Here is a 576,716-nt window from a genome sequence, read left to right as displayed (position 1 = left end):
TGCTCTGATTGGATGAGGTGTGTCCTCTTTGGGTGGGGGCTTGGTTGTGCTCAGATTAGTCTGAGCTGCAGGATTTGAGCTGGTGAGCTGCACAGCTGTTGTCCGGCTTCGTGTTCGCGGTCGTGCCACATCTTCACAGTGGGTGTCAGTCTGCTGCATGTATGGATTGGAGGGGTTTGAAATGGTTAATGTTGCAGCTGCGGTCTGGCTTCTGGTCCTTGGTCGTGCTTCATGATCAGTGTGGGTTTGGATCTGCTTTCTGGGTGGATGTGTGGTGGTGACATCCTGTGTGGACCTCGTGAGTGTGGGTCTGGTGTCATTCCTCTTGTTAGGGACACGTTTGTCAATAAGGGCAGGTTTCCAAATGGCTGGTAGGCGGGAGGTATCATCTCGTTTGTTCATGCTGTGTGGGCGTTTTTCTATCTCGATGGCTTCTCTGATTATTCTGTTGTTAAAGTGTTCAGTTTTGGCGATAGTTCTGGTCTTTTTAAAGTCAATATCGTGTCCTGTGGCTTTAAGGTGTTGGACCAGGGAAGAAGTTGGTTCCTCTTTTTTGACTGAGTTCTTGTGTTCTTCAATGCGTGCACTTATTCTTCTGTTGGTTTGTCCAATGTATGTGGTGGGGCAGGCGGTGCATGGGATTTCATATACTCCTTGATTTTCTAACTCAATTTTGTCTTTCGGGTTTCTTAAGATGGTGGATATTTTTTGGTTTGTGCAGAATGTTGTCTTGATGTTGTGTTTGTGGAGGATCTTGCTGATTCTGTCTGTGGTGCCTTTTATATATGGGAGGAGGGCTGTGCCGTTTTCTTGTTCTCTGTCTTGGATTTTAGTAGAGGGTTCTTTTTGGATTAGTTTGGTAATCTTATTTCTCTGGAATCCATTGGATGTTAGTACGTTAGTGAGAGTGTGTAGTTCGGTTTTTAGGTGTTGTTCGTCAGCTAAGTGTTTTGTTCTGGAGATGAGTGTCTTGGCTACGGAGTTGATCTGTGCTGGGTGGTGGTGTGAGAGTGCATGCAGATAGCGGTTTGTGTGTGTTTTCTTCTGGTAGATGGTGTGTCCTAGGGAGCCATTGGGTTTCCTGTAGACTAAGAGGAAAAGAGGAACCAACTTCTTCCCTGGTCCAACACCTTAAAGCCACAGGACATGATATTGACTTTAAAAAGACCAGAACTATCGCCAAAACTGAACACTTTAACAACAGAATAATCAGAGAAGCCATCGAGATAGAAAAATGCCCACACAGCATGAACAAATGAGATGATACCTCCCGTCTACCAGCCATTTGGAAACCTGCCCTTATTGACAAACGTGTCCCTAACAAGAGGAATGACACCAGACCCACACTCACGAGGTCCACACAGGATGTCAGATCCACCCAGAAAGCAGATCCAAACCCACACTGATCATGAAGCACGACCAAGGACCAGAAGCCAGACCGCAGCTGCAACATTAACCATTTCAAACCCCTCCAATCCATACATGCAGCAGACTGACACCCACTGTGAAGATGTGCGACCCATGAACACGAAGCCGGACAACAGCTGTGCAGCTCACCAGCTCAAATCCCCCTGCAGCTCAGACTAATCTGAGCACAACCAAGCCCCCACCCAAAGAGGACACACCCCCATCCAATCAGAGCACCAAAAAACCCCCATCCAATCAGAGCACAGCCAAGCTCCCACCCAATCAGTTCAAACCCCCACTAGCAGTTAAAAAGGAAAAAACAGCTGCAGTCACAATGCTCCCCGAAGCACGAAGCTGAAGCCTGAAGATGACGAATGAGACTTCAAACGTCGCCAAGACACTTCCAATTTTACGGGAGAAAACCCGAATAACCAAAGATCTACATATAAACACCATGAAAACCTCAGAAAACAAATATTGCACCTCTACGGGGAGGAAATACACCATCTGACCAGGACCTATGAAAAACTAGAAGTCCAAAGAGCTTCCATTTTATGTGACCTTGCATTCCTACGAAACTGCCGAGATCAAAATTTAATCCCCACATGCTTCCAATTGAAATTCCACTCCAACTCTGCAGCCGCCAAGCGCATCCTAAAAAGAACAGAATTGGCCCTAATCAGAAATGAACTTCACACAAAAAGATTCCTCCTAGATCAAATCAACAAAGATCTCCTCACACTTCATCTCAAACTCAGCAACAAGATCCACCCTGCACTTTGGGACAAATCCAAACAACTGGCCGTCTGGAGAGCCGAAACACAGACCACCCTCAAGACAGATACACACACCAACAAACTCCAAAGACTACAAGAACGCCAGAAACAAACCCCTCCCCCCTCACAGCCACACATGAAACAAACAGTGCATAACATCTCAGATAGGATCCTCACCAAAGCTGAAACCGATGTCCTTTCCAAAGGATTCAACTTTGCAGTCACTCCCAAATACATCCCCACTGAAACCATTATATGCGGAGTTGAAACCAGCCTGACCAAAATCAACCCCGATGACGCTAACAAAATCAGACTCGAAATCACCAACATCCTCTGCAGCAGCAAGCCACCCAAAAGCAACTTACCCAAAGAGGAACAGACAGCACTACTTAACCTGAAAAAAGACACCAGCATAATAATCCTACCAGCAGACAAGGGCAACGCCACGGTGGTTATGAACACATCTGACTACCAAACCAAATTAACCAACCTACTCCAAGACCCTGCATACAAGCCCGTAAAAACAGACCGCACCACCTACCTAGAAAAAACCACTAGATCCAAAATAAAAGCCTCCCCCATCAGCGAAGAAATCCAACAAAGAATCATTCCCAGGGAGAAATCATCCAGATGCCCTAAACTCTATGGTCTCCCCAAGATACACAAAGAAGGAACCCCACTCAGACCCATAGTCAGCTCCATAGGCTCACCTCTACAAAACCTAGCCAAATTTCTCGCCAAACAACTACAGCCCTATGCAGAATCCATTGCCTCACACGTAAAAAACTCATTCCAGTTCATAGAGATCATAAAGAAACAAAACTTACAGCCCAGCGACCTACTTGTGAGCTTTGATGTCATATCCCTCTTCACCCAAGTGCCAATCAAAGAAGCCTTGACAGCTATCCAAAACAAATATAACCCCCCCAAGCACATCCTAGATCTGACCAACCACTGCCTATCCAACACATACTTCATCTATAATGGACAAAAATACAAACAAATAGAAGGAGCACCCATGGGATCACCCCTCTCACCTGTCATTGCCAACCTCTACATGGAACACTTTGAAACCCAAGCTCTAGAAAAATCTGATCACAAACCCAAACTCTGGCTCAGATACGTAGATGACACCTTCATAATCTGGCCACACGGGAAAGAAAAACTTGACAACTTCCTCACACACCTCAATAGCCTACACCCCAAAATACAGTTCACCATGGAAACAGAAGTTAACAACCAACTTCCCTTCCTAGATGTCTTAGTCTACAGAAACCCAATGGCTCCCTAGGACACACCATCTACCAGAAGAAAACACACACAAACCGCTATCTGCATGCACTCTCACACCACCACCCAGCACAGATCAACTCCGTAGCCAAGACACTCATCTCCAGACCAAAATGCTTAGCTGACGAACAACCCCTAAAACCGAACTAGACACTCTCACTAACGTACTAACATCCAATGGATTCCAGAGAAATAAGATTACCAAACTAATCCAAAAGAACCCCCACTAAAATCCAAGACAGAGAACAAGAAAACGGCACAGCCCTCCTCCCATATATAAAAGGCACCACAGACAGAATCAGCAAGATCCTCCACAAACACAACATCAAGACAGCATTCTGCACAAACCAAAAATATCCACCATCCTAAGAAACCCCAAAGACAAAATTGAGTTAGAAAATCAAGGAGTATATGAAATCCCATGCACCGCCTGCCCCACCACATACATTGGACAAACCAACAGAAGAATAAGTGCACGCATTGAAGAACACAAGAACTCATTCAAAAGAGGAACCAACTTCTTCCCTGGTCCAACACTTTAAAGTCACAGGACATGATATTGACTTTAAAAGACCAGAACTATCGCCAAAACTGAACACTTTAACAACAGAATAATCAGAGAAGCCATCGAGATAAACGCCCACACAGCATGAACAAAGCGAGATGATACCTCCGCCTACCAGCCATTTGGAAACCTGCCCTTATTGACAAACGTGTCCCTAACACGAGGAATGACACCAGACCCACACTCACGAGGTCCACACAGGATGTCACCACCACATCCACCCAGAAAGCAGACCCAAACCCACACTGATCATGAAGCACGACCAAGGACCAGAAGCCAGACCGCAGCTGCAACATTAGCCATTTCAAACCCCTCCAATCCATACATGCAGCAGACTGACACCCACTATGAAGATGTAGCACGACCACAAAGCCAAACAACAGCTATGCAGCTCACCAGCTCAAATCCCCCTGCAGCACAGACTAGACTGAGCACAACCAAGCCCCCACCAACACAGGACACACCCCCAGCCAATCAGAGCACAGAAAAACCCCCATCCAATCAGAGCACAGCCAAGCTCCCACCCAATCAGTTCAAACCCCCACTAGCAGTTAAAAGGAAGAAACAGCTGCGATCACACATTGCTCCCAGAAGCACGAAGCTGAAGCCTGAAGATGACGAATGAGACTTCGTCGAAACGTCGCCAAGACACTTCCAATTTTACACGGGAGAAAACCCGAACAACCAAAGACCTATATATATATATATATATATATATATATATATATATGCTTATACCTTTATATACTATATAACCTTTCTGTATGATAGTTACATATATTGTTGTGACAAAATAAATAAATAAAATAAATAAATAAATAAATAAATAAGTGGCAGGTGAAAGTTGGTTCATCATAAATTTTCCTCAGAGAAAACTCATTTGGCACCCGACAGGAGAAAAAACTAACCTGAAACAGTGAGAAAGCCAGTTAATATAATTATCCCTTACAAGTATATTTAATAATATACTATCAAAGTGCTGTCCCGGTGCCTGGAGGCCGTACGGGTCTGGATGGGGAGAAACAGGCTCAAGCTCAATCCCTCCAAGACAGAGTGGCTGTGGATGCCGGCATCCCGGTACAGTCAGCTGCATCCACGGCTGACTGTTGGAGGCGAGTCATTGGCCCCGATGGAGAGGGTGCGCAACTTGGGCGTCCTCCTGGATGAACGGCTGTCTTTTGAAGATCAATTGACGGCCGTCTCCAGGAGAGCTTTTTACCAGGTTTGCCTGGTTCGCCAGTTGCGCCCCTTTCTAGACCGGGATGCCCTATGCACGGTCACTCACGTTCTCATGACGTCTCGTCTGGATTACTGCAATGCTCTCTACATGGGGCTCCCCTTGAGGAGCACCCGGAGACTCCAGGTAGTTCAGAATGCGGCTGCGTGGGTGATAGAGGGAGCACCTCGGGGCTCCCACGTAACACCTCTCCTGCGCAGACTGCACTGGCTGCCTGTGGCCTTCCGGGTGCGCTTCAAGGTTTTGGTAATGATCTTCAAAGTGCTCCATGGCATAGGGCCGGGCTATTTACGGAACCGTCTGCTGCTACCGAATACCTCTCACCGACCCGTGCGCTCTCACAGAGAGGGACTCCTTAGGGTGCCATCGGTCAGGCAGTGCTGTCTGGCGACACCCAGGGGAAGGGCCTTCTCTGTGGGGGCTTCCACCCTCTGGAACGAGCTTCCCCCAGGACTTCGTCAACTTCCGGACCTTTCGCCGCGAGCTTAAAACTCATCTATTCATCTGCGCAGGACTGGACTAGATTTTAGATTTTAAATTTAAACTGGTTTTAATGGGTTTTATTATGTATATTGTTATTTTTAATTATTCAGCTATTTGGAATAAGTTTTTTAACTGATGTTTTATTTTGTATTTATATGTATTTTTTATCTGCCTGTAAACCGCCCTGAGTCCCTAGGGAGATAGGGCGGTATAAAAATACGATAAATAAATAAATAAATAAATAAATAAATAAATAAATAAATAAATAAATAAATAAATAAATAAATAAATAAATAAATAATAAGTACTAATTCAGAGCTGTGCTTTCAAACTCTGGCAGGCCTTGGGACCTATTAGTTAAAAAAAATCTTAGAACTTCTGATCAAAATAGAAAGCTTTAGTGATAAATATTTGGCTATGTTTGAATGAACTTTCCTTAGATCTTAAAGATCACAGTTTAAAAAGTCCCAATAGAGTATATAACAGCAGTGCATACACCTTGAAGCAAACCTCTAGGTTGAGGCCACACCGTGCTTCTATTTCAGGAGAGTGAAAGACTTAGCTTTTAAAACCTTGGTCAATCATAAATCAAATTTGCTTATTACCATTCCCTATTAGAATAGAATAGAATAACATTTTTTATTTACTTATTTTAAAAGGGAGGGAGGAATGGAAGCACCTAAGTTATTTTGCAAGAATGAAACTGAGAGTTATGTGTTTAATTTTACTTTTCAGTTCAATAAAGGGAAAAACAATCACAAAGAAAGTGTCTTGCAAACCTACCACAATTCCTTGTGACAGTCCCAAACAGAACAAATGGGCTTTCATATTTAAGGGTGACTTTCAAGGATAATCCCAAAGGTGCTTTTTCCATAGACATTTCAAGGGTAGATTTCAATCCTGGCCTAAAATGATGCCTATTATATTTTATTAAAGATATGCAGAGATTTTGTGGTGCTCACTCCTGTTGATGGCTGATGGGGTAAGAAGACTCTATCCCTGTTCTGTCCATCTCTTAGCTCACTTAGTTTTGGTTTTAGTACAGTTTTTAGCAGTATTCTAATCTGTGTAGTTTTAATGTTTAATATTTTAGTTATTTTTTTACTTGTTTTATAACTTGTAAGCCAGCCCTAGTCACCCTTGTAGGGAAGAAGGAGAGAGTAAAAAATTAATAAATAATAATATTAATCTGGTTCACTTTGTGGGGTGCATCCAAAGCTCTGGAAAGGAACTGCTCTCAAATTCTCTGGAATGGTCCATAGATCCCTAAATGTGATCACTCTATTTTTTTTTAAGTGGTTGTAGTATCTTCCTTTCAGGTAGATCATGCTGAAATTTTAATAATAATAATTTTTTAAAGTGGGAAAGAACAGAATGGAAGCAAGATATCAAAAGCGCAAGCTAAATGGAGGTATGGAATATGATCAAGAGCACTGGATATCTAAAATTTGAACCGCTCTTTTAAATGCTTATAGAGATTTTCAGTCATTCAGGCCATGGTTGTCCTAAAGGTTCTTTTGGAACAACTTATCTTTTAAAAGACTCATTTCATTAGATAGTTTACTTTTAGTTTCATAGCTGCTGCTGTAAGGGCCTATCCAGTCATGAGGCAGAATGAGATGCAGCCTCACATAACATATGATATATACCATAAAGGGCTTGTAAATTTTGATTTTATTATTATAATATTGAACATATTTGTTAGGAATAGATCCTATGGGATTTTCTAGCTATAATTCCGTAGTTGACTGTCCTTGGGATTAGATATCCGTCTGGGATTAGATGGGTGAGGAGATTCCATTTATCACTTTGCCTCAGATAGCAAAATATTTTGGGCTGGCTCTTTCTGTTAGAGAAGAGTAAGAAAAAAGTAAGACTATGGTAGGCGAATTCTCCCATATTTTATTAAGCCACAGAAAATTTGAAAAAGAATGTAGAAAGATCATTTCAGATTCCTTAGCCTTACAGCTCTCAAAGCTGAAATACAAGACTTGCAAGTTAATCAGACAAACGCTGCATCACCTAGCATGAAAATTAATCTCCAGATGATTCTCATCTATTTTATGCTTTAAAGAGTCCAATAAATTTCAATAAACTATATTTCATTTTATTGCTTTTCTTGAAACATGGATCGTGTCCTTAAGGAAAATGAAAATTTAATGTCTCTTCTACAGGAACACTTGATTTTATTAGAAACTGCTGTTTCGCTGCCCATCATATTAATATGCTTAAGGCTGTGTATTTTAGGAATTGAAAAGCAAGATTCTCTTACTGTACAAGATATCGTAGGACATTAAAAACAGTGAATTATTTCTTTCTTTAAAAGTTGCAATCATTTCTGGTGCTTTGTATAGTGACATATGACCGTAACATATGACAGTACTTTAGCATAACTACTTGTGGCATGCAAATAGGCTAACTCTACACAAGATTATATTACTTGCTTTCTGTGTCACACAAATGAATCTGACAAGAAAACCACAATGGAAATACCTTCTGTAGCAGAGTGGAATAAATAATGAGAAATATAAAAGTTGAGGAAATCACTGCTCTAATGCAACATGACCAGCACAATCCTATAGGCAAAACTCATAGGTGCCCAATGGAAACAACCTGATAAGTCTACAGAAGAATAGCTTCCTTCTCAATTGCCTTCTGGATAATGCTATGAAAATAATACGTAAACCAAGGCAACAGGCCAATTGTGTAACTTTAACTCTCATCACTTTTCATTGTTGAACTGTATTCCTGTCACCACAGTATCAATTTTGCAGCAGAAGGATGAAAAACCTTGCCTTTCCAGATGTTGCTGAAAAGCATTTGTACAAGAAATCTTTGAAAGCCAGGGGTGTGAGTTATGCAAAGTTATTTATCCAAATAACTTTGCAATATATAGACATATTGAATGTATGTCTATATATTATGTAGGACATCTATCAGCATTCCATCCCATTGGGTATAGTCATTCTTGAGTTATATTGGGTCCAAAGAGTCCCCTGATGATAAGGAAGAGGTATTGCTTCTTCAGGAGCAGAAATGTACTTTCTTTTTTTTTCCCCAAGAAGTATTTGCAAGAAGCAAATACTTCTTGGAAAAGGTTGTAAGTAAGAAGCTGGTGGAACACATGAACACAGTAATCCTAGAGAGCAGACACACTCAGGCTGCAGCAGTGGAGAGTCAGTGGGCAGCAGGAACAAGAACAGAACAGCTCTGGATGATTCATTAAGTAGAACATGGTGGGGAATGCTGACAGATTTCATTTTTAAAAACCTTCCCCAATGCATTTTGAATCATCAGGTTATAATTCCAGCTCCCAGGACTTCTGGAATGATCTTCCATCTCCTTGTTCATCCCTTTGTCTTCTCCTAAGAATCATGATATGACCTGGTTACAGAGACCAACTGTACTTCAAATAAAGTGTGTCCATTCACTCAATCTTTCCCCATAGCTTTTTCTTCTTCTCCTAGAGTAGCTGCTTCTCTGCCAGAAGGATTTACAACTAGTGTAGCAAGAAGGAGAACATCTCTCCTCTTAGGTTTTCCAAAACATATTTTTGCTGTACATCTGCAAATCTTTAAATTCTGAATCCAGAAGTAAGGCAAAACATTTTATTGAGTGAAAGGACAAGATGGGAGCTCTACTCCATTGTAGATTGATGATGATGATGATGATGATGATGATGATGATGATGATAAATAATACTAAAAAGAAATACCTACAAAAAGAAATAAAATGACTGTGGCAAAGGCAAGCAAGGGTAGTACCAACAGTAATAGTCGCCTTGTGTACAATCCGAAAACAGCTGAAGTACCACTTGAACACCATAGGCATTGACAAACCTTCCATCAGTTAATTGCAGAAGGTGGCTTTACTTGGAACAGCTTCCATACTGTGATGATATCTGTAATACCGTCAAACATCCAGATTTGCCTATCCCAAGTCCTTGGTAAGGTCTTGATAGGCAAAAATGCCAAACCCAGTCTGAACATCTGGCTGACTAGGCAATGATTAATAATGATGATAAATTAACTTAGCAGTTCATTCTTTCTTTGTAATTGGTATGTTGAATTCATCATTAAAATACTTTAGGAGTATGGCATCCAAGAGAATAGCAGGTAAAATTACAAAAAAAATTATAATAATATTAACTGATCTGCTTTAACATTTAACATTTATAGAACCCAGGGCTGTCCTATCGTTATATAGCAGGAAGATTCGGAGAGATTGGGGTATAATTCAGTGTCAGCAAATAGCTTATTAAATGTGGTTTTACATTTTTTGCTATTGGGGAAGAAGAAAGGGACTTATGTAGCATTTTGCTTCAGATGCCTTGAACTGGCGTGAGCCATAATTGCCTTTTGCTCAACAACAACAAACAACAACAACTTTGTTAGAGAGCTCTGTTCAGAAGAGTCACCTAGAATCCTGACTAGGCGGCTCAGTGGCTAAGACAATGAGCTTGTTGATCAGAAAGGTCGGCAGTTTGGTAGTTCAAATCCCTAGTACAGGTCTCCTGTGTGAGCGGATGTTGGACTATATGACCTCCAAGGTCCCTTCCAACTCAGTTACCTTTAATCTTAATCCTAATTTTCTTAATTTACTCTTCTATACCCACTCCAAAGAAATACAACATGTGATGGAGAGTTGAGGTGTCCATACCATAAGTGATACATGATGCAGTGGTAGAAGCATGTTATTTATGTTCCAAACTGGTCAGCATCTTGCTGGGCTTGCAGCCATCATAACTGCAGCACAATCTGAATTTATGTTACCTCAGCATGCTTCACCGACTTTGTGGTAGTACAGAACTGTAAATTCACGTGGAACTGAGAGCTGAGGATCTGGGGATCAGAAGAGAAACATCTCCAAAAGGTGCTTTGTATGTGGAAAGCAATTGCTTCATTGTGTCTCGGTAAAGGACTGGTTGGACTCAACTGGCTATTTCAATTGAAGATAAGGAGTGTCTACCCATTTCAGAATGAAGCAGAGCTTTAGCTCTGCACAGCCCTTTTGAAAATTAGATGTTCCGACAAGTATTCCCACAGTCACTTTTTCTTAAATTTCCTGGACTGACTTTCTTTGTCAACATAGTCATATTAGTTAAGCTATTTATATACTTTTCTTGAATTCTAGTTTATCATTAGACAATTGGTTGTTATTTTAAAAAAACATACCTCCCGGGTTCTGCCACAAATTATCAAGATCACTGAATGATGGGCTACTGTTTTTCATTTGGTATCTGCATGAGTAAGGACTAAAGGAATAGGGAGCAGATAGAATATGTACACCTATCCCCACCCCCCACCCAGAAATAGTGTAGCAACAATTATTAAAGAATTCACAACCATCAAAATAGAGAGCTAAACCAATAACTGGGGCCCCGATGAAATACTAAAAATAATAAATAGTAAATATTCCAGGAAATATATTTGTGAATTAGCCAGCTGCAATTTGTTTGCATTCTGTAGACCCATAGCCAATTTGCAGCAAGTATGACTAAAGTATTGGATTGGTCTCCTAGGTATTTGTTGAACATATTTGAGAGTAAACAGTAGAAACATTATTTGCAAACAAATTTGCAAGTGGCAAAAGTGTTTCCATTAGTAAATGTATTCATAAGAAATGTGTATAATTCTATGCATTACCTTAAATGACATCGCTGGCCTAGTCGTCTGCTTCTGAATTAAGCTACTGTTTCCTTGGCAACTGGCATGTAAGAAGTCTATCATCCTTGTGGCTTTAAACACAAGGCAATTTATGGCTCCACCTTAAGACGAGTGCAGAGTTCCACTTGCTAAACTGTAATGGGGTTTATGTACAGAAAAAGGATGGAGGATTCTGAGTGATTTAGCATTCTTGGCTATATTGTGTAAATATTAAATAGATCTGATATAGTGAGATGATTGCATTTGTGCAAGCACAGCAGGAGAAGAATCAACAATTCAACTTACTGGAGGGCAATAAGGCATTTTTTTTTTGTTACTGTTTAATGCAAGAGTGTCTGTGAGTTTGATGAGTGATTCAATGAACTGGAGAATAACTCAAATCAAGCATAGGTAATGTACAGCACCCAAACATAGACTTGTGTCATATTCACTGACGCCTGGAGACAAGCAGATGGAATTCCTGCATCTCTTGACATTTAATTCTTAAGTTCATATCTCATATCTGAGTTTATATCTGTTTTTCAAGCAGAATGGTGTGCTATCCTCACATTTTAAGACTTCCAAATTCAAGGGATCCAGATCTTCTAGTTCCTGGTCAGTCCCTGGCTTTGCCGTAACAGATAAATCGTTAGATAGGGAACATAAAGAGCTGACTGGCTAGTTCTCAGCAAATAATGAAAACAAGTTCAGAATAAAACAGTTTCTAATGATGTTCCAGAATGGACTATATTCAGAACAAACTCAAAATCTCTCCTTTCCTTTCCTTTCCTTTCCTTTCCTTTCCTTTCCTTTCCTCTTCCCCTTCCCCTTCCCCTTCTCTTTCCCCTTCCCCATTCCATTCCATTTTTTCTTCTTTTACTCTTTATTAGTTTGTTAGTTCTTATGGTTTATACAAAACTTTTAATAGCAAATATTTTTAAAAAGATAATTTGAGATTCAGTTTGATTAAAAAAAAATAAGAACAGTTTGTAAGGTATCAAAATCAAGGAGCCTGTATTTCATTTTGGGAACCTGAATCTATTTCTTTTTGAAATTTTGAAATCAAGGAAAACAAAGACATTAACCATGCAAGTTTCAGTCAGATAGCTAAATTTTTGAAATATGTTCCTGCACTTTTTAAATGCTGGAATATTACTCTGCCTCTGAGTTTAGTAGTTTGGAAAGGGAAACCCACATTGTTAGTTAGCTTATGACAGTGTGTGAATGGTGTGCTCTTAGATCTGATTTTAACATAACATAACATAACATCAGAGTTGGAAGGGACCTTGGAGGCCTTCTAGTCCAACCCTCTGCCCAGGCAGGAAACCCTACACCATCTCAGTCAGATGGTTATCCAACATTTTCTTAAAAATTTCATCCATTTATTTGTCTACTGTTTATTTGTTCCTGAGGAGACTTTAGTGTTCTGAGCTTGGAGGTGGTGGTGGTAGTATTCAGATGTTTGATTGCCAAAACTAGGTAACATCATCAGGGCTAGTGCTAGATTTATTTGTTCAATTTATATCCTTTTTTTCTATTCAGATAGCCCTCAAGGCAGCTGACACTAAATAGAGTAATAGGATCCAATAGATCGGATTATTACCTTTGCATACTTTATGGTGAACATGAGCAGAGAGTCACAAAGATGCAACCTGACTTCTCCCATTTCTTAAACCACAGTGATGTCACTTGTATAGGGCAATATTGAAAGACTTTGCCATTGATCTATATGAAAAATATGACCATGGCACCATTTTTCCTATGTTTAAGTGAATAAAATTTTCATTGCCGATCTATAGATATAATGAGGAAACTCTTATATCCAAAAGCTATCACTGAAGTATGTATGTAGATGTTTGGGGTGGTAATAGTTTTTAGGCTACAAATGCACATTCCATAAGAATTGTTTTGATGTAACTGGATTATTGTTGAAAATTAATAGTGACTGGTAGCTTGGCATCCATGACTTTGGGTCAATGTTTTGATTGTTTTTAACATTTGTCAAAGCTGTGTGTGTTGCTCAGTGATTAAATAGTCTTTGCACTCATGGAACATTTAATTTCAGGCAATTCTCTCCTGATCCTGGCTGAAACCCAAGCCTCACATCTTCTGGTCACAGGATTCTTTTCTGCAAACCTTGCTGTTTGCAAAGGACTCTGTGTAACGTGAAACTCGTCCCATTTCCCAGCAGGCAACAAGTTAAAGATCTTCATGGAGGCCAGCTGCAAAGACAGGTGTTATTCTGCCTTTTCTTTCCATGTATGCTTGCAAATAGGCTTTCAAACAACAGGAAGAAGGAAGGAAAGAAGGAAGGGAGGGAGGGAGGGAGGGAGAAAAAGAGGGATTTTATTGGCTCATTATCTCATTATCTCATATTTAAAATTCTATTCAATATTACTTACTGTATCATCACGTGTTTGTATCCTTTTGGGTACCATGATTTCCCTGTCACCCCTGGAACTGCATGCTTCCATTCGCAATGTTGCTATGTAGATTCCTGCTAGGAAGATCAAGAATTTTGCTCATCTGAACCTGGGCTGGGGAGTTGAATTTGGATATGGATGAGAGCCAAATCTCTGCCAAATGTGAGATTGTTGATGTTCTGACCTCACTTTTTGGCTTGATCCAGCCTATAGATTAGATGGCAATAGTATTCTGAGTTAATCTGATGTAATGGAATTTTCTGATTGTACAAGTTCCAGCATGAGGGTTTTAATGTTTGGAGTCTGTTTAAGGTTTCCCCTGAACTTCTGTTCCTTATGCTTTCTACAGCAACAGATGACCTGTTACTTCACCATGAAGAACCGGATTAAGAACAACTGTGGAATTGAAATGTATGCAGGAACGCCTTGTGGTAAAGATGGGTAATGTTCATTTTCCATCCTGCGGTCTTCTGGCAGCCACACCAGAGTTATGGTCAACAAGGAACCTTTTCTATGAATGTACATATTGTCCTGGTATCATGAAGAAAAATATAGAGCAAAAAAACCCTGAAACACATGTGAATATACATACATACCTACATACAAGACCATCTCTTTACCATCTCTTTAAGAAATCTCTACATTTCTTCATTAAAGTTAAAAAATAAAGATCCGAAATTCATTATTTCCACAAATGCATGAATTAGTTTTTATTTTTTTAAAACAACTTAGCCATAATCATTCATTCAAGATTCCACAACATAATCAAAATGAGAATCAAAATGAGTCAAAAAGAAGGCTGTGAAAATATATACAGATCCCTCACATTTTGGACATAAATTGTTTCAACTTCTACCCTTAAAATAACACTATAGGGCCCTGCGCACCACTGCTTAACAACTAATTCCCACAACACTGTCAAATAATTTACTTACTGTATTACTGTTATTCTTCTCTTCCTTCCTAGTATCTATCTCTTCCCACATATTACTATAACCATGTTGCTTGTATCCTTCAATTTATACTGTTTTTATTTGTTTCCTAGTATTATTTGATAGCTTATTAGTAATCGTGACTATTACTAAGTGATGAATCTTTTTTATTCTTGATGAATGTATTTTATTTCCTTATGTACACTGGGAGCGTATACACCAAAGACAAATTCCTTGTGTGTCCAATTACACTTGGCCAATAAAGAATTCTATTCTGTTCTAAAAAAAAAGTCATATCATATCATTCCTTGAAGCAGATGTGTTGACAACTTTGAACTTGAACTCAGTTTCCTAATTTCTAGCCTAGTTCCTTTACATGAAACTAAACTGTGTCTATCCCAGGAGAAGGAGACAATGACAAAGTATTTAATGCTGCCAAGAAAATTGCACAGATATATCTGTTTAGCCCATGCCACTAGATGCCAGTCACTAGGAATTGAACTGACTACTTTGATTAAAATTGCAGCTCTTGTTGGCTTTGTGTTAAGAGGAACTGATAGTATCCATATAATTGCCCTCTGCTCAGGTGCTGACATTCATACTGATACTTTTCATATAGAAAGTTGATCTTGATTTTGGAAGGGTTTTTTTTTCTCTTTCTTTCTTTTTATATCCATATGGGATAAAAAAAAGAGATGGATAAAAGAAGAAAGATGAAAGACAGATGCACATGCAAGAATTTATATAAGCCAATATACAGTGCAAACATAATTCCCAAGGGTATTTGAATGTGGTTCATAGATTGCTTGAATGTGAAAGAAACACCTGATCACCACTTGTTGAACATTTTTTTCAAAAAAAGAATTAATCCTAGTTACCACTAAAGGAGTAATATTTAGGCCTGACATGCTTTGGAAATATTTTCTTTTCTCAAGGGCACTTTAAAAACAAAACAGAGAAACTATTAAAATTACTTATAATGTACTGTACATATAATGATCTTTCAGAAAAAGGGCATCATATACACTCTAAGTCAAAAATGCATAAAATACTCTAGGATAGCCTCAGGTTAGGAATGGAAACAATCAAAGATATTAAAAAGAAAACCAGAAACACAATATTTATTTTTTAATCTTTTATTTCATTTACTGACCTATGCTCATTGACTCCTCTTACACTCCAAGTTGCAAGTTATTCCTTCTATATTGGCCTACACTCATTATTTTGATGAATTGAGCTTAGTAAATGCTGTTTACTAAGTCTAAAAGACTAGTTACCAATCTTAGCTATAAAAAACATTTACCATGTATATCAACCTTCTTTATAAATGAACATACTGTATGGAAAGAAAAAAGCAATTATGAAAAAAACAATGCCATAAAGTTAATTAAATGGATGTAGAAACAAAACAGATTATTGAGACTAAATTACCTTGTCTTGATTCCAGAGCAACTCAAGATATTCGCTTAACAAAATGTTTAACAAAATCCATCATTTGATTTTGACTTTTGAATATTTTGTCCCAGTTGAACTTACCAATAGTTGGTGGGCTATTTATAAAATTGTTATATCTATTGTGTATCTAATTTTGGTTGGATCCCATCTCCTAAGAATTATAAATCTATGCCTGAGTAGAGAGGCAGCATATGACCCATTTAATTCTAACAGCACAATTCTGATGGATAAGAGTTGGAGTTTGCCTTGATGGTTGCAGAGTGTAGCTAATTTATTTGATGGGTTTCTATGAGCCCCAGGAATACAGTTTCATGGCACAATTGTGTAGCTGGCAGTTCAGATGACTTGGGTAGTAGTATGCTTTGTTCAAAGTAATGAACATTACTGAATGCACTGTCTCAAAGTCCCCTGAGCAGCTTTGAACTGTGTGATCGTGATTGCTCCTTGACTTTTCATTAAGCTACTGTTTCTCTCAAGCCATTCCCTGAAGTGGTGATTGAGAACAGGGCTGTGCCAGCAATACATTGTTATATGTCAAGGGACCTTCAGTTTTATAGCCTCTGTGAAAGCAGCAAGTCTTGTGCATTGTGGCCAAGAAAATGGAAAGGCAGAATAATTTCTGTTTATTTCAGATGAGTCACAAATGCAGCTCATGAAATCTAGCCCCATGCCATTTGTTTTCGTTGGCTTAAATAATTCCTTATAGTTAAAAAATATTTCTTAGTTCTGTCTAAGATTGTAAAAATGACTTAATGGTTTTCCTTTCCCATTGGCTGTCTTTTCTGCTCCAAAGGTTTATAGTATTTTGGAAAAGTATATGAAAGCAGAGAAGTGGATTAGTGATTGTAGTGCAAGACTGATTTCCACAAGCACTTCATCATTCTTACAAGGGAGGGAAGGAGGGAGGGAGGGAAGAAGGAAGGAAAGGAAGGAAGGAAGGAAGGAAGGAAGGAAGGAAGGAAGGAAGGAAGGAAGGAAGGAAGGAAGGAAGGGCATCATACAATAGTTACACAAATTTGTTTCTGACGTATAATTGGAATTGAGAAATCGGCTTTCTGTGAGAAGGATTTATTCAAAAGTTAGCAAATTTTCAAATTAATTTTAGCCTTGCTTCATTCCCCTCTTCAAGGCATACCCACTCACCTCAATATTTATCACTTTTTAAAATTCAGATATGCTCTGAAAATCAAATTACAAATGCAAATTTGTAAAAGGAAAAACAACGACAGAACAATTAATCTACTTAACAGATATCAATAGTGGGATAAGCATTCTGTAGCAATAAAATAATAAATGAAATAGAGAGGGGAAGAGATTTTCATACGATTAGCACCAATAAGCTATTTCAGATGGCAGACTCATGGTTTGCCAACAGCTGGCACAATGTTTGGCACCAAGTAACTTATTGCAAACAATAAATAGTTGAGTCCCACATGTGTGTGCATATTCTTAAATATGTGTATGTGACAGCTGGCACCACCCTTTAAGATACTGTTGCTACGTTCTGCACAAGGAGCTAAGATAGCTACATTAGGAAACATTAAGCTAATATATTTATTGATGGCTTCTCAAGGCATGAATTGTTAGGGTTAGGGTTAAGCTTTTAAATAGACTTTTAATCTTCCAAAATAGAAAAGGCTAGATTTAGTTCAATGTGACTGGTGGCACCATAGTAAAATTTAAAAGAATCATCCATAGCTTACTTTGTTCCTATCTCTTCCATGGAAGAAGAAAACACCAGCAGAGACTTGAAGCCATTTTAGATTTTTGGAAAGCTTCTATCTGTTGAGTTATCAAAAGCTATGCAGACAAGCTGATAACATTTATTTACAAGTTAATTCATTTATAATAAGTACAGTTATTTGTATAGCCATCCATCCATCCTTGCTAGTTTGGCAAATAGTCAAGATGATTAAAAAGTTAGAAATGTAAATTAAAGTTGATACTAAAATGCTAAATCATTTAGCAATTAAAAAATGGGTAAAGAGTTACATGACCAAATTCAGCTCCCCAAAAACATTCTACATTCCAGAAACTGGAAGCAATCAGGAGAAGCAGGTCCACACAATGTCCCTTTAAGATAGACTTCTGAAAGCCGGGGCCTACAAAAGGAAGTGTCTTAATTACTGGAATAGTATCTTAAAAGCCAAGAACTAATTATTTAAGGATCAACCTAGATCTTAGGACAACTCAACCTTGATGATGGACATCTACACAATTTTTGAACTGCTCTTGTTAAGAAATTTCTTTAGCCATCCAATATTCCAAGAATCTCAGTTCTACCTTTTCAGAAAACAAAACAAACCAACAAATTGTAGAAAATGTTTCTGAAACCCTGATTCTGTACAGCTTTTATCCACGAGGTCATCCTCTTTGTTCTCATTGTCTGTATTCAGCTTCTCCAGTTGGAGAAACTATACTTCTAACTGCTTTCCTTCAATCTGCTTCCTACAAAAATAATTATTCATTTCTTTTTCTCTTTTTCCTCTCTATGAGGCCAGAAATCTCATAGCTGCAAGGTTCTATCACAGTAATATGATTTTAAACTTCCGTAATAAATCCTCCATGTTGTTCTGAATCTTAAGCATCTGTTTGTAATTGCCTGGATGTACCCACTCATGCATACTTTGATAAATATGAACCCCAGTGAACAAATTAGAGGATCTTCACATTTCCCATACATCTGTCACATATTTAAAAATATAGTCCTTTTTTCTATGACCTTTTTCATTTTATAGGCTAACTGTACTTTCAATATTCCCTTATAAGGTTTATTTACATACTGCTGACTGTCTTTATAGGTCTTTTCTGAACTTACTCAAATTTGTCTCCGTCATTTTTAAAGCAGAATACCCAGAACTATTATATAGTTCTGAGGAGAGGTATTAACTAGTACTTTCAAGCCCACAGTTGTATGAAGGGGGACCTCATGGCAATACAGATGAATTGCATATCTGCAATGCTATATCATCATCATCATCATCATCATGAAAAATATTTAAATCTGATAGCCTGTCCCCAAAGTTTATGATTTTGATACAAGTCTTTATTTTTTAATAAAATGAAATATATCCCGAATTCCTTCTCATAGGTTGTTGTTAATATGGCATTACTTAAGAGTATTCTTTCTAAAATATCTTTATTTCCTGGTCTTAAGCTTAAGGACCCCTGGAAAAACATCTACAGACATTCCAATGAACTTCAAAATAGTTTTAGGATAAAATCTGAGCCCTCATTACACTCTTCTGATTGATTATGCAAGGATTAATTTAACTACATTAAGATATCGTTATGGACAACTGAACTCCTTATAGTTTATATGAAACAATGGTTAATAAACCATGCTGCGGAGAATATTTATAACTGTAAAGTTAAACTGTGATAAACAGATGGATGTCAAATAGCATTCCTTCACAGATAAACTTTGGAGTTGTCCCCAAGCACCCACAAAAATAAATTATTCAAGCCTCTGTTTCTTTTTGAGGATTTCAGTTCATCCAAGTCAATTCATTTTAACAATTATCCTGAAATAAACAGATAGAAGAACTTTTAATTTTATCTAGATCTTGCCCAACTTGTTTTATCTTCTTTGTTTCATTTATAACTAAAATAGTGGTCCTTGCTTTAAGATGCCTAACGAACTCTTCAAGTATTAACAAGATTGCAGTTAGATGGACAAAATATAGTTATAAGGAATTATGTGGCTGAAGTTAATTTCAGACTTTTTAGGCATAAGAAGAAAAGATTTCCTCCAAGCTCAGTATAACAGTCTCATTTCCTGCAGGATTTGAAGCTTCTGTGTTACATTATCTAGAAGCAAAGCTCATTCGATGGCCAACTGCCCACAACTGCAATATGTCCATCTGAAACATATGTCAGGAAGCAAAGAAAGTTTGTGGAGTGATCAGCATTCTGACCTGCCCTCCCCAGCCCCATTTTAAGCAAAACAAATTTCAAAGCAAAGGGGCTGGAAAGGGAACCAAAACAAAAATTGCTTTCAATGAAATGAATGACGTATTCTTCTACTATGTCTGTAGAAACCAGGAAACATTTGGATTTTATTCTCAGTTGGATGAAATCCATGAAAGTTCAGTTAAATGTAAGTCCTTAAGCAAATGAAATTCATTTCCTACCCATGGCCTGGCAAAATGGACTGCATGTTTTCCAGATATCATTAGTAATGAATCTTCTTTGGCCAAGCTAATGTTTCCTTTTGACGGGTCTTTAATCTTTGTCATTTAAAACGTGTGGATTCAGATGCTATCTCTATAGTGATGAATATAGTTGACCTGGCAAGCCTTCATTAATGAATATGTGTATGTTTAAACCAGGAAGAGAGATAATCCAAGGCCTTGCTTTTTTTTATATGCCTCTCCAACTTGGAGGAAATCTGGGAATCTTCCAATAATGGATAGAATGTAATTTAAATGCACTGTTTTCTTGTCAACATTTTAATTAGTTCTTTTCTTTATGACAGGGGATTTCCAGTAATTTGCCAAATTTCCTTAGCTGTTATGGTTATGAATAAACATGCTCCTAGAGTTATTTTTCATTTTTTATCTATGCATTACCTTTTGAGTTTATAATTATTGAATTGTTAATTTACATTATATTGTCTTCCAGTATTTGAAAACGGTTGCAACTATGATTGTATTCAAAAGCAATAATGAAATGTGTATCGTGTTATAATGCAAATATGAAATAGGCATTTACATTAGATGTTGGAATGAGAATATGTACAGTAGCAGCAAGTTTTGTCTTGATGTTGCCACAAATGTATCTCCATTATACTGTAAATTCTGAGCCAATTATGCTTGAACTCCTGATTTTGGGGTGCTTAATAACAAGATTGATGTCAGTGTCTGCAGGTAGACTAGAAACATGACAAGACGATCTAATTCTATTTTATTTACATTAAAAGAAGTTTGCATTTGAAAGTACAAATATCCCATTATTTCCTTTACATTTTGAGACTTGGAGGAGCCATTTTCTCTGCTGCTTATAGAGCTACGCCATTTTTTATCTGACCATTCCCTAGGCAGCATTTCTTTGCCTTGGCTGTACAGGTTTTACTCTCAGAGTACTGTACTTTAAAACCAATTTCTGCAAGTTTCTCCTTGAAGAGCATCTGCAAGATTTAATTGACATAAAATATAGCAGTTAGACTGCCAATTACTCCAGTGTGATACTTGAAATTGAAACATATATACATATACATATACATATACATACATACACATACATACATACATATATATATACATATATATATACGTCTTTGGTTATTCGGGTTTTCTCCCGCGTAAAATTGGAAGTGTCTTGGCGACGTTTCGACGAAGTCTCATTCGTCATCTTCAGGCTTCAGCTTCGTGCTTCTGGGAGCAATGTGTGATTGCAGCTGTTTCTTCCTTTTTAACTGCTAGTGGGAGTTTGAACTGATTGGGTGGGAGCTTGGCTGTGCTCTGATTGGATGTGGGTTTTTTTGTGCTCTGATTGGCTGGGGGTGTGTCCTGTTTGGATGGGGGCTTGGTTGTGCTCAAATTGGTCTGAGTTGCAGGGGGATCTGAGCTGGTGAGCTGCACTGCTGCTGTTTGGCTTCGTGTTCGTGGTCGTGCTACATCTTCGTAGTGGGTGTCAGTCTGCTGCATGTATGGATTGGAGGGGTTTGAAATGGCTAATGTTGCAGCTGCGGTCTGGCTTCTAGTCCTTAATCGTGCTTCATGATCAGTGTGGGTTTGGGTCTGCTTTCTGGGTGGATGTGTGGTGGTGACATCCTGTGTGGACCTTGTGAGTGTGGGTCTGGTGTCATTCCTTGTGTTAGGGACACGTTTGTCAATAAGGGCGGGTTTCCAAATGGCTGGTAGGCGGGAGGTATCATCTCGTTTGTTCATGCTGTGTGGGCGTTTTTCTATCTCGATGGCTTCTCTGATTATTCTGTTGTTAAAGTGTTCAGTTTTGGCGATAGTTCTGGTCTTTTTAAAGTCAATATCGTGTCCTGTGGCTTTAAGGTGTTGGACCAGGGAAGAAGTTGGTTCCTCTTTTTTGACTGAGTGCTTGTGTTCTTCAATGCGTGCACTTATTCTTCTGTTGGTTTGTTCAATGTATGTGGTGGGGCAGGCGGTGCATGGGATTTCATATACTCCAAACGTGTCCCTAACACGAGGAATGACACCAGACCCACATTCACGAGGTCCACACAGGATGTCACCACCACACATCCACCCAGAAAGCAGACCCAAACCCACACTGATCATGAAGCACGATTAAGGACTAGAAGCCAGACCGCAGCTGCAACATTGGCCATTTCAAACCCCTCCAATCCATACATGCAGCAGACTGACACCCACTGTGAAGATGTGGCACGACCGCGAACACGAAGCCGGACAACAGCTGTGCAGCTCACCAGCTCAAATCCCCCTGCAGCTCAGACTAATCTGAGCACAACCAAGCCCCCACCCAAAGAGGACACACCCCCATCCAATCAGAGCACCAAAAAACAAACAAACCCCATCCAATCAGAGCACAGCCAAGCTCCCACCCAGTCAGTTCAAACCCCCACTAGCAGTTAAAAAGGAAAAAACAGCTGCAGTCACACATTGCTCCCAGAAGCACGAAGCTGAAGCCTGAAGATGACGAATGAGACTTCGTCGAAACGTCGCCAAGACACTTCCAATTTTACGCGGGAGAAAACCCGAATAACCAAAGATCTACATACAAACACCCGCGAAAACCTCAGAAAACACACATATATATTACTGTCTTCTGAGGTTTTCACGGGTGTTTGTATGTAGGTCTTTGGTTATTCGGGTTTTCTCCCTCGTAAAATTGGAAGTGTCTTGGTGACAAGGAAGAAACAGCTGCAATCACACATTGCTCCCAGAAGCACGAAGCTGAAGCCTGAAGATGACGAATGAGACTTCATCGAAACGTCACCAAGACACTTCTAATTTTACGCGGGAGAAAACCCGAATAACCAAAGACCTACACACACACACACACACACACACACACACACACACACACACACACACACACACATATAAAACAAGAACAATTTCTTTCCAAAATCAGATCAAAATAAAGGTTTTAACACAGACATTGCCACATTGTCTAGATCCTAACTATCTAAGGACATATTTTCAGGATTTTCAGAAGCGGCTGTTTTAAAGATATCGTTGCACAGAGAAATGTATTTATCAAGTAGCCAGAAAAAGCATTCTCCTTTGTTACTGAGGAATGAGCTTTCTTCAAAATTAAGACCAATCCTTACGCTTTCAATTTTTCATATGCAGTTTAATTTGACTTTGTAAACTTCATTTACTAGTACTAATATTGATTTACTGTTATTTTAATATTTTTATATGGTTTCATTATTAAATTATGCTTTTCATTTATCTAATCTGTTGCCCTGGTTATATTTGTGGGAAGGTAGGTAAAGAAAGTTTCTAAATAAATATCACTGGAAACCAACTCTTCTGATTTATTTTTCTTTTGGTATTTCTATTAATTCAAAAAATATTTTAGGAAAGTAAACATGTTTTGACAGTCTGCTTCAGTGAAAGAGTTGATGGGCTATTAGCATGGCTTCTGGAACAGATTTGCATTCCATATATATGTTATGAATCCACATTATAGGCAAGTGAAATGTCATATAAAAATACATTCTTCAACAGCATAAGAAGAAAATATATTTTTTCCAGTTCCAAAACTTGTTTGCCAAGTTTTAGCCCAAAGCAAATTTTTATGGCTGAGTTACAAACCTCTGAAAATAAGGGTTTATAATGGAAACACTGACACAACACCGGCTATAGTGGCACAGACGTGGCCGTTATAGTATGCACTAGAAATAGCAAAGAAGATTAGAAATGACATTTTGGATGTGGGGCCTTCCTTGGGCTTTGGGAAACTTAATTCTATTCCCCCCCCCCACGCTCAGAAAAAGGTTTTCCCAGAATTTTATCTCTAATCCCATTTTCCATTTCTGTCACGTGTTTAATTAAATCCCTATTATTATTTCATAAAATGTATTTAGGAACATTATAGTTTTTCCAATTTAAAGTATTTGATATTGTTACAGATCTATTCCTTCCCCATTTCACTTCCATTATGAGTCTGATTTCAAAGGACTGTCCACTCGGCTTCAACTTAAAGAGAAAGAGAAACTCCAAAGTGAGAACAGGAGTCATTAAAATGGCCATCCATCATTAGAGCTTGAAAAGCAGGTTTGAGTGCACATGCTAGTCACTTATTTTTCACCCTTAACTTCCTTTAATGGGGAGAGGGTAAAGGGCAGCGTGTGTGAAATAAAACGTACCAAGCTATATGTATTTTTAAAATTATTCTTTCAAAACAACAGGATGATGGAAAGAAATTATGTACAGGGAGTTTGGGACTGTTTGCTTGTTAATAAAATAACTCTCCCAAGCTGAAGAGAACAGGACCATATTTGGTGTGAGGGGAGAAGCCAGCAAAAGAAAGATTGTGTATGAAAATTAGCCAGGGACTACAGAGTAAAAAACAAAACAAAACCCCAAATTACCTCACTGCATCCCTATACAAGGAGAGTTAGGCAGTAGAGGGACCCGATGCTCCCTGCTGTCTTCTAATCCCACCTAGCTTTCTCCTTCACAGTCATGTGACACGGAGCAAAAAGCATGAAGTCTGTCCAATCTTTTCAATATGCACAAACATATGACCATTGCTGGTAAAGAGGTTTGAAAGACCTCCAGAAGCCATCATTTGGATTCTCCTGTAGTATGAATATAATTACCTTTTCATCAAATTATAGTTCTATTTAACCAATAAATTATGAAATATGACATGAACTTCCAGAAAATATTTTTTGTTAATTTGAATTATTCATTACTCTTGAGTTGATAACTATTTATGCCTTCATAATAAGCTCTTAGTAAAATTATTCTTATCTGGGGTATGTCATACAGTGAAGTGATTATTGTTTTTGTGTGGCAAGATATATTTTTTTTAAAAGAAACATTCTCAAAATACAAGAGAAGGAATTAATTGTGCTATTCATTGCAGTAATCCTGGTTTAGCGACACAGAACAGTGAGCTAAGTTATTTAGAATGGTCCTTAGCTAATGGGCTAAATGTATTAGGGAAAGGCCACTCAAATGCTTGAACTTTCATTAATAAAATGTTGTTATAACTAAACAAAAACAGCATAAAACATATAGCATATACTTCTGCACATTTACCCAGCAAGTAAGATCCAAAGGAATCTGATATTGAAGTGGGAAAATTTATACTATGGAGCCTTGGTAAATTGTAATGGAATGGGTTTTTCACAAGTTCATGGAGAAAATAAACTTGTTCACTTTTATAATATGACAGCAGCTAGGTGGCATCTGGATTGAGCAGTGAGTGTAGGACAATCCCTGTGGTCAGTCCAAGTGGCTTTACAGTTCAATGATGGAGAACATTACCAGAGGCATGATTTGATTTTCATTGGCCCTATCTAGAGATATAGGAAATTAGAATTCATAGCAGTTGAAAAGAGGAATGTAACAATAGGGAAGGGCAGGAAAAATATATACAAAATAGTACTGATTTTATGTATATAAATCCAGAGATAATTGTCAATGAAACTTTATACTTAAAGTTAGATTTTTCTTATATTCTAGATTAGTTATATTTAGAAAGTCATTAGCTAAAAATTATCCAAATTCTAATCAACAGCTTCATAGGAACAAGAGCATTTTGAATATGTCAGTAGAATGAAACAAAACTATATTTCAGACTATGTTAGCATCCCCTCCCTCTCTGCATGTTATAGTCAATAATGTTAATTTCCATAACAGTATTTAAATAATGCAAAATTATACGATATGGGTATATGATCTTCAAAAACTACTTACAGAGTTCAGCAAGGCACTCAACAGAACTGATTATTGGGGAAATTCCCAAGCACTGTCTGGAATCTCTCCAGATCCATCCAGTAACTAATGAAGCAAATCCTTTGTGGGAACATACATAATATAATCCTTTTAAAATTAAATAAAATATTGCATATATTGTATATGTAACTCTTAACAAAATAGGAGGTGGAGATTTACCACATATTAAAAAAGGAATTATAATGGATATAGTTAATTTATAAGCAAATAACTTTAAATGTGAAAGAAAATCAAAGCAGGAGTCATAGGTATGCTGTTATTCTAAAACTCTATGTAGAGGTCTGCATATCCTTTTTATTTAGTATCTTTATGCAATGATTGTCATTTGTGATTCATTTTTTTTTTGTAAAGTCTTTCAAACCTTATAGCAGAGAAACATGACCTACACTTATAAGCCTCAACTATGAACTTGTTTCTTGTTGTTTTAATTTAATTAATTGTTTAAATGAATTTATATTATTTTTTGTTGTTGCACACCCACTTCTTTCTCTTGATTCCGTCCATAATGCTCTGGCTTCCAGTACATCAAACAAGAGTCAAGCGCTACTCTTTTGCTGTACAGAAATGTACAGAAACAGCAAAAATTTCCTAAGAATATGAAATCCTTCATAGATTTCTACAGTGCCATGCAAAGTAGTTTTAATACTATAGACTGCTATTTCTCAATCTTGGCAACTTTAAGATATATAAGATATACAGACTTCAAATCCCAGTATTCCCCAGCCAGCAATAGGTTGAGAAACACTGATGTAGACAACTTTGAGTCAGAAGTTATCATTACATTATGATGAGCAGTTTTTACTGTGGAAATTGAACCTTGGAATAGATGCCTTTGCGGTCTATAATGTTGTCAAAATTAGCGCTCTATGACAGATTTGATTTTAAGAGGAGGGAAAAATTTCTGTTTGGCTGAATGTTCCTGGAGATAGAGCTCAGATGATTAAACGTAATGTTATAAGAAACAGCAGCATATTTCGATAATTGAACCAAATTAAATAAGTAGTTTGAGTAGGATTAGTACTTTAAAACTAAATATTTTATCATGCATAATTTGGCATGCTTTGTATATTGCTAAAATGTCATCATTTCCAAGGTTTACACATGGAAGATCTTCTCATTTTTTTACTTTAAAAAGCTAAATTGTTACTTAGCAAAAGACGTGTTAATTTGCCAGATTTAAGTTTGTACTATATAGTTTGTACTATTGTACTATATACAGTTATGCTGGCTGGAGAATTCTGGGAGCTGAAGTCCACAAGTCTTAAAGCTGCCAAGTTTGAAGATCTCTGGTATAACTTATTATTTGGACTAATAAATGCCAGATTTTATGCATACTGAAAACTTGACTACATGAACAATTTCACTTGGTAGATTTGGAATCCTTTAGCAATTTGGATGGTTTTAGGGTCAACCTATCTAAGAAAATATGGAATCCCTTCTTTTATATACAGTATATCATCTCATGAAGTTAAGTTGTGCAATTGTATGATAACATAATTTCGTCCCTAAAATCATGTCCAGAATTTCTTTATAGGCAAAAAAATTACACAATTCAGAAAAACCTTCCAATAACAACAGATGTATCATGTATGCTTTCCAAAAATATAAAAATATGTATTTGTCCTGTGAAAAATTCAAACTCTGTACCATCTCTTTCCCATCTTACAAAATGGCTCAAAAAATTATCACTACACTTGTTAACAGGCCTTTTACAACCGCTTGAATAAGTCAGCTGGATACCATTTAGAATTTCTTGCTGGTACTTTGATGCAAAAGTAGTAAAATGAATTCTTTTCTTCTATGTCCAAAAGGTGCTTTTTCAGGAGGCAACTGGACTTTCTTGTTTTTTCTTTTGAAGATGTTTCACTTCTCATCCAAGAATCTTCTTTAGGTCTGACTGGATGGTGGGGAATGGAAGGATTTATATCCCTTGCAGACAGCTGGTCATTTTTTGGTTTATCTATACCTTTGGGGTGATCTGAATCAGAGTGGAAATGGGTGTGGAACCTTCTTGGGACTGTGTTGTAGACAGAAGATAGGAAGTGTTGTACCCCTCCCTCTCAGCCCTCTAGAGCAGGGGTGTCAAACTTGATTTCATTGAGGGCCACATCAGGGTTATGTTTGACGTCAGGGGGCCAGGGTGGGCATAGCCAGGCTGAGTATGGCCGGCTTGCCAGCTCTAAACTGTCCACTCAGTCTTACTGATAGATGTAAATAATTTAGCTAGGGCAAAATGCCTATCAATCAGTGTTGGTTTTAATAGCCTTTCCTGAAACATCTATGGAGATACTCAATCATCCAGGGTCATGGTTGTCCCCATGTTGGGGATACCTGTGGTGACCTGAGCATTTTGTTAGCGAAAACAGACAGTCGAGCTCTGTTTTCAGCTGCCACAGCCTCCTGCAACCCTCTGCCAGCAAAAATGGAGTGTTTTCACTGGCAGAAGCACTGCAGGCTGGTCCTTCGCTGTTTGCAGGGTGGCCCCGCAGACCAGCTCTAAGTACCCATGGGCTGGACCCAGCTCCTGGACCTTGAGTTTGGCACCCCTGCTCTAGAGCAGGGGTCTCCAACCTTGGCAACTTTAAGACTTGTGGACTTCAAGTACCAGAATTCCTCAGCCAGCAATGCTGGGAGTTGAAGTCCACAAGTCGCCAAGGTTGCCAAGGTTGGAGACTCCTGCTCTAGAGGAAGGACTGTTCAATTTTAACATCTTTTACCCCTCTTTCAAACCTGTGGTCAAACCAAAAACCAAGAAAGCCCAGCTGCCTTTTGAAAAGTACCTTTGGGACAACCATGACCCTGGATGATTGAGTATCTCCATAGATGTTTCAGGAAAGGCTATTAAAACCAACACTGATTGATAGGCATTTTGTCCTAGCTAAATTATTTACATCTATCAGTAAGACTGAGTGGACAGTTTAGAGAAAGCAGTAGTTCTAGATGTGGTCTCTAAAATGGAGTCAAATGGAATCAAATCCAACACTTTATGTCACTTCAAAGCTATATGAGGAATATATTGTCAACACATTTCAACCATAGGAGGCTAACAATCACCAAATTCTGCGTGATGACCAGTCTGTCTTCAGATAGGGTTATTCCACCGAGAGGTTATGCTTCTTTAAAACGTGGCACAGAGAGATTCATATTCTTCTAACTTTATGGTAACAGTATGCAGTTTTTGTGGAGTTTAAATCTGTATTTTATTTAGGACCAAGAGAATGGTTGTTATGGATATTAGCCTACACTTCTCTTGGTGATAAACCATTATTTCTTTTTAAAGGGTACATGAAGAAACTTCACTTCAGGGCTTTTGTGGAGTACTAGTTCAGTTACATGTTTATTTTTTATTTTTTTACAAAAGGAGTGAAATAGAGTTTTGATTGGCTCATTGGTATATAAATAATCTTATAAAAATATTTTTGGAAATTAATAGAATTTGCTAAAGTGGCAAAACTGAGTGTTCTGCTTAGAGACAGTAACCTGACTAAATTTTTCACTGCAATTTGAAGACCACTGTTAGATTTCTTACACAACAAAAACAGAAACCAACTCTGAACTTTGGAATTTGAAGATTAAATTGGTTTGGGTTAGAGAAACCTCTATAGCTTTTTAAATATAAGGTTAGCTTTTTAAATATAAGGAAACTAATCAAGGAGAGAAGCAACTTAGAATTAAGGAGAAATTTCCTGGCAGTTAGAACAATTAATAAGTGGAACAACTTATCTGCATAAGTTGTGAATGCTCCAACACTGGAAATTTTTAAGAAAATGTTGGATAACCATTTGTCTGAAATGGTGTAGGGTTTCCTGCCTGGTCAGGGGGTTGGACTAGAAGACCTCCAAGGTCCCTTCCAACTCTGTTATTATGAAATTATGTACATTGAGGAATTTATTATGTATTAGATTAAAACTAGGAGAATATATTATGAATATTGGTATTTTAGAATGATTATTATTAAGACTTTTTAAATTTGTGCTTTTTGTTTAAACTTAGAGGAAGATTGTTGTAATGTTATCTCTGGTCTGAAAGAAAGTAAAAAATCATTTTTTATACATTTATTTGGAGCATTTTTGTCACTTTTAATTTATTATTAAAATTATTAGCAATAGTGTAATGTATTTGAATTTTGGAGCGAAATTTGGGTGGGAAAATACACGTTGCTGATTGGTTGGTGCCTCAGCCAAAATACTATATAAAGAGAGGTGTTTGCCTGTTGTTTTTGCTGGGGTTTCGCAATAAACTAAAGAGCTGTTGTCATTTGCTTCGTCTCCTGCCTCTTCATTGCCCAAACTTAATAGAATAGAATAGAATAGAATAGAATAGAATTTTTATTGGCCAAGTGTGATTGGACATACAAGGAATTTGTCTTGGTGCATATGCTCTCAGTGTACATAAAAGAAAAGATACGTTCATCAAGGTACAACATTTACAACACAATTGATGGTCAATATATCAATATAAATCATAAGGATTGCCAGCAACAAGTTATAGTCATACAGTCATAAGTGGAAAGAGATTGGTGATGGGAACTATGAAACGATTAATAGTAGTGCAGATTCAGTAAATAGTCTGACAGTGTTGAGGGAATTATTTGTTTAGCAGAGTGATGGCCTTCGGGAAAAAACTGTTCTTGTGTCTAGTTGTTCTGGTGTGCAGTGCTCTATAGCTGCTTTGAGGGTAGGAGTTGAAACAGTTTATGTCCAGGATGCGAGGGATCTGCAAATATTTTCACGGCCCTCTTCTTGATTCGTGCAGTATACAGGTCCTCAATGGAAGGCAAGTTGGTAGCAATTATTTTTCTGCAGTTCTAATTATCCTCTGAAGTCTGTGTTTTTCTTGTTGGGTTGCAGAACCGAACCAGACAGTTATAGAGGTGCAAATGACAGACTCAATAATTCCTCTGTAGAATTGGATCAGCAGCTCCTTGGGCAGTTTGAGCTTACTGTGTTGGCGCAGAAAGAACATTCTTTGTTGTCCTTTTTAATGATGTTTTGATGTTAGCTGTCCATTTGAGATCTTGCGATATGATAGAACCCAGAAATTTGAAGGTTTCTACTGTTGATACTGTGTTGTCAAGTATTGTGAGAGGTGGAAGTATGGAAGGGTTTTTCCTAAAGTCTACCACCATTTCTACGGTTTTGAGTGTGTTCAGTTCCAGATTGTTTTGGTTGCACCACAAGGCTAGTTGTTCGACCTCTCGTCTATATGCGGATTCGTCATTGTCTCGAATGAGACCAATCACTGTTGTGTCATCTGCGAACTTCAGTAGCTTAACAAATGGATCATTGGAGATGCAGTCATTGGTATACAGAGAGAAGAGAAGTGGGGAGAGCACACAGCCTTGGGGGCCCCTGTGCTAATTGTACAGGTATTTGATGTGATCTTGCTTAGCTTCACCTGCTGCTTCCTGTTTGTTAGGAAGCTTGTGATCCACTTACAAGTCTGTTCCGGTACCTGTAGCTGGTTTAGCTTAGTTAGAAGAATGTCTGGAATGATGGTATTGAATGCTGAACTAAAGTCTACAAAAGGACCCTTGCATAGGTCTTTGGAGACTCAAGATGTTGTAGGATGTAGTGCAGAGCCATATTAACAGCATCATCTGTTGATCTATTTGCTCGGTATGCAAATTGCAAGGGGTCTAAGAGCGGATTCGTGATGGTTTTCAGGTAGGAAAGCACTAGCCTTTCAAAGGTTTTCATGACTACAGATGTTAGAGCAACTGGTCTGTAGTCATTCAGTTCCTTGATGGTGGGCTTCTTGGCACTGGGATGATGGTAGAGCGTTTGAAGCAAGAAGGAACATAGCACATCTCTAGTGATTTATTGAAAATATGGGTGAAGATGGGGCCAATTGGTCAGCACAGACTTTTAAGCAAGAAGGAGTTATCTTGTCTGGGCCTGGAGCTTTTCCTGGCTTTTGTCTGTGAAATAGGTCCTGCACTTCCTTTTCTGTGATCACTAGGGGTTGTGAACCCAATGAAATGGGGTCAGTTGTAGGAGGCTTGGCTGTTGTTGGTGTGTCTGAGATGGGGGTTGTGGAGATAGGTGGCTGTAGTTTCCTTTCAAACCTGCAGTAAAACTCATTCAGGTCATCTGCCAGTTGTTGATTACCTTCAGCCTGGGAAGGAGGTTTGCCATAGCCGGTGATATTTTTAAGAGTTTTCCACATGTTTGCTGGTTCATTTGCTGAAAATTGATTCTTTAGCTTTTCAGAGTAGCTTCTTTTTGCTGCTCTTATCTCCCTTGTTAGTGCATTTCTGGCCTGATTGTACAGCATTTTATCACCTTTTCTGTAGGCTTCCTCTTTGGAATGTTGTAGCTGCTTAAGTTTAGGTGTAAACCAAGGTTTGTTATTACTGTGTATTCGCAAGTTCCTTGTAGGTACACATAGGTCTTCACAGAAGCTGACATATGATGTTACAGTATCTGTGAGTTCATCCAGGTCTGCAGAGGTATCTTTAAAAATATTCCAATCAGTGCAGTCAAAACATGCCTGTAGCTTTAATTCTGATTCCTCCGTCCAGGTTTTCACTGATTTAATTATTGGTTTTATGGCTTTAAGTCTTTGCCTGTAAGCAGGTACAAGGTGAATCATGCAATGATCAGAGTGTCCTACAGCTGCACGTGGTAAAGACCGATAGGCATCTTTTAGTGTTGTGTAGCAGTGGTCTAGAGTATTCTTGCCTCTGGTGGGACAATTGACATGCTGAAAGTATTTTGGTATCTTTCCTTAAGTTTGCCTTGTTTAGATCTCCCAAAACAATGGCCAGTGAGTCAGGGTGTTTGGCTTCAGCCTCCATGATTTGGTCAGCTAGAGTTCGTAATGCCTCGTTTACACAGGCTTGTGGTGGGACATAAACAGCAATTAGAAGAAATGAGGAAAATTCACGAGGCGAATAGTAAGGTTTGCAGTTGATAATTAGAGTCTCTAAATTGTTGTCACAGAATTTGTAAATTATGTTAAAATCTTGACACCAGGTCAACAACAAATAGCACTTATTTATTTATTTATTTATTTAATTAATTAAACTTTTATACCGCCCTTCTCCTGAAGGACTCAGGGCGGTGTACAGCCTTCATTTAAAACAATTAATATACATACTAAAATAACAATTAAAAAGCTTATTCAATAAAAGGCCGAAATTAAAACTGTCTAATAGACCATATAAAATATCCAATAAAATTACAATTAAAATTTAAGAATTTAAATTTAGAATTTAAAAATCAGGCCAGTCCCGCTTAGACTTACTTAGACTTACATACCGCTTCACAGTGCTTTACAGCCCTGTCTAAGCTGTTTACAGAGTCAGCATATTGTTCCCAACAATCTGGGTCCTCATTTTACCCACCTCGGAAGGATGGAACGCTGATTCAACCTTGAGCCAAGGTGGCACAGTGCTTAGAATGCAGTACTGCAGGCTACTTTTGCTATTTGCCGTCTGCTTGTAATTTGGCAGTTCAAATCCCACCAGGTTTAAGGTTGACTCAGCCTTCCATCCTTCTGAGGTAGGTAAAATGAAGACCCAAATTGTTGAGGGAAATATGTAGACTATGTAAACTACTTAGAGGGGGCTGTAAAGCACTGTAAAGCAGTATATAAGTCTATTGCTATTGCTATCGAGCCAGTGAGAATCGAACTGCCAAACTGCAGGCAGCCAGCAAACAGCAAAGGTAGACTGCAGTGCTGCAATATTGCACTCTAACCCCTGCACCACCACTGCTCTTATTTCCTTTCCCTTTTATGTTTCTTTATATTTTAACGCTTATTTCTGAAATTTAATAAATACATTTTAAAAAATAAATAAATAATTTGGAATCTGTGGTAGTACACTCAGCTATTTATTCTTCAATGGCAGATAGGACCATGCTACTATTATTGTAGCTGATGCTGCATTGGTTCCTGCCCTTGTATTGGTTGGCTCAAGAAAGTCATTAATATTGTTGGTAACTTGCTCTAAAAGAGAACATCTTGTAATTAACTGCTGAAAGGTAAAGATTATGATCTTTTACAAAAAATATGAGAAGCTGGAATGGAACAATTGTGCAAAGCAGGTATTTTTTTTAATTGTATCTAGGCATCTGGTTCATAGGTTTCACAGGAAATGTACTACACAGTTAAGCAATACACCATTTGTCATTTTATTTTCTATTATGATTAGTTGATGTTGAGTTTTACATAATGCAATAGATCCTGCTGTGTATTAATTATTCATTAAAAGTGTTTTAATTATCTATATATGCTAGAGGCTTTACTAGGTTGTATGCTGTTTTTTAATAAAAAATTGAAACATAAATAATTAGATTCCTAGCATATTAAAAGGAAAAATACATTGCTGAAACACAATATATGTAACTCGCCATAAAATAAATACAATAGTTACAATCATTGATAGGAGTCCTCATGTATATTTTGCTTGGTTACTTCCTTTCTAATTCAAGTGAGTATTTGTGTGGGTTTGTCTTTATATCACACACACACACACACACACAGGGAAAGAATGAGAAATTGAAAACAGAGGTAAAATTGGATTCCAATTTGGTAAAAAATATTACTTTGGCATTTCTTTGGATTTTCTTTCTACCTCTTTTTTTACATAAATCTACATATTTCAATCAGGGACACGGTGGCTCAGTGGCTAAGACATTGAGCTTGTCAATTGAAAGGTCGGCAGTTCAGCAATTCGAATCCCTAGTGCTGCATAACACTGTGAGCTTCTATTATTTGTCCCAGCTTCTGCCAACCTAGCATTTCAAAAGCAAGTAGAAAAATAGGGACCACCTTTGGTGGGAAGGTAACAGCGTTCCGTGTAGCTTTGGCATTTAGTCATGCTGGTCATATGACCATGGAGACGTCTTTGGACAGTGCTGGGTTTTCGGCTTTGAAATGGAGATGAGTCAGGAATGACTAGCACATATGTGTGAAGGGAATCTTTACCTTTACCCTTATATATCTCATATAAGGAAGGTGTGATGAGGTGGGGGCAGAGAATAATAACTGTGATCAAATTATTCATGACCTCTATAGTACATCAACCTTAGATTAAAGTGGAAGAAGATCTATGAAAGCTGTCCCCAAACATTGGCATTGACATCAACATCATTTGAAGATAGATGAATATATTTCTTGTACATGATAATTGTGCGTGCTTTTAATCACTCATTCCATCCTACCTTATTTCTATTTTAATCCAAAACATAAATCCTTTCCAGAAACACTACTTACATTTTCTTTGAACTAAATTTTACTTCCCAATTTCTAACTCTAACTCTGATAGGAGGAACTATAGCTTATATCAGTGGTTACACAGATACTAAGGCTTATCATCAAGTCCAGAAGTATGGAGAAGGCAAAGGGCTGCTGAGGTGGAGGTAGAACTGTTCCATCAATACTTTCTATATCAAAAAAGCACTATTTAAATGGAATAAATGGTTCCTAAAGTTCCTGAAAGGGAAATAATTTTGAGTTCAATCCCTGCTTTTTTAACGACTCAAGCTTCTTTCTCTAAAGTATTGCATCGGTACATAAAAGCAATACTTTTGAAAATCATATTCCATTTAGTGTGAATTTTATATTTGTAGTAAAACACATCATTCAATTTCAGCCTGTCTTCCACAGGCTGGCAGCATTTGATAGGCAGTGAATGACATAGCCATGACTTAGGGCCTGATTGTAGCTTTTCTAAACAATGGAGCTTGGATACTGACTTTATTAAGGTTCACAAGCTTTTCCTTGGTAAGTGAATTGAAACATTTCTGTTCCACCTTCAAGGACTGAAGAATTATGGCTGCATTAAACTAAGGCGACATTCCTAGAACTTATAAAGGTTTATTTTAACAATTTATAATAAAAGAAATATTGCTGTGATTCAGGAGATCTGATGCTCATATAAAGTAGGTGCTACATTGGGCAGAATAGAATTTGAAGCATACAGACTGTCTGGTTGCCAATATTTTCTAGATGATGGATGAAGAACATTGAAAAATAGGGCACTGAGCTCAGGCTGGTTTTCTTTTCAGACATAGACCCATAAAATCTAGTTTTTCTGAGTATTTTTCCCCTGCTGGTGTATTTCTCTTAATGCAAATAATTGATTTTGATCAACATTACTGCACCCACTTCTTCAATATTGCTAATAATGCTATAATGGCACTTACAACTTCTTCCCTGCAATTATTTCAAATTTCAGCTGCAGGTTCTTCTTTTTCTTTGTGTAATACTGAACTCTTTTGCATCTCTCTAGTATTGCTTCAAACCACATGCTCCTTTTGAAAGCCTCTCTAAGCACTCAGTCTAGCATTGAATAGAGGAATGACAAACTTTTTCATTTGTTTATCTTATTAAACAAGAATATTAAGGTCATTCAATTCATGCAATCAGATGGTTGGAAGGGTTGGAAGGACTTGGAAGTTTTCTAGTCCAGCTCCTGTCCAGAGATGGAATCCTCAGACTATCCCAGACAGATAGCTATCCAACTTTTGCTCGAAAACTTCCATTGTTGATATATCTATTATTCAGGACGTACAGAGATGGGATTGAAAAATTGTAGCAACTGGTTCTTTGTCCAGGTGCTGGGTGGACATGGCCATAGGGGGCTACTCGGCCTCCTGCACCATGGTGGGGGAGGCATTTTCAACCTCCCAGGCTTCAGAGGCTTTCCTTGAGCCTCCAGGAGGGTGAAAACTGCTTGCCCCAGGCTCCAGAGACCCTCCGGAGGCTGGAAACGCACCCATTTCCGGACTTCTGGTGCTTCCAGTAGGCCCATTTTTTGCCTTCCCAGGCTTCGGAGGGTTTCCTCAAGCCTCTGGGAGGGTGAAAACAGCCTCCCCCAGGTTCTGGAGGGTCTCCAGAGGCCAGAAATGGCCCTGTTTCTGTACTTTTGGAACTTCCCGGGAGGCCCTTGGGCGGGCCCTGCACTTACCTGGCATCCAAAAGAGGCCGCGTGGAGATTCCTCGGAGGAGTGGGGCAGGGTGGGCATGGCAAGGCAGTCCTTGCAACTACTGGTTTGGCGAACCAGATGTACAATTAGCATCTGGTTCACCCAAACTAGTCCAAATCGGCTGAATCCCCCCCTAGGGACATAGATTGTTCTATCACTTAATAGCTCTTATGGTCAAGAAATTCCTTCTATTTTGAGCTTGGAACCCGCTGTAAAGCTTCCACTCACGGATTCTTTTCTTATCCACATTTTCCCACATGACATCTGTCCCAAGTATTGCAGTCCTACTAGGTCTCTCCTTAGCCTTCTCTTCTTTAAGATATATTTCCAATTTATTTAATAAAAGATATAAACTCCCTATTTGCTTACTTTTGATTAAATTAGCAACAGATTATACTGCTTTTGCAAATACTTCAAATAGACAACACTGCAATTTTTATTTATATATTATATTTTAATCTATAAATATTCAAATAAATATGCATATTCCCAAAGCCTAAATATTTTCTGTGAGGAATCAAAGGCGAAAGGTAATTAGGGTCTGTGATTAAGGCCATTTTTGTTTTGCCTCTGCAGAGTCATGATCCTGTAGTTCCTGTCCAAAATCTTTTCCTGTGAAAGAGAACTCCAATTTCATCAAGGAGAAACTTTTTCACAAGCTTTCCCCCAATGTAGTGTCTTTCAAATGTGCCGCATCCCATCGAAATAATAGTAGAAGCAGTCCAATACATCTGGAGAGCACCAGCTAGAGAAAGGCAAGTATTTGTCTATATTCAACAAACAGATGTTCAGAAAACTGAACCTTCAGTTCCAGTCTCGGGTTGGACTGAGTATTTTAGCAGAGATTCTCTTTAAGATTCTATCTACACAACATGATATTATCAAATGTCTGGACAAGTATTACTTGTGCAACGCTGTGGAATGTTTGAATATAGGCTACAAGTAGACAGTTTCTCTCCGCCCTGCTTTGTCTGACATCTGCATACAAAACAGACTTGAAAGCAAGAAGAGGCATATATTTTGCTTGCTGTTAATCTTCAGTTACCTAAAGATGCCTCCTTGCATTCACTGTGGACATTGTTTGCTTATTGCTTTTCATTTAATACTACATTATGTTAATAGAAAACAACAACAATATAACATGCCTAATATTAATTTATATTCCTGTTATGAAACTTTTGTGAGAGCCACCAACAAAAGAAAAACTGGAAAGATTTGTTCATGGAGCTGCAGAAGCACCAATAATGAAAGCAAAGCTTTTGTTAAAATGAATAAAAAGGCTTCACCGGTTGTAGTGAACAGGGTGTGAAGAAGTGGGAGGCCATTAAACTGACTGGAAAATATAACGCTCCCTACATTAATGAAAAATTTAGTCAGCTTTCTGATGTTCAAAGTGACTGGCACATCCTTTCCTCTGCCCTTTTTAAGCCATGGTGGTTGTCTGAGTCAGAGATAAGCTATGTGGTCTAAGGCAAGTATCAATTAAATTAGGGGGTGACGTGATAAATCAAAAGATCAGATATGCTGTTGAGAAAGCAGCCAAAAATAAAAGGCAGCTGGGAAGGCAAGTGTAATCCCCTGCCTTTAATGGGTTAGCAAGATTGCAGAAACAAAGCCTGAGTTAGTTATTTATACAAAAAACAAAAATTCCCTACTGGTTATGCAGGACATCTGATTTAGTTGAGCTAATAATCTGCAGTTTTTGTTTCCAGGTTACATATATTTCCTGCATGTCTATGGAATCCAGATATAGGACCAGAAAGAATAAGGGCCAAGAGAATGACCATATTCATTTTTATATCAGAAAATATTATAACCAGTCTTCCTTTATCCTGGCTTTTCTGCAGTGACATCTCTTTGGAATTTGTAAATTATCCCCTATTCAATTCAGCAGTTAATTCTGGAAGAGCTGGATCCTGAAAGAAAAAGATTGTTTTTATTTAGGAATGTTTAGGCAGAGCAATAAATCAGCAAGCATGTTGTGCATTATGGAATCTGAAATCCCTTATATTTGACTAACATGAACATTTGACAGAGAATTCCATTCTACTTTTCTTCATAAATAGCCATATTGAAGAGAACATTCCTGTTCCTTCTGCTCTACCCAGCACAGGTGAAGAAGTGCTAATTAAATCTTAGAATAGGAGTGGCTGAGGAATAAGAATTCCCTAGCAACCATATACTGGCAGGGATGCTGCATAATTACCATAATATTTGAATACTCAAGAAAACTCAGTGGATGCATACAAAGAAGCTTCTCTATTACAGCTGTAGAGGAAAAGGTCTTGCTGAAATAAGAAGGGGGGCTGCCAATCATTTCTTGGCTAGGTACAATATTTAAGAGGGAAAGTAATTGTTTGAAAGTATAGGATGGAAGAATGTCCTACATCTTATTGGTGTCAGTTGCTAATATGACAGTTACAGCACAATGAGAAAAATGGTGTTGAGCTTTCACTCATCTGATATGAATCACATCAGATACTTGTACAATTAGCATAGGGGCCCACAAGGCCGTGTGCTCTCTCCACTTCTCTCTGTATACCAATGACTGCATCTCAAACAATCCATCTGTTAAACTACTGGGAGTTTGCAGATCACACAACAGTGATCGGTCTCATTCAAGACAATGATGAATCCGCATACAGACTGGAGGTTAAACAACTAGCCTCGTGGTGCGACCAGAGCAATCTGGAACTGAACGCACTCAAAACCATAGAAATGGTAGTGGACTTTAGGAGAAATCCTGTTGTGTCTCGTCCGATCTCACCACAGCCGGGGCCTTCTTATCTGCTTCCGAACACGGAGGAATGTCCTAGTATGCCTCCCGGCCCCAGCCCTGGCTCCATGCCCAGACAGGCTGAAGAGGAGGAAGTATCTCCAGCCCCCAGCTCTGGCTCCATGCCCAGGCAAACGGAGCAACTAGACCCTCCTCCTCCACAGCATGTGAGCCTGAGGGAGGTCAATTGCCAACAGCTGCAGACTGGAGTGACCCTCGCGTCAGAAGACTTGATAGACGGAGGCAACAGAAGGAAGGGAGGGGCAGGCCTGGATAAGTGCTGAGTCATGGAGCCACACCCCATGGCCTATATAAAGGACCTGCTTTCTGGCATTCTCTGAGTCAGGCAAAGTCTAAACATATCTTGCTGAAGTCACTTTCTGGTCTCTTGCCTGCCCTGAGGACTTTGCTAGGATTTTGGCAGAGCTGCAGAGGCACGCCTGATTCAGATTTCCCTGACCCGGCCGTCAGCGGAGGAGTGGGACACGACATCTCCTCCCATACTACCATCTCTTACAATATCAGACAATATAGTGTTGTGTCTACTGCAGCCCCCCCGAGCCGGGCCTCCTGGCTGAGAGTGATTCAGAGAGTGAGGGGGAAGAGCCGACAGGGCTTCCCTCTGCAGAATTTTCCTCTCTGGCTCTGCTCCAGATTCCAGAAGCAGGCCATGTGGAGGAGAAGGAGCTGACATGGCTCTTTCCCCCCGACCCCTCCTCCTCCTCCCTGGCAGAGCTCCAAGAGCCAGCTGCGGAGAATCAATTGTGGTTAGACGCAAGGCAGCGACACCAAGTGAAGCGTGCACAGCAAAAGGAAAGGAGAGGACAGCCCAGGGAGTGCTAAGTCATGGAGCCACACCCCACAGGGTATAAAAGTGGGCGGAGCTGCCTTTGGGCTCCGTGACAGACAAAGACTGACTTCTGGGAGCTTCGGCTGTGTTATTTTGTAATTCAGACAATAATTATTAATTATTGTCGTAATTACGCTGGTCTGAGAAGAACTTGGCAGGCAATCGCAGGTTCATTGCCAGGACTGTTATCTGTTGTTGGAATAAATTGTTGGCAAGGAAAGTCAGCTTGTGTGTCTTTTTGGGTTGTGGTCAGGAGGGGACATAACACATAATAACAACAGTAGAGACCTTCAAATTTCGAGGTTCTACCATATCTCAAGACCTAAAATGGACACCCAACATCAAAAACGTCATCAAAAAAGCACAACAAAGAATGTTCTTTCTGCGCCAACTCAAACTGGCCAAAGAGCTGCTGATACAGTTCTAAAGAGGAATTATTGAGTCTGTCATCTGCATCTCTACAATTGCCTGGTTTGGTTCTGCAACCCAACAAGACAAACACAGATTTCAGAGGATAATTAGAACTGCAGAAAAAACAATTGCTATCAACCTGCCTTCCATTGAGGGCCTGTATACTGCATGAGTCAAAAAGAGGGCTGTGAAAATATTTACAGACCCCTCGCATCCTGGACATAAACTGTTTCAACTCCTACCCTCAAAATGATGCTATAGAACACTGCACACCAGAACAACTAGACACAAGAACAGTTTTTCCCAGAATACCATGTCTTTGCTAAACAAATAATTCCCTCAACACTGTCAAACTAGTTACTAAATCTGCACTACTATTAATCTTCTCATCATTCCTATCACCCACCTCCTCCCACTTATGACTGTATGACTGTGACCTTGTTACTATTGCAAAGTTCCACATAAGGGGAGATCTAACTGTTCCATACTGCACATTTTTACCCTATTATTGGATCGTAAGGAAAAGGTCAGCTAAACATGAGAAACCACAGGAAAACCAAAATTTGCAGGACAATGGGTACAATGTCATGATCAGAACCCTGGGCCTTTTCTATGGCCATGTGACATTGGAAAGGACTTCCATCATGGATCCAGGACCTTTATCTGCTGCTGCCAGCTAGGGAAAAGCTCTTTTCTCTCCTTTTTTTGTTCATAGTAAAATTCTAAGTAAGGCTATGGTTTTTATCTTTGACAAAGCCAGCCTGATTCCCAAGTCTGGCCAAGACTAGACTCACAACAGGCTCAAATTTGTGGATAATATCAAATTAATTAAATTGCTTTTTAAAAAGAACAAAAGTAAACTACAGATGGATTCCTAGCAAGTGGCAAATAGGTGATTAGTAAGTAAAATGTGATGTGTGATGTAATTAACTGGCAATGTCTATAGATGAACAATATATATTTTCACTAAGTTCACATTTTTAAAGCATAGGATTGTTTCCTCTCATCATTGCATGAGCTTGCATATAAGCTGCAAATGGAGATGGGGATGAAGAATGGCTTCACCAGAATCTGATGGGTCAAGAGTCAATAGCACTTGATTATACAGGTAGTCCTTGACTTACAACTATTTGTTTAACAACTGTTCAAAGTTACAATGACTGAAAAAAGTGACTTGCAACCTGTCCTCACGTTTATGAGCATTACAGCATCCCCATGGTCATCTGATCAAAATTGAGTGCTTAACCCTAATCCTAACCCTAACCCTAACCCTAACCCTAACCCTAACTCATATAAGGATTGTTATTTTAGTAGGATGTTTTATCATACACTGTCCAGAGGTCTTCAGAATTGACAGCATAACAGCATTGTGGTAGGTAGGTAGGTAAGTAGGTAGGTAGGTAGGTAGATAGATAGATAGGTAGACAGATAGACAGACAGATAGAAGATAGATAGATAGATAGATAGATAGATAGATAGATAGATAGATAGATAGATAGATAGATAGATAGATAGATAGATGATAGGAAAAGATAGATAATATTTGGGTACATATAAATAAAGTAAGACTAAACAAGATGAGTTGACCAAATTGAATCAAGCAGATCACATAAATCAGATTGTATGAAGAAAACCAGTTTACTAATTTTGGAAGTTTCAAGGAAGCAATAATGAAGATCAATGAAAAACAATGTCTTAACAGAGGAAGCCTGAAGATTTAAAAAGTCAGACAGAACTTGGTCTTCCAAATGTTTAATTTCAACTTCATTGATAAAAATACTGAGTTTGTTTTTATGCACTTAAACATAGGAATAAGCAAATGTGACACATTTAGAGATGGAAGATAATAGGAGAAAATAATCAGAATGGCAGGTGTGTGAAGACTACTAAAGTGGAATGATTCATTGAATTTGATCATTTTTGCTGGAATTGTAGACTTGGAAGTAGGATATAGCAAACTAAGAATACAGATTTGGATAGTGATCTGGATAGTGACACACAATTGATTCCAAATTGGGGGTATATTTTTAAAATAAAATTTAAATTTTATTTAAAACTATCAAGTAGGTGCCTCCATTTTATGCTTTCTAGGGAAGTTTAGGGACTAATGGCAAGCCAACAATTCTTTTACAGTTGGCTATTTCAGTACCTGTGACTTTACATCAAGTATGTGGACTGTAGCTCATTGTCTATAACCAAGCAGACAATAGCTGTCATACTGAGTTTATGTTAAGATTGCTAAATCCTGTGATCAAATAATAGCAAGCATTGTGTTAAGCATCATGCATATCCAAATTGTACAGACAGAAAAGCACATATATTTTCAAAAGTTAGGGCAGGGATTCCAGAAATATTCTGCCTCTCTTATTTTATGCTCCTGAGTCAGAAGATCTACTTACACCTTTCACAACTTTCTGTTTCATAATCTCCCAAACTTCTATTTTTCTTAAATATACAAAAATTACTCCGCCTCCTTTTAGACATACTCAAAAACATAGAAGAGACATATAGGGGGTAAATCGCTGCTACTGGTATCAGTTTGTTAAAGTCATTTAAGTCAGTGAATTTAATACAGCTCAATGAAGTTATTTATAACATACCAACAAAATTAAATTGATGTGTCAAATTTAAAATTGGGAATAAATGATACCCTAAAATTAATATATTCCTCCATCCCAAATGCTAGGTCAAGGCTTCCAGAGGAAAAAATGAAAGATTGAAGATGGCTCTATGAAAAGCAGAACTGGTGGCTATGGGGGAATGAAAAGCCAGCGAATAGATCAGATCTTTGATAATTCCTATCTAGACAACGAGAGCACTTGAGATCATTCACAAATGCTCTAGACAGCTGTTCCTCATGAAGTGATTTTAGAATTCTGGGAGACTAGGAAATAGTTGACAAAGGAATAGCTATCTTGCTCAAACCACGATTGTTTCCTTGAAATGGCTAACTTTGGATACATCCTTTTCTAACAACTTTAACGAATCGCTCATTAACTGCTTTTCAGCTGTTAGAAATGCTTGGATTAATAAATTTGACAGTAATGGGTAAGTCCTTTAATCCTTAGCAAAAAAATGTTTTAAGTACAACTTCTAACGTATTTTAACATTGGACTTATTGAAAGATATTTTTGAACTCAAATTTTTTTTTATGATTTAAAAATTAAAAGATATATACAATAATAAACTATGAAAGTGACATGGATAATTTTCCTACATTGGATTTGAAAAACAGCCCGTTAAAGTTATGAAAAATCTCATGACAAGAAGCAAAGAAAAAGTGAAAAGAAATAAATTTCAACAACATTATTTGAAGGTGTTGGAAGAAATGTCCATCTGTTCCAAGTGGGGAAAAAGACACTGGAAACATGGAGACTGCTTGGAAAGATGGTTTAATGGTGGACAGGAATCACATAGCTTGAGTTCCTGAACAGGAGCACATGGCTTGCGTTCCTGAGTAGAAAAGGTGATCACATGTTTCAAGGTGTTGGGTGAAGAACCAGAGAGGAAAGGAGAAGAAGAGAAGAGAAGAAAAACAAGATGCTGAGTGCCTGAGTTTATATTCTCTGTGGGGCTCCACCTTGGTGTTTCCTGTTCCTGTATAAGAAATGTACCCTGATTGGTTGTCAAACTCCCAGGTGGTCTAGGGGTCTTAGCTAACTCTTGCCATGTGGTGAGTTTCTGTTGCTAGATGAGTCCTATTGTGTTGCAGATGATGGTCCATTGATAAAGGTGGGGGGAATGAGTGAGCTTGGCTGAGGCCTTAATGGCCCATTGACAAAGGTGTGAGGAGGCAGGAAGCTGGTTTGTCTTTAAAACAGGTTTCTCCATTTCTCATCCAGGGAAACACAATACTCTGCCCTATTCAATATCCTCCAAAATATTTCATTCTTCTAGGAGAGGGGTGACTGCTAACTTCCTACAAAGGGACTAAAGATTACGATTGTTAATTGTAAAACAAAGGAATATAAAATTGGTTAAAGGTTAAAATAAATATGTTGTTATTTCTTGTAACCCTTTAATAGACTTTTGCTGATACTAGAACTGAACTGATGACATTTTTATGGATTTCTTTATAGATAAAAAAAGAAGATGCCATTTGTTATATTTTAAGAGGATGTGATAAGTTACTAAAATTGTTTATATTTGTTGAGACGAAGATAGAAAGTCTTTTTTTATGTATTTATTTTCTTTTTCTTTGCTATATTCATACTTTTTCTCTTTTCTCTTTTTTACTTTCTTTTCTGCACCTCTTATTCTTTTTATTCTTCTATTTTTTAGTTTGCATTACCTATTACCATTATAATTAATAGTCTTTAATAAAATTACTATATATACAAAACAAATGCTAGATTGAGTGCTTTACTGGTCAAAAGAAAACCAGGAAGAAATTGTTGTCTGGAATTTCACATCTCCAGAAAGCTGTAATTTGGGAAGATGTACTGTATCTTTGACGTAACTTCCAAATGAAACAATGTAAACTTTTGTTTTAATCTGTCAAAATGTTATGCTTCCTGAAATCAATTTACAAAACCAAAAACTATAAAAATACAAAAATTACGAACTCCTGAGTTTTAACTATATAGCTGCCTGTCTGAAATATTTGTTCAGGAAGCTTTCAATCCATGAATGCCCTGGAGGGTTAGACAAACAGGAACCCAGAGTTTTATGGAACTGTTGTTATGTATGTTGCCTAGGGAACCAGAGCTGGAATGCTGAAATGTGTTCTTTCTCTCAAACTCATATGAGGGTCTTTGCTGTTTGGGAAGGGAGCTTACTTGGGGTTTCATCAAACTAGATGTTTATCAGAAGTGATAAGGGTTTACATTCTTGCCCAGTTTAATTTGGCACAAGATCCTTTCTCTCCCTTTCTGCCAAAAGAAATGCTCTGACAACACATAACCTATGCATTTGTAGACAAAACACATCTAGTTTAAAATGCAGAAACCTTAGAGTGCTGTTATCAGATATCTCTGTTATTTCTAAAACAGACTTGTTAAGAAAGTGCTATAATGTACATAATTTTGTGTACTGTAAAGTAGCTTCACACTTATCCATATGCATGTCCACACACATATACAAGTTTAGGTATATCATTAAAAGCAAAGTGAAATGGTTTATTAAATACTCTTTTAGTTTAAAATGACAGCAAGTACTACTCCATACAAAAATATCATCATCATCATCATCATCATCATCATCACCATCATCACCATCATCATCATCATCATCATCATCATCATCATCATCATACAGAGACTCTGGCATAAACCAGTGCAGGTGGTTCCAGTGGTACTCAGCACACTAGGAGCCCTGCCTAAAGACCTAGGCAAGCACTTAAAACTAATTGGCATTGACAAGATCACCGTTGGTCAGCTGCAGAAGGCCACCTTACTGGGATCTGCTCGCATAATTCGCTGATACATCACACAGTCCTAAACGCTTGGGAAGTGTTCGACTAGTGATCTATGATAGGAAATCCAGCATAATTATCTTGTTTGCTGTGTATACTGTCATAACAACAACAACAACAACAACAACAACAACAACAACAACAACAACAACAACAGAGTCGGAAAGGACCTTGAAGGCCTTCTAGTCCAACCCCCTGCCCAGGCAGGAAATCCTGCACCATTTCAGACAAATGGTTATCCAACATTTTCTTAAATTTTTCCAGTGTTGGAGCAGTCACAACTTCTGGAGGCAAGTTGTTCCATTTATTAATTGTTCTAACTGTCAGGAAATTTCTCCTTAGTTCTAAGTTGCTTCTCTCCATATAATATAATATAATATAATATAATATAATATAATATAATATAATATAATATAATATAATATAATATAATATAATATAATATAATATAATATAATATAATATAATATAATATAATATAATATAATATAATAATATAATATATAATATAATATAATATATAATATAATATAATATAATATAATATAATATAATATAATATAATATAATATAATATAATATAATATCAGAGTTAGAAGGGACCTTGGAGGTCTTCTAGTCCAACCCCCTGCTGAGGCAGGAAACCCTACACCATTTCAGACAAATGGCTATCCAACATTTTCTTAAAAATTTCCAGTGTTGGAGCATTCACAACTTCTGCAGGGAAGTTGTTCCACTTACTGATTATTCTAACTGTCAGGAAATTTCTCCTTAGTTCTAAGTTGCTTCTCTCCTTGATTAGTTTCTACCCATTGCTTCTTGTTCTACCCTCAGGTGCTTTGGAGAATAGTTTGACTCCCTCTTCTTTGTGGCAACCCCTGAGATATTGGAACACTGCTATCATGTCTCCTCTAGTCCTTCTTTTCATTAAACTAGACGTACCGAGTTTCTGCAACCGTTCTTCATATGTTTTAGCCTCCGGTCCCCTAATCATCTTTGTTGCTCTTCTCTGCACTCTTTCTAGAGTCTCAACATCTTTTTTACATCGTGGCGACCAAAACTGAATGCCATATTCCAAGTGTGGCCCTACCAAGGCATTATAAAGTGGTATTAACACTTCGCGTGATCTTGATTCTATCCCTCTGTTTATGCAGCCCAGAACTGTGTTGGCTTTTTTGGCAGCTGCTGCACACTGCTGGCTCATATCTAAATGGTTGTCCACTAGGACTCCAAGATCCCTCTCATAGTTACTACTATCCGGTACCTGTGCATTTTGTTTTTTGTTTTTTTGCCTAAATATAGAGCCTTACTTTTTTCACTGCTGAATTTCATTTTGTTAGTGCCCAATGTTCAAGTCTGTCAAGATCCTTCTATATCTTGAACCTATCTTCCGGAGTGTTGGCTATTCCTGCCAGCTTGGTGTCATCTGCAAATTTGATGAGTTCCCCATTTATCCCCTCGTCCAAGTCATTGATGAAGATGTTGAAGAGTACTGGGCCTAAAACAGAGCCTTGGGGTACTCCACTGCATACTTCCCTCCATGTGGATATAGTTCCGTTGAGGACTATACGTTGAGTGCGGTTGGTCAGCCAGTTACAAATCCATCTAGTGGTGTTGCTGTCTAACCCACATTTTTCTACTTTATCTAGTAATAGGTTATGGTCTACTTTATCAAATGCTTTACTGAAGTCCAAGTAAATTATATCAACAGCGTTCCTCTGGTCCACTAATTTTGTCACTTTGTCAAAGAATGCAATGATTAGTTCTTGATTAGTTTCCTTGATTAGTTTCCACCCATTGCTTCTTGTTCTACCCTCAGGTGGTTTGGAGAATAGCTTGATTCCCTCTTTTTTGTGGCAATCGCTGAGATATTGGAACTTCTAAGGATAGGTATGTTATTTAATTTAGTTTATCAATATCATTTACTTTAATTAGCTGATCTGTTTATTTAATAGTTTTCAAATAGTTTTGCTGATTCATTGGCCCTGCCAACAGATTGTTGTTAGATAGCTGAAAAATTCCCAGAAAACAACTAATAATTTGTGCAATGCTTTCTTATATTTTAGACTTATTATTTTCAAGATTTGGAATTTTTCATCCAAATGTTCATCTTCAGCTTTCTCTTTCAAAATCTGGCCTTGTGTTATAAATCATTATTTGTAAATACTGAGATAATGATTAAATAAAGCACATGGCTTACTGAGATAACATAACATAACATAACATCAGAGTTGGAAGGGACCTTGGAGGCCTTCTAGTCCAACCCCCTGCCCAGGCAGGAAACCCTACACCATCTCAGTCAGATGGTTATCCAACATTTTCTTAAAATTTCCAGTGTTGGAGCATTCACAACTTCTGCAGGGAAGTTGTTCCACTTACTGATTATTCTAACTGTCAGGAAATTTCTCCTTAGTTCTAAGTTGCTTCTTTCTTTGATCAGTTTCCACCCATTGCTTCTTGTTCTACCCTGAGGTGCTTTGGAGAACAGCCCGACTCCCTCTTCTTTGTGGCAGCCCCTGAGATATTGGAACACAGCTATCATGTCTCCCCTAGTCCTTCTTTTTGTTAAACTAGACATGCCCAGTTCCTGCAACCGTTCTTCATATGTTTTATCCTCCAGTCCCTAATCATCTTTGTTGCTCTTCTCTGCACTCTTTCTAGAGTCTCAACATCTTTTTACATCGTGGCGACCAAAACTGGATGCAATATTCCAAGTGTGGCCTTACCAAGGCATTATAAAGTGGTACTAGCACTTCACGTGATCTTGATTCTATCCTCTGTTTATGCAGCCCAGAACTGTGTTGGCTTTTTAACAGCTGCTGCACACTGCTGGCTCATATCTAGATGGTTATCCACTAGGACTCCAAGATCCCTCTCACAGGTACTACTATTGAGCAAGGTACCACATATACGGTACTGGTGCATTTTGTTTTTGTTTTTTTGCCTAAATATAGAGCCTTACTTTTTTCACTGCTGAATTTCATTTTGTTAGTGCCCAATGTTCAAGTCTGTCAAGATCCTTCTATATCTTGAACCTATCTTCCGGAGTGTTGGCTATTCCTGCCAGCTTGGTGTCATCTGCAAATTTGATGAGTTCCCCATTTATCCCCTCGTCCAAGTCATTGATGAAGATGTTGAAGAGTACTGGGCCTAAAACAGAGCCTTGGGGTACTCCACTGCATACTTCCCTCCATGTGGATGTAGTTCCGTTGAGGACTATACGTTGAGTGCGGTTGGTCAGCCAGTTACAAATCCATCTGGTGGTGTTGCTGTCTAACCCACATTTTTCTACTTTATCTAGTAATAGGTTATGGTCTACTTTATCAAATGCTTTACTGAAGTCCAAGTAAATTATATCGACAGCATTCCTCTGGTCCACTAATTTTGTCACTTTGTCAAAGAATGCAATGATTAGTTCTTGATTAGTTTCCTTGGTTAGTTTCCACCCATTGCTTCTTGTTCTACCCTCAGGTGCTTTGGAGAATAGCTTGATTCCCTCTTTTTTGTGGCAATCGCTGAGATATTGGAACTTCTAAGGATAGGTATGTTATTTAATTTAGTTTATCAATATCATTTACTTTAATTAGCTGATCTGTTTATTTAATAGTTTTCAAATAGTTTTGCTGATTCATTGGCCCTGCCAACAGATTGTTGTTAGATAGCTGAAAAATTCCCAGAAAACAACTAATAATTTGTGCAATGCTTTCTTATATTTTAGACTTATTATTTTCAAGATTTGGAATTTTTCATCCAAATGTTCATCTTCAGCTTTCTCTTTCAAAATCTGGCCTTGTGTTATAAATCATTATTTGTAAATACTGAGATAATGATTAAATAAAGCACATGGCTTACTGAGATAACATAACATAACATAACATCAGAGTTGGAAGGGACCTTGGAGGCCTTCTAGTCCAACCCCCTGCCCAGGCAGGAAACCCTACACCATCTCAGTCAGATGGTTATCCAACATTTTCTTAAAAATTTCCAGTGTTGGAGCATTCACAACTTCTGCAGGGAAGTTGTTCCACTTACTGATTATTCTAACTGTCAGGAAATTTCTCCTTAGTTCTAAGTTGCTTCTTTCTTTGATCAGTTTCCACCCATTGCTTCTTGTTCTACCCTGAGGTGCTTTGGAGAACAGCCCGACTCCCTCTTCTTTGTGGCAGCCCCTGAGATATTGGAACACAGCTATCATGTCTCCCCTAGTCCTTCTTTTTGTTAAACTAGACATGCCCAGTTCCTGCAACCGTTCTTCATATGTTTTATCCTCCAGTCCCCTAATCATCTTTGTTGCTCTTCTCTGCACTCTTTCTAGAGTCTCAACATCTTTTTACATCGTGGCACCAAAACTGGATGCAATATTCCAAGTGTGGCCTTACCAAGGCATTAGAAAGTGGTACTAGCACTTCACGTGATCTTGATTCTATGCCTCTGTTTATGCAGCCCAGAACTGTGTTGGCTTTTTAACAGCTGCTGCACACTGCTGGCTCATATCTAGATGGTTATCCACTAGGACTCCAAGATCCCTCTCACAGGTACTACTATTGAGCAAGGTACCACATATACGGTACTGGTGCATTTTGTTTTTGGCCTAAATGTAGAACCTTACTTTTTCACTGTTGAATTTCATTTTGTTAGATAGCGCCCAATGTTCAAGTCTGTCAAGATCTTTCTGTAACTTGAGCCTATCTTCTGGAGTGTTGGCTATTCCTGCCAGCTTGGTGTCATCTGCAAATTTGATGAGTTCCCCATCTATCCCTCGTCCAAGTCATTGATGAAGATGTTGAAGAGTACTGGGCCTAAAACAGAGCCTTGGGGTACTCCACTGCATACTTCCCTCCATGTGGATGTAGTTCCGTTGAGGACTACACGTTGAGTGCGGTTGATCAGCCAGTTATGAATCCATCTGGTGGTGGTGCTGTCTAACCCACATTTTTCTACTTTATCTAGTAGTAGGTTATGGTCTACTTTATCAAATGCTTTACTGAAGTCCAAGTAAATTATATCAACAGCATTCCTCTGGTCTACTAATTTTGTCATTTTGTCAAAGAATGCGATAAGATTAGTCTGGCATGATCTGTTTTTGACAAACCCATGTTGGCTTTTGGTTATTACTTTGTTTGCTTCTAGGTGTTCGGTGATTCGTTGCTTGATTATCTTTTCCAGAATCTTTCCCGGTATTGAGGTCAGGCTGATAGGTCTGTAGTTTCCTGGATCTGTTTTTTTTTCCTTTTTTGAAGATGGGAACTACATCAGCTCTTTTCCAATCCTCTGGCAGCTCCCCTGTGCTCCAGGATCTTTGAAAGATATAGTTCAGTGGTTCTGAGATCACGTCTGCCAGTTCCTTCAGAACCTTGGGGTGTAATCCATCCGGTCCTGGTGATTTGAACTCGTCTAGGGTATACAGGTGTTCACTTACCATTTTCTTCCCTATTTTAACTTGTGTTTCTAATCTGTTTTTTGTAGTGCTGTTTTTGATAGGTTGGATTGTTTTTTCCTTTTGTGTAAAGACAGATGCAAAATATGAGTTAAGTAGATCTGCTTTCTCCTTGTTGTTTGTCATCTTCTTGCCACTTTCTCCCAGCAATGGGCCAATTGTTTCCTTGACTTTTTTCTTGTTTTAACATGTTGGAAGAAGCATTTTTTGTTATTTTTTACTTTTGTCGCTAGCCTTTGTTCATTGTGAGCCTTAGCTTTCCTCACTTCATCTTTACAGGCTCGAGCTATTTGCTGATATTCTGCCTTAGTTATTTGCCCCTCTTTCCACTTTTTATATTTGTCCTTTTTGTCTTTCAATTTGTCAGATAGTTCTTTATGCATCCATGCTGGTTTCTTTTGTGATCTACTATTTTTCTTCTTCATTGGTATTGTGTTAGACTGTGCTTTTATAATCTCACTTTTCAAAATTTCCCAAGCTTCTTGAGTTGTTTTCCCCCTGAGGATTCTCATCCATTGAATCCTTCTCAAGCTCTCTCTAAGTTTATTGAAATTAGCTCTCTTAAAGTCCAAGACTCTAGTTTGACTTTGTTCTACTACTTGTATTTGCTTAATGTCGAATTCCAATATTGCGTGGTCACTTGCCCCCAAGGTTCCTGTAGCTTCAACACCTTCTATCATTTCATCTCTGTTAGTGAGAATTAAGTCCAATATGGCTGATCCCCTTGTCGCCTTCTCTATTTTTTGGGAAACAAAGTTGTCTGCTAGGTTTGTTAGGAACCTGTTGGATCTTCCACTTGGTGCAGAGTTTGTTTCCCAGTTGATGTCAGGGTAGTTAAAATCCCCCATTACTACTGTGATGTGCTTCCTACATACCTTAGTTAGCTGACTAGCAAAAAGTTCATCTACTTCCTCTGTTTGGTTGGGTGGCCTATAGTATAGACCTATGGCAATATCGTTTTTCACCCCTTTTATATTGACCCAAATACATTCAAGATGATTTTCATCATTGTTGTGCTCTATTTCTGTAGAGATGTAGTTATTTCTTATATATAGTGCAACTCCACCTCCTCTTTTATTTGGTCTATTTCTTTTAAATAATTTATATCCCTCTAGTTGTATGTTCCATTTGTCAGTTTCATCCCACCAAGTTTCCATAATGGCAACAATATCATATCTACCCTCATTTACTTGGATTTCTAATTCACCCTGTTTATTCCTCATACTCTGTGCATTGGTGTATAGACATTTGAGTCCATTTGGATTGATCTTGTGTTTACTGTCTACATAACCTGTGTTGACTGCCCCTATGTGTGAAAGTCTGCTGAAAGATGGAACCATCTTATTTTTATAAGACTTGTGAAGAGTCCAAATTCTTACCATCTTGAAGACCTTGCTTCTGGGAGAGTTCCATTCATTTTAACTTTTCCTTAGGACAATTATTTTGATGGACTTTAAGAGGAGTTTATGCAATGAGTGGAGTGGGGTTTGAAGTGGAGGGTAACCAATTTCATTGCGTGGTCACTTGCCCCCAAGGTTCCTGTAGCTTCAACACCTTCTATCATTTCATCTCTGTTAGTGAGAATTAAGTCCAATATGGCTGATCCCCTTGTCGCCTTCTCTATTTTTTGGGAAACAAAGTTGTCTGCTAGGTTTGTTAGGAACCTGTTGGATCTTCCACTTGGTGCAGAGTTTGTTTCCCAGTTGATGTCAGGGTAGTTAAAATCCCCCATTACTACTGTGATGTGCTTCCTACATACCTTAGTTAGCTGACTAGCAAAAAGTTCATCTACTTCCTCTGTTTGGTTGGGTGGCCTATAGTATAGACCTATGGCAATATCGTTTTTCACCCCTTTTATATTGACCCAAATACATTCAAGATGATTTTCATCATTGTTGTGCTCTATTTCTGTAGAGATGTAGTTATTTCTTATATATAGTGCAACTCCACCTCCTCTTTTATTTGGTCTATTTCTTTTAAATAATTTATATCCCTCTAGTTGTATGTTCCATTTGTCAGTTTCATCCCACCAAGTTTCCATAATGGCAACAATATCATATCTACCCTCATTTACTTGGATTTCTAATTCACCCTGTTTATTCCTCATACTCTGTGCATTGGTGTATAGACATTTGAGTCCATTTGGATTGATCTTGTGTTTACTGTCTACATAACCTGTGTTGACTGCCCCTATGTGTGAAAGTCTGCTGAAAGATGGAACCATCTTATTTTTATAAGACTTGTGAAGAGTCCAAATTCTTACCATCTTGAAGACCTTGCTTCTGGGAGAGTTCCATTCATTTTAATTTTTCCTTAGGACAATTATTTTGATGGACTTTAAGAGGAGTTTATGCAATGAGTGGAGTGGGGTTTGAAGTGGAGGGTAACCAATTTCATTGGGAGGTCATCTTGACCAAACTCCCAGTGAACTCTGGATGAATCACTGAGACACAATATATAAAACTAACAAATGGTGCTTTTAAAAACACAATTGTCTGTATTTTAAGCAGCTTTTATCTAATGAAACATAGATTTTTTAAAAATGAATTTGTCAAAATCTGATTTTTAAAAAAAATTTGCATGCTTAGGGAAAAGCAGGATCAATATCCAGAATAATATCATGTTTAAATGCCATGTGATTACAAGGTACTAGAAATACAAAAAAAGGGGGACGATGACAAGTGAGAAGGAATGGTAGATATAAGCACTATTGAATATTTTTAATTTTTTGGGAACTAAATCATAAAATTAAGCACTATTATCATATGATACTGAGTGTTAGTTCACATGGAAATTCAGAAAATACAAAAAATACATTCACATTAAAGTATGAAACAGCCTTGTCCCTTTTCCCTTTGAAAATATGTGCCATTGTATTCAGTATCTATTAACCTTTACATATAGCCTACAGTTTTCTTTGCTGTCTCAAAATGTCTTGGCTTGGCCGCTCTGTATCTGTTGACATTGACAAGAATCCACCAGCAGCAAGAGGATTATAAATGATAATTGCCAAAATAAGTTATTTTCGTTTTGTCATAGTGCCATTTCTATGGATCATACAGTAATTGCACAATTTGGTTTGACTGACAGGTTCTTGGGAGCAGCTAACATCTAGAAAAGTATAGTTAGCTTATAACTTCAAAGTGAATTGCACAGTCAACATTTGGGTGTAAGTCATGGATCTGCAATTGGCTTAGACAGATCTTTCATTGCTGGAATAATTATGCATTTCTTAAATCAATATACTGAAATCACAATTTTGTTTGAAAATTGCCAAATAAATGGAATTAACCCGAGAACCTAATTGAACTAATTAGCACTTATTCAAGTTATTGAATATTTTAAGTAGAATCCATATCTATCTTTAAGAATAAAATTATTTTGTTTGTATTAGAAGACCTAAATATCCTTGATACTGATTGTATTTCAGAACTGCTAAAACTTATTGAAAACCATTATTTCAGAGTGAGAGAGAATAGTGAAAAATACTGAAATACTTGGTTCCTTATGAACATCTATTAAATTGATCTACAATTTTAGCTTTACTGAGCTAAAGTATTTCAGAAACAAAGCATCAGTCATGATTTCCCCCTATTTAAAAGATCAAAAGCAATGTTAACTTTTGATTTGTCATTTTAAAGATAACTATACATGTCTAAGTAAACTATCACAGATCAGTAATATTATATACAGACTTAAAGTATCAGAAAAAAATAATGAAATACATACGCACATCTAACATCAAGTCTCATATTTTGCCTGGGTAATTATTAAGTTCTTCTCAAACATACTTCCTTGTCTGAAAGTTTTATTAATTTTATTAAAGATTTATTAATTTTATCAAAATGACGCTATAGAGCATTGCACACCAGAACAACTAGGCACAAGAACAGTTTTTTCCTGAAGGCCATCACTCTGCTAAACAAATAATTCCCTCAACAATGTCAAACTATTTACTAAATCTACACTACTATTAATCTTCTCATCATTTTCATCACCAATCTCTTTCCACTTATGACTGTATGACTATAACTTTTTGTTGCTATCACTAAGGGTTAAATTGCAACCTATGACCATCATTTGTGTTGTAAATGTTGTACCTTTGATGAAGGTATTTTTTTTCTTTCTTTTTCTTTTCTTTTATGTACACTGAGAGCATATGCACCAAAACAAATTCCTTGTATGTCCAATCACACTTGGCCAATAAATTCTATTCTATTCTATTAATTTTCATTTAGACGCTAGGCAGAATTGATCAAAGAAATTTAGTGCTGCAAGTCAAAGACACAATAAGTATAAGTTTGCAGGGTTTTTTCTTTCTTTCTAATTCTTTTCCCCCAAAGTAGTTTTGTTTGTTTATTTGTTTGTTTGTTTGTTTGTCTGTCAGTCCATCCCTCCCTCCCTCCCTCCATTTTTGCTTTCAATGCTTTTTTGAGCTGATGAAAAGAAAGTTAACAGATCATTTTCACAAACAAACAAAACAAACTTCTAATAGTTCAACTTCAAATAGTTGGTATTTTCACTCCTGCCTGGGGAATTGGAGATATGTAGATGTAGGTCAGACTGGTTAACATTCCAAACATGGCCTTCCCAAACAGAACATATTTGAATCCCTGATAGATTCCAATTTAAGTAGAAAGTAAGGTTCACTCTTACTTTCTGATGTAAACAAATAATTTAGTAGCATATCTGGATTTTATTGTGGCTCTACTTATCTACAAGAACCCATGGTAGCGTGTAAGCTTCCCATTTTATTTTTTACAATAGCCCTGTTAGATAAATCAAACTGAGATTCAATGACTGAAAAACAACATAACAGAGTTAGAAGGGACCTTGGAGGTCTTCTAGTCAACCTCCAGCAGGTTCTGACAGGTTCTGGAGAACCAGTAGCGGAAATTTTGAGTAGTTCGGAGAACCAGCAAATGCCACTTCTGGCTGGTCCCAGAATGAAGATTTTACAATATCCTTCCCCCAGGAGCGGGGTGGGAATGCGGATTTTGCAGTATTTTTCTCCTGCCACGCCCACCAAGCCACACCCACCAAGCCACACCATGCCCTCCAAGCCACACCCAAAGAACCGGTAGTAAAAAAAATTGGATTTCACCCTAAACCACTTCAGACAAATGACTGACCAGTCTCTTCTTAAAAATCTCCAGTGATGGAGCACCCACAACTTCTGAAGGCAAACTGTTCCAATGGTTAATTGTTCTCACTGTTAGGGAACTTCTCCTTAGTTCTAGGTTGCTTCTTTCCTTGATTAGTTTCCATCCATTGTTTTCTTGCCTTCTGACGCTTTTGAAAATAAGTTAATCCCCTCTTCTTTGTGGCAGTCCCTTCAAATATTGGAACACTGCTGTCATATCATCCCAAGTCCTTCTTTTCATTAGACTAGACAAACCCAATTCCTGCAACTGTTCTTCATATATTTCATATGTTTTCTAATTATCTTTCTTCTTTTCTGCATTCTTTCCAGAATTTCAATATCTTGTTTTTAATATAGGTGCAGTATTCTAAGTGTGGTCTGTCTTAGGCTTTACAAAGAAGTACTAATACTTCATGTGATCTTGAGTCTATCCTTCTGTTAATGCAACCTAGGATTGTATTGGCTTTTTTTTATTGCTGCTGCACACTGGTGGCTATATTTAAGTCATTGTCCACTAGGACTCCAAGATCCCTCTCACAGTTACTGCTATTGAGTCAACCTAATCTGTACCTGTACATTTGGTTTTTCTTGCCTAAGTGTAAAACCTTACTTTTCTCTACATTGAATTTCACTTTGTTAAATAGTATTCAAGGCTGTTGAGATCCATCTCGATCTTGAGCCTATCTTCTAAATCATTTATGAAGATATTTAAGAGTCCTGGGTTTAAAATGGAACCTTGGGTACCCCACTGCTTACTTCCCTTTATGTAGATGTAATTCCATTGAGGACTACACATTGAGTGTGTTTTGTCATCCAGTTACAAACCCATCTGGTGGTGATGCTGCCTATCTCACTTTTTTTAAAAAAAATCTTACCAAGAAGCAGGTTGTGGTCTACTTTGTCGAATGCTATACTCAAATCCAACTATACTATGTCCACTGCATTTTGCTGGTCCACTAATTTAGTCACTTTGTCAAAGAAGGAAATAAGATTTGTGTGGCGTGAACTGTTTTTGACAAACCTGTCTTGGTTTCTGTTATAACTTTTCTTATACTGATATTATATTCATGTGTATTTTATGATTTCTATTCCGGCTGACAATGGCAGCAACAGCAGATGGTAAAAAGATGGCAACAATGGCAATAAAGCCTTCATGCCTTTGATTAGTTAAGCTGACATCAAGTGGCAAATTGGAAATTCACAGTCAATAGTACAGAAGGCCCTGCCGAAAGAAAATGATGTTCTTTCAATGTAAGCAGGTTAGACCTCCTTAACTCTGAGAATGCCATTTAAATTGCCTTTAGAATACTGCCTTTCAAATCACGTTCTTCCACACATGCACACAGACTCACAGAAACACAGTTCTCCTCCTGCAGCCAGCCTTTGAAATGGAAAATTTATATTCTGTTGAAAGGGTTGGTGTTATAGTAAACAGCTAGTGCCATCATTCTGCTAGTATTTAGACTGCAATTAAAACTAAACCTCACACAGACATGCTGTTTGCAACAGGCCTGCTCCCTTGGCCTCTCCTTGACTGTTATTATATACTTGGTGGTTTTTTTCCCCTTCTTGCCTTTCTGCCAAAACTATCCCCACTTCTTTTTTACCATCAGGCATGTGAAGTTGGGGATCTTGCAAACAATTATATAACATGTGAGTCGGAGGATTGTTTAGGCGTAGCACTGCAAGAATGTATCTAGGAGGCCAAAACAGCATCTTGTGCTTAAATTCCTTGAGATCAATGAGGTCATTTTCTCATCGTCTTCTCCTCTTTTCTGTATTTGCCACAGACATGCACGCCTCTAACAACACCCTCTTTCTTCATATTAGAAATGGAAACACATCCTCTGCAGGAATTTTCCACTTAATAGCTTGTGCTTTCCTACCAGGGGCCTCAGCACACCAGCACTGCAATGCTGTATTTCTTTCCACTGCAGTCTGACATTTTGCAGTTTGCACAATAAGCCGTATTCAGTCATTGCAGATTTTTAAAAACACATCCCCGTTGGCACAGAGGACATAGCTAGACGGAAACATATTTTGGGCAAGATCTCTTTGCAGAAAGCATTGTCAGATGGTAATAGTCTTTTATAGCACTTTCTTCAACTCCCACCTTCCAGACATAAATATCAAGATGCAGCTCTCCGTTTGTGCCTTGCTTTTTTAGCAAGCATGAAAAGGCAATTTGATGTTCCAGAGCTGACTGTAATTGTTTGCCTTGAATTATACCTTTTACTTCACATGTGCGAACTGTGCATCACAGCCTGACATTATGATAAGGGGGAACATAGATTGCTTATAATCTCAGCAATAAAGAAAAACAACAACACCCTAGCTTTCAAATATGCTGAACAGTCTGTCTGGAAGTCATAGCATCTGCAAGACCATTTGCTTTCAAATGCAGTGGTTATAGGATCTCTCACCCAAAAATCCAATTTGCTGAAGCAAATCATTGAAATTGTTTCATTGGGAGGGCTAGGTTATAAAAATGATGATTATATTAACCTTTTCCTCCTCCTCCTCTTCCTCCTCCTCCTCTTTGCCGGGATGCTGTTTTTGTCTATATTTACTCCTCTTTTTCTGGCATTCTTAAATCAGAGTATCTCAAGGAACATAGCCATATTTACCGAAGGAGCAAAGGGTTTCACTCTCTGGAATGGTAGACTCTTCTGACAGAAAGATGATCCCATCTCATATTGCCTGGCATTTGGACAGAAATCAAATCAAGGTTTAGGAGAAGAGAAGGAGAGAACGGAAAAGTAGTAATGAAGAAGCTAGAAGATGGGCAAGACTCTGTGTGTGTGCATGAATGATTGATGGTTTGCAGGACACCTAGGGTATTTCTTTCAGAGGGTATTACTTCCACTGTTAGCCAAGAACAAGGCCTGGGCTGGGGAGAACAGCGAGAGTTGACAGCCTTCTGTTGATCAAAGGGACATGGCACTGAATGCCTTCCTAGCTATTTTTTATTAGAAAGACAGGAGGGCTTTGCTATTCTAACAAGGAAAGGGGGATTAAAGATCAAAAATAGAAAAGACAGAATTGTATGGGCCTTTTGTGTGTGTATATTTGTTTGTGTATATCTATCTATCTATCTATCTATCTATCTATCTATCTATTTATCTATCTAACTATCTAAGCTGTATATCAAAAAGGGCAAAAGAGATAAAATACAATCAACTTCCTATTTTTAGTGGTCAAGTTTTCTGATTAGGAACAACTAAGGCAAAGCATTCTCTCTCTGTGTGTGTGCATATGCACAGTTAAATGTAAAGATCTTGTCCCTCTGTGGGGAACTTGGTTGTTTATAAAACCATCTTTTAGCCTGATTAACCTAGGAAATAAAGTTTAAATGCACTGATGGGATTCTATTAGGATCATTCATTCACATAAACAACAGGGGGAGGTATTCAAAATGCACTTCAACAGCATAGCAAGATTTTGTGCGGCAAGAATGATTATCTACTACAGGACAGATAAGAAATATTATTCCTGCATAATTTCTTATATATCTAGCAAAATTATATATTACAACTCTATAGTCACAAATAACAGAACCCTGGTAATTCTTCCTCTTTTATGAAACAGGTTATGGGAGTTACAAAAGTACAAAGTTTTTTCCTCCTTCCCCCAAATTAATATTCAACTATATTAGGAAAACTCAAATCTGAAAAAAATTAGATGGGACAGATGTTTTGTTTTAGAAATAGATTGCAATTGTCCATGTTCACGGCACTTTCAAAGCATGAATTGCTTTGGCTCCTGAAATTATACCAATCAAACTATTTCAACAAGTTACTAAACCTTCATTTCTTCTTAAACAAAACACAAGCTCAGAAGCTATTTTACAGCAAGTAAGATGGAAAAAAGGAATCCTTGTCCCTGCTTTTTAGGATTTTTTTAAAATTTTTTTAAAATCTGTCATTTCTTCTGGCTGTATTTGGGCAGGATTAATTAGTCAAGATATAACTTTAATATTGATAGATTGGTCGTACGATCAGATAAATTTAAATGCTTTTCTGGTAAAGGTGATCTTTAAATGCTAATCTATATTATTTTCATTGATTTACAAACATCATAAACCAGTCCTCTTGTATCTGGAAGTTTTCTCGGTTATTTTCTTAAGAGGAATCTTGTTCACTGTTATCAGTGTTCTGAATTCCAGTATCCATGTTTCTATTTATTTTACCATGTGCAATTTTTACTGAAATAATTTTCTGGAACTCAGAGCTGAGGTGTTTCAAAGGTGCTTTTTTCTTCAAAAGGTAATTGGACTACTTTTTCCTTCAGGAAAAAGAAGAAAACATTTCACTTAGTTTTGAAAAAAAAATTCTTCTTCTTATTCCTGAAGGAAAAAATAGTCCAGTTGCCTTTTGGGGGAAAAAAAACACCTTTGAGACAACTACAGTCTAGATGACTTAGTTGAAGTGGTAATTAGATTAATACAAACTCTAGACTTTGAATGTAGGAAGATAGTGGTGAACCATCTGTGAGGGCACCTTTGAACCACCAATAATCTGAACCGCACTTTGAGAAATTCAGCATTGTTTGGATGATCAATGTAACTCCACGACAGCTTCACTCCATGTAGAACTGGATGGATGAATAATAACAATCCATTAAATATATATATTATCCAATTGTCACTGAATGCTTTTAGTTTCTACACACATCAGGAAGAGAACCATACCTCTGCCCTCTGTGAATGTATGTGTTCTGCAACAAATCAGAAAGCTCAAACTGGCTAAGGAGCTACTGGTACAGTTCTACAGAGGAATTATTGAGTCTGTCATCTGCACCTCTATAACTGCCTGGTTTGGTTCTGCAACCCAACAAGACAGACACAGACTTCAGAGGATAATTAGAACTCAGTAGCTAAGATGCCAAGCATGTCGATCGAAAGGTTGACAGTTCAGTGGTTTGAATCCCTAGCGCCACGTAACAGAGTGAGTTCCAGTTCCTTGTCTTAGCTTCTGCTGACCTGGCAGTTCAAAAGCACATAAAAAATGCAAGTAGAAAAATAGGGATCACCTTTGGTGGGAAGGTAACAGCATTCCCTGTGCCTTTGGTGTTGAGTCATGCCAGCCACATGACCACAGAGATGTCTTCAGACAGCGCTGGCACTTTGGCTTTGAAACGGAGATGAGCACCGCCCCCTAGATTTGGTAATGACTAGCAAAAGACTACTCTTTACCAACCTGCCTTCCATTGAGGACCTGTATACTGCATGAGTCAAAAAGAGGGCTGTGAAAATATTTACAGACCTCTCACATCCTGGACATAAACTGTTTCAACCCCTACTCTCAAAATGATGCTATAGAGCACTGCACACCAGAACAACTAGACACAAGAACAGTTTTTTCCCGAACGCTATCATTCGGCTAAAAAAATATTCCCTCAACACTGTCAAACTATTCACTAAGTCTGCATTACTATTACTATTAATTTTCTCATCGTTCCTATCACCCATCTCCTTCCACTTATGACTGTATGACTAACGTTGTTGCTTGTATCCTTATGATTTATATTTATATTTGTATTTATATTGATTGTTGATTTGATTGCTTATTTGTACCCTATGACTATTGCTTATTTGTATCCTATTTAGGGTTGTACCTTATGATTCTTGATGAATGTATCTTTTCTTTTAATGTACATGAGAGTATATGCACCAAAGACAAATTCCTTGTGCGTCCAATCACACTTGGCCAATAAAGAATTCTATCTTCTAATCTAATCATCATAAAATGATATCCATCCATTCTCCATGAAAAGGAGCTATATTGTGGAGTTATATTGTTTGTTCAAATAATGCTGAATTTCTTTAAAAATGATTTTGTTTTTCAAACAAAATGCATCTACAGTAGAATATGGTACTATGGTAAAATCTAAAAAAAACCCTTCTAAATAATTTCATTAGAAATATGATGAAGAATATTCCACTGAATATCTTTGCTTACCTATATTTTGTTGTTCTGATCCAGCTTTTATGGTAAAGTACTGTCAGTAGGCAAAGGGTAAGATCTAAAATAAAGCAACAACATTTGCAGTATATAAATCATATCTCTTTGTCAGTTTTTGGGGTTGTCTGTATTTTTGTAGCCTAGATTCAGTAGCTCTGGTGGATTCAGAACTTCCTATTTGTGGTATCATTTTTAATGAGCTGCAGATTTGTTGGTGTTCAAATTGCCTTATTTTGTTGCAATCTTTTATTTTCCCTCTCTGGAAATTTAAAATGAACTAATTCAAGAAAAATGTCTAAAACATATTTCATTATGGATTCAGTTTTTTTTAACTTTTCCCATTTCCCCCTTTTCTAATTTTCTTGTTTAGAGATCATGACCTGGAAATGCCTACAAACAGTATGCAGTATGCTATATGTATGACCACACATTTTTCACTTTATATTCAGCCTGCACCTGCAAACAGATGAATTAATTAACCGAATCAAATTCCTACATTAATTCTACATTATACCATAGTAAGTTGGCCAAAAGTAAACACCTGTCAAAACATATTGACATTTTGTTCTTTTTTCCCAAGGTTAGTAATTACAATCCTGAAGAATGTGCTAATCATCATTTTTGATGTATCCTTTACTCTTTAATTTATTCAACAGTTAAGTGATAGCTTGTCATAAAATATCACAATTTTCTCCAGAATTGTGGAGCCTGTAAAGGCCCCAAAATTGGAACTCAGGGTGTCATATAATATGAAGACAATGAGCTACCCATGTCTGATTTAAACACCCACTGAGTATTGCTCAATCTTGCAAATATAATTACTCCCCTTGTTCTGATTCTGAAGAGTATACCAGTTAGTCCCAAATTATCAATAATAGTAGATTTAGGCTTTTCAACTCAGGCATGAGACAGTCATTTCTAAACTAAGATCTCTTTCATTCAAACATTATGTACTATATCATCATGTATTCATATCTTCCATGTTAGAATAAGATCTGAATAGGATATTGGATGCTGTTATAGTAATGATTATTAAAGATCACTGACAATCCAAGTGAGGGATGGGCAATTTAGACCATCTTTAATTTTCTTTCCATTTCATTTTCTCAACTATATCTGCAGAACTAAACCCATCTCTAGGACAGTAACTTAACTGAAAACTTTGGAAAAGTTTATTGTCTCAAAATGACTAGAGGTGAATCAGTTTGTCCTTGAATTTTGAGAACACCTTCAAATCTTATCAATCCCTTTTGAAATCTCCAATCTGACCTCAATCAGGACTGATTTACATATGCCTTGTTTCTATACATGAAAAAACTTCACATATAACACACTGGATTATTCAGTGAATCCTTTGGAACAATCTGCAGAGAGGTTTGTTCTGCATGGGCTTGCCTAAAGAATTTATATACAAATTACTCAATAGGTTTTACAAAGTACAATGCTGTCAAGTTTTGGCAAGCATCCTTATTTTCTGAAGGGGGACATAAACAGATTATAGTGAACAATGCTTTTAAAATTCTTAATGAGAGAAAGTCAGTGAAGGTGAAGAAGATACAGTATTACATCCAAGAGTTTTCTAGGTATTGCTTTTCAAAAATAAGCAAAGTAACTTGATAGTTATATAACTATCTCATAACCAAGTGACTCTGGGTAAACAACAATTAGTTAATATATATATCAAACAATTTGTTGTTATTATTGTTGTTGATTTAATCTCCAATTTGATTCACAGTCTGGCACTGGTAAAAAATTAATAGTTCAGGTCCTAACTAGAGACCTGCTATTATTATTATTATTATTATTATTATTATTATTATTATTATTATTATTATTATTATTATTATTATTATTATTATTATTATTTGCACAATACTCTGAAACCACAGCTGCCAGTTATTTAGCTGTGGTCACCTTCACATGATCAAATTCTTCCCAAGAACCTAGAATGATGTAAGATATTGGTAGTATATGTGTGACCTTTTGTAATTTTCAATTATTTTTTCAACTCTATATTCCCACTTTTTTTTAATCAGTGGCACACTAGTGGTGGGTTGCTACCGGTTCGCCCCGGTTTAGGCAAACCGGTAGCAGCAGTGGCGGGAGGCTCTGCCCTGCTCTGTGCATGCGCAGAAGTGGCACGCGCGCGAGCGAAGCAAGCAAACTAGTAGCAAAGGTAAGTGAAATCCACCACTGCGGCACATGCTAATTTTTACAGCCATTCCAGTGAATCATTTTTTTAGTTTCGGCCTTGATTGTGTTAGCTTGAATAGCTTAATCTTGAACAATTTAAGACTAGTTTCTTTTTTTAATATTCCAATTGTAAGCCATTGCCAGATTTTAGATTTATCCATTTCCCCCTTGACCTATTGTTAAAATTGACAATTTAATGCTTTTTTTAATTGTGATAATTCTCTTCATTTTTAAAATTATATTGTTTTATAGTCATGTTTTGTTTCTTGCACATTGAGCAAGTTCCAATTTTTAATTTGGATCAAATGAATGTTCTTGGCTGTTTTTTATGTATCAGCCATTGCATGCTTTTCTTGTTTGAGAGTTTGTTTGAGTTTATTTATTTATTTATTTATTATTTTGATTTATATACCGCCCTTCTCCCGAAGGACTCAGGGTGGTTTACAGCCAGGTAAAAAACAAAAATACAAATAGAATAGAATAGAATAGAATTTTTTATTGGCCAAGTGTGATTGGACACACAAGGAATTTGTCTTGGTGCATATGCTCTCAGTGTACATAAAGAAAAGATACTTCATCAATTTTCATGATCATGGTGTCTCCCCTGCCAGGTAAGTATATTGGAGAAAATGATATTTGAAATGATGGGGAAAGTAATAATATTGAGAGTGGAAACTATATTATTGTTGGTAATTAAGGAAATAGAATTAACAAAATATGAAAAAGAATTGATTAGAATTATGATTATAATAGGTAGAATTATAATAGCTAGATATTGGAAACTAGATGTGATTTTTAGAATAGAAGAGTGGAATTCTGAAATGTGGAAATTGGCTTTAAATGATAAAATGACATGTGATATTAAAATTAGAAGTGGTGTGTATAAAGAAGATATTTTCTGGAAGACTTGGAAACCATTTGTGGACTATGCGCTTGGAACATTGGACGCTTCGGTACCTGTACCTCGAGAACGTGGATTTTGGCAATCGTGAGGATATATCCGAAGACCCAAATCTTCCTTTTTATGTATAGCACAAGGGTGTAATAATGTATTTTCTTTTTTTGTTTGTTGGAAAAAAGTAATAATAAAAAAAAAAAGATACTTCATCAAGGTACAACATTTACAACACAATTGATGATCAATATATCAATATAAATCATAAGGATTGCCAGCAACAAGTTATAGTCATACAGTCATAAGTGGAAAGAGATTGTGATGGGATATTAATATTAAAAACATTTTAAAAACTAAATTCAGTTTGGCTAAGAGAGACTAAAAACTCTAATAAAAACCCCCATTAAAACTATTAGGCCAGCCCTGTGCGATGAAACAAAAATGTCTTCAGCTCGCGGTGAAAGGTCCGGAAGTCAGGGATTTGACGTAACCCTGGAGGCAGCTCATTCCAGAGGGCAGGAGCCCCCACAGAGAAAGCCCTCCCCCTGGGGGTCGCCAGTCGACATTGTCTGACCGACGGCACATTGAGGAGACCCTCCCTATGGGAGCGCACTGGTCGATGGGAGGCAATTGGGAAACAGCTGTATTTCCTACCCAGAACTGCTGCTACTGGTCAGCTGAAGACCTCACGGTGACCTCTGAAAGTCTGACTGCTCCTGCCCACCTAGACTGAAGCCGCCTTGGGGGCAGACCTGGGAGGAAAGGGGTTTTGAAAGGGGGATGCCTAAGCATTTCCTTCAGGGTCTGACACTCCCTCACTCTGTTCAAAGAACAGCCAAAACAGACGTTTCATACTTTTGGGACGTTTTAAAGGGCACGTTATGATACAGTATATTACAAAACAGTTATTTCTCAGCTTGTCAAATTGTAATTTTAATGTGTTGTCAAGGAACAGGTAATTCTTTTTTCTTCCAGTATTGTCCAATCAACAGTCTTGCTGCTGTTATTAAGTTCAAAATCAACTTAGTCTCAATCACTGTACAGTCTGTTGTTATTCCCAAAAGGAAAAATTGCGGTAGGAACTTTATCTTCTTCTTCAGAAAATTCTGCATAATCCATCAAATTCTTATCCAGAAAGACTTAATTTTCTTACAAGTCCACCATACATGAAAATATGTAGCACCATCACAATTACATCTCCAATAAATTTCCACTTTCACTTCTATGGAGCAGGTATAATCCATCAATGGGATGTATGAGTATGTAATACATAGTGAATAGTAATATTTCTTGTTTTTGGGTCCAAACTGTTCTGTTATGTTTGGAACAATTAATAATTCTAGCAGTGTATCCTATCTCAGATATGGCTCAGGTATTGATAGCTTTGATGGTGTTTCTATTATTCAGTGTTCTCTTTAGCACTTTTCTCACCCTTTGGATATATTCTTTACTAATCAAATGTTTAACTTCCTTATGCTTAATACTATCCAACTGTAAAATTCTGAGACCCTTGCAGGCATCATCCTAGTGGTTTGATCCATTCATCATTTCTACCCATTATTGTTCATGATTTTACCCAAATGTATTGCTACTGTAGCACATGTCTCTAGGTCAAATTCCACTGCTATATTTGTGCTAAAATTCTTATGGTATTAGTCAATGATACAATTTCAATTTCTGATTTCTCATAAAGCTTCAGATTATCCATATAAAGCAAATGTGATATTTTGTCAGAGTGGGGTTTTTTTGGTTGTTTCCTTCAAAAGGTTTGTTTCCTTCAAAATTACTAAAAGCAAGAATATAGTAATGGCAAATAATACGGGGGAGAATGAGTCTCTCCTAAAGTTGACAAGTCCATTCCCCCACCCCCACATTTTTGTATGACTCTGAGCCATAGCAAAAGCTTTCAATGGCTACATACCACCTGAAAACTCAAGCTGTCCTCTAGAATCAATGTGAGAATATTGGGCAGGTCAGCTGGCTGATCAGCTTCTTCAAAATGGGTTTTAATAGGATTTTAAATGGGATTTTAAATTGGGTTTTATTTTATGTATTGTATTTTAAATTATTGCCTAAATTGAATAAGTTTTTTAATTTTGGTTTTATTGTATTGTATGTTATTGTTATTTTATCTGGTTGTTAACCGCCCTGAGTCCTTTGGGAGAAGGGCGGTATAAAAATTAAAATAATATTATTATTATTATTATTATTATTATTATTATTATTATTATTATTATTATTATTATTATTATTATTATTATTATTAAAAACTGGCCATACATCCCATTCAGAAGTCTTTTGCTAAAACAAAGAAACTCTGAATAGACAGTGAGAAGCAAACATAATTGTCAAACTGCTCATATCTGTTCCTCATATCTTTACATGTTTGTAACCAGAGGTGGGTTTCAGCAGGTTCTGACCAGTTCTGGAGAACTGGTAGCAGAAATAGTTGAGATAACCCGGTAGTAAAAATTCTGACTGTCCCCACCCTCATCTATTCTCTGCCTCCCAACTCTCAGCTGATTGGGAGGAAATGGGGATTTTGCAGTAACTTCCCCTGGATGGGGTGGGAATGGAGATTTTACAGTATCCTTCCCCTGCCACGCCCACCAGACCACACCCACAGAACCGGTAGTAACAAATTTTGAAACCCACCACTGCTTGTAACACCTTCAATATTTTATTTTCTTCAAGCTGATTTCATTTCCAGTAGCAAAATCCAGCAGTTGAATCAGTATTGCCATAAAAGAAAGGAAGGATTGCTGATGAAGTTCAAAGCACATTACTAATTTCCTGATTTTCCCACAAAGACACCTTCTTTCCTATACTAAAGATTACGCCATCAAATCAAGTTATGAGAATTAAATTTTTCCCATGTCATTCCAGTTTAGGTATTTTGGCAGAAAACAAAATCAAAAGGGAAAAAAAATGCACTTGTGTTATTCATGTTCCCTTGTGGATGCATGACTAGCTCTTTCAGATGAGAGCTGATAAGGAAGTAACAGTGTTTACATGGCATATCTAAAAAACACAAAATAAACCTCCCTAAAATCTCTCTCTGGGATTCTCCTCCCTATTTTTTCCTGTGAGTGATTTCATCATGTACAATTCCACCCTTTTACTAGCTTGATTAGGAACATGTTTTTGTACCACTATTATTACTACTACTCCCCCTCTGTACCCTCCATTTTACATTCCCACCCAGCTTATGTTATGAGTCACGATAAATATATGCATTTAAATTAATACAAATTTGTCTTGCTCCTGTCCTTCACCTTGCTACATATATCCACCGATGTACTCTTTGTAGCTTCGTTTCACTAGAATTTTCCCTCTTGCTTCCCATAAGCATTTTACATTTATGTCTTCATAATATAAATCATGGCTACACAGGACTACTTCATATCATGCTGTCAGATTTGCTGCCATATTCATTTAATGTAATCAGACCAAATAGATAAGCAAACTAGATGTTGGCTTACCAGTGAATGGAGAGCAAAGTTCATTTTTACACACGAGTTCATCCTCTAACAAACATTAATCACAAAAGACATCTTTCTCTGAATAGTCGTTTATCTGATAGCAAAGAAGGAAGTTGTGCATAAGCTGAAAAGAGAAAAAAGAGTAGCATTTGCCACATGTTTTGTTAAAAAAAAACACTGAACAAAAAGTGTTTACAAACTTTGTCCAATAGCTAAATTTATAGCAACTTTGAATGAAAAAGGAGAATGTTTCTATAGATTTTTTGAAGCACTTAATGAGAGCAAAAACGAAATTATAACCTCTTCCTTGGTATGAGTTCAAAAGTTTTTTGGAAAAAAAAGATTTTAAATTAACAAAGCTCCGGGTTTCCATTGGATCTTATTAATTTGTTACATGATAACTTCTAGGTAATTCTTCTATAGTCCACCATTACAGCCACATTATATATATATATATATAGGAAGAAGAAAAGAAAAACAATAGGACAGGAATGGTAGGCACGTTTGTGCGCTTATGCACGCCCCTTATGGTCCTCTTAGGAATGGGGTGAGGTCCATAGTAGAAAGTTTTTGGTTAAAGCTTGTAGGATTATGAGAAGAGACCACAGAGTCAGGTAAAGTATTCCAAGCACTGATGATTCTGTTACAGAAGTCATATTTTCTGCAATCTAGATTAAAGCAGTTAACATTAAGTTTAAATCTATTAGTTGCTCTAGTATTATTGCAATTTTTTTTATTTTTTTTTATTTACATTTATATCCCGCCCTTCTTCGAAGACTCAGGGCGGCTTACAATTAAAGCTGAAGTAGTCTTTAACAGGAAGGACATTACAATAGATGATTCTGTGAGTTAAACTTAGGTCGACGGAGGCGACGGAGTTCCAAGTTTTCTAAGCCTAGGATTTCAAGTCTGGTGGGATAAGGTATTTTATTGTTTTCAGAGGAATGGAGAACTCTTCTTGTAAAATATTTCTGGACACGTTCAATTGTATTGATGTCAGAGATGTGGTGAGGGTTCCAAACAGGCGAGCTGTATTCTAGAATTGGTCTAGCAAATGTTTTATATGCTCTGGTTAGTAGTGTGGTGTTTTTGGAAAAGAAGCTACGCAAGATTAGGTTTACAACTCTTAGAGCTTTTTTTGCTATGTAGTTGCAGTGGGCTTTGGCACTTAGATCATTTGATCATTATCATTAGATCATTATTATCTATTATTATTATTATTATTATTATATTTTTATATATATATAATATATATATTTTATATTTTTATATTTTTATATTTTAATAATAATAATTATAATATTATTATTATTATCTATTATCTATTATTATTATTATTATTATTATTATTATTATTATTATTATTATTATTATTATTATAATATAATCATCATTAACTTAGATCATTAGATTATTCATTCCCAATTTGTAGCTTCTACTACAAAGAACAGTATTTACTAATAGAAGTACAGTATAATTCAAGAAATTTATTTATTTATTTGATTTGATTTGATTTTAAGGCTGCCTGACTTCAAAAATACTTGGTTTACAATATTGTAATACATTATTTGAAAGCACAGTTAAAAATGAAACTACCCAAAGAAAACAAAAATGACATTACAAAACCAGCACGAAAATCCTAACCCTAAATTTGGAATGGGAAACGTTCTACTTCTACTCAAATTAAGGCAGACATATAATAGAATAGAATAGAATTTATTTATTGGCCAAGTGTGATTGGACACAAAAGGAATTTGTTTTGGTGCAAATGCTCTCAGTGTACATAAAAGAAAAAAAAACCTTCATCAAAGGTACAACATTTACAACACAGTGCAAATGACAGACTCAATAATTCCTCTGTAGAACTGGATCAGTAGCTCCTTGGGCAGTTTGAGCTTTCTGAGTTGGTGCAGAAAGAACATTCTTTGTTGTCCTTTTTTGATGATGTTTTTTATGTTAACTGTCCATTTTAGATCTTGCGATATGATAGAACCTAGAAATTTGAAGGTTTCTACTGTTGATACTGTGTTGTCTAGTATTGTGAGAGGTGGCAGTATGGAAGGGTTTCTCCTAAAGTCTACCACCATTTCTACAGTTTTGAGTGTGTTCAGTTCCAGATTGTTTTGGTTGCACCACAAGGTTAGTCGTTCGACCTCACGTCTATATGCGGATTTGTCATGGTCTCGAATGAGACCAATCACTGTTGTGTCATCTGCAAACTTCAGTAGTTTAACAGATGGATCTATCTATCTATCTATCTATCTATCTATCTATCTATCTATCTATCTATCTATCTATCTATCATCTAGCTATCTAGCTATCTAGCTATCTAGCTATCTCTCTATCTCTATCTCTATCTCTATCTCTATCTCTATATCTATATATGGATATATCTCAGAAAACATATCAGAAACACCTCAGAAAATATATATATATATATATATATATATATTTCTCATTTGTCTCATTTGTCTCATTTGTCATCTTCAGGCTTCAGCTTCGTGCTTCTGGGAGCAATGTGTGATTGCAGCTGTTTCTTCCTTTTTAACTGCTAGTGGGGGTTTGAACTGATTGGGTGGGAGCTTGGCTGTGGTCTGATTGGATGGGGTTTTTTGTGCTCTGATTGGCTGGGGGTGTGTCCTGTTTGGGTGGGGGCTTGGTTGTGCTCAGATTAGTCTGAGTTGCAGGGGGATTTGAGCTGGTGAGCTGCATTGCTGTTATTTGGCTTCCTGGTCGTGGTCGTGCTACATCTTCATAGTGGGTGTCAGTCTGCTGCATGTATGGATTGGAGGGGTTTGAAATGGCTAATGTTGCAGCTGCGGTCTGGCTTCTGGTCCTTGGTCCAGAATAGATTAAAAATTGCACCTCAAAACATTTTAAAAAACCCAATTTTCAACCAATACCATCATTCCAGACATTCTTCTAACTAAGCTAAACCAGCTACAGGTACCGGAACAGACTTGTAAGTGGATCACAAGCTTCTTAACAAACAGGAAGCAGCAGGTGAAGCTAAGCAAGATCACATGAAATACCTGTACAATTAGCACAGGGGCCCCCCAAGGCTGTGTGCTCTCCCCACTTCTCTTCTCTCTGTATACCAATGACTGCATCTCCAATGATCCATCTGTTAAGCTACTGAAGTTCGCAGATGACACAACAGTGATTGGTCTCATTCGAGACAATGATGAATCCGCATATAGACGAGAGGTCGAACGACTAGCCTTGTGGTGCAACCAAAACAATCTGGAACTGAACACACTCAAAACCGTAGAAATGGTGGTAGACTTTAGGAGAAACCCTTCCATACTTCCACCTCTCACAATACTTGACAACACAGTATCAACAGTAGAAACCTTCAAATTTCTGGGTTCTATCATATCGCAAGATCTCAAATGGACAGCTAACATCAAAAACATCATTAAAAAAGGACAACAAAGAATGTTCTTTCTGCGCCAACTCAGTAAGCTCAAACTGCCCAAGGAGCTGCTGATCCAATTCCACAGAGGAATTATTGAGTCTGTCATTTGCACCTCTATAACTGTCTGGTTCGGTTCTGCAACCCAACAAGAAAAACACAGACTTCAGAGGATAATTAGAACTGCAGAAAAAATAATTGCTACCAACCTGCCTTCCATTGAGGACCTGTATACTGCACGAATCAAGAAGAGGGCCGTGAAAATATTTGCAGATCCCTCGCATCCTGGACATAAACTGTTTCAACTCCTACCCTCAAATCGACGCTATAGAGCACTGCACACCAGAACAACTAGACACAAGAACAGTTTTTTCCCGAAGGCCATCACTCTGCTAAACAAATAATTCCCTCAACACTGTCAGACTATTTACTGAATCTGCACTACTATTAATCGTTTCATAGTTCCCAGCACCAATCTCTTTCCACTTATGACTGTATGACTATAACTTGTTGCTGGCAATCCTTATGATTTATATTGATATATTGACCATCAATTGTGTTGTAAATGTTGTACCTTGATGAACGTATCTTTTCTTTTATGTACACTGAGAGCATATGCACCAAGACAAATTCCTTGTGTGTCCAATCACACTTGGCCAATAAAATTCTATTCTATTCTATTCTATTCTATTCTATTCTATTCTGTTCTGTTCTGTTCTGTTCTGTTCTATTCTATTCTATTTCAGTTCCTTGTGAATGGCATGAAGCACCCCATGTGAATTTTGAATTGATTGTAATGAGCATTTGAAAATCCTGCTTTCAAAGGTAAATAATATTCTAAATTAATTTGCAGAAAGCAAGAATTCCTTATGAATATAAAACTTACTGCATCAATCACCATGTATTAAATGTTTGCATAATGCTTTCCTTCATTAATTTGTTAATTTATGACATCCAGTATTGACTTTATTAACATTTCTTTAGATTCCTGCATTATGTACCCTCAAATTGTACCTTGTCATATATTTTGTGATTCTTTTAAGTATATATTCAAAACAGGTGATATTAAACAAAAAGGAACCAGCTGAATTAGTCCACATAATGTTGCATTCTGTTATCTCTGGTGTGATGGACTGTATAGCTGAAGATGGTGTGTGTGTGTGTGAGAGAGAGAGAGGGTGGGGGGTAGAGAGAGATCAATAGTAATACTGTGCTTCCCACATTCCACAGTCCAGAAAGAGCCAAAGACAAGAGACTGTACCACCTAAACTGGAGGAAGAAAGGAAAAAGTTTGGGGTATAACTATTAGGTTAGAAGGTTATAGATTTAGTCTGGCAGAACTCTGTCTAGCAGGTGCTAGCAAATAAAGAACTGGAATTAATGGAACCACACTGGATTGTTGTTAGGATTAGGCTTGACACTAACTCAATCACCATGGACAGCTCGCAAATAAGTTTTAAAATAGAAGTCAAAAAGAAATTGTATCTTAGGTGGCCTGTGAGCATCCATTTTGCAACTCCAGGGCCCCCAAAGTCAATCCATATTTTCTTTTGGTGCGGGGGGGGGGGAGTTGAAATCAGCAATATACAGTACATAGGCATCTTAAGTCTTGTGGTGTTTTACAATATCATTCTCACCCTTTAAGAACAAAAACACTTCTAAAAATTGGGGTCTTGTCTCAACCTCCTTTTGAAGCATAGGTCCCTGAAGCTCTATTATTAATTCTAATTCTAAGTGCTATTGCTAATTGCATACTCCTAGGTTTTTTTTGGGGGGGGTTTTTTGTTTACATTTATACCCCGCCCTTCTCCGAAGACTCAGGGCGGCTTACAGTGTATAAGGCAATAGTCTCATTCTATTTGTATATTTTTACAAAGTCAACTTATTGCCCCCCCAACAATCTGGGTCCTCATTTTACCTACCTTATAAAGGATGGAAGGCTGAGTCAACCTTGGGCCGGGCTCGAACCTGCAGTAATTGCAGGCTACTGTGTTCTTAATAACAGGCTTTTACCAGCGTGAGCTAAACCGGCCCGTTAAGGATATGGCATTCCCATAACATGCACATTTTGTCCATCTTTGGAAATCAATTGCTTACTGTCTTCAGGGAACGGTCTATTGTACATTTTAATTTGAAAATTTATTAGAAAGACATTTCAGGTGTAGTGGGGCATACTTTTCTCAGTGCAACCTATCTTGTAAGAACATAAGGAATAGATAAGTATAGCCCAATATATACAAGTGACCCTGATGCTTTAGAACAGTTGGCTTCCAAGTGTGATTCAAGGTAATAGTTGTCACCATTATGGTCCTCCAAGCATGCTATCTTTTATTTTTGGTGTAACCAACCAACCAGATCAAATCATCATCTCAATTAGAATAATGTCCCATGGGATTGATGGGACATTAATGAACAGGGACTGAGAATCAGGCATTCCCAGTATTCTCCAATAGAAATTCAGTTCTCCAATAGAAATTCAGTCATGTTTCTTTCTGTTTACCTTCTGTGAATTGTGAAGACCTATGTATTTCATCTTGCACATCTTGCTCTGTGATTTAAATGTTGACTTCTGGATGCATGGTATTTGCATTTGTTGATTTTTATTTTTTCTCTTTCTATTTGTATATATATTTGGGGAAGGGTCCTGGTGTTATTTTTATATGCTTATAGATAGCTGCCTTTGAGTCTTCAGAAATGGGTGGCATATAAGCTAATTAAAATTCCCTTTAAGCTAATTAAGTAGGTAAATAAGTTAGTAAATGAAATGTCATATACTCTTAATGTTATGTATTTATTGCATACTGTTTATTTTTAATGACGTATTTGACTGTTATTTGCCTAATACGCAATTATATAGTCTAAATAAATATGCCTGTGCTTGTTATTTGTGTATATGTGTTTAAAAAAACACTTGATAGTTTGTTCAGCTTTTGTAGACAATTAACCTGATTTAAAACCCAGCTATGCTAATAACTGACGGTCTTATCTTTGTAATAAACAATTTGACAAGTTACTTTGGATCCTTCTTTTCTGTTGTGACTAAACGTTACGCTTGTCAACAGAATCCATTATAGATGTGTGCATTTAAAAATAAAATAAAATATTGGAATAAATTGTATTTAGGATAGCAAAGTTTTTGAACATCCATCCACCAGATTATTTCAATGTGTTTAACATACCTTTGTTAGAGGGAAAGAATTCCCAGGAGGATGCAGGCGAGAAAGGAGGTTCCTTATTTTGTTATACTAGATCATTTATTGTTGAAGTTGGTTCACTTCATCTTGAAAAAACATTCTTGCCTGTTTATTCCATGTAGACACTACACTTTCTTTATGCCAAGTCGAATGTTTATAATTATAGAAGGGTTTTTTTTACCCTTCTGTAAAAAAATGGTTCATTTCTGTGGTGTCCACTACTTAGAAGGCCTTTGGATTTTACAAGCCCCATTGAGTGCTGTGTTATGAGCAGAAAAACAAACTATGCCACTGACCTTTCCCATGACCTTGACACAAATTCTAATCTGCATTGATCAGGAGAAGGGAAATATGAATGGGATCTGTCCCTTCCTCCTTTTCACCATGCCTCATTCATTACAAAGTGACAGAGGCAGAACAGAAAACCATAAGTTAGGAGTGAAAGGCCTTTTCTTAATAACAACATTCCCTTGGGGCCTCACGTTCTTTTCTTTCTGCATTTAAAGAAGCCAAGTCATTTTGTTCAAATGCTATTTTTAACACAGTGTTATTGACAATTTTAAAAAATTACATATTGTCCAAATAATACTTTAAAACAGAGGTCTTCAAACTTGGCAGCTTTAAGACTGGTGGACTTCAACTCCCAGAATTCCCCAGCCAGCTATGCTGCCAAGTTTGAAGACTTCTGCTTTAAAAGGATCATTTTAAGAAATGAATGGCATGGCTTCTTCTTTTTTAAAAAAAAAAGTTTTCAAACCTCCCACCATTCATTAATTATACAGTATAATTTGTTTACCCCCTTTTAAAATTATTAAAATTCTATAGTATACTATAGTTTATGAAAGACAAGCAAATAGCAGTTAATTTGGGGAAAAGTTACAAATTCACTAAATAAATAGATAAACTAAAAATCTTAAACCACCTTACGACAATTCCAAACCATAAGCATGTTTGATGGTATGCAAAATTCCCATACTTTTTAAAAAAACTAGCTCTTCAAAAGTGGAAAGTCTTGGATTTTTTTTTTTAAAAAAGAGGTATATTATTTTATATATCACTTTCTTTAAAACTAATCTCCATGCCTGTTAGGTTAGCTAAGAATAAATCCCTGTGCAAATGTAATCCAAAATAAATGAATGTAATGGGGCTTAGTCCCAGGTTATTTTGCACCCAGCATTGCAACCTAAAAGCAAGATAGTGTTAATGAATCATAATTCCAACCATGGACAATGTTTGTATCCATTAATAGAAAGGCCATGTCTCTTGGTGGTTAGTATATGCTAATTCACTGGAGGGGTGGTGAAAGTGAACAAATAGCTTAATTGCTTGGAAATCCAAAGGGAATCCAAATATAGTTTAGCAATGTAATTGTGTTAATATCATCTATTTCTGCCCCTGGCTTCTGATGCTACATTTCTCATCTCTTATTTTGGGATTTCATTTTTATTTTATTTTATTTTTCTGAAATCAAAAATATTAAACTCCCCCCATTTTTTTAATTCACCCAGCACAAATACATGGATCATCCAGAATACAAGTCATGTTAACTTGCCCTGCTCTTGCATTGCATTTCCTTTAGTCTGAATTTTTTTTTCTGCCTCTGTCCTCCATAGCTTAACATTTCTGAAGGGACTCAACACCTTGCCAAAGACTTCAGTGACTGCACTTCCTTTAACAATTCCAGGGCTCTCTATATCATCTTTGTTTGGTAAACATTCTCAATCATCTTGAAAGTCATAAAAAACTGAAGCTTTATAGTAACAAAATACTTATTTGTCTCTTTAAGTGCTTGTCTGTAATTCAGTTTAATGTGGCTGCACTTCTTCATGGTTTCTCCTTGCCTAGAGGATGGTTTGAATCGATTTAGTCATTGTGCTAGTCTCAGTAACAAAGTACCACATAAAACACAGACGATGAAAGGAGTAACTTTTCTTAGAGGGGGCAAAAAGCACATTTATCAATGAAAATAAATTTTGTATGTCAGGTACATATTTGAAAGGTGGAAAATAGCACTAAATAGAAGATATTGTGAGAATTATAGATGGGTATGAATTCTTGTCTAAATCTCTCGTTTATTACCTGAAATAAATATGTAAAAATTAGTGATTAAAAAAACTTATTTAACTATATCTGATGAATATTCTCTGTTCAATATGCAGATTATTTAATCTAATTAAGATTTTCTTGAAATATTATGCCTGAGAGTGCAATATCTCATGATTTTAGAATAATGAACCATTGGGAAAAATCTAATAAATGTCAACTTTTTAGCACTGCTTCTCATGCTAGACTTTATGTCCTGTTCTGATATCTGACATTTATATAAAATTGCTGTTTTTCCCTTTAAAAGGAATGGAAACAGCTACTGAAAGAATTATTAGAACATACCTCTATGTTTTTTAAAGTAAAAACGTAGCTGAATATAAAAAGGAAAAATATTTTCATTCATATTTCATTTCTAACTATTTATCTAGTATTAATAAAGCTACCTATCTACTTTTATGGTAACTATAGAGAAAGAGTGAGAAAGATGGAGGCACAGTACAATTTATCTGAAAAGAAAACTAGTTTTATCCTTAATCGATTTACCTTAAAGATGGAAAACTAATCTTAGATGCAGAGTGCACTAAAGGAGACAGCTTAGCTTTTAAAAATAAGTTTATTTTCGTTTAAATTGGATGTAAACATGATCTAAACCAGGGGTCTCCAACCTTGGCCACTTAAAGCCTGGCGGACTTCAACTCCCAGAATTCCCCATCCAGCAGCTGGCTGGGAATTCTGGGAGTTGAAGTCCGCCAGACTTAAAGTTGCCAAGGTTGGAGACCCCCTGATCCAAACAATGCACTTCCTTTGTGTTGATATTTGTAGCTGTTAGCTATTGAAATAAGAGAAACTCTTTTTGGAAATAATTGAGGTAAAATAATAAGCTGCTGAAACATGTTTCTAGAAGAGCAGCAATGAGAGAATATCGCACATACTTATATACAAAACTATGGTAGGGTGTGAGCATGGTATTGCGAGCAAAGCGACCTTCAAAGCTTCTGTGTGAAGCAATACATGCCAAAACAACCAGCCTGCTTCACTCTGCCTATCTCTGAAACCTCCTTTTGCAGTTTCAGTACAGATGGGAAACGTTCTGCATCTGAAAGTCAAGGTCCATTGTCAAGGCAATTTTCAATTCCCTCATACACTAACTTTTTCTCTTTCTCACATGCAAATATATAAAACAGAAACTCACATGTTGTCCAAAATCCACAGCATGCTTAATAAATGCTTAATATGTAGAAGGAAAGAACTAGCTATGGTAGGAAGAAATGGACATTTCAAACTCATAATCCAGTCTGGCTTTTGAAGGCCTGAGTTATTGAACAGACTGTGTGAAGATTGTGAAGAGAGGGCTTTGCTTAAATGAAGGTTCAAACAAATAATTCCCTTGAAACTGCTGTGAGATTTTTATGCTTCTAAGAGTGAAATGAAGGAAGTCAGATTGTTTGGTTGCCTCTATTTTGTTATTTTCCACAACCTTCTCCAGGATTTGTAGTAGCCAGAAGCAGTTCCTGGAAATGTCAGAAGAGACATCTCTGCAAATACTTATGCAAAAGTCTCTTTCACATTTTCCAAATAGTAAAATGAGGCTGAGAGGTTACACTAGGTGTGGCAAATTGTGTCATTTCTATATATAAGATGAATTGTGTTAACTTTGCTGCAGCTATACCTTTGTAGATTATAATCTTTGCATATTTTTCTTGGTAGGACTTTGTCTTTCAGTACTGCATAACAGTCTGATTTAATATACTATTATCTTTTTGCTGGGAATATTGTGCACACTAAATTATTATTACTCATATCAAATGATCTAAGTGCCAAAGCCCACTATAACAACATCATCAAAAAGGCATTAAGAGTTGTAAACCAAATCTTGCATAGTTTCTTCTCCGGTAAGATTACACTACTAACCAGAGCATACAAAACATTTGCTAGACTAATTCTCGAATACAGCTCACCTGTCTGGAACCCACACTGCATATCGGACATTAATACAATTGAGTGTGTCCAGAAATATTTCACAAGAAGAGCCCTCCACTCCTCTGCTCGCAACAAAATATCTTATGACACCAGACTTGAAATTCTGGGTTTAGAAAATTTAGAACTACACCGCCTTTGGTATGATCTGAGCATAACTCATAAAATCATCTGCTACAATGTCCTTCCTGTCAATGACTACTTCAGCTTCAACCACAACAATATACGAGCACACAATAGATACAAACTTAAAGTGAACTGCTCCAATCTCGATTGCAGAAAATATGACTTCAGTAACAGAGTTGTTAATGCCCGGAATGCACTACCAGACTCTGTGGTCTCATCCCAAAATCCCCAAAACTTTAACCTAAGACTGTCTACTGTTGACCTCACCCCATTTCTAGGAGGTCTGTAAGGGGCGTGCATAAAAGCACCAGCGTGCCTACCGTCCCATTCCTAGTGTTCCCTTTAATTGTATTCATTTTATGTATTCAATTCATGCTTATACTTATATATATTATCTAATACGTACTCGACAAAATAATAAATAAATAAATAAATAAATTTAATGTTTGCAAAAGGTTAAGAATTGGTCTGGTTTGTCATTGGCTAATAGCTGAAAGTATTCTGTTAGCAGATTTAATGTGCCTATGGGCACAACTTTTGCTTAGTAGACAAGAGGACAACCTGGGATTTGGCTGTGCTCTACAGATGTATTAGAAGCCTATCCCAATCAGGCAATTTTCCTCTACAAATTGCATCCAGAGCAGGAGTTTTATGAATCAGGATACATTAAGAAAATAGTTTCTTTTATTTTGTTACATTGTTCTGTGACAATCTATAAAACATAGACTGTTAGCATGGAATTAATTTGTTCCAAACATAGATAAGCATAGTTTGTCAACTTGCAAAGCTTTCCTGACCTGCTCCTGAATTGCCATAGGCAGGGGGATGGAGAATCACACCTCACAGCTGCATCGAGGAATTTGCGCCTTAGTCAAAACAAAACACATCCTAGCTGCCCAAAGTCAAGTCCATCTCCACAGAGACCCACAATGGCCAGAAGAAGTGACTTCTATGAAGTGAAATTGCTTTATTGGAGAATGTGACTGATGTCACACCTTGAGGGGAGGGGGAAACAGGATCAGAGGCAAGGCATGAACAGAGTGAAGTTAGAGTTATCTTCACTTGGTCCATGCCAACATGGCGCTCTTAATAAACAACTGGATTTTTCTTGAAACTTTGTTTGAGGCTCCTGCTTTTATTAGGGCATTGGTTGGAACCCTGACATTATTATTACAACACTATATATATATATATATATCTTCATTTCAATACATACATACATACATACATACATACATACATACATACATACATACATACATATATATATTGCTTTGCTCACATAAGAACAAAGCCAAAGCCTGAAAATGATGAGTGAGATCTCATCAAAACGTTGCCTAAATACTTCCAATCTTACACGGGAAAAGGCCCAAACATACCAAAAACTGCATACACACATACATATATAAATTTATAGACCACCCCAATCTGTTACAACTTTGGACAGTTTACCTAATGTAACAATAATAATATAATAAAAACAATTTCAGTAAACACTACTGTTTGAGGACTTTGAAAAGCTCATTTTTCCTATCTGTAGATTTCTGCCCCTATTACTCTTGCTGCTGTAACTGTTGTCCCTTTCTCCCAAGTCCTACAACTGATGTCCTCAGCCAAACCATCTCATAACAGTAGTAGAAAGCTCACCATTTTCTTGTCCCAGCACTTCACTTTTCTTGGTGGGAGGTGTGTTCTGCCTTCTTCCCTCCTCTGAGCTCTCTTCTTTTCTCTCTTTCCTTTAGATTTTGTTTTGTGCTTGGGGTTCTTGATGTTCTCCAATCCAGTCTCCATTGGCATTCATTTGCCATTTTGCATGTAAGGCAAGTTCAAGCTGCGACATGACAAAACTAATAAATGTGGGCAGAACCTGTTAATTTTATTGCAATGATCATGAAACAGAAGAATAGGAATGGCTTGGATTTTTTCTTAAATCCATGTTTTGACTAGTCTAGGGACCTAGTTGTTTACATTTTTATAATTCATTTACACATGATTGCATTAAAACTTAATAACAAAAACTACAAGGATTAATTCACAATTAATCAATGCAAAATAAAAACCTTTCCTCAAAAGTATACTTTAAAAAAATCTATTTAATGTCCATGATAAATAAAATGTTTATATAAAATTACAAGCAACATTAAAAGCATAGTCCTAGCAAAACTACTTGGAATAATTGATGAACAGAGCTGCTGGTGAGGATGGGTTTTTTGTGTGTGTGTGGGGGGGCAAATTTCTAATCAACCATTGAGAATATGAGCAAAATATATTTATTTATAAAAATGTTAATCCCTTTTATATCCCAGTGTTACTGAGAGATAGAGATAGAGAGAGGGAGGGAGGGAGGGAGAGAGAGAGAGAGAGAGAGAGAGAGAAAGAAAGAAAGAAAGAAAGAAAGAAAGAAAGAAAGAAAGAAAGAAAGAAAGAAAGAAAGAAAGAAAGAAAGAAAGAAAGAATTCTTTATTGGCCAAGTGTGATTGGACACAAGGAATTTGTCTTTGGTGCATATGCTCTCAGTGTACATAAAAAGAAAAGATACATTCATCAAGAATCATAAGGTACTTAATGATAGTCATGGGGTACAAATAAGCAATCAAATCATACTAGGAAACAATCAATATAAATTGTAAGAATACAACAACAAGTTACAGTCATACAATCATAAGTGGGAGGAGATGGGTGATAAGAACGATGAGAAGATCAATAGTAATAGTAATGATAGATAGATAGATAGATAGATAGATAGATAGATAGATAGATAGATAGATAGATAGACAGACGAGAGACAGAGACAGAGACAGAGATGATATAATATTTTTCTGTGCAAACTCAGATATTTAGGATTTGTGATTATGATTACATATTTTTCAGTATTAAATATCATGATACCAGAAAAATGCAGGTATAAACACTCTTATTTATCATTTTTTTCCTTCTGATTATTTAATATGATTATTTTCATCTGTATTTGCTATTGAGAACCTATGAAGGGGGGGGGAATCAAATAAGACCTAAAAAATAAATCAAAGATGTTGAAGACTAATTAGCTTTTAAATTACTTAGCTTTATGGTAGTACCGGTGATTCTATAAACAGCACATTTCTATCAACACAGACCAAAGATAGGGGCAATATATGTGAGAGAATATTTTTATTTCATTACTTCACCATAGGAGGACTAATTTCCATCTAAATTTGTGGTATTAAAGTATTAATAGAGCTGTACCTTCATTTTCCCTAAAATTTCATCAGCAAAGATGCTGTTAGACCCAAGGAACCAAGAATGGCATGTGGAGTTATTTCTGAGTAGTTTTTTATTGTTGTTCACCTATAGACAGAATCTTGCCAGACTAAAGCAATTATCTGCATAATTATTAGATACACTGTGAAATTCTGGGGAGGAATTTGCCTTTGTCCTCTTCCTGCTTACCAGACATTCCCAAGTCTGCTATCTCTTTGTCCTCTGGGAATGAGCCCCTCCTTCCTGTGACTCCAGACATTCCATCACAGATGCAGCTGGATTTCCTATGAACTTCATTAAAATGTTACAAGATGGCTAATCTGATGGCCAGGGACACGGTGGCTCAGGGGCTAGGACGTTGAGCTTGTCGATCGAAAGGTCGGCAACTCAGCGGTTCGAATCCCTAATGCTGCTGTGTAACGAGGTGAGCTCCTGTTACTTGTCCCAGCTTCTGCCAACCTAGCAGTTTCGAAAGCACATAAAAATGCAAGTAGAAAAAATAGGGACCACCTTTGGTGGGAAGGTAACAGCATTCCGTGCGCCTTTGGTGTTGAGTCATGCCGGCCACATGACCACAGAGACGTCTTCGGACAGCGCTGGCTCTTCGACTTTGAAACGGAGATGAGCATCGCCCCCTAGAGTCGGCAACGACTAGCACATATGTGCGAGGGAAACCTTTACCTTTACCTTTAATCTGATGGCAAAGTGATTCTCATCTGCTGGAAACATTTTTCTTGGTTTTCATTGGCCTCAATAATGTCTTCTTATTGTGAGGACGCATTCACCATTAAAAATGAGGTAGACATCTTCTTGGGGGTCTGATTCTCACCAGATATAAGCCCATCAGTCCTGTGATGCTAGGCCTTCTCCCTTTTCCATTTTTGAGTGCTAGCAAGTACTACTGCTTTCATGCACCATACATTTTCCCCCTTTGAGGTTTACCCTACTGAATCGTTGTGAACCTAATCCACATGCTTTTCTTGTTCGAAGATTGAGTCCAGGAAAGGACAATAATGCTTCATCTCACAAAAAGTGAATGACCTCCATCCTAAGTGTTAACAATTCCACATGTTGTTTTTTATGATGTTCCTACTTTTAAAGCCAACAAATAGTTATATAGATGTGCTGTTCAACAGCTTTTTTTTTTGCTTTCAAAACTCATGATGAAGGACCTATTGTTACAAACAAGTTAGTAAGATAATTATAGTAGTTGAGATTTGTTTCCTTAGATACATAACAGAACCCAAACATTTTGGTTGCAATTTTGTGGCCATGGCTTCAGAGTTATATTTGATTAAAAATGCAGTACTGCTGGATTGCTTCGAGCCAGGGAGTGCCTGATATCACTAAAAACTGCTTAGAAGTGCTACAAAGTATTATTACAACATATTCTATTTAAAGGGATATTTAATGTCAAATATAAACCCAATACCATATATCACTTACAATATCTGTGGTGGCTGGAACAGAAAAAATTGCCTTATCTGGTATCAATCAAAAACTAAATTGGTGGGGAGTGAGGAGAGGGGGGGAAGGGACAGAGAGAGGGGGGAGGAAGAGAGAGAGGAAGAGAGAGAGGGAGGAAGAGAGAGAGAGAAAGGAAGAGAGAGAGAAAGGAAGAAGAGAGAGAGAGAGGAAGAGAGAGATGGAGAGAGAGAGAGAGAGAGAGAGAGAGAGGAAAAAAGAGAAAAATATTAAGTACTTTAGAAAGCAAAGCTATTGGGTGAGGAAGTTGCATATTTATCTTTACTGCAGCAACTATTTAAAAAGTAACCCCCTTCTTTCATTTTGTAAATGTTCCAAAGAAAATCAGTGTTAAAAGGATCCCTTGCTCTAAAGGATTCCAGAGCAAGGATAGATAACTCAAAGTAGAAAAAAAAGTATTAGCAAATATTGAAGAACTACTATGTATTCATCAACATAGATTTTTTTTTAAAAAAAATCATCCTATATCTTATTTTATTTGGATGTCAGGAGCTGCTTGCAAACTATATGTAAAATCTTAGAAACCACAGTTTGGGATATATTTAAAAGCATGAAAAGGGGTATAGGTGACTGGTTAGATATTTAGCTGTTATTCCTGACCTGGTCTAAGAACACCCTTTATTTTTCATTTGCAATAAATATTAAATTGCTTCATTTTAATGTTAGACTATGTGTTTTTATGTGAGAGGTAATGAGAACAAGAAAACACATTTGCATAGTATGTCTGGAAGGTCAAGGAAAAAGATGTAGGACTGGATTAGACATGCCTTATTAATGGTTAGACTATTATGCTTGCTAATACTAGAATTGTTGCAAGTTCATGATGTCTGCCTTGCAAGAGAGATATTTTTTAAGTCATAGTCACCTAAGGCCACCAGTCTCCCCCTCCACTTCTTAATTCTCTTTTAAACATTTTAGCTTGTGCAGCTTTAAATCAGGGGTGTCAAGGTGGCAGCCCACAGGCTGCATGCGTCACGCATAGACCACACCCATCCCAGCTCAGCAAAGGGCAAAAATGTCATGATACATCACATGACAGCAATGTGACGCCATGAGTTTGACACCTGTGCTCTAAATCCAGATTTCAAACTGTATAGGAATATTTTAAATTGTACTTTCAAGATTGATGATATTTTTACCAAAATCTGACATTAAATCTTTCATTAAATCTTTCAGGATATAATGATTATTTTTATATATGTGTTGTTTTATTTAATTGTTGTACATTCCCCAGAATCACTTCATGTAATGTTGGTGGCCATAAAAAAATGATTATTATTATGGGTGGTTGCACAGCCAGCCAGAAGTTAATCCACCTATTGAATCCTTTCCAAGGACCTAGAAGAGACAGATGTTGTTTGATAGTGGGAAAGATATTGTCACAGGTTGTAAGCTGTTCTAGGTTAACCTGTCTTTGCAATTAACTGATGGAGATTTTCCCAATGGTGATGGTGTTCAAGTGGTGCTCCAGTTACTAAATATATAAGGGATGTTGCATGGGATAAAATCATATAGGATATGTTCCTATATGAATGTATATCATTATATAAACAATACAAAAAGGCATATAGTGAAGAAACATGCTTCCAAGACTTATATATGATACCAATCTCTAGTATGGAGTGACACTGACTTGCACATCCTTAAGAAAGACATATTCTTAAATTTATTAATATGAATTGACAAATAGATTGTTTAATATGAGTTTGCTATTGATGAAAAGAATGCTGCTAGACTTATTTAAAATTGTGATCCATTTGGTGAATACCTTAACTAACTATACCTCTCTCTCTCTCTCTCTCTCTCTCTCTCTCTCTCTCTCTCTCCCACACACACACTCAGAACTACATACCCCTATAGCTATTTTGTTAATGATATTCTTCTGTTCAACAATGCCGAAAATTAACAAAGATAAATTACAGAAAATCATGAATTGGAGAAGATCAACAGCAGTTTCTATATCTGTCAAAATATTGCCATGAAGGAAGATGTAAGAGAAATATAAGAGGAAATTTGAGTATGGCTAGGTTGGGGAACATTTGGACATTTTCATGTTGTATTCAAAAGCAAAATACCAACCTGCTTAAATAGGAACTGTTTAATGAGGATACAGCACCTGTACTGGCATATGATAGCAAAACATCAATGTTAAACACAAAAGCAATACAGAAATTTAAAGTTACAGAAATAAGTAAGAAACAGCAAATGATACTTTAGATCAATAAATGCAATATGACATAGAAAGCTATAGGGGTATGCAGTTCTGAGTGTGGGTGTGGGTGGGTGGGGGAGAGAGAGAGAGAGAGAGAGAGAGAGAGAGAGAGAGAGAGAGAGAGAGAGAGAGAGAGAGAGAGAGAGAGAGAGAGAGCTTCCAACAGATAGGAGTATGCAACATAATGAAGAGGGTAGCTCACAGAATTGGGAGTTGGCTGGCCACACCATAAATAGATCAATGCTGGACAGTAACAATCTTTATTGGATACCAACTTGACCTTAAAGAACTCAGAAAATACTCAAAAAATACTGGGCAGATGAGTATTAATTGGGAAAGACTTGCAGTGTGTCAAAGTAGTTGGAAAATAAGCATGAAGGTTCACCACTATTGCAAGTTGAGAAATAGCTGCAGAAACAATTCCAATTCATCCACTCTTTGTGGTGACAGAATACAATTCTTAGGTGGAGTAATGTTCCTTATAAGTATTCTGTACTTCTGATCTCTGGATTTTAGTAGTCACTTGCTCTGTTCATTTCTATAAAATGCCCAAAGGCTACATTAAGTTTTTGTGAGCACAATTTAACTGAGACCAACTACTCTATCTAACCTTGATCTCCCTAACCAGTCCTCTCTGCCTAATCAATGTTTCACCGACACTATATCTATATTTATAATCTCCCTACCCATCTTAATTTTTCTACTTAATTTTCAGAACAAAACTTTCAATTTGAGTTCTAGGTCATGTACTTTTTGTGCTCTCTGATTTCCCCTCAAAGCATATTATATAAACAAGAAAAAGGTTTTAACTTCTCTTTTTACAAAATAGTTTCTATAACATTTCCATTTGCACCATGGCAGAGTTTTAGAATAACCCATTGGAACTGGACCTCCTTGTCCATCTCTCTTTGAACTACAGAACAACTTTTCCTCCTGTACTGTGTGTGAACCTTAGAACTAGCAAAGCTACATTTTTTTCCTGCTAACTATTCATTTTTTTCTGATGAATATTCACTTCAGGGCTAGTTTTCTCATTAGTATAGGATCACTTTCTTATGAGAACATTAGTGCAATTTTATAGAACTGTTTTTTCTTATGCCTCATACTCATCGCAGCAGATAAGCCTTTGTTTTGTCTTCTCAGTTTTCTTAACCAATTTGTTAGTGTGGAACTGTGCATATGGAACAAACCATATAGTCCCATCTTACTTCCAGGTATAGATCATGACTTCAGATCATTTTCTTATGAGGATTTTTATTCCTTCTTCCACCCTATTTTTATTCTATTCTAAAGTTTCTACTATTCTAACCTGGATAGTCTCATATTACTATTAGTTATTGTGATTTTTTATTTATTTTTATAAGTCAACTTTAGTTATGATTCTTCTGTTTATAATTGGTTCTTATCTTGGCCTTCTCATTTGCTCTTCACCTCATTAAGACATGGATTTCTATGCAATCTTAGTCTTCAGTGCAGTTTAGTAGAATCAATAGAAGTCCCTCATATTCTGTCCTTCAGAATTGGTCTCTGAATTCAGAATTTTGTCCTTCTGAAATTGGTCTCTTATTTATTTAATAGGGGTTGCACGACCAACCAGATTAATCTCCTTGGACATCCCAGCAGAAGAAAAAGATTTCAGTACTATTGTTGTACAAGCAACATGTCAGAGTGTTTCATTTTGCATTTTATCCTTACATACACACCACAAAAAAATAGAAGTATAGTGGGTGTTTTTTAGAAACAAGTTGAAAGTTGTGTTTAAAAACTATATTTAAAAAGTTTGAATAGTTGTCTTGATTTTTTATTAAAGGAAGAGCTTGATCATTTTTTTGAACCACAAAGAATAAATAATTTCCAGAATAATAGCCAAAGAATCAGGAGGCAACTTAAAAACTAATAAATGACTGATGATTGGGTGTGATTTTTTGTTCTTCCAGGTTTTTTTGCCACTGAAGTGAATGGCACTGTAAACAGGAGAATGCAGAGAAATTTGACACTTCTAGGATATGTCTTTTATATTTTAACCAATAGATGAATTGATCCCATTCATTGCATACATACAGCCCCTTTCATTCCTTTTAGAAATAATCTGCTCATTTAATTTCTCTAATAGTTCAGAGATCTTCTGTATTTAAATATATGATGGCAACAGACGTACTGTCTCTATGCATATTTAGCTGCTAAGTGAACAGGGAAAAGAATAAGTCTTGATGAACTCTACATGTTTGCTCTTTTGAACAACTGGAAAATAGATCCCAACATAGATGGGAACTTTGGCATCCTATTTGTGAAACAGTTGAACAATTGGAAATTATTCCAAGCACTTAGTTAATTTTGGTGTTTGATGAATTGAAATGCAATTAGATAATTCAAGAATAAAAGAAACTCTGCTTGTTTTATAAAATGTTTCAGTATTTTTCAAAATAGCCCAAACAAATTTTCAGTGGGTTTCTAGTGATTTAAAACTTTTCTATGTTGTTTTGTGGTAAAGACAGCTCAACCTCTCTTGGGTTTAAGATAGCATCTTTAAAGGGCATTGTGTACCTAGCTGACACAAATAAAATATTTTAATTATACTAATAAGAATTTAAATTTTGTTTCATGCTCCATAATGTTAAATTTGGCATGCTGCAGAGAGGAATCTGCACAATAGGTTTTTCTATAACTCATTTAGACTGTTATGTTCATGTCAGTTTGACCTTGTAAAGAACACATTGTACTTTGAGAGTCTAAAAATGACATTCTAAGCAAATGTTCCTGCCTGCAAACTCCTTCTATGACTTTAGTTTATAATTTGTTGCACTGCAAAAGAAAAGAAAAGCTAGGGCCCAGTGTCTCTCTGTCAAAGAATTTTGCCCCGTGGCACATATACAAAAAGGCTTGTTTTGAAAAAAAAATGCTTATGGATAGAAATATTTACATGCTGTGCATTTAGATTAGACAATTGTTTGGTAGTCAGGGAACACGGTTAAATAATCTAGAGAGAAAGCAGTGATCTGTAAAGTTGTCAAAGCTTTCTCAGGGATATAGAAGAGGTCTAGATTTTCTGGGGTTTAGGGTGGATTGGAGATTTTCTCTGAATTTTGAATGGCATTAAGTTTTATTTTAAGGCTTACAGCACACTTTTTATAACTCTCCCAACTCAGAATAGCAGAAAATCAGCAATCATGCTCTGAAATTCAGTGGTACATTAGGAGAGAACTCTTAAGAAAGGTACAATGTAATCCTAATACTGGTTTATCACCTGTGCCCTACCTTGTCATTATAAAAAAATATTAGCATCTTTCTGTGTTGTCTCCAAATATTAAGTCTCAGTCTGACATATATTGATATAAGCTATTCAGACATCCCATTATATAGCAGAATAACTCATAAAACCCAAATTGTTCATATTTCATATTAAAAAATATGCATTTACATGCTCATTAGCATTTTAATCAAGCTTATTTTGAATTTCAAAACATGTAAATAAAGATTCATATCTTTTCATAACATTTGTATTCTTTTAATATTTATTTAAAAACTATTAAAATACTTTTAATACTGTACCAACAATATTAAAAACAAACAAAATATTTTTAACAAATCCTAATGCATTTTGATCTTGAAAAAAATGATAAGATTCCAGTTTAAAGAAGTAGAATATGTGTGTAATTATTTAAAAAAGGAAACAGTAAGCTTCGACTACTATGCATTTATTTCATACATATATTGATAAAACATGAATATATCCAAACCTAAAATTTCTGAGATAAATATTATAATGGGTAACATGGAAATTTGTAAAACCTTTAGATCCAAAATATCTTAAACCTAAAATACTTTCTTTTATTTACAAAACCATAGGTGTTTGATAAAAAAAGTCAGCCCATTAAAAAATGTGACTTTTGCATCAGATGTCAAAATAACAATTATGTAACATCAACTTTTGTCTGATGACATCACCATACGTGTGTCATCACTTCAACATTTTCAGAGTTTTCTGTGAATGCCATTGTTTAAAATGTGTTGCTTCAACAATTAGAACATTGTTTTGAGTTTGAAAGAGCTCCCTTTGAAGACCAAAACACCTGTTTCAAACTCAGAATAGAGTTGTTTCAAATCTGAAATACTTCCAGGGTGGTAAGAACAACCTGTTTTAAACATGAAGAAATGTTTTGAACTTGAAATGGAATATTTGGAATATCAAACATTTAAATTTAAGATGGTCTATCTGTTCCCACTTTAATGGGCTCCCCAGAGAGTGGCCCAATTTTTACCCTTCATCTATACCAGTCTAGTACTGCAGTTGCTGGGAAAAATAAGAAAAATAATAACACTTTCCATCCTAACTAAGCCCAACTGATTGCTTTTTCTGATGCTATCAAAACTATGATAAAGGTAAAGGTAAAGGTTCCCCTCGCACATATGTGCTAGTCGTTGCCTAGGGGACGGTGCTCATCTCCGTTTCAAAGCCGAAGAGCCAGCACTGTCCAAAGACGTCTCCGTGGTCATGTGGCCAGCATGACTCAATGCCAAAGGCACATGGAACACTGTTACCTTCCCACTAAAGGTGGTCCCTATTTTCTACTTGCATTTTTACGTGCTTTTGAAACTGCTAGGTTGGCAGAAGCTGGGACAAGTAATGGGAGCTCACCCCATTACACGGCAGCACTAGGGCTTTGAACTGCTGAGCTGCCGACCTTTCGATCGACAAGCTCAATTCCTAGCCCTTGAGCCACTGCGTCCCTCTAAACTATGATAGTGAAATCTAAAATTTTTCCCTACTGGTTCTGTGGGCGTGGCTTAATCGGTGGGCATGGCTTGGTGGTCAGATGACTGGGTGGGTGTGGCCAATAACAATAAATAATAAAAATAATAAACAAAGTATACAAAACAATAAGAGGTACCAAAATCCAACTTTCACACTTTACACACACACAATACAACCCAACTGACTCACACACAATATAAAAGCAGGAACCTCACACTTTCACACTTTACACACACACAACACAACTGACTCACTCACACACACACACACACACACACAAAATGCCACATAAAGCTTTGTGAGATTCTGTGTGTTTGTGTAGTTAGAGTGAAACACTACAGAAACACACCAAATCTCAGAAAGCTGCACAAATATTTTATTTTATTATTTTATTATTTTATTTTTTTAGATCGGGGTCTCCAACCTTAGTAACTTTAAGATTTGTGGACTTTAACTCCCAGAGTTCCTCATTCAGCAAAACAGGCAGTCAAAGCAGGCTGTAATCAGTAGCTGAAGTAAAGCATGGCATTGCCAGCCTGAAAGGAGCAGTAATTATAGGTAAGTAAGGAGGGGGAATTGGGTGGGCATGGGTGGAGGCTCTTGTAAGTGGAGGCTGTTAAAAATGATTTTAAAAGCCTGTGAGGATCAGGAAACTCCTCTGGGATTGCCAGAGGAAAAAAAAAATTAAAAGTTCCTCTGACGATCCCAGCTGAAGTTTCCTCATAGCAGCCCAGAACCTCTTAAAATAATTGTTTTAACAAGCTCTTTGGCTGAGAGCTTGTAAAAAACATGTTTTTAAAGGTTCTGGTGATGAGGAACTCAGGTGAGTTCACCAGAGGAGCCTTTTAAAACTTTTGTTTAAAAAAGAGTTTAAAGTGTTCTGCTGGTCTCAGCTGAGCCGCGGGATCCTCAAAGCCTTTTTTTTTTAACTTTTAAAGGCATGTTTTCGGCTGAAGAAAAACTGCTTTTAAAAGTTAAAAAAAAAACCTCTGCTGATGGTCCGGCTCAGCAGAGGCAGGGGGCAGGGCCAGGGATTTTTGCTACCGGTCTTCTGAATCAGCAGCCACCATCACAGCCGGATTGGATGAGCCGGTCCGAACCGGGAGCATTTCACCCCTAAAACTATCCCATTACTTTTAAGAATATTTGTGATAGATATCTTACATTTAATAAAACCTGGATTTAACTTCATTTACTGGTGAAAACATTTCCATGGATTTCAGGATGTCATGTATAGTTAAAATTATTCATCTTCCTTTTATAATTCAGTTGTAATTTTCAAATGTATAGGATGTAATAAGTGTGCATAAGCACATCAGCATGCCTACCATCCCTGTCCTAATGTTCTCTTTTATTCATACCCTTTACATATGTTTATAATTATGTTTACACTTGTATCTGTCATAAAATACATGCTTGATGAAAATAAATAAATAAATTAATTAATTAATAATTTAAACACCTGTAGAATAGCATGTGTCAAACAAAAAAAAATGCTTCCTACGTTTCTGAAGCTTAGTGTCACTTTGGTGTCAATTTTCTATAAACCTAGGGTAAGTAGTCAAATAAAGACTTTTTTCAATCATGGCAGTAAGAAACAGACAGACAATTCCATCAAACATGGAAAATATGATATTCCCCTCCTAAGAATATATAGATAGTTAATATCAACCAAGTGGAAAATAGAAGTGATGGTCACAGAGACAGAGGAAAAAGTGAACATAAATAGAATGAAGGCTTTGAGAGATAACTCCATATAGTTTGTTGCTTATTGATAATTTGGAGTAATAGTAAATTATTTTAATCTACATTTTTTTCAGCATTTTGAAATTGAGGCTCATGAACTCAGTCAATTGCTACAGTCATTTGTGTCATGGTATATCATGTGATGATGGATCATGCAATTGGGCTTGGCAGTATTCCTGATGTTAGAGTAAAAACAATATTGGTCTTTTCTCCTACATTTCCTTTAGTTGCTGCTGATGGGAAATTCAGGTATTCTTCTTCTTCTTTAGTATACCTGATAAGTAGCTGAGGATCACATGCATATATATTTCACTCTTGACTAATTGGAGGGAGAGGCTATCAATGGATCCTGACATACTTTAGTCTGCTAAATACAGAGCACAGGAATCTCTTTCCTATCTTTGTAGGAACTAATGCTACTTAGAGGGATGCAGTGGCACAGTGGCTAAGATGCTGAGCTTGTCAATCGAAAAGTTGGCAATTCAGCAGTTCGAATCCCTAGTGCTGCATAACAGGGTGAGCTCCCGTTACTTGTCCCAGCCTCTGCCAACTTAGCAGTTTGAAAGCACCTAAAAAAATGCAAATAGAAAAATAGGGGCCACCTTTGGTGGGAAGATAAAAGCGTTCCGTGCACCTTTGGCATTTAGTCATGCCAGCCACATGACCATGGAGACGTCTTCGGACAGCACTGGCTCTTCAACTTTGAAATGGAATGAGCACCGCCCTCAGAGTCAGGAATGACTAGCACATATGTGCGAGGGGAACCTTTACCTTTATTTTTAATGCTACTTAACATATACTATATTGAATAATAAAGTCTAGAATTAATATTGTTTTTAGAAAGAGTGAAATTAGAAGCTTCAGGATGCAACTTCTGATAGTATCAAATCAGCCTATTTTCAATTTTATTGCTCATTATGGGTCCTTTATGACTTTAGTTATTGAAAATCATAAGCCTTTCAACCCATTTTGAATCCCTAAATTTGGAAGCTGATTTGGGCTAGTCATGTGAAATATGGACACATATCAGAGAATGGCAAGTGTGTGAAAGTGGTGTGTGAATGTTAGAAATACAGTATTCAACCTAACCAATAACAATGGATTATCCTGAACATATTCTACTTAAGGCAGAATTTATTAGAAACAAAATGAAACGTCTTTCAAGCTTTTTTATTTTAAGCCAGATTCCTGATTTCCTTTGCTGAGAAACCACATCCAGCATTAATTCTGGAAACCACAAGAAAACATTCAATGCTGTTGCTCTGACACTCAGCTGGACAAGCTGGCAAAGCCACTGTAAAGTTGTAAATAACTAAATTTGTGGCTCATAAAATAAGTCTCCCTCCAGATGTGATGCAGAAACCACCAAATGCCTGACATTGACTTGAGATATAAATCTCAGTTGGGGAACCATAAAAGAAATTGCTTTGAGATCATTTCTGATATAAACAATGTTGATAGTCATGGTTTGCTTCAATAATATCAGTTGGCCAGAGGCATTTTACACACACACACACACACACACACACACACATACACACACACACACGACACTCACTCACAGCACACATAGATACAAGTAGACATATCAAAGGAAATATTTAAATTGTATCACATGAAGTGTGAAATATAAATTCTATGCTTAATTCCCCACTCCCCAACATCAGATGCCTTTGAAAGAGATTAATAGCAGAAAACAACTTATTTTACATGCAGTATGATTATCTTTCTAGTTTTATTTTAATATCTGTCTGTGTTAATAAAAGCAAATGAAAAAGATTTTTCTTCTCAAAGGACTGCTTATTCACACAAACTCCCTTCAATGACATATCAGTTGTAATCTATTCCAGATTCTTGCTAGAATAATGAGTTCATTTTCTTAGATGTTTAACCAGGAAGGATGGAAGCTAATTTGATTTTCTAAAACTATATGATTTTGATATCTGAATGCAAGAGGACAAAAATTTATTCAAAGTACAATAGTTTTCTCTCTTTCTCTCTTAAAGGCATTTCCTCTTTCCTAAAGTCTGGTTTTCAGCTATAGCCAACAGAGGAGATATCTTCCAGATCCATGAATTCTTAGAATTGAAAAGGACCATTTATGCCATTAACGTCAAGGACTTCCTTGGCGCTGGAATCCACTGTTAAGACATCCCTAACAGATGGTTCTATAACCTCTTCTTTAACATATCTACGGAAGGGAGGCTCACTGCCTTTCTTGGAAACTGATTCCACAGTTGTGCTTCTTTATTATTAGGAAACTTTCCTATTTATAGCCCTTGGGCTGTTTCTCAGCCTTTACTCCCACAACAAAGGTTGTGGTAATGGAAGCAGACTTTGAAGGAAGTCTGCTTCAAGTGCTGCTAGGAAGGAAGGATAATTTCTTTCCAGGGACTCCATTATGCAGTGAAATTGCTGCAGGGATTGCTGAAAAACAATGAGGTTTCTGCAGTGTGCACCTGCAGGCTGTACGCTCTGGCATTCAGATGTTTGTGGCTGCATGTATCATAATCAGTTGTTGAATTCCAACACCACAACCACAATGGCAGCACTGCTCTTGTAGTGGCACTTTCAGTGATCATACTTTTTTATGATTTATGGAAATATCAAGATAGAGAAGTGAATCCCTCCAAGCTCTTCATGGTCTCTCAGCAGGGTTCAATACCATCAACCATTGTATAGTTCTGGATCAGCTCAGGGGACTGTGAATGGGCAGCACAGTGATTTAAATCATGTTATTAAAAAAAATTTAACATTTATAGTTTGAAATTTTCACATGAAACTTATTTCTGAGGTGTTAGGCTGACTCCCTATACTTGAACACCTATTTAAATTTAAATTCCTAAACTGTCTGTCTAGACCTTCATAAATCTGCAGCATCAACAGCAGTACACAGGTATCGTAAGATAATCTTGATGGGCTTTGCAATTTTCTATGACTGATATTGTCCAATGAATTCTGTCACATAGATTATTATGTCATATTCAGTCACAATTTTAGCTCAATTGGCAAATTGGCAAATTTAGCTCAATCCAAGAACAAGTGAAATTATATCAGATTATAATATTTTCTGAAGGCTTCAAATTTGGGAAATTGGTGGAATAGTTGAAATGTTCTAACTAAATTTTAGAACGAAATGTTCTAATTAAAGTTGAGACTCTAGAAAGAGTGCAGAGAAGAGCAACAAAGATGATTAGGGGACTGGAGGCTAAAATATATGAAGAACAGTTGCAGGAACTGGGTATGTCTAGTTTAATGAAAAGAAGGTCTAGGGGAGACATGATAGCAGTGTTCCAATATCTCAGGGGTTGCCACAAAGAAGAGGGAGTCGGGCTGTTCTCCAAAGCACCTGTGGGTAGAACAAGAAGCAATGGGTGGAAACTAATCAAGGGGAGAAGCAACCTAGAACTAAGGAGAAATTTCCTGACAGTTAGAACAATTAATCAGTGGAACAACTTGCCTGCTCCAACACTGGAAATTTTGAAGAAAATGTTGGATAGCTATTTGTCTGAAATGGTGTAGGGTTTCCTGCCTGGGCAGGGGGTTGGACTAGAAGACCTCCAAGGTCCCTTCCAACTCTGATATTATTATTATTATTAAATAATGGCTACTCTCATGAAACACATCTGCTAAGGAGAGGGACTTCTGTTTACAAAGTGGAAACAATAGTGATCACTTTTAAAAAAACCATTCATTTATCAGTCAATAAATTAATAAAATTGCTTTTATCCGTTTCCTATAACTCTTCCCCAAAAGTTTCCTGTCAGCCCAAATTACATTTGCCCTCCACCCCATTTTTTCCTGAGCAGGAAGGTGTGCTTCCAAATAAAGCACTGAGTTGCAAGTACCCATTATTTTATTTTCTAACAAACCTGTAGAATCTATAGGAAGCCCAGAGGCATTGCTTGGAATGCCAGAGACTGACAACTTAATTTGCAATATGCCAACTTCCCACTGTTGTTTGTTTTTAGTTAAGACTCAAGACTCAATTGAAACAATTCATTTGCGTTGGAAGCCAGGTGGACATAAAAAGAGTTATATAGAAGAATACTGGTACCTATAGACACTATACTGCCAAAATCAAATGTTACTACTTATATCTTTCCCTTGTGGCACAATAATCAAAAGTAGCCATGATGCCTGAAATCATGTTGGTTATATTTTAACCCCTCAGAATAACAGACAAATGGAAAATTGCATTTTGGCACCCTTTAGCATCTGAAATTAAAGACTTGCAAAATTCCCAAATCACAATTCATAAAGTATGCATTGTGTGCAAATATATTTAGGAAGCTGACTAGAGAATATACAATATGTGCCATTACTGATATAAACCTTATGCTAGGGCTTGATACTTCCATATTGCTAAATTTATGGGGTTACATAATGAATAGTGGCAGGATGCTTCTCTTCTGATTTTCGGGATCAGGAATAAAAATTATGAATAACAATGTTAGAAGTGAGTCTTTGCTATAAGATATGTGGATTGTTCCTATGAGAAGGTATGGGATTGTAAAATGTGTAGGAAAATGTGGAATTGGCTAGATCAGACCAGAAGTCCCTTAGTAATTATCCTTATACTGAAATCCATAGTTATGTCTCTGAATTAGGAGTTATCACTTCACACACTCTTTTTTCCCTTTTGATCCATTCTTCATTTTCCATAGTTATGTGACAGGCTTTCCATAATAGTTGTACTGATTGGATTTGTCCAGTACAGATGAATAAAAGGTGGAAAGCTTTTGACTGATTTTAAAAACGACTTTGCAGAGTTTGCAAAAAGAACTTGAAATGTTAAGAATTCAAATGTAAGAAACAACAAAACTCACAAATTCACAAAATTGTTACATATACCTAACTAATTAAGAAGATTGTTTCGTTGTACTGTTTGTGCAAGCTCCTTCCCAAACAGTGCAATGCACCAATCTTCTCAAGCAGCTTGTCACTTTTGTATTTTATATTTCAACCACTGCTTCTTTCTAAGTAGCCCTCATGAGATCTGTGAACAGTTGGTCAGCTACAAGTATAGCCCAAGTGTTTGCAACGCAGAGCAATATGTACAGCTTCTTACAATGGAGGCACTGCTGCTTTTTGGTAATAGTTAAGTTCTACATGCCTGGAAAGGGCTCATAAAAAGAAACTGTTTTTTAAAAAAACACCATGTTTTTCAGTTCTATAAAAACCAAACAGGAAGTTCTAAAGATCTGTTCATAAGTACAAATACCTCAGTTATAATTCTATGAAGTAACTTTGCTATTGCCACATAATGATATGTGGAAAATAACAAAAGCATACCAGGGCATTCCATAAATTGTTTCAGGATCAAAAGCAGATTTTAGCCTTTTTGTGACAGTCTCAAATAAAAAGAAGGAGCAAATACATCAAACATCAGTGAAGTCCAAACAAAGAAAAGCTAAAATCATTAGACGTATGTGCCATTTAATTTGACACAGTCTAATATTTTATGGTTAGAACATGGAACATTGCTTCTCTTGGAAAAATTAGCATAAGGTATTATTAACACCAGGCTTTCGTGGGGATGTTTATTCCAATCATGTAGAGATTTATAGTATTAACCATTAGCTCATTCTCAATCTATACATAAGAATACAAACAGATGTGGCGTTTATAAAACAAAGTTACACATCAGGAAACATTCAGAAACACAAATGACAATATGTTGAATTATTCAGATCTTCTGACTAAAAATAAAAAATAACATTATTAATATGTTGAATGCTAAAGACAACCATAATTAGTATTAGTGGTTGCCTATAAAAATTAAATATTAACAAAATCTTTTAGCACAGTGGTGGGTTGTTCCCGGTTCGGTCCGGTTCTTGTGAACCGGTAGTAAAACCGGCAGGAGGCTCTGCCCACCTGCTTGGACATCATCATGGATGCCCTGCACATGCACAGAAGCTTCTGCGCATGTGCAGAAGTGCATGTGTACAAGCAAGCAAAGCTAGTTTGTGCACGCGCTCCCGTTGAGAACCAGTAGTAAAGGTAAGTAGAACCCACCCCTGTTTTAGCATGCCTTTACCCTTGAATCCCTAACCCTTTCTGGCAGTGGGACAGTTTTAGTATTTTGGGAGCATAGCACAGCATAGGGTTGTTATGGCTGATATTTATTATATTACTATGGAGAACTAGTTTGTTGGAAGAAATTTATCATCAGAAATATTAAATTATACTCAAAATTTTGGGGTCTTAAGAATAATTTTTCAGCGATGGAAAAATATTATAATTTCAGAGAAATTGGATGCGTGATTTAGCAATTTTGGAGAAAATTATATACTTTGTTAATTGGTAGATGTTACATTATTTCTGCCTTTGGAAAAGGCTTGGTGAACATTAAAAGCTCAGTCTCCTCTAAAAGATTTACAAAATCAGGTTGTGATACAGTTGTAATTACGTTTTTTTAACATATGTTTCCTTTTGTATTATTTGTTTTTGTTTTTACATGTGAGCTGTTGATTTTTATTTTATGTCTACGTGAACATGGATTAATATAAACTATTGGAAGCTGATTATTGTATTAAGTATTTCTGGAAATATGCCCTGTATCAGATTCTAAAAAAAATGCTTAATAAATCTGTCATTGATTATTTTTGAAGGGAAGGGAGAAGCAAGATCATATAATGGGATCCATAAAGGTCAGGTTCATGTCAATATTTAAAATGTGCATGGTAATTATTGTGTTATTTTAAGATTAAAAGCTTGAATTTGTAGACATTTGTATAAATCCCTTTTCCATAACTAACTAAAGCAAAAGGCAAAAAATTATTTTCAGGCTAATCCATTTGAAGAAACTTTAAAAACATTGCACCAGGAAGATGAATTATGGTAATCTGTAATATAATAAAAGATGGGGAGTGATAATTATAATGTTGAAAGAAGAGTTTGGAGACCAAATCCTTTGTTATTATCCAGTTATTATTAAATGATCTAGGAACTGGTTGCTACAGAATTTTCATTAAAGGTTAAGATTTATCTCTAGAAATTTGAGTGAGGGATCACAGACTAAGCAAAGATATATCAATCCTTCATGTAATATTCTATATCTAAAGCTGTTCTCCAAAATTTAGGAGCAGATTATATGCACTATTACTTATTATTTCCTGTTACAAAAGACTCTTTACCAAAATTAAAATTACAATGTCAATATTTTAGGTCTTTTCCTAAAAAAGGGGAAGGTGGATTAATTTAGCACTGAAAGAAATATGCTTCATAAGAAGAATGTCCATAGGAGAAGCAGAAAATTCTCGTATGCAACAAAAAGTATTTGTTGCATATAAGTAGCAATAATATTAGAAAAAATTCATTCAAAGTAGTGAGAATAGCAATATATTTTGCTCTTCTTTCTTAGGTCTCTTTCTTTCTCCTTGTTTAGTTTCTCCAACTGTTGATAAATAGTGAATCAGCCAACCAACAACAATTGAAATGATGATCACAACAACTAATCTTTTGATGATGTAAAGTTTAAAACCTAGACGAATAGGATTAGGATCACATGCAAAGATAAAAAATCTTTATTTATAACAAGTTTCACATAGGTTGTTGTTTCTCTGGGAATGGAAAAATGAACATGGTTATATAACTATGTTGTTTAAACAAGAGAAAGATCCTCTAGGATCTTTAAAATGGGAAGAAACCCATTTTAAATTTCAATGGTAGCAAAATGATGAAAGCTAAATCAAAGCCAGGAAATCAAGAATGCAATATGTTTATGTCTACTATTATTTATTCAAAATGTTGCCCAAAGTAATGACTCATTTTCAAATATATATTAAAAAAGGAGAGTTTTTGTGGCAAAGATGTATTTTTTAAAAAGTTCTATTTGGGAAGCTTTGTCTTTAAAGTCTATTCTCTGTACCAATTTCTTTTAAAAATGTTATGGAAAGTTACATAAACAATGACACATCATGAAATACTAAGAAAGACAATTAATGTGGACTTTCTAGCATTTAAAAATGCATAAACATTTAATGCATAAACAGCTTGCAGGTGATAAGAAGCTCAAATTGAGTTCCATGATGGAACACCATGAGACATTGTGGGGAGATTGGGAAAAACCATGTTAAAGATAAACCAAGATCGTTGGCAGCTTATCTCTTTAACAGCAACTTCATCTCTACGGCAGTATAGCTGAGGAAAATGGTTTGCTGTCTGCCTTAATATATATAATAATAATGAAAGTGGAAATCCTTGTACTTTCCAAATTTCTGTGTTTCTGGGAGGTCAGGTAGATTATCACAATGGTGAAAGGCAGAGATAGATATAGCAGGAACATAGGGATCCACTGTTTGTAAGTGAACCTGCTATCTCAAGGGTCGGCAACCTTAAACACTCAAAGAGCCACAAAGGTCCTAACCGGAAGCCTCCATTCAATTCTGGAGCTGACTGGACATCCGGTTCCCCCACCATAGAGTCTCTTCCTAGCATGGCATCCTTTTTCCTCTACCTGTCCTAACCAAAAGCCCTATCAATTGTGGAGTCGACCGGTGACAGGGAGCCACAGCAGAGGGATGAAACAGTCACATGCAGCTCCAGAGTCGCAGGTTGCTGTGCTATCTGATCCTCATTATCATCTATCTGGCTGTTGGAACTTCAGGGGACTGGGCACTAGCTGCTGCTTGTAAAGACATATTGTTTAGTGACAAGCCTGCTTTTTATCACTGAGACCTAGCTGGGTTTAGAGATGCAAGAAAGGTCTTATGTTTCTTAGAATTGTGCCCACCTAGCTTTTAGATTTGGTGGCAACCAAAATCTTGGAGGTGGGGTTAGAGGTGGAGCAGCTATAGTTATCTTTGAATCTTTGAAGGCTCTCATAAGCTCTGCAGATAGCCATTCTGACCCTACCTTGATTAAATCTGTATAATTCTTGCCACCTTAATCTTGCCCCGCTGGATGTGGCTTGACATATATCTATCAAGCCTAATGGGTAAATTATAAATGGCCTTCCTTTACAAAAATACATTAAAGATTACATCCTAACATGTTTTATCTATATTATTACTTGGCTCCATTAGAGAACACAACGTTGACATCATTAATCAGAGATCAAGGACTGAATATTTAAACTATTGCTTTTATTATAATTACACTGGTGCACAAATAAATAAACAATAAGTTATTATAAAATATTATCAATGCACTAAAAGAAAGCAAAGCTGGTTTTCAAACAACATCTTATTACTTGAAAAGTATCAAAGTACATTTAATTACATCTTACCTAAAAATAATCAAGTACAAAAATGAAAAGAAATTAATATGTATTCATACTGTGTATATAGAAATGGTTAATATATGATTACAGTTATTATCTATCTACTTCATACACATTTCAGGTAAATACCTGACATTTCTAATGAAACATGAAAAATAAGATGACATTCAGTTTTAAAGTATTGGTAAACATATTACAGTGGAATGGACATGTTATGGTTTCATTTTATTTAAAAACCCTGTCACTTATAAAGGTTGGGCCTTTGGCCCCTGTAAAAAAGAAAAACAAACAAACATTATTTAATACCATCAGTTAAAAATTAAGAAAAGAAGAGCAATAAACATACATTTGCTAATATACGTAAACACATTTTTAGTGCAAGAATTAACAAGACCTGTGACCTTACTGTGCTTTCTTGAAATCACAGTGCACTTGACACAAATTGCTACACTAGAATGCTTAATTTTAGAAATGTAAAGCAAAGTTAAGTGCATACCAAATATTTTCCATATATACAATTAGTGTAAGCGTGTGGATATCTATGCATGACTTAAGTGTCATAGGGATTGCATATATCAATACAGCCATTTTAATGTGTTCACATTGCTAATACTGTTCAACCTCCACGCACTAAAACGGTAGAGCATAGAAAATGTTCAAATAGCATTTGGTTAGGGGGATCTACATAATCTCTCCAGGAGAAGCATTTTTAAAAACTTGGAACAGACATGCCTGTGTTTTCAAAAGAGGTGAATTATTTGAGCTTTTCCATTACTGATAAATATCTGAAAGCTTTCAGAAACTATTTCATCATTCAGCAAATCTTTCTATGAAGTCCAAGTGGATAAAACTACTTCTGCCTTTCTGCCATCACTATAACTTGGGAAATCAGGGAGAATTCATACTTCCATGCAGAAAAGGTATTCATTTACCTTTTAAACCAGGGGTCTCCAACCTTGGCAACTTTAAGACTCGTGGACTTCAACTCCCAGAATATCTCAGCCAGCAAAGCTGGCTGAGGAATTCTGGGAGTTGAAGTCCACAAGTCTTAAAGTCGTCAAGGTTGGAGACCCCTGGTTTAAACTGATTTCTTGTTCAACGTGATTGAATAATACATACACAGACATATCACAAAAATATGAGCCTTCTTAGGTATGGAAATATGTAGAAATCTCACTTCAGAATGATAACAAAGAGTTATCATTCACTCACAAGATGTTTGGTGGCTCAGACCTGATCAAGTAATTTAAATATAATTTATGCAGATATGGATTAAACTATATGTTATGTTCAAGTTGGGTGTTTTGATGTGGATGTAGAGTATAAAAAATAAATCAAACAGCTTGAAAGGGTTGGGGCACCTTCTCTTGGGAAGAAATCAGCTCTGATTCTATTTTCAATTTTCCTAAAGTTCACAGGTATGAATGCATGGGTGATTTCCAGCAAGCATTAATTTTGTAATTCCTACACATGGAATAACAAGTATCACCTTCTTTGCAAGTAGAACTACTGAGCAATTGCCAGCTTTGTGTGAATTGGCTCAAATGGCCCCATGACTGATACTGATTGGATTTAAAAGCTCTTGATAGAATCAAAATAATTGAAAGAAGAAGGAACGAAGCTATGAGTGATTCACAGGAAGGAAAGGGTTGGGTAGATATGTCACAGCTGTTATTTTTCAAATTTGAAAAAATAATTCCAGAATTAAGGCCAGAACAAGGTAATATTATGCAACTAATAAAACTTCATGAACATTGTTGTAACATTTAGTTGAGTTCACCACATTTGAAAGGTCACGTGTTCCATTTGTTCTGGTAAGAGTGTAGACCTTCAAGAAGTATATCAGAATATGTGGCCTCATCAGAATTGCAAGGAATTCTTGTGTATTGATGGAGCTGGTACTGGAAGTGGAGTTACTCGCTTTACTCACAATCAGAATACTGGATATGAGAATCAGGAACAAAATAAAACTTGACACTGTCAAAATGAAGATGAAGTGTACCAGTTGAATATTTTATTAGTAAGAAAACTTTGGTAGACTGGAGTATGCCACTTAAATACAAATGATATGCAATAATCTATTTAGGCTGTGTCTGGAGTGACAGTGATATGTAAAAAGACATATAAGTATTAAACGACATATTAAATTAGTGGCTAGTTCATAAACATCAATGTTACGTTAGTATATGCATTTACTATAGATGAATTAGACAAAGATGCTGAGAAATTTTATGGAAGATTGCATGAGATGCTGGTTGTAATATCAAGAAGGCTATGATATTGCTAGTAGGCAACTGCAGTGACAATGTAAAAGAAAATGAAAAATCACATTAACAGAGTAAGGCAAGAGAGATTCCCCCCCCCTCATTTATCACTCCCACCTACTTCAAGCACCATAAATGGAAACTAAATGCACATGGATATTATTGGATGAATAACTCTGGAATAAAATAGTGTACATAATGGAGTACGCTATCTAGTCAGTGTGGGCACTTCTAAGTGCACTTCAAGAACAGTGCACGGGAACCAACAATGAATTATTAGTGTGACATATAAGGGTCAGACTTAAAAATAGTATAACGAGTTGGTGTGCCAGTAAAATATGATATGAAAAACGTTAAATCAGAATGTGAAACCAAAATTAGGAACAGGTTTACTTTATTATGCAAAAGAGAAATTGGATAACTATGTGAAGGAATGACACAAAGCCAAATCTATGAAACCTGTTCTTGCTGCTTAATGATGTCCATGCATGTCTTGATCTTATAGACCAAAATCACAATGTCAGTTCTTCCAGTTTTTTTTTTTCAATGATGGAATTAGTTCTTATGGGGGGAAAAACCCCCAAAACAAAACAGTTATCTAACACTTCTGCTGGCACATCTGCAACCAGGTCATTTTTAGCATTATAGCATTATAATGCTATATAGAGCAGGGGTCTCCAACCTTGGCAACTTTAAGCCTGGTGGACTTAATCTCCCAGAATTCCCCAGCCAGCTTTGCTGGCTGAGGAATTCTGGGAGTTGAAGTCCACCAGGCTCAAAGTTGCCAAGATTGGAGATCCCTGATATAGAGCATTATAAATACTCTGCAAAGCAAGAACAATGCATTTTCCAGTACTCTCTTTACCTGCCTGTGTTCTATCACTGAGGAAAAATATGCATCTCAGTATTCATCAGTTGTGGACTAGCAAATGGAAAGACTCTCAGAGAGCCATTCTCCATGTTGTCATTGGAGGCTCCATGGGTGAGGCGGGTGGGTTGATAATACTGTAAGATGAAGAAAAGGATGGAGTGGGTGCTTGACAGGATCATCTGCAACAAGTTGAGAACACAATATGTGGTAATGGTAGAGAATATATAAACCCATCTTTTCTTCTCTGGATCAGTGAACAAAATGGGTATATAAAGAAGAGCTGGGGACAAGCAGGAAATGTATAGAAAGAAGCCATAGGAGAGCAAGAACTTAGCTGGGAAGAAGGGAAGAGTTGAAGGGAAGCTTTTTCTCTCCGACTGAACTTCAAGTCAGAACAAACTAATGCTCGACTTACATCTGGTTGCTCTATACTCAATGGATTTCTGAGTAATCACATATCTAGAACCAGGCCAGACTTCTTAGGACATACAGTAGGTACACAATTTATGGCCTTCATATAGCTCTCAGCAGTCCTCCGTATCAGGCATGTTAACAGACCTGTTGGGATTGCTGGGATTCAACAGCTTCTGCTGGACTACATGTTATGTATTGTGTATTATACCTTTGGGGAACAAGTCCTCAGACAATTCTTTGAAGACATTCCACATAACAAAATCTTGTGTGCTTCAGAAGAACGGATACATTTTGCAGGTTTTCCAAATAAGCTATTTCAACATTTTCTTTCTTTAGAAAAGAAGAGCATTTTTTAAAAAATTAAGTAACATTTTCTTTTTGGGAAATGAAAAAATCCTTCAATATGTTTGTAACAGTTTTCTGACATGAGTCATGAGTGCACACGAGCAGGTGAACCATATACCCATTTTAGTTGTTGCATATGCACAGTGTGGCAATATGTATTTAAACACCTGTCCCTGTGTTAATGATATTGATAAAACATAAATAATCTTGCTTAAACAACCTACTATACACACTTATAAACCCTTCAATTTTTAATATCTGATACAGAAAGCATCAATTTGGACATTAAAATATTCATTAGTTATAAAATATTTAAAAACTTTATTTTTATTTCAATCTGGAAAGAAACTACTATTGATAAAGTAATCATTGATTTCAGCAATATAGTACAAAATAACCTAGTAAAATTTTATGGATTTTTTTTTCTTTTTGGTCTTATTGTTCAGCAGTTGCACTTGTGGCATGCTGTCAATATCATTTTAAACTAAAAAGCCAATATGATAATAAATTCCAATGACACTTTTTTTCTTTTCAGAGAATATAATATTCTTAAAATGATTGTTAAAAGAGGACCCTTTTCATGCTGCCAAACATTTAGAAGCATAGATAAAAATTTAAATATATAAAATATATGTGATCACATCAACTCTACAGCAATATGGATTCTTTTTTAATCTTATCCTACACAGTGCCTTCTGGAAGATACTTTAATGCACAAATCTCACCCTCTTATCCAGAATATAAACCATCTCTTTCTCCTGTTAAAACCAAGAGGCCATAATTCTTTGGTCATGACATTATAGTCTAGTAAGATGGGTGTGATGTCACAGAGGACTATGACCCAATTACAGGATCAACCAGGAATATGACATTGTGCGTCTTGAGAGAAATGTGCTCTACAGATCCAACCCAAGGGTCAGATATCCCAAGATGAAGTCAACCTTTCATATTGACTTTAGTGAGACTTTACACTAACTCATTCTACCTAGACATGGAATGTAGTATCTTACAAAAGGAACACGAACATTGTGAACAGATATCTGTTACCTTTATCTTCAACGACACAAAACAAACGAATCATTTTAAGCTTCTAAAAATGGACAGAAAACAAATAACTCATGTGATGTACAATATTTAGTCACAGTGAACCCTGGTCTCCGCAAATCATTTCAATAGAAGAAGAAAAGTTCTCCATAAAGGTAGTACATGTACAAGACATATACATGTTTAATCACCCTAACTTATTGGCATTGCTAAAGATATTTACCCTGATCCAGTAATGTAATCCATGTCAAGAAGCCTATTTCTATGTGCAGATGCCCCTTGCATTTATCTTTATTCTAAGTAATGATCAATGTAAGTAACGATCAATGCTTTCAAGAGTCTTGTATCCAAATCCATTGGTCAATATGCAGCATTCTTGCATATTTTATGCACTGCAAAGCTAAACTAGCAAGCAGAGTTGCCTGCTAGCTGATAATCTGTATGGGAAGGGTGAGGTGACTCACTTCCAGGCATCTTCTCTCTACCACTAGTTCTCTTTAAGGAAAGTGAGCACAAGGGTTGTGCAAATACTTGATTTAGAGATTTGATCTAGATGCATTTTAAATTATCTGTTCAAATAAATTTAAAATTGACTTTATTTTTGGAAATCATCTGAAACACTAAACTGGATCAAACTGACAGTGTGGAATGAATCAATAGTTAAAATCAGTTTGATAATCCATGCAGCTGAACAGTGTTTGGTGGAAATGTTCCTTGTGCAACATCTGTTTTCAAAGGTTTTTGGAGGCTATCCATCAAATACCACAATCAACTCTCCAGCCATATGAGGGAAGGTGATGTAAGTTATTTTGCCCATCTTTCTAAGTAAATTAATATTTATGAAATCTGTAATTGACATTTTGTATACTAATGAATACACTTTTTTTTAAAAAAAGTGCAGAATAACCACATTGAGCATCCAAGCAAATACTGTTTTACCTGCATTATTTGCACTTAGATTCTAAGACTTTTTATAGAAAATTCATCTAATGAATCTACGTGAATCTTTATTTAATGACTTCAGCCCTAGCACCAGTTTGAGTTGAATATTTTACTGTTAAACCAAAAATGTACATCCACATGCTTTTGTAAAGAGATTAAATTGGCCAGATGAGAAAATAAAAACATATACGTAACAAGAAAAAAGTTAAAAGAGTACACAGATAAAATGTTTCATACATATTTGCATTATATTTGAAAAAGTGTATTACCTTGGGTTTTCTTTTAAAGAGATATGGAAAATATTTACATCTTACTCTTTTTCTTGGTCCAAAAGAATCCTCAGAAAAGGTGCATGCCTTCATTTCTATGTGGGAGACATAGACTGGGGTCTGATGGAGGGTACCATTTTAGTAAGCTTTCTCCCTAGGTAGTTCTTCATTAGAATTTAGATTCTAGCAACTACCTTTCTAGAAAGGTAGTCTGACAGTGCAGTCTTCAGGAATGTATGGAAGATAATCCCCATGGACATATCATATTGCAGTATCCCAGAAAACAGTTTGTTGCTTAGAATATGGAGGAGGGCTGTATTTCTTGGTTCCTGTGCTTTTTTTCCAACTTGGCAAGATAGGCATGCTGTCTTGTTTGCAAAGTCCTTTCTCGGATTTCTGTCGTGCCTTGATTTCTTTGCACAGGCAACGTTTTTTCTCAATCATTTCCAGCATTGTATGGTCTCCATGCAACCACTGCATGCAGGTCACCTGTTTTAAAAAAAAGGCACAATATTTAAACATGGTTGATGAATGGTACTGACCTCTTGAGTAAAATCAGGAAACAGTTACTTGAGGAGACAAACTATTTAAAACAGTGAAAAGTGAAGGACAACATATAGAAGAATGGTTTCAGATGTATAAATGGGTAGCTGTAATTTTCCAGTCTTCATGTCAATATTATTCTAGATTAGCCTTCCCCAAACTGAATCCTTCTGGCTTCAAGTCTTATGAATCTATTGATTGCAGTAATGGGAGGTATGGTTAAAATTGAATCTAGGTTGTAGTGTAGTGTAGATCAAGAATTTAATAGAGTAGAGTAGAGTAGAGTAGAGTAGAGTAGAGTAGAGTAGAGTAGAGTAGAGTAGAGTAGAGTAGAAGAATAGAATAGAATAGAATAGAATAACAGAGTGGGAAGGGACCTTGGAAGTCTTCTCGTCTAACCTCCTGCCTTAGGAAGGAAACCTTATACCATTTCATACAAATGGTTATGTTTCATACAAATGGCTATATATAATTAATTCATTATTTTAAAAAATCTGAACTAAAACAAATAAGACTACAGGAGAGAGAATGCCTGTTTCAAAAATCTTGCACTGGAAAGAAAATGCCTATTGACAAACCATAATATGTCCTAAATGAATTTGGGCAAAATATCTGCCATAGATAGAATATGATGCATTTATAAATAAAAAGTCAATTAAGAGAATTCAGTGTTTGCTTGTAGTAGCACAGCTATCTAATTCATTTGCCAATTATGTCAGATTAATTTTTGATATTTGAACAATCAAGCAACTTATCTCAACATTTCAGGTATCAAATCTATTTAATGGAGACTTACTGAAACTTTCCTTCAAACAATGCCCAGCTGCAAGTATAAATTACCATATGTTGTGCTAATTGGCTTAAACAGTCCAGTTGGTAGGTGTATATATAACTAACAATAAGAATTATTTGTTTTTCAAAAATAAGCATATAGAATCTTCAGAGTGGAAATGTATTAAACACCCCCCCTCCCATTCATGCTATATATAAACTTTTGCTATTTACTCTGGGGAAAAAGTAGTAAGGTAGGACTTACCTGTAGCTGCATGTGCTGCAATGAAAGTTCTCAGTTTAATATATATTTATTTTACTGTATTGGGGGTATAAATGTTTATAATCTAAAATCCATAGTGACTGGAATTTCTTTTAGGATTCTTAAGATGTTACCCTGTCCCTTTTCTCTCCCAACCATATTTTCACCTTCACCATATTAGTGGTGGTATTTTACCAAGGTTTTGCTCTGCAAAAAATCTATATCACAGAAAGACAATTAAACAATAATGTTAAAGCTAATTTGTTAGAACTTCATTTCCAGTGTTGATTCTTTGATTTTCCAGTATTTTCCTGTTATGGGCAAAACATTTCAGTCTCCTCACTCAGAAAGCTCTGGCTTCTGTGATTCTTGCTTGAGTTCTCAAATAAGGTAAAGGAACAACCTACTCAAGGTTTTAAATTTCAGACACCATAATTCAAACAAAAAATTAAGTCTGCTGAGCCTCTGGTGGCTCAGCAGACTAAGTCTGTCTGTTATTAACACAGCTGCTTGCAATTACTGCAAGTTCAAGTCCCACCAGGCCCAAGGTTGACTCAGCCTTCCATCCTTTATAAGGTAGGTAAAATGAGGACCCAGATTGTTGGGGGCAATAAAAGTTGACTTTGTATATAATATACAAATGGATGAAGACTATTGCTTAACACAATGTGAGCCGCCCTGAGTCTTCGGAGAAGGGCGGGATATAAATTCAAAATAAAATAAATAAAAAAGTATTAACACAAAATATGTCTTTGCTTATAGTGAAATCCTATCTACTTATAAGTATTATCCACATTAATGCTGCAAATGCTTGTAAACAGCTATACCTTAACATGCAATTTCAATCTTTTAATGTATAATTAATCAATCAGGTTCATTGATTAGCTGATTTAATTCTATGTCCAGAATCATGCTTTTATTGCTAGTTCATTTCAATGAAATGTTCTTCATACTGCATTTCAAGGTATGATTCTTCTTTGTTGTCTTCAGCACTAAAACCATTGAAGATATGTCATAAAATAGGCTAACCTTCACTAGTTTGTAGATAAATATGCAAACACAACACAACTTAAAATATGGAAACACTTCTGGATTGTATGAAGTAAATAAACAAACACCAGTTCAGAGAAAATGTGGAATTTAGTGCAGCTACCATATTTGAGTTGCAAAAATCTGGGCAATTTACAGTAAAGTGTTACATTTTTCTGTACTTCTTTGCTTAGAGTTGATGCCAACTAGAGCAACATAGAAGTCCAGTAAATAAATAAATTAAATGCTTTCTCTGACTTCAAACCATAAGAATGTGCCCAGAATAAGTTTTTAAATTTAGTGGTCCAGATCCCTGCATTATGTTCCAAGCATGACCTTGAGTCAGAAATGATGGAAATAAAAGCTAGAGTATGAATAGTTAGAATTTATCACTAGCTAAAGTTATCTTATTTTCCTGTGGGACTTGGCTCCATGAACTCTTGATAATGTTTGCCAATCATTTGTTGAAAAGAAGATGTTTAGGTCCTTGCTAACTAGCCAATATTTCTGATAGAGAGATAGATGATAGATAGATAGTCAGATAGATAAATAGATAGATAGATAGATAAATAAATAGATAGATGATAGATAGATAGATAGATAGATAGATAGATAGATAGATAGATAGATAGATAGATAGAGAGATAGAGAGATAGCTATAGATTCTTTGCATTTCCTCATAGCAGTTAATGTTGCACATTGGGTAGCAGTCTACCTACATTCTATTTATTTATTTATTTTTATTTTTATTTATTTATTTTTGTCATAACAGTATATATAAGCATAGGCATGAAAATAACTACATAACATATAAGCATATATATGAGCATAAGTATGTAATAACTATATTAATTGGATATAATGAAAGGAAACAATAGGACAGGAATGGTAGGCACGTTTGTGCTCTTATGCACGCCCCTTATAGACTTCTTAGGAATGGGGTGAGATCAATAGTAGAGAGTTTTTGGTTAAAGCTTTGGGGATTTTGAGAAAAGACCACAGAGTCAGGTAGTGTGTTCCAAGCACTAATAACTCTGTTACAGAAGTCATATTTTCTGCAATCAAGATTGAAATGGTTAACATTGAGTTTAAATCTATTGTTTGCTCTTGTATTGTTATGATTGATGTTACTATTGATGATTCCATTAGAACTGAGACATGCATAAGTGCTGGCAAAATTCTCATGCAGTTAAAAGTAGTGTACAAGAGCATTTCTCTGAAGTACCTCTATGTTTTCCTCATTCATACAAAGAGCCCATATGTGGAATATCAGTTTCTATGTAGGACTAGGCAAGTTGAGATTACTAAGCAAGTTCTTCTCTAATATAATATAATATAAAAATTTAATTAATAATAATAATAATAATATTTGCTACACAGAGAAATATTCAAAAAATTAGAGCTGCAGTATTTTACAAGATGCTTGCTGCTTTATGTTATCTTATGCCATTAGACCATGAGAGAATCTACAATGTGGGGAGACACCTCACAGCCTAGTCCAGCTTTGGGGCTAGAGAGTCATCTATTTTATCTATTGCTTGAAGATAAGAACAGGATTTAAACAGATTTAAACCTAATGTTAACTGCTCCAATCTTGATTGCAGAAAATATGACTTCAGTAACAGAGTTGTTAATGCTTGGAATACACTATCTGACTCTGTGGTCTCTTCTCAAAGTCCCCAAAGCTTCAACCAAAAACTGTCTATTATTGACCTCACCCCTTTCCTAAGAGGTCTATAAGGGTCGGGCATAAGAGCACAAATGTGCCTATCGTTCCTGTCCTACTGTTGCTTCATGCTTATGCTTATGTATGCTGTTATGACAAATAAAAAAAAAGGACCAGTTCAGGGCAAAATGTGTTTGCTTTTTACCATTCGTGGTAGTTCCTGTTCAGCTTTTGCAGATGGCAGGGAGAAAGGATTTGTAGACAGCAAGGATGCTGATGATGTACAGTATTCAAATCCAGACAGTATACTACATCAGCTGCTCATGAGAACTATAGTTAAAGCTGTGGTAATTTTGCATACATGAAAATACTCTTTCCTCTGCCCAGCAAACTGCTTTTAACCGCACTGGAAAATCACCAGTGTCCTGAAATCCTTTAAATGCACTTGTCGCATATGGTGAATGCATTTGCCTATTTCCCTCATTAGATAAACATTGCAGAGCATAAGTTCCTGCTTCTGTGCTTGGTTTTTCTTTAACATTTATATCAATGCTTAATAATTCTTTGAATTATCTTCAGAATTTAGAAGACAATAGACATGAGAAATTGTGAAGCTAAATTCTACCCTCTTACAATCATAGCATACTTACATTTTGGGTAAACAGTGACCATGATAGGGATGTCTCTACTGTATTTTTATAAGTTCAGTAATTACAGAACAGATTAACAGAGTTGGAAGGGACCTTAAAGGTCTTCAAATCCAACCCCCTGCTCAGTCAGGAAACCCTATAACATTTCAGACAAAACTTCCTCTGTTGGAGCACCCACAAGTTCTGGAGGCAAGTCATTCCACTGATTAATTGTTCTAACTAACTGTCAAAAGTTTTTTTTCCTTAGTTCTAGGTTGGTTTTCTCCTTGACTGGTTTCCCTTCATTGCTTCTTGTCCTGCCTTCAGGTGCTTTGGAAAATAGCTTGGCCCCTTCTTCTTTGTGACAGCCCTTTAGATATTGGAACAGTGCTATAATGTCAGTGATAGCATATTATGCTAATACACACACACACACACACACACACACACATTCAGGTTTATTACTAACAATACTTAAAAAGACTATAGCAATACTATAACTACTAACATGAGATTAGTAGAATAGCACAATTATTAAATATAACAACGTAATAAAGAATAGTACAATTCACAACAACTCAAAGATAACTTCAGTCATACCATTTATTAGTCAACCCCTTAAAACATCAGTTAATCCTTAACATTGGCAAATTATATTTTGGAGAAAAAATGCTAATTAGTTGATTACAATATTAGTGCGTTTATGTTAATTCAAGATAGACACACCTGCATTATAAGAAGCAATAATTAAATCCTATTAGACCCTCCATACGAAAAATCATTTTTATAGAAACCTGTTATCAATAAATCAATTTGCGATTGACATTTTAAAGACTGATAAGGAATGGGTGTAGAAATGGGAAACAGTTTTAATATTAAAAATCTAAATAGATATTAGATTACAGTTTATTCAATAAAAGTTAATATTTCAGACTTATTAGATACCATTGTGTTTGTCTAAAAAAGAAATTAATAAATCCCCGCATTACTGGAGATGAATCAAGAATAACGCTTCATTTGAACATTGTGTTTTTGCAATATTCTAAAATTATTGTGTTATGTTATAAGGAGGTAAAGATATAAATTAATTTGATTCTGAAACAAAGTTTAATATTGTCAAATATTCTTTTTAGCTCTATTGACAACTGTACAATAGAAGAATATGTATCTGAAAATGTCTTACTTATCTGAATAACCACGGCTCATCAACCACCTGAAAGAAAGCCTTCTCACTTGTAATGATCTTTATGTGTTTGCTTGCTTGTCAAGTTTTCTTCTGTTATTGAAATGAAGAAAGTACATGGGAATCCTCGGGCAATATGTTATCCAACAATTAAGGATACTAAAACTTTAGCTTAGACAAGGCTGTGGATGCTCATCAGAGAGATGCATATAACATTAATTTTGATGTCCTTTTGGTATCATAGTTTTTTAATTTATTCTATTTAATTATTCTAGATTTCAATCTCTGCCACTTTTTGCTTTGGAATTTTTCTGTTTGTTAATGTTTCTAATGTGAATTTTTAACAATTTATTGTGTTTCTATGTTGAATAAAAAAAGAGACTGAAATGAAGGGAATAAAATGAAATATATCAGACAAGATTTTCAAATTATTTTTGTAATCTTAAAAGCAGGGTGTTTTCTTAAATAAATCAGGGAACACTTTTTAACAAAGAAAAATTATTTTCTAAGTTATTAAAGTTGTAGGCATTTGCAGTTGGAGTGGGGATGATGATCTAATTGTCATGACATCATCACACAAATATTGTGACTTACATACTGTTCTTATTTGTACTGTAAGACCATGATGCATAAGTCAATGTTTTGACATCATTATGGTTTGCCATAAATACTGCTGTCTAATGCATCATGAATTTACAGAATAACACTGTCTAGAACTGAATCAGCTTCTTGAATGAGAAGCGAAATGTTTTCAAAGAAAAAAAGAAACCCAAGTCCAATTGCCTTTTGGAAAAAGCATCATGTCCTGGATGATGAGGAATCTCCATACAGATTTAGTTTATAATATACTGTGTATATTATATCACACTGAGTCTATACGTGTCATTTCCAAACTTCCCAAAAATATTTTCAATTTTAGAATTATGTTCACGCACTTTCCAATATAGAATTTTGTATCATACTGACAATGCTTCAGCATTCAAGAATTATCAAATTGTTCATTAATCCCTGGAATGAATCTCATTAAACTGATAGGGATTTGGGTTATGTTTCCCATGCTTGAGTTCCACAATAGGTTTAGTGGAATATGTTTTACACAATTAGTATTGTTCTTGGTTTCCCAAACCCATTCCTCTGTGCTATTCTAAAAACTAAAGAATCCAATAATCTAGAGATCACATCTAATTTTCTGAAACAAGTCATCAACACAATTAACCCAGAGATGGAAGATCTTGTGCTGTTGTTATATTATGAATGAAGGCAAATATATTTGCCTCAGAATAATGATGCAAGATTGAATCTGGGTCAGTCACTGCGACCAGAGATTTACTCTTCCAAGCTTCCATGGGCTCCAGCAAGAGTCTGAAAGCTTGGAAGAGTAAATCCCTGGTCCCAGTGAATGATCCAGATTCGATCTTGTTATATTGTATGTATGTGTTTGTGTTTGTGTTTCTGTGTTGTTATATTGTGTGTATGCCTTTGGATGGATAGATGAATGGATGAGTAGATGGATGGATGGAGGGAGGGAGGGAGGGAGGGAGGGATGAAGGGATGAAGGGATGGGTGGAAGGATAGATATTCCTTTTCTCTCACACCACCTATCTCACCACCTCTTTTTGTGAAGATTTGGCCTCCTTCCAGCAAGAAAATACATGAGATTGCAATAATTTATTGCACAGTTCTATCAATCCATCCATTACCATTACCTGGAAAAAAATCCTCAAGGACAAATAATATAATTAACATTCACTGAATGGAAATTATTATCCTTAAAAAGTAAGTATGCTTTATGTTAGTACAGATAGTTCCTAATAAAGACCGGGAGGCTTCAGAGCACTAATGTGCCCACTGTGAAATGTGATGTTACTGATTAACTGCAGGTCCAAGAAGTAGAACTGGCCAAGCTTTTATCTAGAGTCTTTTGGTGGCAAGTGTTCAGTTGGAGGAATGAGGTGTTGAAATAAAACTATAGAAAATGCTCAGGGCAAAATATACTGTATAACACTATGGAAACATATTAGGAGTTGTAGAGCAACAGCTACTTAGTGAGTTACTGTGAAAAGACATGTGCTGGGAACTTTGACAAATTCCATCACATTAGATACATTTTTACTCAGTTTTGATATAGTCTACCCAAAGTGCTAAACAATGACAAATATTTCAAAATTAGCTTGGTAATGATATTTGTTTTATTGTTGTTTTCATTTAGATTTTTTTAAAAACTTGCCTACCAGTTTCTGAGTTTTTGGGATATCTATACAGCTATGTTTTTTTCATCTTGAACTGTCAGAGAAGAAAGAGGAATTACAATGGCCATCTGTTTTAGAATATCAGTGATATTCCTGGGATTATGGTTTCTTGATATTTTATGTAGTTTCATGTTAAGGCATTCTTCATTTTATATAGTTCTTAGGAAAAGTAACAGCATGCAATGGGTTAGTCAACCACAGGTAAAAATGTGTGCTGAAGTGCTGGCCCAGTGAAGCTGAAACTATCTTCAAGTTAAACAATGATGAGGCCAGAATTTTTTCCCCTTTATTTATTTAAAATATAAGAATGCTTAGCTATAACAATATGCAGAACTGATTGAATAAATCAGTCTTTTAAATGATAGTGCAAATAATTCCATAAACTATATGCTACTAAAACTCTCCTGTTTGTGTGTAACCTTTAACCAGGCAAAAGAGTGCATCATAAGGCAACTATTTTTGAACCAAGATACCTCAGATGGGCTAACTTACAGAATGCATCCAAAATCCTGTGGTCATGATTCCCATAAAATTTGGAAAACTTTAGAAAACATTTTATGACAGAAAAATTATCATAAAGCATTTTATCACATAATACAAATGTCATAAAATGTTTTATCAAATAACACAAAATGTCACCAAACTTTTTCTGTGGCTAGCTCCTGATGTTTCACTCTGCCATACAGTTCAAATCAGGCTATTTTCAAGGCAGATACATCTCTGAATATTTACCTATATTTTAAAGAACTTGAAGGTGGTACATTAGCAGCTCTGCCATTGTTGAAGACATTGAGGAATCTAATAAGGAAATATTTCTAAAATAATGACCCAGCAAGCCATGGGTTGCCTAGTGTATCATTCATATATTACGGTCAAAAATACTAAAAACATTTTAAAACAATAGAAGCATCCAAAATAAATAAGCACAATAGCCAAGATACTTGGCTAGTTACAAATATTAGACAATGGGCCTTGATCAGATTCAATGCCTGGAGCTCAGAATATAACCAGATTTTTAAGGCCTTACAGAAAGCTAACAGGGCCATTCTAATCTCAAAGGGAGGATGTTCCATCGAGCAGGGGCCACTGTGGAAAAAGTCAGTTTTCTAGTCTTTGCCAGCTCTTTGGCTGGTGGGTTCTTCAGCATGTCCATTCTGCTCCAGCTGGCTGGACAGATTGAGACTCTTAAAAGAAGGCAATCGCAGGTGAGCATGATCAGGAATGCTCATCAGTGCCTTAAATACAAGGCAACTACTAAGAATTTTCCCATATTAACCCAATTCTTGGTAACAATTTCCTCCTTGTTTTTAATCTGCCAGCTAAAACCCAGGAATGGGGAAGTTAGTAGGGTCTTTCTATTTGATAACTCTGACTATGGCTAAGGCCGACTATGGCTAAAAATGATTAAGAACAAATCCTTGTTTGGAAGCTGTAAGTAGTATTAATATAAGAAGCCAGTCTTTGTCCAGGCACAGGTATTTATATCATGGGTGAAATTCAAAATTTTTCTCTACTGGTTCTGTGGCATAGCTTGGTGGGTGTGGCAGGGGAAGAATATTGCAACATCTCCATTCCCACCCCACTCTGGGGCCAGCCAGAGGTAGTATTTGCCGGTTCTCTGATCTACTCAAAATTTCCGCTACTGATTCTCCAGAACCCGTTAGAACCTGCTGGATTTCAACCCTGATTTATATAATAGTAGAATAAATTATACATATTAGGGTGTATTATGCACTGTGTCAAGTTATAAATTTTTATTTTATTAATGTGTGAATTGGTTTATTATTTTTCTGTTCTGTTGCTATCTTTTGTTTAGTAATGGGATATCATAGAAATAATGTAAAGTAATGAATATATACATTCTCTCAAGAAGGTGCCAAGTGAAATCCTTAGTTTGTTGTTTCTGTACTGATTTTCTCTTGATGACATATTTGCTTTCTTTATCTGAAAATCTCATCAGTACTACTTTGGCCTTGCTGGTCTTAATATTTGTTTTAAATGCATGTAGGTTTTTTTTCTTCAGGTCATCTGGGAATACAGCTTAATTGAAATGGTATGAGCCCTTCCTGGATTTAGAGGGTTATTGTAGAGATTTTAAAAAAATAGAAAAGTAATCATATTTTAAAATTCTCATTTAAAATACATAAAGTTTTATTTTCATTGTTCAACAAGACAAAATGAAGATTATAAATTATCAAAAGTGAGTGCTGGCATCCATACTTGATTATAACTTGCATACTACATATAATGTATATGAAGAATTCAAACATTTCAATGATAGACTATGAAGAGACACATATACAGATATATAAACAAACTATACATACATACATGGGTGAATAGATATACATAATTATGGGCATACAGTATACAGACAAAGTACTATACAGGTGCTGTAAGTGCAATATACTGTATAAGGCTATACAAACATTTGAGGGAATCTGATGAAATCATGATCACCATGGCAACAAGGCTAGAGCAGTCTGTGATGTAACAAAGTGATGGTGATAAAAACAGAATCTTTTCACAGTACACTGTGTAGTGTCTCCCTCTCTCACACACAGATAAATACAGAAAATCCACTGTATTTCCATATCAAAATGATAAAAAACCACTGTATTTCTTAACAAAATGGAAATGTATCTGAGATGAAACAAATGATGTTCTATTTATATCATAGTCTCAATTGGTTCTATTTTCCTTAATAAAACAGGGGACAGGACACACAATCCCATTTTTTTAAAAAACAAACTTCAGCTTTATATCAGTTTTTATTCTTGTGATATTAAATGTTTGAATAATATTCTACAAAATTATTTTGTAGTTAAAGTTAAACATAAAGGTACACTAAAAAAAAGAAAAGAAGGCACAGCATTTCAAACAGGTGGAAAAAAGGAATTTGTCTGAAAGCAATTCAACAATATTTTGGGAAGTAATTTATTTCTTAGCTTGCTAAAAAAAAACCGCTTCAAAATGTCAGCAACCTAATTTCCAGTCATCGTTTTGTAAATGACAATTCTTTAGATTGTGCAAAAAAGGAAGTGTTAAAGCATAGCTTCGCCAAAGCAAATTAAAAAAGGGTAATGCACCTTAATCAGCATATTTTGATTTTTGGGGAAAAATGATTCCACAAATGAAAAATTTCATTTAACCAGGAAGTTAAATCTGACCTCAAATTAATCAATGAAACAATATATCTACATGGTTAACAACAATCATCTTAATAAGCTGCAATTCTTTACACATTTATTAAGTTGAATTGAATCAATAGGATTTATTCTAAGAAGATATTTCTATAATTGCACCTTTAATTGTTATACATTGTTTCAAGATTATATGTGTGTGTATATGCACATTAGGTTGTAAGTCTCCTAGCAAAGCTTATATCGATATAAATATTTATGAAGAGGAAAAAATAAACTAAGAAAGTGTGATTGGAATTATCTTAAGATTGCATACTTTACACAACTGTATTTAAGGTTATCTAGGACTGCATGAAGGTGAACCATGAAGAAGAAAAAGATTGAAGAAATTGAATAAATGTTGCTGAAAGGCCAAATCAGGGATTAAACATTAACTTGTTTTATACCCTGAAGAATTGCTACTTATGATAAAATGTTATCTGTGATTCCTTGCTGTAAATTGTCATAGAATATTCAATTAATTGGAAAAGGAGACAAATCATGAATTCCAATAAATAATTTTTCAATAAAAAAATTGATGGATTTCTGTCATTGCCAAAGATTAGGCATACCAGGATAATTTTCTAAAAATGCTTTTTAAATATTTCATTAAATGGAAGGAATGGGTAAAAATTAATCAGTATTGCTGTTCATTTAAAGATGTGAAAAATGGCTTATAAAGCAACAAAGCTGTGAGTAAATAGGCTACGTTTACCTTATGAGGAACCTCCTAAAAAGGTTCATGATTATGTGTGCCACATCTACATGCAGACAAATTATGCTACAAATATTGCTGAAACTGAATTGAGACCAACCCACTCCCACTCCAGGGCATACAGTAAGTTCCCTTCCATTCAGTGTCTCAGTCTTAGAATCATGTCTGTTGCATCACTAATTTGTTGGTTCATAAAAAACAACGATCTGAAATTGATTTAAATCTTTATATATTGTATCTTTCTGAGATTGAATAGTTAGAAGTGCAGGAGCAGAAGTTAAGGAACCACAGGATACTACACGTAGTTTAATAGCTATTTCTATGCATTATTATTCCCCCCCACACACACACTTTTTCTTTCTGCAGTCTTAGACATGCTGAATTCTTGTTTTCTTGTAATATTGCAATTTCTACTGTACGCTTATATTCCTTCTGTCCTTCAAGAGCTCGCAAAGTTAAGCTAAATATAGCAATTTTCAAAACATTTGCATTCTACTTTCTGTTATTTCCAGCTTCTATCTGACTGGCTGATCATAAATCGTTTCAGAGGCATCTGTGGGAATTCTTATAACATTTACACAATGCCATAATTTGCCTGTGGCCTTTCTTTTCTGCCATGAAATTCTTCTTCATACCAGCTTGAAATTAGCCTCAGTTATCTTAATAATCTATATTTCCAGATTATCAGGTTTTCATATGATGGACAATTGCATGCGTAATATTAGAATTCAAACAACGTGCAATCCAAAGATACATGGCAGAAGTGTACATTATTATTTCAACAACCAAAAGTAGCTCAGCTTTCTTGTGTATGAAACTCTACTTAGTTCTGTTTTAATCATGTCCATTTAAAGATGGCAACATTCAATCAAGTAGTGCATTCCTCAAAATTTAATGTCTCCAACATATATGGAGAAAGGGGATAGGAAAGACTCCAAGAACAGACCAGCTGTTCATGCTGTCAATCAAAATATTGATGATGTATTTTTATGAGTTGTAGAAATTTGCTTTATTAGAACAGCTAATTGTTAAGAGGGGTCTCCTGGGACACCCAGCACATATATCTTTATCTGCATGGCAGACAGTATTCTATATGTGCCAATCTTAGTCACACAATTCCTAGATGTTGCATAAAAGAAGAATCAGCTTATTCTATTTTAAAATGAGAAGGAAAGCAAAGGAAAGGAAATCTATGTTGACACTTTTATGAGGAAACATATTTAATTCGGGATCAGTTGAACAGAAAACTATAAGGCAGTTAAATGCTTGCTGCTGTGGTTGAAAGCAGATTTAAAAATGCTAGGTTAAAAACTAAATTTTTAGTGTACAAGCAATTGTCTTTGGGAAAAACAGTAGATAGTATTAAAAGAAAAAAGGCCAATTGCTCCCTCTCGTGGTTATCAAAAATACTGAGATAAAGTCAACTTCTAACATCTTAGAACCTTAATTAAAATTACATTGAGATTCTGCAAAAAGGTTGAGCAGGTTCTAAAATTTAAGAGTATATAATTATTATGTTATGAGAATTCGAAGGAACTCAATCACAAATTTATGCCTGAACTATGTCTGAAATGATAACCTTGCTTAATGGGTGGGTTTTATACATATTGCTAAGTTCTAAAATATATTTTTTACTTGTGATTCATCATGCTATGTGGATACCATGCATTTTGAAAATGTGTTTTATTGTATGTTGTGAAATGGAAATCTCTAATACAGAGATCAGCAGAAATATAAGAGTCCAGTCTGAAACAAAGACAATAAGATGTGACAATATGGTGGAAATATCAAAGACAGGTATAACCAAATTCATTACATTTTTAAAGATATTCCAGAGAATCCACTAACTGGTTATATCAATATAATGTATTATGTTTCCACAATGAATGGTGCTTTATTTAATATTGTAAATCATAGATTGTGATATATAATTCTGTGGAAAATATTTTTATCATCTTGGGTTTTATCAGAGGCACTTATTCTTTGCAGCATCACTATTTCACATTTTTAACCCATATTGATTCTGTAATACAGATCTGCGGTACTACATATAGTGTGAATCACTGTCTCTTTCCTTTTCTCTTGTCTTGCCTCTCATCTTCTGACCCAACAAGTTTCTCTATGAAGTTTTCTTTAGAACATTTCAGAAAGTTCAGGCTATATCGATAATGAACTGATTAGTGATGGAGCATTAGTGATCGAGCAAGATAGTTTTTTTTTTCATTACTTAAGGCACCAGCAAATTTCACATTCTCACTCCATATTTTTGAATATTTAAAAGAACCTATAAAGTTTTATCATTGTTGCCTGAAGTAATAAACAAGTCTACACTTTCAGAATTGTGGCAATTTATACATTAGGAAAAAAATTAACAGGAATAGTAGCAGAACATAGCAGCAGTATGTTCCTATAGGCCTAAGGTTATTGTTATTTCTACTTCTAAGATTGCTACTATTACAATTAATTAATTTAAATTTTCTTTCCTTTTTTCATTCTGAGGACACTCAGTTGATGGATCTTTTGTAAAGATTATAATACGGACTGTTCATAGATATGTGTAAATATTTTTTTTTGCCATATTTATATAAAGTTTTATCAATATTTACAAGCCTATAAATGACCTGAGAGGAAAAAACCCTTGCCTTTAAATCCCAGCTGGGATAAATAATTTTTTTGAAATGTCCTATCCTACCAAATATGTTAGCAAAGAAATGGTGGCAAAGTTTTCTGATTATGTTTAAAGAAAAGAGGCTTTCTAAAGCAGGAGTGTCCAACCTTGGCAACTTTAAGATCTGTGTCTGGCTGTCTGGCTGTCTTGGGAATTCTGGAAATTGACGTCCATATGTCTTGCAGTTGCCAAGTTTGGACATCCCTGCTGTAAAGAAAAAAGTATGGCAATTCTCCATTTCTTAAGCTCATACGCACAGAGACAAGAGGTAAGAAGCAAGTATGTTATTTTGAAAACTGCTTTCTCCAGAATGCAATTTCTTCTGGCAAAGAAAATAAGGTGGGCTAGCTTTCTTTTCTTTTGTACAGGTAATCCTTGATTTACAACCACATAACCTTGTCATAAAGATGAATCAGTTTCCAAGCATCGGAATTCACGTGACCATGGGGATGCTGCAATAGTCATAAGTGTGAAAAATGGTTATGTCACTTTTTTTCAGTGCCATTGTAATTTTAAATGGGCACTAAATGATTCTCAGATAACCAGTATTATCAGCAGGCTGTGTGTTTGTGCTGACAAAAGCCAATTAATCTGGGTTGGTAGAGTGAATCTACCTATCCTCTGTAGATATGGGTAATTATAAAATGAAAAACAGGACAGTCACACACACTTTATTTAGCCACGTGCAGAAACTCCATCCATAAGAATTTATTTGAAATTCTCTTCTTGTTGAAGCATTTTTGAAGGAAAGTGTTTTTTATAAAATTAAGTAAAAATAGGGACCAAAAAATCCAGGCTTATTTTTCTGCCATGAACCAGTTAAAACATCAAAACATAAATTTAAGAAAAGTCGACATATTCATTAATCCAGGTAGAAAGCTTTTGAATTCTTGATTCTTAAGGGAATGAGCTGAATCATATAAACTGAGCTACATTTTTTTTCAAATCCAATTTCATTAGGTTTCTTATTTTTCAGATTTTTAGTTCATCTCTTCTATTTTCACATCTGTTTGGAATTCTTTCTATGCAAATGTAAGATGAGTCTCTACATATTTTTGTATACGTTTTTGTCTGGCAAAAAATAATACATACATCTTCAGAATAGAAAAATTATAATTTTAAAAACTGAAAGATGAAGTAAAAGTGAAATTTATCAATGAATTAAGATTTCTCATTTCCTTTCAAGGACCTCACTTCGTATTGTAAAGGACAGTTAAATTTAATTTTTATCGTTCTTTTTAGTCCCAGGTTGGCATTGCTTCCTGTTTGCATTGCTTTGATAGATCTAATATTTATTAAGAGCATGTGATTCTACTTGTGTGACTATTTGATAGCGATCATTGCATTAATTCAGTTTGCACTGTTGATTTGGATCATTCAAACTGGACCAATTTCTTTCATAATCATTTGAAATATAAAAGTGCACATGGATATGTGCAAAGAAATCCATATCAAGTCAACTCAATTTAAATCAGTTTGGATATACTGGATATGAATTTAACATTTATATTTAGAATAAGTATTTTAGTTGAGAAAATGGATTCAGTATGGTGATTTAAGCTAATTCGCTTTCAACTCCAAATCAAATATTCACACACCCCAACAGTTATGCTGTTCAGTGAAGCATTTGACAGTTTCAGTAGCCACTGACACATATATCAATAGAATTAGAAAACAGCAGGAATGAATTTCCCTGCTGCTTTTACAAATGAACCCCACCTCCCAAAAGGCACTTACAGAATAATTTTCAAAGTGTTAAGTGCCAAGTCAACCTTGGCTAAACTCAAAAAGCTAGGTAGGGTCAGACATTGTTGCCATTTAAATGGAGGCCATGAGAAAGTCTTATGGTTATAGCCTTGATAAGACTGTAGAAGAAGCATTTCAGAAGACTCTGGCAAATCACTCGCCAAGAAAAGCACATGCCTGACTCAATGGAGATTTTAAGCTTTAAGGTCATTTTTGCTTAGTTTTCCCCCAATCCTGGCATCCTCTAGATATGTAGATTTAATTCCCAGACTTTTGGCAATGACTATGATGGCTGAGAAATTCTGCAAATATAAAGAGAGTTTCATTTTAAAAAAGCTACATCTGATAGGGTATAAGATTGATTCTTCTAATCAATATTACTGATTATTTCAATAATCAATATTTCCGTTGGGCATTTGGGTCCAGTAATACTATCAGACTGGTGAAGGTCTCTAATTACTCAAAGTGATGGGAGAATTAAAGAATCTAAAGAAAACTCTGAAACATTGTTTTTGCTTCTCAGAAATCCGTTTCCCAATCCTGGTTGCAGTTGGTATTTTCATGTTTCTAAATTAAAACTCATTCAGTACTTTTGTCCAGCACAATATGATGGCTAAAAGGAACCTGTGCATTCAGAAGCAGAAGAATAGAGGTGGCTCCTTCTTTGAAAGTGGAGGGAGAAATAACATTTTTAAAACAGCTATAATAAAATTTGAATGTGAAAGAAGTGTAAGGCCAGATAAATTATTAGAAAATGTGGTTTACCACATCAGAAATATGATAGGAAAAGAAGCACTATTCATTAGAATGGTGATTTTTAAATTGTGATTAATGTTTAATTAAGTTCAGATACTGTTTAAACTTCTAGCTCAAGAAATTATTCCTGTAGTGTCATGGTGCTCTTACTAGTAGCGATAGTATTGTAAATAGCTGCTTGAAAATTTAGAGGCAGTCTTATGAATCATATTCATTTCTGTAATACATTACTCCCAATATACACCTTTTCCTATCCATGTTTCTTAACAAGCACATCTTTATATTGTCCTTTTTTATATGCTGCTTGCAGTTTGCTATGAATATATTATAGCAATATAGCAATATAGATTTTGATCCAAACCATAAAATTAAGGGGAAAACAAAGAATAACTATGCCCATTTTTGTATTAATTCCAAAGTAAGAACTACAGCACTTTGCAATAAATTTCTCCTTATTTAATACCCCATTTAAATAGTATGTGAAGTTCCTCCAAAATAAATGCAGAAAAGATCCAAAAATGCTTGAAAATATCAACATTCATAAATTAGGATTTGATGCCACCCTCCATTTTTAGGCAACTCTGAAGTGCTGATATCTGCTGAAACTAAAATAATTACAAATTGATTGATAATATATCAAAAGAATATGGCTGTTACTAATTACTATTTATTTAACTAATTATTTAATAGTTATAACTAACAATAAGAAAAATAAAGAAAAGCCAACAGACTTATAATACAATAAGAAAATTTCTGTGATGATCAGGTAACATTTTAAAGTATTAAATGACAGGATAGCAACATTTCTTATCATAATTTTATATAAGTCTGCTTTATGCCATAGTGATTTAAGAATAATGGGATTTCTACTAAAAAATACCTGGAGAAACCAAGTTGAAGAAAACTAATCTATAAAAAATAAAATCCTGCACATTTGGTGTTTGCCATAAGATGGAGCCATTAGCCCACAACAGCTATTTGAAACATTAAAAAAATTACATATATTTACCAATAGCAATAACACTTAGACTTATATTCCGCTTCACAGCGCTTTACATCCTTCTCTAAGCGGTTTACAGAGTCAGCATATTGCCCCCAACAATGCTTTTTGACTCCTTTGGAAACCTATCAGTAATCCTTTTTGTTCATTATAATTCTGAAGGGTTTCAAAAAACTTTTGAAACGTTTTCAATTATGGGTTAAATCTAGAACTAGTCAGGTTCTAAGGAGACCTTTTCTGACATATTGAAACATCTCTGCAGAAAAATCTTTGTTTAGTACGGGGGTTGTAAAACTTCTTGAAGTGAGAGGATCTGGCTACAATGACTCATGGCCTCATGGCCATATTGTTGGGTTTGTTCAATGCACTAACATGTGACAGCCTTTGAACAGAAGTTACAGTCAGTTTGTAATACAGCAGTCAACATTATGACTGGAATTCATGGCTGGGGTAATTTTACTATTTACTGTTTCATGGGCCAATACTGCAGGTTTCTGGATAAAATTTAAGCTAATTAGTGGGTTGCTAATTTCAATTTATAATGGTTCTGTATCACTTGGCACATGTAAGGCAGACAGATGCTATAAGATTGCCTTAAATCAACTTGTTTGAGGACATCCCTCAGGAAGAGGCTTCTGATGATGTCCTAAACTAGTAAGGTGAGTGGGTGAAAAGGCCAGTAAATTTCTTCTACGTAGCACTGTCATTCTCCCCCAGACACCAGAGTGGTCCACTTGGTGATGGTCTTATAGAAATTGGTAAAAGCATCTCAGTGTGCCTTGAAACATTGACTATTCTACCATTTGTGTTTGGTACAGCATAATTGTCACTTATCTATTTCTATTTTTGTAATATGTATATTTTAGGACGGATGTTAAGTTTTTGTTTGGTTGCTGTTATAAGTCACTAGGATTCTCTAAGAATTTGGGAGATCATGATGATGATGATGTATCAGTGCCCATATAATAAATCCACATCTTAGCATCTAAATTTGACATATAAAATTATTGATATTACAAAACTGGTATAAACAAAAATGCTGGAGATTATGTAATTTTTATAAAAGAAAGCTACAATGGAAGGGAGATCAAACACTTTATAACTTCAAGCTTAACTAAAAATCTACAAATATGAAGTCCAGTTAGGGCCTCTGTGGCTCAGACTGGTAAGACAGTCTGTTATTAACAGCAGCTACTTGCAATTACTGCAGGTTCAAGCCCCACTAGGCCCAAGGTTGACTCAGCCTTCCATCCTTTATAAGGTAGGTAAAATGAGGACCCAGATTGTTGGGGGCAATAAGTTGACTTTGTATATAATATACAAATGGATGAAGACTATTGCTTGACATAGTGTAAGCCGCCCTGAGTCTTCGGAGAAGGGTGGGGTATAAATGCAAATTTAAAAAAAAAGTAGCAAAGCTGGTTTATATGTGAATTGGTATCCCTGAATCCTTAACACTGGGTGAATGTAACAATTCCTAAGTGTTTTTATCGCATCTAGAAAGAGTGTATCTGAGTTATCATTAGAAATTTGAGATGATGGTTCATTTATGGCTATTACATTCAGACATATAAACTAGTTGTTTTAAGTTAATCTTGTAACTCTATTTTTACTATTCTTAATGGATGTTATAGGACAACCACACAAAACATAGCAACTGTAATGCTAGATCTTCTTTGAATTCCTTTCATCAATTTCCTCCATAAACTAGTTAAAATATGAAAGTGTCTTTACCATTTTAAGTCTCATAATAGATTTTCAAAACAAATGTAAATCAAAATAGGGATTAAATATTGCTTTCATACTTTGGATTTAAGGAAAGACGTTAATAACACTTAAGTGAAATAAGGCCTTGTTCCACCAGTTTTTGATCCTATAACATGTTATGACATCATTGAATACGCTATTTCATAAGTTAACTCTTTCACTTACATAAAAATGTCATTGGATATGATCTCAACAATCATATAATAAAGCTAAGTATGTCTTCTTTTTTTCCTCCATGTTGTATACATGGTCTGATGCTTCTTCTCTGCAACGTCTGCAGATGCAGAACTTCAGCATATAGCAAATAGCCATTTTTACACTGGATATATATTTTATTAAGTATCTATTCTACCTATATACATCAGTTCCCAACATTGCGTCCCATTTTATAATATAGCTAATGTGGCTACATATCCAATAAAATATATAGCAAAACACTAAATAGATATGCTTACAGCATGATTGTTCATTTCAAAATAAGGAAAGGATATGGATGAAATACCATCATGGCAGGAAGAATATTTTCCAGTAGTTATTACATATCAGGTTTAGGACAATATCACTTTGCCAGTCTGCTAAATAGATCCTCCTCCAGTCTACTCTTTCTCCCCAGATGGTCTAAATTGCCTCATTCTACCTCTTGAAGGAAGGGATGAAGTGGATCAGTGGCTAAGATGCTGAGCTTGTCGATTGAAAAGTCGCCGGTTCAGCGGTTCGAATCCTTAGTGCCACATAACCGGGTGAGCTCCTATTACTTGTCCCAGCTTCTGCCAACCTAGCAGTTCGAAAGCATGTAAAAAATGCGAGTAGAAAAATAGGGACAACCTTTGGTGGGAAGGTAACAGCGTTCTGTGCACCTTTGGCATTTAGTCATGCTGGCCACATGTCTTTGGACAGCACTGGCTCTTCAGCTTTGAAATGGAGATGAGCACCACCCCCTAGAGTTGGGAACGACTAGCACATATGTGTGAGGGGAACCTTTGCCTTATTAATCTCTTAAAGGTATAATTTTGGTGACATTCTGCACAAGGTACAAGTTTGTAAGATAAGTCTATCACATCTGAAGCATAAAACAAAACCTCACTTCAAATAAAATAGTTCATTGGGATAAAGAGATTGTCGCCTAGTTCTTTTCCTGCTGTGTTAGATTGAAGGGTTTAATGAAGAGTTTACAAAGTTTTGAGGACCTGCAAAATATTCCAACAAAAGAATTCTGTCACTTTCTTCTGCTACCTATAGGTAGTCCTCAACTTATGACCACAACTGGAACTAGAACTTTCATCACTAAACAAGGAGGTTTTTAAGTGAGTCACATTTGATTCTATAAGTTTTTGCTGTGATCATAAAGTGAAGCATGTGGTTGCTAAGAAAGGTTGCTTTCCCCATTAGAGTTTGCTTATTGGAAATTCCCTGGGAAGGACACAAATGGTGATCATGTTGTGCTGCGACTACTGTGAAGTTGGCAAGCACATGAATTTTTATCATGTGTTTGCAGCAATGCTGTGATGGCCATAACTGGAAGAGATCATCTGTCACTATTTTCAATGCCGTTGTAACTACAAAAGATCATTAAACAAATGGTCATAAGTCGAGGTGTCCTTCATTCAAATTTTCAAAACCTAGGACAGTATTGCATCTATATGAGCTGGTGGCAAACAGACTGAAACTTGAGACACATTTGGGAAGAGAATAGTTGCTTTCTGTTATGAGCAGAGAGTCTCAAATGCACTATTTATCTACAACACATGAATATATTTATTGGGAGTAAATTACACTAGAGGGCAATATAACTGTAGAGTCAAAATGTGGACTAACATATAGAAAAAATCATAAACCGCCTAGAAAAAGCAGCTGAACAATTAGATATGGTCTACAAGTCACATTAATGAATCCCTGTATTGAGGAAAAAAGCCCAAATGCTTCTTGATAAAAATTGAATGAGACAACTTTTCTTTCTCAGTATGTAAAGATTGCTTCGATAAGCTACAGAGGGAAAAAAATTATTCCTAACAGCTTTTATTCAAAGAATTACATTTCCTTTAACATATAAATTTTCTCAAACAGTTTGAAGACCATACCAATTTGCATACTGGCACACAGCAAAACCTGTCCAGTACCCAAATATTAAATAACATGTATCCTTCCATTGGAACCCCACTATTGAAGGAAAATACAAATCCATGTTCAAAGAACACATCAATTTCCCAGGTATTCATAGTCCATGAAAAGTCCATTAACATCTAGAGAGCATATTGTAAGGTCTTTGCTATTTTATAAAAATGGAATATCAGTCCCAATATGATTATATGTAATTTAGGAGTTTCAAAGGAACAAAATTACTTCTGATAAATAGAAAATAAGCCTTTTATTAAATGTGTGTTTCTGAGCATGTATGTGCATGGATTTATGTGTGTATATACAGTATATATGCATACACACACAACCATGGTATATGTGTATGTATATACACACACACACTAATTTTATTTAATTATTCATGCACTTACTGTATCTAAAAATGACAGAATACAAAGAGATTCAAGTTCAAACTGTGTATACAAATTCACTGAGAAGTCTAGTACAAAATGGCATAGACAAGATGCTTGAAAGAAATATACATTATATAAAACACAAATTTATAAAATGTTGCTTTTCAGCAGAATTTTTCAGAAAAGAAAATTACTACACAGGACCATTTTTTAAAAAGAAAACAAAACAAGATATTCAACCAACTACATATAGAGTTAAAAAAAGGATCCATATTCATATTACAGAATGGAGACAAATAAATGTTAAAAGAGGAGACCATTGCAAAGAAAGCTTGATGCTAGGAACGATAAGATTTCTTTGCTTATGAAAGGGAGACACACACACACATATATCATAAAAACAGAAATCAAACCAAAACACGCAGAAGAACAATTTACAATAACAGATGGTAGACAAACACAGAAGGGAGAACATTTGGCATGTTGAATCACAGGAAGTCATTCACGATTGGCTAACGATGGTACCTGGCTCGGTTGCAGTTCACTGGCTTGCCTGAGAGGAGGAACACAGGGAGGAGGAACACCTGATGTGGAAGCAGATCTCCCTAATCTGCAGCTTGATTTCGGTTCTGGAAAGGAAAATGAACGGATTAGAGAAGTCTTCTACACTCTCTTAAATTAAGGGACCAATCTGGATAAACTGTAGCTCCAGGGCTTCATGGAGCTCTTCAAATCCTAGTACAGGTCTCCTGGGTGAGCAGGGGGTTGGGCTAGATGACCTCCAAGGTCCCTCTCAGCTCTGTTACTGTTAAATTTAAACTTTTTAATCATGGCTGCTGAAAATGAAGGCAATGTTTCCTGTCATTTGAAGTTAACCTCACCCCATTCCTAAGAGGACTATAAGGGGCACGTATAAGTGCACAAAAGTGCCTACCGTTCCTGTCCTATTGTTTTCTTTCATTATATGTGCTTGTATATAATGTTTTGACAAATAAATAAATTTTTAAAAAAAGTTGGAAAATCTGGGAAACCTCTAGCTGAAACTCTAAAAGAAGCATCTCATGGACGTGCTTCTCTCCCAACACCTAATCCTGCCTACTCATGTAATCAAGTGATGTCCCTCAAATATTAAGGATGATTTTTTATTTTAGAGGACTAACCACAGGCTTTCAAATATAGGGCACAGCACTGTCTGTGTTGGTTTTCTTCACTTGTTTTATTCTTTTTTGAATGTTGATGGGTTTCTGCTTATTTTGCTAGAAAAGTTGTGTTGCTGAATTTTATTGTACACTCAGGGGAGGATTCAGGGTTTGCAAAAAAAAGGGCTAGGGGGCTACATGTGTCCTATGGGGAACCCACTTCTCTTACTAAAGGAATCCAGAATTTTCAAACTTTACAAATACATTGCTTTAAAACATGTTGATCCAGTGCCTCCTTTCTCAGTTCCCCATCCTGTGGCTATATGCTAAAGGTGAACCTGATAAGACTAAGTTTCACCTTTCCTCAAACTGCTATTGGAAAAGAGCTAATACAATATTTTTTGCCACTTTTTCATCTCTAAAAAAGATCTATATTTCACTATTATGCTTTGTTTTTTAATTGACTGAATACTTTCTGTAGTAGCAGCATCTGTGTGACCAATGTTGTCTTGGCTTAGAAACAAAGCAGAGTTAGGCCTGGTTATTACACTGATGAGAAACTACCAATAAATACCATGAACATAGTTTAAATGTCACAGAAAAAGACAGTGTGGAATCAGATCTGTATGGTTGCCAAGAAAACTGCATGAATGTGTCTATGAAATCATCAGGAGTCAAATGTAACTTGAGGGAGACAATATCTTTCATTAGTGTCTTGATAATTATTTCATACATAAACAGAATATGTGTAGAATTGGTAGCTGTGAATGTTTGATGAAAACAAAGGGTTAATTCTTTATCACTGTTGACCTGAAAAAATTAGAAGCCTTTTTCTGCCACAATTTCCATTGTCGATGAAGATTCTCAGTCATCCATGTCATAGTTGTCTCAAAGGGGCTTTTTTCAAAAGGCAACTGGTCTGTTTTTTGAGGAAGAAGACATTCATCAAAGAAGCTGCGGAAGCAAGCATCTTCTTCTTCCTCAAAAAACAGTCCAGTTGCTTTTTGAAAAAAGCACTTTTGAGATATAATTTCCACTGTTTTCTTTCATTCCAATAGAATATGAAGTGGTCAACTTAATACTTATCTCTTAATAGTTATATTATAAATAGATAGTATAGATTTAGTAGCTGTGCATGCTTGCTGTTATCACCATCTTAGGCCATTGTATATTGCTGATCATAAAAAAAAGAAGAAAAGAAAAATCCTTCAAATCATTGCCTACCACAATTTCTGAGTTGTATACAATAAAATCCAGCCTTTTCAGCTAGGCATGCACATCATCCTTAAAGATGTCTATAATAACAAAATCCTTTCATCTGACATCAAAGAAAGAGAGAGATAGTGTTTGTTCTTCTTTAATTTCCAGGATGATATGCCTATAAAAATGTCAAGTTCTCTCATTTTAGAAGCGTCCTGTGAATGCTCCACACTCTTATCTTTTTGCTTCCAAAATAATAGGGGGAAAGTCTTGTTTATTAGTATAAATTAATTATTTACAAGAGAATAGAACAAATGGAAATGTTTTATTTCTATCAAATCCACTTTTCATTTGAGAGACTAATGCTACTGTTCATACGATGAATGTTATTATATTTATCCTGCATAGCCTGGGAGCCTCCCGATAAGTTCTACCATTGCTACTGTTGGCCAACCCAGCTAGAAACTAACAGGCTGGGGAAGACTGTAAAGTTTATTCATTCCTATACGATATTCAAAAGCCTTAGTTATGTAACTAGGAATGAAATGTTTACATTTGCATTCCAACAATCTTGCATGTAATTTTTTTTCTTTCTGGTTTATGATCTCATTTTCAGGGTATTTAGACATTTATTCTGTTGGGTTTTTGCTGTCATTATATTACTGTGTAGAGAGAGAGAGAGAGTAGTGATGTTTCATCCCCCATCTCTCAAGCCCTCTGCAACTTCTTGGCCTCCTATACTTCCTCCTCCCTAGAGAAGTTTCCACACCTTTGATTTAATTGGTTCTCCAATAATGATCAGTTTACCAATTTAACCAAGGTACCATAGAATACTTCTGATCTAGGTCCGTGTCTGTCTTATATCCTGTCCAGAAATTATAAACAAGAAGCATTTTGTGAAAATTGGAATGTTGTTTATTCTTAAAAAGGCCAGTGACTTGCTAAGGACCTAATTTAAACCTATAGAAGTTTCAGAGTTCAAACTGTCATACTGTGTGTTGCCAGTTTCCAAAGTTAAATAGTAACATCTAGACCAAGGGTGGGCAGCTTGCAGCCCACGGGCCAGTTATAGCATTCAAAATCAGACTTTGGAGCAATTTAGAGAGAGTTGGAGTGGTTGCCACCAAAGATATTGATTCCTTGGGAGAAGCTGAAGTATTGAAGTAGCAGTCCTAATTCTTGGGGTTTAGAGTGGTGTGCTGGTATAGTAGTTAAGGCAGGGCTCTCAAACTCCCAGCCCACGGTGGGAATTTGATGATGTGTCATGTGCTGGCCACGCCCACGCCCAGTTTAGCGAAGGGGGAAAAGGTCCCAATATGTCACGTGATGCCGCTGTGACGACATGAGTTTGACACTCCTGAGTTAAGGCATCAGGCTAGAAACTGGATGAGTGTGTTTTCTACCCTTGTACTCTTAGGCACAAAGCCAACTAAAAACACACTCAGGAAGGAGGCAATTGCTAACCATGTCTGAAAAACCTTGCCAAGAAAACTTGCCATGCAGTCTCCCAGGATCAGAGTTTGGAAAGAAAAAAAAATAGTAAATACATATTTTTCTTTAAAGCCTTCACCATCACCACCATTCAGATGTATTTTGCTGTTTTTGCATGTTAAGAAGATAAAATCAATTCTACAAACTACAACAATCAGGCTGTCACAATACTACATATTAGATATGCACAACATTTCCAACATGAATTTTTAAAAACACATAATATCATTGCTTTCCCTTCCAGAGACACATCATACTAATTCAATTTGACAAAGGAAACATCCCCATAGACATGAAACATTTAGGTCTTTGTAGTCCAGATCACTAGGAAAATTCAAAGAGTTGTAAATATTTTTCATATTGCAATTATTTTAATTAATATTGCAAATAATATTTTGCAGGAAAAATTACTTAATAAGATTTCCTTTTTAGAAAAAAAAAGAATCCTATATATATATATATATATTTAACTTAGGACATAGCTTGTAAGATGTTCCAAAGGGTTCAAATCATAGTAGTGGTAATGATAGTAGTTATAGTAAAAAATAACTGAGCAATGATGTAGGCAATCAAATAGACTACACTTTAGGAATATTTTTTTATTTGCCATGAAAACTGTATAGCATTCTTTAAAATAAATATTTGTGAGATTGTGACATTATGCACTCATTTCAAAACATTTTCTACAGGGGTGAAATGCTACCGATTCAAACCGGTTCAGGCAAACCGGTAGTGATAAAAGCTAACCATTCATCCAAACCAGTATTTCCAGCAATCAGCTGTGCCGCGCAATTTTTATTCGCTAGAAAGCAGGAAATCCTGTTTTCTAGTGAATCTAAATTGCGCGGCACAGCTGTTCCCCCCTTCACTGTTCTACTTATTTTTTTTATTTTATTTTATTCAATTTTTATACCGCCCTTCTCCCGAAGGACTCAGGGCGGTGTACAGCCAGGTAAAAAATCACAGTATCAATATTAAAAGAGATTAAAACAAACATATTATAAAGTGGCCAGATTTAAAACGAATTAAAATATTAAAATATAAATAACCCAATAAAATTTTAACCCAATAAAATTTTAGGCCAGTCCCGCTTGAATAAATAAGTGCGTTTTCAGCTTACCTTGTTAAGCCTTCTTTTTCCACGTGAAGCACATGTTTGGCGCATACTGCACATGTGTGCACACACAGCGTGTGTTTGGTGTGTACTGTGCAGGCACATGCAGTGTGCTGTTGGCATGTTTTGGCGTTTACCGCCCATCCACGGGCAATGTACCAGTGGCAATCCACGGAGGATTTCACCACTGATTTTCTACACTTATTACATATCTCACTGAAGGCCTTTTTATCTGCAGAAATGATTCTACTCATCTCCTACGTATTGTGTGTCAACGAAAGTAGGAAGGTTAGGGCTGCTTCTTCAATTTTCAGCTGACTCTTTTATCCAGCATGTGGAATAGACCAGACATGCCATTTTTATACAATGGGATATGAGGCTCTGGCTTTCTATGTAGGAACACAGAAATTAAAATCCATCACAGTCCATACAAAGATCAGAACTTCTTCACAACTGCAATCAGAATTACCATTTTTCTGGAAATACTCCTTGCACATCATTTATATTTCATATATTTGATTCAGCAACTTCGAACAACACCAGTATTGGGATTATGTATATACACGTTTCTGTATACAGGGATAGTGGGCGTATAATCATATACTATATATTCATCTATTAAATATTCAGAAGTGAATTAAAATCACATTTCAAAGAAGAAACAAGAAAGAGAGAAGAGCATCTTTTTCTTTTCCACAATTTTATCATAACATCTAAGTTTAAGAGTCAAGTAGAATAGGTCCTTCATTATTTTCTGTTTTGTCAAATGATTTGGCAAGCATTCTGTTTTGCTAAATGATTTGCTGAATGATTTGGCTAGATCTGGAATATTAAGTTATTAAAAATATCCAGACATAGGAAACATAATATTGGAAGTATTTGGAAATGAGATGCAGTGCATGTTTCCAACAGCAGATGGCAATTGAAAATACCACCTTCTAGCAGCTATAAGCTTGTAGAAAATGTTCTTCAAAACAATCACTATTAAGCTCACTAAAGAATTCCATTTTGTGGTCTTCACTGAAAAAGCAACAGCATATTCTTAAGGAGGTGGCATGTATTAAAAAAAATCACTGAAATCTGTTTCCTTTCTGAACTCTCTGGTGGAAGATGTCTTAAATCCATCAGAGAAAAAACATCCTTGCAGCATTATTGAAAAGCTACAAAATACAAGAATGAACACAGCAGTCAAGGGCAACATTATATTTGCAGATTCAGTAGGGAATTAGTTTGCTCTCAGTGGTACAGTATTGTAGCATGTCGCTTATGGTGAGAAAGGAAAAAAATTGGATCTAATTGGCCAACATCACATAGTAGCAACAATCTACAACAGAAAGACAGGATGAAAAAAATTCAGAGCACAGCTATACTTTAGGATGGATGAGGACTTGGGGGGGAGGATGCCCTCTTGCTTTCAATTTTCATTATAGTGGAAACATGAAAACTACCATGAGTTTCCTTTATCTCACTGTGTAAAACCAGCCTCAGCTGGTTCCATTGCTGAAAACTTTCTACTCATCCTTACAGCAAGCAAATATAAACAGCAAGCAAAGATAATTTTTATACAGAAGTAGCTGATTTGGCAAGTAAAAGAGAAGTCAACTATTATTTATTTTTTAAAATTGTCTTCAGACTACTGATCTGCTTTTTATACTTCTAATCTTTAGTTCAAATTTCACATGAAAAAAACTGATACTGTATTTCCTGTGGTCGAATTTCCTATGGATGTATGTAGGTAACAAAGCTTTACAATGTTCTAGCTTCAAAGAGAAAATGGCACCTGTTAATAGTCCAATGTGTTTTTTTCCTACAATTCCGCTGCAGTTGGATATCTTGGGATCACAGGAAAAGGTGCAGCAACTTTAAGCATTATCCTCTGGTGATCCATTTAGTACCCCCATGGACATGCTATCCCCTGCCCTTTAAATCTGAAGCAATGCAAACTTGATAGACAGCATTCATTTCCTACTTGTTTAGTTTTATTTAGCTCCCTGTGTTTTGCAAAGCATGATCATAGAATTGGGTCTTGACTGAGTAATTTCAGTTCAATACCTGGGTTACCTTTGAGGTTGAGCTAGAAGTTGCAGCCAGTCCAAATTGTCATGGTTAGGTTGCTGCTAATTTACTAAGTTTGAAGTACTTGTAATGGCATACAATGCCTTATATTGTTTGTATAGTGTGAACTCCCTTCTGTACCTGCCTAGCAACTAAAATCTAGTGGGGATTATTCTTTATATGCCAGCAATATACTAGCCATAAGAGATTATTCTGGTGATGAAATTCCCTCTTGCTAAAAGAATACTTGACTGTTGTTCCTAATCAACAATTCAGTTTTAACTAGGATTTCATAAATTCACTGGAACAAAATCAAAAGTTTTAGCTAACAACAAGCCAAATGTAGAAATTAAGCTATCAAAAAGTTCAGAATTGTGAGTAAATCATAGTTATGAACTAAAGTAAACTATTTTAGGGTTGTATAGAGATATTTGTATTAGATTTCTTGTCTGTTATTTCAATTTTTTAAAAAAATAATAGAAGCACATTGTATAGAGATATTTGTATTAGATTTCTTGTCTGTTATTTCAATTTTTAAAAATAATAATAGAAGCACATTGTATAGAGATATTTGGATTACATTTCTTGTCTGTTATTTCAGTTTTTTAAAAAAAGTCATAGAAGCACATTTTCTTAAAAAATCATAGTAGTAAAAACCATAGTATTAGAAAAATCATAGTAGAAAATCATAGTAAAATCATGTCATTTAAAAAAACCATAGTAGTAGATGAATTGATCATTCATCAATTAAAATAATTGTGCAATAATATAACCTGTACATGTGCAATATTACTCATAAAACTAATCAAAATGTCACAAAAGAGTATACAAGAATGCATACATAGAAAATAATTTACAGAAAATTTAAAAATGGAGAAGAATTAAAATAGATTGCAATTAGACAAGTATTTCCATGTTCTTGTTTGGCATATAATTTTGGCCAAAGAAAGATAATTATCACCTGATTACATTTAGCTGAAGTATCATCCATGTTGAAGCAATCTTGATTTTTGTGAATTTCACAAATACTTTCACTAGAAATCCATAGTACTATTTGTTTATTGTACTGCTATGCAAATGGGTCTAATTATACCTACCTGAACTATTATTTCCTGCCAACATGGTTGGACTAACAGAAGACCTTCCAAGTCGGTTAGACACAAGTGATGGTCCTGGTGTTCCATCCCATTCCTGAGCTTTTATTGGCTCTCTGGAAGATGACCCATGATGACCTCCTTTTTCTTTGTTTTCCAGCTTTGGTAATGGTTCGGTACTGTGACTTCTTATCTTTAGTTCCTCTAATGGTTCTGCAAAATATACGAAGTTCATACGCCATTACAAAGTGCAAATTAATTGCATCAATACACTACTTTTTCCCAGGTCAGTAAGCTACTGCCTGATTTCTACTGTAAATGTACTGTACATAATAAGCAAAAATTTAAACAAATTACCATATTTTTTGGCATATAAAAGGCTCCAGAGTTTAAGACGCACCTTAATTTTGGGGGAGGAAAATAAGAAAAAAAATTCTGCCTCTGCCTACCAGCATCCATCAGTATTAATCTGGCTAGTGGCCTGTCAGTGTGTGAGACTGTTTGGAAACTGAAACAGTATTTGCTCTGTGAGCAACAAGGAAGGAGACAGCAAGGAGCCTGGGCATGGCTTAGTGAAATTGTTCTAAAGCTGCATGCTGTGCTGATCTCTGAAACTAAAACTGAACTCCTCTCCCCTGCTTGTGTTTTGCTTGCTGCTGCAAACTCTGACAGTCCTTGCAGCAAGTAGCGAACAGCCAGGTCAGCTTCAGCACATTATTGCAGCCTGATTCAGCACGAGCAGCTGATTGGCGGGTGGATTGGCCTCCCAGAATACCCCCAATCAGCTGTTCCAGGCTGCAGGGATTGCCACAGACCATTGCCTCCTCTGTGCCTTGCATTTTTGGCTACATTCAGTGTATACGACACACCCAAATTTTCACCCACTTTTAGGGGAGGAAAAAGTGTGTCTTATACTCCCCAAAATATGGTAATCAAGAATTATAGTTGCTTCGTATTACTTGTGACCTATTTGGATGGAAAGACTTCAGCTAAATTAGAAATCTATTTTGTTTATTTTGTATCTTACCTTTATTATTATTTTTTTGCAAATAATTCAAGGTATGTTCAAATATTTCATGAAATCATCTTGTGAGTATAACTCCTATGTACATTTTCTCACTGATATATAAAATTCAAACTGAGGTCAATTCCTGATATTATTTCCATGCCACCTGTGCTGTGAATATCTTCACAGCTCAGGCTGTAAGAAGCCTGTTATTAAACACAGCTGCCTGCAATTACTGCAGGTTCAAGCCCCACCAGGTCCAAGGTTGACTCAGCCTTCCATCCTTTATAAGGTAGGTAAAATGAGGAGCCAGATTGTTGGGGGGGCAATAAGTTGACTTTGTAAATATACAAATAGAATGAGACTATTGCCTTACACACTGTAAGCCGCCCTGAGTCTTCGGAGAAGGGCGGGATATAAATGTAAACAAAAAAAAAAAAGGAAGATAACCATGTTCTTAAAACTACAGCCTTATAAAAAAAATTAAAAACATTCAATGTGGAAGAAACACTTTAGACAGATGTAGCACCCTTATATAAGCTCATAAGGCTTGTGTTTTTCAGTATACCACCACAGAACAAAGCAGGATGCATTTTTTCCCCATCTCTCAGTCCCTCCATGTGGAGTTGCTCATAACACAATTATAGCAAAATACAATTGTAATGAAGAACTGATACCAATTATAGGTAAAAGGAATGAGATATGAGAAAGGTACAGAAGCATGGGTCAGATTGGAAGCAAGGATGCTCAGGAATCAAAAAAGAAGCATTTATATGAAATCTGTGATACCAGGGTTAAGAATGATTCTACTCAATGATTCTATTCCAAAAAATACCAGCTACCAATTCAGAATACTGGCATAGTTTCTCTCCAATTCTTTGGATGAAATACTGCAAATACTGTTCATTTAAGGTCATTGCTGTGCAGACATACAGATTGTGGCCGGGATAGCTCAGGCAGTAGAGAAGCCTGTTATTAGAACACAGAGCCTGCAATTACTGCAGGTTCGAGCCCGCCCAAGGTTGACTCAGCCTTCCACCCTTATATAAGCTCATAAGGCTTGTGTTTTTCAGTATACCACCACAGAACAAAGCAGGATGCATTTTTTTCCCATCTCTCAGTCCCTCCATGTGGAGTTGCTCATAACACAATTATTGCAAAATACAATTGTAATGAAGAACTGATACCAATTATAGGTAAAAGGAATGAGATATGAGAAAGGTACAGAAGCATGGGTCAGATTGGAAGCAAGGATGCTCAGGAATCAAAAAAGAAGCATTTATATGAAATCTGTGATACCAGGGTTAAGAATGATTCTACTCAATGATTCTATTCCAAAAAATACCAGCTACCAATTCAGAATACTGGCATAGTTTCTCTCCAATTCTTTGGATGAAATACTGCAAATACTGTTCATTTAAGGTCATTGCTGTGCAGACATACAGATTGTGGCCGGGATAGCTCAGGCAGTAGAGAAGCCTGTTATTAGAACACAGAGCCTGCAATTACTGCAGGTTCGAGCCCGGCCCAAGGTTGACTCAGCCTTCCATCCTTTATAAGGTAGGTAAAATGAGGACCCAGATTGTTGGGGGTGCAATAAGTTGACTTTGTAAAAAAATATACAAAAGAATGAGATTATTGCCTTATACATTGTAAGCCGCCCTGAGTCTTCGGAGAAGGGCGGGGTATAAATGTAAACAACAACAAAAAATTGTCACCAACAGGATATTTAATATACTTACATGACAAACTTCCCTTCTCAATTTGTTTAAAAACTAATGAAGCTATAAGAAAAAAAGCAGTCTGAATGGTCCTGTAGTCTATCAATGTTTATTCTTTATCCACATGATATTGTGTAAAATATTGTGCAATAAAATTGTGCAAAAACACAGCTTTAAAATCACCAATATTTTTCTAAACTTAAAAAAAACCCTGAGGAAGACATAAAGTAGAGAAAATTATTTAGAGAACAATATTGTCTGTATGTATAGGGATGAATTTGTTTCTTGATTTAATATTCTTTGATGAATGTGAAAAGATAATTTGTTTTGCCCAAAGTTGAAATTTCTTGCTTCACTTAAATCCATATTTGTGATTTCTCTTCTTGTGTCCTTTTTGCTTTTAGTTTCTCAAATTAAGTTTGATAATTTTTAACTGAGATGGAGCAGCAAACAATTAAGTACATCCAAGTACATCCATCCATGTTCAGGACTTATCTCCCTATAGTTTTACATATTTATCACTTCTATTCCAGAACTAGAATAACTAAAATTATTTGTAAGTACTTGAAACACAAACCAAGATTTCAATTTTCATCCATGACAATGCATCCATGTATTGCAGAATTTGAAAACTAAAATAGGAGATGAAATGAAGACCACACCTTGATTGACTGTTAAAACTCAGAAATGGGACATTTTACTTTCATTTGGCTATAATGAGTGAAAGCCTTTGAAGTTTAGGCAAAGTAGAAATTCCATACGGTGGTTCCATCAGGCATCACTGCCTTACCAAGGTTTTGTTGCTGCTGTTGTAGTGGCCCCTTATGTTATGGAACTCTGTATCTGGAGGATTATATGACCTCTCTCATTTCCAGCAGTCTATTCAGCAAGGAAAGCAAGTCTATTAAGATGTACATCTACATCTTGACAGTTGTTTTCTAATCCAGGGTTGTTGTTTTTTTAGTTTTTCCCCCCATTTTCTTCTTATTTTATTGTATCCATACCAGAGTTTACATATTAGGGCAGGTTATGAAAATTACAAACCAAGGAACAAACAAGAAAGTTCAGTATAAAACTAGATCTAAGCCCTTTAAACCAGTTTTCATAATTATAAGTCCTTATTTATGAGCAAAGAAAAGGAGAAGAAAAACACACCCACAATTTTTTCTAGGTGGACACAATACTAATGTACATTTGCTTGCCCCCAGTTTTTTTTATTGCTAATTGGTAAAAGCATTGAAAACCTGAATTACCCATTGCTGAGGGAAAAATATGATTCACCACAAAAGGAAAAAAGAAAAGAAAAATGAAGACCATTTAGAAAAAAATCTGCAAAGCAGTCTTATTTTATTTTCAAAGTAGAATAGAAAAATTAAAATATCATGCTTTTTTTTTTTGGCAAAATGTCTCTTAGTAAATTTTGACTTAACTCTGAACAATAACAGGAGGCAGATACATCAGAGCTGTGGGAATGCTTTATCTAAAATTCTTATTATTCAAATGAATATACTCTACCTGATTGATCAGGCACAAGCTTTCCAAGAAATTATTAACTGATAAAATGTTATTGTTATAAACTGCAGAACAGCTTTTTAGTAAGCAAACAAGGCATAATTGAAGCATCTCTAAATGAGGGCAATTCTCAGCTAGTCTTCTCTAAATAATCCACAATGTATCAAATAACAGCGCTTGTATTATTCATTCATCTTTCCCTGCTCTCTGTTATAAATCCAAGTATATCAACACTCATTTTAGAAGAAAGCACTATTTTATGTAAGGTTATATGTAGGCTAATGTTTTAACTAGCTGTACTTCCAAGCAATGGTGCTTCATAAAAAGGTCAGCCTGTTTGAGACCTCATCCTATCACGTTGACCAATTCTTTAGCCTAATAAATTGTAAATCATACCTCAGTAAAATCTGAACTGGTTTACTACCAGTTCGCTGGCTGCGCATGCACGCTGCATGCGCACATGCACAGTGCGCACCATGCACCAAATGCAAGGTACGTGTACACACACAGTGTGCGGCAAAAGAAGGCATGGGATAAGTAGAACAGCACATGGGAGGGTTATCAGCTGTGGTGCACGATCTTTTTGTTTTTACTTTTAAAAGCATTTTTTTTTCAACCTATTCAGCCAAATAGGTTGTTAAAAAATGCTTTTAAAAGTAAAAAAAAGGCTCTAATGATCAGGCAGTTGAGCTGTGATCGTAGAGCCTCTTTTTTAACCTTTTAAAAGCATTTTTTTAAAGAAGTGGCCAGCGGGCAAGTGGGCGACTGGGCAATTGGGTGGCCATGGGCGGGGTGGGGGGAGGGATTTTTGCTACCGGTTCTCTGAACTACCGGTTCACTATCGCTACTGGATTGGCTGATCCGGTCTTAACTGGGAGCATTTCACCCCTGGTCTCACCCACCCCACAAGCTATTAACTGAGCATTCCTCAGCATTCTCTTGGGAATGAATTCATATAAGCATTTATTAAATGGCACATCACCGAATTTCTTAGATCATGGATTCTAGAATGGCAAAATAGCTGCTTCTGGGTCAATACCATGATTTTTGTTTGCAAGTCTGTCTTTCCATTACAATAATGTATTTGTAGTTGTTCTCAGATCATCACTAAGCTTTTTCTCAAGCTATCCTGACTTCTTTGTAATTTTCGTTTAAAAGAATGATATTGTTAGCAATTGTGCTTCTAGAAACCCCTTTTAAGGATTTCAACAGCTTTTAAACCCATTTTCCAAATAATTTGTCCAGCTGTGGGAACCTTCGTATTGCTCTAAGAATTGAAGGGAGAAAAACACTTTTTTTGTGTTTGATGGTCAGTTTTAGATTCCCTTAAAAGATGAACTCCTTACATTATAGTCACTTTGCTTTATTGTTCTTGTTATTTCCACTTCTTCAACTAAGTTTTAGCCACTGATTGTATCAAATCTAACCATTGTATCAAATACACTCAACTATAGTTGATTCTATTGTGTTTTCTACCTTTTGAAGGAGAAAGTTGTCAGCAAGGAGAGTCAGGAATTTCCTGGAAGGATAATCTATGCAGGTCATTTTTCCAAAACAGATGTCAGGGTAAAGCCTTTCACCGTTACAATTTCATTTCTTTGTAAGGTCTGTATTATCTACATTTTCTCCTTGGTTAGACAAGTAATCGATGGTGAGGCTCAGGGTTTGACTTAGCCTTCCATCCTTCCGAGGTGGGTAAAATGAGGACCCAAATTGTTGGGGGCAATATGCAGGCTCTGTAAAAACTGCTTAGAGAGGGTTGTAAAGCCCTGTAAAGCGGTATATAAGTCTAAGTGCTATTGCCATAAACAACACTATAGCTTTTATTTGTTCCTTTAATTACTATATCCCAGATATTCTCAATAGCAATGCAAGTATAATCACTTGGATTTCTGGGTAGGAATCTAGTATATTTGCTATGAGTGTTAATAAAAAATTAGAATGAAAACTTGCCATTTGTGTTTCAAAAGCCAGGCACGCAAGCAGGATGGAGGGCAAAACAAGCCTCCAGCTGCTTCCTACTGTGCTTTATATGTGGCATTCAATCTTTGAATGGATTCTTAGATTTTCCCACTTCCTATTCCCTGCCATGTGCTATCTCAGGGATGGCGAACCTTTTCGGCACCAAGTGCTGAAAAGGGAGCACACGCGGGTGCGTCTGGGCTGAAACCCGGAAGAGCAGCTGCCCAGAGCATGTGCGCACCCGAAAATGAACTTCCAGTATCAGCTACTGAACTTCCGGTTTCGGCCAGCTACGCTTCCAGGTTTCTGGCACCCATGCATACACGATGATCAGCTGGCAGGCATGCATGCTCATGCAGGAAAACGGAAGACCAACTCTTCTAGTTTCCAGCACTGCTGATCATCACATGTGCACGTGCACCAGAAACCCAAAAGAGGAACAGGCAACATGGCTCCGTGTGCCACTTCAGGCCCACGTGCCATAGGTTCGCCATCACGATGTTATCCCATCTCTTCTTTATTTATAGACTAAACCAGCTGTGGCTGCTACTAACTCCGTTTTATCAGTCCACCATTATTTACATCAAGTAGTGTACAGCCCCTCCTCAAAGAACTTAAGTGTACTTAAGTTGGATTGCCATTTTCTTATATCTACAATACATTATAAATGACCATTGTAATGGAATAACAAGAACAGCTCTTTCATATATAATGCAGTTTGATTATAATGTTGAGGAACTTTTGAATTTATTAGCAAATTGGCAAAGATCTACATAGCAGCTGCAAATCAAATTTGCAATTCAATAACATCCAGATGCATACATATTTAAGGACAAAGGCTGCTCTAAAAATTGATAGCTAGTGCAATAGTGTGACCAACAACATAGACTTAGTTTGGGGTCTCTTTGGTTCAGTTCTCTGTTGTATCACATAATTATTTGGGTGAGCTTGGATTAGTCGGGCTTTTTCAGCCCAATCCAATGAAATAAAATTATGTTTTTTTTCCAAGTCTTATCTGAAGCTGCATCTTCATTAGATAAAGATAGACAGTGAAAAGTAGAAAGCATTTCAAAAAGATAGGTGGAATTGGAGCCATATCTTTGTGGGTGAGTGGGTGACATTTTTTACAACATTGTTGGAATTAACTAACTTCTGTTTACATTCTTTTCATTTCTTCCTTTTTATTGTTGTAAGCCTCCTAGAGTAGCCCCATGACAAGATAGAGGGCAAATAAATATAAGAAACAAATAAGAAACTGTTGAAAAGGAGCATGTCCTCATGGCTAAAGAGATATGAGAGAACCTAAGGACTTGACCAATTAGAGGCATTTTACCCAGGCAGATCTGAAGCTGATGCTGCCTAAAGATGTTAGAGTACATTGACAATGGAACCAGTTCCGTTCAGTGCTTCTGTACTGTACGTGATGAGTTTCTTCTTCATTGGATGGGGCAAGTTTTGACAACTGGCTATATGAGTGGTTTAGACGTTTATCAAAGCTCATTCTGGTTTAACATAGTTTTTTTCAGGGTATATTCAAATGATATATCTGCTGATAGGCAGAATCCTTTTGCATCAGCTCATTACCTCAACATGTTATTGTTATTATTGTGGTTATTATTGTTATTGTTTGTAACCGTTTACAATTATTACTCCAGTGAAATCCTTAAATTACTTTGTAATGATTTTTCCAAATGTTTCTCTACAAGAATACTTGTAGATTTGTAGTTCTTTAGTTGTTATTTTTTTGATGGGCGGGCAGAGAGGGATACTCATGTTTTACTCCTAAATCAGGGGTGACTATTAGGCCATCATATCTTTGAGGGTTGAGAACTGAGATATAATTAACATTAATATTACATCATCACTGATACAATGTATATCTTTTACATAAGGTATGTTTTCAGTGATATAAATGGAAGACTGAAAGTGATGAATTTTGTTTATATGTGTAGCTACTCCTATCCATAAAAATGACAAAAAATTAACATAAGAAGTTATGCAAAAGCTAAAATGTTCAGGCTAGAATTCTGAAGGAAAGGCCATAAGACACCCCCCCGCCTAAAATCTAGTCTCTACAGCAGGGAACTATTATTTGCAGACATTTTCCAATCAGTTGCTAGTGCATAAGAAATAATGGAAACAGCTTAGCTAGTAAAATCCTCAACACATCTTTGCTCTTAATGCAGTAATGGAACAAGGCGAATGCATGAATAGGGAACCTGAGGGCCACAAATATAGGAATAGATGCTAAGGCTATGGCTTGGGGAAAGAAGAATTTTGGGAGGGGGTTAATGTACTAATTATGGCATTGGGTACTAAATGTTACTCAAAATAAGGGGCAAATCTGCTGATCGGCTGCTATACATTGAAAATGCAAGCAAAGCAACATTGATAAGGTCATAGGAGACCTAAGAGATGTTGGCTTAAAGTAGGCTTATGGAGAAGTACCTATAAAAACTGTTACAGGAGTACTTTTTGCACAGACCTAGTGGGCGTGATCCCCCTGTATCCTTTTTCTGCGCAGAATAAAGCATTTGCAAATCTCCATCTTGGTCTGTAGTTTATTGGGCATTGCACAGCGAACAGAACTGCTTCTGGGATAACAATTTAATGAAGGAAATCTTGGTTCCTGGCTTGTGAGAGCCATTACATGATGCAAAGAATTAACAAATGACATTGAGGCATTCAAATAACAATAGTAAGCTAGGTCACCAAACTATCCCATACTGAATAGTGAGGCAACTTTCTACATTTACAGAAGTGTAAAGAACAGGAATGAGAAATTTATAAAATTTCTCACTTCTGTGGCCTTATAATATATAAATAATCTAAAATTTGAATGCCGTTCTACAAAGAACACCAAATTGAGTTTATTGGGCTTAGCATGTTTTCTATGCTATTTTTTTCTGTCCAAAAGACATATTTTATTGCCGGTTGCTTTTTTAAATTACAGAATTAGAAAATAATAAAAATATGTCTCGGCTCTACTGCCTTCAAGATGGCTCAAAGTCATTCATAAATGGTTTTATAGGGTCTCCAGGGAATAGTATATCAGACATACTTAGTTTGTAATACTATTAAAGACTTAGTGTTCAATTCCTATCTGCACTTTATTCATTTTCCCAACAATCCATATCAGAACTCTCTCTGACATGGAGAAGATAATCAGAAACAATATAATACGAAAGACTGAGGTGCTTTTTATATTTGCTGTGTTCTTTGTGTATTCCTGCTTTCTTTCAAATTAACTCTGCCCCCCACCCCAATCTAATCTGATTTTGAGGACAAAGACTTTCAAACCTAAAGAAGCAATTAAGCCCCAAACCACTTAAGGATGCCAGTCCTTAAATTTATTTACTTATTTACTTGCTAAAAAGCATCTTAAGATGCGATGGTTTCTTTTCATGGTTTCATTAAAATTATAGTTAAGCATTCTAAAAACTGCAAGAAGAAAACAAGGAACAATGACAGTCGAATAATGGTAACTCAGTAGCTGCTTAATATTTCAAAACAGATCTGGCAATCCTTAAAAAAAACAAAAAAACAACAACCCAACCCTCTACTTATAAGTTAAGCTTCATGACTGATTAAATGTGTAGGGTCCTGCTGCTTTCTCTGATTTGCTTTGAGTGACAGTATAAATCCACAGGAGCCAGGTTCTGATCAAGATCACTTGCATAGATAATTTCCCCCACCCTTTGCTTTCAAAATCCCTGTCAGTATTGTATATCTGTGTCTTTTTAAAAAAAAACAAACTTGATTTAGAAACATTTTTTAATGTCTTCCAAATATTTTATTTGTTTCTTATTCTTTTCCAGATCCTTCTTGTACTTGGATTTTATGTGTGGACATGTATTTATGGGATTCCCATTGATGGTGGCCATAATTTGTACCATAGCTTGTGTATTTTGTTGAAACTGACCTACTGTTTGTAAATAATATATTATATCAATGTTCAGAAATCATGTTTATGAATTTAGAGAAAATTCTTGAAATGATTTTTTTTTCAAATATTCACCATTTGATAATATATCAAATAAATGAATCTGATACTTTTTCATTTTAACATAAGCCAAATTATTTCATTGCCACTGAACTTTAGTAGGTGAATACCTGCATTAAGGGTGAATAAATTGCTGAATTTATGTTAATTTATAACACAATTATATTATGTGTGTGTGTGTGTGTGTGTGTGTGTGTGTTTAAAGATGAAAAGAGAATACATAACCATTACATTGTGGATTTTAAACAACATTTTTGCCTAATACTCTTAAACTTAGTTTGCAAAAATATTTATATAGTATATCATGAATATTTTAAATCTATGAAACTTGTCTTTTGGACTATTAGAAATTCAGTTCATGTTAGAAAGGGATGTCACTATGTATGTAAGATATAAGTTTCACTATTGGATGTTTCATAAAAAAATAATTATTTGAAAAGAATAATAAGTAACACTTACTTTCTGCAGGCTCTTTAGATTTTCTTCCACTGGAAGATTTCCTCAGTAAGCTTCGTCCTGAGGTAAAAAGGCTGGTTAATTCCTCCAGAGGACTAGTTGGTGTTCTAGAACGTGAAGTACTCTGTGATGATGACCCGTAGGTATTGACACAGGCATTTACCATTTTCCCTCCTTCTTGCAATATGTTTCTGGCAGTAGAATGAGGCACTGATGGAGAACTTCTTGAGAGACTTCCTGAATGTACAGAATCATAAGGAGGAGGTCTTTTGAGACTTAAAGGAGTAAGTGACCGACCCATACTCACAGGAGAGGGAGAGGCCGAGTGGCTTTTGGAATAGCCATGGGGAGACTGTGTTCTGTATAGGGTAGAAGGATGAGGAGGTGAGGAGGAGTGCCCTGGAGTAGTAGTTCCATGGGAAGCTGTCTGGTCTTTCTCTAGTTTTTGATGACTTGGAGTATGAGGTGGCAGTGAGGATGGAGAAGCTCCAGTTTGCTGTTTAATATAACACACATTTTCTAATACGGGAAGCTTTGTGACTTCCAATGGTGTTAAAGGAGATTCATCAGAATTTGGGGAACATTGCACTGGTGCAGGTGGGAATACCAAGAGTGGTGGTCTATGAGAAAGCAAATTTGGAAATGGTGGTGGGATATCACAAATCACACCTTTGGGAGTGGATGGCACTGAGGACTTGGTGAAATCAAGGTCAGGCACTGTAGGAGTAGCACACTGAGAGGAACAGCTGTGATGGTCAAACTCACATGGACACTTTGAATCTTGGCCTCCATCCTCAAAGATGGGATATTTCATTTCTTCATATACTGCCTCATTTTGATCTTCCTCATCTTTTTTGAAGTCTCTTAATATATTTCCAACCATTTCAATATAAACTGGCTCTTCTTCCTCTGTATCTGGAGCAGGACTGCTGACTTGGGTCAAAGAAGCATCTCTACTTAGCACAGACTTTATGGAGCCATGCTTTTTGATATAAGTTTCATCAAAAGATGCACTTAGTTGAGTGTTTGGATTCCGCTTTGGTTTTGGAGGAGGAACCTTCTTTGTGTATTCATCACTGTGAGGCCTTGGCTTGGTGGATACTATAAGGCAAAGACAATACACATTAATCAGAAAATTAATAAAAACATTGTGTATTTTCAAAATACTTGTTGCAAAATGCCTATTCTGTTTTGATGATGGATCTTTTATGTAAATTCTCCAGAACTATCTTGTGTGCTGAAATATATATTTAATGAAACATGGTGGAGATAACTCACAAAGTTCACTGATTGCTTAGATGTGGCAATGTTTAGTGAAAAATGATATTGTCTGTTTATACTTTATGAACATAAGGCTACTCATATGATATCATCCATACACCTAATCCAGAATTCTGTTCTACACTGAACAAGCAATGGAAAGAGTACATGCACTTAAGATCAAGTCTGGCTCGTGCCAATTTTTTCCCTAGTGGCACCTTACTCACCTCCAATCCTCTCCTCCTCCCATAATGATGTACGGTTCATGTTACGAATTGGAGAACACAAAAACCTTACAAAAATGATGTTGTTGTCTTGTTATTTGAATTATTCAATTTTTTTCTCAATAAGGCACAGGGAACATCATGAACATGTGCCTAAATAGCCTATTTTTATGGAAGTGAATGCAATTTTATCTGTGGAATGACCTAATTGTACATGTTATTTTTCAAATATTTCCAAATCTTTTCCACTCATAATCTATGCTGATGGGCTAAATTAGTATATAAATACATTTTAGTATATCCACAGACAGTCAACCAAAGGGATTGTTCAATCATGGTCAGCTTTATGGCAGAACTTGGGATTGATAGGGCATGCCATTGTTTTTACATTAGACTCATGTGATGAATTTGTGCAAAAGCAGCATAAATTTGAAAGTAAATAGAAAGGTTAATTCAGAATCAAGTTTTTGTAGCAGACGTTGGTTTTTTGGTACCATGAGGTTACTGGACTATGTTTTTTTCCCTGAGGAAGAAGATGTTTCACTTCTCATCCAAGAAGCTTCAGCTTCATCAGTACTGTTTGATGAGAGTTAAAACGGATGAAGCTTCTTGGATAAGAAGCCCAGTTGCCTTTTGAAAAGCACCTTTGAAACAACCATGACCTGGATAACTGAGAATCTTCATAGACATGTAGACATCACCTTTTCTCCTATGCAAAATATATGGAAAAGACAGATGACATTGTTATGTGAGTAAAGTATGGTGATGTTCAACTATTGGACTCAACCAAGACTTATTTTATGCCCAAACTAATCAGGTAAATGGGCAATTAGTATGCATTCAACTCCCACATGTTTAGATTTCATGAAATGAAAATTAGAGCAATCTTGATGCAGAATTTGATATATGATGGATGACTACAGAAAGAAAGAAAGAAAGAAAGAGAGAGAGAGAGAGAGAGAGAGAGAAAGAAAGAAAGAAAGAAAGAAAGAAAGAAAGAAAGAAAGAAAGAAAGAAAGAAAGAAAGAAACTTGATTGCTGTGTGAAACACATTTCCAGTTCATGGAGTTTTCTATACTATGCAATAAACAGCATGGCTTAATAAGTAAGCTTTCTTTAGATGTCACATGCCTCCTTCTAAGAAAGGTTGTATGAAATGACCTTCAGGTTTATCCAAATCTGTACTTCTCCATTCTTTGAAAAGGTCCTTCCTTTCTTTAGCTCCCCTCAGCCAGCCATTTAAGCATTATGTTAAATGCTTTATAGCACGTTGAAGATAGAATGGTTTGAAATGCACTGTGGTAGCACCTGGCATTTTCTCACCTGGTGTACAATGTCATTTTATGCCACACACAGAAAATGCAATACAATCAGAAGCATAAAGGTTAGTTGATTGTACCCCCATGCTTAATATAAAAGATCACTGAATAAAATAAACATTCTGCCTTCATATCACGTTACAAGACTCATTTTCCTTTTGTGAATGAATATATGAAGACCTTTAATTAAACAAAAGAAAAAAGAAAAGAAAAATGCCCCCCTTTTCTTCTAGGGAAACTGGGGTATAAATATTTTATAATTTATTTTAAAAGATCTGTGATATTCTTTTGCTGTTATTTAAGCTCCATAGGAATAGTAACATTAGGAAGAACAGAGGGAAAGCAAAAAGAAGGACAAGGGAATATCTCTTATTTAGAATAATGTGGTCACAAGTTAATGAGAAGGGAAATTGGGGCATTGCCACAAAAAGGAGCTTTAAAAAGACAGCTATCTTAAAAAGAGAGAGGAAGAAAGTACATAATCTTCTGGGATGAACTTGCCTTCTGATTCCTATTTTCTCAAGGACCCCTACCTTTTCCTCTTGGGGATGATGTTAGTTGAGATATCAAAAATTGTTTGGCTTATCTTGGAATAATTCTTCCTGAAAAAATACATATGGCCCTTTGGTTCCAAAATTCAGTATTCCATGAGTTGATTCTAACAGAGATGTTCCTGGAGGAAGGATCTGATTTGAGGACTAAGGCTGGTAAACATGGGATGTTAAAAAAATGCTCCTAAATTAGTTGGTGTATCCGAATAAGATAGTCACAGGGTCTGTACATCTGTAAAAAAAAAAAATCGGTGCATCTCTGCACTTCTAAGTTGAAATAGGACACAACAATATTATCAGTGTGTTGGTGATACAGATCTTTACATCTCAAACCCAAACCAAACTGGAGGTACTATGATCCTTTGCCCCAAGAATAGTCACCCTATCAAAATCTTCAGTTCTCCATTTTTTTGAAGAATGAAGAATCCTTCAGGTAATGTTTCTCAGTTGCACCCCAACCCAATAGCAATCTTATGGGCAGTATTCTGGAAACAGATGAATTGGGACTGTCCTGAAAGGCAATGGAGAATTAAAGTTGCTGCTCTCTATTTACTATTTCTGCATTATTTATTATTCTTGCTTTAATATTTGATTTTCATCATGATATGATGAATCATGATATGCTCTTCATACATTGTTGCATGTTTAAACTGTGTAGCTTACAGCAGTATATAAATGAAACAAATAAACAAAGGACTACAGCAATTCTGCACACAACAATCATGGTAAAAATTATGAAATGTTAATGACATAAGTAAGCAATCAAGAGCTGCGGTGGCACAGTGGTTACAGTGCATTACTGCAGGCTACTTCTGCTGATCACCAGCTGCCAGCAGTTTGGCAGATCGAATCTTACCAGGCTCAAGTTGACTCAGCCTTCCATCCTTCCAAGGTGGGTAAAATAAGGATTCAGATTATTGGGGGCAATAGGCTGACTCTGTAAACCACTTAGAGAGGGCTATAAAGCACTATGAAGGAGTATATATGGTAAGTCTAAGTGCTATTGCTATTCTGCAGATTTCTGAAAACTTTTAGCCTAAATGGTTCAAGTGTGTATGTGAGACACACTATATGTGTCTCTTTGTAGGATATTTAGTGTCCTATTGGCAATGGAACAGAGAGTTAGCAATCTCTTTGACTCAGAAAAACATACAATGTTGTGTTAATACTTTGACATTTCAGTTAAGGGCAATATTCTTTGCGTGCTAGCACATAAACTCCCACGAATAACCCACCCTAGTCAATAGCCATGTTTAATGATAAGTCACATTCTCCATAGTTTTCTTTTAGATGCAGAAACCTATCCAAGATGATTCCTGCCAAATTAGAGCAAGAATCTGTTGAGTGAAGAATAAACATAAATAACTCAATAGTCACCCCTGCACAAATATGTTTGCAAAACACCAATTTTACATGATTTGTATTATCTTAATACAGTATTTTCTACATTCATGTATAGACCATATATCTGAAATAAATGCTCCTTTCTCCCAACTATACAAAAACAATACTGAGTTCATATTATTTTCTTGCAATACCATTTTTTAATTGTACATTTTGTATAATTCAATATTAAATAAAGTACAGCCAGACGGCTGTCTGGAAACCCAAATAATGAAACTAAAGCTTTGCAATAAAATACAAAACTCCTGATGCTTGGAAAAATTGGAGGCAATTGAAAAATAGACTGACAAAACATCAAGTGACCCAAGCAGGAGCTTTATAAGAACCCAAAAAATAGACAGATAGTTTTTCAGATAGTCCTGAAAAAATTGTTTCAGATTATGAAATACAATCCCATCCAGACTGGAACTGGGATTCTAGTTTAAAAAATGATAGCATTCAAACTTTGTCCTCCACATCTTTAATCTAGATAGAATTTTCCACATCTTTCTTTTTTAAAAAACGGTTTTACTATGTACGTTGTTCAATATGTATAGAAAGGCTTGGGACATGGGGAATATGAGCCCCCACATGCCTATATTTGAAAGGTAATATATAATTTGGGTCCAAATTAATTCAGAAAATTTTATGTAAAGGTAAAGGGTGTTATATTTCACAAGTTATTCTTTTTGTTATATTTCCTGAGTCCTTCGGGAGAAGGGCGGTATACAAATTAAAATATTATTATTATTATTATTATTAAGTTGCAGTAGCACAGCTGAGATGAATGAAACTGGTATAGGCATATAGAGGTGTGCTATAAGAAGCACAGAAATAAATTGGCTGTAATGAAACTACCAATATCCTCAATGTATGACCACAATCAAGCCCAGAATTATGGTCGTAAGTCATGCCAGTCACTAAGCAGTCACCATGTGATCACACCTGATTTTACAGCCTTTTTAATGGTAATCATTAAGCAAATATGAACATCACCTGAGGGATAAAAAGAAGTCAAAGTTTTAAGGTGAGATAGGAGAAAAAAGGAGTCAGACAATTTAATTTAATTAATGTAACTTTTAAAATTTTGGAACCACCCATCTCTAAACTCTAGATGGGGTTCTCAAACTCCCAGCCTATGGGCCGGATGTGCTGGCCACGTCCGGGTTAGGGAAGGGGAAAAAAGTCTGATACATCACGTGATGCTGCCGTGACAACATGAGTTTGACACCCCTGCTCTAAGAGGTATACAATAAGACCAAACAGAATAGCAAATACAATATAATGTTTATTTAAAAATGGAATGAAAAGGGAAGAACAAGAGCTAATTCCAAGTCAAGATTACAACCATGACACCCTCAGACAAATCTGACAGGAGGCCCAACCATTCTAACCCTAACTAATTTAAAATTACAAAAAAATAATGAGAGAAAAAGAATTCCTCTTGGAGTGCCAGGAAGGTGACTCATGAACAAGAGGTAAAGGGAGACTGTACGAGGCTTTTCTTGGCATTATGCCCTGCTGGCATGTCTGCTAATGCCTAACTTAAGCCAAGAAAGTGAGGAGCACAACAGTATGTGATCCATGGAGTGGAGGAGTGGATCATCAGTGGAATAACCAATGCACACTTAGATTTGGGTTGATGCTATCAGAAAGATGCAAGAGAAATTGACTCAGAAATGAAGAGAAGAAATGGACTTTTACAAGACAACAAGGTTGTTGAATTGAGTGTTTATGAAGTTTAAAATGTCCTGGCTTTTTAAAATGTCCTGGCTGTGCACAACAAGGGTAGGCTATATTCCATCCCTCCCCAAAATAAATCTAAGTGGGGCACTCATTTCTAATTAGTTCAATAGCTTTTGTTCTTATTATGTATTTAATCTGGTTGTGAATTGCATATCTCTATGATTATTTTTAGATAATAGACTATTCAGACTTTGATATTGAGACCAAGAAAGTCAGTTAAGTTTCTTCATAACAAGACATGATTTGGGATTTCGAGAGTGGGGAAAATACTTCTGCTGGCGAGAGAGTTAGCAGACTGAGTTGAAGGACGTTTGGATAAGAATTAGAAAAGAAACTACTGAGCCCAGATGTTTGGAAGTTTCTCTTGGGAATACAATTTTCTTGAACTCAGAACTGCTACTATGTGATTAAACAGGGCAACCAAAGAACCAGAAAAATAAGTGCAACATTTTTTTTTTATCCTAGCAAACATACAAACTCTCTTTCAGCATCCAGGGGTTGAGGATTGAAAAGAGCTTTGGGTGCTCCAGCTGAATTAGCTGTAAGTAAATTATTCAAAGAAGATATTTTTGGAATTCAAAGGAATAGCAGAGTTTTCAAACAAAAATGTGGCTTCTGTAGTTTAAGGTAGATGCTATACTTATCTGTTATCAATAATCAGGGTCCCTTTTCCCCCTCCTTATTGAGTGACTGGAAATATGAAATTACATTCTGCTATTTCTTTTCATGATTGTAGTGTATAAGGGGAAAGGACAATTAAAAGAAAAATAACAGGTTTGCCATTTTCTATTCTGCCTCATCTATTTACCAGGTTTTGGAACTACTACAGAGGTAATCTGCTGTGCAGTTCAACTCAGGAAGGAGAACAGCACACAGTACAAGGGACAATTAAACACCTACTCAACCCAAAAACCTTCATTCTTTGTTTTCCTTAAAAGCCCAACAAAATACTGGTAATAACCATGAAAGACAAAGTGTTTTCCTGACCTTCTACTGCCATCTAACAGCGATTCCAGAGTTTTGACGCCCAGATGTGGATCAGGGCAAAGCAATAGATGCAATTTACATAGACTTCTGTAAAGCTTTTGACTCTGTGGTACATGACAAACTTCTCCTAAAACTAAAATCCTACGGCATCTCCAAACCCCTCCACAGCGTTCCTGTCAAACAGACAACAAGTGGTCAAAATAGGCAGTGTCCTATCAAATCCTGTTCCTGTCAATAGCGGCGTTCCCCAAGGCAGCGTTCTTGGACCAACACTCTTCATATTATACATTAATGATCTCTGTGACCATATTACAAGCAATTGTGTTCTCTTTGCTGACAATGTTAAACTATTTAATACTACCAACAGTACAGCTACCCTTCAAAAAGACCTTGACTTTGTGTCGGAATGGTCAAAAACTTGGCAACTCCAAATCTCAACCAACAAATGTTCTGTCTTACACATTGGAAAAAAAGAATCTGAACACTAAATACAAGCTCGATGGACACTACCTTATAGATGACCCCCACCCCTTTAAAGACCTTGGAGTTTTCATATCAAATGATCTAAGTACCAAAGCCCACTGCAACTACATAGCAAAAAAGGCTTTAAGAGTTGTAAACTTAATCTTGCGTAGCTTCTTCTCCAGAAACACTACACTACTAACCAGAGCATATAAAACATTTGCTAGACCAGTTCTTGAATACAGCTCGCCTGTCTGGAACTCATACCTCATTTTGGACATTAATACAATTGACCGTGTCCAGAAATATTTTACAAGAAGAGTTCTCCACTCCTCTGATTACAACAAAATACATTATGCCACCAGTCTTGAAATCCTGGATTTAGAAAATTTATAACTCCGCCACCTTCGACATGACCTGAGTTTAACTCATAGAATTATCTGTTACAACGTCCTTCCTGTTGAAGACTACTTCAGCTTCAATCACAACAATACACGAGCACACAATTTAAGCTTAATGTGAACCATTCCAATCTTGATTGCAGAAAATATGACTTCAGAAACAGAGTTGTTAATGCCTGGAATGCACTACCTGACTCTGTGGTCTCTTCCCCAAATCTCCAAAGGTTTAACCAAAAACTATCTACTATTGACCTCACCCTATTCCTAAGAGGTCTGTAAGGGGCGTGCATAAGAGCACCAACGTGCCTACCGTTCCTGTCCTAATGTTCCCTTTGATTGTATACAATTTCTTATTGTTATTACATACTTATGGTTATATGTTTATATATCATATAGTTATTTCATGCTTATGCTTATATATAATGTTGTGACAAATAAAATAAATAAATAAATAAATAAATAAATAAATAAACAAACAAACAAACAAACATTGTACCCATGCCTGATGTGATGACCTGGGGCATGGCATGAAAGCAACACAATCAGAGAACAGGTCTAACTCTCCTTTATTGCTCCAACTGTGCCCCCAAATGTTCACTACAAGTCCTGGAGCAAAGCTCTCACACGTACCTTTAGAAGTCTCTGGCTTCAAACAGTCCAGTAAGCCAGTCTTGTGGCTCCAGCCCCCCACCCCACGGGCCTGGCCCCTTGCCAGAAAGTGACTCAGAGAGTGAGGGGGAAGGGCCATCAGGGCTCCCCTCCGCAGAGCTGGCCTCTGGCTCAGGTCCAGGAGCCAGAGGCAGGCCAGGTGGAAGAGGTGATGGGGCCTCTGTCTCCTGTATCTCCCCCCATCCAGGCAATGCTTCCAGACCCAGCTGTGGACAATCAGTCCTGGTTAGATCCCAGGTTTCATAGACAAGAGAGGTGGGAATAACAAAAAAGGGTGTGGGGCAGGCCTAGAGAGTGCTGAGTCACGGAGCCACACCCCACAGGGTATAAAAGCAGGAGGGGCTGCTCTACTACTTCGTGATGGACAAATGAACTGACTGGAGAAAACTTGAGCTGAAGTATTGGACTGAGCATTTGGCCTGAATTGCTGTTTGTTCCTGACTTCCTGGTTGCTCCAGTAATGAGCTTTGGTGATGCCAGCATCTGGGAAGATAAAGGAAACCTTGGCAGACGATTGCTGGTTTGCTGCCAGAGCTGATAGCTGCCGTGGACTACATTGCTGGCTAATTGAGTCAGTTCACGTGTCTCCCGGACTGAGGTGGGGGGGACAGAACAGCCCAAACATTAACCAGGGCCAGCAGTCCAATAAGCTAGGTTAGCTAAACAGTAGCCAGAGCAAGAAGTTCAGTGAAGCAAGTAAACTGGCAAGCCCCACAATACAGAGTATAGCAATCTCCAAGCTTTGGCAAGTGCACACAAGGGTCCACAAATTCAACGCTTGTTCCTGACAAATGCCCCTCTCACCCAGACCTCCTTATATCTCAGTCCCCAGGTGTGCCTTGTGAAAATGGCAAGGCACTCTCCTCCCTCGTAGCCAGCTAATCTGTATTGATCTTGCCATCTCTCTTCCCTCCTTGCTCTCGGATCAGAAGGGGGTAGTCTTTGGCTCTTCTCCTGAGCTCCCCCCTGTCTGCAGGCCTTATTAATTCAGAAAAGCCTTGCCTGGACTGACTCTGCCCTTCCCCAGTTTCCTCCAAGGCCAATGGAACAGGCATCTCCATCTCTGTCAGTTCTTGTTCCAACTCATCTTCCTCTGCAGATTCAGATTCTGAGGGTGGGGAGACATGACACCTGAAAAGAAGCTCCCAATAGGGCTTCTTTCAGTCCTTCACCAAAGATTCTGAGGCTGGCTGTTCCAATCTTATGTTTTGATATGAAATATATCCTCCCTCTGATATATTTAGGTTATATGAAACTTGCTTCAGCCTTCTCTTAATTAAATGTTTAGAGTTGTTTATTTAGAGTTGTTTAGATTTATTTTACTATTTAAAGCTATATTGGAATTCCTTCTCTCTCTCTTTTTTTTTTACATTGTCCTGAGTGGTATTCATTTTAAGATAAGTAATGTATCCTTAAAGTATTAGTAAATAGATAGGAAGGAAGAACTGTCATGTTCGTACTCCTGGAAAGAGAAAAGAATTTCTAAAATGGTTAAAAACAATAATTCTGCCTGTGTGTGGGGTGTGTGTGTGTGTGAGTGAGTGAGAGAGAGAGAGAGACTCATATATGTAGAATATGAACTCCAGCTGACCTTCGAATTCTATGAAGGTAAATTGCTAATCATATGATCCTCAACATGTGGGTTATGGTGAGGCAGAAAAAAAAATTATAAGGTGTCTCATGATAACATCCAGAATTGAAAGTCAGGTAAGCTTTGCTATTTTGTCTCATAGAGACACAAAGGGGTAGACGCAGTTGCTTTCCTGCTAAACTGAGAGATCTAGACCAGTGATAATATTTATTAGCTTTTGTTCTGTCAGTTTCTTTTTTGATTGCTTTTGATTCTTCCAATTAACAGTGTCTTTTTCAATGATTCTTACCTGGAATTGTATGTATTCAAGTTTTAGGTTCATTACTTCCAGTAATTTCTCTATTTTTTCTTTGTCTACTGTTAAATTATTTCTTCTCTTTATAGTCCAAAGGAAGCTCAATTTTCTCCAGCACCACAATTCAAAAACTTCATTTTTATTTCATTCAATATGTCCAGTAGTCCAGCTTTAATAGCCATGTGTTACAAGTGTGGGAAAATGGCATTGACAACATATACCTTTGTTGTTGTCAGTATGATGTCTCCAACTACATGATCCCTGTTCATTGTCCCTTTGGCTAGGAATTATTAGATGTGTGGTCTAAAACATCTGAAGGGCATCAAATTTCACAGTCATAATTTATCATGTTATATTCCATTAGTTCTCTAAGCCTTGCATTAAACTTCTCCTGAATTTCAATTTATCAATGGGTAGGAGAGGGAGGAGGGGTGATTACGCTTATAAGCTATATCAGAGAATTTTCAGATCACACTATGTAATTGCATGTTTTACCACTGGAAAACATGGCAGTCATTTCTTCCTCAAAAGTCTGTTGAAGGGCCCCAATGACCCAGACACTGTAGACAGATGCACATAAAATGCCTTGATACAGAGAAACCTTACAAATGAACTTCGTGTCCAAAATGAATTTCCCATATTTTTTTTCCTCCTCAGCACAGAATTTGGCAAGTTGCTAAGAGCCTTTACTGGTTAAATAAATAAATATAATACAGTTCAGTCATGGTCCTTCAATTTATTTCAGTAACTCTGACTTTGAAAAGAGAATTTCATCTTTTTTATTAATTCTGGGTTTGTAAATATAATTTATAAAGTCATTGAGGGCAATATCCAAAGCTGTGAGAATAGAGTTTTACTTGCACAACAGAATATGCTCTCTAGTTCCTCCATCTTCCTGTCCAGATTCATCCCAATAGGGTCTCTATACATTCCAAAGTAGATTTGAAATTTATTTTGCTAACTCTGTTTCACTGGTGGGGGTAATAGAATTAGAAAATAATTGTATTGTTTATTTTGTACATGCATGCTGCTGTAACCAATCTATTTATGGCAGTATAAATAAATCCTGAAACCCATGAAGAGAAAAATAATAGTGTGGTAAGAGAGACGTACGCTATAACCAATCCATGTAGATAAATTGAACATTAAAAAAAATATTAAGATTTATGGAGACAATCCACATTCTTTAGGGCTTTCCCCATCAATAAATTACAGAGTTATCCACCCATCCTTAAATCAGAAAAAAAACTACGGTATTAAATTCTTGAGCCCTATTCAATCTCTATTGCCTCTCCATCTAGTCATCACCCTTAAACTACCTTTTCTGCAAAATAATGGGAGCAAAACCAAGAAATGTCATATGTTTGATACAGCTTTTCGATGGAAAGACAACTTTAATGCCAGTGCAGCTAAGAAGACTTAAGCCTGTTTCAGTCATGGATCAAGGACAAGATGAAGCCAGAGCAAACATGATGCTAGGGTATATTTTTGAGTACAGATGAGAACATGGCCTTACCAGAATTACCAACAGTGGGGCAAGCAATAGTAAACTCAGAATATTTTTAAAAAATCTGCTTGGTGTAATGCCATTAGCTAATGCTAATATTATTTTTAATTAATTGCACTTGCAATTACACAATATCCTAGCTAAACAAATACCACTGATAGTGCCCTGCTTAAGTTGAAAAGTATTTACTGTATTAACAACTGATTAAATGACTGATTAAAAATAGATTGAGAGATAGAAAAAGAGCAGCTACAAATTAAGGGTTTGGTTCAGAGTTGGGCTCCTGCCGGTTCGGACTGGTTCGAGTGAACTGGTTGCTATGATTCTGTGAAGTTCAGCGAACCGACAAATCCCACCAGTAGCTGGCCCTGCCCACCCCACCCCGCTCCACCCTATCTCACTTCACCCACTTTGGCTGGTGGCTAAGTCACGCCCATGTCCAGATACTCTCTGGCTCGCTTGCCCAGACCACACAGCCAGGGTGATCTTCACGCTTGCCTGTATTTGCCATGTCCTATCATGCTGACCACGTGGCCCAGCTGATCTCCATGCCTCACCCACTCTGCTCACCCTGGCTGCTCACGAAGGTAAGGTGCTCATCCGAAGAGCAGCTCGGGGTGGACAAAATGAGACTCGGCTGCCTTTTGGGCCTGGCTCTTGTCATCCTTCCACCTGCATGCCACCCACTCACCCATCACCTTGGGTTGGGGCCCAGGGGACAAAAAAGTCCCCGGCTCTGGTCTTCCCTGGGACCTCCACTCGCATGCTGCCCACATGCCCCCCTCTGGCCTCAAACTATGTCCCCCCAGGCCAAAACAATTTATCCAGCCCATGACCTGCCACTCTCAGCCAAAGGGCCATGGAGGGGCAGCATGGGCCTGGTGGGGTGGCGGCATGGGAGCAGGAGGACCAAAACAGTTTGGGTAAGGTTCTTACCTGTAAGAAGTCCCATCTGGAAAGCACTGCAGCCAGGTTGAATCTCCGGCGTCTCTTAGATCTTGCAGCTGATTCTTCCAGTCCTTGGTGTTGGTTGAGCCTTGGTCACTTGCGGAAACACTCCATGTGCTCTCCGGGTCTGCAGCTGTTTTTCTTTGCTGCTGCTCTTGCTGGGAGAGCTTCTTGTGCAGAACAGCAAAATTTAGCAGCTGTGAGCCAACACTTTGGGTCCTGTAAGTCCTGTCCAGAAAACACTGCAGCAGAGAGTGGGTGGCATGCAGGTGGAAGGATGGGGTTCAACCTGACTGCTTCTCTCTGCCACAGCGTTTTCTGGATGGGACTTAGAGGAAAGTGGCAGCTCATGGCTGCTAAATTCTGCTGTGCTGTACAAGACACCTCCCAGCAAGAGCGGCAGTGGATAGAAGCAACCGCTGACCTGGAGAGCACGTGGAGTGGCTCCACGTGGTCTCTAGGTCAGTAGCTGGTTCTCTCCACTGCTGCTCTTGCTGGGAGGTGTCTTGTACAGCACAGCAGAATTTAGCAGCCGTGAGCTGCCACTTCGGGTCCTGTAAGTCCCATCCAGAAACTGCTGTGGGCCTGCGGCAGAGAAAAACAGCATTCAACTTGGCTGCTTTTCTCTGCTGCAGCATTTTCTGGGTGGGACTTAGAGGAAAGCAGTGGCTCACAGCTGCTAAATTTCACTGTGATGTGGAACACACCTCACAGCACGAGCAGCAGTGGAGAGAAATAGCTACCAACCTGGAGAGCACATGGAGCATCTCCCCAAGGACCCAAGGCATGCCCAGCATTAACAAGGGCCACAAGAATTGGCCACAAGATCAAGCAACATCTTGATGAGTAGGAGGCCTGAGAGAAAATTGATCCTCTGAGGGCCGCCTGCCTGGAGTACCGCCACTGCCACTCTGGAGCTTGCCCTTCGGACAGATCAGTAAATTCTTGCTTTGCTCCCTGGGAAGGGCTCCGTTGTGGAGGGCTGCATGCCCACACCAGGCGCTTTTTCTTGGTCCTCCCGCCTATGGCGGCGGGAGGAAGAAGTATGTGATGGAGAAGGTTGCCTGGAATGTGTGCGAACTTGTTTATGTATGAGGTCTTCTGCCTTGAGCAGAAGGTTGAATTATAAGATCTCCAAGGTACCTTCTAGCCTGTGATTCTAAAATCTCCAAACAAGGGAATTTGCTTAAATTGAGTGTGTGTGTGTGTGTGTGTGTGTGTGAGAGAGAGAGAGAGAGAGAGAGAGAGGTGGCTTCTTAGGGGTGCATTTTGGAAAAGTATCAAGAGAAATCTTAAAAGGACAGTCAATTTGGGATTAAATTCCAAATGAAATTGGGTCTTCAGGGTAAGGAGACATGAAGAACTTTCAACTGCAAGTTTCTAAAAATCTTATTAAAATGAATGTCTAGAGGCAGCTTTTTAACTTATTAGTCCAGAGGAAGCAAAAGAGATAGGCTATCTCTTAGGCAAAAAAGCGACGTCGAGTTGAGCACATCCACCCAGTCCCATGACCACCCAGCCACGCCCACCCACCCAGTCAAAAATTTGAAGCCCACCATTGGCTTGGCTGCCATTCCTCCTTACCCTATCAATGTCTATGGAGATTCTTTTAGGGAGATTACCCTATCAATATTCATCTGTACAAAGAAAGCAGACCCATTCAGCTGTTACTGAATAAAATGGGCAGCATGTGAATTCTTTTGTTAAGCCAGTGACACGAGCTCCTTGTACTCAGTTGTGTAATACCTGCCTGTGGGCTCATCCACACAGCTGCTTTGCCATGCTTTCTTTCCCAATTTGAAACCAGCAGAAATCACAGTGTAGCCATAATGCACATCTGGACCATGCTGTGGGGCTGCCTATATAGGAATTCCTCAAGACCTAATAAGGGTAGTTATTTATCATTTTCCCTGAATTAAATTTGAATAGCACTAACAGTGGAAAGAGTGGAAAAAGAACAGTGGAAAGAGTGGAAAAAGCCACTACCAATCATTGTAGAGGACATATATCAGGTTGGTGCTTGCAAAGTCTGGGCACTCTATCCAATTAATTTTTTAAATTGTTCCCACAAGATCTCAGAGTCTGTTGGATGGTAACAAAGAGTTCATCTTTCCTAGTTGCAAGGTACCTGAATTTGTGACAGATGTAGTTGTCACATTAAAAAAAATAGACTTTTTGGTGTGGTGAAAATAATGTTCCATTATGGAGTTCTTGAGTACCTCCACATAATTTCTCCAAAATGACCTATTAAATAGTCAACATATTAACCAGATGGCCACTAGGTGGCAGTAAAGAGGTAGAGGAGTTTTCACTCTGTTGCCATCTGATGGGTTTAAATTATGTAACCATGAGGCAACCCTAAATAAATGATGTTGAAGAATTGGAGTTTGACCCAAAGGTGCTGTTCAAAAGGCAACTGGACTTTGTTTTGTTTTTTCCTTGAAAACATTTTGCTTCTCATCCAAGCTTTTTCAGTTAGAACTGGAGAAGCTTCTTGGATAAGAAGCAAGATGTTTTCAAAGAAATCCCTTAGTCCATCTCTCACCCAGTTACCACACAATAATATCAGAAATAGTTTTTGCATTGAACATAGACCAGACAAAGAAAGTTTATGCAAGAAGCTGAAGCCTAATAACTAGACACTCAAAATATCCCCAATCGTAGTTTACTAAAGCAGAATTGAAGAAAATCACTGGATTACATAAATTATGAATACTTCTGGACATTTTTTGATGTCAGCTACAATGAGAAAGGTTTTGAAAAGTTAATTTCATACACAGATACAGTACTCTTTTAGACATATTTAGATCAGTTCCTTCATTGTATAATAAAAACAAATATAGCAGATGTTGTGCCTACATCAGAGGCCTTACAGCTGCATATATCTCTCCAACATTGGATGCAAATCACATGGATTGCTACAAATTATTATTATATATTTTTAAATGTGATAGAAGGCAAAATATGGGCTTTGTGGAAAATTGTAAATCAGAAAATGCAAATGCCTATGATTTCAGTTAGCATATTAATCTCAATATGCTTAAAGACTGCACAAATATTTGAGCCACATTATTTAATGGGATAAAGTAAATTTTATAAAGTTTATAAATGTATAAATTTTTAAATGTTATAAATGTTTATAAATGTATTTATTTTATAAAGTTTGGGCAATATAAACAGAACTAAATTTTGATACATCGAGAAAAATAATACTTATTGGCATGCTGGGAACAATATTGGGCAAAAGCAATAAAACATTATATAACACCCAGTCAAACTTCACCCCAGTGAAGCTGTTGAAGTGTTGTCCCGGTGTCTGGAAGCCGTACGGGTCTGGATGGGGAGGAACAGGCTCAAACTTAATCCCTCCAAGACGGAGTGGCTGTGGATGCCGGCACCTCGGTACAGTCAGCTGCAGATGCGGCTGTCTGTCGGGGGTGAATCATTGGCCCCGATGGAGAAGGTACGCAACTTGGGCGTGCTCCTGGATGGCCGGTTGTCCTTTGAAGACCATTTGGCGACCGTCTCCAGGAGAGCATTTTATCAGGTTCGCCTGATCCGCCAGTTGCGGCCCTTCCTGGACCGGGATGCCTTATGCACAGTCACTCATGCCCTTGTTACCTCTCGCCTGGACTACTGCAATGCTCTCTACACGGGGCTCCCTTGAAGAGCACCCGAGACTTCAGCTAGTTCAGAACGCTGCGCTGGGTTATTGAGGAGCGCCTCGAGCTCCCACATAACACCTATCCTGCGCAGACTGCACTGGCTACCTGTTGTTTTCGGGTGCGCTTCAAGGTATTGGTGACCACCTTTAAAGCGCTCCATGGCTTAGGACCGGGCTATCTACGGGACCGCCTACTGCCGGCTTCTATCTCCCATCGTCCGGTACGCTCCCACAGAGAGGGACTCCTCAGGGTGCCGTCAGCCAAACAGTGTCGACTGGCGGCCCCAGGGGAGGGCCTTCTGTGGGAGCTCCGACCCTGTGGAACGAACTTCCCTCGGACTTCGACAATTACCTGACCTTAGGACCTTTAGCATGAACTTAAAACTTATTTATTTCATATGGCTGGACTAGCCTGATTTTTATTTTTATTGGATGGGTTTTTAAAATTGTGTTATTTTATAGGGGAGTATGTTTTTTAACATTTTGGGCATTTAAATTAGTTTTTTAAGGGTTGTTTTAAATTATTGTGTGTATTTATATTTTATCTGCCTGTTCACCGCCCTGAGTCCTTCGGGAGAAGGGCGGTATACAAATTAAAATATTATTATTATTATTATTATTATTATTAAAAAAAGAATTATTACATCTGAAAAGTAATGTTATTAATGGTACTATGTGAAATTCAGTTATAGTTAAACGGAAGTGAAATGAAATTGACTTGAACATACAAGACCTGAAAATGTTTCAGATTGGAATTTTGTTTTTTGATTAACTTTATATAAAAGTGTTTTTCTTTTTCATATATACTGTATATATGGGATTTATTACACAACTATTTTGTCAGAGTTACTGCTAGCATTGGATGAATAGTCCCATTTGCTTACATCTTTATAGAGAACACTAACTACTGAACAAACTATATTCTTACTTAGAAATGAGAAATTGATATCTTAATATTATGATGTGCCAGAACACACAAATATACCATCCTGCATAAACTGAACAATAATCACACATTGAACAGAGGTGAGAAATTCAGAAAGTGTATTTTGATCCGCTTTTCAACACTCTTAAATACAACTTCCTCATCAGGAATCACTAGGATATCTTTACTACAAGTATTAGTAATTAGTTTCTGAGCAAAATATTATTCTTAAGTTGCTAACTGTATGTCATGTATTTTAACACTGCACAGACAAGTCTTCACACAGTACCCACAACTTCCTTGAATACCAATCAGTATGTATATGAAACTTAAAGCATAGAAAAAGCTGATAATTAAAGAAGCTAAACATATTCAGATAACATTTAATCACAAATATGCAACTCTCCTATGTAGTGTTTATGTTAAATGAGGAATTTTAAAGAACTCAGGAATGTGCAGCATGAAGTATAACACTGCAAATAATGCTTTTCTAAATAATGCAAAGACTTCCACTCGCCAAAGCCAAGCCAAATGATTTTTTCAGAAAGTCTCTAGAATAACAAAAATGACACATAGTGGAACAAATGTATGAAAAAATAATATATTCTAAATTGTGAAATGTTAACTTAGAAAAAAAACTTTCAGCTCTAAGATATAATTTTATTTGATTTATTATGCCAACCCCCCAAAAAACACTTAATTTATAGATTCCTTTTGCTATATCAACTTTATTATGCCTTAATGTTGATACTAACCTGACATTCCACAAATGTACCAGCAATGAATATGATGACTTAACTCATATAGATTTCACAGAAGATAATGTTGGAAAAGCTCTTCATAACTTGAAACCATCGCTATCTATTGGACCCAATGGACTATGTGCACACTTCTTAAAAAAACTTTCCACTAATATAGCAGAACCCCTCAGCATAATCTAGCATAATAAAGCTTTCACTACCAGTTCCCTTCCCAAACTTTGGTCACTAACCACAGTCATCCCTATCTTCAAAAAAGGAGGCCCCAGCTTAGTAAAAAATTACAGACCAATCTCTCTGTGCTGCGTCACCTGCAAAGTCATGGAATCAATCATCAACCAATCCATTACCTCACACTTAGAAACTAACAACCTACTCTCCAATAAACAATTTGGTTTCAGGAAAAAATTATCATGCAACTTACAACTTCTCCACTGTAAAAACATATGGACTACAAATCTTGATCAAGGCAAAACAATAGATGCAATCTACATAGACTTCTGCAAAGCTTTTGACTCAGTAGTACACGATAAACTTCTCCTAAAACTAAAATCCTATGGCATTTCAGGACAACAAGTGGTCAAAATTGGCAAAGCTCTATTAAATCCTGTTCCTGTCAAGAGTGGCGTTCCTCAAGGCAGCGTCCTTGGACCAACACTCTTTATACTATACATTAATGATCTTTGTGACCATATCTCAAGTAATTGTGTTCTCTTTGCTGACGATGTCTTATTTCTCTGGAATCCAATGGCTCCCTAGGACACACCATCTACCAGAAGAAAACACACACAAACCGCTATCTGCACGCACTCTCACACCACCACCCAGCACAGATCAACTCCGCAGCCAAGACACTCATCTCTAGAACAAAACGCTTAGCTGACGAACAACACCTAAAAACCGAACTACACACTCTCACAAACGTACTAACATCCAATGGATTCCAGAGAAATAAGATTACCAAACTAATCCAAAAAGAACCCCCCACTAAAATCCAAGACAGAGAACAAGAAAACGGCACAGCCCTCCTCCCATATATAAAAGGCACCACAGACAGAATCAGCAAGATCCTCCACAAACATAACATCAAGACAGCATTCTGCACAAACCAAAAAATATCCACCATCCTAAGAAACCCCAAAGACAAAATTGAGTTAGAAAATCAAGGAGTATATGAAATCCCATGCACCGCCTGCCCCACCACATACATTGGACAAACCAACAGAAGAATAAGTGCACGCATTGAAGAACACAAGAACTCAGTCAAAAAAGAGGAACCAACTTCTTCCCTGGTCCAACACTTTAAAGCCACAGGACACGATATTGACTTTAAAAAGACCAGAACTATCGCCAAAACTGAACACTTTAACAACAGAATAATCAGAGAAGCCATTGAGATAGAAAAACGCCCACACAGCATGAACAAACGAGATGATACCTCCCGCCTACCAGCCATTTGGAAACCCGCCCTTATTGACAAACGAGTCCCTAACACGAGGAATGACACCAGACCCACACTCACGAGGTCCACACAGGATGTCACCACCACACATCCACCCAGAAAGCAGACCCAAACCCACACTGATCAGGAAGCACGACCAAGGACCAGAAGCCAGACCGCAGCTGCAACATTAGCCATTTCAAACCCCTCCAATCCATACATGCAGCAGACTGACACCCACTATGAAGATGTAGCACGACCACGAACACGAAGCCAAACAGCAGCAGTGCAGCTCACCAGCTCAAATCCCCCTGCAACTCAGACTAATCTGAGCACAACCAAGCCCCCACCCAAACAGGACACACCCCCAGCCAATCAGAGCACAAAAAACCCCCCATCCAATCAGAGCACAGCCAAGCTCCCACCCAATCAGTTCAAACCCCCACTAGCAGTTAAAAAGGAAGAAACAGCTGCAATCACACATTGCTTCCAGAAGCACGAAGCTGAAGCCTGAAGATGACGAATGAGACTTCGTCGAAACGTCGCCAAGACACTTCCAATTTTACGCGGGAGAAAACCCGAATAACCAAAGACCTACATATATATATATATATATATATATGCTTATATCTCCTAATATTTACTCATATATATGTTTATATACTATATAATCTTTTTATATGATACTTACATATATTGTTGTGACAAAATAAATAAATAAAATAAAAATAAATACTGAATTGCCTTATTCTTGTTCTATCATGATTCTCGTGTTTTAATATCCTGCTTTTGTATAGAAATATAATACTTAAATTTATTTTTGTCTGGTTTTGTAGTTTCTGCATCTACAGTTCATCATGGATTTATGGATTGGGTATTTCTTTTCTTTTCTTTTATGTCATTGAAATATAGGGGTATTGAATAGTTATAAATGTTTAGAAACTATTACAGGTTCTATCTGTTCTATAAACTGTACCCACAATACTGCTTTATTTATTTATATTTATTTATTCAACAATGTATATAGTTTCCCATCTTATGAAATATAACCCTGGGTACCCCCAGCAACAGGAAAAAGAACTGAAAACAGTGGGAAAAAACTACAGAAGCTCTCAGGATGTCTAACCACAATTCATCCCCATCATCCACAAAGAACATTTCCGGTGCCAATGTCACCAATGCTTGTGGGAAAACCCAGATCTTTAATGCTTTTGGGAAGGCTAGAAGATAAAGGCGTATCTCTTCTGTATTTCAGGGGAAAGGATGTTCCAAAGGATAGGAGTGGGCTACCAAGAAGGTAGGTGCCATAAGATGGCAATATTTAAAGGACCTGGAGTTTGCTTACTCCTTCAGACTTAGTGCAAGAAGAAAAATATGCTTGCAAATAACCTTGTCCTGTGCCATTTAGGGTTTTAAAGGTGATAATCTGTACCTTGAATTGCACTTGGAAAGAAACTGGAAGTCAGTGCAGCTCCCACTGCAGTGATGTATCATGAGCAAACCATGGGACACCAAAAATTGAATGCTGCCCACACATTCCAGGCCAGTTGTAATTTCTAGTTGCTCTTCAAGGGCAGCCCTATGTAGAGTGCACTAAAGTAATCCAACCAGCATTTACAGTTGTTACTGACCCAATTATTTCTTTTTGAAGGGTTTGCATTGCCTTGTTGATATCATATAATGAAGGAAGCATCACAAACAACTGTTTTGGCTAGATTATTTTTTCACAAATAATCTTGCAGTATCCAATGTCCTTGGTCTCCAACAAACACTAGTTAGAGGCTAAGAAATATTTCAGTTTGGACACACTATGCATTAATTAAGCATGACAGTCAGTTTTATCCACAACTTTTTTACTTACCTTGTTGATTTTCTGCAGAGAAAATCACCTTAACAATGACAGTAGTAATATCCTGATGTTGGCTCTAAAATAATTCTCATATTACCAGGGAAGAGAATGTATGTTCTGTGATATAATAGGAAGTATTAATGCTTGTTTTCTATTTGGTTGAAGCCAATCTTTCCCCTTCTTTGAGTTTGGGATTCTTTTTAATTGCCCATATGGTCAGTACCTGGCATCCTTAGGTGAGAAAGGGGGGCAAATGTCATCACATACATGATGACATCATAACATGGTTACCTACTTGTATCAGTCATTGAAATGCAGCAAAGGTCATAGTTGTATTTGCTAAGATGGATGTTTTTTTTCCTCAGACCTCTTATTCCATACTACCTTTTCTTTCCTTTAGTCTTCTCTCCTTTTCCATGAATCCACCTTTCCTTTCCACCTATTATTCTTATTTAATCTTTTTCCACCACCCAAATAAATCCAATATTTTCCATGATAGTGTATGTTCATATTCACCTTTGATAGCTTGTTCTTATTACTTTTTCACTGTTGAAATTTAAATGATAAGCTCTCTTACAGCTAAAAGGGATAAGTTTTGTTTAGGAAACTCTGCAAAACAAATGTATCTTGGTATTATATTTACCTTTAAAACTAGCATTGTATCAGTTGCATTAACAACAACAACAACAAATCATATCTGTAAAAACTTCTCAATAATTTCTAAATTTCTGCTGTACGTTTCAGGAATTGCCCTTCCCATCCTTCAAAGTGGCAGGTTGTGGGCACAGGAGAAAGAAGAGGGAACATGTTAGCCGCATAAACAGGTTTTCTTTTTTTATCGCGTTTGGATCTCATCTATATTACTGGATCATCAAATAGCAAATATCATTTTATGATATGATGAGTATACATCAGTAAGTGAATCATATGCCACATTTTTCCCACCAGGAATAAAAAACAGGAGTTCAGCATTTACCTTCAGTCCTGTCCGGTAGCTTTGCACTCTTATTTGTTGTTCCAGCATTTACAGTTTCAGAGGATGTGCTTAGTTTGGTACTTGGGTCTCGTTTGGGTTTTGGTGGTGGTTGCTTCCGGGAGCAGCTACTGCTATCATCATCAGTGCCTCCAACAGAATGAAGCGATTGGGATCTTACGGTAAAGCCACTTGAACAAGGGTGGGGCAGTCTGTCCTGAGGTGCAGGCATTGTCATAAATCCCATACGAAAATGTTTGCCTATGTAGCTTCCCTCGCTTGCTTTCCCCACTTCACCACCTAAGCTGTAAAGAAAGCAAAAGCACACAGATAGATACTTTACCAATCAATCAATGAACTTTAGCATGGTTATTAGCCAATTCAGAGAAGACATATTTTGAAAAAAAAAAGCAAATAAATGTCATAATAAAGCTAAGTAATTATGGTTTGAAGTTGATGTGGTAAAAGTCCATATTTTATAAATGGTAAAAACAGAACAGCCACTAAGGGAGTAATGTTTAATTACTGTAGTCATAACCAGATTTCATGATGCTTAAAGTATGTGGTTTTAAATTGTTCATAATACTTGTTCTAATATTTAGGAAAAGCATTATTTCAGTATAACATAAACTTGCAGTCTCCTTATTTCATGCAAACAATTTCATGTAAACAATGAACAACGGTTAGTACTTTGTTTAAAAACCTTTCTGAATCATTATTAATTTCACTTAATATGATTTGGATTCAAAAGACGAAAATTACAATCGCAAGTGGAATGTGAGATCACTTATATTAAGCATAAATTATCTTATCAGGAATCTGTAGTTTCCTTCATTTTAGATAAATCTCCAAATCCTGTCATGTACGAATTCCTTCCATTTTTTTTTTGTCCTCATCAAGAAAGTGGGCAGGTAGAAAGAATACAGAGTGATGGAAAAACATGTATTGGTTACCACTTTTAAAGCGCTCCATGGCTTAGGGCCTGGGTACTTACGGGACCGCCTGCTGGTACCTTATGCCTCCCATCGACCCGTACGCTCTCACAGAGAGGGTCTCCTCAGGGTGCCGTCCGCCAAGCAATGCCGGCTGGCGGCCCCCAGGGGGAGGGCCTTCTCTGTTGGAGCACCTACGCTCTGGAACGACCTTCCCCCCAGTTTACGCCAAATATCTGACCTTCGGACCTTTCGCCGGGAATTAAAAACTCATTTATTTATTCAAGCGGGATTGGACTGATTTTTTAAATTCTAAATTTTAAAGTTTTAATCCTTTGTAATTTTATATGGGGTATTTTAGGTTAGGTCAATCTGACGGTTTTAATTCGGCCATTATGGAATAGGTATTTTAAATTGATATTTTAACTTTGTATACTTGCTGTTTTTATTTTTGGCTGTACACCGCCCTGAGTCCTTCGGGAGAAGGGCGGTATAAAAATTTAAATAAATAAATAAAAAAAATTTGACAACTATCAAGCCAGCTCAAAAACACCATATTCAAACATTTTAAGAAAGAGAATGAAGTTTATAAAGCACAAAACTTTTTTCAGGGTTTTTGCCCCCAGGAAAGTAGAGAACAAATTTCAACATATTACCATCTTAAAAATAGTAATTGGGATCACTACGTGATGTGGTAATTACTTGAGTTTTGGCTGACTTTACAACCCTTTTTGTCCTCATCATTAAGTGGCTTCCTCCATTGATTTTTCTTGATGGAAGCTGGCTCACAAAATGGTGATTACATGTTTACTGGATACTGCAACTATCATATATACATGCCTGTCTGAATCTGAATCATGATCATGTGATCACTTGCTTGCTACAATAATCCTAAATGCGAGGATGAGTATTTAACTGAGTATTTAATATAAGCATCATTGCTGTTAAATAAGCAGGAACATTCAGCATTCAACATAAGCAGGGGCCTCTGGTGGCTCATCAGGCTAATGCAGCCTGTTATTAACAGCAACTGCCTGCAATATTGCAGGTTCAAGTCCCACCAGGCCCAAGGTTGACTCAGCCTTCCATCCTTTATAAGGTAGGTAAAATGAGGACCCAGATTGTTGGGGGGCAATAAGTTGACTTTGTATGTAGTATACAAATGGATGAAGACTATTGCTTGACATAGTGTAAGCCGCCCTGAGTCTTCGGAGAAGGGCGGGATATAAATGCAAATAAAATAAAAATAAATAAAAATAAATTCAGAGTGCTTTGTGAATGGCACCCATATCCAATATTGATTAATTTGGATTTTTTTATGTTGTATTTTTTAAAATAGTTTAGTATTTGAAAAGACGAAAATTACAATCACAAGTGGAATGTGAGATCACTTATATTAAGCATAAATTATCTTATCAGGAATCTGTAGTTTCCTTCATTTTAGATAAATCTCCAAATCCTGTCATGTACGAATTCCTTCCATTTTTTTTTTGTCCTCATCAAGAAAGTGGGCAGGTAGAAAGAATACAGAGTGATGGAAAAACATGTATTGGTTACCACTTTTAAAGCGCTCCATGGCTTAGGGCCTGGGTACTTACGGGACCGCCTGCTGGTACCTTATGCCTCCCATCGACCCGTACGCTCTCACAGAGAGGGTCTCCTCAGGGTGCCGTCCGCCAAGCAATGCCGGCTGGCGGCCCCCAGGGGGAGGGCCTTCTCTGTTGGAGCACCTACGCTCTGGAACGACCTTCCCCCCAGTTTACGCCAAATATCTGACCTTCGGACCTTTCGCCGGGAATTAAAAACTCATTTATTTATTCAAGCGGGATTGGACTGATTTTTTAAATTCTAAATTTTAAAGTTTTAATCCTTTGTAATTTTATATGGGGTATTTTAGGTTAGGTCAATCTGACGGTTTTAATTCGGCCATTATGGAATAGGTATTTTAAATTGATATTTTAACTTTGTATACTTGCTGTTTTTATTTTTGGCTGTACACCGCCCTGAGTCCTTCGGGAGAAGGGCGGTATAAAAATTTAAATAAATAAATAAAAAAAATTTGACAACTATCAAGCCAGCTCAAAAACACCATATTCAAACATTTTAAGAAAGAGAATGAAGTTTATAAAACACAAAACTTTTTTCAGGGTTTTTGCCCCCAGGAAAGTAGAGAACAAATTTCAACATATTACCATCTTAAAAATAGTAATTGGGATCACTACGTGATGTGGTAATTACGTGAGTTTTGGCTGACTTTACAACCCTTTTTGTCCTCATCATTAAGTGGCTTCCTCCATTGATTTTTCTTGATGGAAGCTGGCTCACAAAATGGTGATTACATGTTTACTGGATACTGCAACTATCATATATACATGCCTGTCTGAATCTGAATCATGATCATGTGATCACTTGCTTGCTACAATAATCCTAAATGCGAGGATGAGTATTTAACTGAGTATTTAATATAAGCATCATTGCTGTTAAATAAGCAGGAACATTCAGCATTCAACATAAGCAGGGGCCTCTGGTGGCTCATCAGGCTAATGCAGCCTGTTATTAACAGCAACTGCCTGCAATATTGCAGGTTCAAGTCCCACCAGGCCCAAGGTTGACTCAGCCTTCCATCCTTTATAAGGTAGGTAAAATGAGGACCCAGATTGTTGGGGGGCAATAAGTTGACTTTGTATGTAGTATACAAATGGATGAAGACTATTGCTTGACATAGTGTAAGCCGCCCTGAGTCTTCGGAGAAGGGCGGGATATAAATGCAAATAAAATAAAAAAAAAAATAAAAATAAATTCAGAGTGCTTTGTGAATGGCACCCATATCCAATATTGATTAATTTAGATTTTTTTTATGTTGTATTTTTTAAAATAGTTTAGTATTTGAAAAATACTAAAAATGGCACACATTTTTACTACAGCAAGTGGCTGCCCAGTCCTAGAGCAAAATGCCTACACAATAGTCACAACCCTCATTCTATTCCAATTCTTAAAATGCTGGAATTCTGCCAATCTCTGCTTGGTATAAAATGGAAAGATTAACCACACACTTCTTTCAAACAACTCATCAATTGGATTATTCTTTTTAAACTAGAAAAATTTAAGCTGAGGAAGCATGGATGCAGCACCTGTCACATCAAATAATCTCTCACGCACAGACACACTTGGTTCTTCTGCATATTTGTATCAGAAAGCTCTGGTTTTTTTAACCTAGGATTATGTCATTTATTTGATTTAGTCCCCACCCCACCCCCATTTTTTAATTTTTTTAAAGTAGATGTTTAAGTAGGCATTTTTCAATAGCTGTTGTAGAGTGGCAATGAAATGAATGGTAGACTGCCACAGCTCTTTGTGACACCAGTCTTCCCATTAGATGCTATGATTAACAAAATTTTAAAAATATTGAAGACTGCCTCCCCATACTCAGTAACATGAGAGCAGACACATTAAACTCATATGGGCTTATTTCTGAGTATTTCTGTAATTTTAAAGCAAAAAACCAATATCTTAATGATAATAGGACTAAACAATGAAACAAAATGTAACTGAGTAGAAAACAAAAAACAATGATTTCCCCCCCTCTGTTCTTTAAAACAACACCTCTGTGGTGAAAGTAATGCTCACAATTTGGGGAGTGGGTGGAGTAAGATTGTGATTATGTAGGATACTTATAAATATAATTGTATAAAATATTCCATAAATACTGTTTTCATATCTTAAAATTAAGCATGCTTAAAACCTTAGTAACAAACTTCTTTTCTGCTTTTTGTTGTATCTTCTACTTTATATCTTTACATTCCACTGAGAATCAGCTTGCTGAAATGTTAGTAAATTCTATAAAGATAGTATAATATAGCCATACAAACAAACTGGCATGTTTTCACTGATTTCTAAATCATGAGGTAATTAGTTTCAGTTCCTCATGAATGTTAATGCTAAACGGACGAAAAATAGGATGTTATAATGAAAGCTGAAACTAGTTTTGTTTCACCTTTAAATCAGATAAAGGTAAAGGTTTCCATGTCCTCCTCTAGGGCATGAAGCCAATGTTGTCTGAATACCATTTCTCTGGTCATGTGAGCAGCATGGCTATCTGCCAAAGGTGCTGTTACCTTCCCACCGAAGTGTATCTATTAATCTACCTGCATTTGCATGCTTTCAAACAGGTCAGCAGGAGCTGGGGCAGGAATGGAAGCTCATCCCATTGCACGGTGCTTGTGTCTCGAACGCAGGATGTCAGCTTTCCAGCTGACAAGCTCAGTGTCTTTAACCATCACATCCCCTCTTAAAATATATACTCTTCATTTATCAAGATCCCATCTCGCAGAGTTTTCTTATTAGAACAATCCCATTTGGCACTTTATTTAGTAACATCACTTTGATCTAGGAGCAAAAATGCCATACATAGAGAATTTTGATTTCAATAGTACAGGAATACTGCAGTACCAACTCTAGGAGATATTTTGTGTTGAGTTGGTGAGATACTACCTGGGCCCATAACCCCCCAGGAAGCTTCATCATCAACTAGACTTCAACCTGGATTCCTCAATCCCAACACAACACTGGAAATCTATACACTGAATGAGTATAAGAATAAGTCTGAATGAGTCCATATCAATCAGTAGAAGAAGTGGAAATTCTTAGATTAATGTTACACATTTCATATAGAAGCTTATATAGTTATATATTCTGACAACTATTTTTTCCACAACTTTCCATATAGAAACTTGTGAAAAGTACTATTGTTTTTTTCAGTTGACCATAATTAGCTTTTATCTTATTTCTATACATTTTCATTGTGCCCAGAAATCATCATTAAGGGTCAAATATAAATGTAATTTCCTTTTTTATATATATTGTTGATTTTGTCTTGAACATTGATGTAAGGAGAATTAGTTGATCGGAGGCCTGTCTGCTCTTCCCCTTTTGTAGCATAGGAAACAACTCAAGATTAAAATGTGTTTTTCTGCAATAGAAAATGAGGCCAGATAATATAAATGGTTGTGTAGATGATCTCATTCTGTTACTTTTGACAGAACAAGGTCTGTGATCTTCACTATGCAAAAGATAAGCTCTTGCTTATTTCAAAATTCTATTACAGGAATTTCAGCATTCTGAAAATGCTGCACAGCTTATTAATACATATAGAAATATAAGTTCAGAATATTCCCCTAAGAGTTTTCCATTCAGACTTGGTCAGGTTCAAATTGTATGAGTTGCAAGGAAGAACTGTCTGAAATCCAATACAGAATAACACATTTTGAAAAGAATTAAACTAAAATGCAAAAATAAGAATATATATTTCAGACCATTCATTCTCTAGTAATCCTACTGATGAATACTTGCTTTGGAATTGCATTTTTGATCATGGTGAGAATGGTTATATGGAAAACAATCTTCATAAGTTTCAAGCTTTGGGACTTTGGCTATACTAGACACTTAACCAGCATGCCTGATTTGTGCTGGATCTATGTGGAGATTTTTTCCCCCATGAAAAAAGAACTTTATAATAACATACCACAAACCAAAATTTTATCAAAGATCAATTTATTTATTAATGGTCATGGGTACAGAAAACCTCCGTGGCCCTGACCAAGGAATTTTAACAGAGGTTTAAGATATTTTTAAAATAATATATCTTGAATTACATATGCATTTTCTCACTTTGGAAAAAGAATATAAACAACTTGTACAATGTAAAAAAGATGTTGAGACTCTAGAAAGAGTGCAGAGAAGAACAACAAAGTTGATTAGGGGACTGGAGGCTAAAGCTTATGAAGAACAATTGCAGGAACTGGGTATGTCTAGTTTAATGAAAAGAAGAAGTAGGGGAGACATGATAGCAGTGTTTCAATATCTCAGGGGCTGCCACAAAGAAGAGAGAGTCAAGCTATTTTCCAAAGCACCTGAGGGTAGGGCAAGAAGTAATGGGTGAAAACTAATCAAGGAGAGAAGCAGCTTAGAATGAAGGAAAAATTTCCTGACAGTTAGAACAATTAATCAGTGAAACAACTTGCATCCAGAAGTTGTGAATGCTCCAATACTGGAAGTTTTTAGGAAGATGTTGGATAACCATTTGTCTGAAGTGGTATAGAGTTTCCTGCCTAAGCTGAGGGTTGGACTAGAAGACTTCCAAGGTCCCTTCCAACTCTGTTATTCTAGATTCTCCTCCAAACTAATTAGCACATTCAGACTTTAGGTAGCACAGGATACAATCCAGTAGGAACATTTTCCTGTGTGAACCTCACTGACAGCAGTACAAAAATATGGAAATTCTTGGTAGATTGTGCTTGATGTTTTCCAATTCAATTATTTAAATCTAATGACATTTCTTTCTTTCGTTGACAAATTATCTGAGAATTAAGGACTCAAGCTTCTTTGAAATCTCTATTTCCATTAACAATACATATAAAATATTATACTGAGCATATATTTTATATGTGTATGTACTTATGCAAAAATAACTTTTTTACTTAGTGTCAGAAAAGTTCTTTCAGGATTAGCATAAATTGGAGCTGTAAATTGGAATGTGTCTAAAAATTGAAGCTGCACTATTTTTAATCCAGTCAAGACAAGATTCTTCAGTCCATGAAGAATCCCATTAATGGGAAGAGAAAAATAAAGAAGGCTTACATCCTAACAGCTGCACATAAGCTACTCTTGAAAAAATATATAACTACATTACAAACTGATCTTTTTTTCAGTCTTGTGCACAGCTGTGTGCAGATTATTACATATGCATAATACACATCTTTTTAAAATGCAAAGTATTTTGAGTTTATTTAGATTATTTTTTGATTTACAGTATGGTGTGGCTGTTGGTTTTCTGTCATCTGTACTATTCCTTCCCCAATGAAAATGTTTGTATGGCAGAGTACATCTTTACTCCCAGGCTTATTTGAAAAACAGATTCATGAAGAGTCTTGGACTTCCTACATTTAACCCATACAACCATATATTTCAACCAATAGAGAGTTAAGCACCTGCTCATAGATTGCCATATAAAATGGAATTATATTCCGTCCCATTGCAGAATGGCATCTACACATCTAGGATGGGATCTAGTTCCCATTTATTTCATTGCCAATTTTCATTGGCATAATCTCAAAAAAAAAAAAACATTAGCAGGGTTTGATCTGGTAGTATTTAGAAGAAAAAAATCTTCAGATTATGGTCTGATAATAAAAAACAAGTCCCACATGGGGCAGTGACAAACCATTTCCATGCTATTACTTCAAAAAATACCATGAGTATAATCATCAAGATGTTCCATGCAAATGAAAGGACGCTTTGAAATTTTCTTTAGTTTATCAACTAGATTATGACATCTCATCTACAGAAAAATATTGAGATTTTTGTAGTGATGCTATAAACCAGTGGTAGTCAACCTGGTCCCTACCGCCCACTAGTGGGCATTCCAGCTTTCATGTGGGCGGTAGGAGTTTTGTCCGATAGTGAAGCACTTTCCTTTTTTTTAATTTGACTATTTAAAAAATTTTCATAGCATTACTTAAAAACATTTTCATTAGGTTTTCATAAAATTCCCCGTGACAATTTAAATTTCTGAAAATATACTATTTGTATCGCCTGCGCATAAGTTTAGCTCACGTTACGTAAGTGAAACTAAATGGCGCTATAGTGCGACTGCAAGCAAAAGAGCCTTGTCCCAGAATAGCTCACGCATCTCCCCCGACACACCCATCTGTAACAGACAAGCAGAGCTGGTAGCCAGCGCCCCCCCCAAACCCAATTCATGATGCGCGAGAGGCATGTGCAGACGACGATACATGGCGCATTACTGTGGAACCAGTGGGCGGTTAGAAAATTGTACTACTAACAGATATACAAAAGTGGGCGGTAGGTATAAAAAGGCTGACTATCCCTGCTATAAGCCAAAATGGAGGAATACAGAGACTTTTAAGAGAATAATAACAATAAGATACAATGAAAAGTAGAAGTTCTTCCTTGTAGCCTCAGTTTGGAACAGGAAAAACTACTCCAAATGTGAATGCGACAAAGTTCCTATACCAAAAGAAGAATTTGCCCAGCTCTGCAGAACTCTCCTGAACTCGTGTGAGGTTTTGGCTGATTTTTTGGCAACACCAAGATGGCAAAAGTTGCCAATGAAAAGTTTTTGCATTAGGAAAATGTCTGCATAATCTCGTCTGTGCTGTCAGGGTTGCCTGATTTAGGGGGGAAATGTTACCAAACCAACCAACCAAACCAAACCAAAACACTGAAAGCTCCACATTCAGTGAAACCTCTAAGCCTTGACTGGGCCATTCTCTGCGATCCTCTGTTGCAAATAAAATGGATTTCAGCCTGAAAAACTCATAATCATGGCTCTCCAAGCTCATGTAGAATAACTGAGCAGTCTGAGACATTATCTGTAAGGCCACATAATGCTTGCCTCAAAGTGCTACTAGGGTCTTGGTTGTCTGATGGAGGAATTTTTCTCTCCCATATCTTAAAATTAATTTTCAAATAAAATTGATCTTCCTGGCTGTCAAGGAGCATCTTTTCTCAATTCGGTTATAAAATATTAATCATGGTTCAATGAACCAGAAATTTTATGAACCTTTTCATTTATCACATAGGTATCTTTCTTGCTCTACTTAATTTCCACCCCTTTTATTGAATGTTTAAGGGCTGTCACTGCATGTTCATGACCCAACATCAAAAGGGCATTAATTAAAACAACAACAACCATGTTTTCCTTTCTTATTTCTGAAACAAAATAAGTTGATTTGGCAATGCTCACTCCTGAAGAAATTCTTATACACAATGAATGTTAGCAACAGTTTATCAGGCACCAGTGCTAACATACATTGTCCCAATATACCTTAATATCTAGCCTGCCTGTTTTTCTTACCAAACCAATCCAGAGTCTGAAGACTAATCATACAATATAAAAGTCATGTACTCTATTGCTCAGTCCTACATAATAGCAAGCACCAGAACATAATCTGTAAAATTGAGTGAGAAAAGTCTAATATTAGTTCCCTACTCTTGTCCTCTGTGCATGTGAACCTAAAGACACATGACTTTAATATGATAAAACTACTCCATCCAATATTGTAGATCAGTATTGACAGCTTTCAGACTTGTTTTTCATCCATTCCTAAAAGGCTGCAGGGTCTCGTTCACTAACATTCAAATTTTCCTTTGAAATATGTGCTGGAGTTCTATTTATAGAGCATCTTTATTCATAACAAAATCATAGCTAGTGCTACAATGGAATATTTAATCCTTTATGCCTAACTTTAAGTGAGTTTATTTCTTGATGGACAGGACTGTCTTCAATTGGGACTGTCACATGAATAATTAAAATAAGATCTCTGTTTCCCTCTGTATTTGTGTGTATATAATGGCATTCATATATGCCATCATACTATTCTGCACTGGATAAGCAACATGATACAAAATACAGGCAATGAATAAGATATAATAAAGCAAAGATGCTAAAAGTATGTGATAAGAATAATTAAGCAAAATAGTTAAATCAGATTTGCATCACCAATAGTCATTTTTTTTTATTCTTTATGTTTGTTTCTACCATATCAACATACCATGCATATGTGATCTTTTATTCCTTAAAATTCTCACTTTTTTTGTATTCAATTCCACAGTTTTCTCTCAACCCATCCACTCTTTTTCCATATATCTATTCTACAATTAAATCTTAATTCATTTTGGGGTTTTTTCATAGTAGTCATTCACTTTCCAATCAATATATATTGATTTGCTCATTTACTCTTCACACTGCCTGTATTTCCAACATAGAAGTCCTCCTGCACCTATTTATTCAAGCGGGACTGGCTTAAAAGTTTTATTAAATTTTAATTGGGGTTATTTATATTTTAAGGTTTGTTAATTGTTTTAAATTTTCGGCCACCCTTTAATATGTCTTGTTTTAATCTTGTTTTTAATGTGTATTTTGTGTATTTTAAATGGCTGTACATCGCCCTGAGTCCTTCGGGAGAAGGGCGGTATAAAAATCGAATAAAATAAATAAAAAATAAATATGGAGATTTTTTTAAATCATCCTAAATATTTTTATGTAAAATTTAAAGTATATAATGATGTAAAGCGAGATCCTGTATATATACAACACAGACACCCAAGCTATTGTTTCTGACACACTAAATAATTACTTATGCACTTATCACATCCCTTATACTTTATTTTATTTGGGGGGAAAGCCTGTTAGGCTTTCATAAATATGCTCTGTCTAGAATCTTTTACAAATCATTAGAAATCAAAATAAAATAAATAAAAATAAATATGGAGATTTTTAAATCATCCTAAATATTTAACCTTTTTAACGATTTCAAAACCCGTAGTTCTTTCTAACTCTTCTTTTTGTTGTACATTCATATTTTTAGTTATCATCTTTGTCTTTTGCTGATTCACCTTAAATCCAGATACTTTACCATACTGACCAATTATTTCTTTTAAACCAATAGCTGAGTATATTGGTTGAGATACAGTAACAACCAAGTCATCTGCAAAAGCTCTTAATCTATAATCTTGATGTTTAATTCTAATTCCCTTTATTCGATCAGAACCACGTGTTTTATTCAAAAGAATTTCTAATAAAATATTCCACCAACTAAATTGGTTACTTTATATTTTGCATTATATGACCATATTGTAAGATTTTCCTTCTTCACTCCTTTTTGGAGAAGGGAATAGATATTACATTCACATTATTTAAGTATGCAAATATGCCTGTTTTTGTAATGAAAAAAATATTTTGAGGCATTTTGAAAAATACATGTTTCATTCTGAAGATTTATAATCCAAATCAGTTTGCCCATGTCTTGTTTTAATCTTGTTTTAATGTGTATTTTGTGTATTTTAAATGGCTGTACACCGCCCTGAGTCCTTCGGGAGAAGGGCGGTATAAAAATCAAATAAAATAAATAAATAAATAAAATAAATAAATAAATAAATAAATAAATAAATAAATAAAATAAAATAAATAAATAATAAAGGTTTCACCTGAATAAAAAGTTGTGAAAGACTGGTTTGGATTATATATGTGTGAATGCTGTGCTATTACTTCCCTTCCCTCTCTACATATACAAAATTCTTCTCCAATCTAACCTTTGAATTGAGAAAACAGTAATTTGTTTGGAAGAATGGAAGAATTTTGCCTGGAACCTAAGATAGCAAAGCCAATTCAATTCAAAGTATATTTTCCCATTCTGACTTGGGCACATTTTGTACAGCTGGGACACTTTTAAATCAAATCCTGATAAAGATAATCAAAACATGCAAATGAAGCAAATTAGTCACGTCTGAGCTTTACTCGGAATAGATTTAGTATTTTCTTGAACCATCTCAAAATGTATGGTAACCACAATTTCTATTATTATGTGGCTCTGTTTTGGCACAATTCACTGACTTATATGATTACAGAGAAAAGATATATGTTTAATTGAGATTAAAACTGATTTAACTAGAGACCCATTGGGCATTTTGGATATAAATAAAGATCTAATAATTCAAGATGGTTGCTATGATCAAATTCAACTCCAAACCGGACTATGATCAGATAGAGTTCTTGAACAAATCTTCATCTTCTTCACTCCTTTTGGAGAAGGAATAGATATTACATTCACATTATTTAAGTATGCAAATATGCCTGTTTTGTAATGAAAAAATATTTTGAGGCATTTTGAAAAATACATGTTTCATTCTGAAGATTTATAATCCCAAAATACTATTCTTTTATGTAAAATTTAAAGTATATAATGATGTAAAGAGAGATCCTGTATATATACAACACAGACACCCAAGCTATTGTTTCTGACACACTAAATAATTACTTATGCACTTATCACATCCCTTATACTTTATTTTATATAGTAGAGTTCAATAGACAAACTCAAACTCAAAATACAGCAAGAATTTCTAATAAAATATTCCACCAACTAAATTGGTTACTTTATATTTTGCATTATATGACCATATTGTAAGATTTTCCTTCTTCACTCCTTTTTGGAGAAGGGAATAGATATTACATTCACATTATTTAAGTATGCAAATATGCCTGTTTTTGTAATGAAAAAAATATTTTGAGGCATTTTGAAAAATACATGTTTCATTCTGAAGATTTATAATCCAAATACTATTCTTTTATGTAAAAACTTGAAAAAATTTCTTCTTGTTATTTCGGAGCATAAACTCCTATTAATAATGTCTTCTTTCCCTCCAACCAAAGCTCAATAGCAATATATCTTCCTTGCTTATCCACCTGCAGCTCACCTCCTCTTCTTCTCCCAAAGAAGGGGTTTTCAACCGCTGGACAGCAGATTTAAGCTGTCCTAGCGATTCCACATAATCCAGAGGTTGGCGATCGTAAAGATAGCCACCATCACCTATGGTACCAAACCGAGCCAATCAGGCTCCCATTTCTTATTGACACTGTCAATTCAGACAACCTTCCAAATTCTCTGCTTTGATACCATCTCGATCTTCCTTCGGTATTAACGAAATAAAAGCTGTCCTCCATGAAGGGGAACATCCTCCCTTTTGAAATTTATTAAATAACTCTCTAAGTGGTTCAACCATCTCATTTTGTAAATTTTTATAATAAACAGCTGTTAAACCATCTGTACCTGGTGCTTTACCGATTTTAAGCTGCTTAATTGCTAACAGAATTTCCTCTGAAGTAATTAATTGATTCAGTTCTTCCCTTTGATTTTCTGTAAGCTCACAAATATCTTGTTGTTGTAAATATCTTTCTATCTCTGTATCATCAATCATATCCCTAGTATATAACTTAGTATAATACTCTAAAAACACTTTTTTAATCAAATTCTTTTGATACACTTCCTTGCCCCTATATTCTATTTTATCAATCGTTCGTGATTTTCTGTTTTTTCCTTATTAAATAGGCAAGCCATCTTCCTGGCTTGTTAGCATTATTGAACGTATTATGTTTTACATATTGTAAATTAATTGCTACTTGATCTGCCATCAACATGTTAAACTGACCTCTTAATATATTTATTGATTCTTTTATTTTATTTGGGGGGAAAGCCTGTTAGGCTTTCATAAATATGCTCTGTCTAGAATCTTTTACAAATCATTAGAAATCAAAATAAAATCAATCCTCGAAAATGATTGATGCCAGAAAAGAAGGTAAAATCCCTCTCTTCTGTATTATGTTCTCTCCAAATATCTCTTAATTCCAAGTCCTCCATCATTTCAAAAAAAGCTTTTGGTAGTTTCGCCCGGCTTGAAATCTTCCTTAAACTTTTTTTGTCTTTTCGAGTATCCAACACACCATTCCAATCACCCATTAATACATATGATTTATAATCCCAAAATACTATTCTTTTATGTAAAAACTTGAAAAAAATTTCTTCTTGTTATTTCGGAGCATAAACTCCTATTAATAATGTCTTCTTTCCCTCCAACCAAAGCTCAATAGCAATATATCTTCCTTGCTTATCCACCTGCAGCTCACCTCCTCTTCTTCTCCCAAAGAAGGGGTTTTTCGAACCGCTGGACAGCAGATTTAAGCTGTCCTAGCGATTCCACATAATCCAGAGGTTGGCGATCGTAAAGATAGCCACCATCACCTATGGTACCAAACCGGGCTCCCATTTCTTATTGACACTGTCAATTCAGACAACCTTCCAAATTCTCTGCTTTGATACCATCTCGATCTTCCTTCGGTATTAACGAAATAAAAGCTGTCCTCCATGAAGGGGAACATCCTCCCATTTGAAATTTATTAAATAACTCTCTAAGTGGTTCAACCATCTCATTTTGTAAATTTTATAATAAACAGCTGTTAAACCATCTGTACCTGGTGCTTTACCGATTTTAAGCTCCTCAATTGAGGACTGAAGCTTCTCTCCAAATATCTCTTAATTCCAAGTCCTCCATCATTTCAAAAAGCTTTTGGTAGTTTCCGGCTTGAAATCTTCCTTAAACTTTTTTTGTCTTTTCGAGTATCCAACACACCATTCCAATCACCCATTAATACATATGATTTATAATCCCAAAATACTATTCTTTTATGTAAAAACTTGAAAAAAATTTCTTCTTGTTATTTCGGAGCATAAACTCCTATTAATAATGTCTTCTTTCCCTCCAACCAAAGCTCAATAGCAATATATCTTCCTTGCTTATCCACCTGCAGCTCACCTCCTCTTCTTCTCCCAAAGAAGGGGTTTTTCGAACCGCTGGACAGCAGATTTAAGCTGTCCTAGCGATTCCACATAATCCAGAGGTTGGCGATCGTAAAGATAGCCACCATCACCTATGGTACCAAACCGAGCCAATCAGGCTCCCATTTCTTATTGACACTGTCAATTCAGACAACCTTCCAAATTCTCTGCTGGACAAAACACCTTCTAGCAGAGGTCTCCAACCTTAATAACTTTAAGGCTTGTGGACTTCAACTCCCAAAGTTCCTCAGCCAGCTTTGCTCTGGGAGTTGAAGTCCACAAACCTTAAAGTTACTAAGGTTGGAGACCCCTGTTCTAAAGGCAATTCTCTGCAACTTCCTCTCTTTTCCATCTGAGGGGTCTTTGGAGGGACTTTCCACCCACTGGAGAAGTTTTGTCCTCCTCCTGGAGATTAAAGGAGGTTTCAGGGAACGGGATCTAGAGGAAGGAAAGAGGCACTCCGGTCTGGACAATGCTTTTACTGACTTAGCTCTTCATGAAGGATCTGCGAGAGATTGCCTCTTGCTTTTGATTCAGCTACCTTGGGGTGGGGGGGACTCACTATCATGTTTGGCATCCTCAATTGAGGACTGAAGCTTCTCTCCAAATATCTCTTAATTCCAAGTCCTCCATCATTTCAAAAAGCTTTTGGTAGTTTCCGGCTTGAAATCTTCCTTAAACTTTTTTTGTCTTTTCGAGTATCCAACACACCATTCCAATCACCCATTAATACATATGATTTATAATCCCAAAATACTATTCTTTTATGTAAAAACTTGAAAAAAATTTCTTCTTGTTATTTCGGAGCATAAACTCCTATTAATAATGTCTTCTTTCCCTCCAACCAAAGCTCAATAGCAATATATCTTCCTTGCTTATCCACCTGCAGCTCACCTCCTCTTCTTCTCCCAAAGAAGGGGTTTTTCGAACCGCTGGACAGCAGATTTAAGCTGTCCTAGCGATTCCACATAATCCAGAGGTTGGCGATCGTAAAGATAGCCACCATCACCTATGGTACCAAACCGGGAGCCAATCAGGCTCCCATTTCTTATTGACACTGTCAATTCAGACAACCTTCCAAATTCTCTGCTGGACAAAACCACCTTCTAAAGCAGAGGTCTCCAACCTTAATAACTTTAAGGCTTGTGGACTTCAACTCCCAAAGTTCCTCAGCCAGCTTTGCTCTGGGAGTTGAAGTCCACAAACCTTAAAGTTACTAAGGTTGGAGACCCCTGTTCTAAAGGCAATTCTCTGCAACTTCCTCTCTTTTCCATCTGAGGGGTCTTTGGAGGGACTTTCCACCCACTGGAGAAGTTTTGTCCTCCTCCTTCAGGCAGGTGACAAGACTCAGCGCGCATGTGCAGCCCCCCACTCCCGGTCAATGGTGTCCCGCTTTGCCATCGCTGAAATCTGGTCACTTTACTGTAGCTTGAATTTAAGATGAAACTGTTTCAGAGAAAGAAATAGAAATTTGCCCACCACTCTTTTAAATTTATTTTTAAAAAAAGTCCAGGCAGCCTGAAATAAACATTTTAACATTTATTTCTTTGCAATTAACTTTATATTCATTTGGATTGCCTGGATTTCCTGACTTTCCTGTGCTTGATAATAACCTTGCTGCAGTTATGATGTATAAAAATAACAGATATAAGTACAAACATGATTATGAATATAGGAAATGGCTACGAATAAATGGGGACATTAGAACAGGTACAACATTTACAACACAATTGATGATCAATATATCAATATAAATCATAAGGATTGCCAGCAACAAGTTATAGTCATACAGTCATAAGTGGAAAGAGATTGGTGATGGGAAACATGTATAAAATAACAGATATAAGTACAAACATGATTATGAATATAGGAAATGGCTACGAATAAATGGGGACATTAGAACAGGGACGGTAGGCACGTTGATGCACTCATGTACGCCCCTTACAGATCTCTTAGGAATGGGTGAGGTCAACAGAAGACAGTCTAAGGTTAAAGTTATGGGGGTTTGGGGATGAAACTACAGAGTCAGGTAGTGCATTCCAGGCATTGACCACTCTGTTGCTGAAGTCATATTTTCTGCTATCAAGTTTGGAGTGGTTTACCTTAAGTTTGTATCTATTGTGTGCTCTTGTATTGTTGCAGTTGAAGCTGAAGGAGTCATTGACAGAACATTGTAGCAAATTTTATGTACTATGCTTATTGTAGGCCACCTTAAGAGAATTTTGCAAGTCTAAATGTGCAATTCTTCTCTATCTTTTTTTACAGCCTGATTAGGAAGTGTAAAATTAGGAAGGGTCTCTTCCAAGCCTCTTGCCCAACTTACTATTCTAATAAAAACTACATTGTCTCGTATCTGAGTCTTCCCTTGACAATATCTCTGGCACCTACATCCTAATAATCCACTGGCATGGTTTTTCTTTTCACCATCTTTTTAGCTAGGTTAAAGTATTTATAGTACAGCATTTATATTATTATAAATTACATAGTTTTATGTTTTAATACTGTAAGCAACCCAGAATTACTGTGGGCAGCTAATAAATTTTACAAACAAACAAACAAACAAGCGACTTGTCAAAATTACCAGGTGGACGAAACAAGAACATGACCAGATGAGTTAATTCGTTATTTTATTTATTTATCAAACATGTATAAAATAACAGATATAAGTATAAACATGATTATGAATATAGGAAATGGCTACGAATAAATGGGGACATTAGAACAGGGACGGTAGGCACGTTGATGCACTCATGCACGCCCCTTACAGATCTCTTAGGAATGGGTGAGGTCAACAGAAGACAGTCTAATGTTAAAGTTATGGGGGTTTGGGGATGAAACTACAGAGTCAGGTAGTGCATTCCAGGCATTGACCACTCTGTTGCTGAAGTCATATTTTCTGCTATCAAGTTTGGAGTGGTTTACCTTAAGTTTGTATCTATTGTGTGCTCTTGTATTGTTGCAGTTGAAGCTGAAGGAGTCATTGACAGAACATTGTAGCAAATTTTATGTACTATGCTTATTGTAGGCCACCTTAAGAGAATTTTGCAAGTCTAAATGTGCAATTCTTCTCTATCTTTTTTTACAGCCTGATTAGGAAGTGTAAAATTAGGAAGGGTCTCTTCCAAGCCTCTTGCCCAACTTACTATTCTAATAAAAACTACATTGTCTCGTATCTGAGTCTTCCCTTGACAATATCTCTGGCACCTACATCCTAATAATCCACTGGCATGGTTTTTCTTTTCACCAGCCCTGCAGATCCACCTCTCACAATACTAGACAACACAGTATCAACAGTAGAAACCTTCAAATTTCTAGGTTCTATCATATCGCAAGATCTCAAATGGACAGCTAACATCAAAAACATCATTAAAAAAGGACAGCAAAGAATGTTCTTTCTGCGCCAACTCAGTAAGCTCAAACTGCCCAAGGAGCTGCTGATCCAATTCCACAGAGGAATTATTGAGTCTGTCATTTGCACCTCTATAACTGTCTGGTTCGGTTCTGCAACCCAACAAGAAAAACACAGACTTCAGAGGATAATTAGAACTGCAGAAAAAATAATTGCTACCAACCTGCCTTCCATTGAGGACCTGTATGCTGCACGAATCAAGAAGAGGGCCGTGAAAATATTTACAGACCCCTCGCATCCTGGACATAAACTGTTTCAACTCCTACCCTCAAAATGACGCTATAGAGCACTGCACACCAGAACAACTAGACACAAGAACAGTTTTTTCCCGAAGGCCATCACTCTGCTAAACAAATAATTCCATCAACACTGTCAAACTACTTACTGAATCTGCACTACTATTAATCTTCCCATAGTTCCCATCACCAATCTCTTTCCATTTATGACTGTATGACTATAACTTGTTGCTGGCAATCCTTATGATTTACATTGATATATTGATCATCAATTGTGTTGTAAATGTTGTACCTTGATGAACGTATCTTTTCTTTTATGTACACTGAGAGCATATGCACCAAGACAAATTCCTTGTGTGTCCAATCACACTTGGCCAATAAAAATTCTATTCTATTCTAGATGTACCTATATGTAATCCTACTTTCCAATACATTTACTTTAGATTATATTGTTCCTGATAATTCTAAATATCTTTGTGGAGTGTTTTGCGGTGCCAGTGTCAATTCTTCCTTCTCCTTGTTTTCTCCCTTTAATGTCTGAAGAGCACTGGACCATACCTGGTTCCCAATTATAGAAAGAAAATGCTGAAAGCACCTACATGCTGCAGGAAGATTTGTACAGGTGGCAACAGAGAGAAAGACTCTGCAGGCAAAGAAGTGGAACGATCATCACAATAAGCTACAAATTAGCAGGCAACCGATGGTGAAGGAGAAGCAAGCTTGGAGTTCTGAAAACCAAAACCAGACAAACTGAAAGGGGAAGCAAATCCCAGCAGCCTTACAACTCCATGTTCTGACCTAGGCTTCCTGAGTCAGTAAAACACATGAGCAGTCCCAAAAACCTCTTTTTTTGCAACAACTGTGAATTCTGTTCATTCACAGATGAGTCCCAGATAGTTGTAATGAGTCCTTCAGGATAAGGCTGATAATCACCCACCTTTATCTCCCTTGACACGCTGCCAGAGATGTAACTGGCAAAGCCACACGGAGTCCAGAATCAAACAGAGCTTCAGACTTTAAACTGAACAGAATTAAAAATGTTGCTTCCTGAAAAGGCCCACGTGCCTTTGCTCCTCTTTTAAATCTTATGGGAGTGGCCAATCATCTCCAAGCCCTACTCCCAAATCATCCCTTTTGTTTTAACTGTTCTTGCCTTCTGGCAGCTCTGCACATGTGGGCACTGGGAACAGGCTCCCCCTGTTCTTCTGAGTCACTGAGGTATGACTCTGGAGGCTCCGGAAGCAGCACGGACCTCCCAGATGGCCCTTTCTCTGCCTCTGATGCAGAGCCCTTGTGTTAAATGTAGGGTCAGAGTGAGGAGGCAAGACACGGCATGGTGCAGTAAAATAGTTTATTTCTGCAATTTAAAAAGCAAGCAGCAGACATGCCGGCAGCTCCTTTTAAACCCACCCACCCCCGAGCTGTCCAGCATTTCATCCACTCACGTGGGTCACTCACAATCTCCCGCCTTGGAGCCTGGACCAATGAGTGGGAAGTCGTACATCATGACTTCTCCGTCATTAATATTCAACACCTTGTCTTCCCCAGACTCCAGGACTGGCCCATGTTCCTCCCCAGCCTCCTCACTGCCTGACTCTGCTGCCAGCTCTGCAGGCTGCTCGCAGACCACAACACTCCAACAGAGATTCTGAGAGCCTACAGCCATTTAGCAACTGGTAAAGCATCTGCCTTCCACCTTACTGCCCTCAGCACAGACTGGGAAATTATACAAAGCTAACTTTGCCATAGCACTGTAGTATAGCTACTGATGGAAACACTAATTTGTTGGTGAGGTAAAGACTTTGTTAAAAGCTAAGGCAACAAAAGAGAACAAAATTATTCATTGCATTGTTTAGAAATTATAGAAACACAGTGGCACACACATAGACTTTAATATAATATAAGTATAAATTTAAAGGTTAGGAAATGGGAAAATTTGTTAAAACTTTTACATAAGAAAAGCCTCCCTGTAAACACAGAAAAGATAAAAACAATCTCTTTGTTAGCAGTCTGTACCATTTCCCGAAAAGAACCCCTCACAATCTCAAAGATCTTATTGTCTTCCAAATGGAAGCATTTTGAATCTTACCATCTAACTCTTAAAATACCAATAGGAAAATTGACTTTATCACTTTATCAGCTGTCAATGTGATAGTGGGGCCTTATATGATGCCAGTGGACCAATTCTGCTGTATGCTTAGTCTGTTTTAGCTGCCTGAATGAAAAGCCTTTTTTCCTGAACTTCATAGACTTATTCATATATCAGAAAATTGCAAACTTTCCTCTTGGAAGTGCTTAAATGATTAATACGATATAGCTACTATGTTATATAAAACAGATTATCAGATTAAATCTACTTCTATTTGATTTTTTTTCTTTGCCACCTTGTAGAACAATCTCAGTGTACTTACCTCAAAATTCAGTTGCCTTCATTTAACTGACATTTGTTAGACTATATCTTTTCTGCAAGCTTTACTATACCTGTAAGGTATATCTAGTTCTAGTAAAAGATAAAAATGATATGATATTTGTTCATTTGCAATTATTATTAATGACAAACAGAACTTCAGATTCGAATACAATAAGACACCCTGCAGATCCATTCATAGTAAATCAGTTTATTTTCTGTTCCAAAATATGAATCAAATTTCCTTACCAAGTCCTTTGGTTGGTAAAGATTCATAACTTAAAATTGTTTTGATTTGAAATCGTTAATAGTTTCATCCATTTCAAAGTTAAATATAAAGTAACACAGTTAGACCTGCTAAAAAGACTGTCCCCCATTTATTTATCTCTTTTTCAAGAAATATACATCAAAGTGTTTCTATTTGGAGGAGATTTTTTCCATGATCCAAGAGTTATTAATTTGGTTAGTTTATGTTGTGATTGGCACAGTTTATCAGTTTCTAGTGACCCCAAATAAGTTTTTAAAATTTATTTTTCATGCAAGTTGATATTTTTGTTTCTTGCTTTTCTTGGCTGCTAATATTTTCTTTATTTTTCTGATTATTTTTAAAAGACTTGTGTAATTTTATTGTAAACCTCCTTGAATGGGGAAGGGGATGATCAATTGGGAGAGGTTTGGAGATTGAAAATTAAGCCACCATATCTCCAGTTTTAATAGTGCATCATTATGAAGAAGACAATAAGTTATTAGGGTTATTATTACTATCTTCTCTCCCATGTGAGTGACCACTATCCCATCTTTGCTAGCATTCTAGGAAGGATACTGAGAGTTATACCTTTCTCGTTAATCACTCTTATGAAGATGGACAATTATACTCCCTGATAATGGAATAGTGAGGCTACTGATGCCCAGCAATTGCTGAAGAATGAAACCTAGCAATTATTTGCAGACAGCTGCAATCCTCTTTCCTATAAACATTAATTATGAAAAAGATCTGTTACCACAAGCAAAAAATGCTGACACTTTGGAATATGTATGTTATATGTGTGTGTTTGCTGCAGAGAAGATTTATCATATAACGATACCACGAACAGTACAGTGACCTCATCCTATGGGCCTTAATATAGTAGAAAGACAAATACATAGTGACAACTCATCTGTTTCAAAAGCTTTAACATCATTTATTTCTACCAACCATTTTTTTTTATTTACAATGCTGTTTGTATTTGTAATCTGATTCCTTTAAGGAAACTCTTAAATTTGGGACTGCCCTAGTGCTTTGAAGTGGTGAAGTCTTTCAAAAGTTTTTCCAAGATAAATTTTAATATGGTAAGCAGGGTTTTGATTGTCTCAATTCCTGAAACAAATTCCTCTTTGAACATTAGCATTTGAATAATCATTTGGTTATGGCAACTGTGATCTAAATGTATGTATGTATGTATTTTTTTTTTTAAATCTACTGATGGTTCTGCTGGTCTGGGCTCAGGAAGATGTAAACTGGAGGGGGAGCAGGCAGTCTGGAAGATGAATTAACAGCAAAAGAGAAGATAAATAAGTCAATAGTACTGCTCTAACTTCCTGGCAACATAACTTTGTGTGATAGAGCACAGAGATAAATGGATATAAAACATCAGAAGCAAAGCATAAAAGAGAATAAAAATTATAAAGTACTTCATGAAGGGAAAACTATATGCAGTGTTATCAAAAACAAAACAAAACCCTGCAACAATAGCCATTCAGTAGATTTCTAATATTGAATATTTGCACTGTACGTTCACCAATAGGTTTTTTGTTGTTGTTGTCTGAAAATCTGGGCCTCTGGTGGCGCAACAGGCTAATGCAGCCTATTATTAACCAACTGCTTGCAATATTGCAGGTTCAAGTCCCACCAGGCCCAAGGTTGACTCAGCCTTCCATCCTTTATAAGATAGGTAAAATGAGGACCCAGATTGTTGGGGGGCAATAAGTTGACTTTGTATATAGTATACAAATGGATGAAGACTATTGCTTGACATAGTGTAAGCTGCCCTGAGTCTTCGGAGAAGGGCGGGATATAAATGCAAAAAATAAATAAATAAATAAATAAAATGCAATCTTTGATATAAATAACAGAATAACAGAGTTGGAAGGGACCTTGGAAGTCTTCTAGTCCAACCCACTGCTTAGGCAGGAAACCCTACACCACTTTAGGTAAATGGTTATCCAACATTTTCTTAAAAACTTCCAGTGTTGGAGAATTCATGACTTCTGGAGACAAGTTGTTCCACTAATTAATTGTTCTAACTGTCAGGAAATTTCTCCTTAGTTCTAAGTTGCTTCTCTCCTTGATTAGTTTCCACCCATTATTTCTTGTCCTACCCTCAGGTGCTCTGGAGAATAGATTGACTCCCTCTTCTTTGTGGCAGCCCCTGAGATATTGGAATACTGCTATCATGTAACCCCTGGTCCTTCTTTTCATTAAACTAGACATGCCTAGTTCCTGCAATCGTTCTTCATAAGTCTTAGCCTCCAGTCCCCTAATCATCTTTGTTGCTCTTCTCTGCACTCTTTCTAAAGTCTCCACATCTTTCTTACATTGTGGTGACCAAAACTGGATGCAGTATTCCAAGTATGGCTTTACCAAGGCATTATAAAATGGTATTAACACTTCATGAGATCTTGATTCTGTCCCTCTGTTTATGCAGCCCAGAACTGTGCTGACTTTTTTGGCAGCTTCTGCACACTGCTGGCTCATATTTAAGTGGTTGTCCACTAGGACTTCAAGATCCCTCTCACAATTACTATTATTGAGCGAGATGCCACATTTACTGTACCTGTGCATTTTGGTTTTCTTGCTTAAATGTAGAACCTTACTTTTTTCACTATTGAATTTCATTTTGTTAGATAATGCCCATTGTTCAAGTCTGTCAAGACCCTTCTGTATCCTAAGCCTATCTTCCACAGTGTTGGCTATCCTGCTAGCTTAGTGTCATCTGCAAATTCCCCATCTATCCCCTCATCCAAATCATTAATGAAGATGTTGAAGAGTATTGGGCCTAAAACAGAGCCTTGGGGTACCCACTGCATACTTCCCTCCATGTGGATGTAGTTCCGCTGAGGACTACACGTTGAGTGTGGTTGGTCAGCCAGACATGAATCCATCTGATGGTGATGCTGTCTAACCCACATTTTTCTATTTTATCTAGTAGTAGGTTATGGTCTAATTTATCAAATGCCTTACTGAAGTCCAAGTAAAGTATATTGACAGCATTCCTCTGGTACACTAATTTTGTCATTTTGTCAAAGAATGCGATAAGATTAGTCTGGCATGATCTGTTTTTGACAAAACCATGTTGGCTTTTGGTTATTACTTTGTTTGCTTCTAGGTGTTCGGTGATTCGTTGCTTGATTATCTTTTCCAGAATCTTCCCCGGTATTGAGGTCAGACTGATAGGTCTGTAGTTTCCTGGATCTGTTTTTTTTCCTCAGATGGACAAAAGAGAATTCTAGTGGCATTGTAGCAAACACAAATTGAAACTAAGAAGATCCCCATCTCTAGCACTTATTGTTATAATGAAGACGTAGAAGGTATATATTTAAGAATTTCTTTGTCTGTTTGATGCTCTTTTTTGTGTTAGTTGTTGTATTCTAGTTAATGGTTTTGGACCAACAGTTATGAAAACCTTGGAGGAACTTGCTAGATACGAATTCTAGATCTCTTTCACTTCCATTGTTGGAAACATCCTCATCAGCAATTCCTTTTTAGTAGCAGTACATTCTGGGGGATCTCTGAACTTTTTGGCTGAGGAGATTTATTTGTTTAATAAGCTCTTTATATCGCCAGCTGCCCAATTAATTAAAAGATTGGGAACTTTGTCAAGCTGACTAATTTTAGAATGGAGAAAGAATAAGGACTTCAAAAAATGTGACATTGATGGGTGAGCATAATTCAGAGGTATTTAGGGAATCTGTTAGCTGGGCATTTTGAGTGCAGAGTTTGCATGCATATTCTGATCATCCAGCATTTAAGTACAATGGGTGCCAGCTAAACTCCATATCATATTCCAGGTCATTTGCAAAGAAACATTTGGAAGGAAAACATTTGTAGAATTCAATAGATAAATAAAGTCTGGGTACCTATAAGACCTCCTAGAATTAACTTTATCAAGGAAGCACAGGATTATGAATGCGGCTGCGTGGGTAGTAGAGGGAGCAACTCGAGGCTCCCACGTAACACCTCTCCTGCGCAGGCTGCACTGGTTGCCGGTGGTCTTCCGGGTGCAATTCAAGGTGTTGGTTACCACCTTTAAAGCGGTCCACGGCATAGGACCGGGTTACTTACGAGACCGCCTGCTGCTTCCAAATGCCTCCCATCGACCAGTGCGCTCCCATAGGGAGGGCCTTCTCGGTGGGGCCCCTGCCCTCTGGAACGAGCTACCCCCAGGGATACGTCAACTCCCTGACCTCCGGACCTTTAGACGCGAGCTGAAGACATTCTTGTTCCATCGCACAGGGCTGGCCTAATATTTTAAATGGGGTTTTAACTGGAGTTTAACTTAAGTTTTTAGTTTTTACTTAATTTTATCTGTTAGCCAAATCAAATACAGTAAGTTTTTTAATAATGTTCATAATTTTTATATTCTTGTTTTATCCAACTGTAAACCGCCCTGAGTCCTTTGGGAGAAGGGCGGTATACAAATCAAAACAATAAATAAATAAATAAGTAGGAGACCCTCCACCATTTCTGACAAATAGCAGTCCAATCTCTTCTTGAAAGCTTCCAGTGATGAAGCTCCCACAACTTCTGAAGGCAACTTCTGTTCCATGGGTTGATTGTTTCTCACTGTCAGAAAATTTCTCCTTATTTTCAGGTGGAATCTCTCCTTGATCAGTTTCCATCCATTATTCCTTGTCTGGCCTTCAGGTGCCTTGGAAAACAGCTTGACCCCCTCCTCTCTGTGGCAACCCCTCAAATATTGGAGGATGCTATCATGTCTCCCCTAGTCCTTCTCTTCACTAGGCTAGCCATGCCCAGTTCCTGCAACCGTTCATTGTATGTTTTAGCCTCCAGTCCCCTAATCAGGGCCGTGGTGTGGCTCAGGTTGTAAGATAGCCTGTTATTAAACACAGCTGCCTGCAATTACTGCAGGCTCCAACTGGTCCAGAAGGTGGCTGCGCGGGTAGTAGAGGGAGCAATTCGAGGCTCCCACGTAACACCTCTCCTGCGCAGGCTGCACTGGTTGCTGGTGGTCTTCCGGGTGCAATTCAAGGTGTTGGTTACCACCTTTAAAGCACTCCATGGCATAGGACCGGGTTACTTACGAGACCGCCTGCTGCTTCCAAATGCTTCCCATCAACCAGTGCGCTCCCATAGGGAGGGCCTCCTCGGTGGGGCCCCTGCCCTCTGGAACGAGCTACCCCCAGGGATACGTCAACTCCCTGACCTCCGGACCTTTAGACGCGAGCTGAAGACATTCTTGTTCCATCGCACAGGGCTGGCCTAATATTTTAAATGGGGTTTTAACTGGAGTTTAACTTAAGTTTTTAGTTTTTACTTAATTTTATCTGTTAGCCAAATCAAATACAGTAAGTTTTTTAATAATGTTCATAATTTTTATATTCTTGTTTTATCCAACTGTAAACCGCCCTGAGTCCTTTGGGAGAAGGGCGGTATACAAATCAAAACAATAAATAAATAAATAAATAAATAAATAAGTAGGAGACCCTCCACCATTTCTGACAAATAGCAGTCCAATCTCTTCTTGAAAGCTTCCAGTGATGAAGCTCCCACAACTTCTGAAGGCAACTTCTGTTCCATGGGTTGATTGTTTCTCACTGTCAGAAAATTTCTCCTTATTTTCAGGTGGAATCTCTCCTTGATCAGTTTCCATCCATTATTCCTTGTCTGGCCTTCAGGTGCCTTGGAAAACAGCTTGACCCCCTCCTCTCTGTGGCAACCCCTCAAATATTGGAGGATGCTATCATGTCTCCCCTAGTCCTTCTCTTCACTAGGCTAGCCATGCCCAGTTCCTGCAACCGTTCATTGTATGTTTTAGCCTCCAGTCCCCTAATCAGGGCCGTGGTGTGGCTCAGGTTGTAAGATAGCCTGTTATTAAACACAGCTGCCTGCAATTACTGCAGGCTCCAACTGGTCCAGAATGCGGCTGCGTGGGTAGTAGAGGGAGCAACTCGAGGCTCCCACGTAACACCTCTCCTGCGCAGGCTGCACTGGTTGCCGGTGGTCTTCCGGGTGCAATTCAAGGTGTTGGTTACCACCTTTAAAGCGGTCCACGGCATAGGACCGGGTTACTTACGAGACCGCCTGCTGCTTCCAAATGCCTCCCATCGACCAGTGCGCTCCCATAGGGAGGGCCTTCTCGGTGGGGCCCCTGCCCTCTGGAACGAGCTACCCCCAGGGATACGTCAACTCCCTGACCTCCGGACCTTTAGACGCGAGCTGAAGACATTCTTGTTCCATCGCACAGGGCTGGCCTAATATTTTAAATGGGGTTTTAACTGGAGTTTAACTTAAGTTTTTAGTTTTTACTTAATTTTATCTGTTAGCCAAATCAAATACAGTAAGTTTTTTAATAATGTTCATAAGAAGCATAGCTTTGCATGTGCAATTGCGATAGGCTATGAAAAGCAACAAGATTTCTAATAACATTCCTCCTGAGGCTACAGATATACTAATAGTGTACCTATTAGTTTACATTCATTTTGTCCAATTTCCGCAATAGCTGTAGGGTCAGTTGCAGGTTTGAAGGTGCCCCCCCAAAATTGTTCTTTGGTGGATACATTTACTGCCAATGAGCCCCTTCTGGGTTGTCTGTTTGGAACATATGAAAGCACCCTAAGAAAAACTTGTTTGCATCTAGCGACTCCACAGAAGCTTCTAGAAATAGTGTGCAGAATGCATTCGATGCCTTGGAAACTGCAATCTTCATAAAAACCTGTAGGAAACAACACGGACTTCATTGGTTCCAGTACACACAAGTAGATTTATTGGTGTTGTAAAATGCCTGAGTTATTCCACAGGGACAAATGAAGACTTTACTGGTTTACTGACCTATTTTTATGAGAATCTGAGAGGTTCTTAAATCACAAATGTAGCAATAATTTGTATGAATATAGTTACCCTAGATATTTAGAAGTTAAAAAAAAAAGAAATATTGAATGACTGGTTTATCAGTGACAATGATGCCAATTCAATTACACAGTTGATTAATAATCAGTAGAGCAGAGAGGAAAAAGGCAGTACTTCTTATTGCATCATTTAAAGGCAGTATTCCTACTGTATCAGAAATTATATTTTATTATCACAAAATACATTTGACTTTATAAATTATGACTTTTTCTGTTCTCTTTTGAATATTCTTTATATATTTTCACGTTAAAAATAACAATTATATGAAAAGATAGTTTTATTTCTTTAATCAAACAATGTACTATTTCTTCTTCTTCTTCTTCTTCTTCTTCTTCTTCTTCTTCTTCTTCTTCTTCTTCTTCCATATCTGTCATTAGATGTTGGTGATCATGTTGGTGATCCTATTTTTATCAACAAATGCACGGAAAACTGCTGCTGAGTTTTGTCCAATCCAGTCCCTTAGATTTTTTTAAGCGAGATGCGGGCAATTTTATCACTGGATGGAAAGTGAATATGGACAAAAAGTGGCATAAAATTAAATAAATTTGGAAGGAAAATGCTTTAACAGGAGAGATAATAAATTGAAATGTAAAAGTAAAGATATGTACATATTAAGAAAATGGTGGTAAGTGTTAAATATGATGACACAAAAAAATTGTAGCCAGATGACACACTGATTGATCAATGATGTAATGTTGTTATGAAGAGAAAAAAATAAAAAACTTTTTATAAAAAAAAAATTGAAGACATGATGTTTTTTTTCTGCCTGGATCTCATTTGCCTTCAAACTTTCCTGGCGGCTTATCACCTCCTCATTTCTGATTTTGTCAACCCAGTTTCTATGTAACAGCTGTCTGTAAATCAACAATGTACTATTCAGTTGTTGTTGTTTTTCTTCTGTTCAGTCATATCTGATTCTAGGAGACTGCTGGACAGGTCCTAGCAATTTTCTTAGTAAATTTTTCACAAGCGGTTTGCCATTGCTTCCTTCCTAGAGCTGAGCAAAAGTAATTGGCTCAGGTTGTAAGATAGCCTGTTATTAAACACAGCTGCCTGCAATTACTGCAGGCTCGAGTCCCACCAGATCGAAGGTTGACTCAGCCTTCCATCCTTTATGAGGTAGGTAAAATGAGGACCCAGATTGTTGGGGCAATAAGTTGACTTTGTATATAAATGTAAAAAAAAAAAAAAAAAAAAAAAATAAATCATTCTGGTTGCTCTTCTCTGCACTTTTTCTAGAGTCTCAACATCTTTTTTTTTTAATTTGCGTTTATATCCCGCCCTTCTCCGAAGACTCAGGGTAGCTTACAGTGTGTAAGGCAATAGTCTCATTCTATTTGTATATTTACAAAGTCAACTTATTGCCCCCAACAATCTGGGTCCTCATTTTACCTACCTTATAAAGGATGGAAAGCTGAGTCAACCTTGGGCCTGGTGGGACTTGAACCTGCAGTAATTGCAAGCAGCTGTGTTAGTAACAGACTGTCTTAGCAGTCTGAGCCACAGAGGCCCCATATATAGTGTGGTGACTAAAACTGGATGCAGTATTCTAGGTGTGGTCTTCACTAAGGCTTTATAGAGTGGTATTAGTTCCTCTCTTGATCTTGATTGTATCTCTCTGTTAATGCAATTTAGGATTGTGTTGGTTTTTTTGTCTGCTGCCACACAATGCTGGCTCATATTTAACAGGTTGTCTACTAAGACTCCAGGATCCCTCTCACAGTTACTGCTATTAAACCTGGTTTCACCCAGTCTATATGTGTACTTCTGGTTTTTCTTACCCAAGTGTAAGACTTTACTTTTCTCTACTCTGAATTTCATTTTGTTAGATCTCTCTTCACTGGTTGAAGTCCGCTCTCTTAAAGACTCAACTATTAGCCTGCTGGAGCAGTGCTTGGACTAGAAGACCTCCAAGGTCCCTTCCTACTCTCTGCGACTCTTACTGTTGGTTAAGTTCCCTGTGCCTGATTAAGTATGTTTGGGGGGCTCCCCAGAGGCTTAGAGCCAGAGGGGTTGAATGGGATGTTTGCCAGTTTCTTTATGGGCTGAGAGTTGGGTCTGGTGTGGTGTGGATGTGCTTGTCTGACCAGTGGGAGAGGCCATCTATGGGGTGGGATGGGGTGGATGCATGAGGGTGGGGGGGAGGGAAAGTGCAGCTAGATGTTAGGCATGGCCTCCTCCTTCTCTTGCTTCCCCCTGAGAGGCTCTGGAGCAGCAGGAGCTTCTGCCTCCCTCCGAGACCTTCCACCCAGCCCTGTGTTCCGATTCTGCCCCCCTGCTCCCTCAGCCTTTTGGCCTCTGGGGGTCTCTGCTGCCTCCAGGCCTCCTGGGGACCCCTCAGCTCCCAGTTCAGCTTCTGGCTCCCAGATCCCTCTCCGGCCAGACTCACCTGGCACACGAGGTAGCAAGTCCCCCACCCCACCTCCCTCCCTCCCCCAGTCCTCCCTCCTCTCCTGGACAGACATTGGACATGGACTCCTTCGATGCTCTTTCTATGGAGATACCTTAAACCCAATAACCAAGAGGCATCCTGGCCATTCCGACACTGCTTAGCTCCAGAGGCTGCTTAAGGAGCAACAGACTGTGGTTCCAGCAAAGGTGGCTAGAATCTCTGCAGCAGCGCTGGGGATTCATGGGAAACACGTGAATAATCCACCATAGCTATTTTACACAACTAAAGTAGCAAACCCTTTTGCATTGCAACTCCTTTGCATTTAATGACTATGGGCCTCACAGTTTAAGTAGCGATATTATAATATAGCCCATGTGTAACTGACATTGGATGCCAAATTGTCCAAGATGGCGCCGTGCCGCTGAACAGCTGTTGCGGTGACGGGCCTATCTTGGACCCGACCGGGTCGGGGGGGGTCTTTCTGACAGCTTTGACCCCCCGCCCGGGTGGAGGACAGCACGACGAGTCGGAGGATGGGCGGATGGAAGCGAGGCGCCTCCGGGTTTCTTTGGGAGGAGTCCCGGAGCACTTTCCCTCCCTCCGGTGGTGAGATGGCCGGCGGCGGTAGCGGCAGCGGCCTGGCCTTTTCCAGTGGCGGCGGCGGCGGCGGCGACCGGTTTTCCGATGGCGGCAGCGGCTGCCGGGCTCGGCTCTGCCTTAGGATGGGCCTTAGAGCCCTTTCCTCTTCGCCCCTTTGTCTGCGGTGTCGGCGGTGGGGGCAGCCTGGCCTCTTCCAACGGCGGCGGCGGCGGCTGAGTTTTCGGCGGCGGCGGCGGCCTGGCCTGGCGTTGCTCCGGGAGGAGCTCCGGGAGGAGCCTTGGAGCTCTCTCTCCCCGCCGGCGGCGACGATGGTGGTGCTGTCGGCAGTGGCGGCGGTGGCGGCGGCCTGGCTGGTCCGGTCTATGGGGGCCTAGCCTGTCGGTGGGCGGCTGGGTCCGGCGGTGGCATGACCCAGCAGGCCCGGCGGGTGAGTGGCCTACTCCAGCTGGTGGCCTGGCTCAGCGGCCATGAAGAGACCCGATGGTTACCTTCTCTACCACTCTGAGGGTTATCTACGGGCCTAGGGGACGCCCTCCCTATCATCTTGAGGGCGTCTATGGCCGTCTGTGGGGGCTCCTGTGAGTCCTTTGCCCCCCCCCCGGATATTGGGAGAGGGGCGTCTCGTCGGTGGAGCGGCTGGTCCATTAGGCACGTATTTTCAGCCTTTTTGCCAACTTATAGGACGATCACGGGCCGTGTGGGCACCTTTTTTACCATCTTAGAGGACGCCTAAGGGCTGACTGCAAGGGGACCTTTTGAAGATCTTTGGCCCCAGTGGGGGAACTGAGGTTGGTCCTGGACAATCCTAGCTTGACTATTGTAGGACTTCATCCTTTCCCCCTTCCCTTCGTCCATAGTCCACCCCTCGGGATAGGAGGGGTTGGTGCTCTGACTTAATCATGGCGGCTTTTCACCCACCGCCAAAGAACTATCTCGTCTGTTTTCCACCTGGATTACTGGTGTGTCAATTTCCATCTTGACAGGTCCAGGATGGGTCTGCTTGCCGGACTCTCATCATGCGGACATTTACAGCGGCTGACCTTCTTGCCCTGCGAGATTCCCCTCTCTCGCGGGTTTGGCCCTCCACACTATCGAGGGCCCATCTTGAGGACGGGTTTTGGAACCCCGAGAGTTGGCATGCCAAGAATAGGAGACTCAGGGTTTTTTTAATTAATTGTTTTAATAGATTTTTTAAGGGGAATTTTAATGGGAATTTTAAGGGGAGGGTGGGAGGGAGGGATCTGACGGGTGGGGGAGAGAACCCGTCGGGGAGGGATCCAGCCCCTGTGCTTGTTCGCGGCACTACTCCATCTGGTCTGAAGGCAGGGGGGGAGGGCTCAGTTCCAGGATTAGAGGGACTTTCAATCAGTACGGTAAGTGGGAGAGGCAGATATGGCGGAGGGGGGGGGGCGTATCGAGATCTGGGAGCACGTGTTCGATGTCTGAAAGCGATCACGTGCTCCGGCCCCCCAGTCCCTACCCGTTCCTCGGGCGGCCATGATCCTCAGAGCTTGGATCTTCGGCTGATGTTGTGTAATGCCCGGTCCGTGGCTAATAAAGCTCCCCTGATTTGCGACCTTATTCAGGGGGAGTCCGCGGACCTGATGGGCATTACGGAGACCTGGTTGGGGCCAGAGGGGGGGGTCCCCCTTGTTGAGTTGTGCCCTCCAGATTTCCGAGCATTTCATCAGCCGAGGGCCCAAGGTAGGGGTGGGGGGGTGGCGGTTGTTATTAAGGAAGATCTAGAGCCGAGGGAGGCCACTGTTCCTCAGATTGCCGGCTGTGAATCCCTCTATGTGCGGTGGGGCCATAGGAATCAGTTGGGCTTGTTGATCGCGTACCTGGCTCCTTGCTGCGTGACCACAGCCCTGCCTGAGCTGTTGGAGGTGCTTGCCGCGGTGGCGGTTGAGACCCCCAGACTTGTAGTCATGGGGGATTTCAACCTGCCATCAGCCGGCTTGTCATCGACGGCAGCTCAGGAGTTCCAGGCTTCCATGACGGCCTTGGACCTGATTCGAGTAAATGATGGCCCTACGCACACGGGGGGTGGCACGCTGGACTTGATTTTTATCTCTGGACAGTGGTTAAATGATCTGGAATTAGATGATTTAGTAACAGAACCAATGTCATGGTCCGATCATTTTCTCCTTCGCCTAGACTTCCGAACCGCCACTCACCATCGCAGGGAGACGGAACCTATACGTTGGTTCCGTCCCAGGCGCCTGATGGACCCTGAGAGGTTCCTGACGGAGCTTGGGCCATTTCCTGAGGATCTGGCCCACGGCACGACTGAGGAACTAGTCGTGGCCTGGGAACAGGCCGCGGCTGGGGCCTTGGACCGTGTCGCGCCTTTGCGGCCTCTGACCCGGCGCAGATCTCGCCCGGCCCCTTGGTTCTCCGAGGGGCTGAGGGAGATGAAACGCCGGAGAAGACGCCTAGAAAGCACTTGGAGGTCCAGTCGTTCCGAGGCTGATCGGACACTAGTTAGGTCCTATTCTAGGACCTACCTAGTGGCAATGAGGGAGGCGAGGCGTTCCTACGCCTCCACCCTCATTGCGTCGGCAGATAACCGCCCGGCCGCCCTGTTTCGGGTGACCCGCTCTCTCCTTCATCAGGAGGTACGGGATGACCCGTTGCAGGGACGAGCCGAGGAGTTTAGTGGTTATCTATACGATAAAATCGCTCAGCTCCGGGACGGTCTGGACCGAAATTGGGATAATCCAAGCGAGGGAGAGGAGACACGTCTTGTTGAGCCAGTTTGGGATGAGTTTGACCCTGTGGCTCCCGAGGACGTGGACAGGTTGTTGGGGAGGCTTCACGCCACGACATGTTTACTGGACCCGTGTCCTTCCTGGCTGGTACTGGCCACTCAGGAGGTGACACGAGGCTGGCTCCAGAGGATTATCAACGCTTCTTTGCTGGAAGGGGTTTTCCCTGCCGCCTTGAAAGAGGCGGTGGTGAGACCCCTCCTCAAGAAGCCCTCCCTGGACCCAGCTATTTTGGGAAATTATCGTCCAGTCTCCAACCTTCGCTTCGTTGCGAAGGTTGTAGAGAGTGCTGTGGTGCGACAGCTACCCCAATACCTGGATGAAGCCGTCTATCTAGACCCGTTCCAGTCCGGCTTTCGACCCGGATACAGCACGGAGACAGCTTTGGTCGCATTGGTGGATGATCTCTGGCGGGCCAGGGACAGGGGGTACTCCTCTGCCCTGGTCCTATTAGACCTCTCAGCGGCTTTTGATACCATCGACCATGGTATCTTGCTGCGCCGGTTGGGGGGATTGGGAGTGGGAGGCATCGTGTATCGGTGGTTCTCCTCCTATCTCTCCGACCGGTCGCAGACGGTGTTGACAGGGGGGCAGAGGTCGGCCGCGAGGTGCCTCACTTGTGGGGTCCCGCAGGGGTCGATTCTCTCGCCCCTGCTGTTCAACATCTACATGAAGCCGTTGGGTGAGATCATCAGTGGCTTCGGGGTGAGATATCAACAGTACGCTGATGACACCCAGCTGTACTTTTCCACCCCGGGCCACCCCAATGAAGTTGTTGAAGTGCTGTCCCGGTGTTTGGAAGCCGTACGGGTCTGGATGGGGAGAAACAGGCTCAAGCTTAATCCCTCCAAGACGGAGTGGCTGTGGATGCCGGCATCTCGATTCAGTCAACTGCAGCCGCAGTTGACTGTTGGAGGCGAGTTATTGGCCCCAAAGGACAGGGTGCGCAACTTGGGTGTCCTCCTGGATGATCGGCTGTCGTTTGAAGATCATTTGACGGCCGTCTCCAGGAGGGCCTTCCACCAGGTTCGCCTGGTTCGGCAGTTGCGCCCCTTCCTTGATCGGGATGCCTTGTGCACAGTCACTCATGCGCTCGTTACCTCTCGCTTGGATTATTGTAATGCTCTCTACATGGGGCTCCCCCTGAAGTGCACTCGGAGGCTTCAGTTAGTCCAGAATGCAGCTGCGCGGGTGATAGAGGGAGCTACGCGTAGCTCCCATGTAACACCGCTCCTGCGCAGACTGCACTGGCTACCTGTGGCCTTCCGGGTGCACTTTAAGGTGTTGGTTACGATCTTTAAAGCGCTCCATGGCTTAGGGCCCGGGTACTTACGGGACCGCCTGCTGTTACCACATGCCTCCCACCGACCCGTACGCTCTCACAGAGAGGGACTTCTCAGGGTGCCGTCCGCCAAACAATGTCGGCTGGCGGCCTCCAGGGGAAGGGCCTTCTCTGTGGGGGCTCCCACACTCTGGAACGAGCTTCCCCCAGGCTTACGCCAAATACCTGACCTTCGGACTTTCCGCCGCGAACTGAAGACACACCTTTTTATTCGCGCGGGGCTGGCTTGAATTGAATTTTAAATGGTAAATTTTTATTAATTTTAAATGGTAAATTTTATTAATTTTAAATGGTAAATTTTATTAATTTTAAATGGTAAATTTTATTAATTTTAAATGGTAAATTTTATTAATTTTAAATGGTAAATTTTATTAATTTTAAATGGTAAATTTTATTAATTTTAAATGGTAAATTTTATTAATTTTAAATGGTAAATTTTATTAATTTTAAATGGTAAATTTTATTAATTTTAAATGGTAAATTTTATTAATTTTAAATGGTAAATTTTATTAATTTTAAATGGTAAATTTTATTAATTTTAAATGGTAAATTTTATTAATTTTAAATGGTAAATTTTATTAATTTTAAATGGTAAATTTTATTAATTTTAAATGGTAAATTTTATTAATTTTAAATGGTAAATTTTATTAATTTTAAATGGTAAATTTTATTAATTTTAAATGGTAAATTTTATTAATTTTAAATGGTAAATTTTATTAATTTTAAATGGTAAATTTTATTAATTTTAAATGGTAAATTTTATTAATTTTAAATGGTAAATTTTATTAATTTTAAATGGTAAATTTTATTAATTTTAAATGGTAAATTTTATTAATTTTAAATGGTAAATTTTATTAATTTTAAATGGTAAATTTTATTAATTTTAAATGGTAAATTTTATTAATTTTAAATGGTAAATTTTATTAATTTTAAATGGTAAATTTTATTAATTTTAAATGGTAAATTTTATTAATTTTAAATGGTAAATTTTATTAATTTTAAATGGTAAATTTTATTAATTTTAAATGGTAAATTTTATTAATTTTAAATGGTAAATTTTATTAATTTTAAATGGTAAATTTTATTAATTTTAAATGGTAAATTTTATTAATTTTAAATGGTAAATTTTATTAATTTTAAATGGTAAATTTTATTAATTTTAAATGGTAAATTTTATTAATTTTAAATGGTAAATTTTATTAATTTTAAATGGTAAATTTTATTAATTTTAAATGGTAAATTTTATTAATTTTAAATGGTAAATTTTATTAATTTTAAATGGTAAATTTTATTAATTTTAAATGGTAAATTTTATTAATTTTAAATGGTAAATTTTATTAATTTTAAATGGTAAATTTTATTAATTTTAAATGGTAAATTTTATTAATTTTAAATGGTAAATTTTATTAATTTTAAATGGTAAATTTTATTAATTTTAAATGGTAAATTTTATTAATTTTAAATGGTAAATTTTATTAATTTTAAATGGTAAATTTTATTAATTTTAAATGGTAAATTTTATTAATTTTAAATGGTAAATTTTATTAATTTTAAATGGTAAATTTTATTAATTTTAAATGGTAAATTTTATTAATTTTAAATGGTAAATTTTATTAATTTTAAATGGTAAATTTTATTAATTTTAAATGGTAAATTTTATTAATTTTAAATGGTAAATTTTATTAATTTTAAATGGTAAATTTTATTAATTTTAAATGGTAAATTTTATTAATTTTAAATGGTAAATTTTATTAATTTTAAATGGTAAATTTTATTAATTTTAAATGGTAAATTTTATTAATTTTAAATGGTAAATTTTATTAATTTTAAATGGTAAATTTTATTAATTTTAAATGGTAAATTTTATTAATTTTAAATGGTAAATTTTATTAATTTTAAATGGTAAATTTTATTAATTTTAAATGGTAAATTTTATTAATTTTAAATGGTAAATTTTATTAATTTTAAATGGTAAATTTTATTAATTTTAAATGGTAAATTTTATTAATTTTAAATGGTAAATTTTATTAATTTTAAATGGTAAATTTTATTAATTTTAAATGGTAAATTTTATTAATTTTAAATGGTAAATTTTATTAATTTTAAATGGTAAATTTTATTAATTTTAAATGGTAAATTTTATTAATTTTAAATGGTAAATTTTATTAATTTTAAATGGTAAATTTTATTAATTTTAAATGGTAAATTTTATTAATTTTAAATGGTAAATTTTATTAATTTTAAATGGTAAATTTTATTAATTTTAAATGGTAAATTTTATTAATTTTAAATGGTAAATTTTATTAATTTTAAATGGTAAATTTTATTAATTTTAAATGGTAAATTTTATTAATTTTAAATGGTAAATTTTATTAATTTTAAATGGGGTTTTAGAGTAAGGTAATTTTTAAATCCTCAGGCTAATTTAATAAGTTTTTAAATTGCATTTTAATTGTATTTTGTATTGCTTGTTTTATTTGTTCCGGTCTCTGGTCTTTGATTGTAATAAACTTGATTGGATTGGATGCAATTTGATTTACCAAGAAGGGTACTTAAAAAGACATATGATAGAGTAGACTGTTCCTCATATAGTGAATACTTTCCTCAGATAAAGGAACAATTCTTGTGTCTTAAATATGCACCATCACATTGAAGTTACTGTTATCATATTTAAAAAATAGGACAGAACCGACCATTAATTGCTGGACAGGGGCAGCCACCTGTTCATTCATTGCTCTTAAGTCTCTATTAGTTGTTCATAATGAGTCAGAGCAGCCTGCCCAAATCTGATGGCCTCCAGATATGAATGAATGCCTGCTCCTAATTCAAGACAAACAAGGACAAACAATTGGTTCACTAATGGTGGGATGGCAAAGGGGCAGGCAGCAGGAATAACGCGGAACTGCTTCATTCATTCTTTCCATCTGTCCTTATACAAAAGGAGAAAAATAGAAAATACCCTTAGGCAAAAAAAGCCAAATGCACAGACATAGAATAGGTGGTTCTGTAATGTGTGTAACTTCCTTCCCTTTCGTCCCAATAAATCTTATTAAAGAGAATGCCGTGGAAGTCATTCAGAGGAATTTGTTTTTTGACAACTGACAGGGAACATGACACACATTCTAGGAAATCAATTGAGCAATTATTCCTACTGACTGCTGGCGATCAGAGACAGAGGCAGACCTCAGTGTCCCACACAAATGCGGAGGCTGCCCTTGATGTTCATGGTGGTGACCCCACAGACTCTCAAAATATGCCAAATTCTTGGTCAAATGCATCAGTTAACCAACAGAATCTAGTTTTTGGTGTCAATGGTACCCAGCATAATTATCTTCCATTAAATGCCCCTACTGTGAACTCGTAGGGACAATATGAAGACCAATGCAAGAAAAATACATTAAGTGTTCTGTCATGGACTGTAGCTGGGTGGTACCTAAATAACTCCCATCCTCTGTTAGATGATCAGGATATCATTTTGGTTCAAGAGACTGCTAAATGGTTCTCACTCACATAAGGTAGACCCAAGGCCAGGCAGAGGCCCAGGAAGACTGAAGGGAGGGCTGGGTAGATTCATGTCTACCGACTTGAGAGCAGGGCCCCTTCTTCTTGCCCCTTTAAAGCATATGGTTAGGATGGCCCTTCTCCTCAAGATGGACCCTGTCCGGCTTTTAGCCGTTCGTGTTTATCTTCCGCCATCGCTAAGAAAAGCTGACACCACTGCAGCAGTGGAGGGAATTTTTTGTTTACATTTATACCCCGCCTTCTCCGAAGACTCAGGGTGGCTTACAGGCATTTAAAAAACAAAAAATACAATAAATACAATTCTAAAAACAATTAAAAAACTTATTCAAAAGTCTTAATTAAAAATATAAAAATTAAAACCCAAGATAAAACCCACAAACTAAAATCTAACTCAGTCCTGCAGTTAAATAGATATGTTTTAAGCTCATGGCGGAAGGTCCAAGGTCCGGAAGCTGACGAAGTCCTGGGGCAGTTCATTCCAGAGGGTGGGAGCCCCACAGAGAAGGCCCTTCCTGGGCGCCGCCAGACGACATTGCCTCGCTGACGGCACCCTGAGGAGTCCCTCTGTGAGAGCGCACGGGTCGGTGAGAGGTATTCGTAGCAGCAGGCGGTCCCAGATAACCCGGCCCTATGCCATGGAGCGCTTTAAAGGTGGTCACCAAAACCTTGAAGCGCACCCGAAGGCCACAGGCAGCCAGTGCAGTCTGCGCAGGATGGGTGTCACATGGGTGCCACGAGGGCTCCTCTATCACCCGCGCAGCCGCATTCTGGACTAACTGCAGCCTCCGGATGCCCTTCAAGGGGAGCCCCATGTAGAGAGCATTGCAGTAATCCAGGCGAGACGTCACGAGTGCGTGAAATAGTTTTCAGATATAAATTCACCTTGATTCTTCACTGTGAAAAATACATCAATAATTGCACCATACTAAGAGAAAGAGAAGATCTGTATTTCGGCTTCATATGTTGTAAGAAGAACATACAAAAAGTTTAAAATATTCTTTATATTATGTTATATGAATTTTGCTTTATTTCTGTCATATGATTCATAAATTACACCTTGGAACATATTTTTTTTTAAAAAAGGAAAATATGGATTCTTCAACAGTTCATGAATTTGAGACTCTGTGATGGCAAAATGTTATTGGAATTTGAGATTTAAGATTCAGAGGCAGCAAAAGCAAGAATTGGAGAGAATTTGTTCAAGATTTAATTTGCAAACCAGAGACAGGTGAGATGAGTGGTGCAGAGTTTTTATAAATAAACAAATAACCTCAAGCACCAGTAAAAAAATTTTTATAAACATTGAAAGAGTGATTTTATATTCCTGGAAGAATGTATCTGTTCCAGAATTGTAATTCGGCTTGATTAAATTTGTCAACTCTAAGTCCTTGAATTAGATTTATTAGCAAGGAGAGGAAAAATCAGACAATATGACTCCATGTGGTCTAGGTTTAATTCATTGCTCGAAAATAGAATTATAAAAAAAATGAAAAAAAGTTTTATAATTTCAAATATGAGTGTGGGAGAGAGGTGATTTTCTTTTATATTTAGAATTAGATTTGATTTTATTGGGTGTGTTTAGTTTTGTTGAGGGGAATTTTTAATATTCATTTATTTTCCTCCCCTGGCTTTATATTTGGGGGGCATGGGGTATCTTTCTTAGAATCTTTCTTAGGGTGTTCTTTTTTCTTTTCTTTTCTTTTTTTAGTAATAGGTTAAATTTTGCAATGGCAAAATTCTCTGATCCTGGGAATGACCCTGGGAATGAAAATTAATATTTCCAAAATATTACATAACACGAACAGATATGCATGTTGGTGATATCAAGAAAACAATCACCAATCTCTCCATCAAACCAAGGCTTTGTTAGACAGAAGATCAAAGGGAGTATTAAGATGTGCCTAAACATACAGTACTCGCTGATAAATGAGGGCCTGAAACATATCCAGTTTCTAAGATTCTTAGAACCTAACTCATTGTTTCTCAAACATCCCAATGTGTTGACTTCAACTCCCAGAATTCTCCAGTCAGTATGTGAACTCTTTAAGCTGTATATTCACTTATAGAGTAATATTACAAGTACGTTGTTATATAATTACTTAGCACATAATTATATACTAATATTAATTGTAATGTTTTGAAATTTAATAAAATGAAATCTTGGTTCAAGGACTTCACCACAGAAGCACTTTCAAATATTGTCTACACACCTCTTTTAAGGCAAAAACTGCAGAGATGAGAAAAGGACAGCATAATAACTGTGGTGAAATTACAATATGTGAGCTAATGCAAAACAGTGCCTAATTTAATTTTTTTTAAAAAAATATCACAAATAGTTTAAAAAGTAAAAATGTACTAAATATTGAAGAGACTGTGTACTCTGATTACTTGCTATTCTAGGCTTGAAATGTTGGTGTGTCTTGTTGTCAAGGTTATCCTCTTTTTTGAATAATCTTTATGTTGTTCTGAAGGGAAAAAGGATTCTTTGTGTGACTTTCCATGGTATACCTGTATTATCATTTATTTGTTTTTTGTTTTTTATTTATTTATTTATTTTTCAATTGACTCCTGACAACTTCTTCAGTAGTGGGTTGCTACCCGTTCTCCCCAGTTCACAAGAACTGGTAGTAAATATTTTGACTAGTTCGGAGAACCGGTAGTAAAAATTCTGCCTGGCCCCACCCCCAGTCTATTGCTGCCTCCCTATTCCCAGCTGATCGGCTAGAAGGAAAAAAATCAAGACTCACTTATCGAAGAAGAGAGGAAAAAAAACAAGACACCGTCCCTTTAAATTGAGAAGCCAAGAAGCCTCCCAACTGATTGGCTCACTTCTCAGCCAGGAGATCGCTTGGCAAAGAAGGGGGAAAAAAACGCTGTCATTTTAAATTGACAGAACTGGAAGCTCCTTACTGGGTCAGCTGAACAACAAATTGGATAAGAGGAGGAATTCTTATATGGTTCAATGTTTTTGAAGTTTTGGGGTTTGTGCAACATGGGCTTTGTGTTTCTAAAAAGGTTTGGGCGATTTCCATTGTGAAGTATCCTGTCTTGAATGAGTTTTCTGCCTGCTTGTAAATGGAGCCGAACTTCCGGCTTCCACTTTCTATGATCTCGAAGCACGCTGTTTTCTGCTTACAAAGTTTCCTTTATGCAGCTGGCAGGAATGTGGAATTCCAGGCAGGTTCCTTGCTAGCAGCTTGATTATTCCTTAATTATCTGGGATATTTTATTTGGGAAATGAAGAGGGGGGAGTTTGATTCCTTCCCAGAACAGATTAGTGGGGTGGGGAGGAAATGAGGATTTTGAAGTAAACTTCCCCTGGAGTGGGGAGGGAATGGGGATTTTAGGCTTGCTGTCAAACATCAGCCATAATACTAAGGATTGTTTTGAACAATATGCAAATTGTATTACATGAATGGCTATTTTATATGTGACACACTGTCAGGAAGTTTGTCCTTAGTTTTAGGTTGCTTCTCTCTTTGTTGAGTTTCCATCCATTGCTTCTTGTTTTGCCTTCTGGTGCTTTGGAAAATACTTTGCCACCCCCACCTCCCCGCCTTCTTTCTAGCAGCCCCTTAAAAGCCTGTTGCCTATCACACTCTTTGACAAAGCGTGTGAGCCATTTCCTCCTTTCAGTGGTCCATGAAAGTGCATCTATAGCAGAGGTTTCTAACCTTGGCCAGTTTAAGACTTTAAGACAGCAAAGCTGGCTGAGGAATTCTGGCAGTTGAAGTCCATAAGTCTTAAAGTGGCCAAGTTTGGAGACCCCTGATCTATAGTATGTAGATAATAAAGTTGAAAAAAGGTGAACAACATTTTTGCAGAGCTATAGGTACATTAAGGCTGGGTGTGACAAGGAATGGCTGGGAGGGGAGGGGCCAGGCCAGGTACCCCTTGACATGACCCCTTGAGCTGGCCACGCCTACCCAGTCATATGACCATCAAGCCACACCCACTGTCACATGACCATCAAGCCACACCCACAAAATAAGCCACACCCACAGAACCAGTAGTAAAAAAATTTAGAACCCACCCTGAACTTCTTAGACTAGTCCCTATCAGTTTCTTGGCAAGGTTTTTCAGAAGTACTTTGTCATTGCCATCTTTAAAGAGAAGGAAGAAGAAAGGGATACTTGCACGTTCCTGAGAAAATAGGCTTCACCCAAGATCACCCAGGTTTTATGCAACTAGAACTCATGGTCTCCCAGTTTCTAGTCTAATGCCTTAACCACTACACCAACTGGCTCTCTATTATTATGAATGTATTATCATTACTCTATACATACTTGACTATGTTATAAATAAACATTGGCATATAATATATAGACTAGCAGCACACTTTCTATCTTATATCCAGTCACACAATAAAAATGACTCAATATAACAGTAAAGCAACCCAAGGAAGTTTTTATTTTGGTAGACCTCACAGCAAATAAAAAATTTAAATAGTGGGAAACAATTTGCTGAATAACTGCAAAGAATCTAAATATATAGGCACACAGATCAGACAAACAGATGAAAGTTAAGAAAGGATAAATAGAAAAAGAGAACCATTTTGGTGTAGTGGTTAAGATAGTGATGGGATTCAAATAATTTAACAACCGGTTCTCTGCCCTAATGACGAGCTGGGTATGCGTGGCTCAGTGGTCATGTGACCATGTGGGCATGGCCAAGTCAACATCACTCACATCAATGGGTGCTTTGCCTTAGCTGTTAAAATGTAATAAGGGTTAACCAGAGAGGCAGTTTCTGTAAGCAGGGCAATAAAGATTAGACTAGAAACAATACCAGAATGTTTCCTTCCTGCCATCCTTACAGGATTAGCCCTGTAAAGTGAAAAAAAAACCCAAAATGATTTTTCCCAACAACCGGTTCTCTGAACTGCTTAGAAAGTTAACAACTGGTTCTCCCGAATAGGTGCAAAAACTGGCTGAATCCCACCACTGGGTTAAGGCATTGGGTTTGAAAACAGGAAACTGTGAGTTTTAGTCTTGCCTTAGGCATAGTGACATTGGTTTCAGCCTTAGGAAATAGGCAGGGGGAAAATACTCTATAAAAATGCAGGCACTGGAGCAGACAGTGGTCAGAACTCAGGATTGGCCTGAAGAGAAAATCTCTATTCCTTCAAAATGTATGGATTTGAGTAAACATAGGAGCCCACACAATTCCCAAAACAGCATCTGAAGAAATCTGGATCTTTTTATCTTCTTCCCTTCCAAGTGAAATGCCCTAAACATTCATTCTGGCAGAAAAGAAATTAGCAGACTAGTACTCCCCCAAGGATTCTTGAGAGGCAGGCTTGTGAGAAGATAAAACTCATTGGGCTGGCTACTCATATCAGCATCACAAAGCACACTAGAGCACTTCACTTCGTCTCTTCCCTACCTCACATTTCTTCTCAAGATGTAAAAGAAAAGTTACAATAATATAAACGATCCCTCTCTTTGATGTTCACAAATCCTGTGATCTATCCACTTGATAATAAAAAATAAAGGACTGAAATAAACACTGGTATTTATTTTTTCCACTTGTATCTATGCATGTATGTATGCATGAAGAACTCTACAGACTGAAAAAAGCAGAGCACCAGGAGATTATCTATAAATGGATGATTTATTTATATATTTACTTTCCCTTTCATACAATGGCTATTCAAAAGCTATTCAGAGGCTATTCCAAATTTCCATTAACAAAATTTAAAATAAAAATTAGAATGTTTTTATTAAATTTGTATCAGGTTGAATCAAACCAATTCACAGATGGAATATAATATTTGAAAAAGATAACTATCCTTCTATAAATAAGCTCACTCAAATGAATGGAGTGAATGTAAGGTAGCAAACATTTTTGTTTGACAGACAGTTTAACATCCCTAGCCAAAAATCTGCCTATCAATGATATCCAAGCAATGTAATAGTTATTGTAGTCAATGAACTTTTGCACTGTGGAATCTACATAATCTTTCAAAATTCATCTAGGCAGTGGGTGTATATTAGGATTAATTCCTCTCTCCAATGTTAACAGTTGAAAGAGCACTAAGGACTGGATTAGGGATTTTGGCTTAAAATCAGCAGAGTTCTTAAGTCCCGATGTGGCATGCATATGAGATAATATAAAATGCTGTTTAGGCACTCTGCTATGCAGCTATTTAATCCTACAGATGTTAACTTGAGACAGCCCTTCTACATATAACAGGAAGAGAGAAAAACACATATTATATCATAACTTTACAAGCTGACAGCAAATTTTCTATTTTGCATTACATTCTGTCTACTGGATATTAGGTAAATAGAAGTCTAAGAGAAAATAGGACATGCTATTTCAAGTCTTTTGGGCAAACAGAAAGAGGGAAAATTTTTACTATTATTTTGAATTGCATAAGGCATACCCCAAAAGCTTCCTTTTATTACATGCATTATATATAATAACTAAGGTTTGAAGGTTTAATTGGAAGATTAATCACTGAGGGCAAATTGTAACCTGAGAGTTGAGGTAATTGGTGGAGGATTATTTTAGTTCTGGTACATTCCTAAAAAAGAAAACTATTACAGATGAGTTTGTTTATAACAATGAGAGGTATTATATAACACATAATTCCCATCGTTGCTCAAATATTCCAAAAGAGGTTTGCCATTATTTAATATGCAGATGTGTTTCAATGAAATCAGTAATTTAAATACTAATCAATTAATATTTTTCTATCAAATATCAGAAACACATTGTTACATAATAAGGTAAGAAACTTTTTATATGACGGGATATACAACAATGTATTTTCTTTTTCTTTGATTATTTGCATAGAATTGATTTGTTTAAGAAATATAATTCAGAAGAGTTCATAGCAAGAGTAAAAACATACCACCTTCCTGGCATCCTATTACTATAGTTAATAGGGTTTAGTCCCGTAAATATAAATATATTTTGGATATCAATTATTTTATTATATTCACCTGTGGTTCTCAACCTTTTCTTTATTAGCCCCTCCTTTAAATATCTTTTGGGGCCATGGACCATGGCCATGGACCACCAAGACTTAACTCAAGATTTAAATCATAACATTTTTTTTCAAGCCTTTGTGGACCCCCTGTGATGATATTGCCCCCCATCTTCACAGACCACATGTTGAGAAGCACTGTTCAATTTGAATAACTTCAAAGTACTACACAGTTCAAGGAAGTAAAACAGTAAACTGAGAATCAAGTATCTTTTATGTAATTGCTCCTCTGATTTTCACCAAAGAAGAAAGCAATCAGCCAAAACAGCCCAAACAAGTATCTATACCATAGATGGGAAGGTTTGCAAGGTATAGTAAATGAGCATGGTTTATGGCACAGCTTGTTTGTGTTTGAATGGTCTAACCCATTTTATTTATTATTTTAATATTGCAGATGCCAACTATTGCTTTAATTTCTCCAGGCAGTTTACAAAGAAAAATAATAATATATATTTAAAAACAAAAGCATAATAAATGCCAATATTTTAATTAAAAAAAAACCCTACAGCACTAACATTTAGAACCTTGGATTCATAAATATGCTGCAGTTAAGAGAGAGTTGCTTCAATTCCATTACCAATTTATTCAATAATATGACTACACCATAAAGAAAACTAATGTTGTTATTGATACAAAACTTATTTGTAATCAGACGCATGTCTAGTTTTTTACAGTGCCTAGATATCCTAGAGATATTTAACCAGAAAGAACTGTAGCTAAGTTTTATCAGAATATTAATGACATCAGTTCCAAATCCATTGACTGGTCCAAACCATTGGTTTCTTATGTATTTTAAATAATGTGGAAATGACACAATAGTCGAGCATAGTATGAAGATAAAAATATTAATGTTTTCTTAAATGGATATAGATGAGAGTTTACTTTTTAATGGAGATAATTCCAGAAATTTGGACATCTTGTAGGGATTGGAAGTTTTACAGTGGTTCTAGTGTTTCTTGAAGGCTTTTAGTTGCTTCTCATACAGAAGAAGAGATTGTCCCAGTGGCTGTTCCTGTGGGAGCTTATTCCTCCTTGTTCTTTCACATTTACATATAGTCATTATAAGAGGTCATCAAACAGTTGAGGGTGAATCAGTAGGGTGGTACCTGGAGGTTGTTGAAGTTTAGGACCCTACATGAAGCAGAAGAATCTTATAATTGTAGTAGTCTAACCACATGATAGGGAGGCGGTGGCTCAGTCGCTAAGACACTGAGCTTGTCGATCGAAAGTTGGCAGTTCAGTAGTTTGAATCCCTAGTGCCACATAATGGGGTCAGCTCCCATTACTTGTCCCAGCTTCTGCCAAACTAGCAGTTTGAAAGCACATCAAAATGCAAGTTTTGATCACCTTTGGTGGGAAGGTAATAGCATTCCGTGTGCCTTTGGCATTTAGTCATGCCGGCCACATGACCATGGAGACATCTTTGGACAGTGCTGGCTCTTCAGCTTTGAAACGGAGATGAGCACTGCCCCCTAGAGTCGGGAATGACTAGCACATATGTGTGAGGGGAACCTTTACCTTTAACCACATGGTGAGGTCACTCGCTGGGTTTGTACTACTACAATTATCATGGTCAAAGGGTTGGCTGCAAAAATGCAGGTATTGGGTCCTGCTGGGTGCTGGAACCTCAGATTCATCAATGACAGCCCTTCATCCACTAATTCCAAGGCTTTTCAGGCCTATCCCCAGCTAAGCACTGAAAATTATCTGGCCACTTTAGGGGCTAGAAAGTATGGGAGATGCTTCCTGTCTGCAAGATGACTCTCTATCAAAGTCAGTCCCTCATGAGTAAGTGGCAAGACGTGAAACAAGTAAAGATCTTCATTATCGGCAACTGCTGAGTGAGAAAAGCTTCAGCCATGTGTGTTCATTGAGAAGAGGATTCAAACCACACAGGGATTGCCTTCTGTTGCTGGAAGCAACTTTGGCATCTGGCTTCATGCTCCAAGTTTTGTGCTTTCTTGCTCTTGATTCTTATTACATTCTCAGTCTCAGCATGTTCCTTTGGCTTTTCCCTTGATCCTTTCAGGACATTGTATGTTTTCAGATTATGGGCTGTCTAACATTGCTTTATCTCTCTTTCTCAGCCAACATAGAGCTGCTATCACTCAAATGGCCTACATTTTTCTTTAACTCCTCTCTCACCTGCTATGCAGATACTGTCCACCTATCTTTATTCCACTCTCCTGCCACCTCTTCTCCAATCAAGCACTTTCTCAGTATGTGACAGCTCTTCCACAAGGTTCCATAAGGATCACTGCAATTGCACCAGGACTAGCTCCCACACTCTCCTTGCAGCTCTTTCTTGCTCCCTCCTACTGCATCTCCTACCAAGTCCTCTCTCCAACATGTGCCTTGCACACAATTATATACACTGTGTTTGGATTGCCTACCTGCTGCTCAAACATATCTCACCTCCAGTAAAGCAGGGTACAGAGGTAAGGCAATCTAAGAGGTTTACATATTGTGAGATATTTGGTGATTCTGTGGCAATAATTCTGTGATCTCTGAACAGAATTTTCAACTCCAATATGTAGTTCACTGGTTTCAATATATAATAGCCTGTGAGAACTGGCACCAGGGAACCTTTAAGATTGCCTTCTTTTCTATGTCTCTTCTGAGAGGAACTGTCTGTGGTATTTCATTTCTCAGCTTGAGAAATGTGGCACTCTAGACTAAAGTGAAAAAAATATCCCTAATTGGTAAGGAAACCATATTTTCCCTGCTAAAATTTCTTTTTCAGCATGTGTGAAGTAACAAATTTCCTGAGTGAATAGGTAATTTATGATACTGTTAAAGTTTATTCACATCATTTTTTTTATCTTGCAAGCTTTCCTTTTTTTGATTGACACATCTGGGGACTCATATTTCTATCAGATTCTGTCTGATGTTTTTTAACTGAAAATGCCAATGGATTTCTTTTTTTGGCCTGTCACAGTTCTCCATGGTAAACAGTTCCTAGTTTATTGGTAAAGGGAGAGATGCCTATTCTTTAAAGTACCGTTGTCACAACATTGACTGTCTAGGGCTTTGAATGCAAAAATCTGGATCACCACTAGATGTCAGCAGAGAGATACAAAATTCGATTTCTGTGTGAATTTTTTCCAGCTCAGATATGATATGCTTCATTAATCTATCAAAATATTTAATATTTTACAATGAGGGTTTAAAAAGTTGCTAATTAAACATTTATAATTTTCAGTGCTAAGAGTACTAGTGAGCATATTTGGTGTAATATTTAAAATACTAGGCTAGAAATTATGAGATTGCAAGTTTGCCTTAGGCACACTTGCTGTGTGACCTTGGGCCAATCACTATCTCTCATCCCTGAGGAAAAAGCAATTAAAAACTATTTCTGAAAATCTTCACCAAAAATTGCAGGGAATAGTCTAGTAGTAGTTATGAACCCATGACTGGACTAGAAAGCGATGAAGTTATCTTATTTCTCCTAGTGGCTAGCAGAAACTCTTCCTTCATTTTGTTTTTGTTTTTTCTTAAAGGTGACTGTTCTATGAAGAAATGAAGAAAGAAGATGTAAGGAATTTTGCCATCCATGTAAGTGGTCCTGGTGTCAGGAGTGGTATTCACTTACCTTTATTACTGGTTTGCAAATGTGAGCATGCACGTCTCCTCCAAGCATGCACACAGGGTCAAAAACGGGACATGATGATGTCTGGGCAGGTGGGCAGAGCCTCCCGCCACTGGCGCTACCAGATCGCACAATCCGGATAGAGCCGGCGGAATTTCACCACTGAAATTGGTGTTTTGTTTCTTTGAAAAAAAAAGCGACTGCAGGTTACTGAGAAGGTAAGATAACCTATTCATGAAGTTAGTGAGATTTTCAAGTCCCCTTGCCAACTACCTCTTTCCAACCTCTTTAACAATCAAAACGGCAATGTTGCCTGGCAAGAAACAGAAAATGCAAACTTTTCATACAAAGACAGTGAATTACCAATAGTCATTTATTTTTCTCTCTCCCCTTATGTGATAAGAGATTATCACAGCTTTTACAAACTAAAATTTATTGTAATCCTTTCATCCCCTTTTGTAATTGGATAATAAAGTATCAATTTATTTGTTAGGCAATGAATTGTTCAGAAATCTGTGCATTTTTTTCATAACAAATGTCAAAAGTAGTAAATATTATACTTCATTTGTTCATTTATTTTGCCTTGGGAAATGAAAAAAAGTGCTTCGTACTTGCTTCATCTCATCTTATATTAGTGAAAAATGGTTCGTCCAATTATCTGCAGTACACTAAAGTGGTCCCTTTTCCACTATTATAATAAATGGCCTCACAGAGAGAAGGAATCCTGGTATGGAAAATATGCCTGTAGCCTTCCAGGACTTTTACATTTCTATAAAGTAAAACAATTATCCTCAAAGCAATAAATCTGATTGTAAGGTAAAACAAAAGGAGGAGAAGGAACAGTATCACAGTTAATAGGATGTAGTGGTACTTCTCATGCTATAAAGTTGTCTAGTCTACATTTTATATTGTAAAAATATAAAAATCATTGCATTTTCATTGCGCTGATATACTCAAAAGAACTGATTTTTTTTTATTTATAGATCATGAGAATATCTTTCCTGTGGTGTGGTAAGGAAACTTTGCTGGACTACCTATTAAAACAATCTGAATTATACTGTATTTAAATTGAATTACAAAGCACATTTATTTGATGGTCTTCATATTATACAATGCTGAAAGGTGAATTTAAAAAATGTAAAGTTTTTTTCAAAATGTGATAACGATACAAATTTTCCAACGGATATTATGTATTTATATGCACTGACATTTTTCAGATACATAATAATATATATGAGTGCTTGAAATTGTACAAATGAGTACTTCAGAGAAACAAAGTTGTAGGGTCATAGTCAATTTAATTATCTCTTTTTATAACATTAAGTACCTTTGGTCCTTCAGTTTACACAGTGTATGCCAGGAACAAATAAATCCTTCAATTTTCTGAAACAGAATATTCTGGTACCCATTATGGTACATTGTTTGCCATCACTCCTATCTTATTCATTGTTGAAAAAGGAAGATGAACTGATATTTCTCCCAATATTAAACATCTCCTTAATTATTGGCATTGAACTTAGAATAATTTCTGAATTTAGCAAGCTATAAAAAAAGGATGCCTTTTCCTGACAAGGTCCTTTACTCTGGATAAATGTGTCATCGGGTCATAATCTGGACCTCTGGACTTGGGCTGGTCTTTTTGGTCCCATGGATTTCAACGGATCATGGGTTGGTATCCTGGCCTGTCTTTTTTCCATCTATGATGAGGATAGGGGTGAAGCAGACAATATGGTCGGTCTATGATTTCAAGACCCGATGCTACGAGGCACTGACCCGGGGACTATTATGAGATTGAACTTGCCCAAATGGATTACCATCTTATGTCGGGTCTTGATGACATAATGATGGTGTAACATCTACGCCGGTTAGGGACGGACACTCTTCTGTCGTTTTATCTGTTATTCTTCCATGAGATATTCATCTACTGAGCTATTACGACTGCGAGGTTCCCCCGCCTCGCAGGAATGGCCCTCCATGTTATCGAGGGCCTACCTTAACGAAGGGTCTTGGGACCCAGAGAGGTGGCATGTGGCCAAGAAGAACTTCTGGGGATTTTTAAATAGGTTTTTAAACAAGGGTTTTTTAAAGGGGGGGAGGGATATGATGGGTGGGGGAAAAAACCCGTCAGGGAGGGATCCAGTCCCTGTGCTTGTTCGCGGCACTATGGCATCTGGTCTGAAGGCAGAGGGGGAGGAGTTTGTTCCAGGATTAGAGGGTCGTCCAATCTGTACGGTAAGTGGGAGAGGCAGATATGGCGGAGGGGAGGGGGCGCATCGAGTGTTGGGAGCACGTGCTCATTGTTTGAAAGCGATCACGTGCTCCGGCCCCTCAGTCCTTACCCGTTCCTCGGGCGGCCATGATCCTCAGAGCTTGGGTCTTCGGTTGATGTTATGTAATGCTCGGTCTGTGGTTAATAAAGCCCCCCTGATTTGTGATCTTATTCAGGGGGAGTCCGCGGACCTCATGGGCATTACAGAGACCTGGTTGGGCCCAGAGGGGAGGGTCCCCCTTGTTGAGTTGTGCCCTCTGGGTTTCCAAGCATTTCATCAACCGAGGGCCCAAGGTAGGAGTGGGGGGTGGCGGTTGTTCTAGAGGGAAGATCTAGAGCTGAGGGAGGCCACTGTTCATCAGATTGCCGGTTGTGAATCCCTCTTTGTGAGGTGGGGCCATAGGAATCAGTTGGGTTTGTTGACCACGTACCTGGCTCCTTGCTGCGTGACTACAGCCCTACCCGAGTTGTTGGAGGTGCTTGCCGGGGTGGCGGTTGAGACCCCCAGACTTATAGTCATGGGGGATTTCAACTTGCCATCAACCGGCTTGTCATCGACTGCAGCCCGGGAGGTCCAGGCTTCCATGACGGCCTTGGACCTGATTCAAGTAACTGATGGCCCTACGCACATAGGGGGAGGCACACTGGATCTAATTTACATCTCTGGACAATGGCTAAATGATCTGGAATTAGATGACTTAGTAACAGAACCGGTGTCATGGCCAGATCATTTTCTCCTTCGCCTGGACTTTCGGACTGCCACCCACCATCGCAGGGAGATGGAACCAATACGTTGGTTCCATCCCAGGCGCCTGATGGACCCCGAGAGGTTCCTGACGGAGCTTGGGCCATTTCCTGAGGATCTGGCCCACGGCACGGCTGAAGAACTAGTTATGGCTGGAGCTTTGGACTGTGTCGTGCCTTTGCGGCCTCTGACCCGGTGCAGATCTCAGCTGGCCCCTTGGTTCTCCGAGGGGCTGAGGGAGATGAAACGCCGGAGAAGTCGCCTAGAGAGCACCTGGAGGTTCAGTCATTCCGAAGCTGATCGGACACTAGTTAGGTCTTATTCTAAAGCCTATCTAGTGGCAATGAGGGAGGTGACGCGTTCTTACGCTTCCACCCTCATTGCGTCGGCAGATAACTGCCCGGCCGCCTTGTTTCGGGTGACCCACTCCCTCCTTCATCAGGAGGTGTGGGATGACCCTTTGCAAGGACGTGCTGACGAGTTTAGTGATTATCTATACGATAAAATCGCTCAGCTCCGGGATGGTCTGGACCGTAATTGGGATGATCCAAGTGAGAGGGCGGAGTCGCGTCTTGTTGAGATTGTTTGGGATGAGTTTGATCCTGTGGCTCCCGAGGACGTGGACAGGTTTTTGGGGAGGCTTCACGCCACTACATGTTTACTGGACCCGTGCCCTTCCTGGTTGGTGCTGGCCACACAGGAGGTGACAGGAGGCTGGCTCCAGGGGATTATCAACACTTCCTTGTTAGAGGGGGTTTTCCCTGCCGCCTTGAAAGAGGCGGTGGTGAAACCCCTCCTCAAGAAGCCTTCCCTGGACCCAGCTATTTTGGGTAATTATCGTCCGGTCTCCAACCTTCGCTTCGTTGCGAAGGTTGTAGAGAGTGCTGTGGCGCGGCAGCTACCCCAATACCTGGATGAAGCTGTCTATCTAGACCCGTTCCAGCCCGGCTTCCGACCCGGTTACAGCACGGAGACAGCTTTGGTCGCGTTGGTGGATGATCGCTGGAGGGCCAGAGACAGGGGTCATTCCTCTGCCCTGGTCCTGTTAGATCTCTCAGCGGCTTTTGATACCATCGACCATGGTATCTTGCTGCGCCGGTTAGGGGGATTGGGAGTGGGAGGCACCGTTTATCGGTGGTTCTCCTCCTATCTCTCTGACTGGTCGCAGACGGTGTTGACAGGGAGGCAGAGGTCGGCCGTGAGGCACCTTACTTGTGGGGTGCCGCAGGAGTCGATTCTCTCGCCCCTCCTGTTCAACATCTATATGAAGCCATTGGGTGAGATCATCAGTGGCTTTGGGGTGAGATACCAGCTGTACGCTGATGACACTCAGCTGTACTTTTCCACCCCGGGCCACCCCAATGAAGCTGTTGAAGTGCTGTCCCGGTGTTTGGAAGCCGTATGGGTCTGGATGGGGAGGAACAGGCTCAAGCTCAATCCCTCCAAGATGGAGTGGCTGTGGATGCCGGCACCCCGATACAGTCAGCTGTATCGGGGGCCAGTTATTGGCCCCAAGGGAAAGGGTGCGCAACTTGGGTGTTCTCCTGGATGAACAGCTGTTGTTTGAAGATCATTTGACGGCCGTCTCCAGGAGGGCTTTTCACCAGGTTTGCCTGGTTCGCCAGTTGCGCCCCTTCCTTGATCGGGATGCCTTATGCACGGTCACTCACGCTCTTGTCACTTCTCGTTTGGATTACTGCAATGCTCTCTACATGGGGCTCCCCTTGAAGTGCACTCAGAGGCTTCAGTTAGTCCAGAATGCAGCTGCGCTGGTGATAGAGGGAGCTCCACGTAGCTCCCATGTAACACCACTCCTGCGCAGACTGTACTGGCTGCCTGTGGTCTTTCGGGTGCACTTTAAGGTTTTGGTTACGACCTTTAAAGCGGTCCATGGCATAGGGCCTGGGTACTTACGGGACCGCCTACTGTTACCTCATGCCTCTCACCAACCCGTACGCTCACACAGAGAGGGACTTCTCAGGGTGCCATCCGCCAAACAATGTCGGCTGGTGGCCCCCAGGGGAAGATCCTTCTCTGTGGGAACTCCTACCCTCTGGAACGAACTTCCCCCTGGTTTACGCCAAATACCTGACCTTCGGACCTTTCGCCGCGAATTGAAAACGTATTTATTTACTCGCGCGGGGCTGGCTTAAATTTTTGTTGTATTTTAAATTCCAAATTTTATATTTCTAAATTTTATATGAATTTTAACGGGTTTTTAGATTTAAATGTTTTAAAGTTTCGGCCAACTGTATAATAAGTTTTTTAATTTTGTTCTTAATTGTATATTGTTTGTGTTTTTATTTTGGCTGTACACCGCCCTGAGTCCTTCGGGAGAAGGGCGGTATAGAAATCTAATAAATAATAAAAATAATAATAATAATAATCTACATCTGCAAATGAACTATGTAAGTCACATCTTTCTCATAATTTTGCATGACTTCAGATAGTGTTTTTCTATTGAGTCATTTTACATATTCAGATACCAGCTGAGTAATCAAGTGATGAGAAATCAAATGACAAGCTACTTTTGATTAATTATTTTGTTCTAAGAATCTTGCCTGAAAATACATGATTAGAATAATCTCTTCATGATAACTTTCTAGTGAAGGAAAGGTGGCCATGACATCCCAGGAATTAACCCAGTAAAATTGAAATTATTAATAGTTTATGGAATTTCTGCAAGGCTTCCTTCTTGAGCTTGTCCTAGGTAAAATGATCCATTCAAACAAAGAAATAATGAGTGTGTCTATTCATAAATATACTATACATATTCACAAAATAATTCATGGCTTGGTTTTTAAGAAACAGGCTTCTTCTGCTCTTAGAAAGACAGAGAGTCAATTTGCAAATGAAGGAAATGTATATTCCTAATGTATGCACTAGCACCTCTTTCAACAAGGTTCTTTGGACAAAAGGAACAAGAAATGTGTCCTGCTGCAGGGTTGTCGTGGCACTGGGTCATGACGAGGGCTCGGAGTGGTCCTGTGGGCACATATAATCGCCCAAACTTGAGTAAGTCCTCCTCCAAGGTCCAAGGAGACGGGGCCCACCTCCGCTCTCCTTTGCTGCGACCAGGCGTCCTGGCGCTGCGCCTCGCACCTGGGCCCGCAAGTCCACTGGCTCCGTGCTGCGGCCAAGGCTTCTGCCGCAGCACTGTCCGTGGAGGAAGGGGTCCTTGGCGCAGAGGTACTCTGGCTTGCGGGACAGGGCATCCGCCCTCCGGTTGTGACCGCTGGGAATGTAGGTCACGCGGAAGTTGAACCGGGCAAAACAACGACCACCGGATCTGCCGCTGGTTCAACTTCCGAGCTGTGGTGAGGTGCTCGAGATTCCGATGGTCCGCTCGGACCTCCACCTGATGTCGGGCCCTCCAGATGGTGTCGCCAAGCCTCGAATGCAGCCTTGATAGCCAGCAACTCTTTTCCCAGATAGTGTAGTTGCGCCGGAAGGATTGAGTTTCCGGGAGTAGTAGCGCGGGAAAAGTGTGCCACCATTCGCCGGAGCCTGTAGCAGCACCGCTCCCAGAGCCACATTGGACGCGCCTGTTTCCACCACAAAAGGCCGGAGCGGTCGGGATGCCTCAGGACGGGTTCCGTGACGAAGGCTTTCTTGAGGGCTGTGAATGCTTCTTGCTGCGGGGACCCCACCGAACGCAACCTTCTTCCTGAGGAGCTGGGTAAGTGGAGCCGTCAGTGTGGCAAAGCCGGGATGAAGGTCCGGGAGTAGTTGGCGAAGCCCAGCAGGCGCTGAACATCCTTCACCCGACGAGGGGTGTCACAGCTACACAAAGCTTCTACTTTACATGGGTCCATGGCTATGCCCTCGGGCGAGATGATATGCCCGAGGAATTCTATGGAAGTCCGGAAGAAGACGCATTTCTCCAGCTTCGCATTGAGTTGTTGCTCCGCAAGCGTTGCAGAACCAGACTGACGTGTCGAAGGTGGCTTTCCTGGACCGAGTAAATCAGGATGTCGTCGAGGTAGATAACCACGAACCGATCCAACATGTCTCGGAACACGTCGTTCATGAAGTGCTGAAAACGGCGGGAGCATTGGTCAACCCAAATGGCATGACAGTGTATTCGTAGTGTCCGTATCGGGTGCGAATGCCGTCTTCCATTCGCCTCCTTCTCGTATCCGCACCAGGTTGTAGGCCCCGGAGATCGAGCTTGGTGAAGATCGTGGCCTCCGCAACCTTTCCAGTAGCTCCGGATGAGCGGCAGGGGTAGCGATTCCGCACCGTAATGGCGTTTAGCCGGCGGTAATCACAGCATAGGCGCAAGTCCCCTGTCTTCTTCTTCACCAAGAGGACCCGGGCCGAGAGAGGGGACTTTGAAGGCCGGATGAACCCTCGGGCCAGGTTTTTGTCCAGGAAGTCCCTGAGGCGGCCAACTCGGGCTCCGACATGGAATACAGGCGTCCCACAGGCAGTGGTGCGTTGGGCAGAAGGTCCACGGGCAATCGAGGGCCGATGCGGGGTAGTCGGTCCGCCTCCTTCTCGCTGAACACGCCGGGCGAAGTACGTCAGCTCAGGAGGCAGGGTGATGGCAGCGGTGGGGACGTTCTGGCCGGCACAGGTGTGGCGGATGTGATCGACGCACTGCAGACTCGGGAAAGAGATGGCGTTCCGCGACCAGGCCACCTGAGGATCGTGGGTCCGCCAGGCCAACCCAAGGACCAAGGGAAAATGAAGGTCCGCCGTGACATAAAACTGGATCGCCTCCTCATGGTCCCCAATAGCCAGGCGCAAAGGCTGGGTGGCGAATTTAATGGGGCCGGACACCAGTTCTCGCCCATCAATTGTCTCTACCGCATCGGAGGGTCCACCGGAACCACGGGACCGCAAACTGGGTCACAAAGGCCTGGTCCATAAAGTTTGTTGTGGCCCTGAGTCCACCAGCGCATGCGCCTGGAGCCCGTCCGACTGGTTCCCCAACCATATCCGTGTGTCCAGAATCAGATGCCGAGGGGCCCAGAGTCTACTTCCAACGTCCAGTGGGGCTTAGTACGTGCCCGACCTAGGGTTTCCCGAGGTCGGGCCTGCTCCTTCGATTGGTCACGCTGTGATTCGGGACGGCGGCGTGCCCCACTTCGCTTTCTGGGGCAAGAAGCGGCGAAGTGGCGGGCTCCCCACAGTACAGGCACAATCCCCTTGGCGCCCGGTTCCGCTCCTGGGCTGTTAGGCGAGGTCTGGCCGCTCCCAACTCCATGGGCTCTTCCGCAGCGGTTACAAAACGTGGGCGACCCTGGGTGCTGGTGGTGCAGGAAGTGGGGTGCAGATGTCGACGGAGGGTCCCGGGTGCGACGACGGTCGCCGTTGCAGACGGGCATCGAGGCGGAGACAAAGGGCACCAAGTTGTCGAGGGTCCGCGCGCCCACGCGGGCCAGCTCGTCTTGCAATTCCTCTGAGAGTCCCTCCTGAACGCGCCCACCAGCGCTGCATCATTCCAGTCAGAGTCCTGGCACAAAAGACGAAATTCGCGATGTACTCCTGCAGGGGCGTTTCCCTTGACGGAGTTCCTTAAGGCGCCTGGTTGCCGCCAGCATTCGAACGGGTCCTCATACATGGTGCGAGGTGCTGCCAAAACGCTGTTGGTCCGCCAGCAGGGGCTGTCCTGGAGCAAGAGGGCGTGGCCCATCGAGCAGCCGAGCCGGAAAGAAGGTTAATCACGAAGGCCACCTTAGCCCGGTCGCCTGGGAAATCCTCTGGCCTCATAGCCATGTAGAGCTGGCACTGTCCCAAGAAGGTCGGGAACATCTCAGGCTGCCCAGAAAACTTATCCGCACGGTTATCGGGCACTTGCGGCGAGGAGGAGGAGGAGGATGGGGGGCTGCAGGCACATTCCTGGCAGCAAGTTGGCCTGCCAAGTGAGCCACTTGCTGCTGGAGCTGTTGATTAGCCGCTTGTAGCTGCTCTAACTGCTGCTGTACCTGCTGCTGATCCATCTTTGGTGGAAGATGTTTTAGTCAGGTCTTGGACAAAATGTTCTGTTTCCTTCCCCAATACTCCCAGCAAAGAGTCCGTCAGAGGCCTTCCTTTTTTCCTTTTATTTACATAGATACATGTCCTGGCCACGCCTACCCACGGGCCTGCCAAGTTTCTGGAGATAACGAGGAAATTATAGATAAGGCCAGAATTACTCACGAATATATTCTTCCTCCATTGAAATAGTTAGCTCACAATTCATTAGCTCGCCAACTCATTACTTTGTCCAAGACAAAAACCAGGAAGTCCGCCTCCTATTTATAGTCTCTGCAGATGTCACTGCATGACAATTATGACTTGGCTTTGTCCCAACTCTTCCGCTGCTGCGCGCGATCACGCCTCGTGACCTTGCATCGCTCCAAAACTGTTCTTGGGCGTTGCCAAATCAGAAGGAGGCTCCATGGAATCAGGCTGTGCGGCCTCCCCATCCCTTTGAGTGGGTGCCAGGGAGGGAAAGGGCTCAAGAGAAGCAGGGCTGGCCAGGTCTTCTCCCTCACTTTCTGAATCATCCGAGTCCAGGAGTCCGGGTCCAGGAACCTGGGTCACAACATCCGGGATGGTCTGGACCGTAATTGGGATGATCCAAGTGAGAGGGCGGAGTCGCGTCTTGTTGAGATTGTTTGGGATGAGTTTGATCCTGTGGCTCCCGAGGACGTGGACAGGTTGTTGGGGAGGCTTCACGCCACTACATGTTTACTGGACCCGTGCCCTTCCTGGTTGGTGCTGGCCACACAGGAGGTGACACGAGGCTGGCTCCAGGGGATTATCAACGCTTCCTTGTTGGAGGGGGCTTTCCCTGCCGCCTTGAAAGAGGCGGTGGTGAGACCCCTCCTCAAGAAACCTTCCCTGGACCCAGCTATTTTGGGTAATTATCGTCCGGTCTCCAATCTTTGCTTCGTTGTGAAGGTTGTAGAGAGTGCTGTGGTGCGGCAGCTACCCTAATACCTGGATGAAGCTGTCTATCTAGACCCATTCCAGTCCGGCTTCTGACCTGGATACAGCACGGAGACAGCTTTGGTCGCGTTGGTGGATGATCTCTGGAGGGCCAGAGACAGGGGTCATTCCTCTGCCCTGGTTCTGTTAGATCTCTCAGCAACTTTTGATACCATCGACCATGGTATCTTGCTGCGCCGGTTGGGGGGATTGGGAGTGGGAGGCACGGTTTATCGGTGGTTCTCCTCCTATCTCTCTGACCGGTCACAGATGGTGTTGACAGGGGGGCAGAGGTCAGCCACGAGGCGCCTTACTTGTGGGGTGCCGTGGGGTCGATTCTCTCGCCCCTCCTGTTCAACATCTATATGAAGCCGTTGGGTGAGATCATCAGTGGCTTTGGGGTGAGATACCAGCTGTACACTGATGACACTCAGCTGTACTTTTCCACCCTGGGCCAGTCCAACGAAGCTGTTGAAGTGCTGTCCCGGTGTTTGGAAGCCGTACGGGTCTGGATGGGGAGGAACAGGCTCAAGCTCAATCCCTCCAAGATGGAGTGGCTGTGGATGCCGGCACCCCGATACAGTCAGCTGTATCGGGGGCCAGTTATTGGCCCCAAGGGAAAGGGTGCGCAACTTGGGTGTTCTCCTGGATGAACAGCTGTTGTTTGAAGATCATTTGACGGCCGTCTCCAGGAGGGCTTTTCACCAGGTTTGCCTGGTTCGCCAGTTGCGCCCCTTCCTTGATCGGGATTTATTATTATTATTATAATTATATTATATTATATTATATTATATTATATTATTATTAAATTATATTATATTATTATTAAATAATAAGGATGCCTTATGCATGGTCACTCACGCTCTTGTCACTTCTCGTTTGGATTACTGCAATGCTCTCTACATGGGGCTCCCCTTGAAGTGCACTCAGAGGCTTCAGTTAGTCCAGAATGCAGCTGCGCGGGTGATAGAGGGAGCTCCACGTAGCTCCCATGTAACACCACTCCTGCGCAGACTGTACTGGCTGCCTGTGGTCTTTCGGGTGCACTTTAAGGTTTTGGTTACGACCTTTAAAGCGCTCCATGGCATAGGGCCTGGGTACTTACGGGACCGCCTACTGTTACCTCATGCCTCTCACCAACCCGTACGCTCACACAGAGAGGGACTTCTCAGGGTGCCATCCGCCAAACAATGTCGGCTGGTGGCCCCCAGGGGAAGATCCTTCTCTGTGGGAATTCCTACCCTCTGGAACGAACTTCCCCCTGGTTTACGCCAAATACCTGACCTTCGGACCTTTCGCCGCGAATTGAAAACGTATTTATTTACTCGCGCGGGGCTGGCTTAAGTTTTTGTTGTATTTTAAATTCCAAATTTTATATTTCTAAATTTTATATGAATTTTAACGGGTTTTTAGATTTAAATGTTTTAAAGTTTCGGCCAACTGTATAATAAGTTTTTTAATTTTGTTCTTAATTGTATATTGTTTGTGTTTTTATTTTGGCTGTACACCGCCCTGAGTCCTTCGGGAGAAGGGCGGTATAGAAATCTAATAAATAATAAAAATAATAATAATAATAATCTACATCTGCAAATGAACTATGTAAGTCACATCTTTCTCATAATTTTGCATGACCTCAGATAGTGTTTTTCTATTGAGTCATTTTACATATTCAGATACCAGCTGAGTAATCAAGTGATGAGAAATCAAATGACAAGCTACTTTTGATTAATTATTTTGTTCTAAGAATCTTGCCTGAAAATACATGATTAGAATAATCTCTTCATGATAACTTTCCAGTGAAGGAAAGGTGGCCATGACATCCCAGGAATTAACCCAGTAAAATTGAAATTATTAATAGTTTATGGAATTTCTGCAAGGCTTCCTTCTTGAGCTTGTCCTAGGTAAAATGATCCATTCAAACAAAGAAATAATGAGTGTGTCTATTCATAAATATACTATACATATTCACAAAATAATTCATGGCTTGGTTTTTAAGAAACAGGCTTCTTGTGCTCTTAGAAAGACAGAGAGTCAATTTGCAAATGAAGGAAATGTATATTCCTAATGTATGCACTAGCACCTCTTTCAACAAGGTTCTTTGGACAAAAGGAACAAGAAATGTGTCCTATTATCCCTGTGTACACTTACCCCAAAATCAGGGGTGGTATTCACTTACCTTCACTACTGGTTTGCAAATGTGAGCACATATGACCTTCCACGCATGTATAGAGTGTCAAAAACGGAATTTGATAACGTCTGGGTGGATGGGTGGAGCCTCCCACCGCCGCTGCTACCAGTTCGCTTGAACCTGATAGAACCGGCTGAATAAACGCAACTGCCCAAAAGCATACTGAAGGTGAAAAATTTTCCCAATAAACTGTGTACGTGCCAAGTCATCATTTTCAAAAGTCCAAAGATTGTTAATGTGATTGAAAAATAAATTTTAAAAAGGCTACAAAGAAAATAGACCTGCAAGTCAATATTACAAAATCGAGTGCTGCTACTTAGAATAGTCATTTCACCAGATCCTTTTTCCCTTTCCAAAATATCCCATGTTCTTCCATTCAAACTGTTTCCACTCTTAAAATGTAGCTGATGTTCCCTGAGAAGTGGAAAGGTTCAATTCTGCTGCTTAGTTGCTTCCCCTTAAATTTAGAAAAAGCCAAATAATGTATTTATGACGTTGCAGCATTTGTTATTATTCCTTTGAGCTTGAAATATCCATGTGGTATGCTAAAATGGAGATTCTGACTAAGATCCAGCACTCAAAAATCTGAGATTGCTATTAGTCTAGATGACATCTAGCTATCTTTTGAGAGATGAGAAAATACCTAGAAATAGGGAGATGAGAAAATACCTAGAAATAGGGAGCATTTTGCTGTAGAAATTCTCTTTGCTCAATTTAACATAGATTATGGGCTTCCACATCAAGAATGCCATTGTACAGGAGAATAGTTTTTTCTTGCTTTTCTGTGCATTACACTATAGATTTATCTATATCCTTTTACTGAAAAGTCTAAAAAATATAGGTCCACTTCCAAAAGGTGATTCCTAATTCTCTCCCTCCCCCCACCCCTCTCTTTCTTTGGTACTATATTGTAATACTATGAGAAGTGAAGGACACATCTTGGAGATTTCTACTAAGGCTTTTGATAAAACAGAATACAGAATAATAGAATTGAAAGGGACCTTGGAGGTTTTCTAGTCAACCCCCCTGCTCAAGAAGGAGACCCTGTTCCATTTAGGACAAGTGACTATCCAGTCTCTTCTATTCTAGTAATGAATGGAAGTTCTCGTCTTCTATCTAATTGAACAGAAACAGAAAATCTCTTGCATCTGTTCTTAAAGTTCAATATGACTGAAAAATTGTAGGTCCTACTGCAGAGATGGCTAACCTTTTTTACCATCACGTGCCAGGAGCGGGGGCGGGTTGCATGCATGCGTGCCCACAACCATAATTCTGTGCATCCTGCGCCCACATGCACAACCCCCCCACACTCCTGGCATATGATGGTATGGTTTTCTCTCTCCCCAGCCTCCAGAGCCTTTCTAGGAGCTTGGAGAGAATGAAAACAGCCTTCCCCCCGCCCCACTAGGCCTTCCAGAGGCCAGAAAAAGCCCATTTGCCAACTTCCAGTGGGCCCAGAAGACCCGAAAATCAGCTTGCTGGCATGTACATGCACCCAGAGCTAAGCTCGTATGCCCACCGATATAGCTATGTGTGCCACCTGTGGCACGCATGCCATAGGTTCGCCATTATGGTCCTACTGCATAGTCCAACAGCCTATAAATGTTATTTGATAGCTACTGCTCTGGATGAATCTTCTTCTGGTGGGATTCCTGCTCAGAAATCCTCTTTCTCCTGAAATGTGGGAGTCAAATCATTCAGATGTCTTTTGAAAATTCATCTCTTTATCCAGGTTTTTCCAGCTTTGAAAAGCATGTGATTATCTCCCATTCCTTTGAATGAATATGTTTTTATTTATTTACTAAACAGATTTATATAGCCACCAAACTCACATACAATGACTCTTGAGAGCATCCTTCAATACTTATATTATATACCTAAATATATAGTATACAATTATATATGTTTTTATTGTAAATGGATTTAAGATGCTGCAGCTGGTTTATAAAAACATCAAATTACTGTATTAAATAAATAATCAACCAACCAAACTATCAACAAACAGATGAACACAAGTAGGTTAATGTGCACATAGTTCACTCCAGTTTAACATTCATACCTTCTGCACTGGAATGTACTGGATTTTCTTAAATATTTAAAAATATTTTTTTTTAAAATGAATTCATATACTATATAATTTAGACAAATAGTAGAAGATAGATAGATAGATAGATAAAGATAAATAGATAACAGATTTTGTGTGTGTGTATGTGTGTGTATGTGTGTGTGTGTGTGTATGTATCTATGTATGGATAAATAGATAGATAAATCAATAGAGATAGATAAATATAGATATGATCTTATCTTAATAAATAAAATTCTCCTTCTTCTCACCTATTCCTGTGCATAGGAACACAATAAGTAGCTTTATTCACATTACTAAAACTTCTCATTACTTTTAGGTGTTTTTTTTTGTTTTGATTTCATTTGTTTTTATCTCCTTCATAAACACAGTAGGCAATTCTGTCCATATTCCTGCTGAGGCAGATAAAGAGATATAGTAAATGACAAGGTCCCAGGGATTAAAAACTAACCAGCTTCTAGAAAGTCCCTTCTGAGCTCTTGTGGTCTGGGAGACAATTTGCTACAAGACAGTTACTTGGTGGGCATCAAGTATAATAGGACAATTGGGACCAAATCCTTCAGCTATTTAGGTTTAAGTCTATCCTGGGGCTACTATCAGAGCAACTTAGAAAGATGATTATACACAAAATGGGCCAATATGGTTGTAGTTTTGTCGCTTGTAATGAAGCCATCAAAAAGCTGAGCTTAATTAGAATTTCAGCTAACTTCCTTCTGAAGAAAAGAATAACAAGCATTTATTTAGGTAAAGAAGGGAAATGAGTTTATATCCACTTTCCTTTACTCTTCATTAATTCTAATCTCAAACTGAGAGATATTTGCTCAATATGGAGAAAACAGACTTATCACCAGTCTTAAGGTTTGTGCCCACACTGGTTGCAGGGAGAACACAAAATGGCAACCAAACCACATTAATTGCCAAATGGTACCCTTCAATATCTCCAATAAACTGAGAAGGAAAAAGTATGGACATGTATAGCATATGGCTTGTGTTTAGACAGAACAGAACAGCAGTGAATTTTGAGTCCAGTTGCCAACAACTTTGTTCAGTCTAGGGTTTACAGGTAATCCTCAGTTTATGATCAGTTGTTTAACAACCATTTGGACTTACAACAACCTCAAAAAGGGTGTTTTACCTATATTAAAAGAGACATGGTGACTCAGTGGCTAAGACACTGAGCTTATCGATCAGAAGGCTGGCAGTTCAGCGATTTGAAAGCCTAGCACAGCAGTAAGCTGAAGGGGATGTGGTGGCTCAGTGGCTAAGATGCTGAGCTTGTCGATCGAAAAGTTGGCAGTTCAGCGGGTTCGAATTCCTAGTGCCACATAACAGGGTGAGCTCCCATTACTTGTCTCAGCTTCTGCCAACCTAGCAGTTCAAAAGCATGTAAAAAATGCAAGTAGAAAAATAGGGACCACTTTGTTGGGAAGGTAACAGCATTCTGTGCTCCTTCAACATTTAGTCATGCTGGCTACATAACCATGGAGATGTCTTCGGACACCGCTGGCTCCTCGGCTTAGAAACGGAGATTAGCACCGCCCCTAGAGCTGGAAAAGACTGGAAAGGAAACCTTTACCTTACCTTACCTATATTACCTTACCTATATTAAAACATCAGAAAACCCCATTTTCATATTACCTTACCTATATTAAAACATCAGAAAACCCCATTTTCATAGTTAATTTGTATTTTCATAGTTAATTTGTATCTATAGAAAAAATCTATTATATCTATCTATCTATCATCTATCATCTATCAATAATCTATCATCTATTCTATCATCTATCTATCTATCTATCTATCTATCTATCTATCTATCTATCTATCTATCTATCGTATATCTATCCATTTTACCTGTCTGTCTGTCTGTCTGTCTGTCTGTCTGTCCATTCTATCTGTATGGCTGCCATCTCAACAAATGACTCTGGGCAGTGAACACAATTAAAATAAAATAAAAACAATTACAATAATAAAAAAATTAAAATATAAAGCAGCCAAGAATCATCAAACCCAAATCACTAACACAGGATCCCCGGTCCGCCACAGAACCACGTCTTTAAGATCTTACAAAAGGTCAGCAGGATTGGAGCCACCCTAACCTCTGGAGAGAGAATATTGCACAAGATGGGTATTATGGCAGAAGAGGTATCACTTCTAGCCCACCAACGGGCATTCTTTTGTTTATGGGAGCTGAAGCATGCCCGCCCTGCTGGACTGGATCTGAAATGTAGAACCAAATGGCGAAAGATGGTCCTTGAAATAACTCTATACTTACCCATGAACGGTTTAAAGGTGACAAGCAACACCTTGAATTGCACTTGGAAGCACACTGGCAAAATGCAGCTCACAGAGCAATGAAGTTACATGCACAAATAAGCAGCACCATTTATATCAGAACTACTGCATTTTGTACCATCTGAAAGTTCTGAATGCTATTCAGGGGTGTGTGGCTGTAATCCTGTTCAGAGGTCAAGAGGACACAAGTGACAATGAGTAGAGCTTCCCAGTTCAGGAATAGGTGTACCTGGTATACAATCTGAAGGTATGCAAATATCCTCAAGCATTATCCCCAGATAATGCTTGAGGTCTATCTGAGTCTGAGACTGAAGATCGACAATGGAAGATTCCCAGCACCAAAGACAAAGAGCCATTAGTTTTTCTTGGGTTGAGCTGAAGCCTGAAATATCCAGGCCCCCACAGCCTTCAGACACTGGGGCAGAATGTCCATGACGTCTTTCTGGCAGATTGGGATGAAGACATAAAGTTGAAAATCATCGGTATATTGGTGATATACCTCACTCTAAATCATGAGATGACCTCATCCAATGGCCTCATGTAGACGTTAAATAGGAATAGAGAAAGGACCAAGCCCTGCAGCACCACACAAAGTACTATTTTCCCTGTGAAATAATGTTGAGAGATGAGAGTCATTCTTTATTATTTTTTTAAGCTGTAACAGAATGGCTAATATGAGATACAGCTTCTTTGAGTGACCTTGCAGATAAGAAACTAATTTGCAAGCTAATTAATTAAATGTTAACAGATTCTTTTTCTATTTGGATCTCAACCTTCTCTCCATTTCCCAAAAGTGGCACAAATAAATATGCTAAAAATAGGTAGCTCCATATTCAGTGACATTTGAAAGGAAATGTAGCTGCTAGACAAACAGGGACGAAGGTCTAATTGATTTGAATTGTAAATTGAATGGAGGCTTTTCTGAAGTTCAAATGCTACATTGCAAATCAAAGAAACCATTAATTCCATTATGCAGCACTTTTCAGAATGGGTTTCCTTGATGAAATAGAGTAGCCAGAGAGTAGCAATATACCCAACAACAAAGACCAGATAATTAGTTATTTTATTAATATAATATTAACATAACATTTGTTATGTTTTATAACATAAAACACAATATTCATACCTTATTACGTTACTCTAACTTTTTTTAAAAAAATCATTGATGTATTAATTGTTCTGCAATTATAAATCAACTAGAACAGCTGCTATATATACACAGACACAACACATTTATTTATCAACTTGACACAAACTGACACAAACTGACACAAACTGACTTTGTTTGATTCACAGAATAAAAACAAACGACAATATACACAATTCAGATTAAAAAAAGCCATTATCAAGAATCCAAGTAATATATTTACATCTTGCAAGAGGCTTCAATCACTCTAACCTAAAGCCTGGAAAAAGAGCAGTTCTTTATCGCCCCCTAAAATGCCATCAGGATGAGAGCCACTCAGATCTCAAATCTCAAAGGAGCCTCATTTGAAAGGGCAGACACCACTACAGAGAAATCGCATTTCAAGACTCCCATCAGATGGCACTGCTTGATTTATGAAATGTCGATCATGTCAACCCTGTTGGATCAAATGAGCTGATACCGTGGGAAATAGGTGGTCTCTCAAATAAACAGGCCCTTGCCATGCTGCTGGTGTTCAGATGCCCCACTTCCCACCAGTCAGTTGATCTTCGGGTCTCTGCTGCACATGTGCCCATGTCAGCACATGCATATGCGCACCTTTCAGTTTGGGCATGCGCGTGCACGCAGTTTGGGCACTCGGTGTCTAAAAGGTTCGCCATCACTTCCCTATGTCATGTATAGATCATAAACTTCATTTTGAATTTTACTTGGAAACAGACCTGGAAATTGTCTTGGAAGCAAGACAACCATTGCAACTTGCAAAGCATGGGCATTACATGAGCTTATTAAGTCCTGTCACTACCTTTGCTGTGCATTCTGAACCAACTGAAGCTTTCAAAGACAGCCCTGTGTAATAGACAAGGCATAAAGTGACTAGGTCATGAGTGACTGGCTGAATGGAAAGGGTGGATTTGGCACACCAAATGAAGCTTTGCAAAAGTCAAAGATGGCCAGAACTGCCATCTTCTCATGGAAATTGTGAGAACAGGAAAACTTTCAAGTTACATGCCACGTTTGAATAGGAAGTGCTACTTTTTTTTTTTAAAATTCAATTTTTATACCGCCCTTCTCCCGAAGGACTCAGGGCAGTGTACAGCCAAGTAAAAAATCACAGTATAAACATTAAAAGAAAATTAAAACAAACATATTATAAGGTGGCCGAATTTAAAACCATTTAAAACATTAAAATATAAATAACCCCAATAAAATTTTAGGCCAGTCCCGCTTGAATAAATAGGTGCGTTTTCAGCTCACGGCGAAAGGTCCGAAGATCAGGCACTTGACGTAACCCAGGGGGAAGCTCGTTCCAGAGCATAGGAACTCCCACAGAAAAGGCCCTACCCCTGGGGGCCGCCAGCCGACATTGTTTGGCGGACGGCACCCTGAGAAGGCCCTCTCTATGAGAGCGTACGGGTCGGTGGGAGGCAAAAGGCAACAGCAGGCGGTCCCGTAAGTACCCGGGTCCTAAGCCATGGAGCGCTTTAAAGGTGGTAACCAAAATCTTAAAGCACACCTGGAAGACCACAGGAAGCCAGTGCAAACTGCGCAGGAGTGGTGTTATATGGGAGCAACGAGTTGCTCCCACTATTACCCGCGCAGCTGCATTCTGGACTAACTGCAGCCTCCGGGTGCACTTCAAGGGCAGCCCCATGTAGAGAGCATTGCAATAATCCAAGCGGGAAGTGACGAGGGCATGAGTGACCGTGCATAAGCTTATTTTATTGAATAAGCTTTTTAATTGTTATTTTAATATGTATATTAATTGTTTTAAATGAAGGCTGTACACCGCCCTGAGTCCTTCGGGAGAAGGGCGGTATAAAAGTTTAATAAATAAATAAATAAATAAATATATAAATAAATAAATAAATAAGGCATCCCGGTCAAGGAAGGGGCGCAACTGGCGCACCAAGCATACTTGATGGAAGGCCCTCTTGGAGACGGCCGCTAAATGATCATCAAACGACAGCTGCCCATCCAAGAGGACACCCAAGTTGCGCACCCTCTCCGTTGGGGCCAATAACTCGTCCCCCACAGCCAGCTGCGGCTGCAGCTGACTGAACCGGGGTGCCGGCATCCACAGCCACTCCGTCTTGGAGGGATTGAGTTTGAGTCTGTTTCTCCCCATCGGCTTCCAGACACCGGGACAGCACTTTGACAGCTTCATTGGGGTGGTCCAGGGTGGAAAAGTACTTACTTCCTATTAAATATGGAATATTTCCAGATCTTCCATCTGGGGAGCCTACCATACATGGCTGCTTAGTGTTAGTTGGATTGAGTCACAGATGGTTCCAAACTTGCACAATTTGAGGCTCTGCAAAGGAACCTTGACAGGTTCCTCATTTGTCTGGTCTGGAGTTGAAAAGGATAGTTAGATATTGTCGTCCTATTGACGATACCAAATTTCAAAGCAGGGGATGACTTCACCCAATGGTTTCACACAGTTATTTGAATAAAAGGGAGGAGAAAGTCACGCCCTTTGGCACCCCACAAAGGAAGGATTCAGGGAACAACTTCTATTTATCTAATGAACACCAACCAAAATCTATTGGAGACTAGAAACTGAAGAGAGAACATCTGGCCTAGCCACAACCTTTGGAGTTGACTCAGCAGGATACCATTTTTAACAGTATTGAAAGCAACTGAGAGATTAAGGAGCACAAGAATGGATGCAACATTTTCATATTGGCTTAATTACAAATCAACTACAAGCATGACAAGACAGTCTCAATAAAGAACTTATTAAAAGTATAAAAACAGTCTGCATTTTCTAGATTTTGCTGCTGTTTTTTGGAAGCGTATTTATTATTTGTATTCCTGTACTTCCGCACTAACATATGCCTATGGCTCAAAACTTAAATAATTACCAATCTGCGTAAGCCCATTTTATTTCTTTGCTTTTTAGTTCCTTCATGAAAAAGTCTCCTTCTAATAACTATTTGTGATTTCTTTCATCCCTTCTCAAAAATGCAACTGCATATCATCACTGACAGAAATTAGCTATACAATAATACAAAGAGGCCCAAGGAGAAACTTCAATTAGTGTTATAACTATCATTTTTTGATAAAAGATATCAATTATAAGGCAAAGTCTTTATAATTCATTTCTATTCTGCTTTGGTCAGTTTGATTATAGTACAATATCACATTTGAGGAAGACCAATCTGGAATGTGTCCACGTTGCTGTCATATGAAAGAAAACCTCTATCCACATGGCAGAATGATGTATCTGTAATGTACCTTTGCATCATTTATACAAGGTAGCCAAATTTAATTCCTATGGCAAAATATGTATTCACTGCAAATTGGTTAGATATTTGCTTTGTGAAATATTGATCTTTTCTCCTCTACCACCTCCCTTTCTTTGACTACCTTTTAAAATTCTGCACTGCCTTTCCCTCTCATTGATCATGCACAGTTTAACCTACTGTCCACTTGATGACAAATGTACCATTTAAGCAATGGCTAAAAGATATGTCCAAAATTGTCCGGCAAGGCAAGAAACCGAGAATTAAATGCAAACTGTTGCAGGATGGTAAAGGGAAAAAAGGGTTAGGACTACCAGATTTGAAATTGTATTTTGTAGTTTACTTTTTAGTATGAATGAAAGAATGGGTGACTTTGAGAAATAAGAGGTTATTGGAACTGAAAGGACACAATTTAAGATTCGGTTTGCATGGCCTATGATAAAGTTAAGGCTAATGTAGAGTTTAGAATCATGTTATTAGACATGTCGCAGTGAGAATTTGGAATAGATATAAGGCAAGATTGTCTTCTGAAATCCCATAGTGGCTGTCATCCCAAGAAGCTTTTTTTAGAAGACAGATGATAGTTAAACAAAAAAAGGTTAACATACATTGATGTGTTGATTTTTTTTCCCCTCAAGGAGAATTTAAGTTGAAAACAATCTGAAATTGAAAGATTATATCATTGATTTTCTTATGTTCTGTTAATGAAAATATTTTAAATTTGAAAAGAATTATGAGTTTGAAAGTAGTGGCTGAATTTGATGCCTCCCATTGAGGACCTGTATACTGCACGAGTCAAAAAGAGGGCTGTAAAAATATTTACAGACCCTTCATATCCTGGACATAAACTGTTTCAACTCCTACCCTCAAGACGACACTATAGAGCACTGCACACCAGAACAACTAGACACCAGAACAAATAATTCCTTCAACACTGTCAAACTTATTAAGTCTGCATTATTATTAATCTTCTCATTGTTACTCTCACTCATCTCCTCCCACTTATGACTGTATGACTGTAAGCTTGTTGCTGGTATCCTTAAGATTTATATTGACTATTTCCCTATGACTATCATTAAGTGCTGTACCTTATGGTTCTTGGCGAATGTATCTTTTCTTTTATGTACTCCGAGAGTGTATGCACCAAGACAAATTCCTTGTGTGTTCAATCACATTTGGCCAATAAAGAATTCTATTCTATTTTATGTGGAATTTTGTGAAAGTTATGACAATATTATTGCAAAGATCTATGTTATTGAAAATTGAAATAAAAATTGAACAAGTTAAAGATTGTATGATAAAATAAGGAAAAAGTATTGGATAAAACATATAGTTGAGTTAATTTGGAAATATGTGCAAGAAAGTATTGAAATTTACCTTGAATTATAATTTTAAAGGAAATATTTATAAAATGATGCATCATTGGTATTTAACACCAGGTAAATTGTCAAAATGTATGATAGGATTTCAAATAATTTTTGGAAATGTAATCAAATTGAGAATATATTCTTTAGTATATGTGTAAGAAAGTCAGAAAATATTGGGGTCAAATATGAACCAATGAAAAGTAAATTTATAGTTGAAACCAAAGGTTTATCTCTTGAGATTAAATGGACAAACAGATTGAAAGATCTTATGTAACTTTATTTTTAAATATGATAAGAGCAGTGAGACTCCTATACGCATAAAAGTGGAAGGACTTACAAATAGTTGCAATAGAAAAATGGGTGCTTAAACTGATGGAATTGGTGAAAATGACAAAATTGGCAGAAATGATTTGATTAAAGAAAAGATCAATTTTATTTCTACTTAGAAACCACTTGTGGACTTTTTGTGAGAAAAAGAAAAAATGAAATTGTGATTTGGGGATTTTATGATTAAAAACAGGGGTGAAATGCTCCCAGTTCAGACTGGATCGCCCGATCCAGTAGTGATGGCGGCAGGTGGTTCAGAGAACCGGTAACACAAATCCCAATCTCCCACTCCCGCATGCACAGCTGAGCTGTGCGATCATCAGAGGGGTTTTTTTTTTTACTTTTAAAAGCATTTTTTCTTTGGCAGAAAAAATGCTTTTAAAAGTAAAAAACGCCTCTGATGATCGCATGGATCAGCTGGGATCGTCTGAACCTTTTAAAAGCATTTTTTCTCAACCTTCAGCCGTTAAAATGCTTTTAAAAGGCTCCTCTGGCAATCCTAGCTGAGTTGCTTGATCATCAGAGGCTTTTAAAAACATTTTTTCTACAACCTTTAGCTGAAGAAGTTGTAGAAAAAATGCTTTTGAAAGTAAAAAAAAAAAGTTGGCCACGCCCACCCAGTCACCCCACCAAGCCACACCCACAGAACCGGTAGTAACAAATTTTACATTTCACCCCGATTAGAACTACTTGGGATTATATAGTATAATGGGAATATTGTTGATTTTAAGGTTTGAAGTTTTTTTATATATATATTTATACCAAAGAAAGTTGTGAGTCATTCTATTTTCCTTACTTTCTGCACTTTTATCTTTCACTGTTCTTGGCTTTTCTTCTTTTTAATCCTTTGTTTCTGCTTGTTTTTTTATTCTTTCTTTAAAAATTCAGTAATTTTTTGTTATATTAAAAAACCCCTACTATCCAGTAACAATAAGAGCAGGAAAAATTAGAAAACAATTATTTATATCAAATAATTGTTTAGTCATTTATTTTGCTGATAGAGTAGCAGCTTCTTTATCTGAATAAGTTTACCTCTTTTTGCAACCTGTTTTATAGATATAACTTTGGTTTCTGTACTGGGAAAATTTCTATTTTCAGTTTCAAATCTATTCTCACTCTCTAAGAAAATCACAATGAGCAAATTAATAAGCATATGGACTACATGGGAAGAATATGTGTACATTTATAAATTAATGGATTACCTTTAGTTTGGAAAAAAAAGAATTTTAAGGGTGGGCATACTGAAAAAAGGGAAGGCTAAAAAACAAAAGGCGTAACTGGAATTCCAAAGACATACCCTAAAGCTGCATTTGAACATTTCCACAGCAAATTGTGATAAGTGCTAAGACATCGTTTATGTTGATTGCTTTAATTACATAGCATGTAAAACAGACGCATGCATGAGAGTTGAGCCACTATATAAGTCTAACTAACTAACTAACTGTTGTCTCCACAACCTATTTCTGCATCTAAGTTATTATGGTACACCAAGCAGAAGGTTTAGATTTAGAAATGTCCACATTGTTCATTTCAATTCTCTCTTTTTCAAAAACAGCAACAATTAGGAATAGATGTTAATATTTATCTTCTGGTTCTATTGTCTTAGATGCCAATAAGCTAAATAAAGCTTAATTAAAGTAACATTTGCTTAGTGTGATGTGGATGCTGCCTTGAAGCACTGCTTAAAACAAATAAACAAACAAAGCTTCTTAACTACTTGATACGCATCCCTTAATATTGCCATTGCCTGGAAAGATTTGACTAATGTTTCAGAAATTAAGCTATAGTGTGGAATTAACCAAAGATGTGAAATATTGCCAATATCCTGATATTCAAGTCAAAGTCATAATTTGTTGCTAACATTTAACTTTTAACATTTTTAAAAGGAGAGCTAACATTATTTCCTTGCTACTCATAACAAGGACAGATCCAGGAAACTAAAGACCTATCAGCCTGACCTCAATACCCGGGAAGATTCTGGAAAAGATAATCAAGCAACGAATCACTGAACACGTAGAAGCAAACAAAGTAATAACCAAAAGCCAACATGGGTTTGTCAAAAACAGATCATGCCAGACTAATCTTATCGCATTCTTTGACAAAATGACAAAATTAGTAAACCAGAGGAATGCTGTCGATATAATTTACTTGGACTTCAGTAAAGCATTTGATAAAGTAGACCATAACCTACTACTAGATAAAGTAGAAAACTGTTGGTTAGACAGCACCACCACCAGATGGATTCGTAACTGGCTGACCAACCGCACTCAACATGTAGTCCTCAACGGAACTACATCCACATGGAGGGAAGTATGCAGTGGAGTACCCCAAGGCTCTGTTTTAGGCCCAGTACTCTTCAACATCTTCATCAATGACTTGGACGAGGGGATAGATGGGGAACTCATCAAATTTGCAGATGACACCAAGCTGGCAGGAATAGCCAACACTCCAGAAGATAGGCTCAAGTTACAGAAAGATCTTGACAGACTTGAACATTGGGCGCTATCTAACAAAATGAAATTCAACAGTGAAAAAAGTAAGGTTCTACATTTAGGCCAAAAAAACAAAATGCACCGGTACCGTATATGTGGTACCTTGCTCAATAGTAGTACCTGTGAGAGGGATCTTGGAGTCCTAGTGGATAACCATTTAGATATGAGCCAGCAGCGTGCAGCAGCTGCGAAAAAAGCCAACACAGTTCTGGGCTGCATAAACAGAGGGATAGAATCAAGATCACGTGAAGTGTTAGTACCACTTTATAATGCCTTGGTAAGGCCACACTTGGAATATTGCATCCAGTTTTGGTCGCCACGATGTAAAAAAGATGTTGAGACTCTAGAAAGAGTGCAGAGAAGAGCAACAAAGATGATTAGGGGACTGGAGGCTAAAACCTATGAAGAACGGTTGCAGGAACTGGGTATGTCTAGTTTAATAAAAAGAAGGACTAGGGGAGACATGATAGCTGTGTTCCAATATCTCAGGGGTTGCCACAAAGAAGAGGGAGTCGGGCTGTTCTCCAAAGCACCTGAGGGTAGAACAAGAAGCAATGGGTGGAAACTGATCAAAGAAAGAAGCAACTTAGAACTAAGGAGAAATTTCCTGACAGTTAGAACAATTAATAAGTGGAACGACTTGCCTGCAGAAGTTGTGAATGCTCCAACACTGGAAATTTTTAAGAAAATGTTGGATAACCATCTGACTGAGATGGTGTAGTGTTTCCTGCCTGGGCAGGGGGTTGGACTAGAAGACCTCCAAGGTCCCTTCCAACTGTGTTATTATGTTATGTTATGACATTTTCAGATATGCAGATTCTTGAAGCATTTGAGCTATCTAGTTGTACTTTGCTTGGTCTACTTCAACATGTATTATGAACACATTGCCATTCTCACACTATTCAATCGATATCTGTTTTGTACAGATTTGGGTTATCTGAGGAAGCTTTTTGTTTCATAATTTAAAAGAAATCCAGAATGAAGAAAACAGGGAATCAACCAGGGAAAACAATGTGAGTATTTAATCAGTTTTTGCATTTGCAAAAAAACAAACAAAAAACTCAGGTCTTGTTCACTAATTATGACAAGGAAGCTATTATGAGTATTTCCTTTTGAGTGTCACACAAATCTAGTTCTTTTCATGGGGGTTATCTGCTAGCCAGAAGAAGAAATAAGGAGAAGAAAACCATCAGAACCCATATTTGAAGAGCTTACCTTAATGGATATCAGGTTAGAGGAACTCTATTCCTAACAAAATTTGACTTATTTGTTCTATAATTCTGTTATCAACTTTAAGGCAATACTATATAGAAATAGTTATTAGAATGTCATGTATTCGTAATTTCATACAAGCATACCATCACAAATAAATGACCTCTGCACAATCTGGATAAAAGCAATGTTAAAATGTGTGTGTGTATTATGCAATAAAACACTATTATCATCTATCTATCTATCTATCTATCTATCTATCTATCTATCTATCTATCTATCTATCTATCATCTAGCTAGCTAGCTAGCTATCATCTGTCTTTCTATTTGTATGTCTGTCTGTATCGATCATATATTTATCTATCTATACCAAATTAATGTGTTCCAATAATTAAGAAATTGGACCACATCTCAGGAAACCTAAAGCCAAACCTTATTTCAGAAGGCTTATAATGGTCAATAAATATTTTTCAGACCAATCAATCTTACCGGTAGATGTGAAGGAATGTACAACTGAAGAATATTTTATGTGACACCTTGAGCTTTTGGAGATAAGTCAAACAATGGATCATATAATATTAAATATAATTTCAGCAAATGATTGTTCAAAATACTGAAATATTTTCTCACACTAAGGATGTATAAAAACACTCATAATGATATTCTCTATAACCATATTCTTTAATATTATTCATATTGATTAATTTACCAATCTAAACCGATAGATGAGATAGTGCAAGTAATGTATACAACACCCAAGTGTCTTCTGGCTAATTAGAAAGGAGCCCTACTAATTATACCTAAGGGAAATTCAATAGGCATAAATTAACTAGTTCTCGTTCTAACTAGAAGCTCTCAAAATGGTCTGGGATGTACTGAAAGGACTTTGGAGTTACTGAATTTAAAAACCTGTTATTCCCCTGAGAAAACTCTAGATTTCTTTTTCTAACTTCTTCCAGTTAACAGACTAACAAAATTTCTGGTGAATGTAGGGAAGAGTTTTCATAGAAATGATTCAGCTTTGTGTAAAGAAAAGGAAAGTATGAAATAGTAATAATGTTCATATCCCTCCCCCACCACTTCTCTCTTTGGGAAGGTAGGTAGGTAGGTAATTAGGTTGATCAGTTGATTCAAGATTTCAATACTTTAATACTCTCTTTAACAAGCAGTGCTATTCACATAAAACACAATAATGTTCTATTGTTTTGGACATAACTTGGCCAATAAGCACTATATAAAGGAAGCTATGCAAAAATGAAAAACAAAACTAAATAACATATATTTCTTTTTTGTATTCTTATAAATTAGTAATCACCAATAAAGTGGTTGTTTTTGATCATGCTGGCTGGAAATTATTACAATTGATGCATTTGGAGGATATCTGTTTGGGAGTCAGATGTACAGACTATACAGTGTATAAAAAATGTATTTATTTATTTATTTATTTATTTATTTATTTATTTATTTATTTATTTATTTATTTATTTATTTATTTATTTATTTATTTATTTATTTATTTATTTATTTATTTAAGCAGCTGCATTGAGGAACTTGCATTTCAGTCAAAATAAAGCACGTTCTAGCGGCAACATCAAGTCATCTCCAGGGGGACCCACAGTGGCCGGAGGGAGTGACTTCTACAACCCACGAAATTGCTTCGTTGGGGTATGTGACTGATTACACACCTTGGGGGGAGGGGGAAACAGGGTCAGAGCCAAGGAGCAAATTAAGTGATGTCAGAATTGGCTTCACTTGGATCATGAAGCTCCTAATAAATAACTGGATTTCTTTTGAAGCTTGGCTTGAAGATCATAATTTAATTAGGACATTGGTCAGAACCCTGACACATTAGTTATAAGGAGACTCAAATCAAGGGTCTTCTAGAATGATATACTGAATTATTCAGTGAAAGCTCAGTTGATTCTGCCAGCCAAGGAGTCCTGGTAGTGCAGTAGTTAGAATGCAGTATTGCAAATTAACTCTGCCCACACCCTGGTGTTCAATCCTGATGGGTTCGAGGTTGACTCAGCCTTCCTTCCTTCCAAAGGCAGTAAAATTAGGACCCAGACTGTTGAGGGCAATATGCTGACATTGTAAACTGTTCAGAAAGTGCTATACAGTAAAGTGTTATGGAATGGTATATAAGTCTAAGTGCTATGGCTATTACTATTACTGCATTTTACTGCGTTAGACCCAGATACTTACTTTGTTCCTATCTAATCCACATCCTTCACTGAAAGCTTTTTTATTCTAATTACCTTCCTTGTATTTTGTTTCTCTTCTACTTTGGCTGTCTTTTGGGACTGACTTCAGCTTGCTTCCTTTTGCTGTCACATCATTTTCTTTGGTCAACTTACCTTACAAAAACAAAACGCCTCTGAAAAACCAACTTATTCTTTTTTCCATGGTGAAGTTTTAGGATTTTACATTTTCTGAATTTTTAAATACGATTAGGTTGGATCATGGATCAGATGGAAATCCATTTCTCATGTATCAGAAGATAGATAAATGCTGGATAGATGCAATGTGTGTATAAACTGGAAGTTTGGTTATACTATATGTAGATTTAAAAGATTTTTAAAAATAACGTTTGTGTAATTGCGATTTCTTAAAAAAATAGATTGATCCAAAAAAAACAACAACCCACAACCCCAGGTTTGGATAGATTTATGAACCAAAGAATTGAAATAGCTTGTGTTATCCATCATTATTTTCTTCCATTGACATTCTTTAATCATTCAAGAAGCAGCTGAGCATGTGATCTTCTTCAATATTTAACTCATTGAATTCATGAACAGAAATAAATATCTTAGACTTCCTTTTTCCCTGAATCTTTTTTTTGGGGGGGGGAGGGAAGATGTATGTTACTGCTGAATATCAGCGTTATTTGATTTTGCTTTTAGTATTAAGTTGTCAGTTTTCAATTTTTAAAAAACACTATCATTTCCTAGTGTCAAGCAGAAGAAAATTATTGTCCCTGTGTTCAAAATATTGAGATCAGTTACAGTAACTACACTTTAGGAAGAACATTGAGAAATTGGATCAAGTCCAGAAAAGAAAAGAAAAACCCCAAAATTATAAAAGGCTGTTTTTAGGAGGAATTGTTGGAGGCATTAAATGTTTTTAGTTTGGAGAAGACTGCAAAGTAATAGAATATCTGAAGGTCTGTCATGTAGAAGATGGACAGTGTTATTCAGGGCAAGAAACAGTGGATTTAAGGTTTCAAGAAATTATATGTCACTTGGAGTTTTAACCAATCATAATGACAGGACCTATTCACCAGTGGGGCAAATTGCCTTCCTTAAAGGGGTGATTCTCCTTTGCTAGCAATGTGGAAATAGTGCCTTGATGGTCACCTATTGGGGATGCTGTAAAAATGAATTCCTATACTGAGCGAGGAATTGAATTAGATTATCTCCAGTGTTTGAAGCTTTCAGTCTCTCCTCTCAAACTTATTTTCCATGATTCTATAATATAAGAAACAATAGTGATGGTAGTGCCACTGTTAAGTAATGCAATTTAGTATTTAACAGTTCTTAAAGCCCCAGAGAGTTCAGTGTTTCCCCTATTGCTCCATTACCTCTGCATTCTTACTTCCATTATACCATTATTTATTGTTGTGTTGTTGTTAAGGTGTTTTAAACTTTTGTTAGCTGCCAAAGTCATAATTTTGAGTTGGATGACTATAAAAATTGAAATACATACTGTGTATACATACACACACATATACACATATAATATTAAAAATAGATTAACAGCAGGGCAAGTTCACAGTTCTCTATACTCACTCAGTTGGGTAACACAGTTCTTTTCCCAATGTCTACAATGCAAGTTGCAAGTAATGAAAGCTATTAGTGTGTCGTTTATGAAAGCAACTGAACAACATTTGGCAAGCAAACGGATCAGAGCTGCTTTTTGCTAATATTGTAGCAAATAGAAGTTGCTGTTTTGCTAGATAGATTCTTTTATTAATGAGAACATTATTTCTGAACTCAGCATGTGGCTAGTTGGCAATCAAGATTTTTTTAATAATCTTTTCTTTCAACAAAATATAATATTAATTTAAAATATAACATTATTTTATTATATTAAAAATTAATTTATATTTTGCATTAGAAACCATAATGTTTTGAAATTCTAAACTGTTTGACGTTTTCAAACACTCAGGTCACTTTGCCTGTGAAAATGCATATTTTGTCACTGAAGAGACAGTTTGGTGTAGTGGTTAAGCTGCAGGCCCAGGCACCAGGAGTTCTAGTCCTGCCTTAGCCATGAAAGCCAGCTGGGTGACCTTCAAGTCAATTTGTCACCCTGTGATATTTATAAAGTGATAAAGGTGGGATAAAAAAAATCTAATAAATAAAATAACAGTGCTATGCACTAATATTTCCAGGATATAGTATATATGTTTTAAATTATGTTGGCTACCTGCACAGTTTGTACTGAGTAGGATTTAATTATGTTTGACCATTTAATACAGCAAAAGATCAACTTTTTGATGTGATCGTCTTTTTGATGTGATCGTCTAAGGCGGGGGCCTTAGACCGGGTCGTGCCTTTGCGGCCTCTGACCCGGCGCAGGTCCCAACCGGCTCCTTGGTTCTCCGAGGAGCTGAGGGGGATGAAGCGCCGGAGAAGACGCCTAGAGAGTTCCTGGAGGTCCAGCCGTTCAGAAGCTGATCGGACACTAGTGAAGTCCTATACTAGGGCTTACCTAGTGGCATTGAGGGAAGCGAGGCGTAGCTACGCCTCCTCCCTCATTGCATCGGCAGATAACCGCCCAGCCGCCCTGTTTCGGGTGACCCGCTCCCTCCTACACCAGGGGGAGCGGGATGACCCGTTGCAGGGACGTGCTGAGGAGTTTAACGGTTATCTATACGATAAAATCGTTCAGCTTCGGGATGGTTTGGACCAAGATTGCGGTGATACGGGTGAGACGGCTGAGGGTGGTCTTGGTGACATTTTATGGGATGAGTTTGACCCTGTCGCTCCCGAGGACATGGACAGGTTGTTGGGGAGGCTGAATGCCACCACATGTTTACTGGACCCGTGCCCCTCCTGGTTGGTGCTGGCCACGCAGGAGGTGACACGAGGCTGGCTCCAGGCGATTACGAGCGCTTCCTTGGTGGAGGGTGTCTTTCCGGCCGCCTTGAAAGAGGCGGTGGTGAGGCCCCTCCTCAAGAAGCCTTCCCTGGACCCGGCTGTTTTAGGTAATTATCGTCCGGTCTCCAACCTTCGCTTCGCGGCGAAGGTTGTAGAGAGTATGGTGGCATATCAGTTTCCCTTGCACCTGGATGAAACTGTCTATCTAGACCCGTTCCAGTCCGGTTTCCGGCCCGGTTACAGCACGGAGACGGCTTTGGTCGCGTTGGTGGATGATCTCTGGAGGGCCAGGGATAGGGGTTGTTCCTCTGCCCTGGTCCTATTAGACCTCTCAGCGGCTTTCGATACCATCGACCATGGTATCCTGCTGCGCCGGTTGGAGGGATTGGGAGTGGGAGGCACCGTTTATCGGTGGTTCTCCTCCTATCTCTCCGACCGGTCGCAGTCGGTGTTGACAGGGGGGCAGAGGTCGGCCCCGAGGCGCCTCACTTGTGGGGTGCCGCAGGGATCGATCCTCTCGCCCCTTCTGTTCAACATCTATATGAAGCCGCTGGGTGAGATCATCAGTGGGTTCGGTGTGAGGTACCAGCTGTACGCGGATGACACCCAGCTGTACTTTTCCACACCGGACCACCCCAACGAAGCTATCGAAGTGCTGTCCCGGTGTCTGGAGGCCGTACGGGTCTGGATGGGGAGAAACAGGCTCAAGCACAATCCCTCCAAGACAGAGTGGCTGTGGATGCCGGCATCCCGGTACAGTCAGCTAAATCCGCGGCTGACCATCGGTGGCGAGTCATTGGCCCCGATGGAGAGGGTGCGCAACCTCCTGGATGAACGGCTGTCTCTAGAAGATCATTTGACGGCCGTCTCCAGGAGAGCGTTCTACCAGGTTCGCCTGGTGCGCCAGTTGCGCCCCTTTCTGGACCGGGAGGCCCTATGCACGGTCACTCACGCTCTCGTGACGTCTCGCCTGGATTACTGCAACGCTCTCTACATGGGGCTTCCCTTGAAGGGCATCCGGAGGCTACAGTTAGTCCAGAATGCGGCTGCGCGGGTGATAGATGGAGCCCCTCGTGGCTCCCGCATAACACCCATCCTGCGCAGGCTGCACTGGCTACCTGTGGCCTTCCGGGTGCGCTTCAAGGTTTTGGTAACCACCTTTAAAGCGCTCCATGGCATAGGGCCGGGTTATCTACGGGACCGCCTACTGCGACCAGATACCTCTCACCGACCCGTGCGCTCTCACAGAGAGGGACTCCTCAGGGTGCCGTCAGCTAGGCAGTGTCGTCTGGCGACGCCCAGGGGAAGGGCCTTCTCTGTGGGGGCTCCCACCCTCTGGAACGAACTCCCCCCAGGACTCCGTCAACTTCCGGATCTTCGAACCTTCCGTCGCGAGCTCAAGACACATTTATTCATCTGTGCAGGACTGGCTTAGATTTTAAATTGAGAGGGGTTTTAAATTGATTTTAATATTTATATTTCTGTTTTTTAATAATTGGGCATTATAATAAGTTTTTTAATGATTATTTTAATTTGTATATTGATGTTTTTATATGCCTGTAAACCGCCCTGAGTCCTTTGGGAGATAGGGCGGTATATAAGTTTGAATAATAAATAAATAAAAATATAAATAAAATGTATAATACTCACAACATCAGCAAAGCTAATTTTGGCCCCACAAAACACACGTTCATTTAAAAAAATTATTTTAATTCATTCCATTTATGACTTGGGATGACTTACAGGAGTATTAAACTAAGGAAATAAGGAAACAAATAAGGAAACAACCCACAAAAGAAAATAACCATGCCAAGGAAAGAGGGATTGAAAGTACTCAATATTCTGGAAAGTTCATGCATCATCCTTGCTCACAGTCCTAGGTCTTTAAAGCCTAGAACAGCTAGACCATACAGATTTTAGCACTATACTTCTTGGGAATGCATATGAGTATTCCAATCCTGTGACTGTAGACAATTATATGGACTTTTCACAATTACACATGCCACTAGAAGAATGATGGCAATTAGTGGTTTGATTTGATGCCCAGTTGCCCAGTTATAAAGGACTTTAAAACAGAGAAGCAACTCTGCGTGAAAGAATCATGTATTGAGGGATTGATGCAGGGGAGACTAGATGGACTGCTAAGTTCATGCCTTCCTCAGTATAATTGTAGTCTGAAGATGTTTCAATTAGGAAAAGAAGTCAAACACACAAATATAGGAGACAGAATACTTGACCTGGTAACAGTACTAATGAACAAGGTTTTTAGAATTTTACCTGAACACAGATGGAATATAGGTCAACAGTAATGTATTATTAAACATTAATAGACATGCAGAGATCATGTATTAAACATTAATAGACATACAGCTCTAAACTACAGTATATAACAGATGCATTTTACTTTGTAAGTTGGATGCCTTCTCAAGTACTGTGCCCAGTTTTGGACATTATGTCATTAAGATTTTAGACAAATTATAGTAGGCTCAGAGAAACAAAAGGACTAGAAACTACATGTTTCAAGGAGAATTTGAAGGCAGTCAGTTTTTAATACTGAGAAGTCATGATGGTAGTGGGGGGATGTGATAGCATTCATGAAATGCCAGAAAGAATATCACACATTGACAAAAACCAAGTTGTGTTCTCTCATAGACAACAGTATCTTCCCTGAGTTAGAATGCTGGTAATAGCAATCCCATTAGGTATTGGAAATATTGTAAGTACAGTAGAACCATGTAAGTGCCTAAGTGATCAGCTCCCCTTCATGGATTTGTTCCAGCAGAGACTGAATATGTAATGGCTGCGTTGATTTGGATTCCTGAACTCAATGGGAGTTGGATTGATGCCCTAAATAACCTCTTCAGCTCTATGGCTTTTATATATGAAAAGGATATTGCTCCATTAACACTTTTCACATTACACAACAGGTGGCTGACAGGATCTCAGAATCAAGAGACAGTAAACTGAAAACTATTTTCTGGTTTTCAAAATACACTGAACCATTAAGCAATTAAATAAGTTACATATGTACAATAGACTAAAACACAAATATCCGAAGCATAGTGCACTGTATGAATGCATCTGCTAAGTGTTTACTTGACTTTTTAAGCATATTATATAAATAGAACACAACCACAGAATAACCACTTTTTAAGTGAGGTGTACCATTCAGGAACCTATTAACCAAGGCAATAGGCAATAAAATTGAAATCATTTTATTTATCTTTTGACAGTTACTGTAATAACTTGTCTAATGGAAATCAAGATATATAATATTGTAAATAATGGATCTGATGGCCAAAAAGAATTATACTTATTTGTTTAAGAAGGATACGATTATGGATACTGAAGCTTTTAATTCAAAGATGAAGCCCAAAAATATTGTGATTCATATCTCATGGAAATATAACTAGGACTGAAATATTATATCTTTTATATGTTTGCACTAGAATTCAAATATTTAGTAAAAGCATATAGCCCATTGTTCTTGAAGCTGTATATGCCTTTTTTTTAAAAAGATACTCCATTCTTGTGCTTCATCTGTGTGTTTATAATTGAGATTTTCTTTGGTAGAGATATGCTAATGACATAAGCAGCTCTCCATTTAATGACTGATACCACAGCAGGCACCAGAGGCAAATATTTCATTTAACCAATATTTTGAGAATGAAAAAATATTATTAGATTTTCACTGATGTTATGCCTGATTCTATTGGGAAGGGACGGGGAATGTAGAAAGTGTAGCAGTTCCATATAGAGTTTCAATGTCATCAGCTGGCATTCATGCCAAGTTTTTAACATCATCACAAGGATCTAAATTTTTCAAATGTCCAGCTCAAAATTTGCTGATTGTGTTGAATAGGCATTTTAATTTACTCTATTTTTTATGATCCATGTGACATTGCATCAGGATTGATATGGATCATTTAAATTTTGAACTTGTCAAATTCTAACCAGAAAGTCAGATAATTCTATCAGGTTTTTCTGGATTTTCTTCAAATTGAAATCAGTCCCATTCATATTTTTTCATAATGCTAATGCTTCATTTATCTGATGGTTTAAACAGTCTTTGTTCATTTCCCACTGAAACAAATGATTGTTCAATGGATTTCTGGTACTGTGAATTGTGGCTTTCCTGTCCCTCAACTAAATAAAGTTCTGTTTTATTCAGTCTCTTGGCTTCCTAAAATTGTTTATACTTACTTAGAAATAAGCCAGGAGTAAGGGCCGGTTTAGCTCACGCTGGTAAAGCCTGTTATTAAGAACACAGTAGCCTGCAATTACTGCAGGTTCGAGCCCGGCCCAAGGTTGACTCAGCCTTCCATCCTTTATAAGGTAGGTAAAATGAGGACCCAGATTGTTGGGGGGGCAATAAGTTGACTTTGTAAAAATATACAAATAGAATGAGACTATTGCCTTATACACTGTAAGCCGCCCTGAGTCTTCGGAGAAGGGCGGGGTATAAATGTAAACAAAACAAACAAACAAACAAGCTAATGAAAATAGTTCATACACAGATAAATATAAGAGACACTTAATGAGGCAGCAGGAAGCAATGATGCATGAGCTCATCAAGTTAAGACTATGACTAAAATGATTGATAATAGCAATAAAATGTTTTGGACATTGGCTGAAAACACTAGTCTTAGTATTGCATATAATTGCATATAATATGGTCACACTCCATAAGATTAATTGTGGGAATCATTTAACTAGAGTTCCAGTTAAATCCACTCACATCCCAAATTGGCACCTTAGGACTTTCTAGACCCACTTTCTCTGGCATGCCTTAATTATTTCAATTGGTATTGTGTTATTTCCTTTAAAAAAAATCTATGGGAGTATCAGGTTAAATGTTCCTTCCAAATTGGTGAAGTTTAGTGATTTTTTTTTCTGTGGTTCAGTATGATGATTATAAAGACATTGCTAGGGCTGTCACAGTTCAGTTTGGCTTACATATGGAGAGACATATGGATGCAAGCATTCTGGAAGGAGGCTTAGTCATTTAGATCATGTCAGTTATTTATAAATGCAGTGAATTCATAATTGAAAGGCAATCTACAAAAAGCAGCAAATCCAAATTAAACTATCTACAATCTCTAGGCTGTGAGATAATAGCATGTGGAGTATATTTACTGTATAGTGATGTCATAGAACTGAACAGAACATGGAAAATACTCTGACATTTCCTTCTATTTGTATCATGATTTGTTTATAGGTATATATTATTTGATTAAAACAAATAATTAATGAAAATTGACACAGGAGATAAAAGTATTAAAGTGACAAGTAAGTAATTTGTGTGTTTTAGTCTATCTATATCTTTTGACATATGATTCCACCTACCTCTTTGCAATGACATAGAAGCTTCGGCTACATGTAAACTGAGAAACTAATGGATGCTAACAGGTTTATTCTTTTACGATAATTGTTGGATGAAATCCCATGGTTATATTTTATACCAAATATTAGAGTTCCTAGCCCTTTCCCCAGTCCCACAGCCCTACCCCCCAATATTATATGCTATACAGCTGTTTTGCCTTCATCATAGCACTAGCACCAGCTTAAAATCCTGGTTTGGTTTTTAGCCTAATACAAAACCACACTATTGCTGTGCTACTATAGCCATTGCAAGCTTACTGCTTACATTTTTCACTCTGATAGATTACAGGGTCGGATTCCTGGAAGACTTAATTCACAGCATGCTGTCATTGACATTCACTCAGCACAAATCTTAGCCAGTGGCAATTTTTAAATTATAAAAGTGGCCTATGCATTTTTATGCTGTCATATCATCCTATAGCCTCATCACCACCTCATTACTGGATTCAGCATCTGGCTGACCTCTGAGCTTGGGAACTAAACAGAGTCAAGACTGATTAATGCTTGAATGTGAGATTAATACCAAGGCTATAGATTAGAATGAGAAATTATATATCAGCCCAAAAGGCACTGGTAGATTAAATCCACGGTGTTGCCAATGAAACAGCATGGATGACTCCATGAAATTGCCAGGAACTAATGTTGGCTCAAAGGACGTTCCACCCTTAATTTTATAATCTAAAACTTTAAAGAAATTACTTATGTTAAAATAGGCTATTCACTCAGATTGGAACATTGTGGCCATTTGCAGCAGACTGGGCGGATATCTCTAGAGACAGTGGAACTTAGAAATAATAGAAAATACTTGTAGCTTGGGTTTTAGAGTTCAGCAGTGGTTTGCACTCCAAGCTTTTTTCAATTTAGTTTCTGAACATTTCATTACCAGACTAGGTAACATCATCAGCAGGATTTTCTTGTCCTATTCTCTTTCGCTTATCAATGTCTTGTTTGGTGCCAGTTTAGACAGTTGGTCATGTGATTGGTTGTTCTTTTGGAGCTATATTTAAATTCTGAGCAACTGATTGGTTTTCTTGTTGATTGGTCATTCAAATGGTCTAGTTTCTTACGTATTCATATGCTGGATCTAGATCAATATGCCTGTTAATTGCTCCTTTGGTAAAATACTAGGCTTCAATAAATTCATGTGTGTGGCAGGTGTTAGCATGTGTGTGGCAGGTGTTAGCCAATGATTTTTGTCCCTTCTCAATCGAACTAGTGTTGTTTATTATCAGTGTGGTTTGAGATCAGGTATTTATTTATTTATTTATTTATTTATTTATTTATTTATTTATTTATTTATTTATTTATTTATTTATTTATTTATTTATTTATTTATTTATTTATTTATTTATTTATTTATTAGATTTCTAGACCGCCCTTCTCCCGAAGGACTCAGGGCGGTGTACAGCCTTATTTAAAACACATAGATACACAATACAAATCCCAAATTTAAAATACATTTAAAATGAAATATTTAACAGGCCAATTTAAACTAAAACGGTCATAGACCGATATAAAACCCTTAGAATTTAAAAATTATAAATAGATTAGTACAATTAAAATTCAATTAAAATTCAATTAAACTAAATATTAAATTAAAATAAATATTTAGGCTAGTCCTGCCCGATTGAATAGTAGAGTCTTCAGTTCCCGCTTGAAGGTACGGAGGTCGGGAAGTTGGCGTAGCCCTGGAGGTAACTCATTCCATAGGGTCAGTGCTGCCACAGAGAAGGCTCTCCCCCTGGGAGCCACCAGCTGACACTGTTTGGCTGATGGCACCCGGAGCAGGCCCATTCTGTGGGAGTGCACAGGTCGTTGGGAGGCTATCGGTGGCAGAAGGCGGTCTCGTAAATAGCCCGGTCCTAAGCCATGGAGCGCTTTAAAGGTGACCACTAGCACCTTGAATTTTTGGTCATGCCATTTAACTGCTAGTTAATATTCATGAACTCTTGTTCTAATTGCCTTCATGTTTGTTTCACATAGAATTGGTTACAATTGCTGCAATTTATTTTATATACTATATTGCTGTTGTCTTCCTTCTCTATTTTGTCTTGGACTTTAGATAGGTCTTTTCTGAGTGTGGTTTTGTGAGCTATCATTAGAACAGTGGAACTTACTTCTGTGTAAATATATTTAGAACTAGATTGCCAGTAGGTCAGTGCTTATAGTCCTTCTATTAATGTTCTCATTATACCACTAGCTATATTGCTAGATAACTTTATAACCAGAAATATGTCTGTGAAATATGAAATATGTTCATGTGCAATCTCATATAGGCAGTTCTGTGTTAAGAATTTTCAGCTTACAGAAAACTCACATTTATGAATAAACTGCCAAAAAAGCCTATTATGTTAAAAAAAATGAGTTAAATATAATGGTTCATAATAACGAATCCACATACTACTTTATGACACTCTATGACACTCAGAAAATATCGTGCGGCTTCAGCGGTTCCCTGGTTCAAGGAAGAAGCCAGCCTGCCATTTCAATGATCATTTCTCTCTTATTTACCCTCGTAACTATCCCTCCGAAGCATAAATCCAGTCCAAGTGCCAGCGAAGCATGAAAGAAAAGGAAAGTGATCACAACTGAAAATAAAGTAGAAATAATAAAGTCATCAGAGCAGCAGGCGATAGCTTTTGAGAAAAAAAAATGGGATCAAAAACTCTAGAACCAAAAGAGTTATCTGAAGCCTTTTGTTTCAGTGAAGCAGGAATTGCAAAGTTATAGAGGAAAATCCTAATACAGAGAGAGGCTCACCAAAATTTACCATACAGTTACCAAGAGCCTCAAATGCTGTAAGGCCATGTATGATGAGAAAAAGAAAAGCTCCTGATGCCTGCTTGAAGATAAAGGTAAAATATATGCTTTGAATTAATATTTGACTAACTGACATTAGATAAGAACCATATGTACCTGTTTTGACTTACCTACAAATTTGACTTAGAGACAGACTTAAAAATGGATCTCATTCATAGCCTGTAGATTGCTTGTTCACATCCATTTAGGACAATGCTCTATTTATTTTCATTGAATTTAGTCTACAGTCAGGATCGCAGTGTTAATCATCTCTAAAATCCTTAGTGTTTTCCTTCCTTCACAATGTCTATCTCAAAAACCTATTTTCATTTCTTCTCCCTCTTTAAATCAGCTTTTATAATTTCTTTCATTTTTAACACTTATCATTTTCATTATATATATTTTTGATGAAAAAGATATGAAAGTGTTAAAGATAGTAAATAATAATAATGCTATGGCAAATATTAAAGGGACGCAGTGGCTCAGTGGCTTAGACGCTGAGCTTGTCGATCAAAAGGTTGGCAGTTCAGCAGTTCGAATCCCTACTGCCACATAACAGGGTGAACTCTCATTACTTGTCTCAGCTTTTGCCAACCTAGCATTTCTAAAGCACATAAAAAATGCAAGTAGAAAAATAGGGGCCATCTTTGGTGGGAAGGTAACAGCATTCCGTTCGCCTTTGGCGTTTAGTCATGCTAGCCACATGACCATGGATACGTCTTCAGACAGCACTAGCTCTTCGGCTTTGAAACAGAAATGAGCACCGCCCCCTAGAGTTGGAAACAACTAGCACATATGTGCGAAGTGAACCTTAACCTTTTTATGGCAAATATTCCTACATTTGTCAATCTTCAATGTTCACTCGTCATAGATCATAAGACGTTAAGGTGGCAACTATTAATTAGAATTTATTCTTGCTGCTCCCCAGCTCTTTTGATTATCAAGTATTACAAGTATTACTTGTAAGTATATCAAATATTAGTAGAACTTCATGAATGTTAGAATGTTCCTCCTTTTTAGCAACATCTGTCTATATATTCTGAGGAATAAGCAAAACAAATCTTATGTGCTTTTTTTTTTTTACTGGAAAATAAATACTGGAAACTGGCAAATATTAGTAAAAATCAGAGGCAGAAGATTATTGGATGCTGCAAATGACTGAGTTGAACTGGTTGCCAAGCACCCAAAATGCAATCAAATGACTGGAGAAGGTAGGGGATGTTTGTATTATAATTTCAAAATTGTTCGTAAATTGCTTTTGGGGGATCTTGCTTAACTTCAAACGGTAACTAAGTAACTGATCTTTAAGCAAGAACTACCGTTAATTAAGTACCTTCACAGCACATCTTAGTTTAATAAAAAGTATTTAAAAATATTCTGTAAATATCATTTCAGTACATTGATGCAAATAAGCACTGAACATGGACAACAGTAGTATAGAATGTCTGGAACTAAAGTCCTATTTTTAATTTTGTACTTACTACCTTTAATAAAACATAGATATATGCAGGAAACTATATTATATTATTACCTACAAGAATCAAGATTCATGAATTGATGATTATATTTATGAAAGGCCACCATCAGATCATTAAAAGAACATACATATTGAATATAATCTTTAGCAGGCAAAACTCTTGATATGTCAGTTTGGTTCATTTATAATGTATTCATAAAAATAGTCAGAATCCTTAAACCTCTAGATGACTTATGTGTCTAATAAGTTTGGTGTCAAGATATTGACAGTTGATGGGCAAGTTCAGAACCTCTGCTCCCTCTTTCATTCTTCATCTTAAAACCAAACTTGTCCTTCCAGCAAAAAATATCTTTGTTCAGAGGTCACTATCCTGAAAGTCCTTCAAATAGACTAATATTGTCTATTAAATAGGACAAATGGCCCACTATAAGGATTGTTTTGCTGCTTGAATGTTCTCTTTGTCCACTCTTTTCTACAACTGACTTTTAAGAGTATTTTAATCCCGTTTTCATATTTTTATCTTTCTAGTAGCCCCTAACCCATTTATTTATAGAGCTACAAGAATAACATGCGGGAAATTATATTCAATTGCTCACTAAGAAGTAGTGTTAATGCTTGCAACTTCCAATGCTAGGGTCAAAAGGTACAAGGATGCAAGGTTAATGGAACTAAGAAAATTACTGTATTTTTCGGTGTATAAGACACCATCCCCCTCCACCAAAAGTGGGTAGAACTGCCTGTGCATCTTATACAGCGAATGTTGCCGAAGCCCCACCCACCAACCCCCACGCGCCGGCTTCTGCCTCCCATCAATTAACCTCCTTGCAGCAAACAGCCTGATCAGCTTCAGCAGAACCTGATTTAGCACAAGCATCTGATAGGCGGTTGGATTGGGCTCCTGGAATACCACCTATCAGCTGTTCCAGGCTGCAGGGATCGCCACTGCCCATTACTGCCACCTATCGCTGCTGCTGCCTATCACTGCCTCTGCATGCCCCATTTTTGGCCTCTGCACACCCCATTTTCAGGCTCCATGTGTCCCATGTTTGACCTGTTTCAGGCAGTGGGGATAGGCATCGGCATCAGTCCCTGCCACAATGGTATGGGCTATAAACGGGATGCACTATTTGTACACTATACAAATAGAATGAGACTATTGCCCTATACATTGTAAGCCGCCCTGAGTCTTCGGAGAAGGGCGGGGTATAAATGTAAACAAAAAAAAAAAAAATGGGGCGCACAGAAGTGGTGATAAGTGGCAGCAGTGATGGGCGGTGACGGCAGCAATCCCTGCAGCCTGGAACAGCTGATAGGTAGTATTCTGGGAACCCAGTCCAACCACTAATCAGATGCTTGTGCTAAATCAGGCTGTGCTGAAGCTGACCAGGCTGTTTGCTGTTTGCTGCAAGGAGGTAAATTGCTGGGAGGCAGACATAGAGGCAGATTTTTTTTCTCCTTGTTTTTCTCCCAAAAGCTGGGTGTGCCTTATACTTCAGAGCGTCTTATAGTCCAAAAAATGCAGTAAATTATTGGATATGTATTATTTCATTTCACTTTATAAGATAAAAACACAAATAAAACAATACTTTTAGAGTGGGCCTGTGCAATGGTACTGTTGTTGTCAATAATTAGCCATTATAGCGATGTTACATACAGGAATCATAAAGCGGTTCAGAATGTTATGCTAATTTCTATTTCAAATTATATTAAGGTAGAAATTATTTCAAGACCTAGCAAGAACAGCATTGCAAGGATTTACATGGAATCGTAGTAATAAGACCTGATCGATAAATGAAAAATATTATTTTTTTCTTCCAATATCTTGAATGGATGGTGCTTTCTTTACATTAGTAGACAGAATCAAGCTTTTGACAACTAAATTTATTCATCTGTAAATGATGCACAATGCAGTAAATGTTTTGCACTAATCCAAATTACTGTCATTTTAAATATAAAAGTTATAATTTTTCTTTGTTTTTGTTTTGGAAAGCCAAGGCAACTGATATTAGCAACACCTAAAAATTACATCTGTATTCAGTCCACAAAATCCATGTTAATGTTGACTTTGAACTGCTGCAGACCTCAATGCTTAATGATCTGCCTAATTTATGGCCGTTTTTCCTTTCCTGGCTATGCATTTTACACAAATATATAGTCATTCTTTTTCAAACTACTTCCTTTATGGTTATCTCAATAAATCTTTTTCCACTTCAGTTTAGTAGGGAAGTGATTTTTAGAGAAAGGGGAAGAGGGAGAGGGAGAGAAGGAGAGAAGGAGTGAAGAAGGAAGGAAGGAAGGATGATATGGAGGACAATGTGTTGGGAAAAACATGTATATACTATGTTATTTTAGTGATGTTGTTTTAATTGTTCATTGGGGGCTATGTTGATATCAGATGCGCAGCTATATAAATGCTTTAAATAAAATAAATAAAAATATCAAGGAAATCATGAGGATATCCTTTGTGTGGCATACTAGTAACCATACTCCAAAAAATGAGAGACGTGGAAGAAGATGGTTACACGGAAAAATTTAAGATGGATAATTTTTTTTTGTTTTTGTTTACATTTATACCCCACCCTTCTCCGAAGACTCAGGGCGGCTTACAGTGTATAAGGCAATAGTCTCATTCTATTGGTATATTTTTACAAAGTCAACTTATTGCCCCCCCAACAATCTGGGTCCTCATTTTACCTACCTTATAAAGGATGGAAGGCTGAGTCAACCTTGGGTCGGGCTCGAACCTGCAGTAATTGCAGGCTACTGTGTTCTTAATAACAGGCTTTACCAGCGTGAGCTAAACCGGCCCCTAATTAATTTCAATTTCAATTTCAATTTCAATTTGCTTATTAACAATGAATTACATATTATTCATATGACTATACCTCATATACCTAATAATTTGTTTATCTTCTGCCACATTGAAAAGAACAGTTTTAAAGAGGGATCAAAGACATACAGACTCACACTCAAGTACATTCTTGCCTTAAGGTTGCCTCTCTCTCCACTAAGGCCAAACTTCAGTTTTCTAATTTTGTTTCTCACATGGCTGTAGGATACTAAACAATGATAATGGTGCATCAGACAGCAGTGGCTGGAGATAGCCTGTTTCACTGTTTTGTTTCTAATCCATCAAGCACTCAAAAAGACATGCTCTCTTAAGATCATGGAACTTGCTGATGTTGCTAAATTGACTTCTTTGATCAGAGAAAAGACAACGTCTGCTTATTGTTGACTGGAAACACTTTATAGACTTTTTGCATGAAATAGAAAAAAATATGAACTCGATATCTATGTTTTTGATGATTAGACAGCATAATAAAAGCTAATTATATCATTGTACTTATAACTGCTATAAAAAAGATAAGAAGCTATTTATTTGTATTCTTCTTTCTTCTCTATTTTTCTGTTACTCCCCCACCCCCAGGTTTTTTTGCACTTTTAGTTTTTCTTTTATTTATTTCTTTTTCTTTACTTTTTCTTAATTTGTATTAGGTTTTATCTTTCTTTCTAAAAATATAATATTCCCTTCTAACCCCTACGGGTGATGTGTGTATCTGTGTGTGTATTTGTAAATAACAAAAGCAAGAAAATCTTTTCAAGATTTCTTTTGGGCTTAAATATTTATAAAAGTTACGGTTGCTATTATTCATCACTTCTAAAAGATAAACATGAACATTGTTTTTGGCATTGAAGGCTATTTTGGAAATACTTCAAGAGCATAAAGGCTCTGGTAAAACTTGCATGTAAAATTAGATATAATAAACATTTAGATCCCACACAGTGAACATAGCTGAAGATTACATACAATGGACATGGTTGGAGATACTATTATGTCTATTACATATTTGAGAATATTATACTTGAATACAGGGAAAAATGCAGCAGATCTTTGGAACTGATCCACCTCAGTTTTTAATCATTGGAATCTATATTCAATCCAGACAACATGGGAAAACTTAATATCAGTCTAGGAAGAGATGCTCAGCCTATTTGAAGGGATTCCTCTGAAGGAATAGGTGTCTACTTTGGAAATTTTCCTATCTTTTGTAGATAAAAGATTTTTTTGACTAGATTTCTATGTTTTTCCAAACAAATTAATAAGTTAGCATTCAATAATAAGTCAACTTATTCAATAACATGATTATGTACACAAACAGTATTCTGAGCACAAAGGCTATATTAATCAGGAGAAAGAACGGGAAATTCTGAAACATATGCAGAATGAGCTATACTTCACTCATTTCTTTTAATTTTATTTCATCTTAAATTTAAAATTGATCTAATTGTTGTCATTGCCCTTTTCTACATTTTATAATGAGAACCCCAGTATGCTAATCAGAAATATGACACATATATACCTATTAGATAAGAGAAGCCCCTCCCCCATCCAGAAAATTAACAACACAAAAAAAGAGGAAGTCATAAACCTTATACCTTAGGAGTGCACAATTGTAACTATAACTGAAGACGTTGCAAAATTCAGCATTTAATACATCCAAATGAAATTTAGGCTGGGGAATAAATCTATCAGGAAAAGAGCCAAATAGAATTCTTTGCTTCTAATAAGGCATACCTGCTGCAATTCATGTAACACAATCGCTTTATAGAATTCAGAACTTTGTACACATTCATTACTGTACATGTTCTTAGACTGATGCAAAGTGGCAGATCCTATTGGGCCCACAGTCTTCATAGTCTAAAGCATTATAAGGGAAGGGAAGGGAAGAGAAGGGAAGGGAAGGGAAGGGAAGGGAAGGGAAGGAAAGGAAAGGAAAGGAAAGGAAAGGAAAGGAAAGGAAAGGAAAGGAAAGGAAAGGAAAGGAAAGGAAAGGAAAGGAAAGGAACATAGTGTCAACATGTAACCTATGCAGTGATTTTTCTGCATATGAAAAGATTTACATGATGGAGTGATAGGGAATATACAATATATGGCTTTATTTGCATAGCGGATTCTAATAGTAGTTTATGCTTCCATGAGTGAGAGTTTTTTATTTATTTATTCAATAGTCATTTTCATGTCAGATGGGCAGGTACAGTAATATGAAAATAAATTATTTAAACTTTATTTCCTGTTTAATACCATATATTTTTAGAATACGATTATTTGGTAATCAAGTCCATGGAAATACATTCATTCCGATTTGCTGTTGCAATTATTAGTTCAATTCAACATCCATTTGATGATAGCCTTTTTTGTTGTGTTCACCAAGACAGGCTGTACAGTAATGAGGCAAAGTCTTGCTTATCTCCTAAAGAAGCCTTGCAGCTTCAGCTGGGGGAATGGTGAACCAATAGAGGTGCTTCATGAAATGTGTCCTTATGCACACACATTTGAACAACTGCTGTGTTTTCGATGCAGAGGTACCCCTTGAAATCCACAACAAACATGGTGTTTGAAAGCCAGGATCTCCCATGATATTGCTGGTAGAGAAATGGGGCTTTCTGCTGGCAGTCCTGAATCAGTTATAGCCAGCATTTGTTTGTATACTTTCAAGACTCTAAATTAGAGCTGAACCATATAGAATTATAATAATTGTTGACAAGATTGAGAAGATAGTTTTTCTTGCAGAAAAGCTAGACGTTTCCTTCTTCCATGCCATTCAGTGATAAAGATAGAGAACCCATAGCCCACTAGCTACCTAGAGCCCCCATTTCTGCTTTTTGCTTGCCCTGGAATCCCTCACATTCATATTGTCAAAACACAATAGCAAATCACCAAATTACAACAGTACTGTATTGTTTTTCTCTGACTTAGGAAGGGAAAAAGCAGAAACAAAATAGCTAAAATAATAGATCCAAGTTCTAGTGCCTCTATCCAGCAACATCATAGTGACACACCACATAGCCCTGCAATCCTCAGCTGCATAAAAAAGAAGTGTAATTTAAGTTGGACAAATAGACGCTCTTCTATCAGTGACCTAATCCATTTGCCTACAGCAGCACTACATTTTTGTAATATGTCAGTACAAAACTTTTCCAAACAAAGATAACAAAGATGATTTGTTAGGCTACCAATATCTAATTAATCCACTGAAAGCTGCTCTTTAGGCTTCCCCATCTCATAAACTTACTTCCTGATTCCTATTCTAAAAATTCACTGAAATAACTAAACCAATTTTTACAGCTGCACATTAAATCTACAGCTGTTCTTCCAGACCATGTGTCATTTGTATGCTACAGACCTTTAACAAAGCCATAGATCCTAATTTTATGGAAAAGACCAATCCTTACCGTTTTATTGCTTCTTCTTGTTTCCGGCGCTTTTCGTTCTTTTCTTTCAAGTAAGCCAGGTTGGTTTCATTTCTCATGCGATCATTCTCCCGAGCAATGTCAGATGCATTCTGTATAACTAAGCCATCATAGGCCTTCAGGCCCATATCTTCAATGTACTGGAGAAAAGTGCCCAAAGTGACCTCCTCCTGATTAGAATTCATCATCTTGTGGGAAATACTTCCTGTGGGTTGACAAAAGGAAAAAAGTTCATGCACACATACATTTTTTTCACTGGTTTTCTGTCCATTGTTAAATCGGTGAACAATTCAAAATCCGTTGGGTTTTTCAAATTTATTTAAGGCTGAAAATGGTTTGAGCAATTGTTGGATTTTGTATTTTAAAAAATGAGGATTATCCATTGCATGCTTCTTTGTGTCACTGACCTAATAGAATTTAAAACTTTCTAACGTATTTTTGAGTGTGCTCCAATTTGGGCTGCTGTTAGCTGTGTGAGCTCTGTTTTAAATGGTTTGCATCAAATATAAGCTTTATTGCTATATACCGAAATAGCTTTTTTTTCTTCCTTTCTATTCTCTCCCACTTTGCTTGAGGAAAAATACTGGAAATTTCAGATGTTTGTTCATTGACTATTGCTTTTCTTTCTTATCATCAAACACAACTGATTTAATTTAGAACTTTTATAAGGTCTAAATTTACAAGCATTTTCTAATGTTGTGACCTGTTTCATATAAACACATATACACAAAGACACATTTCATGGTTTTATTTATTCTTTTATTTATGAATTTATCATATTTCTATACTATCTATCTCACCTAAGTGCTATATGGATTAATGTATGAAACTTGGCTATCATTCAAGGAAGTATTCACACCAAATCCATATGTTCCTTTCCTTAAGATAAATTCCATGCATCTGATTGAAGTTGATTGTCATCCATGAAAGCTTTGGCAATAGTAGAGGCATTTCTTTTTTTTATTACTATTATCTTGTATTATTATTTTTTACTATGCATCTTAATATTCTTTATTTTTAAATTTTGCACATCGTGCTTCCAACATATTACATCCAGAACATCTTTATTAAATTTCCTTTTTTTGCAAATGGATGTCTTATTTTGTAATTTTTTTTTATATAGAGCTCATTGTCATTTCTGTACAGAATTATAAGTATAACATTACTTTTTTTCATTAAGCTGCTTTATTTTCCTGTTTGATAAGTGTCACAGTTAAGAGAAACATTGTATGAAAAGAGGTGGCTTTAAATTATGATAGTTTGGTGGTGGTGGGGGGTCTCAGTTCTCTTGTCAAAAACTAGAGACCGGGAGCCTGGAAATAAGGTAGAGTAGAGGCATTTCTAAAGTGCTACCAGATTGCTTTGGGGTTTATTTATTTCATCTTTATTTAGAAAACAAGTCTGAAAAACAACCCTCAAGGGAATGTATTGATAATACCCTCATATAAAAAGTATTACAGCTTCTAATTACACTCAGCCATTATAGTCATATTTAAATTTAGATGCTTGGAGAACACCTCAGTATGAGTTCATTTCTTAGTTTTGACAACAAACAACAATACTGAGGCCTATATGCTTAGTAGTGAAGCAAACATGAAGTTAGAAGGGTTGTTTGCCTTTTCACCATATCCCATGCTGCTGAAAATTAACAAATTATAGTCAAAAACATTTCAGAATTTGAAACGGCAAAGATAGAACTGAATCAAAGTTTACACTGCCCGAGTAAAAGGCAAATCTTACAATAGTTCCACTCATTTTGCCCTATCTGTTCTCAATCATTTGGTGAAAGAGAAATTTATTTTTGAACTGTTGAAGAAGATAATTTCAGTGAAATTCTCACAGGTGGGATATGGTGTAGTCCTTATGAAACAAGCCAGAGAACACATGAATATGCTGTATTTCATTTTAAATCATCCCACCACCAATCTGTGGCCTTGCTAGGCTTGTCAGAGTTCAATTAAATCCCAAAGGAAGACATTATTGCACTTTTTTCATTGGCTTTTTCAGACTGAAAGGTTTGGACCGCAAAAGAACCCTTAAAGTTCTGATATGAAAAACCAAGTAGCCAAAAACAATAGCAGCATTTGCACTGTCTGCCAATTCTAACAGTGAAATTGGAAAACGCTACCAAAAGAAATACCAAATAAATGTTCAGGTATACCAATCATAAAGTAAGAAAATGTTGACATAAATTAAATTCAAGCATGCTGAATTTAAACCAATAGGAACAAAATAAACTATAAATTAGGAAGAGTCATTTACCCTAGTCCTAAAAAAGGATCAGCAACCTTGTTTGTTTTTAATTCCTGCATCAGTGATGTGTCTCTTTGCTTTAATTGTTCTGGATTTCAAATACTTAAGATTGCAGATCCAAATTATCATTCATATGGATAAGCAATACTTCAGGTTCAAAGCAAAATTTGCTTTGGAATACATGAGGTATACCTGAAACCTCATCCAGAAAGATCTTTTTTCCATACAATCCAAAGCACGTTTTTACCATTAAATACAAATCCTAATATTTCTGTGGAAAGCCACTTTCCTTAACAAACGTTTTGGTGAAAGTGAGATGCCTGAACAGCCACACGTAAATAGAGATAAACTAAGCTGGAAAAAGAATTGCTGCTTTCACAATTCGAGAAAAGGTGCTTTGTACATGCTACTGTTTCACAACATCTCTTTTGAATGATTTACACAAACTGTAATTTATAGTTTTACTAAAAACATACAATTCAAATTTCCTTGTCTCCCTTATTAATTTTTGTTTGATGGTGTGGGGGGAAAAGGTGAAAGATAGGAAAAGACTAAAGGTATAGAATATAGGATGATGGCTTTGAATCCTAAAGAGACAGCAGCAATTTACAATGTTGTTGTTATTGTTCTTCCATTCACTCACACATGATTCTCAGTCATTGCCTGTACAGGATCCTGCAGTTTTCTTGGCAAGGTTTTTCAGAAGTGGTTCCCATTGCCTCCTTCTTAAAACTGAGTGAAAGTGGATTGTCTCAAAGTCACCAGCTGGTTCTATGTCTAACAGGAGACTAAAATTCATGATCTCCTGGTTTCTAGCCTGATGCCTTAACCACTACACCAACTGGTGTAGTTTGTACTGTTCAAATGTTGTACTAAGCAGTCTAAATCCAAATGTAACTTGCAATACATATTAAGGAAAGCCATATTTTCTTCAATCCCAATGAAGCTAACATAGTGTGGCACTAAATAATACATAATATTAACATAGAATTCAGTTTTCCAAAGTTTTCATGTTGTATCAGTCATTCTTACATTCTTTAAGGTAAATCAGTATTATGAACATCTTTATATTAAAAACACTAAACTAAGCTTTGTATAACTTCATCAACCAGTATTTGAAGTGAATGAGAACCCCAAGCTTCGTCATGTAATCACTTTGCTATGTTATAATCCTTTATATTCTAGGGAATATTACTGTATTTAGGCTTTAGTAATTTGATTTCAAGATTTCATTGCATGTACATAGCAGATTTGTCACTGAGCTGATTGTATTAATAACATTTGACTTTATTAACATTTAAAGTAGGTTACGTGTTTTTCAACATATCTATTATTATTGTACTTGGTCTTTTACACTGTTTTAAACCTGTTGCATGCAAGTGAAATATACAATATTTATACAATACAAAATATACCGAAAAATCATAATTTCTTTAAAAATAAGTTTTTAAGGTTCCAGGCAGTCTTTACCTACAAGTAGGGCATTTCTCACTTTTCCTCACAAAATTTCTTATTTCCTGAACTGCATTTTATGTCTATTAAATATGTTCAATCATGGGTTTTTTTTTTAAAGAAAATGTCTGCATTTTAAGATTGCAGGATACCTTTTCTCTTCATTGTGGCAGAACATAGGATTGCCCTGTCCATTCTAGTTTCTTGATTAACCCACTTTTCCTTCAAATCAAATTGTACTCACCAACTTTTCATGCTATTGGATGTATGAATGATGAATCAGTTATCAATTCAACCCTGAATATCAACAACTTATAAGTGAATGTCATGCAGCATATACAAGCTTGTCATTTGATGACTACAGAAAATATTCAGCCATCTAACTCTGCTACAAGTCAGAAGTTTATGCATGGAGGTCACAGCAATGTTTAAAAAATTTTAGTTGTCCTTCATCTCTTGCTTTACAGTCATGATGTGAGTGCTGTGATAGGAAGGAATGCCTCATAATCATCCTGGGCAAAAGGTTTTCTGCGGAGAAGAAATGAAGTTCTCAGAAGGTGTCTTTTAACTTTTTATTTTTCCTGTTGGTTTATTCAGCTTACATAACAAGGTCACTGCATGATACATTCCTTTTTTGGTCTGTGAATACTCCTGTGACTAATTGCAGTGGGATGATAACAATGCATGTGCAATTTCAGTAATTGATTGAGTTTTTCAATCAAGTGTCTCTGATTTCCTGAAAAGTGATGACTTAATATAATAAAAAAACCTGAAGAACTCAGATGCTAAAATCACTCAGTAAAAGGTGGAAGGAAAAACCCATGACTTATGTCAAACTAATTAAACAATAATGTTACAGTTCATCTAAAGCTATAACGTGATGTTGAAGAACATGTATGTAAAAATATGTGTATTTTACCTGATCTCATTTAGCTGCACTGGTTAAGTCATCTTTCCACAATTTAGTAGTTTCTGGATAAATTGCTAATTAAATTCCAAGAATTTCTTCCTTGGTAATTCTGTGAATTGCAATCCCAATTTAGAGACTGAAGAGTTGGAGATACTAAGATTAAATCATAAAATTTTGATGATTTATAGCATGGGGAAGTGCAAAGGGTTGGAGTGAAATTATCTGAAAAGATGATGATACACATAAACAAACAGATCAGAGAACTAGTGTGTGACCCATCTCAACTTATTCTCTGTGTAGTCTTTCCCCAAGAATTTCACTGTTGAAGGAAATTCTTTGTAAACAAAAGGAAGTAAACTTACATTGTCCTCTCTATTAACAGCATTGTGGAGGAAGAGGAATCTTCAAGATGCTATAGATAAAAAATATACTGTAAATCTTCTATTTTCTCTTATTATACCTCTGGAAGGTAGTTCAAGTTGCAACTGATATACAAGTCAGAGTCATCTAATAAGTTTCATGGCTCAGTTGGGAACTGAATCTGAACCTTCCCCAGTATTAATTCAGCATTATAATCTCTACATCAAATTGTCTTTCATGTAAATTTTGCAGAATGATGCTCATTTGTCAAAACAGTTCTCTGCATGACCCTCAGCCATTTTCAACACACTTAAGAAAATCCTCATTTGGAGTTTCTCCAGATTTGCATGGAAAATTCCCTAGTCAGCCTAAGAAGCCTCTTGACCCATGTGGTTAGCCACATGAAGTTCCTTGTGTAGAGTTTCAAGTGGTTACTGTGATGCAATTTGTATATCTGGTTTGAGCTGTGCTGTGCTGGAAAGAAAACAAAATGTGGACAAAGGGATAGGACAGGTTGTTAAAAGATAACCTATTGCAGAAGTAAGAAATTAATTTCCTATCACTTACATCCCTGTCTTGAATTACAATTGTATTTTTTTCCCCAGCTAAATGGAAGAATGTTTAAAAGGAATAGGTTTTCAAGCTTACACAAGTCAGCATGCAGATTCCCCTTTATCCTCTCTTTGATATGTTCATTTCTCAGCACATATAAATTCTAATGGAACAATGACATCATCAAATAGCAGATGCATTCCATTCCAGTTGTAGGGTTCTGTTTGAATGATTTAAATGCTTACAAGACATTTAAGTGCAATACAGACAGACCACATTCTGTTTATACCAAACTGCTGACTGCAGCACCACTATAGGTGTATCGCACTCTAGATTCTCCCTTCTTTTGAGTTGCTGCCTTTTATGCAATGGCTTTTAGAAGACATATTATTTCTTGGATAGGCACATTATCAATGAAACTCTCATACTGTGTCTGGATCCTTCCTTGGTAATTTTTAAGTAAACTTAACTTTTGAAAGGAAATTACTTCCTTTCCACATGGTAGACATGCTGAGAAATATTATCTAGGGTTTTTTTATATAGTGCTAAAATTACCAATAATGACAAAGATAGAACAAAGTCTAAACTTTTCTGCAAAGTCTTGGTAAGTTCAATCTACCTAGAAACTTTCTATGCACAGTTGCATTAATTTATTATATAGGTGTATGTGTACATGTAAGAGTATGTGCACTGGTATATGTATGGGCATGCTTATGTGGTTGTATATATGTGCATTTACATATATGTGTAGTTTTTCCCAACAGGACTTTACAGAGAATGAAGGAAAGCTCCCTTTACAGCTAAAGAAGCCACTTGTGTGAAATTATTGGCAATAAAGAACTTTACAAACTGCATATATTAAGGATGGGTGTAATTTGCACAATAGATTCTCTTTCCTGCAGGCCATAGTCCACATGGCTTGAAGAATGTGTATCACTGATACTGTTATTATGGTGGTTTACGTGTCAGTGGTAAGACATTTATGCCATGATGCCTTTTCATATATGTCTAAATCCCAAATGCAATTTCCTAACAAGAAATAACATATAACTAGAGTCTCAACAGTCAGAAGCAACCACAACTGACAAATTAAGCTTATCTATAGATAACTAGGGCTGCATGGTAAGGTTCGAAGAAAGATGTATCATATTTGCTTAAGTATATGTCATCATGTTCTTAGAGGGGCATGTAGAGAAGAGAACAAGGTAAAGTGAAGATATTTTGTCTAAGAGAAATTTAAAATGTGAAATATTAATGGTATGCTTTATATAGGAAATAATTAATACAGCTATAAAAGATATTTGCAATGTGTTTCAGGAAAATAGGAAAAAAACATTTTAATAATTTAGCATGGCTTTTACAAATGAACACTCCACCCACCAAATTTTCTTATAAGACAGTCTAGTGCACAGAAACAGAAGAAAAAAAAAATCCCAATACATTACATTTTAGTTTAGCTGCTGTTTAATTAATATTTTTAAAACACAGAAAGTTTTTCATTAGATACTTCTAGACTGTAAATAAATCAATTTTTGCTGCGATACATCTTTTACAGCATTTCATTTCATTAGCATGCTTGGAGGTTGTTTCAAATAAATGGATGGATGGATAGATGGATAGATGGATGGATGAATAATGTATGTACATGCATACATGCAAACATATATATACATACCAAGATTAAAGTCCTTGCGGGACTGCTAAGTGCAATAATTAAAGGTGACTTTTATCTGTAAAAGCCCTTTCTTATGATTTAGCTCAGTGCAGTCTGAAGGGAAATTTCAGCACCATTAAAAAAAAAACAACAACAACAGATTTTGCAGACTGGCTCAGTTTTTCTTCAGTTAAAGTGCTTGAGATCTCCTTGGCAAAGATATCCAAATTGTAGCATTCTGCATCTCCAGAAGTCAGTATGTTCAATTCAAAATACAGTTCTTCTCCATACAGGATTAAAAAAAGGCTTTTAAAGTTTGACTTTCGAAAATACAGTAGTAGGAAGAGAGAGGATCTGGCATCTTAAATCCACCTTGAAAGAAAGGACAGTTAAGGTATCAGGGGGCACCAGTGGTACCCTGCTTTGAAGTCCAAAAGAAATGAAATGGGAGGGTTTTTTGCCCACTTCACCACACAGAAGATTACAGCACCAGCATATGTGATGATAGAGAGGGGGTTAAGGTGCCTCATTGGAGTGGATGCTGTGGAGACCAAGAGAAAGAAAAAGAATGGATAGAAAGCATTGTATCCAAATGGCTTCGTGCAGTTGAAAAAGCAGTCCTTGTTGCCATCTAAACACGGAAGGTTGTAAAACAGTCTTTCTTGCGCTCTTCCCCTCTGCCTCCCCCCCCCCGCCTTCTCGCTGTCTCTCTCTCTCTCTCTCTCCCTTTCTGTTGATGCTGTTGTTGATTAATCAGGGATTCTCAAACAAAGAGCAAGCCTACCTTCGGCTTTAAGCAGTAATCTGAGGCTTCACTTTTCCTGCAATCCGTTTGCATTCAGTAGCCGAGTAGCCAGCATTCTAGCACCTTGGACAGTTCCCTTTTTGCTCTCCTTAGGCCCGTTGGGAAAAAAAAATTGAGGCAGGGGAACAAGTGAAGAAATGGCAAGAGACCGGAAAGCAGCAGCCTTCGACTCCAGCTTGCAGTCCCCAGGGGCGCAGCTGCTCATTAAAACCTCCTATACAGACGACAGATTCTCTCTCTTTTCTCTTGGCTACACAGAAGTCTGACCAGCAAAATAATCCAGTGTGGGTGTGGGTGTGTAGAATCTGAACAAATCCACCCTCTTTAGGTAGGACAAAATATGAAACAAGACTGTTCCATTCTTATCCCCCACTCCCCCCAAAACATCTCTCCACGGAGAATGGACAAGTTAACCTTTAGTCCTGGAAAGAGCAGCCACTTAGAGAGAACATTTAAGTCTCGGCTTGAGATTCACATATTGATGTATCGTTTGCACTCACCCTCGTTTTAAAAGCCATGCAAAGCTCACAATTACTGCTGACGCAGATTAGGCTGCTGCTTGGGGAATGGTAGGAGGAGCTTTTTAACCTCATCAAAACAACTTCCCACCACCTGCTCCCACTGCATGAAAACATATCTCCCCTACTTGGAATGAGTAACCATGTAATCATATGATTTGTAATGCATTTGAGTCTAGTGCAAGACTTCCTGTAGGTTAGTGGATATGAAACAAATGAAGCTATAACCTACATGATGTACCACAATATTTTATAACACCACTTTACTTTAACTATTAAAAGCAGAAATAGTTTTTATATATATGTATACGTGTGTGTGTGTATACATACATACATACATATATATATATATATATATATATATATATATATATATATATATATGTATACGTGTGTGTGTGTATACATACATACATACATATATATATATATACATATATATATATACATATATATACATACATATATATATATACATATACATATATATATACATACATATATACATACATACATATACATATATACAAACACCCGTGAAAACCTCAGAAAACAAATATATATATATATATATATAGTGGCAGGCAAAATGTTCAAATACCTTTAATAAACAATTAATCAACAATTTATTTAGTTATTCCATAATAATGAACATGAATTCACAAATCAATTAAAATCTATTGTGGTCCACAGGCAGCCTGCTGAACTGGCAGCAGAGTCGGACAGTGAGGAGGTTGGGGAGGAATATGGGCCAGTCCTGGAGTCTGGGAAAGGCTTGGATGAGGGCTCTGCATCAGAGGCAGAGAAAGGGCCATCTGGGAGGTACCTAGGAGGCACCTCTGGAGCCTCCAGAGTTGGACCTCAGCAAGGCAGAGAAACAGGGGGAGCTTGTTCCCAGTGCACATGTGTGCAAAGCTGCCAGAAGGCAAGAACAATTAAAACAAAAGGGACAACTCAGGAGTAGGGCTTGGAGATGATTGGCCCCTCCCATAAGACTTAAAATAGGAGCAAAGGCATGTGGGCCTTTGCAGGAAGCAACGTTGTTAATTCTGTTCAGTTTAAAGTATGAAGCTCTGTTTGATTCTGGACTCTATGTGGTTTTGCCAATTAAGTCTTTGGTAGCATGTCAAGGGAGATAAAGGTGGGTGATTATCAGTCTTAACCCGAAGGACTCTTACAACTATTTGGGACTCATCTGTGAAAGAACAGAATTCACAGCTGTTGCAATAAAAGAGGTTTTTGAGATTACTTGTGTTTTACTGTCTCAGGAAGCCTCGGTCAGAACAAAAATCTATGTTGTCTTACTAGCTTTTGCCCAACTTTTGTCATTTTCTAGATGGATACCCAAATATAGCTCCCAGAATTCTCAGTCATCATTGTCATAGCCATGGTGACTGGTAATTCTGGGAGTTGTGATTCCCATACATGTTGTGGGGAGCATCAGGTTGGAAAAGAGAAGTCTGTGAGGAAGATAGGATTCATGTTAATGAGGAGTTTCATGCTGCAGAAGCAGCACACCCTGTTTTCTTGAGCACTGGCTTCTGTTTGATATTGGGCATAGTTCAACAAATTTGATGTTTATTTTTGTATTTTTATGTGTGGCCATATAATTCAAACAAATAAACAAATGAGAAATGTTTGTAAATGTTTCTTAGCTGGAAACTGCCTTTGGTTCATGTGCTACTCCTACCTTCATAACCTAGAAAAAAGTCGGATAGAGAGCTTCACCACCAGATGGATTCGCAACTGGCTGACAAACCATACTCAACAAATAGTCCTAAATGGGTCTAAGTCTACATGGAGAGAAGTAAGCAGTGGGGTGCCACAAGGTTCCGCCTTAGGCCCAGTACTTTTCAATATCTTCATAAACGACTTAGATGAAGAAATAGAAGGGGAACTCACCAAATTTGCAGATGATACTAAGCTGGCAGGAATAGCTAACATTCTAGAAGATAGGCTCAAGATCCAGATGGATCTTGACAGACTTGAACACTGGGCCCTATCTAAAAAATGAAATTCAATGTAGAGAAAAGTAAAGTCTTACACTTAGGTAAGAAAAACCAAAAGCACACATATAAACTGGGGAAACCAGGCTTAATAGCAGTGACTGTGATAGGGATCTTGGAGTCTTAACAGACAATCAGTGTCGTGTCCCACTCCTCCGCTGACGGCTGGGTCAGGGAAATCCGAATCAGGCTTGCCTCTGCAGCTCTGCCCAAAGTCCTAGCAAAGTCCTCAGGGCAGCCAGGAGACCAGAAAGTGACTTCAGCAAGATATGTTTAGACTTTTGCCTGACTCAGAGACTGCCAGAAAGTAGATCCTTTATATAGGCCATGGGGTGTGGCTCCATGACTCAGCACTCATTAAGGCCTGCCCCTCCCTTCCTTCTGTTGCCTCCGCCTCTCCAATCTTCTGATGCGAGGATTACTCCAATCAGCTGTTGTTGGGAGTAAACCCTCCTCAGGCTCACCTGCTGTGGAGGAGGGGGAGGGGTCTAGCTGCTCCGTTTGCCTGGGCATGGAGTCAGGGCTGGGGCAGGGAGATGCTCCTTCTTCTGCAGTTTGTGTGGGCATGGAGCCAGGACTTGGGCCGGGAGGCATACATTCCTCAGTGTTCGGGAGCAGGTAAGAAGGCCCCGGCTGCTCTGAGGGCGGGCAAGACACAACAATCAGCTAAATATGAGCCAGTAGTGTGCAGTGGCAGCTTAAAAGGCCTAAGTTGCATTAACAAAGGGATACAATCAAGATCAAGTGAGGTACTAATACCACTCTATAAAGCCCCTAGTAAGAACACACCTAGAGTACTGCATCCAGTTTTGGTCACCACACTATAAAAAAGATGTTGAGACTCTAGAAAAAGTACAGAGGCGAGCAACCAGGATGATTAGGGAACTGGAGACTAAAACACATGAAGAAGGTTACATGAACTGGTCATGGCTAGTCTAGTGAAGAGAAGAACCTGGGGAGACATGATAGCAGTGTTCCAATACTTGAGGGGCTGCTACAGAGAGGAGGGGGTCACGCTCTTTTCCAAAGCACCTAAAGGTCAGACAAGGTTGACTCAACCTTCCATCCTTTATAAGCTAGGTAAAATGAGGACCCAGATTGTTGGGGGGGCAATACAAGTTGACTTTGTATATAATATACAACTGGATGAGACTATTGCCTTACACAATGTATTGCCTTACACAAATGGATGAGACTATTGCCTTACACAACGTAAGCCACCCTGAGTCTTCGGAGAAGGGCGGGATATAAATTCAAATAAAAAAAAAGGAATAATGAATGGAAACTGACCAAGGAGAGATTCAACCTAGAAATGAGGAGGAACTTTCTGACAGTGAGAACAATTAACCAATGGAACAGCTTGCCTTTGGAAGTTGTGGGAGCTTCATCACTTGAGACTTTTTAGAAAAGATTGGACTGACATTTGTCAGAAATGGTGTAGGGTCTCCTGCTCGAGTGGGGAGTTGGATTAGATGACCTATATGGTCCCTTGCAACTCTGTTAATCTGTTATCTGTTATTACCTAGGAACCATTTCCTCCAACAAATTAAGCAAACCATGTAATATATATGCTACAATTAAAACTGTGTGCATGGTGGGGGGATATCATGCTGCTTTATGAAACTGCTTCAACATATGATGTCCATGAATCTTCATCAAAGTGAAACAACTCTGAAGATATGCACTGTCCTATTTGATAGTGACTGGCTTTGGCCTCCATGGTTTCACTCAGGACTCTTTCCTAGCTGAAGGACCAAATTATTGCAAAGCATGTATTCTACATTAAGCAACAACTCCTTTTTATTATAAATATATGATCTTAGCATTCATTTATTTATAAAAAGATTCCGAATATGTGTGCATATTCAAATGTATGGTGTGTGGTAGGACCAACTGTGCTAGACATACTGAAGTTAAAATATATTATGTTTATTATTGTGCTTTGCCTTTGGATTCTGTTTCCCTATTCATAGCTCACATACTGACCAAAGTATACAGTTCAGTGAAAACAAAGAGGATACTTGGATGATAAATACAGAATGTCTATAACAGGGGTCTCCAACCTTGGCAACTTTAAGCCTGGTGGACTTCAACTCCCAGAATTCCCCAGCCAGCAAGGGGTGGAGATGGTTTGAATGAATCATTATGGGATAAGATAGAAGGAAAAGTTCTGTTACCACATGAAAATGGTAACACCACAATCTTTAGTCTGTAAGCACAGCATATATGTATTGAATTTCTTCCTATACCTTTCAGTTTCTAGTATTTGCTTTGATAAGTTGATACAGATATAATAGTATCAAGGCACAAACTGTATTATGATAGATTTTATTGTCCATGTTTAACTGCATTTCACTAAATACAATTAGGATAGAGCCAAAGCTTTCAGAAGGGTACAATTCTTCAATCTCTAATTCAAATGGCCAGTGCTAGCTAATATGAGGCTGAATTATGAATGTATACAATATAGTAAATCTGACTAAATCATCCTGATTTCTTATTAAAGTAATATGTTCATCCAATTTAAATTATATATTATATAATAAGGAAGGATCCCCTCAGCAAAATTTTTGACATGCCAGTAGGTTAGCCAATATATATATATTTATCCTCTACAAATATCCTTCAGATTTCTTGTTTTCCTTAGTTTCCCACATTTTTATCAAAAAAGGAGCAAACAACTTGGATCTTGACCAGAGATGGATCCTAAACTTATTTATCTGGAATCCCAGCCATCACTAGTACCCAATTATTATTTTGAAATTGGTGGCATAGTTTCCCACTTTGTACATGAATATGCACATATACACACTCACACACACATGGACAATGTGTATGCTCCCCAATTTCAAAATTGTTCTGGGAAACCACAAAAAAGAGGCTTAATATTCTTTAAAAAAACTAATTTTTCTGGTATATTTTCCCTAAAAATGTTAGCCAAATACAAGACCCTTCTTCCATCATTTGCATTTCATAACCTTGCCTTTTCCATAAAGCTAAAAATTACCTACCAGTGGAACAGTGTTCAAAATGTCAGATTAAATAACAGTTACATTTAACAGCTAAATAAAATTTTCTTTAAAAATAGCATTGTTATATATTTCTTTAGCTGTAGCAAAGTATGAATCACTTGAAATTGGTTCCATGTCTAAAAACTAAAAGCTTATGACACAATTGAAATAATATTTGTAAATGCAGAAGGTCTATATTGAAATAAACTTCCTAGACTTTCTAAATAATCATGGATGGATTAATTCTACTATTGAAATTAAAGGGGTATTCTAAATACTCTCAGCCACCACTGATCTAGATCATGACACTTGAGCATAAGACATTCAGCCACTGTAAAGTATATCTATGGGATTTTTTGGAAAGAATAATCTTGGCCCAAGCTTTATTGTAGCAGTTGGTGAATTTTGGATACAATGGATAGCTCTGATCTCAACTTCGTTGAATAAGCAACCATGGATAATAAATGAATATGATAGCAGTAATGTATGAGTAATGTTGTGGATTTGACAGAAATGTTATAAATACTGCATTGCATATGGGACAAAGTTGTGATCACCTGACTTGTGTAGCCAATAAATAAGTGGAGCTCTGGTAAAGGTGGTTGTTCTACAATAGCAACCACATATGTGTTTTGTTTAGAATGTTGTAATGACATATACAATGGAGTGGTGTAATACATTCATACAAAAATGTAACAGTGGTGGAGAAGACAATGGAAAACAATCACACTATATTTCTATAGGAAACTCATCACTGAGCAATTACGGTTACCAACTGCCAGGAGGACATGATAGAACCATGGTGGCGTAGTGGTTAAAGTGCTATATTGCAGACTAATTCTGCCAACTGCCAGCAGTTTGATTCTCACTGGCTCAAGGTTGACTTGGTCTTCAATCCTTCCAAGGTCAGTAAAATGAGGATCCAGATTGTTGATGAATATGCTGAACCACTTAGAAAGTGCTATAAAGAATTATGAAGCGATATATATCTAAGTGCTATTGCTATTGCTATTGCTATACTAAAAGAGGATCTTTCTCCAGCACCATTTAAGTTCCAAGCACTGATGGTGTGTGAGAATAATATAAAAATAATCAAGCCATTTTCCTTTATATCATAGGTCAGCAACTTACAGCCCATGGACCTGATCTAGCCTGGCACCTGAAATCATCTAGGATGAAGTCTCAAAAAGAAATATATCCACCTTGCCTGCAATGGTCCTTAAAAAATATCAGTTTTTGAATCTATTCTATTCTATTATTCTATTCTATTCCATTCCATTCCATTCCATTCCATTCCATTCCATTCCATTCCATTCCATTCCACTCTATTTCTACTTCTATTTTTTTAATAAATTGTAACTATACAAGCCCATATGTAAACATAAATAAATGTTTATAGTATATCTTCAGTTACTGAAGTCTCTTCCTTCTCCATCCATAAGCATTTTTCCTCAACCTCAAAGGAGCCTCAAACTTTACTGAAAATTCTCTCATTTCCCCCTTATGCCATGTCTCCTTTCATAGCCATAAACAGGAAATTTTACTTTCAATTACAGTTTGATACAATGCAATTTAGATTTTATGTTTAAATTGTACATTTTACAATTTACATTTAGGAGTTTGTGTGTGTACATTTTATGTGTGTGTACATTTTATGTGTTTTAAAATACATTACTGTGATATTTAAAAATATTTTTGAATGGTGGATTGCATGCACAAAAATTCAGAAAAGCATAGGTTTCAAATTGAGTTTGAATTCAGTTGAGTTTTTAATCTATGTACTACTACTAAATATAAATTCATCTTCAAAATCAAACTAAACAAAAATTGCTTGGTAAACAATTCTCAGAAAATTCAACTTTCTACTGAATCAGGTGATATCCATATAAAGCAATTGCTAACATACTGATCAAACATATTTGGTTAAATATTAACTACCATTCCATTTTATACATAGCTTTTAAAATAGTCATTGTACGTGCAGAATAATGTTTGATTGAAAATACTATACAAGTATTTTTATTCTGACAGGGATATGTGTTTCTTATTATTTTCTACTAAATTACCGATGATGCTAGCAGATTCTGCTAGACAATGCAAAAATATTTCACCCATATTTACCATTTTATATCTTCAGGAAATGTCATTTGGTTGTTTATTTAAAGTAGATTAGATTACAGAATTTTGGCAGCTTCCCAAGTTCTGTAATTATTGAATGGAATATTCTAAATGAAAAGGTTCTGATTTAATTAAGCACATTTTTAATCTACTCACATTTTTTAGCAGTGGTGATCTCCATAAAATGGTAAAGTACAAACCTGACATCATCATCACCATCAACATCGTCATCATCATCATCATCATCATCATCATCACTCTGTTTCATAAAGTTAACTTTTAACCAAAGAGACATTCCTAAATGTTTTTGATGTTATTTATTTGGAAATAAACCCCACTTATTTCAATGGAAACTGCTTTCATATATGTATGTTTAAAGTTGCAATTCTGTACTATAACCAGTGGTGGGTTGCTACTGGTTCACCCTGGATCAGGCAAACCAGTAGCGGCAGCAGCAGGAGGCTCTGCCCACCTGCCTTGACAACTCTGCGCATGCGCAGAAGCGCTTCGTGCGAGCGCACCCATGACCAAATAGTAGCAGCCAAAATTGAAACCTACTTCTGACTATAACCCTATATAAGATAGTTCCTGTAGGATAACTCTACATGACATGGGTTAGTAACATCCTTTCCAATGCTTAGTTGGAATTTCAGTCTTTCTCACCGGAGGAGGTTGGAATTTCAATCCTCCTCACTACAAATGCAAATCACAAAGAAGCCAAACAACAAAGCTACTTAAAACAGTGCAAAAAATATAAACCATATCCTCTTTGAACCAATTATAACTGTTAATAATTTAAAATTATGGCATTCAGTCTCATTATTGGAGCTTATGTCCAGGGATTTCTTTATTGCCATTTATGTCAATTTTATATATTACCACACATTCATATTAAGCAGAAGGATCAGCTAAAATATGCCTAATAGTAATAATACAGTGGAAAATGCAGCAATAGATTATTCTGAGAGAAAATTAATGTAGCAGTACCTCATATCTAAGGACAATACTGTTGGAACAGACATGTATGCAAAGTGCTTTAAATTATATAAACTATAACACTATGCATACATAAAGCCTATACAATTTTTTTATTTCTTTAAGAAGAGATTCTTTATAAATTTGATCAAAATATGGTGGTGAACACCTTAACAAGTGAATTGCTTGGTCAAGGAGTGATAGATTATATGTAAAAGAATAGTTCATACTAAAATACAGCAGAATATGTAACAACTAGTAGAAGCTTTTAAATTATCCCTATGTTCCATATTGCACAAAGATATTTAAGAAACAATATTTAAAAAATGAAGTGATTGCTACTGGTCCCATATCTGTTTTTCAGTTGCTTATTTTGGGTTTATTTTGCATCCAAACAAAGGGCAATTTGCTAGAATTTACATTCTTTATTTTTATTGTAATATATTTCTAATATTACCAGTACCTAAACAATGTAATCCTCCAAAGGATTAAAACTTCAATAATGTAAACAAGAAATATGTTTATGCAAACAATAGTTTTAAGAAGACTTCACCAAAGAAACAGCACATTAAAAAATATTTTGTGAGATTGCATGAAGTACAACCTCACTTAAGAAAAAGGTTGATTTTAAACAATGCCTGGAAGACTTAGGTGAAAAAAGCCTTCATGCAAAATGATTAATGCTGGATGCTTCCAAAGGTAATTTGAATGAGATCATGAAACAAAATGAGACATCCGTTAGATATTCAACCATTCTTTTTCTGGAGTTTGTTTGATCACCATTGTATTACCATTATTGCATAATCCAGTAACATGGCCTTCTTTGAGATAATGCTTGCAAACATTTAAAAAAAAAATTCTGGATCAAAACAACCATCATTATATAACTATTTTATCTAGTGACAGTAAATTCCACACCTTCCCACATATGGCTATCTATGCATTTGGAAAACACATTACAGGTAGTCCTTGACCTATGACCAAAAGAGCCCAAAATTTCTATTGCTCAGCAAAATATTTGTAAAGTGAATTTTGCCCCCTTTTAAAACCTTTTTTGTCTTAGTTGTCAGTGCAGTTGTTAAATTAGAGGTTAACTGAATCTACTGTAGCTTCCCCATTGACTTTGCTCATAAGAAGATCACAAAACCATCTGACTAAGATGGTGTAGGGTTTCCTGCCTGGGCAGGGGGTTGGACTAGAAGGCTTCCAAGGTCCCTTCCAACTCTGTTGTTATGTTATGTTATGTAAAAGGTGATCACCTAACCCAGGGGCACTGCAATCATCAGAAATATGAGTAAGTTGTCAAGTGTCTGAATTTTGACCACATGATCATGAGGATGCTACAATGGTCATAGGTGTGAAAAACAATCATAAGTCACATTTTTCAGTGATGGTGTAACTTTGAATGGTCACTAAATGAACTGGAGGATTACCTGTATATCTCCATCTGTAGGACTTTCTATCATTAGATGTGATGAAGCCCACTAGTTTACATAGTTTTCAAAGGAAATAGAACAAATTCATGGGAGACTAACAGTAACTATTAGTATCTTTTACTGAGCAGAACTGCACCAGAAACACTTTTCACTAGAGAATAACAAGTAAATAGAGTTATTGCCTTCCAGTTCATATCTACAAGCTTCCTGAATGTATTTGGTAGGCTACTGTAGAGAAATGGTCTTTGAGGAGGAACGCAAAACATGATTTAAGCCCCAAAAGAATAGAATATTAGTAAGAAACTTAAAAAGACTATGGCATAGCACTTTCTAATATAAGAGAGAGGGACAGAAAACTGACAGGATGTCAAGATTCTGATACTATAAACTATAACAACAAACTTTCAGTATTTTTCAAGGACTCTGTTTCATGATCTGATAGGCCTGGTAGAGTTGACAGTTGCTGGGTGAGTTTGAATGCAAGATAAGTCAGTTTTCGAGACTGATCTCATAGGGCTATGATGGCGAACCTATTGGATGTGTGCCAGAGGTGGCATGCAGCACCCTCCTTGTGGGCACGTGAGCTGTTGCCCCAGTTCAGCTCCACTGCTCATGCGTGCATGCCTCCCACCAGCCAGCTGGTCTTCAAGTCTCTGTATGCATGTGCAGGGGATGTGGGCATGTAGGGGACACATATGCATGCACAGGGGGCAGGGCGCATACGGGGTGCATGCAGGGGACTGTGCATGCATTGCATTTTGAAGTTTGGACACACATGCACGCATTCATGTGCACACATGTGTGCTTTGGGCACTTGGTCTGGAAAAGGTTAGCCAGCACTGTCATAGGGCTTCTTATCCAAAGCATCTCTGTGGATATTTGGTATTGTTAAGCAACTGGTATTTCCTCATCTTCAAGCTGATCTTTCAAAACTGGAAATTCCAATGAACAACTTTGGGTTTGTTGTAAGCAAAGCATTGGTGTGGGCTTGTTTCCTTTTCGGTTGCCTCTGCTTGCTCATCAAGGTATTTCTTACTGCTGTATTTCCTGTGCATACATTCTGGGGTAGTCAATCAATTTAGCTAACATGAAGCCCTTAATAGGCTGCAGAGGACATAGAGACTGGTACTGAAGGACAGTGGGCTGATCCATTACCAAAGACAATAATCTGACAAGTGTAGCCCAAGCCCAGCTCAAGAAAAAAGACATAAGAAAACACCTCTTCCTAATTCTCATGAAGATAACATGAGGAAGAAAGGGAACACATTCAGATTTGCAAGATTCTTGTTACTGTAACTGAGTGTTTCTCAGTTTTGGCAACTGCTTATTGTTTTAATAAAAAATTGGTTTCAGACTCCATGATTTCTCAGTTCAGACTTATATGTTTGTTTTTGGTCTCGTTTGCCCTATAGGGCTGACACAGCAAATGAGTTCTTGGCAATTCAAAATTGTACACATTTGTTATACTACTGCTTAAAATTTTAGAAGGCAAGATATTAGAACAGTAACTAATAATGTCTACTTGTCAGCTATGGGAAGTCTTGGAGGAAAATAGGATGTATATACCTGTTTAGTATCTTAATGTCCTTATAAATAAATATATTACATGTAAAACTATTACATGTAAATTTAAATTTATTACATGTAAAACCTCCTGCTTCCCACCATTCTTACTTGACCCTCTTAACACCACTCCTTTCTTCAAGGCAAGCTTTTAGACAGAGAGATTGAAATAAGGTTATTGATTTTGTAATATTCTGATTTTCATCGAATTGAATGTTAAGACTAAATATACAGGTAATCGACTTATGACTACAATTGAGCCCAAAATTTTCATAAAAGTGAAATGGGTCATAAGTCACCTTTTTCAGTCCTGTTGCAACTTTGAATGGTTACTAAATGAATGGTTGTAAATTGAAAATTACCTGTATAGAAAACACTAAAAAAATATTTCTACAAAAACAAAATCATGTGAGAAACTAAACACATTTTCTACCTCTTGTCTCTTGTAAAAGCACATCTTTTGCAGATTAAAACATTATCTGGACTTTATTAAAAACCCAGATAGAGTTTACTGATAACCATAAGGGAAAGCAGAATAAAATAGAACCTGTTCCACTTGCTTGTTTTGTATTTAAATAAGCTCTAAGTCAGCCAGCTCTCTTCTTGAGGCAGCCCCATTAACAAGCTAATGTTCCACTTGTTTTGTTTAGGAGAATTTTATGAATCTTTGAATCCTCTTAAGATAATAGCCAACTATATCAATGAATATGCTGAAACTGCCACCACTAAAGGAAAAAAAAAACAGAATGCAAATTTTGCAAACCAATTAACCTCCTTACAATTAAAGACATCTCTATCTACTCGTGTACCCATTAGTGATATTCTAGTTAATGGTCTGTCAACATTTCTATTAGATCTTTTCTCCCCACTCCTTTATTCCTGCTCCTGTTTAAAAATCTCCACTAATCAGCCTGGAAAAAACATCCCTGTGGATTTACAAGACACCTCATACAGGCTTTCAAAGAGCTGAATGTGGAGGCACATAATTACAATTCATTGCCTACATATTTTTAAAGTAATGAATTCAGAAATTTGCTGAGCAATTTGCTGGTTGAATTTATCTCTTGCTTTTCTCCACATTAGAACAGACCATTTAAACGTCTACCTTAAATTAAAATCATTTGTGCTTTGTTTATTTATTTACTGCAGTAATAAGAAAAGAGTCCATGACTATTTCCTAGCTGCAGCAAACAAACATCCCAGGCTGCAATATGTGATGTATCCAATCACCCACTGATTTTCCTGGTTGATTAGCCCTCCCTAGCCACACATTACCATCCTCTGTACACTTATGTGAGAGTAAATCTTGTTCAGTTCACTGGATCTACTCCAGAGTAAGGGTAATTAAGACTGTAGCCTATGTCCAACTCACTGTAGTGCACTATGTTGCTTTTTGATGGGATATTTTTGAAAGCTCAGTTGTATTTTCTCAAGCAAAAAAATGAATAAAGAAGGAAAACACTGATTATAAAATATGTCATTAGAAGATGTAATATTATTTGGGGCTAAAACACCCTGATATAAAGTACAAGATTTCAGCGCTAATAATAGAAACAGACAATTCATTTTCCCAAGGGACCAAAGGAGAAACTTAGGCTGTTGTGGAGAGCTGCCGCTGTCCCACCCTCCTCTGCCATTACCTGCTGCCCTTCTGTCCACCATCACCCTGCCCTCTCCATTGCTGCCACCCTGCCATTATCACTGTTTTGTCCTCACCACCACCACCCCATCTCCATCACTAGAACCCCATCTCTCCATTGCCCCGCTGCCCCACCCACCACCACCATTATTCTGTACCACCCCAGCACTGCCACCACCTCGCTTCCCGCTGTCATCACCAGGGACCAGACTTGGATCACCCACAGGTCAAATAGAATAGAATAGAATAGAATAGAATAGAATAGAATAGAATAGAATAGAATAGAATAGAATAGAATAGAATTCTTTATTGGCTAAGTGTGATTGGACACACAAGGAATTTGTCTTGGTACATACGCTCTTGGAGTACATAAAAGAAAAAATACATTCGTCAAGACTTATAAGGTACAACACTTAATGATAGTCATAGGGAAACAGTCAATATAAATCTTAAGGATACCAGCAACAAGGTTACAGTCATAAGTCATAAGTGAGAGGAGAAGGATGATAGGAACAATGAGAAGATTAATAGTAGCGCAGACTTAGTAACTAGTTTGACAATATTGAGGGAATTATTTGTTTAGCTGAGTGATGGCATTCGGGAAAAAACTGTTCTTGTGTCTAGTTGTTCTGGTGTGCAGTGCTCTATAGCATCTTTTTGAGGGTAAGAGTTGAAACAGTTTATGTCCAGGATGTGAGGGGTCTGTAAATATTTTCACAGCCCTCTTTTGGACTCATGCAATATACAGGTCCTCAGTGGAAGGCAGGTTGGTAGTAATTGTTTTTTCTGCAGTACTGCCTGTAGTTCCTGAGCTATAAAATGCCCAGGTCTGGATAATAATATGCAATCCCCAAACATATTAATAATAAACATTGTTCATATCTTTATCATGTTCAAATTCAGCACAAAATTACTAAGCTGAGTCTGCTCCGGGTGATGGGCAGTGGTGATGGTGTTATTATTATTATTATTATTTATTATATTTGTATACCGCCCATCTCCCGAAGGACTCAGGGCGGTTCACAGACAAAAAACAACAGAAAACATATAGTGTTGGTGGGTGGAGCAGCGGGGTTCTAGTGGGGTTCTAGTGGTGGGGATGGGGCAGTGCTGGAGGAGGACAAAGCGGTGGTAATGGCAGGGTAGAGCAGTGGAGAGGGCAGGATGGTGGGAGATGGCAGGGCAGCAGGGCAATGGCAGAGGGAAGTAGGATAGCAGCAGCTTTTCACAGCAGTCTATTTTTTTTCATTTGGCCCCTTGGGAAAATGAATCGTCCACCTCTGCTATTAGCTCTAAAATCTTGTAACTAAACTTAAAAACAAACTAAAATTTTGAGTAACTAAATCTTAAACATGCAAATTGTAAAGTGCCTTTTAAAAGCAAAAGAAATGTTATGTTCATAGTTTAAAACAGAAATATGTGCTTATTGCTTGGTAACTGTTTTTTCCTCATTCATGTTATTTGCTGAGAAGCAGGAAATCTTTTGACATGCCCAAGAGAATTCATTTGGATAGTCTGAGATAATGTAAATCAAAATGTAACTGGTCCAATTTGGCACGCAGCTGAGCTCCATCATGTTCACTTTCCTCTACAACCAATTTTGTTATTTCTATTTTTGTACTTTTGATTTGTATTACTTATCTTAGCCTGGAGAAAATGAAGTCTCATTAGCCTAGATTATTTAAGTACCAATAATGTATTTTGATCTGTTTAACTGGATGTAAACCATCAGTCAGTTTTCTTAGATATTATCATCAGAATTGCATATGCATGCATTTTTATAAACTCTTAAATTGTATTGTTCCTGTTCCTGTTCCTGTTCCTGTTCCTTTTCCAAGATTTCATATTATACAGCAGCATTTTTGAAGCTAAGAGATTTTAATAACAACAACAACAACAACAACAACAACAACAACAACAACAACAATAATAATAATAATAATAATAATAATAATAATAATAATAATAATAATAATAATAATAATTTAATTTGTATACCGCCCTTCTCCCAAAGGACTCAGGGCGGTTTACAGCCAAGATAAAAACAGTAAAGACAAATACAATACTAAAAACATACATTAAAAAACTTATTAAATTTGGCCCAATTTTTAAAATACAATCAATCCCGATAAAAATTAATAAAATTAAAACCCATAAAATCAACTAAAAAATTAAAATTCAGGCCAGTCCAGCAAGACGGAATAGATAAGTCTTAAGTTCGCGGTGAAATGTCCGAAGGTCAGGTAGTTGTCGAAGTCCAGGGGGAAGTTCATTCCACAGGGTAGGAGCTCCCACAGAGAAGGCCCTTCCCCTGGGGGCCGCCATCCGACATTGTTTGGCTGACGGCACCCTAAGGAGTCCCTCTCTGTGAGAACACACAGGTTGGTGGGAGGTACCAGACGGCAGTAGACAGTCCCGTAAATATCCCGGTCCTAAGCCATGGAGCGCTTTAAAGGTGGTAACCAATACCTTGAAGCACACCCGGAAGACAACAGGCAGCCAGTGCAGTCTGCGCAGGATAGGTGTTACATGGGAGCTCCGAACCGCTCCCTCTATCACCTGCACAGCTGCATTCTGGACTAACTGGAGCCTCCGGGTGCTCTTCAAGGGAAGCCCCATGTAGAGAGCGTTGCAGTAATCCAAGCAAGAGGTAACGAGAGCATGAGTGACCGTGCATAGGGCATCTCGGTCAAGGAAGGGGCGCAACTGGCGAATCAGGTGGACCTGATAAAAAGCTCTCCTGGAGACGGCCGTCAAGTGATCTTCAAAAGACAACCGCCCATCCAGGAGAACGCCCAAGTTGCGCATTCTTTCCATCGGGGTCAATGACTCGCCCCCAACAGCCGCGGCTGCAGCTGACTGTACCGGGGTGCCGGCATCCACAGCCACTCCGTCTTGGAGGGATTAAGCTTGAGCCTGTTTCTCACCATCCAGACCCGTACGGCTTCTAGACAGTACTTCGATAGCTTCGTTGGGGTGGCCTGGGGTGGAAAAGTACAGCTGCGTATCATCAGCGTACAGTTGGTACCTCTCCCCAAAACCACTGATGATCTCACCCAGCGGCTTCATATAGATGTTGAACAGGAGAGGCGAGAAATATTTTAATTCATATTTAGCACAAACCATGGCATTGCCCAGGTCAATTGTTCAATACTGGATCTATTTCTTAGGGAATATTTTTATTAAATTAAAATCAACTTTTATATAAGACATATTTTATTGATTATTATCATTAGATATTAGTACATCAGCTTGAAGGCAATTTTATGATGGGAGGGAAGGACCTATAATTTTTTAAGGACAATTGGGACTTGTAATGTTTGTAATATGAATAACCAAATGTATTATTTTTTTTCAACACATATTCAGATGAGGGCATATTTCTTATTGGAGTCCATTATAGGCTGATTTGATGGCTTCTACAAACAATTTTGATTAGCACTGAAGAAATACTAATGAGTCCTGAAGACTGATTTAATTTACAGGTATTTTAGGGTGACCCATTATTCTATGTTCTCCAATCCTGACCTTTTTCTATGCCCACTTTCAGATATTTGAAGCTCTTTTATATATCCAACTTTCTAATCATTCTTCTTGCCTTCTGTCCCATTTTCTCTGAATCCTTCTAGTATCCTGAAATTATACAGTACTTAAGATGGCATCAAACCAATAATAGAATAGGATGAAACTGGAAGTATTTACTTCATGACAGCTGCAAATTCCTCTTCCTAAAACCACATTTGCCTTTTTTGCAGGTACATCAGATGCCATTTCTTCTTGTTCTGAACAACAGCAACAGCTGGTTCAAATTACTCTCTTTTTCATGAGTAGTATTGCCATGCTAGATATTTGCAATTCTGGACCTAAACATGGGGTTTCTAATTCTTAAGTAGGATACTTTGCATCTCTAATTTTCAAACCATTATTCTAAACTATCCAGATAAATTTACATTTTGTTACTGTTTGTTAAAAAAAAAATAGCTTACAGATGGCAAACTTGCCATGTCATGTTGCTGTCACTTGATGTATCACGACATTTTTTTCCCTTCACTGAACTGGGATGGGCATGGCCTGCACATAAAGCATCCGGCCTATGGGCTGCCAGTTTTACACCCCTGAATTAGCTATTTGTATCTGTAAATTTCATACGAATTTTCTTCTTGTCTTCACCAAATCCTTAATAAAATGCTGACAAGGAAAGAACCTCGTCTGAACTTTGTGACTTTCTTTCATACTTTCATACTTTCTTTCAGCTGATGAATTGTTGATAAGCACTCTTTGAATAAAAACTCCAAAGCTAGTTTAATTTCATAGAATCATAAAAACTAAGGGTTGGAACAGTGCAGGCTGGTTTAACTAATTAAACCAACTTAGTTTTCAAGTCAGGTTTTATTTGTCATTTGACCTCAGAAGTTCCATTTCTAAAAACCATTAATTTTTTTTTATTATTTTAGAGATAGCTAAAGAATTTGACCTTTAAGGAATCTTACATTGAACATATAGCAAAAAACAAACACTTTAAAAGCATGGTTCTACAGTACGTTTAAGCTAGGTATGTTTTAATGTAGGCTTTAATTTAAGGTCAAAAAAGTGAGGCTTCTGAATAGTGACAACAGGAGACCTATTTCTCTTTTCAATTTAGTTTTCATACTGTCGTAAGTGTTAGAAATGCTCTTAGCAGACCCTTCCAAATAGCTGTCATTTTTTTAGTTCCCCATATACTCCTTTGATATCATTACCAATGAGCATAATGCCATTGTGGGCCTTGAGAGAAAAAAAATATAGAGATAAAGAAGATTCTAAGAGCTATTCTGTTCTGGCAAAGCAGAAAGAAAGCTGAATCTAATTAAAAATTCCATCAATATTTGTTTGCTTTGCCTCTATATTCTACCTTTAAAATGAAAGTTCTCCAATCAGCTTACAATTAGGAGGTCATAGAACTGAACTGACCATATAGCTATGTAGCCAAGAATTAAATTGTAAGTAAGCAGCAGATTTTCCAAGGATACTTGTTTTTAGATCAAGTTGCTATTAAATGTGGAAACAGAAATCAGCTATCCTTACTTTCTGTTTGCTACATAAACTTTATTATGCAGCTTAATGTAGCTAGTTCATATGTCTGGCTTTATCTGCTGAATCTGAATCTTAGTCACAATGCATGGCAGATTCAAGCTCACTCCACAACTGCATTTAAAGTATCGTCAGATAAAGAAAATATGCATAAAACATGAAAACTCATTCAAGTCAGCTTTAACTTAGATTGTTATCTATCCTCATGATTTAGCTGCTGTTTAAATTCACTGAGACTTAAATAGCTATGTGACGCTATTGAAAACTAATGGAGTTTATTAATTGGCAATAACAGATAAATGAGTATCTGTTCTTTATAGCTGTTTTTTTTCTCCTTTCAGAATGAGTTTTTTTCTTTTAATATTCTTTTTATCATGTCAAAGATAAAAGTCTACCATATGACCAAAACTAATACACATTCAAGATGTAAGTTTAATTTCCTTGCACAGCAAGCAACTGATATAGGCCTGGATTTAAAAAGCCAACTTCCTTATCTAGCACTAAATTAGTTATTTGCTTACCTGCAGTGTTTCCTGGAAGAAATTTCAAATTTTCAGATCAGGCTGATACACCCCTGTAAAATTATAGCTTTGACTACAGGACACTTTTCAAGTCCAAGGTACCAACTAGTTTTTTCATGGTAGTTCTGGTAAGCCACATGATAATCATGATGTTTATAACTTATTGGGCTGAACAGGTGGAATTCTTAAAAGGGACTTCCCTGTAGTCATATAACATCATATAATTTAAGGATGGGTGATTGTTTCAGTAATGGTATCAGTTTTGTGTTGCAATACAATTGTAACATTTTCACATAGTACAGCTATGTGTCCATATATCTCATCTATGTATGAATGTTTTCTATTATAAATTGGTGATGCCATACGTATATATATAGAGATGAGATAAATAATAATATAAAGAAAGCTTCTAAATTTTATCTCATTTATATTAATATTACAAAATATATTAATCAAAAGTCTTCCCTGTTGCCTATTTGCTGAAAAAATACATTTTTTCAGCAAATGGTAAAGGTTCCCTTCGCATATATGTGCTAGTCATTCCCAACTCTAGGAGGCAGTGCTCATCTCCATTACAAAGCCGAAGAGCCAGCACTGTCTGAAGACATCTCCATGGTTATGTGGCCGGCATGACTAAATGCCAAAGGCGCACAGAACACTGTTACCTTCCCACCAAAGATGATCCCTATTTTTCTACTTGCATTTTTACATGCTTTCGAACTGCTAAGTTGGCAGAAGCTGGAACAAGTAACACGAGGTCACTCCTGCACTAGGGATTTGAACCGCTGAACTGCCGACTTTTCTGATCGACAAGCTCAGCGTCTTAGCCACTGAGCACATAACAATTCGTTGCTCAAATTAGGTATAGAACTATTCTTTCAGTGTTGTATAATAATGTTTTTGCCAATTCTTCAACTGAAAAATCTACACTTATAAGAGATCTTGATTGGTCCAGGGTCATGTTAATAATTAATAGCAATAGTGCTTAGACTATGTACCACTTCACAGTGCTTTACAGCCCTCTCTAAGCAATTTACAGAGTCTGTATATTGCCCCCAACAATCTGGGTCCTCATTTTACTGACCTCGGAAGGATGGAAAGCTGAATCAACCTTGAGCCACTCAAAATCGAACTCCTGGAATGAGCAGTGAGTTAGCCTGCAGTCCTGCATTCTAACAACTGCACCAACCATGGCTCAGTCAATATTATGCTTATACAGCCAATAATATTATTCCAATAATGGGATGAAACAATAATTATATACAATTCCTGAACGATTTCTCCCTCTCAAGTCTTGTGACATTGCTTCACCATGAAGAGGAGGAAGGAGGAAATTTCAGGAGATAGGCCAGGAGTATATACTCCCAGCAGGATAACTCAAAGCAGGAAAGTTATTCCAGCTACCCACCTAAAGAAAACAAGTACCTGTATTGGTCAGCAGAAATAGGAAAATGCAGGAAGCAGATGCTTTAGTGACAATGGCAAAGGACTCTTCATTCTGCATGGAATAAAACAATGATAAGCCACTCCAACATTTTACCAAGAAAACCACATGGATCACAATGTAAAGTGATTTACAGTGGAGTATGAGATGGTGGGTTGCTGAAGACAGATGGCATTCAATATGCTTCTGAGGAAGAGCTGAGGATCTTTTAGAGTGGTGTCTATGAAATGACTAGCTTGGAGAAGCTTTTGGAATGTCTAGTTACTAACGCTGCCAGACAGGAAAAAAAATCCAAAGTTGGAAAGATAGAATTACAGTAGGCACAGGGAAGATAAGAATCATGAACATTAGAAAGCCCAAAAGAATGAACAATGAAATGCATTAACTACACATTGATGTTTTAGGTATCAGCAAATTAAAATGGACTGGAACTGGACACTTTCAGTCCAGATCATTCTACTTAGGAGAAATAAAAAGAACAAGAAATTGCATGCTTTCAGTATCCGGAACGGTATAACAAGAATACAATGACTAAATAATATCAATTAGCTTTTTGAATAAGTCTTTAATATGACAATTAGCCAGGTGACTGATGTAGATGAAGAGGAGATTGATGAGTTTTATGGCCAAATTCAATTTGAAATCAATAGAACATGCAAGCAATACATGCTGATTTGACTGAAATGTCAAAGCTGGAAACATCAAGGAGAAAAAATGTAGTTGGGCTATATGGCTTATGGAACAAAATGAAGCAGGACCTATAAATATGACCTATAAATTTTGTCAACTAATTATTCCTTAATTGATAACATAGTCTTCCAATTACTGCAAGGATTCCTATAATCAGGTATAGCACCATATGGAGCACACAGAATCAGATTGACTATATAATTCATACAAGGAGATTAAAAGCTCAGTTAGAATGGCCATGGGCTGACTATAGAATAGATCACAAACTGCTTATGTGCAAATTCCAAGTTAAACTAAAGTGGAATAAGTAATCCAACCAGTTTCCATAATATGTCTTCAGCACATACCCATCATTTTTGAGGAGAACATCTGGAATTTCTTCAAAGTCTTGACTTGATAAAAAGGGAACCAGAGGAGCTGTGGAATGAACTTAAGGGAGTTGTTAAAAAGAAACATGAAAGATCAAGAAACAAAGAAAGGTAAACTGGTTACCAGAGCAATCAGTGTAATCTTAGGAAGGAACTTAACAAAGAATTCCAGAGGGTCTGTTAAAGGAAATAAAAAGCAATATTACAACAACATCAGTAAAGACACTGAAAATGGTAATATGGGAAAAAAATGAAAATCTCCTCAAAGATATCCAACTCAGAAGAAAGTTAGTGAAGGATCTAGCCTTTAAACAGCACTCATCAATCCAACACTTAGTAGAAGACTCCTAAAAATACCACCATGGCAAACTCCTTCCCCCCAAAAATATATTGATCATCAAACAAATCAATTAAGAGTTCTCACTTGAGGCACAGATGATTAAGCTCGAATTATTACACGTTGGATACATTATGTAAAGAATTGGCTTTGTAAAGGTTTATAATGGTAGGAAATTAGGAGTAAACAGAAGAAAGGGGACAGTCAACAACAAGTAAATGGACTTTATTACAATGGGGATGGTGAAGCAATACCAGCCTGAAGGTCCAGGTTGGACACAAATTGTCTTAAAGAAAATGTATCCACCATTTCTAGGAGTTATAAAATTAATGGCATATAATTAATTAGTTATTAATGTTAAAATATATTACTTTACAATAAATATTTTCCAGCACAATTAAAAACAATACAAATAGTGGTAATGAAAAAATCATAAATAACATATAAACTCTAGCATTGTGCTGGAAAATATTTCTTTCTTTATTAGATTCTGCTACTGTATTACTAATGTTCTCTTTGTTTTGTTTGCATTGGATTCTGTTTGAATTAACTGTGCAAACCACTATGAGAAGTGTATATTTTAAATTAACTGATAATGCCAATCCAAAATATTTCACCGAATGGATCAGACACAGGATATGAAACCGGAAAAGTGACAAGCATTTTCTGTTAACATTCAAGGCTCCAGAAGGATAGTAACGTTATTACTTCCTTCTTTATCTCTAGCTTCTCATTATTCATCTATCTCATGCCACTTCAGTGCCAAGATATACTGTTTTCATTAAGCTACAAATATCTGCATGGCATTAGAATACTGGCAGCAAAACCAAACACTTTTGGCAAGAGTTTTATCTAATTTTGAAGCAAAGAGAGGTCATTAACACATACAAATACTTATCAAAAACACTCAAGAAAAGGTAGATTCTAAACAGTCATTATTAGTTTCTAGTAATTAATTTATTATAAGAATATGATGTTTTATATTTTGATGAGAGAGAGATTCTATCTATACAGAGTCTACAACAAGTATTCTCAAGCCTACAACATTATACTAGTCACCAAAAGTTTTGAGTAGATCATCACTCCAGGACTCTAGGAAAAGGATTACTGGATGACAATGAATATGCATTAGGGATAATACACAATTATTTTATTGTTTAACAATGAACTCTCAAAAGTATTTGATCACACCTTTTCTTCCAGTTTATAAAATATAACTTTTTAAGACTCCCACTGTGCCTTTGAAAAAAAACATGCATGAATAAATAGTAATAACAAGGCAATAAAATTCTATCATGTAGCACTATTCTGATACCTCCATTTAATTACTTCAGTAATGTAATGATTACTAATATTAGACAACCTTTATTACATAAAAATATTTCCACTAGATTTATCTAAGCGAAGCTTTGACAATTGCTCTAAATATTGTTTCCCAATCACAGATGGTTGGAAGGAATGTCAAGATGCTAATATACTAAATGTGCACTTAATAAAATAACAAAGAAAAACCCTTGGGTGAAGCTCAAGAACAGAAGGCTGAAAAGAGGAGATGGCCAAGAAGAAAGGAATCATTCAGGCATATAGGGAGAAAATAGCTCACTCAAAGAGAAACCAAAATGACTTTTCTCCCTCAGTAGATCAACTCACAGGGGAGCTGAGCTAAAGATATTTCTTCATGAAGTCAAAATGATATGGCTTCAAAGCATCACATTCCATTCTTCTCAGATATGAACCTAAATTATTCTAGCCATGAAAATTGATAACCAGATTATTTGTTTACAGTATATTCTTCCTAGGAATGTTTTGGAAGATATAGAATGGTTAGACTGGAATGTGATAACCAGGAAACTAACTAAAACTGTAATGTAAAAACTATTTTACCCAGACCCAACCAACCTTCCAACTGAAAGTCCCAAAATTCCATTTTGATGTTTGATCCAATATATCTGGAGGGCTTTAGAATGCAATGGCCAAAAACACAAATATTCACCATTTTTTTAGTACTTTGCAACAATAAAGAAACCTTGATATCATCTCTTTGCAGTAGACCAGATCAATAAAAAATAATAATAAGACATACTAAAATGTTACTGATACATGCTATAATGTTATTGCTTAATATAGTGTAAGCCGCCCTGAGTCTTCGGAGAAGGGCGGGATATAAATGCAAATTAAAAAATTTTTTATAAATTTATTTAGAATAGAACAGAACAGGTATCCGAGTGTGATCAGACACACAAGGAATTTGTTTCCAGTGCATAAGCTCTCAGTGTACATATAAACAGAAAGTAAGTTACAATAAGAAAATCTGGAAATAATGACATCATTTCTTCTTATCTCCTCATCTCTCAAAATCTTTCATATACCTTCTTGTTTTTTCCAGCTGTTTTCTGAATGATTACTACAAGCAAGCAAGCAAAGCAAAATGCAGAAACAAAGACTTAAAAAGAAAAAAAACAGTTTTCAGTTTCCTTTGAAGCAAATAAGTACATTTACAAAATTATGTCTTATTCTATGATTACAAAAATAAATCAATAAATATGTTCACTGTTTTATGTTCTTCAATTTTTTGCCACATATTTTCTTCAATATCATCTCTGTTCTATTCTAGATCTTATTTTTAAGACTTAGTTTTCCACTGAAGGTGACATTTAAAAATATATTTGAAATGTCTGTGGTAGTTTCCATCTCTGTTTCCAGTTCCCTAATGAAAGTGATGATGCATTTTCCTTATATCTGATAGAGTTCACGTATAAAAATGCAGAATACCACCAAACAAGAAAGAAAAGGAAAAACATTAAAATGAAAGAGTGGAACTGAGGTTGGAAACATGACACTCACATATACAGTATATGTCATATACTGTAAACTGCATTAAATCCAGATTGTGTCCCAATACGTGTCTGTTGGTTGTCTTTCTGTGTATCCATGCACACATATATACTGTACATATACCCAAATAGGCATTTCATTAGCTTGCCATAGATGCTGAAACCTCAGGGTAGAATATGAAAATCTCATGTGATTGCTAATGAGAAATCTCAAGAGATTTTCCAGATTTTTTCATTAGTGTAGGAAATCTATGCTAACATGAAAAATCATATGATACCTGCCCAGTCTAACAATTCGTGTGTAGCTAAATCTATGCTGGAAATACATCATGCAAAAACTGGTTTGGACCCTACCAAAGCATTTTTTGGGAATGTAATGAGTGCTATTGCTTGTTGTTCAATCAGTCACTTGTTTCTAATTTTTGTGAATAGAACATCATTTGCTCTGTTTATTTGTCAGTAGCTGAATATGAGTACTTATAAACTCATGTTTGTGTCATTAGTATCAAGCCCTCTTCTATTGTTTTATTCTATTCCGTCGTGAGCTAAAAACATACTTATTTATTCAAGCGGGACTGGCATAATAGTTTGATTTTAAACTGGGGTTTTATTAATATTTTAAATATTTTAAATTTTAATTTTAATTATCAGCCGTTTTCGTAATTTTGCTATGTTTTAATTCGTTTTTAACTGTACATATCTTGTATTTTTTTTCTGGCTGTACACCGCCCTGAGTCCTTCGGGAGAAGGGTGGTATAAAAATTTAATAAATAATAATAATAATAATAATTGGCATTTTATTCTACTTTCTTAAAATAGAAAGTGTCAGGATTCATCCCCCCAATGTCTTGCTTTTGTTTTATATATGCAAAGTATTAGCTTCATTATTAATGATCTGCTTTTATTTTATCTGGTATTGAATTATACTTTCAACAATTTCCTCCAGCACCACAATGCAAAAGCATCAACTTTTCTTCAATCAGTCTTTCTGATGGTCCAGTTTTCAAAGCCATGTTACAATGGGTAATATCACAGCGTTAACATACCTTTGTTGTTAGTGTGCAATTTCTGCACCATAATATTGTGATTGGTCATAATATTTTTGCCAGGATATACCACTATTTCATGGCTATGGTCACAACCTATGTGATTTTTTTTTCATCCTGTTAGTGTTTTAAGATTCTTTAATAATAATAATAATAACAGAGTTGGAAGGGACCTTGGAGGCTTCTAGTCCAACCCCCTGCCCAGGCAGGAAATCCTACACCATTTCAGGCAAATGGTTATCCAACATTTTCTTAAAATTTCCAGTGTTGGAGAATTCACAACTTCTGCAGACAAGTTGTTCCACTGATTAATTGTTCTAACTGTCAGGAAATTTCTCTTTAGTTCCAAATTGCTTCTCTCCTTGATTAGTTTCCACCCATTGCTTCTTGTTCTACCCTCAGGTGCTTTGGAGAATAGTTTGATTCCCTCTTCTTTGTGGCAACCCCTGAGATTGGGCCTCTGGTGGCTCAGACTGCTAAGACAGTCTGTTATTAACAGCAGCTGCTTCAATTACTGTAGGTTCAAGTCCCACCAGGCCCAAGGTTGACTCAGCCTTCCATCCTTTATAAGGTAGGTAAAATGAGGACCCAGATTGTTGGGGGCAATAAATTGACTTTGTATATAATATACAAATGGATGAAGACTATTGCTTGACATAGTGTAAGCCACCTTGAGTCTTCAGAGAAGGGCGGGATATAAATGCAAATAATAATAATAAAAAGATATTGGAACACTGCTATCATGTCTCCCCTAGTCCTTCTTTTTATTAAACTAGACATACCGAGTTCCTGCAATCGTTCTTCATATATTTTAGCCTCCAGTCCCCTAATCCTTTTTGTTGCTCTTCTCTAGAAGAGCACTCTTTCTAGAGTCTCAACATGTTTTTTACATCGTGGCGACCAAAACTGAATGCAATATTCCAAGTGTGGCCTTCTCTCCATCTAGAACTAACCTTTAAACATTAGGTTTTAACATCTTACCTATATATGCATCAGCTCTGTAATCAAAGACAAAGAAACTGTGTGGATTACAAATAACTGTTTGAAATCAGGTGAGTCTTTATGATCATATACACTGACAATAGATTATTCTCCTTCTCCCTTGTGAGGATTGTCTGCAAATATCCCTTTATTCATTTTTGGCAGACTCGTAGATACGGACTATTGGTAACATGTAGTAACTGAGATTGCCACCATGGTAGGGTCTGTGGGCCAAGTGGAGGCTACAGTTCAGCACCAGTATTGGTATCTACCAAAAGGGGACTATATTCATAATTTCCTTAGATTAAAAGAATTTGTTAAATATTCTACATAATCTAGAATGATTACATTTCAGTTATTGGTTTTATTTGTATGCAGTTATGCACGTATCTACATACAGTACATAGGCATGCAAGACAAATGTAATGTGATCCCAATAAAAATGAACTTATCTGCAATTTCAATAGGATTTGAACTATGAGTTTTAATCAGCTGAATGGTCCTAGGAGTGAGGGGAGCAGAAAAGGCCAAATTAAATACTGCTTGAATTAAGTTATAGAGTTGTTATAAATTCAGAATTATTGGACAAGACAAGCACTGTCTATAGAAACACTCACTGAAAAGTCCAAGTTACTCATTAGCCTAATGGTGATTTTTATTTTCTAAAAACTTACAGTATTTGAGCAACCAGAAATGTGGCTAATAGCCATGCTAAGATGCACATTTTAAACAGGGAAGTTAAAATTACATTTCCTTGTCTTAATGGCAACTGACACCATAGAGTACTTAAAGAGCCCTGGACTTTCTAGCAACAGTCAGCAAGATTCAGCAACCTCTTGGCAGTAATCCAACTTGCAAGAACCATAGAAGAAAGAAAGATTGAAAGAGAGAACAGCATAAAATTTGTATTCATCTAGAAATGACAGTCACGAGGAGAAGAGAAGAGACCTCGGGCAAAACTAATAGCTATGTTTTATAATAAGTTTTAACAATACTGAAAAATGCTTCCATCTTTTGACAGTTTGCTGTATACCTTGCAATGTAATTTGATTTTATTTCCTTCAGTTTCCATACTTGGTTACCCTCAATTGATGGTACTACCAAGTCATATTAACCTAGCTGTTATTTTATCTGGTGATGTCATCACCATTGTTATTTGACCCATAACAGAATGAAGTCACCCGCAGGACTTACACAGGATGAGAAGAAAGAAAAATGTGAATCTCACTCTCAACTGAAATCTGTGCATGCCTGCAAATTAGTGAAATGCAGACAACAGCTTTCAATCAAGAAACACCATTGACCCAGGATGGGCACTGATCCTTTCCAGACTTGGCTATTTTATGGCCTGTGGGCCACATCCAGCCCACAGTCTGGTCTGTGGCATTGGGAGTGTTGGCATTGAGGGACAGGGAAACAGGGAAGTATCAGTCTAGAATGCATAAGGCGGGATAATGACAGCCCTCCACAAATGTCCCAGTTTCTCATATGGCCCCTTGGGAAAATTAATTGCCCACCCAGAGTGGAAACTGGAATATTTTGGAATATGAAAGGATGGATGAAAAGAGACCATTAAAGGAATGGCTTATCTATATGAAGTATAAAAAACAGATATTTTTCAACTATAGCAATAGCAATAACAATAGTATTTGACTTACTGTGTATGCCATGCCATAGTGCTTTACAGCACTCTGTGTATGGTTTACAATGTTAGCATATTGTCCCCAACAATCTGGGTTCTCATTTTATTGACTTCAGAAAGATGGAAGCTGAGTCAACCTTGAGCTGGTCAGGATCTAATCATTCTAACCAGAATGCAAATTTGGTATAGCCACTATGATTTGGTCTATTCAGAATGGAATAAGTCAATCTACACACTATTTGCACAAGGTGTAGGTCTACCACATCTCATCCATTCAATGAAAACCTGGTGGACAAAAAAGTTTGAAATCAGTTTTTAAGAGCCAAAAACGTAAATTCTTAAAGAGATCCTTACTATTCAACCTCACCAAACATTTATGTCAGGGATGTCAAACTGGATTTCTTCAAGGGCCAGATCAGCATTGTAGTTCTGGCCAGGGGGGAGGGGGCATTTTTGCAACTGGTTTTCGGCCTGGACAGGCTCCTGCAGCACTTTGCAGGCCAAAACAGGGCACAGGCGGTGCATGCTATTCCCCGCACCCTGTTTTGACCAGCAAAGTGTTTCAGGAGGCTGTACAGGCCATGCAGGAGCCCCATGTACAGGCCATGCACCCCCCCCATGACCCGTTTTGGATCCCAGAGGAACCATGGGCCAGTCCTTTGCTATTTCCAGGCTGGCTCCACGGGCCAGATTTAAGCACCCCGTGGGCCAGATCTAGCCCATGGGCTTTGATTTTGACACCCCTGATTTACGTCTTCCCAATAATTACAGAAACTTGTGGATGTAGGTATCTGCTAAAGCCTTCCTAAAATTTGACTTTGAACATTGATTATAACATAACATATAACATAACATAACATCAGAGTTGGAAGGGACCTTGGAGGCCTTCTAGTCCAACCCCCTGCCCAGGCAGGAAACCCTACACCATCTCAGTCAGATGGTTATCCAACATTTTCTTAAAAATTTCCAGTGTTGGAGCATTCACAACTTCTGAAGGCAAGTCGTTCCACTTATTAATTGTTCTAACTGTCAGGAAATTTCTCCTTAGTTCTAAGTTGCTTCTTTCCTTGATCAGTTTCCACCCATTGCTTCTTGTTCTACCCTCAGGTGCTCTGGAGAACAGCCCAACTCCCACTTCTCTGTGGCAGCCCCTGAGATATTGGAACACTGCTATCATGTCTCCCCTAGTCCTTCTTTTTGTTAAACTAGACATACCCAGTTCCTGCAACCGTTCTTCATATGTTTTATCCTCCAGTCCCCTAATCATCTTTGTTGCTCTTCTCTGCACTCTTTCTAGAGTCTCAACATCTTTTTTACATCGTGGCGACCAAAACTGGATGCAATATTCCAAGTGTGGCCTTACCAAGGCATTATAAAGTGGTACTAGCACTTCACGTGATCTTGATTCTATCCCTCTGTTTATGCAGCCCAGAACTGTGTTGGCTTTTTTAACAGCTGCTGCACACTGCTGGCTCATATCTAGATGGTTATCCACTAGGACTCCAAGATCCCTCTCACAGGTACTACTATTGAGCAAGGTACCACATTATGTTTGACTTTGATTATTAATTTTTCTGAAACCTTGTATTTGGCAACAAAAATAAGGATCAGATATTTGAATGAGAAGGTGTATAACATGGTTGCTGACAAAGGGAGTAGGGTTTTTTTCCCCTCCATTCAATTGTGTCTGACAGCCTACCTGGACGGGTCTCCGCAGTTTTCTTGGCATAGTTTTCAGAAATGGTTTGCCATTGCCTCCTTCCTAAGTTTATTTTTATACTGGTTTTATGCCTAAGGTACCAGAACTCATGGCTCTTGATGCCTGATGCCATAACCACTGCACCAAACTGTCTCGTAACAGTGGATTATTGTTTTCCTAATGCTCCATCAATTCATGATTGATACTGACTACTAACAACTAATGCTTATTTTGTAAACTGTAAACACTTATAGCATCCTTGCTGTTCAAAACCATATTTTCTTCTCAGGGTGGTATATACCTTTTGAATTTCAGTTCTCTTCTTATCATTTTGGAATTGCCTATCAATATAAACTGTAGACTTGTCAGATTTAAAGTCTTATCTCCATCTTTTTGTCCAACTGATGCATTTTCTCAGAGCAGCTTAAAAAGCCTCCATTATGAGAAAGATTTGCTTTATAAAAAAACTATTTTATTGAAACGCCCTAACTTCCCAATGGTGTTAACATTCCCAGTTCTCCCTCATCTCATCTTACCTCAAACAAGCAGCTGTGATTAATTTATTTTTTGTTCCATATCTTGGGCTCACAGGCTGTTGTTCTAAAGCTGAGTAGCTGTTGCTAGTAGAAACATTAACAATAATGCTCATAATGCTTCAATATACATTTATACAACAGTAACTGTTTACCTGCTATTCAGGAGACTTAAGTTTATATGAACTGTTGGAATATCTTAGAATATTGACTCATGCTCGTAAACAAACTTTCCTATCAATTCCATGAAACGCTCTTAACCTTAAAGTAAGAAGTGTACGTGAATAATTTTATTGAAGAGAAAATAACCAAGGTGATAGACATTAAACATACAGATATAGGAGTAACCAGGCTGAGCCTGAAGGAGGAGTCAAATGTATCATCTTGAGTCCCTTTGCACCCACTATGTTCCATTGATTAATTGTTCTCACTGTTTCTCCATTGTTCCAGGTTGCTTCTCGCCTTGATTAGTTTCCATCTATTGATCTTGTCTTGTCTTCTGGTGCTTTGGAAAGATATTGTCCCCCACTTTTTTGTGGCTGTCCCCACAAATATTGAAACTTATATCATGACAACCCTAATCCTTCTTCTAGACAAACTCAATTCCTGCAGTTGTTCTTCATATGATTTGAGCCCCTTAATCATCTTGGTTGCAACTTTCTGCGTTTTTTCCGAAAATTCAAAAGATGTTGGACTTGCATTATGATATTCCATCTACCATCCTGCCAATTTTTATATTATTGGGTGCAGAGAAGTCAAAAACTTTATTACAGCCGTCCAAAAAGACACTTCCCTAAATCATATGTTAACACCTCCCTAAATCACACATGTCTATTTGTGGCTCACAGAGAAAGATACAACATTTTTGAAGAGCTGCTGATAGTTGCTACATGAATGTCCAGCATGTTCAACATCATCTAGTCAGCTTCATATTTAGATAAGTAGTCCTACCAATGATACCTTTTCCTGGGCAGGGAGAGCCTAATTGTGGTTTCTTAAATCTAGATTATTGTAATATTAAGCAATCCGCAAATTGAAACTAGGGCAGACTGTGATGACCCAGGGTGTGGCACAAAGGCAACACAGCCAGAGAATGAGTCCCTTTATTAGCTCCAACTTTGCCCCCAACATCCCTTTTACACTTCAGTCTGGAGAAGATCTGTCCCACAAACCTGTAAGAGCCTTTGGCTGAAAACAACTCCATTCCAAGCACTTGGATTATTGCAATGCTCTCTACATGGGGCTCCCCTTGAAGTGCACCCGGAGGCTCCAGTTAGTTCAGAATGCAGCTGCGCGGGTGATAGAGGGAGCCGCACACGGCTCCCATGTAACACCATTCCTGCGCAGGCTGCACTGGCTGCCTGTGGTCTTTCGGGTGCACTTTAAGGTTTTGGTTACTACCTTTAAAGCGCTCCATGGCTTAGGGCCAGGGTACTTACGGGACCGCCTACTGCTACCACATGCCTCCCACCGACCCGTACGCTCACACAGAGAGGGACTTCTCAGGGTGCTGTCCGCCAAGCAATGTTAGCTGGCGGCCCCCAGGGGAAGGTCCTTCTCTGTGGGGGCTCCTACCCTCTGGAACGAACTTCCCCCTAGCTTGCGTCAATTGCCTGACCTTCGGACCTTTCGCCGCGAGCTGAAGACGTATTTGTTTATTCGCGCGGGACTGGCTTAGGAATTTTAAATTTTAATATTTTAATAGGGATTGAATTTTAATTTATATTTAATATAAATTTTAGGGGGTTTTAGGTCTAAATGTTTTAAATTTTTGCCAATTATATAATAAGTTTTTTAATTTCTGTTTTAGTTGTAAATTGTCATTGTTTTATATTGGCTGTGAACTGCCCTGAGTCCTTCGGGAGAAGGGCGGTATAAAAATTAAAAAAAAAAAATTATAACCAGAAAACTTCCAACAGATAAAGCAGTTAACATGACATGAACTCAGCATTTGTTCCCGACAACTGTCCCTCCCATTTGCCTCTTTTTTAAACTCCATCCCCAGGTAATCGGGGCCCTTTCCTCCCTCGTAAGCCACACAAGCCATGTTGCTCTCTTCTCCATTCTTTCCGTGTGTGTCCTAGGATTAGGAGGGAGTGGGCCTTCATCAGAATCCCCTCTCTCTTGTTCTACCTCTCTCCTGTTCTGTCCAGCCTAACTTTGCCCTTCCCCAGTTTCCTCCACAGCCAATGGAGCACTCTCTTGCTTTCTGTCAGCTGATCTGAATCTCTGATTCAGACTCCAATGGGGGCATGACAGCAGACTATGGCAGCAACGTGATTGAGGGGTCTGCTTGGATATTTAAAGATTTGTTTTCACAACAAAATAGTTTCTATAAGTATAACTTTTTTGTTAGGTAAAACAATATGAGTGCTTAAAAGCTTAATTTTTTGTCAGCAAGGATTATAAATAACATGTTGTTAACCTGCAAGTTTTTAAATATTAAAACTTTGTATCAGATAATTACTAAGGAAACCTTAATTATCCTTGAATATTTTGTTCCAATTTATGTTTGTGCCAGTAGCCAAGTGACAGGACATTTATAATTAATAGTATTTATTGCAAATAATACAATACTTTCAGTTTCTGAATTACTCTGATATGAAAGACGAATATTCACTGTAAATAATATGTGCACACATATATTAGTTTTATGTGTCCGTATTTATTAACTACAAGTATTTCAGAAGTTAATATTGGCATAGTAATAATTTAGCTTAAATTGAGTATTCATAGTAGGTTTTATTTTTAAAAGGTTCTTTAAATTCTGAGCAGTGAGAGTGCACTCAAACTACATTGAAATGAATAAAAAGTTGGTACTGATTGCAATACACTTTTTCCCTTTGATGCTATTTGATATTGTACAAAGCGCATAAACTGATGCTCCAAAAAGTTCACATCTAGTTTGCAATGTTTAATGCATCAGAAATCAGAAATTATTTTAAACAATGATAATACAATCATGTTAATCATACCTATATGTAATTAAAATAAAATGTAAATGAAAAATTAAATTCAGTTTTATTCCTGGTTGTACCACTCACCTTACAGTGTGGAATATAGCTACAGCATATTATTCAAGGACCAAGCATAGCCTCAAAGTCATGTGCTACTGGATTAAACACTACTTCATATTTCGTTACTGTGGATTGCTAGAGAACAACAGTCTCCAACTTTTTTGGCACAGGGACCAGTGTCATGAAAGACAGTTTTTCCATGAACTGGAGGGCAGATGGTTTCAGTTTTGCTTGTTTGATCGCTACTCACCTCCAGCTGTGTGGCCCAGTTCCTAACAAGGGCCTGGGGGTGCCTACTATAGAGCACTAACATTTCATGGGTAACTGAGCGGGGGAGGGGGGAGGGGGAAATATTTGTAATCAACTTGATTATGATTTCATTTATACCTGGAGAACATGATTCAGTTTCTCAAAAACAGGACATTATTTTTCCCTACTAAATTTAGTTGATGTGTGTTCTTTACAGCCCTGCTGTGACTACGATTAAGTTAAGCTAAAATTAGAAATGTGCAAATCAGCCTAAATCAACATCTCTTTGATTTCTTTCTTTTTCTCCCCCCAACCCCCTTTACTTTAGATTAGTTTGGATTACTTTTTATCTTATTTTTTAAAGAGTCAATACAAATCATATTTAAAGAAGATAATTGTTTTTTTAATCCTAAAACTATTATTCTAATGTCTTTTTTGAACATTAGAAGGATAGTTGATAATAGCAATTTTACCTCAAATTACTGAGAAGGTGCTAAACTGGGAAGGGCTCTTCTAGGAAAAACAAATCAACAGAGAATGATATATAATGCTTTAAGAAATATAAATATGTTTATCTCTTCTTTCCCATCCTTAGTTGCATATTTATTTTTTATTTTATTTATTTATTTGTCACAACAGTATATCTAAGCATAAGCAAGAAATAACTATATAATAATAATAATATCAGAGTTGGAAGGGACCTTGGAGGTCTTCTAGTCCAACCCCCTGCCCAGGCAGGAAACCCTACACCATTTCAGACAAATGGCTATCCAACATTTTCTTAAAAATTTCCAGTGTTGGAACATTTACAACTTCTGCAGGCAAGTTGTTCCACTGATTAATTGTTCTAACTGTCAGGAAATTTCTCCTTAGTTCTAGGTTGCTTCTCTCCTTAATCAGTTTCCACCCATTGCTTCTTGTTCTACCCTCTATACTAGTGTGTGTGTGTGTGTGTGTGTGTGTGTGTGTGTGTGTGTGTGTGTCTTTGGTTATTCGGGTTTTCTCCCGCGTAAAATTGGAAGTGTCTTGGTGACGTTTTGATGAAGTCTCATTCGTCATCTTCAGGCTTAAACTGAGGTTATGTCGAAGGCGGTGGAGTTCTAAATTTTCTAAACCCAGGATTTCAAGTCTGGTGGCATAAGGTATTTTGTTGTAAACAAAGGAGTGGAGAACTCTTCTTGTAAAATATTTCTGGACACGCTCAATTGTATTAATGTCCGAAATGAGGTGTGGGTTCCAGACAGGCGAGCTGTATTCGAGAATTGGTCTAGCAAATGTTTTATATGCTCTGGTTAGTAGTGTAATCTTTCTGGAGAAGAAGCTACACAAGATTAAGTTTACAACTCTTAAAGCCTTTTTGGCGATGTAGTTGCAGTGGTGTATAGTGAAATCTTATGAATTATAAATATAAATATAACATTTATAAAATTTATAATATAAATAAATATAGTATAATCTTATAAATTTTCATCGCAGGAAATATAATGTATATTGTTGCAAGTGCAAATAGATCACCAACCTAAAGTTGCTAATGCTAAAATACTTAAAGGCTGGAAGAGTGAGGAAAATGTGCATTCTCTGAGATAACTTGCCAGATTTCCCAGTTTGGTGACTTTCAATTCAAGTACTACAAAATATCCCAGAGTCTTTGTTAAAGTATTTGTTAAATGACATTGCCTCAACTACGGTACTTGTTAAAAAAAGTTGATCTGATTGCTGCATTATTTTCTATCAAAACATCTATCATAGCTTTCAATTTTCATATTGAAATAAACAAAGATAATTTTGTAAAGGCTTACATGTATTTTAATATCAAAACTCAATGATCCATGCAATCAAATAAGTAATAATTTGCTTCTGCCAAAATCTCTTCATTTCTAGTTCATTCGAGTCTTTGTTATGGCTATTTCTCCATTGTGTCTTATTTATATTTATATTAAACCAAATTGCTTTTCTTCATCATCCAAGTGCTAATCATAGTGCAACTAAAGAACCAGAAAAGGAAGGGGTAACAATAAAAAAAGCATTTCCATATGTATTGTCTTGTATAAATTATATATAAACAAACTAAAAAAGAATTTCAGAATTACTTTCAATAGAATTTCCCTAATATGTTTACTTACAGAATTAAAAGTCTGTAGAGATTCTCAGTCATCCAGATCATGGTTGTCCCAAAGGTGCTTTTTCAGAAGGCAACAGGACTTTCTTGTTTTTTCTTTTCTTTAAAGATGTTTCTCTTTTCATCCACAAAGCTTCTTCAGCTCTGACAGGATAGTAGAATCCTTCCATTCCCCACTACCCTTCCATTCCCACTTGTTTATCAAAAACACTGTAAGTGCTTGGGGATGTTAAAGAAGTAGAAGTTTCTAAAGACCTTTTACAGTCCCCTTGGGTTTTTAGCTGGAAAGTCTGCATTTTGTTCCTCTTATCACTTCTAGACTCTAATTTATATTGAAGTCAGGGGAGTACCAATGATCTCATTATTTTACCAAAGTGTCATGTATGTTGCTGAAATGGCTACAGTTCAAAAAACATCTAGAATAGAATAGAATAGAATTTTATTGGCCAAGTGTGATTGGACACACAAGGAATTTGTCTTGGTGCATATGCTCTCAGTGTACATAAAAGAAAAGATACGTTCATCAAGGTACAACATTTACAACACAATTGATGGTCAATATATCAATATAAATCATAAGGATTGCCAGCAACAAGTTATAGTCATACAGTCATAAGTGGAAAAAGATTGGTGATGGGAACTATCTAGGGACTATTGTTACATATAACAGTGAACGATCAATCAATTCAGATTTAATTATTTCATTTTGAGGTCAGCTACAGGCTATAAATTAAAGGGAAAAACAGTTTTTCAGGAAAAGAAATTGTAAGTATTCCAAAGATAATGTTTGATTTCATTTGGGTCAGGGCTCAAAGCTTCAAAAGGAAAGATTGACTGATCATGCTGATATCCAAAGCAAAATTCTGCAGAGGTTCTCTGCACCTTTCCAAAGCAATAAGCAGTAAAAAAATTCTATCATTTCCTTCTCAAAACCAATTTTTTCTGGAGTTCAAATTCTTTGATGTGCACTTGAAATGCACACATAAGAAAGTACTTTTTCATTAATTCCAAGAAGCGATAAAAACGTGATTATTTGGAACTGATAATACACAACTGGTGTCAGTTTTTCTTAAATTTTCTGATCACCTGTCATTGGAGGAAGAAAAGCTAAAAACTTCCTAGATGCTCTATAATTATTTAGAACTGTTTAAAATTTAACTGGCAAAATGGACTTTACAGGTAGCTCTCAGATTGGACTCTAAGACCAATTGTTCATCTTCCATAAGTAAAGAATTTCTATTGCTATGGAAAATAAAATAAAAAATTGCTTATATAAAGTTTGCTGTAAAACTGTCCTGTAGTTATAGGTAATTTACAATGTATTCTCTCCCTTAATCTGTTTAGTATGCACATTATCTTTTCATCACTATACTTGAATAAGATTTCCATTGTGTAACCAGAACTTACAAATGATACTAAAATATATTACTACAATTTGGATAGTTTAATTTTTTTTATCTCTGATTGCCTGATGCTTCATAATTCCTGTATCAGTTTAGACCAGTGCTGAAATCTTCTGCAGTTTACCACCAGTTCACTGCCAACGCATGCACAATGCGCACCAAATGCGTGCTTCACATGGAAAAAGGAGGCTTAAGAAGGTAAGTAAAACAGCGAGGGGGATAGAATAGCTGTGCCGTGCTATTTCCTGCTTTCTAGTGAATATAAATCGTGTGGCATAGCTGATCATTGGAAATACCAGTTTGGACAAATCGGTAGCTTTTTTTTACTACTGGTTCGCCTGAACCGATGTGAACCAGTAGCATTTCACCCCTGGTTTAGACAATGGTAAGGATACACATTTTATTTTCAAGAAACAGTCATAGAATACAGCATCCTAAATTTATTCAGATTGCACACTAACCTTGTGATCATTATTGTTTTCTGTTGGAAGCTAAATCTTAATTGCATAACTTAGGTGTTTAATGAAGGAATGAAAACAGTCTTGTTTTAGCTTGCTACCTGAATCAAATAATTTGTTCTACAAGTATTTGTTTTTCTGTCCATTAAAATTATTTCTGAGGGAAAAACATGTTGCCAAGATGCATAGGATGACTATAGATGTATATTACATGTATCTTTGCCAAATAGCACGCATATTTTTGCAGCATACAAAAAGGAAATAAAATCAAATTGCAGACATTGACATCTATTTGCAATGTCCCACAGTCAAGCAAAACAGATTTTTGCCACTTTTCATCCATTGGTAAAAATGGTTCGCTTAACAACTTCCCTGTTCACTTAACAATTAATTCACTTAATAAATGCTGCAAAACTTTCACAGAAATATTTCACAAGAAGAGTCCTCCACTCCTCTGCTCATAACAAAATATCTTATGCTACCAGACTTGAAATTCTGGGCCTAGAAAACTGAGAACTACGCCGCCTTTGGTATGACCTAAGCGTAGCTCATAAAATTATCTGCTACAATGTCCTACCTGTCAATGACTACTTCAGCTTCAACCATAACAATACACAAGCACACAATAGATACAAACTTTAAAGTGAACTGCTACAAACTTGATTGCAGAAAATATGACTTCAGCAACAGAGTGGTGAATGCCTGGAATACACTACCTGACTCTGTGGTTTCATCCCAAAGCCCCCCAAATTTTAACCTAAGAGTGGCTACTGTCGACCTCACCCCATTCCTAAGAGGTCTGTAAGGGGCGTGCATAAGAGCACCAGCATGCCTACCATCTCTGTTCTAATGTTCCCTTTAATTGTATTCATTTTATGTATTCAATTCATGCTTATACTTATATAAATTTCTTAATACGTTCTTGACAAATAAAATAAAAATAAATAAATAAAAGATTTCAAAATTGGAGGTGGTAATCCACTTAATGACTATCACAACTTATTACTGTAATTCTGGGCTCAGTTGCAGTTGTAAATCAAGGACTTCCTGTACCCAAAATGTATATGGAAAAAAAGAAACTGAAATCCAGTTGCCTGTACTGAATATATCCTGATCTCTCTGTTCTGAGTTGTATAAAGATTATATAAAGATTAGGCATTAGGAATTTATCCCACTGTATAAATAAATACTGTGAGTGATGTTTTAACATATCTGTCATTGTTCTATCGCATGCTGTAAAACATGACTGGTTGGGTTCCTATACGTTTTAATTTTTTTAAATTATAATTTAATTTAAATTATAATTTATATTGAAATTATAATTTAAATTTTAAATAAAAATTTAAATTTTAAAAAAATTATGGAAAATGAAGTCCCTTATTGCAACTGCTTCCAGTTATAGGTGATTCCATTGTATATAAATCCTTGCTGCAATGTCACATATATCCAATGATCCATTTGTTAAGCTACTGAAGTTCGCAGATGACACAACAGTGATTGGTCTCATTCGAGACAATGACGAATCCGCATATAGACGAGAGGTCGAACGACTAGCCTTGTGGTGCAAACAAAACAATCTGGAACTGAACACACTCAAAACCGTAGAAATGGTGGTAGACTTTAGGAAAAACCCTTCCATACTTCCACCTCTCACAATACTTGACAACACAGTATCAACAGTAGAAACCTTCAAATTTCTGGGTTCTATCATATCGCAAGATCTCAAATGGACAGCTAACATCAAAAACATCATTAAAAAAGGACAACAAAGAATGTTCTTTCTGCGCCAACTCAGTAAGCTCAAACTGCCCAAGGAGCTGCTGATCCAATTCTACAGAGGAATTATTGAGTCTGTCATTTGCACCTCTATAACTGTCTGGTTCGGTTCTGCAACCCAACAAGAAAACACAGACTTCAGAGGATAATTAGAACTGCAGAAAAATAATTGCTACCAACTTGCCTTCCATTGAGGACCTGTATACTGCACGAATCAAGAAGAGGGCCGTGAAGATATTTGCAGATCCTCGCATCCTGGACATAAACTGTTTCAACTCCTACCCTCAAAACGACGCTATAGAGCACTGCACACCAGAACAACTAGACACAAGAACAGTTTTTTCCCGAAGGCCATCACTCTGCTAAACAAATAATTCCCTCAACACTGTCAGACTATTTACTGAATCTGCACTACTATTAATCGTTTCATAGTTCCCATCACCAATCTCTTTCCACTTATGACTGTATGACTATAACTTGTTGCTGGCAATCCTTATGATTTATATTGATATATTGATCATCAATTGTGTTGTAAATGTTGTACCTTGATGAACGTATCTTTTCTTTTATGTACACTGAGAGCATATGCACCAAGACAAATTCCTTGTGTGTCCAATCACACTTGGCCAATAAAATTCTATTCTATTCTATTCTATTAATTAATATATGATATTGTTGTCTAGTTTGGGTATTGAAATGTCGGCAAGAAAACACCAAACTCAGAGAGCAACAAGAATCCTTCTCTCCTCCCCCCTCACACACACAGTTTTTTTGCTGTAGTATATGCATGCATGAGCATTTTCTGTACATAAAATAAAGTGGGGAGAAGAATGAATAAATGTTCTAGTTAAAATAAATGTTCTTCTCGTAAAATTGGATTATATTTCAGTGATAATTGAAATATCTGATACCATTGTGTAAATGGCTGGCCTGGGTAATTTTTACACCTCTCAAGTGGGTCTTGAAAGTGTGACAACCTTTTCCTTAAGATATCTGCTTTGTGATTAATAGATGTGTTGTGCCATGCCACACAAAAAGGTAATAAGAATCTTTCCTGGTCCAAGAACTTCATTTTCTGCTTATAGATTTTGCCCACAATATTTCTATTTCAAAGAGAACATTAATGTGAACAGTAGAAAATGTGCTCAACTGTCTAAATCTCCAAATAAGAACTACCATGGTGAAGACAGGAAAGGCATATGCAGTTTGCTTCATCCAGTCACTCATGTGCTGTGAGAGTTAGACTTGTTTTCTTCTCTTCCACTTCCTAAGAATATAATTGAGCTTCACGTTGATTGGGCTTTCAACATCTTCTAGATTTGGAGCAAATACTTTCTTTTAGTGATTCTTGAAGCACAGATTAGACCATCTGACATACTTCAGTCCCTCTAATCAAGACCTCAGTGGCATTCTTTCTCACAATATTACTGTGGACCACTGTTTTATTTTCTGAACCCACCTGCTTTTCTTGAGAAGATACTCCACTATTGAAAGTAGCCATTGCTGATTCTTTAGTGTGCTCTAACCTAGCCTCAACCTCTTCGTTTATAAGAACCGATGAACTTGCAGCTTGAGACTGTTTAGCTGCAGGCAGTCATTTGAACTGACTGATGCTTTTATATATACTCTATATGCTATTTGGTCTATAGAGAAGAATGTGAACAGGTGGTAAACCTCCCAAGAGCCCCTAAAGAACAATTTGCGTCTGACAGCTCCCAAGCCATTGACATTGGAAATGACATTGGAAATGACATTGTGTTTTAAAACTTTTATATCTCAAAGGAGTTTTTCTGTGTCGTTGCTAGACCACTTCCCAGGATGTTTAGTGAAAAATGCATGAAATCTAGGTAAGTTTCTTAAGCAGTTTCTTTGTCACTTTTATTTGATATTGAAAGGGAATATGCTTTGAAATGATATTTTTTTGAAATGCAAAACAACTACTATTTCTTCAAAAAACACCTCAGGGGTTTGGAATGAAAGGATTAATATCACAAATTCTAAGTGTTAAAACTATAATACTGAAGCTTTGAAAATATAACACAAGCCCCTTCATGACTAGATCATCAACTTGGAAACTAGACCTACCTGCTATGGGCACACTTAGAAGGTAGCTCATTCTTGGCTTGATCCTATTTTGTTCCTGTTTCAGAAAACTGAAGATCTGTCCTTCCATTTTTTAGCATAAAAGCTAAAAATCAAATGCTAATTTGATTTTTATTACATTATCAGCATTTTCAGAAGTTTCACCAATGATTACATTTCAACAAATTTCAGCAAAACCAGGCAAAGAGTTAACATTATAACATTCTTTTTTTATTGAAAAAGTTTTACAACAAACAAGTTTTTTAAAAATGCAATCCCCTCTTATTTTTGTTCTATATTTATATTCTCTATTGCATGTCTGGGGATTGTCCATATAGGTATCTTATTGTCTAATTTACATTGATACTTTTTCCAAACCCTTAACAAAGCATTCCTGAGGATATGGCTTTTAAAAGTATTATCTACTTTCTTATCATATACTAAATAAGCATGCCATCTATATAACAAATCATGACCTTCTATGTTCAAAATTCTTTCTTCTGTTAGATTAAACCAATCACTAATCAATGACAAGACAACTGCTTCATAATAACTGTTCTCTAAGATGGCGCCGACGAAGGCTGCCTCGGTGAAATGCTCTCTAATTGTTTCTTTATTTCTAATTGTTCTCTGTGACTCACTACGGATTTCCTACTCACGAGACCATCTGCTAAAAATTAAGGAACATTTCTTTAAGGAGCAGCTTTCTTTAATCTCACCCCCGCCTGTCTTTACAAACACGGAGGAGATTCTAACACAGGAGGAGGCAATTCCTACGGAGCCATGGATTACTAAAAAAAACAAACGACGAAAGCGACGGAAGAGAGGTAAACGATCTGGGATCTTAAACAGATTAAGAAGTCGCATTAAAACTCCTCTGCCTTCAATTTTCCTAACAAATATACGCTCACTTGCAAATAAGATGGATGAAATACTCCTCTTAAACAAATACTATTCTGATTTTCGCAATTCAGCAGTCCTATGCTTCTCTGAAACCTGGTTAAATGAATCAATTGAAAATAGCAGCCTGAACATTCCAGGATTTCAAATTGAACGATCAGACAGGATTCCAGAAACATCTGGTAAAAAGAAAGGAGGAGGCTTATGCCTATATATTAATTCAACCTGGTGTCAAGATTTTAACATAATTTACAAATTCTGTGACAACAATTTAGAGACTCTAATTATCAACTGCAAACCTTACTATTCGCCTCGTGAATTTTCCTCATTTCTTCTAATTGCTGTTTATGTCCCACCACAAGCCTGTGTAAACAAGGCATTACGAACTCTAGCTGACCAAATCATGGAGGCTGAAGCCAAACACCCTGATTCACTGGCCATTGTTTTGGGAGATCTAAACAAGGCAAACTTAAGGAAAGAACTACCAAAATACTTTCAGCATGTCAATTGTCCCACCAGAGGCAAGAATACTCTAGACCACTGCTACACAACACTAAAAGATGCCTATCGGCCTTTACCACGTGCAGCTGTAGGACACTCTGATCATTGCATGATTCACCTTGTACCTGCTTACAGGCAAAGACTTAAAGCCATAAAACCAATAATTAAATCAGTGAAAACCTGGACGGAGGAATCAGAATTAAAGCTACAGGCATGTTTTGACTGCACTGATTGGAATATTTTAAAGATACCTCTGCAGACCTGGATGAACTCACAGATACTGTAACATCATATGTCAGCTTCTGTGAAGACCTATGTACCTACAAGGAACTTGAATACACAGTAACAACAAACCTTGGTTTACACCTAAACTTAAGCAGCTACGACATTCCAAAGAGGAAGCCTACAGAAAAGGTGATAAAATGCTGTACAATCAGGCCAGAAATGCACTAACAAGGGAGATAAGAGCAGCAAAAAGAAGCTACTCTGAAAAGCTAAAGAATCAGTTTTCAGCAAATGAACCAGCAACATGTGGAAAACTCTTAAAATATCACCGCTATGGCAAACCTCCTTCCCAGGCTGAAGGTAATCATCACCTGGCAGATGACCTGAATGAGTTTTACTGCAGGTTTGAAAGGAAACTACAGCCACCTATCTCCACAACCCCATCTCAGACACACCAACAACAGCCAAGCCTCCTACAACTGACCCCATTTCATTGGGTTCACAACCCCTAGTGATCACAGAAAAGGAAGTGCAGGACCTATTTCACAGACAAAAGCCAGGAAAAGCTCCAGGCCCAGACAAGATAACTCCTTCTTGCTTAAAAGTCTGTGCTGACCAATTGGCCCCCATCTTCACCCATATTTTCAATAAATCACTAGAGATGTGTTATGTTCCTTCTTGCTTCAAACGCCTACCATCATCCCAGTGCCAAGAAGCCCACCATCAAGGAACTGAATGACTACAGACCAGTTGCTTTAACATCTGTAGTCATGAAAACCTTTGAAAGGCTAGTGCTTTCCTACCTGAAAACCATCACGGATCCGCTGTTAGACCCTGTGCAATTTGCATACCGAGCAAATAGATCAACAGATGATGCTGTTAATATGGCTCTGCACTACATCCTACAACATCTTGAGTCTCCAAAGACCTATGCAAGGGTCCTTTTTGTAGACTTTAGTTCAGCATTCAATACCATCATTCCAGACATTCTTCTAACTAAGCTAAACCAGCTACAGGTACCGGAACAGGCTTGTAAGTGGATCACAAGCTTCCTAACAAACAGGAAGCAGCAGGTGAAGCTAAGCAAGATCACATCAAATACCTGTACAATTAGCACAGGGCCCCCAAGGCTGTGTGCTCTCCCCACTTCTCTCTCTGTATACCAATGACTGCATCTCCAATGATCCATCAGTTAAGCTACTGAAGTTCGCAGATGACACAACAGTGATTGGTCTCATTCGAGACAATGACGAATCCGCATATAGACGAGAGGTCGAACGACTAGCCTTGTGGTGCAACCAAAACAATCTGGAACTGAACACACTCAAAACCATAGAAATGGTGGTAGACTTTAAACCCTTCCATACTTCCACCTCTCACAATACTTGACAACACAGTATCAACAGTAGAAACCTTCAAATTTCTGGGTTCTATCATATCGCAAGATCTCAAATGGACAGCTAACATCAAAAACATCATTAAAAAAGGACAACAAAGAATGTTCTTTCTGCGCCAACTCAGTAAGCTCAAACTGCCCAAGGAGCTGCTGATCCAATTCTACAGAGGAATTATTGAGTCTGTCATTTGCACCTCTATAACTGTCTGGTTCGGTTCTGCAACCCAACAAGAAAAACACAGACTTCAGAGGATAATTAGAACTGCAGAAAAAATAATTGCTACCAACTTGCCTTCCATTGAGGACCTGTATACTGCACGAATCAAGAAGAGGGCCGTGAAAATATTTGCAGATCCCTCGCATCCTGGACATAAACTGTTTCAACTCCTACCCTCAAAACGACGCTATAGAGCACTGCACACCAGAACAACTAGACACAAGAACAGTTTTTTCCCGAAGGCCATCACTCTGCTAAACAAATAATTCTGTCAGACTATTTACTGAATCTGCACTACTATTAATCATTTCATAGTTCCCATCGCCAATCTCTTTCCACTTATGACTGTATGACTATAACTTGTTGCTGGCAATCCTTATGATTTATATTGATATATTGATCATCAATTGTGTTGTAAATGTTGTACCTTGATGAACGTATCTTTTCTTCTATGTACACTGAGAGCATATGCACCAAGACAAATTCCTTGTGTGTCCAATCACACTTGGCCAATAAAATTCTATTATTATATTATACAAATTAGGCATTTTTAGCCCCCCTCTTTCACATATATCCTGCATTATTTTTAACTTTATTCTTGGTTTTTTACCCATCCAAATAAAGTTGCTAATCCCTTTCTGCCATTCCCGCAAAATTACATCCTTTTTAAGTACTGGTATCATTTGAAATAAAAATAAAAACCTAGGCAAAACATTCATTTTAATTGCTGCTATTCTCCCCAGCAAAGATAATTGTAATTTCTTCCAACATTATAACATTCTTTTATAATCTGCAATATTATAGTGCTTTCATCTTTCTCTTTTCAACTGAATAATAAACAATACTGAAGAAAGGTGATCCATTATAATATGAAGCCAGGCTGGTAGGTTTAGAATGACCCAACATCCAATCTTGCAAAATCTTGTATTTAAATACCAGCTGTCAGAAAACCATCCTCAGTTTGAAGAATTGCTAGGTGTTAATATAAAAATGAGAAGGAAGAACAGGGGCCTCCAAAATACTAATTACAGTTAGAACATGGACAGCAGATAACACAATGATAATAGTCTTCATTAAAATAAAATAGATTGCATTTATTCATTTATAGCAAGGTCTCCCAAACTTTGAGGTATACCTCTTTTAGGGAGATGTGCAAAGAATCCAGGGAATATTTTAAGAAACTTTAGCTACATTATTACTATTAATACACCTTTCCCAAAGTTTAATTGTGTGGTGTACAATTTTCATTTTACTGTTTGAATTTTTTTTTTTAGTAAAAAAGTTTTATTTTTACAATCATGTCAAACAACTCATTCAATGTACAGTTATATACATTTAGTCGAGCCTGCCCAGTCACCACCCCCCTTTTTAACACTCTTCCCTCTTCTACCTTCTTTTACTTTCCAGACCTTCCTCTCCTTCTCTTATCTACATCCTCTCCTCCCTCCACCCTACACCTTCCTTCTCTCTCTTCTACCCCTTTTCCTTCCTCTTCTCCTCTTTCCTACCTCCTAGTCTCTTTTCTCCCTCCCCACCATTCTAAAATGGTAACTGGGCAGACCCGACCCTACATTAATTATATTTATACATCTTCAATAATCCCTGTACATTAACCATCACTCCATCTCTAGCCTCAACCCCCAATTCCCTCCCCTTACCCCCACCCCCACCCCCACCCTGACTTCCCAGAACAAAATGCAGGGTATCAAAACTAACAATCATAATCTAAAATAATTCCTAAATTATAATCTCTAGTCTCTCCACACTTAATCACACTCTCAATTCCCCTCTCCTTCAGAAATATATCTAATACAAAATATTTCCTAAATTTACTCATATGCTATTCGATATTTTTTTATCTGATACTTATTTTGAATATAATCAATCCACATTTTCCATTCTAAAATATAGTTTTCTTGTGTATAGTCTTTCAAGTAAGCAGAGATTTTGCGATTTCTGCCAGATTTGATACTTTAAGTGTCCATTCTTCAATTGTAGGTAATTCTTCTTTCTTCCAATATTGAGCAATCAAAAGTCTTGCGGCTGTTATTAAGTTCAAAATCAATTTAGTCTCTATAGCTGTACAATCCATAATTATTCCTAGTAAAAAGAACTGCGGGGTAAACTTAATCTTCTTTTTCAAAATATTCTGCATGATCCACCATACTTTAATCCAAAATGCTTTAACCTTTTTACAAGTCCACCATATATGGTAATAAGTGGCATCTTCACAATCGCATCTCCAACATTTAGTTTGTACATTAGGATACATACATGACAATTTTTGGGGGTCTAAATGCCATCTATAAAACATCTTATAAAAATTTTCTCTCATATTTTGCGCTTGTGTAAATTTAACATTCCTCACCCAAATTCTTTCCCAAGTTTCCAACATTATTGGTTGCTGAAAATTTTGTGCCCACTTAATCATAAAATCCTTAACCAATTCAGTCTCTGAGTCTATTTCTACTAATACATTATACAACCTCTTAATATGCTGTTGGCCTTGATCTCTCATTTGTTTTAACAAATTATCCTCAATTTGCTTAACACCTATTTTTTTATCTAATTTCCATCTAGCTTGTAATTGTCCATATTGGAACCATGTATAATTTTTCCCTTCTTCCCCCATCTTTTCTCTAGATTTTAATTGTAATTCCCCCTTTTCCATACAAAGAAGTTCTTTATAGGTAACTACCTCCATCTTTTGATATATATTTATATTTTCTATCATGTGTCTCGGGATTGCCCATATTGGAATCTTTCCATCTAATTTATATTGATATTTCCTCCAAACCCTCAATAATGCATTTCTAATTATATTATTTTTAAATATTTTATCTACTTTCTTATCATATAATAAATAGGCATGCCACCCATATAACAAACCATAACCTTCTATATTCAAAACTCTTTCCTCAGTTAAATTAATCCAATCAGTAATTAATGATAAGACAACTGCTTCATAATACAATTTTAAGTTAGGCATTTTAAGACCCCCCCTTTCCCTTGTATCCTGCATTATTTTTAATTTTATTCTTGGTTTTTTGCCCATCCATACAAATTTATTAATCCCCTTTTGCCATTCCTGTAATTTAATATCATTCTTAAGCACCGGTATCATTTGAAACAAAAATAAAAACCTGGGCAAAACATTCATTTTTATAGCCACTATTCTTCCCAGCAAAGATAGTTGTAACTTCTTCCAACTCTCCATTTCTTTCCATACCTTCTGCCACAATACCTCATAATTATTTTTGTATAATTTAACATTTGAAGCTGTGATATATATTCCTAAATATTTAACCTTTATAACAATTTCAAAACCTGTAGATCTTTCTAACTCTTCTTTTTGTTGTATATTCATATTTTTAGTTATCATCTTTGTCTTTTGCTGATTCACCTTAAATCCAGATACTTTGCCATACTGACCAATTATATCTTTTAAACCAGTAACTGAGTATATTGGTTGAGATACAGTAACAACCAGGTCATCTGCAAAAGCTCTTAATCTGTAATCTTGATGTTTAACTCTAATTCCCTTTATTCGATCGGAACCACGTATTTTATTCAGAAGAATTTCTAAAGTTAAAATAAAAAGTAATGGGGACAAGGGACATCCCTGTCTCGTCCCTTTCCCTATTTTAAAAGTTTCTGTTAACCCACCATTTACTATTATTTGTGCTGTTTGCTTCTGATATATTGCTTTAATTGCTTTAATTGCATGGATAAAATAATCCCCAAATTGCATTTTTTCTATTACTTTAAACAAAAACTGCCAATCCAATCTATCAAAAGCTTTTTCAGCATCCAAAAAAAGTAATGCCGCTGAGACTTGGTTGTTTCGTTCCAAATATTCAAGTAAATTTACGATTTGCCTCACATTATATCTCATCTGCCTACCCTTAATAAATCCTGACTGATCATTATGAATTATTTGATTCATCACTGGCATTAATCTATTAGCAAGTATCTTGGTAAATATCTTGTAATCAGTATTTAAAAGTGATATAGGCCTATAATTCTCTGCTTTAATACCATCTCGATCTTCCTTCGGTATTAACGAAATAAAGGCTGTCCTCCATGAAGGGGGAACATCTCCTCCCATTTGAATTTTATTAAATAACTCTTTAAGTGGTTCAACCATCTCATTTTGTAAATTTTATAATAAACAGCTGTTAAACCATCTGTACCTGGTGCTTTACCGATTTTAAGTTGCTTAATTGCTAACAAAATTTCCTCTGAAGTAATTAATTGATTCAGTTCTTCTCTTTGATTTTCTGTAAGCTCACAAATATTTTGTTGTTGTAAATATCTTTCTATCTCTGTATCATCAATCATATCCCTAGAATATAACTTACTATAATACTCTAAAAATGCTTTTTTAATCAAGTTCTTTTGATAAACTTCCTTACCCCTATATTCTATTTTATCAATCGTTCGTGATTTCTGTTTTTTCCTTATTAAATAGGCAAGCCATCTTCCTGGCTTATTGGCATTATTAAATGTATTATGTTTTACATATTGTAAATTAATTGCTACTTGATCTGCCATCAACATATTAAACTGACCTCTTAATATATTTATTGATTCTTTTATTTTACTATTTCCTGGGCTATTTATCAATAATTGTTCTTTCTTTTTAATTTCCTCTTCCAGTTCCTTTTTCTTTTTCTGCAATTTATTTTTGTATTTAATATTCATTTGTATAAGATTTCCTCTCATATAGGCCTTGCTAGCATCCCAAATCATCTCTATAGATGTCTCTTTTTTCATATTCATAATAAAAAATTCTTTCATTTGCTTTTTACATTCATTTACATTTTGTTCATATTTAAACAAATTCTCATTCAACCTCCATGATCTCCTAGCCTCCTTTTCCCGATCAAATTCAATCCAAACCGGACTATGATCAGATAGAGTTCTTGAACAAATCTTAGTCTTCTTCACTCTAGAATACAAATCATTAGTAATCAAAATAAAATCAATCCTCGAAAATGATTGGTGCCTGTCAGAAAAGAAGGTAAAATCCCTCTCTTCTGTATTACGTTCTCTCCAAATATCTCTTAATTCCAAGTCCTCCATCATTTAAAAAAAAAGCCTTTGGTAATTTCGCCCGGCTTGATATCTTCCTTAAACTTCCTGTTTGGCACCGTAGGTGATGGCGGTGATCTTTACGATCACCAGCCTCTGGATTATGTGGAATCACTAGGACAGCTTAAATCTGCTGTTCAGCGGTTCGAAAAACCCTCTCTTCGGGAGAAGAAGAGATGGTGAGCTGAGGGCAGAGGTTGAATTTCCCTAAAGCCCCTGAGAAAAAGGGGGTTTGAAGGGTTAAGTTCCCTCCAGCAACCCGAAGTGCTCCAGATCCGAGGATTTTTCTGCTTTGGCGGAACCAATCACCACGACCAAACACCGAGATTTATTTTGGACAATAAAGGATTATACCGGACAGAACGAAAGTGGGAGAACTTTATGCAAGTAGCCAAGCCAATTCCCTGTTACTTTGTAACAAGCTTGAAAACAGCAAGAAAATGGAGGCGAATTGTTAACAAGTTAACGAGTGGAAAGCGAAAGTGATACTTTTAGCGTTTGCCATCTGCTGCTGGTAAATTGCATGTTATTTGCTACTTTAACTCTTTAACTCTTTGCTGCCTGCTGATAGAATCTAGGGGAGATTTTTAAATATTGCTTTAAAAGACTGTGTTTCTCAGAGGTTAAGAAGATTTAAAGTGAATATTAAGTTGGAAATAAATAAATAATTTTATAGAAGATGGCAGCCAAACAATTAAAGTCTACTGTAACAAAGGGCTCTGGAATTTCATCAGCTGGTGCCTCTCCAGCTCATACAGCAGAGACTAGAACATTGAACTTAGAGGCGGTACAAGAGAATTTAAAAGACTTTATGCAAGAAAAATTTAAAGTAATAACTGATGAGATGTCTGAAATGAAAGAGCAGATATTAGAAATTCAAGTGGGAAATAAAGAAGTTAAGGAAGGATTTGTAATTGCAGTACAAAGTTTGGCAACAAATGTGATTTTATTAGAAGAGGAAGTTGAAGAAATTAAGCAACATAATTCAAAATTAGAAAATAAAATGGCTGAATTTCAAAGTAAAATGGAAAAAACAGATGATGAAATAGTTTTGATACAATACAAAAATATGGAATTTGCTCTAAGAATCCGTGGCTTGAAAGAGAATAAAGAAGAGAATTTAAGGGAAATTTTTTCTGAAGTATTTGCTGAGATATTAGCAGCTCGTCCAGCAGATGTGGCTTATCAAATTGATAAAATATATCGTGTGAATTCTTGGATAGCAAGGCAAAAAAAGTTGCCAAGGGATGTTGTTATTTATTTTACAAATAGAACAGTGAGAAATCAGATTTTGCAAGCCTCATATAAGGGGGAGAAGATTCAGATTGCTGGTCAAGATATTTTAATATTAAAGGAAATTCCACCAAAAATGTTAAGGGCTAGGAAGGAATTTGCCTTCCTGGTGAATGAACTTAAAAAACATCAGATTGAATATAGATGGGATATTCCAACTGGTATAATAGTATATTATGCAGGGAAAGTACATCGTCTCAATACAGTTGGAAAAGCAAGAGAATTTTATGTTGAGGTATTAAAAGTTGGAAGTCTTCCTCCATTGGAAGCTAGAAGAAGGGAGACTGAAGTGAAGGAAAGAGAAGTGAAGCAGGTACAAGAACAGATTGTGATGGAAGAAGATTTATTACAAGTGTTGGAAATACCTACGATGGGTTCAGACTCAAAAGAACAAAGGCTGACAAGAGCTGCTGCTAAATGCAAGGAACAAGAGATGAAGGCACAACAACAACTGGCAACTACTACAACGGAAACAGTGGGAGGAGCAAGGCCTAAAGCAAAATGTGATCTGCGGCTAGTGTTCCAAAAGTTTCCTTTGGCCGATAATGGCAATTAAACTATTATCTTGGAATGTTAATGGTTTGAATTCACCGCAGAAGAGAAGGAAAGTATTTCACTATTTGAAACAATTTAAAAATGACATTACCTGTTTACAAGAAACACATATTAGATCTTTAGACCAGAAATATTTGATAAATTCAAAACTGGGAGTACATTTTGTTGCCTCCTCTTTGGAAAAAAAATGGTTTAGTTATATATATAAAGAAGGATATATCAGCAAAATTAATTGAGGTGGATAAGCAAGGAAGATACATTGCTATTGAACTTTTATTGGAGGGAAAGAAGACATTATTAATAGGAGTTTATGCTCCGAATCAACAACAAGAATTTTTTTTCAAGTTTTTACATAAAAGAATTGTATTTTGGGATTATAAATCATATATATTAATGGGTGATTGGAATGGTGTGTTGGATACTCAAAAAGACAAAAAAAAGTTTACTGTTTGAATTTTAAGGTGTGTACATTACACTAAAGGAAAATGTGTTGACATTTTAAGAACCCTTGGTTTATATTTGCGTAGTACAATTTCTATGCTGCTTTAGTCAAGCAAATACAAGTTGCTTACCAAACCCAAATGATAAGTAAAAATAACTAAAAACTTTACAAGCTCTTCCCAAACCCATAAAAAATAAAATATTACTACCATAATATCTATATTGCCCACCACACATTATGGAACAACAATAGTGGTCAGATTTTGAGATATAGTTGAATAGAAGCCAAGGTTTTCTTGGCCATCAGGTTCTACCTGCTCCAGGAGCCATTCTAGATTGCAGACCTGCTCTTACACCAGACCATGGTCAAATGTAGAATTAACTGGGCCCCATCCTGGATTTAGTCAGTTTCTGGATCAACAGTTACTGTCTTGCGTGGATTAAGCTTCAGCCTATTTTTTTTCCCCTATCTAATGCTTCACAGCATCCAGATATTGGGCATGACTTACACTATATCTCCTGTTTGGTCCATAATGGATATATGCAGTTTTGTACTACCGATAATACTGCACTGGATGGCATATCCAAATTATCTTCATTAAGTTATTAAATAAAATAGGAGAGATGGTCAAACCTGGAGCACCCCATATTGGAGTATATGAGTGCCCAACTCCTCTTTCCTTACACACATTGACTAGAACCAAATGCACAGGAAAGGAATGGAACTGCTGAATAATGAAGGTCTCTCACACCAAACCCTTCCAGGCACGAGGATTCCACAATCAATCATGTAAAAGGACATGTCTTCTTTTATTATTTTTAAATTAAAACTTATATTTATTCCTAAATATCTTTACATGCAAATTTGTGAACTTGTGTATGATTAATAATTTTTTTTTAATTTACTCCAGTTTGGACTTTATAGATCCATTTTAGCATGTTGAGTTGAAAAAGCAGTCTAGATTACTGGAGTTGAATGAGCTGCATTTTTAATAGAATTTCTACATTCTGTTATTTCCAGTGCTTGCTCTGAATTTTTTTCCCTAATAACTGGAGCAGAAGAAATTGTACTTTACCATAATGCATCCAAGGGAATACTTTTAAGATACCTTATGTGTTCAACAAAATAAGGATGAGGAGAAATATAAACCATACTTGTTTCCAGGATGAAAAGCTTAAAATATTACATTGAAATAATTGATATAAATTTTAACTCTTGACCAGTTTAATATTTAAGGCATGTGTAGATTTATTTGACTTAAGGAAACCACATGCTTTGTCTGCCTCATGTATTTTTTAAGATTCCCAACTAGCGTGTGCACAAAATCTGTTTCCATGCAGCTGTGAATGAAATGTCAGAGCTTATCATAAAATACATGACTTACAATGTAAACAATGAGGGCTCTCTGCCATCGTCCTCTCTGAAATTAGCTGGTGAGGCAAGCATTTTAACTAATTGATAAACATTGTTTTGTTTCCCAACTTGAAGGTAAAAACATAGATGTCACTGTACTTCCAGATCCCTATTCTGCTCCTTTCTGTCCTTCAGACATTTAACACAGAGATGCACGCAAGGGATATTTCTCTTGACGTGTACTAATATATCAGCTAATAAGGAGAGGAGAGGAGAGGAGAGGAGAGGAGAGGAGAGGAGAGGAGAGGAGAGGAGTGGGAAGGAGAGGGGAGGAAATTTAATAGTAAAAGTAACAGTATACCCATAAATAAATTTTCTAGAACTTTGCCAGATAGAAACTACCGTAAATAGGAAGGTCCAGATTCAATCTGCTGTCAATGTTCAAGCATAGAAAATGGGAAAACAAATATTAGGATTAAGAATCCTTTCTTTTACTAATATTTAGGACAAGGAACAATCTAGTTAAGAAAAAAAAGAGGTTATGTACTGCTGACGTTCTCGGCCTAATTTCAAATCCCCTATATAAAGAGGTTAGTTAATATTACTGGTGAGAGATTCACATCCCTTTACTTTAGTTACAAAGAGATAAAGGATGTCTGAAAAAGACAAAAATAGATTATAGGGGAAGGTATTTCCCCTTGCTTTTGGTTGTGATGCAGTGTTGTGATATGCATTTGCTGCTTGCTTTGACAGATTAAAAAAATGTAACTCCCATTGCTCACATCACCTGCAATTTTTTAAAGGACAAAGGAAGACTTTTACCAAATGCCTTAGCCATTTCCAAATCTGTTTGGGTAATCTGGAACTATATGGTATTTGGACTTTTGAAGTACAGAAACCTGAATTTTGCTGGCATTCAGTAGAAATAAGGTGAGATCATTCCATTTCAATAATTCAGTACTATAGGATGTATTATTCCAAATGGGCTGCAAAGCAAGGCATGAATATATTATATGAATATATATTTGGTTTGTCTGTCTGTCTGTATATTATTGAAGGCAGTTTAAAAGGACAATTCAGTGGAAGAAATTTATTCCAATTCCAATTTTCACAATTTTCAGGTGAATAAATAAAAACCCCGCATATATTTAGATTGTGGATTAATTATTTATATTGCCATTCTTCAGTTGTTTTCTAGTTTTATGAAGAGATTTAGGCAGATTTAAGATTAAGGTAGACTACAAAATGTTCTGAAAATGATTAGGATATTGATCAGAAACAGATGAATAAATATTGTCTAATAGCTTGAGACATTAAGACAATGAGAGGAAATAGATTTGGAATGGAAATACTAGGAGGAAATTGTTGCAGCAGAGTAGGTGAAAATGAGAGAAAGAGGAACATAAAATTTGGTAATTTTCTCAGTATGACCACAGTGCAATAGAAGGAAACATAGAAGAAGATACCCAGTCATGGTTGGCTTATTGTTACCTAAAATCAGGATATAGGAGGCTTTTGGCTATCTGACATTCTTCGATTTACAAACAAAATTGAACCAAAAAGAAATAAATATTTAAAATGATATCTTCATATATCTGTTTAAAGAAACTAAGGGTTTTTATTCAGTCTTCCACAACCTGTTGCTTTCCAGATTTAACTGCTAAAATTTTCAGCTGGCATAACCAGTGGTTGAATACTCTGATAGCTGATCCAATATATCCGAAAAACACAACATTGGAGAGAGCTATGTTAAAGTATACACACACTTGTACATTTGATTGAAACATAGTCATACAGAATACATGTGTATTGTGTTTAATGTTTTATCTCTATTTGTTTTAATGTCTGAGATTATCTGTTTGCAGGCTCATCATAGAAATTACAATCTTTACAGTATCTAAATATGATATTGCCTATACCATATTTTTAAATTTGTGCCTTGAAGAAATAAATAATTTTCAAATGGCATCAGAGTATGTCCTAAATCTATATCCAATGACAACAGTGTCATTTACAACTCTAAAAAATTAGATCTGACACTAAAAGCATGGAATGATTTAAGGATAATGACAAGCATCCATACTTTCAAAGCAGTTTTTTCCCAAAGGCCATCACTCTGCTAAACAAATAATTCCCTCAACACTGTCAGACTATTTACTGAATCTGCACTACTATTAATCGTTTCATAGTTCCCATCGCCAATCTCTTTCCACTTATGACTGTATGACTATAACTTGTTGCTGGCAATCCTTATGATTTATATTGATATATTGATCATCAATTGTGTTGTAAATGTTGTACCTTGATGAACGTATCTTTTCTTCTATGTACACTGAGAGCATATGCACCAAGACAAATTCCTTGTGTGTCCAATCACACTTGGCCAATAAAAAAAAAATTCAAAGAAATATTGTATAGTTTTATGAAGGAATGAAATAGAGGTAGGTAACTTGAATAAAGAGTGTTCCTTCAGAAATATTATGTATGTCAGAGAACAATAAATTATTGATGATTATTATGTGAAGACTAGGACATAAGGTATTCATGTCCCATAAAACCCAGTTTTTCTATGCTGATGCAGAAACACCAAATATATGAATGGACAATGAAGACTAGAGTTGGGCCTTGCAGAGCTAAGCTCAAAGTTATCAGTAAGGTGAAACAAATGAAGCTACTGTCATGCTACTGCCCTCTCCTGGGTTATCTGCAATGTAATATTGTCTTTGTTTCTCAAATTACAACCTATGAAAAATTAGTTCAGCCATGTAGATATTAAAAGATAGTATTAAAATATCTAACAATGTCCTTGCCCTATAACTTCTTAACCTGATGGCCAAAAGGAATTAAAAAAGGAATTAAAATTACACACTAATGTACAACTTTCAAATCGTTTTGTGAGAAGGGACAGCTATAGATAACAAAGTTTTATTAAAGGCCATTTCTTCGGTCTATGGAGTTTTCATCACACATATCTTGATCAGCACATGTTTCCACGCCTTTACAAAGAAGTATGAAAAGAAAGAGTGTCATCTGTGTATCATTTTAAGCGTTCAAAATTGTTTAAAATGTTTTGGTAGATTAGATGTGTGTATGTCTGGGTATGTGTGTTTGGGTGTGTATGCTTCTAAAAATTTGGACATTTGCTTTCTTGTTTAAGAAATAAGATTTCCATACCTATCGCTTCTAACTTGGTTTTCAGTCCAGTTGAAAATGCAAAAATGCTGGCATTTAACAAAAAAAATTGTAGCCTCTGCTACACTCATTGTTGCAATGACTGAATTTACATTACTTGTTGATATGCCATCACAATTAAAAAAAGCTTTGGGGCTTCTCTGCATTTTTTAATTGTCTTAAAAATGAATATTTCCATCTATTTGGAGAATATTTTGCAAATAACCAGGCATAGACAATTTGTGACCCAAATGTACAGAAACATGTTGGAACATAATGGATATAGATTAGGTATGCATCTGCATCTGCTGGAAATGGAATATTCTAGGTGGGATATACTAGAAATATTTTTGCTTTTCCTCCTCTTTCTAGTTGAAAAAACTAGAAAACTAGGTAAAATTGATGCTTGTTAAATAATGGATTGCTGGACATTCTAAGGGTCCAACAGTTTGAAGCCAAAGAGAGTTGAGAGCAGATTGGCTGTCACACTGTAATATTCATCTATACCTGAGGCACAAATGATCATGTCTCAAGTTATCGTGACTACTGCACAATTCTGGAGTAACTTTGAACTTTGGTGTTGGAGAATATACCTGAGAATAACATGAACATACAAGAAAACAAACCAATGTATTATCAAACAAACCATCGCAGAGTTCTTGCTCAAGAACTAACTAACCAGGATCAAATTATCTTACTTCAGAAACATTACGTGAAGATCCAGGTTTTTGGAAAAGGTTTTAAATGCTGAGAAAGGTGGAAGGAAAGAGAAGAGGAAGAATGCATCTGAGCTATCATGGAACACAGCCTATATGCATAAAAAGTTTATCTCTTTCCAACACATTTGGAGCAAAGTGCACATCTCAATATATTTCTTTCTCTTCTTAATTAATGCTGCACAAGACTGCTTTTTTTAAAAAAAAAAACACCTTACAGAATCAGAAAACTTCATATATTTAAAAAAAACCATTCAGCAAATTATTTAGGTGACAAGCATGCTTGTATGAAAAAATAGGTAATTGTTCTCCCTAACTGTTATTTTTATAGCTATATGATATCCCATAATAGTTTATTACGCAAATATGAAATGACAGAAATGGTGCAGTTGTGCAGTTAAGTTCATAAGAGTGTTTTGTTATATAAGATATGAGCACATAGCAGACTGCCTTTACTTCATAAAAATCCTTCATTATGTGATTTCTTTTGTGCTCACAATAGCAATGACAATGATCCTCTCCACTTATGTCTGCCTACTACTGTATTTTGTTTGAAGATGGATGCCAACTTATTAGGTTATATATTTCTTTCTCTTTTTTCCTTGGTCTTTTTCTATCCACAAGTTTTAATAGAAGAATTTGTTTGCCTTTTTATTCATTTACTTATATGAACAGCACTGCTGGAAGCCATTAAATTGAGGCACAAAAGTGCTTCGAACAATCTTATATGCGCAAGATTTCCACTTCAAGAGGGTGGTACTACACTCATAAGACATAAATAATATGAAGATTATCTCAAAGTCTACCTCCTGCTTAACATAAAAGGCAGGGAGATCCTTATGAACACAGTCTTGAGCATCTCAAAGGGAAGAGAAGCCAGCATAAAAAAGTAGTAAACAAATGAATATGAAATGAAAAGTATGCTGTGTTTCCCAAAGACCCTATCTATAAACAGTATCCCAATATTTACAGAAACTACATCAAAAACAAGCCCCTTCTCATGGCAGTAATAAGACTTTCCTTTAAATTGGAACTTACTAAATGTACAGGAGATGAAAAGTGAATATTGAAATAATACAATCATAACAAACCAAATTCTGGCAAGTAAAAAGCATTACATGGTCAATTTCTACAAAGGGGAGAGGAGAGAGGAGAAAGTGAATAAAGATAAAACCTGGCAATGCCTAACAACTGGAACATTACAAAAAGAAACTCTTGATTTTGGATGCTCAAAAGCAAGATATTTGAACTAATGCAGTCAAAGCCAGAATCGAAAAATCATCAAATAATTCAAAGTGAAGATTGTGCAATGAAGCAGAAGAATCATTTTGCAAACTATTATAAGAAGATTGCAAAAACTGATTACAAACAACATAACACAGTTGCCACAATGTTTCACTGGAACAGCTGTAAAAATTATCATGTATAATAATGAAAAATTTATAAATATTATCTTAATAGCATGTGAAATAAGTGCAATTATTCGGTAGAGTGATTTTTTTTTAACATTGTCTTTTTGATACTGGAATATAAAATGATATTTTCCAGCCCTTGGCCATTGCTATGTTTTTCATACCTGCCTACAAATTTCAAGTACCAATTCAATTGCATCACATTGCTAGGTTTTAAGCAGTTCAACAAATACTGTAATTTTGCTATTAACAATATTTTGTAGGACTCATTTAACTGAATGTCTGGTTCTACTTCAATTATAAAATCTTCTTATGTATTATTTATTTGAGGAACCTTTTATTTTCTTCTTGGGAATATTTGTGCCACTTGTTTTCAGTATTCTTTCTCCATTTTGTTTTTATCATACTCATCTTTGAACAAGTTTGCTGTTTGTACTCATCTAATTCAACAAAGAGCAGCAAGAGGTTCACTATAACGTGATTAGAAATTTATTTTATATTTGATTCAATGTTTCTAAGCCACAGACTGTAATAAAAGATATTTGATTTGGAAATAAACCCAGATAAATTTACATAAGAAAAAAAAAGACTAGGGAAAAATTGCTTTAAAAACCTGAATTTTTATGGAAGTTATTTTAATACACTAATATGAGTTTGAGGGAATCTTTCAGATTGGAGTTTTGACAAGCAAACGATAGATACTATGAAATTCTATTCACCACTTTTGTTGGTGCCTTATAAGAGCTAGCATAACAAGTTCACAAACCTTCTCTCTTATGACAGATTTCTTTTACATCTCTAATCGTAAATGATAGTATTATAACAGATTTATTTTATTGGCAATAATAGATTATTTCTTTTTCACTTCTTTATAGGATTATTCAAGATGTGTGAGAGGAGAAATAATACAGATTGTTATTGCTTTTTTTTAACATTTGGAATTCCAAAAATATAGAAGAATCATTAAATGTTTAAAGTTCAAATCTCTAAATTTATGTGGAATGGGAGTGAAATTAAAAAAAAATCCAAGTGATTATATCCTCCCATCTGCTCTGATGTGAACTTTGGGACTTAATGAAAGAATCTCATGGATACTTCTTGGTGATGAATCTATCAGTTTCCTTTTCTTGTATAAAATGAACAGAAAGTAAAGTTAATTTTTCAAACTGACAGTCATTTGTAAAAAATAATTTGACCATGGAATAAAAGAAGATTACTCTCATTCTCCAAAGAATGTGGAAATCTTTTAAGCATTCAGCAAATAGAATGATGAAGACCATGCTGAAAGATACCTTTGACTATGCCAATGCTTCTTGAACTATGTTTCTAGGACACCAAATAATCTTAGGGGTCTGCAAAATCAGAATTATTTGTCAGCCTACTTTGAAAAATAATGCAATATTAAAGTTCCATCAAAAATTCTTGAGTAGTGTAAGTAGCAGTAAAAACATCAATTTTTATGTTTAATATGGTAAATATTGATAAATAAAACCCATAAAAAGGAAAGTTATTTTGGGGTGGTCCATACTTTTTAGTGGGAAGGGATAGTGAGAAATTTTTTTGGGGAAACAGTGGTCTATGCCACGGCTATTATTTACATGATGGCAAAGTAATAAAAAAGGGATATGATAGGTAGGTACAGAAAACCACAATTACTTTATATCTATTAACTTTAAGTTGCCTAGCGTGTGGTTTTCAAAGAGTTCTTTTGTATTCTTTTGATAGCATAAGAAGTGTTTTGGCACTCATCTTGATACCATGAATGCTGTTGAGGATATGCTGTACTGAAAATTACTCTGGCTGTTTGTATTTATTTAGGGAACATTTTCATTGCTGTTTACCACTTGCCACATTTGCCAATAATTCTGGAAGAAAAGAAGAATTACCTTTGCCAGATAAACAAATGAAATGAGAAATTATTACAATATGGGAAATACATATATAATCTGTATTTGTTGCCCTGTAGATTCTAGAAGCCTTGATTCTATTGGCAGAAGTAAAAGCATGTAAAAGAGCTAATGGACAAGGGTTAAAAATGTTTTAGTCAAGGGCTAAGGGCTCCCTTAGATACATTATCTGTAATTTTAGGATAGCATTTGGCATAATTTAAATAGATTTGCTAGATACTGTAATTATATCTTGCATTTTATATGCATATCTAAATTGGGGGAAATTACTAGCTTTCTCTTATTTTCTGATTTGAAGCTGAGCATTTTAGCTTATTTTCAAAGAGTATTTTTAGCTAGATAATTTTGTATCAGGTGGATATGGTTCATAATAAAGAATATATTTATTTTTTAAATGGGGCTAGAAGATAGACATAGTCATGGGAAATTACTTAGTTCACTGTGAAATTAAGACCAAATATTATGCTATATGTCTAGATTTATCATGTGCCATGGTTTAACTATAATTCATTTAAAAATCTTTGCTTGACTGAGTTCATATATACTAAGACATAAGTCATGCTTTAGAAACCATAATACGGCCACGTTTATACAGCAAACATAGCTAAAACTCTCTCTCTCTCTGTGTGTGTGTGTGTGTGTGTGTGTGTGTGTGTGTGTGTTAAAATGTAATGTGATGTGCAAGCCCAGCCTGTAACTACTATTTTTGAAGATCTACTCTCTCTCTCTCTCTCTCTCTCTTTCTCTTACTCTTTTCCACCATCTCCCCCCCTCTCTCCCTCTTTGTGAAGGATATTCTTGCCAACTTTCCATACATGTAACTAGAAATAGAATTTATTTTTTTGTTCATCCAAACATTGCTTTTCCTGAGCATTTTGCCTAGGTGTGCTTTCTATCTTTTGAATTATGCCTTAGAGTGATTCATATCCTAGCAACCAAAACTACATTAGAAAAAAATATGATAAACTAGCATTTTAAAAATACATGGTTCCTTACAAGATGGATTGTCCTAGATTTCAATGGCTGGAATTAGGCTGGAAGCCCTAGAAAATTTTTAAATTGGTGACTACGTCTCAGAACTAAAATCCTAGCCGTATACAGAACATTTGCAGTAGTGAGATTAAAAGTATGCTTTCAAGCTTGGTTATTGCTAGTTTACTAGGTATTTCTTCCTTCTGATAGGCAATGATGCCAAAATGATTATATAAACATTATGCTGTCACAAGGCAAACTACACCATTTCTTACTTGTCAGATGCAACTAAATGCGTAGAATTTATATTACAACATTGTGCACTGTGCTTTTTACTCCCTACCCCACATCACAAGTGTTCATGCTTGTTCTTACTGCTGATAGATCCAGTTTCATATTACAGCAGGTTGAATTGTCCCATTAGGAAAAAAATATGGCTTACAATAACATATATCAAAAACTGAATATGAAACAGTCACTCACATGATAGATGGCTTATCTACCATCTTGGACCATTTCACAAATGAAAAAAACAGGACTTTATGGGTATACAAATAGGATTGCAGTCACCCAAACCTGGGGGAGGGAGGGGAGAGCTTATTCAAAAGGGTAGGCTCAGTAACAGAGAAGGAAAATTTCCTAGGTCTCATTAAATAGGAGCTCTGGTGGTGCAGTGGTTAGAATGCAGCCTGGCCACAGCCTGGAGTTCGATTCTCACCGGCTCAAGGTTGACTAGCCTTCCAATGTTCTGAGGTTGGTAAAATGAAGACCCAGATTGTTGAGGGAAATAAGCTGAGATTGTAAATTGTACTCTGAGGAGGCCATTCAGACATACTGTATCTCTCAGCTACCAGTACAAGATATCTGCAATTTTCTCATAGAATAGAATAAAATTCTTTATTGGCCAAATGTGATTGGACACACGAGGAATTTGTCTATGCTCTCAGTGTACATAGGATAATAAAATACATTCATCAAGAAATAAAAAGCTACAACACTTAGTGATAGTCAAGGTTACTAATAAGCTATCAAATTGTATTAGGAAACAAATAAAAACAATATAATTGAAAGATACAAGCAACATGGTTATAGTAATAAGTGGGAAGAGATAGATACTAGTAAGGAAGAGAAGAATAATAATACAGTCTTAGTAAAAAGTTATTTGACAGTGTTGTCAAATAATTTACTGTCAAATAATGGCAGTGTTCATGAGAATTTCTCTGAAATTTGAAAAAAATTCCAAAGCTAAATTCTTTCAGCAAACAAAACAAGGAAAACTTCACAAGAACATCATTGCAGATCTATAGAATTTATAGATGAAAAATTCTAAACTTGGTAATTTTTGTGAAATCCATAATTTTTGGAGCTGGTGTGGCCCGTGACTGGAACAAGATGGCAAACAGTCCAAGTAAGATGCTAATTCACCACAATTATGTTTATGTCTTTATCAGCCTCAGTTGTCTGTTTAAAAGTAAGTCTGAAAATGAGGAGACTAGTATCTGTGCCTGTCTTTATTACCAGATGTAGTAACTTACAAATTTCTGGTTATTTACTAAAATGAAATCCTTTCAGCTGAATCTTTTTCTTCTTGGCCAAATAAATAATTACAAGGGTAATAATTTAAAATTGTTTCCAAAAGGGAGAGTTAAATCTTCTAAATCATTCAAGAGTGTATTTGCCAGGATGAAAAAATCTAAAATAACTGAGCTTTATTGATCAATTATTTATCATGCTGAATTCCTTTTCAATCTTTAAAAAGATAGAAATACTCACACTGAGCACATAATAACCATCAAATTAGTTCAGTGAAATTGCTAGCTGACTTTTATTTCTCCCTTGCAAAGAGAGTTATACTATACATAAAGCAGGCAAGCCTTTTTTTCTGGTCTGAAGATATGGTGCCATGAAACTTTGTGACTATAAATGGCTATTAAAAGTGCAACTTCTTGACTGGGCAGCAGTAAGTTCCTTGTCTGCCTCCTTTCAACAATGTCAACATAACATGCATTTTCCTTTTAAACTGAACTCTTTTTGTTTAATGTTCCCACCCTGTAGGTTTGATAGTGAATTTCCCAGTTTATCCCACATTCCTGGGTTTTTCTCATCATCCACTACTGAAATGGCTGTTCAGAATCACCCTGAACCATGAGATGGTCAGCAAATAAATGTGATAAATAAATGTGATAAATAATATAAATAAGATAGATAGATAGATAGATAGATAGATAGATAGATAGATAGATAGATAGATAGATAGATAGATAGATGATATATAGATAGATCCAAACCTTCATAGCGTTAGTGATCAACTAAAGTTTACTATACAGTCTGCAGCTGCTGATTGAAGGAAAAACACTATTCTGAGATGTAAGGCATATACACTGTATGTCTCACTTGTTTAGGTTATCTAGTCTCTAAAAGGTATATTAAAATCATAGCTTTGTTTTGGCCTAGCTCAATAAGATTGAGTTTATTGAGTTTTTAAGGGGCATAAATCTCATGATGACATTGAAATAGGATGCAAACAGTTTTTGAAACATTTCACCCATCTGTAGACAGAAAAACTGACTTCTCTGATTTTCTCCAGAGGAAGGTAAAATTCTCCAATCATTTTAAGTGCAAAGCTGCCCTTTAATGGTGCAGTGGTGCAACTGAAATAGGCCATAGGAGGAATTTCCTAATTTTCATCAGCCACTATGAAGGGATGAACAGACAGAAGACTAGCTGAGTGCATCCATGAACACCAACTAGCAGTCAGAAGACATGATGAAAACTTCTTAATTTCACAACACATAGACAGATTTAAGCATAGTTTCAACTGGAAAATGTGTGTATCCTAAACCAAGCCAAGTCCAAAAACACAATTCCTGGAAGCCTGGCACTCAGACAAAACAGTCATCAACAGAGAGAGAAAGATAAACAACATCTACCTACCCTACAAAAAAGACCAAAAAAAAGCCAAAAAAAAAAAATCAAAACACTTCCTCATCAGCAATCAACATGCTGAGGGCCAGAGATTAACACCAAGATTAACATTAAACCAACAGTCAAGAAGTAAACAATATACCAATTAAGTAACTTCCAATTCAAACAAGGTATCAACAAACAATAGTCTAATCAAGGAAGTACCAAGACCAATCCCACCAAGGTTGACAGGGCAAACCACTCGTATATAAAATAAGAGCAAGCCCCTCTCCTTTCTAGCACTGATGATGTTACTTAATTTGGTTATGAAACATCTGCAAGAAAGCAACCAAGCTCAGAGAGTATCAACACCTTCAGAGTTCAACCCTGAAGTACAAATATTCTCTTCCATCGGCATAATTTCTTTTACCAAATTGAATAAGAGCTTATAGGAAAGGGTGAAGGAAGGTGTAGTGCTTAGGGTCTATGTAGATTCTAAATCATCCAAATCATGGTATTCCCAAGGTAATTTTCCAAAAGGCAACTGAATAACTGAAGAAGCTTCTTGAATAAGAAATGAAATGCTTTCAAGGAAAAAAAATTAAGAAAGTCCAGTTGCCTTTTGGAAAAGCACCTTTGGGTGTACTACTTAGTCTACACTGGGTGAAACTGGCTGACTATAACTATGATTAAGTGTGATCTGTGAAGGAACAGACACATAATTTATGCTTTCCTAGTTACTGTCTGGCTTGGTTTCCATGCCCATTCCTCATAAATCCTTAAAGGTGTAAGAAAGAGGAGCTACAAAATGATTGAAAACAATCCAGAATTACCAAGCAATTGAAGATTATTTCAATCATCTGTAGGACTTTTTCTGCCTTGCATCTCTTCTGTGTAATAACACCAAGTGAGGAGGATCTGTTTATTAGTTTACCCTTGAAAACACATATTATATATGAAATATTCAGTATCAATAATTCTTTACTGTTACAGATTTGTTCTTTTATTCACTTCATTAACCACTGCTTTCTGTGACAATTCTAGGAAAGACGGTTCTCATTCACCCTACATCAGTTAAAAAAAAAACCCTATACTTTTGCAGAGTGTGTCTGCATGAAGATCTGTAAATGTTTAAAATGGAAACTTAAACTGTTTTAACAATTTGAGAGTATAAAGAGGATCAAGGAAGGCAGGTGTGTTGTGCTGTCACTGAGAAGTGGGCTTCCTCTTTATATTCTAAAATGCAGTTTTGTGCAAGTGTATAGATGTGAGATCCATACGTTGGATAAGTGTTTCTTTTTCTACTCCAGCATCTTCTGTGGTTAGTCTACTACCATTTAATCAATTCTTTCATAGATCCATATGGCAGTCCATCTGTCTACAGAGGTCCAATGCAGATATATTAAAGAATAGCAAATTATTTTCTGTATAAACACTTGATTACATTATAGGGCCTATTTAATTTTGAAATGAGAAGTGAGGAATTAAAAGTCAGTGAACAGGGATCTAATACTTTATGTCATTTAATAAAATGAATATCTAGGTCAAGTGGGATTTTCTCTTCTCGTCTATGCTGTTTTTTTCTGTGATTGTTTCAGAATTGTTGAAAGGTTAACATTGCATCATTTTAGTCAATTATTTTTCAGAAATAAAAAATGAGATTTCCCAAAAACAGTAAACAAAACTTTAAATTGAGAATATATGCATGAACAGTCTGAAAATTCACAGATTATGGTTGCAACAGCTCTAACAAAATTAACAGAATGAATTCATTTTATAGGCTTGCGTAATACATTTAACCATAAACTAAACACAATAATAGATAGATAGATAGATGTGTGTGTGTGTGTGTGTGTGTGTGAGAGAGAGAGAGAGAGAGAGAGAGAGAGAGAGAGAGAGAGAGATGACAGGAAATATTTTATAGGATTAAAAAGTAGAGAAACATAAAAAATTAGAAAAAGATAAGAAAAGATAAAAAGTGAAAAGTGAAAAGCAGTAAAATCAAGAGAAAGAAACAAAAAGAAAAATATTTTAAAAAACTACTTATAATTTTCTTTACAGCAGTTAAAAACATAGTTATTTCCATCTTCCCAAATTATATATCCTTGTTCCATTCTTCCCATAAAAAATCCTTTTTAATCAGTAAATCTAGAGATCATGACTTTATTTTTATCCATTTTTAGTGAAAAGTCTACAAAGCATTTCCAGTCTTTTATAAAAGTAGTAGTAGTTGTACCTTCCAGTAGGTGGATTTTCCATTTCCTAGGATCTTATCCTTTTCTGTAATATCTGTCAAGGCTTTGAGTATGATAAACTGGTGTGTCACCAAACAACGTTCACTCTTCGCAATCTTTAGGGATCATAGTTCTACATTAAAAGTAATAGATATCCAAAAATTAGGATTAGCTATACAGATTTGAGCCAGGTTCAGGGGTTTCTTTATTTAGCCAGACCACTTTGTATTTCCAGTTGCAGAATTTGCTTATTATTTTAATATAGTTAAATTAAATTCAGCATAAAAGTACAAGTAAAGATTCCCCTCGTACATATGTGCTAGTCGTTCCTGACTCTAGGGGGTGGTGCTCATCTCCGTTTCAAAGCCAAAGAGCCAGCACTGTCCAAAGACATCTTTGTGGTCATGTGGCCGGCATGACTCAATGCCAAAGGTGCACGGAACGCTGTTACCTTCCCACCAAAGGTGGTCCCTATTTTTCTACTTGCATTTTTTGCTTGCTTTCGAACTGCTAGGTTGGCAGAAGCTGGGACAAGTAATGGGAGCTCATCCTGTTATGAGGCACTAGGAATTCGAACCCGCTGAACTGCCAACTTTTCAATTGACAAGCTCAGCACCTTAGCCACCGAGCCACCGCATCCCCTTCAGCTTACTTAACACTTTTTGTGCTCAGTATTTAAGTTTATGGTTGCTACAGTCTTTCCAATATAATTTCATTGTTACTTCAGATCACAGGTGATCAAAAAAGTTCATGGTGCAATGAAAACTGTACATGCAAAATTGTGTGCAGCGCACATAAAAAAACAGTCAGACCTTTAATTTCATTGTCATCACCATCTAGTTTTTCTTACTGAAACCCGTGAGCATCCTTGCTGCAAACACTATGATTAAATTTATTGGAGTTCTTGGTTATGTTTTAGCCTTTTCTACTTCTTAGGCAAACACATCTAGCTTTGATGCCTGAACCTGGGAAGTGTATAGTTAATTCCATTGACTGTATTATTATCATTGCAATAAGATAATCTCAGACCTTGATATGAATCTGACCTATTTTTATAACTCTCTGCATATTTATATATCTGATCTGTTTCTTTTGGCTGTACCAAAACAGGAGAGAGAAAGAAAAAGCTTTTAAATCAAGACATTCACAAGCCTATTCTTGTACTAATTCAAACTTATAGTAAATACTGTAGGCATTAAATATACAATTCAAATCCATTCAATTTTGAAGTTTATGGATTAACATCAGCTATAATTTAATACTTTTATCTTATTTACACAAATTCTGATTCTTTTTACATATTCCCCAAATTTATATTCCCCATTTATATTGTCATGATGAACAGAAGCTGTTACAGAGAAAAGTCAGAATATCTGATATGCTTTATTTTAAAAAATGGCTAACATCTTTGAGATATGAATGGAATTCCAAGTTCACAGTATAATCATTTTGAAGATCTAATCTAGATCTTCCAATCTGTTACTATTTTAAAAAATCTAATTATCCAAATATATATTATTATTATTATTATTGATTAATTGATTCTATTAATTTCTTGTTTGGTTTAAAGTGATTTTTTAATAAATGAGATTGAAATAGGGAAAGCTAAATGCAACTATTTAAGCAAGCCATTAAGTACCTGCTTTTTCTTATGCACATGCCTTAATAAGGCCCTAATAGTATAGACAATCCATTTTTTTCTTGTTCATTTCTGCCACTGAAACTTAAGCTAAATTGCCATTTGGTTGTTTGATTCTGAACAATTTTAAACAAAGTAAATATTTCCTATTTAATTTATCTGATTGAATTATGAATGTACATTTGATTGTGGTTTATAGTTTCTCATTAATTGCCTTTTCTGTAGCTGTAAACAAACAAACAAACAAATCAACATATTTACTTGCAATGTAATACTACTTTTTTATTCAATATTACAGCATCTAGCTATATACATTATTGCAATTAGGAAAGTACAATTAAAAACTTCTGAAATGTAAGCATGAATATCTGTGTAAACATGTAATATATAAACATATATTACCCTATATGTAAACCCTCTATACTTTCTGATTTTAACAACATAAAATGTTGAAGGGTTGTATGATTATGTTTTTATACAGTCAAACTGAAGACTGAAGGCATTTATTTATTTGATTTTTATAGTTACCCATCTCAATAAGTGATATTAAAAACCATAATATATAGAACTATTTCCCCCAACCTGATTACCTTCCTGATATATTTGCTTCACAATTGTGATAATTCTGAGCCAGAATATCCTTTGGAATGATGTCTGTGAAATTAGGGATTTAGAATTTGAGCATATCTGAAAGGCATATGATTGAAAATAGATGGGTAGAAGGAAAATATACTTGCCAAATAGTTTCATTCTGGCAAAGAGCACAATAATGGAAATGAGATAAGGGCTGAAAGAGGATAAATAATTCTGAAATATACTTTCTAGATTTGTAAATGTATAAATTTTAGGCATTCATCTGGAAAAGAGATTATTATATATTTATTCTGGTTTTCCATGTAACATAGAATAGAATAATAGAATATATATTTTTTATTGGCCAATTGTGATTGGACACACAAGGAATTTGTCTTGGTGCATATTGGTGCTTCTTCCAACAGAATTAAAGCAAACTATTTTAAAATAATGTTGTCCTCAATTATTAAGACTGCATTGTAAAATATACACTATACAAGTAAATCCTAGGCAACAACATCCAGAACATCTCAGTTCACAGTCACAAAACTCAAAGACAGTTTGCTTTTATCTAGTAATTACTAATTACAACAAAATGCTCCTTAAGCCTCAGTTGTAAAAACAAAACATTTCTAAAATACATCATTCTGAAGTGAAGTCCACAAATATATGATCTGTCTTGGAAAAAAAGGTCTGTTTTCATGCTTGGACAATCAAATATAACCTTCTGGTATATATCCCTGTCAGGTTCTGTAATGGAATGTGTGGATGACTTTGGGGAATGAGAGAAAGAGGTGCTGTCTAGGGAATGCTCAAATGAGAGAGGAGTCCACAGTCACGTAATAGTTATAGAAAGTAACTTAAGAAAGACCAGACCTAACTGATTAGGTCAGGGGTCTCCAACCTTGGTAACTTTAAGCCTGGCGGACTTCAACTCCCAGAACGCCCCAGCCAGCTTTGCTGGCTGGGGCTTTCTGGGAGTTGAAGTCCGCCAGGCTTAAAGTTGCCAAGGTTGGAGACCCCTGGATTAGATAGTCAAAAGTGGCAGTAGAACCTTGTATCTTCAGATTTGCAAGGTTCTGTTAATAGCCTTACAATAAAGTAGAGTTTATGTAACATCTCATGTAGTTTTGTTTCCTATCTGGTTTACCCAGGAGGGCTGACAACTCCATGTTTAGGAGCACACAAGCAATTTTTTGTAAAAGATAATATCATCAAAATAAAAAAAATCATTAAAAAAGGGAACAGGTTGTCTTCAGTGTACTATATTATGTGGGAAAGTAATGCTGTGTAGGAATGACTGTAGGACACCTGAGGAATGTCCCATAGGTGCCTTTTTTTAAGAGGCAATTGGACTTTCCTGTTTTTCTTTCAAGAAATTTCATCCAAGAAGCTTCTTCAGCCCTGACTGGTTGAAAAACCAGAAAGTCCAGTCGCTTCTTTTTATTTATTTATTTATTTATTTGTCAAACACAACAGTATATATAAGCATAAAATAACCATACAAATTGAATACAATCAAAGGGAACATTAGGACAGGAATGGTAGGCACACTGGTGCTCTTATGCACGCCCCTTACAGACTTCTTAGGAATGGGGTGAGGTCAATAGTAGATAGTCTTTGGTTAAAGCTTTGGGGATTTTGGGAAGAGACCACAGGGTCAGGTAGTGCATTCCAGGCATTAACAACTCTGTTACTGAAGTCATATTTTCTACAATCAAGATTGGAGCGGTTTACTTTAAGTTTAAATCTATTGTGTGCTCGTGTATTGTTGCGATTGAAGCTGAAGTAGTCTTCGACAGGAAGGACATTGTAGCAGATGATTTTATGAGTTATACTCAGGTCATGCCGAAGGCGGCGTAGTTCTAAATTTTCTAAACCCAGGATTTCAAGTCTGGTGGCATAAGGTATTTTGTTGTGATCAGAGGAATAGAGAACTCTTCTTGTAAAATATTTCTGGACACGTTCAATTGTATTAATGTCCGAAATGAGGTGTGGGTTCCAGACAGGCGAGCACCTTTGGGACAACCTGAATTGAACTGAAAGAGTCTCCATGGACACCTGAGGAAGAGTCAAAGACTATCTATCTATATTTAAAAGATATCTCAATCCACAGAAAGAGGAGGGATTAGAAGCATTTCAGACAATACACCCTTCTAGTTTTCTGGAAAGTAAAAGGAGCAGAGAAGAGAAATACTCAAAGGGCTAAAGCAAACACAGTCAGACTTTTCTCATTTTCAAAGGCTGTTTGTAACTTGATAAAATACAAGTTGAAAATTGTATTGGAGGCAATGGATCTAAAAAAGGGATTGCTTGGCTAGAGTGGAAAAAATAAATTTACTAAAGATGAAGTTCTATCTATTATGCCACCCATGAAATTTCTAATGCATATTGTGACTCCTGGTGGCTGCTTCTACATTTGGCTGCTTCTATAAACTGCCTTTCAGTGCAAGTTACTGTTCTGCCTTCCTCTTTGCAAAACTATATGAGCAGATATGATCGGAGAAAGCAATTTTTGATAGGAAAGGTTAGGGTTAAAAGGAAGTCAGGCCACCAAAGAACATGATGGATGGATACCATCAAAGCTGATACCATCCAGAATATAGAAAACACAAAGAAGCAGTGCAAGATTGGAAAATGTGGAGAGTCCTGGCCCACTGAATCAATCAAGAATCAGACAGAACAGATATCATCATCATCATCATCATCACCATCACAATTGGATGAATGGGAAAAGCAGTATGGTCACCTCTGTTTAAACATTATCTCTTTTTAAAAGCTGTCCACTTGGACAATAAAGAACCCAAATAAGAAGATCAGGTGAGCAGCATTTGAAACAGATATAGAGTATCTTTCTTGTTATGGTGAGGTGAGTCTTACTTTTTTTAGTTCATTTTTCTTTCTTTTTAATTTTACTTAATTTTACTTAATACTTAATATTACTTAACCATATTATTTAATATTTACTTAAATTTTATATCTTCTTTTGGCTTTTACTTTTGGTATTAAATTTTACTCCTTTTCCTTCTTTGCAATGATAAGTAGCCATTCTGTTGATCACTGATTATGACGAGCCTTCAAATAATAAAAAGTAATAGAAATTTATATCTTAATGATAAATTCTATAGTTCTTTTAGATTTTTCCAGGGAGTTTCCTGCTGAGCATTTTTGAATATTCTGTGTAAGAGAGCTCAGTCTTCTTTGTCACCACTACATTTTATTTTAATGTCGCCTTTTATTACCTGATGTTGACAAATCTACCATTTACCCTGTTTCAATCATATTTGAAGCAAATCTTCTTGGATGACTTCTGACAGCATATCCAAACAATCTCTTAGAATAACAATGCTAAATAAATAGCATCATACACAGTCATTCTTCTACTCTCTGCTCTACCCATATCTCTGCTCTATCTAATCATATCAACAAGCTCTGTGGAGAATGGCTTTATGAAAAAATCAAGCTAAAAGCTCTAGAAGGGCAAAGTAAATACAGATCTCTGGGGTTTTTTATATGTTTGCCAAGGTGACTGAACTGAATGGCCAGATCTAGTGATTTATTTTATTTATTTATTTATTTTGCTGAGTACATATTAGATAATATATATAAGTATAAGCATGAATTGAATACATAAAGTGAATACAATTCGCTTTATACAAAATGAATAAAGGTGGTGGGCCATTTTATTTGTCAGTTTGTTGATCTTTCGATTCCATATTTATAATAGCACACCAAAATCTTCAGCAGTCTAATGCCCAAGGAGTGTCTTGGTTCTTACATTAGTAGAAGCTACTCATCTTGGAAAAGTAAGCAGGACTGGACTTGAATTTACCGAGATATACAAGAATAGTCTGGAAAAAGGCAATGCTAAACTCAATAGCAGCTATAGATTAGCTATAGTCTATAGAATTTGAAATCTTGCCAAACTATTAAATTCATCCTTATGATTTATATTGATATATTGATCATCAATTGTGTTGTAAATGTTGTACCTTGATGAACGTATCTTTTCTTTTATGTACACTGAGAGCATATGCACCAAGACAAATTCCTTGTGTGTCCAATCACACTTGGCCAATAAAATTCTATTCTATTCATTGTATTGCATTTTTATGTGATTTTTTTCCCTTGAAATTTCTTGATATGGTAAAGCAAATTTCCAGGTGTTCTTGATACTTTGTACAATGCAACTCAACAGTTATTGTTAAACATAAGCAACAGGCAAGTACACATTTTTACAATTTTTCTAGAAGAGCCTAGAAGAGTTTTGCTAAATATGACACTGATAGATTGCAAGGTCTTAAAATTTGTCAGTGATACCGAGGGATGAATGCTGAACTTATCTGTGCAAGCTATGAATGTTCTAGCAACAATTAATCATGCTTTTATTATATTTATTTTATTTTGTCCACTGATTTGTCCCATGATAAATATTTCCTGTGTAGATGACATAAAAAGGAGAAACAATTTAAAGCAAAGCACTTTGATGTAGTGGTTAAGGCATTGAACTAGAAACTAGATCATTTCTGGCCTTACTTTAGGCTTGTAGCAAGCTAGGTGACTTTGGGCCAGTCATTTCTCTGAATCCTAGGAAGAAGAAGACAATAGAAGACTATTTCTGAAAATGCTGCCAAGAAAACATCAGGGACTAATACATTTACAGGCAGTTGCCAGGAGTCAATGTGGAGTCAAAGGCAGGGAAAATAAAGCTAAAAAATACATTAAATTGCAGCAACAACACATTATAGCAATCAAAATCTATTTATAACATCTGGCGTACATATCATAAAATGATTGGGGAGAAGAAGACTATCATTGATGGCACCAACTGGATAAAACTATCAGCATTGCTCTTTGGGTTAGCCATTCCATAGATTAGGTGTTACGAGTAAGAAGATTCTTCCTCCATTTTCAGGGGTGTGAAATACTTGTCATAAGAAAAAGAATATTCTTGAAGGATGTCAGAAACTTTCAGCTGGTGCAAAACTTAACAGGTAAATTGCTAATCAATATATTGTATCTCTCTTTGAAATAGCTCCATCAATTTGTCTTCTACATTCAGTTTAAGATGTTAGGGTTAACCCTAAATCTCCAGGAAGTAGCATTCCATAGGTGAATTGACTGATCTCAAAAAAGGTAAGTGGGGATAAACCTGGTTAGTGAGAGATCATCAGGAAATCCAGGGCTTTAGAGCAGATTGGGATATCAAACACATCCCCGAAGAAGACAGTGGCAAACTATATTCATATTTCCATGACAAAAATACCTAGCTTGATTCTCACCAAGAACCAACCCTATAATAAATTTCTGTTTGTAAACTAACATGAATGAGGTTGGTGATATAGATAGTAAAACAATAATATATAAATACAATAAATAATAAATACTTTATAAATTATACAATTGTGAAACTGTTTTAAAATTATGAATAGTTAGTTTTCACAATTGAAAGAACCATCTGATTATTACAAATCTGCCGACTAATTAAAATATGCTGCAATAGATTTTTTGATGACATTTCTTAGTCTATAAAGTGTAGAAGAATGCAGAAATAGCTTTTTCTGACTTTGAAGATTCTTGTATTATACTCTATAGCCGTGATGGCGAACCTATGGTATGAGTTCCACAGGTGGCACACAGAGCCCTCTCTGCAGGCACGCCAGCCATTGTCCCAGCCCAGGACGGCCATACATGCACACGTGCCTCCCTCCGGCCAGCTGGTCTTCAGTTCTCTGCCTCACATTGCATTTTGGAGGTTTGCATGCATGCACCACCCCACTCAGTGCCCCATTTTTTGGCCTGGAAATCCCCTTGCACCAACCTGGAAGCCAAAACGGGGCATGGAGGCCAGGGGCACATGTCTGGGGCTTGCGCACATGCAGGGGGCACATGTGAATGTGTGGGGGGGAGCTGTCATTGCATTTTGGGGGTTCCGGCACATGCGTGTGCATTTGTGCATGTGTGTGTGTGCTTTGGGCACTTGGCACCAAAAAGATTAACCATTACTGCTCTATAACAGTAATGTTGTGACCCAGGTTCCTGGACCCGGACTCCTGGACTCGGATGATTCAGAAAGTGAGGGAGAAGACCTGGCAAGCCCTGCTTCTCTTGAGCCCTTTCCCTCCCTGGCACCCACTCAAAGGGAGGAGGAGGGGCCGGCAAGACCTGATTCCCTGGAGCCTTCTTCTGATTTGGCAACGCCCCAAGAACAGTTTTGGAGTGATGCAAGGCTGCGCAGGCGTGACCGGCGTGCGCAGCAGAAGCAGTGTTGGGATAAAGCCAAGTCATAATTGTCATGCAGTGACATCTGCAGAGACTATAAATAGGAGGCGGGACTTCCTGGTTTTTTGTCTTGGACAAAGCAATGAATTGGCACGGGCAAACTGTATCAATGGAGGGAAGAATATATTCGTGAGTAATTCTGGCCTTATCTATAATTTCCTCGTTATCTCCAGAAACTTGGCAGGCCCGTGGGTAGACGTGGCCAGGACATATATCTATGTAAATAAAAGGAGAAAAGAAGGCCTCTGACTGACTCTTTGCTGGGAATATTGGGGGGAGGAAAACAGAACATTTTGTCCAAGACCTGACTAAAACATCTTCCACCAAAGATGGACCAGCAGCAGGTACAGCAGCAGTTAGAGCAGCTACAAGCGGCTAATCAACAGCTCCAGCAGCAAGTGGCTCACTTGGCAGGCCAACTTGCTGCCAGGAATGTGCCTGCAGCCCCCCCCCCATCCTCCCACTCATCCTCCTCATCGCAAGTGCCCGATAACCGTGCCGGATAAGTTTTCTGGGCAGCCTGAGATGTTCCCGACCTTCTTGGGACAGTGCCAGCTCTACATGGCTATGAGGCCAGATGATTTCCCAGACGGGCTAAGGTGGCCTTCATGATTAACCTTCTTTCCAGCTCGGCTGCTCGATGGGCCACGCCCCTCTTGCTCCAGGACAGCCCCCTGCTGGCAGACCAACAGCGTTTTTGGCAGCACCTGTGCACCATGTACGAGGACCCCGTTCGAATGCTGACGGCAACCAGGCGCCTTAAGGAACTCCGTCAAGGGAAACGCCCCCTGCAGGAGTACATCGCCGAATTTCGTCTTTTGTGCCAGGACTCTGACTGGAATGATGCAGCGCTGGTGGACGCGTTCCAGGAGGGACTCTCAGAGGAATTGCAAGACGAGCTGGCCCGGGTGGAGGCGCGCGGACCTCGACAACTTGGTGCCCTTTGTCTCCGCCTCGATGCCCGTCTGCAACGGCGACCGTCCCGTCGCACCCCGGGACCCGCCGTCGACATCTGCACCCCACTTCCTGCACCATCAGCACCCGGTCGCCCCACGCTTTGTAACCGCTGCGGAAGAGCCCATGGAGTTGGGAGCGGCCAGACCTCGCCTGACAGCCCAGGAGCGGAACCGAGGCGCCAAGGGGATTGTGCCTGTACTGTGGGGAGCCCTGCCATTTCGCTGCTTCTTGCCCCAGAAAGCGGTGGGGCACACGCCGGTCCCCGAATCACAGCGTGACCAATCGGAACAGAGCAGGCCCGACCTCGGGAAACCCTAGGTCGGGCACGTACTAAGCCCCACTGGACGTTGCCCAGGAGGGACTCTCAGAGGAATTGCAAGACGAGCTGGCCCGGGTGGAGGCGCCGCGGACCCTCGACAACTTGGTGCCCCTTTGTCTCCGCCTCGATGCCCGTCTGCAACGGCGACCGTCCCGTCGCACCCCCCGGGACCCGCCGTCGATATCTGCACCCCCACTTCCTGCACCATCAGCACCCCGGGTCGCCCCACGTTTTGTAACCGCTGCGGAAGAGCCCATGGAGTTGGGAGCGGCCAGACCTCACCTGACAGCCCAGGAGCGGAACCGGAGGCGCCAAGGGGGATTGTGCCTGTACTGTGGGGAGCCCTGCCATTTCGCTGCTTCTTGCCCCAGAAAGCGAAGTGGGGCACACACGCCGGTCCCCGAATCACAGCGTGACCAATCAGGAAACAGAGCAGGCCCGACCTCGGGGAAAGCCTAGGTCGGGCACGTACTAAGCCCCCACTGGATGTTGCGGAAGTAGACTCTGGGCCCCCTCGGCATCTGATTCTGGACACACAGATATGGTTGGGGAACCAGTCGGACGGGCTCCAGGCGCATGCGCTTGTGGACTCAGGGGCCACAACAAACTTTATGGACCAGGCCTTTGTGACCCAGTTTGTGGTCCCCGTGGTTCCGGTGGACCCTCCGATGCGGGTAGAGGCAATTGATGGATGAGAACTGGTGTCCGGCCCCATTAAATTTGCCACCCAGCCTTTGCGCCTGGCTATTGGGGACCATGAGGAGGCGATCCAGTTTTATGTCACGGCGGACCTTCATTTTCCCTTGGTCCTTGGGTTGGCCTGGCTTTGGACCCACGATCCTCAGGTGGCCTTCTCGCGGAATGCCATCTCTTTCCCGAGTCTGCAGTGCGTCGATCACATCCACCACACCTGTGCCGGCCAGAACGTCCCCACCGCTGCCATCACCTTGCCTCCTGAGCTGACGGACTTCGCCGACGTGTTCAGCGAGAAGGAGGCGGACCGACTACCCCCGCATCGGCCCTACGATTGCCCCGTGGACCTTCTGCCCAACGCACCACTGCCTGTGGGACGCCTGTATTCCATGTCGGAGCCCGAGTTGGCCGCCCTCAGGGACTTCCTGGACAAAAATCTGGCCCGAGGGTTCATCCGGCCTTCAAAGTCCCCTCTCTCGGCCCCGGTCCTCTTCGTGAAGAAGAAGACAGGGGACTTGCGCCTGTGCTGTGATTACCACTGGCTAAATGCCATTACAGTGCGGAATCGCTACCCCTTGCCGCTCATCCTGGAGCTGCTGGAGAGGTTGCAGGAGGCCACGATCTTCACCAAGTTCGATCTCCGGGGGGCCTACAACCTGGTGCGGATGCGAGAAGGAGACGAATGGAAGACGGCATTCGGCACCCGATACGGACACTACGAATACACTGTCATGCCATTTGGGTTGACCAACGCTCCCGCCGTTTTCCAGCACTTCATGAACGACGTGTTCCGAGACATGTTGGATCGGTTCGTGGTTATCTACCTCGACGACATCCTGATTTACTCCCGGTCCAGGGAAAGCCACCTTCGACACGTCAGTCTGGTTCTGCAACGCTTGCGGGAGCAACAACTCAATGCGAAGCTGGAGAAATGCGTCTTCTTCCGGACTTCCATAGAATTCCTTGGGCATATCATCTCGCCCGAGGGCATAGCCATGGACCCATGCAAAGTAGAAGCTTTGTGTAGCTGGGAAGCCCCTCGTCGGGTGAAGGATGTTCAGCGCCTGCTGGGCTTCGCCAACTACTACCGGACCTTCATCCCGGGCTTTGCCACACTGACGGCTCCACTTACCCAGCTCCTCAGGAAGAAGGTTGCATTCCGGTGGGGTTCCCCGCAGCAAGAAGCATTCACCGCCCTCAAGAAAGCCTTCGTCACGGAACCCGTCCTGAGGCATCCCGACCCGCTCCGGCCTTTTGTGGTGGAAACGGACGCGTCCAATGTGGCTCTGGGAGCGGTGCTGCTACAGGCTCCGACGAATGGCGGCACACTTTTTCCCTGCGCTTACTACTCCTGGAAACTCAATCCTTCCGAGCGCAACTACACCATCTGGGAAAAAGAGTTGCTGGCTATCAAGGCTGCATTCGAGGCTTGGCGACACCATCTGGAGGGGGCCCGACATCAGGTGGAGGTCCGAACGGACCATCGGAATCTCGAGCACCTCACCACAGCTCGGAAGTTGAACCAGCGGCAGATCCGGTGGTCGTTGGTTTTTGCCCGTTCAACCTCCGCGTGACCTACATTCCCAGCGGTCACAACCGGAGGGCGGATGCCCTGTCCCGCAAGCCAGAGTACCTCTGCGCCAAAGACCCCCTTCCTCCACGGACAGTGCTGCCGGCAGAAGCCTTGGCCGCAGCACGGGAACCAGTGGACTTGCGGGCCCAGGTGCGAGAGGCGCAGCGCCAGGATGCCTGGTCGCAGCAAAGGAGAGCGGAGGTGGGCCCCACGTCTCCTTGGACCTTGGAGGAGGACTTACTCAAGTTTCGGGGGCGATTATATGTGCCCACAGGACCACTCCGAGCCCTCGTCATGACCCAGTGCCACGACAACCCTGCAGCAGGACATTTTGGGTTCTTCAAGACCCTCCACCTGGTGACACGGACCTTTTGGTGGCCCCGAGTGCGGCATGATGTACATGCCTACGTGACATCCTGCGTACCATGCCGGCAAGCCAAGGCCGCCACGGGGGCCCCTCCCGGGCTCCTCCAGCCCTTGCCGACACCCGACAGACCCTGGGGGCGATCTCCATGGACTTCCTGACGGACCTGCCGCCGTCCTCTGGGTTCACCACGGTGCTGGTGGTGGTGGACATGCTCACCAAGATGGCACACTTCATCCCATGCCGCGGACTGCCCACAGCCGCAAAACGCCCGTCTCTTTCTGCAGCACATCTTCCGCCTCCATGGTCTACCGGACAGGGTGGTTTCGGACCGTGGAGTTCAGTTCACAGCCCGCTTCTGGAAGAGCCTGATGGCGCGTTGGCGGCACACTTTTTCCCTGCGCTTACTACTCCCGGAAACTCAATCCTTCCGAGCGCAACTACACCATCTGGGAAAAAGAGTTGCTGGCTATCAAGGCTGCATTCGAGGCTTGGCGACACCATCTGGGAGGGCCCGACATCAGGTGGAGGTCCGAACGGACCATCGGAATCTCGAGCACCTCACCACAGCTCGGAAGTTGAACCAGCGGCAGATCCGTGGTCGTTGTTTTTGCCCGTTCAACTTCCGCGTGACCTACATTCCCAGCGGTCACAACCGGAGGGCGGATGCCCTGTCCCGCAAGCCAGAGTACCTCTGCGCCAAAGACCCCCTTCCTCCACGGACAGTGCTGCCGGCAGAAGCCTTGGCCGCAGCACGGGAACCAGTGGACTTGCGGGCCCAGGTGCGAGAGGCGCAGCGCCAGGATGCCTGGTCGCAGCAAAGGAGAGCGGAGGTGGGCCCCACGTCTCCTTGGACCTTGGAGGAGGACTTACTCAAGTTTCGGGGGCGATTATATGTGCCCACAGGACCACTCCGAGCCCTCGTCATGACCCAGTGCCACGACAACCCTGCAGCAGGACATTTTGGGTTCTTCAAGACCCTCCACCTGGTGACACGGACCTTTTGGTGGCCCCGAGTGCGGCATGATGTACATGCCTACGTGACATCCTGCGTACCATGCCGGCAAGCCAAGGCCACCACGGGGCCTCCCGGCCCCTCCAGCCCTTGCCGACACCCGACAGACCCTGGGGGGCGACCTCCATTTACTTCCTGACAGACCTGCCGCCGTCCACTGGGTTCACCACGGTGCTGGTGGTGGTGGACATGCTCACCAAGATGGCACACTTCATCCCATGCCGCGGACTGCCCACAGCCGCAAAACGCCCGTCTCTTTCTGCAGCACATCTTCCGCCTCCATGGTCTACCGGACAGGGTGGTTTCGGACCGTGGAGTTCAGTTCACAGTTCGCTTCTGGAAGAGCCTGATGGCCGCGTTGGAGGTGCAGGTGTGTCTGTCGTCATCGCACCATCCGGAGACCGACGGGGTACAGAGAAGGTCATCGGTATCCTGGAACAGTATCTCCGTTGCTTCATCAACCAGCAACAGGACAACTGGGCCGATTACCTGTCCCTGGCGGAGTTTGCTTTTAACAACTCTCAGCACACCTCTACTCAGATGACCCCGTTCTTTGCCAATGTGGGGTACCATCCGCGGCTCTTCCCTCTGGCACCACCGGATTCTCCTGTTCCCGAAACGCAGACCTTCCTGACAGAATTGCATGCGGTCCAACAGTTGGTACGTCAGCAGCTGGATCGGGCAAAGGAGGACTACAAACGATCCGCCAACCGTTCCCGATGGGCAACGCCCCCGCTGGCAGTTGGAAACCGGGTGTGGCTCTCCACCAAACACCTCCCGTCCGACCGCCCGGTAAAGAAGTTGGACCACCGATTCATCGGCCCGTTCCCTGTCGAGGCAGTCATCAACCCAGTAGCCTACCGACTGACCCTGCCACGATCCATGCGGATCCACCCCGTCTTTCACCGGTCCCTTCTGGTTCCTGAGGCCACACCGAGTCCCCTTCAGTGCCCAATAGCACCCGTCACTGTCGCCGAGGACGGGTCGGAGGAATACGAAGTCCACAGCGTACGAGACTCCCGCCAGCTGAGGGGTCGTTTCCAATATTTGATCGCTTGGAAGGGATACGGGAGTGATTTCTCCTGGGTAGATGCCTCCGACGTTCATGCCCCTGACCTGGTGCAGGCCTTCCATGAGCAGAACCCAGCCCGACCGCATCCCGATCGTCAGCCCCGGGGGAAGGGCCCTGCGGTGAGGGATAGTGTTGTGACCCAGGTTCCTGGACCCGGACTCCTGGACTCGGATGATTCAGAAAGTGAGGGAGAAGACCTGGCAAGCCTTGCTTCTCTTGAGCCCTTTCCCTCCCTGGCACCCACTCAAAGGGAGGAGGAGGGGCCGGCAAGACCTGATTCCCTGGAGCCTTCTTCTGATTTGGCAACGCCCCAAGACAGTTTTGGAGTGATGCAAGGCTGCGCAGGTGTGACCGGCGTGCGCAGCAGAAGCAGTGTTGGGATAAAGCCAAGTCATAATTGTCATGCAGTGACATCTGCAGAGACTATAAATAGGAGGCGGGACTTCCTGGTTTTTTGTCTTGGACAAAGCAATGAATTGGCGCGGGCAAACTGTATCAATGGAGGGAAGAATATATTCGTGAGTAATTCTGGCCTTATCTATAATTTCCTCGTTATCTCCAGAAACTTGGCAGGCCCGTGGGTAGACGTGGCCAGGACATATATCTATGTAAATAAAAGGAGAAAAGAAGGCCTCTGACTGACTCTTTGCTGGGAGTATTGGGGGGAGGGAAACAGAACAAGTAAGTGGAATTTTAGTAGCAATAGATGAGAAGCAATATATGGTAGATCAGTGCTGAAGTATGGAATACTTGGTCTCTTTCGGTCTGGTTGTTTTCCTGCAGCAGTTTTGTTACTCAATTAAATGCTAAAAGTGAATGGAGTTGAGTGGATGAAATTTCTGCAGGAAAATAACCAAACATGGAATGTTAGGGTTTTTCTGTTGTCTATTTATCTGACCTGGGCTACTTCAAAGGGTTAATAGTTGGCACACTGGTCATTTCCCCCCCCTCCATCCCATCTCATTCCCAAACTGTGCAATCCATATACCTCTGGAATATATGCTTTCTCTCCCTTTCTCTAATTTGATGTGATGGTTGTTATATTATTTTTGAATTCTTGGATATTATAGATAGAACAGTTTTCATGATGCAGAAGAAATCCGTTATACTGCATATTATTATTTATTTTATTTTTATTTTATTTTATTTTATTAAATTTTTATACCGCCCTTCTCCCGAAGGACTCAGGGCGGTGTACAGCCAGAATAAAAACAAAATATATACAATTTAAAACAACATTTAAAAAGAGCAAATTTTAAAGGCTGATTATTAAAATTTAGATTTAAAAATTTAAAAATATTAAGAATACCCAATTTAAAATTCAACACAAATTATGCCAGCATACATACACACATATATACAATACAATAAAGAGGGAAGCAGAAAATAGAATACTTTATTTAGTTATGCAAGGGGGGGGAATCACACATTCTATACATAATAAATGGTTCTGAAAGAATTTTATATTGTTCATACTTTTTTAATAATAATAATAATAATAATAATAATAATAACAACAACAACAACAACAACAACAACAACAACAACAACAGAGTTGGAAGGGACCTTGGAGGTCTTCTAGTCCAATCCCCTGCCCAGGCAGGAAACCCTACACCATTTCAGACAAATGGTTATCCAACATTTTCTTAAAAATTTCCAGTGTTGGATCATTTACAACTTCTGCAGGCAGAAGTTTTGTTTTGTTTTTAATTTTCTTTACTGCTAGTATTTCTTAAAAATGTATATAGCAGTTACTACAGAAGAAGAATTCCCGTTCTCAAAGATTACACTTGATGCAATCTGTCTCTTGTTCTGTATCAAAAGAGGAAGAGATAGAAGTAGCATGCATCTTTTCGAGAATCCGTCTGGAAACAAAGCATTCTTCTTTATAACTGTGTTACTAAAATGCAGTTACACGTTTATTTCATAAGCTTTTTTACATGTTAATTAATACTTAAGTAGTTCTGGGTAGCCATGCCTGGCATTTTATTCCCTCTCATCTCCTCTTGCAGTCAAATTGACTTGTATCATTGTATTAAATTCTACTCTGAAGGAATCTCATCATATAATGCTGCTCACTCAGTACAATTTTTTTTTAAAAAAGCAATTTCTTAATATAATAACCAGGCAACTGACTAAGTCCATTTTCTCTCTGTTTGTGATTTTAAGACATAGCTAAATAGTTGTACAAAATAAGTTACCGTATGCTCAGATGTAAAACCTATTGAATTAAGTGGACTTGATCCCTATTCAATATAACAGAATAATAGAATTGGAAGAAACCTAGGAGGACTTCTAGTCTCCTACTCAAGCAGGAGACCCTTTATCATTTCAGATAAGTGGCTGTCCAGTCTCTTCTTAAAAGCCTCCAGTGATGGAGAACTCAAAGCTTAATTGTTTTCACAGTCAGGAAATTACTCCTTAGTTCTAGGTTGCTTTTCTCCTTGATTAGTTTCCATCGTTTCTTGTCTTGACTTTTGATGCTTTGGAAAATAAGTTGAACATCATAAAATTTTAGAATTTCATAAAAACTTGGAAAAAATTAAGATAATAACTTAACATGAACTTATTGTGATTGTCATCTGCTTATAATATTGTACAGTGTGACTTACAAGATATATCTGTTCTAAATATTGTTCTCCAAAATATCAGAAGTATTAGACAACTGTTTTTAAACCTGATATTATAATTTTTTGGTGAAAATACACAATATACTTCTGTTTACAATTCTCAGCTCATTTATTTGCGACAGAGTTCACCCCCATATCATAGATCACATTCTACATAATTTTTATTTCATACTTGAAAATTTGAATAAAATATTAATACATTCTATATCAAAATGCATGTAATTATATCCATCTGTTATGATATATAGCAATTCCTCCCTTTCTTAAAACAATTCTGACATTTATTTTTGAACAATGCTTATATCTCTAAGATCTGGGTCAAACCAAATGTTAAATCATATTAAATCACAGAGAACTCTGATTGGTATAAAAAAGATTCTGCCAGCTTCAGTGACCTCACATGTTGCATGGAAATCAACAGAGCATTGGTTGTCTGGTGCAGCTGTGTTGCCATGGTGATGCAATCATATGAGTATTCCATCTATGGAGGTAGGGGTAGCTTGGAAACCCCCTTGCAGGTCTGAAAATAGGAACGCAGTAAACAAATGACTCATCTGATTATGAAGGCAGAGTTTGAGGTGCAGTCCTTTGACACATTAAGTCACGCTGGTAATAATAAAGAAAAGATCCTTGTTTTGATACATGGAATTAGTTCATAGAGGTTTTTTTATGTAAAAAGGAATTCAAGATATCGGCTTTAGACAAAGGCTGAACGGCTGCATGTAAGTGCCCCTTGGTGCACCCTGCAACATTTCACATTTCATTGGCCAAATTCCCAGCTGTGGGATTTTGATGATAAAGGATATTAAGCTCAAAACATGCTCAATTCTGCTGCTAGCAAATCAGTCAGAAGAAAAAGATAGCGAGTCTTAGGTTTCTTAGATTAAAGCATTAATTCTTGTTTAACTCTTCATGTTCAGTGCTGTTTGCAAAGCTGTTTATTTATAGTACATATTTCACATTCCTAGTTCTAATGTATGAGGATATAAACATCATAGTTTTATGTAACTGAAACACAAATACATAAATTATGACAAAGTTGCATGAAATACACCTCATTTCTTCAAACATGCAATGCTATCCTTTGCTAGTCTGGATGATGATAATGATGATGATAATTTATAAACCAGGAAGCAAAAAGAAATGAAGTATAGTCAATGTTGATCATATTCACAATGGCCTTCCAACATCTTTGATGTTTTTATTTATTGAGGATTTTTATCTTACTAGCAAGAGTTTTCTGGGTAATGTGCAAATGTTAATGCTCTCTGAGTATAGTAGAAAAAGCAGATATTTATCATCATGCCTCGTGTTGATGGAACAAATGCTACCATGAATGTCTGGCCATATCAGTGAAGAAAGTTAAGCTTCTGGAGGAGGAGGACGAGAAGGAGGAGGAGGAGGAGGAGGAAGATGCTGCAGTTGAAGATGAAGGTGATAAGCCATTCGGTAGCAATAAAGAAGAGAGCTAAGCAGCATGAAGAAAAATATAAGAAACTTGATACAATCGTCTGATCCCATCTTTCTGGATGTCAATAGATTTGACTAAGATAGAGGAATGGGTCTGAGCTATTCAGATAGATATTGTTTGTAGGGAGCATCAGAACTGATCCTGATGAATTATGACCTCAAGAAAATCCAGATCCAGTGTGTGAGAAAGGATGGACAAATTTGGAGAGTTATCCTGGAAGAGGAAATTAACAAATTTTAAACTTTATGCAGAGCCACGTAGCTGATTCTTAAAGAGCTAGTGGCAAGCTTCACACTTTCTATAATAAAAGAATTGTAAAATAATATTTTACAATATAAGAATTGGAGAGAAAAGGTGCATATTGTTGCTCTTGTTTAAAATTATTGCCTCAACTGTTAGGTGTCTGGAAAACTCTTAAGTGGTGGAATGTTCATTATTAGATGTGTTCCATAGTACTGGTGCTGATTAAAGGATTTCAGGGTTAATGCTTTCTCAAAACATTCCAGCTCATCCAAATTTCCTCCTATTAGGTCTTGTGGACCTTTAGCCACTGCTGACAAACACATCCCCAGAATATATTTTGTCCTCCATCTTAAATCAAATGGCACCACAGAATAGTCATATCAACATTCCACAGGGTGAGGCAGCTACACAAAGAAAATAAATGGCTGAATGACCAATAAAGCATTTTCCTCATCACTGTATATGTTTCTGTTCTGTTCAGATACAGGGCTACAATTTCTTTCTAAAAATCAAACTCTGGAAATTGTGCTGAAATTCTTCTTTTAAAGATATTATTTTGCATATCCCAAATTAAGGTTGTGAGGGTTTTTTGGTTGTTGTTTTTTTTTAGCAAAGTGGTTACCTCACAGGCATCATTTAAAATAAAATCCACAATAAAATTTATCAAGGAAATTGCTTAAATTTTTCAGCAAGACAGCCAATAAGTTGACTTTGTAAAAATATACAAATAGAATGAGACTATTGCCTTATACACTGTAAGCCGCCCTGAGTCTTCAGAGAAGGGCGGGGTATAAATGTAAACAAAAAAAAAAAGAGTAAAAACTATTATAAATGATTGGTCTAGTGAGTCTCAGTAATTTAAAAGTCCTTCGGGATAGCTCCCTAACCATCATTTTATTTAATTTGGATTGTCATTCCCTCCTTGTGACAATTGTTATGAATAATTTTATAATTTAAATCATTTAAAATTAAATCATTTAAACAGTTTTGCTTTTAGGAAAAAAACTATCAAAGGAAAGTAGGAGCTGAACTCTGCTTTGTCTCCATTATCTGCTACTGTAGTATTAGCTATTATTATATATAAGAGAGCTCCCTCTAGCTGGCATGCCATCACAGAGTTTGCATTCAGCTTAGGAAATGAACAAAGAAAGGAACATATTAAAATGTATTTATTCCACACATGAATGTGTAGCAAGATGCAGTACATATTAGTGTATACATGACAATTAAACTTACATGATAAGATGAAAAGTCTCCTTACCACCAACCAATCAACAGTTTTCTTCTAGCGGGCTAGCAGGCACAGCTTGTCTTTCCACAGAATGAGAATCCATTATTCAGGAGATACACTAGCAAACTAATTATGCTTATAGACTGAGACATGTTGCAGTGGGACAGTCATGAACGGTGCATTTATGAATTAACATCCTAAGAATGAATTACTTGTTTCAAAAAATGTTTAGAAGACTCTGTTTTACATAGCCTCATTTTTTTAATAGAAAATTTGGGTGCCTTTCATATGTAGAGATTTTTCCTAAGGACTTGATTTGGGGGAAAAGATAATAATTACAAATAATAAAATACTGGTTGGACAAATATATCTAGCCACCACTAATGTTTTGTATTTACTTCCTTCACTGCTAAGCTAAAACTTTTCATTACAGTGGTTATATTGTGGAGATCTTACAAGGAACAATAAAACTGCCAGTTATTTTTGTGTAGTTCCATTATAGGAAGCTTTCATGGATAAATTAACTACATTAATCTATAGAATTGGTACTTTCAGGGATATTTCTTTAGTGGCAGCTATTTAGTAAGTGGATTTAATTAAAACAAATAGAGTATGCAATCTCTATACTTTTCTCAGTAAAATTCAGATTTTTATTTGAATGCAAAAATAGCTTTTCATTAAGACCTTAATGAGAACACAGAGTCTATTATTACTTCTAGTTTGCTTAATAAGTAGTTTAGCTGGAAGCAGAAGTATAGTCAGATGTTTTTAAAAATCTGTTTACAAATATTTGTATTAGTTTTGTAGTTCCAGCAGAGAATGATCTATATGATATAAAATCCATTTGAGATTTAAATAATAAAGAAATAAAGAAATAAAGAAATAAATTTGTTTGTTTGCTTGCTTGCTTGCTGCCCATGTTGCTTTGAGACAACTCTCGGAGAGTTGCAAACAGAAATATAACTATATAATAGCATAGCATAGCATAGCATAGCATAGCATCTCCACCACACACTTCCTAAATGAACAAGATGTTTTTATTTTTTTTATTTAGTAAATTTATATGCTGCCTATCTTGCTATCCAAAGTTACTCTGGAAGGCTTAAAGTGTAATTAAAAATAGAAACATAAAAACAATTATAAATATAAATATTAATATAGCTATTACAGCACATGAGAGTCAAATACATGCATGTACAAATCCACTTTCAGCCATGGAAAGTCATTGGGTGATTGGGACAGCTCTTCTCTCTTAGTCAAAACTACCTTACGAGATTCCTGTTGTAGAGAAAAACATAAAGGAAATGTACCTTGATCTCCTGATCTCTAAATCGGAAAGCCTTTTCCAAGGTGTGAGAGGAAGGTGTGAGCGGGAATAAAACTAGGCTTGTTTTTGGCCTAAAGAGGTTCACTCGTGTACTCTTTTATCTCAAAAGAAACTTTGGGATTAATATTTCAAGAATTCTAGCCAGCAGAGCCATCATGCCATCGTGAAAGCTGTTTAACCCTGCTATATATGAAGTGCATCAGGCTAGTGAAAACTGATTGTTGACTTTCTTGCTAAACTGGATATTAAATTGCAAAATAATGGGGGAAGAGAAGAAAATCTTCTTTGAATCTTTGCATTACTATACTTTTTGGAGTAAGAGACGCACTTCCCCCCCCCCCAAAAAAAAAGAAGGTGAAAATTTGGGTGCGACTTATATACCGAATGTACCCCCGCCCACCTGCTGGTTCCCACCCTTTGGCTGTTTTCGGCCTCCACATGCTGTTTTAGACCTGTTCCAGGCTATGGGGATCACCACAGCACATCACCACCAATTGCCGCCTCCATGCACCGTGTTTTCAGCCTCTGTCCATCACGTTTTCAGCCTCCACATGCCCCATTTTTGGCCTCTGTGTACCGCGTTTTTAGGTGCTTTCCTGTGTGTGGATTGGCAGCCGTGACAATCTCTGCCACCTGGAACTGCCCAAAAATGCGGCACACAGAAACCAAAACAGGACATGTGAAGGCCGAAAATGTGATGCACGGAGGCAAAAAATATGATGCGCAGATGTGGCAATCAGTGGTGATGTGCTGTGGTGATCCACGCAGCTTGGAACGGGTTCACAGGCCAAAAACATGAGGCACAGAGGCACAGAGGCACAGACGCCAAAAACATGAGGCACGGAGGTGGTGATGGTCTGTGGTAATCCCTGCAGCCTGGAACAGCTGACTGGGGGTATTCCAGGAGGCCGAACCACCCACCAATCAGCTGTGCTGAATCAGGCTGCAATAATGTGCTGAAGCTGACCAGGCTGTTTGATATTTGCTGCAAGGATGCTAGCAGATGAATACCGATTGATGCTGGTAGGCAGAGGCAGACTTTTTTTTCTTGTTTTCCTCCCCAAAATCTAATATGCATCTTGTGCTCCGAAAAATATGGTAATTTCTCTATCTAGAAAATCCTCTATTTAGACATTCTACTTCAATCAAAGAATAGTGAGTCATTCCTTCTTCCTGTAACTCAATTCTCCTTTTAATGTACATATTAGAGGCATAAGTTCTGCAGCAAGGATTTTTCTGTACAGGCATCCCCTGTGATTAAGGACCTTATTTTTTTCTAGCTTGTAATACATGTACCAGTAGTAGGACAATACATCTGGAACCAGCTCTTCATTGCAGACTAAAAGGTGTAATCAGTTCCAGAGACAGATGATCAGAATCCATTGGCATGTAAATGTTCAAAAGTCATGTGCCCCTTTGTATGATGATGATTACAAGGGCATTGAAGGACATCACTTAATATCTGATTAATTGGTTACATCACAGACTGCTACAGAAGACCTTAGTCCTCTTTGCTAATACTAGTGAAACTTCTTTTGAATTTCAACTTGTTCCATCCCACGTGCTTGATGTAGATGGAAACATTTGAAGAATCACATGAAGAGAAAAATGAACCTCAGGAATAATTACACAGTATATGCTTAAATTATTTTTTATTAACCTCTCCTCTATAGAATATTTAATATTTCCAGAAAACACTGAGGCCAGAAATCAGATGTGTCCTACCAGCTGTGACACAGTCCTTGAAGCTTCTGGGACTGGTTGACTTAATCAAAACAGCTTCCGGCAAAGAAATGTAAGTTTGTGGAAGGATTGGCTGAGTACCCGTAATAATCACTGCAATGGAGTCAGAATTAATGCAGAAACCTAGTACAAGAGAAGACTTGGGAGCAACCTTCGATCAGTCCAAAATGTTTTATAGATAATAGCATTTGCATCTGTCTTTGCTAATGATCTTAGTAGAGTGAAAAAAATCACTCCTGGCAGCTTATAAATATTGTGAAAGATTATAAACAAAGTTTGTACGTACTTTAAAGACTAAATCTGGGACAGAACCAAATGAATGAGTTAGGATCACAGATACTCAGGCTTTAATTTTGGGTGGGAGTAGAATATGGCTGCAATGTACAATGGCTCTGCTACTTTCAGATAATGTAAGTTCTACAGCTATGCTGCACTTTTGAAGCTATGCTGCACTTTTGCACAGGAAAATGTGGGTGTCAGTAACTCTGTAAAATGCTTATTTCTGGGATTGTTAAACAGGTGCAGTAGGATATAGTGGTTAAGATGCTGGACTGATAGTCTGGAAATCCAGGTTGTGGTCGAGAGGTGTCAAACTCGCAGTCCTGCAGGCCGGATGTGTCATGCACTGGCCACACCCACCCCTGGTTTAGTGAAAGGGAAAAAAGTCACGATACATCATGTGATGATATGACATCGCGAGTTTGACACCCGTGTTGTAGTCCATCAATGAAGCTCACTGGATGATTTAGAGCTAGTCACTCTCTCAGCCCAACTAACCTCATTGTTTTTAAGTTGAAAAAAATGGAGGGAGAAAATGCTATTAGACGTACTGCTCACTTACCAACTGCAACTGAGACTGACCCTAAAGTGAAATATCAGGTAATCATGCCCAACTTACAATATCACTTCTATTTCTGGCCATGAAGCAAATCACTGTGGTTTGTTAAGCATAATATCATGTCACTGAGATTTGCAACTTCCTTTCAACTTATCCAATGACTTCGCTTGTTGGAAGTGGGCTATGAAACTCACAAATAACAATCATGTGACTGTGAGATGCTGTGTTTGTTGTACAGACAACAAACTGGTTTCCAAGTTCCTGAATCACTATCACTCAATTGCAGGGACACTGAAAAAGGAGATTTATGATTGATCCCTGAGTTGGAGTTCAAGGACCAACCATAAATCTCTTTTTTAAGAGCTATTGTAATTTCAAACAGTTGCTGTAGGAACAATGGATAAACAAGGACTACCTGTGTGCTTATTTGAACTCCTGAAAAAACACCATAATATCAGTCCAATAATCCAATAATCAGTCCAATAATCTCTTTCCACTTATGACTGTATGCCTATAACTTGTTGCTGGCAATCCTTATGATTTATATTGATATATTGATCATCAATTGTGTTGTAAATGTTGTACCTTGATGAACGTATCTTTTCTTTTATGTACACTGAGAGCATATGCACCAAGACAAATTCCTTGTGTGTCCAATCACACTTGGCCAATAAAAATAAATAAATAAATAAATAAATAAATAAATAAATGATAGGGCTTCCTTTTCTCTTTGAATCTGAATAAACAGTTCAGCCACAATGATTTTTTTAAAAATTCTTTCCAGTGCTGCCATCCATGCTATGAGACAGTTCAGATTAGCAGGTTTTATAAATGCATTTTCATATAGACCTATAATAGAGTTGTTTTTTTTCCTAATTCATGATCTCAAACTCTAGCACTAAAAAGAGTCTGGTAACTTTTATTTTTCTCTGATAAGAAATCCCTACCAGTTAGACACACTTTTTTATTTATTTCTTCTGAAATAGAACCTTTCTGAAACTTGAAAACAAAGCAAAAAATAGTTGGGGGGATGAGAATGCTAAAAAAGCCTGCATTAAAGGCGGGGGCGGGATTAGAAACAATAATATTAAAATTCATTAACCTAAACTTTAAAAGTATCTCTTATGTTAAAAACTATGAATTTGGGAGGAAATGGGTACAAAGATGTTAGAAAGAGCAGCAACTGTTAATATGAGTAGATTTTAATGCAATTTTTTAAAGAAATAAAATATCAACAGGTTGTAATATATTAATAAGGACAGCAAAACATATAGCCGACTCCAGAGTCTCATCCTGCATGGATAAGAACTTGGCCATTTCCCTTGGCATGTAAACAAAGCAATATATCCTCCCAATTAATCTGAGCTAAAGTCCCTAGTAAAAACAATAAATGTTTGGGTCTCTCCCAAGTTTTTGTTTTTTTTTAAGGCAAAATCAACCACTTCTGCAACAGAGAACTCAGTATATCTTGGCTCAAAAGATAGCATTAGCCTCGGTCACTTTTGTTTTGCAAAAGTCTCTCCCAAAGAAGATAAGAAAAGTTCCTAGGAGGACTATTTCATCAAAAATGCACATGTGAAATATTGACACATACACACCCAAAAAATTAAAATATGAATAAAGAAAACATTTGCATTGTGTGGATATTTAAAAATATCCCCAGGAAGGCAGGTAAGAACTGCTCTCCCAGTCATTTGAGAAATCCTTTTCAATTGTACCTGAGAAATAAAGAAAACCAAAACAAAATCCCCAAACAAACAAACAAACAAATAAAATCTATGAAGACGAAGCAGATACTGTAGATACTGAATGTTGAGAGACACAACCTAGGATGGATGAGCAGGCTGATATGTAATTTTTTTATTTTATTTGCATTTATATCCCGCCCTTCTCTGAAGATTCAGGGCGGCTTACACTATGTTAGCAATAGTCTTCATCCTATTTGTATATTTATATACAAAGTCAACTTATTGCCCCCAACAATCTGGGTCCTCATTTTACCTACCTTATAAAGGATGGAAGGCTGAGTCAACCTTGGGCCTGGTGGGACTAGAACCTGCAGTAATTGCAGGCAGCTGTGTTAATAACAGACTGTCTTACCAGTCTGAGCCACAAATAAAAGCACTTCATGCTATAACAAGGTTGTCAAACTCACAGCCTGCAGGCCAGATGCGTCACACACTGGCCACACCCATGCCGGGTTTAGCGAAGGAGGGAAAAGTCATGATACATCACGTGACAACACCTTGACGACACAAGTTTGACACCCTTGTGCTATAACATTTTGTTGCAGATCTCAAAATATTGCCTAATTTTTAAAGTGACACTAAATAAAGCAAATTATTGTGGGGCTTGTAACACTTCAATTTTGACCTTTAATACACTTTGCCTTTTTTAATAATAGGCTTGATTTATGTGTTTTGCTCTGCTTGGAAAGAGAAACGTAAGTTGGCCAACCTTATCCATTGGAAGGCAGCAGAGATAAGCACCATAGGTCCACTCTGGAAAAAGAATAATTTTCTTTGGAGTTTCTCTTCAACAATCAGGGTCCCTGTTGTAGAATACCAATGAAGTTGTACAGCTGGTCACTCTGCAAAGCCTATTAGAGGAGCTTCATTAGCTCTTTTGTTTGATTTCACTAGGGGCTAAGCAGCACTCATTCTATCTTTGTCACTATTAATGCTCGTCTATACAATCTAAATATAGGGTCGTATAGATATACAGTTTATTGCCAAGGCACAGCTGTGAAGTTACTGCTTACAAGCAAATGAAACAAAAAGAACAATCAAAAGGATCAGGCATCCTGATAAAAGCTATTAGAGGCTTAGACTGAATGAGATACAGTTTTCCCTCTCTCTCTTTATTTTTTTTTAACTTCCCACATGCCAGTATATCATCAATTGATAAAACAATGTTGAATGTGAGCTTTATTATCAAAGTAATAATTGGTTTTTTACTGCCAAATTTGTTTCTCTTTTTATTACAAATATGGACCACTAATTGTTGCAAGAATACTCTCTTGCAAAAGGACTATTTATCCATTCTTCTACCCTTTTTCCAAAATTGGCTGAATTCAGCCATTACAATTGGGAGGTACACCATGAAATCTGTATTTCTTAGTCAAGCAAACCTCCACTTACAGAGCCCGCAATCTGCATGTCATTTTACAGTTATTTAGAACACACAAATTATTTTAAATGTAATTCTGTGATCTTTCACATTTACTAAATCAAGATTTATTAAATCTTGAGATATATAGGTATGTATGCTAATGCTGAATCTGCATTACAGAATGTATGATTTATAGCTTTAAAACCCATATTGCACAACGTAGAATGCTATACAGCATTACATATTTCTTTAGAGTTGATTTGTCATACATATTTTGTCCCGTCCCCCCCCCCCCGCAAAAAAATCACATGTTGCTCACCTTTTTTATAGTGGCAAAATTATTTCACTTTGACTTAGCTCCCTATTGCAACCTATTGATGAATCAGAGAACTACACATTTCAAAATTAAATTCTATTTCAATAATTAGAAGGATCTGAAGATTGCATTGGATCTAAATTGAACTTAAATTCAATTAAAAGAAAAGAAAAATCTTAAATCTGTCTGATTTAATGATGTATATTTAGCAGTAAATGATGGATTACATATTGTGCTTTGTCTCAAAATGTGAAGAAAAAAAATATTAGTGCCATTTGCTTACGTTTAAGAAGTTGTATACAGATGTTCCAATAATAAATCAAAACTAACTTCACCACAGATTTTTACGTAACCATATATCCAACATTTCTCCAAATAATAGTATTTGTAGAGTTCACTAGAGTCTGTCTTCTATCAAAGATTTGTACAATAAACCATTTGCTTGTGAAGATACATTGCAAAAGAACATATGTTATTGATTTCTAGGACAAGATGGGTAACAAAAAAACCTCTTCACTGTTGGTTCCACAATCATGCATCAACAGTATGTTTTCTTTCTGATTATAAACTGCTTTTCTATTGCTGTGAGCAATATTATTCCTTGTGATCAGTGTTTAGTGAAGTTAAATAATATTAGGCTAAATGATTTTTTACCTGAAACATAATATATATTTGTTATTTCCTTTTTTCTTAATCTGATTATGTTTCCACTTCATTTATTTCCTTTTCTGCCTACTTTTCTCTGTTTTCTAGTAGCTAGAAGCAAAAAAATGTCAGTTCAAGGATAGACATTAGTGCCTTCAGATATTAATATACCTAGAATGAGTGTTCCAGTAGCACATAAGTACTCCCATAAGTCTCATCCTCCATGGAAATCACACAAATGATACTGGTTCCCTGTAGACATTTTTCATTTAGTGTAACTTCAAGACAAAGAAAAGAAACATCAGCACATGTTGCTCCATGTGAGTCTGGCCTTAATAAGAACAAAGTCAGTGAGGAGATATAGATAAATATCTGGAACATTCGTGTGTTGGATAATAGCAATAGCAATAGCACTTAGACTTATATACTGCTCCACTGTGCTTTTACAGCCCTCTCTAAGCAGTTTACAGAGTCAGCATATTGCCCCCAACAATCTGGCTCCTGATTATTCTGACCTCGCAAAGAAGGAAGGAAGGAAGGCTGAGTCAACCTTGAGCAGGTCAGGATCAATAATCTTCTAACTATATACTGTATTTTTCGGAATATAAGACACACTCCCCCCCCCCACTCTAAAAGAGGCTGAAAATTTGGGTGTGTCTTATACTCCAAATGTAGCCAAAACCATGAGGCACGGAGGAGGCGATGGTCTGTGGTAATTCCTGCAGCCTGGAACAGCTGATTGGGGTATTCTGGAAGGCCAATTCACCCGCCAATCAGCTGCTTGTGCTGAATCAGGCTGCAATAATGTGCTGAAGCTGACCTGGCTGTTCACTATTTGCTGCTAGGATTGTCAGAGTTTGCAGCAGCAATCACAGCCAGAAAGCACACACAAGTAACTGATTCAGCAGGATTCAATAACTTCTCTTTACATATAATATAAAGTAACTATACAATACCAAAAGCAGGTTTTTCAACACAAGCAAAACACAAGCAGGGGAGAGGAGTTTCAGTTTTAGTTTCAGAGATCAGCACAGCATGCAGCTTTAGAACAATTTCACTAAGCCATGCCCAGGCTCCTTGCTGTCTCCTTCCTTGCTGCTCACACAGCAAATACTGTTTCAGTTTCCAAACAGCCCTCCACTGTCTCATACACTGGACACTAGCCAGATGAATACTGATGGATGATGGTAGGCAGAGACAGAATTTTTTTTTCTTATTTTCCTCCCCAAAAACTAAGGTGCATTTTATCCTCCAGACCGTTTAATACTCTGAAAAATATGGTATTTTTTTCTTTTTGGGTAAGCATGCTCATTGAACAAATATCACGGTAGGTTTTGCATAATGTCCAAACGCAACCTATAAAGTATAGCTACTTAGATTTTGCTGACCTAAACCTCTTGATAGTTTCAAGGGACCAAAACAAAGAACTAAAACTTTTTAAAAATCTTCACAAATTAATTTTTTAGGCTGGTTTTCCCCAATGTAGGACTTTCTGAATAGAATTAATGCCTACTCACAAAACTCCTAGATAATATGCAACTGAAGGTGCCATGATACACAAGATTATTTAGGCTGAAATCCACAAAAAGAAGTAGTTGTCCCCTGAGAATTATCCTTTTTCACCTTTCAGGAAACAAATCTAATTTCAGGAACAAAATATTGAGCATAAACAAATCTAGTATAATTACGGATAGTTCTCAAAGTACAACCACAACAGGACTACAATTTTTGTTGCTAAGTAAGGTAGTTGTTTAGTGACTCATTCTTGACTTTATGACCTTTTTGCCATGGTTCTTAAGCAAATCACTGCCATTGTTAAGAGAATCACATGGTTGTCAGGTAAATTTGACTCTCCCCATTGACTTTGCTTGTTGAAAACTACCTGGCAATGTCTCAAATGGCAAACATGGGATCCTGGGATGTTGCAACCATCATAAATATATGCCAGTTGCCAAGCGCCCAAATTTGGATCCTGTAATTGTGGGGTTGCTATAACTGTCATAAATTCAAGGACTGGTTTTAAGTCACTTTTTTCAGTGCGGTTGTAACTTTGGATGGTTGCTAAATGAATGGTTGTAAGTCAAGGACTACCTATACAGTTAGCAATGACCAAACTTTTACACAGGCAGTCAGAAATAATGGTATCATTCTAACCTCAGCTATGCAGAAAATCCGAAGCTCTCCTTTAATGTATATGCAATCAAAGTTGCTTCACATTTGGTCTCATACAACGGGTAGTTGTTGTTGTTGTTAGTTGCGAAGTCATGTCTGACCCATCGCGAATCCATGGACAATATTCCTCCAGGCCTTCCTGTCCTCTACCATCGTCTGGAGCAGGGGTCTCCAACCTTGGTCCCTTTAAGCTTTGCTGGCTGAGGGACTCTGGGAGTTGAAGTCCATAAGTCTTAAAGGGACCAAGGTTGGAGACCGCTGGTCTGGAGTCTATTTAAGCTCACGCCTACTGTTTCAGTGACTCCAGCCAGCCACCTCATTCTCTGTCATCCCATTCTTCTTTTGCCTGCTTAAATTCATCAACCTAAATTAGCATTACTTAATTAAATAAGACAACATGGAGGAGGAAAGGGCATTTTATAGGCAATAGTTGCTGAACAGCAGAACTTAATTCATAAAGTAGTGACATACGTATAGGGGCCCAAGAAACAGCGGTTTTCCCAAGTATGAAAATAGTTTTTTCCCTTTTGTTTAACCTAATTTCCACAAAATGTTAATCTAAAATGTTTGTAATCTATTTATATGTATATATATATATGATTGTCTGTTCTCCCTCACTGTATTTTATTCAGCCAATGCTAAACTATTGTTAAACAAATATCCTTTTTGCTCATTTTACATCATTGATTGCATATTTTAAACACAATTTCTTCATCAAGAATGTTTTTAAAAAAGCTGTGACAAGAGTGTGAGCATTGGGCATATACTGTTCTATTATTGATAACAAAATGTCTTGAATTCTCTCCCTGAATCTAAGTCTCTTAGATTCTTGCTCTCTTTTATGTCAGCAGCATATAAAAACTGTAGAAAAATGGTAATAGCAACCTGGAAGAAGTAGTGGGATACAGAGCACTCACTATATAATCATTTTAACTAATCAGCATATTTCTCCTCTCAAGAGTCATATTCATATTTAAAGCTGTCAAAAGAAAATGACCAAGGAGGAGACTGTGTCAAATGACACCTTAAGAGCTATCCATCACCTGCTCTTGCTGAATTAAAGTGGAAACAATTCACTAATTTCACAGAGTGTGTGGATCCCTCAAACACTTATGAAGATTAGTATCAGGAGGAAGAAATGTATACAGCAGAAACATACTGTACTGAGAAAGGCACAGCGCAAAAATACTTTGGCACTACTCTGCTACAGAGATTTATTTAAGAATACAGTATTTAATCATTAATATCATCAATGGATTTCCTTTGCCAGGGTCTATTGTTACAACTTTAGTGTATTAAAAATCCACCAGGAAAATTATTTTAAACTGGAAAGTAATGCTTTGAAAACAAATGACATTGAGTAGTAGTTTGTGGTAAGTGTGCAAGCTGAGATGGTAAACATGGCTGCCTAGGTTAAAAAAATGAAATTTAGAATTAAGATTAAAGATTACAATTGTATTAAAGAAATAAGTCTTCATCAAGCCAGGCCTGGGTGATTTCATTAACATAGCCATGCGGGTGTTTTGGTCTTGTCTCCTTCTAGCATTATTTTTAATTTCCCACTCCTGATACAATCTTGATATTCTAGGCAGGTACTAACTAATCCATGATTAGTTAGGTGGCCAGGGATAATGCCATTTCTTCAGGGAAGAATTAGATTGAAAAAAGAAAAATATACACTTAGCAAAAATGTATTTAAAAATATTCAAAATATTAACAGATGACTTCAGATCTAGAAGCAATCTACGTACCTGGTTAAATATCATTGAATAACTAACTAATAAAATTCAATTCCCTTATATATTTACTGAGTCAAAAACTATATTAAAAGTGCAAAAACTTCTATGAACTTAATGAGAACCAACAAATAGAAGCTTCACCACCATTTTGCTTCAGAATATGCCTGCCTTGGTTTATCATAATGACGTTCCACCAAAAAATATTTGATTTTTGTTCAGAAGCATATATCTAAGTGAAAGGAACAGCATTATAAGAAGACAAATTTACTTAGGAAACAGAACTCTGGCTTTGCAAAACAGCAGCTCCTATGCCAAAACAGTGCAGCAACTACTGGGCGAAATGCCAGTTAGATAGATGCTTAATTTTCTATTCCCACACTTAAATATCTGCCTACACAACACACCTCTCACCCCTCTCCATCTTGACTGACTGTATTCTAGAAGATATATAGAATTAATGCTGATTCTATAGCATGACAGAACATCAGCTTTCATCTTTGGCATTTTGGTTTTCATTTTTCCTCCCAGCAACCGCTGTACGTGAATATAAGACACATTTCACAAAAACATTATGATTTGGATAAAAAGAAAAATATTTCTAAGAGCAGGGGCTGTGCTCACAGATTAATTATTGAAATTATAAATTGTAAAGAAAATAATTAGGGCTGTGCACGTTTTATAAAAGTATTAGTAATGTTTTGGATGCTGTGTAAACAGTGCACCTCTGTGTGACTTACTAAAAACCAATCTTTTTTCAGGGTTCTGGATGAGTCTGAAAAAAAAATGACACTACTTTAAGTAATCCAGATGATTCTTTAAGACACAATACTTTAACAAGTCAGATTATTAAAATAGCACCATCTTATTTCAGGCTTGCATAGAACCCTGAAAAAAAGAGTGTGCATGCTTTGATTAACTGCAGAGAGATGCTGTATTATTGAGATATCCAAAGCACTTCAAAGCATACATAGAATAGCAGAATAACAGAGTTGGAAGGGACCTTGGAGGTCTTATAGTCCAACCCCCTGCTTAGGCAGGAAACCCCACACCACTGGTTATCCAATATTTTCTTAAAAACTTCCAGTGTTGGAGCATTCAGAACTTCTGGAGGCAAGTTGTTCCACTCATTAATTGTTCTCACCGTCAGGAAATTTCTCCTTAGTTCTAGGTTGCTTTTCTCCTTGATTAGTTTCCAGCCATTGCTTCTTGTCCTGCCCTCAGGTGCTTTGGAGAATAGCTTGACTCCCTCTTCTTTTTGGCAACCCCTGACAAACACTGCTATTATGTACATATTTTTGGGACAGATCTTGACTATCTTAAAAATATGCCTCTTGTCTCTGCTGGCAGTAGCACCTGGCAGACACCTGACCTCTTTCATAACCTCCATATCCTTTCCTAAATTTACATCCCTTACAATTGAATCACCAACCAGATGGTGGCTTCTCTTTTTGGGATACCTTTTTCTTCTTGTGTGTCTGATGTGTAATACCTGATTCACACTTTCCCCTTCATCTTCATCTCAGACCACAATCCCCGGCTTATTTGAGTTATCATTATCACAACTACCTTGACTTGTTGCTTTAGTATCCGTATTAAAGTCAGCAAGGGCACTATATCTGTTATGCTGGGACACAGTGAAAGCCTTGTGGTTATGGTTCACAGCTCTCACCCTGCCAGATCCCATGGTTGTCCATACTGCTCTTCTCCTGCTGGATCTGTGGTAGAGGAAGCTGATAGCATAGCAGCTCAATAAAATGGAATATCTGTTATAGCCTTAACAAATCAGTAACAAATAATAATAAGCCTGATACAAGTATTTGGTACTGAAAAAGTGTAAATACACGCAAAGAATAATAGAATTTGGGTTGCAAAGAGCACTCTGCTACTTGCAAAATATTTACCTTTCTTGACCTGAGTCAATAATTTTTTTAAACCAAGTATAATATTTTTCCTCTGAATTTTGCAACATAGTTTTTAATCCTCAATCTCTTGGTATACCAGTCAGGGCAGAATCAGGAAACAGAAACAGTTCATCATGTTTCTCTATATTATAATTTCTATAGGGATATTTGTAATCATAATATTTTATCCCTGCTGCATTAATACCCAGGAAGAATGTATAATTATTTTGTAAAGCTCATTCTGTTGCATGTAAAACTATCACCCATATGGTAACTAAATTTTATATTCTGAAAATAAATCAACAACTGATGCAAATGTTGTTTTTCCTTTTTAATTATATTTTATGTAGTTTACTGATCATTGATTGAAGCATAATGATTTTTTCTATGAACATTTATATGAAAGCTGACTCATAATTAAACCAAAATTATAATTACAGAATTTCCAGTTAAAAATCAAGGGCAAATATCCCTGGGTGCTTCCTTTTTCAAACTTTTATTTTACCAGATTATTATCACCTAGATACAACAACCTTGTTTAGAATTATTTCTCAATCAAGCAATTGTTCGACACTTGATGAAAAGAATAAGGACTTCTTTACTTTTGGGAAATTATGCATGTAATTTAAAACAAGTTTTTGATTATAATGTGATTAGTATATACTGTTCTGTCCTAGTTGAATCATTAATGAAATTAGCCACCAGAGGGAGTCAGGAGTACATTCAATCAAAAATTAATACTTTAAAAAAGGTTATTTGTAATTGATACATTTTCATCACTGGAAAATGTTCATGAGGAACAATTAGGAATATTAATATTGCGATAATTTATGTTTAAATAAGTAGTATTTGTCTGTAATAACTTCTGATCAGATCTCTTTAGAAACATTTCAAACAACAAATGAGTAATAAAATTAAGGAAGTGACTAAGTTCACAATTAATAATTTTTTAAAAAGAAAACATCCATATCCTCTCTCTAAAGAGTCCATTACTATAGCTAGTTAGGCCTTAAATAGTAATGTTTTCAAGGCTATGGAAGGTATGAAACATAAATATATTGTTTGTAGCTTAGGTTTATTTGCTTCTGGAAAAGGAAGGAAGGAAGGAAGGAAGAGCAAACTTGGTTTCAGTGTTCTGTGGTATTCTGGTCTTCTACATTACTTTCATGTCTGCAGTAAAGAAGCTTATCTAATCATAATGAATATGAAGTTTCTGCAGCTAGTTGGATACGAAGGCAAAACAGAATTTCTGAGTAAGAAATCTGACACCACTTAATTCCATTGTACCAGTCTCGTCTCCACCTCTTGATTTTAAATCTTATATTGTTATTTACATATTGGAACAAAGTAATTTTCTTCCCCCAACTTATTACTATTCCCAGAGTACTTCAATGTGTGTAAAATTTTACCATCTATCACTTTACATATAAGGGCAAATGACCTAGGTTTATTTAAAAAAAATCTTTGTAGACATAATTTTATGACTGGTAGCCAGTTTCCCATATATTTCTTCTTTAAGTATTATGTTTAGCTAGCAAGGTACCTTATTGGCATTTTGTTTGTTTTTTTGTTTGTTTGTCATTAAAGTTAAATGTATTAAATTTATTTGTTGCATATCTTGCTGAGGGGCTCATCTAGGCAGTTTACAACAATAAAAAAAGAAGAAATGAAGAGTGTGTAAACAGAAATAAAATAATGGAACAATAAACTAAACAATGACAAAGGAACACAATGGGAATAAATACATCAATAAGATAACCAAAAAAATGGATGAGAGGAGCAGAGAGCAGAGAGCAAGAGGAAGGAGTAGAGTCTGCTGTCAATCCAACCTTGAACTGCACACAGGAAACTGATAACCAGTGAAGTTTCCACAGAGGTATAATATGGGCCATCCTAGAAGTACCAAAGACTGCTCTTGTTACCGCATTTTGTACCAGCTGAACTTTCCAAATGGATTTCAAGGATAACCCCATGTAGAGCACATTGCAGAAGTCCAGTCGGGAGGTGACTGAGCCTCGAGTAACTGAGTGCAAGGAGTCATAATCCAGGAAACGTTGCAGGTGGTGCACAAACCAGAGCTGTCCAAAAGCTCTTGCTCTTCGAGCTGGAGATGTGAGTCCAGAACACATAGGTTGTGAACTGGATCTGAACAGAGTTGTGTCACCCCATCCAGAACTAAGGATGACATATATGGATAAAGGGAAATAAAGAAGCCTCAGCAGAGTCCTGAAATCGTGTTGCAATGTTATCTATGCTTTCCCACCTGCATTTCTTCAACCGCTCTGTTTACTCCTGGTGATGCGCTGAAGGAAGAAAAAGCCACATGATAAAATCACTCAGGATACATCACTAATCAGAACAACTTTAATGGTATGTGGAAATTATCTTGGGAGACAAGACCCAGAGACAGTGAAATAAGAGATTGATAGTTTGCAGCTGAATAATGGGCAAAGCAAGAGACTCAGAAGAGACTCTCCCTAATTTTTCTGGGGGTAAAAGGAGGAAGTGGGAGAACTGTACTTTCCGATGTGGAAGATTCTGTTAATGTAGACTTATATTGTATCCCCTAAAATTTAAAACCACTTGTGCCTAAACCAATAATGAATCGAATCCAAAATATCACTTCATTTATTAGACCTGCTTAGTAGTGAAATTCAAATAATTTAACAAATGGTTCTCCCAGGGTAGGATTGGCTGTCATGAGAAGCGTGGCCCCTCCCTGTCCTCCAGCTCCGCCATACATTCGGGATGAGCCTCCTGCGACGGTCAACCTGACCCTGGGTGAACCGGTTGTTAAATTACCTCCCCCTCTATCAAATTGGATCCTGGGCTCTGTGTTGCAATGGAGAAACAGGAAATGGAGTGGGCAGCATGGGGGAAGGAGGAGGAACAGGGAGAAGAAAGAGGGAAAGTGGCCTTCTCCTTCCCTAGTCCTGGGCTCTCCGTTGCCCGTTTCTCCATTGCAGCGCAGCGCCCAGGATCCACTTTGATAGTGGGGTGGTGGTGTAACTTAACAACCCATTTGCTTCAACTGGTGCAAACCAGCTGAACCACACCACTGGACCTGCTATAGAAATATGGTTGCTATGATAGCAATATTATTCATGTACTACTATTGGTCTTCCTGGTCCTTTTGGTCAACCAGAGCTTCAAAAGAAGCAAGAAAGGCAGTACAACAACAGAACATTCCATCTAGCTTTTTAATATAAATGACATAAAATAGAAACTGATAATAGTCTGATACATGGAATGAGAACACATTGTTCCATTTGCTTAAACTGAAGGAAAAGAGTACAGTCTTTCCTCTGAAAAAGCATACCAAATGGTCTGATCACAGATGGCACTATCTGAACATTACGAACCAACATGTTCTACATTGTGGTCATTTTTTTTTTCATCTTTGGTATTATTCACAGAAGGTTCTTGCAGAAAAAGAAAAACTGACAGATTTGTTAAAAGGATCAACAGAAGGAAATTTTTTTGTAGAAATTTATTTTATTCATCAATTTATTTTAAGAATGCTGAATTTTTATGGAGCGGATGCTTCTTCCACCAAGAGAGGTTTAGTTGAAAGAACGAAAAGCTAACAATTATAACAATATCTTATATATAACCAACATGCACTTGGGAAAAATGACATTTATATATTAAGTGCAGGATCTTTGTCCTGGGTAGGAGGGATATGAATTAATAAATAATAAATAATAAAAAGAAATTTAGCCACTTCAGAGAAGCGGTTACAGTAATAATCCAAAGTCACTTTACGTAAGGTAGATGGCTATATAAAACATAATAATAATACATTAACAAAATCACCAACAGTCAATTGCAAAAAGTAGGTTTACATCCCGCAACAATACCTCTAACACCATCAAACAAAAATATTGGCCAATCTCAGATCCTTGGGGAAAACTCCATAGGTGGATAAAAATGCCAAATCCAGTCTAAACACATCTGGCTGACAACAACCACAATTGTCAAACAATGTAAGAATATTTAGCACAGATATGGCAGTAAAAGTTGGGCTAAAGAAAGATGCTATATTAGGGTAAAATTACAAATAGTAATGGAATTGAAATGCTAAAAGGCCAAATCATCAGGAGTCAACAGGACTCTGCAACTACCTGGGTATTTTACATATAGGTTTACCATTAAGTATGGACAAGTTAAGTATACAATTAGTAAATAATATCTCCAAAGAATTAAAAAAAAAGCTAAAGACAAAATTTAATGGTAGAAACATCATTAAGCTATAAATACCTGTAGTACAAAACAGTGTTGGAATTATTAACTAGATACAAGCTGAACTGGACGATTTGGACTCAAACCCAAGAAAATTGATGACAATTCACTATGCATTATATATCCGCATAATGATATTCATACCTGCTCCTCAGAAATGGAGACAGAGGTTTACTTCAGGTCAATAAACTGATGAAGGAAAGTGTGCATTGGTTGATTATCTAAATGACAGCCAAGAACAAGCATTGATGCAAATTAAACTTTGGAACTTACTGAATGTACAGGGAACAAAACATGAATATTAAAGTAATGTAATAAACCCACAAACAGAATGCTGGCAATAAAAACCACTACATGGTCCATTTCTACAAAAAATCAGGGAAGAATGGATAAAGATAACCTAGCACTGTCTTTACACCTGGGGCATTAAAAAAAAGGAACCTGGATGCATAATTTTGGCTGTGCAAGAACAAGCTATCTGAGCTAATGCAATCAAGGCCAGAACTGGGGGCGGGGGGGGCGGGGAATCATCAAATAATTCAGAGTGCAAATTGTACAAAGAAGCAGAAGAAAAAGGAGATCATATATTCAGCTCGTGCAAGAAGATTGCATAAACTGATTATAAACAATGACAGTCACTAGCACAGTTGCCAAAGTGTGAATAATTGATGTGGAAATACTGCAGCATAGTATAGTAAAAGGCAAAGAATTGGAGAAAAACACAACATCTGAAAATCAAATCAAGTTGAAAGATTGTGACATAAATAAGCCATGGTGGTCTCAGTGGTTATTGGCACACTTGGTGCCATACCAAAAAAAATCTTGGACGGCACTTAGGAAATCTACACGTTAATAAAATTTCCATCTGACAATTGCAAAAAGCCACATTGCTTTGATCTGCAAATATACAGTACTATGCCAATACATTAGAACATCCTAGGAGGTTCTTGGGAACAACTTGATGCATGTGAAGGCTGATACTAGCTAAAGAACTGGCAACTGTTATTTCTTATTGTTGTGAATATAATAATAATATAATGGAAGACGCCATTTAGGGCATTGAATCAATCTGCTACTCAGTGCAGGAATTCAAATACTAAGTCCATGGCAGATGGCTGTCTAAGCTCTGCTTACATGCCTCCAATGTATCTCACTATTTCTGTGGGTAATTGGTTAAATTATCAATTATTGTTTATAAAAACCCAAACCAAAAATCTAACACAAGCTAACATACTGCTTTTATTTGGTATACTTTCTTTCTTAATGTTTCTATATTTTTTTCCCCCTAAGACAGCTTTTTATATAATTTCATTGATTTTACATGGGAATGCCTCTTTAAAGCCTTATCCAAGTGCATGAATGCAGTTATATAGCTATTCCTTGTGTTCAGAACAAGCACAGAGCTTCTTAAGATCCGTCTTTCCGGACTTTTGAGCCTGAACTATATTTCCCTTTCTAATTTCCTGAGCTGAAGGAAGAAGTCTCCAGTAGAGATTTAAGAACTCTCCAGCTGTACAAATTATGATGTGTCAGGAAATTTAGTTTAACTGGTAGAACCTATTGTAAGACAATAGAAGTCTAGCAATGAGGTTGTAACATACAGTATATTCCCTCCCAGTGTAACAGTACTTAACTCCAGTTCCACGTAGAAAAATTTATGAAATCTCTTTCAATACCATGTTTGATACACCTACGCAATTGTTATTGTATCTAGCCCACCCTGATTTTTTTTTAATTGAAAAAGTTTTTTAAAAAAAAGACATTTTCGCCCCTTTTTTTCCCCCTCCCTCCCAGAAAACCCCTCCCTCCTCCCCGGCTTCCCGGGTCAATCACAAGGTATTGTTATACATAAACCAAACATAGAATAAAATTTTCCCTTCCAATTCAATTAACCTCATCCAAAGCTTTTCATCTCCCAACCCCCTCCCCATTAAATAAAATAACTTTCTAATTATTCATATTCTATTTTTTGTATGACACGTGCTTTCTGTTTTTTCCTTAAGTTATATGCCAACCATCTCCCAGGTTTATTTGCATTACAAAAGGTATTATGTTTAGCATATTGTATATTTGTTGCCACCTGGTCTGCCATTAACATATTAAATTGACTCTGTAATATTTTTATAGCCTCTTTAAGTTTGTGATCTTGTGGGTTTTGAATTAATAACTGTTGCTTCCTTTGAATTTCTTCTTCCAAGTACCTACGCTGCCTTTGTTTATTATTCCTTTGCTTGTTGTCCAAGTATATCAATATCCCTCTAATAAAAGCTTTACTCGCCTCCCACACAGTTCCTATCAGCCCACCCTGATTTAACTTGGAATACTTTTTCCATTGTACAGGTAGTCCTCGACTTACGACCACAATGAAGGCCAAAATTTCCATTGTTGAGTTTTGCCCCACTTTATGATCTTTCTTGGCACAGTTGTTAAGTGCATCAGTGCAGTTGTTAAGTTAGTAACATGGTTGTTAAGTAAATCTGACTTTCCCATTGATTGATCAGAAGATCACAAAAGGTGATCATAGGATCCCAGGCAACAGTCATAAATACATGCTAGTTACCAAGTTTTGATCACATGACTCTGAAGAGGCTGCAAGTGTGAAAAATGGTCATAAGTCACTTTTTTCATTGCCGTTGCATGGTCACTAAACAAATGATTAAATTGAAAATTATTGCTGAATCTATTATATCTATTCCTATAAAGTACTATTTTTGCGGTTATTTTTTTGCAATACTATGCAAATGTCTAATAATTATTGACATAATTAAAATTAATTATTTCAAGGTACTAACAGGTCAATTTCTTCATGATGATCTATTGTACATTCCAGGTATTGATATTACTGACTTTTTTTTATAAATGGGTTTTGGTTTTTTTTAGGAATAGACATTTGCCTTTCTCCAGTCATCTGGAATTGATTTTCTCAAAGGTAATTAATATAATTTTGGTCAGTTTATTAGGAAGTTCCAGCAGGGAACTCTGATTATGTTATGTATGTTGCTTCAAGAAAAAAGCATCTATGTTTGCAGAAAAACTAGAAGTAGAATGTAACCATATAAATAATATAGCCTTACTTATGTTCCACAGGGTGGAGACTATGGCAGAAAAGGTTCTTCTAGTTCCTGCTCTATGACAAACTAGCCAGACCTGCAACATGGTTTTTTACCAGACCTGATGGATATATGCAAATAAAGACTTTTCAGTAATTCTCCTTTCTCTCTTTGTGTGTGTGTGCGCACACACAGGGGTGTGTGCGGGACGGGAGGGGGCACACACACCTTCAAATCAATTTTTGACTTCTAGTAACTGCATGAAGTATGCAGTTAAAAAATATTTATTTTATTAATATTTATTTTTTCTTTGGAAAAAAATTTCAGTAGGGGTCTGCCATTGTTTCCTGCCTAGGGAGGAGAAAGAGAGACTAGCCCAAGGCCATTCAGGTATCTTTGTACTTAAAGAAGGACTAAAACTCATGGTCTCTCAGTTTATAGTCTTGCACTTTAACATTACACCAAACTGACATAATTCTCCTTTTTCCTCCTACAAATACTCTGGGGATTTCTATCATTAGGTTGGTGGAGAAAATAATATTTTGGTAATATTAAACAATATTATATTAAATATTAAACAATTACCTAGTTACCTTATTTTATTGATATATTACCAGTGATTATTTATTATGGATCTGTGCAAGAAATTGCCTAATCTACTTCACCAACATTTCATCCCTCCAAGGATTAAGCATCAACAGTACTTCCTTCTAATGTCTAGGAGATTTGAACAAAATGGGAACAAATGGGTACTAGTGAGTTGCTAGTTAGTATGAGTGCCAAGCATCTCAATGAACATTACATTTATGGGTTCACACATCTCCATTCCTTTGTATCCCTTACTGATTGAACTCAAGTACAATAGGTACTTCCTATTCCTTAGTTTATATATTTTGGCATATAGAGAAAATATTCTAGGAAACAAGGTAGGATCCTAGGGAAAGACTGTCCAATTAAAGCACAATGGGCTTTGTCTCTTTTCTTCTTTAACTTTATTAGCATTATTGTTGAACAGAAAAACAGTTTGGTGTAATGGTTAAGGCATCAGGCTAGAAACTAGGATACCATGAGTGCTAGCCAGAGTTCTAGTTATGGCACAAAGCCAACTGGGTGTCTTTGGACCAGTCACTCCCTCTGAGTTTTAGGAAGGGGGCAATGGCAAATCGCTTCCAAAAAGTCTTGCCAAGAGAATTGCAGGAACTTATCCAAATGATATCTCAAGTCAATACTGACTGGAAGGCATACATGATGATAATGATGATATTATCCACTCAGTTGTGTCCAATTCTTGGCGATTCTGTGGGCCAGGTCTCGCCACATCTTCTGTTCATGCACTACTTCAGAAGGCACACATTTACGCTATATAGGAGAAGAAGAAAAAACACTGGGTTGAGAAAATAGGGAGAAAACAGGATCGATGCCAGCAGAGATCCCGAATTCTGCCAACATTTTGCAAACTGGAAAAATAAAAGCTTGGTCTGGAAACCCCCAGAAGAATGCTTTGACATTGAAGCTCAGTGCTTAGCACAGACCACTGCAGATTACATCCTGGGTGGGCGCCATCTGTCCCCTGTGGCACATTAGAAGTGCTGAAATCGAGGCCGAAGGAGGAGGGCGAGCAAAGCAATGGGGGCTGAAAGAACAGCCTATTACTCGCTTGATATGTGGCAGTTTGGAAAACGCGTTCTGAAACGGCGAGGGCTCCTCGGTTCGCCTGCCTGCGATTTGGCGCACGGCCCCGTCGACTTTGACGAACGCCTCCCCCACCCCCCACACCTCTCTCTCTGATCGCTTGAGATGGCGATGGTAACGGAGTTCAGCCTCTTCGCAGCCCCAGAGCCAGCCTTCTGCAAGAACTGCGGGAAGGCGCCGGATGTCGTTCACCCAAAGCCGCTCTGCGGGCTGTCTCCGGAGCGCCCCGCCGCCTGTTGCTGCTGCTGCTGCTGCTGCTCCCGTCGCGGTCGGGACTTCTCGAACGGCTTCTCGCCCGCCCCCTTGACAAGCCCATCCGTCCCTTTGCGGGGGCGGTGGGCTATCATGCTGGGCTGGGGGGGGGGGAAAGTGAAAGTCCCAGGTTCCGCTTCCTGACAGCGCCTCGCCTTTAGTCACCCGTTAAGAAAAAGGCTCTCCCACCCGCCCGCCTCAGGCGCAGATGGCCGGGGAGAAGACGCGGAGGTTCACTCGGAGCTTGCTGAGACCGAGCATGGCAACTGAGCTTCGCCAGAGCGCCGCTGCTACCGCCACTGCCGCCGGCGCTGCTGCCGCCACCAGCGGCGCCAATCGCAGCCGCTTCCACAAGAGGGTGAGTTCCAGTTCTTCTCTTCCGGGGAGCGCGGAAAAGGCGCGAAGAAGCGTCCGAACGAATCCTTCACGACTCCGCTGTTAGGGAGGCGGCTGGGAGGGAGGGGAGGATTAAGGTCCCTCGGGCAATGGCCCTCCTCTCTTGGGGCGAGGTGGGTCGCAAGGTTGGGCACGGACGCGGTTGTGGGATGGTCGCTGGGAACGGGGAGGATTGCAGGTTGGAGAGAGGGCAGGTGACAGAAGCCTTCCAGGACCGATGACAGCACTGCGCTCTCCAGTACTCTCCAGAAAGACGGATTAGCAACTGGCAGGCAGGTTTTATTTTCAGCTCTCGCTGCACGCCAGCAGAGCATTGAGCTTAGAGGGTTTGGGTAGAAAACCAATGCTCTCTCACTACTGTGCTAATGTCTGCAATCCAGAGGTTGTATGGCACACCCCTCTGATGATGGGAAGGCATTTTCCTTCAGTCACCCTTCTTGTTCTTTTCAACAATGCCAACAGTTCAGCATTATTACTGAATTATTATTAGGTGATTAGTGAATATATTTTAAATATGCACATGTGCGCAGCACGCACACACAGAGAGAGACACAGAAAAACACAGAATTAGCCAGTATGTTTTTAACAACAGGAAAAATGAGGAAGGTGCCGTTCTGTGGTCTTTGAGTTGCTCAAAAATGAGCCGCATAGCAATGTAATCCTAGGTATGTTTTCATAGAAGTTGTGTAGAAGGAACTTCCTAGTTGCCAGTTGAGGTGATGAATTTGCCTTGGCTGGATGTTTGAATTTAAGAGTAGAGAGCCATCTGTTGGAGAACCTTTAATTTGAGATCATGCTTTGGGCTGGAAGCTGCCAAAATAAGCCTCCCATGTCTGTCATCCTTCATTGTCACACATAGCACTTGCAAGATCTCAATCATCATTGTACTTTCTTTCTGTTTTGCTTTTGTAACATTATTCTTCTTTTCAGCAGCAACCTCTGTATCTATTGGAGAAAAAAAACAAATAAAAATAAACTTGATACAATTTAATTATATTACATATATTATGACATAATAAATATATGCTGTCAATTTTTGGTGGTTTACTTCATTATTAAATGGGCAATGTCCCAAAAATATTTGTGATAATAATTTTTTTTGGCATTAAGGTGCAGAAAGATTCATCATATGAATGATTAATTAGCAATCCAATGCCATTTATCTCAATTTATCCCAAATGCCTCCCCGTATCATTGCTTTCTAGGATAACAGAAAACAGATTTAGAAGGGACTTTGGAGGCTTCTAGTCCAACTCTCTGCTCAGTCAGGAAACCCTATACCATTTCAGACAAATGGTTGTCCAATCTTTTCTTAAAAACTTCCAGTGTTGGAACATTCTCAAATTCTGGAGGCAAGTCATTCCACTGATTAATTGTTCTGTCAGGAAATTTCTCTTAGTTCTAGGCTGCTTCTCTCCTTGATTAGTTTCGATCCATTGCTTCTTGTTCTCCCTTCAGGTGCTTTGGAGAATAGCTTGACTCCCTCTTCTTTGTGGCAACCCCTGAGATATTGGAACACTGCTATCATGTCTCCCCTAGGCCTTCTTTTCATTAAGCATACCGAGTTCCTGCAACCGTTTTTCATATGTTTTAGCCTCCAGTCCCCTAATCAGCTTCCATTCTGGTTTTCCCCAGTTTTTATCATTCATCTTTTTATAACCCTTAAAATGGTAACCAATATGCTGAATGATTATTTTTTACACATTGTAAAATGAAGAATTAGCAATGCAAAGACAAAACTACTGTTGTTTGCTAAGCATTCCAGAATTCACCGATGGCCTTGAAACTGAACAAATTAAGGTATTTAAATATCTTGAAATTGCCTTTCAGGCCTCCAATGAGAGAAGTGCTCATTTATGTAGTCCAAATCATCTTTGGTAATTGGAATATTAATTTAGGATAACCTATTTATCCCTATTGCTTTAAAACTATTTTTTGCCCAAATATGCTCTCAGTTTTTGTACAATGAACAATCAACATTTTCAATAATTATCTTCTAAAATCCAGCTCAGTGTTTCAAAGATGTAAGCCTGGAGTAATTAAGCTTAACTCAAATATTTGTTTTTTTGCTTGGTTTTTTTCCTTATTGGTTAAACATTAATATTTTTATCTGTAATTTTGACTCTTCTGACAGTAGAAGATAATTTCAATGCCAAGTGGAAAGCTATATTCTTATAGATTCTCTTGGAAAATCTCTCTGGGGTATAAGCAGGCCAAAAACGTGTTCTGGTCATGGAAATATAATTAGATCAGTCTCACATGCCCAGAAACATATTTTTAAGAAGCAATTCTTTTCTGTTTAAACCTGTAAGCGTTTGAAATCTGACAGCCTTGCCATTAGCCATTTTAGAAGACAGACATAAGAAAACACCCTATAATGGCTGTATGTGCCATGTGGCATAGGAGCTATAGATATATTGCCTGCATTCTTCTAAATTATGGAATTTATTGAGAGCTTAAATCTCATATTTATCCTCATATAGTAAAATATTCAGACTATACTGATATCTTTTATATGCAAATTATTTTTTTCAACCAATCACATGTCAACCCGCTGTAGGTCACTAAGTTTCTTTAGACTGTCTTAAAAATACTGGGAATTGATATATAATTATTTCACTCACTGTATGAGATAAAAAATATGAACTAATGGACAGAAAAGACTCTGTTGAAGTACACTTCCTGCCAAAGAGGTTTATATTTCTCCCTTGACTTTATGCAGCAGTTTTAAAGCGTGTCAGTGTTATCAATATCTTCCTCTTTATAGTTTAACATTGAATGTTTAGTTTTAAGGTTGTTTTAGCTTTAAATAACCTTATGATTTATGACTCTTAGATCCATAACTTTAGGTTATAGTGCTTTGTCACAATATTTTATATCTAGGAAGTCAATTGAAATATTACTTGCATTTATTTTGTTAGTTTGACTTTTTTATTTATGCTGCTCATTTCAAAATAAAGACTGAATGACTTTTGAAAAGGAGAGTTGAGAGATACAATGAACACTTTCAGTTCTTGCATGACTTAAAACATTCTTTTGCCCCTTAAAAGTCATTTACCCAATTGTGGGATCATTAGCAAGTTATTTGCAGCCCCAATCACACCTTTCACAGTGCTGCCTTATGGAAACACTTTCCACTCCCATAAGAGAACACATTTTCCATTCACTGCTGAAATGAACTCTGCCTGTGAACATAAAGAACTGATATTATATTCTTACAGGTATCTTCAAAGCTTTTTTATACTTTTACAGAGATCTTCACAGCTCTAGCTAGTTTTGGAGCATTCTCAACCCAACTCCTTCTAAAACAACAAGTTGACTGAAACAGTGTAAGGCTTTGGGTCAGAAATGTCTTATTATAATCCATTCTGTCTCCTTTGAAAACAGAAATAGTTTATTAGCCATCTAAGATAATTGATGATTTTGCATTTGAGATCTAATTTTCAGTGAACAGCTGAATAATCACGTAACTTTCATATTTCAAAAGCTGCATTTTTGTGTAGTTGCAAATCAGGAGAGGGTTACTTACCTTTACTACTGGTTCACTGAACTGTCCCCCTCCGCAGTCCGGGAGACACGAGCGATGACTTAATTAGCCAGCAACTATCAGCTCTGGCAGCAAACTAGCGAGCATCTGTCAAGTGTCTCTGTTATCTCTCTTGATGCCGATGAGTCAGCCAGGAAACCAAGAACAAACAGGACTTCAGCTCTAATTCTCCCTCTAAGCAGTTGATTTGCTTGCCACAAAGTGGTATAGCAGCCCTTGCTGTTTTTATATCCTGTGGGGGGTGGCTCCATGACTCAGCACTTCCTAGGCCTGCCCCACCCCTGCTTCTGTTGTTCCCGCCTCTCCTGCCTATGAAACCTAGGGTCCAGCCAGGCCTGATTGCCATCAGCCGGGTCTGGAGGCGTGGCCTGGGGGGGAAGAGTCAGGGGATGGAGGCCTCGTTATCTCCTCCATCTGGCCTGCCTCTGGCTCCTGGAGCTGAGCCAGGGAAGCCAGTGCTCTAGAGGTAAGTTCTTATGGCCCTTCCCCCTCACTTTCCGAGTCACTTTCTGGCAGGGGGCCCGGCTCGGGGAGCGCAGACACAACATTCACATTGTGCCCGTGCATGCATGTGCAGAAGAGTTTTGATAATGTTTGGGTCAGTGGGCAGAGCCTCGTGCTGGTTTTACTACTGATTCTATAGAACCAGTCCAAACCAGGGTCAACCCACCAGTGTTGCAAATGTATAGATGTCAAATGTTTAAAAAGAAGGAACTTGAAAATTGTGAAGGTCTTTTAGTTGTAGTTTTATATTCAGGTAATGTTCAACTTATGATCACAACTGAGCCCAACTTTTATGTTGTTAAGTGGGACTTTGCCCATTTTATGACCCTTCTTGCCACAATTGTTAGGTGAATCACTGCAGTTATTAAATTAGTAACACGGTTGTTACTAGCCATGGTGGTGCAGTGGTTAGAGTGCAGCATTGCAAGCTAATTCTGGTGACTGCCAGCTGCCAGCACTTTGGCAGTTCGAGTCTCACAGGTTCAAGGTTGACTCACCCTTCTATCCTTCTGATGAGTGGTATATAAGTCTAAGTGCTATTGCTATTGTTAAGTGAATCTGAATTCTCTCTTGACTTTGCTTGTCAGAAGGTGATCACATGACCCCTGGACACTGCAACCATCATAAATGTGAACTAGCTGCTGAGCATCCGGATTTTTATCATTGACCATGGAGATGCTGCAATGATCATAACTGTGAAAAACAGTCATAAGTCACTTTTTGCAGTGCCCTTGTAACTTTGAACAGACACTAAACAAACTGTTGTAAGTCGAGGACTACCTGTACACCGCTTTCCTTCTACATGTGATATAGATTGTTACAAATTGGAAAGCTAGTAACCGCAAACTGATGAAAGAAGAAAATGATTCCAACAGAACATTGTTTACATTCTGAATTGTACTGTGTGGCAAAGTGGACTTGGAGGTAGGTGGCTAATATATTGAAATAAATAAATAAACAAACAAATATAAAGAATCTGGCAGACCACCAGATGGCACTGATCTCCTTCTAATGAGAGACAAGTTACTTTAAAAGATTTACTCTTTTAAAGATTTACTCCAAAATGATAGCAAAATATAGTGTCTTAAAATGTGCAGGGAAAACAGTGATGCATAGAACAGATACCTTCAACTTAGTATGGTTTCTAGTTAGACATTTACCTGTTTCTTCCCAAATAACAGATCTGTGAGTCACAGTTTCCCTTTGATTCAATTTACCTGAATTATTTTCCCTTTTTCTAGACATTTAACTTGTGCTGAAAGGATACTGATTTCCACTCTTTCCTCTCTACATTAGTATACAGTTTCTTACTTGCACTGTCTTTCTTACCTGTCTTTCGTTTTCACAGGAAACAGTAGTGGGGAGGCTGGTGTAAATCTGTCTTTTTCTACGTGCTGCAGCAAGCATCTTTCTCACATAAAAAAAAGTGAATTTAAATATTGCGAAATCTAAATCTGACTGACATGAGGAACTGGGAAGGACTTTTTTTTTTATGAAGGGAATGAAGGACAGCATTCACAACAGTTCACAAAGGGTCACTCCAAATGGCATGAATAAGCTTCAGAGTGGGATATGCAGCTCAATACAAATAAACATAGAATGATGTATGTTGACACAAAAAAACCAGCAGCCAGTTTGTTCTGAGGGGAACAAACATCTGACACATGAATGGGATATACAGATAGTCCTCGACTTATGACCGCACTTGAGCCCAAAATTTCTGTTGCTAAGTGAGACATTTCTTAAGTGAATTTTGCCCTATTTTACAAACTTTGTTGCCACAGTTGTTAAGTGAATCACTACAGTTGATAAGTTAATAACTTTGTTGTTAAGTGAATCTGGCTTCCCTTTGACTTTGCTTGTCAGATTGTTGTTCCATGCGCCGGCTGCACAAGCGCATACTGTTTATTTCATTCATTTATCAGCGGCAGGTTGGGTGTGCGCTTGTGCAGCCGGCGCATGGAACAAGGTGGTGATGGCGGTGACATATTCAAGAAGGAGAGTGGCTCTGGTAACTTTTGGATGCTTGCCTTTCCTGGCAGCCAGCCGCTGGAGGAAGGGAAGTACATGTCGCGTGGCGAAGGAAGAGCGGGCGGCAGCTCCGGGGCAAGGCTGGTGTCGGGGAATAGTGCATTCCCCAACCTGGTTGAGGCAGGCAGCAAGCAGGTGGCAGCTCCGGGGCCTTGGGGAATTGGCCCCGGCCCCTGACTGAAGGGCGAGCAGGTGGCGAGTGGATGGTGAGCTGCCTTCCCAGTGTCCAGCTTGCAAAGGCTGGACTGTGGGCCGTGGACTGGTTCAGGGGCGTGGCCAGCCAGCAATTGCTACCAGTTCGGCAAACCAGACCCAAGCTCCACTACCTACTCACCCACTCCAGTCCGATCTGGTAGCATTTCACCCCTGAGATGGCAGTACCAGACCATCTTATTTGTCTCTTGAGAAACCTATATGTGGATCAAGAAGCAACAGTGAGAAATGGATACAAAACCATTGATTGGGTCAAAATTGGGAAAGGAGTCTGGCAAGGCTGTATACTGTCACCCTGCCTATTTAACTTATATGCAGAGCACATCATGAGAAAGGCGGGGCTAGATGAATCAAAAGTTGGAATTAAGATTGCCAGGAGGAATATCAACAACCTCAGATATGCAGATGATAACACTCTAGTGGCAGAAAATGGAGAGGAATTGAAGAGCCTCTTGATGCGGGTGAAGAAGGAGAGTGCAAAAGTTGGCTTAAAACTCAACATTAAGAAAACTAAGATCATGGCATCCAGCCCTCTCAATTCCTGGCAGATAGATGGGGAAGAAATGGAGGTAGTCACAGATTTTATTTTCCTGGGCTCCAAGATCACTGTAGATGGGGATTGCAGCCAAGAAATTAAAAGAAACTTGCTCCTGAGGAGGAAAGCTAGGGCAAATCTAGACAGCGTACTAAAAAGCAGAGACATAACCATGCCAACAAAAGTGTATATAATCAAGGCTATGGTTTTCCAAGTTGCAATGTATGGCTGTGAAAGTTGGATCATAAGAAAGGCTGAGCGCCAAAGAGGGGGCCGTGGTGGCTCAGGCTGTAAGATAGCCTGTTATTTAAACACAGCAGCCTGCAATTACTGCAGGCTCGAATCCCACCAGGCCCAAGGTTGACTCAGCCTTCCATCCTTTATAAGGTAGGTAAAATGAGGACCCAGATTGTTGGGGGGGGCAATAAGTTGACTTTGTAAATATACAAATAGAATGAGACTATTGCCTTACACATTGTAAGCCGCCCTGAGTCTTTGGAGAAGGGCGGGATATAAATGTAAATTTAAAAAAAATTGAGGGCTTTGAACTATGGTGCTGGAGAAGACTCCTACGAATTCCTTGGACTGCAAGGCAATCAAACCCTGACTGCTCTTTAGAAGGCCAGATCCTGAAGATGAAACTCAAATACTTTGGCCACCTAATGAGAAGAAAGGACTCACTGGAGAAGAGCCTAATGATGGGAAAGATTGAGGGCAAAAGAAGAAGGGGATGACAGAGAATGAAGTGACTGGATGGAGTCACTGAAGTAGTAGGCATGAGATTAAATAGACTCCAGCAGATGGTAGAGGACAGGAAGGTCTGGAGGAACATTGTCCATGGGGTCGTGATGGGTCGGACACAACTTTGCAACTAACAAAAGTATATGATTTACAGGTTCTGAAATAAAGAGAAGATTTAGACTCATCTGGGCTGTGTCTGCAATTTCCTCCAAAAAGTCCATCATTGTGAGCTACATTGGATCCTTTTCCTAGGATTCAAATACTAAAGCTGCCCAAGGCAAATAGCTTTTAAGAATTACTAGACGGCTTTCATGTGCAATTAGAGTTGATCCTTCTTCTAATGTTGGAGTTACAGCTCCAGCAGGATCTGAAACTGAACCAGGCAGATTTTAGAAAGCTTGACATCCTCATCTCTCCCATGCCAGATTTTCATAGTATCTGCTATGTTTAGTCTATTATCAGTCACTAGGTTATCTGTTGAATGATCTTACCGTAGACAGCTATAATGTTTACCAACAGCAAGTGCAGGCCAAGAATTTAACTACTTGGGCCTACATAAGGGGAAATTAGCCTAGAAAAAGGGAACTGTATCAATATGCAGGTTTCCCCCCCCCCCCAGTGCTGTTCATCAGACTTCCTTCTGCCTGTTATGGTCCTATTTCAGCCCACATTACCATATCCTTGGAGGATCACAATACCTACAATCTTTCTCTGTCCTGATCTGTTCCAGTTTATTTTAACGGATGATTCTCAACATATTAAGTAATTGCAGCCTGATTTTTTATATCAATAGAATAACCTATAGCCATAATAGACCAAAATCAGTAAGAGACCCTATTGTCTTGAAATAATGAATCAATTAGCGTTTATATTAAAATTACTAACACAGTTTTAACATAGTTTAACCTGCCTGCTTCTTTATAAAACCAAAGAAAATCATTGAAAGAAACAGAAAATCCTGTTTCTCTCGTGTACATGATATGACCCTGTCTACTTCGAATTAATGCCTAATTCATTGAATCCTTTGCCGTATCTAATGTGACGTATAGTTCCACACTTAGCCCAAAATATCTACTTCTTTATTAAGGAAGTAAGATAAAGAATTTCCTGAACTAAACTGTTTTATTGTGTATAATTTGATTTATTCTTATTTAAATTTGTATAGCATTACATACAGAGCATTGATTGTAGTTGATCTTCTATCTTTGTTAAATCAATTAATCTGTGAGCAGATGGTCCTCGATTTACGAACTTGTTCCAAAGTTACAATGGGCATCCTCTGTGGTCATGTGATTCCATTATTCCAGACTCCATTAATGGTCATTTGCAGCATCCTGTGGTCATGTAACCACATTTTTTATTATTATTTTGCCAAAATCCAGCATTTAATTCTGATTTTGGCAGAAAAGCACCCACAGTGAACCATTTGTTTGCTTAATGACCACAGCATTTGCTTAACGACTGCCACAAAAATGATTGTAAAATTATGTTGGTCACATGACCACACTGTTTTGTAACCATCATGCCTTATGACCGTAATGGCAGATTCCATTAGAGTTGTACATCAAGGACAATCTGTACTACATGTCATTCAAGTCTACAGGAGGTTACATTTAGAGCATGTAAGCACTGTGGAATATAATTCCTGCTCTGCTCTTGTCCATATATTTCTAACATCAGATTATTGTCTCTTGTATTGAACGTTGTGGCAGAACTATACTTGAACACTCATCTCAACAGTCTGTTTGTAACAAACAAGGAAAGCGATTTTACCAGTGACTTATAACCTATCTCCACAATCCTTAGCAATGTAATGAATCACTAGTTTGAACAGTATTGCTTATATCAGATACATTTTGTATATTTCCTTATGCAGTCTTGAATCATAATTAGAATTTTTCTATATAAAACATGTTTCTCAGTCCATTCAATACAGATTCATGCTTAAATAATTGTTATGAACGTTAAAAAAATAGCTTTTGAAAATTGCAGTTACATGGCCTTTCTGTTTTTTGAGTCAAGTACTCTTCCTCCAATTTGATTTTAACTATTTTCTGGTTTAGCAGATTACATTATCAAAAGAAATTTCAAGAAGCCCTTGTCATTTTCATATTATGTTACCTTCCCAAGAATATATCAAGTATTTGAAAAATACTGTATTTCAAATATATGCACATATACATAACTTCTGGATTTTGGAACCAAACTTCAAAACTACCAACTGGAAGCTTTTCAACTCAGTCAGTTATCTCTCTGTTTTATCCAGGACTCCTTATTCTAGAGATAAATTTATTTTTCAAAGGAATAAAAGACATGAGTGAGGAAACAAGACAACTCAGTCTAAATATTAAAACATAATAAGTGTGAGGAGAAAGAGAAATTATTACAGGAAAAAGAACAAAAAGGAGACCTGAAACAGAAAGAAACAATCAAAAACTATCTCAGTGTACTGTGAGTGAGTGGGTAGATGACTAATGTCTGAACCTCTGGGTTATTCTATGCTCCAAAATTCCTTTTACATTTTGATTTGGGTAGTTTCTATATATTGCTTTACGAATGTGTGACATTTCAAATAGATATGTTTTGCCCTTTGATTTATACACATTTAGAACAGTTTCAGGCCTGTTTAAATGTCAGAAAAGCATCAAAATGATCTTTGTGCTGTCCTTCAGTTTTTTTATTCTACTGCTAGAAAGGAAAACCTGAGAAAAGGAAAAGAGAATGGCTTGCGGTGATGGACAAATTATTCTGTGCAATAACCTGAGCTAGCTTAAACTTAATTTTGTTCTAAGAACTGTTGAAGGAGAGGATGCTATCCCAAACCGTGGCAGAATATAACAAGCTATTATGCTGCTGTATTGAGTTTCATAATATGTTATGATTCGAAGGAACTATCAACACAAGAAATGAGATGGAATCATTTAACATTTTGATCTTTATATAGTGTATAACACTGCTGACCATACCAGAGATGCTCTTTCACCTATACTGGCAGCCAGTACATTTCAATCCATGCTGCAACCTAATATGTTTTGTGCTAAAGCAGGCCATTTACAATATCAGCTGGGGATCAGGATGGCTGTCTAGCTTCCACTGTCTTCCAGTGGAGACATACAAATTGCAGGAGTGCATAGCATTGTTTCAACAATACTTCTTAAATTTCTAGACCACCAATTGGCTATTTTTCATCATTCTGGGTCCCCTGCTCCATCAGGGTAAATAAACTGGTTAGGGATTTTGTATCACAGCCAAATTTCCACTTTGTCTGAAGGGATACTGTAGCTTTTATTTTATTTAACAGAGTCCATTTTCTTGATGCAAGTTAGCGGCATATTCATTGGTACCATGGACAGACTATATCTATCTATCTATCTATCTATCTATCTATCTATCTATCTATCTATCTATCTATCTATCTATCTACCTGTCTATCTATCTGGATTTATAAGCTGCATCAAATCTAGAATTACGCAAATTATTCAAGTTCTAAAGCCCTGTTCTTAATCAACTATGTTTTAAGACAATAGCAAACAATTTTTCTGTTATTGTTATTTTATTTATATATTTAAGTTCCCAAGAGCTGTGTGAAGGATGACATCAGCAGTTCACCAGAAAGGACATGCTGGAATATTTACTTCCTTTTGTCCCTGTATTTTTTGGATATATTTTGAAGGTATGTTATACCTGTTTGATTTTTATCCCTCAATTTGGCTTTACAGCAGCACCCATACTATTGGCTTGTACTGAATTTCAGTTCTGCAGTTTGGCCATAAGTTTCCTGCACTTTTGTTAATGCAAAGTTTAGTTTCAAAAGACATTTATTCAAAAGAAAGGAGAATACAGAACTAGTTTATCAACAACCGACATTGTTTTACTCAACAAATCATCACAAACAAGAACTCAAAAGAGAACCATTTCCAAAAAGATGATTGAACATGAACATGAGTGACTTGATAGTACAAAATACTGATACTGAATCAGAAAATTGGAAAAAAAACTGTTTTGAAATTGGATGGCACCTTTGATATCTTTGTGGTAATCCATTAGAAGAACGAATTGTCCTTTTCTGTCATTATAGAGGAGATGCTTAAATTTATATGAATGGGTTTGCAAATTCTCCTATAATTTATATAGCCATTTAAAATATTATAAGGTAAATAGATAATTGTTCACTTATTTAATAGCACAAGTGTCTTTTCTAATTTAATATTTGATGGGAATAAAGGAACAATTTCTGGTATTACATTTTATAATAATCTATAATAATTCCCAGGGTTTCATTCTTACTGAAATACGATTGTATTCAGCTGCCCATAACATACAAAAATGTATGCTGTTTCATAACCCAATATTTAAAAACAATTAATTGCAAAGTTTGTCTTCATAAGAAGTTATGGACCTCCAGTCAATTATTATTTGATTTTGTTTTGACTAGTATTCCTGTCAAATTATTTGTAAGCTCTAATTAGATGAAATACTGAAAGTATATTGTCTGCTTTTTTGATACGAATAAATTTCTTGGACAGGATATTAACATATAAGATACTGATAAGCACCAACCTGAAGAGTAGGTAATTAACTAAAAAATAATTCTGTTTTTATCGTACAGTTGGAATCTGTTTGGTTTTCCTCAGTAGAACAATTTATAACTTTACTCAGTGGTAGATACCTTCCTTATAAACTTCAGTTACGGTATTTTTCACACTATAAGATGGACAGGACCATAAGATGCACATTAGCTTTAGAGGAGGAAATCAAGAAAAAAAATCTGCCTCTGCCTCCCAGCATTCATTTGGCTAGCAACCTTGCAGCAAACAGCTTTGTCATATTCAGCATGTTATAGCAGCCCCAGCAGATGGCTCATCAGGGCTCTGCTCCATTGTGCCCACCACCAGTCAACTGAACTGAGCTGCTGCCACCACCGGGGAATGCTGGAGTCTTAGCTGCTGATTGGCGGTTGCATCGGCCTCCCAGAATACCGCCAATCAGCTGTTCTAGGCAGTAAGATTTGCTGCTGCCAATCAACACTGATCGCTGCATTTTGCCATTCGTTGCTGCCGTTCGCTGCCATTTGCCACCGCTGCCAAATGGCTGCCGAAAGAATCCCTTCTGAAAATTTTCCCACCCATTCCCTTCCTTCTGTGAATAATTTTTATTCACAGAAGGAAGGGAATTTTTGTCTTTACTGTTTTTTATCTTGGCTGTAAACCGCCCTGAGTCCTTCGGGAGAAGGGCGGTATACAAATTAAAATATTATTATTATTATTATTATTATTATTATTATTATTATTATTATTATTATTATTATTATTACTACCTAATAGCTGTCCAGTCTGCAGCTTTCTCTTGACTCTTAAGGTCATTCGTATATACCAGTAATAGCTAACCTTTTTGCCGTCACGTGCCAAAAGTGGGGGGAGCGGAGGAATCGTGCATGTGCGTGCTCATGCCCATAATTCAATGCCCTCCCACACCCCACACCCCTGCGCATGCAAGCACGGCTCCCCCAAGCTCCCCACGCTTTTGGCACACAATGGCATGGTGGGCCCGGCAGGCCTGATTTTCACCCTCCCCAGGCTCCAGAGGCTTTCTAGGAGCCTGAGGGGGGCAAAAATGGTCTCCCCCCCCCCGAGGCCCTCTGGAGGCCGGAAACAGCCCATTTCCCAACTTCTGGTGGGCTCAGAGGGCCTGAAAATTAGCTGGCTGTCACGCACATGCATGCTGGAGCTGAGCTAGGGCAACCCTGACGTACCCACAGATATGGCTCCTCGTGCCACCTGTGGCACACATGCCCTAGGTTCACCATCACAGGTATATACCATTACATTCATAGCTGGGTTTACATATTTACATTTAGCCAACCTTTGTAACTTGTCATTGTAATTTGTAATTTTTAACTTGTAATTTTAACTTTTAACTTTGTAATTTGTAACTTGTATTTAAATTTTTTGGTGATACTATTCTAATGGCAGAAAGTGAAGAGGATCTAAAAAGCCGGATAAGGCTGAAAGAGGAGAGTGAAAAAAATGGCTTGAAACTCAACATTAAAAAAACTAACTCATTGCATCCAGTCCCATCACTTCCTGGCAAATAGAAGGGGAAGACATGGAAGTAGTGACAAATTTTATTTTCTTGTTCTCCAAGATCACTGCAGATGGTGACTGTAGTCCTGAAATTAAAAGACGCATTGCTCCTTGAGATGAAAGTTATGGCACACCTAGACAGCATATTAAAAAGCAGAGAAATTATCTTGCCGACAAAGGTCCATATATTCAAAGCTATGGTTTTCCCAGTAGAAATGTAAGCTGTGAGTGTCAAACCATAAGAAAGGCCAAGCGCTGAAGAATTGATGCTTTCAAATTGTGGTGTTGGATGAGACTCTTGAGAATCCCTTGGACAATAAGGAAATAAAATCATTCAATCCTAAAGGAAATCAATGCTACTGTTCCTTGGAAGGACATATTGTTGTGACCTAGACTCACTTAGGCATAAAAGACACACTTAGTCTTAAAAAAACTTATTTTATTATAACAGCTGGGAATTACTTCATTCCCAGCTTAGTCCAAATTAATTCCAAAACAAGTCCTTCGGAAAAAGTCCTTCAGCCTTATCACAAACCTTTATCTCCTTTGGCACCCTGCCAAAGGCTTTTCTTGGCAAAGCCCCACAAAGTTCAGAAACAAGAGATGCAGACTCAAAGCAGTTGTAACAACGTTGCTTTCCTAAAAAGAGCCCAAGAGCTGTTGCTGCTCTTTTAAGCCTTATGGGGGTGGTGGCAATTATCTCCTGGCCTTACTCCCGAGTCATCCTTTTTGCTTTAGCTGTTCTTGCCTTCTGGCAGTTCTTCACATGTGTGCACTAGGAACAGGCTTCTCCTATTCCTCTGCCTCTCTGGTGTCCACCTCTGGAGGCTCCGGAGTCTGTGCATTGCTCCCGGGTGGCCCTGGCCCCATCTCTGCCTCCAACGCAGAACCCTCGTCTGGGCCTTCCCCTGACTCCAGGACTGGCCCATTGTCCTCCCAGCCTCCTCACTGTCTGACTCTGCTGCTAGCTCCGTGGGCTGCTGGCGATCACAACACATATACTGAAGCTGAAGTTCAAATACTTTGGCTACCAAATGAGAAGAGAGGGCTCATTGGAAAAAAAAAACTGATGTTGGGAAAGATTGAAGGCAAAAGGTGAAAGGGACGGCAGAGAATGAGATGGTTACATAGTATCATCGATATAGTGGACATGAGTTTGGGCAGACACAGGGAGACAATGGAGGATGGGGGAGGTGGCATGCTATGGTCCATGGGATTGTGACTTAGTGGAACAATAACAACAACAACAACAATATTCAAACCTTAGATAGTGGTGTTTAACATATTATATCTAACATAGAATCGTATTTAAGATGGTGGAATAAATAAACAATGATAAACTGTTTGATTTGCCACTGTTTGTTAATTCTAAGTGATTTGATTGAGTGATGTTGGCAATAATGTACTAAATAAATAGTTTGAATTCCCCCTTCACCATTTGATTTAAAGGAAATCATACAGTAGTGCCTACAGTATATTAATACAATGGCTGAATATCATATAAACCTACAAGTTAGCTTGCTTGATTTTAGTTTAACATGACTGGTGATTCTGTCATTGTAATTTGTAAGCCTTAATTTTTGGCTTATTGAATTATATCAGTTCAGCATAGTATCATACATTCATCTTTAGTGACAGTTTCTCAATCAGCAATTGGTTGGTTTCACACAACCAAATAACAAACTTAGTCAGAGAATAATTATGATGTTCTCACAAAAATACCACTATAGTTTTATTCTGAATTGTATCATTTAAAATTTTTGGTAAGCATTCAGAAGATAGTCCCAAAGGTGCTTTTTCTATTTTTCTATTCAGATGATAGACTGTTTCCTCCGCTAAAATGTTATTTCCCTATATATTCAAAGCTGACAACTTTTTTTACTGATAATTAAAAATTAAGTGTTTTTATGAGGAAGTCAACATTTGCAGCTCAACCTAGTAAAGCTGGGAATTTTAGATCTGTACTTCTCTTCCCTAATATTTAAATATGAATTTAAAAAATGGCTTAGTTAGCTAGCACTATGAATTGTGCTATCTGAAATAAGACAATACAATGCCATGGCAAACCAGAAAATAAATAATAATCAGACTGGCCTTTAACAAGGCTGTTGGCCACACAAAGAAATGATAATGGTGATAATTCTGTTAATTACAAATTTATGGATGTGTTTTTTTTAAAAAAAAAGTTTATTTCAGTGATGACAATTTTACCTCTATCAATTTTAAAGCTCTGCGAGTTTTATTATTTGTTATCATTGGTCACCCTGAGAGTTATTAGATGTGAGATGCATTTCATGCAGAAGACAAAAATCTATAAATCTGCATTGTTTATTTATTTATTTATTAATTAAATTTTTATACGGCCCTTCTCCCGAAGGACTCAGGGCGGTGTACAGCCAAAGAATAAAACACAAAATATATACAATTAAAAACAACAGTTAAAACATAGCAGATTATAAAAGGCTGATAATTAAAATTTTAAATTTAAAATTTTAAAATTCACAAAACCCCAATTAAAATTCAACACTATTATGCCACTCCCCCTTCAATGAATAGATGTGTTTTGACCTCCCGACGGAAGGTCCGAAGATCAAGCACTTGACGTAGGCCGGGGGAAGTTCGTTCCAGAGCATCACTGCCCCCACAGAGAAGGCCCTACTCCTGGGGGGCGCCAGCCAACACTGTTTGGCAGACGGCACCCTGAGGAGACCCTCTCTGTGAGAGCGTACGGGTCGGTGGGAGGCAAAGGGTAACAGCAGGCGGTCTCGTAAGTACCCAGGTCCTAAGCCATGGAGCGCTTTAAAGATGGTAACCAAAATCTTAAAGCGCACCCGAAAAACCACAGGAAGCCAGTGCAGACTGCGGAGTAGTGGTGTTACATGGGAGCCACGAACGGCTCCCGTTACTACTCGCGCAGCCTCATTCTGGACTAACTGTAACCTCCAGGTGCACCTCAAGGGCAGCCCCATGTAGAGAGCATTGCAGTAATCCAACCTAGACGTAACCAGAGCGTGAGTGACTGTGCATAAGGCATCCCGGTCAAGGAAGGGACGCAACTGGCGGACCAAGCGAACTTGGTAAAAGGCCCTCCTGGAGACGGCCGCCAGATGTTCATCAAAGGACAGCCGTCCATCCAGGACGACGCCCAAGTTGCGAACCACCTCCTTTGGGGCCACTAACTCGCCCCCAACAGTCAGCTGCGGCTGCAGCTGACTGTACCGGGGTGCCGGCATCCACAGCCACTCCGTCTTGGAGGGATTGAGCTTGAGTCTGTTTCTCCCCATCCAGACCCATACAGCTTCCAAGCACCGGGACAGCACTTCAACAGCTTCGTTGGGGTGGTCCGGGGTGGAAAAGTACAGCTGGGTATCATCAGCGTACAGATGATAACTCACCCCAAAACCACTGATGACCTCACCCAGCGGCCTCATATAGATGTTGAACAGGGTAGGCGAGAGAATCGACCCCTGAGGCACCCCACAAGTGAGGCGTCTCAAGGACGACCTCTGCCCCCCTGTCAACACCGTCTGCGACCGGTCAGAGAGATAGGAGGAGAACCACCAATAAACGGTGCCCCCCACTCCTAATCCCTCCAACCGGCGCAGCAGGATACCATGGTCGATGGTATCAAAAGCCGCTGAGAGATCTAATAGGACCAAGGCAGAGGAACAACCCCTGTCCCTGGCCCTCCAGAGGTCATCCACCAACGCGACCAAAGCCGTCTCCGTGCTATAACCGGGTCGGAAGCCGGACTGGAACGGGTCTAGATAGACAGCTTCCTCCAGGTGCCGGGGGAGCTGCCATGCAACCATACTCTCTACAACCTTCGCCACAAAGTGAAGGTTGGAGACTGGATGATAATTTCCCAAAATAGCTGGGTCCAGGGAAGGCTTCTTGAGGAGAGGTCTCACCACCGCCTCTTTCAAGGTGGAGGGGAAAACCCCTTCCACCAAAGAAGCATTTATAATCCCCTGGAGCCAGCCTCGTGTCACCTCCTGAGCAGCCAGCACTAACCAGGAAGGACACGGGTCCAGTAAACATGTAGTTGCATTGTGGATTTCATTTTATAATTTATTTACCTAATTTATATAACTGTCTAGTTCAGTGATTCTGGGCAGTGTACAACAAGACTAAAACAATAACTATCTAAAGCCATTACAATGACAAATATTAAAGCATTAAAAGCTATAAAAACAGCTGGTAATAGTAATTGCATTATCTCAAAGTTCACCTGTCCCCTAAGATCTCCAAGCCTGCTGGTGTAACCATGGCTTAAGGGACCTTCATAAGCCTAGATGTGATGAGACCATTCTCACCTTTGTGGGGGGTGGGTGGGAGAAGATTACATAGCATGGAGCCAAAGCAGAAAAGGTCCACCACTTAGGTTCTGCCAAGTGTAGCTTCCTGAACCCAAGACCTGTGATATACCGATTTTGTCCAATGGGGAGAGGCAGGTGGATGAAATCGGGGAAAGGCAGTCCCTCCAATAACCCAGTCACATGTCATGTAGGGTTTTAAGAATCAACATTAGCACTTTGAACTGGACCCAAAAGTAAACTGGGTAAAGTAAACCAAATGCATCTTATGCAGCAGAGGTGTAACATATGCCTTATAGAGCATCATATGAGAATATTCTTCAGCTTCCCTAGCTAGAAAAATAGAGTCAAACATCAATGTGGAATTTGCTTCTGTTAAAATGCTATTTTTGAGTAAAACGTATGCTAACCACTACCCTCCCCTGGTTTATATTATATATATATATAGTGGGTTTTTTCAAAGTATTATTTATTACAATTACAGGCTACCATATCATTTAATTCTCTAATATGTTTATCTTTGAAAATTGCAACTAGAAGATAGTACATGCTGCTTGTAGTTGTCTTATCTTTTATAATTTTGACATATGAATTACATTATATACTTCTATGACTCAGTCCAATAGCATGCTTAAATTTTCTTTATACTTAAGAGACTGGAAGAAAATACGAGCATGAATGATTTTGACAAGTTGACCTATAAAAATGATGCAGATGAAATCATGCAGGTAGCTTATCAGCATCTTTGGGGGGGAAACAAGCAAACCAACCAAATCTTTCTTCTAACTAACTAACGTCCTTTATGGTTTTATTTAAGAGTGGTATTTAAATATGGTTTCCTTAAAAAATCTGCATCTACATTCCTAATGAGAAGAGTAAGAAAACAATCTGGTTTATATAAATGACTAAAATTGGAATTTTCTGACACAAGCATAGATGCAAATGGGCAGTTTCTTAAAACACTAACTAGTTGGAGATTATCTATGACTGTTACAAGCTTAGTTCAGATTTTTTTTAATGGTACATTTAAAAAAACCCTTTTGTTATTGGATGAATTATTAAAAGAAATTCTTGAGAAAAAAAAAACATTTCAGTTCTTTTGAATAGTAACACCTTGCTGAGCCCAGCTCAGAACAATTGTTTTAATCACCTATTTCATATCATCTTATTCTATCTAAGACAATATAGAAAGGAGAAGGAGGCTTCACAAAGAATGACATTAGACAGGTTGCTCTTTTAGCAAAACCATTCCTAAATCATCCTAAATCATCCTCATTACAATTCACCTGTTGTGAATTGTGATTCTCTTCAGCTGAATCTGTTCATTCAGGAGAATCTACAACACATTGATGATTTGCATAAGTGTCAGAAGTATTTTTATATAAAAGAATTTGGCTGGGCAAATTAAATCTTTTCTAATAATCCTTACTACAAGGCATCTTTTGTTAAATTATCATAGGTATTTAAGTAGAAGTTTTTTCAAGTATTTAATTAGTCAATAAGATTAAGCCAAAGAATTACTTATTTAAGTAGACAAAGTTAACACGTGATAATCCTTCCCCGTCCCCCAGGATAAATACATTTCAACTTTTACCATAAGCCTTTAGTGATCCTCTGCATTCTTGCACTCTATTTTATTATTATTATAGTTCGTTGCACAGTCAGCCAGATGTTCAGACGGGACCTGGGAGTGGGATAGGCAAACGTGAATGTTTGATGGTATTGTTACTCTGGATGAATTATGGATATCAGCAATTCTTGTTCTTTAAGATTCAATTTTATGAAGATAGAATGTCCTAAATTAGATTAAGTGCTTCTTCTGTAATTTTCTTCTGTTATTAATAAATGTCATATTAACTGCATTTGCTTGTATATTTACTAGCCAACATAAAAACATCCTAACTAGTCACTTTTAAAACTTTGCTCAGCTAGCACTTGCTGGTTAGTGCTTTCTAAATGAAAACATCTGCAATGCTCAATTTACTAAGGAAATATATTATGAGTTCCCAGATTGGAAGAATATATTACTTTCAGATTAGCAGTCTGAAACATACTGCTTCACACTGTCCATGCAACCAAGATCTTTTTGTCTGTGTTAGAGCTTATTAAAAAATAATGCATTTGACCTTGCATTGTACATTACCATATAATCCTATTACACTGTTCTAACTTGCTAACTATATGTAATTAATTTTTAAAGTAGAAGCTGAAAGTAAAGGTACAGATGAAAAAAGGACTCATTTCCTATGACCAAATCCATAGCTTGGCATTTTGCTTTTGGCCTGGTCTTTGAGAAGCCTGCAATGTACATTTAAACCTGGTATTCTGAAACAATTTGTTTCCAACACTTTTTCCCCATCTACTACAGCAGAAAATACAATACAGAAAGTACAATAAAAGTTTATTCCCAGCTTGTTCACAATGGAGCTCTAGCTGTGCAATATGTGATTTGCTACTGGTTAAAGCAGCACTCTTGCATTATGTAAACTCTCAGAGCAGAAAGATACAGATGTTACATTCTATCATTGCTTCTGTCTACAAGATTGCTTTTCATATTGTTTTTATAGGTACATAGGTTTCCAGGCACGTGATTAGTCTCTACCCTTTGAGGAAAAACAAATTGTTTACGTGGCCTGAAATTCTTTGATATATTTTGTGCAGTGTTAATTTTCAGTTTTGACAAGATCCTCAATGCATTGTTGCAATAATAAGAAATCATTGGCTTAATATACACAAGTTTGTGAATAGAAAATGGGATAGTGCCTATATTATATAATAAACCAATAGAAACCAAAACTGACATATTTGTTCAATGGTGTGAAAATCCTGAACCTGCAAAGACTAGGTTTCACATACTGCAGACAAGTTAATGGTCATCTGAAATCTATTAAAGACTCAATTTTCCAATAGATTAGTATGATAGTCTTGGCAGAGGGAAATGGAGGTTATACCAATATATGTTAAAAGACCAAAACAACCCATAACAATAAAGCAATTTCTATTTATGTACAATGAGCTAAACTAGAAAGTTTGCCACGAAATAGGTTTATGTAACTTCTGGCTTCGGTGTTAACATGTTCAGAAATGCACTGTCCCAGTGATGTTATCAACATTTGCAAGTTTGACTACTCTTATGGTAAAGAAACATTGATACATGAAATGAGAATGTTACATTTCATTGAATATTTTAGATAAGTGAATGAAATGATCTGTCCATGATAATACGTTTGTAGTAATTGTACTAATGCAGTTCTATCAGAGATATAAGAGTAATTAAGGTGTAAGGTGCCAGATATCTTGCAGCGAGAGAACCACAAATATTTTCAGGGAAGAGTGTTTGTGTGTGTGTTTATGCTCGTTTTCCTAGTGTCTGTATGCATACCGTATTTCCCCAAAAATAAGACCCTGTCTTATATTTTTTGAACCCTGAAATAAGCGCTTGGCCTTATTGCCATGTGCTCAAAAGCCTGATTGGTCTTATTATCAGGGGATGTCTTTTTTGGGGGGAAACAGGGTATTTATATGTGGTTAACATTATCTATTTTCTTACTATGAATAGCGTTGTGTCTGTATAATGGCAAATATGTATTTTGCTATGGTACTTTTCCAAACACAATTGCTGTGTTTGTAAGAGAAGTGGGACATTTTGTAAAGGTCAGATTTTTTTAGCTTTGCAAATGCAGGTTCCAGTTGCTTCCATATGTCTTGGCTTTTTTCATTATAGTTTTCAACCTGTGACTGTCCAGAGCTTCGGTTCTTAATTGTTTCACCTTGCCCATATGATATAGAAGGAAGAAAGGGAAAGAGGGAAGATTACCAGCTCTTTGCATAAAGGAAAAATAGCTTGTCCATTCCTTTTGTCTTCTACCCTTGCTGTCCTTCTTACTGTCTGGTCAATTTCACACTACAATCGTATCAGCAAAGAGCTTAATTTTTTTCTAATCAATTTCACAATACCCATAGAAAAATTCCCAAATTGGTTTTAAGACTTGTGTAAATAGTAAATCATCCCCAAGCAATGTCCTGTAAGTGAAGCCAATAAAACAGCTCTATATCCCTGCCCCAAATGTTGTTTTGTACTCTGTTCATTTAATAATTCATTTATCTTTTATTTGTCCTTCACAAATTATTTGATTCATTAATCAAACCTATATTCTACCACAATCACAGTTCTCTCAGCAGCTCAAAAAATAAGTATAAAACAAATAAAACCCCAACACTGTGCAGGGCATCAGGCCCCAAACCCTCTGGAAAGGCGCTCTTGCCAGCTTTCAGAAGGTTGACACTGTTGGAGACAGACAATTCTCCAAAAGGAGACCATTACAGAGGACTGGCTCCATTATTAAAAAATAATGCTTCCCGCTTCAGTCATTCGAAAACTGGAGGGCAACCAGCTGCCACTCCTGGCATGATTTAAGTGCAGTGAGGAGATAAGTGCAGGTAAATAAGTGGCAATTTTGATGTTCTGGGACATTACAAATGGAGTACTATGGGCAAAGTGTGGTTAACACCTGCTATAGTTTGATTTGTCAAATAAATCACACTTGGCTGAATTTGCTAAATATTCTAAGCCACAGAAATCAACACTGATGATTGATAGAGGGATTTGTTGAAAGGGACACATTGGATGCCTTTTCAATCAAAAGATCTAGTAACTTGATCAATCACTTAAATCTTCCTAAAAAGCTTCCTAAAATACTACACTGTTTTATCTACAAAGCATAATAAAAATACAATGCACTGAAATGGCTTTTAAAAAATACTTATTTGCTATTAATTTGTCACTTATGTATTGTATTATTTAGCAATAGGAAGAAATGTAAATACTGAGTCTCTTTATTATATATGTATGTGCATGTTGGTTGGGAATTCTTAAGTATCAGTACAAAGGAAACAAGCCAACAAATATTTGGATTCGCTCCCATCCCATATGTTTCTGTCGAAGCAAGTTGCATTAAATTCAGTAGGAATTATATTAGGACTACATATAAGACTGCCTTAAATTCCACTGAATGGAATTGAATAGGGTGGTTTTCTTCATAACCTTCAGAACAATTAAAGTCTATTGCAAGTAAATAAAACTTGTGAATAGTAATGTGTGAATAAAACTTAGGTAATTATTTACATCATAAATTCTTTGAACAGTTTGGCAGTTCAAAAGATAAAAAAGAAAAGGGAAAACAGAAAGAATTGATGTAGAGCCAATTGCTTATACAGAAATAAAATAAATTCATGTAAAATCAATAGGGCAAAAGGAACTAAAGCAAATCTCACTTGCACAACTGTTTCTTTAGCCATCCAATGACATTGCAGGATTAAAAGCCAATGGTAATTTTCTGGTAGACTTTTATTTCTTTTGATGATGTCTAATGACTGTAGAGTTCTCTCTAGGACAAGGTGTCATCACGGCATCATCACGTGATGTATTGGGACTTTTTCCCCCTTCGCTAAACCAGGCATGGACGTGGCCAGCGCATGATGCATCTGGCCCATGGGCTGAGAGTTTGACAACCCTACTCTAGGACCATATCAAATTTGTGGGTTTGGATGTTAGGTTTGAGAATTATTATTTTAATGTTGGCTCCATTTGTATTATTTGTGCCAATTGTTTATCTTAATGGCTTAAAGTTTTTCTTCTATGTCTTACTAATGCTGTGAAGTCCTTTGAGATGCTGTCTTGGAAAGTGAGACAGGCACTGCATTTATATTTTATTGTTAAAGTTGAAAGCTTTGTACTGTATGTACAGAAACTACCACAACACAACTTTAAAAAATGGTCTTCCAATTTTTTAATGGCCACTGTTTTTTCACTTAGCTCAAGAAGTTTGTGAGTAGGATCTTCAAAGAACTGAATATGTCGCAATTCTGTTTCAAGGCACAACCTGAAAGCACCTTCTCCCTTCCTTATGAAAATGTTCAGAAAGACTGGCTTTGATCCAGTACTATTAACTTCTATAGGCATTTACTTCCATAGATTTTAAGGGATTTGGGGGAAAAATAATCTGCATTGAACTGCATAGCAGAACTAGATATTGTAACCATAGAAACCAAACATCTTAAAAGCATTTTCTGAGCAGCCCTGTATGGATGTATAAAGGAAGAGCAGTGTCTGACATGCAAGACATATTAATATCAGCAAGACCATAGAACAGTCACTGTAACAGGAAAAGACATAAGCCATGAAAGGAGTTACAGTGCCAGATTGATAATATTATGATTAGCCATGACAAGACCTTTGGTCTCAGTGGCTGCCAAGAATATGCCAAAAAAAAGGTCTGCTTCCTCCCAATGTGCAGATAGTTAGGGACATAATGGGAATCCAAATGATGCAGATGAGAAGCAGTGAAATCTCTTTATTTGAAACAGAAGCCATAACAGTTTTGTAGCTATGCTGCTGAAACTGTATTTAAAGAAATGAAAATGTGAACTATAAAAAGTATGCCTTGAACTACTTTAGTGCATAACTGTCAGAGTTGAAGGACATGGTGCAAGACTGTGAATTACCTTGATACAGAAGAAGAAAAAGAAAATTGACAGTGAATGTAGTTTTTAAAAAGTCACTTCATTCATTTCATAAATATTTTCATTGAAATTCTTCCTTATTGTGACAGTTTCCAGAGCAATTAAAGTCTAATTATCCCCTGTGCAAAACTGATTTGAAAGAACTGTGTTAGCCCCATGCTCACTCTTGTTTTCTTAAGTAATTGGTTTCATCAAAGAGCTGTTCCAAAGATTACATCAGCTGGAATTACAGGCTTGCTTACATCCCCATGAAACTCAATGGCTGAACTCTCATTGCCACCCAAAACAGCAAGCGCCTTTGTATGTGAGTGACTATAAACATTTTTTTTAAAGTGAAGGCAGATATAATTGCAGATCTACCAAGAAGTCCTTGTTTCAGAAAAAGCCATTGATATTTCTTATTGAGGAAAAGGCATTTGCAACAAATTCAGATTATTTGGAAGGAGAAAAGAAGGGCAAATTTTCTTTGAGTCCTCTTGCCTTGCTACATCATTTAGATTCTGGTCTCTGTCAGAACTGGTTCACATGATTTGTCAATACTTTAGCTGCTTTCGGCCAGAGTCAGTATACTAAGTTGTTGTAGGAGTAGAGCCTTGTTATACTATGATAGCAAATAAAAAATAAAAATATAGAAGAATGCCTTTCTGATTTTCCCCCCTTAAAGACCAAATCTGCAACATCAGCTGTCATGGCCATCAGTGATCTGCAGCTCACAGAAACTTTTTACTTTTCATAAAATTTGTTGTCTGGAAAAAAAATTCTACCAGGCTGCTAAGTACAGTATGTACTCACTGATAACTGATAAACAGCCCTTTTATTTAATGATTATTAAATGCTTTTAATTGGTTTAGTGATGATGTGGCACTGGCGTTTAATAATTTGGTTTTAACATAAGCTGCTCTTAGATTTGCCACATATATGGTACCTGTGTCTTGTATTTCTGTCTATTTACTATCTGTCTGTCTGCCTGTTAACTGTCTGTCTGTCTATCATCTCTGTCTATCAGTGTATCTATCTACCTACCTACCTACCTATCTATCTATCTATCTATCTATCTATCTATCTATCTATCTATCTATCTATCTATCTATCTATCTATCTATCTTCTATCTGCATCAATTACCTGACCTTCGGACCTTTCGCCGTGAATTGAAAACTTATTTATTTATTCAAGCGGGACTGGCCTAAATCTTTTAAATTTTTTAAATGCTAAAATAATTTTAATTGGGGTATTTTATGAATTTTATGGGTTTTAAATTTGATGGTTTTAAATTTTCGGCCATTTATGGAATATGTTATTTTAAGTTTCTGTTTTAATTTGTATATTGTATTGTTTTATAATCTGGCTGTACACCGCCCTGAGTCCTTCAGGAGAAGGGCAGTATAAAAATCTAAATAATAAATAAATAAATAAAAATAAATTCTTCACCATCACCATTATCACCATCCAATTCTGGGAAAAAGGCTAGGCTACCTGTCTTGGGATCACCCACAAAAATAATTAGAAAACATGTTGGAACTAAACAGAGGTGTTTGTCATTCATCTAAGGAATTGCACTGTGCAATTCTTTTATTATTATTTTCATGTGACCGTTTACTTTAACATGCCAGCATGCTTGTTATACTCTGACTATGAAGCGGAGGCTGGAGAAAATATTTCTGCTTCTTAGTAAATCAGTGTGAAGATGTTCTGTTTTATTCATTCATCCATAGCCATTCTCTTGGCTTCCTTTATGACTGCAGTTCCTGTATATGATTGTTAGCAGGCACTTATGCATGCTTTTTCCAGCTTTTATTAAGCAGCTAGTTTAAGCCTCTGAGTATTGTGATTAGGAGATCACAAGAATAAGGATTATTTCTTAAAACAAGCAGAATGGTTCTCGTGCATTTTCAGTCACCATGAAAAAAAAGAAGAAGAAAAACTGTCTTAACTGTGTCTGTGTGCAAGTGCGATTGTTTCACACAGTGGATCAAATCTTTCCTATATCTGCATCCAAGCTATCTGGTTGTGATCAGATGATTAGAGCCTAAGAAAATGATTGGAGGGAGCTGGCTGGCTGCAGCTGCACTGTAGGCTGTTTGCAGGGACAACGAGCTACTGTTTTTTAAGCATAGCATCAACATAGAAGTTATTTTGTGGGTTTCAGGATGCAGCTATGGGCTGTGCTGCCAGCATTGTTCTGCTCCAAGCCTTTCGTTCAGTGGTACAAAGGAATTGTGTGCATATTTGTAGACGACGGCAAGAGGAATTGTCACATGAAATCCTGCCTCTGGAGAGTGATGATGAAATGAGCAGACCCAGAATTCTCAACATTATGGTATGGTATACTTTTATCAAGTGGGTACAGGAAAGGGTAATTAGGACAGAAGCTTTATGTTTTGTTGACTTACTGTAGGGAAAGAGAATAATAGAACATCTGCTAACACTCCTAAAACCGTGAAAATCTCTAATTGAAATTCTGTTACCTATAGTGTGCAGCTTTCTTCTACAATGAAGGTAGGGAACGCTTGTATGCAATAGAGAAGATGACATTTTGCTATTTCATTTGTTTGGTGTTTCATTTTCAGTATAATGAAATGTAGTGGCTTGCAATCTAATCATCATGCAGAGCATCTTCATTCTTGAATCCAAATACATAGCCTATATGTAAAAACTATGCATCTACTACAAACTTCTCTCCCAGGCTACCAACCACAGCTGTATTCTTGAGCAAGGGGTATGTACTGCTTGCTATAATAGAAAATCATTCTTGATACTTTGGGATTGACAGGTTCTTCTTTCCTATCTTTCCTGTTATTGGATTTGTTTTATTCTTGGTTAAAAGAGTCATGTTGATGTACCTTTTTTTGAACCCAGGCCTTTTGTTGCCTTTGGATTTCATTAAGCACATTTAAGAGTAGAAGTTTGAGGCATTGAAGGTTATCCCACTTCCAGATTTTGAAAGCATGTACTTTAATTTAATTACTTGGTTACTTAATATTTTGCTGATCCTATTAATAACATAATGTATTACAAAACTGGTTCTTGGTGTTTTCCTAAATTACCATGATTACCGTACTGCATTAATATATTGCCTGAGTTTTCACAAAGTTTCAAGGTAGGTATGACATTCCTTGATGCTGCTAATAATGTTCAGAACTGTATGCAGTACTTTATTGAGTATATAGATATAAAGTATCACTGAATATAACCAGGGTTCCTCCTACACTTTATATTTTAGCCTACAAATCCGCTTATAATTCACTTTGATACCTGAAGGATTATTTGTAGTCCAGGCTATCTAACTATTTATCTATCTATCTGTGTGTGTGTGTGTGTGTGTGTGTGTGTGTGTGTGTGTGTGTGTGTATGTATGCAAGCTGCATCACCATTCATTTGTATTATATTAAGTAAAGTTGTGGTCCAGATGAAAATAGATTGTTTTCTAGTTTTAGCAAATGATATTTCCAGTATTCAAGGTAATCAGGTGCTTAGGGACAAATTGTTGCTATGGAAATGATTCTGCTTTTTAATATATTTCTAACACTCTTGAGCCAAAATCTCTAGGATAGTATACAAAATACTAATCCCAATAAATATAATAAATCTAAGAATCCAAACAGTATAACAGTCAGATTAAAAACTCATACTTTTTAGTAAGATAGGGAAAATGTAGAACAAGATGTAGGCCTGAATCATATCATTGTACTGTATACGTACCATTCCCTGCTAAGCACAACTCATTATATGGCACATTTATGACAATATGCCAAATATAAGTGAAGCCCATTTTTATCAGTGTCCTCCCAAGTGAAAATTTCTAATCTAGAAATTATCTCGTAATTCATCCTTGCCTTCATCCTATGAACGTACCTGTAAATCTCCTAGAGTCCAATGCCAGTAATACAGTGAATAAATTCCACAAATAAAAAAAAATCCAAACAAATTATATCTAGTATGCTGACCCAGGATATAGTGTAGAAACCATGACTGACCAAAACCCTCATGGGCAGCCTATGTGTGAGAGAGAATGCAAAGCTATTATCCATATAAATGTGGTTTTATTTTGTGGATTAGCCTGGATGACTATATGCAGGGAAGTAAAGGTATTGGTTTAATCATGAATGAAAGAGCTAAATATATGTTACAAGCTATGAATTGATCTCACCAAGTTGTCTGTTTGGGTATCTAAAACTAGCAATCCACCCACCCAACATTGACGATTACTGCATGATACGCTCCTGTGAAAGGAGCCAGAAATGAGTTTGAGGAAAAATTGTGCAATGTTCTGAGTGGTGACTAGGGTAAAAATATTATCATAGGTGACATAATGGATGTCTGGTAATGAGTTGAGAAAATGCAGACAAAGTGACTGAATCGCAAAAAGAAATAAGAATGATAACTGGTTTAGTGTCTAATTTGCTTATAAGGAAAGATTAAAGTTTAGCAAGGATATAAGGGTGAGAAAGATTCTGAATATTGTCACAGTATTTTTAGGTAGTGTCAAAACTGGATCTCAGAGAATTGGTGGGAATAAAAAAAATAAGTGAAAGAAACGAGTAAAAATGAACAATTATAGAAGAAGACAGTATATTTATGTGAAAAAGTATCGGAAGATCTCCTGAAATAATGAATTAAAAGCAGACCTGAAGAGCATGGTGCAAATGATGGCTCTCTGTGTTTCAGAGTGACATAGAAGTGTGAGGAATCACAGCAATGAAGAAAGTTACTTAGCGGAATGATAGAGTGAAGGTAGATGTGAATGAGAAAAATGGACATAATAGAATGATAGCTGCAAAAAAGGTTGAGAGAGATATTGCATACAATAGATGAAATATGAGAGAGAGAGAGAGAGAGAGAGAGAGACAGACAGACAGACAGACAGACAGATGAGAGATAGATGAGACACAGTAGTTAAAGAGAGTAAGCAATGCTTAAGATTAAAAGAGAAATGCATAGTTACACGGATGCAAATTAAACATGTTTTGAAAGAGAATGAAGATAGTAAAGAGTAAATATAATTACAGATAAAAGTGATAAAATATTCGGGTTCAGTCTGAGATGATAGAATGCTGGAAGGAATATTTTGGAGATCTGTGAAGATAATAATGCTATATCTAAGAATAGAATTGAAACTGATGGAATAAATATTAACTTCCCCCCAAAAAATCAAGGCATATATAACCACATATACATGGTTGTTGTTGTGGGGAAAATAGGAGGTCTGTTGGTTATGTTTGCGGCCTTCAGTTATTTGTAAAAACAATAAAGGCAGGATACAAATAAATGAATAAATATCCTGAAACAATCCAACTGAGTCTGAGTTATTTGATTTTCCAGTACATGGAAGTGAAGCATGTATAAGAATGCACAGAATATATAACAAATTATTTAATGTATTGCACAATGTTAATATAAGAATACATGGTGTCCTCTTGGTTGTTTAATTGGCCTACAGATATGTGTATAAGGAATTTTATAAGCAATGTACAGGTGTATTGCTTAAGAAATGTGAATATACTTTTTCTATGCAATTCATGTTGTGTTTGCTGGCTGAGAATCCAAACGATTTTCAGCAAATAGTAGGTAGGTTGTGTGATTCAATTCAGAGTAATGGATCTTAAAACTGATATATCAAAGAGAAAGGCAGCATTCATAAGAAATATATAATTGCATGTACTTTGAGGAAACCTTCCTGCCATCTGGTGATTTCCATATTTTTGTAGTCTATATAATGGGAGCTGTACTCCTGGAACTGCTTTCAAATTGGAATTTGACCCTAATATTTTAGACTGGAGCCTGGTTAAGTACAGCTAAATCTTACCTTTCTGTCTGGTTGTTTTATAGGTCACTCAAAAATTTTGTTGCATGATCGTATTTATTAATTATTAAAGCTGATGTATTTTTGATTGATTTATAATGCATCCATCACTAAGCTGTTCTAAGTAGATGTACTTAATAAACAACATTGTGTACCTTCAATAATACGTTCATATTTATACAGGTATTCTCATGCGAAACTCAAATATTATTTCCTGATATCACAAATATTTCTTGTTTTTACATAGAAGGTATAATACTATGCCTTGATTGGTGACAAATCAAGCTGATTAGGAGTTTGGTCAACTAAAAAAATGTTATGATTCATGATTTTTGGTATTGAAACTATCATTTTAATCTGATTGGGACAATAGCAAATATACATAACCAGCTCCTTTTTGGATATCATAGTGATGAACAATTAGAATGGTATATTTAAGAACTATGCATGTTCAAACAAAAATAGAGTCATGAATGATTGGATGCTAAAGGAACATGAATAACACACTAATTTAAAAGAAGTATTTTGATGAGGGTTCTATTATATAGAGAGCATGAATGAGCATCACATTACAAAACAAATATATAAAAGAAAAGTAAATTGGTTGAGGGAAAAAAACAGACTGGGAAACTTTTGGTTGGATAGAATTAATAAGTTCCTAGAAAAAGATGAAGTAAGAATTAAAAGTTAAATGCACCGTATGATTTGATGTATGGAAGTGTTGGAAGAAATGACAGTGGACAAGGGTAGAGAGGTATTATGCATAGTGCTTGTGTAAACTAGATTCTTATCTCACGCCTTTACTTTCTTCCATTTATTATGGTTGCTGTTTACTTTGAAAATAAAGAATAAAGGGATGTTATGCACACATTACATAAAAATAAAAATAATAAATGAACCAATGAGTAGGGATCGCTGACTGAAGAAAGGCTGCACTGGATTCCAATGTCCTAGCCAACTCCCTTTTTTACCAGACAAGTAAGTATAGGATGAAACTGCCCAGTGTTCACATTTTCTGAGAAAATCCCAAAGCATAGCAGAACTTCTTATTTGATACACTGCCCTAAGGTACAGCTTTGGATTTCTCTTACAGAAATCCTCTTTTATTAATCCCCAACTGTGATTAGGGAATCTCTTGCACATTTGTTCTCTCACTCCAGAGGGCAGATCTCCGACCATGCACCTAGTCTCTTACTTAGATTAGCTTTCTTTACTATCAAACCCTTTTATCAAGGCTCAGACATAATTCACCCATGGCCATAGCTATAAAAATATATGTCTCAACTCCAGTGGTGAAATCCTCCAAGGTTTGCCACTGATTCACTGCATGCACCAAATGCACGCTGTATGTGCGCATGTGCAGGGCCTGCCAAATGCATGCTGCATGCGTGATCATGCACAGTTTGCGCCAAATGCACACTTCGCATGGAAAAAGGAGGCCTAAGAAGGTAAGTACAGCTGTGCTGCTCGATTTAGATTTGCTAGAAAGCAGCATTTCCTTTCTAGAGAATATAAATCGCGCGGCACACCTGATCGTCAGAAATACTGGTTAGGATGAACCAGTAGCATTTTTTTACTACAGGTTCACCTGAACCGGTAGCTTTTATCACTGCCGGTTTGTCCGAAGCAGTGCGAACCAGAAGCATTTCACCCCTGCTCAACTCCCCTTTTTCTATGTTGCAAGATATACCACTAGATTTGATTAATGGCAGCATGCAAACCACACTTAGGTCCTCATGCTCCTTTAAGTACCAGTGCAGCTTTATATCTTTGGCTCATGTGTTGCCTCATCTGGAGCTGTCTTGCCTGTTTAGATCTGGGCCCAAATTCTCCTTTCTTGACTATCCAATGAAAATGGTGACCAACATGTTTCTTGCTCGTCCCCAAACATGAAAGTGCATCTACAATGTCTTTCTTGCTGGTCCCACTTATTCTATAACATATACATTTATTATTCATCTTTTATATAGGTTGATTATGTATATGATTGTTTAGAAAGATTATGTTTATTTTGTATTATAATATATCATAATACTTATAAGTATTAATAATTATATTAATAATTGATATTAAGATATAATACTACTTAATATCAATTATTAAGATCTGAAATACTGAAGCTTCATTGGTCGATGGCAGTGATGATGAACCTTTTAGACACCGAGTGCCCAATGTGCACAGACACACACGTGGACATAAGTGTGCATATGTGTGGACATAAGCACATGCGCAGCAGAGACCTGAAGACCAGCTGGCCAGTAGGAGGCAGGGGATCCCAACACCAGCATCGTGGCAAGAGGTAAGAACTTTTTCTTTCATGAGCTTCTGTTTTGCTGTTTCCAGGGAAACAGAAGCTCACAAAAGAAACACCATGGAGATCTGATCTGGGATGATGGTGCACATGCCAGCAGAGAGGGCTTTGCATGCCACCTCCGGCACGCATGCCATAGGTTCACCATCATGGGTCTATGGTATGCTGATGCAAAATGTATCTCTTTTTTAGGCACCAATTTTAAAGTGTGCTGTGTGTCCTATCAAAAGATTAATAGGTGTATGGATCATTAATGTTCTAAATGATGATGACTAATTGCCACTGCAAAGTATATACTGTATGAGAAGATTTGTATCAGGCTAGATTCAATTGGCTTTTATGGTTATATCTCTTTTGTATACGTTCTTTTTTACTGATAAAGTAGTTATTTAAACTGAACAACTATCTGTAAACCTATTATCCTATCAATATTAGGAGAGGAAAATACTGTCTGTTCTTATTAAATGAGACCTGTCCATAAAATAAGTATGGTGCATGGACAGTGCAAAATCAGGTGGTTACTAGAGAGCAACTGAAGCCTAAGTATAAAGATTTCACCAATGAAATCTTTATACTTAGTCTTATACTTTATATATTTATAAAGTATAAAGTATATACTTATACTTTATACTTAATATTTATATAGAGACATCTGGGAAAGAGGAAGTAAAGCACTGGGTATATTGGAATCTACAAGATTGTGCGAATACAAAATAGTAGAGTGTGATCTTGATGAAAACTATTTCAACATCCATTAGAACTAGGACATTTTTCTGGGTGATTGTTAATAGATTGCTGTTTCTTCTGAAAGTTGGTATATAATACCAATGTTAGGTACTGGTGTCATAAATGTGAATAGGTATGAACTTTCCAGAAAAAACAGTATTTGAAAAAGAGACCAACAAAGGGAAAGATACTAGATGACATTGCCAACTGACTTAAAGATAAAGCTAGAAAGAAAAGCTAATGTTACAGCTGATGCTAGAAAGAAGAGCTATATAGAGAAACTGCAGGCAAATAAAACGGATGAAAAAAAAGGAAGTGAAATCAGGAGCTTGATAAAAAAAAACAGTCCATCATAAAATGCTCTAATTAATTAAATTGGCACTGTGCTGTTGCTATTAGAATTCAGTGTTTAACTATGGTCTTACATCGACTTGTCTTGATACTCTTCTGTTATTGTTTGAAAATCCTTGCCCCACCCTGCTTCTTTGTACAGAGAAAAAAAAAGTGACCAACTTGCTTTGCATCTGAGACCCATAAATACTTTTTGATATCCCTGAGTCAGGAGCTGAAGCTGTTCTTCACAGCAAGCAATCTGCACTCATTTTATTTTATGATCTATGCTAAGTGTCCCATGTAAAAACCTATGTGGGCAAATGTTACTGATATCAGCAACAGGGCTGGTGGTTTCTTATAGCTGGACTTCATTCTTTGAGTTCTGACATACTTAATCACAGAAATTCTGCCTTTTCAATCTACAACTCTGACCCCCACCAAATAGCTTTTTAGTTCTGTGGAAAAGTTGTTCCAACTGGACCAAATCCTGGGCCAAAATTTGTCTTTTTGTCTCTCAAAGGGATTGCTTCCTGCTAAAGAAGTTTCATTCCCCCCACCCCATGTTATTTATATAATTTGTTTTAGGTATGATTTTGATTTACTTTATTGTTTGCACTATGATAGAGGTGGTCACTGGGGTAGTTTTCTTAAATAGTTTTTCATTGTTCTACATTGTTCAGTGATTTTAAAATTTGGCAGCTTAAGATGTGTGGATTTCAACTTCCAGAATTCCCCAGCTAGCATGAAGTTCACACATCTTCAAGTTGCCAAGTTTGAAAAACACTGTTCTACAGAATCCCAGAGCTTCTTGATCTGAAAAAGCTCCTTCAGCTTTTGTGCTTCCTTGGGATTGAATTAGAGCATATGAAGCCAAGAAGCTCGCAGATCACTGGAGAAATGTTTGTATACTGAAATGATACTGATACGTACACTACAAATTGTTTTCTTTTTCCTTCTGAAAAACCAGTTTTGAAAAGGAATAATAATTAAAAAGAAACAATAGCTTCTGGATATTTAAAACAAACTTCCAATAAAGAAACAAAGCTATATCATAGAATGAAAAGTCACCAATTCTTATTGTTATTAGTTTATTAGATTTCCATCATATTTCTGCTGCAATTAGTCTAATATTGCATGTTCCATGCATGTACTAGATGAAGTTATATGCTAATGCATTTGACAGTCACCGGTTTGGGAAGACTGGCTTAGTTGTAATGGATTTGATATTCTCAGCCACAGATCTTTCTGTTATTAGCTCTTTTCAAATAATTTGTCACAGATTGAACGTGGGATCCTCAAAGACTCTTAAATTATCTAAACCATAGGCATATATTCTAGCAGACATTGCCAAAAAGTGGCCAATTGGTTGTGTTTAGGAAGCTTGAAGTAGAAAACAGTAGCCTCTTTCTACTTCTGCTTCCCTGTAATTAGTATTAAGCTATCCTGCCTAGTATTCAGCAGTTAGTTGTATCAATATTGATAGCCTCATCCTGGAAGAATCTGTCTGGTCCCCTTTTAAAGCCATCCAAATTGGCTGCCCTTACCACAACAGCTGGCAGTGAATCTTTCAAATTACCCAAGTCCCCACAAATTTAGTTTTTGATATTCACTGCAGACATCCCGATGCTGGATGGATTTTTGGTTTTCAGTGTATACATTTTAAGGAATGCTAATTGGGGAAAATACAAAGTAACTTGTTTTCCTGCTAATTGTTACAGTCAAAGACAGCTTTTAAAAAATAGTGAATGAGAAACATTCATTTTATTACACTTACTTGAGAAGGGATATATGCTGATCTTCTATGTTGCTTGAACAACAGTTTTTAATATTTTCCTAAGCAGGATATTTTTAACTTTTTAACTTCTATTTATAATCATGATAAATATGTCTTTTGCTGTAAGTGAAATCTTTATTGTAGATTTAGTGTTTTCCTCAATGTATTATCCTATAAAACAGGACACCTCTGAACAATCTCATATTTATAAACGGTTCTCATTTGTAAATTAGTGGTGTATCTTCACTTCAATCCACAATTGTAATGAGTATGGTTTCTTTTCTTTTTCTCCTGATGTTTGGAAACTTAGGCTTGAATAATAGTTCATTCAATTTGAATGTTTTTATTGAGAGTGATCAAATTATCCTACTTACAAAAAGATTTGGGAAATATGGAAAAAAGAAAGTAAGGGAATGCAGTACCATTAGATTTTGTACTAAAGAACAACCAAGATCTAAACACAGAGAAGAGTGCTGTTAGTAGAAACAAAGGCAAAGATTATTTTTTTATTATTATTAAGATCCCCAGAGAGCTTCAGTACTTTACATAAAAGTCCTGTATGATGATTTTTATTTGGAACTGATAGAATCCTACGGAGCAGCAAGAAGCAAGAAAAGAAAGTGCTGGCTGAGTACTTCAATGAATTACATATAACATTATATGACTGCCAGATTCTATTCTCAAAAAAAGTAACCATTTGTAAAACAAGATACTATTCAAAGTATAAATTGTACCTTGTACTTTGAAATAAAGATTACCAGATAATTTCACTTTTTAAGTAAAAACAGAAGGCATATGATAACCTGATATAACATTACCATAATAATCTCTTCAATTTACTGTTTCTAAATTTTCATTTTAAAAACTGCTCATGAAAATATTTGGCTGTTTATTCATACCCATCAAAAATATGCTCTTAAGTTCAAGAATGGACAATAGCAATAGCACTTAGACTTATATGCCACTTCACAGTGCTTTACAGCCCTATCTAAACGGTTTACAGAGTCAGCATATTGCCCCCAACAATCTGGGACCACCTTTTACGGATTTCGGAAGGATGGAAGCTGAGTCAACCTTGAGCCGGTGAGATTTGAGCTGCCGAACTGCTGGCAGTTAGCAGAAGTAGGCTACAGTACTGCATTCTAATCACTGCACCATCCTGGCTCACAATCTGTGCCCTGCCTGATGTTACTAAGCATCCAATCTCAGCAGCTCCAGCTAAAGACCAATTTTGAGGAATGATACATAGTTACAATATTTGAAATGCTATTACAGTTTCTGTTATTGTTCACAATTAGGCATGGTGGCTGAGCATGCAAGAAGTTTGAACCCAGCAAAAACTGGTGGGCCACAGAAAGAGATTCTGGTTCCCGAATTCCCCTGTTACCAATTATTTCTTATCCTCCTACTTCTTTGGTTCTGGTGTTTGTCTTTACCAAAGAAGGGGAGGGGAAAAGCTGGAATTCACTCCTCTGTCTTCTTGCAGAAGTTGGCTGTCTTCTCCATGACACTCTTGTCTTTCTTGATCGATTTCAGTGCATCACTTCACATTTTCTCAGTGTAGAAAAGAAAGGAACAATCCTACATTTGAAGCAATTATAGTTGGCTCCATTAAAGGGAAGACACATTTTCTAGGTCATAGTGATGCCTACCTTGCTCTCCATGTTTTTGGACATTTCCATGCTAGCAAAACCCTAGCAAAAGCATCTGTGGCAATCTCTCTGTTTCCTTACTTTGCCTGTGTTGTTCTACAAGCTGTTTCCCTGGGTGAGGAATAAACTGGATTGAAAGAAAAGGGAGCAACTTTGCTGTCACTATTGCTGTCACCTACACTTTGCTGTCACTATTTACACCCTCACCCTCACAATATTCTCTTTTTGCATAAGCAAAATTATGCAAAATGCAGAAAAAAGTCAGAAATAGCGAGCAAAACAAATTAAAAGCATGAAATAAAAGAAAAGCCTGTACATTTTGGGAATATCCACGTGAATTGTACAGGTATTCCAGCTTTTTGTATTAAATTCTATGAATTTTTAAGTTTATAGGTTTAATTTAAGTCTTTAATTTCCATGAAAATTACACTCATTTTTACCTCTTTCTATAGCATTGCAGCACCAAAAAAATGTCTACATTTATGCCAAAATATGTTACCTTATGAGATCTGGTACTTCCACAGTTTTTAGCTATTTTAGTGGATGGCTGGGTTGTTTGGTGGGTAAATTATATTAAAACTGTCTATAAATAATATTTTTATTTTATGTTGCAGTCCTGATGATTTTCTATCTGAAGTTGTACAGGAATTCCTGGTGGTACCTGGAAGTACCTCAATGCTGACCCTGCATATGTGGTCATTCTTAAAAGCTTTTGATAATTATCTCGTGGTTTGCAGAAAAGTAATGTTTGCAAGCCTCTAATATAATGTATAGAATGATGCCTGTCTCAATGATAAATATATAGAAATCTGCATTAATCATGAATATTGAAGTTGCTGTAAGGATGGAACTGAAGGTGTCTGCAGGAACTGATTAAAAAAAATGAAGATGATGGCTGTGATAGTGTTATATCAAGACAGCCTGTTTTTTTTTTTATGTATGCAGTGTATGTAAAAACAAGTAGAAATTAAATCACAAAATCAAGCACTATCTTGCTTCTTTGACCATGTCGTACATCACCTTGCCCACAGATAAAGTATTACTAAAATGCATCATTCTATGTTATATTTAATACAATTTTCCCCCGCGATAAATAACCATCCAGGTACACCGAAACTGATGAGAAAACTATTCTCCAAGTTCACTTCTGGTTCCATGGATTCTAATAAATCCATGAATATGATTGACACTTTGGATACTGAGCAAGAAACTCTAAGTTCACCAAGCAAAAGAAATATTGGTGAAAGTTTGGAGCGAAGTGGGGAGGGGGAAGTATCAGGGTTGACTGAAAAGTTTAAGAGATTATGGGCAGCGTAGGGAGAAATTATGAAAAATGTGAACTGTTGAATGAATAGGGGAAAGATTAATAGATTGCACAATTCTGAATGAGTTCTGGAACTGTGCACTGGCATTGTTCTCAGGAGCACTGGAGCTAGTAATGCTGATGATGAGTGATATGCCTCCAGATGTGCAGTTTTGGTCACTTGTCATTCTGCCTTGAAAAATTGCAGGAAATTTTAACAGCTTCTGTAACCACCAATGGCTTGTTTCTGTATCTGAAAGGAAAATACAAAAATATTTTCATGTTAAGCAGATGCTCAGTCTGGCTACCTTTCTTCCCACTGCTGAAATGCATTGATTCAGAGCCAGAATATCTCATGTCGACAGAAATCTTCTTCCTTTTAAGAATTATTCATTTTTATCTAAGAATGAGGGCAATATTTTGATGAAATGTCAAAAAAAATGAGTATCAGGAAGTTAATCTTGTTCCATATTTGAAAAAAATAGTTGAAAGGATTTATGATTAAACTGAAAAAATTGATTTTGGGGACAGCAAAAAGACATCCTTTAAACAATCTGGTATAATCTGTAGTTGTTGGTACAGTTCTCTGATCTTTCTATATTTCTATTTTTAAAACTTAAAGGATGAGTTTTGATGTCCTAAAATGATATTAGGTTGGAGAAGATTTTTGTATGCTGCAGTTAAGCTAGTGCAGTTTTTAAACTATATGAAAAAACCTGTTTTTCATTACATGCATTTCATTTCCACATATCCTGTTATGCTACAGCTTCCAAAAAGGAAAGAGAGAAAAAAAATCCAAACTTTGCAATCTTCATGTTGCCCATACATTTAACAAATCTGTCAGTCATAGTCATGCCTGAAAATGGACTAATGATTTGTGAATATTAAAATGGGGATTTCCAGCTTAAAGACATCAGCTTTCGCTGATTTTTCAAGCACAAAATCATACTCATAACTTCAATGTTCATCTCCTTGTACTACTAGTAGTATTTTCATTCCACTTTTCTGCCAAGAACATGTAGAACTACTTACAAAACTATAGAATATTAATATAATCCAAATCATAAGAGCCATTTATAGCTTAACCAAACAAAATCAGCAATGGAATGGCAAGAAAAAATCAACACAGATGAAAAAAAGAACATCCTTTTGAAAACCCAGTTAGCCTTATTACTTCAGCCTGAACTATCAATCTAAGGTGAATTTTCTTGGTATAAGGCTGTGCTTGTTTATTTGTTCTCACCTATTTATTTGTTTGGATAGAAGCCTCACTACAGTCATACCGTGACATAATAAAAGAAGTCAAACAGTCATCCTTCAGTGTTGTAGTCCACCAGCAGCCTATACGGAGCTGGCAACGGAGTCGGATAGCGATAAGGCTGAGGAAGAGCGTGGACCAGTCCTGAAGGCTGGGGAAGGCCTGGATGAGGCCTTCCCCTGACTGGCCTTCAGTAACAAGTGAAGAGATCTAATATGACATAGGACAGTGAGGGTTAACTTTTTTGGTGCCGAGTGCCCAAAGTGTGCACGTGAATGCACATGCGTGTGCCTGAACCACCCAAATGCAATGCGAGTGCCCCCCCCATGCATGCGTGGCAGAGACCTGAAGACCAGCTGGCCGGCAGGAGGCACATGCACCTGCTCACTGGAGCTGAGGTGGGATGACAGCTGGTGTGGCCGCAGATAGGGCTCCACATGCCATAGATTCACCATCACGGACATAGGACTTTGCTATTTGAGGGATTATTGTCTTCTATAATTCTGTTATGTACTTGTTTTCATTGTGATGTCTTCTATTGTTAACACAAGAGGTTCAGTGTATGAATTATTATTATTAATCATTATTAACAATGAATTATTGAACGGCTTGTGGTTAGCTTTGGAATCTGTTGATACTTTTCCCAGATTGGTTCAGCCAGGAGAATTATGAGAGAAAGCCCCAAATGTCCTACAAACTAATAATGTGAAATTCAGCTAGCATTGAAGCTGGCTGTAATTAGATATATTGTGCAAGATGTGAAGATTAAGCCTGTTCCTGCAGTCTGGTGAATCCCTGCTGTTATTTTTCTTTTGAGTTCATGTATCCATTACAAACAGAAATGTATGCTTCTTGAGATACAAACCTTAATGTATATTATCAACAAAAACAATGCAAATGTTTTTCAATAATTGGTTTATAAAATTGGCAACAAGAGTGGCTATTCTGTTAATATTCTGATTTCTGTGAAAGGTAGATAGAAAAATCTAATATGCTTATAGCAAGATTTCTAATTGGATTGGATAGACAGGATAAAGTTGTACTTAGATTTTAATTTTAATCAAGATGTTCCTGAAAATACAATCCAATACATTCTCCTCTCCATTTGCCTCTTAAATCTCTCTTGGCAGTATCTGCCACTGTCATTGAAAAGTGAGATTACAGCAGTTCCGGAACTCCAGCCACCAGAAGAAACATGAAAATCACGTACAATTTCCCTCCCTTAACAAATAAGCATTAGACAGTTGGAGCTGTTAAAATCGTGATTCTTCATAAGTTACACTGACTCTTGTGGTTTGAACACTTTGTGGCACCTTCCTACAAACAGAATGTTTAAATAAATAGTTAAATAACTATTGCATTTTGCAGAATGAGTAGTTCCTTTGAATTATGCTCATAATATATATTTATTTTACTTTTTAAATTTTGTATGACACTCTCAAAAACCAAATTTTCTTAAGGCAGTCAACAACAGACAAAAGTCAATAAATTTTAAAGTGGTTAACTATTCCATTGACTGGAAATAAATGTTTTATCCATGAAAGAAGTTTGTAAAAATAAGACTGTATACTTTTTTTTTTGAACACACCATGTAAACATGCTTCAGTTAGACTCACAATAAATGAATTAGTATTGATCAAGCACCAGACATCAAGAAGAAATGGTTGTCATAGATAGGAACAAAGCCCAAGTCAATTAAGAATCTAACCGCTATCTATGATAAGTAATGAAAGATTTGTTTTGCCTCTTTCAAGGCTCTAAGAAACAGGATCAAAATACCATTTGGGGCATTATGGGGCTTAGAAGGGTACAACATTCCTTAGTATGTTCTGAAGCATTTGTGGGATTAATCTGTTCTGTACTTTCCTGAGAGAAAAATTCATACTGAACAAAATGTGAATGACAGGTGATAAATAAATTACTATACTTTCTCTGGAAGTGCATGCATCAGGAAGCATTTGGGTTCAACTACTGCTTCTGTGCTGTGAATATCCTTTGAAAGGAAAAGAGTACTATTATTACCACATCCCTAAAGAACTACTCCAAATGACTGATTGTTGGCAATAATTAAGTATCTGGTTCTTAGTTAGATCCTAGAAGCAAAACTTGACTGTTTTACTTTCTAAGTATAGATAATGAACCCAAATGAAGTGGGAAAATGGAGTGAAAGTAGTAGAACATTACACTTTGATTCATGGAAGAATGGAAATGTGGTTCATGGAAGAGCACTTAAGTCTACCTTCCTAAAAGTTAAGATTTCCTTTTTCAGTCTCTCTATCCTTAGAAGTGAACTGAGTCCTGGACCATATTAAAAACGCTACAACTGTGTTTAGAAAAGTCAAATCTATTACCATTTTAGCCCCACATAAAGACATTTATTTTTCACCCAGGATGTGAAGGTTCTGAAAACAATTCTGAAAAGTTAATGCATAAACTACCCTTAAACAAAAGTCCTGCAAGAAGTGGAAGCTATCCAAGTTTACCAAAAGGTCATTTGAACAACAGCTATCTGTTGTAGATTTGAAAGTATCAAGAGGGTGCTTTAATTCACATGACTTGGTCCTGTCCAGCAATGTAACCCTTACACAAAAGCATGCAAATGTTTAGATGCTGCTCTATTTGTCTTTGAAATCATTATCAATCTTAGGAGGATGCCATTTAGTGATATTACCCTGTTAGAGTGTGTTTCTTGGTTACAAATTAGTTCTTGTTACAAACTTGGAAAGATACATTTTCTCTTGGATTTGTGAGCATTTCAGTCCTTGTTCTTGGAAAGAAGCCTGCAGTGAATGCAGTGTTTGTGATTAGTGCCAAATTTGAAGCTAGTATTTTTCCTATTTCAAGGATTCTCTCAATTACCATTAAATTAAATATATAATAGAGCAATGTCTTCATTAGGCATTACCATAATGCTTAACTTTTTCTGGAATTTGTTTTGAAGTGCCTTCTGCATGCTAAACTTTAACTTCGAAGCACACGTAATGCAAGAGTGGCCATTTGTTCAGTAGTGCTGGGGCTAAGCTGGTCCTAATAATCTTAGGGAGTCCAGCTCTAAAAATACTGTTTTTATGTGTCATAGAAGAACTTTTGGACTTTAATGTGACATACTTTACTTCAAACTGTGCTAAGCTAAATTTGTCCCATTTGGAAGATCCTCTTGCTTATCCTGCTATCTAATTCCCATACAAGACCTTGATTGAACACTGCTTTGTATACGAATATGTGTGCCACAACAATGAAATCATTTGTAGATTTACAGTCTTCTCACACCAGTTCTTTTTCTTACACAGGATTTAAGTCCTGTTCTTTTATCTTTATATTGGAGTATTTAGAAGTTATACAACAGCAGATATCAACAAACATTTATACATACACTATACATACACAAACAATTCAGTCATTGTAGGGTCAATCAATATATCCTTATTAGTTAATCTGGACCTGTTAAATTCACTGGAAATTTTGCCATGCATTTTATTGTGATGTTCCTGGAGTTCAAATCTTCTGTCATGTAACATTTTAACAATAGCTTTTAGATTTTGTTTTTATCATGTTTTTATTTTTATAAACAACTCAAGGCTGTGATCATACTTAATATTCCTTCTTCCTTCATTTTTCCCACAACAACCCTGTGAGGTGAGTTGGGGAGAGACAGCGACTGGCCCAAAGTCACCCAGGCAACTTTCATTTGGAACCACTTCGTTCCACTTTGGAACTAAGACTCAGACTTTCCTAGTCTCTAGCCCAGTGCTTTAACCACTAGACTAAATGGCAGAGAAACAGTATTTTGATTATGTTCTTTGCCAATGGCTGTATTGGCAGATTTATATAGAGAGAAGATAAAGTATAAACTTGCAAAAATTTCAACTTTTTTTCCTTTTGAGCCTAAATCAAATTGAAAGATTTTTAAATATGTTCATATTTTTCAAATACCAACATTGTTTGAATGAAATCAGTATCTTCTATGTAATTATGTATCAAGTCATTTTTTTTTACTCCTACTAATCACCTACTTAGATAACTTCATTCATCTGCTATGTATACTAATATTCCAATATTTACTCTTTAGAGACAAAACATAATCAATTTTTTTTTGGTTTGGAGGTGGATAGCCATGGTGCCATAGTGGTTAGAATGCAGTACTGCAGGCTACTTCTGCTGCCTGCCAGCTGCCTGCAATTTAACAGTTCCAATCTCACCAGGCTAAAAGTTGACTCAGCCTTCCATCCTTATGAGGTCAGTAAAATGAAGATTGTTGGAATTGTTGGGGAAAATATGCTGACTTTGTAAACCACTTAAAGAGGACTGTAAAGCACTGAAGCGGTTTATAAGCCTAAATACTATTGCTACTTAGTTGTTGTTATGATACTTAGCTTTCTACTTTCCACTTTGCTACTTTTTCTATAGTTTTTTGCTACAATTGTAGCCTTCATTAATGTGACTTTTGAACTGTTTTCCCTTATATTTACACTATAAAGACATTGGGGTGGGGGGAGAAATATTATAATGCCTTTGTGAAATTAGAATGTTAGAGATATACTTTCAAATCCTGAGAAAGAATAGTTTACAAAGCACAGCTAGAGTGATGGATCCAGTGCTGCCAGGGACATTGCCAGTTCTCTTCACATTGTCATATGAGAAGATTTTAGGCATCTGTCAGTGTTGGTGGTATGAGAGAAATGGGTATTTTATTTACACTGTGGTTCTTTTGTGGTTATCGGTTGTGTCTGGGAATTGATTCTTGGATATACATCGTTTGTTATGGGCTTTAAAATTTTATATTCTGCAAGCAGAAGCATAATCAGGCTTCCTTTTTGTGACCTTTCCAAAACAGCCATTTAGCTAAATAAAATACAGTTTGATTGCCCTCTGTTGAAGGCAGGAAACTTTTTCAGCTGATGAGTCTATATGGAATTTAAGATCCGAGATGCTCCTGTGTGCTGGATGCCATAATGGTTGTGTTAGCAATAAAGCATCATTTAGATTTATGTAAGTATACATGAGACCGACTGGGATACCACTTCTTCATTTGATTTCAAAAGCTTGATTTCACCTAAGTTCAATGGATCAAAGAAGGCAGCTGGAGGGATTACTCTCCTACTTTGTATATTTCAGAATATTCCATTCTATCCCAGTAAAGAATTGTTAGAACAATTAACCAGTGGAACAACTTGCCTCCAGAAGTTGTGAATGCTCCAACACTGTAAATTTTAAAGAACATATTGGATAACCATTTGTCTGAATTGGTGTAGGGTTTTCTGCCTGGGCAGGGGGTTGGACTAGAAGGTCCCTTACAACCCTGTTATTATATTATTATAAGAACTGGGCACCTATAGGATTTCCACTGAAAAATTTAGAAAATAAAAGAGATAAAAGTGGCTATTTATCTCTTTTATTTTCTAAACTTTCCAGTGGAACTCCTATAGTCAAGGAAACTAGTGCTTTACTCTGCTCCATGACTGATTGCGCCATCAAATCATTGTCAAATCTTAGTGACCACCAGGTAGATTTTCTCCATGAAGATTTGTCCCTAAACTGTTGTTTCAGTCTTCTAATGGTGGACTCATCTCTTCTCTTTCCTTCCATGTTCCCAGTATTAGAACTTTCTCAAGCATGTCTGAGGAGGGGGGAGGGTGTCTGACAGGTGTGGTAAGCCTTAGTATGTAGCAAGTGTATGTATGATTCATATTTACCAAATGACTATGTTACTTTTGAATTTTCAATCATAATTTTTAGGCTAGTTGTATGCTGGTGTGGTTATTTTTTATTGTTGTGAGCTACCCAGAGATGCCTTTGGATAGGCAGCTATACAAATTTAATTAATTAAGTACAATAATAAGTTTAGTTGTTCTCTGGATTGTTATGAGTTAATATGTGTTCATATGTACTGAAATTGTTTGATACATTTCATGAAGAATATCTAATAATTAGCAATGAGGAAGCGAAATTTGCTGCCAGAAGGCCTTTTTAAAAAAGAAGGAAAAAAAGGGTTGTGACAGGAACCAGGAACAAGGCTTCATTCCCTCTACTCAGTCTGCTTGTATATTAATTGGTTGCATTAGGTCACTGAAAAAATTCTTGTGAGCCAGCTAATCTCTTTGGAGTCTTAGCAGAAATACTTTTTTTTTTTGGCATAGAATTTAAGAAAAGAGATTCAAGACAAGTAGTTCTGAACTTTGTGGGGCTAAACCTTTTGTAACTCTTTGGTCTCTTTAACACATTGATTTGATATACCAAGGTTCAAGTTTCATGTTGAACCTTGATATTTTAAATAAAGAATTATTTAAATAAAATTACATAAGATTGATGAGAAGTCATTTAGGTATCTAGAGGCTTGTGGGGAGGGTTTCCTTCAAGTCAGTATTAATTCCTGGCAATTGATCAGACATGTTTCTGCAGTTTTCTTGGCAAGATTCCAGGAGAGGTTTGCTATTGTCTGCTTCCTTGAACCGTGAAAGAGCAACTGACCCAAGGTCACCTGATAGTTGTGAAGGCTTGGATGGCACATATTGCTTTGCACTCAAAGAACTGATGTGTCAGGCATTTATGCATTATAAGACAAGATCAAGGCCATTCAGGATGTACCAAATCCAAAATGTAAAGTAGCGTTTTAAAAGATTTCTTGGCTTTTACATTTTTATCACCTCATTTTGAAAATTCAAGGCAACCTTAGCAGAACTTTGCATCGCTTACTGGATGAAGAAGTTATAGGGCATTGAACTCATCAGCATGATGTTGCTTTCCATACTATCAAGAAGTTAGTCATCTTCTATTTGATCTTATAATGAACCTCAGTTCAGTTATCACTTATGATGCCTCAACATATAGAGTTCATGTTGTTCTCAGCTAAGCAGTGCCTGATGGTAGATATATGCATAGTTTTGAATTAATTAATTCTGAACAATGACTTCAGCAAAGTTAGACAGAAAAATGGCTATAATCCCAGGGGCTCAGAAATTCATAATTATGTATATGCTTATATTTTTGAAATTTGGATAGAATAGAGCATTTTTTTCACAATAAAGCAACTCTTTCATTCTATCAATCCCTATGCAATGCTGGAACATCTGCTATTTATAACTGTAAAATCTGAATTTAATATACCGTATTTTTCAGACTATAAGACTCTCTGGACTATAAAACACATCTAGCTTTTGGGGAGGAAAATAAGAAAAAAAAATCTGTCTCTCCCAGCAATTTGCCTCCTTGCAGCAAACAGCAAACAACCTGGTCAGCTTCAGTACAGCCAGATTTAGCACAAGCAGCTGATTGGGGGTTGGATCCGCCTCCCGGAATACCACCGATCAGCTATTCCAGGCTACGGGAATCACTGCCACCCATCTCTGCTGCCACCTATCCCCCCGACCACATGGCCCATTTTTGGCCTCTGCGCATCCCATTTTCGGCCTCCATATGTTCCATTTTTGGCCCATTCTGCTGCCACCACCTATCCCTGCCACCTGGAACAGGCTGAAAACAGGATGTGTGGAGGCAGAAGATGGGGCTCATGGAGGCCGAAAACAGGATGTGCGGAGGCCAAAAATGGGGCTCATGGCAGCAGTGATAGCTGGCAGCAGTGATGGGTGGAGGCAATCCCTGCAGCCTGGAACAGCTGATCGCAGTATTCCACAAGGCAAATCCAACTGCCAATCAGCTGCTCATGCTAAATCAGGCTGTGCTGAAACTGACCAGGCTGTTTGCTGCAAGGTGTTGTGTCTTGCCCGCTCTCACCGCAGCTGGGGCCTTCTTATCTGCTTCCGAATGCCGAGGAATGTCCTAGTATGCCTCCCGGCCCCAGCCCTGGCTCCATGCCCAGACAGGCTGAGGAGGAGGAAGCACCTCCCGGCCCCAGCCCTGGCTCCATGCCCAGACAGGCTGAGGAGGAGGAAGCACCTCCCGGCCCCAGCCATGCCTGGCATGGCTCCATGCCTAGGCAAACGGAGCAACTAGACCCCTCCCCCTCCCCCACAGCATGTGAGCCTGAGGGAGGTCAATTACCAACAGCTGCCGACTGGAGTGACCCTCGCTTCAGAAGAATTGATAGGCGGCGGCGTCAGAAGGAAGGGAGGGGCAGGCCTGGATAAGTGCTGAGTCATGGAGCCACACCCCATGGCCTATATAAAGGATCTGCTTTCTGGCAGTCTCTGAGTCAGGCAAAGTCGAACATATCTTGCTGAAGTCACTTTCTGGTCTCCTGCCTGCCTTGAGGACTTTGCTAGGACTTTGGCAGAGCTGCAGAGTCACGCCTGATTCGGCTTTCCCTGACCCGGCCGTCAGTGGAGGAGTGGGACACGATACAAGGAGGCAAATTGCTGGGAGGCAGAAGCCAGTGGGTGGGGGCCGGCGGGTGGGTGAGGCTTCGGCAACATTCACTCTATAAGATGCACAGACATTTCCACCCACTTTTTTTGGGGGGTGGAAGTGCGTCTTATAGTCCGAAAAATACGGTATATTATATCTGCAGTATTCCAACAATATATTAAGGAATCCAATCAGAAAATGTATCAAGATTTCTGTTCAATAAATTAATGCTAACCCCTAGTAATTGCTGCATTATTTTGAAGGTGCTCATATATCAATCTCATTGAAACTGCTCCAGAATCTTCTCATATATTGATATGGTTTATAGTTGCTGGATATTTCATTTTCCTTTTTTTGAAGATTGGGATAATTATTTTCTTATTTTCTTCCAGTCATCTAGCATTTGATCAGGATTTCTTCAAGATAATACATAGAAATTCAGTCAGATGATCAGTTAGTTCCTTCATATCCATAGGATGCAATTAATATGGTCATTAAATTCATTCAATGCAAAGAGGTATTCCCGTTTTTCAATCTATTTTATTTTGTCCCTCTGTTCATTTTTTTACAGTTTCCTGGTAGAATACTTAAATTGTATCAACTTAAGTTCTGCCGTTTCTCTTTTATTTGTTAGCACTTTGTCGTCTTCATTCTAAACTTGATCAGTTTCTTTTCTTTTCTTTTGACCAAACTATGTATAAAAGAAACTTTTATTTTTAGTCTTCGTTGTTGGCCTCAGCTCAGTTTGGAGTTTCAGTTTTTTGACAGCATCTCTAAAGGACTGAGCCACATGACTAGACTCTTACAATCTGCCCTTTTTCCATTTCCTGTCTGCTCCCTCCCTTCAATATCTTTAAAAAAGAAAGCACATATTTATTAATTTTATTTCATGTTGTTTCATTTCCATTTACCAGAACAGACTCTTAGCATAAAAAGTTACATGTTAAAAACACAGCAAGTGTAATAAAAATATATTAGAATTTAGAATTATTAGAAGCTAGAACTATTTTGTAGGGATACAATTCAGGTATTATTTTCTGGGCAAGGTTGATTCTCCTTTGAGTCAGATTAAGTTTTGTGTAATAGCTTATAGAATGGTATCTTCTTCACAAGTCTTCAGAGAAGACTTGTCAGAAGATCCCTAGACAATTTTAAAGTCCCCTCCCCCAATTAAGCATTAGTTGTAAACGAGGATGAAAAACAAATGTCATTTTTAAAACAGCTTCTTTGTATCTCTTTGATTCACATTGATAGATTATGAGCCAGCATTGCACAGGTAAGCTTTGGGAATATTTAAGAGCAGTTTTCCCAAACTCAGCAACTTTGAGATCCATGGACTTCAACTCTCGAAGAGAAATTCTGGAAGTTGAAATCTACATATCCTAAAGTTGAAAAGACTGAGAAGCGTTTCTGCAGAGTGGAGGATTTTGCAAGGAGTTCTGTGCATCCCAAAATGCAACCTTCGAAACGCAACTTACAATCGTTCTCCTCAATTCTTTTCCAATCGCTAGAGAAGTAATCAATAAGTTCTTGAGAATAAAATTTGATATTTCTTTGGTATATTGCTTGCATTTTGGGCCTTATAAGCACCATTCTATACATGCCAAAGCGGCTGAAACAAGATGTTCCTGTTTAACAGCTACTCATTTAGTTTGAGGGAAAAGCACATCATTGAAACCTGTCAGCCTTCAGATCTATTGAAATTTGCTTTTTTGTGCTTCAGGTGCCTGCCAGGGACCAACTAATATTTTAAGTAAGAAAACGGAGGAAAGCTTATATGCAGTTGTAGCTGCTAAGAGCCACATAAAATCAGATGTATTCTGAATTAAATGGTTAATGTATCTGCCCTTTTAATGGTTTTTAATTATTTCATTATTTTCAATTGAAAAGCCTTATTATTATTATTATTATTATTATTATTATTATTATTATTATTATTATTATTATTATTATTATTAATTGAATTTTTATACCTCCCTTCTCCCGAAGGACTCAGGGCGGTGTACAGCCGGAGATAAAATACAAAATATGTGCAATTAAAACAAATTAAAACATATCAAAATTACAAAAACGGCTAATAATTAAAATTAAATGTAAAATATTTAAGAATATTAATAAAACCCCAATTTAAAATCAAACTATTATGCCAGTCCCGCTTGAATAAATAAGTATGTTTTTAGCTCACGACGGAAGGTCCGAAGATCAGGCACTTGACGTAGGCCAGGGGGGAGTTCATTCCAGAGCGTCGATGCTCCCACAGAGAAGGCCCTACCCCTGGGGGCCGCCAGCCGACACTGTTTGGCGGACGGCACCCTGAGGAGACCCTCTCTATGAGAGCGTACGGGTCAGTGGGAGGCATAGGGTAGCAGCAGGCGGTCTCGCAAGTACCCGGGTCCTAAGCCATGGAGCGCTTTAAAGGTAGTAACCAAAATCTTGAAGCGCACCCGAAAGACCACAGGAAGCCAGTGCAGACTACGGAGCAGTGGTGTTACGTGGGAGCCACGAGCGGCTTATATATATGTTTTAAAGCTTGATTCTTTTTCCGAACTCCAGCACTTCCAAAATTGCTTTGCCTCAATATACGAAATATCAACCCTACCCTAATAAGCAAAAAAGACCCAATCTATAACTAAGAGAATGACTTCTGGGCTGCTCTATAATGTAGCAACTCTCTTTCCCCACTTTCCTGGAAACTAGGCACTGTAGCTAGCAGCCACAGACTAGGTTTCATTATACAGACAGAGCTGACAGTGGTGGCCAAGGTGGAGAAAAGCAGAAAGCAGACATTCCCACACTTCCCTTAGGTGCAGCGTTAAACCACAGTCAGACAAGAAGTAGTTCTGGCCACAAAATACCTACACAAAAGGAAATCAGCTATAAGTAGACTTAATCAAATGGTTGTTAGTTACATTGAAGCCAGTTCTTGGTGGAAACCCTGCTCTGTCTCATATCTGACACTACTGAATGAAATATGGTACACCAATCTGAGACATTCAGAAGCTTGTAGAGATCTGCTGTACTTCATTTCTTCAAACTAAATTTACAGATGGTCTTCAGTTTAGCAAAAGACTGTGTGCTGTATTCTTTGTGAGGCAGAGGAGTTTTTTCTTCTGTACCTACCCAGATTGGAATTCCTTATACACAACAGCTAAAGTTTACATGGTATAATAATATTCTTCAAATCTTAGGTGGGTGGGTAGAAATGAAACAGGTGATAGGAAACATTGTGACTGAGGCTTCAATCTTATTTGTCATTGAAGAAGCACAACATTACTCAGACAGGAAGTAATGATTTATTGCTGAATTTCGGGTTCTTCTTTTTCTTATTTCGAATGCAATTTGTAGAGATAGTATAAGTGTCCATATACTTCCTCCTCTCATAGCATTAATTATAACAATCAGTGAATGAGGACTGTGTTTTTCTAATATGGATTTCTTTGCTGCTTGAGGTTCTACTAATACAATGAGTTTCCGAGGGAAAGTATTTAAAAGGGACCACAGTGAACTTTGGAAAAAAAGGAGGACAATTAGACGAATTAATCACGGAGCAATCCACAGAATGAATTGTGTATGTATATAAATATATATATACTTGTACTTTTTTTCTTGTAATTTATTTAGTGTAGCTTTGGAGTGTTAGTCTTGTGAACAGAATAGATTATCGTATTCCTATTTTATCTCAGTGACTAGAGCAAATTCTCTAGTGAAATTGTAGCAGTACTATTTCTAGAAACTGCTACTGAAATTTGTTGGCCAGGCCATGTTGGTTAGGAATGGCAGGAATGGAGTCTCATATCTGGCAGGTAATAAACTGGAAGAATCTGTAAGACAAATTTCAACAGTTAAAATTAATAGGACAGTGTATCTATAAGATAAGACATCCTAATATATTTGTGATTTCAGGGTGAATGGGAATAAAGAATGCAAAAACTGAGTAATAAGCTGTTTGACATTTATGGTATATGAGTTATAGGTACTTATTCAGACAACTGTCCTGAATATATGAAAGAACCTATCAAATTGAAATTAAACATTATGTAATAAACTTATAGATGAGAGTTCCTATGTATGTGATAAATAAATAAAATGCCTTTTCTTTATCATTTTCATCATCTGTAATTTTATCATGATATGATAGAATTTATATTTCTATCTTCACAGAAATTCACTGAGTCTTTATAGGACTTTTTAGGGGGGGAAATCCAATTTGTTAGAAGAAAGCTTGAAAAAGACAAACGGCCTCAAATAGGCCAGACTTTAAAGAAAATCATGATTTAATAACTGTATATGTGTGTATTAAAGTATCTGTGAAGGAGACTTTCAATGATTTCTAATGTGAAAGCTACAGGATTAAACAATATTGGTTAAATGAGATGATAAATGATAGTTACAGATTCACCTCTCTGTTTCAGGAAAGAGTTTAATATTTTTTTAAATGATAAATATAGAAATCTTTTAAAAATAAGAAAAATCGATTCTAAAGATACAGTATATATTAATGGGAATGTTCATGTACTAACAGCAGAGTATATAAGTTTCCAATGTAAGTTCAATTTTGAATAGTAACATAAATATTAAGGTAAAACAAAAAGATTTAACAAAGGAATCTAGAAAGCCAGTACTACCAGGGCATTCTTATATTGTCACAAATTTTACTTCCTAAGATCTTAGTGACCTCTTAATCTCTCAGTGGTGATACAGGTAATCCTTGTATTGTGCATGATCATTCAAATTCAGTTGTTAAATGATGTGGTTATTAAATGAGTTGTGTCCGGTTTTACAATCTTTTTTTTTTTTGCAATAGTGGTTAAGTGAATTATCTTGGTTATTAAATTAACTACATGATTCTTAAGCAAATCTGACTTCTCGCAGTGAATTTACTTGTTGGAATTTTGGTCATGTGACCATGGGGATACTGCAATGTTCATATCTGTGATAGCTAGTTGGAAGTCACTTTTTCAGTGCTGTGGTAACTTAAACAGTTGGTAAACATATGGCTGTAAGTCAAGGACTACCCACCACTGTATTCTTTTCATTCGTGCACTAGAGCCAGGGAAAAAGGAAAAAAAATATTGGTAGTCCCCTTTATTCTTTCTTTATCACATTTGGGAGCAGAGGGAGGGAGGGAGGGAGGGAAGGAAGGAAGGAAGGAAGGAAGGAAGGAAGGAAGGAAGGAAGGAAGGAAGGAAGGAAGGACGGACCAGGCAACCATTCTGGGTACAGAAAGGCAAATAATCTCTCAGTAACTTTAAAAAGATTTCTTGATTCTAAGAAGAGTAGAAGTGTAGTTCCCACACTTGGAAAGCTTCCTCTTCTGTTACAAATGCAGGACAAAATGCTGCAAAATTTTCTGTGGTAAGTTTCCCCAGAGCAGCTAATCCAGTCAGCTTTCCAAGAACTGTGCATAGTCCATGGCATCACAGGAATAAAGGGCATCTCTGATATAGATTTCGGCCCTCTAAGCGAAAGGCTGAAAACTTTGAAATCAGATAGCCACTTTAGTGCATCTGTTTTATATATATATATCAATAATGACTTCTTTCCCAAAGACTCCATGGCTAGAATAGAATAGAATAGAATTTTTATTGGCCAAGTGTGATTGGACACACAAGGAATTTGTCTTGGTGCATATGCTCTCAGTGTACATAAAAGAAAAGATACGTTCATCAAGAATCATAAGGTACAACACTTAATTATAGCCATAGGGTACAAATAAGCAATCAGGAAACAATATCAATGTAAATCGTAAGGATACAAGCAACAAAGTTATAGTCATACAGTTATAAGTGGAAGGAGATGGGTGGTGGGAACGATAAGAAGATTAATAGTAATGCAGTCTTAGTAACTAGTTTGACAGTGTTGATGGAATTATTTGTTTAGCAGAATGATGGTGTTTGGGAAAAACTTTTCTTGTGTCTAGTTGTTTTGGTGTGCTCTATAGCGTTGTTTTGAGGGTAGGAGTTGAAACAGTTTATGTCCAGGATTTGAGGGGTCTGTAAATATTTTCACAGCTCTCTTTTTGATTCGTGTAGTATACAGATCTTCAGTGAAAGGCCGGTTGGTAGCAATTTTGCTTGCATTTATCATTCATTTAATTCTATAAATTGTTATGTACAATTTATCTATTTATTTATAAAATTAGTTTGGTGCCCATCTCACTGCAAGCAGTGTTCGTTGAATGCTGAAAATAATGATTTTATAGGAAAATACATTCTATATGAAACAGAATCCCAATCTGCTTAGAAAAATCACTGGAAAAAATGGATCTTAATAGGGAAATATTACAAAAAGTGTTGTGAGACTTCAGCTACAATATTCATCAGGCCTGTCCTCTTGCAGGATTGTTAATTCATTTAGAAATGGAGCAAAACATTATCTATATAGGTTTCTTCTTTTAAAAAGCCACATCCTGTTTTAAAAACACAGCTTTTGAATATTTGCACGAAGCATATTTTTTTAGCTGTAGCATTACTTGAACTGAAGTTGGTTTTTTTTAAATAATGATGCTGTTTAAACAGGAACTATATTCTGAATCTTCTGCCTCTTAGGTTAAGATTAAAGAATTAGTCATTGTGGTGTTCTGTTTTCTTGGTGTGTTTTTCAGTGGCATATTTAATTTCCAAGGCAGTACAGCTTCCCTTTCCTTTTGCAGTTAGTAACCCATCCCTTTCTAATCTACTTCACAACTGAAGCACACTAAATATTAGCCTTAAGTATAGCATAGTGGTTAAAGCATCAGGCTAGTAACCAGCAAACCAGGAGTGAAATGCTCCCAGTTCGAACCGGATCACCCGATCCAGTAGCGATGGTGGCAGATGGTTCAGAGAACTGGTAGCAAAAATCCCTGCCCCCCCCCCAGCATGCCCAGCTGAGCCGCACGATCATGAGAGATTAGTGGGTTTTTTTTTACTTTTAAAAGCATTTTTTTTTCAGCCAAAAAATGCTTTTAAAAGTAAAAACAAAAAAGCCTCTGATGATCGCCTGGCTCAGCTGGGTTCATCAGAACCTTTTAAAAGCATTTTTTCTACAACTTCTTCAGGCAAAGAGGTTGTAAAAAATGCTTTTATGTACACTGAGGGCATATGCACCAAGACAAATTCCTTGTGTGTCCAATCACACTTGGCCAATAAAACTCTATTCTATTCTATTCCATTCCATTCCATTCCATTCCATTCCATTCCATTCCATTCTATTCTATTCTATTCTATTTTAAAGGGTTCTGGTGATGAGGCAACTCAGCTGGGATCTTCAGAACCCTTTAAAAGCATTTTTTCTACAACCTCTTGGGGCGAAGAGGTTGTAGAAAAATGCTTTTAAAAGTAAAAAAAAAAAGTTGCCCACCCCCCCCAAGCCATGCCCACAGAACCGGTAGTAACAAATTTTACATTTCACCCCTGCAGCAAACTATGAGTTCTTCTTCCCCCTTAGACACAAAGCCTTGTAGCCCTAGGAAACAGGGAATCACAAACCACTTTCAAAATCTTGTCAAAAAAACTGTAGGGATTTGTCCATGTAGTCACTAGGAATCAACACTGATTCAATGGTGCACACACACACACACACACACACACACATTATCAATATAGAAATAGTCATTCTCCCCTCCCTTCCATGAACAGCTAGAGATAACTTCACTGTGTTCTTCAAGGACATGGTATACATGACCCAAAACATGGCAAAAACAAAAAATAGAAATATAATTGCTTAGTTTTATTTAAAATACTTTTATAGTGTAAGCATAGTGTTGGGCCACAACATTTGAAGTGATTTTTTAAAAAATTATGTCCGTTTATAAGCTGAATAAGATCTACTTTGGTGAACAGAAAGAATTTACTTTACAAAGCATGTTGCATGACAATGAAGCAATGCTGGGGAGTGAGTGAGAGGTCTTATACTGACGTGGTCCAGCTGCAGCATTTTTCCCATGCCAGATAGACTGTGCATGTAGCAGCCTTGTACGAGCTCCATTGCCATGCAGCTGCCATCGGTCACCTGGCAAGCACTCTCATTGGCTGATTCTGTTTTTCAATTATCCTGCCAGTTAGCTCAGGTACAAAAGCTGAGTTTTAAATCAGTTTGAAGGCCTTGGAAATACGGTGAAGTAATGATGAATGTGGGCAGAGAAGTTCTGCTTGATTAATGTTTTGTACTATGCCAGGCAATCTAAGCATCTGCACACTTTGGTAAAAGCTGAAAAAACAATGCAACTTTTCAAGTGAAGAAAAAAATATGCCATAAGTATAAGAAATTAACAGTCAATTAGTCTTTTTATATATTCACTAATTCTTCTTCTAGTTGTGCCATATCCGTCATCAGACATTGGCGATTATGTTGACAATCCTATTTTTATCAACAGCCGCACAAAAAAGTGCTGTTGAGTTTTGTCCAAACCAGTCCCTTCGATTTTGAAGCCACAATGTTATTGTTCTGCATGGACCTCATTTGCCTTCAATCTTTCCTTGGAGGATTAAGTGAAGTATGCCATATTTTTCTGGGGGTCTCATCACATGTCCAAAATATTCTAACTTTTGCTTTTTTATGGTTTTGATGATTTTCCTATACACAAATATATGAAATTTTGGAAGAATGATCTGTAGGAAGGAATATATATGTAATACCTCCCAGGTTCTATATTTTAATGATGAGAGAAATGAAAAATGCTGCCAATGACATTATTTTTATTAATTACTCAGTGTATCTATTTTTAATATCTTGATAGTAACATTTCTTGATATTTGTATTCATTATGTGTATTTAGATGTCTTCAATCATTTTAGTATATTGTGGCAATACAATTGTCTGTTTAATATTGCCAATATTGCAGCTTTTATGTATTTTTGTAGCAAATCCAATTTATGAGGATAAACAATTTTTAGTTTTGGAAAGCTGTAATGTGATCTTTGAACACTCATCAGTCAACATGCTTGCAATGTTGTATATAACTCAGTTCCAATTTTCTTCCTTTATAATTCTACTTATTATTCACACACACATACACACACACATGGCGTTTGAGACATAATATTCAATATAAAAATATTGAGCAGGGAAAGGAACTGGGGAAAGGAAGAGAGATCACCTTAATTTAATCTCATTTACCTATGCCATGGCACCATGATGATGCATTTTCTATCTGCAGCAAAAAAAAATGAAGTAGGCAATATGACAATCATTCCATGGGGAACGAACAAAATTGTATCTTTATGATGGAAGTGGAGAACAAAACATAATAATGTAGTTTTGTTTTGCAGCTGCCTCCAATATGCCAAAACTCTAGCGCAACTGATGATCTCTTCACCAAAACTTATGTATGTGTGTGTGTGTGTGTAATTTTCTTGAAAGTTTTGATAGTTAGATTGACAGCTTTCTTTTTGATTTTAGGATTAATTGTCCTTTAGGATACATAAGCACTGAAATAGACTAGGGTTATCATTCTTCAGGACAAGCTAATGTGTTTCATCTGTATGATACAGTATGGACTTCACTACAAAATACTTTTTTTTAATTCTCAGCTAAACATTATTAAATAGTATTTTGCATAGAAGAGATGCTCTATAAGCCTGCAGGAGCTAAGTTGTGAAGCAAAGTGCTTATGAAGCCACTTGCATGAAACTGCTTCAACACTTTGAAGAGATGCTCCTTTGGTGCTCCTATACATTGCAAAGAACTTTTTCTGAGTGCTATGCACAGCCCCAGTATTAATACTTTATATTATCAAGCCCTTTCAAGACAAGCATCTACCAAATGTAATCTAAATTATGTCTCCCTGTTCACAGGAACAATCTTCCTATCAATTTTTTTAATCTTTGAGGGCTTAAATTACAGTTTATTCACTTTCAGCCAGATACAGCTTCAGCACTTCCACATTTTAATTGTATTTAGGTTCCTATTTTTTTTGTCTACTTCAATATTAGCAATACCACACTTGTTTTAGGTTGTTTTCTCTGCAAACATGTTGCACACAAATCGCATGTTGTGTCTATATGTCTAATCAACTCTGTCTGAATTGAAAATATGTACAGCTGTCCACCAATGGCTTGATACTGCATTGCTACAAAGGCTTTTAATTATTCATAATTATAAAGTACTTCCTTTGATAAATATCAGATATTGACATTCTAATTAATTAATTAATTAGAATTAGAAATTCTAATAAATGAAAAAATTTGGCCTATAGGCCAAATTTTTCATTCATTAGAATTTTCCAATGAGATTAGTCTATTTTGCATTCTGTCTATAATATATAACTATAGATTTGCAGGTTCTCAGTGTTTCATTATTACTTAGCAATATCTTTAGAACCAATGTTGCAGTAAACTCACGAAACATCATTGTTGTACATCATGTAGTGCTGTTGTTTTTACAAATTTGGCAATCTACATTAGTGTGGATTTTAACTCCCAACATTTCCCAGCCATTTCTAGCAGTTGAAGTAGGGGTGAAATCCAGCAGGTTCTGACAAGTTCTGGAGAACCGGTAGCGGAAATTTTGAGTAGTTTGGAGAACCCGTAAATACCGCCTCTGGCTGGCCCCAGAGTGGGGTGGGAATGGAGATTTTGTAATATCCTTCCCCGAGGAGTGAGGAGGTAATAGGGATTTTGCAGTATCATTCCCCTGGAGTGGGGTGGAAATGGAGATTTTGCAGTATCCTTCCCTTGCCACGCCCATCAAGCCATGCCCACCAAGCCACACCATGCCCACCAAGCAATGCCCACAGACCCAATACTAAAAAAAATTGAATTTCGCCACTGAGTTGAAGTCCATAAAAATTGAAAAAAGACTAACATACATGATTCTAAATTATAGAAAATGTGTAGGTTGCAGGAGAGGAATTTTGGAGTTCTGGATTAAGGATATGCTTTAATTAAAACTGAACATTCAGAAAAAGGGCCTACTATGCATCACAACTGAAAAAAATCTGCACCAGGATATAAAATCCATCCTAAACCAAAACTTCAGTAACCACACTTCATTTTTCTTATATTTTAGAGTTTTCTGTGTTGACGCTCATCTTCCATTATGTGCCATTATTTCCCTCAGTTTAATTTATGAATTGGCCGCTTATTAGCAGCTACACCCATTTTTGGATACTTGTTTTAGATTAATTAGTTCTAATCCCGAGTCTTAGCTGTTGCTGAAGTCCAATTTCATAAATTTTCACAATCAGCTGCAGATGATGAAAATATACCAGAACTTGGTATACATGGTATGCAGTTTCCTTCAATCCCTAGATTACATCCAGACCTGGTGGAACTATTAAGAACTTCTTTTCATTTACATCACAGGCATTCATTTATGTGAGTTTGAAGTTTCTTAAGGCAGAGAAACAAGGAGCTAAGTATAGTTCCTAAACTAAATATATTTAATTTGTTCTGTGAATCTAGCAATTGTGGGTTACTTGACAAACCATGGTTAACTAAATCATGGTCTAGAAAATTGTGCCAACCAGTCTCTGAGTCAGACCCCTGATACACCAAACATAATTGTCACTATTGACTGTCACTGTTTATAATTTCATGAAAGGTTCCTCCACATTAAGTCATAGCATTTGAATCTGGATCTCCTATGTAGAAAAATGGGCTGTGTGCTTATTTCTCTTATATGTATTCCTTTATGATGAATCCCACCAACTAGTTTGTCCTTTTTCCCAAATATTCTGCTTTTGATTAATATTCTAGGATGCCCGAAATACAAGTGACAACAAAGCAATCAATAGTAAGAGAGTTGAGATGGTGCAGTGGTTAGAGTGCAGTACTGTATTTATTTTATTTATTTATTTTATTTGATTTTTATACCGCCCTTCTCCCGAAGGACTCAGGGCGGTGTACAGGCAGAAGTAAAAAAGACAATACAATGTACAGTTTAAAATGTAAATTAAAAAACTTATTATAATTAGCCCGAAACTTTAAAATATATAAAAAACTACAATCCCGTTTAAAATTGATATTAAAATTTAAGAAAATTTAAAAAACCAATAAAATTCAGCCAGCCTTAATGAAAAGATGTGTCTTCAGTTCGCGGAAGATCCAAGGTCAGGTATTTGGCGTAAACCGGGAAGCCTGCTCCAGAGTGTAGGAGCCCCCACAGAGAAGGACCTTCCTGGGGCCGCCAGCATTGCTTGGCGGACGGCACCCTGAGAAGTCCCTCTGTGAGAGCGTGCAGGTCGGTGGGAGGCATGAGGTAACAGCAGGCGGTCCCGTAAGTACCCAGGCCCTAAGCCATGGAGCACTTTAAAGGTCGTAACTGTGTCAAAGTGCACTTTAAAGGCCACAGGTAGCCAGTGCAGTCTGCGCGGGAGCGGTGTTACGTGGGAGCTACAGTAGCTCCTCTATCACCAGCAGCTTCATTCTGGACTAACTGAAGCCTCCGAGTGCACCTCAAGGGGAGCCCCATGTAGAGAGCATTACAATAATCCAGAGGTAATGAGGCGTGAGTGACTGTGCACAAGGCATCCCGATCAAGGGGCGCAACTGCCGAACCAGGCGGACCTGGTGGAAGGCCCTCCTGGAGACGGCCGTCAAATGATCTTCAAACGACAGCCGTTCATCCAGGAGGACACCTAAGTTGCGCACCCTATCCTTTGGGGCCAATAACTCGCCTCCAACAGTCAGCCGCGGCTGCAGCTGACTGAATCGGGATGCCGGCATCCACAGCCACTCCGTCTTGGAGGGATTAAGCTTGAGCCTGTTTCTCCCCATCCAGACCCGTACGGCCTCCAAACATCGGGACAGCACTTCAACAACTTCATTGTAGGCTACTTCAGCTGACTGCTAGCTGCAAGTTCAGCAGTTCAGATCTCACCAGGCTAAAAGTTGACTCAGCCTTCCATTCTTCCAAGGTGGATAAAATGAGGACCCAGATTGTTGGGGACAATATGCTGACTCTGTAAACCGCTTAGAGAGGGCTGTAAAAGTACTATGAAGCGGTATATAAATATAAGTGCTATTGATATTGCTATTAAGATTTGTTAAAGCTCCTAAGATATTGTGGTTTTACTTACATGATTGCCCAGCCAGTTTCTATCCTGGGGAAAATATCTTTGTTTAGCATTGGCACAGGACTATAGAATCTCCAATGAAGCACAGTTCTCTCTGCTACCCACTAGCTGCTGAAAATATTTGTAGGAGGTCACCACTTCCTGACACATTAAAAACAAAAATCTTGAAAAGAAAAAATGCATGGTACTCGCCTCAGTGTCATTACATTGCAATATAAAACAGTGATCAGTTGCTCGGATTTGCTTACGCTATTTTTCTCCTAGCCTGCTATGCTGTTCTTAAATTTCAACAAATTTCCTAATATACTATAGTTTCAAAAATCTTTCAACACCAAAAGTGTAAAATAAGAGTGTGATAAGAGGGGGGAAAAAGATCTAGTTTGCACTCTTCAGCATTGTATGTTGAAGCCCTCAAGAACTGTTACCAACTTAACATTACATCTGACAGTGCTTTAGATCAGGGATCTCCAACCTTAGTCTCTTTAAGACTTGTGAACTTCAACTCCCAGAGTCCCTCAGCCAGCAAAGCTGGCCGAGGAACTCTAGGAGTTGAAGTCCACAAGTCTTAAAGGGACCAAGGTTGGAGACCCCTGCTTTAGATGCTGAACTCTGGTGTTCTTCTCTTGACTGCAGTCAGCTATTGAAACCTCAGGCACTGTGACTGTTCTGTGAAATCAATTATGAGGGTATTTTTAGCAATTGCTGGAAGGGACAGGATTGCTACCAAAAGAAACAAGGTAAGTTTTTAGGAGGTGATCTTATTTGCTAATCAACATGCTACACACTGACAGTAATTAAGGCACTAGGCTGAAAACCAGGAGGCAGTGAGTTCAAAGCCTGCCTTAGCCAGCTGGATGACTTTGAGCCAGTCATTGTCCCTCAGGCCAACCACCATACAGATTTGTTATTATGGAAAAAATAAGAGAAGGAAGGAGTATTATATATGTTCACGGCCTTGAATTATTTGTAAAAATAATAAAGATGGGATACAAACAAACACGGAAGGAAAACTGATGCATTGTGTGTCATGACATCAGTCAAATAACAAAAATTATATGCCATATTTTATTGTTGAGTTATGACACATGGCACATCATTGAATGTTATTACCAGATACAGGATTTAAACATTTTTTTAGATATTCTATATCTGTAAATTCTAAGTATTTCCAATTCTGGCACTAATTCTGGCCAAGTGCACATTATGTTCACCCTGTCTAATGAAAATGAATCAGAACTTTTGCATGTTGTATCCACATGAAAAAAATAAATGGTCTGTAAAAGAAAGGAAGGTAAGAGAAGAAATATTAAACATCTCTTTTTATAATCCCATCTTTATTTGTACCTAGCTAACATAATTTATTAGCCTTTTTAAAAAAATTAGCATATTTTTTTAAAAAATAGAATAATTCTGTCCTGCACCATTTAGTCCTGGTGCATAGATTGTCTAGTAGGTTCATTTCCAGAATAATTACATATAGGAAAGATAATCCTGTGTCTGTTAAAACTTTAATTAGCCAAAAAACGTTATAAATCTCCCAGCAAGCCTTGCAGGAAGAATGGACTAATTCAACCTTTGTGACATTTCTGTCAGCTATTCTGAGAAATCTCTTGGAGTAAAAATGAAACTCTCCACTAAAAATAATAACAAAAAATTCAAACCACATATTTGAGGAAAGTCCCTCTAAAAAATGTGAAATGAAATTCATTTGAGGCTGAGGTTATTAGATTTGAACCATTGCTCATGCAAAAAAATAGTACTGAACCTTGAATATTAAGAATTATAAACTCTTAGTAATTTAGAATACTGTGACTAGAACAGCAGGAAATAACTCCTTTTTTCCCCCTCATAAAATACAAACATGACAATTTAAGAAAGAAATTAAGTTTTTTATATATATTTATATATTTTTATATATTTATATATTTCTGAAGCTCCATATGAAGCTGTGAATGATCAAAGTGGTGTGGGTGTATATAATTTACCTTTTAAAGAGCAGTGTTTTTTCTCACTTTGTTGCCATTTTAGTTGTATGAAAGCAAGTCAAAAAGTAGCAGAATTTTAAGACTTCAATTTAAAAATAAAATACTTTCATTTCCCTTTATTACTTAAAAGGAATTAAATGTGTTCTTGTTCAGAGATGTAAAAATAATACATATTATTCAAATTAAGTTTCAAAACCTGATTTATTTAATATATTTTGTCAGCAATTACATTATTAAGCTTACATTATGTTTAAGAAGAAATACTCCAGATCCTAAGATATCATGGTGACAGGGGTGAAATCCAGCAGGTTCTAACAGGTTCTGGAGAACCGGTAGCGGAAATGTTGAGCAGTTCGGAGAACCGGTAGTGGAAATTTTGAGTAGTTCGGAGAACCGACAGATACCACCTCTGGCTGGCCCAGAGTGAGGCGGAGATTTTGCAATATTCTTTCCCTGCCACGCCCACCAAGCCACGCCTACAGAGCCAGTAGGGAAAATTTTTTAATTTCACCCCTGCATGGTGATATAACATTGGGTCTGTTGAGCCCTGCAAGGCTGGTGAACCCAGGAAACAACAGCCACTTTGGAAAGATAGTTACTGTTAATAGAGTAATGGGATTTGAAAGCCTGATAAAACAACAGTTTAGTTTGTGCCTGGCATAGTTAAAGCAGGGTTACTCAGATCTCTTTTCCTTATTTTCCTCTTCCCCTGGTCTAAGAAGTTTCTTGCTGCAGTCCCTTTTTCTTGCCTGCCAGACATCCCATCCCAGAGCCAGACACTGATGTTGAACAGATATTCAAACATTACCTTTTCAATAAAGATCTGTGGGAATTTGAGAAAAAGGGATTTCAAGAAGATGTTGTGGCAGTGCCTGGATGTGATATATTTGTACATTTGTTTGCAGATAAAACTTACTTACTTACTTACTTACTTATTATTTACTTACTTTCTCTCTCTCTCTCTCTCTTTCTCTTTTTCTTTTGTTCTCTTTGTCTCTTTCTCTTTCTTCCTATCTCTATCTCTATAACTTTATCTCCCTGAAAAAATATTCTGAAAAAAATTGTTTATAGATTCTTGTTATCTAATAATAATCCATAAAGGTAAATATTTAATGTCCTTCTTTTCACCTTGCAGAAAGTCATTGGTTTTTCCAATCTATACATCTACATTCAGCTTTTGTCTTTGTTCCTTTTTCTTCACCCAAGTTAATAATAAGATTCCTTTTGTCTTTCTGTAGATATACGTAGTCAGCAAGCAAGACAGTCTCTCTTTTTATGTAGCATATCAAAGAATGTGTAATTTTACCTTTTCTTTGGCTATTTCTTTTGAGAGCTTTTTAAAGGGTTCATAATGCCTTTCAGCAATAATACTATTATCCTGATGGCTGAAAAAGGTATAATCCAGCTCTTTACTGGGGAAAGTATGGGGTTGACTGCCAAATAGTTTATCCTGACAGAGACAAGGATGAATGCCAAGTTAAACAGAGCAATAGTACTTTTGTTTCTAGCAAACGACTTGAATTTAAAATGTGGCTAAGCATAAGAGAGTAATGGGGATGAATCAGCACATAGCTCATGGAAACAACTGAAATTAAAACACACCATTTGGCATCAAATTCATTTAGAAGATAATTGCATATAGTTATTCAGTACCGTTAAAAGAAATGTGGATATGCTTCTCGGCATAAAGAGTAGGTTAATGTGGCAATGTGGTATGATTCTATATTACCTGTATAATGCATATTACTTACCAGGTCTCCTCATCAGGAAATAATCAGACTGATAATGAACATTTTGAGCAGCCAAATCCATCTGGTTATATTTTAAGCTTCATCACACCAACCTGTACATAGCAACTGTGTGAAAGGATAATGGAAATGGAGCCCCAGCTCCAAAAAAGAAATACAAAGGAATTATGCAAGTTGAGTCTTTTTTCTGTGTGTTTTGTCTCCTCAGCAGGAGAAACCCAAACTTCTGGAACCTTTGGATTATGAAACAGTAATTGCAGATATTGAGAAGAATGTTGAAAATGATCGTCTGAAAGACCTCTTTTTGTTCCCTGAAGATGACTTTTCAGTGAGTGATTGGTGTTTACTAATAAAGCTAAGTCTCATCTATAACTTTGTCAAGATGTTCCAGTTGTTATGCCTTGCACCATGTGAGACAGTATTGTGCTCAGCTTGGTTTCATTTTTAAAAAAAATCCAAGATACTTGATTTAAAAAGGGGATTGATTTGGCAAAATCAAACACAATAGTTTCTTGTCCTGTACTTTTGACCTTTAGATTCAAGAGTACTGAAGTAGGTATGAAACTGTAGAAAACTAAAAAGCTTTCAAGGTTGATGTCAATCTATCAGGATAGGTCAAATCATGAAACAGATTCTACAAGTTTGGCTGCAATCCACTGTATTGCCATGGGCTACAGTAACAGATTTTAGAAAGCCTGATCAAATATTCCCCTCCCTCCCTCCTTCCCTCTATGCCAGGGGTGTCCAACCTTAGCAACTTTTAAGACTTGTGGAGTTCAGCTCCCAGAATTCTCCAGCCAGCAGGTTCGACACCTTTGCTCTATACTCTAATGAATTAAAGAGAATTCAGGCTTATTTCTTATATTTCTTTCTGTTTCCTGGTCTTAAAGCATTGTCTCCACCTCATCTCTCCAAGGTCATCTCCTTGGCTCTCTAGAGCAGGGGTGTCAAACTAGATTTCATGAGGGCTACATCAGGGTTGGGTTTGACCTTGGGGGGCTGGGGTGGGTGTGGCCAGGGTGAATGTAGCCAGTTTGATGTCACTTATGTTGGGGGTGGCTATGGTGACCTGAGTGTTCTCCAAAGAAAACAGGCTCCCAAGCTCCGTTTTCGGCTGCACCAGCCTCCTGCAACCCTCTGCCAGGGCTCCAAAGATCAATTTTCCCTGGTAGAGGCACCGTGGGCCAGTCCTTCACTGTTTCCAGAGCGTCCCTGTGGGTCAGATCTAAGCAACCCGCAGGATGGATCTGCCCCTGGGCCTTGAGTTTGACACCCCTGCTCTAGAGAAACTGAGTTAGGAAAGACTCATCACACTCTTTTCCTTGGTAATTTAGGGACACCATTTCTTGATTATACTAAGCTTATTAGGTTTAGTCTTCACAAAAATAATAACCTCTAAGGTTAACAGGAATAATGGTTCATAGATTCTTTAACGTTCTATAACATTCTTCATCTATCTTTTATTCCAATGGAGATTATGAATGGTAAAATATAATTCTTCTATAAATCATTCTTTTTATAAATGCATAAATGTATGAAATGTACACTGGTACAGGATATACATAGATCTCTCAGTTCCTAATACAAAGTTATAATTTTTTTTAAATGTGCTGCTGACATCACATTTAACTGCCATTGTATTTATCACAAGAAAACCTCTTAACACTTACACATTGATGTGAAATAAAGGATGCAGACGACAAGAGATTATGTTTTTCAATCATAGCTCTACTATTATAGAATAGTTGTATCCTTTTAGATACAAGATTAATTCCAATCAAAGCAATACAAAGGGATTAAAAATATTAGTTTAAATGTTAAAACTTAATTGTGGTTATTGGTTGTTTTATGGTACTCTCTGTAGATGTTACACTATACCATCATGGATTTTTTTACTTACTTTATATTTTAGATTTAAATCACTGTTAAACCACCATGTATCTGTTTGAATTTGACAACATATATAACTAATAAAATAAAATTCTTGCACCAACTTATTCCAGGTGTCCTCTCCACAGTAGCTAAAAATAATATTACTTTATGAACAGTTCTTTATGATGAGAATGCTTCTGCTAAATTCTAAGAAGGGAAGCTTGTTGAACCTTGAAAATTGCTATGAAAATCTTCACAGAAATATTCATACTTTAATGTTTTGTAACATTTGAGATTTGTATTTAATATTTGCACATTTTGAATAATATTGCATAAATCAAAATATTGGAATTTCCTGATATTTGAAAAAATAGCATTTATTTTCATATACTTTTATGGATTATATTATATTTAAGCAAGGACTGAATAATTGCCATATCTAATCTTTTCATTAAAAATTGGACCTTATCCCCTGTTTAATTTTTTATTGTGATGCTGCAAGTAGTTTGCAGCTGGCTTCTCTAATACTTGTGGTTAACACTTTCCCTTATTGCCAATATTCAGCTTAGAATAAAATAACAGAATTGGAAGGGACCCTGACAGTCTTCTAATCCAACCCCTCCTTAGGCAGGAAACCATATACCATTTCACATTGTATCCAATTGTTATCCAATCTCTTCTTAAAAACTTCCAGTGTTGGAGCATTTACAACTTCTGGAGGCAAGTCATTCCACTGATTAATTGTTCTAACTGTCATGAAATTTCTCCTTAATTCTAAGTTGCTTCTCTCCTCGATTAGTTTCCACCTATTGCTTCTTGTCCTACGCTCAGTTTAGCATTAGCATTAGCATTGGTAAGAATAATTATGTAAGAAAATGAACAAGAGAAAAATTTCCATCAGCTCCTTGGTGGTTCCCAGATTCTGCCCCACATAACCACAGCTTTGCTCCAAAGCACCTTTGCAGTGGATACCTAATTATGATTCCTGAATATAAGTAATACCAATAAAAGAATGCTTGAATTAAATACTATGTTACATGCTGTTCTCATTGATAATGCCATTCTGGAAGCAAAACAACTTAGCCATTACTTTGACTGTCATCACCATAATTTTATTTCAGCAGTTTTTCATTGGTAAAGCTTAATCTCCATATGAACAGAAGTGTTTTAGCAATTGGGGACCTAAACTGATAGTATCAGGTATGTCTCAACCAACCCATTTTCATATTGGCAAAGGAAGAAAATTTTAAAATGAACATATGGAATCTTCTTGCTTTTTCATGTTTTGTTACTCTTGAGAAAGTTATTTCTTCTAAGACAGTTTTTTCCATTCCTGGATTGTGTTTGGCATCAGAGCTATGAAAGGAGAATAATATGTGTAATTGTATTTAATGAGGTAGACAAAGGTTGTCTGCAACAATCTCTTGCTTTAATATAAATACATCAACCATTGGTCTTGCAAAACAAAAATGAAATTATAGTGATGCATTAGGGAACACACAGGACAGAGAGCAAACTGTGTAATTCACTTTATTGTAACAGATGCCACAACACTCTGAAACTATAAAGGTTTCCAATTTCCTCCTCAGATTTTTCAATCTAAAGTAGCATTTTTCCTGGCAGATCCAAATGTTTAAAATAAATAGAATGTCCATCTGGCTTTCCTGAAGATTATAATAATCTCTTTCAAATTGTATGGGTAGAGATAGTCGCATATTAACGTATGTGTATAAATCTCAGTTTATATAGAATTATGTACATGGTTTGTCATTATGAAAATACTTTGCAGTCCTGCCTCTTAATTATATCAGATTTGCTGTTAACAATATTTTACTGTTACTATGAATAAATAGTATCACAACTTGAAATATATGTGTAAAGAAATGTATATAAAGTAATCCCATTACAGATTCAACTTCAGCAGGAAGTAAAAAGGAAAAAGCAGCAGTTGTTTCCAGGGTTATTGAATTTATTTTTCTATGACATTTATGTTAAACTGGAAAAACAACCCTTGCATTGACAGTTAAAAAGAAAGCTTCATTTTCCAGCTAAGGTAATTTGAAGCTATTAACTTATCTAATTTACTCTGTCAAAAACTGAAGTAAAAATTCAGCCCGTTTTTGCTTCTTTTGATAAAAGTTACCCATCTCTGAAAGATATCTTTTCAGAAACATAATAACAGTCTTGGATTCTTAACTAGGTTTATGAGCAGGAATGAAAAGGAATCCATATTACCAAAGCTCTCTTATATACAACTGATAATGCTGAAATTTTCTTAAAAAAATATATCTCACTAAGGTAATATAAATTAGAAAAACGTCAGGTTTTACTATACTATTTCTAAAAAGACTTGCCTATCAGTGGGGGTGGGAAGCTTTCTTTCCGCCCATGAAATTGAGGTTTGTTTGCACAGGTATCCATGCATTACTGTGGTTCTTATTCCTTGACTATTCAGGATTTATTTGAGGTGGTACATTTCCAAAAGCTAGATGCACAATTTTCTGTCTGTTGGGTACATTTTCCCCACATTTTTGTCTATCAGGGAAAGGCACTTTGTGGGTTTAGCCCGGTTTTGACCAACAGAGTGCTGCAGAAGGCCGGGAGAGCTGAAAATGGGCCATGAAGGGGGGGTGGCACAGAGGCAGCAGGGGACAGTCCTTTGATATTTCCAGGCCGGCCCCACAGGCAGATTTAAGAACTCCGCAGAGCAGATTCGGTCCATGGGTCTTGAGTTTGACACCCCTGTCCTATTTGATTACCTGTGTTATTTATCATTCTTTGATGCTCAGGTGTGAACTTTTTTCTCTCTTTGTTGACTTCTCATTAGATAGCCACAATTCCCTGGGAAATAAGAACACTGTACTCATCAGTTCCTGAAGATGCAGAACAGAAGGCAGAATATTTATTTGTTAAAGAGGTAAAGTTGTTATTCTTTACTTAATCTTGAATATACATTTTCCAGGATATTTATTTTTAAAAAGTAATACAGTGTTGTAACTTTCAACATGATGACCTTTTTTTTTCTCTTCCAGGTATTGCTTTGCAATCTCAGACATTAGCGCTATGCTGTATTTGTTACTTGGCAATTGTTCGGTAGTTCTTCCTAGATGTATATTTGACACATGCTTGAGTCAGCACCTTGCTGTTCTTTGTTAGATATTTGTATTGTTTGGTTTGTCTTTGGATGGAAGATTATATCAGACCAGTGATGATGGCTATTTTTTGAAATATTTAATTGGGTATAATGCAGAGGTGAAATGCTCCCGGTTCAGACTGGCTCTCCCAATCCAGTAGTGATGGCGGCTGCTGGTTCGGAGAACCGGTGGCAAAAATCCCTGGCCCCGCCCCACCCCCGCCTCTGCTGAGCTGCACCATCAGCAGAGGTTTTTTTTTTTACTTTTAAAAGCAGTTTTTCTTCAGCCGAAAACATGCTTTTAAAAGTAAAAAAAAGCCTTTGAGGATCCCGCAGCTCAGCTGAGATCTTCAGAGCCTTTAAACTCTTTTTTTAAACAACCTCTTCAGCCGAAGAGGTTGTAAAAAAAAAAGTTTTAAAAGGCTCCTCTGGTGATCTCACCTGAGTTCCTCATCAGCAGAATCTTAAAAAACATGTTTTCTACAAGCTCTTCAGCCAAAGAGCTTGTAGAAAACTTCTTTTTAAAGAGATTCTAAGGCACTTACCTAATTACTGATCTAACACATGGCTTTCCCAGCCCGAAAGGAATAGTTTCAGCCTGCAGACAGAATCAATTGCTAGCTAATCTATTTCTCCAGTGAGCAACTAATCTGCCTGCTTTGCTGGCTGAGGAACTCTGGGAATTGAAATCCACAAACCTTAAAGTCACTAAGGTTGGAGACCCCTGATCTAAAAAATATAAATAAAATAAAATAATAAAATAAAATATTTGTGCAGCTTTCTGAGATTTGGTGTGTTTCTGTAGTGTTTCACTCTACACAAAAACACAAAATCTCACAAAGCTGTATCTGGCATTTTGTGTGTGTGTGAGAGAGAGTCAGTTGTGTTGTATGTGTGCAAAGTGTGAAAGTTGGTTTTTGAGCTTTTTGTGACTGTGTGAGGTTCCTGCTTGTTGCAAGGGCCATTTTGGATGAAGTGCAGCTGCTTTTACATTGTGTGTGAGTCAGTTGTGCTGTGTTGTGTTGTGTGTGTGTAAAGTGTGAAAGTTGGTTTTTGAGCTTTTTGTGGCTGTGTGAGGTTCCTGCTTGTTGCAAGGGCCATTTTGGGTGAAGTGTAGCTGCTTTTACATTGTGTGTGTGTCAGTTGTGTTGTGTGTATGTAAAGTGTGAAAGATGGTTTTTGGTACCACTTATTGTTTTGTATACTTTGTTTATTATTTTTATTATTTATTGTCATTGGCCATGCCCATCCAGTCACTGACCACCAAGCCATGCCCACCAATTAAGCCATGGCCACGGAACCGGTAGGGAAAATTTTTAGATTTCACCCCTGGTATAATGAATCAGTTTGTAAGGTTATTTTGCACAAAGTGTGCTTTAGTTTGGCAAGATTCCATCTATAGGTGTAGAAACAGTAAAGAGCTTGGGAGAATCATCATGTTTTTCTTGGTTCTGGGGTCCTGAAAGAATTTGCTTAAATGGAAACAGAGATATAAATATGTAGGTTCTTATATCTCTTAACTTTAAGTAGATTTTTGCTGATTAATAGGGAGAATTGAGAATTTAGATATGGGTTCATTCAAGATGAGATCAAGAACAAAGACATATTTAGCTGTATTTTAAGAGACAACAATCAAAAGCTAATGTTGTTGGAGATAAAGGGGAAAGTTTCTTTTAATTTTTTCATGTAATGCAGAGTTCCCAATCTTTCGGGCTTTGCGAACCTGTCCTATCTGTATAGGAAAAGAAACTTGAAAACTGCAAAATAAATTAAAAGGAGCTCAAATTCTGACTCATTATCTTATTCTAGTTCTAATTATTGGGAGGGTGTTATGTTTCACAGACTGTGATAATCACCCTTATAACAATCAGATTTTTTAATACTGCTAATTTTTATAGTGTTATAAAAACACTAAAAAAAATTAGGAAATAAGCATCAGACAGCAGATGGGGTATTCTTAGATTATTAATATAATTCATCTTTGATATTTGGACTTCTAATGCAAGCTTCCATAATACAGTCCATTATGTTTGAGTAAATATACGACAACACTATCTTTAAGATTATGGAGCAGTTTTCATTGAGCACTTCCTATCTTCAAGAACTTATTTTGATAACAGTATAAATATAGTCTCCCAGGAACCAAGGAAGTGTTCTTTGTAAGTTTGCACTTACACAGAACAATCATATTGACGCTTGAATAATAAGATCAGTTTAAATTAATTAAATATTATTAATAAAACTAAGAATTAAATTCATGATTTTATCATCAAGTGAAAATAAAGAATGGGCATTAATGAGAGTATTTTAGTGTTCTGAATCAACAGGTAGAGCATTTTATGGAATAAAAAGAATGTTTTCCAACAACACTCAAAAAAATGACTTACATCGGGTCCTTGCACTTATGACCATTGCAGCATCCTCATGGTCACTTGATCAGAATTTGGGTGCTTGACAATCTATATGTATTTATGATGGTTGAAGTGTCCCCAGGTCATGTGATCATGATTTGCGATCTTCCAAGCCAGCTTCAAACAAGCAAAGTCAATGGGAGTGAGGAGGGGAGCTGGATTCACTTAACAACCACATGATTCACTTAGCAAGTGCAGTGATTTGCTTAAGACCTGTGGCAAAAAATGTGATAAAATCAGGCACAACTCACTTAACAACCACATTGCTTAGCAATGGAAATTTTGGTCCCAGTTGTGGTAATACGTCAAGAACTACCTGTACAGGATAGTAATTGAGATAAATTGTTGTATGGGTTGGAGAGAAGCAATCTTACCATGCTTATTGCTGAGCTAACCAGGAGTCCACAAACTCCTCAGCTCATGATCCCTTCATGAGGTTTCACATTATTCAAAAAGCATTTATTCAAACATTTATTTTACAAAAATAATTTAATAAATACTACTTTATGATTAGCAATATGAATAATACTAACAATAATGGTTAATACATTGACCTGGTGGGGGAAAGTCAATAGTGACCAACTGAGAGAACTCTGAGCTAGACTATTGCCATGTGCTATCCACATGTGCTATTCACATGTGCATGTGAATCATGTGCTATTCACAGGCCAGGCATGTTTCAGAAGTTTATAGGCTATATATTGCCTCCCGGTTTTTCTCTCATTAAAGCAAAAAGCATTTTTACAATGTGCACATCTTAAAACAGTGGTCTGACTTAACTCTATTGAGGAATCTTCACATGAACAAAATGTTGTAATTAAGACCCCAAACAAGAGTTCAATAAAAGAGCTTCTCACATCATGACTTTTGTACACTTATGGAAGCTGTTTTCCTGAATTCCTGAGTTAGCAAGGGCTGACTTTGACAAAGTATCCTGTTTCTAGCTATGATCTTCAGAGAAACGATCAAGACCTTGAAAACTTCAAAAACTGATGCTCAGCATAGTAGCAAGTAGCATAGTAGCAAATTCTGGCTTCACTGTCTTTCTTGGAATAGAGATTCATTTCAGAGTAGAATCGACACATTTTTTTTTATCTGGAAAATATTGCAAACTGGTAAGGTTACAGCTCAACTGAACCTTTCCATAGAGCCAAAAGAGGTGTGAGAGTCATGATGCAATGGTAAAAGGAATTACTGTATGATTTCAGTGGGAATTTGGTTAATGGAATTATGCCATGATATAGTATTTAATTTCTCTGCTTTAAGGCACATATTCCACGTATCATCTTCAGGCCTGTATCTATAGCCAGCACAAAGCTATGCCTTAGCACAAAATATTAGTTGTACTAGGGTTTTCTTTCCTTTTATATGGTGGCCGTAATTGCCAAAGTTCAAAATGAGGGTATCCTCAGTTCCATCACTGTTCCTAGTATGTTCTTCTCATAATGAAATATTCTATTATTTTAATTATTCCATATATCTTATTTCATTTATCTGAAGCTATGTGCGTCATGTGGCATTTCCCAGATAAACTATATTTCTTTATTTTAATCTGTCTTCTTTGATTTTCCTCCTATTTCTGACACAAAATCCCTCTCCCATTTATAATAGAAATAGTATTAACATTTCTTGCCAAACATTCTGCTCCAAGTACACCTTGCAGTCTCATAAAGAAAGAATAAGCAAGATCTAATATGTTTGGTATTGAGGCTGTAGTCCCCTCTCTCAGGTTCCAGGTAATCTCAAAAACCGATGAGATACCTCAGCAAAAAAACAGAAGAAATGCTCTAAAATATTCTGGTTATGCTAGCCATGCAAATTAAAACTGCAATTAAATTAAATTAAAATATTTAAATTATGTGGCATTGCATAAACACCATATCTTGTTTCATAGTCAGAAAGATTAATCTTGTCAGTGAAACCCTTAGAAAAGCTAAAAGTCAGAGAGTAGTAAACTCTGCAAAATTTAGTGAGAGCTTACTTTTAAATTGGTTTTGAAATATATTATTTTTAAGGTACAGAAATACACTTCCTGCCTTGGTTTATCACAATATCTCTGATGAAGGACAATTTGAAGCCTACTGTACTTCAAATCCCACATCCCTTCTTTTTCTGGCTTAATCATGTTTTGGAAGAGATACTTGAAATGTTACTGTAGTGATTTCTAATCTTCGAGGTTGACCAGTTGAAAGAGTATTGTTTACTGTTCTCATTATTTCCATCAAATTTGCCAAAAATGAAGACACAGCAGGCTTCTAATGGTTCCCCATAATAGCCTGTGGTTGAATCTTTTATTAAATTGAATGGGAAAAATAATCAATTTAAATGAAATTTTCTTCTCTTTGGGTCTTGAATATTAAACGTTAAATGTTTATTTCTACCTTTAAATCTGGAATTTGAGCTGGAACTTTGCTGCTTAATTAGCTTTATATCAAATTCTCCATCTCTCAACAACTCAATTTGTTCAATTTGTGAATTAAACACATTGAAGTGAAGACATTATTTCATAAAAATAATATTTAGGGTTCTCTGCTGTAGAATTTGTTTTCTGTTTGCATATATTTATTAATCTTTTTCTGAAAAACATGCAATCTCCTTGCGTCATTCTTTGCCCTTGAAAAACTGGTTGCATAAATTCAAGTGGGAGTGTAGCACACAAAAAGAGCAAAAGGGAAGAGAAAAATATAGACCACACCAGCTTCATAGGTTCTACCTCCAAATCTATCAACCATAGGGACCACACCAATCTTCTCGTCAGGGAGAGAAAAAAACACATCCCAATGACCAAAAAGCTGACAGAGATATCAATGAAACACAGAGCTGCTTTTGTAGGTAACTAGAAATAGCTATGTGATAGGATTAATTCATCTGAAAACAAAACCCCAGCCAATACTAGATGGCAGATAAGAAATATTGTTTAGAAATCTCTTATTCTTTGTTGCCATGCTGTCTTCATTCTGATCTTTGCAGTCTAGATCTAATAGTCCTACTGTGTAACCTTCTTGAACTTAGTCTGCTGCTTGCTATTTCTTTCCCATAGGCTTGGAGTGTGACACCTGAGATTTTTCACAATGGGGGTGTGTGTGTGAATGGGAAGGTATCTGAGAGGATCCTGAAAAGTTCTGTGTATGCTACTGTTCTGTGACTCTCTTGAAGGAAAATATTTGGAGATAAATGCTATATGAGCCTCTAGGCAAAGTAAGGCAAAATAATTGAATTAATATCACACTTATTTTGGTTACATATGATCACATGTTGTTATTAGAGCCAAATACCCCATTGTAATATGCTTTTCTTTTTGTATCTCTAACCTGGTACCCTTGGACTAATTCGATGCCTAGAGTGACCCAATTTTGTCTAGAGAATTAAATCTAACACATCTGTGAAAGAACACAGCTGTTTTTACATGAAAAAGATAATTAGTTTTATTTTCAGTTCTTGTTGTGCTTCCAGTATTTATCTGTAGGGTGTTTTTTTCTCTCTCCCAGTATCTCCTGGTTGATATATGCCATAAAAATATCAAAGGGAATTTCAGAACCAGGGGCCTTTTCCATCTAAGCCTAGGATAACAACTCGCATCAACTTTACACTTATTTTATTTTAGAAATGCTGATAGGGTGCTAAGTGGGATAAGCAATTTGTCTATTTATATTTCTAGGATTTGTAGCACTCTCTAGTTTCTAAATAAGTAGACGGGCAGAAAACAGCTTTCCTGAGACATTTTGTGCACATTATAGCAGAACAATCTAAGCTCTATGAAATTCTTCATACTTTTTTTTAAGTTTAAGCAAGGCAGTTAATATTCTTTGAGTGTTCTTTTTATTCTGCATATACAAGCTGTACAACTTCTATGAATGCAATTCCTTCTACTGGTGTGTAAGAACTGATACATTGTACATGCCAATTTTGAATCTGTTTACAAATACTCAAGCAGGCAAGGATATAATTGAGAATTAAGTCTATGTTGATTCCCTACTTTTTCATAACTGTGCCATTGTCTCATATATAAGACCAGCGGCAGACATATCTGCAAAAGAGAGGGAGAAAATTGCCTATTTCTTTAATAATGCGCTTTTTGTCTGTCGCCTACTAGAGAATGAATAAAATGTGGGTTCTGTTCCATTCCAGACCCAACTCATTGAATGAGTTTTCTCACAGGGTCAGATAGTTAGTTCATGTTACTGATAATCAAATGTACATATACTATGTAACCCAAACTTTTGACAAACTGAGAGAAAAGTGTTCTTGTTCCTGTTGCACTTTATTAAACTTGCATTGCACTCCTTAGCAAGAAAATAAATGCCAGCAAACCAATATTGGAATTTATTACTCCTCATTAGTTTGTACTTGATCCAGCCACGTGTATGATTAGATAACAGTGGACATACTTAGTATACCACAAAATTTGGTCTCTTTTTACCTCATTATTTAAGTACTGTAGTATTTTTTTACATAACTTGCAAAAGAAAACATAAAAATTTCTTCTTTAAATGAATGTTGACAAATGAGATGGTTGTCATTATCAACTTGCTATATTCTCCATAGCATTTAGATATAAAATGTGTGACAGAAGCTCCAGTTTTCCTGATCATGAGCAAGCCTGCTTTAGGGATTTGCAATGAGCTTAAGATTTATATTTGATTGATGCTTCAAAACATCAGACAAGATATTTCAAGAGGCTCAAAAAAACCAATTCATACTCTGGAAAACAAAACCTCTGGAGTGATGTAGAACTGAGTAATTTTTATGTGGGAGAAAATATGACAATTAAATTACAACTGGCTGCATTATAGGCACAATGCACATTATAAGCAAAACTGGAGTTTTATCATTCCTTTCAGTGGAATGTAAATATTATTTACAGAAATAATAGGTTGTATTAGGTAAACAAAGACAATATGCTTTTGAAAATATAAGAAAAGGCTTATTTTTTTTTCATAAAACAAAACTGTGTTAGACATTTTCACCAATTTATGTTTCTATGCCTGTTTTATCAACATTTTATATGGAAAACAGATACACACCTCTTTAAGCTGTGTTGTTCATGTTCTCATATGTACTTCCCAGGATTGAAACACAATTACCTTTTTGAATTGTTTTTATTTTGTCTAATGTTACCATTCACTTCTTAGGTCTATAAATTGCATACCAAAATACTTCTGCTAGAGAAAATTATCTACAAAATGCTTATATTGGCAACAGATGTATTAAAAGTAAATGTACATGTTTGTCATCTACATACAAACAACTTTTTTTCCAATCAAACCTTTTCCTTCTTAATCAAATATTTTCTTCTGTATTGTTTTAGGCATGTAAATATTACAATTCCCAATGGCATATTGTAGACTACAAATATGAACAGTATTCAGGAGATTTTAGACATCTACCACAGTAAGACACTATGCTTTCTTACTTTTTTTCTTTTTAAAATATTAAGTTTAAATATAATTGTCTTTGTCACACAGAACAATTGCCTCTAGTCTCCAATAAATTATCTAAGGTTACATTATGCAAACACTTCATGTTATAGTTATAATGTCTTCTGATAAATACATAATTGTGCTGGAATGAAATACAATCAGTTATTAGCTGCCTTAAAGAGTTATTTAAATCTCACAGATCCCACAGTTCAGCCCTGAAGTAAAAAATATTGATGTTTTAAAGCAGTGATGGCTAACCTTTTCTGGACCAAGTGTCCAAAGTGAACCCCAAAATTCAATGTGTGTGTGTCCCCCGCACATGTGCCCCTTGCATATGTATGTGTGGACCTCCTGCACACTCCCAACCCCCATGCATGCATGGCAGAGACCTGAAGACCAGCTGCCGGCAGGAGGCACACACACACGTGCAGCAGAGCTGAACTGGGGCAATGGCTCATGTGCCCTCAGAGAGGGTGCTGTGTGCCACCTCTGGTACGTGTGCCATAGGTTCATCATCATGGCTTTAAAGAGTTGTAGACAGGTCCTTTCTTGTTTCCTGTTCCAAAACACCCTTTGAATTATTTCCAAAGTTCTATATAAACTATTGTGTGGAAGAGGATATTCTGAATTCTATTATCCTGCAGCAACCCTTTATAAAGATTCTTATTAAAACAAAAGCTTCATCTAGAAGGTGAAGGCTATTTTTTAAAGCAAACTCTTTTTCACATGGATAAAATATTGGCCTAGGACAAGTATAGACGTGAAAGTATTAAATACTTCCAATTTTTAAAAATATTAATCATACCTTGTATTGAATTTTGAAGAAGAAGAATATAAACTAGAATTGGGCACTTGTGTGTCCAATCACACTTGGCCAATAAAATTCTATTCTATTTGGATGATTCAATTGTTTCCATATCTGGAGGCAAATTGTATTAGCCAATACACAATACACAGAAAGAAATATAGATTTGGAGCATCAGCTATGCTTGGCATATTTTAATAGATAGGAAGCTTCTACTTTTCTAAAAATACATTTATGAGGAAGCAAACAAATAATGTGGCTCATTTGGAGACAAAAAGTCTGGCATAGATTTTAAGGGCCCAATTCATGCATGACATTTTAGCTGAGAAGTAAAATCTAAGAAGTATTTAGTTCACTTTGCATTCTATGATTCAGTCATGTGTTTAGTAACCAGCATAGGACTTTCTGAGGCTTTTTAAAAAACAAACTGCATTTTTAAAAGGAAGAAAAAAAACTTCATTCTATTTTAGCATTAAAAGTGTTTGAAATTAAGGCTAAACAATTCAGCAATACTGGCGAGATGCTCTTTTTGGTATCGGAATTAGCACTTCAGTAATGCATAAAATGGCAACCATAATCCCAACTGTCATGTTTTCAAAACATAAGGAAAAAAAGCATGAATGATTTGCCACTTGACAATAAATTTGTTAAAACTACATGTTAATTTGCATTTATTAAAATAAAAATGCATAATTGAGATCCCAAATCTATTGATTTGTTATGTTGATGATACTTAGTCCAACTTGTGTAATAGTTAATACAACTCACATGACTTTAGTGAGAATTATTCTGTAATACATGTTCTTTGAAATATAATTTAATTAAATATTTAATCAAATATCTCAACTGCAGTTCAATAATAATTCTGGATGTTATTCCCCCAGTTATTCCCTCATCATTTTCCTAGATGAGAAAAGCAAATTCTTTCAAATTCCTCTGAATCTCTATGATAGATCTCTGTAAAATGGATAGATTGCAATATCTTTTGTTCGTTCAATTTATGATACATCTTTCTACCCAAGCAAGAACTCAGGGTGAAATTCAGAATACAAAATCAATCAAAGTTAAAAGCCTGATGAACGGCATGCAGTATTACATATGTTATGAAAGCTAAGAAAGTGAAGGTCCAATGCCATTCCCAAATTAAATGCATTCCATAGCCTGAAAGCAACTTGGAAGACTCTGCCCAATGTCAGAAAGACAAATCTGACAGTGAGAAACCCTCAAATGAGTGTCTTCTGCAGATCCTAATAGTTAGATAAGTTCATCGTGTAAAAGACAGTCTCTTAGATAATGAACTTTTAAACCATGTATTTTTCTGTGACAGTTTTTCCAGACTGGGTGGCCCAATTTTATAGAGATCTCCCATTTAATAACTGAAGAAAATTTCATGTTATCTTAGTTATCTTCAGTGCATTAGCCATAGACCAATCTAGCCATTTTGAGGAAAACATTAGGAAAGTATTCATTTCTGTTGCAGAATGTATTTGCACTCTTAAAAGTAGTATGATGATTTCTGATTAATGTGGTGGGTTCTGCTTTGCTTGGGGAATTAAAGGTTTAAAGGTTTGCCTTTTTCTGTAAATAACTATTACACTTTTTCATTGTAACTGAAAGTCATGAAACAGCCCACACAGAAGGGAGAATGGGCTAAGAGGCAATGTAAAATGTATTTGGATTTTAATTAAGGATTTATTTTTAACACTTCTGTTAATGTCTCTAGAAACAACTGAGGCATACTTCAAATATATTCAGATAATAATTTTCTCACTAATTTTGAGTCCCTTTCTGTATGGTTTATTTTTATTATACTCACTAAGCACATATCTAATACTAAGATATGTAACCCATGCCCTACTCAATGCAAGAAATTTAATATAGGATGCAACTAGAGGATCCACTTAAGGATTATCCATTTTCCGTGTAGACCAGTTCTATTTTTATGTTGTTATGTTGTGCTATGAAATTAAGCTATTATATGTTGTGCCTTGTTGGGTTTCACTCTACATTTTTAATTCTTGTAAGTAATCAGTGAAATAGCAATAGCACTTAGGTTTATATACTACTTCATAGTGCTTTATAGCGGTCTCTACATGGTTTATAGAGTCAGCATTTTACTGCCAACAATATGGCTCCTCATTTTACCAACCTCAGAAGGATGGAAGGCCAAGTAAACTTTGAACAAGTCAAGATCAAACTCCTGGGAGTGGGCAGAATTAATTTTCAATACTTCATTCTGTACCACTATAGCTCCATGGTTCTTTATGATGTAGCAAAATATTTTGGCACATATATTATCAGCACCACTAAAAAATGTTCTTCCTTAGGCATGAATACAGACCAGAGAAACTTCCTTCACATTCTTTTGAAATTGATCATGAAGATGTTGACAAGGATGAAGTAAGCATACAACTGTCCACTTTCACTTTATTATTCCTAAATGCTTCTAGATCTAGCAGGGAAGGTGCAGATCCCCAGCAGTGTCATGTGATGTGGCTTAAGAAGTATGCCTTCTTTGTTACAGTTCCTGCCCTTGGAAAATTTATTTATTTATTTATTTATTTATTTATTTATTTATTTATTTATTTATTTATTTTAAATAAATAAGGAAGGACTCAGGGCGGTTCACAGCCAGTAAAAACAAAATACATATAATACAAATTAAAAACAATATAAAAAACTGATTCGATTAATGGCCTAAAATTTTTTAAATACAATTAAAACCCTGTTTAAAACCCCTAATTCAAAACCCCGATTTAAAACTATGTTCAAGCTAGTCCTGCACGTCGAAACAACAACGTCGCGGCAGAAGGTCCAGAGATCGGGGAGTTGACGAAGCCTCGAAGGCAGCTCGTTCCAGAGGGCGGAAGCCCCCACAGAGAAGGCCCTCCCCCTGGAGGTTGCCAGTCAACATTGTTTGGCTGACGGTATCCAGAGGAGGCCCTCTCTGTGAGAGCACACTGGTCGGTGTGAGGCTACTGGTGGCAGTAGGCGGTCCCGTAAGTACCCCGGTCCTAAGCCATGGAGCGCTTTAAAGGTGATAACAAGTACCTTGAATTGAACCCGGAAGACCACTGGGAGCCAGTGCAGACTGCGCAGGAGAGGTGTCACACGGAAGCCACAAGGTGCTCCCTCTATCACCCGCGCAGCCGCATTCTGAACCAGTTGAAGCCTCTGGGTACCCTTCAAGGGGAATCCCATGTAGAGAGCATTGCAGTAGTCCAGGCGGGATGTAACAAGGGCATGAGTGACTGTGCATAAGGAAGCCCAGTCCAGAAAGGGGCACAACTGGAGTATCAGGCGAACCTGATAAAAAGCTCCCCTGGCGACGGCCATCATATGTTCTTCTAAAGAAAGCTGTGCATCCAGGAGGACATCCAGATTGCGAGCCCTTTCCGTGGGGGCCAACAACTCGCCCCCAACGGTCAGCGATGGAATTAGCTGACTGTACCGGCATCCACAGCCACTCGGTCTTGGTGGGATTGAGTCTGAGTCTGTTTCTCCCCATCCAGACCCGTATGGCCTCAAGGCACTGGGATATCACTTCAACAGCCTCGTTGGGGTGGTTAGGGGTGGAAATATACAGCTGAGTATCGTCAGCGTATAGATGACAACTCACCCCAAATCCACGGATGATCTCACCCAGCGGCTTCATATAGATGTTGAGGCGAGAGAACCGACCCTTGCAGCACCCCACATAAGAGGCGCCTCGGGGCCGATCTCTGCCCTCCTGTCAACACTGTCTGCGACCGGTCAGAGAGGTAGGAGGAGAACCACCAATGGACGGTGCCCCCCACTCCAAGTCCCCCGAGCCAGCACAGCAGGATACCATGGTCAATGGTATTGAAAGCCGCTGAGAGATCTGATAGGACCAGGACAGAGGAGCAACCTCTGTCCCAAGCCCTCCAGAGATCATCAACCAACGCGACCAAGGCTGTTTCCGTGCTGTAACCAGGCCGGAAACCGGACTGGAACGGATCTAGATAGACAGTTTCATCCAGGTACTGGGGCAACTGTCGTGCAATCACACTCTCAACAACCTTTGCCACAAAACGAAGGTTGGAGACAGGACGGTAGTTTGCTATAATAGCTGGATCCAGGGAAGGCTTCTTGAGGAGGGGCCTCACCACCGCCTCTTTCAAGGCGGTAGGGAAGATACCCTCCATCAAAGAAGCGTTCACAATTCCCTGGAGCCAGCCTCGTGTCACCTCCTGGGTGGCCAGTACCAGCTAGGAGGGACACGGGTCCAGTAAACATGTGGTCGCATTCAGTCCCCCCAGTATCCTGTCCATGTCCTCAGGAGCCACAGAATCAAACTCATCCCAGATAGTAACCCCAAGACCTGCCTCTCCCACCCTGCCCGGATCTACCCAATCTGTGTCCAACCTCTCCCGAATCTGAGCGATTTTATCAAACAGATATTGTCCAAACTCCTCAGCTCGACCCTGTAAGGGATCCTCCACCGCTCCCTGATGAAGGAGCGAGCTGGTCACCCTAAACAGGGCAGCTGGGCGGTTATCTGCTGATGCAATGAGAGTGGAAAAATATTCCCGTTTTGCCACCCTCATTGCCACTAGATAGTTCCAAATTTGAGACCTAACTAGTGTCCGGTCAGATTCGGAGTGGCTGGCCCTCCAGATACTCTCTAGGCGTCTTCTCCGGCGTTTCATCTCCCTCAGCCCCTCGGAATACCAAGGGGCTAATCGAGATCGGCACCGAGTCAGAGGCCGCAAAGGCACGACTCGATCTAGAGCACCAGCTGCCGCCCGATCCCAGTCGGCGACTAAAGCTCCAGCCGAGTCGTGGAATCCTCAGGGAATCCTCAGGGAATGGCCCAAGCTCCATTTGGAATCTCTCAGAGTCCATCAGGCGCCTGGGATGGAACCAATGAATCGGTTCCGTCTCCCTGTGGCGGGGGTCGGCGGTTCAAAAGTCCAGCTGAAGGAGCGAATGATCTGATCATGACAGGGGTCTGGTAACTAACTCCCCTAACTCCAGATCATTCAACCACTCTCCAGAGACAAAAATCAAGTCCAAAGTGTTTTCCCCAATGTGAGTGGGACCGTTCACTAACTGGGTCAGGTCCAAGGCCGTCATGGAAGCCATGAACTCCCAAGCTGACATGGATGCCACCCTCGCTGATGGCAGATTGAAATCCCCCGTGACCAATAAGCCTGGGGATCTCCACCGCCATCCCGGCAATCACATCCAGTAGCTCGGGCAGGGTTTCTGTCATGCAGCAAGGAGCCAGGTACATGATCAGTAAACCCACCTGCATCCCCCGGACTCACTTCACAAGGAGGGACTCACATCCGTCTATCTGTGGCACAGTGATCTCCCTCGGCTCTAGACTCTCATTGATAATAACCGTCACCCCCCCCCCTTACCCTGGGCCCTCGCCTGAATCAAACCACCTGAAACTGTTTGACTTACCACAAAGTCCAGTTTATATATATTTCTTGTGGGTTTTTAAATTTTATTTTTGCCCTAAGTTTTTTGTTGTTCTTGTTCTGGTAGATGGATAGCTATATAAATTTTGTTGAATAAATAAATACATTTTCAGTTTTTGAAAGGAAACACATTTTCTAAAGAAAATTATATATCTACCAGTTCTGAGAGGTGTTCTCATTATTAGAAAGTGCATAGCTATAAAAATCTCAGCATATTCTGAGTTTTTACCTTGCAGGAAACCAAAAAAATCAAAGAGTATTAATGTCTTTCAATTAGGATACAACATCTCACTCATCTTCGAAAGGTGGTGGAGGAGGAGGAGGAACTGGAGTTTTCAAATCTGGCTGGCTTTATAAGGGGAATTTTAATAGCACAGTAAATAATAGCATTACAGTTCGGGTAAGAAAATTACTACTATTTTCTATTGTAAAAGGAGAGCAATGTTAGTTTCTGTTGGCAAAAAAATCAGAAGAAGTCTAATACCAAACTCCTTTTCCTTGTTTAATATCTGTCCTCTGACTTAATTCTCATCATCATTTTTTTTCTTTGTAATTTCACTTGTTTGCTTAGCTCCAAAATGTAATTAATGAAACTGTTTCAGCAGTAATATGAGTATTTACCTAGACAGAAGCTGTTCTAAATTAAATGGATGGTGCGAAATAAGCATGTGTACTGTTGCAATGTAAATGACATTAAAGTGGCCAGTTCCATTGTCATTCAAAGATTATTGTTCTTTGTGATTATTAGTGGTGTTTCAATTTTCTGTTTTCTATGAATTAAGGATCTGGTCAGAAATAATTTGTGTTACAGCCAATTCTGTTTCTTATTTTTCACATAGTCGTTCAAAAAGCGCTATTTTCAACTGACACAATTGTCAGACCACTCGTACATAATGAACTTTTATAAAGATGAAAAGATTTCAAAAGAACCCAAAGGCTGCATCTTTTTGGATTCCTGTACAGGGGTGGTGCAGGTAAGTCAGAAGTTTTCAAAATATGGCTAGATTTACTATATGAGTGCCTTTATTGCCTCTGCATTTTCTCAGCCATTTTTAATTTTAACAGTTCTTTGCTCTTGAAGACTAGAATCCTTATAAATATCCCTTCTCTTCTAAACACATTGTACAATATGTTATGTTCAGAACCTCTCATTGCCCATACAGTACTCCCTATGCTGATTCCCAACTTTTCATTATAAAAATAAAAACATTCATCCTAGTTAATTTTTCCTTATGTATAAATAAAAAGATTTGCAATTATGCCACATACCAAAAACAAACATTTGCTTTTTTTCTCAGCAAATATTCATAAATCAAAATTCTCCTTCATTTTTCAGTCTCTGAACAACTTTCCGTATTTTAATCTCATTCCACCTATCCATGCTTGTCATCTAACAAAATAGCCATATTTCCAAGACTGTCTATGTGCAGAATGTTGAACAGTACATTCCAAGATTCATCTTCTTTTATTATCACCATTTCTTAAGAGTACAGCAACTTATGAATTTTTGCTCCTTTAAGTGGAATTTTAATATACAAAATGGAATACCGGTATATCTTAAAATTGCCAGTTTGGCTTTTCTTTCATGAACAAAATTTCTCATGGCATCTTAAATGTACCACGTGATGCTTTGTTTTTGTATGAACAGTTTAATAAAGCTCCTTAGTCTAAAAAAAAAAACTTCGTATTTTTTGTTGAATGGTTGAATGTTTGAAGTCAATATAAAGTTCAATTCTGCCAGAACGGTAATCCTAAAAACAGACTTCAAATACAAGATCTGGTTCGCTTTTTCTGAATCCCAATAATAGAAAAGCCCTTTTATACAAAGCAAAACAAAAACAAAACCCCTTCTCTCGTTATTTTTTTCTTTATTTCAGAAGTCCAGCTTTTGTTTCTCCTGTTGCTCTCTGTAAGGGAATAAAAGTTGACTTCTGTTGAATTAACCATGCTCTTTTTCTGGCAGTTCTATTAACTGATCTAAACAATCTTCTTATCACCTTTGATGTGGTTCTATATGCTTCTTTAAAAGAATGAGTTCTAAGTAAAATGGCCCAAGCTGAACAAATGGTTCAAAGACTTTTGAGATAATTCTGGTGTGCATACAGAAATCAGTGTGCATAACCATTTCTCATTTAAATTACATAGAAAAGCTACCCAAATAGCTTTTTAACGCATGCCTAATGAGATTTTCCAGATCATGTTTACATTTTAAAACTGTACCCTATTTGCCTTTGCCAAATGGAGAGAAAAGATGCAAATATATTCTGGTCCCATGCATTGCCCCTGATTCATTACAGTATCTAACTTAGTTAAAACTGGTATCCATAGCTTTCAACTACATATGATGCAGTACAGGTTTTATCTAGTTTGCTTGTAAAAATGCTTTCTTCTAATCGCTAAAAAGGATGGAATTTTGTAAGAGTCCAAGGGCATTATGTTCAAAGATTGTTTTTTTCTTTGTTCTATAAACATTGCACAATTATTTATTTAGTATTTAATTTTTATGTTATTGAAAGTCCAAATCCTTAGCAGTACATAAGTAAATCAAATACAAATCAAATGCACTCTACTTAGTGCCAAGCCATTTAGAGCTTTATAAATTAAAACCAGCAACCAGTATTTTAAATTGTACCAAGAAATGTTTTGGAAACTGGTGCCTAACTTATAAATACCTCCATAACCCATTACTGATGTCTACTGCCAGTCATCAAATAGTGAAAATCCATTTTTATAGCATATACCAAAGGATAGTGTGGTGTATCATTTAATTCTGTAGTTTATTACCATTAAGAAAGTTTTTGTCCTGTTAAGAATTGGATAATATTCATTTTAAAAGCCTTTTGGTTAATACCTTGACAACAACAACAACAACAACAACAACAACAATAACAATAACAATAATAATAATAATAATAATAATAATAATAATAATAATAATAATATTTTAATTTGTATACCGCCCTTCTCCCGAAGGACTCAGGGCGGTGCACAACCAGAATAAAATACAAAAAGAACAGTACATATAATATTAAGAACAACCCCTTAAAAAACTTATTCAATTGGCCAAAAATTTAAAATACAATAACACCCTATAAAATTTACAAAAATTTAAAACCCATAAAAGCAAATTAAAAATTTTAAAATCAAGCCAATCCAGCTAAACGGAATAAATAGGTTTTAAGTTCGCGGCGAAAGGTCCGAAGGTAGGATAGTTGACGAAGTCCAGGGGGAAGTTCGTTCCACAGGGTAGGAGCCCCCACAGAGAAGGCCCTCCCCCTGGGGGCCGCCAGTCAACATTGCTTGGCTGACGGCACCCTAAGGAGTCCCTCTCTGTGAGAACGCACCGGTCGCTGGGAGTTAGAAGATGGCAGTAGACAGTCCCGTTAATATCCTGGTCCTAAACCATGGAGCGCTTTGAAGGTAGTCACCAATACCTTGAAGTGCACCCGGAAGACAACAGGCAGCCAGTGCAGTCTGCGCAGGATGGGTGTTACATGGGAGCTCCGAACCGCTCCCTCTATTACCCGCGCAGCTGCATTAACTGGACTAACTGGAGTCTCCGGGTGCTCTTCAAGGGGAGCCCCATGTAGAAAGCATTGCAATAGTCCAAGCGAGAGGTCACGAGAGCATGAGTGACCGTGCATAGGGAATCCCGGTCCAGGTCTCCGGGTGCTCTTCAAGGGGAGCCCCATGTAGAAAGCATTGCAATAGTCCAAGCGAGAGGTCACGAGAGCATGAGTGACCGTGCATAGGGCATCCCGGTCCAGGAAGGGGCGCAACAGGTGAATCAGGTGAACCTGATAAACCTGATAAAAAACTCTCCTGGAGACGGTCATCAAATGGTCTTTGAAAGACAACCGCCGATCCAGGAGAACGCCCAAGTTGCGCACCCTTTCCATCGGGGCCAATGACTCGCCCCCAACAGTCAGCCGCAGTGCCGGCATCCACAGCCACTCCATCTTGGAGGGATTAAGTTTGAGCCTGTTCCTCCCCATCCAGACCCGTATGGCTTCCAGACACCGGGACAGTACTTTGACAGCTTCATTGGGGTGGCCTGGGGTGGAAAAGTACAGCTGCGTATCATCAGCGTACAGTTGGTACCTCACCTCAAAACCACTGATGATCTCACCCAGCAGTTTCATATAGATGTTGAACAGGAGAGGCGAGAGAATCGATCCCTGCGGCACCCCACACATGAGGTGCCTCGGGGTCGATCTCTGCCCCCCGGTCAACACCGTCTGCATCCGGTCAGAGAGGTAGGAGGAGAACCACCAATAAACAGTGCCTCCCACTCCCAAACCCTCCAACCGGCGCAGCAAGATACCATGTCGATGGTATCGAAAGCCGCTGAGAGATCTAATAGGACCAGGGCAGAGGAGTAACCCTTATCCCTGGCCCTCCAGAGATCATCAACCAATGCGACCAAAGCCGTCTCTGTACTGTATCCGGGCCGGAAGCCGGACTGGAACGGGTCTAGATAGACGGTTTCATCCAGGTACTGGGGTAATTGACGTGCCACCGCACTCTGTATTCTGGTGGGCACATCTCCACTAGGGGAACCCCCCCTTCCATGCCCAACCAGGTCTCCGTAATGTCCATAACGTCTGTGGTCCCTTCCTGAATTAGATCTGAGATCAGGGGGACTTTGTTAACCACAGACCTTGCATTGCATAACCTCAGCCGGAGGCCCAAGTCCCGAGTACTCTGGCCACCCGGGGAACGGGAAGAAGCAGGGGGGCCGGAGCACACGATCGCTCTTAAATAGCGAGGGCGTACTCCCAAAACCTGATGTGCCCCCCCCTTCCGCCATATCTGCCTCTCCCACTTACCGTGTCAATAGCACAACCCTGATAAGCTGGAATGAAACCCTCCCCCACCTCCCTCGGACCTAACTTAATGCCACGAACGCACATTGGACTTGGCTCCCTCCCTGACGGGTTTCCCTCCCCACCCATTCTACCCCTTCCCCCTCCAACCCAAACTTGTCAATTTCCATCCTCCCTGTAAAATTCCCATTAAAACTCCCCTTAAAAAATCAATTAAATTAATTGATTTAATTGATCAATCAAGTTAATTAAAAATCCCCTAAGTCTCCTATTCTTGGCATGCCACCTCTCGGGGTTCCAAAACCCGTCCTCAAGATGGGCCCTCGATAACGTAGAGGGCCAAACTCGCGAGAGAGGGGAATCTCGCAGGGCAAGAAGGTCGCCACTGAAAATGTCCGCATAGTAGAAGTCCGGCAAACAGACCCATCCTGGACCAGTCAAGATGGTAACTGACAACACCAGCAATTCCGGGTGAGAAACAGTCTGGGAATAGTTCTTAGGTGGTAGATGGACAAAACCGCCATGATTCAGTCAACCCCTCATATACACCAACCCCTCATATACAATCCAGAGGGGTGGTCTGTGGAAGAAGGGGGAGGGAAAAGATGGAGTCCTACAATAGCGTTTGCTAGGATTGTCCAGGACCGTCCTCAATTCCCCCAACTGGGGACTGAAGATCTTAAAGGGTCCTCCGCAGCCAGCCCATAGGCGTCCTCAGAATATTGAAAAGGCGTCCGCAAGGTCCGTGGTCGTCCTTCAAGATGACAAAAAGGCGTCCACCGGGCCAGTTGGTGACCACTAGGCCAAACCGCCAGGCCGCCAAACCGCCAGGCCACACACGCGCCCACTGGGCCAAGCTGCTCGACCGCCGAGCCATCTCTCTCCCAAAGTCCAGGGGGGGGCCCAAGGTCTTGAAAGGTCCCCCACAGTCAGCACATAGATGTCCTCTAGATGATAAAGAGGGCATCCACTAGGCCCGTGGATGGCCTTCAAGATGACGAAGAAGGCGTCCATCGGCCCTGTTTGCGACCACTAAGCCAGGCCGCCAGGCCGCCAAACTGGCCAGGCCACTAGGCCGCACGATTGCCCGCTGGATTCGGCCACTCACCACCAAGCCAGTTCGCCGGACCCAGCCGCCCACCATCAGGCCAGGCCATCACGGCCGGGCCGCTGAAAAAAGCCCGGCTGCCGCCACCACCGCTGGAAAAGGCCAGGCCGCGGCCGCCGCCAATAATAACACTGCCTGGGGGAGAGAGCTCCGGGGCTCCTCCTGAAGCAACACCAAGCCAGGCTGCCGCCGCCACCGCCACTAAGTAGCCCGGCCGCCGCTGCCACCACTGGAAAAGGCCAGGCCACCGCCGTCGCTGATAATACCGCCACCGGGGGGAGAGTGCTCCGGGGCTCCTCCTGAAGCAACCCGGAGCCGCTCAGCCTCAATCCACCCATCTTCTGACTGCCCGCACTGTCCTTTACCCGGGGGAGGGTCCAAATTCTCAAAAAGACCCCCCCTAGCCCGGTCGGGTCCAAAAAAGGCCCGTCGCCGCATCTCCCATTTAGCAGCGCGGCGCCATCTTGGACATGCGCATAAACCTAAGACAAAAATCCATCCTTAAGTTTTTCTTCTCTAGTGAAAGATTCATTAGTTTTGCTGTCTTCTTTTCAGTATGCTTTATTATTTTTCAAATATTCTCTCTTACCATTTTTGTGCTTCCTTTGTAATTAAAAGTAGTTTTATATCTCTTATTAAATCATTAATTTAACATATTGACCATATTTAATTAATGTGATCAGATTTTAGTTACATTTAAATTAAATTTAATATTTTTTCTAGATCTATCTAATTTTTCTCCAGGTCTTACCCACTTCCTGGGGCATTATCTCCATCCCCCCAGTATTATTCAAAGATAAATAATTCTTGAAATGTTACCTAATTCTACTATTAAATACATGGAATAAAATCTTCCACAGTTCTAAAGAAACCTGTATCCATAGCTGATCCTCATATTATCAGAAGAACTAGACTAAAACAAACTCATACAGTATAAAAATTGAAGAAGAGTAATCACTCAAATTAGTGTGCGGTTTAAGGAATGGGTAATTCCATCTCTAATATAAACTGATCCAAGTCTGGGGTAGCTGCTGCAACCTATCTGATGTGGTGTTTCTGACATTCTTTTTGCATGTTCTAATGTTGAAGTTTAAATTAAATGTAGGAAACAGCTCAGTTCTCTTTTTTAAAAATGCATTTGAAAAATTGTCTATTAATTTTGCTGCAGAAGGAAACATTTTGCTAAATATTTGGGAATGTGAAGCTTTTGCATTTCATCTTTTATTCCTTTAATAAAGATGCTGACTTCTTGCTATACTATATAATGCACAACAGGAAAACACCTTTTTTTAAAAAAAAAGTTCAATCACATTCTGCTGTTGAATTTAAACATGAAAAACACTTCAACATGTAAAGTATAGATTATATATTAATGATATACCGGTATTCCTTATTTTGGAATGCTATTTATGCTTTTATTTATAGATTGACCAAATCTTGGCTCCTTTCAGTTAGTGTGTTTCCTTCTCTATCAGTTTCCCTATGATATTAGGTCATTAGACAGGACATTCATTATAATTCCTTTCTTCTTTGAAATTGGAGTGGAAAAAACCCTTCCCTATACAAGCACACAGATAGTCTTTCTTTACAATATTAATCTTCCAATAAGCTTGACAGATTTAATTTTATCTTTACTGTCAAAAATGTTGACATTTCTTTAAAAGTTCAGCAGACTTAGAGTAGGTTAAATATAAGGGATATGCTTTGTAGTTTTATAGATACTTTGCAGATTTTATTTGCAGAAATGATGCATCTTATATTTTATTATAATGGACTTTGTTGGTTTAAATTCTGTTGTTTTGCAAGAATCAAATGTAAACCATACAACTAAAATAATAATTCCTTAATAAGCTAGAGATAATGTAGCCACTAATTTGTGTGTGGTTACTTCTATTTTATATATTTTTTAAAAAATGAATTATTCATTCAACCATGCAAATGCTACCTAATGCTTTGCCATCAGATACTGTCTTGCAAACTGACATTTCCGACTGATGTCTGCTCTGCTACTTCTAATTCTACTTTAGTGTCCTCTGTCTCTGTATCTTTCCATAGAGAATGCTTGTTGCAGGCATGGAGGCAAATTTAAATATCACTATCCTTCTACAACGTACCCAGAAACTGGAATCTTTATCAGACTCTTTCACCCATAATAGATACCATGCAGAGACTCCACGGCAAGGGTGTCAAACTCACGTTGTTACGGCAGATCACATGACGTATCGGGACTTTTTTCCCCTTCGCTAAACCGGGCATGGGCCTGGCCAGCATGTGACGCATCCGGCACTTGGGCCTGGAGTTTGACAGCCCTGCTCTAGGGTTGTGACTATAAAGTTAATACTTGATACTTTTATCAAGTTAATACTAATGATTAATTTTCAAACTCTTTTGAATAATTTTGAATAACAATTTTGTTTTTATCTTAATTTTTAAAACTTTTATAAAAAAATTTAAGCTTAAGTTTCATTATTTTGATATTTTATCTGTACTTTTTATTTATACATAATCAGTTCATAAATACTGAAATAAAAGTAAATAAAACAGTGAAAAATTAAGAGCAGGAAGAGCATTTCCTCTCCCTATCCATGATTTTGCCCTAGTAGCTTTTCTTCTTCATTTGTATCATTTATTTTAACCCGCTGAAACTTATAACGGAAGTTGAAATGGAATTGGAAATATGAAAGACCGAGAGAAACCAAATTGCACCAATTTATGCATAAGAGCACCAACGTGCCTACCATTCCTATCCTAATGTTCCCTTTGATTGTATCCAATTTCATATAGTTATTACATACTTATGATTATATATATGCTTATATATCGTATAGTTATTTCATGATTATGCCTATATATACTGTTGTGACAAATAAATAAATAAAATAAAATAAAAAAATAGAACCCTTTACTCCCAAAAATTTAAAAAATTGTGGAATTCTTGCAATTTCTGACAAATTCGGAAATTTTTAAAGAGCAAACATTTTGGATTGTTTTCAAAGTTGGGCTCCACCTTCATTCTTCAAATGTACAAAAAAGGATAGAGTAGATAAATATGTTGCAATCTACCAGCTTCGGAACTGTATGTGAGAAACTCTGTGGTTCAGTTTTCTTTTCCTTTGCTATACTGTTAGATCAATTTAGAGGAAGAAATACATAGGATCCAGCTGCTCTCTTCAGCTGTCAGCAGCTGAAAATATTTATCAAGTGTCCAAGCAGCTGTCTTACTTGAATAGTTTTACATGGGACTTTCCAACATGTTAAACTGAAAGCAATTTTTTTGCAAATATTTGACAGTTCTGTGTAATAGAAAGCAGGTGCAAACCATACTATTGAACCTGCTGATAATGTTTCAGACATGTGTCATCTCTTAACAAAGCCACTGCCTACCCATGAAGCAGTAGTTGGGAATCTGGGAGCCCTTAAATCAAGGACTTTTCAGAGACAGTGCCAATCCTTCAAGAACCCTGTAACTGTCAAGAGTACCTTGATAGAGAAAGAACAACTCTTTTTGGGATTCAGCTTCAGCCTGTTTCACTCAGTCCAGACTCCAACAGCCTTCAGGCATTGGAACAAAACAGCAAAGGAATCTCTTGCAGGTGTTTGTTACTAAGAGTCTATTCAACATTGTGTGTGTGCGTGCGTGCGTGTGTGAGAGAAAAAGAGAAAAACTATAGACTTCCCAACAAAACTATAGAAATAAGGAATGCAGCTGTTAAAGGACTCATATGCACATTTGCACAGTAAGCATACATGCACTGGATTAATTTTAAAATTGTCTTTTTAAAATGTTTATATGTTGCTTTTCCAATGTTCAGAGAAATGCTTAACTATTTATGGAGAACTCTGAAAGATTAAAAGGATATGAAGAGGTGCACACCATCTGGCATCTCTGCCCTCTTTTAACATGTAATAGTCATTGTTTGTCATCAGGCACCCTGATATATTTCTGAGTATTGCCATATTTCCACACAGAAAGCTTCTAAAATTAGAGCTTGCTTTCTCTCCAAACTGAATGTACCTGACAGGGCTACTAGTGACAGAATACAAAATAAAAGAGTTTGGAGACTAGGTTGACCCTCTCCTCCCTGTGACAACCTCACAAATATTGAAAGATTGCTATCATGTCACTCATAATCCTTTTCTGTATTGGATTATACATTCTCAGTTTCCCCAACCGTTCATTGTACAGTTTAGCCTCCAGCCCCCTAATTATCTTTGTTGGTCTTTGCATTCTTTCTAGAGTCTCAACATCTTTTTTCTCTTGTTATGACCAACTGGATGCAGTATTCCAAGTGCGGTATAAAGTGATGCTACACTCCAAATGATCTTGATACAGTGATGAAATTCAATTTTTTTTACTACCGGTTCTGTGGGCATGGCTTAGTGGTCATTGCTTGGTGGTCGTGGAAGGAGAAGGATATTGCAAAATCTCTATTCCCACTCCACTCCTGGGGTAAAGATATTACAAAGTCTCCATTCTCTAGGGCCACCCAGAGGTGGTATTTGCTAGTTCTCTGAACTACTCAAAATTTCCGCTACCGGTTCTCCAGAACTGTCAGAACCTGCTGGATTTCATTCCTGTCTTGATACTATCCCTCTATTGATGCAGCCTAGGCCTACATTAGGTTTTTTTTGCAACTACAGCACACTTGAATTCTAGAGTCAACAATGGTATATAAGTGCAATTGAGTCTTTCCTTCCTTGTCTTCAGCAAAGCATGGGCAATCCAGTAACTGTAGATCAAAACTGAACATTTTATTCCTCAACTTTTCCCATGAAACATACTGCAAAAAAAATCTTACTAGTTTTCAGCGGAAACATAAAATAAGAAAGTGTGCTATGCCCTTAAATAAATTTTGAATATAAAAAATTACAATAATTAAATATCTATGAAAAAATATCTGATTTATTTTTATGATGACACAATGTCATTAATTTTCTCACTCTGTGTTGCCTCTGGCATTGAAAATAGTAAATGATACCAAGCTGCCAAAAAATTCCGTAGACCTGCATTAAAGGATAGCAGATTAACAGTTCTAAGTAATTAACTTTTTCCGGATGGAGACATAGATTTCCTGCCTTCTGCTTAATTGCTTTGAAAATATTTCTAGTTACATTGCATTTAATGCAGCAAAAATTAGGATGTCTGGCTTTTATGCATGTCTGTGTGTATATGAATCTCAAGTAGTATTTGAATTCCTGAGAGACTTTTTTTAACCTTCAAGAAAGTAAAATAAACAAAGATGTTTTCTTGTTTCTTCTGAATAACATGAGATGAAGGGAAATAATTTGAGCACAGATTTAAAAGGAGCTCTTTCTTTGGAGTTTTTGCTTGAAAAAAAATATTTGCATAAGATAACAAGGGCTGTAAAGAAGATGATTATAAGGGATCCAGTGAAATCAGCAACCGATTAATTAGGGCATTATAATATCAACAGTCATCATTGTTTCTATGTTTCTATCTAAAATAATAGCATGTTGCTTTGCTTGCATGTGTTTCAGTATTTATTTTCTATTTTCTTCTGTAACTTGACTAAATGAAGTTATTTTAGCACTCCTCTGAATACAGCTTGGTATGCCTAAAACTAATGAATATGAATTCATTTTTGTCTTCAGAGTAATAAATATCAGCCAGTCTAAGCAAGAGTGGGAACAATTTCAGATATTACAGTTCTTTCCCCTTGGTAACTTCCATTTAGCAATATACTAATCAGAAAAACTATTTGATTAACTTCTTTGGATAATATGACTCTGAAATCTTAGTAGTAGCATTACTATACTGAATGTTCCAAAAAGAAGACATTTGAGAATGAAATATGCATTGCTTTTATATCAAAAATTATGATATTTAGGCACACACACACACCATAGTAGATATGTGTGTGTGTGTGCAGGAAACACACATGCACAACCACACACACGCTGCTGCTTATGTGGTAAATACTAAATGGTGTCATGCTAACCTTTCCATGACAATAGAAGTCATCTATTTGTGAAATAGAGAGGAAGAAGGCTTTCTACATTCTCCCATTTCCACTATACCTCATGCACCACAAAATCCCCTCCAAAGAACTTCTGTTTCTGGAGCATATCTGAAGTAAACCCAGGAATAGATGAGAAGACATTGCTGAAATCAAATAATCTTCATGTTCCATTTACCAGAATGGAGTCATTAATTTCTCTGAGAATATTATTGCTATATTCTATTCATAGCACAGCTAGCCTTTTCACAAACAAAACTAATAAAATTAGAAAACAAAAAATACATTCCATTCACACGGCATTAAATTTGTATATATTTGTATGAATAGGAAGATAATCTGGTGTGCCTAAATGAATCATATTTATAAAGTAGCATGCATGAATAAGTGGCTTTGGTGCTGCACAAAGACCTCAGCCAAACAGAGGAATGTCACCATAATCTCCAGAAATCTAGGGCTACAAACCCCACCTACAAGCACATCACCATCACCACCAGACTGATCATTTCTAACAGCATAATCAGATTTTTTATTTATTTTTTATTTTATTTATTTGTCACAACAGTATATATAAGCATAAGCATGAAATAACTATACGATATATAAGCATATATATAATCATAAGTATGTAATAATTATATGAAATTGGATACAATCAAAGGGAACATTAGGACAGGAATAGTAGGCATGGTGGTGCTCTTATGCACGCCCCTTACAGACCTCTTAGGAATGGGGTGAGGTCAGTAGTGGGTTGCTACCAGTTCTCCCCAGTTCGCAAGAACCGGTAGTAAACATTTTGAGTAGTTTGGAGAACCGGTAGTAAAAATTCTGCCTGGCCCCGCCCCCAATCTATTGCTGCCTCCCAACTCCCAGCTGATCAGCTAGAAGGAAAAAATCAAGACTGACTTGTTGAAGAAGAGAGAAAAAAACAAGACACCGTCCCTTTAAATTGATCGGCTGCTTCTCAGCCAGGAGATTGCTTGGCAAAGAAGAAGTGGGGGGGGGGGAACGCTGTCATTTTAAATTGACAGAGCGGCTAGAAACTCCGTTCTGAGTCAGCTGAACAACAAATTGGATAAGAGGAGGAATTCTTATATGGTTCAATGTTTTGGGGTTTGTGCAACATGGGCTTTGTGTTTCTAAAAAGGTTTGGGCGATTTCCATTGTGAAGTATCCTGTCTTGAATGAGTTTTCTGCCTGCTTTTAAATGGAGCCAAACTTCCGGCTTCCACTTTCTATGATCTCTAAGCATGCTGTTTTCTGCTTACAAAGTTTCCTTTATGCAGCTGGCAGGAATGTGGAATTCCAGGCAGGTTCCTTGCTAGCAGCTTGATTATTCCTTAATTATCTGGGATATTTTATTTGGGAAATGAAGAGGGGGGAGTTTGATTCCTTCCCAGAACAGATTAGTGGGGTGGGGAGGAAATGAGGATTTTGAAGTAACCTTCCCCTGGAGAGGGGAGGAAATGGGGATTTTAGGCTTGCTGTCAAACATCAGCCATAATACTAATGATTGTTTTGAACAATATGCAGGTTGTATTACATGAATGGCTATTTTATATGTGAAATTATGACTGAAACCTATATAGGTTCACACTATCAGGAAGTTTATCCTTAGTTTTAGGTTGCTTCTCTCTTTGTTGAGTTTCCATCCATTGCTTCTTGTTTTGCCTTCTGTTGCTTTGGAAAATACTTCCTCCCACTTCTTTCTAGCAGCCCCTTAAAAGCCTGTTGCCTATCACACTCTTGGGCAAAGTATGTGAGCCATTTCCTCCTTTCAGTGGTCCATGAAAGTGCATCTATAGCAGAGGTCTCTAACCTTGGCCAGTTTAAGACTTTAAGACAGCAAAGCTGGCTGAGGAATTCTGGGAGTTGAAGTGGCAAAGTTTGGAGACCCCTGATCTGTAGTATGTAGATAATAAAGTTGCAAAAAGGTGAACAACATTTTTGCAGAACTATAGATACGTTGAGGCTGGGTGTCACAAGGAATGGTTGGGAGGGGACGGGCCAGGCGAGATACCCCTTGACATGAGAGACATTGAGTTGTCCATGCCTACCCAGTCATATGACCATCAAGCCATGCCCACTGTCACATGACCATCAAGCCACGGCCACAAAATAAGCCACGCCCACAGAACCAGTAGCAAAAAAAATTAGAACCCACCCCTGGGTGAGGTCAATAGTAGATAGTTTTTGGTTAAAATTTTGGGGATTTTGGGAAGAGACCACAGAGTCTGATAGTGCATTCCAGGCATTAACAACTCTGTTACTGAAGTCATATTTTCTGCAATCAAGATTGGAGCGGTTCACATTAAGCTTAAATCTATTGTGTGCTCGTGTATTGTTGCGATTGAAGCTGAAGTAGTCTTCAACAGGAAGGACGTTGTAACAGATGATTCTATGAGTTAAACTCAGGTCATGTCGAAGGCGGCGGAGTTCTAAATTTTCTAAACCCAGGATTTAAAGTCTGGTGGCATAAGGTATTTTGTTGTAATCAGAGGAGTGAAGAACTCTTCTTGTAAAATATTGCTGGACACGCTCAATTGTATTAATGTCAGAAATGAGGTATGCGTTCCAGGCAGATGAGCTGTAATCAAGAATTGGTCTAGCAAATGTTTTATATGCTCTGGTTAGTAGTGTAGTGTTTCTGGAGAAGAAGCTACGCAAGATTTGGTTTACAACTCTTAAAGCCTTTTTTGCGATGTAGTTGCAGTGGGCACTTAGTTGCACTTAGATCATTTGATATGAAAATTACAAGGTCTTTAACAGGGTGGGGGTCATCTGTAATGTAATGTCCATCGAGCTAGTATTTAGTGTTCAGATTCTTTTTTCCAATGTGTAAGACAGAGCATTTGTTGGTTAAGATTTGGAGTTGCCAAGTTTTTGACCATTCTGACACAAAGTCAAGGTCTTTTTGAAGGGTAGCTGTATTGTTGGTGGTGTTAAATAGTTTGACATCGTCAGCAAAGAGAACACAATTACTTATAATATGGTCACAGAGATCATTAATGTATAATATGAAGGGTGTTGGTCCAAGAATGCTGCCTTGGGGAACGCCACTTTTGACAGGAACCGATTTGATAGAGCATTGCCAATTTTGACCACTTGTTGTCTGTTCAACAGGAAAGTTGTTATCCAATTGTGGAGGGGTCCGGAGATGCCGTAGGATTTTAGTTTTAGGAGACGTTTATCGTGTACCACAGAGTCAAAGGCTTTACAGAAGTCTATGTAAATTGCATCTATTGCTTTGCCCTGATCAAGATTTGTAGTCCATATGTTTTACAGTGAAGAAATTGTAAATTACAGGATAATTTTTTTCTGAAACCAAATTGTTTATTAGAGAGTAGGTTGTTTGTTTCTAGGTGGAAGGTAATGGATTGGTTGATGATTGATTCCATTACTTTGCAGGTGATGCAGCATAAAGAGATTGGTCTGTAATTTTCAACTAGTCTGGGGTCTCCTTTTTTGAAGACAGGAATGACCGTGGCTAGTGACCAAAGTTTGGGAAGAGAGCTGGTCCTGAAAGATTTTTCAAAGATTATGCTTAGCAGTTCTGCTATATTAGTGGAAAGCTTTTTTAAGAAGTATGCACATAGTCCATCAGGTCCAATAGATAGAGATGGTTTCAGTTTGCGAAGTGCCTTTTCAACATTATCTTCTGTGAAATCTATTTGTGTTAGGTCATTGTACTCATTCTGGGGAATGTTGGGTAGGAGCCATAACTGTTAACAAAGACTGATCCAAAGAATGTGTTAAAGAGGTTTGCTTTAACTGTTTCATTATTATATTCTTTGCCATTAAATCCTTTTATTGGTGGGATGGATCTCGAGTCTTTAAGTTTGTTGTTCACAAAATTATAAAAAGCACGACTGGATTTTGTGTGCAGAAGGTCTTCTTCTTGTTTGGTGTGGTAATTGGTGCATTCAATTTTTATTTGGTTGCATATATTTTTGTAGTGGTTTCTGAAGTTGGCTACATAGCCAGTTTTGTTTCTTCGCCAGAGGATTTTAGTTTTAGGAGACGTTTATCGTGTACCACAGAGTCAAAAGCTTTACATGAGTCTATGTAAATTGCATCTATTGCTTTGCCCTGATCAAGATTTGTAGTCCATATGTTTTACAGTGAAGAAGTTGTAAATTACAGGATAAATTTTTTCTGAAACCAAATTGTTTATTAGAGAGTAGGTTGTTTGTTTCTAGGTGGAGGGTAATGGATTGGTTGATGATTGATTCCATTACTTTGCAGGTGATGCAGCATAAAGAGATTGGTCTGTAATTTTCAACTAGTCTGGGGTCTCCTTTTTTGAAGACAGGAATGACCGTGGCTAGTGACCAAAGTTTGGGAAGAGAGCTGGTCCTGAAAGATTTTTCAAAGATTATGCTTAGCGGTTCTGCTATATTAGTGGAAAGCTTTTTTAAGAAGTATGCACATAGTCCATCAGGTCCAATAGATAGAGATGGTTTCAGTTTGCGAAGGGCCTTGTCAACATTATCTTCTGTGAAATCTATTTGTGTTAGGTCATTGTACTCATTTTTGGTACGACTGGGGAATGTTGGGTATGAGCCATAACTGTTAACAAAGACTGAGCCAAAGAATGTGTTAAAGAGGTTTGCTTTAACTGTTTCATTATTATATTCTTTGCCATTAGATCCTTTTTTTGGTGGGATGGATCTCGAGTCTTTAAGTTTGTTGTTCACAAAATTATAAAAAGCACGACTGAATTTTGTGTGCAGAAGGTCTTCTTCTTGTTTGGTGTGGTAATTGGTGCATTCAATTTTTATTTGGTTGCATATATTTTTGTAGTGGTTTCTGAAGTTGGCTACATAGCCAGTTTTGTTTCTTCGCCAGAAGGATTTTTTTTGGATTGGAGCTTTTTTATTGATATGGGTAATTTGTTTTTTCTGATTATGGTGGTGGTTTGTGGTACGTAAAGTTTAATGACTCTATTGACTTCAAATAGGAAAACTCTATAGTGGTCTTCAGCAGTGATACAGGTTGAGAATAGATTTTGCCAGTCAAGAGATGGCAAAAAGGTCATAGTTGGCTTTTATAAAGTCGTAGTTGGCTTTTTTGAAATTGTAGTTTGGAATACCATTATTATGAAGATGTTTGTAAGGGTGTATATTGAGACAAAAGTCTATCATGCTGTGGTCACTGTTGGAAAAGAGTTCTTTTATTTGTAGTCCATAAATTGAGTTTGCGTTGTTGCAGAAGATGAGGTGAAGGTAGTTGTTGAGTCTTGTATTGTTAGTTACTAGTTGATCAAGACCTAGATTTGTAACAGCATTGTACAGGGTAGTATGAATGGGTTTAGTTGTACATTCGTTTGTTATCCAGTTAATAAGAAGATTGAGGTCACCCAGGAAGATGAGACGATATGGGCAAGAGGTAGCCCATGTTAGTAGTGTGGTTAACATGTTCACATGTGCGATGTCGTAGTCAGGGGTTCTGTAGCATATCAAGAAGCGAAGTGTGATGTTAAGGGACAGTTCGCATTCAATAGTTTCAGGAAGAGCGAGTTTATGTGCAATTTGAATATTTTTTTGATTCAGTGACTTTTTGTAAAAGATAGCCACTCCACCTCCTCTGCAGTTTTCGCGATCTGACCGAAAAACATGATACTCATTGTCTGAAATAATGAGTCAGGAAGGGATGAGTTCAGCCATGTTTTGCATACAAATATAATGTCAAATGTACCAGTATTTAACAAGAGGAGAAATTCAGGCAATTTGTTTACAATACTTCTTGCATTTATCAATTTGCATTTAAGAACTGCAGTGTTTGGTGTAGAGGAAATAAGGGGCGTTTGTACCTTGTTTTGGATGACAATTGGTTGGAGGTTCTGAACGACGGGTGGTTGGAGGTTCTGAACGACGGATGATTGGAGGTTGGTTGGTTGAACGACGGTTGTTTGGAGGTTCTGTACGATGGGTGGTTGGAAGTTCTGTACGACGAATGGTTGGAGGTTGGTTTGTTGAACGACGGTTGGTTGACAGTTCTGTACAACAGGTGGTTGGAAGTTCTGTATGGGTGGTTGGAAGTTCTGTATGACGGATGGTCTAATCATCTCAGTCCTCCAAGTAAATTTCAAGACGGGGAAGGGAAGCAGCTAACAAAAGTGTGTGGTTGCTTTATCACAGTGTTTTCAACCTTAACTTTGTGTAGACTTCAATTCCTACCACTCTTTTGGGAGTTGAAGTTCATCTTAAAGTTGCCAAGGTTAACACTACTTCATCCAATAGGGAGCTAGCAGACTCTTGGCTTTTTTTAAAAAAAATCAACAAATATGATGAGATAGAAACTTAGAACCCATAGAAAGAACATGTCTAAGAAAAATTAGATGAACATTGACCTTATAAATGGTATGGGTCTTGTGGGAAAAAAGACAAAAGAAAACAACAGTGCATATACAAAGATAAAGTTAGTATGTAGGTCTTTGGTTATTCGGGTTTTCTCCCGCGTAAAATTGGAAGTGTCTTGGCGATGTTTCGACGAAGTCTCATTCGTCATCTTCAGGCTTCAGCTTCGTGCTTCTGGGAGCAATGTGTGATTGCAGCTGTTTCTTCCTTTTTAACTGCTAGTGGGGGTTTGAACTGATTGGGTGGGAGCTTGGCTGTGCTCTGATTGGATGGGGTTTTTTTGTGCTCTGATTGGATGGGGGTGTGTCCTGTTTGGGTGGGGGCTTGGTTGTGCTCAGATTAGTCTGAGTTGCAGGGGGATTTGAGCTGGTGAGCTGCATTGCTCATGCAGCTCATGGTGAGCTGGTGAGCTGCATTGCATTGCCAAGACACTTCCAATTTTACGCGGGAGAAAACCCGAATAACCAAAGACCTACATACAACCACCCGCAAAAACCTCAGAAAACAAATAAAGTTAGTATGTTTATACATTCTTTATATACCATAATCAAAACATTTGCAATCTTATTAGTAATAAGCTTATAATAAGCAATCTTATTAGTGCAAATGAGTAACGTCCCAGTCCTGTTTGTACAAGGCCTTGGAAAACACACTGTTGAATTCATGTCCCTATGTTAAAGGATCCTTTTTTTTTTTAACTCAGAAGTTTTCCTACTTGTAAAATGCATAACAATTAAAGAAAATATTCACTCTTATTTCAATGAAGATTATCCTAAATAACATATTAGCATTTCCTAAATAACACAAGTTATGGAAGTATTTAATCATTTAACATGGAATTTGCCATATTTCATAGCTGTAACAATTTATTCTTTCTTTCCCTCTCTCTCTTTTCTTCTCTCTCTCTTTTTCTTTCTTTCTTCTTTCTTTCTTTCTTTCCTTCTTTCTTCTCTTCAACCAATAGAATAATAGGCTTCGGAAACATGCCTTTGAGCTGAAAATGAATGACTTGACATACTTTGTGCTGGCAGCTGAAAATGAGCTAGATATGGATGAATGGATTTTTACTCTCAACAAAATCCTTCAGATAAATCCAGAAGGGTCCATTCAAGAGAGAAAAAGTGCTGACATCAGTGATATGAGGTTTGGTAAGTAGATTTTTTTTAATCATTCAGAATACACAATTAAAAATGTAAACTTCATGAGGCATTATGTATTTAAATCTCCAGGCATTTTGAATCCCATTGCAGATCAATGTGTAGTGTTAAATATTTTTGTTTTTAAGCTGCAAAGATCCCCATGGTGCAGGCTATTGTTGAAAGCATTTTATTTATTTTAACCTTCTTTTATTACACATATTATGTTAGGAAATAATACAGCATTCATACTCTAAAGATTTAAAATACTATATGCAATAAGCTTTTTCTGTGATTCAAAATGTATCTGTAAGACACAATGAAAGAAATTCATGTCTTTCATATGAATCATACTTTACAAAAAGTTACTTCTCTTGCTCAATCCTTTGACTGCCACAAAGAAATTTATTTCTCAAGAGGTTTATATGAATCACGCTCCTATTCATTGATTTTTATAAAATACAATACGTTTACTAAAATGATTTGTATTATGATTGGGAGCTTTTAACATACATCTCTACCTGCTTGAGAATTGTCCTTTTTTTCTGCAAAGTCATGCTATAATTGCAGAACAGAAAATACATAATTTAGATAAGCATACAATTCACTTCATCATTAAAACATTTGGAAGCAAATAATCTTTACTCTTTTGAATGTGTTTATGTATTTAAGATTCTGAAGACATTTGCATGAATTATGACCGCCCTGAAGAGGAAAATGATTCTTCAGAGAATAATTTGCATCCAGATATTGCTAAAGTAAGAGATTATTGTTGTTACAGGGTGAAAAAGCTTTGTATATTATAAATATTGTTATGCCACATGAAAACTTGAATATAAATTTGAAGTTACTAGCATTTTAAAGCATACTATTATATGTCACACAAAAAAGCAGCTATCTTTTTATTGTGATGATATGTCATGGTGCTTTACTTTTACAAGCTGTCACATTTTAGGGTGAAATATTCAAATTAAAAATGACATCAGATCATTTGAACTAAGACAATGATTACAAAGCCAGTTTGGTATAGTATTTGACACTTCAGATAAGAAACTGGGATTCCTTGAGTTCTAGTCCCACCTGAGACACAAAATTGGCTGGGTGATCTTGGGCCAATCATTTTCTCTCAGCCCTAGAAAGCAAGCTATGGGAAACCACTTCTGAAAAGCTTGCCATGAAAACAAAAGAATTTTTTTAGGCAGTTTCCAAGAATCAGCACCGGGCTCAAAAGCATGTACGGTATACAGTATATATATATGTATATGTATTGGTGTGCGTATATGCATGTATATATGTAATTATCTGTCTATCTATCTATATAATCTAACTTATATATATTATCTATCATCTATCATCTAACATATATATTACCAATGCTTCTTTGTTGGAGGGTATTTTCCCCACCGCCTTGAAAGAGGCGGTGGTGAGGCCCCTCCTCAAGAAGCCTTCCCTGGACCCAGCTGTATTGGCAAACAATCGTCCAGTCTCCAACCTTCGCTTTTTGGCGAAGGTTGTTGAGAGTGTGGTGGCATATCAGCTTCCCCAATACCTGGAGGAATATGTCTTTCTAGACCCGTTCCAGTCCGGCTCCAGACCTGGGTACAGCACTGAGACAGCTTTGGTCATGTTGGTGGATGACCTCTGGAGGGCTCGGGACAGGGGATGTTCCTTTGTCCTGGTCCTTTTAGATCTCTCGGCGGCTTTTGATACCATCGACCATGGTATCCTGCTGCGACAGTTGGAGGGATTGGGGGTGGGAGGCACCGTTTATCGGTGGTTCTCCTCCTATCTCTCTGACCGTTCGCAGACGGTGTTGGCAGGGGGGCAGAGATCAACTTCTAGGTACCTCACTTGTGGGGTGCCTCAGGGGTCTGTTCTTTCGCCTCTCCTGTTCAACATCTACATGAAGCTGCTGGGTGAGGTTATCCGTGGTTTTGGGGTGGACTATCATCTGTACGCTGATGATACTCAGCTGTACATTTCCACTCCAAACCACCCCAATGAAACTGTCGAGGTGATGGGCCAGTGTCTTGAGGCTGTGCGGGTCTGGATGGGGAGGAACAGGCTCCAGCTCAACCTGACCAAGACAAAGTGGCTGTGGGTTCCGGCGTCCCGGTACAGCCAGCTTTCACCCTCGCTGACTGTTGGGGGTGAAGTATTGGTCCCCAGGGGAAGGGTGCGCAACTTGGGCGTCCTCCTGGATGATGGGCTGTCTTTAGAAGAACATCTGACGGCCGTCGCCAGGGGAGCATTTTATCAGGTTTGCCTGATTCGCCAGTTGTGCCCCTTCCTTGACCAGGACTCCTTACGCATGGTCACTCACGCCCTCGTTACCTCTCGCCTGGACTATTGCAATGCTCTCTACATGGGGCTCCCCTTGAAGAGCACCAGGAGGCTCCAGTTAGTCCAGAATGCGGCTGCGCGGGTAATAGACAGAGCACCACGTTGCTCCCATATAACAGCTATCCTGCGTGGCTTGCACTGGCTGCCGGTAGCCTTCCGGGTGCAATTCAAGGTGTTAGTGATCACCTTCAAAGCGCTCCATGGCTTAGGACCGGGGTACCTACGAGACCGCCTTCTGCCACCGATAGCCTCCTAACGACCTGTGCGCTCCCACAGAGTGGGCCTGCTCAGGGTGCCGTCGACCAAACAATGTCGGTTGGCGGCCCCCAGAGGGACAGCCTTCTCTGTGGCAGCACCGGCTCTTTGGAACGAGTTACCTCCGGGGTTACGCCAACTCCCCGACCTCCGAACCTTCAAGCGGGAATGAAAAACTTTATTATTCAATCGTGTAGGACTAGCCTAAATGTATTTTAAATACATTTTAATTATAGCTTTTAAATTTTAAACGGTTTTATGTCGGCTTTGACCGTTTTAGCAATCTGGCCAATTAATATATTCGTTTTAAATGTTTTTTAAATTTGTTATTTATATTATGTGTATTTTTGTATTTTTAATATGGCTGTAAACTGCCCTGAGTCCTTCGGGAGAAGGGCGGTATAGAAATTGGATTAATAAAATAAATAAAAAAATAAAATATCTACCTGTTATCCATTTACCTATCACAGTGATTGTATATCAAAGAATTCTTATCTTTGCAGTACCTCACAGAAACAGAAAAAAGTGTTCAAGAATCTCGGAATGTAGATCGACTAAACCTTTTCTCTTTAGACCCTGACATTACTGTAAGTAAAATGTTCCTTTTAATTGCCAAGTAAGGTTGAATAAAAGCAAGTAGCATAGTGAGTTAATTACCAGCCTTGTAATTTTAAGTGCTTTTATTGCATATATTTCTACTTTAAGTTGTTTTGTATGGATAGCTTCCAAGGATAGAGATTTACTCTTGACTGATCATATACCGTATCTGTATCCCAAAACAGTCTATTTTCTTCTACTTTTGTAAGATGCTTTGTGTGTTGATTTTGAAGACCTAATTATCTCAATGTCCAATTCTAGAGCTCGAGCACTCAAAGAAAGGAGTTCACAGAAATGGATCGATTGCTCAAACCTTTTGAGGAGAAAGAGACAAAGCAAATCATGATAACATGCAAATCCCTTAGTCTGAATCTTCAAGCTTGTGTTTCTGATAATGAAAATGATCCAGTTACCAACGTAAGTTTGAAGCAGGTTGCTGAAATCTATCAGTTGCTGGGAGGAATAGGGGAACTTGTCTATTTGAATTTTACAGAAGCATTTTGACAACCACAGTGGTCATTTTGTCTGATCTAGCAGGGATTTTATGTTTCTATGTGTTTTTCTGGTAAATTGAGCATACAGATTTCCCAAAGGTGCTTTTTCAAGAGGCAACTGGACTTTCTGGTTTTTCTTCAACAATGTTTCACTTCTCATCCAAGAAGCTTCTTCAGCTTCTTTCTGCTAAGGGACCTTGGCATCAGCAACAAAACTATTCCAAATATAATGTAATATCTAATAACATTCATCGTAGTTGATATAGAATAACAGCCTATTTTTTCCACAGAATAATTTATAGGTTTTATACTAAAATGACAAAAACTCTGACATCTGATGGAGAAATGGGTTGTTATAAACAATGCAAATAAAAAATGGGAAAAATCGGAGTACTTCTTCTAAGTATATCACTTGTCAATATTATATTTAAAAGAAAATGCAATGGATGGAACTGCTTAAATTCATCTTCAATTTATCTTCCGTTGCTTTCTGCCAATGTAATTGATTTCATTCATTGGCGGATAGCAGCAGCTATGTTTTAAAGACTAGTTTTGCTAGGAAATAAATGAATAAACAGAAAATAATTCTAGAATGAGAGTGGAAAAAGTACATAAATGAGTAGGATGGTGTGTTAAGAAAGTTCAGAAAGAGATAATAGCTTTTTCTTAACTGGAAAGTATATGATGAAACAGGTAATATGAATGTATTACAAAATAGAAGATAAATATACCAGTAGTACTGGCTTGTATGATCATGATTCAGTTTGGTAAATTATGAACAAGTATTTCCTCTATGTATTTAGTCTCCTATGCATTTTTATGAATTAAATAAGGAAAATTATTTAAATCTCAGTTTCCAAATTAGGAACATGGCCTATTAACTTAAGAACAAATCAGTAAATTAAATGAGCTCAAAATGATGGCTAACTTGTACTTGTCTTCAAAGTTTGTATCTGCTTCCATAGTTTGAACAAAGTAACATGTTCTTAGATTGATAACCATAATTTGTTTATGAAGGAGAAAAGGGGCTATATGCTATCTGAATATTTTACTTTGACATTTGAGTATCTTAAAGTAGCATACAATTATACATAGTACTCTAATGATTTACTGAAAAACCTCTTGAATTCACAGCTTAGGCAATTTATTAAACTCAGTAGACATATTTATTTTTATTACTTTTTATCCATGTTATTTAATGTTGTTGTTATCTTATTAACTGTGTGATTTTAATACCAAGAATAATATCTGTGAGACGGCTGGTCAAATAAATAAATATTTTTGTTTACAGATTGAGCCCTTTTTTGTGAGTGTGGCTCTTTTTGACTTAAGGGACAACCGAAAACTCTCTGCTGATTTCCATGTGGACCTGAATCATACTATTGTTAGACATATGATATTATCCTCATCAGAAAATGGAACTGTTGAAACAACTGGCAACAAAGCTGAAGAACCTCAGGTTAAAGGATTCCCAGAAGAGTGGCTGAAGCATCCCAAACAGGTAATAAATTTGTTTTGTTCATGGGCATCTGTGAATATCAACTGAAAGTCATCTGTAAAGAAAATTGTATGCCATGGTTATTTGGGTTTGAATTATTACAAAGCAGTAGATGGATAGCTACAAGCACTCTTCCCTTCCATGAGTAATTTCTGATTATTTTTGAACTCTAAATCCCAGAATTCCTACATGGAATGATAGTAATCCTAGAGGACACCACATTAAAGAACATTTTTTTCCAAATTTTCTTAATGTTCTATATATCCCCACACAAAGTCAACATTTTCATATAAAGACATGGGGCAAAATATAAAATTGTTATCTGCAATAAAAATAAAAACTCACCAGAGTCTGTAATTGAGGTGGTTATAAAAGTTATGTTTGTCATCAGGTTTTTCAAGTAGGCCTCTTCTTGGATCATCCATTATCTGATTCTTGCCTCTTATGTAAAACTTGTAAGAGTAAAGAAATTTGCTGTTTCATGAAGAAGGACATTAAGAGATTTCTATACCATCATCAAATGTCCATTTGATAGTCTATGCATCATTCAGCCACAGGTTTTAAACTCCTTAATATTGTCAACTTCTTAATATAATATATCCAGTCAATAAAATGACTGATAAAATCCTTGTTGCTCACCAAAACTCTTTCAGGATGCTGCAGGCTGTAGCACATTTTGAAACCCACCATTGGTTTCCCACAGCGTCCTATAACTCCATTTTATGCCATGTTTCCTCCTCTAAAAATAGAATAAAATCTGCATTACACATCAGTGGAAGCCAAATTACTCTAGAAGGAGTTGGAAATTTATCCATCAGTGGAAGCAAATTACTCTAGAAGGAGTTGGATATTTTGTCAGAAAAAGGCAGAGGTTTGGAGATTAAGGCAAATTAGAGTTGATGACATTTTTATGTTACAGAATAATTCTTTAAGTAAAATAACTTGTTTGTTGTATCTAGATTGCTACTTACTGATTTTTTTTTTCTACCTTCAGGGAATTTTCTCCATTAGTAACCCTCATTCTGAAATTGTTTTGGTGGCAAAAATTGAAAAGGTCCTCATGGGAAATATTGCTACCAGTGCAGAACCTTATATAAGAAACCCAGACTCTAACAAGGTAATGTAATTGGGAACATAAATGGCTTTCAAATCCTAAGGGTCAGATTAACTATTGACAAGAGAAACCATCTCTGGAGACAGCATTGGCAATCTATAGAAGCAGGAAGCATTTCTGTTTGTTTATGCAATCTGTTTGCACTTCTTCTTATTCTCAATGAAAGAGTCAATTCTTTCATTGTGGAAGTTAAGTGCTTCCAAAAATAAGTAATGTAAGCTGCGCTAATGTTAGCCTTACCAGGTAGACCAGTCAGGGAACCTGACAAGATGAACTAATTCTACTTTACTGTAAGGCTACATTAACAGAATGCTGCAAAAGTGTAAGTACAATTCTTCCCCGTTTCCTTCGCACTTAGAGAAATTAGGGGGGATCTTTTCTGAGCCTCTTGCCCTGCCCACTGTTCAGCTGCAGACTACGCTGTCTCTTATCTGACCATTCCCTAGGCACCGCCTCTTGGCTCAGTCTTCCAAGGCCATTCCCACGTACTATAACAGGTAAATATCTGACCTGTAGATAGAAGAAATGTGATAGCTAGGAGATTTTATCTATCCAGCTGCAATATTGGAGATTAGAAATATATCCCTTTTTTCTATGAATAGGCAAAACCTCTTAATGAAGTCAAAATAATAGAATCAATTCCCTGGGAGGTTAGCTGGTTTCTCATCATTGGGTATCTTCAGGAATATTATGTCCTTTTCAATGCGATACTAAGTATATATGTACAACTGTATTTAAATGACAGCTAATTGGGATTTAAGCAATCTATTATTTTTCCCTCTGCTTATGTTACATCATTTTATATTTTAAATTTGCTTCTTAATCTTTAACATTTCTTGCATATGTGCTACTTCTGCTTTCATCTCAGCAATTTAAGCACTGAGCATTGTGTTCAATAAAAAAAAGACTTTTCTAAAACTTTTTAAAAAACTGGTATATGTGAGACATCCAAGTTCATCATGAAATATGTCTGCCGTTGTTCAAAAATTTCTCAATGATAACTATTAGGAAGTGTTATCAGGCTGAAATTATCTGGCAACCTTCTGTACTGCTTTAGTTCTGGTTTTTCTGCATCATTTTAAGAGGCTAGGTGGCCTAGAAGATCCTTTCCAATGATGATACTATAGTGCTTCATCACCAAAATGTCACCATTGGTCTAAAGTTAAATTATTCTGAATAGAATTTGAAGTGACCCTTCTTTAACTTTTTCTTTGATTTTATCTAGTGGGCCCTGAAAGTATTAAAATCCAACAAACAATTCTGTAACAAGTTGGGAAAATATCGGATGCCCTTTGCGTGGTCTGTACGGTATGTAATTACCAAATATCTATCAAGTATTAGCAATTTTTCACCTGGTTAGAAATTATAAAATGCATTGGTTCATACAAGGCACACTATCCGCTGTTCTGATACTTGTGAATTGATATAGTTTCTAACAGAAAAAGAAGAGGTTATCAGTATTTGCTGTTCACTAGGGGAAATCATATTTGATTTCATTCTGTATTTTTGGTATTTACCATAAAGAATAACAGAATAACAGAGTTGGAAGGGGCCTTGGAGGTCTTCTAGACCAATCCCCTGCTTAGGAAACCCTATATTATTTCAGACAAATCCAATCTCTTCTTTAAAACTTGCAGTGTTGGAGCACCCATAGCTTCTGGAGGCAAGTCGTTCCACTGATTAATTGTTCTGATTGTCAGGAAATTTCTACTTAGTTCTAGGTTGCTTCTCTCCAACAAGAAAGGAATATATTTTGATATACCAGTAAAATAATAGTTTTCATACATTGCAACTTAACACTATGGAGTCTCCATTCATCAGAATTATGCAAGCTTGTGAAAATTATAACAATTATGTTATAACAGCTATGAAAAGCACCTAACTAGCTTTTCTCTGGGCTCAAGAATTAAGCAAAGTCTCGTTGTTATTTGGGCAGGATAGTACTAGGAAACATTAGGGAAACAGGTTTGTTCTTCACTATTGAACATGCCTTGAGTTGTCTATTCCTATCAAACTAGAAAAGTAAAAATTAGAGCTCTCTTGGGTTCAAAGCAAACTTTTCATATTTTATTTTATTTTTTATTTTTTTATTTTGTCACACAGTATATATAAGCCTAATCATGAAATAACTATACAATATATAAGCATATATATAAGTATGAGTATGCAATATCTATATTAATTGGATATAACGAAAGGAAACAATAGGACAGGAACTGTAGGCACGCTTGTGCTCTTATGCACGCCCCTTACAGACCTCTTAGGAATGGGGTGAGGTCAATAGTAGACAGTTTTTGGTTGAAGCTTTGGGGATTTTGGGAAGAGACCACAGAGTCAGGTAGTATATTCCAAGCATTAACAACTCTGTTACTGAAGTCATATTTTCTGCAATCAAGATTGGAGCGGTTAACATTAAGCTTAAATCTATTGTGTGCTTGTGTATTGTTGCAATTGAAGCTGAAGTAGTCTTCGACAGGAAGGACATTGTAATAGATGATTCTATGAGTTAAACTCAGGTCATGTCGAAGGCGGCATAGTTCTAAATTTTCTAATCCCAGGATTTCAAGTCTGGTGGCATAAGGTATTTTGTTGTATTCAGAGGAGTGGAGAACTCTTCTTGTAAAGTATTTCTGGACATGGTAAGAAGAATTAGAATGCTCTGCTGTATGTCTTTACTGTCAACAACTGCTAGTATAGATTTTTAAAGCACAGATATGGCACCACTATTATTTCCTGTCTCTTGTCTCGAAATGGTGAGAACAAGAATAAAGTAGCCAAAAGTGAAGCCACCTCAGCTCAACTTCCAGCACATGATGTTGCTGTTCGGATGACTACTGACTTAGGAACATGAAAAAAGATTGCAATGGTAGTAATAGCAGTGGCAACAACTCTTCTTTTACCTCTTTCTCCTTCCTTCTGTGTCTGCTTTGGTCTATGTCAGGACTAAAAGAAATCTACAACATCAAGATATATTTTACAACTGTATATAGTTATGTGGTTTTATTTCATATGATCAGGATTGTTGAATGCAGGAAGTGAGGAGCAAGATGAAATTGGTTGGGCTTCATGCCTGCGGGTGGCTGCTTCACCTCTATATTAAATACTACTTTCAATAGTTCAGTTACAGTATTTAATATCCAATAGCATTTTCGTAACTAGCCAATACGTTTCCGGATCCCTGGTGCCCACGAAGTGCCTAAAGACAGATAGCAGGATAATTTCTATCTTTTGGACTGAATGAATACCAGTACCTTGTTTATATTTTTATTTGTTTGTTTATTAAATTTATATGGTGCCCATTTCACTTTGCAAAGCAACTCTGGGCTGCTTCCGTGTGTGCGCGCACACGCACGTGTACACACACACACACACACACACACGTAAGCTGCCCATAGTTGATATATATATATCCATATATATGATATATATAATCCATATATATCCTGGATTAAAGATATAAAAGTTGAATTTTTCTTTATAAAATCTGACCATCTAAAAAACATTTTTCCCATTAGACACACACAACCTACTTCAGAAAAATTGGCCTAACTGATGAAAAACAGAAAGCTTGGATTGTGAATTTTGTTTCCAATGTTTAATTTCCAACATCAAACACTGCTCTTGTTTTAAATGTTTTTTAAACAAGAAAACCAAATGAAATAACCTACACTGGACACTTTTACAACAATCTTTACATATCCTTTCAAGAGTCCTGATTTTCAAGACTTGGAACTGAAAGTCTTTTTTATTACAATGTGCATTTATATATCCTGAATTTGGGGCTGATGCCATGTGTACTTTCCTGAGAGTCAATAATTACAACATGCCTTAGCATTACACTGTGACAAGTCAGTCTTCCATTCTCATATTCCTACCACAGCTGCCAGAATTTGCAAATACGATTTGGACATGGAAAGTTGATTTTCCCACAAAATATTTTCCACATATCTTTTTCATTCTATTATTCTCATTCAAAAAGATTTAGAACCCTGTCTGCAAAAGATCTTAACAATTTGCAAATTAGAGTGTTCTTTATGGCAGATATGTATTCTCCAGTTCAACTGTTGTCCTGGTTTGCAGTAATAGAGAACCTTGCTCTATATTTTAAAAGGAAAATCTTAAAAATAAAAGATGAAGAATAAAATCCAAAGTGAAGAATTAATGGGGCTAATAATTCATTTTTATAAAAGCTATTTTTTTAATCTACACTAATTTTTTTAATTAAATCCCACCAGATTCAGTGAGTTTGGTTCCTAGGAAACTAGGCATACTAGTAGCTTTAGCACTATTCTCATCTATAAGGGCCGTGGCTCTTGTTTTTAATAATGTTATGATTTAATATGTGACAATTTTACCATCACTATAAAATTCATAGTGTTTGTGAGTCGGAAGTAGTTAAACAAAACCCAATAATAATAAAGTCTGTGGAAGCTTACTTTGATGTCATTCTCATGGTATTTCATATTGGTGTTTATACCAGTGTTAATGCATTTAATATAGTATTACTGCCTCATTTCATTTCTGGAACATGGATAATTAAAAAATTATGGAATTAGTTAAAAAACTTTTTTTAGTAGTTTGGTATACCTCAAAGCTTTGGGAATGATTAAATGAGAATTAATTAGCAAGTAACTAATTCATCATCTTCTGTATTGTTTTTCCTCCCTGACAGGCCTGTCTTTAAGGATAATCAGGGAAATATTGACAGAGATTCCCGGTTTTCACCTTTGTTCCGACAAGAAAGTAACAAAATTTCAACAGATGATTTAATTAAACTTATAAGTGAATACAGAAGGTAAGATGTCCTTGGCTTAAGTTTCTAAAACTACAACATAGTACTAACTACTATTCATCAATAGCTTTGTTTACTCAAAAAGTGCCAATGCCAAAATAACTTATTACAATGGAACAGTTTTCGCATTAGTTACTTCTCTGCCAAAGTGAGCTTCCAGAAAACTTATCCAAGAAAACTGGAGAAGTGTTACAGTAACAAATATAATGGCTGCCCGAAGAAAAGAAAAGAGAGAAGAGAGATGCAGAATAATTCACTGGAAAATTGCTAGATTTTATTAATCAAGGTGCACAAGGACTTAGAGCTTCTTTGAAGGCAGTTTGGGACTTCTTCATCCAACAGGTTGTTGGAGAGGGAACCTGTTATGTTTCTTGCTCAACTGTGGTATAGCTGAAACCACAGCGAAGTGAGATATTTTAGCTCCATTTCTTTATTGAAGGGAAACACTGCCCCCAAACTCTTCTCCTACCCCATAATTCTTCCTCTTATGAAATGGTTTTCTGGAATTTTTGTTGCTGCCCAAACTGTAGCACTTTAGGAATGGGCAGCTATTTTTCACTCATTGTCGGCATTTCAAGCTGGCCAAAGTGAAGACAACCACAGATTCTGTTCAAATTTTGTCTTTGAGTTTGGTTAGTGAAAAGTGCAACAGTGTGGAAATGTCCTGATTGCAGCTTCTGTTTTCTGTTATACAACAGCTGTTTTGTTTAAGGGTCATCCTCCTTGAACAATACATCCTTTCCGTGTACTTGCTTAGTGACTTATAAAAACTCAAATAAGCAAGATTTGTTAAATCTTAATTTGTCTGTTTAAGTTCTAGACAAATGTTGCCTACATAGATAGTTCCATGGAATAATTCTAAATGCTAGTGTGTCACAGAATTTCTCTGACTCCAAAAAAAGATAATTCAGTGTAGCGGTTGTTAAATGAATCTGGCTTCCCCATTGACTTTGTTTGTCAGAGGTTCTCAAAAGGTGATCACATGACCCCGGGACACTGCAACAGTCATAAATACATGCCAGTTGCCAAGCATCTGAATTTTGGTCACATGACCATAAAGATGCTGCAATGAACAATGGTGATAACTCACTTTTTTCAGTGCCATTGTAATTTTGAATGGTCATTAAATGAGGACTATATGTATTTCATTTTTTAGGATACCAGTTTTTACTATATTTGTATAACTAAATATAGTAAAACTATAATAAATTTTCAGAATGAAACAATCAAGCTTCTGTGATCTTTCCCCCCTACACTTGGTGGTAAAGGACTTGTGGGACATGAGGAAGAATTCAGTTAAGCAGGTTTTGAGATGAGTTTCATTTGCTTGGTTTCCTAGATCAGACTTCTATAGTGTCTCAATTTTTAAACCCATCATTTTAGTGTGTTTATACATTTTCCACTGCTGCCATAAATTTACGTCATTTTTATTTTACAACTGTTTATGTTTTTATGCTGTTTGAATACAGTCTGTTCATCTATTGTATACTTCTGCAACTCTATTGAGCTAATAGATATATTAAAATAAACTATTTTTTTTAATTCTTCACACTTTACTTACTTATAGCATTCACTTTACTTTGATATCAATAATGTAAACATTCTTCTTTTTATGTTTGCAGAACTGAGAAAATTAATAAAATTCAGATTATCCCTGGAAGTTTAGAAATTGCTGTTGATTGGCTACCTTTGGAGCATCCAAGTATGAACTCATTTTATAAAAAGTCTACGATGCATAAACCGTCCAAGAAGACAGTGCAATTTTTTTGTTGTTGTTTTAAGATTGTTCCTTTATAATTTATATGCTTTAAATTGATTTTTGTGGTTGCTGTGCTCAAGAGCAGAGTTTAGGCAGGAGATCAAGAGACATATAGATTTTACTTTGTTAATAGGGCAGCAGTTGAAATTATGGTACTATGCATAAAATATATAAAAGGATTTGCTAATGAAAGGTGGTTAGAAAGACTACCTTTTCTACTTCAAAATGTGCTCTGTGAATGATAATATTTTATATTTTGTCATATATTTCTAAGTCACTAATTTAAGAAATACTTTTCTAAATTTCTTAAATCTAAGTGGCGTGATTTCCACTGTTAATCAGATTTTTCCATTTCAACTTTCAATTCCACATAAATATATGTGATACAAGCTTTGTGGCTTAAATAAGCATCGTATATTATTGGATTCTCCATTGGAGGATCGCATGTAATAAACAGAATAGAGAGTGATGAATTTCAGTCCTGCTCCCTTATTCAATCATGGTACACCTGCAAAATCTATTCCCAATGGTTATTTGGAACAATGTGGCAACTGGGAAAAGAAGAAATTTATTCTCCTGCATTTTGCTGACATATGATATCCATATGTCAGTCTTATATTTTAAAAAAATCATCATTTAATTGGCTGATCATTGCTTGAAGTAATAGAATAGAATAGAATAGAATTTTTTATTGGCCAAGTGTGATTGGACACACAAGGAATTTGTCTTGTTGCATATGCTCTCAGTGTACATAATGAAGTAACTATTGTTGGGAAATGGTCCATAAAAGATAGAAGCTCTAGTGCATTCATAGACTTGCCAGATTTGCAGTCTTTAAAAAAAAAGACAATGTTTTAAGTAGTGAATGGATTTTTCTTTTGCTTTTTTCCCCCTTCAGACTCTGTAACTTCATCTTTTATACCAAACAAGCCCTTCAATAATATCAAGGACTATCAACCAACAATAGAAGTGGAAGAATTTGTTCAAGAATCTACAAAATATTCTCAGGCTTATAAAATATATAAAAACCAAATGTATATCTATCCCAAGCATCTGAAATATGATAACCAAAAATGCTTCAACAAGGTATGACCATCAATAGTACAACAACCAAGCAAACTTTAGCATGTTTATTTAAAAATAGACTTCATAAATTCTATAGGCAATTTGGAATACAAAGTTATAAGTCCCCAATTTATAACTGTTTGTGTAATCACCATTCAAACTTACAAATGCACTGGAAAAAAAATGCTAGGACTTATGGCCAGTTTTCACACTTACAACCAACATACCTTCACTACACCCACATGATAAAATTTTGAGCACTTGGCACCTGGCACGTATTTTATCACAAAGTCCCAGGGCCATGTCATTGCCATTTGTGTCCTTCCCAGACAGCTTCCAAGAGACAAACTCAATGAGTTAAGCCAAATTCACATCACAACTGTGTTATTCCCTCAACTGCAGTGATTTGTTAACAAAAACATCAGAAAAGATTGTCAAACCAGGCATGACTTCCATAGCAATCACCTTGATTAGCAATGGAAATTCTAGTCCAATTGTGGTCATAAGTTGAGAAGTACTTGTATAATGCTGGAATGATTTAATTATGGGTTATTTTCTAGTGAGAGAACAAATGAATCAGAAAAAGCATCCACTATTCCTTTTGCCTACGCAAATATTGTTCCCTATTGAAGACCATCAATTTATCCCCTTAAATCACCTAAGGCTGATTTTTTCCACCTTGAGAACATGAAACTTATTTTCTTTGAAATCTCAGTCACATCTACATATTTACATTAAAATAGCCTGTTTGATTTTATTGCTTGTATATGAATTACTATTCCTGGTGGCCATTTTTCTCTTTTTGTTTTCTTCAGATTAACCTTTTATGGCTATTTCAATATTAAAATTGAATGGCAATAGAGTAGGTACTATAATGTAATGGAATATGTACTAATGATTCATACTTTCAGCAAAATAGGTTTCACTGAAAACCTGGGACTTGTTTCAAAGCCATCCACATGAAAATTAAACAGAAGCAGATTGTTTTTATTTTCTGTTTTTTCCCTTGGTAATCATTCATGCTTATACATGCATACATACACACGCTACCTTTTAAATTATTTTTGAAGTTTAAAGTCTTCAATCTATTTTCATATGCACTACATTCTTAATATATTTACTTTTCAAATAATTCAGCTGACCTGAAGTATCATGAAGAAGTTAAATATTTCCATTTTTCCACTCTGACTTTATTTTACTTCTGGGCTTTACTCTCAGCTGGCAGCATTGGGACAGTTCTGGAAAAGACTAGTTTCACAAAACTTTTAAGTGGAAAGCTAGTGATCTTATTTGCATTTATATTACAGGCACGGAATATAACAGTGTGTATTGAATTTAAAAGCTCAGATGAAGAAGGAGCCAAACCAGTAAAGGTGAGTCAAGATGAATTCCAGCTGCAGCACAATATGGTGGAGCAGATTTCTTTGGATATTCTGTGGTGAAATGATTATGATCTATAACTTTTACAAAATCATCAGTCTATTACTTTTTTCCAACATCTCCATAACAGTTATTTATAACACCAGTAAATGCAAGGCTTTTCTGGCAAATGCCAGTTCTGCTGACAAGATTTTATGCAACATGATGAAATACAAAATTCTTGATAAATCTCAATGTACTTCCATAATTGAGGTAAACATCATGTTGTTGAAGGTGAATAATCAGCAGCAGAAGTGCTGATTTCAGGCCTTCTGCATACCATGTGTAAATGCACTGATCATTGTCATTGGCTTCTGGGTTTCAGAGAGCTATATAAGCTCATCAAAAAAAAAAATTGTGTTCCTAGCATATATTTTTTTATTTCTTCTTTTGATGGGATGGGTAGATGGAGGCTATTGCTGGAAACTACTAAATAAAAATATTATTAATAGTTATTTAATCTAAAATTAAGAAATAAAGTAGTTTTACTAATTTGATTTTTGTCATTTTGACTTCTGATGTCATCCATTCTCCTCTTGGTAGTTATTTTAAAAATACCACGTATACCAGTTTTTTCACAGTCTGTGTACAATTATGTAATCTTATAGGATGGCCTGAAAAAAAGTCCTCTCCAGTTTTGTTTTGTTTTTAAATACTCCAAAATCTTGTGAGTTTGTTTGTCAAGATCTTTTTTGGCACTTTCCACATGAAATCTTATTAGATTTCAGACATTTTTAATTTTTTTATATGTTTTTGGCCCAAAGGTTCTACGATGCTATGAGGCTGAAAAAGTCTTCTAAGATATGACTTCAGAATCAGTTATTTCTAGTAAAGACCACAAAACTTAAAGCAATGTCTCTTTAAACAGTGTATCTATGGGAAGCCTGGTGGACCATTATTTACATCAGCAGCTTATACAGCTGTGCTACATCATTCACAAAACCCTGATTTCTACGATGAGGTCAGTCTTTTCTTTCTGTAATTTTATACACGCTGTTATAATAGACAAGTATATCAAAGGTATTTTTGAAAAAAATAGGCTGTTAAGGACATTAGCATTGCCTTGAATTGTTTGCAACTGAGGACAACCACTCCACTACTTAATATCTCTTAAAAACAATTCTCAGAGCAATATAACTCAATACCCTGACCCATAAGAATAGCTAGGTCTTCAGAGGCTTTCAAAAAACCTTCATGGTAGGGGTCATTGCCTTTGGGAAGTAAGATACTCTATAGCAGGGCTGTCAAATTCCAGACCCATGGGCCAGATGCATCATGCACTGGCCATGCCCATGCCCGGTTTAGCAAAGTGGGGTAAAGTCCTGATACGTCACGTGACGCTGCTGTGACGACGTGAACTTGACACCCCTGCTCAATAGGGCAAGTGTCATGACAGAAGTCATGTTTCCTATGTTCCATCAAATGGCATTGAGTGACATAACAGATTCAGATGATGCAAAATGTGTTGATGGGGAAGCAATTTAGTAAGACACAGATAACCACAACAAATCACAGAAATAACATGACTGTCTGCTAGAAGGGGCTTTTATTTTATTTTATGTATTTATTTATTTATTTGTATTTTTCAAATAAGGTGGAAAAATAACCCACACACCTTCTTCCTCCTATTCCCCACAACAACAACCCTATGAGGTGGGTTGAGTTGAGAGAGAGGGACTGGCTTTCATGGCTAACTCACAGTTTCCCACTTTCTATCCTGGTGCCTCAACCATCAGACCAACTGGCTCTTGTACATAATGGGCCTGTAATAGAAGAGTGTAAATGCCACTCATTTCCTCAAATTTTTAAACTGGCTTTATAGATGAAACAGTATAACATGGGCATGCTAGGGCATACCAATAGGTACTATATTCTGGATGAATTGCAGCTTCCATGTTGAATACATTACAGTTATCCAAATAGGGAAGACTGGAGGACCCCCATAAGCAACCATGAACAGAATAATCCAATCTCAGGAGTGGGAATAATTGGAACATTAGCTTAATTTGTACCCTTTTTGTCACAAATACCACCTGTTCCTCAATAAGGAACAAAGAATCCAGGAGGTTTCTCAAACTATGCACTAGGACATATGATGTAAGGTCTCTGATAATGGAAGGCCCTAAAAGCCAGAGTAACTCAGTCTTGGATTGAGTTCAATGTAAATGAGTTCAATGAATTTACATGATTGAGTTTCATGTAAATCTTAAATAGGAGTGGAAGAAGGTAGAGCGCTAAGTAACTCTGAAAACCAGGTGCCTAGGACCTGATCTTTTCTCCAACCTAGCAACACTGAATGGACTAACCTTAGAAGAAGAAAAGGAAGCATTGCAACATCTTTCTATTCCTACAACCTACATCAGAAGGATATATATTTAATATTAACAAAAGCTGCTTCCAGATCCAAGTAGGCAAGAGAACTATCTCCATTTTTAAGTCTGAGTACTATTTCCAGGCCTGAATCTGATTGAAAAGGGTCCAATTAGTCGATTTCTTCCAGCTCTCTGAAAATGCAGGGTGAACACCTTCTCCAGAACCTTCTGGAGATTGAATAGACCAAAAATATTGAATAGACCAAAAATATATCTAGGTACATGATGATTTCTTGAACACAGTGTGGACCACTACTTCTTTAAGGCAGATGGGAACATCTACTTGCTCAAGAAACAATTGACCATTGCCTGTACTCACCATACTTCACCACCTAGACAGGGTTAACCAGGAAGATTATGAGCCTATTTTATAGGTGACTGAGTTTACAGTTCTGAGGATTCTATCCATTTCCTCAAGAGGCTCAAATCTTTCCAGATATTCTAGCAAATTATACTTCAGATTACACCAAAAACTGCACAGCCAGGGTCCAAATACAAGTAACTTTATTCACCACATGTCTTGAATACTTCTTACAGTGATCTTCCAGGAGGATTTATCTCCCCAGGAGGATCTGAGCTAATCCTAAGCATGTCCACTAGCTAATTATCTACATATATATTAGGAGTAGAACAATGTTTATGTTTTGCCACTGTTTTCACCATGAAGTAGTCCTTAATAAAGGCTCTTAGATGTGTTTGGTAGGACAAGTGCTATTTTCTCAAATGGTGCTCTAGAAACTGAGTCATGAGATTCACAGGCAGAGAAGGACTATGACTACCATTACCTTTCATTCCAACTAATGAACAAGACCTCTCACACTTTGCATCAGAGACTCAAGAATAATCCCAAATTCCATTTGAAATCTCCAGGCTCCATCTGGCACATGAGATGGGCTGATCAAACAGATCCTGTCTTCTTTTAGTGGGGAGGGCCCCAGGAATGAAATCTACTTACCTTCCCTACCAGTTTGGAAGTGCATGCACCCCACATACACATCACATGTGATTTTTGACCGTCTACACATGTGCAAAGCCGCATGCGCATGCGCAGAGGATAAAAAACAGGTTACTTCCTGTTTAAAACCAGGAAGTAATGACATTCGGGTGGGTGGGCAGAGCCTCACACTGCTGCCGCCAACAGTTCTCCGAGCCACCCACCGCCGCCACTACCGGTTCCCTGAACTGGTGCGAAGCGGTAGCATTTCACCCCTGGAGGACCCCCATAGGAAGCTGACACTGCTATTACCCATAGGCAAAAACTTCTTGAAGTTGTGATCCCTCTATGTATTAGGACCTCAGTTACTTCAGTCAAGTCCATGGGTGCCTTATAAAGGCCATGAATTCCAAGCCACTTGTCTTCATGCCCAATGACAGCAGGTCTAGATATTCCACAGCATTAAGATTACTTCAGAACAGCAATCCCATTCAACATCAAGAGCTCAATTTAATATACAGGATCTTACTTACTGCAGAACAGTGTCTTTGAAAGCCACCAGAGACTCTTGTTTGACTACAGATACACCACTATGCCTGGTGTTTCTCTTGAAGCCCAGGTAAGCACATTACCCTCCTCCCCTCTTATGCCAACCTAATCTTGGCAATATATTGTCCTTGGTAATCCTGTTATATATGATCTGTAATGAACTCCTTTTGATCTTCTTGGCCTTTAAGAGTACATATAGAATAGTAGTCCAAGATCAGAATTAGGCCCCGCTATCTTCTCTTTGCTTTCATTGATTTAACACTTAAGATGGATGTAATGTTTTACATTTCAGATTAAAATTGAACTTCCAACAAAACTTCATAAGAAACATCATATTCTGTTTTCATTTTATCATGTTACCTGTGACATAAATGCAAAAGCTAATACCAAAAAGAGAGAGGCCCTGGAAACCTCAGGTACCTATGCTGAATTTTTGTTCAAATACTCACTATCTGAATTATTCCTGTATACTTTCCCTGAATTAGGTCAAGCATTTGAGACAATATCTGTTTTCTGATAACTGTTATTTCTTTATATTTAAAGATATAAAATGTTTTAGTGTTAACATCTATTTTTCATACAGTGGGATATGCTTGGCTGCCTTTGCTGAAAGATGATCAACTAACATCTCGAGAACATAACATACCAGTGGCAACTATTCTACCTCCCTCTTATTTAAATCTTCAGGATCCCTCAGCTGGGAAGGTATTGTGTTTTACTTCTTCTTTGTTTTATTCCTTGTAAAACAATCTTATAGTTTAATGTTAATGACATTAAGTGTTATGTATAAAATTATTCCCAAACTCTATCTCATACATACCATGTCATCCATAGGATTTTGTGCGTAGCTGAATCCTTGCTTATTTTAGTTCTTTGACTGAAATCGAACAATTTTTTTTATGATAAATAAATAAATAAATGCATCAATGCATACATCCTTTTCTTATAATAGACTGTTCTGGGTGTTTATAAATTTATATGAAAATACCTTCATTTATCATGCAGTTTGGATTACCTGATTTTTCTTTCATGTTTTGCAATGTTTGTTTGTTGTTTTATTTACTTAGAGGATTTATATGGCCATTCGCTCACTTTCAGTGACCCTAGGCAGCTTACAAAAAATAAAAATCCCATATAAAAAGAATAAAACAATAGCCCTCCATCCCTCTGGTGACAATAAGCAATGAAAAAAGCCAATTGACAAGCTCCATCCCAACATGGTTTTCCAGGCCCATGGGCAATAGCTGGCTTTGTGAAGACACATATTTTTATAGAGCTTTTAAAAATACATCTCTTATATGTATAAGCTTATAACTGCTACATCTCTGTAAAATCATGATGGACTGCTGTTAGTTATGAATATCTGCAAATAAATACATCATTTCAATTTGGATAGTCTGTAAATTAGGCCCATGTGCACTATCAAATTTGCATTGCATACAGCATAATGGAATCTATTTTTTGAGTGTTTTAGAAATTGGAGAAACTCTGCAATGCCCTTGGAATTATTACTATTATTTGTAGTGAATTAAAAAATTTGACTTTGTCGTTAGAATAAGGGTGGGAAAAATTTGTATGAATATCCATATATCTCTATTCTTTATTTGGACTTGATTTCATGATATGTTTTCTGACTGATTTATTGGAAGAAATCAACAAAAACAGGTTTCTCACTGAACAGTATTTTTTGAAAAGTTTAGCTATTAATGATGGCTTTATATGAAATGTAGAATTCAAATCCAATAAGGGCTATTTTAAGCCCTTATGCAAAATATGGAATTTACCCTAACAAATAAAACATATTCTGCTGTATACAGAGAGAGAGAGAGACAGAGATGGAAAACTAAACAGCTAATACAATCTATAAATGATGATGCTAATGAGGATACTGTGTTAGTGCTGAAATATTTTTTAGTATTCTAAACATAAAGTAGGATCATAAGCTAGAAGAACCCATTTCCACTAACTTCAGTGTTTCTTTTTTCACAGCAGAGTGGAAGCGATATTAAGTGGGTGGATGGAGGAAAGCCCCTCTTCAAAGTGTCGCTGTTTATTGTATCCACTGTTTACACTCAGGTAAAATATTGCCTATGTTACGGGTAAAAATTAGACGTGAAAGAAATACAAAGTAAAAAAAAGTAATTAACATCTGTGTGTGAGTTTCATGCAGAATTTTTTTATTTGGATTCCAAGAAAATAAAATATTTTGGCTTCTACCTTTAGCCAATTTGAAACACAGAAATCACAATCAATGTGATACTTATAGAAATTTTTTAGGAAAGATTATCCTTAAATATTTCAAAGAACACACTTACAGCAAATCTGGCATATTTGATATTTTTCAGAAAAAACAATCATATTTAGAATGTAAATAAAATAATAAACAATCCATGGCTATATTTTTGGAGCCATATATTACAATACTAACAAAAGACAAAAAATAATCAGTTGCCAGAGTTTCATGCAGATAACTGCAATCTATCTAACTTTTCAATTTTCATAAAATTTGATACATTTTTTTAAACAAACAAGATCCAGTAACAGTGCAAAGAATTGAAGATTTCTGAATACACGGATTAGCCTATAGGTCAACAATCTTTGTTATGGGCGCTTGTATAATTTCATGTAATGCCACAGTGCCCTATATATATATTTTTAAAAACTACCATTCTTTTAATAATAATTACAGTTACATGATATTATCAAAGTTCAGGAAGTGTTGATTTTCACAACTTTCAGAAATTGGTGTTCTTAAACTTCATTTGATAGCAATCAGTTTTGCAAGATTTGGTAATCTTGCCAGATTTTGATCAAGTTTTTAAAAAGTAAAGCATTTTTAATTTAATTTTGGAGTCCAAAACTAAAGAGTTACGTGTACAGTGTCACCTTTGGGCATTTTTTTATTTTTTTATTTTTATTTTATTTTATTTATTTTTTTATTTTGTCGAATACATATTAAATAATATATATGAATTGAATACATAAAATGAACACAATTAAAGGGAACATTAGGACAGGGACAGTAAGCACACTGGTGCTCTTATGCATGCCCCTTACAGACCTCTTAGGAATGGGGTAAGGTCAACAGTAGCAGTCTTAGGTTAAAGTTTTGAGGATTTTGGAATGAGACCACAGAGTCTGGTAGTGCATTCCAGGCATTAACAACTCTGTTACTAAAGTCATATTTTCTGCAATTGAGTTTGGAGTGGTTCACTTTAAGTTTGAATCTATTGTGTGCTTGTGTATTGTTGTGGTTGAAGCTGAAGTACTCATTGACAGGAAGGACATTGTAGCAGATGATTTTATGAGTTATGCTCAGGTCATACCGAAGGTGGCAGAGTTCTAAATTTTCTAAACCCAGAATTTCAAGTCTGGTGGCCTAAGATATTTTGTTGCGAGCAGAGGAGTGGAGGACTCTTCTTGTGAAATATTTCTGGATGCGCTCAATTGTATTAATGTCTAAAATGAGTTGTGGGTTCCAGACAGACGAACTGTATTCGAGAATGTTTTGTATGCTCTGTTTAGTAGTGTAGTCTTACCGGAGAAGAAACTACACAAGATTAGGTTTACAACTCTTAATGCCTTTTTGGTGATGTTATTACAGTGGGCTTTGGCACTTAGATCATTTGACATGAATACTCTAAGGTCCTTGACAGAGTGAGGGTCATCTACAAGGTGATGTCCACTTAGCATGTATTTTGTGTTCTGATTCTTTTTGCCAATGTGTAGGATGGAAAATTTGTTGGTTGAAATTTGGAGTTGCCAATTTTTTGACCATTCCGACACAAAGTCAAGGTCTTTTTGAAGGATAGCAGCATTGTTGGTAGTGTTAAATAGTTTAACATCATCAGCGAAGAGAACACAATTACTTATAATATGATCACAAAGGTCATTTATGTATATGAAGAGTGTTGGTCCTAGAACGCTGTCTTGTGGGACACCGCTATTAACAGGTGCAGGATTCGATAGGGCGTTGCCTATTTTGACCACTTGTTGCCTGTTTGACAGGAACACAGTGATCCAATTTTGGAGGGGTCCGGAGATGCATAGGATTTTAATTTTAGAAATAATTTGTCTTGTACTACTGAACCAAAGGCTTTACAGAAGTCTATGTAAATTGCATCTATTACTTTGCCCTGATCAAGATTTGTAGTCCATATGTTTTTGCAGTGTAGAAGTTGTAGATTACAGGATAATTTTTTTCTGAAACCAAATTGTTTATTAGAGAATAGGTTGTTTGTTTCTAGGTAGGGAGTAATGTATTGGTTGATGATTGATTCCATTACTTTGCAGGTGATGCAGCATATGCAGCAGGTGATGACAGGCTGGGGTCTCCCTTTTTGAAGATAGGGATCACTATGGCTAGTGACCATAAATTGAGAAGGGAGCTGGTCCTGAAAGATTTTTCAAAGATTATGCTTAGGGGTTCTGCTATAACAGTGGAAAGCTTTTTTAAGAAGTATGCACATAGTCCATAAAGTCCAATAGATAGAGATGGTTTCATTCTACATAGTGCCTTTTCAACATTATCTTCTGTGAAATCTATTTGTGTTAGATAATTGTAGTCATTATTGGTAGGACAGCCATTACTGTTAATAACGACTGAGCCGAAGAATGTGTTAAAGAGGTTTGTTTTAACTGCGTCATCATTGCATTCTTTACCGTTAGATCTTTTTAGGGGTGGGATGGATCTCGAGTCTTTAAGTTTGTTGTTTACAAAATTATAGAAGGCGCGATTGGATTTTGTGCGCAGAAGGTTTTCTTCTTGTTTGATGTGGCAATTGGTGCATTCAATCTTTATTTGGTGGCATATATTTTTGTAGCGGCTTTTAAAGTTAGCTACATTACCAGTTTTGTTTTTTCGCCAAAGGGATTTTTGGGGGGATTGGAGCTTTCTTATTGATATGGGTAATTTGTTTTTCCTGGTTTTGGTGGTAATTTCTGGTACATATAGTTTGATAACTCTATTGACTTTGAGGAAGAAAATATTTGTAAGCCGAGCTCCTTATTATTTCACTTCTGAGATCAGTATTTACCAGTAATATAACTCATATTGGAATGCAAGCCTAAACACTGTGTTTAGACACACAATGTTCTTCATTGTTATTCTTATTGTACAGATACCACATTGCATTTGTTTATATTGGCTGATTGATGGAAAAGAGAATGGAACAGTTCCTGCAATAAATTTGGCTTAGATTGTATCAAAATGGAAATATGTATTTTAAGGAATTACTGAAAAATGTCTCTTTGGGGACTGATTTTACTTTTAATACTATCTGCTTATTATTGCACAGTTATTTTTTAGAATCTGCCTGCCACTTTTGTTGATACTACACTTTTTTTGAATATACATTTGCTACAGGATCCATATCTCAATAGATTTTTCCTGCAGTGCCAGAAAAGAAAGAGAGATTTCTCCCAGCCACCTACCTCAAGTTTTATAATCTCCTGTAAGGTAAGGTAAATAAGAAATTATGTAGCTATTGATTGTGCTAATGGATGAATATTCTATATTTTAATTCTCCTTTTGAATTGTGTGCATTTGTTAGCATAATGCTAAATTATACATTGCTGAAGAGTGCAGAGTAGCTGAAAATAAAATTGACTGAACATAAAAATAAACATTAACCAAGCATGTAAAAATTATTTACTAACTCCTATATATCTGTGTTCATTATTGATAATGTGGACTTTCAAATTCAAAAAAGTAATTTCTCATTCCAGAGGTATGCCATAGAGCACCAGAAAAAAATGGTTATAAAAACAGTCAGAACCATTTGGGTTGCATATTTTTTCATCTTTGTTACTTATTAATAAGGATTTTTTCCCCTTTGTCATGACTGAGCATTGTTTTTTCTTGGATCATGAATTCTGCATCCATATTATTCTACACAACGTTTACAGTAATTTTAACATTATTAATATAAACTTGACTTAAAAAGTATAACTAATGTTACTGTAACCTAAGATAAATTTGATTTTCTTGATTCCTTTTCTATATTTAAATTTAACAAGGTTTGCAAAAAGTTCAGTTTGCAAACTTAGATCTACACCCTAACCATTATATTACTACTTTGTTTTTCAAAGCAAATATGTAACTGATAGTTAACTAGATCCCTTATGGTCAATTTACCATATGCTGCTGGTTCAAATAGGAAATAATTCCTCTAGCTATTATTCCAAGTAACCTCTTGGAAATTATATGTCTTCCAGGATAGCTGTAAACAATTTTTTAAATAATATATTTAGTGGCAAAAGGCATATTCCTGGAAGTAAGCTAGACACAACCAGTAACAGCTTTGAGTGCCATTGCCCACCATTTAAATGTTGCCTAGAAAGAAATTAGCAACTTAATAAGCCAAGGAGATTGAATAAATAAGTGCCATTAGGATTCTTTCAAGGCCATTTCAGACTTGCTCCAATTTCTAAAAATGCTCAAAAAATAGATTCCATTAGTTTAGGTCTCTGCTGACCCAAAATAAACTACCTTAATTGTATTTGAAGTCTAAATCTGTAGAGTTGAAGCAGTATGATCAAACCAAGAACAAACCCAGCTCTCTTATCCATGTTGTACATTCTAACTATGCACAACTCTGTTACTGTCTCCATGTATTTATTTTAAAATGAAGGTTGAGTTTATTTTATTTATTTATTTTTGTCGCACAGTATATATAAGCATAAGCATGAAACAACTATACAACACATATATATGAGCATATATATATATGAGTATGAGTATGTAATAACTATATTAATTGGATGTAACGAAGGAAAACAATAGGACAGGAATGGCAGGCATGTTTGTGCTCTTATGCACGCCCCTTACAGACCTCTTAGGAATGGGGTAAGGTAAATGGTAGATAGTTTTTGGTTGAAGCTTTTGGGATTTTGGGAAGGGACCACAGAGTCAGGTAGTGTATTCCAAGGATTAACAACTCTGTTACTGAAGTCATATTTTCTGCAATCAAGATTGGAGCGGTTAACATTAAGCTTAAATCTATTATGTGCTCGTGTATTGTTGCAATTGAAGCTGAAGTAGTCTTTGACAGGTAGGACATTGTAATAGATGTTTCTATGAGTTAAACTCAGGTCATGTCGAAGGCAGCGGAGTTCTAAATTTTCTAAACCCAAGATTTCAAGTCTGGTGGCATAAGGTATTTTGTTGCATTCGGAGGAGTGGAGAACTCGTCTTGTAAAATATTTCTGGACATGTTCAATTGTATTGATATCAGAAATGTGGTATGGGTTCCAAACAGTCGAGCTGTATTCAAGAATTGGTCTAGCAAATGTTTTATATGCTTTGGTTAGTACTGTTGTGTTTTTGGAGAAGAAGCTATGCAAGATTAGGTTTACAACTTTTAAAGCCTTTTTTGTGATGTAGTTACAGTGGGCTTTGGCACTTAGATCATTTGATATGAAAACTCCAAGATCTTTAACAGGGTGGGGGTCATCAGTAAGGTAATGTCCATCAAGTTTGTACTTAGTGTTTAGGTTCTTTTTTCCAATATGTAAGACGGAGCATTTGCTGATTGAGATTTGGAGTTGCCAAGTTTTAGACCATTCAGATAAGAAGTTCAGGTCTTTTTAGAGGATAGCTGTATTGTTGGTGGTGTTAAATAGTTTGACATCATCAGCAAAGAGAATACAATTACTTGTAATATGGTCACAGAGATCATTAATGTATAATATGAAGAGTGTTGGTCCAAGAACGCTGCCTTGGGGAACGCCACTTTTAACAGGAACAGGGTTTGATAGAGCATTGCCAATTTTGACCACTTCTTATCTGTTTGATAGAAAAGCTGTTATCCAATTGTGGAGGGGTCCTAAGATGCCATATGATTTTAGATTTAGGAGAAGTTTATAATGTACTACTGAGTCGAAGGCTTTACAGAAGTTTATGTAAATTGCATCTATTGCTTTGCCCTGATCAAGATTTGTAGTCCATATGTTTTTGCAGTGAAGAAGTTGTAAATTACATGATAATTTTTTTCTGAAACCAAATTGTTTATTAGAGAGTAGGTTGGTTGTTTCTAGATGGAGGGTAATGGATTGGTTGATGATAACATTACTTTGCAGGTGACACAACAAAGAGAGATAGGTCTGTAATTTTCAACTAGGCTGGGGTCTCCTTTTTTTAAGATAGGGATGACCCTGGCAAGTAACCAAAGTTTGGGAAGGGAACTGGTCGTGAAAACTTTTTCAAAAATTATGCTTAGGAGTTCTGCTATATTAGCAGAAATCTTTTTTAAGAAGTATGCACATAGTCCATCTAGTCCAATAGATAGGGATGGTTTCAGTTTGCGAAGGGCCTTTTTAACATTATCTTCTGTGAAATCTATGTGTGTTAGGTCGTTGCACTCATTGTTGGTACGATTGGTTATATGTAATATGTAATACTTGTAAGATTGTTATATGTAACTTGGGTTAAATTGCTTTTACTTTGAAATATATTTGAAGTCTTCACCAAGTCAGGCTTAATTCACACTTAACACTTCTATGTATTTTTTATGGCAATGGAAATGATTTGTCATTACCTTTATTTTATTTTCAACATCCCCAACTAGTCTAATTCCCTGGAATTCTCTGGTGGTCTCTTAGTCCAGGATCACTACCTCCAACCTACTTAGCTTTACCAAGACAAGCTCAGTGCTGCCATCTAGGGTACTCTGATTTAAATTAATTTATAACATTCATGGAAGTGTACATTATTCTCTGTTCATGCTTGATTTTTTAATCAGAATTTACTTAAAATTGAGAAGATCCATGTCGTTGTGAATTTTCTTCCTGTGATTCTGAACCAGCTGTTCTGGGTTCTTACACAAAACAAAGAGGATGAGGTAACAACTGCTGTGACCAGGTATTTGCTGTTCTACTTTCAGTTTGTTGCCTTATGAAGCAGTTATCGAAATCTATTCAATTGTGGCCAAACCATCTTAACTTTAAGTGTTTGTTAAAAAAAAACATTCAACAGTTTGAGTGATACTCCTAGGCTTGTATAATGATTTTAATCATATATAAAAGTTCATGCATAAGAAAAGAGTTGGTCAGAATGTGACAAGTGGTTTTTAAATAGATCTTCCATATCACAGATCTCTTTTGCATTCATTTATTTGAATTTCAGAATATTCCAACCAGTCAAGTTCAGAAGGTGGCAAGTTTGTTTTTATAAAAGGCCAAATATTTTTAGAATGGATTTTGGAGGTTGAAATGGATTCTGTATATTAAGATTATGCATTTTGCTTTTGCCTTCAATAACTTCAAGACCGCTTATATTTGATTAAGAAAAGTTAATCCTAGAATTTCAAATCTGTTTGAAACAGAAGAAGTGTGTGTCTGTGTGTGTGTGTGTGTGTGTGTGTGTGTGTGTGTGTGTGTATTTATGGGACTTTAAGTTACTCTTTGCTCCTGGCATGTCCCTGGGCAAGTCTGTGCAGTTTTATTGGCAGCATTTTTAGAACTGGTTTATTATTTCTAGGAGTGAGAAAGAGTGATTGAGACAAACTCAGCAAGCTTTGTGTCTAAATCAGGATTAGAACTCCTAATCCGAATTTCCCACTCCTACACTTGAAGTTTAACCATTAGAATACTCTGGCTAGAGAACAACATGTGCAATGCATATTTCAACACCCAAGAAAGGAGAGCAAATCCACAGAACTCAAGGCATTTACACATTATTGAAAACACTTTGTGTGTTTAGATCAGGGGTCCCCAAACTTGGCAGCTTTAAGACTTGTGGACTTCAACTCCTAGAATTCTTGAGCCAGCATAGCTGGAGGTAAAATAGGGCCACTTTTTAAAATAACAACAACAAAACTAAATTAAATAGACTTGCTAACATTTAGTTGTATAATTTGTTAAATGAAAGTGCCTTCTTCTTTATCACATTATATGATCAATCAATACTTTTAATTTACAGGGTCTTTACTGATATTGTGGCCAAGTTCCATGAAGAAAAATTAGATCACTATATTCAATCATATATAAAGGTAAGAATATTTAACCTGTTCTATCTCTTTTTAAAATTTCAGATTTATCCCAAGATATTTTTTTAAAGCCATCTTGGCAAAGCATTATGTGTTAACTATGTCTCTTAACTACCCATGGTAATTTATCAGCTGATTCTCTTACAAGTGTTTGCATGAAGACAATATGATTGCTAGTGAACATCAACAGTAGCTTGTAATAAAGAGAGCATTGTTGGGATTTTTTCTGTGTGCTTTCAAATAGCTTGTGCGTAATATTTTTTAGCCTTTTTATTATTTTCTCAAGAACTTTTTTATTGTCTAAATTGCAGTGGTTTTGTACCTGTTCATGGTATGTGAAACATTTTTAATCTTCCAGCATGATATTTTGCACATATTTGTGAATTGGCACTGCTTGTTCTGTTTCTTTCCATTCAGTTTTCACTCTAAATCCTTCATTGTACTGAATGAATGTGTACTAAGATTAATTATAAATACTTTAAAAGAATATCCTTGTATGCAGTACCAGTAAAAATGCCCTTTGAACTAGTCCTCAGTAAAGCTACTAAACTCTTTGGCATACTTTGCACAGTGAAAGAAACAAAGCAAAATTGTTGATTTTAAGGAGGGAAAAACCCAAAGCAGATTAAGGCAATATCTTTATTTTGCCAAGTCAGATTGAAAAATAAACTCATCAATATTTTTGAATTAATTAGTTATCATTGAGTATGATATTAAAAGGGAAAAGGAGGAAGTTACTGATATCCACAATTTCAGAGATGCATTTAATTATAACACGTTTAAAATATATTTGAACAATTATTGAAATTATTTCAATTTATACAAACTCAAATGTTTGCTTACGTTTTTTGATATCAAAATACTAATGCAATCATTTTTATACTGCAAACTCTGATCCCAATTTCCCAATTTTTAAAGCAGATTTTGCATTTGTACAGGGGGACTGGAGTTATGATAGTAATCGGGAGTTTCTGTATCATTTATACAGGTGGATATACTGATATAATTTGTAATGAATGGAATGCATTGAATCTCTTTCTTTATGATTGAAAGAGCTACATATAATTGTAATTTTGTATCCTGTGGCTTACCAATAATTACAAATGGGCATGACAAGAAGCAATAATTTTAAACTATGGACACTTAGTGACAAATTCAGTTTAATTTAGTGACAAATTCTATTAAATAATAGAGAGTAAAGATAAGATTAACAATGACAATTAAATATATGAATATTTTCTGTTTTGGTATTTTTAATCAAAATTATACATAGTACTTTGGTTGTTACTTACAAAAAAGAAATAGAGATTTTATCTGTTGCCTGAAAATTGGACTTTCAGATCTATTTGGGTAGAAATATATAGTCAAATAAGATGTCTCCATATATAATCTCCTAAACATAATTACAGTAATTTAACTACTCAGGTACTGTTGAGCCTCTTGTACACTTATTCATACTATAAATTAATTTGCTTAACAAACAAAATATTATGGAGAATTGAGGAATAATATCAATAATGTCATGACTGAATCAGAGATGCATGTACATGGCTCCAGATTCATTGCTCAATTAATTTCTGCTTCATTTCTTTAAGTGAATGTGTGAAATGCCTTCATTTAAATACGCTGTTTCAGAAGATGTTGCTAGATGTTCTAGCTGTACTATATAACCTGTTTGATCCCTGCAATTCATCATCTGATAATGCTCCATTTTAGCAATTAGCATATGTATGTCACTTTACAATTATGAACATTTCTTTTAAAATATGTCAGAATAATAACAGATTTATAATAATATGATTTTGAGAATTATTCTGAGTGCTAGTTACGAAATTTACCGAATTCCATATTAGTAAAATGTCACAAATCTGATAAGATACCGACTGTCCCACACATCATTTTTTCCACTAGTGTTTTATTGTATAGGTTTTTCTAGAATCATTGTTGTACCAAAGTAGCAAAAATGAAGGTGAGCTTTTAATGCTTTCTTTGGTGATTACTATGAAGATGCTGTAGATTGATAGTGGAGAAATGGACATATATAAGTCAACCTGAATGTTAATTATCAGAATATATGTCCTTCTACATTTTCTACAATCTAAGTATCATAACATAAATTGAATTTATAATAAAGTGAATGGCTACATCTTTATTGCAATAAAACAATTTCATTGGTGGTGGTGGTGTTTTTTGCATAATGAAATTCCAATCATATTATATTCGGAAATAAGTCTCACTGAATTCAGTAGGCCTTCTCCCAAGCAACTGCCTATAGCTTCAAAAAGTTAATTTTTATTTTTATTGTATTTTAACATGTCACTTTGCATGTATGTACATGCAAAATGCCTCTCAGGAGGAAACTTCGCAACAATTTAATCAACCTTAAATTATAATCTCTGCAGCTTTTTAAAATTTTGTAATCGAACAATTACAGTAGAAAACTATGATATATCAAGAAATTTTTTAAAGAAAATTACCATTCATTAGAAAGATGAAGAATTTAAATGATAACCATCCTGAAGTTAAACAGTATTCTGAAGAATGTTGATATTTACTATTATTTTCTTGAATCTCATGCATTTCAGAAGTAACATAGTATGACACAGTTGTACTGTATCTTAACATATTTAGATTAAGGAATACTGATGATGAATCTAAGCTGCTTTGGTAAAATCTCTCAATTTTAGTCATCATGCTCTCTCTAAACGAAAATAATAATCAGAGATATTATTACTCTTCAGAGGCTCTAGTAGTGGTAATAGTTATGTACTTTAGATTAAATTTGATGTCCCAGAAGAATTAAAAAAAAGCTGCTGGATTCAAATATACTTTTCTCCTCTCCCAAGTAAAGCATGATCCTGTCATTCTGCATGATGGCATCACGTCATGTGTTGAATGTCTCTAGTCACCGTGAATGAGACAGAAGTAGCGACCTTGCATTTGTTGTAGCATCAAATTTCATTCAAAACATTTTTATCTGTATCTTTCTCAAGATGATATAAAATTAATGCTACTTCAAAATATATGTAACACAGAATTCTTATTTACAAGTCCCATTCATAGCAGCATTATTTTGGAGCTAATGCTGATGAAAATCCAAAAATGTTGTGGACAACATGTAAGCAAATTAAATTGTGTGAGTGCTTAACTGACTGTCACTAAATGTATTCTCTTATTAATACGTTCAAAACAACATTGGTCGAGTGATTGTTTTGCTTAGTTGTCCTACATCCAAGAATAAGACTAAATGTCACCACATTTCATACATTTCCAGATTGGCTGATGTTTAGAGCAAAAGAATGGTGCATGTGCAAGATAACTCCAGATGCTAATACTTTCATGCTGGCAGGAATAACGTTTCAATATTTATATGTATTTTTCCCACATCCCACATGTATTCAGTCTCATTAGGAAAGTGTTGAATGTGTTCTTAAAAAAATAAGTAAGTAAGCAAACACAAAAATAATGACAAAGAAACTTTCCCATGATAGTTTGAACCTATCAAATATAATGATCATGGTAATAAACTTTATTATAAAAATTAAATAGGAATTGGTGCCTATACAGGAGTGTTAAGAGGCTGAGAAATTCTGGGAGTTGAAATCCATACATCATAAAATGCCAAGGTTAAGGAACAGTACAGTGTAGTCATGATCATATTGCTAAGCATTTGTTGACAGGTTAGAATATTTATTGCCTGAAATATATATATTTTTGATTTTGGTATACACCACATCTTTCTGCATAATGTAAAGTGTTCAGAACACAATTTCATACATATTTAATCAGAGATATATCTCACTGAGTTCAGAAGGATTTATTTTCAGGCAAGTGATGCAGACTTGGGAATGAGTTCATTATCCTTGAAGAGATGTACTTCTGAATGGTCAAGGAGATGACTGTGTACAAAGTATAGTTTCTTAGTTTCATTGCATTCAAATCAATAGAAGGCTAGCTCCAAAAGTCTTGCACCATAAATATTTTCCTAGCTTTGGCTATATAACTGTCAGGTACTATATGATGTAAATTATTCGTATTGCATGGAGCCAATGAGACCTAATGTTCTCACCATTAACTTTTTTCCTGCATTTTATATTATACTTTTAGTATGTATTCAAAACTAAGACATTTGAAGAACGGACTGTTCATGAAGAACTGGCCAGGAATATAACTGATCTCTTGCAGTCAAATGATCAAAGGACTGTGAAGCTTGTTCTAAAGGTGAAATTTATTCTTATTCATGATCTAAAATGTCAAGGAAGCTTTTATAGGTTATTGCTTTCCTCACTTTTGTTCCTTTGAGTTAGTTTTTGACTCCTGATGACTGCATGGACTAGTCTTTGGAGTTTTCTTGGCATTTTGTGGGGGGTGTTATTTGTCAATGCTTCATTCCCAGGGCTGAGAGAAAATGACTGGCCGAAGGTCACTTAGCTGGCTTGTGCTTCAGACAGGATTAAAACTCACAGTATCCTGCTTTCTTACTTATTCACCACATCAAACAGACTCTGTTTTGCTCTATGTTCTTATTTTATGATGTCACTTTATTGTCCAATCCCTGTAGCTGGGGGAAAGCAGAACAGCTAAGCAGTTAATATGGGAGCCTGAATCAAAATATTAGGATTTAAAAGCAAGAAGATGGTGATGTTGTTGAAGGACACCTATATTGGCAAATGCATCAGAGAAATACAGCTTCTTGCTAGCAATTGAGTAATCGTATTCCTTATAAACTGCTACCAATTTAGCACTAAAGTGGCGGAGAGAAGAATGGTTTTTGTTTTTATAAATTGAATTCAGATTCAATAATGGTTGGACTTCTTAGTTAACTAGTTAAATGAGATTCAGATATAAAGATATAATGAGATTCAGATATAAATTCCAACTGGAAAAGGAGAATGAGCTGTGGTGGTGCAGTGATTAGAGTGCAGTACTGCAGGCTACTTCTGCTGATCACCGGCTGCCAGCAGTTTGGCAGATCAAATCTCACCAGGCTCAAGATTGACTCAGCCTTCTATACTTCCGAGGTCAGTAAAATGAGCATCCAGATTTTTGGGGGCAATATACTGACTCTGTAAACCACTTAGAGAAAGCTGTAAAGCACTATGAAGCAGTATATAAGTCTAAGTGCTGGTGCTAGTGCTAGAAACAATGAATTTATTAATTTCTCAGTTAGTCCCTTGCCATTGCCAGTCTATTCTGATGAGTTTTCCTAGTCCAGAAAAGCAGCTTTTCAAGGCCTCCCGAAGAAGTAAAAAAGCAAAATAATAAATTACTGATCTATTCAGAAGTGACTCAGATTGCTCCATAGATTAGAATTCAGTTCTCTCTTCTCTAATCTTATGCCTTCCAAATATTTGGAAAATACAAATCTAGCAAATTTCAGCCACTTTGCTTAGGTTTTATGGAAACCGTAGTCTCAGCACATATGGAAAAGCCCACTTTTGGGGAGCTTTTTATAAAGAAAAAATAAAACTGGAAAGTAAAGGTGTGTTAATACAATTTATTTATTTATTTTTAGCACTCCTGGTTCTTCTTTGCAATTATATTAAAATCAATGGCACAGCATTTGGTTTACACAAAGAGAGTACAGGTAAGACTCTATGCTATTATGCATTACATAATAAGTGTTATCAATATTTAAACATGTTCTTATTTAAGAATATTTTACTCATCCAAGTGTTATCATATTCTTCAATGAGTGCAATAATACATTAGGGTATATATGCTTTTCATATACATTGACTTTAGACTTTACTATCTTTGGTTGTTATTTTATTATATACACAGTAAAGCTTTTAACATTTCTGGATTTTGGCGGTGTACAAATTTATGTAGGCATCTTGAGCTATCATAAATGTTGCTGTAAGGTAAAAAGACAGCAGGCCTTTTAATTCAGTTTTAATTAGAAAGTGTCAATATGATATAGTGGGTATGGTAGTATTAAAAGAATTTTCCTGGATCCCTTTCTCCAAGCCAGAATGCGGGCAAGTAACACACAAGGTATGCTGCTGGTGGAAAAGAAATTGATCTGTTTATTTACCAACAACCAAAGGGCTTGTTCTTGGGGGTAGTTACAGAGAAAAATGGGGTTCCAAGACTTTTTATAGGGGGACTGAGCTTGGGGAGTAGGGGTTGCTGGTTCTAGTGGAGGTTGGATGAGTGTGAATTGTCTACAAACAGGTTCTAGGGAGTGATTCTGTCAATAGGTCAATCTTAATTGTCTTTCCTGGTGTCTGTTGGTTTGCCTTTGGTTGTGTAGATAGGGCTCCAGCCTATTTTTTTGGTGTGGGGGGAAGTGTGACTGAACATGTTCTTGGTTTTGGTACTTGTTTTGCTGTTGTCAGTTGACAGCTTAGCAGAGGTGCAGTATAACAATCAACTGTTACAACATATCTCCCATAGCTTCCAATCTCGGTAGATCATGGATTTTGTGTTAATGGCTAAGGGATAACTGAGATAGTGAGAGAGTTAACATTTGGAATAGAGAATCTCCTATGATTATTATTGATTATTAAAATAAAATACTTTCCTCAATAGACTAGGAGTGAAGAGATCCAGGTTTAATACTTGCTTAGAGAAATAAAAAATATCAACATGCTCTGGACCAGCATAGTAGACTATGGTCCATAATCTTCATTGGGTAGGGCATTATTTTGACAGATTGTGCATTTATATATAATCAGTTGCATATGTAACCAACCATTAACCATGAAATCAACTTCATTTCTTCATTTAAAGAAAGAGTGTCAATCCTCAAATCTCTTCTATTTCAGGGAACAAGTCTAACTTTTTGCTAAACGTTGCTTCTCTTGATTGTTTGGCAATGGAAAAGAGATCTTTACATTTGGATGATATTTTTGGGGTCTCTTACAAGTGCTTTTTATTTTTAAAAAAATCCTGACAAAGTTATTTTCTTAAGTACTTGACTTACTGGTTAGGATTTACAAAATTGTCTTTAGTATATTTGATGACTGCCAAGTTACCCTTCTTAGATATTCATGAAATTATTGATTGTCCCAGTCAAGGACTGTAGAGCTGACAGATGAATAGAGTTCTGGAAAAAAAACTCTGCAACATATAGATACAAATACAGGTATTTCTCAACTTACAATGGCAGTGGGGACTAGAATTTTTTTCACTAAGTGATGTGGTCATAAAGTACAACTGCATCATTTAGTGATAGCAATCCCTGCAGTCACGGCTGCTGTTGCTAACCAAATTTCATTTTCATTAGATGAGGCAACTTTTTGCCAGCTTCCCACAACCAAAGTCAGGAAGGAAGCTGTCAGGAAGTTGCAGGTCACAGCCAGGCAAGTAAGTGGCTGCAGCTGGATGGCAGAGGGAGCCCAGGGTATGGGGAAAGTGTAGGAATGGGTGGGGCATGAGGTGAACAGGTGCTCTAGGGGTATGGTATGTGGTATGTGTAAAAATACAGTACCTGTTAGGGAGAGTATGCATGAAAATAATGGCATGAAGGGTGCATGGAGTGTGTGAGTGGCAAATATTGTGCTGAGGACAGAGGGGCTGGAGGAGGATATATGGGTGGGCAACAGTTTCTGCAGCTGGTGATTGTTAATAAATGCTTCTGCAGTTACATCAATGCAATTTATATGGACAAGAAATCTGTTATGAACAGATCTAAAGATCTGTTTTAAAGATCTCAAAATAAAATTTAGATCAACTGCTTATAGGACTGCCTTTTTCATACAATCTGTGCAGCACTTTAAGTCACCAATTAATCATTTCCACAATGATTTGGCTTTCTTCATGATATAGCCATAAAAGAAATTGCCACTGGAATTGAAATAAGTGATCCTCTGGCTACAAATTAAGACATTTCTAAAATTGTATTTATTTTCCTACGTCTTGTTTTAACGATAACATTTTAATTGAGGCTTAGTTGCATCTACTTTGCAATCATCCAGTACCATGAAGGCGTTAAGTGCTGAATACATTTTCTGAATAAATAAATGCCAATCATTAAATTGTTCATCAGAATGATGCCTCTTATCACTTAATCAGGAGCAATTTCACTAACTCCTGCAATTTCGTTGTGCGGAGAGGGGAACATTTTGGAATATTGAGTATTGTCTAGATCAGTTTCTAATTTTGAAGAAGCCATTTTCTGTCTCACCAGATTCCTCGTGCTCAGAGATTTCCAGAATCATACAAAACTGAACTAGATAAACTTGTAATGAACATATCAGATCATGTTATTTGGAAACACATAGATGCTTTTGAAGAGACAAAGAATGCAAGCCACAGCGTTGGCAGGTTTCTGAAGGTAAGTTATATTTAGTATAAATAACCATTAACCTACTTGTACCTTGCAGAATCCACAATCCTTGCAATCATTTTCATAGTAAATATTTCTCTATACTGTTTGCATAACATGAAACATTAGTTATGTTATATTAGTACATAACTATAACAATAGTACACTGATGAAGGCTGGGCATGGCTGTGCTAAAAGTTCATACCCAAACAGCAAAAGAAGAAACATTTGAATACATTTTCACCAAAAAAGAATATACAGTAGTTACTGTCTTTATAATAAAGAAGATAACCTTTTACTGAAACTACAACATTGTTAATTAATAAAGGATTGCCATTCAGTTTTTAGATTTACAAAAAGGCAGAATAGCAATAGCATGTAGACTTATATGCTATTTCACAGTGCTTTACAGCCTTCTCTAAGTGGTTTACAGAGTCAACACATTGCCCCCAACAATCTGGGTCCTCCTTTTACTGACCTCAGAAGGATGGGAGGCTGAGTCAATTTTGAGCTGGTGACAATCGAACTGCAGCCAGCAGTCAGCAGAACTAGCCTGTAGTACTGCATTCTAACCACTGTGCCGCCATGGCTCAGAATGCATTTCATAACCAAAAATTCAAGAAACATAACTTTTCTTGACAAATAGGATTGGTTTCATTTGAACATATTTACATCTTTAGTAAGTTTTCTAGAGAAAACTTTGCTTTATTTATTCAAAACAGTACAAATGTTTCAATTTCATATTACCACTGATATAAATTGGTATTTAGATTAATCAGAAAACTATTGAATTGAGTATTTGACTTTAACATTTGATCTTCATCATTTATTGCCAGTTTGCCAAGATGATATTCCTCATTAACTTTTTTCTATAAAAGTCTTAGGAAAATAATTATGATCATTTCAATTTGTTTCTCTTAGCGATGTTTCACGTTTATGGATCGTGGTTTTGTATTTAAATTAATCAACAACTATATAAGCATGTTTGGACCAGGTGATGACAAGGTAAATAAAGTAATGTATGTTTGCAATTATGCCAATTTCTCCTTTTACTTTAGAAATTATCAGAATCAATTAAAAAAAAGAAGAGAGAGAGAGAGAGAGAGAGAGAGAGAATAGATCTTCCCAGAATATTTGTTTCCTTTTGTTGGATAAATTTTTTTTTGATCACTTTACAAAGAAGTTAGCAGAAAAAAATCTTTATAATATGCTGCTTGTGTAGTTGATTTCAGTTTTTTATGCTCTTACAAAAAATGAAGTCAGTCTATCAAATCATATGTTTCTCGATGAAAACGTAGATCTCTTCATTGGAAATAGTTTGTTGCTTGCTCATTTAGCAGTCCTTTAGCAGAGAAATGCATGTGTTTCTTATTCAATCTAATCTGATGTGTTTCTTATTCAATCTAATTTATCTAATGGATTTTCCTTTATTAGTTAAGTATTGCTACAATCAACTTTCTCATTTTTTTTAAAAAAAATCCTCTTACATGAAAAGAATACTTTCACATATGCATATAAATAAAGATATACATTCATTATCCTGGATAACTATTATTTCATGTAGTTATGCAGATAGATAGATTAATGAATGTACATGCATGTAATAAATGAAGATAAATCAACTGAAAATCATCTCAAACTTTCAGATTTTGTTCCAGTATAAATTTGATTTTCTTGAAGAAATATGTAATTATGAACACTTCATTCCTCTCTGCCTACCCCTGAAATCTGCAAACATTCCAGGTAGCATTTATGGTCTTATATAATATTTATTATAAAACAAAAGAAACTGTATTCAATTTTAAGGATATATACTTATAATAAAGTTCACAAAAATATTAGAGTTTTGTATTATATAAATACATTTAAGGTGAGCTTGCAAATTTCATATTTCTGATAAAATTGGTTACTGCAATTGTGAGTATGAGTAAATGTTACTTTAGTAACTAAGTTATTATTTTAGCATTTTTTTTAAAAAACCAGTAAAAATGCATAAATCATGAATTTAAAAATTGCCTGACAACTTTTTATAGTACTAAAATAAAAGGTGTTTTGAAATTGAAAACCTTACATTCAATTATAAAAATTTGACTCTTTATATCAAATAAATGAGGGACCTTAGACCTAAAAGATAGAAACTTTCTCTGTGGTAGATACACTCGTTAACAGAATAACCTTAGAGGTCTTCTAGTCTTAACCCCCTGTTCAAGCAGGAAACCCTGTACCATTTTAGACAAAGTGTTTCCAATCTCTTCTTAAAAACTGGAGATGTTGGAACACCCACAACTGAGGCTCTGGAGGCAAGCCATTCCACTGATTAATTGTTCTAACTGTTGGTTTGCAATGTCTTGGGTTTTTATCATTTCCTTTCTGCAAATCTATCAAACTGTTTTAATTAGGTTACTTTACTTCAGCTGCTTTATATTTATATTTACTTTGCTTTTCTTTATGGTGTAAACTACCAGGAATTGTGGCGTGCAAAAACTTGTAATCAATAAAGTTGTCACTACTTTTACTTTAGGCTCTTAAAAATATTTTCAATTTGTTTTGAAGAAGCCATATCCTTATCTTCCTCATGGTTTTGGTGAGCAATATTAGACACCAACAACAGCACTGGTTTTATTTGATTTTCCACATGTTTAAGCCAAATGATATTTTCAGTATCTCAACTGATCTTCATTTTTCTTATTTTCTGTCATGAGCAAAAAGGAAGGAAGGGTGTGAGCCATAAGACCTAATATCTTTTCTGATTTTTCATTCTTAGTTTACTTTGTCCAATTACAATAACATGTTTCTTCTACACTGCACAAGTCTCTATGTGTGGTTCTTCCATTTTTTTTGCCACAGAGCCCCTTCAGTTCCAATTTAAAGTGCTCCAGATTATGTCTGCCATGTTTTGGCTAAACACATTTTACTAGTTCTTTGAGGTGCAGCTGATTCCATGCCAACACTTTAGTTAATTGTTCAGTTAACAACTCAAATTAGTTTAGAACGTGGATAGAAATGGTCTCTCACTGCCACCATTTATATTTGTATTTGAGATTGTATCTTGAATAGTCACTTACAATAAGCTTCTTTCTCTCTCCAGTCACCTTTTATGGCCTGGAAGAGTGTTCTTCCTAGACTTTCAATGTTCACACCGATATGCTTGCAGTAGCTCTCTGCAGTATCATTTGTCCCTTCATAGATTAACAGGAAAGGATTATTTCATTGGTCCTGTTGAATCTTAAATGTTTGCTTTGGCTATAATACTTTTACACCATCAGTTTCACACAAACCACTGTGCAAAGTCCATAAAAAGATAAAATAATCCCTTCCTTTAAAAAAGCTTAGCATCCAGAATAATTGGAGCTGATCTCATAATAGCCAATCAAAAAAACACTATTTCTAATCAGTATGTTTCAAGAAGTGTGGATGGATGAATATGACACCATAAAATTATACCTTTACAATTAGCATTGTCATTTATCTAAATGTGCCTTTTTTTCCCTTCCTCTTTTCCATATATTTCTACCACACCATTCAAGATCCAATCACACCATCAGAAGCAACCCAGCAGTTTCATGCATCAGGTAAGCCTAAGTACAATTTGCAGTCTTAGTTATTAAATGTGGCATTATCAAATTCTATTTCTAGCATTAATAGTAATTTAATAGATAATTTAAAAATTATCTACTACTCTATGCTGAACCCAAGTTTGAAGTGGAATTATTCTCCCACAACTTTGACTGGCAGACATGTTTGGAGTGATAGTATACATTGCATTAATTGAAGGACCTCTAAATGAAGAATAGAAAACTTGTTGCTATTTCTGGATAGCTAAACTCAGCAGCAAATTCAATCTCTACTTCATCTTGCCAAGTACTAAAGAAAATATTACTATAATACATCAGGTACAGATTAACAGAAGTTACTACTGGTTTATAACTCAAACTGCAACTTTAGCAGACTTATCAGTTAAAACAATGAGTTCTACAAAACTAATTGTCTTTCTAATATTTGTTAATTGAATCATTTTAATGCCAATTAAGTATATAAGCTGCTTCTTTGTGTGTGGGTGTGGGTGTGGGTGTGGGTGAAGCATATATATATGACAAGTTTTAAACACACAACTCTCTTGTCTGTCTTAATCTAGATGTTCCTGAATATATTGTGACAAATGAATTTTGCCGGAAGCATTTTTTAATTGGATTACTTCTTCGAGAAGTTGGGTTTGCACTCCAAGAAGATCAGGACATCAGACACATGGCCCTCGCCATGCTCAAAAATCTGATGGCAAAACATTCCTTTGATAATAGATACAGTGATCCGGTATGAATGTTTAACTTTTTGCCTTGACGGAATAGATCGTTCTGTTGTCTGTACTGAGCCATCTTCTTTAAATGTCTTTTCTGCAGGAGAAGCAGGCAAAAATAGCAAACTTGTATATGCCTCTTTATGGGATGCTTTTGGACAATATGCCAAGGATATATATGAAAGATATGTTTTTATTCAGTATCAATACATCTAATCAGGTGGGTTCCAGTAATGGGCAATAGTAATTAAATTTTTCATAAAACTATACTGCTAACATTTCTAAATTGTTCTAGACTAGATTAGTTCAGGTTAATTTATCAGTAAATAGAGTATGATAAAAAGATATTAGTTGAAAGTCACTTAAATTAGCTAAAAAAGATAAAGGTTCCCCTCGTACATATGTGCTAGTCATTCCTGACTCTAGGGGGCGGTGCTCATCTCCGTTTCCAAGCCAAACAGCCAGCGCTGTCTGAAGACGTCTCCGTGGTCATGTGGCCAGAAGACGCACAGAATGCTGTTACCTTCCCACCAAAGGTGGTCCCTATTTTTCTACTTGCATTTTTTTACGTGCTTTCAAACTGCTAGGTTAGCAGAAGCTGGGGCAAGTAATGGGAGCTCACCCCATTACGAGACACTAGAGATTCGAACCCCTGAACTGCCGACTTTTTAATCGACAAGCTCAGCGTCTTAGCCACTGAGCCATCTTGTCCCTTATTAAATTAGCTATACTGCTGGACTCATTGTCTATAAAGGAAAACATCCATGGTTTCAGACTAAAAGCATAACTAAAATAAATCCATGCAATTAATTATTGGGAGAAAGAAAACCCAATCTGAACTTCTTATCACTTACAAGCTTACTAGGTGGCCATAAACAGGTTAGTTTCTGTATTGGCCTCCCATCTCCAACTAAACTTGTCTCCCTTTTTGATTCACTAAAAAAATCTGTCTTCCCTTATCTGATATTAAGATTACCACCTTAAGGTTGGTTTAGAATTAAGGGAAGGCATAGAGGGAGGAATATTTTCCTAAACTAATTTTATTGTTTTGGAAAAGGAATTTATTAATATTTAAAAATATTAATATTTCTAAAGTTCATAAATTAGATCGAGCAGAAATAGATTAAAGTGTAGTGGTGGTGATGGTGGAGAAGATAGCAAACATCCTTGTCATTAGACTGCAAAAGAGAAAACTATGATTCTATCCTAATGTCAAAGCACTGGTTATGTAATTATAAAATTAGCAATAAGTGACAGATTTTGAAAATTGATGCAATAGTTACATTTGTTCTCTGGCTGTCATCTAGGGATCTAGAGATGATTTGAGTACCACTGTAGGATTTCAGAGTCAGACAACAATGAAACATGCAAATTCAATAGATACTTCTTTCTCCAAAGATGTTCTTAATTCAATTGCAGGTATGAAAGTATTTATATATAAATAACTATCTGTTTTGTTCTATTGCAAGTTTCATTATTACCAATTTTTTACATGTAAATTATCTTTTAGTATTTTTTGCAGGTGTGATCTGATCTTAGAAGAGAGTAAGAAAGATATATTGAGTTTGATTCCACAAGATCTAAAATCCTCTAATTCAGGGGTAGTCAACCTTTTTATACCTACCGCCCACTTTTATATCTCGGTTAGTAGTAAAATTTTCTAACCGCCCACCGGTTCCACAGTAATGCGCCATGTATCGTCGTCTGCGCATGCCTCTCACGCATCGTGGATTGGGTTTGGGGGGTGCCAGCTACCAGCTCTGCTTGTCTGTTACAGCTGGGTGGTGTGGGGGGAGATGCAGGAGCTGTTCTGGGACAAGGTTCTTTTCTTTGCGGTCGCACTATAGCGCCATTTAGTTTCACTTATGTAACGTGAACTCAACTTATGCACAGGCGATACAAATAGTATATTTTCAGAAATTTAAATTATCACGGGGAATTTTATGAAAACATAATGCAAATGTTTTTAAATAATGCTATGAATTTATTTTAAAAAGTCAATTAAATTTTAAAAAAGGAACGTGCTTCAGTATCAGACAAAACCCTTCCCGCCCACCATGAAAGCTGGAACGCCCACTAGTGGGCAGTAGGGACTAGGTTGACTACCACTGCTCTAATTTCTTGAAATTTCTCAAGATGTCCATGGCTGTTATACAATTTTTTAAAATGTTGTAACTAGAAAAGAAAACAAAAAGAAAAGAAATGTGATTTCCCTTGAACTAGCACAGCAATCATTCATCTATATATACTATTCCTACTGCTTTTTTATAATTTGATTTTATTGTCCTCTTATTAGTTGTAAGAGATTTTCTAATAAATGGTGGTATATCACTATTTTAGATGTGCACATGGATGTATATGTGTGAAAAATCTAACCCAATTTATAGAATACAAATATAGACAATACTCTACTTAAAAGCAGATTATGTTTCAAAAAGTCTGTTGTAAGCTTGTTTTGTTTCCAAATCCATCAAGCATAAAAGAACATGTGCAGTGCATGGATGGTAGCATTGTAAAACCTGACAGCAATGGTGTAGGCTCATCTTCCAGAATTGAAACAGTCCATTTTCCACCTTCCTGAAGAAGTGGTTCAATGGGCTTTGGATGGTGACAGGAGGGAATGTGGTGGAAGCTAAGAGAGGATGGGGGAGGATTGGTTTCTGATGCAATGGATACCTGGATATATACTAGAAGCTGGACCTTTCCTGCTTTCTTCCAGTTTTAGGATATAGACAGTTTTGTTTGTATCACAAAAGTTCACAAAGCTCATTAGTAGAGTAATGTTTGTACTGTATACTGTACGGATGCATTTTAAGATGTAATACTAATTGCATACTCAATAAATGTTTCTACTTCTGTGGCTTTTGGTCCATCGTGTATGAGAATGTGTCTGAAACTATCTATAGCAAAATATGTATCATCCCATTTGTCGTTATATGTCTACTCTGTTTCATGCACTCAGCTCATAGCCATTCAATATCTTCATTAACTGACCTGTAGCTTTTCTTAACACTGTCTAGTCAATATTACATTCTGTTCTTTGGTTTTCATCCTGCTTAATTGTTGTGTCCATAAGCATCACTTTAGCACATTCGTTGTGGCTTTTGTTTCCAGCTTTTTCATCAATAGTTATTCCTGCAGCAAACCATGCTGACTCCAGAGGTTCCCTAGGAAGCCTTGACTCTAACCCAAGTACCAATGAAAAGAACAGTGAAACAAATGAAGCCTGTGAGAAGGTATATATTTCTACGAACTAGGACAATACAGTACTTCAGATTTTAATGGGGAAAGATGATTTGAGCATTTGGAGCCATTCATACAGCACTTGATGGCAACTCTTTAATGCAGCTGCCTCTGGTTCACATGGTGCTATAGTTATTTTATTTTACTTTTGTTTTTTTGTTTTTTTTTAAAAAATAATTTTTTATTATTTTTATAAATATTTAAAGCAGCAAGCATATATTCCTTCCTCTTCCTTTTTTCCTCACAATCACAACCTGTGAGGAGAGTTGACTAGCCAGCTGGCTTTTATGGCTAAGGCAGGAGGTTTCTAGCCTGGTGCCTTAACCACCAGACCAAACTGGTATATTAACCTTAACCACTAGACCAAACTGGTATAACCAAAGTGGTGTATATATAAAGGATATTTTGGAGGTAAAATTGATTTATCAAGGCTCTCCATGTTTTGTCACAACAGATTGTAAGGCCATTGTCTTTGATTGGATCAGCTCTTCGTTTTGACAAATTAGATCAAGCAGAAACAAGAAGTCTCTTAATGTGTTTTCTTCATATTATGAAAACGGTTTCAGAAGGTAGGTGAACAGTAAACCGTATCTTGTGCCCACTTTCTTACTTTTCTGCTCAAGATTATGTTTTCTTGGGAGAAATCTCTTAGTTAATAGGTTTACAAGATAACAGAGAGTGGGTTTAAAGCAGCACTGTGCATTTTCTTTTCTCTACTATCTTTCTCCCTGCTTTGTCTTTCTTATTCTTTCTTCTCAACAGCATATCTATAAAAAAAAATCTTGTTACTCTTCAGACAAGTTAAAATAAATTGTTTGTAAAGAGCTTTTGAAATAAAATACATCCAAGTATGAAAAAAATACATACATCCAAGTATAAAAAATTATCTGTCAGTCTTCAGAATAGGGAAGGTCAGGGAATGGGGTCTCTAAGAAAGTATATTAATACGGTCAGGTTATTCTTTTAACAGAATCTTAAAAGCCTTCACAATCCTTTTTTTACTTCTACGTACACCTAACATAATAGAAATAACATTTAGATTTATATACTACTCCACGGTGCTTTACAGCATTCACTTGGCTGTTTACAATGTCAGCATATTGGTCCCAGCAATCTGGGTCCTCATTTTACCAATTTTGGAAGGCTGAGTCAATCTTGAGCTCTTTCAAGGATGAACTCCTGGCTGTGGGCAGAATTTGCTGCAATGCTGCATTGATCCCTTTCTGAATTCTACTAGTAGAAAATATTGCTTGGTAAATATGACAATAGTGATTACAATAGGCTTTGATTAAATGAGTTATGACAGAGAAGTTTTTTTTAATTTATTTTTATTGCTTTTAAATAATGACAAAAACATAATTAATTTTAGCAAAATTAATTATGCTAAACACATTATCAAAAAAAAAAGAAGAAATAGAAGATTATTTTTTTAAAAGTACAAAAATACAATGTGGGAGAAAAGTATTATGTATCATTGTAGCATAATTAGTGTTTTAGTATAATTATAATTCTTTATATAGTTAAGTAACACAATTATAATTCAGGTACATATATGTTTCTCTATAATCATGTTTAACCTACTATATTTTGTTTAAATGAGTTCTATATTTCATTACATTTGTCCATTCAAAGTCTATGTTTATAGTCAATCCACTCATAGATGGTAGGTATAATCAGGTTTTCAACCCAATGAGTGAAAGGGGCCATATATTTACCTTTCCAATGCCACAACATCAGTCTTTTGGCTTTAGTAAGGACACAGAAAATGCATCTACTCGCCTGTTGTTTAGACTCTAGACCAATGATGGCGAACCCTTTTGGCACAGAGTGCCCAAACCGAAAGGCGCGCATGCACACCAGAGCACCAGAAACCTGACAACCAGCATGCGCACCTTGGAAACCTAACAACCAGCTGGCTGAGCTGGGGCGATGGCACGCATGCCCACAGAGAGGGCTCTGCGTGCCACCTCTGGCACACGTGCTAAAGGTTCATTGTCACAGCTTAGACAATACAGATCCTTAATTCATTTGTTAACATCTGCAAATAAAGTAGATTTATTGATAACAAACATGTATAAAAACTAATAGTAGGGTTTTGTTTTAAAAGATTTAACAAGGTAGTTTTAGTATTTCAAAAGCTGAGAATGCTAATGATCCATACAATGTTGGTAACAAATCTTGTCACTGTAAATATTGCCATTGGGTTCCATCTGATGGATTATATTCACTCTTAACACAGAGTATGATAACTTGATGTAAGAGAATAAATAATACATTCATATGTTTTCATTGTCCCTTTCCTAGATACACTGATCTCCTACTGGCAGAGGGCACCATTTTCAGAAATAACAGATTTTTTCAGCATTTTAGAGTAAGCTCACTCTGAGGTTTGTTCTTCCAAGGCTGTTGTTGGTATTAATTAAAATAGAAGAATAATTATACATTTCAATCCCCATATTTTTAAGTCTTTCAAAAAAATGCATATCCCACCTAACTGTATGCAGTTTATCAATCTCTCTAATATACCATGATTTAAATTGTGAAATGTTAATGTTTTCTTTTACTTAGTTAGTAAAGAATAAAAGAAAGAAATCACAATGTACGGTCTAGAAATATCATAGGTAATATTTCTTGTCTTCGCTATATTGTAACTTGAATGAAAAAAATTACTGAGCTTGTCATAGTCAAATAAGACCTAGCTTTGCCAGCTGGCCTGGGGTACATCATTCTGGAAGTGCTTAATAGACTAAGATAAGACCCCCTCCTCCCCTCTCCATGCTGCTCCCTTCCTCTCCATCTTTGTCCATTTTAAGCTAAATTAATGTTACTAGTTATCAATTTAATTTTTTTATTGGGTTTAATGATTTTAAGCCATCTACAGTCACATCCAGTAAAAGGGATGGAGTGTAAGTTTAATAAATAAAGAATAAAAGAATAAAAGAAAATAACTCATTAACATCTCAGGCACTGTCTAACTTCATTGCAATATGAACTGTTGATAATTTACTGCTTAGAAAATGCAAGGTTTGAGTCACAGAAAGGTCTTGTAGGAAAAATAACCTACAGAAAATGACCCAAAGGTGCTTTTTCAGGAGACAGCTGGACTTCCTTGTTTTTTCTTTTGAAGACATTTTGCTTCTTATTCAAGAAGTTTCTTCAGCTCTGACAGGATAGTGCAGAATGGAAGGATTTATATTCCTTGCAGACAGCTGGTACTTTGCCTCCTTTTAGAGGGTCGTTGAAGGACTTGGAGGTTTATCTGTGTCCTCAGGGTCACCTGAGTAGTGTTCCTGTTTCCTGTAGTCTGCAATTTTTTCCTTTGGAAATCCATTCCACATCATTCAAAGAATGTTCATCCCAAATTGTATCTCTAAAAGTCTGTAGAGGTTCTCAGTCATCCAGGTCATGGCTGTCCCAAAGGTGCTTTTTCAGGAGACAACTGGACTTTTTTTGGGGTTTTTTATTTTGAAAACCTTGAGGACACAGAGTATTTATAAAGCAAATATCTGTCTGCTAAATGCAATAATGAAGTTTGGGTTTTGTGGGAAGAGGGTAGAAAGAACAGTTGCTACATGAAACTAACATAATTGTGGTTATTTACCTGAATGATTTTACTAGTAGAATTCTCATCAGGATTGTACCAAAATCTAGCTGTGATGTTTTGTGAAAGAGGTAAATTAATGCTGTGAAGGGAAACCGTTTGAGATTATTCCATTTTTTTATATATTTTAGGGTTTGCCTTCAGAATTTCAGATACCTAGGAAAACGAAATATAGTAAGGTAATGTTTTATTCATCAAACAAGTAGCAAAATATTTAAAGGATATGTGGAATTTAATATATAACTGCAAAAAAAACTTTAGTATGTGTTTGTATTGAATCTAGATGAGCATGGGTATGAATTATTATGAATCCTAGATCATAAATAAATGTTTTTTGTGAATTTTTACTAGGTGCCCATAAATCTTTGCATAAGAATGGGCTGCAAATATAAAACATAACAAACTTTAATGGAAGTTTAGTGTAATGAGATAAATAATATAGATTGTTTTTGGAAATCCTATTATAAAGTTTTCATTAAAAATCTTGGCTATGAGACCTTTCTGATAGTAGAATATGATTCTTATAAATATGATACAAGTAATAGAACACAAGACCCTTTTTGATAAATTTTCCCAATATTTATAGTAATAAATGATATTATAATACAGTTTTTATTTTATTCTCTTTTATTAGGAAAATTGCTGCTGCAGTTAAGTTTGCTCAGACCACCCGGAATAATGGAACATTAAAAGGCTCCAGTTCATCCTGTCAAACCTCCGGGCTTCTACCACAGTGGTAAGATTTAAAATAAATGGAGGATTAAATGTAGAATAGCCACAATGGCCCAACAGTGGGTTCATATACCTTTGTTATACATCATTGAGAATCTGGAAGGATTCAGCAGCAGGTAGATGCTAGTGATGATATTGATAATATTGCTAATAGGTACTTTCCCCCCTATAATGTGAAAAAAAAAGTATTTATAAGTATCCAAAATCAAAAGTAAAACTTATGCGCTAGACTTCTTTGATAAGTTGAAATCACATGTTAGAAAGTGCTGAGCTTTTTGATTCAACTGTGTTTGTACTATGATATTTAGTTCTTGAAAACTAGTTTGTTCAGTGGCAGTTAATATAAAAACAACAGTTGCCAATATAATTTCCTAGTGTGATGGCATATGGATGCATTCAAAGCAGCAGGAGGAAAAATAATGCATTGCCTTGCTCTGCAATTCAAAATAAACACTGATTTCATTTTACGGCTAGACATGGGAGGGGGAGGGCAGAAGGAAGCTTTCCATAATAACGCATTGTAATTGCTTCATCTAATCATCAGTATCAAGTCTCACTGTAACAAAAATATAGCAGCTGTAGTGTGTCAAATTTCCACCATTACTTCACTGTAAAAAATCACTAGAATAAGCTCTTAAAACTTTATTGCCAACCCATCTTATAAGAGCATGAGAGATTCTTACTTTAAAAATCTATGAGGTTAAATATTAATGACCCAATTGTATTTTTGTTAAGATGTTAAGATATATATATCCAAAATATAACACTTTGCATTTTATTTGTAAACATGCCAAGCAATTTTCTAAAATGTGACCTTCAAAGTTCCCACCAAAATAGATCTTTTTTAAAAGCCCATGTTGAAATTTCTAATTAGACTCCATGGTGCCAAATACCTCTTTTAATAATTTACCTTTTTAGATATCTTATGCCTTCAGATGTACATAATTATGAATACCAGACTGTCATTTCAGCATTGCCATTGAGTCTAATCAAGAAGAGTACAAATAATTTTTTTATTCCTCTAAGATACCAGGAGTTAGCTCTCTACTGCTCAAAAGGATCCCTATAGGCATACCACTGACTTTTTAGAGCTTTGTTCCACTAACATGTGGACAATTTCTATCTAGTTAACTTTTTTTTAGCAAGGCTTAGTATAATTCCATCCATATATTGTGTAATAAGCTTTAAATACGATCTACTACTTATTTAGAAATATTCATGTCTGGAAATGATGCAGTACAGAAGACAGAAAACAAATCTGTCTAAACTAACATTTAGAAAAGCTTTGGGGATATGCCTGAAGCACTGTCTTGTCATTTTGCAGGGGACATTCTGCTTCCAGCAGTGAGGTTCACAAGCATCATAGATCCCAAACTTTACCAATAATCCGTGGGAAAAATGCCCTTTCCAATCACAAACTCCTACAGATGATAGATAGTACCATTCCAAGTAAGTATAAAAGGAGATTTTGTAGTTTAACATTTAATGGGACTATTGTGGTACTTAATGAAATAACATTCTAAATTCAATGTTATGTAAATAAAGCAATAACTCTAATGTAATTCTCATATCTGTACTCATTACCATAAATTCTTCCTATGCATGTAAGTTATAAAATGATAAAAATTATGTTGATTAATTAGCATCCTATTATTTATTTATAATCATGTGCATTAATTCATTGAAATGTAAATGTTGCAGAAAATCTGAGCAACCAATAGGCTTCATGATTGAATACAGTCAGAAAACCAGAAGATATGCATAGGTTTGAACTATCAATTCAAGTGCTATAAATAGATTCGCTACCTCTGCTAAACTAGCAAAAAATACAGTAAACCTGTACAAAATAACTGAGCAGTTGTGGGCCCAGGGAGATATTCTCCGGAACATACAAATAGTCCCTTCTTGCTTTCCATCATTCTTAAATATGCAAAAATGCATTTTAAAAAGACACGTTTATAAGAACAAATAAACAGAAATTGGATTTTTAAAAATAAATATATGTATGTGTATAATTTATTCAGAATTAAAATTTGGTATAGAGTTTAGGTAAAGTTAAAGGTTCCCCTCGCACATATGTGCTAGTCGTTCCCGACTTTAGGGAGCAGTGCTCATCTCTATTTCAAAGCCGAAGAGCTAGCGCTGTCCGAAGACATCTCCGTGGTCATGTGGCCAGCATGACTAAATGCCAGTTACCTTCCCACCAAAGGTGGTCCCTATTTTTCTACTTGCATTTTTTATGTGCTTTCGAACTTCTAAGTTGGCAGAAGCTGGGACAAGTAACGGGAACTCACCCCATTACATGGCACTAGGGATTCAATCCGTTGAACTGCCGACCTTTCGATTGATAAGCTCAGCGTCTTACTATTTTACTATTTGTATTCTGACTTTTCAGTCCTAAAACACTTATAAGAACTGACAAAATTGATTTATTCATTTGCTCAATTTGTATAGCCAACCATCTCATTTTTATGTGAATCTTACAACCACAACAAAAATGTTAAATTGTATCAAGTGAGTGCACTGTTGCAAGATCTGCTTTTATTCCTCTAAGATACCAGGAGTTAGCTCTCTACTGCTCAAAAGGATCCCTATAGGCATACCACTGACTTTTTAGAGCTTTGTTCCACTAACATGTGGACAATTTCTATCTAGTTAACTTTTTTTTAGCCAGGCTTAGTATAATTCCATCCATATATTGTGTAATAAGCTTTAAATACAATCTACTACTTATTTAGAAATATTCATGTCTGGAAATGATGCAGTACAGAAGACAGAAAACAAATCTGTCTAAACTAACATTTAGAAAAGGTTTGGGGATATGCCTGAAGCACTGTCTTGTCATTTTGCAGGGGACATTCTGCTTCCAGCAGTGAGGTTCACAAGCATCATAGATCCCAAACTTTACCAATAATCCGTGGGAAAAATGCCCTTTCCAATCACAAACTCCTACAGATGATAGATAGTACCATTCCAAGTAAGTATAAAAGGAGATTTTGTAGTTTAACATTTAATGGGACTATTGTGGTACTTAATGAAATAACATTCTAAATTCAATGTTATGTAAATAAAGCAATATAATGATAGCTATTATGTTTTGTTGTCTCATTATTCAGTTTTATATATATATATACACACAGTGAAAACATTTACCAGATCTCAATATCTATAGAAAAGTATTTCATGTTTTCCTAGATTATGTTGTGTTTTGTAAATGTTATGCTTTTGCAGATGTATAAATATTCTTTTTATGATCTCATCCATGTTCTTGTCATTTATGCTTGTTCAGTTGTTATGGAACATTAAGAGTGAAGGCCAGCTGTTGTATATGATTAAGACAATTTCACTCTATCGTTTTTAGCATAAGAATTAGACATAAAAGCAATAACTCTAATGTAATTCTCATATCTGTACTCATTACCATAAATTCTTCCTATGCATGTAAGTTATAAAATGATAAAAATTATGTTGATTAATTAGCATCCTATTATTTATTTATAATCATGTGCATTAATTCATTGAAATGTAAATGTTGCAGAAAATCTGAGCAACCAATAGGCTTCATGATTGAATACAGTCAGAAAACCAGAAGATATGCATAGGTTTGAACTATCAATTCAAGTGCTATAAATAGATTCGCTACCTCTGCTAAACTAGCAAAAAATACAGTAAACCTGTACACAATAACTGAGCAGTTGTGGGCCCAGGGAGATATTCTCCGGAACATACAAATAGTCCCTTCTTGCTTTCCATCATTCTTAAATATGCAAAAATGTATTTTAAAAAGACACGTTTATAAGAACAAATAAACAGAAATAGGATTTTTAAAAATAAATATATGTATGTGTATAATTTATTCAGAATTAAAATTTGGTATAGAGTTTAGGTAAAGTTAAAGGTTCCCCTCGCACATATGTGCTAGTCGTTCCCGACTTTAGGGGGCGGTGCTCATCTCTATTTCAAAGCCGAAGAGCTAGCGCTGTCCGAAGACATCTCCGTGGTCATGTGGCCAGCATGACTAAATGCCAAAGGCGCACGCAATATTGTTACCTTCCCACCAAAGGTGGTCCCTATTTTTCTACTTGCATTTTTTATGTGCTTTCGAACTTCTAAGTTGGCAGAAGCTGGGACAAGTAACGGGAACTCACCCCATTACATGGCACTAGGGATTCAATCCGTTGAACTGCCGACCTTTCGATTGATAAGCTCAGCGTCTTACTATTTTACTATTTGTATTCTGACTTTTCAGTCCTAAAACACTTATAAGAACTGACAAAATTGATTTATTCATTTGCTCAATTTGTATAGCCAACCATCTCATTTTTTTTATTTTTTTTTTATTCAAAAAGTTTTACAAAAAAAATTTCCCCCCTTTCCCCCCAACCCCTTTCCCTTCACAAACCCCCTCCCCCTCCCCCCCTGGCTTCCCGGAACAAACACAAGGTATAGTTAAAAATAAAACAAACATATGCTAAAAAAAAAATTTTTTTTCCCCAAAACTATTATACCAATTCTCCCTCTCTAGCTCTGACTTCCTCCTTACATAACCAAATCCTTCAAAAAATTAACAATAAACAATAATAAAATATATAAATCAGTAGAACAAATTAATCCTAAAATATTTAAAACCAGCTAAAACATAAAAATCCAATCCAGTTCAGAGAATATCTCCCTTATAGCTTCTATAACCATATAACCATATAATTCTTTCGGGGACACAAATATTTTTGTCTATTAATATTTTAAAAAAACCTTGTTTCAAAAATAATACTATTGTCTCTTGCCATTTTTTGGTGCATTAATCTCTGTCTTTCCTTCGTTGCTCCTTTTAAAAAGTCAATCACAATATTTCCTAGTAATTCCTTATGTCCAGAAATCCAAAAATTACTGCCGTATATTCCATCAGTCCAAAAAGAGAACTCTTGGGAAACATTAAGCTTGTGAGTCTTTTCCATTTGAGGGACAATCTCCTGTAGCACAAATTCAGGCAGCTCATCCAAACTATTTAAAGAAAACTTCTTTAGATCACCTTGTTTCTTCACGATCAAATCTTCATATTTATCCACTTTTATTTGTAAACATGCCAAGCAATTTTCTAAAATGTGACCTTCAAAGTTCCCACCAAAATAGATCTTTTAAAAGCCCATGTTGAAATTTCTAATTAGACTCCATGGTGCCAAATACCTCTTTTAATAATTTACCTTTCTAGATATCTTATGCCTTCAGATGTACATAATTATGAATACCAGACTGTCATTTCAGCATTGCCATTGAGTCTAATCGAGAAGAGTACAAATAACTTTTTTATTCCTCAAATTAATATTATATTTTCAAATAACCCCTTTCCTTCACAAACCCTCCCTCCCCTGGCTTCCCGGAACAAACACAAGGTATAGTTAAAATAAAACAAACATATGCTAAAAAAAATTTTTTCCCAAAACTATTATACCAATTCTCCTCTCTAGCTCTGACTTCCTCCTTACATAACCAAATCCTTCAAAAATTAACAATAAACAATAATAAAATATATAAATCAGTAGAACAAATTAATCCTAAAATATTTTAAAACCAGCTAAAACGTAAAATCCAATCCAATTCAGAGAATATCTCCTTATAGCTTCTATAACCATATAACCATATAATTCTTTCGGGACACAAATATTTTTGTCTATTAATATTTTAAAAACCTTGTTTCAAAAATAATACTATTGTCTCTTGCCATTTTTTGGTGCATTAATCTCTGTCTTTCCTTCGTTGCTCCTTTTAAAAGTCAATCACAATATTTCCTAGTAATTCCTTATGTCCAGAAATCCAAAATTACTGCCGTATATTCCATCAGTCCAAAAAGAGAACTCTTGGGAAACATTAAGCTTGTGAGTCTTTTCCATTTGAGGGACAATCTCCTGTAGCACAAATTCAGGCAGCTCATCCAAACTATTTAAAGAAAACTTCTTTAGATCACCTTGTTTCTTCACGATCAAATCTTCATATTTATCCACTTTTATTTGTATATCCTCCATTCCATTTTCCGAATAATTGCACTGGTTAATTTGCTCCAAACTCTCATCCAAAACGTCCCCATTTTTTATCAATTTGTATTTTTGAATAATTAAATACATTCTTTCTGTGTAGTCCTGTATAACGTCCCGAACCCATTCTTCTGAAAGAACCTCCATAACAAAATTCCTGCTGAGAATCCCCTTGTAACGTACTTAAACAGCGTAATATAATCCAACAGTCCACAGTCAAACACAATAAGATAAAATCTCCATTCAGTTTCGATTCAACAGCAAAGCTCCCTTTGATGTATCGCTCTGCTTTCAGTTTCTCTAAAACGAAACTGAAGGGGGGGAGGAAGTCAGAAAATCAAAAATACTTGCAAACCAATAATTGCTCCTCACATTCGTTCCGCCTGCTTTTCGTATCCACAAAAAAAATCAATTGCTAGCAGAAGTGGACATCTTCCTCTTTTCCTGCTTTTTCAGGAGCGCAGAGAATACTGGAGGTGGGGGAGGGGTAAATAAGGGGATTCACCGTTCAGGACTTTGTATTACAAAAACAAAGCCCCTAGGGGAATCTACCCAATTCCTCCCCCTTGCTCTGTCTCTCTCTTTCAACCAGAGAGAGAAATGAAGCCGGGATCAGTTGTTAAATCCGGCTTTTACGGTATTCAATGCGGAGTGCCATAAATTGGCACCCAGCGAGAAAGATGGCGCCACCCAGAAGCCTCCAACCATCTCATTTTTATGTGAATCTTACAATCACAACAAAAATGTTAAATTGTATCAAGTGAGTGCACTGTTGCAAGATCTGCTTTTATTCCTCAAATTAATATTATATTTTTCAAATAACTCCTTTCTTTGAAATTTTGAAGAAGGGAGATGGAGGTGAAATATGTCCAAAACCAAATGCAAAAAGATTCAAATTGCTATATGAAAATAAGATTTTAATGTGAAAAATGATCAGTGCATTTCATCTAGAGACAAGTATATTATGATTTATTTAAGCATGCCTTATAAAATAATTTCTTAAAAATAAGTCCTTAGAGAAAATATTGAAACCAAATATTGAAATCCAGTAGCAATTTCGGAGTAGAACTTCCTAAGAAAGCCTACTTTTCTGTAGAAACATATTTAAGAGAGATGGTAGTTCATCAGTGACTATTGTCATTTGTAGATGACTTAACATTTTTTCTGTAACATTTATTTGGTTTTAGGCAGTTCTAATGAAACAGATCTTGTGAGTTATGTAGATACGGAAGCCAACATTGCAACGGAAGTTTGCCTTTCTACACTCGATCTGTTATGTCTTTTCACTCAGAATCATCAGGTAACATTTTTAGTGCCAAACTTTCTACATGAAAGTCACAATGTCTATAATTTATGCTAAGCTGTTATTTAATGGCAGCGCAGACTGAACAAGTGAAATGCTTCATATATGCAGACTGCCTATGAATAAAGCTTTCAAAATGAGTCTGATAAAGCAGGGGTCTCCAACCTTGGCAACTTTAAGACTTGTGGACTTTAACTCCCAGAGTTAACTGGTCTTAAAGTTGCCAAGGTTGGAGACCCCTGTGATAAAGAGTACAGAGTTATTTCACTGGTCCATTGCCAAACATGTTTTACTACAGTTTCTGATATCCCTATTCCATGCTATAGTTGTGCTTTTATAGAATTCTTTAGTATACCAGGTTGGGAATGATATAGCATAGCTATTCAGTACTGCAGACAAAAAACTACCTTAGCCTTTTTAGGATTTGCTTAGAATGGAAACTAAGGCCCTCTATCTCCAAACTATGTCCTTTCCCAGTAAGCTATAAAAATAGCTTGTAGTGCTGGGTAAAAGAGATCATAAACCACCACTACCATCATCATCATTACCAGAATAATAATGAAGTTTTGACAGAAGAGAGAATGATGGTCTGATGCAAAAACAAAACCATTCTAAGAAACGGTGAAAAACTTAACTAATATTAAAAATGTTAAAAATGCCTGCTCATATTTGAACAAAAAAGAAAAGAAAAAGAAAAGGTGGGGGAGGGAGGAAATAAAAGTTCCCAACAGTTTAAATTTAAAAAGCTGAAATGTATTTGTTACTTTTCAGAGACAACTGCAACAGTCAGATTGCCAAAATACAATGATGAAGAAAGTTTTTGATACTTACCTGTTATTTTTACAAATCAATAACTCTGCAGCAGCTCTCAAGCATGTGTTTGCTGCTCTGAGATTGTTTGTGAGTAAGGTAAGACCCTATATGGCTTCCCATTTGTAGGAACCCCTTCTTCTCTTTCATCCTTCTCAGTTGGCTATTGAGAGATAACAGAACTGTTCTGAACAGATAACTTGCAGCAAAGGGCAGAGCCGGGACTTCTATTTCTACCTTTTATGATATTTTGAGAAGAAACTGGAGTTTGCCTGTTTGACTTCTAAGAGGAGATCCGTGTAATGTTCTACTGATAATTAAAAAGTCATCATTAGCAAAACTGGATAGATTTGTTCTCTGTTCAAACTGAGGCAATACAAGGACCAAAGAGTTGAAATTAAATATGAGGAAATTCCAGTTGAAAATTAGGAGAAGTATGAGGAAATAAGAGGGGTTAATCAATGGTACGATCTGTATAAAATTCCTAAAAAGAAATTTTCAAATAAGGTGGCCACTCACCAGAGATGGTTTAATGTATTCCTGTACCTAGAAGAGAGTTGAAATATATGATCTACTCTCTAAGGTCCCTTACAATTTATATATTCTGGTTTTAAAATTGTATACCTTCGGCAAGAACGAATTCACTTGCTATGTAACCTGTTTGCAAAAGTGTAAGATAGTTGATAATTTCTACTGTGGGGAATTGCGCATGACAGATGTGTATTGATGCTTTTGTTTTGGTTTTTATAGTTTCCATCAGCCTTCTTCCAAGGGCAAGCTGACTTGTGTGGATCATTCTGTTATGAGATTCTTAAGTGTTGTAATCACAGATCACAATCAACACAGATGGAGGCCTCTGCTCTGCTTTATTTTTTCATGAGAAAGAACTTTGAATTTAATAAGCAAAAGTCAATAGTAAGGTCTCATTTGCAGGTAAGAACATATTGGTGTAAGAACATATTGGTGTGGTAACACATTGGAGCAATGACTGCCTGAAATTTCTCATGTGTTGCTGCATTTATTCATTTGAGAGAGGTAACAAAGTATACTTACAGATCACAGAATGCTCTCATCTGTTTTATTTCATTCTTACTTTAAATTTTATTTGAGACTGTTAGATGCTCAGAATGATGATGCTAACAATAATGACCATAAAAACGACAATAATAATAATGCCTTCAAAATTCGATATTCTATAGAAATATCTTACAGTTTCCAGGTCTTCAGCCTCAGGATACAGAATTAGTTTGGAAATGCAATTCATAAGATAAAACATACAGAAAGATTATTTAACAGAATGTGTATATTCATTCATAACTATTCATAACTAGTATTGGGACTCCTACAGGCAAAAACTATCTGATTCATTTTTGGGCGGAAAATAGCTTACCAAAAGTTAAATTTCTTCATACTTAATATAGAAAGATTTAAATTATTGTTACTATTTATTATATTCGTATACTACACATATTCTTAAGAGAAGGCTAAAAATGAAACAATTTGAGAAAAAAGGAAAACTGCTAAAAACCATCTAATGCTAGCAAGTTACTAGTTTTCTTCTTGAGCACAAACAGAGATTGACACAATTGCTATCTAATAAATTTTTCTGGTGGTTCTTCTGAGAAGCAAGTTTATCAGTTTGGTGATCTGTCTTTATGTTCTCTTTTCTTGTCATCATTTCAGCTCATCAAGGCTGTAAGCCAATTGATTGCAGACGCAGGAATTGGAGGTTCTCGATTTCAGCATTCTCTGGCAATTACAAATAATTTTGCTAAGGGAGACAAACAGATGAAAGTAATTTATTTATTTATTTAAGCTGCTTATTTATTTATACTGATAGTAATTTTTTTTGCATTCTTTTGACAATGGATATTTCCCCAGTAGTGACTTATAGTGTCTTTAAGAATCAGTCTGCCGTCTTTGAGTTATATGAAGCTCATCTTCATTATTTCTCTATCAGCATAATGAAGCATAATGGATAGCCATAGAAAAAGAAAATAAGTTACTGGGGATCCTGTCTAAACGTGGTTGGATCCCAAAGTATATTTTCCTTTGTTGCTATCTCAGATGTTTTGCCAAATGGGAATATGTGTTATAATTGCTAGAAAATGCATTGCATATCAATTGATCTGTCTTTAAAACCATAGTAATAATAACTCTATCAAGACCTTTGTTATCCCAAATTTGATATTATAAAGAAATATTTACTGCAGTGCTGTTCAAACATGACAAGCCAATACTGGGAGTGGGGGGAAGATAATGTGCAGTGAAAGAAAAGAGAAAGTTATTTGATCATAGATAGCTAGGAAGAGGAAATAGCAAATAATATATTATGACATTATAACAATGCACGCAATAGTTATATTTATCAGGTATCTGACTTATTCCAAATAGATGTCATTTAAATATGATAATAGAGATTTTGTGAACTTAAATTCCCTTATTTTTCTTTCCCAAAGAACAGTAACTTCCCAGCAGAAGTGAAAGACTTGACCAAACGCATAAGAACAGTTTTAATGGCTACGGCTCAAATGAAAGAACATGAGAAGGATCCCGAGATGCTTGTGGACTTACAATACAGCTTGGCAAATTCATATGCAAGTACACCTGAATTACGTAGGACCTGGTTGGAGAGCATGGCCAAAATTCATGCAAGAAATGGAGACTTATCTGAGGTAGCTCATCTGAAACTGATAAATTATTATAATTATTTTGTATTTTACAAAATAAATTATTTTGTAAAATTACAAAATTATTTTTTGTAATAATAATTAAAAATTATTTTGTATTTTAAACGGCTTGAAATAAGCCCTAAAGAACAAGAATTCAATGTCACCTTTCCTGTTTCAACCAAGCATGATATTTGAGGAACTCATTTAAGCAACTTGTGTCCTAAAGCAGGGTATTTTCTACAAATTCTACCCAAATATATATTGGTGGATTTGCATTAAAAATAGAGAACCATTTAATCAGTAGCAGAACTCAGGAGATTATTAAATTCAGGCACTGTGTTAATTTTCAGTGTGATTGTCTTGGTACCACAACATTAAATAAATCTTAAGCTTCTCCCACAATTTATCTTTATTCAGGAGCATGATCTTGTCATAATCCATCAGCAGCTTTAATGATAATGTGGACAGCAGGAAAATATGACCTAATTCTGTACATGTTCTCTGTTTTTCATAAGAAATTGAAATCAAAATAGCCTATATAACTTGTGACTTAGTAAATTGAATGCAGTTGTCATAACAGTCACGCTGACCTTCTGATGCCTAACGTTTCTTTAATTATCGAGACTTTATTCTAGGAACTTTTATGAGATTCTATTAGGACATACTGTATGTAGTGTAATGAATCAAGAAGAGTAGATCACAGTCATATTTAATAGTTCATTTTGGTTGTCTTTTTTTGTAATGACTAAATAGATATGACTAAAAAACAGGTATAAAATAACAATAATGTTAATATAATAGAAATCATAATGGTAATCGCTACAATTTGCACTAATCTTCAGTTGTAAATGGGACAAGTAGAATGAATAGAAAAATGTATCTGGGAAGATATATTAGTGATCTGGTTGAGGAGAAGTGATAAATAAGCACCATACTACACGAACGTTGATCTAAAATGGGATACATAAATGTTACCTCACATTTCCCATAAAGACAGCAACAAAGGAACATATACCTGAGGAATCCATGGAGACAGATCCACACAAATATATGCTCTGCTGTAAAAGGGTGTTTTTATAATGCCCCCCTACAACTGCAGATGATAGCGTTTATAGCCAGGGTGAAGGTATAGTGAAATCCTAAAGAGAGATAGGATGGTGGCATGTGCCTATTTTAAAAATGTCTATATACTGTAGTGTTGGATTCCAGGCTTAGTCTGATTTGGAAACCAACGTGCCAGATATACTACTTAAGATGATTTCTGGCATTTTCAAACCTTGATGGACAGGGAAGATACCTTAATCCCTAGTTTTCACACTAATATATCGATCCAGATGAGCTGGGACTTTTTTTGTTGTTATTGTTTTGCAAAGACACACTAGTGTTGGTGAAGACTAAGAAGATCTATATCCTGTAATTTTTTTTTTTTTTTAAATTGATTTTTAAAATAATAACAGGAAAAAAAACTAAAGGAATAAAGCACAAAGATGTATCCCTTATAAAAATGCATAATTGGTTTAAAAATGTTTAAAAATACAATAGAAAAAATAATATACTATATGTTGAATAGTAATAGCACTTAGTACTTACATACCGCTTTGCAGTGCTTTACAACCCTCTCTAACCAATTTACAGTCTGCTTATTGCCCCCAACAATCTGGGTACTCATGCTGCATGTTGTTACAATAAACAGTTACAATTCTATATATAATCATCTAATACAAAGGTTATTTGAGAATATGTGTGTGCATATGTGTGGTCTATAGCAGAGGTCTCCTACCTTGGCAACTTTAAGTCTGGAGGACTTCAACTCCCAGAATTCCCCAGGCAGCAAAGCTGGCTGGAGAATTCTGGGAGTTGAAGTCCGCCAGGCTTAAAGTTGCCATGGTTGTGGACCTCTGGTCTATATAATATATGACCATCAGGCTTTTTTTAACTTACTGTATTTTGTATAAATGAGTCCCATATTTCCTTATATTTATCCATGCAAAGTCTACTTCAGTAGACAACCAGCTCATAGGTGGCAGGTTAATTAGAGCTTTAATCCACTGAGTAAAAAGGACCATACATTTTTATTTCCACTGTTGTAATAACAGTCTTTTGGCTATAATAATGGAATCCATTTACACTGTCCAGTTGTCAAATTCAGTGTAATACATATGTAATTCAAGACAATATTGTCCTCTGAAAATTTTAGCTTTTGTTTCAATTCTTTAAAACTTATCAGTGTCTCTTTCTGCAGGCTGCTATGTGCTACATCCATATAGCTGCCCTTATTGCTGAATATCTGAAGAGAAAGGGTAAGATAAAGAACATTTAAAAGGTTTGATTGATTAGAAAACAGTAGGATGTGAACAGAAGTGATTAACAACCTACTTTATATTATTTATAAAGTTTTGTATTTATTCTTTAAGTTGCTATTTAAACAGCTATTTCCCATTAAGATAGCAGGAGTAAAAATATTTCATGTTGTAAAAATTTTGTATTTTGCCTAAAACTCAAGTTTCATATATAGGTGTATTATTTTTCTTTTCTTTGAGATGAGAGAGTTATTATTGTTTCATACCTTGGCTAAAATAAATAAACATGCATGTATTAACACATACAAGTAACCAAATGCTAATAACATCTCACACTACCATAGGTTACTGGAAAATGGAAAAGATTTGTACCTCTCGTCTGTTCCTGGAAGATGCTGAACTCTCTGATAATAATATCTTACTAACAACTCACCCTGGAGGAAGTGAGTGTTCTAACCATGACCATTTATGGGATGGACAACATTTGAAGAACCCATTTATATATATTTAATGAAAGGAGACTTTTCAATAGCCTAGCCTAAATCTGTGATGCCAGTCAGCTTGGAAAATAGAATTTTCAGTTTATCCTGGTATCAATTCCCACAATCATAAACACCTACAACAGTGCCCATTGACCCTGGGCATTGTAAACAACGCCATTGAGATTCCAGAGACCTTGCTTGAGAACTAAGCGATGCAGCTGTTACATACTAGATTTCCAAACAGCTTCCTTTGCTATCATTATTCTTTGAAAAATAATCTTGGGAAAGGCTAATGAGCTGAAAATTTTGTAACTTAAACCATATTGGGACCAAGTTTTAATAAATTATGGCTTCATATGAATCAAGATTAATATCAATACATATTTCTAATATGTATAACCAGACATAACTTAATGTATCCCATATTTATATGTTCTTTATTCTATTGACAGATATTAATAAAAAAAACTTTATAAGAACTTTGAGAACACTACATACAGAATCATAAATACTTTAACACCTCATCCTTATTCTTTTGGGTCTCATTGGGAGGTTCTCAAATTATGCCTTTGGACAAGAAGATTATTTTGCCAAAATTACTGAATTATAACTACCTAGCTATAAACTACAGTGTTTACAAGAGGGTTAATAATATTGATAGTATTTGTAATAAGTTATTATATGTAATGTCTTCATATTTTTTACTTCAGTTACTTAAATTATTACTACTGAAGCATTGATAGGACTTTTTCTCTTGTTTGAAAAGGCTTGTTTTCTATGGGATGGCCAGCTTTTCTCAATATTACACCAAATATTAAAGAAGAAGGAGCAATGAAAGAAGACTCTGGAATGCAAGACACACCATACAATGAGGTTAGCAATGTTGTTCTTGTAGGTATGTTTTCTTCACAGTTTTCAGTGAGACCTAGATCCAGCAGAGCATAATTAGAGTTTTAATTACTTTTAATTAATTTTTTAAGGAATTGAAATTGCAAAAAAAAACAACACCTTATTTTACATCACAGACCTGATGTTCCTTCTTCACTTGCAGGACATCCTTGTGAAACAGCTGGAATTATGTGTTGACTATCTCTGGAAATGTGAAAGATACGAACTCATTTCTGAAGTTAACAAGCCAGTTATTGCTGTATTTGAGAAACAAAGAGATTTCAAAGTAAGCTGAGCTAAAATTTAGGGGGAAATCACACTAAGAAAAATAATATATGATATCAGTATTTTAGGGTCTTTTGCAGCTATATTCCCCTTTCCATATTATCTGCTTTTTATACTGATTATACATAATTAGATTACATAAATATTCTTTATATACATTAGATTATATACACAGCCTAAATTAAACTAAAATGCTGATTGTGTTGTTCATGTGTACCTTTGTTCTGGTACAGAGGCTTAGCAAAAGCAAGAAACAGATTCCTTGTCACGATTCTTTACTTACCTCTTGTGAATTAATTGCATCTTCCCACCAAAAAGTCCAAGAAATATTCCTTCAAGGAGTTAACTGCAGTAACAGACCTTATCAGTTCCTTGCAATAATTGCAAGGTCATGAGCTCCCAGCTGAAAGGCTGAAAATTAAGTTCTGGCAAGCAGTCTTTGTGGCACGAAACACAATGAGCAAAATCTTCAGAAATACAAACTGTTGTCTCTTATGACAACCACACCTGTTTCCTTCTATTTATTCCCCAGCCAGGGAAGGGCCATTCAGTGTCCACGTGCTTTGCTTCCCAACTTCTTGTCCTCCATTGTTCACCTCTCCTAACTGTTCTCCGCATACGTGCATCTGGAACAGGTTCCAGCTGTTCTTCCTCCTCACTCATATCAGCCTCCAAAGGCAGCTGCCTCTCCAGTGGTTGGGAAATGTCGGACCGTGGCTCTATCTCTGTGTCCGACGTAGAGTATCCATCAGAGCCTTCCCCAGACTCCAGAACTGGCCCAAGTTCCTCCCCAACCTCCTCATTGTCCGAGTGGGTTGCCAGCTCCACTGACAGCTGGCGGGCCACAACAACCTTTTTAATATGAGACTTTTAATATGAGACTGCATTATAAAAAGATGGATTTCCATCACACACAGGACAAGTAAGAAAATGTGATCTCACTTCCATATACCGTAGATGAAAAATGCAAATTTGATTTACCGTCTCTAATTATTTATTTACCTATTTCTTTACTTTATATCCCACCTTTATTATTTTCACAAACAACTCAAGGCAGATAACATATCCAACACACCTTCCCTCTGCTATTTTCTCCATTAGAACAACCCTGTGTGGTGAACTGGGCTGAGAAAGAATGACTGGCCCAAGGTCAGCCAGCCAGCTTTCCTGGTTAACCGGGACTTGAACTCATGGTCTCCTGCTTTCTAGCCTAGTATTTTAACCACTAGACCAAATGGCTCTTTATATATGATTATATATTCATGCTTATAATTATAAATGTGTTTGAATACCTGCTTTCTAGATAATTCCCGATGAAGGACACTTAGCATTACCAATAAAAGCTTTCCATATTTATTCTGCCTTGCCTTTTTAATCAGTATTAAAGTATTTTGTAATATAAGAAAAGACAAAAAAAATCACTGAGAAAAAAATACGTTACATTTTGAAAGTTCCCTTTAGTCAGTTGATTTGAAAGCTACTAGCATTGTTGAGAAAAAGTTGGTTACATGACTTGGTTTGAATACTAGGGTTTTTACCTTAAAATGTACTTTCATTCTATTACTCCAGAGGCTGTCTGAACTGTACTATGACATCCATAGATCTTATCTGAAAGTCGCAGAAGTTGTAAATTCTGAAAAGCGCTTATTTGGACGATACTACCGTGTGGCATTTTATGGCCAAGTAAGTGACTACTGTGGCTGAACTTTCAGCTAAACTGCACATTTTTCCAATAAATTTTCTTTTTAGAGAGAATGCTGTAAAAAACACATTCCATGAGTTAATATCATAGGGATTAGTTGACCTGGTATGCTTTCAGTATTTAACATTTTATCTATAGTAAAATTCATGGAGAAAAATGTAGATTTAGAGTCATATAAAATAGAAGTAAAATATTATCAGTGGCAACAGGCTGTAAGAATAGTTTTAGAGGTTTCCTCACATTTAGGTTTAAGCTTCTGCTTGCTGATTTGGCAATGTCCCATTGAAATGAATAGGCCTATGTGTAAATAAATATACGCTAGATTAAGACCTAAGATTATATTATGACAGAGAATTAACCCCACCCCACCCCAGTTACCCTCAGTTTTAGGAAACAGTGTATATTTATCATTAGTATCATTTGATCTTCTGCAAGAAGAGGTTATCCCAACTAAAATCCCATTATACAAATATATATATAACCAACATTATTATATACTATAACCTGGGAATCTGAGAGACAAGTTCATACAGTATTTCTTTGAAGCAGTTTTCAGAAGGAGCCTCTTCATTATAACAGCTTGTCATAGTTTGATACTGTTGATTATTAAATAGATAAAAGGAAAATGAAGATAAGGAAGTGTGAATACAAATTATATGATAGTATCCAAAATCATCCCTGAAAAAAAGCTGCAAAATAATTGAAGACTTTTTTCACCTAATTGATTTGAAATCCTTAATTTTACTAGATATTAGTTTGTGTAGACATACTAGCTTTGCTTTCTAGTTGGCTTCTGATTCTTGTAGTACATTGTAGAATGCTTGCACACTACTTCATATTTCCGCCTACTTATTTTGGTTATAGTATGTGTATATGCTTGCTTCCACAAGATGGGACAGCATGTTCTTTGAGGATAAACTTTCCAGGGAAAAATTCCCTCTTTAAAAAAAAATGTATAAAATCAGTTCTAAACAATGTTGTCTGCCAATTAAGTTTTAATGCAGAAATTTGCTCTTTTCCTCTTTTGAACTTATTCAAGGCTGTGGTAAGTTGTCTATTCTTTTGCATGCTGTTTTGTTTAATTCTTCTTACATCATCCAACTTGTATGGCCTTTAGTTAACCTTGATTTCTAGCACTTTTTAATATTCACTGTGAGCGATGAAATAACATTGCTTTCACTCATTTATATACTGTGCTGCATCTAGCAAAATAATGCTTTTGTTCTGTTTCCTTGAATTATAAAGATGTATCCATTCCTGTGGCATTCATGTACTTGAGGCTTAAATCTGTTCCCATTTCTAATGGAAGCAGGTTCAGCTATGTGTTTCTTATCTGAAATGCCTACTGCAAACAGCCTTGCTGCATATCTCCTGGCAGAACAAGCAAGGTTTCCCAAACTGTGAGATGCACCTCCCTTGGCGAAGTGTATGGGAGGTGTGAAGAACCTTTTAGTTGTACACTGTTACAACACATTTACCTTCCCCAAAATTTAATTATATTACTTTAATTGCTTATTTGTCTTCATTTTGGTGTTTGGGTTTTTTAGGGAATGTCTGTACCTTAAGACTACAGAGAGCGGTGCAATGGCAAAAAGTGTAGGAACTCCTGAACTACATTATATTTGCTTTAAATCACAGTAAAAGAATATTGCCTTTTCACACATTCCTGATAGTTTTGCCCTTGTTTACTAGGTATCAGGTTATTCAAAAAATGCAAACCTTTGTAATACAGCTTTCATCAACATAAAGCCTTTCAGATGATTGGGCCACATAGGCTGGCAAGTACCAAGTTGTGGAAAACAAATAGAATGACAATAATAAAGTAATTGTATTTCCCTGAAACTAAATATGAAGATCTATTCATATAGAGGTAGACAGCCTAGTTCTTGTCCGTATCAGTAGCTCTCCCAATACACTTTAGTATATTATCTTTCTTCAGAATTGAAAAAACTTACTTCATTGATTGGCTGTAGTGGTTTGCTTAAAAATCTTGTTACTTAGAAATCAACTTGAATGTGTTGACAACCTTTGTTCAATTAGCATCTTTATTTTTTTCCTTGATCTGTGTATTGCAATATAATATATTAAGAGTTGGTCATGATCTGAAAGAACCTACAATTTTTTATATTAAGGCAGGCACTTCAAACTTGTAGCCAACGCCCCACCAGATCTGGAAAAGCAGGCATGCTCCAGGTCCCTCCATGAGACTATGTCTTCATGGTACCTGCCCTATTAAAAACTTATCTTCAGAAATACAGCTCCAGCCTTATGAATTTTTCAGAAGGCCATGAAGATCTGCCTCTTCTTTTAGACTCTGGGGCCAAGCTGCAATTTCTGAAACTTTGACATATATAGAGATATCCTCTCTATACATGTTAAATTGTGGATTTTTTCACAATTTAAAATGAGACAGGCTTGATCTGTTGTGTTTTTAAATATGTTTTATCATTGTTGGTGGTTTCTACCTTTGTTTGTTGCTCAAAGTTACTTTGATAGATGGGTGGCTTTATAAATTAGTTTGATTCTGAAGATAAATAGGTTTTCTGCATCCACAGCAATACTTTGTAACAACTTAGATCAGGGTGCTGAGCGTCATGTAGATGCACATGCTAAACCATCAAACCATTCCAGGTAGAAGTGTCCTAGTGACTCACATCAACCTGATCAACTAGTTTCCAGGCTCTACAAGTAGCCCCACTCTTCAGGAAACCCCACTCATACTTCCATTCCATGGCTGGTGCTTCCCTTAGTATAGAGTCCTGAAGAAGTGGGGACTTGATCAGGGAAGATGGATCAGGAGTTGGCCCTGCCTGAGAGAGGAAAGGAGGAGAGGGTTCAAGGAAGAAAATCAGCTCTGCCATACTGTGAATCTCTCTGCTGACAAAGTATCCATATGGGAGGAGAGGGAGGGAGGGAGTCAGGCAAGTAGAGAAAAGGGAAATAAACAAGAGAAAAAAAACAAAGGAAACAAAGATCTTCCTGTTTAATGGGAGAGAGAAGAGCTTTAATTAATATATGTCCCTTTGTTATACTGTATTATTCTTGATAGGATTTTGAAAAAATATTATATACAGTATAAATCCAGTAATACAACCAAATATGGTTCCAGTAATAAAAAGTACTACCAGTTAAATGATCGTAATAACAGAGATGGAAGGGATTTTGGAAAACTTCTAGTCCAACATCCTGCTCAAGCAGGAGACCCTATATCATATTAGACAAATAGTTTCCCAATTTCTTCTTTAAATTTCCAATGACGGAGCCCTAACAATTTCTCAAGGCAAGCCATCCCATTGATTAATTGTTCTCACTGTCAGAAAATTTGTCCTTATTGGTAGGTTGATTCTCTCCTTGATAAATTTATATCCATTGTTTCTTGTCCTGCCTTCAAGTTTTTTAAAGAATAGGTTGAATGCCTTTTCTTTGTGGCAGTTCCTTAGATATTGGAACAGTGCTATCATGACACCTCAGTCCTTCCCTTCATTAAATAAGACATACCCAATTCCTGCAACCATTCTTCCCATTTTCATTTAATCACCTTTGTTGCTCTTCTCTGCACTCTTTCTAGGGTCTCAACATCTTTTTTTCATAGTGACCAAAACTAGATGCAGTATTCCAAGTGTAGTCTTATCAATGCATTATAAAATCGTACAAGTAACTCAGATTTTAGTAAAGATTTTTACTAACTCCATTTATTTTACATTATTTCAGGATAGTCTTCACCGTATTCATTTTTGATTCAATGTGTGCAGACACCAGACTAACAAAATAGTTTTGAGCAACATTTCCTGTGACAATTTGAGTTTGACAGCACTGTCCCAGAGTATAAGTAATTTCACCTTGTCTTAAAAAACAATCAATCAATCAATCAGTATAGAGCTGGAAGGGACCTCGGAGGTTTTCTAATCCAGTCCCCTGCTTAAACAGGAAAGCCTATACCATTTCAGACAAGTGATTACCCAGTCTCTTCTTAAAAACCTCCAGTGATGAAGCACCCACAGCTTCTGAAGGCAAACTGTTCCACTGGTTAATTCCATCATCAAGGGAGCTAACTCTTTTTAACAATCTGCATTTTACTAGCCCCAAGCATATGGCTGATAATTCATTACTCACTATATCTTATAAGAAGCAAATATGTTTCACAATATTTCACAGTGGAATCTTTTACATAAAGATGCAGAACTGGTATTATGTGACCTATTTAATATTTAGGACACATGAGCAGCATTTTCCTTTATATGAAACTAATCCTTTCCAAGGAAAAATAGTTCAATGAAAAGTGAACAGAAGACTGCAATTTCATGGTTCATTAAAATACTGCTGAAATCCAAAATTGTAAATGAGAATTACAGGGATTTTCAAAGAAACTATGTTATGTTATGGAGGCTAAAACATATGAAGAACGGTTGCGAGAACTCAGTATGTCTAGTTTAATGAAAAGAAGGACTAGGGGAGACATGATAGCAGTGTTCAATATCTCCAATATATGTTTGTGGCAATAAATATCTTTATTGCCACAAAGAAGAGGGAGTTGGGCTATTCTCCAAAGCACCTGAGGGTAGAACAAGAAGCAATGGGTGGAAACTAATCAAGGAGAGATGCAACTTAGAGATAAGGAGAAATTTCCTGACAGTTAGAACAATTAATCAGTGGAACAAGTTGCCTGCAGAAGTTGTAAATGCTCCAACACTGGAAATTTTTTAAGAAAATTCCATGAAGAAAGGACTAACACAGGACTACGTCAAATTAAATGAAAGTAGTACAATTATTAGCTTAAATAAGCCTAAGGATATTGTGAACATTGGGTAGTTTCATAAAGCTCCTGTTTATAAAGCTACCTCAAATGTAGTAGTAGTAGTACTAGTAGACAACTAGTAAAGATAGAAAACATGAATTGTTTTATGATGAAAAGAATTATTAAAACAAATAGAATTTCTATAAACATCAAGATTCTTTCTGATAAACTAAAACGAGCTTATAGGAAGAAGATAACACAGTAGTTATGCAGCATTCCTTGTCAATACAATTATGGCGATTTTAAATTGTCTTTGACTTTGACAATATAGAGATAATGTTCTGAATTTTAAAGTATCAAATTTGGTTATTGAATAGGGACCATATTGGCAAAAACGACCTCCTGCATTACCATGAAATTGAATTAATATTCCATCTCCTAATTTTGCCTATGTTGATTTGAATCTAGATTTTTTTCACATATTCAAAAAAGCTTCAGCTACAGATGGGAAGGGGAAGCAATCTTCACTAGCTTCCCTGTTTCATGTTATTTTAGGACTTTCCCCAATTTTCTGCATGCATTTTGAGAGAACTATTTAGTAAAAGAAGAATCAGTGAAAATGATCTTCCAGCTCTAGGAATATTCTAAGAATATATAGTTTGTTATCTACAGTATGTATTTGAATAAAATCAATAGTACTAAAAAGATTATTAAGTATGAACCTAGTAAACATCCTTTGACAAGGTATTTCAGAACTAGGTTCTATGTGTCATTAGCTGGACCATTTGCTGGACACTGCCCTTCCTATGTTGGTGAGATCTTCCAAAGAAGCAATTGTGTCAGTGCAAATGTACATGATGCCATCTGCCTTGATGTGCCTAAATTTTGTTTCATAGGGACAGGTTCAGCATCATGACTTCAAAGTGCTAAGGGTCACAAAGAGAATGAGAAAGAGAAACAGTTTGGTGTCGTGGTTAAGGCATCAGACTAGAAACTGGAAAGCTATAAGTTCTAGTTTTGCCTTGGTTAGAAAACCAGCTGGGTGACCTTGAGCTAGTCACTCTCTCAGCTCTAGAAAGGAGGCAATGGCAGATCATTTCTGAAATCTTGCCAAGAAAATGTCAGTACTGACTTGCGTACACAAAAGAGGGGGGGTGACGGTTTATAAAAATGCAAATGGAAAATAACTAATATATAGACCATTGTTTATCATTTATGAATAAATGAATCTTTCTAGTTGAGCTAAAAAATATTGGCAGCCAGAAGTGTTTTCTAAAATAAGGAACAATTATTTTTAATTATAATTTATCATAACCTAGTAAGATATTAGACTCAGCTGGTCGTTTCCTATGCTACTCCATGCCTCTGACTCCTCATATGATTAAGTATAATGGTGGTTGGGCCAGACTTTTTGTAACATGGGGTGTCTGAATCACAGAAATGTGATAAAGTGTTCTGTGACAAAAGCTCAAAAACGTTAGCATGGCCTCCCAGTGCAACAGCAGATAGAATAGAATAGAATAGAATATTTTTATTTATAGACCGCCCTTCTCCTGAAGGACTCAGGGCGGTGTACAGCCAAGAATAAAATACAGGAAAAAACAACAATACAAAACTAAGAACAACCCTTAAAAAAACCTATTTGATATGGCTACTTATAGATAAAATATTACCCTCTAAAATTTACAAAAAATTGAAAACCCATAAAATCAATTTGATAATTTAAAATTTAAGCGAGTCCAGCAAGACGAAATAAGTAGGTTTTAAGTTCGCGGCGGAAGGTCCTAAGGTCAGGTATTTGTCGGAGTCCAGGGGGAAGCTCGTTCCATAGGGTAGGAGCCCACACAGAGAAGGCCCTCCCCCTGGGGGCCGCCAGCCGACATTGCTTGGCTGACGGCACCCTGAGGAGCCCCTCTCTGTGAGAGCGCACCGGTCGTTGGGAGATAGATGTTGGCAGTAGATGGTCCCGTAGGTATCCTGGTCCTAAGACATGAAGCGCTTTAAAGGTACTAACTAACACCTTGAAGCGCACCTGGAAGACAACAGGCAGCCAGTGCAGTCTGCGCAGGATAGGTGTTACATGGGAGCTCCGAACCGCTCCCTCAATAACCCGCGCAGCCACATTCTGGACTAACTGGAGTCTCTGGGTGCTCTTCAAGGGGAGCCCCATGTAGAGAGCATTGCAATAGTCCAGGCGAGAGGTAACGAGAGCATGAGTGACCATGCATAGGGCATCCCGGTCCAGGAAGGGCCGCAACTGGCGGATCAGGTGAACCTGATAAAAAGGTCTCCTGGAGACGGCTGTCAAATGGTCTTCGAAAGACAACCGCCCATCCAGGAGCACGCCCAAGTTGTGCACCCTTTCCATCGGGGCCAATGACTCGCCCCCAACAGACAGCCGCGGCTGCAGCTGACTGTACCGGGGTGCCGGCATCCACAGCCACTCCGTCTTGGAGGGATTAAGTTTGAGCCTGTTCCTCCCCATCCAGACCCATACGGCTTCCAGATACCGGGACAGTACTTCGATAGCTTCGTTGGGGTGGCCTGGGGTGGAAAAGTACAGCTGCGTGTCATCAGCGTACAGTTGGTATCTCACCCCAAAACCACTGATGATCTCACCTAGTGGCTTCATGTAGATGTTGAACAGGAGAGGCGAGAGAATCGATCCCTGTGGCACCCCACACATGAGGCGCCTCGGAGTCGATCTCTGCCCCCCTGTCAACACTGTCTGTGTCCAGTCAGAGAGGTAGGAGGAGAACCACCGATAAACGGTGCCTCCCACTCCCAACCCCTCTAACCAGCGCAGCAAGATACCATGGTCGATGGTATCGAAAGCCGCTGAGAGGTCTAATAGGACCAGGGCAGAGGAGTAACCCTTATCCCTGGCCCTCCAGAGATCATCCACCAACGCAACCAAAGCCGTCTCCGTACTGTACCCGGGCCGAAAGCCGGACTGGAACGGGTCCAGATAAGTAACCACCTCGCACCATCAATCTCTTTCCATGCAACCTGAAACATCCTCAACAGAGTTGGCAAGGGAGCAGAAAGTTGAGTGGGTTGGCACTGGGCTTCTCTTCAGTTAATGTCCCTTTCTTTGGAAGCCTCACCATTCTACATGAATCCCAGGAAAAGCACCCCAGAGTTCTAGAGCTAGTCATGCAAAATGAATAAAGACACTACTTCCCCAATTTTAATAAAAATAACAACAGCAGCACTGACAACTAATTTTCATTAACTAGACTAAACCAGGTAAATAACACCCCATGTGTATAGTTAAATATGAAAACTATGTATTCTAATTTAATTGTCATTTCCCAATACAAAAAGGGAGTAAGAATTCTAGAATTACCTCTTTATCAGAAACATTTCTTGCTCGTTTAAGTCATTTTTGAAACTAAGGGTTCTTTGATAGCATTGTTGTATTACATAAGCTCAGAATTACATCCATGGTGATATAAATATTAAAGGATATATATGTGTACATGAATCAGAGCTAAAATCTACATACGCAACAAAACTCCATAAAGTACTGGATTGCATCAATTGTTCATACATGAGTTATGTGTTTATAGATTGGAACCTATTATGTAGCTTGTTATTTTAAAAAGGCACAATGCTAAAAGCTATATCTTAAAAAGAATTAGTACTCCCTATGGGTATAGCTGACTAACAAACCAATTGTGTGTAATTTTTTTCAGAAGTAAGCAGCCCTCTTCAGTGAGAAACAGTTTTCTGCCTAATAAAAATAAATTCACTTTAGTTCCCCAGAATCAACTAACAAGTACATGGTTTCAAAAGCTAATATATTATTTTAATTGCAAAGTTGTCACGTTCCCCATTTACATACAATTGTAGTTTTGACTGCAGTTGTGTTTTTAGAAAGAAAGAAAGAAGCAAGAAACCATTAGTTTTTATTATCCTTACTGAATTGTACCACATGGTGGCACACTTGCTACAAAATATGGGTTATAAGTATGTAATATAAAACTCCAAGGATGTTTTCAGTCTCATTTCACACAGGCTTTTTTCCCCCCTGTTAGTAAAAGTTGATATTCATCCTGTGCAAATGTAGAAGTTTGGTTTTTAAATGCATTCCATTTCTTCATCGTGCGTAAACTACAGCATTCAAAAATTATTTTTTTATACTTGGCAGTTGAGTACCTTACATTTTTCATCCACAGTATGTTCTTAAAGTGTTTTTACCATACTCAGTTTACTGTAATTGTTATGATTTATCTTTTAATCAGGGCTTTTTTGAAGAGGAAGAGGGTAAGGAATATATTTACAAAGAGCCCAAATTAACAGGCCTATCTGAAATCTCTCAGCGACTGATGAAACTTTATGCGGACAAGTTTGGAGCAGACAATGTGAAGATAATCCAAGATTCCAATAAGGTATAGTTGGAAATGTCCACAGAATTCTTTTTTAAAGCATTTGTGCTGTTACAGAGGGTTTTTTTTGTCCAGACCCACTTAAAATAAATGAAACATTCTTTTTTTTCCCCCCCAATGAACCATGCTCACTTCATAAATTTAGTTAATCTCAAAGCACTAACTTGGAACCGATGGAAGTAAAAAAAATGAAGAGGAATATGGATCTGGCAAGGCATAACCTCTGCTACGGTCGTGTAATTATGTATATTCATCTCTCTGATCAGCAGAGTTAGAATAATGCCCTTGATAGTAATATACACATTTGTTACATGCTGTGATGTGTAAAATTATGTACTTTCATTACACTGCTATTAATTGATTAAAAGTGGAGGGTCCTGGTAGGCATGCTATTTTTGGGGAGGTGGCTTTGAAATTTCTGAAATTCATTATGGAACTGCCAGCAACAAAGGCTTTCTTAGAAATCTGCTTTGTTCATCGAAGAAAATGTTTTTGCTCCTTTTATGCTCAAAATATCGACCATGCACGATCATCCTGTCCGAAGCAAAGAAATCTATGAATATATTTCTTTTAAAATGTCTAAAACAGCCTTTCAGTAATATGCCATAAAAAGCAAGAGTCTAGTTTCTTTTCTTGCCTTTTTGCTGTCTTTATCTGATGCATTGTCTTCTTTTTATTTGTGTAGGTTAACCCCAAAGAGCTAGATCCTAAATATGCATATATCCAAGTAACCTATGTCACACCCTTCTTTGAAGAGAAAGAAGCTGAAGAACGTAAGACTGACTTTGAAATGCATCACAATATCAACCACTTTGTGTTTGAAACGCCGTTCACCTTGTCAGGAAAGAAGCATGGGGGCGTAGAAGAGCAATGCAAGAGACGGACAATTCTGACAAGTATGGACACTGAATTCTTCTTCACAGAAGGGCTGGGCAATTTCTCGGGGATGTTGGGCCACTTCTCGGTCCCTGAACCTTCTGAAAGTCCACAGGAGACCATTGGATAACCACTCCCTCCAAAAACCCAATGACCTAAATTGCACGGTTTTGTTTCAGTGTCAGGATTTTGAAGCGCTAAGGTCCACAGAGAATAAGAGAGAGAAACAGTTTGGTGTAATGGTTAAGGCACCACAGTAGAAACCAGAAGGTTGAGTGCTGGTCTTGCCTTAGGTACAAAACCAGTAACTTTGGACTTGTCTTTCCCTCTCAGTCCTAGGTAGAAGGCAATAACAGGTTTTTTTTTCAAAAATTTCAGGTAGTCACAATAATCAACACTGACCTGAAGGGACACAAAAAAAGGGAAAGGGCAGAAATTATTACTATTTCTTTGATCAGTATAGCCATCCTTCTTAATCCAATTGACTCAGCACAGCAATTAGTTATTTATTATTTACAAAAATAGTTACAAATATTTTGTTACATGTTGCTAATTATCTAATTGCCGATGGACATACTTCAAAATATTTTGATTTAGAACAGAATCTCATATATTTAGAACAATTTAGCATTTTTCTTGACCCAATAATATTAATTTATATTTACAGATTATTAAAATAATATTAAAATTATTACTGAAGCAAGACCTTTTTTTGTTACTTATTAAGGTAACATCAAAAATAGTATCCACAAAGTAAGAATGAATATCCACAAAATACGAAAAGGTATATTCTTATATCTATTCTGGAATTTAATTAACAAAAGCAAATAATTCTTTTACAATCTTTTAGAAAAATATAAATATACACTTACATACATGAACACACTCACACATACTGTAGATACGTACATACAAAGAATGAGAGAATGCAACTATTCATGGATGTATTGTATGAATTATGACTTTGTTTTAATTATCAATATATATGTATATATTACATTAAATAAACCTTCCTTAGATGTATTTATCTTGTTTTGACTGCAGCTAGCCATTTATTTCCGTATGTGAAGAAAAGAATACAAGTTATAAACCAGACCAGCACAGAACTGAACCCCATAGAAGTAGCTATTGATGAGATGTCCAAAAAAATTTCAGAACTCAAACAGCTTTGCACGATGGAAGAGGTAGATATGATTCGACTCCAGCTGAAGCTACAAGGAAGTGTCAGTGTCAAGGTAAATATGGATCAGCCCTTTTCTCAGGTTTAAAAGATTTGACATTTAGGATTTTATGATAGGAAACAGAAACTTTCTCTTTTTCTGTTGTTACAACCTGACCTGCTGGAAATTCAAAAGAAGCATTATAACATTAATTAATTCATTACATAATTTTGTCAATGTTACAATGCTTATTCTTTTGAATCTGAGATTTAGTTCCCATTTCCTAATATCCTTGCTAGGTTTGCCGAAGGGTAGAACGGGAGTGTGGTGCTGATAAGAGCATCTTTCTCTCCCAGAAAGATTGGTGCATGGGATTCAGCTACCTCCACTGTATCCCCTTCCACAAAGAATAATGCCTGCTATAGGTTGTATATGAGAGTCAACAAAGGAAAAAAAGCTTCTTTTTCAGATGAATCTGAAACCAGTGGAGCAGTGGAAAAGGTATCTTAGAGGAAAAGTGAAGACAAATACTGATAACATTGTGTGAGACTCAGAAGAACAGAACTAAAGGCTGTGCCAATAATTAGAATTTTTAAGAGTTATCTAGCTTCATTTCAATTTAACTTTTATTTTGATAGCTGCAATTTAGTATAGTGCACTGTTTTCATATTTTATTTTATCTATTGTGCTTCTAGCGTGATAATATTTTTATTTGATGCAGTGAACTTAAGTTGGCTACCCTTTAGTTACTTCCTACAGTTTGAGAGCCATCTTGTTTGTTTTTACAGCATGTTGGGGTGAGGTTCCAGTTTAGGAGATTTATTCAAGTTGTTTTAAAGAATGAAATGGATGATCAAAATTAAACATTTTGATCACCCAAACTTGGGAAGATTCTGGTAACCACTAAAGCAAACCTCCCATTTTGCATATCTGATCTTCAAGTGTTTCCTTTCTGTAATGTATCTGCAATTTAGAAAACTCTTCAGCAGCAGGTGAACAAGATCAGGACTTCAGGCACTGACAGAAGAAAAATTGTTTTAAGCTGCCTTTGCCAGCACTGACCCTCAGCCCTCAGTATATAACATAGCACACTTTGACTTGCAGGTAAATGCAGGACCAATGGCTTATGCTCGAGCATTTCTTGAAGAAACCAATGCTAAGAAATACCCAGATAACCAAGTTAAGCTTCTGAAAGAAATATTCAGGTAAGTTTTACAATATAAGAGATGAGAGAGAGAGATGGAGAGAGAGAGAGAGAGAGACAGACATAGAGATATATGGAGATAGAGATAAACAAATACAAGGATAACTGCCCTTGTTGAGTCTAATAAAACATCAGGTGACAAATACAGAATTATTCAAAAAGTCTAAACTATCTTTCTATGTCCATTATGACTATACCATTTTAACCCATAATAAAACCAATCCATAATAAAATGTATATTTGAAACAATAACACATTGCCTTGACATTAAAGATATGAGGTTTTTTTGTGCTATGCAGACAATTTGCAGAAGCATGTGGACAAGCTCTTGAAGTTAATGAACGCCTTATTAAGGAGGATCAGCTGGAATATCAGGAAGAAATGAAATCTCATTACAAGAACATGCTCAGTGAGCTCTCAGAGGTTATGAACGAACAGGTTAGCCATTCTCTTCCAACATTTTGTTTTCAGCTCCAAAGACATTACGGTTGTGATATAAACAATGCCTAAATTCTAACTGGGGAGCCACCTTGGGAAATTAGAAAACCCATATCCGACATTCCACAAACGTACCAGCAATGATTATGATGACCTAACTCATATAGATTTCACAGAAGATAACGTTGGAAAAGCTCTTCATAACTTAAAACCATTGCTATCTATTGGACCCGATGGACTATGTGCATACTTTCTTAAAAAAACTTTCCATTAATATAGCTGAACCCCTAAGTTTTATCTTTGATAAAGCTTTCACTACCAGTTCCCTTCCCAAACTTTGGTCACTAGCCACAGTCATCCCTATCTTCAAAAAAGGAGACTCCAGCTTAGTCGAAAATTACAGACCGATCTCTCTTTGCTGCGTCACCTGCAAAGTCATGGAATCAATCATCAACCAATCCATTACCTCACACTTAGAAACTAACAGCCTACTCTCCAATAAACAATTTGGTTTCAGGAGAAAATTATCATGCAACTTACAACTTCTCCACTGTAAAAACATATGGACTACAAATCTTGATCAAGGCAAATCAATAGATGCAATCTACATAGACTTCTGCAAAGCTTTTGACTCAGTAGTACATGATAAACTCCTCCTAAAACTAACATCCTATGGCATCTCAGGACCCCTTCACAAATGGATATCCGCTTTTCTGTCTAACAGACAACAAGTGGTCAAAATTGGCAGTGCTTTATCAAATCCTGTTCCTGTCAAGAGTGGTGTTCCTCAAGGCAGCGTCCTTGGACCAACACTCTTTATACTATACATTAATGATCTTTGTGACCACATATCAAGTAATTGTGTTCTCTTTGCTGACGATGTCAAACTATTTAATACCACAGACAACACTTCTATCATTCAAAACGACCTTGATCATCTAACTGCTTGGTCTAAAAATTGGCAGCTCAAATTTCAACCAGCAAATGCTCAGTCTTACATATAGGAAAAAGAACCCAAACACTAAGTACATACTAGATGGACATTACCTTACAGATGACCCCACCCGTTAAAGACCTTGGAGTTTTCATGTCAAATGATCTAAGTGCCAAAGCCCACTGCAACTACATAGCAAAAAGCTCTAAGAGTTGTAAACCTAATCTTGCGTAGCTTCTTTTCCAAAACACTACACTACTAACCAGAACATATAAAACATTTGCTAGACCAATTCTAGAATACAGCTCACCTGTTTGGAACCCTCACCACATCTCTGACATCAATACAATTGAACGTGTCCAGAAATATTTTACAAGAAGAGTTCTCCATTCCTCTGAAAACAACAAAATACCTTATCCCACCAGACTTGAAATCCTAGGCTTAGAAAGCTTGGAACTCCGTCGCCTCCAACAAGACCTAAGTTTAACTCACAGAATCATCTATTGTAATGTCCTTCCTGTTAAAGACTACTTCAGCTTTAATTGCAATAATACTAGAGCAACTAATAGATTTAAACTTAATGTCAACCGCTTTAATCTAGATTGCAGAAAATATGACTTCTGTAACAGAATCATCAGTGTTTGGAATACTTTACCTGACTCTGTGGTCTCTTCTCATAATCCTAAAAGCTTTAACCAAAAACTTTCTACTATTGACCTCACCCCATTCCTAAGAGGACCATAAGGGGCGTGCATAAGCGCACAAACGTGCCTACCGTTCCTGTCCTATTGTTTTTCTTTTCTTCTTCCTATATATATATATATGCTTATACCATAAGGTTCCTAATTTCCAAACTTCTTTTCTTGGTCCAAAGAAGAGGTGTCAAACTCAATTTCATTGAGGGCCACATCAGGGTTGTGTTTGACCTCTGGGGACCAGGAGGCATGGCCAGCTCAGCATCTGTTTGTGGCAGGGACTGCCTCCTGCAGCCTTCTGCCAGCGAAAATGGAGCTCCATTTTCCTGGAAGAAGCACTGCGGGTCGATCCTTTGCTGTTTCCAGGATGGCCCCGTGGGCCACCCAGGCATTGAGTTTGACACTCCTAGTCTAAAGGATATTCTAATTTCAAATATTCCTATCTCTTTTACTTTCATTCATCTGCTAATCCATTTTTATTCATTCCTGTTCTAATTTCTATCATTTAAGAGTAACACTAATCAGAAGAAGAAAAAATATATCATGCTGATTAATTCTTATAATCTATATAGGTTGTCCCTTCCTTCCTTCCTTCCTTCCTTCCTTCCTTCCTTCCTTCCTTCCTTCCTTCCTTCCTTCCTCCCTCCCTCCCTCCCTCCCTCCCTCCCTTCCTTCTGCAAATTCTAACAATTATTTACCTATTTTGTATTTTTAAGTTGATATTATTCAGAAAAGCAGTGACTCTTTTTAGGCCAATCATTCCATGAAAGGCTTAACAATATAGGGACATATAGGGATTTGATATACTATTGAATACATTTTGATCTTTTTTGCACAGTATATGAAAAGTAGAAACAGGTTACATTGGAATCTATGTACACAGGATAACATCAAATTGGATGCTGGTCTGTTATTATATCTAGAAGTAAGAATAAGTCATCATGTACAAAAATGGTGGCTCAGTGGGTAAGCTTGTCGATCAAAAGGTTGGCAGTTCAGCAGTTCAAATCCCTAGTGCATAACGGGGTGAGCTCCCATTACTTGTCCCAGTTTCTGCCAACCTAGCAGTTTGAAAGCATGTAAAAAAAATGCAAATAGAAAAAATAGGGACCACCTTTGGCGGGAAGATAACAGCGTTCTGTGTACCTTTGACATTTAGTCATGCCGGCCACATGACCATGGAGACGTCTTCAGTCAGAGCTGGCTCTTCAACTTTGAAATGAGTACCACCTCCTAGATTCAGGAACGACTAGCACATATTTATTTTTATTTTATTTATTTATTTATTTTGTCAAACACAACAATATATATAAGTATAAGCATGAAATAACCACACAAAATGAATACAATCAAAGGGAACATTAGGACAGGAACGGTAGGCACTCTGGTGCTCTTGTGCATGCCCCTTACAGACCTCTTAGGAATGGGGTGAGGTCAACAGTAGACAGTCTTAGGTTAAAGTTTGTGCGAGGGGAACCTTTACCTTTACCCAGAAAATGTTACTCACAGGTAAACTTCCATTTTCTTCTGTCAAAGGCTATATATGACACCATATACCCACACAGAGAGAGGTAATAAATTCAGGCGAAGGGAAATACAATCTCAAGAGCAGAGTGGAGGAGGTTTCCTTGATTCTTTATACTTTGATTCTTTATACTTTATACTTTGAACAGACATCACAGTTATTCTATCCTGGCATATCAAGAGCATTAGGCTTTTCTCCTTCCCAATCATATATGCCAGACACAGATGGATTACAGGATGAAACTAAGCCTGTGAAAACAATTGAGAACTCACTATCAGGAGATCCTGTTATACATTCAAGATTAAAGAAAACCTGCTTGTGTAGAAAATCTCATATTGGGAACAGGACTGGATGAATAATATTTTCAGACTTATATCTTGATTCCTACCTAAGTTAATCAATTAGGATGTTACTATTTCCTTATCAGTCCTATGTTTTGTTGTTGTTATTGTTTTGGGTTACATTACATCATGTTTCACACCTTTCCATCTATATAAACCATAAAAAATTGTGTTGCTGTTTCATTTCTCACTATTTGTCAAGAAGCATCCCAGGAAGCCTGATGGGTTTTCTGTGACTTCTGAGAAGTTAATGCCTCCTACCCCCATTCAATTCAGAGAGGATAGTATAAGAGTTCTGTGATTACAGCCCTCCATAGTTAGTCACCTCCAGAGCCTTACAATTTTCCTGTTGTGTTTTTACCACATCAACACAGATTGTGTCACCGTGTCCTTAATGGTATTTTATGTACAGGCATTGAAAGCCTATGTGTTCTTCATTGCTATTGTGTTTCTACGTCCACTGACTGTAGCATTTCCATCAACATCTTTCTTTCTCTTTTTCTGGCAGCTCTGTCATGGTCAGTGCTTATACAGCTTTTCTGCTTCACTGTCTAACATTTCCCTCAATACCATAGCCAAAAGTGGTATGTTTGGTTTTCTTTTGCTCTCTTTACTGTCATGTATTCTCCCCGACTGCTCTTTTAACATTTAATCAGGATGCAACTCACTGGTGATGCTTAGCAGAAAAAATGGGCATTAGTCATTCTTTTGGGAAGCATGAAATATAATACAGGGTCAGGGAGAACTGTAATAATATGCCAGGCATTCTTGTCTGGGACTTCATGGACTAATAGCCACGGTCCATTTCCGATGTTCATTTATAATAGACACACTTAAGTTTCATAAGAGTCCTATTTAGGCATGGTATTTCTTCTTCAGCATTTGCAGTGGGATTGCATGTCTGGAGTAGGCTTTTCCCTGGGGCCTTCTCAGCAGATGTGCATGGTGTACTGATGTAGGAGTAAATGTTTATATAAGTGTTTAAATACATTCATGCTTTATCTTTAGACATCAGAAAGAGCTGCCTGATTCATGTGGGGTATAGGTGTAAACTATTTATTATGGCCGCATCTGGCTTCCATTTACAGTTAAATGTTAAATGCAGCAAGTAAATAGGTGATACACTGTTTATTTATGATGTTCATAGCTAGCAGGGCTAAATTCATACACATATGTACTTCATCAAAGTGTCAAAATATAATCTCACAGATATGTTACACAATTGGAGGCTAAGCAAGAAATATTTTCTTTTTTTAAGTTGGAATCCTGTTGGGAAAAGTTATCGAAATATAAAACAAAATCTTTCTTTCATAGGGCAGCTGTTAAAAACCTTAACAGGATAGATAAAAACAGCTGACGAATTTGGTTCCTAAAAGTATAGTTTAGACCAGGGGTCTCTAACCTTGGCAACTTTAAATCTGGTGGACTTCAACTCCCAGAATTCCCCAGCCAGCAAAGCTGGCTGGGGAATTCTGGGAGTTGAAGTCTGCCAGGCTTAAAGTTGCCAAGGTTGGAGACCCCTGGTTTAGAACACAGGTGTCAAACTCGCCCTGTCACGTTGCCATCACGTGACGTATCGCAATGTTTTTTCCCTTCACAGAAGTGGGGTGGGCGTGGCCTGCATGTGACGCATCCGGCCCATGTGCCAGTTTGACACCCCTAGTTCAGAATGAGCTTAATTTTTCGACACGTTTACTTATGTACCCAGGCTTACTTATTTCTTTATTTATGCATCTGTTTTCAAGATCACTTACAAGGAGGATTCTGCAAAGCATCCAGGAGTGGAAACACCTTATTCCCATGCAATCAGTAGAACAATCACTGCCCCACCTGGATCACTGCTTTCATCAAATGCAGATATTTCGTAACTGCCTTTGATTATGAACTGAAGAATTTTGACATTATTTTGCAAAATAATGTAGGCAAATCCTGGAGGATACCATAACTGTATTACATTATTATTTTTTATTTATTGGAGAATTTTATGTGTCAATTTAAGAAAAACAGTCAATATGATTTTTTTTCAATGTTATTGCCTTTCTTGATATTTGCATATTTCCGATGATTTTCTTTATTATGGGCCAGTCTTTAGTAAATAGACTGAAATGAAATATCCATTGAACATTTAGTTTCACAGCAAACCTTACGTTTGCTATAAATAATAATATAATCTAATACAGGTCCTAGTATACATATATTTTAAAAGTCAAAAGTGGGTGTTTTATAACATTTAAGTATATTAAAGTTGTAAATAAAAGATGTGTAAAATACGTCATTTTTACAAAAAAATAGTTAATATTTGACATGACTAAAATGTTGATAACATTTCAGATGCAGCTATATTAAAATATTTGTTTATGTGTATAAAATTGTGTGTGTGTTTATTGGCTAATTCAATTGGGCTTGTAGTGAGTTTTTAATTTTAATCACCAGTTTTGCTACCACCATTGCTTCAATATGTTCTCACATAGCTGGTGATGTGTTTGAAACCATGTTTTTCCCGGATCTGTACATTTTCTACCAACTGAAATGGAGATGGGGGACTTTAACGTTTGCGATTTAATTGACTCAAACATATCATTTCTGAAGTAAGAGGCTGAAATACAGAGTACCAAATCACTCTTTTCCAACAGCATCGAATCTAACTCTCATTTTCGTTCTGCTATGTCGTGTTTTGTTTTGTTTTTAATTTTTTCAAAATTTCTCCAGATAGAAGGAACAAGATACTATGGCATCATACAATATATTTAAATATAGTATATAATGCAGTACATACT

At 37.1% G+C, this 576,716-nt stretch overlaps 2 protein-coding genes across 2 annotated transcripts; one reads left to right on the top strand and one right to left on the bottom strand.

The window, feature by feature from the left end:
• Positions 1-109,460: 109,460 nt before the first annotated feature.
• Positions 109,461-378,822, bottom strand: NYAP2 (neuronal tyrosine-phosphorylated phosphoinositide-3-kinase adaptor 2). Its single transcript, XM_058189134.1, has 7 exons — positions 378,705-378,822; positions 270,355-270,577; positions 173,564-173,865; positions 150,611-151,708; positions 139,951-140,160; positions 132,380-132,483; positions 109,461-109,688 (listed from the first exon to the last, which is right to left on the bottom strand). The coding sequence occupies exons 1-7, from the start codon at positions 378,820-378,822 to the stop codon at positions 109,461-109,463; spliced, it is 2,283 nt and encodes a 760-aa protein (XP_058045117.1).
• Positions 378,823-415,319: 36,497 nt separating this feature from the next.
• On the top strand, positions 415,320-576,281 carry DOCK10 (dedicator of cytokinesis 10). Its single transcript, XM_058188345.1, has 56 exons — positions 415,320-415,481; positions 453,561-453,680; positions 458,052-458,141; positions 466,077-466,159; positions 469,321-469,393; positions 472,721-472,843; positions 473,283-473,417; positions 491,679-491,862; positions 492,523-492,608; positions 494,952-495,035; positions 495,307-495,462; positions 496,831-497,040; positions 498,032-498,154; positions 499,377-499,459; positions 502,824-502,946; positions 504,566-504,645; positions 505,601-505,788; positions 507,075-507,140; positions 508,055-508,147; positions 511,334-511,457; positions 511,625-511,746; positions 513,031-513,117; positions 516,407-516,499; positions 519,783-519,901; positions 520,961-521,030; positions 525,135-525,248; positions 526,543-526,614; positions 529,162-529,308; positions 530,221-530,304; positions 530,946-531,042; positions 532,827-532,871; positions 533,435-533,610; positions 533,697-533,813; positions 534,901-535,012; positions 536,708-536,829; positions 537,291-537,405; positions 539,141-539,207; positions 540,569-540,616; positions 541,072-541,173; positions 542,494-542,622; positions 548,390-548,498; positions 549,273-549,410; positions 550,062-550,244; positions 550,995-551,105; positions 551,771-551,986; positions 554,226-554,283; positions 554,628-554,726; positions 555,532-555,638; positions 555,817-555,939; positions 557,508-557,621; positions 566,623-566,769; positions 567,452-567,662; positions 568,687-568,877; positions 569,907-570,007; positions 570,306-570,444; positions 575,685-576,281. The coding sequence occupies exons 1-56, from the start codon at positions 415,320-415,322 to the stop codon at positions 575,805-575,807; spliced, it is 6,594 nt and encodes a 2,197-aa protein (XP_058044328.1). The 3' UTR covers positions 575,808-576,281.
• Positions 576,282-576,716: the final 435 nt, after the last annotated feature.

Source organism: Ahaetulla prasina, chromosome 6 (assembly GCF_028640845.1).
Source record: "Ahaetulla prasina isolate Xishuangbanna chromosome 6, ASM2864084v1, whole genome shotgun sequence".
Classification (NCBI taxonomy): domain Eukaryota; kingdom Metazoa; phylum Chordata; class Lepidosauria; order Squamata; family Colubridae; genus Ahaetulla; species Ahaetulla prasina.
Note: the sequence above shows the minus strand (reverse complement) of the source record. Positions and strands in the feature narration are given on the sequence as shown.

Bases quoted from the DNA above. Each gene is read 5' to 3' on its own strand.
- NYAP2 (XM_058189134.1), bottom strand. From the start codon at position 378,822: ATGGGATCTGGCAGGGTGAGAGCTGTGAACCATAACCACAAGGCTTTC. The intron at 173,866-270,354 runs GTAAGGATTGGT...CTTTCTTTACAG, and splicing joins CAAGAAGAAGCAATAAAACG to CTTAGGTGGTGAAGTGGGGA. The intron at 109,689-132,379 runs GTACCATCGTTA...TTTTTAAAACAG, and splicing joins GTGAACTGCAACCGAGCCAG to GTGACCTGCATGCAGTGGTT.
- DOCK10 (XM_058188345.1), top strand. From the start codon at position 415,320: ATGGGCTGTGCTGCCAGCATTGTTCTGCTCCAAGCCTTTCGTTCAGTG. The intron at 466,160-469,320 runs GTAAGACACTAT...GTTCTTCCTTAG, and splicing joins GATTTTAGACATCTACCACA to GCATGAATACAGACCAGAGA. The intron at 498,155-499,376 runs GTAATGTAATTG...GATTTTATCTAG, and splicing joins GAAACCCAGACTCTAACAAG to TGGGCCCTGAAAGTATTAAA.